This window comes from Typopeltis vanoorti, chromosome 10 (genome assembly GCF_054136105.1).
Source record: "Typopeltis vanoorti isolate ZY-2024b chromosome 10, IOZ_Tvanoo_1.0, whole genome shotgun sequence".
Lineage (NCBI taxonomy): Eukaryota > Metazoa > Arthropoda > Arachnida > Uropygi > Thelyphonidae > Typopeltis > Typopeltis vanoorti.
The window spans coordinates 16,288,700-16,817,697 of record NC_143558.1 but is presented as its reverse complement, the minus strand read 5'-3'; the positions used below and the strand labels follow the sequence as shown (position 1 = coordinate 16,817,697).

The following is a 528,998-nucleotide window of genomic DNA, read 5'->3' as shown; positions in this document are numbered from 1 at the left end:
ATTAACTGCTACTTCTGCTTTTCTTAAAATAGGGAAGTCTCCTTCATTCTATGTCATTTGTATTATGTTTTCAAGGTTTTGATTATTAAGGCTATCTTCTGAAAAAAGGTTAGCTGAGTAATCATACCAGTGTTGCAAGATTTCATCCTTTCCAGTCAAAAGCCTGGCATTTTCATCCTCAAATGACCAGTTAGTAGTGAAGGATTCTGTTAATCTACTCATCATTTGGAAAACATGTCTAGGGTTTTTTCATTGTATTTCCTCTTCAATCTTTTCACATTCATTAAGAATCCAGTTGGTTTTAGCTGTTTTCATTTCTTGTTTTGTTTAGCTGTTTATATTTTTCCTCCTATCATTATCCTTGTTTATACTGGATTTTAAGGTTCTCATTTTATTGCACAGTTGTAAAATGTCTTCTGCTTACAGGATAAGGAAAATCTTGATTTTCCTATTATGGTGTCGGCTTCTAAAATGGTTTCTGTTTATTTTCAATGCTTCTGAATTTTTCAAGGAATCTCACTTATAATCCAATTTATGTTGTTCTCTGATATGAGGTAATTCTAACTTCTCAACACTATATTTTTCCTTGTTTTTGGTTACCTCTTTGTTTTAATTTTATTCAAGGTAGAAATGACAATGTTGTTACCGCCAGCATCGGTTCCTAGGAGGAAAGATCTAGTCTTAGTAAGGCTAACTGGTGCTTTGTGTTGTCCTAACAAGCATATATAATCAATTAAATTGTGAACAGATCCATTAAGTGAAGTCCATGTCTACTTTCTTGATGATTTATAAGGATATAAAGTATTCATAATTGTTAAATTATTTTGAATGGCAATATCAATAAGTTTGTATCCTCTGTTATTGGTTTCACCAAAATGTAATGCACCACAATGGGAGAGAAAATTCGCTCCATTATCTATACCAATTTTTGCATTTCAGTATCCTCGGACAGTGAGATAGTTTTTGTCTGGAATTTGTTTTATCACTGAGTTCATTTGTCTATAGAAGTCATTAATATACCCTTCATTGTATAATGATGTGGGTGCATATAGACCTATATTATTGATACATTTATTGGTTTTCCTTTAAGTTTGAGAAGAGCTTTTCTGTTATTTATAGGTTTAAAATCCATCACATATCTTTGACAGTTTCATTAATTAAAAAAAAACAACTCCCTCTTCTCTTCCTTGTGTTCCTGAATAAAGCAGAAGGTTATCTGCAACCATTTCTGCTTGTGACCATCTGATCTCACCAAGCCCCATGACAGACCAATCTTTGTTGGTCTGTATACTATCAGCAGCAGACTTTCCTCCACCATCCCTTGCAGTGATGTCACCCAGGTGACTTAATGGGCATAGAAAGACTATCTCCATAGCATGATATGGATAGATATAGATAGGTGGCACCAATCTCCTATCCTCTTTAACCTACCTGGAAGAAACGGCACACTTTCACTCCATGAGACGAAAGAAATAGAGCCCTCAAATGCTCTAATAGCATTGGGGGGAAGAAGAGAAAAAAAGGTACTGGCCAGTCTCTAGATAATATAATAACAGATGTATATTACATGAAGTAAGGCATGGTCCTGCATCAGGCACCTTGGGTTCTCCACCCTCACCATTTAGGAGGTATACTTGTCAATATTTAAGATATAGAAAAAGACAAACCTGAAATGAAATGTGCAAAGGGTCCCTTCCCATGACTAATTTACTAATTATTAGTTTTTTTTTTTAACCTGAAATTGATAACATAAAAGTTCAGTATAATAACACATAGTAGAATACAATTATGCTATAACAAAGCTCTGCTTACTGTACGAGTGTGGATAATGTGATGAAGTCTTACTTTGAAATCATTACCATTTACTCTACAGATATCTGGTCATTAGAAGACATAATTCAGTGATTTTAATCTGGAAAATCCAAAAAGGTAAATGAGAGGTGGCTTAATCCATGTTAATCTGTGCAATGGAGTTATTGAGAGGGGGAGGAATGTTTGATTTCAAGACTTTTTTTTTTACTTCCACTGACGAAAGGCTGAAAACCTATAGTGCATTAGTAATGCAGGTGGGCTAAGAATTTTTTCTGTTTGTTTATTAATGTATTTATTTTTACATAACCCCAGAAACCTGTCTCAACAGGTAAAACATGAAACTTTTCAAGCTACTTCAGACCTTTTGATAAGTAGGTCAGTGGTCTCACATTGGTTGATGAAATCTCCCACCTAAAGACAATTACAAACATCTGTATCCATGGCAGGATTTGAACCTGGAGAGTAGAAAAACTAACCAGGTTGGTAACATATTATGCTCCTTAGGAAATATCCTCTTATGTATTTCCAGAAGACAGCAATAGAGAGAATGAAAGGACAAAAATTTCTTTTGTGTTTGGAGTTGAACCATGAAGGAATAGTGAATACACATATTAAGATTTAGGAATGAATGTGAACAGAGTTAACTTATATGGATTCAATAGTTGTTTTAATGTTTTGGGAAAAAGGGGAAAGCCTAATTTCTTACATGTCTAGGTGGAAATGTTTGTAATATGTTCATCCCTCCCCTTTCCAAGAAATAGGATTGAGTTTTGGTAGCACTGAAGAATTGTTTGGAAATCGGAATTTAGGGTGGGTGTTGATATTCTGGAAGTTATGTTCATTTGTGTAGTGCAAAGTTTGTCAAATGAGAAAGAAGAGTGCACTGTAATATCATCAGCAAAATTGGGGATTGTTTAGCAGTCATAAATGCATAGAAAGAAAAGGATAAGTAAAAGAATAGCATATTAGTTATAAATTTTGAATATTCTCAGAATTTGCAAATAAAGTAAAGATCTCAAAATAAAGATATCTTATCCTTCATTACTTGCAATGTACAAGTAATGAAGGATATCTTTATTGATGTTACTACTCTGTGCTTCCAGATAGGAAGAAGGCATTATGCCAGAATAACCGAGTTACCTTCAGTGCTGCCAAAATGCAGTCACTTCTCTTGCAAAGGGGATCTCAGCTTAGCTCTCATCAGTTTGCGTAAACACCCTACATGACATACATGATTAACTAACGGTTCATTATCCTTTTCTCTTTATAGGAAACCCACTCACACTGGAAAGTACTTACATAAGCAATCCTACCATAGTAAGTCATCTTCAAAACACTTAGGATATTTCTTAAATCTGACACTGCCCTTACTACCTACTGAAATTGGTAATAAGGGCAGTGTCCCTTACTACTCCCTTGATGCATCACAAGGTAAATTACTGGGGACATCTATGCAGGAGCTGGTTAAGAAGAATGATGCCAGGAAGTCAGCTTTATCTTGAGGCAATGTTGCAATACTGCTATCCAGGTGATCAGAAATTGCACCCAACAGCTTTTAAAAGGTACCAGAAGGCATGACTGTCATGGCCGCACTAGTCAAGTTTTCTACATTTAGCACTTTTGTTTTGTAAGTTCCATGAAAGGCTGTGCATAAGGCTTGAGATTTTGTCTCAAACCACTTATAAGTGGCTTGAGATTTTTTTTTCCCTTTCTGTTTTTTACTTGGGCAGCTTTGGCACACCTCTTAGAAAAACCATGGCTTGGATAGGTGGGAATTTCATGCAGAGTGGGAACATAAAGATCTTCATTCTAATATGGATAATTTCTATCACATGTATCAGAATCTGGAGAAAGATTCTAAGAGAGAGATTCTATTCTCACTTGGCAATAACTGAGAGAAGGATGATCTACTAGAGATGAAACTTGTATGATATGAACTGAATTAATGTATTTGAAAGAGAACCACTTTAGGAACAATTCAGTGTTGAGTGAGTGGAGAAAATTGCAAAGTATTTAGGTTGATAGATGAACAATTTGATTTAGGTAGATCATAAGCTTTAGGCCTTATAGAATATTTCAGCATGGCTTAGTCAACAGAAAAGGAACTTGGAGTGGTGAATATTAATGTCATTAAGGAAAAGGACTGCAGGAAATTAAGCTTTGAGGATAAAAATTCAGAGACATGGTGGTGTACATGTTTATACCATTAGTGTTAAGTCAGTGTAGGAGAGATTTTTTTTTTTATGTAGTAACTATATCTGAGTTATGGTTTTTAAGAGATAAGGAATAAAAGATGCAGGAAAACACAAAGTGGGAGAAAAGTGCCTGTGTGTTGAATGAAAAAAAAAAAGTTTTCTTTTCTTTTAGGCTTACACGGTGATCCGAATACATTTTAGAAAATTATGGAGACAACTACCATGTTTGAGTAAAACCTTAGTTTAATATAAACCAAAATCCACATTTGACGTTTCGACCTTTATATCAAAGTCATCTTCTGGAGCATATATACAGAGAAACAAGCTGCACTACAATCTACATGGTTAGTTAAAGTTACTGACCATCGTTACAACAATTATTGGCCTGACCTCTGGTGGGGAAAAAAAAAAATATATATATATATATAGACTTGTTGTTGCTCCCAATGTAATTTTACAACCAATAAATATTAATAGGACTCTAGCATTGATATAAGATTTTTTTTTTTTTTTCACCAGCGGTCAGGCCAATAATTGTAACGGTTGGTCACTAGTTTTAACAAACCATGTAGATTGTAGTGCAGCTTGTTTCTCTGTATATATGCTCCAGAAGATGACCTTGATATAAAGGTTCAAACATCAAATGTGGATTTTGGTTTATATTAAACTAAAGTTTTACTCAAACATGGTAGTTGTCTCCATAATTTTCCAAAATGTGAAAAAACAGTTTTGGAAGGTGTTGACTTGCAGTGTTGTATTGTGGTAGTTTTATGTGTGAATCTCATTCGTGAAAAATTATATACCTATCATACATTACTACTGTGGATGGTATAAGATGCTCAAACATAGAACTTTTCCAAACATTTCAGGTCACCAATAAGCACATTGTTGGTAATAAATTCATTGCTCACCTAAAAAGCATTCACAAACATATTTGCCCACAGTGAGATTCAGACCCCTGACCTACTGGTTGGAAAGGGAAGAAGAGGCTATCCTTATAGCCAACCAGCCAGCAGAAACATGAACATATGGGAGAAGAGGAGGGAAATATATAAGTAGGTAGATGTTTCTTGATTCTTATGGAATAATTATCACACCCATACAGCACCTTTGTGCAAAACAGAAAAAGACGCTCTTCCTCAAGTAAAATTTTTTTTTAAAGTTTATTATTGAAAAATAATATAAGTCACTCTGTATAAATTATATAAATCATGTTGAGCTCAGAGTCACTATCAAAATCAATTTATTTGTATATATATATATATAAATAAATACATTCAGTTTAATAGATTATTTTGTTTTTATCTTAAATTTTTTCTTGAAATTCGTCAGTTATGGTTGACATGGGGATAGAAGTAAATTCACATCCTGTTCCATGAGTGATGGATCTATGCTGAAACTAGTTGAACTCTCTTTTTTTCCCCTCTGGAATTCCATCGGTTTTCTCCAAAAATGTATTCAATGATCCAAATACTTTATTTTTTTTTTTTCTAATTGTTTTCCATGTCCCATTCCTGATTTTTTAAAATTTATTTTCTTTCCAACATCTGGGGAGAAATAACAGTTAGAATTTAATCTCTGAATTTGTGACATTTTAAACTAAGTAAAAAGTTGCTAAATTTTTTTTTTTTTTTTTTTTGTACTAACAAAATTCCATTGGGTACTTAAGAGTCAAAGCTGTATAACTAAGAGGAGACCTCCACATAGCCTTTAAAGGAATGCAGAGAACCGACAAGGGCTTCTGACCTAATGTCCAGTCCTCACCTTCTCATGATTCACCCTGTTGGGTATCTACTTTGATACTGAACGAACGAGGATGGGCTGGCAATTTGGGATTTAGCCGACTAAATTGTATTCGTATTGGTTAAACCAAAATAAAAAATCATGATAGAACATGACAAAATTTCATGCCGGCTGGGACGTTACCCGGTTAAACAAGGCCTCCGTTGTTTTCGCCAGGGAACAGAGCAAACAGTGGAAAGTCAACTACTGGAACAAATCTGAAAACAAACCCCAACTCAACATCACCAGAGATAAAGATCAGTACTATCAATGTAAGACTAAACGGCAAAGAAATGGAGCTAGCTGAGGAATTAGATAAGTACCAGATCGACATAATAGGGGTGACTGAAACAAAAAAGACCAAAACTGGTGAGATCTTTCTGAGCAATAAATACAAAATGTTATATTCTGGAAATGACAATCAAGGAAAAGAAGGAGTAGCCATAGTATTCAACACAAAATACGAGGCTAATCTTCTTGAATGGCAGTCAGTCTCAAGTAGAGTAACGTGGGCAAATATGAGAATGGGGAACTGGACAGTAAGACTTATTTGTGCCTATGGTCCCACAGAAGGTTCTACTAAGGTAGAAGTGGAAGAATTTTTTGATGCTTTAGAAAAAGCAACTGACAATGAAAAAGGAAAAGTTGGTCCTTGTTGGGGATCTAAATAGCAGAGTAGGAAATGATTGTGAGACATACAAAAATATTTTGGGAAAATTTGGAGAAAAGAGCAAAGGTAATAATGGCAAATATCTATTGGATTTCTGCTCGGGATATGGACTGGTTATTACTAACACCATTCCAACATAAAAATGTGCACAAATTCACATGGAGAGAAGAGGCAAGGAATAAGAAAAGTCTCATTGAATATGTTATTGTTGATAGTGATGTTTTCTCCCTAGTGCAGGACACCAGAGTGTACAGAGGATTTGAAATTGGAAGTGATCACTATTTAGTGTTGAGCAGGATAAAATTGAATTTTATTGAAAAGAATAACATGTAAGAAAGTTTTAAAGCGAATAAAAGTTGAGCAGCTCTCAGATGTGAAGTGTAGACTAAAATACACAAAGATTATTGCAGAAAAAATGAAACATTTGAAAACAGGAATCAAACCTTGGAGATTCGGTGGCAAGCCTTGAAGAAAGCCCTGATTGACTCAGCTAAAGATGCATGTGGTGAAGTTGTCTGCAAGGATAGAAAAATCAGAACTCCATAATGAACAGAGGAAGTTAGAGGCAGCAGTGAAGGAGAAAAAAAAACATACAGAAAGATCCTGGTAAATAAGTCAGTTTGCTCTAAGAGAATACAGAGACAAATGCAAGAATGCTAAACACTGTGTAAAACTAGCTAAACAAAAGTCATGGGAGGACTTTGGCAAGAACGTAGAAAATAAATATCAAGAAGGTGGCAAAATATTCTGGAGGTTGTTGAAGAAGCTTAGGAATGGAGGAAAGAGTGCTGTAAAAGAAGTTAGAGATGATAAAGGTGACATGAAAATGGGAGAAAAAGATATCCTTGAAGTATATGGAGTAATTACTTTGAAAAACTGCTAAATGAAACAAGCAGTGATAGCACAGTGGTAAAAAACACTGACCAGGCGTGCAGTCAGGAATACATATCCGTACTTGAAGTAGAAAAAGCCATCAAAGGCTTAAAATGTGGAAAGGCAGCAAGAGTAGATGATATTTGACCGGAAATGCTGAAGTATGGTATAAAAGTCTTACAGTGGCTACATTGCATAATTCAGAAAGCCTGGACAGAGGGACGAATTCCAGATGATTGGAGTAGAGCTCTCATAGTACCCATATATAAAATGGGAAATAAAACTGATTGTGGGAATTACAGAGGTATTTCCCTACTGAGTGTTCCTGGCAAGATCTATGCAAGTATACTTGAGAAACTCTTGAGAAGAATTGTGGAAGAAAAGCTGGGTGAAGAACAAGCTGGATTTAGGCCAAATAGAGGCTGTCAGGATCAAATCTTCACTTTATGACAAATAGTCGAGAAAGCATGGGAATATAATAAACATCTGTATTTAAGTTTTGTCGATTTGGAAAAGGCATATGACAAAGTGCCAAGAGAGAAGCTATTCAATACGCTACAGTTATATGGTGTCAATGGGAAATTATATCAAGCAATACTTAGTCTTTATTTGAGTTGTAAGTCAGCAGTTAGAATTGAAGGAAGTACAGGGAGATGGTTTAATGTTAAATCTGGTGTCAGACAAGGATGTACATTATCACCTCTGTTATTCATTATCTATATGGATCACATTATGAATGAAAGCGGTATTAAACATGATATCAAAATTGGAGATATTAATGTCAGCCTCTTTGCTTTATGCAGATGATGTTATACTTCTAAATAAATCCACTACAAGTCTGCAAGATTCTCTGACTAAATTGAATAACTGTTGTAATAGATATGGTATGAAGGTACCATATCTATTATCAGCAATAAAAAGACAAAGAAAAAAAAAATAAGCAGAATCATTGAAAATGTCAACTGTGAATGGAGAACCTATGGAACAAGTAAAACATTTCAGCTATTTAGGCACGATTTTTAGTGAAGATGGTAAATTCAATATAGAAATAGACAACAGAATCAGCAAAGCTGGTATGGTGGGAAGTCAATTGAATAAATTCATATGGAATAAAAGAGAAATTAGTCGGAACGCTAAATTAGCTGTATACAAGACAGTGTTCAAACCAGTTTTAACTTATGGATCTGAGAGCTGGGTCAGAAGTAAAACACTTAACCAAAGACTAGAGACTGCAGATATTAGAGTCCTGAGAAAGATTAGAGGTGTGAACAGATGGCATCAATGGCAATATCATATTAATAATGAGCATATTAGGAAAGAACTTGACATTGTCAGCATCCAGGAATGCGTTAGCAGAGCTAATCTCAGGTGGTATGGTCACTTAAATAGAATGGGTGAGGAAAGATTAGCAAAACAAGTATTCTCTGCCAGGTTGGCAGGAAAACGACCCAGAGGAAGACCAAGATATAGGTGGATTGATACAGTACAAAGTGCCTTAGACGATAGAAATATAAGATCTGATATTGTTGAAGTCTTGACAAGTAACAGACGGATTTGGAGGAAAATTGTAGATAGGAAGTTAGTAATGATGTAATTTTTTTTCATGTATTACTATCATATCCTGTACACCCCTTGAGGGTACATGGCAGGAATTTGATGATGATGAACAAAATTCCATTAATAAATATAATTAGATCATTACATGGTAATCTCCAATTTGTCTATGCATTAATTTACCATAAAGCAATATCAATTATTACATAGTGATTTGTCATAATTTGTATTCTGTAGATTTGAATTGAGAACTTAGCAATACCATTGCAGTATGGTAAACAAACGGCAGATGATATAAACCCTCAAATTTAGTCCATGTACTATTTTTTTTTTTTTCAAAGCAAAACAATACACATCCCCTGTCAGACAAGACACTTCCAATCTTTCAGAAAATGGTTATAAATTTTGCCTCTTTTACAAGGTCTTGATAAGACCTCACTTGGACTAATGCCTATAGGTCTGGTTTCGATGGTGATTTCTGATACAGTGGAGTGTATTAAAAATATCAAAATTGTGAAGACAGATTGAGAATTTGTAGACTGCAGACACTAGCAAACAGGAGAAAGAGGGGTGATGTGATTGAGACTTACAAACTTCTGAATTAAATATACAGGATTTCAATTGATGGAATTTTTAATTTTATGGAGTGTGGGGAAAGGACTAGAGGGCATCCTTGGAAGTTGAGAATGAATGCTGTCAAGAAGAGAATCAGGGCTAGATTTTTCTCTGAGTGGTGCACGATTGGAATGGACTCCTCTTAGACGTTGTGTATGCATGTAGTGTAATGAATTCAAGAACAGTTATGACAGCTGGTGTAAATAGTATGGCCTCCCTGAAGATCTCTCTTAATAATAAATGTGCAAATCATTTAAAAATTAAAGTGAAAAAATCGTAGTGTGAGATATATGTGGGGATTTTCGGAAACTAAAGTTTTTCAGGAAAAAATTAAATTGACGTTTATAATTAACTCCTCAGTATTCAATATAATCGCTTTAATGCATTTAAATTTTAATTAACATTATATACGTGATCAGCCACTCTCCATCACGCAATACATTTGGATCTTTTAGCGACAATCCATCTAATTAACTTAAAACAAACATTATTGCTTGTCCTATTATCATTTTAAAAAAAATAGTGAAAATGGGTGCCTTACCAAGAATCTCATTTATTATTGATACTTCCGGTCTCAAGTGCAGTTTCCTCATGTGCATTGTCAAGGTCATCTAACCAAATAGTGTCATCTTCGCTCCCATCCAGGGCATTAGAGATGGCAGTTTTTAAAACTTATTTTTGATGAAATCATGTCCTAAGCTCTCAAAATCCAGTTGCACAACAATAAACCTTTTAACTTTTTTTCATGTGTCAACTACAAAACGTTTTAATTTTTTTTTTTTTTTTCGTAAAGCAAAATCAGGGGTATGAGAGGGCGAGTTATATTTGACTAAATACAGTATAATTAAAAGGTAGAAAATGTTCAAAATAAAAATGGCTATGATGAAGAATAATCTCGCTTAAACATGGCACTTTTATGCTGAGCACAAGCTAAACACTTTATGTGGCAGCCCTGTAATCAATATAACTCAGGTTAGCTACATTTGTATTTATAGCAAATTTTTTCACTTGGTTACAAAGTAAATTATATTCTGAAAAGATGCAGAAGTATCTTCTCAACTAGGCTACATTACTTGTATATATAGAGAGACTTCACATCAGTAACCTCAGTATATATCATAAGGCACCCCTTTTGGATTTATATATATATATATTATTATTACATGACACCTCCAAGATCCAGAAAGATGAGAATGTATAATAACTTCTACATTGATTCAAATAGTAAAAGGGTGTATCACCATATTATTATAATACTCAGAATCAGTTTGTTTTTTATTTCTACTTGATTACAAATAAATTATGCTTCACAGGAAATTATATGCTTAAAGATAAGTTTGATAAAAATAAATATAACCCAATAATTTTTGTAAGTAGTCAGAATTACATCATCAGGGGTACTAGCAAAAGTTATGTGCAAAAAAGACTAGAAACAATTAATTACGCAGATGTTATCAGAACTTCACAACTGGTACATCATGTAGATTCCTCAATGCAAGGGTGCAGTACCATGTTCTTCAAGAATTCTCTGTTGGCAACTCTTCTTTTTGTTTCAGCATTGTCACTTGATCCTGTCCATGGTCTTATATCATCGAACCATGTCCTTTTTTACTTCTTGATCCTCTTCCCATAATCTTTCTTTCTAAACTTAGTTGTCCTCAGTTTTGCTGATCCCTGCAATATGTCCTGCCAGTCTCATCATCTGTAGTAACTTTGCATTTGTCAATGCTCTGTCCATGAGATTTTCAGGGCTCTTCTGTAGCACCACATTTCAAAAGCCATTATCTGTTGCCTTACTCTCTTCTTGAATACCCAGGTCTCACTTCCATATGTGAAAACTGGCCAAACTAATGTTCTTATCATTCTTTTTTTTTGTCTCGATACCCACAGAACTGCTGAGCAGATCTTTATTTTTCTGGAAGGCATCTTTAGCTATGGCATATCGTATTTTTATTTCTTTATCTTATTTTCCATCTGCAGTAAAGTAGGTGCCTAAATATTTGTATTCTGTTGTATGCTCAGTTTTTATATTGTTTTGTGAATATTTCTGGCTCAGATCGATTTTCTTTTGCGATTCTCAAAAATTTGGTCTTTTTTGCATTTAAATGTAGGCCAAAATCTTTATCTTCAATTAGTAGCTGCAGTAATTTGATTAATTTGTTTTCTGCAATCAGAATGATATCATCAGCATATTTAAGTGTTGGATTTTATACCATTGATACTGATTCCTATATTTTGTTTTTCAATCTTTTTCATCACTGTCTCACTGTAAATATTAAACAGATTTGGTGAAAGGATGCAGCCCTATCTAACTCCTCTTTTTATTTTCACTTCAGAAGTCTCAGAGTTAAACAGTTGCATTTTCTGTTCAGAGTAAGTCATTTTTATAAATTTATACACACAATCTAATTTTTCTAGAATATTAAACAGTTTATTGTTTGCTATATTGAAGGCTTTCTGAAAGTCTATGAAGCATATGTATATGTTCTTTTCATGTGATCTTTCCAGTAATATTTTTAGTTCCAGGATAACATTAATGGTTTCCATTCCTCTTCTGAAGATTTTCTGTTGTTCACCAGTTAAGGCTCTTTCAATTTCTTTGTTAACAGTGGTTAAAATGATTTTAGATGCACGAGAGATTAGGCTCATAGTTCTATAATCGTCGCAATTTTGGGCATTTTTCTTTGGAATACGCAGAGTGACGTAAAAGATTGCAGTAATTCTATTGTTTTATAGATGTGACAAATGGTGTCCACTAAGTAAGTGTTATTGTAACCAGTCAAAGCTTTCTGCAGGGATGTTATCACACCAGGAGATTTATTATTAGGAAAATTCTTGATTATGTGTTGTATCTCATTTCTTGTAGGCAGAGTGGTATCTGTTGCTGCACATAACATAAGGTGTTGGAAATCAATCATGTTCTCATTATCATCATAGATTCGATAAATATTCCACCCATCTCATTTATCTTTTCACTTCATTATCAATGATTATGTTTCCATCTTTGTCCTTGTTGTTGTTGTTAGATTGTATTCGTTTTGCTTTTCCATTAAGTTCTTTCACTTTCAGGAATGCTTGTCTGGTTTTGTTCTTTTTTGTAACACTTCTATCTCGGTGCATTGGTTATTTATCCTTCTTTCAATCTCCTGCATAATTTATATCTTGATCTTTCTTCATTTGCTCTTCTTTCATCAAGAAGGTCAACTACTTCTTGCATTATCCATGGTTTGTTCCATTCAGAAAGTTCATTTTCATTTTGTAACTGTGCAGCCAGTAGTTTTGAAACATTTTCATTAAATTTTGATTTTCCTGTTGCATTTGGTAGCATCTGTAAATCCCATTTATGGGTTTGTTTCCTTTTAATATTTAATGATTTTAGACAAATATTTATCATCATCAGGACTAGTCTATGATCAGATCCACTATCAGCATTTGGCATGACCTTTGAGTTCCGTACTCCATTGAAGTAACACTTACTGATCACAATATAGTCTGATTCTCGTATCTTCCATCAGGCCTTTCCCAGGTATATCTTGCTGTTATCTCACCATAACTAACACTTATCAGAATAAGTGTTAGACTTATTCTGATAAGTGTTAGTTATGTGAGACTTTGTTACAGAAGTCAACTAATTTTTGTCTGATTCTGAATTCCCAGTTCAAATGGTCCCACGTGTAGATGTTCTCTCTGATCTAACAAAAATAACTATTTTTCTTGCCTCCCGCTACCTTTATATACTACTATTTCATCATACATGTTATCAGCATCTTCCTTACAGGTATCCCTCGATTAACACGGTTAATTAATCCCTCGATGTTACCGTGTATATCAAATCTAATAATCAACGGTAAAAAGTACAATTCATCCATGATCGATTACTGTATTAATAGTTCGTTTTATATGGTACTCTTTTAGGAAAGAAATAAATTAAATGTTTAATAAATACTTGTACCTACATTAGTTACTGCAATTTTTTATCAAAAAAAGTTATCAAGAGTCGTTTGAACAGTTTTAGTTTTTTTTCTTATCAGCATAAATTCTATGATAACAAGCAAAATGACTCTCCTGACCTCGGCAAACAAGCATTCTTCGATTAACATCTGAACATTAACATTTGACAACGATCTTCGCATTCCATTTGTTCGATGTCTTCATATGCACGTTGTTGTTCAATTCCAAGAAGATCGTTGTCACTGAAATCTTTTGAATCCAAATCTTTAACATCTTCTACATCAACACCATCAAAACTAAGATCTTCACCAATTGCAATGATTTCTACAATCACGTTGTTCACAGGATTTTGAAAACAACCTAAGTCATTGGCGTATTCTGGAAAAAGATTTTCCCAAACAGCTTTCATACAGCTAGGAGACACTTGCTCTCATGAATGTTTTCAATTGCGTGTTTAATGTTAAATTTTTTCCAAAATTCTTGGAGTAATTGCATCCTTTCCCGTTGTTTCTACTGCCTTTGAGAATGTCTTTTTAAGAAAATAGACTTTGAAAGTTGCAATGACGCCCATATCCATAGGTTGTAGCAATGATGTCATATTTGGTGGGAAAAATAAAACTTTCACAATCTTACACAGATCATTAAGAGAATTTGGATGACGAGGTGCATTATCTAAAATGCAAAAGAGCTTTGAAAGCTAAGTTATTTCTCTTGCAATAAGCTTCAACTGCCAGGCAAAAATAAGACAAACCAATCTTTGGATAGACTCTGGGTCCTTCTGATTTGCCCGCCAAATTACAGGTAAAGAGTTCTTGTTATATCCTTTTAAAGCCCTTGGGTTCTGAGTTCGGCAAACAAGCAGAGGCTTCAATTTAAAATCTTCATTAGCATTCCCTCCTTAATAACAGTTACGCAATCTGTATGTACATACAGTATACAAATAATTACCTTGAATAAATATATATATTATACTAGCAGCTTTCCACAGAACTGCTAAATTTATTTTTTCATCTAGGAAATTATATTCTTATTTAAATCCTTCACCCAAGTGTAAATAGCAAAGTTTACACAAGTATGATCTTCACAAATGGCTACCTGTATAATTCCTAAATACGTGAAAAAAATGTTAACCTTATAAAAGCACAAAGTGATTGCATTTTTAATAACTCGATCATGAAACTACTTGTGCAAGCTTTGTTTTCTTACACTTCGATAAAGGATCATAAGAACATAATTTGAAATTATATTCTTGTTTTAATCTTTATTCCAATGTAAGCAAAGTTTATGCACGAAGTAAATTCACGACTAGGCTATTTGTATATGTGAAGTCACTGGTCTAGTCATGAATGTACTTCACATACAAACTTTGTTTGCTTACATTTGGATAAAGGATAAAACAAGAACATAATTTTAACAGGTTTAAAGAAATTATATTCTTGTAATCCTTCATAATTATGATCCTTTATCAAAGTGTAAGAAAACAAAGTTTGCACAAGTAGTTTCATGATTGGGTTATTAAAAATCACTTTGTGCTTTTATAAGGTTAACATTTTTTCCATGTATTTAGGAATTATACAGGTAACCATTTGTGAAGATCATACTTGTGTAAACTTTTTACACTTGGGTGAAGAATTTAAATAAGAATATAATTTCCTACATGCAAAAATAAATTTAGCAGTTCTGTGGAAGTACTTCATGTGCAAACTTTGCTTGCTTTGGAATAAAGATTAAAACAAGGATATAATTTCTTGGCAAACAAGTGAAAAAAAAAACTTTTTACCAATAGAATTTCTTGTTAAGTATAATTTATTTCTTTGCAACAAAAAGCCTTTGCAAAAACATCTTGGTTGCTGTAACTGAATTGTTTCCCTGGTGCAAAGACATCTTATTACTGTGACTTCAGCATATTGATTGGTAGTGATTAAATTAAGACAGCGCAGAATGTCCTGTAAATTTCGCTAACCTAATATCTACATACGTGGTAATTTCGGTTTTCCCTCTTTGTATGCTGTGCATAAAGCTTTTATATTGGCAACTATTTTTCTTTTAGTGCTGTTTGTTAATCTTTATTTCACAAAGAATATTGTAAATGAATAACTAGAGAAATAAAAGTGCTTTACTGACAGGAACGTTTTTTTTTTTCACTCCTCACACTATTAGTATTGTTTATCATTTTCTAGGAAACTATGACACATAGCCCTCGAAGAAAATTTTGAATAAATTTTTTTAAAACAATTTTCTTGAAAAAGTTATATAATAATAATAAGCATCTAGTCTTACAAACATTTTATGAAACAAAAAGCACCTGCATGCATGTAGTTGTGCAATACTCCCATACCTGATATACAGGAATGCTGTATTTGCACATGGCACTCAGTGTAGCACAGATTTCATCACCTACTGTAAAATCTCTATCCTTCTTAGTGGAGGCCTGAAGTGACTTGAAAAGTTCATTAGTCTCAAGAGCAGTGGTTTTGGATTCTTATACCACCCATGGCATTAAGATGTACTATTATATTACAACCTTCAGTAGGTAGGAGTCAAACATAAAAATCATGCAGTTACACGGTGATCAGTTTAACATAGAAATGATTACCTGTCATTTCTGCCTTATCAAGGTCATCAAAAGTATATATGTGTGTATATACACTGCTTGGAAAAAGAATAGACATCCCCATGGACAAGATGCATTGTGCCACATACCGAGTCACGTATTTGTTGCCGATAAAAATTGGAGGAATATGATGCTCCCAAGTCAGTGTGACTGGGTGAAATGGCTGGGAGAGGGAAACTGAGTTTGAAAGAGGCATAGTGATAGGATGCCATGTTGCAGACTTATCTATTCAGCAAACTGTTGACAAATTGAGCTATCCTAGGTCAATAATCAGTGACACCATACTGAGATGGAATCACATGGACTCATCTGTAAGTGCTACCCATAGTATGACTCACTGAACATGGCCATAGGGTGCTATGAAGGATATTAATCAGCTGATATGTTGAATGAAGAGTTCTAGGCTCACAACATGGATTTCCATGGTGAGACTACAATATGCAAGTCCCACATTACCTGAACTAACATGCAGCACTGTCTGCAGTTTAGCAAAGAGCAAGTACAGTGGGACAAGGAAGCTTGTAAAAGTGTTATGGAGCAATGAATCATGTTACCCAACAGATAGATGGGTGTGGTGGGTGCCCAGTGAATGTCTCTTACCAGAGTGCATAACTCCAACCATGAAATTCGGAGGTGGCAGTGCGATGGTACAGTCCTGTTTTTCCTGGTTTGGTTTCAGATCTGTGTAGTGCCACAAGCATTGAACTCAGAAGTATCTGAACATTCTGGACAATGCAATGCTTCCTACTTTGTGGTCTACAGCAGTGCTTCCCAAACTTATGGATGTAAAGGCCCCCTTGCAAAAATTAAAATATTTCATGTCCCCCATCGAAAAAAAAAAAATCATAATACAGACTTATATTATTATAATATTTATTGTATTTATATTCAATACAAAACATACACAGTGAATATTGTAAAAATCAAATGCAAATATTACATTTTTATCTTACATGCACAATTGACATGACACACTTAGTCTTAAAACATTTTAAATTTGTTTTCATTATTTCATGGCCCCCCTCAACAAAACTAACGGCCCACAGTTTGGGAAGCGCTGGTCTACAGAACTGACCATTGTCTCTTTCAGCCAAACAATGCACTGTGTCATAAGGCTGCTTCTGTAATTGCATGATTTGTAGACATGAACATCACCACATTTGACTGGTCTCCACAGTGCACTGACCTCAATCCCAGCAAACGTCTGTGGGATGAACTACAGCATTGGAGAATGGTCCAAAATTCCCATCGATCACTATCGTACACTTGTGGAAAGGATGCCCTGTAGGATTGCTGCATCACAGCAAAAGGAGGTCTAAGATCTTATTAAGGTGGGCACCATGACTCTTTGTTTCTCATACTATGGTGTCTGTTGACTTCTTTCCATATTTTGTTGAAGATCAACAGATGCAGTCCACTTCTTATAGTACATAGGATTCATTTTTATTCAGGAATGAATGAATTTTTACTTACATCTGCTCTTTTATAAAACTGGAATGAAATGTTCCTGTAGTGTGAAATATCAATAATACTTTTATTTGCATCCAAAAATAAGTCAAATTTTTCTAAAACAACTTTTAATCAATTTTTTTTACAACCATCTTAAATAATTTCAATCAACAAAGTTTGTATACACCATGAAAAAGTTTCAATATATTCCTTTCTTCGGTTTGCTACCCTGAAGTAGATGGCAGTACTGTGGTACTAGAATCTGAGTTAGAATCTAAATCTATCCTGGCATGTTCTCTCTTTACCAGATCCTTCAGTTCTTCCTGTGAAGATAATTTAATAAATTTAAAAATCTGTTTCTAAATTATAACACAACAGAAAATTAATTTCAAACTATAATACACTAATTTGAAACAAGAACATACATTGGTATGCTCAAACTACACTTGTGTATTTCTAAGAATGCAATAGTAATGGTCCTGCCAGTTCTCATACAGATATGAAAAGTTTTATATTTTTAGCTAATCTTCAATCCTATAGTCAACTCTTGCTATAACAAACTCATGAGACCTGCAGGTGTGGTTTATTTAGATTTACACCCACTCAGGTTAAGGCCAGTATACTATGTATATTAATTGTGTTCTAATGGCCGGTTTGCCTGCTTTGCAGGCAAACACTGCCACCTCCATATGAAACTAGCTAGCTTCACTTTCGGTTGAAAAGTCCTGATAAAGGTTCCATGCATCCTAGATGGAATTTGAACCCAGGTCTTTCCAACCAAAGCACATCGTCGAAACCAACTAAGCTACAAAAGCTCCAGGACCAAATTGTTACAGTGAATCTCTTTTAAAAAAAGCATTGTACAGTAGTCCCCTGCTTATCTGCAGGGGATATTCCAAGACCCCCCCCCGCAGATACCTAAAATTGTGTATAGTACCGAACCCTGTACACAAACACACACACACACACACACCATGTTCTTTCCTATACATACCTGTGATAAAGTTTAATTTATAAATTATGCACTATAAGAGATTAACAACAATTATAACAATACACTACAATAAAAGTTATATAAATGTGAATGGAATTTAGCAACCTCAGTACACTTTTGATGAAGTCAAGAATTTTCACCTAAAAGGAAGCATTTTATGGGGCTTATTTTTGGCATATCTGAATTGCACTTTGGTACAATTATTTAATAATGGTAAATTAACGGTTATGTCAATCTGATAACTAAGATGGCTACTAAGTCACTAACAGACTAGTAGCATATATGACATAGCATGGATATGTTAGACAAAGGGTTGATTCACGTCCCAGGCAGGATGGCAGGAGATTTCATCACATTACTCAAAACGGCACAATTTAAAACTTATAAACTGTTTATTGCTGGAATTTTTCATTTAATATTTTTGGACTGGCATTGACCAGTCCAAAAATATAAGGAGGAGCTATGGTACTTATGAGACTTTCAGTGGTATTTTACAAGAGTTTGTTACAGCATTTGCTATGAAAAGAGCCAACTATATATATAGTATATTTTATCATTATCATTATCAAATTCCTGCCATGTACCCTCAAGGAGTGTACAGGATATGATAGTACTACATGAAAAATTTACATCATTACTAACTTCCTATCTACAATTTTCTTCCAGATAAGTCTGTTACTTGTCAAGACTTCAACATTATCAGATCTTATATTTCTGTTGTCTAAGGCACTTTGTACCCTATCAAACCACCTATATCTTGGTCTTCCTCTGGGTCGTTTTCCTGCCAACCTGGCAGAGAACACTTATTTTGCCAATCTTTCCTTGCCCATTCTGTTTAAATGACCATACCACCTGAGATTAGCCCTGCTAATGCATTCCTGGATGCTGACAATGTCAAGTTCTTTCCTAATATCCTCATTTTTAATATGATATTGCCACTGATACCATCTGTTCACGCCTCTAATCTTTCTCAGGACTCTCATATCTGCGGTCTCTAGTCTTTGGTCAAGTGTTTTACTTCTGACCTAGCTCTCGGATCCATAAATTAAAATTGGTTTGAACACTGTCTGGTATACAGCTAATTTAGTGTTCTGACTAATTTCTCTCTTATTATTTACCATCTTCATTAAAATTTACCATCTTCACTAAAAATCGTGCCTAAGAAGCTGAAATGTTTTACTTGTTCCACAGGTTCTCCGTTCACAATGCAGTTGACATTTTCAACGATTTTGCCTATTTTCATTGTCTTTGTCTTTTTATTGCTGACCTTCATACCATATCTATTACAACAGTTATTCAATTTAGTCAAGGAATCTTGCAGACTTGTAGTGGATTTATTGATAAGCATAACATCTTCCGCATAAAGCAAGGAGCTGACATTAACATCTCCAATTTTGATATCATGTTTAATACCACTTTCCTTCATAATGTGATCCATATAGATAATGTACATCCTTGTCTCACACCAGATTTAACATTAAACCATCTTCCTGTACTTCCTTCAATTCTAACTGTTGACTTACAACTCAAATAAAGACTAAGTATTGCTTGATATAATGCTACATTGACACCATATAACTGTAGCATATTGAATAGCTTCTCTCTTGGCACCTTATCATATGCCTTTTCAAGATCTACAAAACTCAAATAGAGATCTTTGTTATATTCCTATGACTTCTCCACATCTGTCATAAAGTGAAGATCTGATCCTGACAGCCTCTATTTGGCCGGAATCCGGCTTGTTCTTCACCCAGCTTTTTTTCCACAATTCTTCTCAATCATTTCTGAAGTATACTTGCATAGATCTTGCCAGAAACACTCAGTAGGGAAATACCTGTGTAATTCTCACATTCAGTTTTATTTCCCTTTTTATATATGGGTACTAGGAGAGCTCTACTCCAATCATCGGGAATTCATCCCTCTGTCCAGGCATTCTGAACTATGCAGTGCAGCCACTGAAAGACTTTTATACCACCATACTTCAGCATTTCTGGTCAAATATCATCTACTCCTCCTGCTGCCTTTCCACATTTTAACCTTTTAATGGCTTTTTCTACTTCAAGTATGGATATGTATTCCTGACTGCATGTCTGGTCAGTGTTTTTTACCACTGTGCTATCACTGCTTGTTTCATTTAGCAGTTTTTCAAAGTAATTACTCCATATACTTCAAGGATATCTTTTTCTCCCATTTTCATGTTCACATTTATCATCTCTAACTCCTTTTACAGTACTCTTTCCTCCATTTCTAAGCTTCTTTAATAACCTCCAAAATATTTTGCCACCTTCTTGATATTTATTTTCTATGTTCTTGCCAAACTCCTCCCATGACTTTTGTTTAGCTAGTTTTACACAGTGTTTAGCTTTCTTACATTTGTCTCTGTATTCTCTAAGAGCACAAGCTGACTTATTTGCCAAGAACTTTTGATATGCTTTCTTCTTTTCCTTCACTGCCTCTTTAACTTTCTGTGTCCACTATGGAGTTCTGATTTTTCTATACTTGCAGACAACCTCACCACATGCCTCTCTGGCAGAATCAATCAATGTTTTCTTCAGAGTTTGCCACTGAATCTCTAAGGTTTGATTCCTGTTCTCAAACTCTTTCATTTTTTCTTCAATAATCTTTGTGTATTTTAGTCTACAGTTCACATCTGAGAACTGCTGAACTTTTATTCGCTTTAAAACTTTCTTACATGTTATTCTTTTCAATATGAAATTCGATTTTATCCTGCTCAAGACTAAATAGTGATCACTTCCAATTTCAAATCCTCTGTACACTCTGGTGTCCTGCACCAGGGAGAAAACATCACTATCAACAATAACATAGTCAATGAGACTTTTCTTATTCCTTGCCTCTTCTCTCCATGTGAATTTGTGCACATTTTTATGTTGGAACATGGTGTTAGTAATAACCAGTCCATGTCCGGAGCAGAAATCCAACATATTTGCCATTATTATTGGCTTTGCTCTTTTCTCCAAATTTTCTCAAAATATTTTTGTATGTCTCACAATCATTTCCTACTCTGCTATTTAGATCTCCAACAAGGACCAACTTTTCCTTTTTAATTGTGTCAGTTGTTTTATCTAAAGCCTCAAAAAATTCCTCCACTTCTACCTTAGTAGAACCTTCTGTGGGACTATAGGCACAAACGAGTCTCATTGTTCAGTTCCGCATTCTGATATTCGCCCACATCACTCTACTCGAGACTGCCTGCCATACAAGAAGATGCCTCGTATTTTGTGTTGAATACTATGGCTACTACTTCTTTTCCTTGATTGTCATTGCCTGAATATAACATTTTGTATTTATTGCTCAGAAAGATCTCACCAGTTTTTGTCTTTTTTTGTTTCAGTCACCCCTATTATGTCGATCTGGTACTCATCTAATTCCTCAGCTGGCTCCATTTCTTTGCCATTCAGGCTTCTTATGTTGATAGTACCGATCTTTAACTCTGGTGATATTGAGTTGGGGTGTGCTTTCAGATTTGTTTCAGTAGTTGACTTTTTGCTGTTCACCCTGGTTCCCTAGTGAAAACAATGGGGGCCTTGTTTAACCTGGCGACGCCCCAGCTGGCATGAAATTTTGTCATGTTGTACCATCATTTTATAATTTGGTTTAAGCCAATAAGAATTACAATTTGGTCAGCTAAATCCCAAATTGCCAGCCCATCCTCGTTCATTCAGTATCCAGTTAGATACCCAACAGGGTGCACCACGAGAAGGTGAGAATTGGACATTAGGTCAGAAGCCCTGGTCGGTTCTCCGCATTTCCAAAAATCAATGGCTAATCTATGTTACATGGACATTAGAATGTAAAGCTGCTTTGGGATCATTAACTATGTTAATTTTATACATATAAAGGATTATATAAGATACTGAAATAAATACTTTATAAGCAGTCAGTGCTTTGTTAGCTGTATTAACCATTAAAAGCTGTAGCTTTAATGATTATATTATTGTAATATTTAATTAATGTCTCATTTCTAGTTATATTGGATCTTTTGTAATTATACAATACAAGGTTTTACAAATAAATACAATACTGAAATGAGTTTCTCTTGGCAGATCTAGGTAATAGGTTTTATTATTTAGATGATAATAGAACCTATTACCTAAATGTTTCAACAAAAACTCATTTCAGAATTTTTTTTTTTTTTAAATATCTGTAAACCTTTTAGAGGTAGTTCCCAACTTAGGGTTAATTTTTTCTGAGCACAATCTCAAAGTGAAAACTCTTAAAGCAGAAATTTATTTCCCATAGAATATTAGAAATAGGGGTTAGATTCCCAACAGTAATTTATGTTATCCAAAGAAATGAAAATATTGCTTTTAAAATCAAGCAAATTATAAGAATAAATTATTTATGTGATAAAAAAATGTTAAAGAATGCTCAATATTCATTATTAAATGCACAATTATTGATGGTATTCTTCTTCACTGTTTCTTTTTATTAAGATCCTCTCTGTAGTATTGATTTGTTTTGGCTTATTGTAAAGTATTAATAAAAGGAATAAATGTGAAAATAAGACAAGAGAGCAAAAATGAAGAGCAACAGACCAACTACTGCATCAGTATGGTAACTGCTTTATGTTATGCGAGCTTTGAAATGCTGTATTTATGAATGTTTAGCATTTATTTATTGAAATAATATATATATATATATATATATATATATATATATACACATATAGGGCTTTTTTTTTCGGCCGGAACAAGTTCTGGTAAACTTTTCCAGACCGTTCCGGCTGAAAAAAAGCTCTGTGTGTGTGTGTGTTGTTTTTTGTTGATGCTTAAAAGAAACTCACTCAGGAACTTGCAAAGCAGGAACCCTGTATTCATTTCTTAAATACAAAAATTAACATTAATTGTATAGTTACAAATTATCCAATATAACTCGAATTAGACATTAAATATTGCAAGAATACAGATATTAAGGCAATTAGTAGCATTCATATGCCATAAACAAGGAAAAAAAATTAAATGAAAAACTTATTTTTTTTTTTTAAGAATTTAAAAGAACTTGAACATTTTTTAAATTATTTTCTAAATGACAACTAAAGCTATACATAGTTAAAACATTTCTCTCTCTCCCCCCACAAACAAGAATAATCAACCTGGAAATATTTCATCAAGTGGAATAATGGTCTAGCATAAATGCAAGGCATTTCATAATTTGATTACATGCTCAGCCAAATGTTTTCCACCTGGAATGACAAAAATCACAAATAACAGGAGAATTTTTCATTTTGTGTGCCATTGGGGGTTAAAAATGATATATATAAGTATTATACATCAAAGGTTGTAAATTCCACCCAGAAATTCTGCTCCACATGGTACTTTTTATAAACCATTTCAAGGAACCAATAAGCAGAGTTGTGGTCTTACACCAGATGATGAAAATCATCTACCATGTAATGACATTAAAATATCAATTCAAATTGAACTCAAAAATCATTAAGCTCAAAGTAAAAACAATGGCTAACTCTCGCACTATAACAAACTCATGACATTACAGGAATTATTTGTTATAGCGGACAGTTTGCTATCATGCATGTCATTTAGCACAGTACTGTGCTTACAGGGCTTTGCCTGTATTTTTTTTTTTATAGTTTGCTACAGTGAGAACAGTAATGTATACTTGAATGACCCACTAGTGATCACATGTCATGCATGCTTTCTCAAAGGATTATGTCTAAAATATACAACAAAATCTTAACAAGTCCAGTGGGATCAGACAAATTTTATAAATATCTCTCAGCCATATTCATTTCTAACATCATCTTATTTCTAATAGTTTGTTAGAAAAATTGTTTCAAACACTGAGCACTATAAAGAACTTTTACTTACCCCAAAATCTAAAGCATCAGCAAGCACCTGACAGCCATCATCGCATAATCCTATCCAAGCAATATCTCTGCAACACCATAAAAATATTAAATGAGAAAACAGTAGTCAAAAGAGTAGGTTACAGAATAATAAATTAATTTAGGAGTTTTAATAATTGTGAAAAAATAAGTGTATGTCTCTGTTTGTATGTTGCTATTCATCTTTTAATATATATATATATATATATATATATAATTTTTTTTGTCATCCCACATAACAGACCACAAAGCCTATAGTAAATCAACACTAACGGGCAGGAGTCAAGAGGAAAGTAATTGTTTGATATTATTTTTTGATGAAGTGGAGGTTATAATCTTTGAAAAATACTCCATGGGAGAAAAGGTTGTTCCACAGAATCGATGTAGATGGAAGATGAGTAGCAACAGTAGGTTTGGTGAGTCAGAATCCAACTGTAAAAGGATGATGTGCAACTGTTGTGTGTTACTGAAGGTTTAACATAAATGAAGGGCATGATGGATGCCAGTTCTTCAGAAGAGACCTAATGCAGAAACTGTATATGAGACAACGGATGGGAGAATCTTAGAGAAGAGATCAATAAGCCAAATTGACTCATCTGGCTAGCATCAAGAATTTTTAAAGAGATTTTTTTTTTTTTTTTTTTTTTTTTTGCATGCCCCTCAAATGTATGAGCAATATTCCATGGCTGGACATATTTGGGATATGTACAGAGTTAGTAGCTAAAGAGATGAAAAGTAGCATGCTGAGTGAAAAAGGATGCCTAGTTTTTTGAAAGTCAAGGATGCTATTGAAGCAGTGTGTTTGTTGTGCCAGGAAGATAAGTGTCAGTCCAAGAAGAGAAACTGATCTTGACTATTAAACTGAACATTATTGAAGAGGAGAAGAATTAAGTTTTTTTTATTTTTTTTTTGAGAAGATAGGCAAAATTATGTTTCCAAAGAATTGAACGTAACTAGGTTGTCATTATATATATATATATGACGAAAAGGGTAATGGGGTGCTTAAGGGTCAGGGGTGCTTAAGGGTCAAAGCTGTATAACTGAGAGGAGACCTCGACATAGCCTTTCAAGGAATGCGGAGAACCGACCAGGGCTTCTGACCTAATGTCCAATCCTCACCTTCTCATGGTGCACCCTGTCGGGTATCTTCTTTGATACTGAACGAATGAGGATGGGCTGGCAATTTGGGATTTAGCCAACCAAACTGTATTCTTATTGGTTAAACCAAAATAAAAAATGATGGTACAACATGACAAAATTTCATGCCAGCTGGGGCATCGCCCGGTTAAACAAGGCCCCGTTGTTTTTGCCAGGGAACCAGGGCGAACAGCGAAAAGTCAGCTACTGGAACAAATCTGAAAACAAACCCCAACTCAACATCACCAGAGTTAAAGATCGGTACTATCAACGTAAGAAGCCTGAATGGCAAAGAAATGGAGCTAGCTGAGGAATTAGATAAGTACCAGATCAACATAATAGGGGTGACTGAAACAAAAAAGACCAAAACTGGTGAGATCTTTCTGAGCAATAAATACAAAATGTTATATTCAGGCAATGACAATCAAGGAAAAGAAGGAGTAGCCATAGTATTCAACATAAAATACGAGGCTAATCTTCTTGAATGGCAGTCAGTCTCAAGTAGAGTAATGTGGGCAAATATGAGAATGGAGAACTGGACAATGAGACTTATTTGTGCATATGGTCCCACAGAAGGTTCTACTAAGGTAGAAGTGGAGGAATTTTTTGACGCTTTAGAAAAAGCAGCTGACACAATGAAAAAGGAAAAGTTGGTCCTTGTTGGGGATCTAAATAGCAGAGTAGGAAATGATTGTGAGACATACAAAAATATTTTGGGAAAATTTGGAGAAAAGAGCAAAGCTAATAATAATGGCAAATATCTGTTGGATTTCTGCTCAGGACATGGACTGGTTATTACTAACACCATGCTCCAACATAAAAATGTGCACAAATTCACATGGAGAGAAGAAGCAAGGAATAAGAAAAGTTTCATTGACTATGTTATTGTTGATAGTGATGTTTTCTCCCTGGTGTAGGACACCAGAGTGTACAGAGGATTTGAAATGGGAAGTGATCACTATTTAGTCTTGAGCAGGATAAAATTGAATTTCATATTGAAAAGAATAACATGTAAGAAAGTTTTAAAGCGAATAAAAGTTCAGCAGCTCTCAGATGTGAACTGCAGACTAAAATGTGGAAAGGCAGCAGGAGTAGATGATATTCGACCAGAAATGCTGAAGTATGGTGGTATAAAAGTCTTACAGTGGCTAAAATACAGAAAGATTATTGAAAAAAAAAATGAAAGAGTTTGAGAATAGGAATCAAACCTTGGAGATTCAGTGGCAAACTCTGAAGAAAACATTGATTGATTCTGCCAGAGAGGCATGTGGTGAGGTTGTGTGCAAGGATAAAAAAATCAGAACTCCCTGGTGGACACAGAAAGTTAAAGAGGCAGTGAAGGAAAAGAAGAAAGCATATCAAAAGTTCCTGGCAAATAAGTCAGCTTGTGCTCTTAGAGAATACAGAGACAAATGTAAGAAAGCTAAACAGTGTGTAAAATTAGCTAAACAAAAGTCATGGGAGGACTTTGGCAAGAATATAGAAAATAAATATCAAGAAGGTGGCAAAATATTCTGGAGGTTGTTGAAGAAGCTTAGGAATGGAGGAAAGAGTGCTGTAAAAGGAGTTAGAGATGATAAAGGTGACATGAAAACGGTAGAAAAAGATATCCTTGAAGTATGGGGTAATTACTTTAAAAAACTGCTAAATGAAACAAGCAGTGATGACAGCACAGTGATAAAAAACACTGACCAGGCATGCAGTCAGGAATACATATCTATACTTGAAGTAGAAAAAGCCATCAAAGGCTTGAAATGTGGAAAGGCAGCAGGAGTAGATGATATTCGACCAGAAATGCTGAAGTATGGTGGTATAAAAGTCTTACAGTGGCTGCACTGCATAGTTCAGAAAGCCTGGACAGAGGGACGAAATCGCGATGATTGGAGTAGAGCTCTCATAGTACCCATATATAAAAAGGGAAATAAAACTGAATGTGAGAATTACAGAGGTATTTCCCTACTGAGTGTTCCTGGCAAGATCTATGCAAGTATACTTGAGAAACGGTTGAGAAGAATTGTGGAAGAAAAGCTTGGTGAAGAACAAGCTGGATTCAGGCCAAATAGAGGCTGTCAGGATCAGATCTTCACTTTACGACAAATAGTCGAGAAAGCATGGGAATATAACAAAGATCTGTATTTAAGTTTTGTTGATTTGGAAAAGGCATATGACAAGGTGCCAAGAGAGAAGCTATTCAATATGCTACAGTTATATGGTGTCAATGGGGAATTATATCAAATAATACTTAATCTTTATTTGAGTTGTAAAGAATTGAAGGAAGTACAGGAAGATGGTTTAATGTTAAATCTGGTGTGAGACAAGGATGTACATTATCCCCTCTGTTATTCATTATCTATATGGATCACATTATGAAGGATAGTGGTATTAAACCTGATATCAAAATTGGAGATGTTAATGTCAGCTCTTTTCTTTATGCAGATGATGTTATACTTCTAAATAAATCCGCTACAAGTCTGCAAGATTCATTGACTAAATTCAATTGCTGTTGTAATAGATATGGTATGAAGGTCAACAATAAAAAGACAAAGACAATGAAAATAGGCAGAATCATTGAACATGTCAACTGTGTTGTGAATGGAGAACCTGTGGAACAAGTAAAACAATTCAGCTACTTAGGCACGATTTTTACTAAAGATGGTAAATTCAATATAGAAATAGACAACAGAATCAGCAAAGCTGGTATGGTGGGAAGTCAATTGAATAAATTCATATGAAATAAGAGAGAAATTAGTCGGAACACTAAATTAGCTGTGTACAAGACAGTGTTCAAACCAGTTTTAACTTATGGATCTGAGAGCTGGGTCAGAAGTAAAACACTTGACCAAAGACTAGAGGCGTGAACAGATGGCATCAATGGTAATATCATATTAAAAATGAGGATATTAGGAAAGAACTTGACATTGTCAGCATCCAAGAATGCGTTAGCAGAGCTAATCTCAGGTGGTATGGTCACTTAAATAGAATGGGAGAGGAAAGATTAGCAAAACAAGTGTTCTCTGCCAGGTTGGCTGGAAAACAACCCAGAGGAAGACCAAGATATAGGTGGATTGATACGGTACAAAGTGCCTTAGACGAATCGTCTAAGGCACTTTGTACCGTATATCAATAACCATACCGTATAATATCAATAACCATCAGATTTAAAAATAATGTAGCATGATTCATCACTCCATACTACTCATTTCCACTAGTCTAGGGTCCATCGACGTTCTTTCACCAAGCAAGTTGCTTACTCACATTCATAGAAGTCATTAAAAGCTACTCGGCCATGGAAATTTAACTTGTGCAGTTCCTTATGAATAGTCTTCATGCACACACCCCCCTATTGACTCCTGCAATTCCTTGGTTTTGATTTGATCAGAGCTCTCGTCTCTCTTTCCATCAATTTATTGGGCCTTCCTGAACATTTTTTGGTGGTCATAAGCCCCTTATCTTTCTATTTACTAATAACGTCTTGAACACCAATTATTTGGTTTAATCCTTTATCCAAAGTGTAAGTAAACAAAGTTTGCGCCTGAAGTATTTTCAGGACTAGGGAAACTCGTGGTAAAGGAAGAATAAGTTCTAATCACTTGCCTTAGTATCTCCCATAATGCAAAGCACATCTCCTTGCGGACATATATAATATATGCATTAAGGAAAGGGCCACCACCCAGACTGGTTTCGACCTCAATGAAGGTCGAAACTGATCTGGTTAGTGACCCTTCCCATAATGCATAGCATTATGCATACCCGTAAGGATATGTGATTTGTATTATGGGATACTAAGGCAAGTGATGTGAAGTCATTAGCCTCTATATATGAGTTGCCCAGGTCTGAAAATATTTCAGGGCACAAACTTTGTTGGCTTACACTTGGATAAAGGATTAAACCAAGAATATAATTTCTTGGCATCTTTAATTTACAGAAAAGTTTTTCAAAATACTACAATTATATAAAGTAAATGGAACATTACACAAAGCATACATAACCTATAATTAAGTTGTAATTCAGCAGTTAGAAAAAAGGAAATACATGAAGATGGTTCAATGTAAAATTAGGTGAAATACAAGGATGCCCATTATCTGCACTCTTATTCATCATGTAAATAGGTTACATTAGGAAAGAAAATGGGATTAAACAAAAAAAAAAAACCTATCATCGAATTCCTGTCATATACCCTCAGGGGGTGTACAGAACCTTATGATAGTATTACATTACTAACTTCCTATCAACAACTTTCCTCCAAATTAGCCTGTCAACATTCCAATATTATCAGATCTTATATTTCTGTCTTCTAAGGCACTTTTTACTTATCATTCTTTGTCTTTTTCATGCCATCTCGAAAAGAACACTTGTTTAGCGGATCTTTCCCCCCCCCCATTCTGTTTAAGTGGTATGGATCTTAGGTGGTATGGTCAGCTTGGCTAACACATTTCTGAATGCTAACAATGTCAAGTTCTTTCCTAATATCCTCATTTTTAATATGATACTACTATTGATGTCATATGTTCAGTCCCCCAATCTTTCTCAAGCCTCTCATATCTGTGGTCTCCAGTCTTTGATCAAGAGTTTTATTTCTAACTCAGCTCTCAGATCCATAAGTTAAAATTCGTTTTGAACAATGTCTTGTATACAGCTAATTTAGTGTTTTGACTAAATTTCTCTCTTACTCCATATAAATTTATTCAGCTCCTACCATACCAGCTTTGCTAATTCTGTTGGTCTATTTCCAAATTTAATTTGCCATCTTCACTAAAAATTGTGCCTAAATAGCAAATGTTCTTGTTCTATAGGTTCTCCATTCAGGATGCAGTTAATGTTTTTGTCTATTTTCATTGTCTTTTTAAATGCAGCTATTCAATTTGTTCAGGGAATCCTGCAGACTTGTACTGGATTTATTTAAAAGTATAACATCATCTGCATAACACAAAACATTTCAGCATTCCATATTCCAATTTTGATATCAGGTTTAGTACCGAACCTGAATTATGCAGTGTAGCAACTATAAAACTTTTATACCTCCGTATTTTAGCATTTCTGGTTGAACATCTATTCCAGCTGCCTTCCCAAATTTAAGGTTTGTGATAACTTTTTCTACTCCAAGTACAGACATATATTCCAGATGGTATTCCTGTTGAGTGTTTTCTACTGCCATGTTGTCACTGCTTGTTTCATTTAGCAATCTTTCAAAGTAATTACTCCAGACATCAAGAATATCTTTCCTAAGTTTCCTATGTCAAGTTCCTTTTTAATATCTAACTTATTTAGTTAGATATTAGAGCTTTTTCAATAGCCTCCAGAAGATTTTTCTACCTTCCTGATATTTATTTTCAATGTTCTTACTAAAGCCTTCACATGACTTTTATTTAGCTAATTTTACACAATGTTTTGCTTAGATTTTTCTGTATTCTCTAAGAGTAAAAGGTTTGGAGATATCAAACTTTGCTTTACATAGATGTACTCCTAAACACATCGAGTGCAAGTCTCCAGGGTTCTCTCATTATAGTGTAACAGCTATAACAAATTTGGCATGAAAATCAACAATAAAAAGACTAAACTACGAAAACAGACAGGAACATAGAAAACTTCACCTGAATTCTTAATGGAGAATCTATAGAACAATTTAAACGTTTCAGCTATTTAGGAACATTTCAGTTTTTAGTGAAGATGGCAAGTTAAAATTGGAAAAAAAAAGACAACAGAATGAGCAAAGCTGGTATGGTGGGAGACTAGTTCAATAAATTTATATGGAATAATAAAGAAATTAGCCAAAACTCAAAACTAGCAGTATACAAAACAGTTCAAACCAATTTTCATTTATGGATCTGAAAGTTGGGTTAGAAATAAAGTGATTGATCAAAGACTAAACACCACAGATATGAGAGCTCTGAGGAAAATTAGGGGAGTGAATAGATAGATGGCAGTATCATATTTAAAAATTAAGATATTAGAAAGGGCCGCCTGACATTGTTAGCATTCAAGAATGTGTGAACAGAGTTAATCTAATGTGGTATGGCCACTTAAATAGAATGGGTGAAGAAAGGTTAGCAAAACAAGTGTCTGATGCCAAGATTGAGGTGGATTGATTCAGTCAAAAGTGCCTTAGAAGTACAAAATGTTAGATACAACAGTATCGGAATGCTGCCAAGTAATAGACTAATTTGGAGAGAAATTTGATAGATTAATAATAATATAAACTTAATCATGTAGTGCTGTCATAGTAGCCTGAATATCCCTATAGAATACATATCAGGAAATTGCTGTTGATGAGAATGGTAACTGAAAACATTTATAAATAAAAACGTTGTAATGCAACAAAGTTGTTTCGTTTCTGTTTAGACACTATGTATATAACAATTATGGAAATTAGTTTTCAAGATTCAAAATGTTAATTTCCGTGTTTGCTTTTTTATTTTAATGTTTGTTTTTTTTTTTGGAAGAGGGAGGCTATTGCCATTCTTTTACAATTAATTAAATTAGCAAAGATGAAACTTTTTCATTGTATCTTCTAAGATAAATAACAAAAAATAATGTTGATTTACCTAACATTCAGATCTGAGTCAAAATCAAAACCCATGGTGATCCCCATCATCTGAGCCAACTTGTTACCCTGGAATGTAAGTTTAAATAAAATTACCTTCAATTTTTATAGATACCTCTTTTTCTAATTCAATGCAATATTAATGTTAAATCCTCTGAAAGCTATGCACTAATTTCATACACATGAATCACAGTATTTTATTAAACTTGGAATCCATTGATTAAATGACAGTTAACTTTGCACATAATGATTATTATTTTTTCTTTTAAATAATTATCCTATCTATGAAAAGTCGTAAACCTATTATATGTAAATATATCACTGGGTGCGCTAAGGATAAAATAATCCAAAAGCATTGTTTTAAAGACCCAAACTTTCTTTTTCTAGTAACTCCAACAAGTAGTTGGGTAATGATCTCAGACAAAGCAAAGAAGTTCACATACTTCTATGTCACGGTGGTATTCAAACCTACAGCATGTTGATGAAAGAGTACAGATGTCACTCACTTAGTATTTTTCTGGTCCAAAGTCTATATTACAAATAAACATTACTGATGCTTTTTAATGCTCTGATCTCTGCATTTATGCACCAGAAAAATGTTTTTAATCTTATGCATTCTTAACATTTCCAGCACTGAGTCTAGCATTACTCGATGTTTTCTTTAACACTGTTTAGTCAGATAAGCACATTTTGAAGGAACAGGTTGTATTGATCGTGGAATAACTTGATATGTTCAAACTACTGTTTAGAATAGACAGCCAATGGGTCGTGTTATTGTAAAAAAAGGAATGAAAAATGGTAATCATGAAGAAAATACAAACCAAGAAATAAAAAAAAAGTGCTTGTGACAGGCTATTATAATTCTTGTATTATTAGAACGTCAGGAAAATCCTTTTCCTTTCTTCAATTTCAAATGCTTCTGGAAAAAATTATGCAGCCTGACCAGATGTAGAAGAAAGATGACCACTGACTAAAAATCTGCTTGATATTAGAGATTTCTATCATTTATTTTCCTTAACTACAACAACCATGGGTTCAACGCTCGTAGGTGTCTGATGCCATCTTGATATGATTCTTCCATTGCATTCTATTTTGTGCAAGATGACTCAGTTTGTGTACAGAGTTTCTGCACCATTTGACAATATCATCATCCCTTTCTCTGTTTGGTCTTCCTCTTTTGTTCTTTCCTTCAATCATCCCAGACAGCAGCATTTTTAATTTCCTCTCATTGTTCATTCTACATATATGGCCAAAGAGACGTAGTTTCCTTTTGATTATTTTCTGGATCAGGTTTTCTTTTGGTTGTATTCGTCTATAAATTTCCTCATTGTTCACTTTCTGGATCCAGCTTATTCTCAAGATCTTTCTATAGCATTTCCTCTCAAATGCTAATGATGCAAATGATACAATACGCAGTTTAGTGTGTATCTCAACAGCTCAGCTTTTCCATATTTTGTCCATGGCTTTTAAGATAGTTGTTGCTCTGGCTATGCTAATTTTTGCATCTTTTTTGGGTCCAAGTCATGCATCATGTGACATCCAAGATATGTGAAATGGTCCACATTTTCCTGTTGAAATCCATCTATCTATGGTAACTTTGTTCAGTAACTCCTGTTGTCCAAATATCACTGTTTTAGTATTTTCAAAATTGATATCTTTTTCCTTCTGCGTATTTGCAATGTCCGTTCCAGTCTTACTGCATCTTCTTCAATCAGGACGATGTCACCTGCAAAGCAGAGGTAGTTTATTCTCATGCCATTTATTGAAATACCTCCACCTTCTTTAATCTTATTTAATGTTCTTCCCAGATGTGCGATGGAGATGATTGGTGATATTGGGTCCCCTTGTCTTGTGCCTTGACTAGTGGCAAACCAATCTCCAGTCACACCTACTATCCTGACTGTTGCTTGTGCTTGGCTGTTTATATCTTTCAACAGGCAGATCATTTATTGTCCACACCATAGGATTCCAAGACAGCCCATGTTATATTTTGGTCAATATTATCAAATACTCTTTAGAAGTCCATGAAACAGCAGTATATCTTTTTGTTCTTTCTTTGAGCTTTCTCTGCTATTAGTCTTAGTGCGAGTATTTGTTGCACTGTACTTCAATCTTTTCGAAATCCGGCTTGCTCATCAGGAAGATGTGCCTCCATATGACCCTTCAGGTATTCTGTAAATATTTTCATCAGCACTTTGCCAAGATGACTCATTAGTGCAATAGTTCTGCAATTGGTGCATTCTAAAGTACTGCCTTTCTTATGAACAACCACCAAGACCGATTTTTTCCAGTCTTCGGGGCATACCCTGATTTCCATATTTCATTACATAGCTTATGCATTTCTTTTACAACCAATTCTCCTCCATATTATAGCATCTCGCCATTATGTTGTCATTTCCAAGACTCTTGTTGTTCTTGAGATGTTTTATAGCCTTACTCACTTCCTCTTCCAAGATGTCATTTTCAAAAATCTCTGTTGGTGGAGAAATTGCTTTTAGTTCTTTGATTACTTCTGTTGCAGTATTATTTAGTTGATTTTTATATAGTTCACTGCAATATCTTATCAATCTGTGTATGATTTCGGTCTTGTCCATCAATACTTTACCATCTTCATCTCTGACTGCTACTGATCTTGTTTGCCACTTCCTATTGACATTTCTTATAAGTTTATAGACTTCTAGTTTTATGTTCTCTATAGTACTGTTCAATGTCTTTGCATTGGTCCTCCAGCCATTTGGCTTTATCAGATCTTGCTGCTTTCCGTACTTCATTGCATTTTTGATGGTATAACTCATCTGTTGCCTCTGAATTATCTCTTTTAAAGTTTCAGTTCTCTTTTCTTGATTGTATCAATTTCAGGGTTTCCTGAGTTATCCATTTCTTGTTGATTTTTTCTCCTCAGGAATTACTTCCTCTACCACTTTTTTTTAGTACTGTAGTCAGTTGTTCTGCTCTTGTATTTATATTTTGTTTTTTCACTTGTGATCTTAAGCTTAGTTTCCAGTATGTTCTGATATGCTGTTTTTAGCCTATTTTCATTTAGTCTTGACATGTCTCTAGCTTTTGGGAACTTTTCTTTGTACTTCTTTTCAGTTTTAATCTTATATTCAATCACTAAGCTGTGGTCCAAATCAATATCAGCTCCTTGGAATAATCTGCACTGTTGAACTGATGTTTTCCATTTCTGGTCTATTAATATCAGGTCGATCATATTCCTGTGCCTGCCATCGAAGGAGTGCCACATCCATTTACAACAATCCTTTTTGTTGGAATTTTCCTTAACTAATCAACCATAAAAAACAGAATTCATCCACACTAAACTGCACACTTTATTTGAGCAATATGTAGAGAAAGAAAGAAATTAATAATCAAAGTTGTGGAATGGCAGACTTAAAAAACTTCGCAGAAAGTGATATTTCTCTCTCTCTCTCACACACAATTTATTTTTTATTTATTTTTTTAAATAAAATTCTACATTTGTGCATATTTTTAATCATACACCTTTGATTTACCCCTATTAAAAAAATAAATATTACTTCGAAAGTATTCTTTGGATTTTTTTTTTTTCAAAAAGTCCAAAGAAATAAGTTTAGCTATGAAATTAAAAATACGGCTGTAATAAACTCTAATACTGATAGTCACTAAGGCTGATTTTGCATACAATCTATATTAATCATGAATCCCATAAAAATAATTTTAGAAACTTCCTGTTCTCCATCACTGAGTTTTGCAGTTACAATATAACCAAAGAACTTTCCTGGCCCATCTTTATACATACTACTTTGTAAACACAGAATACAGTTGACTCTCATTACAGCAAATTCACTAACTACAACTAACTATTAAAAATTACTGCTGAAGCACCACATTTACTACAGCAAACTACCCACTACAACAAACTATTATTTTCTGTGATTCCTATGAGTTCTTTCTAGGAAGAGTCAACTGTGAACTGTATTCAGAAAACAAGATTAAAAATCTTCAGTGTTTAGATGGGTTTATGGACTTACAGGTAATAAAAATAATAATAATAAAAACCAACAGTTCTTTGCTGTACTGATGTTTATCAGTATAAGAAAACTATTTCTTATGTGAATATTTTTCCAAACATAAAAGTACATACCGTACCACATTTCTCCTTGTTGATTAATAATCGAGGGGTCACTGATGAAACACTGCAAAAAAACATGTCATATATAATATATTAATTACTAAGAATTATCACAAGTTTAAAATCGGCCTAAAAACTAACTTAACCTAACAAAAAAGATATTAAGCTTAAACAAATGACATTATCCTATTACATAAATCTCTAATGAGTAATGAAGTGTCTTTAGCCAAATTATAAAAACAGGTAAAGAAATAATCATCATCTACATTCTCAATAATGCTATTTAAGAAGTTATACATTTCAGCTATTTTTAGGCAGACTTTCTAGGAAAAATGGAAATAACAGAATAAGCTCATTAGTATGGAGGCAAGTCTTCCTCTGAGGCTTTTTCCTGCCATTCAGAGGAAAGAAAAAAAAAACGTTTTGCTGATCTTTCCTCTCCCATTCTGTTTAAGTGACTGAATGGGAGAGGAGATTAGCATATGTAATCCATGTCACAATCATATTAAAAATGAAAACATCAAAAAATACCTTGACATTATTAATATTCATCAACAGAACTACATGAAAATTTTACATTACTAACTTCCTATCAACAATTTCCTTCAAATTAGTCGTATCTTTTTTTTTTTTTTTTTTTTAAATGTTGCTCCCATCAGTGAAAGGTTTTTTGCCAACCTATAGTATATTTTGTTAAACATCAGTAAACGAGTAGCTCAAGGATGTCCCATCTCCCCATGCCTTTTTAACATCTATTGAGAATGTAGAATATATGGTTATCCAAGCCTTGGAAGGAGAAAAAGGGGTTAACCTAAATGGTTATAACCTTAATAACATAAAATATGCAGATGACATTGTAATGATAGACTTAAACTATACAGACTCATTAAAAGAAAAGATCAAAAGAGGACAACTTCAATGGTATGGACATATTGAGAGAATGTCACCAAAAAGGCTACCCAACCTTGCTCTGTATGCAAGATTAGAAGAAAAAAAGGAAGATTAAGAACTAAATGGATAACATCAATAAAGGTTAACCCTGGACTACAAACCTAAAACAGCTCACCAACCACGCAAGAAACCAAGACTCCTGGAGGTCGTTGTGGAAACTCGGAAGACTCGACCGTCCCTGACGGAAGACAAGAGTAAAGTATATTTTGTACTATAGGTGGGTTAAGGATCCCCCTCCCCATTTTTATCAATTTTATATTTTTTTATATCTTTTATTTTTTAACAGTCTGGAAACCCTACTCTAGGGACGAAACATGGAACTTTTTCAAGCCACTTCAGACCTTCAATAATGGAGGCAGTGGTCTCACACTGGGCGATGAAATTCATCTCCACCTAAAGGCATTTACAGACATCCATGCCCACAGTGGGATTCGAACATGCAACAATCCATTAGTTGGAGAGTTGGTATGCTAACCACTTAGCCAAACAGGCTGGCAGATCTTACATTTTGGCCTTACAAGGAACTTCTTATTATATCAATCCATCTTGGTCTTCCTTTAGGTATTTTTCTGGCCATCCTAAGGAAAGAAAAAAAAAAGCTTTGCTAATCTTTGCTTTCTCATTCTGTTTAATACTAATAACACAAGTTCTCATAATATCTTCATTTTTAATGTGATTTTGCGATTAATGCTCCTGTTCTCTCCCCTAATCTTTCTCAAAACACTTATATCTATGGTCTCTAGTCTTTGATCAAGTGTTTTATTTCTAACCTTTTCTCAGATCCATAAGTTAATACAGCTAGTTTAGTGGTGTGACTAATGTCTTTCTTATTCCAAATAAATTTATTTCCCTGACTTCCTATCATATCACCTTTACTAATTCTGTTGTCTATTTCCATATTTAATTTGCCATCTTCACTAAAAACTGTGCTTAAATAGCTGAAGTATTTTACTTGTTCTATAGGATACCAAGTTTTCTGGTCCAGAGGATATTGTTACAGTGGTACTGAAAAGCTGTGCTCCAGAACTAACATTGTCCTATAATGTCTCTACATTCTTTATACTTGACTAAAAGCTATCTCAATACACAGAGATAAACCTATTCATCAGGACATTCCAAAAAATGGAATTAGTCTGACAGTGACCAATTTTCATCATATCAGTCATCTCCAAAATAACAGAGGTCATCAACAGGCAACTTCTTCACTACCTGGATACCCATCACCACCCTATATCCATGGCAGATCTCCTATCCTTTCTCCAAACTTTTCTATGATGTGTGTGTAGAGGTTGGGTTGGAGAATAGCATGTGATGTGCTTTTGACATTTCTAGAGCATTTGATCAGGTCTGATTGCTCAGAAAATTATTGTGTTTTGATCTATACAATTGGAAACCAATTTTCTTGATGGGGCTTTGTTCTATAAAACTACCCTCTTTTTCTTATAAATAAACAACCATCTCTCACTGACCAATCCCTCTAGTTTTGTTAATAACAGTACAATCCATTTCTTCTACTTATATGAAACATCTCACAGTGCCCAAACATCCCAAACCTCAAAAACGTCTACAACCAGTACTTTAAACACAGCACTTCATGCTATTTTCCAACAAGGTAAGGATAATCTTGCCATGTTCAATGCTACCAAAACAGTCCTGCTTTCCCCCGCCCCCCCTCAACAAAAAAAGATCTTACTTCACTTTCCCTTACCCTTCTTAATACACCAATCAGCAGACTGGACCAGATCTCTTCTCAGAGTGATATTTACCTCAATTCTTTCCTAACACAAATGCATCACATCAAATGCCTCTCTAAAAAACTTAGCAACTTTTCTGCTTAGCATACTTTTCATCCACCATTTACTAGCACTGTTCAATCTCAAATTCACCCAACCAAAATTCTCGATTTTGTACAGAAGGTAGTCTAGTTGATCAATGATGCTTCTTTCACTAACTTCAACTGATGGTTTGCAAAAATGGTTTGTTTCAGCCTTATATCTCTTTTATAGATACTTCTGTACAAATTCGACCATGAGCTAGCATCCGTCACTTCTCTGCCTTCCACTATACTTATTAAAACATGAGTGACAGTCACTCAACATCTTGTTACAGTCCAACTTTGAAAGCATCAAACCTGCTAATTTACCTATCATTCTTCTGCTTAAGAAAGAAACTACCAATGCCCTCTGCCTTAGCTCAAAAGAAAATATCCATTCTTCAAATCATGACAAAAATAGACTTATGCACCTACTGCCTCCCCTCCCATATCACCAATAATATATGGCTAGACAGTCAACATTCTAAAATCTTCAAAAGCCTCCAAAAGGAATTTCTCCCAAGCAGAATTCACACTTAAAAAAGCTATACCAAAACCAGATTATAATCACAAAAGTAGATAAAGGTAATGATATCGTAGTACTTAATTGCTCTGAATATGACTTAAAAAATGTCAATCTTACTCAGAGATCGATGTTTAATAGACACTTCCCCTACCCAAACATACACACCCACACACACACAAAAAAAAACTTCAGAAATTATTAAACAAAGTTGTATCATGGCCTCTTGAAATGATTCAAAAACTTAAACCATATAATACTAGGCCACCTTGGATTTACAGATTACCAAACACAAACAGAACACTGAAACTATCATATTGGACAGCATTGGTTCTCCCACTTATAAAGTGGCCAAACACTTAGATCTCTCTCTCTCTCTCATTAGTCATACCTCTTCTCACATTAAAAACTCAGTGCATTTCAAACTTTGCTTGTAAGACTTGATTCTTAAAAGTACTAACATAATGGTCAATTTTCATGTAGCTTTCCTATTAACACTAAAAGAAACTTCAGAACTTATTCCAATTCTTTTCCTCCAACACTTATTCACTTTTGTCATGCACTCATAGCTATTTTACTTGGATTTTACAAGCAGATTAATGGCACAGATATGGGCTCTCCCCCCCCCTCAACAATCTTTTCATGGAATATTTGAAAATACAACCTAAACTCCATCCCTCTCAAACCCACAACATGGCTACAGGAGGTTGACGTGTTCTCCATTTGACCACCACATGGTTGAGATATGTTAGAAACATTTTTAGTGCACCTCAACAGCCAACACCATTTCACCATTGAAATGGAAAATAATAACTGTCTGCCCTTCATTAACACTCTTGTCATCTGCCAACCCAACAGATTTTATCCTTTTCTAATTACAGGTAACCTAACCACACTGGAGGGTACATCTATCACATCACTACCCCTTCCCTCACTATGATATTATCAAAATCTTAGCAAATAGAGCTGGAATCATCTGCTAGTGTCAGCAGATGATTCCAGCAAAATGCCAGCCTCTCCAGTGAAATCAATCACATCTGGGTCGCCAATGTCTTCCTCCTTCACAAAATCAACAGAGCTGACCACCACCAAACCCAATCCCCACACTAAAATCCAGAACACAATCAGAAAAATCATTGCCATTCCCTAACATCTGGGGCACTTCAGGATTTTATATATATATATGTGTGTGTGTGTGTGTGTTCTAAAAAAAAAGGTATGACATATAGATCTCTTTCAAGCCATACTAATTTATTTATTTAGACCATCCTCTCTTTCTTGTAAACTATCTTACTTTGGATGAGCAAGAAGAATAGTAACAAAAAACATCTGGAGGAACACAGAAATTACATCCATTACCTACACTACTGCAATCCTAGAGTAGGAGGCTATGCAATGGATACAGATGACCAAGTGTGTGTGGGGGTGGGGGGGACAACTCCCTTTCATACAGAAGCAAATAAAAAAATCAGAGAAACTAGTTTTAGAATCCACTACAGTATTACAACATCTATAAAATTCAACTGCCTCATTCTACCAAAAATGTGGAAGGCCATCATATTGAGACCTTCAGCACCCCCCCCACCACCACCATAGAAGGCACCAGTTAGGACTGTAGGATCCTGCATTTCACACTTAGTCTGTGGTTGCTTTCCTGTTGGTGCACCTGAGTGCATGAGCTTAGTATATTTCTTTGTGCCCATGAAGATGCCTTGGCGACCAAAACAAAATACTGGCTTTAATAATCAAATTAGCTAAATAAGTTTAGTTTTTTAATATCTCAAGATGTGCTTTCTGCACTAAACATCAACATTAGGCTTTCAAAGTGAAAAAAAAAAGTCTCATATACACAAATATTATTGAAGAAAAGTGACAGAGCTTGACACCCCAGTGGCAAAATCTAAAAATAAAAACATTGGCTATATCAGCTAATGCTAATTAATACTTGAGATAGGAAAAAACTATCAGAATTCTGAAATATGGAAAGGCAGCTAGATTAGGTGATATTCGACCATATATGTACAAATACGGAGTATAAAAGTTTTACAGTGGCTACACTACCAAAGAAATATTCAGCTTCTGCAAGTGATTCAGTATGGTCCTGCAGACATTCTGTTAAAAAAAAAAAAAAATGTATGAAAGCAAACTTTAAAGTAGCTATAAAAGGGTCAAGGAAGACAGACTTTTGGTTAAATATAGAAGATAAATACCATGATGGTTTTCTTGAGGCTTTGAAAAGAACTTAGAAATTTAATGAGGTACCTAAAAAAAATTTAAGCACAATAAAAGTGACATTAAAACCGAATATAAGGAATTAATTTGCTAAATTATTAAGGTAAACAAGTGACAGAAAATATCCTTTCAGCAGACAGAAAAATGAAAAGAACATTAATGAAAATAATTAAAGAGCGAAAATTTAAATATTTTGGACATCTAACCAGACAAGAAGGCATTCAGAAATTAATATTAGAAGGGAAATTGGATGGAAAAAGAGGGAGAGGTAGACCCAGGAGAATGTGGTTCGAAGACATTAAGGACTGGACTGGCTTGAATTACCAATAATGTTCCAAAGCAGCAAAAGAAAGAAAAAGCTTCCGTGACATGGTTGCCAACCTCCTTCTAAGAGATGACACTTGAAGAAGAAGACAAAAGTAGATAAAGTGTCAGAAATTAAAAGTGTGGAAGACAATAGACAGAGTAGGATAAAAACATGGCTGTGTCCAAAAATAAAGGTATAGTTTTATAGAATAAGTCAATAATTAGAATTGAAGGTGGTATACAGGACATAAAATCAAGTGTGTAAAACAAGAGTAAATGCTATCACTTGCTATTCATCATTTATACAGATCACATTATAAAGTAAAATAGCATTACACTAATATTAAAATTAGAGATATTAAACTCAGATCTTTATTTAATGAAGATATTATGCTCCTAAATAAATCCACTTTCAAGCCTGCAGGACTGACATAACTGACTGCTGTAATATTCTTTTTTTTTTATAAGAATCAGCAATAAAAGCCTATGAACACAGACCAGAAGAAAAGCACAAGTGAAACATTTCAGCTATTCATATGCAATTTTTAGAAGAGGGCAAATTAAATGTGTAAGTATATAATAGAATAAGCAAAGGTGATAAGGTGGGGAGTAAGATGAATCAATTTATAGGAAATAATAGTTAAAGACTAGAGACTACACAGATTTCTGGGGGAAAATGTAAGATCTAACATAAAAAAGTATACAAATAACAGTGTACATACTGTTATTTGCATAGATCTGAATAGAACAAATTAAAATCAGAATATAATTTGTCTAATATAATATACAGTAGGCCTCCCCCGTATCTGTGGGGTTTGGTTTCATCGTCTTCCGTGGATACCTGAAACCACAGATATTAGCGAACCACTAGTGAGACCCAGATTTTTGTACATATATAGCAAAAGTGAAGCAGGAAATTATTAGTAAATTGACTTAGTCTCATACACTAGGACTATAGAGTTCTTAGTGAATATGTTATGTAGTTAATATATAATGTATACACTAAATTGTATGGCTAAATAAATAATAATAATAAGAGTTTTTTTTATTAAATGAGGTAATTCCTAGACTACCACTTCACCCGTACTATCCAGGGATGATAACTGCTGCATTTGGGCACACATTCCATTGCTCCTCGATAATAATATTACATATTGATTTAAAATTATCATGAAACAATTTTTGTCTTTAGACTACGAAAAATTGAAAATTGGAACATGAGAACATTATATAAACTAGGGAATTTTGACAACCTTATACAGGAAATAAAAAAACTTAAAGTTGATATGATTGGAATTAGTAAAACAAGATGGCCTAACACAGGAAAACTAGAAAAAGATGGCTTTACATTTGTATATTCTGGTGGAGAGAAGCATGAATATGGAGTGGGTTTCATGATTAAGAAAGACATCTTTAAAGGTGTAATGGGGCTGTGGCCCATAAACGAAAGAATAATACTTATTAAATTAGTCGCAAAGCCTTTAAACATCAGGTTTATGCCCCTATGATGACTCACAATGATGAAGAAATAGAAATCTATAGAATGTGTAAAATCAAATGAGATACTCATAGTGATGGGTGACTTGAATGCAAAGGTTGGAGAAGGGGAAGAAAATCCAGTTGTTGGAAAATTTGGACTAGGTGACAGAAATGAAAGAGGTGAGAGATTGATACAATTCTGCATTCAAAACAACTTGCAAATAATGAATACTTTCTTTCAACATCCAAAGCGCAGACTATATACTTGGACAAACCCAGATAACTCTATAAGAAACCAAATAGATTTCATAATGATAAATAATAGATACAAAAATAATATAACCAACATAAAAACATACCCAGGTGCTGATATAGGTTCAGACCATAATCCTGTTGTGTCTACTTTAAAAATTAAACTAAAAAACATTTCTAAAAACAATCATACTGAAAGACTTGACTTCACAGCTCTGAATATACCTGACAACATAATGGTGTTTAACTCAGAAATTAGGAAGAAATTAGATCATGTAGGACATCAAACAGAAGACAATATACTTTGTAACACAGAGGAAATTGAAAACAGGTGGTCAAATTTTAGAAGTGCAATATATAAGACAGCTAACGAGGTTATTCCAAAAATTAAATACAATAAGAAAAAACCCTGAATGACTGAATCAATACTAGAACTTATGAATGAAAGACAAAAAAATAAAAGTACACAACAGTATAGAATACTCAGTAAAATTATAAAAAATGAATGCAGGAAGGCTAAAGACAAGTGGCTAAATGAAAAATGTAAAGAAATAGAGGAATTGGACAAGAAACAATAGTAAAGAAATGCATAAGTCAATCCAAGCCCTGACAAATAAAAAGAAAAATTCCAACCATAACCCTTGTATAAAATGGAAAAATGCTACTAGAGACACAAGATATCATAAAAAGATTGAAAGAATATGGAAAAGAACTGTTTGATTCTGATCACACAGATGCACCAGATATACAAAATATGGATAGTGAACCAATTACATATGAAATACTTGTGTAGAGGCTTAAGTGCTGTGAGGACATTATGTTTGAGGTTTAATGGATTTTTTACAACACTCAGAAAGAATTAAATTAGAATTTAATACTCCTATATTTCGTCCTAGTCACTAGGACATCTACGGGGATTACAAAAACAATTAATGTAACAAGCACACAAAAACTTACAATACTAAGTCCAACCACGTGGGTGACACTAAAGTCCTATCTAGGTGGAGCGCCCTCTATGGGCGGTAGTAGTAGGTGGCCTGGAATGTAAGGTGGGACCTCTGGTGATGAGTGTTTCCCAAATCTTCGGAAGCTTAATGCAACCGTATTTGTTAAGATTTGGTTGGTTTCTGAGAGCTGCTGCTGCTTCTAAGAAAAGTCTCTCTTTCTTGAATTTGCTGTGGTGGAGCATGGTGGTTTTCTTCCATGATACTCTGTGGGTGGTGTCCAAAACATGGTCAGCCAAGCCTGAATGGCCATAGTTGTGTTTAACGATGTACGACTTGCGTTCCTCCAGGCAGATGGATGCTGATCTGCCTGTCTGTCCAAAGTACGCAAGCTTACAGGAACAGGGTACTTTGTAAACTCCAGGCAAAGAGAGAGGGGGGAGCTGATCTTTCGTAGAACGGATAAGGGTAGCAAGTTTGCGGTAGGGCTTATATGCTGTGTGTAGGTTATACTTTTTTAGTATCTTGGCTATTTTTTCCGAAGTGCCTCGGATGTAGGGTATGGTGATGGCATTTTTAAATTCTTGTTGACGAGAGGGACGGGGAATGGGGGAGGAATTAATTATTTTTTTGATACTGTGTTCACTGTAGCCATTGGAGAGGAAAGTTCTGTGTATGTGGTTAAGCTCAGTAGTGAGGGCGGTTCCACTGGAACAAAGAAAGACAGGAACCGCCCTCACTACTGAGCTTAACCACATACACAGAACTTTCCTCTCCAATGGCTACAGTGAACACAGTATCAAAAAAATAATTAATTCCTCCCCCATTCCCCGTCCCTCTCGTCAACAAGAATTTAAAAATGCCATCACCATACCCTACATCCGAGGCACTTCGGAAAAAATAGCCAAGATACTAAAAAAGTATAACCTACACACAGCATATAAGCCCTACCGCAAACTTGCTACCCTTATCCGTTCTACGAAAGATCAGCTCCCCCCTCTCTCTCTGCCTGGAGTTTACAAAGTACCCTGTTCCTGCAAGCTTGCGTACTTTGGACAGACAGGCAGATCAGCATCCATCCGCCTGGAGGAACGCAAGTCGTACATCGTTAAACACAACTATGGCCATTCAGGCTTGGCTGACCATGTTTTGGACACCACCCACAGAGTATCATGGAAGAAAACCACCATGCTCCACCACAGCAAATTCAAGAAAGAGAGACTTTTCTTAGAAGCAGCAGCAGCTCTCAGAAACCAACCAAATCTTAACAAATACGGTTGCATGAAGCTTCCGAAGATTTGAGAAACACTCATCACCAGAGGTCCCACCTTACATTCCAGGCCACCTACTACCGCCCATAGAGGGCGCTCCACCTAGATAGGACTTTAGTGTCACCCACGTGGTTGGACTTAGTATTGTAAGTTTTTGTGTGCTTGTTACATTAATTGTTTTTGTAATCCCTGTAGATGTCCTAGTGACTAGGACGAAATATGGGAGTATTAAATTCTAATTTAATTCTTTCTGAGTGTTGTAAAAAATCCATTAAACCTCCAACATAAAATACATATGAAATAGAATACGCTCTAAGTCAAATGAAAACAGGTAAAACACCAGGTCCTGATCAGATCCCTATTGAATTGTTAAAGAAAGTAAATGAAACACACTTAATGACCTAAAGGTTATTTTTAATAACATCTATGATACAGGATACATCCCTGATGATCTAAGGAAATCCATCTTTGTCACTATTCTCAAAATTCCAAAAACTTTTGAATGTTCAGAATATAGACTAATAAGTTTAACAAGCCATGTTACAAAATTACTACTGAGAATAATCCTAGAAAGAATAAAAGGCACTTTGTTAACATTATTTGAAAACATTATGTGAAAGAAGCCTTGACAACCAGAAAAGCATATATTTTTGTTTTATTGATTACACCAAAGCATTTGATTCAATAGATCACAAGAAATTAATACATATCCTACAGAATAAGGGTTAAAAGGAAAAGATCTATAATTACAAATATATACTGGAATCAAATGGCCTCAATAAGATATAAAAATACATATTCTGGCAACTTTGAAATCAAAAAAGGAGTAAGGCATAATGTGTCTTATCACCCTTACTGTATACAATATATATAGTGAGCAAGTTTTTAAAAATATTTCATAACTGAAGGGTGTAAAAGTCGGAGGTAGGAACTTCAACAACTTCAGGTATGCAGATGACACAGTCCTTATAGCTGAATCTCATCTTCAAAACTTAATCACAGAAATTTACAACAGAAGCTTAGACATGGGACTAATTATTAACCTAAAGAAAACAAAGTGCATGATTATATCAAAAGAACCAATAAATAAGAAACTAAACATAACTGTTAACAAAAAGAAAATTGAACAGGTTCAGTCTTTTATATATTTGGGACAAATGTTTACAGACAGAGGAAATTCCCTTGAAGAAATAAAAAGAATAGAGATAGCAAGAAAAGCCTTCACTGATATAAAAACTGTTCTAACATCCAGAGACATTAATATAGAACAAGAAAAAAAGATTAATAAAATGCTATATCTGGTCAAGCCTTCTCCACAACAGTGAAACTTGGACTCTAAATAAAGAAGCAGAGAAAAAATTAGAAGCTTTCGAAATGTGGACCATTAGAAGAATGTTGAAAATACCATGGACAGAGAAAATGAAAAACGAAGATGTTTTAAAGAAAGCAAAAATGAAAAGAACATTAATGAAAATAATTAAAGAGCGAAAACTTAAATATTGTGGACATTAACTAGACAAGATGGCATTCAGAAATTAATATTAGAAGGGAAATTAGATGGAAAAAGAGGGAGAGGTAGACCCAGGAGAATGTGGTTTGAAGACATTAAGGACTGGACTGGCTTGAATTACCATAAATGTTCCAGAGCAGCAAAAGAAAGAAAAAGGTTCCATGACATGGTTGCCAACCTCCTTCTAGGGGATGACACTTGAAGACAACGACTCTACGAGGAGCAATGGGATGTGTCCAAATGAGGTAGAAAGCACCCCTGAGTAGTACAGGTGAAGTAGCAAACCAAAAATAATTGCCTCATTGAATAAAACTTCATCTTTAGACAAATAAAATTTAACCCACATAATAATTATGTAGAATGAAGCTAATAAAAATGTACTTGTTAATAAAATCTTAACATTTTTATTCTTATTAGGAGGGATCAACTGAGATCAGAACCTCGTTGTGTTCAGCTACATATTTATCTTCCGAATCTTTGGCAGTTGGCTGCTTGCTTCCTACTGAACAAATGATGTGGACAACTTGAGGATCATCGATAGTAGAAGCTTTGTCGACTTTTATAAAAAAAACATTGTTATTGGAAGCTGCCATTTTTGTCTCTTCAATTCAGTAAACAGGTTCTGCAAAGGTTCCGAAGCTTCTGTTATTGTGCGAGTAATAAAAATTACTCGCACAATAACTTTTATGCTGTGCTCCATCATTGAACCATAATCCATTATCTGTTCCTTTAATGTTTGAGCCGTTCGAAATATCGTGGCAAATTTTTCAAGTGTCCACGCTGGAGGTTCTTGTTCATTTTCATCCTCATCTTCTTCTGTAGAAGATTTGGCAAGACCTTTCAACTCCTCGTTAGTGAGCACCTCACGATATCCATCTATGTAATCATTCAATTCTTATTCTGTCATATCATTAAATCCCTCTCCACCTATTTCCCGTGATGTGTTAATTATCGTTACCTGCAAGTTAATATCAGGGGCGTCTTGGAAATTATGAACAGCATCACTCCACAAATTCTTCCAGCATGCAGTTACCGTTTCTCGTTTCATTCATCCATTGCTCCCTTGATGAATACAATTGCATCTGCAATTGCGAATGATTTCTATCATTCCATGACTCCAACATCAGCAGAATCTTCAACCATTGCACGAATCATATCGAAAACCTGCCAGCATACGAGGCTTTGAAACATCTAATGACACCTTGATCGAGTGGCTGAAGCAATGAGGTCGTATTAGGTGGAAAGAAAACCAGTTGAACATTTTCATCTTCGGTGACTAGTGACTCAGGGTGCCCTGGAGCATTGTCTATTATCAATAAAACTTTAACTGGTAATCCTTCCCTCTCCGAGTATTTTTTCACCTCTGGAATAAAACATCAATGGAACCATTCCGCAAATAACATGACCGTGACCCACGCTTTCGGATTTGATTGCCAAAAAACAGGCAGACAACTTTTGTTTTTATTTTTAAGGGTAAGTGGATTCACAAGGTTAGGTTTAATTACATGACCAGCTAAGTTGCCACAAAGTACCAGTGTCAATCTGTCATCCTTAAATGCTTTAGAGCCTGGTGCTTGCTTCACAGTTTTATGGATTTATTTCTGTTGGGGCATTTTCTTCCAAACTGGTTTCATCACAATTAAAAACTTGCTTAGGATGATAACCTTTCTCTGCAATAATTTTTTAAAATTCTGCTGGGAACAATGCGGCAGCTTTCTCATCAGCTGATGCAGATTCTCCTGTAATGTTTATGTTTTTAGATTAAACCTAGTTTTGAATCTATGCAATCAGTCCTTGCTTGCTGTAAATGATTTTTCTTCCTCTTCTGTTTTGTCTTGCGGCCACATGTCTTCATATAGGATCGATGCTTTTTTGTTGTAACGTGTTACCATCAATAGGAATCCTTTTTCTTGTCATGTCTTCCACCCACAAATTCAAAGCTTTCTCTACCTTGAGTAATGCCTTATCACACACTGTACCCGTAACTTTTGCAGATTTGGGGGCAATGGAAAGACTGGCATGAATTTTTTCTTTGTTCTTCAACACTTCACGTATCGAAGATTTGTTTTTATTATAGATCTTAGCAACAGTTGCAATTGGCTTTTTTTCCTACTTCAATCATATTGATAATCTTTGATTTTTCACTAATACTCAGCACTTCACATCTTCTCTTTGGTTTTGAAGTCATTTTTAAATTGTTCACAATTTATTTGCTTGAATTTAAGCACAATTTTTAATTGCAATGATAGACTGTTTTCTTTGATAATTTGAGTAAAACTAAACATGAGCAAACATGCACATTTAAGTCCACGTGCCTAGCAAAACAAGCATGTTTCAACAAGTTTTCAGCCTTGCACGTATGCATGTTTCAACTGGCATGGTGCTTGACCATTTTGCGTGCTTTTTTTGAACTGTGGATAAGTGAAACTGCAGATAAGGGGGACTTACTGTACTTATTTATATGGAAAGAAAACTTATGAAAGGTTAAAACAGTAAAGGAGAGTAGCTAGAAATGTGCTTACTTATCTATAATACCTGCAAATGGCTCTACTGTTAGTGATGTCCCAATTACTAAAAGCATGTCACATTCAGCAAAATCCTGTTTAAAAAAAAAAAAAAAAAGTAATAAGCCATTAGGACTTTGCTATGAACTATGTACTTCAGTTACTTTTTTTGTAAAATTATTTGTAATACAGAATGAATATTTTTATAATACAAATTATGATAAGGGTTCATATAACAGAGAATATGAGTTTTTTCATTTGTATATCAGTCCTACATAAGAGGTCCAAAGACCTATGACACAACAGTGTCATATGTGAGCAAGTAATTAGAGAGATAAAAGAATTCACATTTGTTCAACATCCACAGAAATTCTGACAGAAAAGATATAATATATTTCCCATAACAGAATGTCTATGGGAAAGCAACTGGAGAAGTCAATGAGAGAGGGATTAGTTATTACCATTATCTGAAATAGCTCTTTTCTGATTCCAGTTAGCAAAAAAAAAAAAAAAAGTGTTCATAAGAATTTAAATACAAAACAGCATTTCATTCACTAATATGATGAAGTGAAAATGCCTAGGATAAATAGATTCAAATTCACTGAATAATGCTAAAAATGAACAAAGAATCAAACACTCTTTATTCATAGTTTGTTCATGTTCTGATACAATAAATTTCTGTTCTGAACCATATTATGCTAATCACTATTCAGAATGAAACCGCTAAGACTTTTTATTTGGCCATAGACAGATTTTAATACTGAAGCTTTACACAGAGAATAAAAACACATACAAATGAAAATTCAAGAATTATCAGTGTGGGTTATTAGTGACTAAACACACTCAACATATGCATATCAAGAAGCTAGAGAAATGTCAGAGCAATCTGATGTCAGCTGCAAATCAACAATCACAAATAATTACCAAAATTCCAAAGTTCAATTGTACAAGTATTATTTCATCTCAACAAAATGGCATGATTACTTGCTATGCATAATAATACATTTGATAGTAAGTTGTTTTAAGATAAGATTTTTCTTTTTCCTGTGAAAGAAAATTCCAAAAATAGATATACATTTCTACATATCCAGAGAACTAATAATATGATTTGAATGGTAATTAATGATCATTTAAAATCATAGCAAAATCTGATAGTGGGTAGTTACTAAATTATATGTTACAAAACAGTACTTATTTTAATGTTACTTGTCCATATTAAGTCCTTTCTAATAGCATTCATTGTTAATATATTTGTAAAAAAAAAGTTTGAAATTACTATTACACTTTACTAAATAATTCCAAACTTTTTGGACCATTATATTAATAATCAATACTAGCAGAAAAGCCTCTTAAAATCAGTATAAAGCATCGAAGTGCTGCTCTGTAAAACATGAAATAGTCACTTTGTTCAGCAAGCAACTCTATTCAATATTGCTCTGATTTCCAACAATCATTACTATTCAAATGGCATTGGTTCTCTTGTTACTCAAATAACAAATCCTATTTCATCAGGTTTTTAATACTTTGAATTATATTAAAAATTAGACACTTAATCTCTAACTGAAATATAGCACTTCATATCTAAATATTATCAGATACGTGGAGGAGTAGAAAATTTTACAAGTGGCAGGGGGGGGGGGGGGGGAAACCATCTTTTCTTGTAAGACAGATGATCTGTGTTGCCCATTAAGACCAATATCTTGCTTATTATATGTTTAGCCTAAGCTAACTCAATACTAATGTACTCCAAATTTGCATTTTGCAGATGGATTCACATCATCAGAAACTTAAATGACAAACAGAATAATACTAATATCAATATTATTACTTTAAGAAATATTGTATGGACATCCTATTTTACATTTCTCGGTTGGGGGGGGATTATAAAGTGCAGCATGTTCTTTACCTTGTTATTTAAGTTCACCATTTCACATTCTTTTCTTTTATTAATGATTATCTTGTAATTTGGAACTTTCAAAACAAAATTAGGACAGACTGATCTCTATAGTGCATTTTTTTAAATTAAAATAATTACAAAAGAACTGTGTGTTATTTTCTAAATAGTATCAGATATGCAGAGGAGTAGAAAAATTTACAAGTGGTGGTGGTGGTGGTGGTGGGGGGGAACCATCTTTTCTGACAAAACAGATGACTTTTGTTGCCTATTAAGACCAATATCTTGCTTATTAGATGTTTAGCCTTACTATGTGTGTGTGTATATATATATATATATATATTATTATTATGGGCAACTCCAAGAAGTCCTTAGACTCATTGAGGGAGGCCCTAAATCATGTAAACTATCCAACATTGGCATAGCATCCACAACAGATTCTGGTAACCTATTCCACTCATTCACTACTCTCCAAGCAAAAAACCTAGTTCTAACACCCTTGCTAAAATTATATATATATATATTCCCATAATGCTTAGCATTATACATGTCCGTAAGGATATGTTCTTTTGCATTATGGGATGCTGCGACAATTGATGTGAAGTCATTAGCCTCCATATACAAGTAACCCAGTCGTGATGTGACTTCACATGCCAACTGTTTATCCTTTATCCAACTGTTTGCTTACAATTGGATAAAGGATGAAACCAAGAATATAATTTCTTGGCATCTTTAATTTATGAACACGAGTTATTCAGTTTCAAGTGGAAGTAGCAAGGTTTTTCCACCTACAAAACAGATGTACTAGTCAGAGAACACACACATTTAACAGAAAAAAAGCAGACTATGCAGGGAGGTTAACTGTTCTATCATAGTATTAATAAGGTTCATACAAATACCAAGATACTTGGCTGTGACAGGCAGTGACATGCTAAGGGGAGAATAGGAAATATGTGTACACACGGCATAAAACGCAATAATATATGTATAATAATTTTAAAAGTTAACCTCAATGGGACGAACAGAAAATATTTCTAATCTGGTTTATCCAAGTAATGAGAATTATTAAATAACATTATTAAATGGAAGCAATGCTGATAATGAGTGGAAAATATCTTTTAAATGTAAATTTCATTTCCAATTTGTTGAGAGCAGTTTGGAAATTTAATTTGGATGCAAATTAAATTTTCAACTTATTTTACAAATGGTATATATCTATCAAATCAAGAACTTTGAATTAGCTGACTCAATGAAACCAGGAAATGGTGGAAGAAGCTCAGTACAATTTAAAGAAAAAATTCTGAATACTATTCATGAAAACATGCATTAATAACTATAATTTATAAATTATGAGCAAATAATGAATGAATTATAAAAAGTTGCAAACCTTGTCAATACACTTGAAAAATCGCTCCGGAAGACGTTCACCAAAAAACACTATATCTGAAATTAGAAAGGTATCCATGCTTAAGAAAGTAACTATCCAAAAGTATATTATCATAAGCTCTATAGAAACTTTAATTACTGTATATGAATATGTGCATCTTAAGTTCACATCACTCAGAACAGTTTATTAGTATACAGATAGCAATTTCATGATGAAAAAGTACCTTGTTTAAAAGAAAAGTAAAGAGTTTTTACTTTGCTTTTAAAACTCATGATTTTTGCTAGACAATGTATGTGAAATAAGAGAAATTAGTCAAAACACCAAAATGGGTTTATACAAAACAATGTTCATACTAATTTTAACTTACAGATATGAGAGTTGGATTAGTAACGAAACAGCATAGCAAAGACTAGGGACCAAAAACACGAGTTTTGAGAAAAAAATAAGAGAGTGAATATATGACATCGATGTCAGAATTATATTAAAAATGAAAATATTAAGATGACACTGTCAGCCCTTAGGAATGCATAACAGCTAATCTAAGGGCATGATCACTTAAATAGAATGAGAGAGGAAAGGTTAGTAAAACAGTGTTTGATGCCAGTATGGCAGAATAAAGATAGAAGACCAACATCTAGAATTGATGAGCACTTAAGAATACAAATACAAAATCTGACAATAAAAGACTGATTTGGAGGAAAATTGTCAACAGGATATCAGTAATACTGTAAACTTATATTGTACTCTTACAGTATCCTGTAGAGCCCTTGAGAGTACATATCAGGAATTTCACATGATGATGGTGATGACTTTTGTTGTCCAAAATTATTAAATTAAAACTGGGATGTAAAATGATATATGAAGAGAGGACTCATTAAGTAGAAAATGAATGATGGTACTTGGTACTCAATGAGTTGGTGAAGTAACAGTATTTTTTGTAAAGAAAAGAGGATGGAAATAGAGGACAATTTCCATCGAAATTGTCCTTAAGGAAATAGAGGAGAATTTTCTTTCACTGACAATCCTTTTCTACTTGCCCTCTATCCCTATAGAAGTAGCTAATAAAAGAAGACACCCACCCCATTCACTTGCCCTCTATTCCCTTTCCTTACAAAAAAAACACTTGATGTTTCTTCATATCAACAATCTCCAGATTTTCTTTAAAATATCTATAAATTTATATATCTTTATATTTCAAAATGACACCAGCTACTTATGTTACTGCTTTGATTTGGTTTTTGTTCTTCCTTTATTGTCTATCTCTGCCCTTCCACTTACTCTCTACTACTGTATTCTCCTTTCTTTGAAATACTTGATGTTTCTCCATAATTAAAACCACAAATACCACTTCAGATGACAGACAACTTTCATTGCCTGGTGTGAGACCACTGAGACCATCATATATTTAATAGACCTGAAAAAATTAACAAGTTTGGTCTCTAGAATAGGGTCTCCAAGATTTTATAATCTTTAGTTCACCCATGATACTAATATGGCAGTACAAAAGATTTTCCAACCTTTTTTGGGTAAAATTACTTTAAACCCTGAACAATCAATGATTGTTCTCTCCATTCCTTAATGGCAAGTTGTTGTTTTTTTCTCTCTCTTTCTTTTTATCCCAGTTTAAAATTTAATTCATGATGGGGAAATAATACAGTCATGAGACATACACATAAAAAAGAGGATACACTTACATCATAAACTTGTCTGTTCACTTTCATAATGTATTTATTGAAATCTGTGAATTTTTTTTAATGTAGAAATTTAAGGAGGAACAGACACCTTAGAAATGTGATACATTATCTATTCATGCTTCTCTTATGACAAACTTGATGACACTGCAATAGCACAAATAAATATAAAAATTCTGCTACTCTCTCTGCTGTCTAGTGACAATAAAAACTAAACTGATATACAGACATATTATAGCTGTACTACAATGAATATCAGTATTTTCTCAAAATTGCATATTATACAAAACAGGTGGGAGTAAATTTTTAAATTTTTCTCTTCATTTTGGAAAGAAAAGATAAATTATTTTCATCATAAAAAAAAGTAAGATTTGCTGATTACCATTCAGAATCAATTACTTTAGTGTATGATGATCAAATATTAAGTGCTATGGGAGAGTTTGAACTCTCCCATAGCAATTATTCATTGGAAGCCTGAAGTGGCTTGAAAAGTGTCTCTAGAGTAGGCTTTCCAGACTATGTAAAAATAAATAAAAAAATTACAAAAAGAAAATGGATAAAAATGGAGGGAAAAAAATACTTAGCCCACCCATGGTAGAAATGTACTATAGGTTTATTAACAACCTTCGCGGTGGAATGTCCCCCCCCTCAAAAAATATCAGAAATTTATATTATTTCTTGTACTTCCTAGTGTAATGGTTTGTATAATGACACTAATCTGGCTTTGCTACATCTTTTGCAATTAGTCTCTTGCACAGAAAGATTTTTTCTTGTCCATAAAGTAAGTTTGTAAAAAAGCTGCCATAGGCAATTATTCATTGTATCTACTGTAATGTGTTATTCATTCCCAACGATACTAAACACCTTCATGTTTATTCTATCTTGTTTTTAAAACAACAACAACTGTCTATAGAACATCTAATTCATACTAATTTTAAGTCTGGATGAGATAACCCTTGCTTTTTAAACATCAGTCTTGCACACAAGAGGTTATAGATCCTATAGCACAGGTTTGCGAGGGTGGGGGAAGAGGAATCTTGATATTCATTTTAAATAGATGGAGATTATAGCAATTAGAGAACACACCTGGTGAAAAAAACTGTTACAGAAAACAGAAAGGGGGGGGCAGCCATACTCAGTTGCTATTGCCTTAGGTCGAAAAGACTTGGTTTGAATTCTAAGATGTAAGACACCTTAACCTCCCTACTGGCCTTGATATAAAATAAGGATGAAGCATAAGACAGAGTTGAAGAAACATGACTAAGAAGTGCGTGCAATCGATTATCTACCCTTCACACTCAAGAGAATCCTTAAACAGATTAACTCACATTCATAGCTTGTCTCAGAGACAGTGCTACAAATATTTGGTGCTTATAAAATCAAAAGATTTTGTAAGCACCAAATGCGCTAGACTTGCAAGTGATTTTTTTCAGTTGTTATCAGCTAGTGTAAGCTGAGTAACAGAATGGAATCTTTAGATTGAGTGATTGAGTGTATTCCATTTTTAGTTTAGATTGCTCTTTGACACATTTTGTTTGAAAACCTAGGATTGGATAAAGGTCAGGGATTTTTGAGTAGAATGGTGAATAAAGGCTCTCATCTAAGCAAGAATGTTTTCAGTTATTAGGTCAGAGCAAGTGCTTGGATTAGCAGAAGCAATAATCAGACCAAGGAAAAGAGGCAGAGAAATTTCAAGGTCATCCCAATTGGCATCATTGTACTTTGGCACCATAAGATATGAGACAGAGTAGCTGGGAGAAAGATGATCTGTATAAAAAAAAACACGGAAATGGTAATGATCGGACTTGCCAAGAGGAGAGCTTATGTCAACAGTATATTTAAAGGAGAGATGGTTAGGAAAAGGTCAAGGGTGATTTGAAAATGATGAAGATTATCTGGACTTCTGGTAGACAGGTTAACAATTTGCATTACATTATTACTGAGAGATCTGTATTTAAGTTTTGTATTTAAAGATCTGTATTTAAGTTTTGTCGATTTGGAAAAGGCATATGACAAGGTCCCAAGAGAGAAGCTATTCAATACGCTGCAGTTATATGGTGTCAATGGGGCATTATGTCAAGCAATACTTGGTCTTTATTTGAGTTGTAAGTCAGCAGTTAGAATTGAAGGAAGTACAGGAAGATGGTTTAATGTTAAATCTGGTGTGAGACAAGGATGTACATTATCCCCTCTGTTATTCATTATCTATATGGATCACATTATGAAGGAATGTGGTATTAAACCTGATATCAAAATTGGAGATGTTAATGTCAGCTCTTTGCTTTATGCGGATGATGTTATACTTCTAAATAAATCTGCTACAAGTCTGCAAGATTGTCTGACTAAATTGAATAGCTGTTGTAATAGATATGGTATGAAGGTCAGCAATAAAAAGACAAAGACAATGAAAATAGGAAGAATCATTGAAAATGTCAACTGTGTTGTGAATGGAGAACCTGTGGAACAAGCAAAACATTTTAGCTACTTAGGCACGATTTTTACTGAAGATGGTAAGTTAAATATAGAAATAGACAACAGAATCAGCAAAGCTGGTATGGTGGGAATTCAATTGAATAAATTCATATGGAATAAGACAGAAATTAGTCGGAACACTAAATTAACTGTATACAAGACAGTGTTCAAACCAGTTTTAACTTATGGATCTGAGAGCTGGGTCAGAAGTAAAACACTTGACCAAAGACTAGAGACCGCAGATATGAGAGTCCTGAGAAAGATTAGAGGCGTGAACAGATGGCATCAATGGCAATATCATATTAAAAATGAGGATATTAGGAAAGAACTTGACATTGTCAGCATCCAGGAATGCGTTAGCAGAGCTAATCTCAGGTGGTATGGTCACTTAAATAGAATGGGAGAGGAAAGATTAGCAAAACAAGTGTTCTCTGCCAGGTTGGCAGGAAAATGACCCAGAGGAAGACCAAGATATAGGTGGATTGATACGGTACAAAGTGCCTTAGACAATAGAAATATAAGATCTGATAATGTTGGAGTCTTGACAAGTAACAGACTGATTTGGAGGAAAATTGTAGATAGGAAGTTAGTAATGATGTAATTTTTTCATGCAGTACTGTCATATCCTGTACACCCCTTGAGGATACATGGCAGGAATTTGATGATGATGATATTACTGAGAGCATTTTTCACTTAGTTATAAATTAAATAACAGCCAAGAAATTATATTCTTGTTTCATTCTTTATTCAAATGGATAAATTCAAATGGATATACAAAGTTTGCCCATGAAGTAAGAAGCCATTGAGAAGAAACTTCACATGCAAGCTCTGAATGCTTACACTTGCATAAAGGATGAAACAAGAATATAATTTCTTGGCCTTTTTTATTTAATTTACAACTAAGTGAAAAATGCTCTCAGTAATAATCTAATGCAAATTGTTACCTGCTTATCAAAATTCCAGACAAACTCTATCACCAGATAATGTCCCTACTCTAAAAATCTTCCCAAAAATTTAACATGAAAGAACATAGAAAATGATATATATTAAATTTTTCAAAAATCTGAGCATGTAATCAGATCTATTCAGTACATATTAAGATGGTAACAGTTCAAGAAAAAAAAAAGCTCAGCAATAATCACTTCATGAATATTTTAACGAACCTGCTTAAAAATTAAATAAAATATTCTTCTTTTTTTTTTTTTAATTGAATTTATAAGCACATATGTTAACAGCAGTCTGCTCTTTTCAAACTTATTCCATTTTAATGTTTTTTTTAATTCTCAAAATAAATTATGATAAAATAAAATCTAAAATATTTAAAAATATATAAAAATAAGAAATTTATAAGGATAAAAGTCACCTTACCTGGTTTTACAATTGAGCCACACTTTTCACACTTTGGGATTTCCCTGGAAACAATTTTTTCTAAAATGAAATATAGAACAATGAATGTGTTGACTGAAAAACAATACTATGGATTGCATACTACTTGATAGCAAAATTTAGAAAAGAAGTATCCAAATATATATCAAAAGGCTTAGGTGTTGATTATTGTTGATTTCATCTCTTGGTGTTGTTAATTAAACACCACCAAGAGATGAAAAAATAAATATAATTTATTGAACTTACTAATATTTCAGTGGTTTTCTACCTAGCATCATCAAATCACAAAACACATAAATCACACTAACTGACACACAGCTAATGTTCTAACAAGGCATCCTCTATAGGCCAGTTAGCTGTAAAAGTTAATTTAGAGAAGTCGGGATATCTGATCTCATAATGACCGTCTCTGAAATCTTTGACAAATTAATGCAACCATACTTGTTGAGGGAGTACTTCATTGCAGATGCTGAGTCTAAAAATAGTTTTTTGGATCTATAGCAACTTCTGCATAAAACACTATGCAATTATATAGTATAAAATACTATATAATTATATACTATACCATTTGTGCAGCTAGCTACCTTCATCCAACCTCCTAAAGATCAACTTCATCCTCTTGAACATCCTGGAGTGTATAAAGTTCCTTGTGCCTGCAGTTTGGCTTACTTTGGACAGACTGGTAAATCAGTTAACATCTGCCTTGAAGAACACAAAAATTACATCCACAATCACTGTTACAGTGAGTCAGAACTAGCAGACCATGTTCTGGATACTCCTTCTTATAGAATTAAATGGAAGAGGACATCAGTTTTACACAAAAGTCGCTATAGGTCTGAAAGACTATTTTTAGAAGCACTCCCCCACCATTAATAAGTATGGTTGCATTCTACAAAATAATATGCTAGTATCAAAAATGTAAATATTTTTTACATTTAAAAAGGCAAAATTACAGATGTTATAGAAACAGTTATCTGATATACAGATTATACATTATGCCAACTGTGCAGAGATGCCACTAAACTTGTTCGCTATAAATAAATACGTCATATGCCAAGCTATCATTCACGATATTTGGTACTGTTGTATCTCATTTTTTCTTAAACTATATAGTTGCATTTTACAGCCCTGTGGAAATAGCATTTGCATCCATAGCACTAGGTGGTCTGAAGAAAGCCCCACTGTAGGTTTGATTCTAGCTACCAACTAAAGGGATATTATCTAGGCCTTTCTTCAGCCAGTTTCCAAGTTAAACTCTGGCACAGGCATGTAAGGTTTTTCTCCAGAACTTGGGTTTTTAACCCAATGTTTCAAAAACAGATCACAGAACTCACTATTACAAACAATAATACAAGTACTAGGGCATAGAACATGAGATGACAGCAGTTGTATGCTGTGCTTTCTTCCCCCCCCCCCACAAAAAAAAATAGAACCCATATCAGTTAAGGCTTAAAGGATAGAAACTAGCTGCACAGTCTTCAAAAATAGTACTAGAAGAGTCCATCTTTAGAGCATTTATTTAACATCATACATGTTGCTCAAATTATAAATCGTACATAGCCTTTCTTCTTCTTATTATTATTATTATTCATGACACCTCCAAGGAGTCCAAAGACTCATCGTGGGAGGACACTCACTATACAACTGTCTCCACCACTACTACCAATCATCTCCATCAACGCCATCTACCGCCCACCACCATTATAAAACAGAAATTCAGTTTTCATTTTCTTCATAAACTACACTCTCTCTCTCTGAAGTACCACTAATTTTCAAATGCCCATCGGCAGTCTAAAGTAGCTTTAATTGAAACTTAATATTTCAAGAATACAACTATAAAATTTGGGACAATAAAATACCAGATATATAAAATCTTGTTTGAAGAACAGTTTACTCTTTACATATGTCTAGAACATAAGTTGTGCCATCTTCAACAAGATGGTGACGCTAATATTATCGGCTAGCATGATGCTTTGAAGTGCTTTTAGTTTGTATACAGTTGGGAAATAAGTGTTAAGATCTATGTTTTGAGTTTCTAGGTTTTAAATTGTTTAGATGAATTTCCAGCTTTGGATGTAAAGTTCATTGAATACAAATTGTGAAATGTTTTATGATACTAGCGAGTATGCAAGCAGCTAAGCCTACTTCCACCAAGGCTAAGCCTAACTATTTTCTGTAGGAGAATCGTATAGTACGGTAGGTGTGTGCGTGTGTTACGTGTACCTGCTATCGCAATTTTGTCAATATAGTTGAGGAATCCTTATATAAGCATTATAATTCTAATATACTATGGTGCTTGTATTATGTTGATATGGTGATTTGAGCTTAAAGGTATATGTATATTTTGTGAAGATTAATTTTTGAGGAAACAGTAACAAAAATTTAACAACTATGGAATCTCAGCAAATTTGTTTGAAGTCGACTGATCATTGGCCGAATATGTTAGCAGCATTGGTGCAATTATTTACTAGTGAAACTCTAGTGGGTGTAACATTAATGTGTGAGGGCTTTAGCCTAAAGGCACATAAGATAGTGTTATCTGTGTCAAGTTCGTTCTTTTACAGCTTATTTCTTGAAAATCCTTATAACCTTTCCTTTGTAATTTTCAGGCATATGAAATTTGCTGATCTGAAAGCTATTGTAAGCTTTATGTATAAAGGTGAAGTTAACATTTCGAAAGACCAACTTGCTACACTTTTAAAAGCAGCAGAGTGTCTAATGGTGAATGGTTTAACTGAGGCCATAGTTGGATTGTACAACATCCAGTCTTCCCTTGGAGTGGCTGGCTCGTGTGGTAATGAACACTCTTTGGTTCCTTATTCTGTGCCATCTAAGACACCAGCATTATGCAATGTTACAAAGGATATGTCTGACTTTGGGCTTGGTGTCTTACCATTTGGATCACCTGCCTCACCTGTTCCTTGTTCTTTTCGTGGTGCTCGTCCTAAGATAAAGAACAATATTTATGAATTACCCTCTTTGGCTCATTCTAGTGATCGTAAGTTTAACATGCAGCAGCAACCTCATGTGTCACTAAAGGGCAAATGGAATGAGTCTGATGTTGGTACAGAGCATGGTGATTCATCAACACTTGATGGCAATTCAATTCTTGTGTCTATTCTGCTCTCTAGGTTGAAGAGGAGTGGTGTTTTCCAGTTAACTGCCCAACAAATGCTGCATCTGCAGATTCTCTAACTTTCACTAAAAATGAAGATTCCTGTCAGAAGAGCTCATCATTCTTTTCTGGTTCTGAAATGTCTGAACTTCATCTCCTGCAAGAGGAAATGCTCAGAAAGGAGATTCAGGATAAGACTGAGTTAAATGTGATGAGGAGAAAATTAGGATTATTGAGATTACTTTAGTTGAGGTAACTAAAACAGGTTTAAGTGTGAGTGAGAATTTGGTAAATGATGGAGTAATAAATAGAATGGAAGTGATTGCACAAGAGTTCGAGAGGAAATGAGATATGAAAGTGAGGGAGTAAGTAAAGGAGTGATGAGGGAAAGTAATGAAATTGGGAGAGTGATGTAGAAGCATGTAGAAAATGAGGGAGTGAGTGACGCTTGTTTGGGTGTGAATGAAGTTATGAGTGGTATAATCTATGATGATTCAATGATTAAAGGTATGGAGAGCAGTATGGTGCTTGTCTGGTGGAACAATAGAGAGAGTGACTTTAGCAATAAAGAGAGGGCAAGATGTAGAAAAGATGATAGTTATGGTGGGCACAAATGACCTGAGAGGTAGTATTAATCGGGTAGCAAAAGATTTAAGAACATTGCTAGATATTGTGAAGAAGAAAGTGTCAAAGGGAGGATAGTGTGTGTGCTGCCTTGTTTTGACAATTATGAGCTAAGTAGACGAGCGATGATAATGAATGATATGATTGCAAGAATGTGCAAAAAAAGAGGTCTGGAATTTGTTGATGTCTGGAGTGTGTTTGAAGGCAAAAGACAACTGTATGCAAGAGATGGGTTACATCTGAACTTGGAGGATCATAAGCATTTGAGGAAGTTATTGTTTTCTGAGAAAGTAGAAGTAATTGGGCAGGGAAACTAAATTTGAAGAGGTTGAGTGTGAGACAGAGAAATGAACTGTTGTATTTGTTTACAAATGCCAGAAGTATCAGAAATAAAGGGGATGAAATGGTTTCAGTGATTGAGTTTATTCGTCCCCAAATCATTGGAATAAATGAAACATAGTTGAATGAAGATGCTATCGTAACGGGAATAGAAATGGAAGGGTATAGTATTTTTCATGAGGATAGAAAGGGCAGGAAGGGAGGGGAAGTGCTGCTGATGATAGCAGGGGAATTACGTCCACATAAGGTAGACATGAAAGATGGAAATAGTGGCAATGGTTATGAGGCAGTGTGGTGTAATGTGGAGGCTGAGAGGAAGACATATTTAGTTGGATGTTGCTATAGGCCTTGGAATGTGGAAGGTGGTGATGAAGAAATGCATAAACAACTTGGATTAGTGAACAAAGGAAGGGTAATTATTATGGGCGATTTTAACTATGGGAGTATAGTTTGGAATGAAGAGATAGCATTTGGGAATAAGGAAAGTGAATTTCTCGAGTTCTTGAGAGATAACTATCTCAGGCGGCATGTAAAGAAAGGCATGCAAGGATCAAGAGTTCTGGATCTCATCATTTCATCAGAGGATGTAATTGTTAGAGGGGTTTCACATTTTCCTCCAGTTGGCAAAAGTCATCATGAAGGAATCACCTGTGTTGTGGCTAGTCATATGCAGGCTTTTGCAAGGAAAGGATATATGTGGAATTATAAGGCTGGTGATTATGACAAACTTAGGAGACAACTTCGAGCTAACCAACACAGAAGTCTGTTATCCAATCCCATCTCTTTCAATTTAATTAAGAGCTTGTCATGTGGCAGTCTGTCAAAAGCCTTTGCAAACACAGAAGTCTGTCAGGGAACGAGAAATTGAGCTGTAAAGAAATAAATGCGCATGGGAACTTACAAAGAAATACATAATAGCATCAATGTGCGAATGTATCCCAAAGGCCAAAAGCTGAATAAGGTTGGTATAAAATGGATGAATGTGGAGCTTAAGCATGAAATCTGGAAAAAGAAAGTCCTTTGGAGGAAGCAGAAGATGAAGAATGGTAATCAGTCACATGAAGAATATAAAGAACAAGCCAGGAGAGTGACTCAGTAAGGAAAACAAAAGTAGAGTATGAGCAGAAATTGGCAAATCAGGCTAAGAAAAACCCTACAGAGTTTTTTTTTTTTTTTTTTTTTAGATATGTGGCAAGTAGAAGGAAGAATGATCATGGAAAGATGAAGTTAAGGGATGAAAGTGGTAGAATGGTAACTGCTGCAGAAGACATTGTTGAGGTATTCAGTGATCAATTTATAAGTGTGTTTCATCCTGATCAGGGTGGAATCATGAGGAACTTAAGTGTAGAAGACATAGGAGAGGATAGCTTAATTGTGAGTGAGCAGGAGGTATTTGAGGAAATAAATAACCTTGATGTTAATAAGGCGATAGGATTTGATGAAATATCACCATGCATCTTAAGAGAATGTTCCAGGGAACTGGCAGTAGCATTGGCATGCCTGTTTAACAAGTGTTTTGCAACAGCACAGGTTCCAAGGGAGTGGAAGGAGGGTAAAATTGTTCCACTGCATAAGGGTGGTGATAGGGCTGTAGCTTCAAATTATAGACCGGTCTGTATATCTGGAGTTGTGGTGAAGGTCCTGGAAGTGAGAAGTAGGATACAGAAATGGGTTGATAAGAGCAATATTCTCTGTGGTTATCAGCATGGGTTTGTTAAGGGAAGATCATATTTCACTAACTTATGTACTATAACATGGTGACAAATTGGACAGAGGAGATGCACAGTGATGTACTTGGATTTTGCAAAGGCTTTTGACAGACTGCCACATGACAAGCTCTTAATTAAATTGAAAGAGATGGGATTGGATAACAGACTTCTGTGTTGGATCAGTGACTGGCTGTCAGATAGGTATCAGAAAGTTTGTATATGGGGGTGCAGTATCTTGAAAGAGAACGGTCACTAGTAGTGTGCCACAGGGGTCAGTTTTGGGGCCCATTGTTGTTCAATTTGTATGTTAATGATATTGGGTTGGGTTTAACTAGTGATATCCAGCTGTTTGCAGATGATGCAAAACTGGGGAGAGCAATGCACAGTCAGGCTGATGTTAATGCTTTACAAGAGGACTTGAATAGATTGCATGAATGGGCAGGTAAGTGGAACTATCAGTTCAATGTTGCCAAGTGTAAGGTTTTGAGATTTGGTAAGCAACAATGGGATGCCAAGTATACACTTGGTGGGGAAACTTTAACAGAAGTAAAGGAGATGAGAGATCTAGGTGTGATGATTGACAAGGAACTGAAATTCAGGGGCCACATTGCACTAGTTGTGAAGATATCACATCGAATAATGGCAATGATGCAAAGAACCCTGACATGCAGAAATAGAGAGGTTATGATTCCATTGTATAAGGTCCCTTGATCAGGCCTCATATGGATTATTGTGCACAGATTTGGTCGCTGGGTTTTCGTGGTGATGAGGATATGTTGAAAAGGGTACAGAGAAGATTCACAAAGGTAGTCAGTGGTCTTTGGAATGTGGAGTACGAGGACAGGTTGAGGGAATGTAAGTTGCAGAGCCTCATGAATAGGAGGAAGGGGGGGGGGGGGAGATATGATTGAGACATATAAACTGGTCAGGGGTTTTTATCAGGTAGATATGGAAGAGAGTTTTCATAGCATTATGAGGGAAGTAGAACTGGAGAATTGGAGCTGGAAACTGTATAAGGGGAGTGTGAGCAAGGGAATGAGAAGCAGGTTCTTTGCATGGAGGGTGGTTGGTGAGTGGAATGCATTGCCTGAGTGTGTTGTGCATGTGGACACATTGAATCATAAGCATTATATGCAATAATGAGTGCCTCCCACGATAAGTCTCTGACTCCATGGAGATCAGGTGTTGATAATAATAATAATAATTTCTATCAAAATAGTCTGGATAATTCCTACTTAATTTTTCCATTACTTTGTCTATAAACACTAAGAAGATTCACTGGTCTATAATTTTTCCATTTAATAAGATGAAACATCCTTATGAATTGAAATAACTCTCACCAGAAAGAACTATTCCAAATCTCAGCAAATTCATTGAAGATGATCAAAAGTAGATTAAGGGCATGAACAGATGGCATCTGTTCATGCCCCTAATCTTCCTCAGGACTCTCGTATCTGCTGTCTCTTAGTCTTTGGTCAACTGTTTTACTTCTGACCCAGCTCTCAGATCCATAAGTTAAAATTGTCCTGAATTGTCTTGTATATTAGTGTTTTGGCTAATTTCTCTCTTATTCCATATAAATTCTGTTATCTATATCCATATTTAATTTTCCATCTTCAATAAATATTGTATCTAAATAGCTAAAACTTTTCTATAATGTGTAACCAGTTTCACTGCTCCAAATATTGTTGATGTTTTCTCACAGCAAATTAAGTAATTTTGGCTAAACATAATTCTCTTTAATAAATTCTCTTGAAGAGAATTCACTCAGATTCCTTTCAGTATATTCAGATTACTGGTGACTTCTTTTTTTTTTTTTTTTTTTTTTGGCTGACAGACTGATATGAAGGAACTCTGGAGAATATTCCAGATGCAAAAGGACACCTTCCTGAAAAAAGAAAATGTGAATCACCTAGCAAGTAAGTGATTGAGGACCTTCATCATCTGATGAAACACCATCATGCTTTCCTCACTGTGATGAACTATAGCATGTTTGACTTATATTATATGCTTGGCATGTCCTTAAAGGATAAACGTACAGTAAACATTCATAACATCCTCTATTCAAGGGTAGTCATGTTGGAGGCTTAATGGATTGTATGCAACACTCAGAAAGGATTAAAACAGAATTTAATTCTTCCTATATTTCGTCTCAGTCAAAGAGACATCTTCAGGGATTACAAAAAAAACTAATGTAACATATATACAAATAACCAACAATACTAAGCCCAACCATGTGAGTGACACTAAAGTTCTATCTAGGTGGAGTGCCCTCTAAGGACAATTGTAGGCGGCCTGGAATGTAAAGTGGGACCTCTAGTGATAAACATTTCCCAAATCTTAGAGAGTTCAATGCAACCATATTTGTTAAGATTTGGTTGATTCCTGAGAGCTGCTGCTGATTCTAAGAATAGTCTCTCTTTTTTGAATTTGCTGTGATGATGGAGCATGGTGGTTTTTTTAAATGAGAGATCCTGTGGGTTGTATCCAAGACATGGTCAGCCAGGCCTGACTGACCATAGTTGTGGTTGCAGATGTATGACTTATTTTCCTCCAGGTGGATAGTAGCTGATCTGCCTGTCTGTCCAAAGTACACCAGTTTACAGGAACAGGGTACTTTATAGACTCCAGGTACTGAGAGAGGAGGAAGTTGATATTTTGTAGAGCAGTTAAGGGTAACAAGTTTGTTATTTTTTTAATACTGTGATTGCTATAGCCATCGCTGTGGTCAAGCTCAGTTGTAAGGGCAGTTCCACTGGAACAAAGATTGTGGGCTCTCTTGGTAAGAGTTTTAATAATGCCATATTGTTGAGCGGGGTGGTGGTGGTGGTGGGAGAGTTTGTGAATGTATCTGCCTGTGTGCGTGGGTTTTCTATATACAGTGAAGGAAAGTGTACCATTGGGAATGCGTGTAACTAAGGTGTCTAGGAAGGGTAAACAATTGTTCTTTTCCTTTTCCATTGTGAACTGGATTCTTGGATGTAGGCTGTTGAGGTGACTGAGGTGACATGGCCCAGACACATTAGACCATGAGGCCAAATAGAGAACACATCATCTACATATCTTAGCCAGATAGAAGGTTTGAGAGGGGCTGAGTCTATGGCTTGTTTTTCAAAATCTCCCATATAAAAATTAGCAAGAGGGGGTGAGAAGGGGGAAACCCATGGCTGTTCCCTCTATCTGCTTGTAGATTTTTTTTCTTCCAAGAAAATTAACCAGAATAGATAGCAAAGGAAAAGAGATCTAAGATGTCAGAAGGAAAAACGTTTTTTAAGAGTGTTAAGGTATCAATTAAGGGAATATTAGTAAACAATGAGGAGATGTCAAAGCTTACCAATATGTCTGTGTTATTTAAGGTTAACTTATCTATGAGAATTTTGAAATGGGTTGAGTTTTTTATATAGGATGTGGAAAGTCCAGTGAGGGGGGGTCAGAGTAGGCCAGCTGTTTTGACAGTTTGTTGCAAGGTGTGTTAGTGGTATCTACTATAGGTCTTAGTGGAAAATTGGGTTTGTGGATTTTTGGTAAACCGTATATATTTGTGGAGAACAGAAAGGTTTGAGTTTTTTCGTGATTTCCAGGGGCCAGGAAGACACTTTTAAAAGTAAGTTTTTTTAGTTTTTTAACTTGTGTTTTTGTGGGGTCGTGTTCTAGCGTAGTGTAGGTATAGCGATCTCAGAGGATAATCTCCATTTTTCGATTGTATTCCGTGGCATTAAGAACGACTGTGCCATTACCCTTATCAGCTCTGGTGATGACGATACTTTTTTTCTTTTCATAATTTCATGAGAGCAGTGCGTTGGGCAGACAAATTACTTTTTGGAGGCGAAGACTGGGCAAGGATGTTGGCAACGTCAAGTCTGATGTTATTTGCTATCTCCGGCGCTAAGCGACAGATCCTGCGTTCGACACTGAACATCACATTAAGCACCGACACTTCTTTTGGAGCGACCGTGAAATTGTGGCCGAGGCTTAAGGCACTGACGGCATCGTCATTGAGCCTTTTGGACGATAAGTTAACTACTATCTGGAGCGGTTGAATGTTCAGTTGCAGCTTGGCTCTACAAAGGTTGTTAAATTTCTTGATATGTTTATTTTTTGAAATTCTTTCTGTGCGGAAGCTTCCGAGATGCCAGAGAGAATAGACCAAAGTTCAGGGTTAAGTACAGCGGAGAGCTCCGATTGTAAGGAGCTAATGGCAGCGTTTGTCATAGAGAGGGTGGCACGAGTAGCAGTGATTTGTTTCCTCAGTAGTGCCAAGCTGGCGCGGTTATATATGCGGAGAGCTTTTTTGGAGTGAAAGTTGATCTTTAGCTTAACACAGTTCAGTATTACTCTTGTATCCTGACATCTTTTTAAAAAGGCCAGCCTATTTAGTTGCCTAGATAGTCATAGTTTAAGGGTAGTAGAGGTAAAGTGATTCTGCAGTCTGGTTGCTTGACAGTATGTGGAGTGGTAATACATCACAAGACTTCTGGCTCAGTTTGTGCATAATCCTGCTACCACAAACTCTGCCAGAATGTGCATGGAGAGGAGTCTGAGAAATGGTGTGTGAGTAGGGAGATGGGGGGGGGGGCTATGTCGAGGTCATATTATGGCATAGAGCCTGGATGCTCTTCACACTGATAACATATCCAAGAGTATCTTTCCTCACTGCATGTCTCCACTCTTAACTTCTAGTACACCAACATGATAAGAAAATCAAAATACCTCCACATCTACTTTACTAACATTCAGGACATAAATATCAACACATGCACTCTCAGACATGCAGACTAGACCTGTTTTGGGACAAATCTCAAATAGCAGCTACAACAGACCAAGGAATCTGTTAAACTTTGAAACATCACTACTATCATTATGGCAAGTCAAAATGGTGACCATACTTTAGATACCTCCACACAGAATTAAATGGAAAAGAACTATAGTGCTGCAGAGAAGTTGCCACACATCTGAGAAACTATTGAGTCATCAGCAATGAAGCATTCCTTTAACCTCAATAAGTACGGTTGTATTAATTTACTAAACATTTGAGAGACAGTCATTTAAAAACTACTTTTAACATAACAGCTGTGAATCAACTTCCTTAGGCAAACCTACATATCATGATAAGATATTAGCAACAGTGACAAGTAATCTTCTGCTCAAAAAATGCTAGTTTGAAATCTGGCAAAATATTCAGAGCTTAATAATTTGATTTATTTTGTTCCTCTAGTGTTGAGTTCATACCATTAAGTATAAAATGAATAATCAACAACAGCAAAACCTTTCAACACATCCACAACCAACAATGCACAATCCATTTTAAAGGTACAAACTGCACTCCGTATGATTCCTTCTGCCATAAAGAAGAAGGAATATCTCAGTTCTAATGTTCCAGTCTAATATTCTATAACAGAGTACTATACCTCAAGTCCCTTTAAACTTCTTATTCTTGAAGCTTGATTACCTACAATCTAACTACCCTAACAGTTAATGTCCGCAATTCCAATTCACCCTTTTTTTTTTCCAATTTCACTGACCAAAGCTTGTCCTGATGATTTAATGCATATCATCCATCTGCTAACCAACATATCAGACAAACATCTCCACTCACCTAAGGCTCTAGATCTTTGCTGAAAGTTTGTCTTGCATATATATGCCACACAGAGATTGTTTCTTGAACAATTAGTTTTAATCTCTACTAGGTTTGTGTGTATTATGGTACACTCCTTCAGGAAAGTGAAATAAAAACATTGAACTGATATTATACTGGCTGGATTTTGTAACAAGCAAGCTAATACAAAATATTTGAAATGGACAAACAATGTTGCTCATGTGAAATTCACATTGTATCATGACAACTAGTGATGTGATGAATACAAAGCACAAAGCTTGCACCAGGTTTTTTGATGAAAGACAACCAAAGCTAATGTCATCATTTCTCGCTGCATTGATTAGGTTTTTTTTTTTTTTTTTTTAAATTTCCAATGATTCTTCAAATGCTCTGAAATTGTAATCAAAGTAGGCCATCTCTGCACACTATCATAATACTTGATTTGTCTCTGTTGAATGTACCACTTGTCCTGATTTAGCTTTTTTTTTTCTTCATGTCCTTGATGTGTTCAGACGTATGCATCTCTTCTGACCAGCCTGTTTGTCTCCACACAGCAAATTTCCCATGAACTGATTGTGTATATTTTGTTTTTTTTTTTGAAGATGAATGGGAAGGTTTTGGAGAGGAACAGACTTGAGATCTTGTTCATGACAGATCATGTGTAAGGGAGTGATACTTTTTTTTTTTTTTTTTTTTTTTTTTTAACTATAACAATTTTTTTTGGAAGAATAAGACTGAGGTGCGAGTTCTTGGCTTTTTTTTCTCTGTACAGATAAAAATGTTACATGCCACTCACAGTTTTTATAATACCAATTTGATGGGCTAGATGGTGTTGGGACAATGCTTGGAGGAATTTTTCCTGTGTGTTGGTTTATGTAGACTTAATAGCTAAGTTTATTCTGTTTTGAAGACTCCAGGAGAGGTGTCTAAAAAAGGCAGGGATCTGTGGTTTCTAATTCAACAGTGAACTTTGTATGAGAATGAAAGTTGTTAAGATGATCAACTGATACTTCATAGTCTTAAGGAACTGTTTTTCAAATAACTTCATGGACTGGATAAAAACAGAAAATGTAATGAGCCCATTGTTAAGCCTTCTTTCTTGCTTGCAGAATTTGTCTTGGAATTAGAAGAACATGTTGACACAGTATTCAAATAACATCACTGTCTAGTGGAAACAGTTCTTGTAATAGTCCTACAGTTTCTGTTCAAAATGTATTGGTGAAGAGATTTGTGAAGTCCAGGCTAGTAGGTCAAAGGGTTCTATTACAATATTCTTATTTTTTTTCAATGCAGTGTTCTTTATATAGGTGTCTGTCTTGCCCATAAGTGAGCTACAAGCTGTGCAAAATTTAGAGAAAAGTGAATAAATATCTGGCATCCATTGTGAGACAGTGATATGTCATGTTTGTGTATTATCTTTGGAGCTATATAAATTCTGGGAAGTAGGATGCTGGAAAGCAAGATGGTTTGTGGTATCCCTGGAAGAGTTTACAAGATCAAAAGTAAACTATTCATTGTCATGTAGATGTCTGTGTTCCCGATAATGGAATTACCAGCTGTGCAAGATGCTTAAAACTTAGTAGTATTGCTTGTGTACCTTTGAAGCTCCATAAATTCTGGGAACTAGCAGATGTCTAGAAGCAAGGGGCTCCTTGATATCTTTAGACCAGTTTACAAGTTCTTTAAGCAAACTGTTTGTTGCATGTCATGCCAGGTAGGGTCATAGTCTGTTAGATTGTAGATGTTTGTGTCATGGAGTATGTTTTACATTTTGTCAATATACATATCTGTGTCCATGTGTCTCTATACTATGGCATTAGCTCTGTATTCTGAATAAGAAACCATTCCATTTTTGAGATATTTCTGCATGGCTTTGAGAAGTATGACTTTTAAACTTTTGGTTGGGAGGTCATAGGCATTTTGTATTAATTTCAGATAATGCAACAAGTATAACAGCTAACCTTTCATCCACTCCATAGAATATTCTTGATTGCAAGATGAATCAAGGCAGTGAGATGTATGGAAGGTACCATGGGCTTCTACCAATTTCTCTTCTGGAATTCCAGCTACTCTTTCTAGAGTATCAATATTCTGAAAAAATATTTTAAAAATAAATGTATGATGTAGTAGATAATTAGAATGATCCAAATGAGAAATGTATTAAAAATAATGTGATTTGCTACAATATAAGGAGTGATGAACTGCATAATAGTTAATTTTACTGACAGTCTGGCAGGATTTGATTATTATATAATTATCCTCATTCTGATATAAATCATTTCTAATTCCAATTATAAATTATTCTAATATGATTTAGCATTGTGGCAACATTGCTACCTGGCCACTATCCTTCCTGGGAGTTGCCCATTGCTTCGAAAATCCTCTATTCGTTCATCACAGGGCTTGGAATCCGCAATCTGTCTAATCAAGACCCAACACCTCCGACTTCTGCCACCAAGAGAGAACAGAGACTCCAGACAAAAAGTGTCTAGGGGGGGAATTCCAGCCCTTTTATATCAACCCCTACCGGGACTCCTTGTAACCCTAAATTTTCACCCGACGTGTTATTCTTTTGCACTCTTAAGTCTTGCCTTTCTGTAGCGTCTTCCCCGAAAACTTAGCTCACCACGTGGCGTATGCACGCGTGACCGCTTGAGGCAACTTACTAATCCGGTGTCTTGCCCACATACTTTGACCATATAATCTCAGTTGGTTATATGCAATTTACACAGTAATTCTTTTATATCAATTCTAACAGAAAATATGTATAAAACAAATTCATTGTATAACATACAATTTAGTAGGTATTTTACATGGGAACATTCACCAGTTTTACACTAATTACGGTATCTAATATTTGTCAGGCAATAATACTAAAATACAAGCATATCCTTTCAAGGGTTTTAACTTGTCAAATTATGAATGAAACATTCCTTAGTGAATTGCATTCATTCACAATTTAACAAAGGTTTCCCCTCCCTTTTAAAAATTTTTCTACAAAAAAATTTTTTTTTCTTTGTGTTCCCTCTTTCAATTCTAGGGGGGGAGTCTTCATCTTGAATAAATCTGTCTTTCAAATTACCATTAGCCACGACTATGTTTTCAGAATTCCTTCCTTCTGTTTTTTTTCTCACATCATGCTGTGAACTCCTCTGATTATAAAAGTAATGTGTATTACTTGGGTTTTTTTGTTTTTTGTTTTTTTTCTTTTGTAAAATGCTCCGAATGTGATTTATTTCACTGCAGGCTCTCCTAATCCTCTTTATAATTAACCCCCAGCACTGTAGGTTGAAATTCATCCAAACTCATGTTTGAGTCACTATTAATTTCTGATACCCTTCCAATTAACGAATTATTGCATGCTGGATGACCTGTCTCTTCTGACAAAGAGGCCTCCTCCATTCTCAATTGATTACATACTGGGTTAATCTCAGATCTATCAGCCTGCTCTTCGTTACTCTGTCTCTGAAGCTTAAAGCTGAATGAATCCTTGTCCTCACTGTAAGACTGTGACTTACAATCTTTCTTGGTGATTCTCCTTCTTCCAAGAAGACATATCTCCCTCCTTGCATAATTACATGTGAAGTTATATCTTATCAGGAAATCATTCCCTAGAATCAACTTTATGTGTGGGAGAGAACTTCTAGGCAGAACCAAAAACTCATGCCAAACACATAGATTGAATTCAGGTAAGTACACCTTTAAGTTTACTGACTTGGTCGCGTGAATTGTGGAGGCTGTAATTCCAGATATTCTCACGGACTTCCTGAGATTCGAAACTTCCCCTTTTACATAAGGCTCCAATATTCTAAAATAATCCCCTGAAATGATGAACCAGTGTCTATCAGAGCCTTACAATATTTCCCACAGACTTTTCCCTCTGCTATCATTCCATATGATTGCCCTTTACGTCTTTGACCTCTGTTCCAAGTCCTAGTCGCGTATACATGAGACCTAGGCTCCTCATTGTAACCTTTGTTGGAGCGCCTCTTACTGCTGAAACAATTGTGGGCAAGGCACCCAATCCTGTCACAATTGCAACATCTGGGTGGTTCTCTTCTTTCATTCTGATCACTGGTCCTTCTTAGATTTGATGGATGTTTAGAGATGTCCTGTAAGGTCACTGCTGTCAGTTTCTGCATGGCTGAGTCCAGTCGATCAAGCAGAGGCTTTTGTAACTTCTCAACCTCTTTGCGAATCAGCTTTGTAGTTCCTTCGCTCGTGTTGCTGGATGGCTCTGGGGGCTCCGATGGATATTGCTCCCAATTGTTTCAGTACTTCGTCTAGTCTTTCCATAACAGGTTGCTGGAGATGTTCTACTTCCTGTTTAATTATAGATCTGACATTACATAATTCAGAAATAGTTTCTGTCAATCAATTGATTGTCTCAACACCATTTCCCTCACTTCCCTTTTTATTCTTGGACTTATCCTTCCTCTCCGTACTTTCTTTCTCCTGTTCTTGTTGCTTAATTGAGCTGTGATCTTCCTCAACGATGTTAACAAGGGTGTAGAATGGATGTCTCCAAGCATCTGCTTCCTTTCTTTCACAGCATTGTAGCACTTATCCAGATTGGATATTGTTTTGCTGAAATCTGTCTCTCTTAACTCTTGTTTTACCCCTAGTCTGAATTGCTGGAAGAAAGCCCAGTCCAAGTGGGGTCTTTCCTCATTTGAGACGTTCAGGGTACTTGCCATAGTTAACAATCTGTTCTGAAAACTGGACACACTTTCTCTGTCCTTTTGAGAGTATCTCTGGAGCTTCCACAAGTTAGGCCCCAAACTTCTCAATTTAGAGAATTGAGAGATTAGGACTTAAATTTAGAATATTCCAGAGTCTCTTTTAGAACAGTTGTGGAGTATAGGAAGGTTTTGGCCTTCCCTACCAGCTTACTGCAGAGTAGCACTAGTAGCTGAAAGTCTGTCCATCCTCCAGCCTTTCTTAGCTCTTCAATATAGCAAAAAAACACCATGATGTTGTCCATCTCTTCCCCCAAAAACTGCAGGAACACCTGTTGTGGATTTATACACTAAAGAACTCTGCATTGTTCATTCCTGAACTACTAGTAGGAGTGAATATGCTTATATCTGAGTTTACAATGTACTACACTATAAAATATTCAAATTACTCAAAATTTAACTATTGCTCTTTAAATGCCCAGTCAGAATCCGAAACCTACTCACTGTGAACTGTCTAAGATTTCAATTTAATAGTACAATTCACATCCTGTCGGCTGCATCATTTTGTTATAATGTCGTAGGTAATATTTATTAAATATGGTTTAACTCCTTTATTTAACTATCTCTTGAATAATTTGTCCTGTCTCAGCAGCGCCTATAAGGTGTCCATCTTACTATTATATACTTCAGCCCCTTAGATTATCACGTGACCGAATTTGATCTACAAAGAGATTGTCTCAAGGTAAGCCAATCCCTTGGTAACAAAGCTTCTGAAATTAAATTCCCTTAAGGTTCTGGGAAAATGTATTTCTTCCGCTGCACCACCCAGAACCCTTAGATTGGAAAAACTTCTCAGTCAAGAAGTGAACATTCAGATATACATGTGGTTAATCTAATCAATTTCTATACTAAGTTATCAATTATCAATACCTTCTATAATCAACCATGTTTGCAGTCGTGGTCTTAATTAACAATTATCTCCAGCTTAGATCTGAATAATTTATGATTGGTGCATCGGATTCTTAGACACAGGCAACCAAATTAATAAGAGCAAAAGGTTTATTTAACATAATGATTATCATACAGAATAAAGAACTTTCAATTATCACTGTACTACTAGATTACAAAGTAAAATTAATCAATATACATCACACAGTAATTAATACTACAAAAACATTATGTTCAAAGATTCAAAGCTTGAATATATTAAAACATTCTTAGATCATAAAACCAATAATGACTTTTAGGTGTTAATCAAGCTATCCGGATTAGACATCTCCACAGCTCTTAAACATAGCTAGCAATCAACAAAAGTACAATTATAATACATAGCACATATAGCTCACCAACTACGATTAAAATATCACAGTAATGTCTTAGTTTTAGATAGTCTCAAAACTTTATGAAGGTCTATGATTCTTAAGTTACAATTACCTTCCTCTCACATATTACTTGATTAAAGGTTTACTATACCGAACTCGAGGATTCCTCATGCTTGTCCTTTCGATTCTTGGATTCCTTTCCTTCCCTTGTAAACATTTTCTTCCCTCTATGTTAAGGCTAAAATTCCTGTCAGCTTAGGTTGGTCCTCATGGAGTCTGCATACCAATAATCTATGCCTAAAATATTCTTAGCACGAGGCAATTCTGCATCCATAAGGCACACTACCTGGCCACTATCCTTCCTGGGAGTTGCCCGTTGCTTCGAAAATCCTCTATTCGTTCGTCTTAGGGCTTGGAATCCATGATCCCTCTAATCACGACCCAACACCTCCGATTTCTGCCACCGAGAGAGAGAACAGAGACTCCAGACAAAAAGCGTCTTGGGGGGGGGGGGTCCAGCCCTTTTATATCAACCCCTACCGGGGACTCCTTGTAACCCTAAATTTTCACCCAACACGTTATTCTTTTGCACTCATGGGTCTTGCCTTCCCGTAACGTCTTCCCCGAAACTTAGGTCGCCACGTGCGTGACCACTTGAGGCAACTTACTAATCTGGTGTCTTGCCCACATACTAGTCTACCAAAACTAGTCCATCTGAGTTCGCTGATACCTAAGATGTCTAACTTGTAATTGTCCATTTTATTTGTTACATGTCTAGTTTTTCCTACCTTGTACAGTGTTCTGACATTCCACGATCCAATCTTTAAAATTTTTTGTGGCTTCATAAGTGACTCTTTCAACATTAACCGTCTTCTGGGGGGGAGGGGGGTCTCGCAAGTCACACCTGTCGCCAGGAGCATTTGTTCATCCAGATTTCCAGTTTCTGTAATCAAATAGATTTTTTTTTTTACAGGGAGAGGTGATTAGCCCTTTGCCCAACTCCCAAAGGAGACCCAGCTATGCAGCCAGGGACTGGGTCTCCATTTATCGCCTCTTACTATACACAGGAGTGCGATTGGGGTATTCTGTTACCTGCCCCAACACAAGGAAGAGGATCAATTAACTACATTCAAAACATGAATCACAACATGTGAATCACATAGCAAATGCCTACTAGCTTGAATAGCATCCATAACAAAAAATTAAATAACCTAATCAATATTTACAAAATAAAATAATAAATTAAATTAACAACAATCACTTCCAGGAAACTTTGAAATTGGCATACAATCAGAACAGTTCAGGTCTGGAGAATGGCAAAGTTTCATATTTCAAGAAACAGAGGATCAAATTTAAATCTGCTGGAATGAAAAATATTGAGTTGGTTAAGCTCTGAAGGACTCTGCATCTAGTGTCAATGGCAAAAGAAAGCAAGGTTAGACTTGTCAGATTCTAAAAATTTAATGCAGGCCTGATGTTATTGGATTCTAATCTTAGAAAAATCACTAGTCTATCCAAAGTAGCAAAGCTGACTTGAATAGAGTACCTTGCAGACACTTGGTGGGGGAAGGAGGAGTAATTTGTTCTTTGTAGATCATAGGTGTATAGATTGTACTAGTGAAGGATCCATGCTATTTATTCCTTTCAGTTCCTTTAAGGTAGGGTTTGTAAATTCTTTTTGTATCAGACTGCAGCCTGGCTGAGGGATGATGACTGATAATTTTCTGAATGGTAGTTACATTTTAACCATTTAGTCACCAAAGTGAATTTTATTTAATTCATCTTATAGCAGAAGGGAATCAGAAGAGCATATTGTGATGGATGATGATGTGAAGACAGATGTATCTATTGATAAAGGAAAGTTTTCTGTACACAGAAAATTCAATACTGTCTGCAGGAGTATGGATTATTAAAGCATCCAATAAAAAGAGAAGACAGTGGATTCACAGTGAACAGGATATGAGAATATAAGGAGTAGATTCTATCCAGAAATTGTAGTAATTCTGTTTTGAGTGGGACTAAACTACAAAGATATCATCGACAAATCTAGGCAGGTAAGCAGTGCTGAAAAGCTGGTTTCTGGTGAAACAGAACTGCCATTAATGTTCCATCAATCAGTTTTTGCAGCTTATTCATTCTGCCATAAAATAGCCTGCATTGAGGGTGAATTTAAACAAGTCAACAATGTCCTTAGGGAATTCTTTATTTCAGGGTTACATGATGATCAGCAATCATTATGAATAATTATGCAGACACTATCTTGTTTAAGAAATTTAATTAATTTTTATTATTTAATAATACATAATTATATATTATAAATATATATAATATATATTAATAACATATATAATTTATTTATTTTTGTTCCACCAGTGTTCAACTCTAATAGAACAGAGTTGAATATTCTGTTCAACTCAGCTTGGTCAACTGTTGACAAAGTCTAAACGGCCCACTGTAGTACCCACCAATGTACACACACACACACACACACACACACACACACACACACACACACACACAGAGTGGCCACTTTATTAAACACTTCACCATATTCTATTTTTTTGTATTTGATGCATCAGAATGGGTAAAAGGCATGACTTAAGTGAGCATAGTTATGATTGATGGTGCCAGTATCTCACAAAATCTACTCATCTGGGTTTTTCATACACAAAAACAAGGTTTAAGGTGTACTAGGTGTAGTGCAATAACCAGAAAACTTCAAGCCAATGGCAGTCATATGGTGGGGAAATGGCTCATTGATGTAAGGTCAGAGAAGAATGGCAAGAATTGTGAAACATGATAGAAAGGATACAACCAAATAAATCACAGTTCAATACAACAGTAGCAGTCAGATCATCACAGCATGCACAGTTTATCACATGCTGTCATAGATGGGATACAAGAGCAGACAATCATCTTGGGTCCCGATGTTGGTTATCGCATGCCCACTGAAGTTACAGCTAAGATCAGGAAGATGCAGCTTCAGTGGGTATGTAATCACCAACACTGGACAGCTGATGACTAAAAAAATATGGCTGGATCTGACAAGTCCCAGATTATACTATATCAGAATGATGGCAGAACCAGAATATGGTAACGTCACAAAGCCATGGACCCTTCCTGCTAAGCAGTAACAAATCAGGCTGGTGGCAAGGGTGTAAAGGTGTGGGGAATGTTTTCTTGGTACACATTATGTTCCCTGATACCAGTTGAACATCACCTGAATGCTACAGCCTATCTTAAAATTAAACCATAAATTACATGATAACCACAGTAATTAACTTTAATGAAATGAAAGTACAGATATTTCGTACTGAAAATAACAGTACATCATCAGTGCATAGAAACAAGCAAATCAAAGAAACAGGAATAGAAGGCACATACAACATCGCTAGTTTACCAATTAAAAACTGTTGCCACATGCTAGAAATTAATATTAATAAATAATATTATTATTTATTAATCATCATCATCATCAAATTCCTGCCATGTACCCTCAACGGGTGTACAGGATATGATAGTACTACATGAAAAAAAAACATCATTACTAACATCCTATCTACAATTTTCCTCCAAATCAGTCTGTTACTTGTCAAGACTCCAACATTATCAGATCTTATATTCCTATCGTCTAAGGCACTTTGTACCGTACAAATCCACCTATATCTCGGTCTTCCTCTGGGTCGTTTTGCTGCCAACCTGGCAGAGAACACTTGTTTTGCTAATCTTTCCTCGCCCATTCTGTTTAAGTGACCATACCACCTGATATTAGCTCTGCTAACACATTCCTGAATGCTAACAATGTCAAGTTCTTTCCTAATATCCTCATTTTTAATATGATATTGCCATTGATGCCATCTATTCACGCCTATTATCTTTCTCAGGACTCTCATATCTGCGGTCTCTAGTCAAGTGTTTTACTTCTGACCCAGCTCTCAGATCCATAAGTTAAAACTGGTTTGAACACTGTCTTGTATACAGCTAATTTAGTGTTCCGACTAATTTCTCTCTTATTCCATATCAATTTATTCAATTGACTTCCCACCATACCAGCTTTGCTGAGTCTGTTCTCTATTTCTATATTTAATTTACCATCTTCAGTAAAAATCGTGCCTAAGTAGCTGAAATGTTTTACTTGTTCCACAGGTTCTCCATTCACAACACAGTTGACATTTTCAATGATTCTGCCTATTTTCATTGTCTTTGTCTTTTTATTGCTGACCTTCATACCATATCTATTACAACAGTTATTCAATTTAGTCAGAGAATCTTGCAGACTTGTAGCGGATTTATTTAGAAGTATAACATCATCTGCATAAAGCAAAGAGCTGATATTAACATCTCCAATTTTGATATCATGTTTAATACCACTTTCCTTCATAATGTGATCCATATAGATAATGAATAACAAAGGGGATAATGTACATCCTTGTCTCACACCAGATTTAACATTAAACCATCTTCCTGTACTTCCTTCAATTCTAACTGCTGACTTACAACTCAAATAAAGACTAAGTATTGCTTGATATAATGCCCCATTGACACCATATAACTGCAGCGTATTGAATAGCTTCTCTCTTGGCACCTTGTCATATGCCTTTTCCAAATCGACAAAACTTAAATACAGATCATTGTTATATTCCCATGCTTTCTCGACTATTTGTCGTAAAGTGAAGATCTGATCCTGACAGCCTCTATTTGGCCTGAATCCCGCTTGTTCTTCACCAAGCTTTTCTTCCACAATTCTTCTCAACCGTTTCTCAAGTATACTTGCATAGATCTTGCCAGGAACACTCAGTAGGGAAATACCTCTGTAATTCTCACGTTCAGTTTTATTTCCCTTTTTATATATGGGAACTATGAGAGCTCTACTCCAATCATCGGGAATTCGTCCCTCTGTCAAGGCTTTCTGAAGTATGCAGTGCAGACACTGTAGGACTCTTATACCACCATACTTCAGCATTTGTGGTCGAATATCATCTACTCCTGCTGCCTTTCTACATTTCAAGCCTTTGATGGCTTTTTCTACTTCAAGTATGGATATGTATTCCTGACTGCATGCCTGGTTAATGTTCTTTACCACTGTGCTGTCATCACTGCTTGTTTCATTTAGCAGTTTTTCAAAGTAATTACTCCATACTTCAAGGATATCTTTTTCTCCTGTTTTCATGTCACCTTTATCATCTCTAACTCCTTTTACAGCACTCTTTCCTCCATTTCTAAGCTTCTTCAACAACCTCCAGAATATTTTGCCGCCTTCTTGATATTTATTTTCTATATTCTTGCCAAAGTCCTCCCATGACTTTTGTTTAGCATTCTTACATTTGTCTCTATATTCTCTAACAGCACAAGCTGACTTATTTGACAGGAACTTTTGATATGCTTTCTTCTTTTCCTTCACTGTCTCTTTAACTTCCTGTGTCCACCAGGGAGTTCTGATTTTTTTATCCTTGCAGACAACCTCACCACATGCCTCTCTGGCAGAATCAATCAATGTTTTCTTCAGAGTTTGCCACTGAATCTCCAAGATTTGATTCTCAAACTCTTTCATTTTTTCTTCAATAATCTTTGTGTATTTTAGTCTACAGTTCACATCTGAGAGCTGCTAATTATAATTTATTAATAAAAACTATTTTTGATGGTTACATAAAATGAGAATCTCCCAAACTTTTGGCAGAGAGAGAGACAATCATTCCGATTCAGATTTGGCAATGTAAAAGGGGCTTTGCAACTTTCTTTGAAAATGTATTCATATTTAAAACTGCTTCTATGGAGAAGACGAGCTTCATCCAACTGGATACTGTGTTCAGTATCAATACTATATTGTGCTAGATCCTTTTGAGGTTTCATGTATTCAATATAACATTAGCATTAAAAAAAAAAAAAAATTAGTGAACATCAATATTATATTGAATTCATTGATTTTTTTACAGTTTGGTCCCATACAAAAGAGAATTACTACAATTTCTGGACAGAATAAACTCTTACCTCACATATCAAATTCACTACTGAATGTAAATCCAACCAGTCTTCCCTTTTTGGATACCTTAATAAACTATTATACTTATACAGGCAGTACTGAGTTTTCTGTTTACAGAAAACCTTCCATTACTGGCAGATACATCCATCTTCACACCACCATCATCTGCCACGAACACATTATCAAAAGCTTTTGGTACACAGAACTTGTGCAATCTGTTCTTCTGATTACTGTTTTCCCTTCTATTAGACAGATAAGATAAAAATCATCTAGTGACTAATGGTTATAACAAAACTATCATCCAGAAAATTATCAAGTTATCGTCCCTCAGCAAGACTACAATGAAGTGAAGAGAATTTCAATATCCTAACTTAAAGGTATATCTGAAGAAATAGCACAGATTATTTGCAAATACAATTTATAGATTCCAAGTTGGTTTGGAGGATGCATATCTACTTTTCTACCATCATCTTCTTCTTTTCTTCATCCATATGGCTCTGCAACACAAATCAAGCCTTGGCCTCCTGGCTTTGTTGCCTCCAACCCTGTCTCTACAGAATCTCACTTCTCCAGTCTGGACATTGCAATCTTGATTAATGGAATCCATCCATTTTGTTCTTGGTTTTCCTCTTGGTCTTTTACCAAGAATTTTACTGACAAGTCCCAGTTTGCACTGTATCAGGATGATGGCAAAACCAGAATATGGTAACTTCATGAGAACATAGACCCTTCTTGCTAAGCAGCAACTCATGCTGGTGGCAAGAGTGTAAAGGAGTGGGAAATGTTTTCTTAGTGCGCATTATGTTCCCTGATACCAATTGAACATCACCTAAATGCTACAGAATTTTACTATTTATAAGCTTCTTAAGAATACTGTCATTTTCCATAAAAAAACATGTCCTGCATGTCCAATGCAACTTTTTAAACTTTATACTAGAAGCTGGAATAATTCAGTTGTATCTCATCCTCCAGAGACCATTATCATTCATTGGGTCAAATATTTTTCTAAGGATTTTCCTTTCAAAAGCTGGAATCAAATTCTCTATCCTTATCATAAATATCTAGATAACAATTAGATGAATTATCAATTTATATATTTGTACTTTACACTTCCAACAGATATCTTTTGAAATGAATACAGATAAGAGAGAGAGAGAGAGAATAAAAAGCCTGATCCTTCTTTATTCAATTCGGTACTTCTACTACCATCTCATTTGGATGGTTTGTGATCATTACTCCTAAATATTTGAACTGTTCCACTTTCAGTGTTCCAATTTTCACACTTGTCAGTTAAATGATTCTGCCTGGTATTAATTATTATTTTAGTTTTCTGTTGAATAATTTTTAGCCCTATCATATGCTGATTTTTCTAATTCCAAATATGTTTCTTCTGATTTCTGTTCAGTTTTTAACATGTTAATATCATCTGCATAATCTACGATATTCACTGATTTATTTATTAGTGTTTTTAGTATCTACTGGCAATGATCAGATAATGTATTCCAAAGCTAAGTTACAAAGTATTGGAGATAGACTATCTCCTTGTTTTAATCTTTCAGCTATTGGAAAAGGATCTGTTAAACCATTTAGCATTTTAACCTGTGCTTCTGAGTTTTCCATTGTTAATCTTGTAAGTCTAACTAGCTTATTTGGTAATCCAAAGTGCATCACAATCTCATAATTTTTTTCTATTAATGCTGTCAACAAAAATCTGATGAACATTTATATCATCTAGCATCCATCATCATCACTAATTCTTTCCATGCCTACTGGCATGTAAGGCTGCATCATCTAGCATCCATCAAGGACAAATTATCACCTCTATCCCTGCCAGATGTCAATCAAGTGTCCTGTTCACGTCAACTTTGTTATTTTGAATAGGCTGGCCATTCTGCTATTATTAGAATCTAAAAACATCAGGACTATATTAAATTTTTAAAAATCCAATGAGTCTGGCCTTGCTTTCCATGCCATTGATATTAGACATGGAGTTCTTTGGAACTAAACCAACAATCTTCATTCTAACAGATTTGAATTTGATCATCTGTCCTTCAAAACATGTGAAACTTTGTGACACTGTCCAAACCGTTCGGATTGTATGCCAATTTCAAAGTGATTCACTGTGAAGTGATTGCCATTAACCATTCAAAATTTTTTTTTTACACACTGATTTAAGTCATTTAATTTTTTGCTATACGCATTATACACTGATTCTTTGAACCGTAATAGTGCATTCTCATGACAACTGTTGTGAATGAGAAAAGAACTAGTAAGCACATGCTACATGGCTCATATCTTGTGATTCATGTTTTGAAAATAGTTCATTGATCTCTCCTTGATGATGTCCATGTAATGTTGGATGGAATATACTGGAGTTTTAATAAATTCTATTTCTTTTCTACAGGTATCTAACAATCTGTTCATAATAATCTTGTTGTGTAACATTTTTTTAACTGCAATTTCTTTCTGTGTAATGCTGATTTTAGGAGGTTTAGATTGTAACAATACTCCATCCATTCAAGCAAAAACAACTTTTGGGGGTAGATAGATAATAGATCCCATGTTCAATATTCACCATAATTTCTAATTTAGGGGTGCTTAAGGGTCAAAGCGCTGACCTAATGTCCAATCCTCACCTTCTCATGGTGCACCCTGTTGGATATCTACTTGGATACTGAACGAACGAGGATGGGCTGGCAATTTGGGATTTAGCCGACCAAATTGTACTCTTATTGGTTAAACCAAAATAAAAAATGATGGTACGACATGACAAAATTTCATGCCGGCTGGGGCATTGCCCAATTAAACAAGGCCCCCGTTGTTTTTTCCAGGGAACCAGGGCGAACAGCGAAAAGTCAGCTACTGGAACGAATCTGAAAACAAACCCCAACTCAACATCACCAGAGTTAAAGATCAGTTAAAGCTAATAATAATGGCAAATATCTGTTGGATTTCTGCTCAGGAAATGGACTGATTATTACTAACACCATGTTCCAACATAAAAATGTGCATAAATTCACATGGAGAGAAGAAGAAAGGAATAAGAAAAGTCTTATTAACTATGTTATTGTTGATAGTGATGTTTTCTCCCTGGTGCAGGACACCAGAGTATATAGAGGATTTGAAATTGGAAGTGATCACTATTTAGTCTTGAGCAGGATAAAATTGAATTACATATTGAAAGGAATAACATGTAAGAAAGTTTTAAAGCGAATAAAAGTTGAGCAGCTCTCAGATGTGAACTGTAGACTAAAATACACAAAGATTATTGAAGAAAAAATGAAAGAGTTTGAGAATAGGAATCAAACCTTGGAGATTCAGTGGCAAACTCTGAAGAAAACATTGATTGATTCTGCCAGAGAGGCATGTGGTGAGGTTGTCTGCAAGGATAAAAAAAATCAGAACTCCCTGGTGGACACAGGAAGTTAAAGAGGCAGTGAACGAAAAGAAGAAAGCATATCAAAAGTTCCTGTCAAATAAGTCAGCTTGTGCTCTTAGAGAATAAAGAGACAAATGCAAGAATGCTAAACACTGTGTAAAACTAGTTAAACAAAAGTCATGGGAGGACTTTGGCAAGAATATAGAAAATAAATATCAAGAAGGTGGCAAAATATTCTGGAGGTTGTTGAAGAAGCTTAGGAATGGAGGAAAGAATGCTGTAAAAGGAGTTAGAGAGATGATAAAGGTCACATGAAAACGGGAGAAAAGGATATCCTTGAAGTATGGAGTAATTACTTTGAAAAACTGCTAAATGAAACAAGCAGTGATGACAGCACAGTGGTAAAAAACACTGACCAGGCATGCAGTCAGGAATACATATCCATACTTGAAGTAGAAAAAGCCATCAAAGACTTGAAATGTGTAAAAGCCGTAGATGATGTGGACCAGAAATGCTGAAGTATGGTGGTATAAGAGTCTTACAGTGGCTTTCTGCACTGCATAGTTCAGAAAGTCTGGACAGAGGGACAAATTCCCGATGATTGGAGTAGAGCTCTCATAGTACCCATATATAAAAAAGAAAATAAAACTGAATGTGAGAATTACATAGAATTCTTGCCAGGAACACTCCCTACTGAGTGTTCCTGGCAAGATCTATGCAAGTATACTTGAGAAACGGATGAGAAGAATTGTGGAAGAAAAGCTTGGTGAAGAACAAGCTGGATTCAGGCCAAACAGAGGCTGTCAGGATCAGATCTTTACTTTACGACAAATAGTCGAGAAAGCATGGGAATATAACAAAGATCTGTATTTAAGTTTTGTAGACCTGCAAAAGGCATATGACAAGGTGCCAAGAGAAAAGCTATTCAAAACGCTACAGTTGTATGGTGTCAATGGGGCATTATATCAAGCAATGATTAGTCTTTATTTGAGTTGTAAGTCAGCAGTTAGAATTGAAGGAAGTACAGGAAGATGGTTTAATGTTAAATCTGGTGTAAGACAAGGATGTACATTATCCCCTCTGTTATTCATTATCTATATGGATCACATTATGAAGGAAAATGGTATTAAACATGATATCAAAATTGGAGATGTTAATATCAGCTCTTTGCTTTATGCGGATTATGTTATACTTCTAAATAAATCTGCTAAAAGTCTGCAAGATTCTCTGACTAAATTGAATAACTGTTGTAATAGATATGGTATGAAGGTCAGCAATAAAAAGACAAAGACAATGAAAATAGGTAGAATCATTGAAAATGTCAACTGTGTTGTGAATGGAGAACCTGTGGAACAACTAAAACATTTCAGCAACTTAGGCATGATTTTGAGTGAAGATGGTAAATTAAATATAGAAATAGACAACAGAATCAGCAAAGCTGGTATGGTGGGAAGTCAAAGAAATAAATTCATATGGAATAAGAGAGAAATTAGTCGGAACACTAAATGAGCTGTATACAAGACAGTGTTCAAACCAGTTTTAACTTGTGGATTTGAGAGCTGGGTAAGAAGTAAAACACTTGACCAAAGACTAGAGGCCGCAGATATGAGAGTCCTGAGAAAGATTATAGGCGTGAACAGATGGCATCAATGACAATATCATATTAAAAACGAGGATATTAGGAAAGAACTTGACATTGTCAGCATCCAGGAATACGTTAGCAGAACTAATCTCAGGTGGTATGGTCACCTAAACAGAATGGGTGAGGATAGATTAGCCAAAAAAGTGTTCTCTGCCAGGTTGACAGGAAAAAGACCCAGAAGAAGACCAAGATATAGATGGATTGATACGGTAAAAAGTGCCTTAGAAGATAGAAATATAAATATAAGATCTGATGATGTCCGCGCGGTTAGCCTAGTGGCTATGCACTTCGCAACCATATGCCTGGGGAAGGAGTGTCCTAGGTTCGATTGCCACCGGTGACGTGAGGAGCTGAAGGATCTTTCTCAGCCATAGCCAAGTTAGCCAGTCTTGGGTGTGGACAGCAGGGTTTTTCCCCCAGTTTATTCTGGGGGTTTTCATCCCGCAAAGCAGGCAAACTGGCCTTGAGAACTCAACACTACAGGCCATAGGATACACCGGGGCATAAGGCTGACCACCTTATCCTGTAAACGGAGTGAGGTTCAATGATCAATGGACCCTCGACGCCGCAAGGTAAAAGAGGGTATAAGGAAGATGAGAAGAAGACGAGAGATCTGATGATGTAGCTTTGACAGGTAACAGATTGATTTGGCAGAAAATTGCAGGTAGGAAGTTAGTAATGATGTAATTTTTTTCATGTAGTACTAATCATATCCTATATATCCCTTGAGGGTACATGGCAGGAATTTTATGATGTAAGAGGGTAACCTGTGGAGCACTAATGGCTTCTTCTTCTGTTAGGAATACTAATTATAAATTAGCAACTAATTCACTGTGAGTGGCAATTTGGATGCTATTAGAGGCTTTTTAATTTTTTTTTTTTTTTTTTATATGACAGCATTTAACTCTCAAATTCCAAAAATTTCAGTGTACATCATTTTGATACCAAATTTAACCCTATAGCTGTAAACCACTTTAAATCCATCCTTAGATGAAACATGATAGGACTAGTTCTATTGTTTAACTTTGAATATTCAACAACTTGACTTTATTAGTAGTCCTCTGTTTTCTGTGACAAACGTTTTTTTGTGCTCCAAAGAACTTTAAAATCTAGTAAAATACTAGAAGATTGATAAATTATTACATCAATTTTTGTTTTGTGGTGGTGTTGTGGGTTAATACCATTAAATAATTAAAATGAACAGAACAATTTAGACAGCTAAATCGCCAACTGCCAACTCTAGTTTCACTCAATATGAGTGGATACCTACTAAGAGAGTGTACCTAAAGAAGTATAGATTAGGTTAGAAGCCTCAATTGTCTGTATTCCACGTAGATTATTGGAAGGTGGCCTCGAAGTAGCCTAACTTATACCTTCAAGTAACAAACTAAGAAAATCATTAAATATGGTGGTCTGCAATTTATATGCTTAGAACAGTACTGAAATGGCAAATCCTTTATATAACAAATCTTCAATCCTACTATCATCTTCACATTTCACATAACATTCATACTCAATTTCAAACAATGGCTGGTAACAGTTTAAAATTTAGTATGAATATGGACAATCATAAGATGTTGAAGACAAATCATGCATAACACTAGTGTTTATATAATCACATGCTTTTAAGAAAAATATGAAGAATTATATGGAACTTAAACTTACCTGAGTATACAATCTTGCTAATTGTCCTTTTTCATGCAGCAACTTCAAAAAATAATGGCATTTTGTTGGCTGTAAATCAGATAAATTTTTTTAGTTAAAGTATTCTTTTTGAAAAGTGTTTTTTCATTTAATTATGTAAAATATATAAGATCAGTCAATGATGTAAAAAGTTATTTCACCAAGAAATTATATTCTTGTTTAATCCTTTAATCAAGTGCAAGCAAACAGTTTTTGCATGAAGGTACTTCATGACTAGGTTGTGAAGTACCTTCATGTATCTTCACAACTAGGCTACTTGTATATAGAGGATGTAGATGTCACATCAGCTGCCTTAGTATCCCATAATGCAGAACACTTCATTTTAAAGTGTATGTTGCTATGTATTATGAAAAGGGTCACTGCCCAGACCAGTTTCAACCTTTATTAAGGCTGTATTTATGACTTCTGCATTAATTTGACTCTGGTATTTTTCTGGGTATGGCTCCCACTAATAAGACCTCAATAAAGTTTGAAAGCAGGCTGGGTAGTCATCCTTCTCATAATGCAGAGAGGAATATAAATATACATACCCAAAAGGAAGTGTGCTTTACATTATACAATACTAAGAAAACTTATGTGATGTCAACAGCTTCTATATACAAGATACTTCACAAGTAAACTTTGTTGTTTACCATGGGTAAAGAATTAAACAAGAATATAATTTCATGTCAAGTATAATTTATAATCAAAAATATACTTGGTTATTTTTGTCTGTTTCGCATTTTTCTCTTAGAAAAACAGTGGCGACTTTCATGTTTTTATAGTATTTGGTGATTATTTTATAACATTTTTTGAGATACTGCAACATTAAATAGTGTCATAAAATGATACCAAAAATACACAAACAGAATGCTAACAAAAAAAGTGAAGCTGAGAACAAGATTGCCCTGCAGAAGAGAAACTTGAGAATATTTAAAGCAAATTAACCTCCAAAATAGCAAAATTAAAACAGATTGGACATATGATGCAGGAATTATGAAAGGTTGAGAGGTATTTAAAGGAAAAATGGGAAGACAAAGTTAAGCAGAAAAATTAAAACCAAAGCACAGAATCAGGAAAGATATTGCCTAATGAAAATTAGGTAAATTTGATTATAAAAAAAGAGGATATTATTTGGCATGGTGATCCCAACATAAAACATGCTGTTGATAATAACCCAACTGGGTTATTACTTCGAGTTTTTTCCAAGGCAAAAATCAAAAATATAACAAACAATTGAAAAACAGAAAAGAAAAGTAAAAGAGATGTTAATTCTAGTAGGTAAAAAGATTTAACTAGAGATAAGTTCAGTATGACAGAAGATATGAAAGGATTGTTGCAAGAAGCAAGAGTGAGAAAGTGAAAATCATTAGTATATTACTTAAATATGACAGAAATCAATTAAGAAGAAAGGAAAATTATTCAAGTTGTGGAGGAGGAGTGGATGAAAGTTTATGGATGTCGAGTGAATTTGAGAGAAGAAGGGATTTATATAAGAGGGACAGTCTACACTTGAATGTGTTTGATATCAGGAGTCTGGAGAAATTAATTGGTATAAGACCTAATACAGAGAGTCTGGGAAATGAGAATTTGTGCATAAGCAGACATGTTATGTAACTGTTAACAACAGGAATGTGCATTGTGGAAATGATTATATGTCTAGCAACCCATGGGATAAATGAATGTGAGTGCAGGAATGATTGTGAAGAGCTGGGTACAATTTCCCATGTTTTGAATCTGAATGAGCAGGTGACATTATGTAAGGGTAACTGTGGGCTCAAGGGAATGTTGAAATGCATGCACACAAATGCCTGAAGTATTAGAAATAAAAGAGGATGTTAATTTATTTTTAACAGTATTGATGAAAACACAGACTGAAAGAAACTATACTATTTATTAACTTATTTGCTGATATTATATCCAGCATCTTCAGAGCACAAAAACAGTTTATGTGGGTTTTCTATAAACCAAAAAAGATAATTAACTATCTGGAAGACGTGTGATTAGTATATCCAGGAAGTGCAGACAATCACTGTTTCCAGTTCCATTATAAAGTGGATTTTTGGGTGTTGGCTATTTAAATACACTAAGAATGTATCTAATGTGTCTGGACCATGTGGCCAAATAGCAAACACATCATCAACATAGCATAGCCAAAGCAATGATTTGAGAGTGGCTGTATTGATAGCTAGCTTTGCCAAGTATTCTATGTAGAAACTGGCTAAGGGGGGGCCCATTGCTGTCCCGTCTAATTGTTCGTATATTTTCCCTTTCCATGTAAAATAACCTGCATGTACTGTGAATTTAAATAGTTCAAATATGTCAAATACATCATTACTAATCCATCAATTTTTGGCGAAACATGAAACAACAGTCAAACCACAGTCTGCTTACAAACCTGATCTAGCACCAGTAGATGTTTTTATTCCCCAAATTGAAATTGATGTTGAAAGGTGTCAACTGACTTGATAAAGAAAAAATAAATAAATTGCTAGTGGAACTGCACAGTATCCCAAAAGAAGCAATCCAGAAATGTTTCCAAGGATGGAAGAAACACTGGAAGCAGTGTATACAAAGTGGAGAAGAGTACTTTGAAAGCAACAAGGATGAGCAGCTTCTAAGTTAGACAGGAAAATTTTTATTTAAAAAGTTTGGGAATTTCCCAAACAAATCTCATACTACCAAATGTTAAAGATATTATGTATAAAATCACAGCACAATCCTTTTTTTTTTTTTTTTTTTTTGAACATTCATATATTTCATTTTATTTTTATTATTATTACCACGGGCTACTCCAGGAGTCCTTAGACTCATCGAGGGAGGCCCTAAACATCATGTTCACGCAGCTGTTCAACATTCACACAGTATCTATCATACCTTGCCTTGAACTCGCTCACTGTCATAGCACCCACAACAGACTCTGGCAGCTTATTCCACTCATTTACCACTCTAAAAGTAAAGAACCCAGCTCTAACACCCCTGCTAACCATGCTCTTGCCCAGCTTCCATGGGTGTCCCCTAGTTCTCCCACCACCAGTCCTGATCTCAAAAATATCATCTGAATTAATCCTATAGAATCCTTTTAGCAATTTGAATGTCTCAATCATGTCTCCCCTTTTCCGCCTATCAACTAGTTTCTGCAACCCACAAATCTTCAACCTGTTCTCATATGGTTCATTCCATAGACCTGCTATCATCTTAGTCACTTGCCTCTGGATCCTCTCAACCTCCTCCCCATCAAGAAGGAACCGAGGTGACCAAATCTGGGCACAGTAGTCGAGATGAGGTCTTATCAGGGCTCGGTACAGAGGTACAATAACTTGTTTTTCTCTGCTCGTCAAGGTATTTTTCAACAACCAAGTGAGTTGATGAGCTGATTTAGTTACTTTCGCAATGTGCCCCCTAAACTTCATCTCCCTATCCACCAACACTCCCAAGTCCCTGGCCTCATCAATCTCTTGGAGTACAGTTCCACCAATGTGGTATACTGCTGCTAATCTTTTCACTCCGAAATGCATAACCTTACATTTTGTCACATTAAATTGACATCCATTCTCCTTAGTCCAGAACTCCAATCTATCTAAGTCATCTTGCAAGACTTTGACATCTTCTGCATTCACTATCGCCCTACCCAACTTTGCATCATCAGCAAACAAATGAACTGTCCCACTTAGACCCTTCCCTATATCGTTAATGAACAGATTAAACAGCAGTGGTCCAAGAACAGAACCCTGTGGCACACCACTAGTCACAGGCCGTTTTTTGGACTCTACTCCTGAATAAACTACTCTTTGATATCTCTCCATCAACCACCCAGCTATCCATCTCACCAACCCTATATCCATTCCCATATGTTGTAGTTTACGGATTAGAATTCCATGTGGTATCCTGTCAAACGCCTTTGCCAGGTCCAGCAGTATCACTGTAAACCCATTTCCCTTATCCAGTTCAGCCGTCACCTTGTTATAAAACTTGAGCAAGTTACTGAGGCATGATCTACCCTTCACAAAGCCATGCTGTCCTCTGTACAGTATCTCATTTTCATCAATCCATTCCTGTATTTTTCCCTTGACTACTTTCTCCAAGACCTTGACAACGACTCCTGATATGCTGATTGGTCGGTAATTTGCAACCATAGTCTTGGATCCTCCTTTATGCAGTGAAACTATTTTCCCCTCTTTCCACGCCTTCGGGACTAAGCCAGACCTGAGACTCAGATTAAACAACATGGTCAAGGGCACTGATAATTCATTAGCCGCTTCATGCAAGACCCGTGCCGGTATACCATCCAATCCCACAGATGTATTCACATTAAGGTTCTGTAATAGACTATTCACCTCCACTTCATTCATCACAATTCCCATATAAACTAATGGTTCCTTCATTTTTTCAACGTCACCACCTGGATGATATACTTTGGCAAAGTGCGCGCTCAGTAACTCCACTATATCGACTGGTTCAGTGAACTCTTTACCATCGTCATTCCTTAAAATCATTTTGCCATGTACAGTTTTTTTCCTGCTTGCAGCATATTGAAAGAACTGTTTGGGATTCTCTTTTGCTTGCATAGCTAGTTTCCTTTCATAATCGGCTTTTGCTGTTTTTACCACACTCGTTACCCTTCTGGCCTGTACTTTATACCGTTCGTGTGCCTGCAGGTCACCCCTTTCTTTAAATTCCCTCCATAGTTGTTTCTTTTTTTGCAGCTCAAGCTTAATGGTGTTATTCATCCATTTAACCCCTCCTTGTTTCACTATTCGGACCTTAGGTATACAATCAGCCATAACCTCCTGTAAATGCTCTTTGATCACTTCCCATGCTCTATCGACGTCCAGCCCTTGCAGTTGTACATGCCATGGCACTGATCCAAGCAATCTCCTAAGCTTGTCATACTTGCCAGCACGGTAATTCCACATATACCCTGTCTTAATCACAAATTTCACACCTTTAGCCACCTCCCAGGTCAAGACCTTATGATCACTCTCACCAATAGGTGACAACATGGTCATATTCATTACAGTCAAATTCTCAGATACTATTACCAGGTCAAGCACTCTCACACCCCTAGTATTTTCAATTACATGCTGTTTCAGATAGTTATACCTTAATAATTGAATAAAATCCATTTCCTTCCTCACATGTGTCCTCTCCTCCTTCCAATCAATGTTACCATAGTTGAAATCCCCCATAATAATTACCCTCCTTCCACTCATTTCATCAATTTGTTTATGCATACCATCTCCACCATCTATTCCATCACCTGGTCTATAGCAGCACCCAACTGTATATTTTATTCTGCCAGTCTCAATCTCACACCAAATAGCCTCAAATGAGCTCCTTTCACTATCCTGCAATACTTCAATTCTCCTTGGCTGCAGTTCATCAGCTATCATCAATAACACCCCTTCCCCAATTTTATTCTCTCTGTCCCTCCTAAACATACTATAACCTACACATTCTATCCCACTAACTATATCATCTTCTGTCAGCCATGTTTCACTAATGCCAATAACCTGTGGCCAGGAAGAGCCAATCAAGGCCAAAAATTCTTCCTTCTTGTTCCTAATACTCTTGGCATTAGTGTACATGAATTGCAGCGTTCCCTTTGTCCCACCCCTATCTTGATGCGTTATTCTAAATATCCCATTTCCATTTTTTGTCCTTATTGCTGGCTCAGGTACATTATATACATTTTTACACTCAACTGTCTCACTGATGTCTGGATATCCACTTCCCCCCCTCCTTGGTAGTTCTAGTTTCCCTGGTTCTGCACATCCATTTTCACTTCATTCAGCAACACTTTTTCCAGTCTACGCACACCAAGTCCATTCAAATGCAGGCCATCCATCTTGTATAAGTCCTTTCGCCCATCAAACTCATTCCACACGTCCACAAATTCCACACCACACCGTCCGCATAACCTGCGCATAATATCATTTGCGATTATGGCCCTCCTTCTAAACTCCTCTCTGTCATACCGCGGTAACAGACTCACCATTCTAACTCTGTCACTCTTTTCTTTCGCTACCTTTAACAATACTTTCAAGTCCTCTCTCATAAAAAATTTATCACCTTTCAATTCATTCGTACCAGCCACAATTGTTATTTCTTTCACCCTCTGTTTTTGCACTCTAATGCTCTCACTTACATCCTTAAATTTCGCACCCGGTAAGTACGATTTAGTTACACTCCCATCTATTACTCCTCTTAATAACGAGTTTATTAAGAATTAAAAATTTTATTAAGAATATAGCTTTTTTTTTTTTTTTTTTAAATCAAAATGCATATCTTGAATAAAGCTATGAAATTTTGGCTTCCAAATTTTTAACTCGATGATATTAAAAGATTAGCAAAGGCTTTCTTCAAAACAAATATCCATAAACTAATGGAAGTTTCAACATCCATATACAGTTCAGCTCCATCCAAACTTAATGAAACAACTTCTCATCCTTCCTTTATTCCATCAACCTCTGTTCTTTGGAACAGCTTTCCTTGTATTGTTTTCCCCAATGAATACAATTCCCAGATCTCTAAAAAGCACACTGATTCTTTCTTTCTTCCTAACCACTGTCCACATACACACCACCGTGTTACAGATTTTGTAACCTCACATTTGTAGAGTTGATATATGAAAAAAAAAAATAAAACCTAAACAAAGTAGACAATGAATTGCAGATGTATGGAGCTGTTTTGGGAAAATCACACAGTTATATTAATGGTTAATAAAAGTCCACTAGATTCCCATTCTTAATACGTAAGAACCATGTGAATAAATTCACAGAAAGAAAATTTATTGATTAAATTATTTGTGATAGCAATATTTCAAATTGCAAAATACAACAGTCTCCAAGTGTGGTTAGAAATAAGAAGTGATCACAATCACTTCCTAATTCCACTAGTTCTGAAAAGGATAAAAATAAGTATTATCACATTGAAAAGAAAAACATGCAAGAAAGTTTTAAAAATGATGAAAATCAAATAGCTTGTAGAATAGAACTGTAAACTCAAATATACATATGTACCAAAAGATAAGTTCTTTTTGGATGTTTTTAATGACAATTAAGTCATTATTTTTCCATCATTATATTTATGAGTGTTTGTGTGATTAACTGGAAGGATAGTGCACTTAATTTTCTGATTTTTAAAGGCTTAATATTTTTTTTATTATACGCTGCATTGTGTGTCATGGTACCGAGGCCCAAACAATGGCAGACAATTTTAATGTGTATGATTATGTTTGCTGCAGCACGTGTGAAATGTATGGCCTTTGGAGAATGAGAGATTTCTGGAAGGAGAATGAAACTGGAGAATGTGTTGTCAAAAGTGTTTCATGAGAAAATATAAGTGTGAAGCAAATAAGAAGAGTGATAGTGGTGAGTTGAAAGACGAAATGAATGATAATGCAATTGGTATAGTTAGTGTTGCAAGCAGTATGAGTGACTATACAAATGACATGATGGAAAATGAAAAGAATGACCAGATAGTAACAAAAAGGATATCGAATTATGTGGAGTTCTTCACAGAATAAGACGTGAGATTGAATAGTTGGAGAAATGCCTGGTGGATGGTTTGACACAGAAGCAAAAGAAAGGGTAGAGAAAGCAGAACATGAAAGAGCAAAAGCGTGAAAATAAAGACTGGATTTTGTATGGTGATTTGATATGATGAGTCCTTGGGGTGAGTGACAAAATAGTGGTTTCCAGAGGGAGGAGAAAGAATGTCAGTGATGCTGTAAGTAGCTAAGGTGAAAAATATGTTTATTTTAGCTGGTACAAACAATTTAGCAGGTGATAAGTATGGTATGCGAGAAGACATGAAAGAGTTACTAGTGCATGCAAAAAAGAAATGTGAGAAAATAAAAGCATTATAGAGGCAAACTGAGATGGAGAGAGCTATGATTGCAAATGAGTCAGTGCACAGATTGTGCAGGAGGAATGACATGGAGTCTGTGGGTTTGTGGAATAAGTTTCATGGAAGGCAGGATTTATATAAGGTGAATGGCTTGCATCTAAATGGATGTGGTATCAAAAGTCTTGAGAAAGTGTTGTTCAGTGAGAGTTCTAAAGAACAAGGCCAGGAAAACTAGAATGTTTAGGGAGGATACTAGTGAGCAAGAGCCTAGAAGTTAGTAAGTGGGAGAGTGATCACATGATACAAAATGTAGAACCCCAGATTAACTTTAGTTGGCTAAGTAACACAAAGTGTAAGGAAGGTTGTTGGATGAAGATGGTATTGCAGTTTATGTATATATACTAATGCCAGAAGTATTCGAAATAAGGTTGAAGAGTTTTGGGCATTGGTTAGTAAACCAATGTCCAAAACTCTTCAACCTTATTTCGAATTTGGTCAAAAGTTATAGGCATTAGTGAGTTGTGGTTGACCAAGCATGGTATGGTCATAGGAATAGAATACAAGAAATCTAGTGTCTTCAGAGAGGACAGAAGGAACAGGATGTGGGGGGGGGGCGATTGCTAATGATAGCAGAGAAATTAAAGCCAAAAAGAGTTGATGTGCATTGGGTTGGGGGAGACAGGGATTCAGAGGACATTTCATTTGAGACTATCTGATGTGAGATAGAGGCCAACAGGACTAAATATGTAATTGGCTGCTGATATAATCCAGGGGGTATATGGAGAATGTAGATGACATGCACCTGCAAATAGCATGATGAATACAGGTCGAGTAATTATTATGGGGATTTCAACTATATGAACATAAATTGGGAGGAGGACTGGACATAGGCAGGGAAGGAAATGGAATTTATACAGCTGCTGAGAGATGGATGAATAGCTCCTGAAGCAACATATAATGGAGGGGGGGGGCATGAAGTTTAAGAGTACTGGATCTGATCATTGCATCAGGAACTTAACACTAACTCCACTATGCTGCCTCAGCTTGTAAAAAGTGAACATAAAGTCCTGACCTGAACTCAATATATGCAGAACTACAAAGCAGGTGATTATTACAAGCTGAGGAGGTAGCTTTCAGCAGAACAATAGCATAAGAATTTGGATGAGAGAGATATTGGTGTATGGCAGATGGCCAAGGAGTATTTGAAGAAAGCAATATCTGAACATATACCTAGAGTCCAAAAGCATTAGTGAAACATGGTTGACCAAGGATGGTATGGTCACAGGAATAAAATACAAGGGATCTAGTGTCTTCAGAGAGGACAGAAGGAACAGGGTGGGAGGGGGGGGGAATAGAAGTGGGAGTTAGATGGATGAATAGCTTCATTAAGCAGGAGTTGCATACACAAAAAAAAAAAAGGTTGTGGAGGGATTATATAGAAAAAGATGGTCAGCATGCCCATGAGCAGTATAAGATACAGGAAAGAAGGGTGACTGGTATGATAAGGAAGGCCAAAGCTAATTATAAAAGAAAGCTAGTGAATGAAACCTTAAAGAGTTTTGCTCTGTGGCAAGTAAAAGGAGGAATGACTAAAAAGTGCTGATGGTGGGAAAATAACAGAACCAAACCAAATAGTTGAATTACTGAGTGAGCATTTTGCAGGAGGTTGAAGAAAGGTGCTTAAAATATTGCAGAACCTCAATCTGAATACAGTAATGAGATTAGATGGCATATTGGCCCATGCATTACAAGAATGTACAAGGGAATGATCAGCTGCTCTGACCAAGCTGTTTAATTTAAGCCTCAGTAGTGGAAAGGTGTCATTGGAGTAGAAAAAGAGCAAAATAGTTCCATTGCATAAAGGAGGCTTCAAAACAGAAGCAGCAAATTATAGGCCAATTAGCATCTCAAGAGTGGTGGTTGGTGGTTAAGGTATTGGAGAAATTGGTGAAAGACAGAATTCAGGACTGGTAGATGGGAATATGATACTCTATAAGGACAAGGTTTTGTGAAGGGTAGGTCTTGTCTTAGTAATTTGCTTACTTTTTATAATCAATTGACAATAGAGTCGGATAAGAGAAATGGCTACTCAGTGATATTTTATTGCTAAACTTTGCAAAAGCATTTGACAAGATTCCACATAGAATCTATTGAATAAATTGGAGCAAATGAGGATGGACATGAATCTGATGATTTAGATTAGAGGGTGGCTAATGGACAGAGTGGTTTATGGTGAAGATGAGTCTCCAGGAGAAGGCAAGTGACCAGTGGTGTATCACAGGGCTCAGTACTTGGTCCTCTGTTGTTTAACTTGTATATCAATGATATAGGAAATAATTTGACAGGAAATATCCACTTGTTTGTTAATGATGCTAAACTGGTAAGAGTAATGGTAAATGACAGTGATGCAGAGATCCTACAGGAAGACTTAAACAGATTAGCAGTATGGGCAAAGGTAAATGGCTGCCAGTTTAATGTGGCCAAGTGTAAGGTGATGTGCTTTGGGAAGAAATCAGAAGCTGTGTACTATACTGATGGAACTGAATTACAAGAAACAGATGAGGTCAAGGGACTGCAGTGTGATTGTGGACAGGAAGTTGAAATTTAGAAGACATATTGTAAAGGTAACCAAAACAGCACATCAGATTATGTGGTTGTTGAAGAACACTAACAAGCATGGATAGAAAGGTCGTTTCCTTATTATAAGGCTTTAATAAGGAAACATCTGGACTATTGTGCACAGATCTGGACTCCCAGATGCCATGGTGATGAAGTTGTGAAAAGGATCCAAAGGCAAGTGACAAAAATTGTGGCAGGTCTGTGGAATGCTCCCTATGAGAATAGATTAATGGTCTGTAGGCTTCAAAAATTAGCAGACAGACAAAAAAAAAAGAGGAGACATGGAAGCATTTAAACTATTAAAGGGATTTTGTAGGATAGAAACTGAAGACTTTTTTTTAAGTATATCGCAAGAAGGGAGAACAAGGGATCACTAGTGAAAGTTGGGCAAGAGTGTGGTTAGCAAGTCTGTTAGGACTAAGCTTTCTGCTTGGAGAGTGGTGAATGGGTTGCCAGAGGTAGTTGTAGGTGCTTCAGTGAATGAGTTTAAAGAGAAGTATGAAAGGTATTGCATGAATGATTGCTAGTGTGTGAATAAATGGTTCTCCCATGACAAGTCTTCTGACTCCATGGAGATTACTTGAACAATAATAATAAATATCTGGGTAATCACTACTGAGAATGATGTTGATATTGTAGCAAATTTATTTAATAGGATATCATCATCTGCATATAGTAAAGCACTGAGTTTTTTATTTCTTGTGCTGATATCAGGTTTATCGTCACTTATTTTTTATGTGGCCCATACAGATTATAACCTCTAATTTGCAACTTGAATATAAGCTACATATACTATTTGATCAAAAATATCCAGATACTTGTTCTCATTGTAATATGAAAGGCATTAATGTGGAGTTGGTCCATCCTTTGCTGCTGTGACAGCCTTCAATATTCTAGAAAGGCTTTCCACTAAATTTTGGAATGCTGCAGCAGTAATTCCTTTTCATTCTTCCAGAAGAACATTAGTGAGGTTAGTCCAGGCAGTTTGGCCTGGCTCACAATCAGTGTTTCAATTTATCCATAGGTGTTCATCAATGGGAATGAGATCAATGATGTGTGTAGATCACTCAAATTCTTCATCATCTGCCTCATCAAACCATTTCTGCACAGATGCTTTGTGGATGGGGGAATTGTCATATTGATCCAGAAAAGGGTCTTCAAACTGTTGCCATAAAGTTGGTATCACAGAATTATCTATGCCATTATAGGCCATGACATTAAGATGTTCAATCATTGGAACCTAGTCCAAAGCATGAAAAATAGCCCTAGACCATGATGTCTCCTCTGCCAAACTTCACAGCCAGCACAACACATTCAGGCAGGTAGCACTGTCCTGGCATCTACCAAACCAAGACTCATTTGTCAGACTGCCAGATGGTGAAGAGTGATTTATCACTCCAGAAAACATGTTTCCACTTCTCCAAAATCCAATGGTAGCAAATTTTGCACTGCTACACCTGATGCTTGGCATTGCCAATGCTGATGTTAGGCTTGTGTACAGCTGCATAGCCATGGAAAGCCATGTTCTTCAGCTACTGATAAACAGTTGTGGTGCTGGCATTACTTGTAGAGGCATTTCAGAACTCAGTAGCGAGTGTTGCAACTGAGGACAGGCAAGTTTTTTGCAACATGTGCTTCCACACTCAGCAGTCCTGTTGTGATTTTATGTGGTCTACCAGGTCATGATGGTGCTGTTGTTGCTCCACTTAACAATAACATCACTTACAGTTTATCAAGACAGCTGCAGCAAGACAGAAATTTTCTAAACTAAACTGTTGCAAAGGCAGCATCCTATGATAGTGCTATGTTGAAAGTCACTGAGCTCTTCAGTATGGTCCATTTTACCGTTACAGCTTGTCTATGAAAATTGCAAGGTGCTTCCTTTTATACCTGTACAAAAGTATGTGCCATTTATTATAAAGAAAGAAAGATAAGGAAACAAAATGCTTGCTTTTATACCTGTATGAGTCATAGTTGTGTTGGATATAGCCATATCCACTACTACACAGAGGTGTCCAGATATTTTTGATCAGTGTTAATATGTATTCTGTGATTAAAAACATATACTGAAGATTATTTGCATGCCCACATTACTGCAAGTTAGATCATTTTTAATGTAATTTAAAATTAAAAAATTTGAAATTTGAATTTAACTGATTTTTTTTTTTTTTTTTTTTTTTTTTTGCTAAGGTAAATTTTCACAATTTCAGTTAACTCTGGGGAGTTTAAGTAATGGCAAATGTCTCTAATTATTGAAAGTGTGCCATCCATGATCTCATAAAGGCTAACACTGGACATTGTAGAAATGTCAATGTCACTGCATTTTACCTAACATCTAGAATAAATTTTGTCACTAGGTTCAGCTAACTTTGCTTTCAATTTTCAACAATTCTGTCTGTCTGTCTGTCCAAATCACATTTCTAAAACTGAATTAACTAAGGAAATTGTGTTTCTCATATGTCCTTCTATGAAGTGCTGATGCTAGATTAATTATAGGGTTAATATAGTACACTGAGTTCAAGTACTTATTTCCAACTTATTACCTAATTTTATATTAATAAAATGCTAACTTTTGTACAACTTTGAAAGATAAAAAAAGCTTGTTCAGGAAAAAATTGATTACTTAACCATTAGCCTGCCCACAGTACTAATGTACTTTATATTAATACTATAGGTGGGCTAATGTTTAGACAATCTGGAAATACCGTTCTAGAAAATAAAATGGAACTTGAACTTCAAATTTCCTTTATTTGAAGCCATCTCAGGCTTCAAATAAAGGAAATTAGAAGGAAACCTAGCATTATTACCATTTGGAGGGGGGGGGGGGTAAGCAAAGATAACTTAAGGCTCTCTTTTTTGTATACCATATTCCATTCATCTGTTACAGTATTGATTTTCTATTCTATATTCAATTATATTCTATATTCAAAAAAAGCATAAAAAAAAAAAAAAATCAAGAATAAGGACTATATTAGTCTGGGTCTTTTTCCTGCCACCTTGGCATTAAACACATGTTTTGCTTACCTTCCCTCTCCCATTCTGTTTGTGACCATACCACCTGATTTAATAATAATCATCATGCATATTGTGGGGAGGGGCTCTGAAATGTTCTGAACAAAAATGATATTAAAGCAACTGATATAATCATAATCATAAATATAAGAAAGAACATACAAGAATATAAAAATATAAGAACATACGTTACCTTCATAACTCTGCTACTAGTTCTTTCTTGTGGTTATATCAGTTGCTTTAATATCATTTTTGTCTAGATGTTTATTTAGACTTTCCAGACCCCCCCCTTGTAATAAATTGTAATCTAATAAAATTAAGTACCTTAAATTTTCCAGGAAGGAGGGTTCTTGCCAAGTGATAGAAAGGTTCTGGATTTTCCTGCAAGAAGTGAAAAAAGTGTCATATTCTATCTCTATAAGGGATGCTCACAATTAGAAAAGGGATAAGTTATATTACATTGGCTTCTTACTCGAAAGAAGTTGATATCAAACATGCACTCAGGAGTTGAAAGATTGTATTTCTGAAGATTGGCATAAATTCCACTTCCAGGACTGCGAAAATCTGGTATTCCTGCAGCTGAAAAGTTAAATCACAAGACTGTTGGTATTAGCATTTAAATTACTAAACTAGTATTTGTACACTTTAAATTTAAACTGGAAAAAAATTGTATTTTGTAAAATGAATATGAACAGTCGCAATTCAAATGCTAATTTTGCTATTAGTTACAATAAGAAAAAAAAAATAAGAAGTACACACAATTTAGAATTGCTTATACAAGAAATTTAAACAATTACTAAATGAAACAAGCATGACAGTATGGCGGTAGAAAACATTCAAGATAAATGCAATCAGGAATACATATCAATAGTTTTCTTCCTTTCCAGTAATAGGCCTGGTCACCTCTTATTCTCTTCCTATCTTTTCAAAGGCCGTCCTCTATTCCTTCTCCCTTGAAATAAATATCTCTGTATCTCTCTAGTGGAAGGAGGGGTCTTTCTTCACTCATTCTTCCTGTATGTTGTCTTCATCTCATTCTATAAAGATTGATGTGATCTAAAACACATATCACCTCATGTTCTTTTAAGATATCACTATTTCTTTTGAAGTCTATTATATCCAGCTGTTTTGCTCATGAATCTCATGTCTATAATATCCAGCTGTTTTGCTCATGAATTTCATTCAGAGCTTATCAGTCTTTTTCTATCTGCTTGAGTTGTTTCAAGCTTCGAAACCAGGTTAGGATGGCTCTTGCTATTGAGTTATGGATTCTTATTGTTTTCTTGCTTATTCAAGTTGGATTGAATATCTGATTGATGGGTTTTTTTTTTTATTTCTATATATATCAGGTTATTTTATGTTGCATGTCTTTCTCTTTTTCATAAGATAAGTGGTAGCGTAGATATTTGAATGTAATAATCTGTTCTTATAATATCATCCTTGATACAAATTTTGCTTCTAAATGGATCTTGGCATTTAAATGGCATGACTTTGGTTTTGGAAGAGGAGATTTCCATGTTGTATGTTTTTGCTATTTCGTTTAATGAAAATGCTGCTGGCTGCAGTGAATCTTCGTTATCTTTAATTAGAACCTGACCATCGGCAAATAAAATTGTATCAATGTAGGTGTAATCATTTTTGTGAATGCCAAAACTGGTTGTTTCCCTCCACTCTCTTTATAATATTATTAATATAGTTATTTTCTCCAAATTTTCCCAAAATATTTTTGTATGTCTGACAATCATTTCCTACTCTGCTATTTAAATCCCCAACAAGGACCAACTTTTCCTTTTTTATTGTTTCAGTTGCTTTTTCTAAAGCATCAAAAAATTCCTCCACTTCTACCTTAGTAGAACCTTCTGTGGGACCACAGGCACAAATAAGTCTCATTGTCCAATTCCCCATTCTGATATTTGCCCACATCACTCTACTTGAGACTGCATGCCATTTAAGAAGATTAGCCTCGTATTTTGTGTTGAATACTATGGCTACTCCTTCTTTTCCTTGATTGTTATTGCCTGAATATAACATTTTGTATTTATTGCTCAGAAAGATCTCACCAGTTTTTGTCTTTTTTGTTTCAGTTACCCCTATTATGTCGATCTGGTACTTATCTAATTCTTCAGCTAGCTCAATTTCTTTGCCATTCAGGTTTCTTATGTTGATAGCACCGATCTTTAACTCTGGTGATGTTGAGTTAGGGTGTGCTTTCAGATTTGTTCCAGTAGCTGACTCTGACTTTTTGCTGTTCGCCCTGGTTCCCTGGTGAAAACAACGGGCCTTGTTTAACCGGGCAATGCCCGAGCCGGCATGAAATTTTGTCGTGTTGTACCATTATTTTGTGTATTGGTTTAAGCCAATAAGAATACAATTTGGTTGGCTAAATCCCAAACTGGTAGCCCATCCTTGTTCGTTCAGTATCCAGGTAGATACCCAACTGGGTGCACCACGAGAAGGTGAGGATTGGACATTAGGTCAGAAGCCCTGGTCGGTTCTCCGCATTCCTTTAAAGGCTATGTGGAGGTCTCCTCTCAGTTATACAGCTTTGACCTTTAAACACCCCCTTTGTCCATCATTCAATATTCAATTCGATAGTTAAGGTAGAAAAAGAATGCAAGATTCCCTGACTAAATTGAATAACTGTTGTGATAGATATGGTATGAAAGTCAGTAATAACAAGACAAAGATAATGAAAATAGGCAGAAGCATTGAAAATATCAGCTGCATTGTGAATGGAGAACCTATAGAACAATTAAAACATTTCAGCTACTTAGGCACCAATTTTTGTGAAGATGGTAAATTAAATATGGAAATAGATAACAGAATCAACAAAGCTGGTATGGTAGGAAGTCAACTGAATAAATTTATATGGAATAAGAAAGAAATTAGTCGGAACACTAAATTAGCTGTATACAAGACAGTGTTCAAACCAGTTTTAACTTATGGATCTGGGAGCTGGGTCAGAAGTAAAACACTTGACCAAAGACTAGAGACCGCAGATATGAGAGTCCCGAGAAAGATTAGAGGCGTGAACAGATGGCATCGATGGCAATATCATATTAAAAACGAGGATATTAGGAAAGAACTTGACATTGTCAGCCTCCAGGAATGTGTTAGCAGAGCTAATCTCAGGTGGCAAAAAAAAAAAAAAAAAAAAAAAAAAAAATCAGCTAACGCCTTTTTATTCCCGTATACGGGAGTAGGCGAGCCCTATCTAACTTTTGGAGACTGAGTAGGCAGTTCAATCTCCACTGGTACCCAATCAGAGATAGATGGCCCAAGGCTATCACTAATTAAGCGGTACGCAGTGAAGAGAGATGGCTCAAATGTGCCACCATCTCGTGGTCCCTAACCCTAACACAATATATTTAATGTCTGAAATAATGTTGGTTCTACGGTCGATTTTCTTGAGTTTACGGGACGAAAAACCCGAGTTTCCGGGAGGAAAAACCCGCTTGCCCATGCCAGAGATCGACTAACTCTGGAACCGGTCGAAAAGAGGCTTAGAAAAATTTCCTCTAGTCACCGACTAGACTCGAAACTAAGTCTTCCTTCGTGCAGCCAAGCGCCGTGGTGTGCAAACGCCACATCCACTGAACTACACAGGCCCCATCTCAGGTGGTATGGTCACTTAAACAGAATGGGCGAGTAAAGATTAGACAAAAAAGTGTTCTCTGCCAGGTTGGCAGGAAAAAGACCCAGAGGAAGACCAAGATATAGATGGATTGATACGGTAAAAAGTGCCTTAGAAGAGAGAAATATAAATATAAGATCTGACAATGTTGTAGCTTTGACAAGTAACAGATTGATTTGGCAGAAAATTGCATGTAGGAAGTTATTAATGATGTAAATTTTTCATGTAGTACTATCATATCCTGTACACCTCTCGAGGGTAAATATCAGGAATAATGATGAGGTAGAAAAAGCCATCAAAATCCTGAAATGTGGAAAGGCAGCTGGAATTAATGACATTTCAGAAATGCTCAAATATGGAGGTATATAAATTTTACAGTGGTCAGCCACAGTGCATAATTCAGAAGGCCTGGTCAGAGGGTTGTCCAGATGACTGGAATAGAGCTCCCATAGTATCAAAGGAATACAAAACTGAGAATTATAGAGGAATTTCCCTACTGATTGTTCCTGGTAAGATTTACTTAAGAAAAGACCAAGAAAAATTGTGGAAGGGAAGCTTGGAGAAAAACAAGCTGGGTCCAGGCCAAATAGAGGTTGTCAGGATTAGATTTTCACTTTAAGACAAACAGCTGAGAAATCAGGGAATAGAGCATTATATTGGCCAATACATAGTTTATATTTGAGTTGTAAGTCAGCGGTTAAAATTGAAAGAGGTACAGGAAGATGGTCTGATGTTAAATCAGGTGTGAGACAAGGGTACACATTATCTCCACTGTTATTCGTCAATCTATATGGATGATATGAAAGAAATTGGCATTAAAATCTCAAAATTGGAGAGTTTAATCTCAGTTATTTACTTCAAGATATTATACTTCTAAATAAATCCACTACAAGTCTGCGGAATTCCCTGACTCAATTGAATAACTGTTATAATAAATTTCATGTGGAAATCAGCAATAAAAAGATGAAGACAATGAAAATAGACATAAACACAGAAACTATCAACTGTATGCTGTATGGAAAATCTACAGAATATTTAGGCACAATTGTTACTAAAGATGGTAAATTAAATTTGGAAATAGATAATGGAATTAGCAATGCTGGTATGGTAGGAAGTCAACTGAATAAATTTATATGGCATAAGAGAGAAATCAGTCAAAACACTAACCTAGTTGAATATAAGACAGTGTTCAAACCAATTATAACATATGGATCTGAGAGCAGAGTTAAATAAAACACTTTATCAAAGACTGGAGACCATAGATATGAGTTTTAAACTAGGGTTTCAAGATACAAAACCATACTGTATTAATGCCTCTTCAACTGGAAGTTTCTTACCTATTGAGACACTGAAGTCCTTCATGACCACTAATTGAGTGGGATTGCATTTATTGCAGATCTACTATGTTGTAGAAGTCATTGACTAATTCTATATAATTCTAATCAATTATAATTTTCAAAGAAGCTACAGTAATTAGGTAGACATACTTAGTAGTTTTTAGGTGAATAAAAAAAAGGCACATAAGGCAGAGGGAGTTGCTTAAGGGTCAAATCCAGATAACTGGGAGGAGACCTCCACATCACCTTTAAGGAACGGGGAGAACCAACTGGAACTCCTGACCTAATGTCTAATTCTCACCTTCATGTGATGTGTCCCATTAATGGGTATCCACTGGGTATTGAATGAACAAGGAGAAGCTAGCAATTTGGAACTTAGTCAACCAAACTCTACTATTTTCTTAAACTACAAATACGTATGATGGTACAACACAGTGAGATTTCATTACAGCTGGAGCATCACCTAGTTAAAGCCCCACTGTTTTTGTAACCAGGGTGAACAGTGAAAATTAAGCTACTGGAACAAACTCCAACTGAATATCTAGAAGAAAAAGAATAAACTCAATGGCAGAGGAACTGAAGATACGAACCATCAATATAAGGAGTATTAATGGAAAGGAAATCAAACTTGCTGAAGAACTGAAAAAGCATGCATACATAATTGACATTACTGAAACAAAAAAAAAAAAGGATAAAAACAGATGAGATCTTACTAAATAATAAGTACGAGGGGGTATACAAAAATAACCAGAATCTGAACTTGCCACACATGCACTTTCTAGTTACATATAATGCCACTAGGCATTGTGAGTGTGCAGTTTTCCATGCCAGTCTGGCAAGTGGCATCATCCTGTGTGAACTGGTTCATTGTTATGGCTGCTATTTTGTTAGTGCTTACAAGCAAGTTTGGCAATTTTGTGATGTCAAAGAACAGAGGGTGCATGGTGAAACTGTTTTCTTTTGGATAAAAATAAGCTGAAACTATTTTTATGCTTTGGCAAGCCTTTAAAGATGATGCGTTAGGTAAAATGAGTCAGAGTGATTTTCCTATTTCAAAAATGGGGACATGTCAATTGAAGACCATGATCTGGTCGACCTTTGACAAGCAGAATTTATGAAACCATCGAAAAAGTTTGCCAGGCAATAAATGAAGATTGTCGAAAGACCATTGAGCAAGTTTCTGAAGAGACGAATTTGTCATGGAGTTCATGCCAGCGAATTTTAACAAAAGATTTGCAAATTTGTGCCTCGTTTGCTCAGAAAGAAAAAAAAAAATCATGTGAATGTTTGCCACAATTTGAGGGAGCAAGTCCTTAATGACTAGAACTTTCTTTCAAAAGTTGTGACCAGGGATGTCTTGGTTATGATCCGGAAACAAAACAAGCATCGAGCCTATGGAAACATGCACATTCACTGAGACCCAAGAATGCACACAAGTTCGATCAAACATCAAGACAATGTTGATTTGTTTTTTCGATGTGAATGGAATTGTATACAAAGAATCTGTTCCTCCTGTACAGACAGTGAACCAACATTTTTATCTCAACATTTTGAGAAGACTGCATGATAGTGTGTGACGAAAACAGCCAGAAAATGTGTAGTAGCAGAGATTGGTTGCTGCACCAATCTAATGCCCCAGCCCACATGGCCTTGTCTGTCTGATAGTTCTTGACAAAAAAAACATGGTGGTTGTTCCCCACCCTCCCTACTCACCCAATCACTCTCTAGATGTGATTTTTTTTTATTCCCACAGATAAAGAACACCATGTAAGGGCAGTGATTTCTTAATGTGGATGAAGTGAAAGAAAAGTCGCTGGAGGCCATAAGCAATATTCGTTGAACAGTTCAAGAACTGTTTCCAGCAGTGGAAAAATCGTTGGAACAAGTGCACTGATTCACATGGAGAGTACTTTGAAGGAGACTAGAATATGGTATTATAAAGTTGAATATTTTTTTTTTTAAATAATTCCAGTTATTTTTGGGTACCCCCTCATACATGTTATATTCAGGCAACAACAATCAAGGAAAGGATAGCAATAGCATTCAACACCAAACATGAGATAACTTCTTGATTGGAACGTAATTTCAAGTAGAGTTATGTGGGCAAAATGGAGAATAATACTTATCTGTGCTTATCATCCCACAGAAAGTTCTCCTAAGGAAAGAAAGAAGTGGAGGAATTTGAGTCATTAGAGCAGGAAGCTGACAAAAAATGGAAAAGGTGATCCTTCTTGGAGATATAAACAGCAGAGTAGGAAATGAATCCCACCAGGAGTATAGAAACATTTTGGGAAAATTTGGAGAAAAGGACAAGGCAAATAATAATGGTAGGTATCTACTGGATTTCTGCTCAAGATACGAATAAGTCATTACTAACACCATGTTCCAAACATAAAAATGCACACAAATTCACATGGAGAGAAGATACAAGAAATAAGATAAGCTTCATTAACTGTGTTATTGTTGATTGTACACTATCAACAATAACACATTAACAACAATGTTCAGGATACACGTGTACAGAGGATTTGAAATTAGAAGTGACTATCACTTAGTTTTAATTAGGATAAAATTGAATATCATACTGAAAAGAACAGTATGTAAGAAAGTTTAAAGAACAAGTAACGTTGAGCAGCTTTTACACATTAACTGTAGACCCAACTATACAAACATTCTTCTTCTTCTACAGCTTCTCTCACTTAAGTGGGGTCACTGTTTGTTATGAGTCTCCTCCACACCTTCCTGTCTTGGGCTGTCACCACATCCAAGTTCTTCATCTTAAAGTCCTCTTCTACCAGCTCCCTCCATCTCTTCTTTGGCTGCCCACGCTTCCGCCTTCCTTGCACATCCATCTGCATGACCCTTCTTCCCACATATTCGTCCTCCCTCCTCATCACATGACCAAACCATCTCAACCTTGCCTCCTGTATTTTCGCTCCTAAGTTCGTAACTTTCACTGTTCCCCTGACATAGTCATTTCTCAGATGATCCTTTCTGGTCACACCGCACATCCACCTAAGCATTCTCATCCCTGCTACTTCCATCCTGCTGATGTTATTTTTCCTCAGGGCCACAGTTTCTATAGCATATGTCATAGCTGGCCTCACTACTGTCCTATAGATTTTGCTTTTCAGATTGATCGGCACCCTCTTATCGCATAACAATCCAGCCATCTCCCTCCAGTTCCTCCAACCCACTTGTATCCTGCATCCCACTTCCTTCTCAGCTCCTCCATCTTCCTCCACTGTTGAACCTAAGTATCCAAAGTCTCTCACCTAAGTCTCTCACCTTCCTGATGACATTTCCTTCCAGCTCCAGATCTGTCTCCTGGCCACCGCCCACTGCGCAACACATATACTCTGTCTTACTTCTGCTCAGTCTCATACCTCTCTCTTCCAGTACTTTTCTCCATCTTTCCAGTTTAGTTTCCACTTCTTCTCTTGAATCTACACACAGCAAGATGTCATCTGCATACAACATTGTCCAAGGTGCATCTTCTCTCACCTCCTCTGTTACCACCTCCATCACAATATTAAACAGAAACAGACTTAATGCTGACCCTTGATGCAAGCCAACTGTTACTTGAAAACTTTCTGTCTGTCCCAACAGGTCCGAACACTTGTCTTCACATTTCTGTACATTTCCCGCACCAACCTGACATATTTCTCCGGCACCTTCTTCTCCCTCAGACACCTCCAGACTTCTTGCCTTGGCACTCTATCGTATGCTTTCTCCAGATCAATAAATACCAGATGTAGTTCCCTTTGTTTCTCTCGATATTTTTCCATCATCTGTCGTAACCCAAAGATAGCATCTGTTGTTGATCTACCAGGCATGAAGCCAAATTGTTCCTTTGCAATCTCCACCTCCTCCCTCAATCTACCATCAAGAACCCTTTCTAGGATCTTCATTGTGTGGGACATCAACTTTATTCCTCTGTAATTTTTACAGTCTTGTGCATCCCCTTTACCCTTGTAGATGGGAACAAGAGTACTCTCCCTCCATTCCTCGGGTATATTTTCCTGTTGGCAAACTTTCATGAACAGGTCCCACAGCAGGTCAATTCCCTCTTCCCCCAGTGCCTTCCATGCCTCCACTGGAATTCTGTCGGGGCCCACCACTTTTCCATTCCTCATCCTCTTCATGGCCTCCGTCACTTCCATTCTACTGATGTTCTGCACCATCCCCTCAGAAGGCTTCCCATCTCCTCTGTGAGTCCTTGCATTTTCCTCATTCAACAGTCCCTCAAAGTATATTTTCCATCTGTTTCTTATGTCCACATCCCTCCATAATACTCTTCCTTCAGCATCTTTGATCTGCCTCACATGTAAGATGTCCTTAGCTGCTTTATTTCTACATTTCGCTAGTTGGTAAATTTTTCTCTGTCCTTCCTTTGTTTCTAATTGATCATACAGATCTTGATATGCTATGGCCTTCGCCTGTGCCACAACTCTCTTGGCTTCTTGCTTTCTCTCTTTGTACACCTCTCTGTCCTCTTCCACTCTTGACTCATCCCACTTCTGCTTTGCCTTCCTCTTAGCTGTCACTGCCACTTGTACATCATTATTCCACCACCAACCCTCCTTCTGCTCTCTAATCTTTCCAGATGTCTCACCAAGCACCTCGACTGCACAGCTCAGGATTACTTTTGAATTATGTTTCCACCAATCTTGTACACTTTCCAGTCCATCCGAAATCCTCTCTAACACTCTCTCTCCCTAAAACGATTCCTCACACTCTCCTCTTTTAAGCAAAACCACCTAATTGTCTTCATCCCATGGCAACCAGAAGTTCTTATCTTCGATCTTATTTTAAAGTCTGTGCACAGCAGTCGGTGTTGTTGTGCTACTTGATCTGTTGGAATTACTTTACAATTTGTCACAACCTTAAGATGTTTTCTTCTAGTCAAAATGTAGTCAATTTGTGAGCTGTTGTTACCACTTCTAAATGTTATCAAATGTTCTTCCCTCTTGAAGAAAAACGAGTTCACAATTGCCAGATCAAACGCTACTGCAAAGTCCACAACCCTCTCTCCTTCCTGGTTCATCATTCCCACCATGCACCCTTTCACAGTCTCTATTCTGTCTTCCTATGTGCCCGTTCAAGTCTCCTCCGACAATCACCATCTCATTTTCTTCCAATTCCCTCATTTCTTCATCTAACATGTTCCAGAACTCATCTTTTTTCTCTGCTGTACAACCAACTTGCGGGGCATATACACATAATACGACCACCCGCTCTTCTCCAAGACCCAATTTCATTTGCATGATCCTGTCGTTCCTTCTACCCACATCCAGTACTTCACCCTTCATTCTGCCACACACCACAATTCCTACACCATTTCTTCCCTCGTTATTCGCTCCAGAGTAGAACAATTTATATCCATCTCTCAGTTCCTTTGCCTTTCCCCCTTTCCACCTTGTCTCCTGCACACAAAATGTCCAACTTCCTCTTCATGTCTGCCACCTCTCTTCCCCTTCCAGTCATGCTTCCAACATTCAGTGTTCCCACTCGCAACATCCTCTCCACCTGCTGGGCTTGCTTCTTTAACCGCACCCGCCCTTGATGCGGTAGCCCTCGTCCACTTCTCACAGCTGTAGGGCGATGTGGCTGTGCGTCGCTTAAGGGGTACGCCCTAGCCCTTATATCATTTTCTCTTCGACTCATAATCATAGTTTGAGTTGCCACTGAAATTTTCCGACCGGATGCCCTTCCTGACCCTCGCATTTATCCGGGCTTGGGACCGGCACCTATTGAGGCTAGCTTGCCTCCTTCGGTGGCTGCATAAGATGAAATGACTTAGCAAGATAGGAAAGACTCACCCCTAGCCCTCGAATACTCTAATAGCATCAGGGGGAAGGAGCAAGGAGAGGAGAAAGAAGCAAAGAAAGAAGAGGAGGGACCAGTCTACAGAATAATATAACAGATATATATTACATGAAGTAAAGCATGGTCCAGCATCAGGTACCTCGGGTTTGCCATGCCCGTACTCACTAAAGTGAGCCCTTGAGGAAACATTATACAAACATTATTAAAAAAAAAATAAAATAGTTTGAAAACAAGAACCAAACAGAACCTAAATTTAAACAAGAACAGACATAATGTTTATTTCAGTGATTGGCCAAATTGTTCCCAGATAACTGATAGCAGATTTCTAATGAACACAGATGACGATGAAAGAGAAAGCAATCAATGCTATTTACAAGTTACTTGGCACACGGTACCCATAAATATGATTGTGTACAGGTAAGATGTGTTCAGCATATCCAGAGAAAAAGAAACATACTTGAAACATTATGCTATAGAAAAATTCATTATATACATTTTAATAAAAATACTTACAAGTTGAAATGCCAGCTCCAACCATTGCTATGACATTTTTGCCTATATTAAGTAAAATAATTACTTCTTACAATAAAAAAGATTTTAATAAGTTTTCATTATATAATGAATTTAAAAGAAATATAATTTACATAAATGGAGCAAATTATTTAATACAAAATGCATGTTTCTAGTACATTCATTAACTGAATGTGCAATATACTTTATGTTAGCCATCATTAGGGATCCCAGATACATTGGAAAAAAATACGGGACACTTATGAATGAGGGTGAAAGTTTAGTATGCGCATCCATCACATATGCCAGTCTTACAAAATGATTCTAATTTTCCAAGTGTGTGCGTGGTAAGGTTTACTATGCATACTTTACTAAGTATAAGTAAACAAATAGTAAATCCAATTGTTAGGCTGCATATTTTCATTAAGCTGCTTTAAGTTGCCTTCAAATGGTTTTTTACTTACTGTTATAGATACAAAATAGATTCTTAATACAGTAATGCTCTTCTCACCTGACAATATTCTTATTAATCAATCAGTCTTATAATACTTTTCTGAAGAATGAATTTCATAAAACGTCTGTAAAATACGGGATCATCGCGTATTTTATGGGACGTCTGGGATCCCTACTCACATGCCTGCTATAAGGTCATAAACTTACTTTAAAACAAAGATAAAATATTTATAAGTTTTTTTTTTTTTAATAGATATACTTTTAGCTGTTTTCCATAATAATTCACAAATAAATTACTATTTTTAGGTTAATAACTTTTGTAATCAATTGTGTTACATTTCCACAGCCATAAGTCCAGCTATTTTCATCAAGGAAAACAATAGGAAACTGTTGCAGGTGGACCAAGCTTGCTAGCACATTACTAATGACTGTGTGAAGACATTTTAGGGCCAGTACTACATTCACAGCACAGGTCTATCATGGTTCAAGGCAAGAGAGTGGTCATACCTAACTTCATAGAAAGTTTTTTCACTTGGTTATAAAATAAATTATGCTCGACAAAAAATTATATTCTTCTTCTTTAATCCTTTATCCAAGTGTAAGCAAACAAAGTTCACACATGAAGGATCTTCATGACTAGGCTAATGCATTAATTCAACCTTGATATTTTTCTATGTTTGGATCACAGTGATGAGACCTCAACAAAAGTCAAAATTGGTCTGAGTAGTGACCCTTCCCATAATGCATAGCTATACATGTCCAAAAGGAAATGTGTTTTTGTTACAGGATACTAAGGCAACCAATGTAAAGTTAATAGCCTCTATATACAAGTATCCCAGCCATGAAGATACTTCACACATAAACTTTGTTTATTTAAACTTGGACAAAGGATTAAAGAAGAATATAATTTTTTTTGTCAAATATAATTTACACCTAAATTTTTCTTTTTCACTATGTTCCACTTTTGGGAAAGTGAAATTGGGTATCCTTCAAAGCAAGTCTGGAAGGAAAAATTAATATCATTGCACTAACTCCCCAATATCATCATCACTGCCAACCATGTAAGGAAAGGCTATGTGTGGAACTATGAGGGTGTGCTGAAAAGTTGTGATAATCACCATGAAGGAATTGAGGGGGAACCATGTAACTTATACATTATTCTACATATTCCTCATGAAGTGTTATACACTTGTTACAATGCTATTGCATCATTTGCAATCCTCTGAGAAAAAGTCTTTCCCTTGTGTTGCACAAACCAGTCCTCAGATGCAGATATGACTTCATCTGTGGTAAATTTTGTTCCTTTCAAGTGTTTCTTTAAATTGTGGAATAGGATATAGTCAGATGGATCCAGGTCTGGCAAATAGGGAAGGTGAGGCAGACATTGAAAGCCCAAGTTGTGTATTGTCTGTTGGGTATAATGAGTAGTGTGAGCAGGCATGCTGTCCTGCAAAAAGCAACATGCCTCTGCTCAGCTTCCCGTGGTATTTTTCCTTCAGTGCCTCCAATTCCTTCAGAGCTATTGAATAAACTGCTACTGTAACAATTTCATCTTTTTTGAGGTACTTGATAAGGATTATACCATTCATATCCCCAAAAAACAATGGCAAGAACCTTCCCTGCTGACTTTTGGGATGGAAATTCTTTGGCTGTGAAGAACCTTTGTGTCTCCACTCCATTGACTGCTGTTTGATGAAGTCATGTTTCATCAACAGTCACAATATGAGCCAAAAAATCTGCACCTGATTTCTCAAAATGACCCAAAATCCCTTGAGATGGCAGCACACATTCTCACTTTTGGTAGGCATTCAAAGATTTGGGGGACCCACTTCGCTGAGAGCTTCTGCATGTCTAGGTGTATAATGACCCCAACTCATTCTCTGGATATCTCCAGTCGTTGGAGTTTTTGGATTGCAATGTTTTTGGCTGGTATTTGTCTATCATCAAGGATCACAGCATGCACTGCATCAGTTTTCAGGTGTGATCACTGTGGAAAGTCTTTCTGACTTGGAGACATCAGTTGTCTCAGGATGTCCAGTTTTAAACTTGGCCACCCCATCTGGTAGCTGTTGAGTATGCCAGGATATGCTGGGGTACTAAAGTCTCACACAAAGTTTGGTGAATTTCAGTTGCAGACTTTTCTTACAGCATGAGAAACTTGATGATGGCCTGTACCTCTGTGTCTTCAAATTTCTTCAAAACATCTAGCATGTCTACTTAATGTATATATCCCAAAAGAAAAAGAACAAATTACTACAATTTGCTGAAACATGAAGGGGAGGGGGGAGATTAAAGGGTTTTAAGATATGTTCTTTCTTGTGGTTATATCAGTTGCTTTAGTATCATTTTTGTTCTAGGCATTTATTAGAACTTTTCAGTCTCCCCTCGTAAAGGCTGGTGATTATGAAAAGCTCAGGAGACCATTGTAGCACAGAATGACTACATAGTCAAGGGAGAAAGGAGAACAAAGCTGCTTGGGTGATATTCAAAAACTATCTAGTAGATTCTAGTAGAAACAATGTATAAATGTATGCCAAATGTCAGGAGGTTAAATAAGGTAGGTGTGAAATGGATGAATGAAGAGATTAAGTGTGTGATACAGAGGAAAAAGGCATTAGGAGATAGCATAAGAGTGGTAATAATCAATTTCATGAGGATTATAAAGAACAGGCCCAGTATGGATAATTCATGCCACAAGTACAAATTTGATGCAGTATTAAATCAGAGATGCAAGAAAATCAACAGCTGCTTAAAATCAACAAAGGTGCTGATCTCTGTCAGCTTTCTGGTATAGCTCCACCAGATATTAGAACTGTTTTTAAAATGACAAAGCACTCAACAACAGCTGAATGGTTATGCAGACATCCAATATATGGACAAAATCCAGGCAGACAGCACAGCAATTCAATCCACAAACTTCTATCTTTTATAGAACCACTTAGTAAAGCAACAGCCACCAAGGTAGAATTCTGGAAAAAAAAATCACTTGACATATTTCTTAGAAGAAAATCAAGGATATGTTCATATTACAAGGACTAACAAATCAGGTCTTCAAACTATGCCAGTTTTTATAACTGATTCTATTAATACACCATATATATATTTTTTTCAATAACAGATGAGGGTGTGAATAAGTTCAAGGGGGTTCAATGACAGGTGTATTATTAGCTGAGTGAGAGCTCACATGATGAGTCTGTTGACTCCATGGAGGTTTCATAATAACAATATAATCAACCTCTCTTAGCACCAATTTATATAAATGAATATGTAACTAACAACAGATCACATTGATCTTTTTGTGCATCTTTACATCACTGTTGCATAAGTTCAGCTTCCTATTTTATCCTCTTTGCAAGTTAACCCTACCTATCTATGGCACTAAGAATGGTCATGAAATTTGACTGAAAAACATGTTTGCAAATTAAAATGATAAGTTGTCATTTATGTGTATTTAATCCATTTAATATTTTTTAATTAATAAACTGAACAAATATCATCACTGGCAAAACCTGTGATTCAGTTAATTTTTGGTATTAACTGAATCACATATAATAGTTTTAATAAAATAAAAAAATATCGCCCAACAAGTTTTATAAGTCATTAGACTTATTACATTATCAGGAGTGCCAAAATTTATATAACAAAGCCTAGAAAAAATGAATTACACATAGCAAATGGTCACTTGTTTGCATGTACTAATTGTGAAGTTCTGATAACATCTGCTTATACAAGTTTTGGTACCCCTGATGATGTAAGTCTGACGACTTATAAACTTCTTGGGTTATAGTGTTTATTTTATTAAAGCTGTTATATGTTAAGAAACATATGGTCTCGATACTGAAAATTAACTGAAGAATTATCAAACCATAGAAACACTTCATCTAGTACCTGAAATTATTAACATTTTTAGTTTACATTAGTAACTAACTTCCTAGAGACAACTTCCTCCAAATTAGTCTAGAGCAAAAGTATGTGGACCAAAAACACTGGAAAACAGAAGAGAGAGGTGATAGAGGCCTATAAACTTCTAAAATTACTAAGAAGTACTAAACATGACATTTGAGTTGAATAAGAGAAATGGCTACACTATGATATTTCTAGACTTTGAAAAGGCATTTGATAGAATACTGCACAGAAACCTCTTAAGTATGCTGGAGCAAATGTGGATGGACGTGAAACTGATAACTGGAATAAGAAAATGATGGAAAGAGAGTAGTATATGGAAGAGTCAAGTAAGGGAGGGAGCGGGAAGTGACCAGCAGTGCATCACAGGGCCGACTGCTGTTTAGTTTGTATATTAATGATATTGAGAATGATATAGAAGAGGAATGGAAATAACTCAGATATTTACCAAAGATGCTAAACTGAAGAGAGAAGTAGTTAATAATGTGATAAATAGATCTTGCAGGAGTATCTGAATGGAGTAGTAGTTTGGGCAAAAGATAACTGTTACCAGTTTAATGTGTCCCAAGTGTAAAATTATGCATAATGGGATAAAAAATAAAATAAACTAGAAATTGTATTATATAGGTGAAAGTGGAATACAAAAAACTGATGAGGTTAAGGATGTAGGGGTGATAATGGAAAGATAACTGAAGTTCAGAGGACATATCATAGAAATGGTGCAAAATAGTTCACTTGGATATTAAGAAATACATGGACAAGCTGCAATAAGGCTGTTATTATTCCAAAGGTTTGATATGACTACATCTGGACTAGTATAGATTTGGTGAGCTGGGTTTCTTGGGAATATGGAAGCATTAGAGAGTGCTAAGAGGTGAGCAACCAAAATCTAATCTTTGAAGTGCTCTCTATAAAGAAGATTTAAGGTTTGTGTGTTAAAGTTTAGCAGATGGAGCAAAAAGAGGAGATGTGAGTTACTAAAAGAGTTTTACAGCCTGGACAAATGAGAACAAAGGATCATCCACTGGAATTTATGTAAGGAATTGGTTAGCAAGGGAATAAGGACCAGATTTTTTGTGTAGTGGTGAATGAGTTGCTAGAGAAAGTTGAGTGCTTTGTTGGGGAATGAGTTTAAGGAGAAGTATAAGCACTGTGTGAAAAATTATGGGATTCCAAACAAGTCCTGTCTTTGGAACGTGTGGCGATGCATATATATATATATATATATATATATATAATAATAGCATTTTCGAATAGCGGCATCATTCATTCTCACAACAGCAACTGAACTATAGACATACTGTTTTTAGTGATGTTTTCTATTAAAAATGGTCGTCCAACTGAATCCAAACTGGAATTAGCTTAACTTTTAGTAGATATTCTATTCTTTATTTTTAATTATCCCACCCACAAAAAAGGTGGGCAATCTATAACACAGGGTTTCCCAAACTGTGTTCAGCAGAAGGTGAACAAGTATTCCGCGAGAAGTTCTCCTGGAATTTGTCATTTTAGTTTTCTAAGCATTTTTCATGATTAATATTTTATAGTGGAAATATTCTGAGGAGAATAATATTCATGAATATGTTGAAAAGCTCAGACCCAGAATGCCTAATAACATCTGTGTAGCAAATGTTAGTAACCAAGCCATGTATTTAAAACGTGGAAGTATTCATGAATTGTTAATTTTCACACATCGAAACCTTTTAACATTTGGGAAAGGGAATACTGCTGTTTATGACCGGTCATAAAAATTGCCTGCAAGCCGATTACAACAATGGGCTACGTATCCTCTGTTCTCAAAACTGAAAGAAATAACATCTGTTGCAAATGTTGGTGACCAATCAGCAAGGAAGTATAAAGAAAATTTTTCTACTAAAATTGAAGATCAAGGTAGTCTGTATCCGGTTCTGAAATCTATTAATACTGAATACTTTTTTCGCAAGTTCGTATTGTAGGGTGAAAGTTTTGAAATCCTAGTGCCGTGATTTTTTAAAAGTAATTGGCCTGTAGATTTAAATTTTAATATGAATAAGAGACAAGGGACTTTATTTCATTTTGGTATTAAGAAATCTCTTATTGAAGGTGTTTGTGATGCAACAGATAGTGAGTCATCCACCACCAGCCTACAAAGCAACCTCCAGGATGTACAAAAGTAGGGGAAAACTACCAGCGCACAGGAGAAAAAGTCTGCATTCACTCATAAGTACTTACAATAATATTATAAATTTTTGGTGATCAGAATGGGATATGTCAATGAAAATCAGCACAAATTAATTTAATGGTTTATGTTTAATTGATCTTTAATTAATTATCAATTATTAATTAATACATTACAAAATGACCAAGATTTTCCGTGAAAAATTCAGGATTTGTGAAGTGTTCCGTCGTAGGAAAAGTTTGGGAAACACTGCTATAGCACATTTAGAACCACAGATGGCTAATTAGATAATCCAAGAATACTGGTCTAGAAGCAAGTAACATGGAATTTTTCAAGTTATTTTACTACAGGTATCCAGAGTAGAGTAAAGTTAATTTTGCATCATTTCAAAACATTTTGCTAAATTCTGTTATTGCAATGGACACTTCACAAATGCAGACAAATAAAATATATACCAATAGGGGATGCATAAAAAAAAAAAGCATTTCAATATTAAAAAGTAAAATTTCATTGATTTGTGAAAGTTGTAATTTTTGATATATTAAGAAAAAAATCTTACACTTCTCAGATAGCATGTACCTCACTATTCCATCATAACTAACTTCATCAAGAAGTTGCTCATATTTTGGAGCTTTAGTTCTACTTAATGTCAGCTTATTGAAGAAGAACTGAAGCATGTCCACTGCAAAGAGAGTTATGTAAAGATGTGAATATCAATCTTTTAATAAAATAATGATCAAACTACAAAATATCAAATATTTTTATCCTGCTGAAACAAATACTTGATAGTTATGTTAACATAGTGACAGAATGCTAACAAATTTCTTCTCTCTCTCTCTCCTCCACTTTCTGCCATCCAGTACTAATGTACTGTAGGCTGAACAACCTTTCACATGTGAGATTACAATAAAACAAAATGAATAGTTAAATTATATTATATTTAAAGAAATAACAATTTAGTCGTGAAGGCTTCTTCTTGGTATGAGGCAGTAGCGCACTCAGGATTTAATCGGGGGGGGAGTTGAATAGACGATTTGAGAACACACTATACATCGCATAGCATCTGCAATGATTGCTAATTCATAAGTAGTATAGAAATAGAAGACATGACACAACATAAATAAAAAAATGAATTTTAATTAGGAAAAGATTTTTGGAAAATTTTCTAGTGTTTTCCCCCTTTTTCTTTGGGAGGGAGTAGGGCCCCTTCCCCCTCTGGGTACACCACTGGTATGAGGGCCATGATGAAATTGCAATGCCAGTATAAAACCAAACAGAAGAACTGGATAATAGAAAATGTTTAGTCAGTTTCACTCAATTTCACTAGTTTCACCAATTCTAATTCAAAGGAATTAGAATTGGGTAAAACAACAAGAAATATCAATATAGCCATGATGCCAGAAACAACAAAGAAATAAAAGGAAACAAAAGATATAGATGGTTTTACTATGCTATATAGCAGAGTGGACCAACATATCAGAGCTTCTAGTGGTGTGGCCATTTTAATCAATAATAATAAATGGAAAAATAGAATATGAAAATATAATTTTGTAAATATCTAATTATAATAGTTAAATTAAACACAAATAGAAGCTACTTAAATATCATAAAAGTATATGCCCCTGAAGAAGGTAGGAAATAAGATTCCAAACAATTTTATGAGGAACTACAAAAACAGTTAAATGTAATAACAATGACTATATATTAATAGCAGGAGATCTTAATGCTAGAGTTGGAAATATTACAATCTCAAATGTCTTAGGAAAATATGGAGAAATTTGCATGAATAACAATGGTCAAGAACTATTAGACTTCTGTACTTTCAATAATTTTAAAATAACCAATACTTTTTTTCAAAAAAAGAATATAAATAAATATACTTAGAATGACAGAGGAACAAGATCTATAATTGATTATGTCATTACTAATCAGAAACTAGCTTCATGTGTGAGAGATGTACATGTTCACAGAGGAAGTGAAATTTTTTTCAGATTATTTAGTAGTCTCTAAAATAGAAATACTAGCATAATAGAGAAAGGAAGTAAATAAATTAAAAAAAAAAAGAAACAGAACAAGTATACAAAGTATATCTATTACAAGAAGAATGTTATCAATCATGATTAACAGACTGCCTAAAAGAAGCCCAAATCATTGAAGATATAGAAGAATGGAAAACTTGAATAAAGATAATCCATAAAGCAGCCTCTGAAGTACTTGGAAAGAAATATAAAATATTAAAAAGGAAAACATCAAAATTTTGGAATACAGATATAGAAAATGCAATAAAAGAAAAACAAATGGCATACAAATCACACTTTCAAAAACAAAGGAAACAGAAGAAATATACAGAAACAAAAGAAATATAGCTAAAACCATTGTACAGAAAGCTCACCAAGGTTCTTAGGATAGATTTATTAATAAAATAGAAGACATACATAGAAGACTAGACATGGCCTACAAAATATTAAGGAAATTCAATAACAAAGAAAGAGATACAGCACAAATCAACATAATCTAAGACAAACAATGGATAGAACTCTTGCAGGTGTAGCATGGAATGAGGAGTTAGCTGGAAAAGAGATCAATGCAGCTTGGGGGATTTTCAAAAAATATTTAGTGGATGCAATGTCTAAATGTATACCACGGGTGAGAAGGTTAAATAAGTTAGGTGTGAGATGGATGAATAAAGAGATTAAGCATGCAATACAGAGAAAAAAGGGCATTGTGGAGGCAGCATAAGAGAAGTGGAAGTAACCAATTTCATGAGTTCTACAAAGACCAGGCAAGGAGAGTGACTTGGTTGGTGAGAGTAGCTAAAGAGAGGTATGAACAGCAGTTAGCTAATGAAGCTAAAAAGAATCCTAGGGAGTTTTTTCGATATGTAGCCAGCAAAAGAAAGAATGATTATGGAAGGATGACATTGATTGGAGGAAATGGTATAAAGACAGCTGTTGCAGAATGTATGGTGGAGATACTTAATGAGCAGTTCATAAAGATCTTTCAATCTTGTGAATGTGACTTCATGGAGAGATTAAGAGCAGTTGATGATGGGGAGGAGAGACTGACTGTAAGTGAGCAAGAGGTGTTTGGGGAGTTTAGTAAACTAGATGTAAATAAGGCTGTGGGACTTGATAATATATCACCGCGTATTCTGAAGGAATGTGCCAGAGAGTTGACACCTGCCTTGACATATTTTTTTAATACGAGTCTTGCACTTGGTCAAGTCCCTAAAGAGTGGAAGGAGGGCAAGATTGTGCCACTTCATAAAGGAGGTGATCGAACTCAAGCATCAAACTATAGGCCTATCTGTGTGTCAGGTGTTGTGGTTAAGTTGTTGGAGAAGCTTGTGAGAACTAGGATCCAGAGTTGGGTTGACAACAATGGTATAATCTTTGATGGACAGCATGGATTTGCTAAAGGGAGGTCGTGTTTTAGTAATCTACTTACTTATTACAATAAAGTGACTGCTTCCTTGGACAGAGGAGAAGGATACACAGTAATATACTTGGATTTTGCAAAAGCTTTTGATAGAGTACCTCATGATAAGTTGACAGTCAAACTAGAGCAGATGGGGTTGGATATTAGATTAGTGCATTGGATTGGAGACTGGCTATCTGATAGGTATCAGCAAGTTGTGTATGGGGGTGCAATATCCAGGAAAAGGAAAGTCACTAGTGGAGTGCCTCAGGGATCTGTTTTAGGGCCATTACTATTTAACTTGTATATTAATGATATTGGCGAAGATTTGGATGGAGATATTCAGTTGTTTGCAGATGATGCAAAGTTGGGACGAACCATAAAGAGTAGTGAAGATGTTGTGGCCTTGCAAGAAGACTTGAATAAATTGAGTGATTGGGCAAGCAAATGGGGATGTGAGTTCAATGTTGCAAAATGTAAGGTTTTAAAATTTGGAAAACAAAGATGGGATGCAGAATTTATGCTTGGTGAGAATATATTGTTGGAAGTAGAGGAAATAAGATATCTGGGAGTGATAGTGGATAAGGATCTAAAATTTAGGGGACACATCGCCAAAGTTGTGAAGACAACACAAAGACTTCTGGGAATGATGAGGAGGACACTGACGTGTAGAAGTACGGAGATTCTTGTTCCATTGTATAAGGCTTTGATTAGGCCACACATGGACTATTGTGCCCAGATTTGGTCACCTGGTTTTCAGAAGGATGAAGAGATGTTGGAAAGGGTCCAAAGGCGACTGACTAAGGTAGTTTCTGACCTCTGGAATGTCGAGTATGAGGAAAGATTGAAAAGATGTAATTTGCAGAGTCTAGTGGAGAGAAGGAAGAGGGGAGATATGATAGAGACCTACAAGTTGGTAAGGGGTTGTTATAGGATCAATGGTGGAGAAGTTCTACAGAGAATAGTGGGAGATCAGGGGAGAACCAGAGGTCATCCCTGGAAACTGTATAAAGAGGGTGTGAGTAGGGGAGTGAGAGGCAGGTTTTTTTCGTGCAGAGTTGTGAATGATTGGAATGCCTTGCCTGAGAGTGTGGTGTCTGCAAGGAGTTTGAATGTGTTTAAGACCCGGTATGATGAGATGTGTGTGAGATAAAAGGACCTCCTAGATGAGTCTTTGACTCCATGAGGTCTTGTTTAGTAATAATAATAATAAGAAGAAGAAGAACATTATAAGAATTATGGTATGACCCAAATTTAATAACAGAAAATAATAATGACGAAATCAGCACTGATACAGAACCAATAAAATTCAAAGAACTAAAAGAAGCAATAAAGGTATCAAAAAATAGAAAATCAACTGGATTAGATGGCATATTGGAAATATGGTGGAGAATATTTACATCACAGATTATTAAAATTAATAACTGTTGGAGGAAATGCGAGGTTCAATCAGATTGGTTAAAAGCTAATGTCATATTTAATCCTTTCTTTTTTTAAAAAAAAAAACTAAAAGAAAGGAAAAAATGAATATTTAAGAAAGGAGACAGAAATAATTGTGGAAATTACAGGAATAAGTTCATTCCACACAGGTTACAAAATTTACAGTAAAGTCCTGAATAAAAGACTTAGAAATATCGCAAACAATCCACTCTCAGAAGAACAAAATGGTTTCAAATATGGAAGATCATATATAGACAATATTTTTGAACTAAAATTATTGAAAAAAGACTAGAATTTGATTTAGAGACTCATATGGCCTATATAGATTATTATTATTATTCAGGCCTCCATGGAGTCAAGAGACTCATCATGGGCGGCCCTTCCTAGGAAACAAGTCTATCATACCACTCCTTGAACTCATTGACCATTTTTGCTCTCACCACTCTATCAAGCAATGCATTCCATTCCAATGGTTCCACCACCCTCCACGCAAAGAAACCACTCCTCATCCTCTTGCTCACAGCTTCCTTCCGTACTTTCCAGGGATGGCCATTTGTCATTGCTCCTTCCCACTGTCCCACAACTGAAAGAACTCTCCTGTGTCGACCCTGTAATTGCCTCTCAACAGTTTAAAAGTCTCAATCATATCACCTCTCCTTCTTCAACCAAAGTCTGCGGTCCACATTCCCTCAATCGATCCTCATAATTAACACTGTACAATCCTGAAACCATCTTTATTATCTGCCTCTGCACCTTCTCCACAGTTAATTTATCTCCTTCAAATCCTGGGAGATCAAATTTGAGAACAATAGTCTAAGTGTTGTCTGATCAGAGTCTTATACAACGGAATGATTACTCTTCTATCTCTGTAGATCAACGTCCTTCTCAATATTGTAGCAATCCTCTGGGTTACCTTCACCACCTTTGCAATATGTTCTTGAATTTCAGGTTTCTATCAATCATCACCCCCCTCCCCAAATCTCTTATCTCTCCTACTTCCTTCAGTACAGCTCCTCCAATCAAGTATGCAGCCGCCTATCGATGTATCCCAAACTTCAAGACTTTATATTTTTCTGCATTAAAGCAACACCCCCATTCATTTGCCCATCTGTCTAGTTTATTCAAATCCTTTTGCAGGGCTGCCACATCTGTACTTTTACTAATAACCCTTCCCATCTTCACATCATCTGCAAACAACTGAATATCCCCTTGCAATCCACTGACAATGTCATTGATATAAAGGTTAAACAATACAGGTCCCAGTACTGAGCCCTGTGGAACCCCACTTGTAACCTTCTGCTTCCTAGATATTGCTCCACTATACACAACTCTCTGATAAGTATCAGATAGCTAATCCTGAATCCAGTTGACTAACCCCGACATCTAAACCCATGTGCTGTAATTTAAATATCAACTTATCATGTGGCACCCAGTCAAATGCCTTTGCAAAATCCAAAAAAATGGCAGTGTATGCTCTTCCCTCATCAACTGTTCTTGTAATTTTATTATAAAAGGCAATCATGTTACTTGAGCAAGAGAGACCCTTAACAAATCCATGCTGATTCTCACAGATAAAATTGCCCTCTTCTGCCCAATGCTGTATATAGTCCCTCACTAATTTCTCCAAGACCTTAGCAACTAAACTAACTTTCCCATAGCCAGACTTTCACTGAAAATCCAGGTCAACAGAGCTGTCAGTTCTTTAGCATTTCACAAAACCCATGGTGAAATACCATCCAGTCCCACAGCTTTACTGACATCCAGAGTACTCAGTATTTAGAACAGACTCTCCTCTTGCACCTCTAAACCTACCCTATCCCTCTAGTGTATTAAAACCTTCTCCAGGATGAAATACTCCAATAAAGTGCTCATTGAATAACTCCACTATGTCCTCTGCATCAGTCACTCTATTCCCATTTTTATTCCATAATGTCATTCATTCATAATCATTTCTCCTCCTACTGGCCACATAGCTCAAAAATTTCCTAGGACTTTTTTGGATCTTAGTGTCAATCTCTTCTCATATTCCAGTTTTTCCTTCCTCACCACACTAGTCACTCTCCTGACCTGAGTCTTATATTCTTCATGCATCTGCTCTCTACCCCCTTATATCTCTTCCATAATCTCTTTTTGAGCTGCAGTTCCTGTTTGATATTGTTTATCATACACTTTACACCAAATTGTGCCCACTTTATTCATGGAATACAGCTTACTTTTGCTGCTGACAAATATTCCTTCACCATTTCCCAAGAACTAATGATATCCTAGCCTTCCAATTCCACCCTCCATGGAACTGCCTCAAGTTGATATCTAAGACTATTATAATCAGCCACCTTATAATTCCACATATGTTCCCTTTTTGATACTCCTGCATGTCTATTCATCTTCCATGTCAAAACCATCCTGCATGTCATGAATACATATCCATACTTCAAGTATGGATATGTATTCATGACTGCATGCTTGGTCAGTGTTTTTTACCACTGTGCTGTCATCACTGCTTGTTTCATTTAGCAGTTTTTCAAAGTAATTACTCCATATACTTCAAGGATATCTTTTTCTCCCATTTTCATGTCACATTTATCATCTCTAACTCCTTTTACAGGACTCTCTCCTCCATTCCTAAGCTTCTTCAACAACCTCCAGAATATTTTGCCACCTTCTTGATATTTATTTTCTATATTCTTGCCAAAGTCCTCCCTGACTTTTGTTTAGCTAGTTTTACACAGTGTTTAGCATTCTTGCATTTGTCTCTGTATTCCATGTCAAAACCACATGGTCACTCTCTCCAACTGGGGGGGGGGGGGGGGGGGAATGTCATCTCAGTTATTATCAGCTCTTCTGATGCTATGACCAAATCCAAACTCTTGAACCTCTTGTTCCCTCTATTACATGCTGCCTAACACATTTGTTCCTCAAGAATTCTAGAAATTCCATTCCCATATTACTACATGCATTTTCCTCTTCAAAGCTTATACTGCTGTAGTTAAAATTTCCGATAACAATCATTCATCTTGCACTTGCTAAGCTCAACTGCCTAAATATCTCCTGCTCCCCACGCTTTGTACTCCTTGGCTTGTAGCAACGCCCCCTGAAGATTACAAGAAAGCTTTTGATGAAATAATACAGAGTAAAACTATCAAATACAATGAAAAAATAAGGAAAAAACATCACATTTGGTACAAACTATACAAAGTTTATATAAAGATATCAAAATACAGTTACAGTTTGGTAATAAATTAACAGAAGAGATTGAAATAAATCAGGATGTCAGACAGGGATGTAACTTATCTCCAACTATTCAATATATATATATATATATATATATTGATCAGATTATTAAAATATGGAAAACAACAATAAAACAAGGTATCCAGTTAACAGAAGAACTGTTATTGATACAATGCTATATACACATAATCAGATTATATTACAAGACAATGAAGATGACCTTCAAAAATCAGTTTACAAATTAAACAAAATAAACCAACAATTAAATTTAAAAATTTCACAAAAGAAAACAAAAGTCATGGCACTTAAAGGTCAGGATTATGTTAGATCAAAAATAGTTATAGAAAATAAAATAACAGAACAGATAACACAGTTTAATTATTTAGGCTGCATAATAACATTTCTAAAAGATAAAGATATGGATGAAAAAATGAAGAAATTTCAAAAATCTGTGGAACAATTAAAAGGACACGAATAAAAAAACAAGACAAGAAACTCAACTAAAATAAGCTTGAGAGATGAGATTTTTAAGAACAATTAAAGGATGCACAAAATTGGACCATATAAGAAATGAAGATATCAGAAAAGAACTAGTATTTATAACATAAATGTAAAGATTAAGGAATACAGAGAGAAATGGAAAGATCATCTATTTAGGATGGAAAGATATCAGCCACCAAAAGAGTGGATAGATATAGACCAAAGGGAAAGAGGGGGGGGGGGGAAATCAGCGATAAGATGGAAAGACCGGTGAAGCTGGAACCAGCAAATGCCTAGTCCTTGAAGAGAAGAACTAATTTCATGAAATTAGGCTTTTGTCATGGTTGGCATCAAGCATAAAATAAACTCTAGTATAAATTAGCAGAGTTTTGGTAATTTCATTATTGTCCAACATGAAACCACTGCTCCCCACTTATGAAGTGGCTTGAAAAAGTTCAATGTTTGATTTGTGGAGTAGGCTTTCTGAAACTGATAAAAGAAAAATATATATATATAAAACCAATAAAAATAGGGGGTGGGGAAATACATTTTGAAAAATTATGGAGACAACTACGTGTTAGAGTAAAACTTTAGTTTAATATGAACCAAAATCAACACTCTACGTTTTGACCTCCATATCAAAGTTTATATTAAACTAAAGTTTTACTCTAAAACGATAGTTGTTTATATAATGTTTCAAAATGTATCCTGATCATGTAAGCATGAAAGAAAGGATAGGGGGAAAAAAATCACTACGTTATCCCTGGTGTACTATCATCATCAAATTCCTGCCATGTACCCTTAAGGGGTGTACAGGATATGATAGTACTGCATGAAAAAAATTACATTACTAACTTCTAATCTACAATTTTCCTCCAAATCAGTCTGTTACTTGTGAAGACTCCAACATTATCAGATCTTATATTTCTATCGTCTACGGCACTTTGTACCGTATCAATCCACCTATATCTTGGTCTTCCCCATTCTGTTTAAGTGACCATACCACCTGAGATTAGCTCTGCTAACGCATTCCTGGATGCTGACAATGTCATGTTCTTTCCTAATATCCTCGTTTTTAATATGATATTGCCATTGATGCCATCTATTCACGCCTATAATCTTTCTCAGGATTCTCATATCTGCGGTCTCTAGTCAAGTGTTTTACTTCTGACCCAGCTCTCAGATCCATAAGTTAAAACTGGTTTGAACACTGTCTTGTATACAGCTAATTTAGTGTTCCGACTAATTTCTCTCTTATTCCATATAAATTTATTCAATTGACTTCTCACCATACCAGCTTTGCTGATTCTGTTGTCTATTTCTATATTTTCAATTGACATTTTCAATGATTCTGCCTATTTTCATTGTCTTTGTCATTTTATTGCTGACCTTCATACCATATCTATTACAACAGTTATTCAATTTAGTCAGAGAATCTTGCAGACTTGTAGCAGATTCATTTAGAAATATAACATCATCTGCATAAAGCAAAGAACTGACATTAACATCTCCAATTTTGATATCATGTTTAATACCACTTTCCTTCATAATGTGATCCATATAGATAATGAATAACAAAGGGGATAATGTACATCCTTGTCTCACACCAGATTTAACATTAAACCATCTTCCTGTACTTCCTTCAATTCTAACTGCTGACTTACAACTCAAATAAAGACTAAGTATTGCTTCATATAATGCCCCATTGACACCATATAACTGCAGCGTATTGAATAGCTTCTCTCTTGGCACCTTGTCATATGCCTTTTCCAAATCGACAAAACTTAAATACAGATCTTTGTTATATTCCCATGCTTTCTCGACTATTTGTCGTAAAGTGAAGATCTGATCCTGAAAGCCTTTATTTGGCCTGAATCCAGCTTGTTCTTCATCAAGCTTTTCTTCCACAATTCTTCTCAACCGTTTCTCAAGTATACTTGCATAGATCTTGCCAGGAACACTCAGTAGGGAAATACCTCTATAATTCTCACGTTCAGTTTTATTTCCCTTTTTATATATGGGAACTATGAGAGCTCTACTCCAATCATCGGGAATGCGTCCTTCTGTCCAGGCTTTCTGAACTATGCAGTGCAGCCACTGTAGGACTCTTATACCACCATACTTCAGTATTTCTGGTCGAATATCATCTAATCCTCCTGCTGTCTTTCCACATTTTAACCTTTTAATGGCTTTTTCTACTTCAAGTATGGATATGTATTCCTGACTGCATGCCTGGTCAGTGTTTTTTACCACTGTGCTATCACTGCTTGTTTCATTTAGCAGTTTTTCAAAGTAATTACTCCATATACTTCAAGGATATCTTTTTCTCCCGTTTTCATGTCACATTTATCATCTCTAACTCCTTTTACAGTACTCTTTTCTCCATTTCTAAGCTTCTTTAATAACCTCCAAAATATTTTGCCACCTTCTTGATATTTATTTTCTATGTTCTTGCCAAAGTCCTCCCATGACTTTTGTTTAGCTAGTTTTACACAGTGTTTAGCTTTCTTACATTTGTCTCTGTATTCTCTAAGAGCACAAGCTGACTTATTTGCCAAGAACTTTTGATATGCTTTCTTCTTTTCCTTCACTGCCTCTTTAACTTTCTGTGTCCACCATGGAGTTCTGATTTTTCTATACTTGCAGACAACCTCACTACATGCCTCTCTGGCAGAATCAATGTTTTCTTCAGAGTTTGCCACTGAATCTCCAAGGTTTGATTCCTGTTCTCAAACTCTTTCATTTTTTTTCCCCCAATAAACTTTGCGTATTTTAGTCTACAGTTGACATCTGAGAGCTGCTCAACTTTTATTCACTTTAAAACTTTCTTACGTGTTATTCTTTTCAATATGAAATTCAATTTTATCCTGCTCAAGACTAAATAGTGATCACTTCCAATTTCAAATCCTCTGTACACTCTGGTATCCTGCACCAGGGAGAAAACATCACTATCAACAATAACATAGTCAATGAGACTTCTCTTATGTGTGGATAGGCTTATGTGTTCATCAGACATGTTATGATAGGTTTCACGGTATAAAAAGAACACAGATGGTTAAGAAAATAACTATATATTAACTTAAAAGCTAATATTTCGCTGGTAATATATCCAGCATCTTCAGAGCACACAACACAAAGTTTGTTACAAAGGCAAGACAACCACAATCCGGTGTAACAGTGGGGACAGTATAAGTGATTGCAGCATGCAACACAAGACTAAAGTCCTAATATGGCGCCATCTAGGTTAAAAAAAAAAAAAAAAAAAAAAAAAAAAAAAAAAAAAAAAATCAAAGTTTTGAAATAGTAGTCCAAATGATAAAAATAAAAGTAATAAATATTAATTTGGTCTTAGGATGACTGTCTCCCAAATCTTTGGTAGATTTATGCAGCCATAATTGTTAAGGTTTAGGGTATGTTTCAAGGCTTCTGTTGATTCCAGGAACAACTTCTCTGACTTGTAGAAGCTTCTGTGCATTACTTTTGTTTCTTTCCAATTGATCCTGTGTGTAGGGGTATCCAAAGCATGGTCTGCCAGACCCAACTTACCATAGCGAAAGTGTCGGATATATTTTTTGTGTTCACTGAGGCGGATGTCCACATTTCTTCCTGTCTGTCCGTAGTAGGCTTGATGGCAAGAACAGGGCACTTCATAGACACCAGGATGTGATAAAGGAGTGCATTTGTCCTTAGGTGAACGGATGAGAGTTGCTAATTTTTTATAAGGTTTAAATACTGTGCGTAATTGGTGTTTGTTAAGCACCCTAGATATCTTTTCAAATGTGCCTTTAATGTATGGGATGGTGATTGTTTTGTTGTAGTCTTCTGTGGTAGATAGAGGGGATTTATGGGTAGCATTTAGTATGTTATCTATTTTACGGGGATTATAACCATTGTTTAAGAAGGTTTGACGTAGGTGAGAAAGTTCAGCAGTGAGAGCAATGTCATTGGAACAGACTGCTCTAGCTCTATGGGTTAGTGTTTTTAAGATACCATATTGTTGAGAAGGGTGGTGGTGTGATTGTTTGTGTAAGTATCTCCCTGTATGTGTGGGTTTTCTGTAAACAGAAAATGATAAGGAACCTTCTGGAAGACATGTGATCAGTGTGTCCAAGAAAGGCAGGCAGTCATTGGCTTCTAGTTCCATTGTAAAGTGGATTTTAGGATGCTGGCTATTTAGATGCACTAAAAATGTATTCAATGTGTCTGGGCCATGTGGCCAAATGGCAAACACATCGTCAACATAGCGTAGCCAGAGGCTAGGTTTGAGAGTGGCTGTGTTGATAGCTAATTTTTCCAGATGTTCTATGTAGAAGTTGGCTAAGGGGGGGAGAAAGAGGTGAACCCATAGCTGTCCCATCTAACTGTTTGTATATTTTCCCTTTCCATGTAAAATAACCTGCCTGTACTGTGAATTTAAATAGCTGGTATATATCTGGGGGAAATTGTGAATTTAGTAAGTTAAGTGTTTCAGTCAGTGGTACATTAGTGAATAATGAGGTGATATCAAAACTCACCATTAGGTCTGAACTATTTAAGGTGTGGTTTTCTAGAGACTTTTCTTATTCCTTGCCTCTTCTCTCCATGTGAATTTGTGCACATTTTTATGTTGGAACATGGTGTTAGTAATAACCAGTCCATGTCCTGAGCAGAAATCCAACAGATATTTGCCATTATTATTAGCTTTGCTCTTTTCTCCAAATTTTCCCAAAATATTTTTGTATGTCTCACAATCATTTCCTACTCTGCTATTTAGATCCCCAACAAGGACCAACTTTTCCTTTTTCATTGTTTCAAGTTGCTTTTTCTAAAGCCTCAAAAAATTCCTCCACTTCTACCTTATAGAACCTTCTGTGGGGGGACTATAGGCACAAATAAGTCTCATTGTCCAATTCCCCATTCTGATATTTGCCCACATCACTCTACTTGAGACTGCCTGCCATTCAAGAAGATTAGCCTCGTATTTTGTGTTGAATACTATGGCTACTCATTCTTTTCCTTGATTGTCATTGCCTGAATATAACATTTTGTATTTATTGCCCAGAAAGATCTCACCAGTTTTTGTCTTTTTTGTTTCAGTCATCCCTATTATGTCGATCTGGTACTTATCTAATTCCTCAACTAGCTCCATTTCTTTGCCATTCAGGCTTCTTATATTGATAGTACCGATCTTTAACTCTGGTGATGTTGAGTTGGGGTGTGTTTTCAGATTTGTACGGTTTACTATTGGTTTACAAATAAATATTTTATCGGTGGAACCCATATGAAAAAAAGCTAAGAAAAATATGTTACCCTGTGGGATAGCATTAAATCTTATTTAACATTCCCTTTGTTTGCATAATGCATGAATCTCAATACTCTAAATCATATGATCGTTCAAGATAAAGAGTCTTATCCATAAAAGCTTGGCTGTCAATAATGTGCATGAAGACTTCTTTTCGTATCTGTTCCATTCCAACATAGTTCTACATCCAGAGTAGCAGTGTTAACATACAATGAATTATCCCTTTTGGACTATGATTACTTCAAATCAGTAACTTCTGGTTAGTGAGACATGAAAAGCATCATGTAGTATGCAAGAGAGTGCATAACTAAAGAAAGATGTGCATGATACAATGACAAGAAATAAGCTCTGAAATAAGTTTTACACACACACACACACACACACACACACACTAGCTTATTTCATTTGTCTAAGTGGTCATTCTTTTCATTTTAAATATCAATATCGTATTGTCTTTGTAGCAACCCAGCTTAAACTGTTCTTAAATTCATACTCTTAGAGACATTTAGATTCTTAACTTTAGCTGAGTTATTCAAAAGTGTCATTACAAATTCCAGTGCTTTGGCAAATCAATTACATTCAGAGAATGAAATTTTTGACAAGCACAGTAGTATGTTTATTGTCATGACCAGTGCCACACCCAGAGGGGACTTCCTGGTACCCCCCAAAGAAAAAGGGAAAAAAAAAAAAAAACACTAGAAAATTTTCCAAAAATCTTTTCCTAATTAAAATTCATTTTTTTTATTTATGTTATGTCGTGTCTTCTATTTCTATACTACTTACGAATTAGCAATCATTGCAGATGCTCAGTCATAGGTCATATGCGTAGTGTGTATTCTCAAATCATCTACTCAACTCATCCCCCTCCCCAAAGATTAAATCCTGAGTGCACTACTTTTCATGACATATAATCAGAGCCATGACTATAAAAAAATACGGTTTAACCAATCCTGGAAAACTAGTTATTGCCACAAATGTCACAACAGAGAGGAATAAATTCTCTCACCACTGACTTGTTCTAGGTCTTGTGACCTTTTGTATGTGGGTCAGACATTTTTATTACTATTATATAACACCTCCAGGGAGTCCAAGGACTCATCGCAGGAGAGCATTCTATTCGGCTTTGCAGGGGCGAATTCTCCATGCTTGCTGCGCAAGTTCATTAACTGTAATATTTATTTGTTAATAAATGCATGCATTTATAAGCATTCCATTTAGGCTTTTATTTTTGTAGACAGTAAACATCTTAAGCTTTCGTGGCAATAATTGAGCTTCGAGTTGTGTATCGAAGGCTGATGCTTGCTCATCCAGTCAAAGTTACCTTGGCTTGCTCGATTGGAGGAGCTTCCATGTCCTCGCATAGCCATTTCACGTTGTCTAACTCTGTTGCTTAAACACAGGCCATACGCAGTCAACGTAGCTCTAGCCAGTGAACTTCTGCCAGCCTTTACAAGTGTGCGTGTTGCTTGGGAAAATTATATTACAACCAACTTTTTATGATGATGTTATTGACCAGTTCATAAAGAAGAACCGTAGGGTAGAATTTGTATTCAAGTAGCTAAATTGAAAAAGAACATTTGTAAATAAATGTTGTATTTGTATGATTAAATGTACATAAATTTCTAAATACAGCAATACCTTGCATCGTCTGGGTAATCGGTTCCACCGATATCCCGGACTGTTTGAAACCGGATTGATCGAGGAACTAAATACATACAAAAATGATAATTGGTTCCAAAAAAAATATTCTCCCTGTTTTTCAATAAATAAAACGAGATTAATTAATTCAAATGTCTTTATCAAAAATAATTAAACAAAAAATACATGTTTTTCGTAATTCATTTTTTATTCTCTAAAAATTGCAATATCGATGTCTGCACATTTTTCTTCTTTAGTTTTTTTCTCTTCATACATTTCTTTGTAGCAACGAATTGCATTGTTTATTGTTCAGCAAATTGTAAGGCTGCGTTCAATATTGGGATCAACTTCCATAATATGCTCTGATAAGGTTTCAACCATTCCAATAATTTTTGATAGTTGTTCGGCTGTTAATTCTCATGCAGTTACTTCAACACAGTCGTCGTTGTCTAAGTTATCCTCCCACTCTTCATAAGCTTGTTGTTCATCCATGTTAATAAGTGTTTCATTATCCAGTTCATCAGTGTTCAATTCAATGCACTCAATTATGTTGACGGAATCTAACTCTTTGAAACCAAGTTGCTGTCCAATTTCCACTTCAGCAAATGAGTTTCAAAACCAATGAAATCATTTGTGCAATGTGGTATGATGTTTCCATACTGCTCTCATATTGCTTACTGTTAATTCATGCCATGCTTTGCCTATATTTTCGATAACGTTTCTGATGTTGCTCTTCCAAAATTCTTAAAGTAGACGCATTTTCTCCATTTGTAACTTTTATGATGTTATTATGGCTTGCGAAAAACTGCAGCGCAAATAATAGGCCTTAAATGTCACAATGACACCGTGATCCATTGGTTGAATCACCGACGTCGTATTTGGTGGAAGAAAAGTTATTTGTACATTTTCAATTAAATCACAAAGACCAGTTGGATGAGCAGGGCATTATCTAAGATCAATAAAATCTTAAAATCTAATCCTTTTTCTCTGCAATAACGTTCTGTTATAGGGCAAAAATAGTTGGTGAACCAATCTTCAAATAAAACTCTTGTGATCCATGCTTTCTTATTTGAACGCCACAACACTGGGGCATTTTGATACATTTTTAAGAGCTCTAGGATTTTCTGCATAGTACACAAGCATCGGTTTTAATTTGAAATCCCCTGCTGCATTTCCACTTAATAACAGTATGAGACGGTCTTTTGAAATTTTATATCCAGGGCATGACTTTTCATTGGCTGCTATAAAAGTGCGTGATGGCAACTTTTTCTAGAACAACCCTGTTTCATCAACGTTAAATATTTGTTCATCTTTGTAGCCACCTTTCTGTATGATTTCACTCAATTCCTTCAGATATCTTAAAGCAGCCTCTTTATCTGCACTGGCAGATTCACTAACAATACGAACATTGTGAATACCAGTTCATTACTCAAAACGAAAATCCAACCCACGACTTGCCGTAAAATTTTCACTAGTTCCCTCACCTTCGTTTTCTATATCATCAATCAGCCTTCAAGTCATTGTAAAGACTTGATGCTTTGGCTTGAATTTACATTTGACTAAGTGGAACTCGCTTTTGAGTTAAGTCTTAGATCCATATGGATAATAGCCGCTTCGTATGTACCATTCGAGTGCTTCTGGTTTTAGTCACTATTTTTTATAAATAAGAAGCCGTAGCCATACCTTGCGATTTGTATCGATCTTTTTTTTGACAAGTTTTCGAACTGATGACTTGTCCATTCCTTTTTCATGGCCTATTTTAGCAAAGGATGCACCTTCTTCATGAAGCTTGATTATATCAAGCTTTTGTTCTAAATTGAGCCATTTACGTTTCTTGTAGTTTTTTTTTAAATGGGATTAAAATTTAATTATCACAAATCAACTTTACTGGAGATCTGTACATCGAAAACTGATAGACATAGAAGTTAATTCAACATTAAATTCACAAACGTCCACTGCTTACTCGTACTATACATTGCTTACACATTAAGACGTTGAACATAATGCTGTGTTTATATTCTCGCCGAGTTTAGGTACATACATATACAATGGGGAACCCCCTAAAAAAAATTTAAATATCATATCGCATAACTTTAAAACCACACAAAAAGAGACTTGACTGTATAAAGGGAAAACACAGAACATTTATGTATAAAAAAAGTAATTTTGTGTACTTATATTTTAGGATTTAAAACCGGACTATAGTGAATCGAACTGACTGAAGCCGGACTATGCGAGGTTTTGCTGTATATAGTTTTAAATGGTCAGTAATTCATTATTCCACTAATCAGACTTCAATCACACCTCTCACTCCCTGAATGATAACAAGAGCAAGCGTGAATTTCAAGACCAGCATTCACCCCTGCTGCTTTGCTAAATACATCTCACCCTCTCCACTGCTACTTAATTCTCCTATTACCATCAACACCATCTACTGTCCATCATCACCATCAACAGTATTTTTTTTGTCTGTAAATTGCATGGGTTCTGAATATAACACATAAGATATAAAAATAAAAAGTTATGTTTAACAAAAGTATGAATATCCAAATTTCCATGTTTATTTCTCAATTGCAAGTCAGTTTGTTTTCTGATTTTTTTTTTCAAGTATTTCTAGTAAAGAACTAAGCTGACTGGGAATTTCTACAACTAAGAATGCAAAAATAGCAAATTAGTGACTACCATGACAGAGCAAAAATTTTGACACAAAACGTCCAGTCAAAAAAAAAAATATTATTTTTTCACTAAAATCATCCTTGGACTGAACAAATGCTACATTAGTATGTTTTAAATGATTGAAAAATGACCTAAAATGCTGCTTCATTTTAGTAAGAAAATGTTAATAAGAAAATTTTAGAAATTAATAGAAAAAGGAGATATTAATCTGTCCTTATTTCATGACCAAATGTTCATAACTTATTTCATAACCAAATTATAGACAAAATTTAAAACAAGAGATCAGAGAGTTTATGAGAATTCAATCCTTAGCACTGCACTACTTAAAAAATGAAAGCTCTGCCCAATAGTCCATAGATTTGCCTTTTATTAGTGCTTTTTTTTACTATATATAATATAATAAATAACCCCAACCATTCTCCAACCACACAAGATTTCTTCTTTATTAGTGACTTTCAAGTACACTGTGAATGTTGTTTTCCCTTTAGGTAATATTGACTACACTACAATCTGGTACTGATTTCTTTTCCCATGGGGCAACACTGACAGAGCTAGTCTAATCCATGGGTTGTCTGATAATATAAGAATGTCAAGTGAGATGATCTTCGTGAATTCTATGACTCACCCCCTTGGTTGAATTATCGATTTCAACCTTCCAACCTAAATATATCCATTGAACATATCACAAGTAATTCCTACTGGTATAGAAAGATTCATTTCCCACTTTAATTCCTGTTCCCTATCTAAGCCTTGGTTCTCCAAAAGGTGTGCCAAGGCTGTTCAAGAAAACCAGCCATGCTGTAACTGGCTTTCATCCCAAACTCAATCATCCTTTACTGCTTATATCAAGGCTCAAATAGCCTATATGAAACCATCAACACATCCAAAATTGATTTAAAAAAAAAACTAAAAGCAGGAAACATGCATCATGCCTAAGTATTCATGCTTTCTGGTCTACTGCCAAAAGCAACTGGCCATCACTTTTGTCCAACACCAGGATGGTACTTGCATCATCACCCAATCTACTTGCTTTGTATTTTCCTCAAATGCATGCACAGTTAGTCTATGTAAATGTCTCCAAAACATTCAACACTCCCTTTGACTTTCTAAGAAATAGAAAAGAGATCAGATGAATCTTGACCAAATTAGATACCAAAGATTCCTGCTCCTGATGGCATTTCTCTAATTATTTTGAAGGTTTCACTCCTATTCCAAATCACCTTTTTATGCTCTCTTATTCCACACAACCTTCTTAGGAATGAATAACCCATTTCCAAAAAAGGACAAAAAGGAATCTCTCTCATAAACTAATCCCCAACTAAAAAGTCACAACACAACCAATCATAATATACAAACTATGCCAGGATTTCCTCAATAAAAACTCACTTTCACATCAACTTTACTAACATGCTTGGCATTAACATCAAAATTAATGACATCTGCCATCATATCATTCAATTTCTCACCTTAGTTCTTTCTAGTTATGATGAAAGCCATTAACACTCAAATCCTACACTATCTCAATACTATATTCAGTACAGAATGAAGCAATTAGACTGATCAATGATTCATCTCTCACCAACTCATTTTCATACAGATATCTTGTCTCTGCTGCATACATCCTCTATAACAACTTCCATGGTCACTGTTCATCTGAATTGGCCTCAATAATTCTCCCACTCTGTACTAAATCTACTAAAATGCATGCAGCCACTGATATACCCCTTCATAGTTCAGCTTCAAACTGATAGAATAAATTTCTTTTCCTACTCATTCATTCCTTCTACTGCCATCTGCAACAATCTTTCCCTCTTATGCATTTCCCAAAAAATACAACACATACAGGTCTTCAAATGAAATTTCTCCTTTCACATTCATGGTATACTATCAACTAACACCTTTTATACCCCAAGAAAGCAGGCAATGCCATTTAGCTCTAACTTTTGAAGACTAGTGAGCAGCTAGTCTCTACACTTAAACTCTGACTGTGTAACCTCTGATTTACAGGATCAACATAAAGACTAAAAAGGATAAAGTTCACCTCTGTCTTTAGGCAATGTTTACCAGATTTCTTGCGAGTATAATCGAACATACTTTGGACAGAAGTCATTCGGGGGGGGGGGGGACATCAGCAGTACACTTAAAAATCAAGTCAGATCTTGCACAACATTGTATTAAGACCAAACAAAGCATCACCTGGAACAACACTTGTCTTCCCCACAGAAGCAGTTTTAAATATGAACATCTTTCCAAAGAAATTTCTACACTGTTACACTATCTGAATGCCTGCCCCTCTATCCCAAATGTTGGGAAGATTCTTATCCAAAATAAAAATTCTTGTAGATAGGCTTTACATTGGTAACACGACTATTAAATTAAGGAATTTACAATGTATACTGGAATATTAATTAAAAGAAACTTTAACAAATACCTCCTATATTTTGGCAATGTCACATTGCTATCTTCAGATTAATTTTGCCCTGTTATATAGTGTTTTTATAACCCCATATTGTTGTGAGGGGGGGGGGGGATTTCTGGTGAATGTATCTGCCTGTATGGGTAGGTTTTCTGTAAACAGCCTGATGGATCCTTGGCTTTCTCTATTTACAGAAAACCTACCCATACAGGCAGATACATTCACCAGCAATCCCTTCCAACAACATGGGATTATAAAAACACTGTATAACAGGACAAAATTAATCTGTTCAAATGACAATACCCTAACCACTGAACTAAACCACATCCTTAACACTTTCTTAGCCAATGGCTACAACCCCCAAAAAATATTAAACCAGTTAACCACAACCCCCCCCCCATTCATAGCAAAGATTACACTAAATCTATCACCATTCCCTATATCCAGGGCACCTCTGAAAAGTTAACCAAAATCTTAAAAAAAATTACCTGATTTTTTGTTACAAGCCATATAAGAAATTAGCATCCCTTGTCCGCTCCACCAAAGACCAGCCACTTTCCCTAGACCTACCTGGGGTATACCAGGTCCCTTGTAGCTGTAAGCTGTCCTACTTTGGTCAAACAGGCAGGACAGCAAATGTCAGGATTTCGGAACACAAAACTACATCCGATTTCACCAATACAGCAACTCTGGGCTTGTAGACCATGCTCTGGATACCTGCCACAGAATACATTGGAAGAAAGCCATGTTAATACACTGCAGCAAATTTAAATATGAAAGATTGTTTGTGGAATCAGCATCAGCTCTAAAAAACTTTCTTTCCAAGCCTCAACAAATTTGGGTGCATGAGACTGTCCCAAATTTGGGAAGTTTGCATCTTGAGAACTTCAGCCCAACAGCCAAGCCAACCCAATATAGCCCGTTGGGGGGGGGGGGGGGGGGGGGGGGGCACCTTTAGGACTCTAGGAACAACAGTAGTTTTCTCTCTTCTGCTTCATTTGCTTTCTGTAGTGCCTGCATGCACGTGTCATAGTTGTATGTTCCCATGAAGATGGCAATGTAACATTGCCAAAATATAGGAGGTATTCATTAAAGTTTCTTTTAATTAATATTCCAGTATACGGTGTAAATTCCTTAAATAATTTAATAGTCATATCCAAAGTAAAAATATCAGAATTATTACTTATTGATTTGATATGAAGCAGACAGCACTTACCGTTATAGGTTAACCTGTAGCAGGAGGTACGTTTGCTACAGGTTAACTGACTGTTGTGTTTGCCTTGTACTCTCTCTCCAATATGCTTGTTTATTTTATACTGATGACATTCTGTTAGTTTTGGTATGAAATATTTGCCAATTTTCAATAAAGTAATGTGTCTAACACGTTTCATTCTTGATTCTATTACTTTACTCTGACCTGAATAGAGTTAAGAAAAAGATGTTTTTACCTTTTGTTTTTATGTCTTATTCATGAATTTTAGGTTCATATGGTATAGTGCAAAAAAAAAAATAAAATAAAATAAAATAAAATTTTAAAAAAATACTGCACTTTGAAACTCCCTTCAGCTCATGCAGTATGAGATATGCCGTTAACTATATGCACATTAATAGAAGAGCATGTGTAGAGTCTACGCCATTACATTGCTGTAACAATGATGCTGACATTGAAAAAAAGATATTTATTGTTGAGAATTATTTTCATTCATACGGAGTTGGTAGAGCAATGGCCCAAGCCTACATGTTTGTGAACAGTTTGTTCGTCATTTCCATAAGAATGCCACAAGCAATAGTGTCACCATCATCTCCGTAATCAAGAGGTTCCAACTTACCGGGACTGTTTTGCTGCAATGCAAAGAACATTTGGAGAGACCACGAACTGTTAACACAAATGAAAATAATGATGTGTGGTTAGAGCAAGTGTTACAATCTCCAAAACGCAGTCAACACCGAACAGTGATAAAACTTGAGATACCGAGGCAGTCATTAAAGAGAATCCTTAAGGAGCTGGGTGCCTTTTCATACATCATTTCGAACTGTTAATCTCATTTCAGGATTCACAGAATTCCCATACCCTCCACATTCTCCTGATCTCACTTCACCTGATACCTTCATTTAGGGTATGTTGAAGGAATGAGTATTCCACCATGATCAGCCTTCATGAACTGAAAGATAAAATTGCATGATATGTTCAGCAATGTCCTCCCAAATCTTGTTCTTCAAGATGACAGAGAACCTTCACATGTGCTACAAAACCCATCTTGAAAGAAGGGGCTCATTTCAAGCACATAATCTACTGTCATTAATGCTTTATTTGAGCAAGATTCCACCGATGGCTGTATGGATGTACATATCATATGCAAACATATTTATTTGTTAATAAACCCATTTACTCCATAACGTATTTTTGGTTATATAATTGTTGGTTATTCCGTACTTTTTTTTTTCCCCTCACCATACTGCATATTCAAGTTCTTTTTTAAATTAAGTATTTTGTAGTATTATCCAATTAAAATATTATCCATGGCTAGGTACCAACTAAGATTACAAAAGTGAATTTTAGCAATATTTTGTACTATTTATGAAAACAACATTGTATTTGTAGATTTAACTTGTTACCTGGATTGTCACAGTTCTTACAGAGGTCAAATATCATTATTATTATGTGGGGCCTTGGACTCCTTGGAGGTGTCACAATAATTCTCAACAATCGAGGGATTGTTGAGAATTATTGAGAATTGTTGAGAATTCTCAAAAATACTAGTGATGGTGCTTGACAACTCCCCATATCCACTACTTGATCCACCAACTACATAGAACACAACTCCTATCATCTGCACACATTGTCTGCTGCCAAGCACCATCACTAGTATTTTTTTTTCTGTAAATTTCATGTGTTCTCCTGGCCAATTTGTCTGCATGTAGGATAACAAACCAGAGTTTCTAGTGGGGAAAACCCTGCTATCTCCAAAAGAGGTCAGCTAATTCACCTTCAATTGAAAAAGCCCATATAAAGATTCCTCTCATCACAATGAAAATCGAACGGAGTTATTTTCCAATCAAAGTGCACAATGTACCTTTTCATTCTTCCAACTGCACTATGGAGGTGATTAATTATGCGAATTATTTATGACAATTCCATATAAGAAAACAGTAAGAGTGTTGATTTAATGCACTTTCTAATTACCCATGATGTTATAACTAGGAGCAATTGGAAAACTGTTGGGTAACAACTAGGCAATAGCCATTATTGCACACAATACCATTCTGGTATGAACTAGATTCCCTAATAGCATCAATAGATTGAGCATTTTACTCACTCAAGCTTTTCAAATACTTATTTGCTATGGCTGCCCTTGAAATAAAATATAGTGATAGTTGAATAATAGGATTCTTTTTTTTTTCTCTCGCTGGTATTTCAAATAAGGGCTTGTCTATAAATTACATGATGCCATTTTTCTGATTTAACTACATCTAGATTTTCTCATAGAGTTCTATATCCAGCACTTTTTTTTTTTTTTTTTGAGGGGACAATACTGGCAACTTTATCGACAATGACATGGATCGGTACGTTTATAAATATGTAATATTCAATAATTTTTACAGGTTTATCTAGTATGCAAATAAGCTTATATGATAACTACCAGGTTTTAACTCATATGCTTTTTGTTTATGCTATGCATAAATGTACTACTTCTACATGTTTCGCTGCCCATATGGCTAACAGCATCTTCATCGGGGGGTTGCTTAACGTAGATAAAAAACCAACAAAAAAATAAACTTTTTCCAACAGTAGTTAATTTATAAATTGAAAAGACTGAAATGATAGTTTAATTGCAAGTATCACTACATGTTACATGCAGTCTCTACATTGTTGTGTAAATTTTGTCTGTCAACTCCTATGCCAGCAATCACAGACAGTTTACACAACAATGTAGAGACTGCATGTAGCATGCCTAATGATATTCGCAATTAATGGCCTCAAAAAACATCATTCCAGTCTTTTCAGATATTAACTGCTGTTCAACTTCCTGATAATGCTGTTAACCATACAGACAGTGAAATATGTAGAGGAAATGCATTTAGTATAAATAAAAGAACATACAGGAGTTAAAACCTGGAAGTTATCATTCAAGCAAATATGCTTATAGTGAATTGCACTTAGAAAAATAAAATAAAAGCAAATAAGCTTAGTTTCTTTATATTTGATATATAAAATTTGTATTAAAAAATGTTTGTTTAATTTATTTTTTTATATACTTGTACAATAAATTTAAGCTTATTAAACTGTTATATACTTATTGTTCTTATTCTAAAAAACATTATTACACTGTATTGAAAATAAAAGCAATTATTTTTTTGTTTTGTTTCTTTTTATATCTTTTTAAGTTTCAATTTTTTCTATTAGAAAATGAGTTTTACAAAAAAAAAAAAAAAAAAAAAAAAAAACCATTCCATATATCTATTGGACTCCTAATCCTACTGTCATAAATACTGATCTCACCCAGATGCATAAGTATGGATTAATGATAATTGAATTTTCAAGCACTAAGGATTTTAATAAATGTCTATACATACTTGGAACTGATGATGAGCCTGATGGCATTTGATCATCTTCCTAAATGAAACATATGTATATTGTAACAGTATACAAAAATGCACATGTGATACATAAATTATATTTAAAAATATCACTACCTATACTCAAATTTTAATAAATATAATATTTTAGATGCAGTTAAAAAAAAAAAAAAAAAAAAAAGACTATGTACTTAACAAGTCCCCATGTAAACAATAGGGCATCTATTCTCAATGAAGGGAAAGTCATATAGTGCATTATACTTATGAATGAAAAAAAACCTTTTGAACTGTTAAAAAATTACAAAGTGATAATCTGCACAAAGTTTAAGATTCTTTTATCAAGAGAAAATTAACTAAGTTAATTAAATACAATGATGTGCAATGGAAAATTGTGTAAGAGTTTAAACTACTTATTACCACTTGATAGTTTTGTTGTTTAAACTGACAACTAACTTTGTGGCAGTATCTTTCATCATCAATTATGACTTATTTACAGCTATGGGAAACAAGTGAATATAAGAATAGAAAAGTAACGATATATGCAGTTTTGTCTAATACCCACCAAATAACATGCACATGAACCCACACCTACCCACCTCCTTTTATTTTTCACAAGATGTTGTTAGATGCTCTCTGCTATTCTTTCTATTGCTTCCATACTGCACTTAGAAGAATGAGACCTAAGCCCTTCAAATAAAAAAGACCTGGGTTCGATTTTTCACGATGAGAGCAATCATTATATTGGCTTTATCAACTGAAGTTGAGTTAACTGCTCTTCATATGGAGGTAGCAGGGTTTCTTGTTCGCAAACATATAAACTAGATAAAGAACAGACACAATTAAAAACAAAATACTGTACAGTGTGTATTAGATGGAGCAATAATTTAATAGGACATTACTGAGTGTGGATTTTTGGATTGCACTTGATCTTGGAGGATAAATTAATCTTTTTGTGAATAACGGATAGGTTTTAGATGAAAGATAAGAATAGCAAAAGAACTGCAGGCATTAAGGATTGGATGTATAATCCTGTGTATAAATCCGATATATACAGGGTTAGTGTAAATAATCATTTAACTTTGAAACATTCATTACAAAACAAGTAGAGAAATGATCTGCACTATACAATAGAATTTTTGCATAGTGATATGTTTCTCCATTAAATAAATAGTCAGGATACCAATTGTCAACCTGGTTAGCTAAAGGATTAGCATATGTGCTCTCCAACTAACAGGATGCAAATTCAAATCCTACCATGAACATGGCTATTTTGTGATTTGTCTTTAGGTGAGGAATGAATTTCACTGCCCATTGCAAAACTACCATCCAACTTACTAGATGCCTGAAATAGCTTGTAAAAAGTTCCATGTTTGATCTCTAGGGTAGCAGCTTCTGGATTATTTTAAAAAATACAAAAGAAAACTATCCACCCGACTCACGTACTAATAAACCATTGGTTTACAAACCTCACGTGGGGGAGTCAACACCTATGCTACAGATTATATTAGCTTATATACTGTAAACAGTTAATCTGTAACATAATTCTGCATTCTGAACTGTTTAGCCTGATTTTGCTGGCAAAAATTGTTATTTAACTGCTATATCAGCTATGACATGTTTACATGTCAATAAGAACATGGAAGAGAAATGTCCATTGCAATTAAAACAATCTGCGTATACCACTGAAATAATATGGTTACAAAGCATAAATTATTTGATATACTTCATCCGTCCATATGGCCAGCTGGTTAATCCAAAACTGAGATGACTCAACAAATTTTAGTAAAGATCCGCATTTTAATAAAAAACCATTCATAGACAGATGGAATCTAAAAAAATGCTTATGTATTTTGCAAAACATACCTAAAAATTGAGACACACAAAAATTAAAACTTAAAAGAAATTAATATCAAAAGAAATTAAAAGGTCATTATCATACTAAGATAACTGGGAGGAAACCTCCATAACAGTCTTCAAGGAAGGAGGAGAACCAACAGTTATGGCCCTAAATACAATCCTCACCATCCTGTGATGCACCCAATTAAAAAAATTTGTAACTTTACCAACAAAACTACATTCTGCATGGCTTAAACCACACATAAATATAATGTTACAGCACAAATATCATGCTAACTGAAGCATCACTTTAGATTAAACAAGGATCTCCACTGTTTTGTCATCCTGTCTTGGACACAAAGAATCTTTATCGGGATTTTTCAATTGAAGGTAAGTTAGCTGGTTGCATAAAGAGGTGGCATGGTTTTCTCTCCTGAAAACTCAATAAAACAGTTTTTCATCCTACCAAACAGGCAAACAAGCCAAAAGCACACAATTGACAGAGATAATACACTGGCCTCATAGCCTTGGTCACTTCAGCTGTAAATACAACAAAATTTCCCAAAGATGATTTGTATCAAATTAAAAAGTACAAAGAATTGTATCAGATAATTTATAATTTCCAATAATAATACTTAAGTTTTGACTATTATAAATTAAAAAGTATGTAGTCATTGGGGTGATTACCAAAATTTATTTTGACATGATGGTGTATGGACTAACAAAAGAAATATCAGCATTATTTAGAATCAGTCAAAAAGGTTGAAAATGAAACAAAAAATTTCAGGTATATATTCAGCTATTGTTCAGGGCTCTTTAATGTATTTTCTGGGACATGTTCTCTCCTTTTTCAAATGGCAACTATTAGCAATTGCAGTAACATTCAGGACTTAATGGGAAGAAAAAAGTAACACTTGATACTAAGATTTTCATGCAATAAATATATACATTTTTTATATACGTGGGTGGTCTGAAAAGTTCTCGGCCTCAACCATAAATGGCAACACTATCGGCAAGATTTTTTTTTTCTAAATTGGTACATCTGTCATAAGCATCGGTGTGTGAAATTGCAAGTCATTCTATCATGTAGTTTTTTTATATAGCTTTCAGAAACCAAAGTGTTGTCTATATCCCTTGAAATGGATAAAATTGAGTACTATGCTGTTATAAAAGAGCATTTTAATGCCAAAAGAAATTCATTAGAAGTTCATAAAAGTTTATGAGCACACTTCTCCTTTGTTTCTGACAATTAAAAAATAGGCTGCCGAGTTTAAACGTGGCCCTACCAGCCTTGAAGATGATCCACATGAAGGACGTACAAAAAGTGTAACACCACCAGAAATCATTGATCAGTGCACAATAAGGCATTGGATGACCGGCGAGTCAAAGTGCATGAAATTGCTGCGACTATACGCATTTCAAAAAACGTGTAGGATACATTTTGCATGAAGAATTGCAAATGAAAAAGCTTTGCACAAGATGGGTGCTGCACAGATCAGAAACACACTGACATGAAAATCTCTGAACAGTGAACTTGAAACATTTTAACAAGAATAAAACTGATTTTGTGCATCAATTTATTGCTATGGATGAGACTTGGATTCACCAGTACACATCAGAATCCAAACAGCAGTCAAAACAGTGGACAGAAGCCGGTTGTCCAACGCCAAAGAAAACAAGGTCATGGCATCGGTGTTTTGGGAAGCTAAAGGCATTTTGTTTATTAATGATCTTGAAAATGGCAAAACAATAACCCAGGAATATTATTCTGATCTTTTAACCAGACTAGACGAAAAAATTTGTAAGAAAAGACCTGGTTTGAAGAAGAAAAAAATAGTCTTTCATCAGGACAATGCACCTGCCCACAAAGATGTTTTGGCAATGGGAAAATTAAGGGATCTGCACTATGAATTGTTAGAACATCCACACTATTCCCCAGGTTTGGCTCCCTTTGACTTCTATCTCTTCCCAAAACTAAAACTCTTCCTTGCTGGTCAGCGTTTTTCTTCAAATCAAAAGGTGATTGCAGCTGTAGAGGGGTATTTTGCAGATCTTACTGAGAACCACTATAGGGACGGGATAAAGGGGTGACCATTGCTGGAATAAATGTATTAGTCTTAAAGGAGATTATTTTGAAAAATAAAAATAATTTTGAAATTATAAATTTGTTTTTTCATGTTAGGCTGAGAACTTTTCAGACCACTCACATATATATACAGGAAAATATAACAGCCAATCCATTTATATAAATGGATTTCGTGTAATATTTTGTCAGGCCTAAAAGAGGAAAGTATTGGAGGGAATAATCACATCGCAAAGAAGCTGAAGAAATGTCTATATAATTCAATCATAATCTTAGTCAAGATTCAAACCTTGAGATTCTCAACCACAAAGGACATTGTCAATACTGAATGAGCTACGGAGACTCCCTTTCAGAAAAATAAATCTTTAAATAAATATCATATAGTTGTTTGACTAGTTTTTTTTGGGGGGGGGGGGGATTTGATTTCTAACTAAGATTATGATTAAAGTATAAAGAAAACTTAATTTAAAATGCACACACACACACACACACACACACACAGTGAACTGTTTAAAACTGACATGCGATTCAGCATTTCCATAATTAGACAAAATTAAGGAAAAAAATTAATTCTAAAACTGCTTTTTCAATTCAGATACAGCATTTATATGCAATAAATGATTATAAACTTTTTTTATTATATAATTTTTTTTTTACCATCAAAATCATACATTACAGTACAGCAGGTTTTCTTATTTTGTCCTATGAATGACAAACTATGTTAAAAATACTAGAAGTATAAAAACATACTGTGTGCAATCAGATTAATATCTACTTAAAATTAAAGCCACCCTGCACAAATGTGTAAGGCTACACATTTGTGTTCAGCTGTGCTGTCTCTGAGACACAAATACAGATTAATCCAGCTGAATATTCTCATAAGTGTGAAGTGAAGGATTATCACACCTCTTAATGTAGATAATCAATGGCTTGCATTTCTTATTTACATTACTTCAAATGTATCTTCAAACCAATGTCTATATTTTGGTGGATATGAAAAGACTGTCTGGTAGGAAGATTAATGATGCTACTTATCCAACATCCACCTGATTTAATCTCCTGACCCAAGGTATGAAAGTCCAATACTACTGCCCTCAAATGCTCCTTAACAATTTCTCATGCAGCACTAACATTTTTCCTAACTTCTTATGCCATGGTACTATTCCAAGCTATCTTCTATGTTTGTTGCAATCAATGCCTCCATCTTAACTGAAAATTCCAAAGGTTTAGCTTCTCAAGTAAATACTCCTCTCCACTGGAAGCAAAGTGGTTACAATGGTTAGGGATAAATCCTCTAATGCCATCACCAGTTCCAGTTATCACCTTGAAATCCTAGGTTCCTTTCATCACATGCTTTTTCACATAAATATCTCTTGGCAGATGCATAAATTCCATTTTTCTTGTTGCCATATATTCTTTCCTAATTTCAATCTGCATCCATAAGTGAAGCTCACCATAATAATTACTTATCTTGCACTCATTGAACTAATTTGCTGATGCATGCCCTCTTCATCTTTCTCTGCATCCTTAAGCCAGTGGTATAGCAGCAAGTGATATTTTGCCTTGTTCTATCTCACACCAGATAGCCATTAATGCTCTGATTCATGTCTTTGCCTTTCTGTTGAACTTCTATCCTTGCTGGCTACAGTTCTTCAGCTATCATTAACAATATTTCTCCTCTCATCCTTTCTATCTATCTTTCCTGAAAATACAATATCCCTTACATTCTATTCCTATAACTATCATCTTCTGTCAACCAAGTCTCACTAATGCCATTAAGTTCTAGCAAAGTAAAACTAACCAACGTCAAGAACTCCTCATCCTCCTTATTCATGATGCTGGTTTATGGTGCATGAACTGCAATATCCCCTTGCACTAACTATCGTGTAATGACTGTCTCATTCAAATTAGAGGCCTGAGGAATTATATTCAGCATTTTCTGATCACTCACACTTCTGCATTCCATCCCCAAATTCAAATCCGTTCAAGAACAATCCAGAAGGCATATCATATGTAAATTGTTTCATCCACTGAATTCACTCCAGGCATTTCAAGCTGCACAGTTTCTCATGCTCAACCTATGCATTAAAATTGGTTGAAAAAGGCAATCACTGCCCTTTTCAATTCATTCCTATCATATTATGGTAAAAGATTTACAATCTTAATTCTCTTGCTCTTATTTTTCACTTCTGCCACCAATTTTTTCATATCTTCTCATATTCTATACTTGTCACCTTTTAAATCATTCATTATTCAATCAGCTCTTTTAGCTTTCTCTTGTTATTTTAATAGTGTCATTAAAATCTTCATACAAATTATACTAGACAATCCTTATTTTACCCAACTAAGAACATGGTGTTTAGGCTTACACGGTGTTTATGTTGTTTCAGGAAATTGAGAGTAATATTTTTCCACAGTTAAATTGGCATCTTCAGTGAAAAATACACTTCTATCAACAGTGCATGCAGGCAGACTTTGGTAAATGAGATAGAACAGGAGAAATACAGGAAGAACTATAGTCAAAATAAATTAAACATGCCAAGAAATTAACTTCTATATACAAATAGCCTAGTCATGAAAATACCTCACATGCTAACTTTGTTTGCTTACAAATGGATAAAGGATTAAACAAGAATACAATTTCTTGGCATCTTTATTTTATAACCAAGTGAAACAACTAGCTCAAATCCAGAGTATTTTAATATGGCATTACGTCTACTTACTACTTGTGTGTGAGAAATATGTGGTATCTGTATTATTTCAACCTTGGTATCTCCTCTGGGTCTGGCTCCAACTCATGATACCTCAATAAATGTTGACACTAGTCTGGGTATCGACCTTTATTGACCTAAATTACAGATGCCAAAAAAATTATATTCTTTTTCCACGAAAAATTATATTCCACTTGTTTTCCTCTTAAAATTATATCCTCGATCCAAGTGTAAGCAAACAAAGTTCATATGTGCAATTAATATAAAGTCATTAGCCTCTATATATAAGTAGCCTAGTTGTGAAGATATTTCATGCACAAACTTTGTTTGCTTACACTTGGATTGAGGATTTAATAAGAATATAGTTTTTTTTGGCATCTGTAATTTATCATCTTCATCATCATCTTCCTTATACCCTCTTTTACCTTGCGGTGTCGAGGGTCCATTGATCATCGGACCTCACTCCGTTTTTACAGGATAAGGTGGTCAGCCTTATGCCCAGGTGTATCCTATGGCCTGTAGTGTTGAGTTCTCAATGCCAGTTTGCCTGCTTTGCAGGATGAAAAACCCCAGAATAAACTGGGGAAAAAACCCTGCTGTCCACGCCCAAGACTGGCTAACTTGGCTATGGCTGAGGAAGATCCTTCAGCTCCTCACGTCACTGACGGGAATCGAACCTAGAACACTCCTTCCCCAGGCATATGGTTGCGAAGCGCATAGCCACTAGGCTAACCGCGCGGACCATCTGTAATTTATTATAAAATAAATAACCAAGTGGGGGGGGGGGGAAAAAACTTTCAACATAGTACTAAAACTAAGCCACCTTTTGGCTTTGGTTGGATGTTCCTGGCCATTGGGCTGATTGTCTACAGATGAGGACTCCCTATATGAGAAGCAGTTTGATGCATCCATATTTGTTCAGGTTGTGATAGTTCATGAGGGCTGCAACAGATTGAAGGAAAAGGCTCTCAAATTTAAACTTGCTTCACTGAATTATGGTGGATTTTTTTCCATTGATGCTATGACAGATATCCAGTTATGCTCTGCCAAACCTGAGTGGCCATAGTGGTGGAAAGGAATGTAGTCTTGGTGTTCTGATATTGGCTATCTCACCTTCCTAGTCATAGTATGAACAGTTGCTGTTGCAAAGGGCCTGGTGGATCCAAACCTTCATCCATGATTTGCAAGTGACCACGTGATTGTGTTTTTTTGAGATCTTGGATACTTTTTTCGGAGAAGCCATGGGTATAAGGAATAATAATGGACTGATTTGCTGTATGTTTGGAGAGGTGGGGGGGGGGGGGAAGAAAGGGATATAGAGTGTCAATATTCTTTTTTACCTGGGGGAGGCAATTGGCTAAAAAGTGGTTTGTATATGACCGAGTTCTGTAGTGAATGCAGTGCTATCAGAGCAAATTAATTTTGCCCCGTGTACTAGGGGACTAGATATTGTTTGGTGTATGTGGGGGAGGGATGATGAATGTATTTACCTGTGTGTGGTGGGGGGGGTCAGATTTTCTATAAATAATGAATGTCAAAGATCAATCTAATTGTCTTGTAACTAGGGTATCCAGGAAGAGAAGACTATCATTACTTCTTATTTCTGCTGTGAACTGGCTCCTCAGATGTTCAAATGGGAAAAGAAAGTGTTTAAGGTGTCTAAGGCCATCTAGCAAAATGGCAAACACATTGTCTACATAGCATAGCTAAATTGTAAGTCAGAGGGGGAACAGAGTTTGAGGCATTCTTTGCAAATGGCTCCATAAAAAAGTTTGTTATGGGAGGGAGGAGGTCAATGGCTGTGCCCTCAAAGCAAATGCCATCAATGCACTGAACTGCAGCAAAAATTATGCTATTATGCCCAGATACATACCGAATTAAAGATTTCATGTGTGAAATAAAAGAATCTACATCCTTCCCTCTAGTGAGGCCAACAATATAAAACTAGATGTAACCAACATGCTGTCACAGGCAAAATCTCCTCAAAGTAATCTGTCCCAACAGAGTATAAAGCGCTACTAAATCTCAAAAATAACCATTAAAATAAGCCTGAAAGCAGATAAGAGAAATGCAACTAATTCTCTAAACCATTCAGATTACAACACAAATATAACCTCATTCTTAAACCAGTCTACCTACTGACAACTAAATGATAACCCTCACTAACACACAGAAAGATCAATGATCCAGACTCTTAAAAAACATTACATCCTGAGCAGCAGAGGTGACCAACAAACTAAAATCCTACAATTCCAGACCTCTTCCCCCAAATAAATATGGAGTTTGAAAAATCCATAAAGAGGATGTACCACTACATTCAATTGCAGATGGATATAGTGGTGTATCCTCTTCATGGATTTTATACTCATCCACCTACAAATTAGCAAACCATTTAGCCAATGTGCTCTCTCATATTACTGGCAACACCTTTTCATATATAAAAAAATCTCAGCTCATTTCAAGTCCAGAACACAACACCTTACCTTCCTCAACACAGACTAAAAAGTGGCCAGTTTTGATATCTCCTCTTTATGTGCGAATGCCCGACACTTTTGCTCTAATTCAAGCAGAATTTCCTCCCAATATCTCAGTCCTGTTTCAATGTTCACCATGAACTTAGGCTATTTTGTTGGGCAAGAAAAATTCTACAAATAGAGAGCACAGTCGTGGGCTCATTAATTATCTACTGTGCTCTACATTGTCAATTTCCTGAAACAATACAATGCATCAGAATCAACATATAAGCCTATGTTGTCACTGAAATGGTATATCACTGAAATGAAAAATATGTAGAAAAGTTTTAAAAATAATAAAAGCAAAGAAGCTCTCAGCAAGTACCAATGGTAAAATCTGGTGGGGGGAAGAGGGAGATTCAGCCAGTGAGGCATGGTGAAGTAGTACGCAATAATATAAAAAGTACTGCATTAATATAAAAAGGATATTGAAGAAAAAAAATGTTCAATTTTAACGAATATCACAAATTAAATATGGAAGCAAACAATAGAATAAGCAAAGTTAGTGTAGTGAAGGAACCAGCTGAATAAATTTATATGGAATATGAGAAAAATTAGACAAAAGGCCAAACTAGTAGAACCTTGGTGTTTTGTCCAATTTTAACTTAATAGATCTGAGAATCAGGTTGGAAATAACTGATATCAAAGATTAGAGATCACAGAAATGAGAGTTCTAATAAAAATTGGAAAGGTAAATGGATGGCATCAATTGCAAAATATTAAAACTCAAGATACCAGAAAGGACACCGACCTAAAATGTTAGCATTCCAGAATGTATGAGAACAGCTAATCTAAGGTGATATAATCACTTATGCAGAATTGCAGAGAAAAGGTTACCAAAACAGGATTTAGTTTCCATGATGGCATGAAAAAAGACCCACAGGAAACCAAGATCTAGGTGAGGTTGATGCAGATAGTAATGCTTTAAAAAAATTGAAATGCAAGATCTAATAATACTAGAGACATAATAAATAACAGGCTGTTGGTAAGAAGATAGTAATAATGTGAACTTAATTATGTAGTACTGTCATATATCCTATTCACCTACTTGATGGTACATATCAGAAAATTTTGATGAAGAGAAATTAGGACTTCTGTAGATAGGATTAGCCCATGACAGTCCACTGAGTCTTACATATTGAATGAAAATGAAAACTCTAGAATTAGCTTTGGTTTTTAAAACACATGCTCAACTTTAATATATAATTCAATTAAGCTTCTCAATTTAGGAGCTGTAAGCGATCAATCTTACAATCAGGGCTACCTTATTAATCTTTTGTTCCTCCTCCTAAAATTCCTATGTTTGTTTTATGATCATTTTCAATCTAGAACTTACCTCGGGGAGCATCTGCCAACAATGATAAAGTTTACCATGAAGCCTCAAAATGAAGAATTAATCATAGTGTCATCTTCTATAATGTACTGAATAATTCAGTGTTCTTAGAATATTATATATATATATATATATATATTAGCTCAGTAAAAGACTGAATCTCATCTTTAGTTTTTAAAACTAAAATCATAAATTGATTAGGCTATTATTTAGCAATATCATTCAGTAATAAACACATTAATTGATTTTTATAAACAAGTAAATTTTTCCCTGAATTCCCTGTCAAAAAAAACTAAAGTTCGGAAGAGAAACAATATTGATCAAAAATTCTTTCTTCTATAACTGTTACACTTTACATAAACACAAGATTTCACTATACCATTAAATGTTTCTAGGTCTATTTGTTGCAGGATGAAAAATCTTGGAGAGGAAAAAACTATTACCTCTGTATGAGACAGACCAACTCAGATTCACTTGAAAAAGGTTCCTCACATCTGTCATTTCTAGCTAAAAGGTTCTTTTTAAACAAGCTAGTATTTCTGCACCTCTTTGAAAAAGGGTTGAATATTAAGTGTATTATATTTTCAAGTATTTAAACTATCAAAATTTATGTTGTTTATAAAGTTATGTTGTTTGTTGTTGATATTGTAGATATGACCAGTACACTTTTCGGTGTAATACTCCAATTTCATGTATTTAATTATGAAAAATGTATATTATTCATCAGTTATAACATTTAATAAAATGCAATTTGATATATCACTTACATCATCATCATCACTGCCTGATGGAGGAGATGGCTTTGCATCATCTTTCTTGCTGGGACCTAGATAAGAGGATTATAAGCAATATGTTCTACAGTTACAAATAATGTTTTACAATAAACCTTTATGTAAGGCTTAAAATTAAAAAGAAAAGTTCATATTTTAATGTCATTTATAAAATTATCTAATGATATACACTAAAAATGCATTTCCAAGTAATTTTTTCAATTATAAGTTTTTGACCATTATTCATAACATGGCTTCATTAATTATATTTCTAATTAAGCTAAATGGATTCAGTTAAAAGTTTTTTGTTTTTTTTGAAAATGCCAATGTATTTTGGAGACTTTCTACTAAGAAAAATTAAGTCTTAATATCAAAATATGCCTAAGCTAAATTAATAATACATAGATAAGGAATCATTAATGCCATTAATCTTTTTGACTAATCTATTAATCAATGATAATTAACTTTTATTTATTCAGTTTACTAAATTTTTCACCTTAATTAACAAGAAAAATACTTAATATGTAAAAATGTTCAGGAAATTAGTGCAATCAATTCTCAGTTATTGATGGGCATATTTATTGTTCTTGCTTAATTGGAGATGAGAAAGAAAAGGGTCCCATAATTAAAGCACTTCAGCAAGGTATTTTTTGCTTTTTTTGTTTGTTTTTCCATTAATTCAATTCAAAGAAATATGAAATCACCAAGCAACAAATGTTAAGTAATAAATAAAACTGTAATTGATACATTACTGTGCATGTCACTGACAATTTTTTATGGTAATAAAAAAAATGCTTAATTTACATATGTTTCATATTATTCATCAAATCTTTCCTAATATACTTAAATGAACTAAGAGCTAACTGTAAAGACTAAAAAGTGGTAAAGTAACTTGGGGAAAAAATATATATATAAAACTACATTTAAACAAACATTTAAATTTTAGCAAGAACAACAATATGAATTTATTCAGCCTGTAAGTAGTATACTATTTCCTAACTATGTTTTAAAGGAACATGTGTAATACATACTATTTTTAATAATGACTGACATGTAACATGTGCTTACGTGCTTGCATCTCAACAACAGCTAAGTGAACAGGAGAATACACTATTAGAATTCAAAGAGAAACACTGGTTAGCTTTCGTAATTCAAAAGTCCAGACTTTACTTTATCCCCTTGGATGAATACTTTATTTAAAAATTACAGCAGTTGTGGAAAAAGGTATCAGAATTATGTATAGATGAAGCAAATAAATTAAGGTTCGAAGTTGCCCACATTCTATACAAGGTAAACCTTCCTCCTCTGAATATAACCTTCTCAGACCTGCAGGCTTCTCATTGCTCTTTTCATGCCACAACACTAATAGTTACTAGTGCTGATAAATGTAATGCCACTGTTCTGATGGATACGACAAAGTATATTTGTAAACTTAATATTTTAATCAGTGAGATAAATTTATAGCATAATTAGCAATGATCCAACTCTGTCAAATAAATTAAATAAATTACTGAATCATACACTCATGAAATCAATTACTGAAAAATTGTGGATTCATCATACTCATCCTGCATGTATCTATGGTCTTTCCAAGATTCATAAAGTTAATCATATTAAATATCTTTCTAGTCTTCTTCAAAACCACACCAGTTCTTATATTAAAAAAAGCACCGACTTCGATGAGAAAATTAGATCTGTGTTTGCTGGAGAATGAAGTGATGGTTTCCAAATTCCCCAACGTACTACTTCAAAAAAACTTTCTTACAAGTTAATTTTCCTAGGGTACTGTTAATTTGTTTAAATTTGCCATCAATGCATACTATTTTATGTAGCAGATTATTTATTTATTTAGTGTATGGCAATCTACATGCAGTTATAAAGGTACATAAGTCAAAATAAATATATAAAAAGTGACAAACAATTAGAATAAAACAAAGACACATACTTTCAACAAACAAAACACTTATAGGTTAAGATCAAGTTGTCTGATCCAGTCTATAATAGGCGGTGTCACCTCCAGGAAGTTGTTTCTTTGACCTGCGTATGCACGAAGACTGCACTCAGTAGAGATGTGGTGGATTGATTGATTCGGGTGCCCACAGTCGCATTACGGTGAGGGAATTTTTCCCTACGTGTACAGAAAGCTTGCACATCTTCCATGTCCAGTGCAAATCCCGTTCAGCATTGTTTATGTAGCAGAATAATTTACACAAGCACACTGAGAGAACAGCCATGGCATCAGCTCTGGCTGATTATTTTATATTTTCCTTCAACCTCATATCTGGCTTCACTTCGTAGATGATTTTCACAGTATGGTCCCACTCAGAGATGAAAAAGAATTAGATAGAAAAAAAATCTTACCACAAAAAGCTCAACCCAAAATTCTCACAGATACCAAAAAAGAGATCTGTTGTCTTCAAAAAAAAAAAAAAAGTTCTCTCATAATTTCCATCTACAGCAAACTCCAATCCAGTAACTTCAGATGAAATTGATGCAGCCCTCTAACTAAAACAGGCAAAGCTGCTGGCAATGATGGCATCCTTCCAGATTTTCTTACTTATCTTGCCCTAAGAGCACAAAACTTGCTACCTAATTTCTTCTCTTCAATGATAGATGAATGACTCCCAAACCTTTGGCACAGATCAAAGATAATATGGACTTACCAAAACCCAACAAAACTGATGACCCTAGCAACTGCACTACTTACATACTTTTTGAAAGGATTATCCTCTCTATCATCTCACTGGGTAAGATGGTTTCTAAAAATAGAAACCATCTTACCCAGTGAATGGGCTGGGTTTAAATCTGATAGAAGCTGCTGTGATCAGGCCCTGGCCCTCAACAACACACACAGAAGCTGGGTTTAAAAACAGCCAAAATAATCAACTACCAAAAAAATTTTACTTCTAGAACAAATGCTCTCCAATAGGAAAATACACGTTAATTTACAAAAAAAACAGAATATTAATCTACAGGATGGACTGATGCAAGGATGCAGTTCTATTCAACCTGTACACAAGCAACATCCCTTCAACAGCCAGTTGAAAGTTTATCTACACTGATGATATAACAATTGCTACCCAAGACAATAATTTGAAGAAACACTAAGCAAAGATCTAAGCTGAATGCAAAACTGCTTTGGAAGCTAGGACTATCCCCTAACCTTAGGAAGACTGCTGTATCAGCTTTCCAACTAAATAACTATGAGGCTCATAGAAAATTAAAAATAAATTTCTGCAAGAGGACTCTAATCTATGAACGTAACCAAGTGTTCCACCAAGATAGTAACCCATAACTATCTTGGTGGAACACTTGAATGCAGCCTCACATACCAATGACATCTGGAGAAAAAAAAAACTAAGTTCACAGGCACAACTTAGGGTTGCAATTCTTTGACTCTTAGAACTGCAGCCCTAGCTCTGGTCTTCCTAGTGGCAATTACTGTTCTTCTGTTTGGAGCCAAAGTCAACCACACAACTCTTGTGGTCACTTAATATAACAATAAGAAACATCTTTTGTATATCATTCCTCCATGCTTCAGAAGAAAAGAAGCTGGCATCAAAGAAATAAATAACATCAGAAATAACATGAACCTTCCTTTCATCAAGATATCTTCCACCTTCGGCTAACTGCCTTACTTCTAGATCTCCAATCTGGTTTGTGGAAATACCAGGTGATGGTCCCCAGAACTGGTGAAGACGACTCTGGATAAACTACAAACAAGTACCTGATCACAGATCCAAATGTCAGACCTCCAGGATTCAATCTACCTCAACACTCTGGAGCCAGCCAAACAGATTTGGGACCAGACAAGGCCACTCTGCCCACTTACATCTGTGGAGAATTTCAAAATCATTCTGATGACTGCTCCACACATTCTTTCCCTAGAGGCCTCAGGAACTTGCATGTACTCCCAAATAGTGCCATCGATTGGTTAACTGAAATGTTAATTTGTATATGACCTTTGATCATTAATTTCTTGGATTCTTACTGATATGATAAATAAATGTTATGTTTACAGAAAACCTTCCTTCATCGGCAGATATCTATCCATCTTCACACTATCGTCCATCAGAGAAGATAAATATCAAAACTCTTATAGACAGAGGCTCAGCAATCTGTTTTTCTAATGCCTTTGTTGGAAGAAGAATTAAATAAAATAAAAATTACCTTAACTACTAATGGATATAACTAAGTCGCCATCCAGAAGATTATCAATAGATATCATTCCTCAATTAGATTAATCTGATGTAAAAGAAGTTTCTATATCCTATCTTATAGGAATGCTAGAACAAACAGTGCAAGTTCTTTGCAAGTATAATCTATACTGCACCTTCAAACCAGCCCAGAAACTACAAGATAATAAAGATAAATTACCACTCCCCCCCCCCCTTGCTTGGTTCTATCAAGTGCACTGTTCATGTCGACTTCATTATTTTTAGACAGACACGGATCACTATGCGGAGATCAGAAGATGAGAACATAAGGACTATATCAAATTCATAGAATTGGAAAGCTTGGCCTTGCTTACCATGGCACTAACACTGGATACAGTGTTATTCTCTGAAAATCAAACCATTATTCTTCACTACAGCTGATTTAAATTGGATTGTCAGTTTCTTGAAACTTCAGGCTTTACAGCATTGCTTGAATTCTTAACTGCTTGCTGTCTCAAAGTTTTGGGAAGTAATTATAAATTAAATATTCATTATTACAAAAAAATTATAAACAAATTATGTAATTATGAGATATTTTCCTTTTGGATTTATTAGTAGACCATAGTTATACATAAATATACAGTTGTCGACAAGTTTTGCCAGCTAATTCTGTCTGGCTTCTTCAGGACAAGAAAATAGGTACACTAACATTTACTGGTAAAAAAAGAAGAATGAAGTAATAACAGTTAAATTAATAAAAATTGAAATTGACACAGAACATCAAGAAAATAGAATCTTAGTCATTGTTTGTTGATCGTGTTTTATAGTTTTTCGCAAAATTAAATTCTGCTAAGCTTAGTGAATTTATTAAGCTTTTCCAAATGACTTTCAGTATCATGCCTTGATTTCTGTTTAGATTATTATCTCCTGTCTGGAGTCCCACTGCAGCTTCTTTAAAGTTTCTACATCTGAAATCTTCTTCGATGTAAGGCATGAAGCTGTTATCCCAATCGATAGAGTGGTTCGAAATCGAGAAATGATGAGCTAATCCTGAGGTATCTGTTCTGTTGTTGTTGACATCCCCTATGCCTTCTTTTTTTTCATATTTCTAGGCTTCTTGATGTTTGGCCTATATAATTCAGTCCACAGGAACATGGGATGTTATATACCCCTGCGTACTTGTAGAAGGCAATACTGTCCTTAGGAGATCTTAACATGTGTCGTGTAGTTTGAACAGGTTTGAAGGCAACCCTGATGTTGAAAGACCTCATGAGTTTTGCTATTTTTGTTGAAACTGAGCCGGCATAAGGTATGACAATGCACGATGTATACTGTGCGACTGGAGGTTGTTGCCATGGGTTGTTTCTATGGAGAATCTTTTGGATTACATTTTTTGGGTAACCATTGCTAACTAGAGTTTGAGATATGCGAGAGCTCATCAAGGAGATCTTTTTCTTCTGTGATAATATTTGTTGCTCTATTTTTAAGCATATGTATAATCTACGTTTTTGTGCATGATGGTGAAAAGATTTGAAGTGGAGATAACATCTAGTATCTGTAGGTTTGCAGTAGATTGTGAGCTTGATTTGTCCATTCCTTGTTTTTTTTATTACTGTGTCTAGAAAAGGTAATTGATTGTTATTTTCCATTTTCCAGCTCTAATGTGAACTTGATTTTTTTGTGGAAAGAATTTATTTTTTTTTAAGGAACTGACCTGATGCAAGGCATTTTCTGTGTCTTTCCAAATAATGAAGACATCATCTACGTATCTCCACCAGACTATTCGCTTCGGATTTATTTTGGAGAGGATGTCAGCTTCTAGTTTTTCCATGAACAGATCTGCGCAAGGAGGTGACAAGGGACTGCGCATGGCTAAGCCATCAAGTTATTTATACCATTATATTATTTACTTTCAAATAGTTTGATTTGAGACAATGGCAGAGAAGCTGAGCAATGTCATGTGGATAGAGATTTTCTATGATCTTGATAACTTCTTCAACTGATACATTTGTGAATAATGGTACTACATCTATGCTTCCAAGTATGTCTGTATTTGAGATGTTAATACCTTTTAGTTTTTCAATGAAATGCTTAGAATTCTTTATAAAAGTGTCTGATTTCTTTATATTATCTTTCAAAAGACTGGCTAGGCATTTGGCTAGTAGATATGTTGGAGAATTTCTACCATTGACAATCAGGCGGAGCCAGTGGTGTTGGTAAATTTTTAACAATCGGCTCGCTTTATGAAAAATTTGATTCTTCACAAAGTTCTATTGTATCTTCAGATGTCTTTGTTTCTGCTTCTTCAAATTTTGTCCTTTTAATGTTTAAGAAGTTTCATTCTATTTCATTTTTTCAACTAATGGCTATCCACTTTTTCGACTGCAAAACTCTAACCCTGATTAAAATTATTTTAATTATTAAAAAAAAGAAGAAAAAACCGAAATAAAAACATATATTAAAGAAAATTTTCCTATATTACCTACAACTTACCTATTATCAAATGAACTCCTGAACAAAAAAAAAAAAAATGTAACACTAATATTACCACTCGTAGTCGATCAAATGACCAGAGACTATAGCCGTCGTGACGAATTTTTGTATTTATCAATAGTGCATTTCCAAGAACTTAATGTTGCAAGTTCTTGGAAATTCACCGAAAAATATGGCATTACTGTTTATTCAAATACCCAATTCGGGAGTTTTGATAACGTGTTTGTGTTTTAATAAATACAGACATTGTTTAGTAAATAAAATCGTTTCCAAATTCTCGTTCTCCTTTATGCATTTATTTTTTATAATTATAATAATAATATATGTAAGTGTTTATTATACAATTTCAAAATATTTACGAGAAAAAGTATATACCACCATTCATCATCTATCCTTTCATAAAGAATTTTAATAACCGGCTCGCCCGACTTAAAAACATTAACAACCGGCTCGCTAAATTTGAAAAATTTTAACAACTGACTCGCACGAGCCGGTCCCAACACACCACTTGGCGGAGCGGAACTCCAACTTTGTGAACTTTTGGTGCGCCATAGAAAATTCTATGGTGCACATATAAGCGTGGTGGTAATGGGTGTAGAGATTTTAGATTTCGCTGTAATTCTGAAGGCCACCTAGTTATATTACATATTAGGAGAGTAGTCTCTTTTCGGTTTTTCATGGTTAGATCTGCATCTAATATGTGATAGGTAGACATGTCAGAAACTAAATCACAGATCTTCGTTATGTAATCTTTAGTATTCATAATAACTGTTGAGTTGCCTTTATCTGCTTTTAGGATCATAATATCTTTGTTCTTTCTTAGGTTTAAGAGGGCTCTTCTTTCAGAGGAGGTAATATTGCATTTCGGTGGTTTTGAGGTAGAAAGGATGATGGTGCTTTTTAATCTTATATCATTTGCTACTGTTTCTGAGAATGAAGAAAGTCCTTTTTCAATGTTGCTTATGAAATCTATTTTTTTGGGATGTGATTTGGAGCTATGGCGAAGTTGAAACCTTTTTTTAATATGTCCGATTCCTGTTTAGAAAGAGTGTGGTCCGAAAGGTTGAAAATAACTTTATTATCCGGGCGTGTCAAAGGACCAAATATAAAAAGTTACAATGAATAATCTAGATGGCTATACAAAGCACAAGGTATGTTCTTTTGAAAAACTAAAATGCAAAAAAGTGAGATTATTAAACCATCTAACCATCCTAAAAAGATGCAGACAGTTCAATATCATTCCTAATTATTAAAGAGCAGATAAAATCAATAAGAGTGAAATGGATTTACTTTAAAACTTCTTTAGCCTTACTTCGTGAGAGAATCCAGCAAGTCAGATATGTACTTAGTAAAATAGACCTCAAATGCTTAGATCTCTTAGATCTTTTCAATGACATCTCTAACAACATAGATAATAACATTTGGAACATACTTGACTGCATGGTGCAAAATAGTTACAACAAAGTTTTTCGATCCAGTAAAGAATCGCAAATTAAAAAATTTGATAGACTTTATCAAAGGAAATGCAACTTAGACCATGTCTCCCGGATGATAAAGTTATTTTTAACCTTTCGGACCACACTCTTTCTAAACAGGAATCGAACATATTAAAAAAAGGTTTCAACTTCGCCATAGCTCCAAATCACATCCCAAAAATAGATTTCATAAGCAACATTGAAAAAGGACTTTCTTCATTCTCAGAAACAGTAGCAAATTATATCATCGTCATAACACTAATTACGGATATACACCATATTGGTCTGTTCCAGTCTCATTATCCACCCAATATCCTTTTATGAGGTCCACCCTGCCTTCTCTTTCCAATTGGCCTATATTTTAGTATTTGTTTAGGATATCAGATGTTGGCCATTCTGTTTACATGTTCAATCCATTTTTGTTTATAATTGTTTAGTTTTTCTTCTATTGATTTTGTTTTCAGTTCTTTTAAAATGTCTTCATTCCTTTTTTGATCTAATAATGTGTATTTTGCAGTTTTTCTCATAAAGCTCATTTCACTTGTTTTTATTCTTTATCTTGTTTGTTTATTGCCCAAATTTCACTGCCATATAATAATGTGGGCACTGCTAAAGAATTGTATTAAAAAGCACCATCATCCTTTCTAGCTCAAAACCGCCGAAATGTAATGTTACCTCCTCTGAAAGAAGAGTCCTCTCAAACCTAAGAAAGAACAAAGATATCATCATCCTAAAAGCAAACAAAGGCAACTCAACAGTTATTATGAATAATAAAGATTACATAACGAAGATCTGTGATGTAGTTTCTGACACGTCTACCTATCACATATTAGATATAGATCCAACCATGAAAAACCAAAAAGAGTCTAATCTCGTAATATAACTAGGTGGCCTTCAGAATTACAGCGAAATCTAAAATCTCTACACCCATTACCACCATGCTTATATGGTGCACCAAAAGTTCACAAAATTGGAGTTCCGCTCCGCCCGATCGTCGCCAGTAGAAATTCTCCAACATATCTACTGCCAAATACTTAGTATTTGGCTAGTAGATATGTTGGAGGTCTTTTGAAAGAAAATATAAAGAAATCAGGCTCTTTTATAAAGAATTCTAAGCATTTCATCGAAAAACTAAAAGGAATACTTAGTATTTGGCTAGTAGATATGTTGGAGGTCTTTTGAAAGATAATATAAAGAAATCTGGCTCTTTTATAAAGAATTCTAAGCATTTCATCGAAAAACTAAAAGGTATTAACATCTCAAATACAGACATACTTGCAAGCCTAGACGTAGTGTCATTATTCACAAATGTACCAGTTGAAGAAGTTATCAAGATCATAGAAAATCTCTATCCACATCACATTGCTCAGCTTTTCCACCATTACCTCAAATCAAACTATTTTAAAGTAAATAATGTAATGTATGAACAACTTGATGGGCAGTCCCTTGTCACCTCCTTACACAGATCTGTTTATGGAAATACTAGAAGCTGACATCCTCTCCAAAATAAATCCGAAGCCATTAGTCTGGTGGAGATAAGTAGACGATATCTTCATTATTTGGAAAGACTCGGAAAATGCCTTACATCAGTTCCTTAAAAAAATGAATTCTTTCCACCAAAAAATCAAGTTCACGTTAGAGCTGGAAAATAACAATCAATTACCATTTCTAGACACACTAATAAAAAAAACAAGAGAATGGACAAATCAAGCTCACAATCTACTGCAAACCTACAGACACAGGACATTATCTCCACTTCAAATCTTTTCACCATCATGCACAAAAACTTAGCATTATACATATGCTTAAAAATAGAGCAACAAATATTATCACAGAAGAAAAAGATCTCCTTGATGAACTCTCTCTCATATCTCAAACTCTAGTTAGTAATGGTTACCCAAAAAATATAATCCAAAAGATTCTCCATAGAAACAACCCACAGCAACAACCTCCGGTATACATCGTCACGCAGTATACATCGTCCATTGTCATACCTTATGCTGGCTCAGTTTCAACAAAAATAGCAAAACTCATGAGGTCTTTCAACATCAGGGTTGGCTTCAAACCTGTTCAAAACTACACAACACATTAAGATCTCCTAAGGACAGTATTGCCTTCTACAAGTACGCAGGTGTATATAACATCCAATGTTCCTGTGGACTGAATTATATAGGCCAAGCATCAAGAAGCCTAAAAATCTGAAAAAAATAACATATAGAAGATGTCAACAGAACAGATACCTCAGGATTAGCTCATCATTTCTCAATTTTGAACCACTCCATCGATTGGGAAAACAGCTCCATGCCTTACATTGAAGAAGATTTCAGATGTAGAAACTTTAAAGAAGCTGCAGTGGTACTCTGGACAGGAGATAATCTAAACAGAAATCAAAGTATGATACTGAAAGGCATGTTAAAAAGTTTAATAAATTCACTAAGCTTAGCAGAATTTAATGTTTTAAGGATACTTATGACATAAAGACTGAATAATATAATCACGTAAACACAAGAAAGATATTTAATTAACCAAATATTTCGGTCTGGAAATAGCAGCCCATCTTCAGTGGCACTACAAGAACAGTTTTAAAAAAAATACAAGGTGGAAAAAAAAATCTTGTATTTTAAAAAATATACAAGGTTTTAAATGATCTATTGTTAGTATTCCACCTTGTATTTTTTTTTTAAACTGTTCTTGTAGTGCCACTGAAGATTGTCTGCTATTTCCTGACCGAAATATTTGGTTAATTAAATATCTTTCTTGTGTTTACATGCTTATATTATTTAGCAGAATTTAATTTCATGGAAAACTACAAAACATGATCAACGAACAGTGACGAAGACTCCACGCTCCATGCTCCTGATGTTAATTAATTTAACTGTTGTTACTCCATTCTTCTTTTTTTACCAGTAAATGCTAGTGTACCTATTTTCTTGTCCTGAAGAAGCCAGACAGAATTAGCTGGTGAAACTTGTCGACAACTGTACATGGTTATTTACGAATAACTATAGTCTGCTAATAAATCCAAAAGGAAAATATCTCATACTTGGTGTCAAGGGACCAAATATAAAAAGTTACGAGTTATGCCACTGCTTCCCTTTGAACTCTAATAATGTATTCTCCTGTTTATTCAGATTTTACAACCTTCAGAAATGGGATTCACACAAAAAAAAAAAAAAAAAAACCATTTTGAATTACTAGGCCGATATAGCATTGCTACTTACAAACCAACAGACTGTGGGTCTTTGAGTCTTTAGGTAGAAGATGAATTTCACTGCATGGTGAGAACACCACCATGCTTACTGGAGGCTTAAAAAACTTTCATGTTTAGTCTTAGAGTAGAATTTCTAGATTATCTAACTCTTAGCACACTCCCACACTTAAGTATTGTGGCTGAACAAGGGGCTTAATAAAGATGACAAAGATCCTGCAGGTTGATTTAAACAGACTGGCAGCATGGGCAAAGGATAAATGGTATTAGTTAAACATAATGCAGCCAGTGGTCTGGCTACATTATGTTGATGTTTGCTATTTGGCTTCATGGCCTAAAAAAATGTATCCTTCATTGGATACATTTTTTTAGCATATCTCAACAGCCAGCATCCTAAAATAAATTTTCCCACAGAAAAAGTGCTGTCTTCCCTTTCTAGATACACTAGTGATTAGACTTCCTAATGCCTCATTATATCCGTTTCTATTTACAGAAAAGTACTAATATAAGCATTAACACCATTACCCATCCCAACAGCATGGCATTCTCAAAACATTCACTGAGCCAGGGTTATTTGTTCAAATGACAAATAATGGGCTGTAGCCAATGGCTACAGCCCATATAAAATAGATAAAATATTGCATGCACTCCCTGTCCTTCCAAAACACAGGATCACAGCAAAAACATTCTCATCCATGTTGCAGGCACATAAGAAAAAATAGCCCAAGTTCTCTGCAAATATGATTTCCATGCCACTTTAAAACCTCCCATTCAGCTAGCTACCTTCATCCACTTTCCTAAAGATCAACTTCATCCTCTTCCATATCATGGAGTGTATAAAGTTTTTTATGTCTGCAGTTTGGTCTAATTTGGAGAAACTGGTCAATCAGTTAACATCTGCCTTGAAAAACACAACAATTACATCCGTGGTCATCTTTATGGAAAGTCAGAACTAGTAGACATTGCTCTGGATACCCCTTCACATAGGATTAAATGGAGGAAGACACTGGTTTTATACAGACGTCACTATAGTTCTAAGAAACCGTTTTTATGAAGTACTCCCAAACCTCAACAAATATGGTTGCATTAATTTGTTAAATATTTGAAAGACAGTCATTCTGAGATCAGATGTTCTGACTTCGCCAAATTAATTTTACAGTTAACTGACCTACAATGTGGTCAACACCTAATCTGTCCTAACAAACCCTCTATGGGTGCCATGTTAGGACAGATTGAATTATTTCTAATGTTTTAGGTAGTGCTTGTCACAGTTATATTTTTGTGCTCTGAAGATGCTGGGTAGAAAATCAGCAAAGTATTAGTAAGTTCAAAAACTAACTTATTTCTCCCCCCCCCCCAATGCTCTTGTTTATACCATGAAGTACTATTATGGATAATCAACAACATTTTGAAAAGATTATAGGCTGAGTGATACATTGATGGAACTGGACTGCAGGAAACTGGTGAAGCTAGGAATTTAGGGGTAATGGTGGATAGAGAGAGTTAAAGTTCATAGGACATATTGCAAAAATTAAGAATGTAGCTTGGATTACGTGACTGTTGAACCCACTAACAAGCAGAAATAAAGAGATCATTATTCCTCTTTATAAGGCTTTGATACAGCCACATCTGGACTACTGCACACAGCTGATTACCTAGGTTTCTTGGGGAACACAAACCTTTGGTCTGTTTACTTCTGAAATCTCCATGCTATTCCTCTATGTGAACAGACAAAAGGTTTGAGTTACAAAATGAAGCTGAAAGACAGAAAAGGGGAGGGGGATGATAAATATAAGTCAAAGGGATTTTATAGGACTGATATAGAAGAAATTTTTCAGTGTATAAAAAGAAAGAGATCACCCTAGAAATTATATAGAGCATGGTCACAAGGACTATTTTTTTTTACTTAGGGCACAGTGAATGGGCAGAATTGATTGCCACTGAGTTATGAGTGTTGTCAAGTGAATGAATTGAGATATGAATAATGGTTAGTGTTGGCTTGCTACAAAGTCTTTAGCTCCATTGAGATGCCTGAGCAATAATGATAATAATAATGATAATGATCACATAGGCACTAGTACAATAACATTGATAGGGTGAGGTGCTAGGATGATTGTGAAGGGGAGGTTTAACTCTAAGAGGTTTCTTTTCAGAGTATGAACCGAATTCAACACACCAAGTAAAATACAAAAAAATATGTCACGCCTCGAAACATAACAGATATGTGCCTAAATCTATTTGTCATTACCTGTTATAATGATCTATGTGATAGGACTACAAGCCTTCATTTATATATATACACACACACGCATGCGATATATATATATATATATATATATATATACATACACATAAACACACACACACGATGAGTCTCTGACTCCATGGAGGTTGGATGTTAATAATAATGAAGCACACTACAATCATAAGGTAAGTTCAACCTGCAGATGTCAGAATACATACATACATACATCACTTCCATGTCAACCTGATAACAACCCCAAGTAGCTTATATGTCTCACTCAAACACCCCCCCCTTCCTCCTATTCACGAGGCTTTGCAATTTCCATTCTCTTAATCTGTCCTCATAATCCACATTCCAAAGACTGCTGACATCCTTTGTGAATCTTTTCTGGACCCTTTGCAACATATCCTTATCACCATGAAAACCCGGCGACCAGATCTGTGAATAATCCATATGAGGCCCTGATCAGGCCTTGACTCTGCATTACTCTGACCAATTTCACATCATCTGCAAACAGCTGATCCCAAAACTGATCCCTGTGGTATACCACTAGTGACCTTCCTCTTATGGGATACCGCACCCCCACATACAACAGTCTGATACCTATCTGACAGCCAGTCATTGATCCAACTCAGAAGTTGGATCAATGATTGGATGTTATTCGATCCCATCTGTTTCAATTTATTTAATAATTTGTCATGTGGGAGACTATCAAAAGCTTTTGCAAAATCCAAGTAGATCACTATATATGAATTTCTCCTGTCCAAGATATATGTCACCTTGTTAGAGTACATAAGTTAGTAAAACATTATCTCCTTAACAAACCCATGCTAATAACCACAAAGAATACTGCTGTTTTCAACCCAATTCTGTATCCTACTTCTCACCAATCTCTCTAGCACCTTCACCACAACTCCAGATATACAGATTGGCCTATAATTTGAAGCCTTATCACCACCTTTATGCAGGGGAACAATTTTTACCTTCTTTCCATTCTCTTGGAACCTGTGCTGTTGTAAGACTCTTATTAAACAAGCATGCCAATGCTACTGCCAATTTCCTGGAACATTCCCTTAAGATGCGTGGTGATATGTCATCAAGTCCTATTGCATTATTGACTTCAAGGTTATTTATTTCCTCAAATACCTCCTGCTCACTCACAATTAAGCCATCCTCTTCTATGTCCTCTACACTTAAATTCCTCATGATTCCATCCTGATCAGGATTAAACATCTTATAAATTGATCACTGAATACCTCAACAATATCTTCGGCAGCAGTTACCGTTCTACCATTTTCATCCATTAACATCATCTTACCATGATCATTCTTCCTTCTACTGGCCACATATCTATGAGGGATTTTTCTTCACTGTTTTATTGCCAATTTTTGCTCATACTGCACTTTTGTTTTCCTTACTGAGTCACTCTCCTGCTTGTTCTTTATACTCCCCATGCAACTGATTACTATCAACATTATTCATCTTGTACTGTCTCTAAATACCTTCTTCCAGATTTCATGCTTAAGCTCGTCATTCATCCATTTTACACCTACCTTATTCAGCCTTTAGGCTTTTGGAATGCATTCACACATTGATAATACTGTTTCTTTGTCAGCTCCCAAGCAGCATTTATTTCCTTACTGCTCAACTCCTCATTCCATGCTATAGCTCCAAGCTGTCTCCTGAGCTTGTCATAATCACCAACCTTATAATTCCACAATATTCTTTCTCACAGAAATCTGCATATGGCTAGATACAATCCAGTTGATCACTCTCACCAAATGGAGGAAAATGTGAAACCCTCTCACAATTACATTCTCTGATGATACGATCATATCTAAAAAAACTCTCGATCTTCGCGTGCCCTTCTTTACATGCTGCCTGAGATAGTTATCACTCAAGAACAAGAAATTAATTTTCCTTATTCCCAAATGCTATTTTTTCTTCATCCCAATCTACCACCCTAATTAAAATTGTCCATGATAATTACCCTCTGTTCACTAATCCAAGTTGTTTATACATTTCTTCATCACCACCCTCCACATTCCCTAGCCTATAGTAACATCCAACTAAACATGTCTTCCTGTCAACTTCCACATTACACCACACTGTCTCATAACCAGTGCCTATTTCCCTCTTTCATGTCTACCTTATGTGGACGTAATTTCCTTGCTATCATCAGTAGCACTCCCCCCCCCCTCACTTCTTGCCCTTTCTATCTTGGCAAAAAATACTGTATCCTTCCATTTCTATTCCAATTATGATATGATCTTCATTCAACTATGTTTCACTTATTCTAGTGATTTTGGGACAAATAAACTCAATCACTGAAACCATTTCATCCCCCTTAGTTCTGATACTGCTAGAATTTATAAACAAACACAGCAATTCCTTTTTAGGTCTATAACCAGTCCTACCTAAGCTACTGGTTGGTTGCAATTTCCCCACCACACCTACCCTTGCTCAATCACCTTTATCACCACATATATCCTCAGTCTCAATTTCTCCACTACATCACAATATACTCCACCTCCATACACACATTCACTGCTACTTTCAACATCCACTCTCCCTACACCATGTCTTCCTGTTCACCTGCCCCCCCCCGTTTCCCTGTTCCTCTTGCATTCTTGTTCTCTCTTCTTCTCCTCTCACACTACTACCATCATTTCCACTGCCAAGCACTCCTATTTCTTCAATACCACTCTCCTGCTCTTTCACTTCATCTCTTACTTTTGATCTCTTGCATGCAGCACACAATGCAAGGCAATTTAAATACAACCCATCATGCCTGTATAATTCCACTTTTCTTTCAAACACGCCATACATCCACATAATTTTCTCCCTTCTCCTCACACAGCTCTCTTAGCATACCATTCATGATTCCAGCTCTCCATCTCAACTCATTATTTTCATACCTCGGCAACACACTGACAATCTTTCCCACTACACTATTTTCATTCACTCTTCTCAATAACCTTCTAATTCATGTTCAAACTGATTTGCATACTAAGTAATAAATGATTTTCACGACATGGTGTGACATCACCTTGCTTAAGAAATGCCTGAAATAACATAAAAATCTAATCTTGAGCAAGATTCTTTATCTAATTTTAGACCCACTACATTTGACCCATGATACTATTGTACTACAGATTTCCACACACTTATGTGGTGAGACTGACAAAAAATATGTGAACATAATTTAGATGAAAACAAAAATTTCTTGTAAACTATCAGATACGTTAACACAGTTATGTAAACTTATGCTAATTATACTACATGAAATGTCTACTGAAGTACATTTACTTCTGTCTTTTGCTAACATCTACTGAAAAGTTGTACCGTTGGATTTCCAAGACAGAAAAACTTGAATAACATTATAAAAGCACTAGTGTATGACAATGGTATAATAATCTTTAGTTGCCTGCATAGCCAAACAAATAATAGAAAATTATTTTAAGCTATGAAAGTTGTATTTTTCAAATGAAAGTTATAATGTAGATATTAAATGAACTTGAAGTAGATCATTATCTAAATGTATGATCATTATGAAAATAATCTTTAAAAGAGATGAAGCTTAAAATTTTTCATATATAATAAGGTTTGTACCTAACATAATTGCATCACCAGTCTCATGTTATTAAGTGCATTAAACAATGTAAACACCCAGGAGTAATGCTTTGTTCATGGGCCTATTTTTCCATATGCATAAGGAAGAACCACTCAGAGAGAGAGAGAGAGAGAGAGATTCAGATATCGAACATTTGAAATACCTATTAAAATTTGTCAAAAGAAGTTTAGTTTTTGATTCAAGCAAATGAATTAAACCAGAATTAGCACAATAACAATGATCTTCATTCTTATTTGTTATCCTTACCCATGAAAAGATAAGATCTTACAGTTGAAGTGAAATGAAACAGAAATAATATACAAACCACATGTAGTGATATGGTGAGTATAGGTGGATTAGATAAGCCAGGAACCAAGGCCAATATGACAAACTGAAATGAAGATAACAGTCTTGGGGCATAATCTGTCAAAATAAGCAATTAAGAAGTCAGTGATCTTCCTAATAATAGCCATCTTTCTATTCTTTTCCCCATCATGGTCTCTTTTGCTATTTCAGGCATCCAACATTTATACAGTATTTTAAAAAAATTTAGTGGCTATATTTCTAAAACCACCACAGAAATAACTTTTTAACACATTATTTTTGGGTGAAATCTTTATGAGCTGCTTCATTTGTGGAATACAGCAATAGTAAGTTGTACTCCATGAGTGAAGAAGAGGACACAATTAGGTGTAAAGTGGATGACAAACAATATCAAACAGGAACCACAGGTGAAAAAGAGGTTATGAAAGATATATAAGGAAAGGGATGGAGAGCAGATGCATGAAGAATATAAGACTGAGACCAGGAGAGAGTGACTAATATGGTAAGGAAAGTGAAACTGGAATATGAGAAGAGACTGGCACTAAGATCAAAAGATAATCCTAGGGAATTTTTTTAGCTATGTGGCCAGTAGGAGGAGAAATGATTGTGGAAGAATGACATTGTGAGATAAATATGGAAGTAACTGATGCAGAGGACATAGTGGAGTTGTTCAAATGAGGGCTTTATTGGAGTGTTTCATTCTGGAGAATGAATTTTAATACTAGAGGGATAGGGCAGGTTCAAGGTTTAGAGATGAAAGAGAAGAGTTTGTTCCAAATATTGAGTACCCTGGATGTCAGTAAAGCTGTGGGACTGGATGGTATTTCATCCTGTCCCACACAGGTTTTGAGAGAATGTGCTAAATAACTGACAGCTCTATTGACCTGGCTTTTCAATGAAAGTCTGGCTACGAGAAAGGTACCCAAGGAATGGAAGGAAGGTAAGATAGTGCCATTGCATAAGGGCAGTAGCAGACTGGATGTAGCTAACTATAGGCCACTTTGTGTTTCATCAATGGTAGTAAAGATCTTGGAGAAATTAGTGAGGGACCATATACAGCATTGGGCAGATGAAGGTAATGTTATCCGTGAGAGTCCTTAACATGGATTCTTGCTTTAGTAATATGATTGCCTTTTATAATGAAGTGACAAGAGCAGGTGATAAGGGAAAGGCATATACTGCCATTTTTTTTTATTTTGCAAAGGCATTTGAGAGGGTGCCACATGATAAGCTGATATTTAAGTAGCAGCACATGGGTTTAGATGTCAGGTTAGTCAACTGGATTCAGTATTGGCTGTCTGATAGGTATCAGAGAGTTGTGTATAGTGGGGCAGTATCAAGGAGGCAGAAGGTTACAAGTGGGGTCCCCCAAGGTTCAGTACTGGGACCTGTATTTTTAACCTTTATATCAATCACATTGTCAATGGATTGCAAGGGGATATTCAGTTGTTTGCAGATGAGGTGAAGTTGGGAAGGGTTATTAGTAATAGTGCAGATGCAGCAGCCCTGCAAGAGGATTTGAATAAACTAGACTGATGGGCAAATGAATGGAGGTGTCGGTTTAATGCAGTAAAATGTAAGGGCTTGAGGTTTGGGACACATTGATGGGAGGCTGCATACTTTATTGGAAGAGATATACTAGAGGAAGTAGGGGAGACAAGAGATCTGGGAGTGATGATTGATAGAAAACTGAAATTCAGAGAACATACTGCTAAGGTGGTGAAGGTTTTCCACGATGCTGACCTGCAGAGATAAAAGTTATCATTCCGTTGTATAAGACCCTGATCAGAACACACTTAGGACTATTGTTTTCAAATTTGGTCGCCAGTATTTGAAGGGGATAAATTAACTGTGGAAAGGGTAAAGAGGTGGATAACAAAGATGGTTTCAGGACTGTACAATGTTAGTTATGAGGATTGGCTGAGGGAATGTGGACTGCACAGTTTGGTAGACAGAAGGAGAGGTGATATGATTGACTTTTAAACTGTTGAGAGGTAGTTACAGGGTTGACACTGGGGAGTTCTTTCGCTTGGTGGAACAGCAGGAAGGTGCGATGAAAAGGGCCATCCCTCGAAGTTGCAAAAGAAAGCTGTGAGTAAGAGGGTGGGGAGTGGTTTCTTTGCATGGAGGGTGGTTGAACTGTGGAATGCATTGCCTGATAGAGTGGTAAGAGCAAGAATGGTCAATGAGTTCAAGGAGTGGTATGACAGACTGTGTTTCCTAGGAAGGACCTCCCACAATGAGTCTTTTGACTCCATTGGAGACCTGAATAATAATAAACTACCGTATGGTGAATAACACATTTGTCAATTGCTACTAAGCAAGTGACCACCATCACAGTACATCACAGCCAAACTAACTACTTCTTGATTATGATAATGAAACTTGCAACAAACTACTTCTTAGATTGTATTCTGTACAACCTGAATATATTATTTGTGGTATACTCAACTACAGGATGACATCTTAGACTACAAAGGCAAAATGGAATTGATCATTTGCATAGCCAACAAATACCCGTCTAAGTGGCACTCTTCTGTGCATACATGTTAGCATTTTCCACTTGTTCTCTTGATCTACATGGCTAACTTAATAACAAAACATAGCACAATAAACAAAACTGCATGCCTCAAATCTTAACAGTTAAAGTCATGAAACAGTGTATACTACCTAGTCCAGTGCATAAACATTTAATCTATCAGTAAATCATTTACAGCTCTCAGCACATACAAACCACATGTATAACATATATATAGTAGCACTCAATGTTCAAAATGTGCCCCTTTTGCTTTCCTGCATGCCCGAAGTCTGTGAAGTCACTTACTGATGGCAGCATGCACAACATCCAACAGAAATGCATGACGAGTATAAGACACAGGCTAGAAGAGTGACTAGTGTGGTAAGGAAGACAAAACTGGAATATGAGAGGAGATTAGCCCTAAGATCAAAAGAAAATCCTAAGGAATTTTTTTTTTAGATATGTGGCCAGTAGGAGGAGAAATGACTGTGGAAGAATGATATTGTGGGATAAAAATGGGAATAGAGTAACTGATGCAAAGGACATAGTAGAATTGTTCAATGAACACTTTATTGGAGTATTTCATCCTGGAGGAGTTGGTTTTAATGCTAGAGGGATAGGGCAGGTTCAAGGTTAGAGGTACAGGAGGAGAATGTGTTTCAAATACCGAGTACTCTGGATGTCGGTAAAGCTGTGGGACTGGATGGCATTTCACCACAAGTTTTGAGAGAATGTGCTAGGGAACTGACAGTGCCTTTGACCTGGCTTTTCAATGAAAGTCTGGCTGCTGGAAAGGTGCCCATGGAATAGAAGGAAGGTAAGATAGTGCCATTGCATAAGGGCAGCAGCAGACTGGAAGTGTCTAATTATAGACCAGTTTGTGTGTCATCAGTAGTTAGTAAGATCTTGGAGAAAGTAGTAAAGGACTGCATACAGCATTGGGCAGATGAGGGTAATGTTATCTGTGAGAGTCAACATGGATTTCTGAAGAGGCACTCTTGTTTTAGCAATATGCTAGTCTTTTATGATAAAGTTACAAGAGCATTAGATGAGGGAAAGGCATATACTGCCATTTTCTTAGACTTGGTGAAGGCATTTGACAGGGTGCCACATGATAAGCTGATATTTAAGTTGCGGCACAGGGGTCTGGATGTCAGATTGGTCAACTGGATTCAGGATTGGCTGTCCAACAGGTATCAGAGAGTTGTGTATGGTGGGGAAGTTTCAAGGAAGCAGAGGGTTCAAGTGGGGTCCCACAGGGCTCAGTACTGGGACCTATATTGTTTAACCTTTATATCAATGACATTGTCAGTGGATTGCAAGGGGATATTCAGTTGTTTGCAGATGATGTGAAGCTGGGAAGGATTATTAGTAATAGTGCAGATGCGGCAGCCCTGCAAGAGGATTTGAATAAGCAAGATAGATGGGCAAATGAATGGTGTTGTCGGTTTATTGCAGCAAAATGTAAGGCTTGAGGTTTGGGAAACATCAATGGGACACTGCATATTCTATGGGAGGAGTTATACTGGAGGAAGTAAGGGAGACAAGAGATCTGGGGTTGATGATTGATAGAAACCTGAAATTTAGGGGACATATTGCAAAGGTGATGAAGGTAACACAGAGGATTGCTGCAATAATGAGAAGGACACTGACCTGCAGAGATAAAACAGTTATAATTCCGTTGTATAAGACCCTGATCAGACCACACTTGGACTATTGTTCTCAGATTTGGTCCCCAGGATTTGAAAGGGATAGATTAACTGTGGAAAGGGTACAAAGGCGGATAACAAAGATGGTTTCAGGACTGTACAATGATAGTTATGAGGATCGGCTGAGGGAATATGGACTGCAGCGTTTGGTGGATAGAAGGAGAGGTGATATGATTGAGACTTTTAAACTGTTGAGAGGTGGTTACAGGGTTGACACTGGGGAGTTCTTCCGCTTGGTTGAACAGTGGGAAGGAGTGATGACAAGAGGCCATCCCTGGAAGTTACGAAAGGAAACTGTGAGCAAGAGGGTGAGGAGTGGTTTCTTTGCATGGAGGGTGATTGAACCATGGAATGCATTGCCTGATGGAGTGGTGAGAGCAAGAACAGTCAATGAGTTTAAGGAGTGGTATGATAGACTTTGTGTTTCTTAGGGGGGGGGCCTCCCCTCGATGAGTCTTGATAGACTGTGTTTCTTAGGAAGGACCTCCCACGATAAGTCTTTTGACTCCATACAGGCCTGAATAATAATAATAATAAAATGTTGGCACTGCTCACTCCAAATTCACCTTCAGTCTGGTGATGCTGGGGTTGTTTCTCGCAGGCTACTTTCTCTCAAGCTCTGACCACAATTTGAAGTCCAACAGATTCAGATCAGGACTTCCAGATAACCAATCAGAATGGTGATATGTGGTTGGGCACATTTGCCTCCAACCACTGTTATGTGGTCATTGCTTGTGTGCAGGGGCTGAGTCCTGCTGGAAGGTCCACTGCCTACCATGAAACAAGGTGTTGTTCAGGGACAATATCACAAGTAAGGTGTCGTGATATGCTTTGGCAAAAGTTTTGAACTCTTCTCACAAAAATGAAACAGATACCCTGATACAGCATCCCCCCCACCACCAAACCATCACTGATGCAGGGTGATGACCTCTCTGAATCCTGGGTGCTATAGCATGTGCAGTGCGACCATCTGGGGAAACCAGGTTCTTTTGGCAGTTAAACAACTCTTCAATGAGAAGATGAAAATCTTCTCATCTGTGAAGAGAATATATTTGTGTCTGTTGTTTGCATACTGCTGGAGAAGTGCCTTTGATTTTATTGCCCTCTGTCACATAAGTTGTGGTGTTAGGAAGTGTCCAGTAGAACGATGATAGGCTTTCACCCTCAGGTCATCTGTTAGTACATGACATCGTTCTCTGTGAAACGTTCATCTCTTGCAACATCACTTTATGTGTTCTCACAGGATTACAGTGGAGGCATGCCTTCACGGCCTTCAAAGCTGTTGCAGCCTAACGCAACATGATCAACCTGTTCTTTGGTAGTCAGATAAGTCCTGTATCATTATAATGATTAATAGTCTGATACACACACACATCCTAATGATCCCAAGTATTTTTAGCATGTTGAAAATAACTGGCACATGAATGTTTATCAGTATGAATGGATGACTTTTAAAATTAAGTAGGTAGTAACTCATCACACATTTATTAGGTAACTAATAATCAGTAGACTGAATATATTTATTATTATTATTACAGGCAAATCCAAGGAGTCCTTAGCATGATGTTTAGGGCCTCATTGAGAGAGGCCCTAAACATCACGCCAAGAGCTATCCAACATTCGTGCAGTATCTATCATACTTTGCTTTGAACTCGTTCACAGTCATGGCACCCACAACAGACTCTGGCAACCTATTCTACTCATTCGCTAATCTCCAAGCAAAAAACCTAGTTCTAACACCCTTGCTAACTACACTCTTATTCATGTGTTTCTCCTTTTTCAACCTGTTCTCATAGATAGGTTGAAATTCCATAGACCTGCAACTATCTTGGTCACTGGCATCTGGATCCTCTCCACCACCACCTACTCATCATCATCACCAAGAAACCCTTGCACATAGATCTGTGCATAGTAGTTAAGATAGGGTCTTATCAAGGATCAATAAAAAGGAACAATAATCTGCTTGTGTCTGCTTATCAAAGTATTCATCAGTAACTAAGTAATCTGATGAACTGCTTGAGCCACTTTTGCTATGTGCCCCCCCCCCAAACTTTAACTCCCTATCCACTAACACTTCTAAGTCTCTGTCTACATTCATTTCCCAGAGTACAGTTCCACCAATGTGATATAAAGCTGGTAATCTGTTCAACCCAAAATACATAACCTTACACTTTGCTACATTAAACTGACATCCATTCTCCTTTTCCCAGTCTGCCAGTCTATCCAAATCATCCTGCAAAATTTTGACATCATCTTTATTAACTATTGCTCTATCCAACTTTGCATCATTTGCAAATAACTGAACAGTTCCTTTCAGATCCTTTCCTATATCATTAATGAATAAATTAAACAGCAGCAGTCCAAGAATAGAACCCTGCGGCACACCACTACTCACAGACCTTCTTTTGGACTCTACTCCTGAATAAACTACTCCAATCTACATCAACCACCCTCCTATCCATCTCACCAACTCTATATCCGTCTCCATGTGCTGCAGTTTACTGATTATTATTCCATGTGGTATCCTGTCAAATGCCTTTGCAAAGTCTAGCAGTATCACTGTAAACCTTTATCCAACTCGGCTGTCACTGTATTATAAAACGTGAGCAAGTTACTGAGGCATGACCTACCCTTCACAAAAACATGCTGTCCCCTCCCAAACAGTATCCCATTTCCATCTATCCATTCCTGTATTTTGCTGTTGACCAATTTCTCCAGTACTTTGATAACAATTCCTAATATGATGTTCGGTCAGTAATTTCCTACATCAGTCTTGGAGTCTCCTTTATGCAATGGAACTATTTTCCCCTCTTTCCACCCCTCAGGACTAACCCAGAGCTGAGACTTCGATTAAACAATACGGTCAAGAGTACTGACAATTCATTTGGTGCTGCATGTAAAACTCCAGCTGGTATACCACTCAATCCCACAGCTATATTCACATTAAAGTTCTGTAATATGCTATGCACCTCCATTTCATTTACCTCAGTTCTCGAATAAGCCTTTGGCTCTCATTCCTGCAAGATCACCAACTGAATAATATATTCTTGCAAAGTGTTCACACTTAAGTAATTCTACTATTTTGACTGATTCAGTTACCTCCCTACCACTGGCATTCCTTAAAATCATTCTGCCATATACATTCTTTCTTTTGCATGCAGTATATTGAAAGAATTGTTTGGGATTCTCTTTAGCATGTGTTGCTAACTTCCTTTCACTTTCATAATTTGCTTTTGTCGTTCTTACCACACTAGTTACTCTTCTGGCCTGAGCCTTGTACTGTTCATGTGCCCAGGTCAACTTTCCCCTTAAATTTACACAAGCTGCTTGAAAACTTTCAAAATAAAAGTGTCATAAGCAATCATGAAATAAATGCATAATAGAGGAAAAATAAAATGAAATACTGAATTAATATAAAAAATCATACGACATTAATAAAAATTACACCTTCAGATGACTGAATCATTACAAGCAACTTACCTTCGGCCATTACAAGCCTAATATGAATGTGAAATGCAATGCAACCAAAAGTGCAAGCTTCGCAGAATTTTAACTAAATGTGCAACTAAAATATAAATAGTAATGTTTACAAATGATGTTTCTTCATTTCTTTGCGATATAGCGGCGTAAAATCACGCCATTCATTTCGAAAAGTATCTCAGTCAGCTGAGAACCCACAAGCGACACCTGGCTGCTGAAGAATTCTTCGTTTTGTAAGCATACGTTTTTCCTCTCTCATAGCAAAACTACCCATTCCATAGTGAAGGTAGCTTAGGCCATATATTATAAATAGATAATAATTAGTAAGATATGGACAGCCGATTTAGCATTTCGCGATAATATTGCATTTGTTTTTAAAAGTCTCAGTTTTCTGATGCCAATTTGAAAGCATCGTTAATAATTGTTGAATTCCAGAACTAATCAGTCGTTCATTAATAATAATAAATTCCCAGCTTTATTTAGCATATACAACTTTTCTTAATGAAATGAATTGCATAAAAGAAAAGGTTTATTAAAAAAAACGCATCTAAATAACTTGAGGCACTATAAGATGCAATATTTGTGAGTGTTTTGCTCAATACCATACCAATGAAACCGCGATCCTGTTTCATTGGTATCGTAATGGCCAATGACAATTTTATTTTACAAAAAAAAAAAATAATAATAATAATAATAAATAAATAAAATAAAATAAAATAAGCTAATGCCTTTTTATTCTCGTATAGGGAGTGGGCGAGGCAGTTTAGCTCTATCTAACTTTATTTATTTATTTTATTATACTTTTATTTTACAGTTTAATAAAATAAATAAATAAAAAATATCAACGTCTTTTATCCCCAAATGAATTAGAAATAGCTCTTTAAGCTCGAAATTTTAGAAAACTGGGACATTGCAATGTTTACCTTAACCTTCATCAAGAGCAGAGCTATATGTAATGATATCGATGATTTTAGAGGCATCGGGGTGAAATACAACAGACAGCTGCAGACATCTGGTGATCCAAAACACTAATTGGTATTGCTGTCTGAAATGGCGGAAGTTTTTCGGGCGATTTTGCTGAGATGCAAAGTTAAAACATAAAAGTGCAAGAAACAGGAAGAAAACAGACAGCATTGTATGGGAGATTCGATGATAAAAGGTATTAATAACGAAGTGACAAAAGCATGTTTTCCAGATTCGAACATAAAGGATGTTAGTGACGCTGTAAGTAGGCAGAAGGAAATGAAAAGTTAGAAAGTAAAAATTGTGTGTCTGCTGCCTCAGTATGATAGAACAGAACTGAGAAGGGCCGTGATTGTCAATGAGAAGATTGTGTAGGAGGAATGGGGTGTAGTTTATTGATGTATAAAGTGAATTCGATGGACGAAAGGACTTTTGTTGTTTGCTGGTGATGGAAACTAAGGAAAGAGCAATAGTTCATAAAGATCATGTAGATATCTTACAAGATGATTTAAATAAATTGACGGCGTGGGCAAATGACAATGGTTATCAATTCAGTGTTGTAAAATGTAAATGTAAATGTTTCATTGGAATGAAAAGATTACACACTTCGTATCATATTGTTAGTACTAGTTCATAGGAACTTGATGAGGTTAGGGATCTGGTGGTGATGGTGGATAGAGGTTTGAAATTCAGAAAATATATTGCGTTAGCAAAATAGCTCCGAGGATTACTTGGGAGCTGAAGATCACATTGAAAAGTAAGAGAGGGTGGTAATTCATTCTGTTTTCACTATTCCTTTTTCTGACTACTTAACTAAAATTCATTAGGACTGCACTTTGCTTATTCTGTCAGTTTCGTTTATGTTTATTTTCCCTACGAAACATTACTTTTCTTGCTGGTATAATACTTCTTCAACTGCTGATATTTCTAGTGTGAGTTCCTCATGTAAACTGCAATATTTTTAGTTTATACTCCTCTAGACCATCTTCCTGCATAATTTGTCTCCTTCAAATCTTCTGCTATATCATCAATAGACAAATTAAAGAGTAGTGATCCTAGCAGAGAGCTCTGAGGCACTCCGCTTGTCACCCTCAGTTTACCATTCCAGCTGGTAAACTGAGGAGGGGAAGCTTTTAAACTCTTATACACATTCCATTTGTTCCAACTTATGTAATAGCATTCAACGTGGCATTCTGTCAAATACCTTTGCAAAGTCCAACAGTATCATGGTGTAGCCATTTCCTTTATCCAATTCTTCTGTCACCTTATTATAAAATGTGCATAAATTACTGAGGCAGGGCCTAACTTTTACAAACCCATGCTGATCCTATAGAGTATCATATTCATCCTTTCCTGAATTTTAATTTTAACCAATTTTTTCAATACTTTAGCCACCACTCCAGCGATACTAGCTGGTCTGGCATTTTGGACTTCTGTCTTAGAGCCATCTTTATGTAATAGAACTATCTTGTCCTCTTTCCACTCCCTTGGAACCTTGCCAGAGCTGAGACTTAGATGCCATAACACACGAGCTGACATACTATCCAGGCTCACTGTTGTATTCACATTGATATTTTTCAATGTACTGAGTACGTCCAGTTCATCTACCTCAATGCTCACATCAGTCTCTGTCACTTCAGTAACTGCAAATTCACCACCTGAATGATATACCCTTGAAAGTGAACTAATAAGTGAATTATTTCTTCTCCTTCTATCACTTTTCTTCCATCAGCACTGAGTAAGGTTATTTTTCCATAATCATTCTTTCTCTTACTTCTTACACAGTGAAAAAACTCTTTTGGAGTTACTTTGGCCTACTTAGCTAATTTTTTCTCAAAATCTGATTTAGTCTTCCTTACCATACTAGTTACCCTTCTTGCTTGTGCTTTATAATACTCATGGGCATGCTAATCACCATGTTGTTTATATTCCTTCTATGATGCTTTTTTTCTTTTTGCAGCTCCTGCTTTATATTGCTAGTCATCCACTTAATCCCTCCAAGGTTTATCCTCCTGACCATGGTATGCACTCTGGTACTCAAACAATCCTCGACCACTTCCCATGTACTAATGATGTTCATGTCATGTAATCTCTTATGGCATGGCATTGCTCCAGGTTGCCTCCTAAGTTTCTCATAATCACCAACTTTGTAGTTCCACGTAAACCCTTCTTTACTGAAATTTCCACATGTTAAGCAACCTCCCAGGACAAAACTGTATGGTCACTTTATCCAATTGGAAGTAGAGTTGCTACTGTAGTTATAGATAGATCTTCTGATGCAATTACCAGATCCAACACTCGATCTCCTGGTCCCTTCCAGTTTCGGGTAATTATTTCTCAATAACTGGATGAATTTCATTTCCATTTTGCCATGTGCTCTTTCCTCCTTCCAATCTATATCACCACAGTTGAAGTCTCCCATGATAATTGTTTGGCCTGCACTCAGTGCTAATGTGGATGACATGCTGATGCATGTCATCCACATTTTCTTCTGGACCCCAGATCTATAGCAGCAACCAACAATATATTTTCTCCTATTGGCCTCTATCTCACACCAGCTGTCTGTTGTGAGATAGAGGCGAATTTTCATCATATCTATAATCCTCTTCATTAATAATATCCTTGCTTCTGCCCTATTTCCTCTATCTTTCCGGAAAATACATTATCCGTTACATTCTATCTCTGTAACCACATCATTCTTTGAAAACAAGGTCTCGCTAATGTTAATAATTTTTGGACAAGTCGAGCTGACCAATGCCAAAAACGCCTCTCCTTGATTTCTGATAGGTTGGGCACTCGTGTAAATGCATTTGAACATCTCCTTTGTCCACACTTATGCTTACATGATGTCATTACCTGCCCATTCAGATTCGAAACCTGGGAAGCTGTACTCCTCTCTTCATAATCATTTCTGCACTCACACTATGGCAGGAGGTGACTAGACACATTTTTGTTTGCTTATCCCTAATATCTCTAGTGTTCCTGTTTTTGGCATCAAACACTGGTTCTGTTAACATTTCTTCTCATTGAACAACACTTTTTCCAAACACCAAACTTCAAATCCATTTACGTGCAGTACCTTACATCCATCAAATTCACTCCATGCATCAATAAACTGTGCGCCATTCCTTCTCCAATTTTCTAATGGATTCATTGGCAATCATGACCCCATTTTCTCAAATCTGTCTTATCATACTAGTCAGCACTCTTTACTTTCTTACTCTTCTTTTTTGTTTCTTCTAACAACTTTTTCATATTTCTCTCATTGTATTCATTTGTGCCTGCCAAAACAATTAACAAAACAGTTAACATAATTAACAACGAACATGCTAAAATTAACATGTTCGCTTCTTTCTTCTGTAAAATTACAGTTTCACTAACATCCTTTATCTACGCATCTGGTAAAACATGCTTTCATCACTTTCTCATTAAGTACAGTTTCTCGCATTTTTATACTTTTTCCATTCACTCTTTCATTCTCCTTACTTATGTAACACACGCCAATCGTTTGACAAGTCGTTCGAGCTCACGTATTATCCTCTGAAGGAATCCACATAAGCGTGCAATTTCTTTCCACGATAGCATCTCATTATCCACATGATAACGTTCAACCACTTCCTTCAAACTCTTATTCGTATTTCGTGCACTATCATTCACTGCATCCACTACATCAGTGGTGTTCAACCTTTTTTTACTATGCGAGCTACTTTTCTATAAAACGTTATTCGGCGATCTACTCTTTTATATATAAGTTATTCGGCGATCTACTCTCTTATATAGGTCACGTTCCCCCAACCTGATATCTGATTACGCACAAATGAACAACTAAAAATAAACAACCAAAAAAATACACAACTAAAAACTTTATTTGTGTATTTAAAAATTTATTTGTCACTTTTAATTATTTTAATACAACAAATATTTTAATATAACAATATATATATATATATATATATATATATATACATATATATATATATATATATATATATATATATATATATATATATATATATATATATATATATATACATACATATATATATATATATATATATATATATATATATATATATATATATATATATATATATATATATATATATATATATATATATATATATATATATATATATATGGCCTCGCCTACTCCCCGTATACGGGAATAAAAAGGCGTTAGCTGATTTATATTATATATACTGTATATATATATATTAAAGATACCAAGCAATTTTAAATAAAACTTGGTTTTAATCCTATTTCCCAAGTAAGTCAAGTTTGCGCCTGCACGTAGTGCAAGTCCAGGCGACTCGTGGTGAAGGTGGAATAAGCTTTGATCACTATCCTTGGTATTTACTTGCTTTGATCACTATCCTTGGTATTTACTTACTTTGATCACTATCCTTGGTGTTTATACCCTTAATGAAAAGCACATCCCCTAGTGGAGATGATAAGACTACCCAGACCGGTTTCGACCTTTATTGAGTGTCTCATCAGTGAGAGCCAGGCTTAAGTTTGGTTAAGTTTGCGCCTGCACTACGTGCAGGCGCAAACTTGACTTACTTGTCTGTTTGCTTACTTGGGAAATAGGATTAAAACCAAGTTTTATTTAAAATTGCTTGGTATCTTTAATATATATCATACCCAAGGTAAAAAACTTTCTTATATATACAGGGTGTTCGGGATAAATTTGACATATTTATAATTAATTATATTTTTCCGTAAGTTACATGTATTAACACACACTTCTCTTCATTTAAAAGTTTGGACCCTTCTTCATTCATATACAAGATGTCAGAAAGGATGGATAGCTGGAACCCACCTGAATCATGGAAGAGAATAACTTGTATCATGATGATTCGTGCCCGCCATCAAAATAAGGATATTACGACTGCTGCCCAATGCTCCCTGAATACAGTAAAAACAATCAGGCATGAACTAGAGACTTGCAATGGTGACTACGAGGATGTAGCAAGAAGAAAGATCCCTAGCAGACGATCTGATTGCGTTCGTACAGCAGAATTCCTCGCAAATCTGCAGGAACAGGTGTTGAAGAACCCTGGCATTGGAATTCGGGCTTTGTTCGTGGAGTTGCTAACTGTAGTCAAGCCCTGGATAACAAGGGTAGCCAATGGTAGGCCGTATGTATGGCAGCAGGATTCGGCCCCTTGCCACACCTCTGGGAAAAGTCAAAAATGGTTGTCTGAAAATTTCTACGACTTCACCAGTCCAAATGTTTGGCCTCCAAACTCCCCAGACCTTAACCCCATGGATTATTTTGTATGGGGCGCAGTTGAAAAAGACACCAATCGTACTTCCAGTAATACAAAAGCCCAGTTAATGGATAAAATTAAAACAGTTTTTGCGGCCCTTCCCAGGGAGACTGTAGCATCAGCTTGTTCGAGGTTCCGAAGCAGAATTGAAGCTGTGATCGATGCTAATGGTGGTTATTTTGAGTAAATCTTGTTGATAGTATTGTAATTAACTCTGCCTGTAATGTTTTTTTGTCAATTCATTAAATTTAATAGATACAAAGAAGATTTTCTTTTTCCTTACGAAACTGTCAAATTTATCCCGAACACCCTGTATATATATATATATATATATATATTTTGGAATAAAATATTTATTTCTCTATTTTGGAAAACCAAAGTTAGAAAAAACAACAGATTGATTACAAACTCACAAGTCACAGGAAATGCTGGTTGATTAAAAAAAAAAAAAAAAAAACTTAATGTGAAATTTGGCATTGTTTGGACCTCGTACCATTTTCATAGTCAAGTTGATATGAAAAAGAAGTGGCCAATCACAGGTAATCATCCAAATGATCATTTGTAATTTGGTTTCTTAATTGATTTTTTATGACGTTCATATTTGAAAAAGTGGATTCTGACAAGTATGTCGATGCGAAACACGACAGAATTTTTCGCGCAATATCAGTTAATATTGGGAATTTTTCATGTGCATACTTCCCAATGACTTCTGTGTTTATTGGTTTTAAATGTAAACTATTCTGAATATTTATTATCTCAAGTTCTACTTCAGCTTGGTTTATATCAAACAGCCCACTAATTTTATTTGAAATTTCTGTGATGTTCAAGTTTTCTTGAAATGGATTATTGATGAAAGATACAATCATTTCAGTTTTATTAAAATCATTAAATCCTGAATTTATTTCTTACTCAACTAATTCTATTTTACGAATAAATTCTTTCAAATCATCGCGAAGCATTTCTTGATTTTGTTCAAAACCAAGAAATGCTTCCCATATCCCATATTTATTAAAAAATATTAATAAATATGGGAGATGTCTAAATTCGCGGTCACTTACATTTTTTTTTAATAAAAGTAAGTAGTGTTAGAAATTTTTTATTGAACTTAACATGTCAATTAAATTTTTATCTCTACCTTGTAACTCTAAATTTAATTTTCTTAATTTCGTACAGAAATCGACAAAAAATGATAACTGTAACAACCATCTTTTATCACTCAATTGTGGATAAATATCTCCTTTTTCATTAAGAAAATTTTTTATATCGTTAATTAATACAAGAAATCTTTCTAAAAATTGACTTCTTCTGAGCCAGCGAACTTTATTGTACAACAGAAGTTCCCTATCATCATCTGCCTGTAATTTAAATAACTGCCGTTGCAGGGCTTTTCCTCGAACAGAATTTTTAATTTTAAATGTAATATCCAAAACATCTTTTGTGTTTAATCTTTTACTACACAGTACTTGGTGAATAATACAGTGGTACGTTAAAAAATCTGGATATTTGTCATCGTTTTTACTTAATGAAATGAAGCCTGATTTATTACCTATCATTGCAGGAGCATCATCAGTAGTAATAGACACAAGTTTAAGAAGCAGAAGTTTGTGTTCTTTCACAAATTCATCAAATGCAGAAAAAATATCTTCTCCCCTAGTCGTTCCCAATAATGGTATAATTTTCAAAAGTTCTTCTTTACTTGAGTAATCTTAAAATACCATGCGAATAAATACCATTAACTGAGCAATATCAGTGAAGTCGTGTGATTCATCAAATTGTAATGAAAACGCAACACACTGGTGAATGGATGAAAAACATCCATTTTGATTTTATGTCAGTTTTTTACTTTTATTAATACAGATTTCGTGAAGTGATTAGCAATCTGCAGTCTCAAATCTTTTCTATAAAATGTTTTTATTAGCAATTTCTAGATGTTATCCTTTCTTCAATTATAGATTAGCTCTTTTCAGCTTTTCAATAGAAGGACTTTTGCTTTCAGTGTAATCTCTTCCACTTATTATTTGTGAAAAATTGTGCTTTTGCAATTTTAGTATTGTTTCCCTGACGATGTCTCAGTGACTGAAAAGAAATATAAGAGTGATTAAACGTTATTAAATAATTTATACGTGCTCTATTTATTCCATTCAAACCAGTTTCAAACAGGACATAAGTCTAAATAGTTACTAATGGAACTTGTCGTCAAAAATAAACATACCAAAATTTTATTCTCTATCTTTTGTTTATGAAAGTAACCAAAAAATATTTTGGCTCTGAAGCCTTATTAATCAATACTGAAACTGAAGCTGTAACTATCAGGTGGTATGATATATAATTTCATTTATCTAGCTAGACAAGATGAAGAACTCTCAAGATTAAATAAAAGAACTAAATTCAATTAACTAAAAATCAAAACGCATCTTGATCTTTGACATGGATAATTAGGTTTTGGATCTTGGAAATTCAGATTTTTTACTCCGTCCTCTGGAAAATCGACCATAGAACTCACACTATTTCATACCACTGTTTATAGTGTTCGGATTAGGGACCACGAGATTGCGGCTGTTGTCTGATATACTCTTCTCTTCGAAAGTCTATAAAATGACTCAACTCTAGGCCAGCTGTTAGTGATGACTAATGATGAAGTTTTGCTGACATACTCCCTTTGTGGAATTAAAGATGTTAACGATTTTTTAATTCAAAACGAAATGAAAACAACTATTTGCGGGAAAAAATGCCATATACTTATTGCATAAATTATTTTTGGTTATATCGTTAAGAAAAAACAAAGACATAGTATAAAACACGAGTTTTACTTTGTCAGTAAATTTACGCCATGTTTTAAGATTTCAGTAGTTCTGTGAGATATAATGTCACAGTTGTTTAATGTAATCATAGGGATTTTATGCCATAAAGTAATAACTGGCTCATATATCTATGGTTGCCTTAGTTCGAGTAAGGAAAACCAGGTTTCTACAGGATCGATTGTCTTCAGTCCATCAATCATACTTGAATAGCCTAAATAGTCATAACAGGTAAGATTATTCGATGATGAAACAGCAGAAAAACTGGAAGGTGGTCAAGATAATTTCACTGTTGAGAAAAGCTAATTATGGGTACACATTAAGGGAATAAGAATTGCCGAAATTAGGCTAAAAAATTGGGTGTGGAGGTATAATAGAAGCATTGAAGATCGTGGAGAGATCGTATGCAATACTGCCCGAGTGAACTTGGTTTTTTACCCACTAGCTTAATGGTTTATATCTCATCCTGAATATGGATGGTTATGGAAGTTTAGATAGTTGACAACTGTCGTGAACATAGTTAGGAAACCACTTCCCTGCTTATTGAAGACCATGAAAACATTTTACGCTCTCTAGAGCAGGGCATTGATTTAGCATAGATGCTAAATGCACAATAGATTTACACTTATATTTAGAACAGCAGTAGGATATACAACAGTGTTATTCGTGGAAGGTGAGTAGGCAGCAGGATTGAGAAGTACATTTCTTGCATGCAAAGTTGTCAGTAAACAAAATGCCTTGCTGATTGGTTAATAGGCATTGCGAGATATTACAGGACTGTCTTTGTGATATCAAGTATAAAAATGAAACGTGACAATCAGAGTAAAAGACGCATTTTGTACTTGAATTTGCTGGCTCTCATAAATGCTAACAGTTTAACAAGTTATAATGATCTTGAAATTCTGCTGCAATTTAGCCAATCGAGCTGATTAGCTTGGTCTACGAACAATGCAAAAGCATTCTTGTGATGTATGGAACACTGAATGTTTTATAGGATTATCTTCTGTTTACCAGCACTGCATAGTTTTGAACCATTGAATTTTGGAAACTATACATATATCATAAGCATGTCTGTTATTAAAATAGACCATGCAAAATATAAAGATATTGGTTTATAGTAATCTTCATCGTAATTCTGTAGAATGTAACGCAATACTAAGATACCTACGTAACTTGTGGCAGTTGGAGTTTGCTTCCGTAACGCTTGACCACCAAAAGAAAGATTACTATAAATGCAATTGCAACTAAAATTGCAATTGTAGTTACCAACTAGAGAAGCATTTTTCGTTCTTTTTTTCTCCTTGAAACTTGTTTTTAATCCTACAATTGAAGAAAATTTGATCATAGACGTTACACTATTTGAGACAATAATATATAATGTTATGGTTAGGACCACAAGATAAGGAGGAATACTTCTCCCCCAGATGCCTCAGAATATCTTTGATGGCCTTGAGATAACAGCCATATGCAACAAACATTTTTGTTATACTTAGGTTCTGTCGCAGAATTACACTTTCTATCAGATGGTTCGTTATATAAACGAAGGGAAATAAACAAACAAAGACACTACCAATAGCCAACATGCTCATATGATCAACTTGTTGGTAAGGTAAAATTATTATTTTATAATTTTAGTTTTTCTTAATTTTATAATTTCAATACGTAAAAATCAAGGATATTATGGTTCCATCCGTATTTTATAGTCAAATATAGAAAGTTACATTTAATTTGAGATTTAGTAGAGAGAGAGAGAGAGAGAGAATCACCTTCTGAATCAGTGTTATGTTAGTTTGCACTATTTAAGATACTTTCTTTCACTCTTTCCCAAGAGCCAGTATTTTCTCCTAATTAACTTTCTATTTAAATATATTTAAAACTTTTTTTATGAATGAGATCGTATTGTCCAGGAAATTCTCGGACTTTGAAAAAAAGATGAAAGATAGGAAAGCTAAAAATGAATATATTACAAATACAACTCAGAGGATAATTGCAATGCTGAAACTGACTTTCACATGTAAAGATATCATTTTGTATGTCATTAAAATGTATGCCATTTTGCCTCGTTACAAGGCCTCGATAAGACTTCACGTGGACTATTGTGCGCAGGTCTCGTCTCCTAGTTTTCATTGTGATTCTGATATTATAAAGACAGAGAGAGCAAAGGAGAGTGTCAGAAAATGATATCAGGATAGTGGAATACTGATTATGAAGACAGATTGAGAATTTGTAGACTGCGGATACTAACAAAGAGGAGAAAGAGGGTGTGATATGATTGAGACTTACAAACTTCTGAAAGGGTCATACAGAATTTCAGTAGATGGAATTTTTCAAATTATGGAGGTGGGAAAAAGACGAGAGAGCATCCTTGGAAGCTGAGAATGAATGCTGTCAAGAAGGGTGTGAGGACTAGATTTTTCTCTCAGAGGGTGGTGCGTGATTGGAATGTATCGCCATTGGATGTTGTGAGTACAAGTAGTGTGAATGAATTCAAGATAAGTATGATAGCTGGTGTGTGTAGTATGTGGCCTACCTCGATGAGTCCCTCACTCCCTGGATGTCTCTCTTAATAATAATAATAATAATAATAATTTTTTAAGATATTTATTCTCCTTCAAAGAAATTACATGTACAGAAATATATAAACAAAATTAACACTGTAATACAAACATTTTTACAATCAGTATAATTGATATGTGTAAAAGAATAACAATAATAATTTTAATAACAATACCAATAATAATCTTATTGTTCTTCCAGAACAATAAGATTATTAAACTTTTTAATTATAACATTATTACACTGGTTACACTTTTTTTTAAATATCATGATAAAAGTTTCATTGCTGAGTACTTTTCTGTTACAGTAAGTAAAATAAATACATATATTTAGACAACAATACAACATTTTACTACTTGTGATTCAATACAAAGTTTAAATAATATCTTTATAATTTGCATAACGTCCAATTGGTATAATCATCCATGTATTGCTATTATTCTTCTTCTTCTTCTGCAGCTTCTCCCACTTAAGTGGGGTCGCTGTTTGTAACCAGTCTCCTCCACACCTTCCTGTCTTGGGCTGTCACCACATCCAAGTTCTTCATCCTCAAGTCCTCTTCTACCAGCTCCCTCCATCTCTTCTTTAGCCGCCCACGCTTCCTCCTTCCTTGCACATCCATCTGCATGACCCTTCTTCCCACATATTTGTTCTCCCTCCTCATCACATGACCAAACCATCTCAACCTTGCCTCCTGTATCTTCGCTCCTAATAAGTTCGTAACTTTGTTTCACTGTTCCCCTGACATAGTCATTTCTCAGATGATCCTTTCTAGTCACACCGCACATCCACCTAAGCATTCTCATCTCTGCTACCTCCATCCTGCTGATGTTATTTTTCCTCAGGGCCACAGTTTCTATAGCATACATCATAGCTGGCCTCACTACTGTCCTATAGATTTTGCCTTTCAGATTGATCGGCACCCTCTTATCGCATAACACTCCAGCCATCTCTCCCTCCAGTTCCTCCAACTCGCTTGTATCCTGCATCCCACTTCTTTCTCAGCTCCTCCATCTTCTTCCACTGTTTAACCTAAGTATCTAAAGTCTCTCACCTTCCTGATGGCATTTCCTTCCAGCTCCAGATCTGTCTCCTGGCCGCCACCCATAGTGAAACACATATACTCTGTCTTACTTCTGCTCAGTCTCATACGTCTCTCCTCCAGTACTTTTCTCCATCCTTCCAGTTTAGTTCCCGCTTCTGAATCTGCACACAGCAAGATGTCATCTGCATACAACATTGTCCAAGGCGCATCTTCTCTCACCTCCTCCGTCACCGCCTCCATTACAATGTTAAACAGAAACGGACTTAATGCTGACCATTGATGCAAGCCAACAGTTACTTGAAAACTTTCTGTCTGTCTCAGACAGGTCCGAACACTTGTCTTCACATTTCTGTACATCTCCCGCACCAACCTGACATATTTCTCCGGAACCTTCTTCTCCCTCAGACACCTTCAGATTCTTGCCTTGGCACTCTATCGTATGCGAGATATATATATATATATATATATATATATATAATTGTAAGGCTTTAATGATACAAAACACTACTAGTTTGGCTTTTGACAGCCAAACTAGTAGTGTCTTCTAAAAATAGGAAACAGCAATAAAAACACTGAAGTTTAAAACTGTGAAGCACAGGAAAATTGCACTACATAACTGACATGAAAAAATGTTGTATTTACATTTAAGTTGTTCTTACAAATGTGGCTTTGTTTGTTGAGTGCGTGCTTGCAGACTCTCGTGAACACCAGTACCGAACAACAGCAGAGTAACTATCAGGGATGTTGTAGCTCAAATTGTTATTTAAATGTTCACAATTAAGGATGATTTCTCTAGACGACACCATTTTTCTCTCAAACTCATCATGGCAACGAAAGATGTTTTGGGATCTATCCCAGCAGAATGAATGACCATGGTGTTCATCATCAAGATTGTTCGAGAAAAGAACATGACCAGACTAGGCACTGGCATGTGTTCTTTTGTAAAAGATGTCTCTCTTGTGTTCCTCAATACGCAATTCAATAGATTTATTTATTTGACCAAAATAAGTAATAATAATAGTAATAATAGTAAGCCATCCAAAGCCTCGTCATCATAATCTGAAGTATCCTGGCGTATATAAGATATGGTGTGATTGTAATATCCCTTACTTGGTCAAACAAATACGTAAATCTATCGAATTACGTATGGAGGAACACAAGAGAGACATCTCTTACAAAAGAACAAGCGCCAGTGCCTTGTCTAGTGATGTTCTTTTCTCGGACAATCCTGATGATGAACACCAGGGTCGTTCAGTCTGCTGGAATAGATCCGAAAACATCTTTCGTTGCCATGATGAGTTTGAGAGAAAAATTGTGGAGTACGGAGAAATCATCCTTAATCGTGAACATTTAAATAACAATTTGAACTACAACATCCCTGATGGCCACTCTGCTGTTGTGCAGTACTGGTGTTCACGAGAGTCTGCAAGCACGCATTCAACAAACAATAGCACACTTGAAAGAAATGTAAACACAACGATTTTTCATGTCAATTATTTAGTGCAATTTTCCTGTGCTTCTCAGTTTTAAACTTCAGTGTTTTTATTGCTGTTTCCTATTTTTAGAAGAACACCTGAAGAAGGCTGTCAAAAGCCGAAACTAGTAGTGTTTTATATTATTAAAATCTTACAGTTATTCTCTGTTTTAGTGATTAAATCTCTTTATAAAAAACAATATATATATATATATATATATATATATATATATATATATATATATATATATATATATATATATATATATATATATATATATATGTAATGGGAGTGAGTTTCGGGTGTCTTTGCTATAATGATTATTATACTTATATATTATGTAGTGTATTGAGACTGTGGTCTTGCTGTCTGATATTTTGTTCTGGTTATTCTTAGGTTGGACTGAAAACATAAGTGTTAATATTTGTTGTTCTGTCCATGCCCGTATAAGTGTGAGCTGTTCTCTTTGTTCCCTGAATATCAGTTTTACTCTTTTATTCTGCAACGATTGTAATCTGTTGAGTTTGTGGTTTGCGCAGAATGCGTATCATGTAATTGTATGTCTTAAAATGTTTTCACATAATGCCTTATAGATTAATATTCTTATGTGTGTGGGAGCAATGTGTTTTAATCGATATAATTTGCTTGCCATTCTCCTGAGTTTGTTGTGTAGATAATTGGTATGACTGTTCCAATTTTGACCAGCATCGAAAGGAAGTGATGTCCGAGATGTTGTTTTCCCCTGTGTGATCGTTGTGGTTTTAGGATCAGCGCTTTGTGTATAGGAGGATGGATGTTGGATAGTGAGATATTTAGTTTCTATGGGTAGAGTTTGGGGGGTTTTGAATATCATTAGCTTTGTTTTTCCAGGTTTATATATATGCCGTTTTCAGTTAGCCAGTTAGTAATTGGATTGATATCGTGTTGCATATTTGTGTAAGCGATATTTGCGTTATTGTGAATGAATACTATGACCGTGGGTATTTGAAGATTTTTATTTTTAGCCTGTTGAGATCTTCTACGGATTTTATTTGGATTTGCTTTGCATCTTGTGTCTTTTTAAGGAAAATCTTACTGTCTCTTATCCATATAAACTGGTAATTTTTTCTGTTTTTACTTTCCTCGTATGATAGAACAGTGTCTGATAAGATGGATTTAAGTATTCGGACAAGTAAATAGATTGGGGTATTGTCGTGAGTTCCATTCAGATCCTTGGCTACTGTTTTTTTTTTTATTCCTGCTAGCTTTTATGTGGTTAAGTTTTTCTCAGTCAGCGGGACGAGTTATATGGAATTATGGATAGCGCAACTAATTGCTATTATTCTTCATGAGCTTGCCTGCTTTTTGAGATGAAATTCCTGAGTCTCCAGAAGAGACATGCGTACACTAGCGATTCTATGCAAAACAATGTAATTGAGTACCAACATTATATTACATCATTACATACATGGAGGGCTGGAACAATGTGGTTTGAGGAAGTGTGCAATAGTTAAACCTGATCTAAACCATTTGGAGCGTCTTTTGAAAGAGTTTTAATGTCGATTGAGGACAGGGGCAATGCTTCCAACTTCAATATATAGCGAAGTACAGATTAATTCTTTCAAAGCAACGACTTGCTGTAGATAAGTCGCTGTGATGAGTAAGAACCAGAGAAATAATCTTTGTTTTATTTATTTTTCCTCACAGAAGACTCAAATTTGCAAATACAAACGCTAGAAACCCATTTTCCCTTCAATGAACATGTTTTAACATGTTCATTGCCAATCAAGCGATATCGCGTGATGCGAGTTCTCACCAAACGGCCGATCACGCGTTATCGCGTGGAGGTCGCTAACTAACTAAAAAAATATAAAAAATTTGGCCACCACACGAAATTCCAATTTTCAGCTTGGTAATGAAAGTGTTAAAGGCATTTAGAATTTTTGTAAATTTATGTTAAAAAGTAAATAAATAAAATTCGAAACGCGGGTCCAAATAAATTTCCTACCATGTAATACATATTATAACTTTTCCTTAAAAGCTGCATAGCTTCTGGAGAGCTTCTAGATCAAGGATAGGCTATATTACTATTTTATACAATCAGATTTTGTATATAAATTATCAAAAATACGAACCGAATAAAATAGCTACGGAACTTTTTTAATTGCTATAAATATTGAAGGAATTGATGTCCAAAATTCTGTTATAACTTGATTTTTGGTATCTTTCTTTAAATGTATCAGTCCATATGACTGAACTTTTAAATTCAGTCAAATCTATTTCAAAATTATCAATTCCTAAAAATTCAAAATGGAGTAACGTAAACTCAATTTTAGTTTCATCCTTTGGCTTAATTATAAAAACCAAATAGAATACCACGCGATGTCAAATTTTGATATCGATTTTCAAATTCCAATTTTCTATATTTAATATAATCATTGAAGAATTGTACGTTTACATTTTTAATTTGGCTCTTGACCATTGGATGAATTTATTTTCCCACATGTACTGAAGGTTCAAATCATTGAAATTGTTTTAATTTCATCGATACAGGCTACAAATCGACAGAAAATTTTGTTTCTACTTAACCAGCGTACTTCTAAATATAACAATAGATCACCATATTCTGAGTCAAAATCTTCCAATACGAATTTGAATGTCTGTGTGAGAGCTGAACAAGTTGATTAAATTATTTTTACCACACACAGAATGAAATAATAAAACTTGGCAACAAATTTCTTTTTATAAAAGTTTTATAAATCCAATATTTTTGCCACACATAGAAGGGACACTGTCAGTCGTTCCAGACAACAGTTGAAGTCCAATCTTTTTCCTTCACCAAAATCCATAAATTTTTGAAAAATATCGGATCCTTTAGTAGTACCAAACATTGATGTTAATGTGCATAATTCTTTGATTTGTTGTGATTTAATTTGGCCATAACGAGCTACTGTTGTCGACCGAGTGATATGATTATATATCAGTATTTTGGAAAAGAGCGATACTAAAAATATTACATGACAATAGATCATTTTTTATTTTATTTAAATTTTTCAAAATTCGCCATTTTTACGAATGGCGATTTTCTTAAAAATTTTAAAATGCACTGAATTGCACCCCTGTCCATATTTTGCAATATGTTCGACTTGCTACACTTCCCACACAGCTTAGAATATTCCTGGATTTCTTTTTTCTTTGTTACTAACATGGCTAAAAATAACTGTTAATTAAATAAAGATGTTATTTATTATTATGTGTATGATAATACCTTACAGGGGCGAATGCTGGTCTTGAAATTCATGCTTGTTCTTGTTGTCATTCAGGGAGTGAGAGGTGTGATTGAAGTCTGATTAGCGGTATAATGAATGATTGACCATTTAAAAACTATGTATTTAGAAATTATGTACATTTAATCATACAAATACATTTATTTAACAAATGATATTCTGTCTTTTTCAATTTAGCCACTTGAAATACAAATTCTACCCTACGGTTCTTCTTTATGAACTGGTCAATAACATCGTCATAAAAAGTTGGTTGTAACTCAATTTTCCCAAGCAACACGCACACTTGTAAAGGCTAGCTGAAGCTCATTGGCTAGCGCTCTTTGACTCCGTATGGCCTGTGTTTAAGACGACGTGAAGGGAGTGGAAATGGCTATGCCCGCGCATGAGATCACAGTGCTGCAGCGAGGACCTGGAAGCGCCTACTGCCGAGGAAGCCAAGGTAGCTTTAACTAGACGAGCACGCATCGGCCTTCGATACCACAACGCAAAGCTCAATTATTACCGCACAAGCTTAAGACGTCTTCCGTCTACAAAAATAAAGCCTAAATGGAATCTCAATAATGAGCTTGTGCAGCAAGCATGAAGAATTCGCCCCTGATACCTTATGAATGCGATACAAATTTAAAATTACTAACAGCAGTAACTGTTTGACTTACTATCAGCGTTAGGGACAATAGTAAAGCGATGACACATGCACTATCACACATGCGTGATAGACCATGTGTCACGTGCATTAACACGCACGACTGGGAGTATGCGCATGCGTCGACTTGTAAATAAAGTGTCGCGTGAGATCATACGAGTATTCACGATGCAAGGGCAAAATGCAACTGTATTAAAGAGAAATAACTATAAAATGAGAAGTTAAAAAAAAAAAAAGAGAAAAAAATGCTTGTTTGTAGGAAGCTTTCTTTCTACAAACACGCATTTGTAGGAAGAAAGCGTGAACTAAATGATAAATGCATGTTAGTAAAAGTAATGGGCGAGTTTACTTGTATCTTCAACATTTCTTGAAAATTCATCTTGGAGCAAAAAAAGACAAAGATTGATGATAATTGCATTTTTTTCCCCCTTAATGGCGGTTATGATTTTGAGTAAGTGAATTGCTAGTAACAGTCTGGAGTCGTCCAAAGACAAGAATAAAGTAACCTTCTTATACATCCAGTGCAAACACTTTGAAGCAAGCAATAATGCGATCAATCAATCAACATAATCGGAGAGAAAGAAAAATCAGAGAGAGAGAGAGAGAGAGAGATGAAAAAAGAAGAAACTATTATGTACTGATATGTCCAATCTTAACAGATGCAAGGAGTTCGGTATTAGTGCTACAACAGAACTGCCTTGATTAAGGCTTACAGACTCCGTAAAGGAGGGACGCTAATTTTGCCAATTTTCACAACTCTATTATGAAGTTAGGAAGTAAGTTTAAAGCAAAGATGGATTACTTAATTGCAACATTGGAGAGGAATGACAACGCTGAAATAGCACTGAAATACTAATATATGGTAGCCGAAGGCGATCTTGTCTAGGTCGCATCGCAGATATGCGTCTATTCATAGCTGAAATTACAATGGTGAAAAATGAGCCCGTGTTCAGTGTCGATAACAAACAGTCTATGTTCCCAAGGTCATCCGAGGTCTCTTTTGTCATTTTAATTACACTCGCGACAGGTTCCGTTAACATACTTATCCTCACAACTTCCCCCCCACCACCACCTCGTTCTTGAAATACATACCGTATGTTTACATAAAGATAAACGAAAGCTGCGGGTACAAAGATGTAAGGAAAATTATAGGTGACAGTTTCACTAGGCTTAATATACAATTATAAACATGTATTTCCATATGCCTAATGCAAACTGATCCTAAGTTTTGAAACGTGGACATTATTATGCTGTCTATGGAAAAATAAATGGAGTCAATAGGAAAGGTGTGTTCGCATACCACGAAATCAGTTTACATGCATGCATAAATTAATAAAAGAATGTTGTAAATAAAATAGCAATATCTTGAAATTTCTGTAAACATCAGAATTAATATACCTGCAGTCTTGTTTATTAATAATAATAATTATTATTATTATTACTATTATTATTATTACTATACATTTCTTTTACATTATTTGCTTGCATAGTTCTTATTTTCATAATATGTCGTCTGTAAATATGACGAAAATCTAACTTTGGTTATAATATTAATCGTACGTGTATTAAAACATAATTTTTTTACGAGCTTATATAAAATTTTACAATCGACGTCGATGTTTATTGGACATTTGTTGAACTACAAAAACAACCACTAGAGGTCGTATAATAAAACTTTCATGAATCCTTTAAATAGGCTATAAAGTTACGTTTACTGGAAAAACATTACCATCAAGTCTTCAGATATTCAGAGGTTTATTATGCTACACACAGCTATAGTGCTGTTTAAAATAGTATAAAATATAGATATATATTGGGTGAAAAGATTTTCAAAGCAATTTAGAGGTATTTGTTTTGTTGCCTTTTCCTGCTTAATGGGCGCAATGCCAAACACTATTATTCCAACCTATTACTATACAAATTGAAACGAAATGAAAGAATAAAACTTCGTTCCCTGTAGGGGTTAAATCGATTCTTTTCTCAGCAGGATGTCTGGAATTATTACGTAAATCAAATAAAATATATTCGTTATTTATTTATGTTTACTTATCTTGACAAATGCACAACATTTGTGATACGAAGCATAATACAGTACTAGTAAATAAAATAAATCTGCTGTTTCTTCGTACGGGTGGAGTTTGATATATTATAATTATTTCATAACATTCCGTTTATCTAAGTGTATCATTTTAATAATTGACGATTAATTGAAAATATAAAGATACTGCTAAAATACATTAATACAATTCAGCTATATCGTTTGGTAAATAAAATATTGTGGATTGCGCCACTATTACCTAAAGTTCGCATTTGTGATTCGACGCATAATTTACTTACAGTACTAATAAATAAAATAAATCTGCTGTTTCTTCATACGATGGGGGGGTTGATATATTATAATTATTTCGTAACATTCCGTTTATGTAACTGTGCCATTTTAATTAATTAACGATTAATTTATAATAAAAAGATACTGCTAAAATATATTAACATAATTCAGCTATGTCGTTTGGTAAATATTATGGAATGCGCTACTTATTACGTAACGTTCATAAAGATGACTCATATATCTGCGGTAAATAATTATATTATTAAACACGGATTTTATTTTATTTTTTACATATAAATTTGCACATAAAATTTTATTTTATGTGTAAATTTCTGTACTCAGTTTCATTTAAAACATTTGGTCGTTGTTGTCATGAATTAGTATTACACAGCAAAATATTTTTTTCAATGTCTCATAGTAATAATTAAATACGCTCTGAATGTAGGAGGCATTTCTTCCGTCAGATGGCAGCAAGAGCACTAAAACCGAGTCATGTTGATCTTTTTGACGTAGCATGCTATCATAGGAGGCCTCATGTATCTATGCTTCTTTCGTATTCCACGCAAATTATAGTGTCTAACGCTGCCTACCTTCACGCACGCACATATACTTGCACAACCAAGTGATGAACTTGACAGGAAGTACTGTGCACTTTTCATTGTTCCATTCATGGTGAAAGATATTTTTAAAAAAAACAAAAAAAAATGTATTGTTCTTTAAGGGCTGCAGAGTCTTTTGATTTGTTATTACTTTGTTTTATTTTTATTTCATTTTTTCCTTTATGTGCTGGGATTCGTGTTCAGAGTAACTTAATTATTACTTCGCGCTAATAAGCTATTAAATTTTTTTTTTTTAAATAATAATAATAATATATCCCAAAACACTTTTTGATCAATTGTAGTTCAATAATATCATTTTTTCCTAAATTGTAGTTACCATTGCAAAAGAAGGAAATGGAATGACATTCATGTTTCCGCCATAAACTAATTGCAAATCCATGCAGTGATTGTTTCAATTCACCTATGGACAATTAAGTTTTTTAAGTATGATTCTGATTTCCAAAGTTATTATTATATCTAACTGTATCCGGCCAATACATGTCGTTATCCTTAATTAGTTTAACCAGTTAATTTTATATGATTACCTTCGACGCTGCCTTTCATGTAGTTTCCCTCAAAATCTTCATTTTAGAAATATTAATTAACCGGAAATGTGGAATTAATGTGTATTTTACTTCCTGTTTGTAACCCGTTTCCTCTGGTAAGTCCATCATTTCACTTAAAAACGAAACTCCCTTTTTGCCGTCCTGTACAGTTTGCTAATTATCTGCGCCACTAGTCTCTTACTTTATATTTTGAACCAGGAAGTGCTTTCCATTGCTACCTCAGATAAATGATCAAGAGGGGGGTTGGAAAATCATCACTTTTGTCTTAATACACTGTTTTCCTGTAGTTAATGAGTTAGCTTGACACGCATGTCCATTACTACTTTTAAAAATGTTTTTGTTAACTTTGTTGTACAGCGCCATCTATCACGAACATTGCACACCACACGTAAAAATTTACTGCAGATTAGCGTGGATCAATAATTTTTGATTAGAATTCTGTAACGATAAGTGAAGTCGCTTGGTAGTTGGTGTCATTTGCATATTGCTTTGTTAGGAATGCGATGTGACCATCTAATTTACATATTTCTATTAAATATCAAACAATTGTTTGGCCTGCATCTTAGCTTTCCTAGTTAAATTAATTATTTTAACTAATAGAAAACAAGGTACAGAATTCGGGTTTTCTACTTTCACTCAGCTTATATTAATGCAACTCACAACAACTGCATAAGAAAAACATCAACCAATCTTCTGCGATGCAGCTAAAAATCCCGGAAATCTCCAACAGCTGATTTTCTTAGTATGGTAAGGTGATATTTGTTGCTTACCCACTGGAGTTTTTTTCTTTCCTGTAATAAAGTTAAATGTTGACGTAATACAGTAAGTACGTTTTGGCAGCGAGGGTATATCTAGAACGATATCATGCTATAAAGAAGTCAAAGTAATTTTTTTTAGAATAAAAATTGAATTTTTCAAATCAGAAGCTCAGCACCTTAACATGTTTTAAACATCGTAATATGCCCCTCGATTCAATTCTATTTCAACTGTTCTGAAAATTCCTATAACATTCCAATGAATTAATCCTCGGACGTTATTTCCTTTATATATATACATAATTATATGAACTGAAATAAAGTGAACCTTTATCCAATGGTAGTGTTTTTCTAGTTTTCTTTTTTTTTTTCATTTATTTTATGTTTATTTATTATAGTTTTATATATAATAATAAATTTATAATAAACAGTATAGTTTATTTATTTATTTATGTATTTTAAAACTCATATTATGTTTCTTTATTGTTTTTAAAAGTTCTCTATTATTACACAAGTTTGGATACTGTAAACTGTACATTTCAATGTGAATATAGAAATGTACGTAAACTTGTACATTTCCATATTATATAATGATATATTTTAATGTGAATATAGAAATGATACATTTCTATGCGAATTTGAGAGTCTGCATCCAATAGAAACGTACATTTCTATTTGAAAGTTATTTGTACATTCATAGTTTAATACTTCTATGTAAATTTCGAGTTTATACATAGCGGTACTAAATAATTACATCATGACAAAATAGAAAACAGGCTGATCTTAATAAAAAATAAAAAATTTCTTGCAATACAGACAAATGGGTCTTCAGAACACACGTAATTTATAGACAAAAAATTACTGTTGTTGGTGATGGGCGATAGATGGTGGTGGTGTCGTGGTTGGAGAATTGGGTAGTGGTGGAGAGGATTAGATGTATTCAGCGAGGTAGAGTAGTGTGCCTCCCACAATGAGTCCTTGGACTCCTTGGAGGTGTCAATAATAATAATAATAATTATTATTACTTTTGTGCATAGTTGATAAATCGCAGCCATGGCAAGCCTTTGGATTCCAAGATATCCTAAATTTTTAGTTTAATACCCAAAAGGGCGAACCAGAATGGAAGGGGTGAGGTACAAGCAAATGTCAGTTCTATTGAAAAGCAAATAGTACAAAAATAATGAGAGATTTCGTTATTCTATCGTATTAATCAAGAAAATAGTCGTCTCATTCCATTTAATACAAGCAAGTTCTGTTAAAGGTATAATGACAAATTGAAATAGAAGAAATGCGAATTCTAGCTTCAGAAACGAAATTGATCATGTATGAGTTGGTTTATCGTAATAATGTAATTTGCGTTAATACTAAATGCATTGCCTTACAGTATCCTATTTTAAAAAGATACTGGTCAATATTAAACAATATATATATATATATTGATGGACTCTGTATGGTTTGGGAGGTGATTTTTATTCCAATGTTGTCAACGTCTACAAGATCTATGGCTTTTCAACATTTCTTAGTTTAGGAAAGAACTAAAAATCACAGGGAAACAACATCGACAAATTAAGTCGGATTTTAGCAAGGAATTGCCCAATACGGAGGGCACCACAAGAAGGAAATGTAATATTGACTTCGTGTTCAAATCTTTCTGATTTGAACACGAAAATCATTCTGATTGTTAGATTAGTTTAAATATCTACCTGACAGAATTCAAGTTCGCTTTTCAAGTTTCTTTTTCTTTATCAGTTCTGCAGGTTTTCAGACAATCGTTTCTTTCATATCCTCTCAATCCTGTTTAATCCGCTTATCCCACACAAAAACTTGCCTTTTTTATCGCTACATTCCAACAAACTGTATTAGCATCTTCATACTTTTCCTTGTAATTCTACATCACTTTCAACAACGGTTGACATTTATTCCTTGCTGAAACCAATCGTTCGTTTTCCCCTCACTGGGGTAAGATTCACTCTTACACAATTGATATAAATGTTTCGCAAGGTGGTTGTGTAACTGCAGAAAAAATAAGCCTAAACATAGTGAATTATTATGTAATATAAGTAAATGATATTCTTGTTTTACAATTTACACGTGCATTTCCTTTCGGATCCCTTCTTATTATGCATAGCAATATACAAGTCCGAAAGAAAGTGTGCTTTGCATTATGGGATACCAAGGCAACGGATGCGCTATCAACAAGATTCTTCACGCGGAAGCTTCGTTTGCTTGCTTACGTTTGGATAAAGGATTAAAACAAGAATATAGTGGGTTGTCGAGGTTAATTTACACGTTGAATTGTTTTTTTCTGTACCTGCGTAGAAAATTAACGCTACAAATCAGGCTCATTCTTAACAAAGTTCGAATCCGGGACCAGTGCGTTCGAATCCGAACGCACTAGTCCATAATATAATCCCTAAATAAGCTGTATACAAAGCTATTGCTGATCTTGAAGAAAGAAAGTAAGAAACCGAATTATGATTATTATTTAGATCCAACGGAACTTGCCTACAAGTTAATTTCTAAGCAAGAATTTTTTTACCTTAAAATCAGATAGCAAAACAGAAGAGTACGTAGAAAACCAATCGCCAAAATTACCTCTTAAAACACCACACCACAAACATAATTAAATAAACCTTATTTATATAATACATATTATATATTTATATTTATATTTATATTTATATTTATAGACTTGGTAAAAGAACTGATGAATACCCTTGGAGGGTAATGTTGACGAAGTTTGGAACCGCTGTTTTCATCTCGAGCGAGATGTTTACTTCCCCCGACTTCCATTGGGGGTTGTCTGCATCGTTTAAGATTTGTATGTTTCGAACAACACCCCATTTCCCAAACACTTCGTGGATTATTTTTTCATCACATTGTATATATTCCAAGGGGAATCTGGAGATTTTGAGCAGTTTGATAATGCTCCCCACCATGAACTGAAAAATTTCCTTTCCGTTACATTGAAAGCCTTTGAGCAACTTGTCCCTAGTCTCTGCGCTCCTAACTACAACCTGGTATCTGCCATTACCGAAAGGAGTGAATCCAAATATCTGGTCCGCACCGACGCAGTCAATCAGGGCTTTAGCCAAAAGTCTGGGTCTGAGATCAGCGTCAGTCTCGATGCCGAGAGTCCGCGTGCGCGGCAAAACATTGGCCATAGCTGGCGAGGGGGGCCTAGCTATTCCCACCACCAAGTGTTTGTTATTGCCCCGGTCCGGGGTTTAGGAAGATCTGTAAATCTCCGTTAAATATATCGTGAGGCCCGATGGGACTCGTACCGATATCAACGGTTATGAACAGATGCTCAGTTTGTTTCACGAAAAAAACGCGAACTATACTTCTCACTGATCTAAGCCAAAAGGCCGAGAAGCGACAGGATATAATGATAGGTACCAAACTTCGTCAACATCGGATCCGCTAGGGTAATGGTAAACTACCCTGGCGTTAAGAAGCAATGCTTCCGATGTGGATCCTTCGACCATCTAGGAGCGAACTGCCCAAAACTGACATGCAAAAACTGCCTAACGACAAGTCACTCACTGGACAAATGTCTCATGGCTTGCCTCAAATGCGGGTCCAAGGACCACAAAGTTAACACCTGCCCATCAAGAACGCATGCAGAAAGGATGGGAGGTGCTATTATACCAGTCACAGTCTCCGCAGTAGAGAAGCCTACAGCTACTACAGAACAAGAGTCGGAAAACACGGATTTTCCAACTATAAACGAGGCATACGGCAAAATAACGGCTATAGAAGAAAAGGTAGCCGCCACAGAAACCATAGCCTGCACACCCAAGAAAGAGAAGAAGCGAGAAACAGCCAATAAACAAGCTGTGTCACATGATGAAATCACTGCAGAAGGAAAAGTAAATAAAACAGAAAACATGGAGGCAAGCAGCACCCCCTTCAAAAGACCTCTGAGTCCAGAGGAAAAAGAGATGAAAAAATAAAACCAGAAGAATTGGAGACTCCTCATGCAAAAGCAGGGGAGACTCTAAAGCATCTAGTTAAAGGTATCCCTGGGATGGCACAAAAATTTCAAGACGCAATAATGAGAATAGGGGAACCTGAGCTCCTCCTCACTGGGAAATATGGTCCAAACGTAGTTAGTGCAAAATGGGGTGACTTATTTGTTGAAGACATCAGCCAAATCACCCCTGAGCAAGTACAGCTAGCCATGGACATAGACGAGGAGGCGGCATCGGCGTTCTTCATAGCTCTCTCCAAATTAGACATGGCCAAGGGAAGTGAGGTGGCTAAAAGAATAATGACTGCCCACAAAAAGCGACAGTCACAATAACCATCCCATGGTTTCCTGTCCACAGCAATAGCTCTCTAGTTCCAACAGGTGGGGGAGGGCCTGAGAACCTGAGCAGCGAAGGCCTACAGCGAGGCGGTGCAGTTTCTTGAGAGCTGCATCACTTAGGCCAGACCCTTTTCCCCCCACCTTTCTTTTTTTTTTGGTTTCCAGTTCTTTCTATCTTTCTATATAGTTTTATTTTCTCTGTACTTCATGTTTTTGTTTTTGTTCCATGTTTCCTTTTTAGGATTTTTCCTTTTTCTTCTAAAGTGAAAAATCAACGACCGTTTTAGAATCGCCCCTGGGGGGCAAACAGCTAAAACAGGTCAACTGAGGCCTCTTTTACCTACCCTACTACTATGCACTCTATCTTTATTTCCTCTCCCACTATCTGCTGACTCTCAGTCTATCTTACTCTACAGGCCGATGATGAAGTTTGTTGAACTCACAAATTATTATTACCCTTGGAGGGTAATGGATGTCTATGCTGTAGCCAATGAAGTTGTAACTGAGGCTCGGCTATTGCTGTTACCCTCCTGCCATGATCAGAGCTTTAATATCAATATATCAATATATATATATATATATATTGATATATTATATAATATATAATACAGCAGACGGTTTGTCTGTCAATATATTGGCTTAAACTCCGTTAATAACTAAAAGTCTCATGCGCGATGTATTTCATCGGATCGTGACTAATCAAAGATATAATTAGTGGTTACGAAAACCTCTAAAGTCCGACCTGTATCGTAGCGTGCAGGTCACTACCCTTTCATACCGAAGTTCATCTACGAAAAATTAATTGCCCCTCTGATAATCACTTGGAGAACCCATTTTCATTCTGACGTGTTCAAGTGACAAGATAAGATGTATAACATAAAAAATCTTGTAAGTAACATCTGTCGTTGTCTAATTAGTTTCCAGAGACTAAAACATAAATAAAGTAAAGAAGAAAAAAATCCGACCAGACGTTCATTTTTAAGTAGCCACGTGTTTTCACCTGTCCATAGAAGCAATAGATATTTTTTTTGTCTTTACAAAGGACGAGAATGAAATGAAGTTGGGGAGGGGGGGGGGACTTTTCGGAACAATCTCAGTGTGCCACACGTAAGTTCTCACTTCCTTTTAGGAAATGGGAGTGACCTGTAGTACCTGTGCTTCACCTTGCACGTGACGCCAAAGAGAAACACGTTTTCGAAGCGTTAAAAGAACACGTGCTCCGGACTTTGATGTGCTGCCAAATCTGTCTTGACACATGACAGATGTTAACCATTAAATCTTCCGAGCTTTTTTTTTTTTTTTTACTGGCACTTTTTTTTTTTTTTTTAAACACTCGAACTGGAGATTCAGAAACTTCATTATCAACACATTGTTTATGCAACGATGAGTTTTTTTTTTTTTGGCTATTATTTAATAACGCGAACAAAAATATGTATATTTCATTCATCGAAATAGCGGCCATCATATATCGACATGCGACCATGCGACTCCTGGTGAGAATTGCCGTCTTTATTTAACATAATTAAATAATAAATAATGTTATTTAATTTATAGGCGATTATGCGACACCAAGTGAGATAAACTTACATTTAAGCCTAAACGAACTGAATAATTAGACTAGTGATGTCACATTTTGGATTGGGATGGAACTAAAAAATTTAGCATTTTGTGAACCGGAATTATTAAAAAAAAAAAAAAAAATTGTTTTACATAGGAGCTTTTCAACAACCACATATAAAGACAGCATAAAATATTAGTTTTCGAACTAATATTTTATGCTAATATCTTTGAATATTGCTCAATGTAAAACGCAACATATATATTCCAAAATAAAGATTTTTAATAAGCTTGATTGCCAATAATCCTTACGTCATACAAATGATGAAATTTCAAAATATGCATAAATAAAACATAATTAAACAGGAAATGTTTTCTATTTGGAAAGACTAGGATGAAGCAATTGAGACCTCATCTGTTGCCGACATGCTGGTTTAGCCTAGAGGTACTAATCTCAGTTGTTGTGAAATAAATTCAAAACATGCAGTATTTTTTACAATATCTTTAGTTTTTGGACTATTTCTCAGTCAAGTACGGTAGTATATAAATAGAAAATAAATCGAATAAAACTGTAACTTCATTCTTTGCTAATAAAGTCCCGAAAACAGACTCAACTTAAAATGCTTGACGGAAGTTAACATAATATTATTGTCTAGGAAATAAAGTTGTCTAGTGAATCATGACAAGAAAAAAGGAGAGACGAAAGCAACTAAATGACAGGTGTTTTTGTGGCCAGGTGGTAATTTAATGGGAAAAGTGACATGCGGTCTCAAGAAGCCACATGTCGAAGTTGCAGATTGAGACTAGGAAATAAGAAGCCATTCCAACTAAACATGCTTCCGTTACGTGTAACTTTTTTTTTTTAGTTTTCCCTTCCCTTGTGCAATAATAAACACTAAAAATCTCCTCAGGAAACGACAGACAAATGAATATATCCTATCGATATATTGACTATTAAACACCTTTTTTTAATTGATGAGAACCAAAGAGGTCTTAATCATTTTAGAAGGGATTTGTTGATTAACTGGAAACGTGTAATTAAATAATAATTCATTGATTTTTGAAATATAGTCCTTATAGTCCTTATAAGGACTGGCTTAAAGGGGCGAAGCAATAATGCTTTTCATCTTCCCCGTTATCTGTAGAGAGCAGTGTAGGGATAAGGTGTTATTGAGCTATTAAATTAAAGCTCTGATCATGGCAGGAGGGTAACAGCAATAGCCGAGCCTCAGTTAGAACTTCATTGGCTACAGCAATGCTATCCATTACCCTCCAAGGGTATTGGATCTAGTTCTGAAAAGAAAGAAAAAAAAAAAAAAAAAAAAAACATCCTCCATTTTTGAAATATTGCTTGGAAATAGATTTTTATAGCAATTCTATCCACGTTTCTCAGAGGTGGGGGGGGACATTTTTAAAACTAAAAATAGTAGGATTAATTAAGTATGCTAACTCTAGAGTAGAATAAATATTCATATTTTAAAAGCGAGCGAAGGGAAAACTTTTTTAATGCTGGCGCTTGAACCACCTTTACTCCGAGTTGCCCACACATGTATCATTGTGATGAGATATTGGACAATAGATGACAATGTTGATCATTTGAATATAATTTCATATAACCTAATATAAAGTTAAATTTGCTTATATATATATTATAATTATATATTAAATATGCAATTTAACATCCTTTTTATATATTAATCATAACTATTCTCTATTTTAAACTACATATTTTTAATGATATATACAAATACACACCTTTTCTTTATTAATATAGCTTTCATAGTAAAGTAGGTGTAATATCTAATTAATACTGGGCAATTGTTTCCATACATACATATGGAAGCGGGATATTGGTATTGGTAGCGACTCGAAAACACGGCTGCAAGTGATCGAAGCCTTGGAAGTAGAATTAGAAAAATATTATAAAGGTTCAACAGAATGCTCTATGTTCTATTTTTCGTCTTTAAAAATTGCGTACATTATACATATACATATATATATATTTTTCGTCTTTAAAAATTGCGTACATTATACATATACATATATATATATGTATAAATATAAATATATAAAGGATCATATATTTATATATAAATATATAAAGGATCATATGTTTGTCCAGAAGCAACAAGATAAAATCCTTGAAAAAAAGGATTTTTCCTGCTACCTCCTTCCGAGACTGGTTATCTTCTATTTCACCCATCCACTTTTCAATTTATTCTGTTCTTTATCTTGTTTGGTACTTGAACGTTGATTGCTTAGCGTACATGAATTTTTTTGAATGAAAGCTTATATTTGTGTAGACATCACGTGTGTCGAGCTTTATAGCTATAGTTGGGAGTTCATTAACACTGTTGGGAGGATGCGTGTGTATGTTTTATAGACTGCCTACGTGGCTTTTACCATGAAGTTAGAAACCATATCGTGTCTAGGTTTATGTATGTTTCTGCAATCGGGTTGATATCCTCTGTTGCCAAGCGTGCTACATATTACTACTCCATTCTCTCTCTCTATTTTCAAAGAAGGTTTTTATCGTTTAAAAGATCAGTAGAGTGCAACGTAGGAATATTAGTCCACGTCATGCACACACACACACACACACACAAGGCGGAAGCTTGAGACTGTGGAGTTAGTTGCGTGTTGCAGGGGAAGTATTGGTTTCTGGTATTATACTCCTGTCTACTCCGCAGCGTACGACAAAAGCATGTGCTTCATATGCGTGAACTACTGCTGTTGATGCTAGTTCTACGATCAAAGTAAAGAAAGAAAGAAAAATAGTTTCAGAGAGAGAGAGAGATGACGGGAATATTCGAACGCTGTCGCGTGATGTTAGCGAAACTTGCGTGTCTTATACCGCTACCCCCTGTATCACGCTAGGTGTCCCCTCTACCAGCCAACTTCTCATTACAGAACCTAAAAATGGCGTAATTATGTACGGGCAACTTCGCTGTTCACATACACGACATAGAAAAGCGATGCCATTATGTCTATACGAAAACCCTGGGATTGGAAATCATACCGTCTAGGCCTAAGTGTTTTGGCCATCGGTTCTGCTGGCCTATCCTGCGTTTAATAGTAGCACTAAGGCGCATAATGCTTGCTCGAGGATTTTTAAGCATTGAATTCGTTTTAATGTGTGCCGCCCAGCTTCGAGTCGGACTGCTCTGTGGCGTTGTTCTTTTCAAAATCATTACTTTGCTGTCATGAACACAGTCGGTCGCTGTTATCCTCCAAAACCCCGGGACAAGGAGATTTATCATCATTGCTCACACAGACGCCTTAATTGTAGGTCTGGTGACGTGTGAACCTGTTCCCTTCCTCTCAATCTCTATTACCCCCTCTTTAAGAAGGCTGCGTTGGAAGGGTCGTCTTCAAAGGGACGAATTGTCTACCATTGAGGGGTGGCGTTCGCGTTTCTAAGAGTCCCAATAATTATGTGGAATGTGTGGGGTTAAAAGGGGGGTTGTATTTCTCGTTCTGATTATCCTAACACCTCTGGCGTTAGCAATTTTATTTCCTACTCCTCCCCCCCCCTCACTGGGTTTTCCTCCCACTTAATGCTTTCTAAATATGGTATGGAATGTCATTACAAATATTCGCATCCAATCGCACCTTAACTTACAAATAATATTTTTTTTTACGTAAGTTAACTCTATTTACTTCTTCTGTTGTATATCTTACTGGTCAGTCTTCATGCCGATTTATTTTCTTTATAGTTATAGCCTTTTTGGCTAATAAACCATATCTGCAAGCGTATACAAGGCTACCCGATCAATAACATTCAAATTTAATTACGGTGGGAACCAACAGAACTGTTCTCTCCTCCTCCACTACGTGTCGCTGTCATATTTCCCACATGTCTTTGACAACAGTCCACAGAAAAAAATGATCATTTGAAAAAACTTTTGTCACGATATGATCTTTACAATTGATTCCCAATAGAAATAGTCATAAAATGGTTCACTGTTGATTGCTAGACAGAATAACGTAAACCCATATAGATATACATAAAATAGAAATAGTAAATCGTCACAAATAAGATGTTTTTGACATACTGTATATGTAAGTATTCATTGATACATTACTATTCATAGCTGAATAAAGCCGTTTTTATTTTTAATGGGAAAATAACAGTCGTAAAAATGATAAGCGTACATCATATATAGTTCTAACATGCTTTTGCAGTTTTTTTTTCGTTGCTTGTGTGTGTGAGACAGCAAAGGTCGTAAATTATTATTATTTTAATTCATGTTATTTTATCCGTGCGGTGATCGGGAAGTAAGAATACATATGGAAGTTTGCGGCTTGACACATAAGATGAATTTTAGGATTTTGTCTGAAGATGCTGGTTAGTAACAATGAAACCAAAGCAACATTCATTCTATATTTTTCTGTTAAACGTTTATGTATTAATTTAATTATTAGTAATTTTTAAAAAAATCAAATGCAACTATAATATAGTTATAAAAAATATTATAAAATCTCTTTTAAAATATAAAAAAACTATCTTTTTTAAGATTTTGTTTAACACTACATAAAATTCATAATGAAAGTCATTTATAATTCAGCAGTAGGGAAACTCCTACTCAGTGATGGTTCGGGTGCTCATCATTGAGTAGGACCAACGCTGAGTTGGACGGTCTTTACGGCCACTCGTAGGGGAGTGGTCCGCGGAATCGTTTGAATTTTTAGAGGTGGCTTTAGTTTACTTATTAATCCCACTGATGCTCGGCTATTGTCGTTACCCAACTATGACTAGAGCTTTTAGCTCAATAACACTCTATCCGCTCATATTCCAGGGAAAAAGTACCCACCGACGAAAAAAAAATGAAAATATAATTTTTTTATTAATTAATTGGCTTATTTATTTTTTCATTTGAAAATATTTTTTGATTGATATCATATCTTAAAATGACTCTTATTGCAAGAGGGATTGAGCAAAAATAATACTGTAAAATTATTCTATCTCCTTCAGAGCACGATCCATCCGAGTGTATGCAGTCATCCACCCCCATATGAAGTCCATTCCTGGTCGTCCAACAGCTGTCTTGTATTCAGTTATATGTCTGCAATTTTCAAATCGTCTCCCTCTTCAGCTTGAAGGAAGTTTGTGCTCAGAACACCAGATGGCAGTAATTATCTGCATATTACGTCACATTCGTCTATACAAATCAGTTAAAAGGGGCAATTCATCTTCTTGCGATAAACGTGATTCTAAACCAAGTAAATATTTTTAATTTTCGCTAAATTTTTTTTTAAAGATTTCTGTTTACTGAATCTGAAGGTCGTAATTATATTTATCGGTTTTATTCTATTCAAATTGAGAGTTTATCTCTATTGAGCCACCCAAGTCGACATGGATTTCGTATTTTACACGAACATCAGAGTCTTAGGCCTAAGCAACTGGAAATACTTCAATTATCCCAAACAACAGTTTTTCCCAACTGTGTTAATGATGGGAATGGGCTTTGTCATGGAAATGTTGACGAGGCGAGAACGCTTTTCGGTTTGTGTTCGTCCGGGTCGGACCCATCACATGTGTGCAAAGATGTCTACATGTGTAAGGCAATGAAGAAGAATAGAGATCTGCAAGTTGTCCAACTGTATCAGGCAGACTGCAAACAAGAGTATACAAAAGAACATGAAGGTAGATTATTATGTCTGTACACGAATGCTAGGAGTATCAGAAACAAAGGGGTAGAGTTCGTTGCCTTGGTTAATATGTTGCGACCTCAGATTGTAGGAATTAGTGAGACCTGGCAATCAGAATCAGACCTACTAACTGGTATCGAGTGTCATGGGTACAGTATTTTTAGGAAGGATAGAGTAGAGAGGAAGGGGGGTGTTGCTAATGATATTGGATGACTTAAATCCAGTTAGAGTTGAGACCTATGATTGTAGTAATACTACTAACAATATTTCATGTGGCAGTGAGTTTGAAGCCATCTGGTGTGAGGTGGAGTCTAACAAGACAAATTACACAGTGGGGTGTTTACAGACCTGGTGGATTGGTTGCTGGTGATGAAGAAATGCATCACCAAATAGAAAAGATGAGCGGGAAAAGAGTAATCATAATGAGAGACTTTAATTATCCAAATATTGATTGGGTAGCAGTAGATTCTCGTGAGAAGAATGAAAATGCATTTATTGAGCTGTTTGGGGACAACTTCCTCAAGCAGCATGTGACAGAAGGAACTCGAGGTCAAAGAGTGTTAGATTTGATTATAGTGTCAGAGAGTGTTTCAGTTAAAGACGTAACTGTTCTGCCTCCAGTTGGTACCAGTGATCATGCGGTACTCACTTGGGAAGTGACTCAGTTTATGAATGGTCCATTCAGAAAAGGTTACATGCTGAATTGCAAAGCAGGAAATTAAGACCAACTGAGGAGTATACTGAGTTTAGTGGGATGGGTTTCGATTGATGGATGGGAAGAATATCGACAGAAGCATTTAAACAATATTTAAAGGATGCGATATCAGAATGTGTCCTGAGAGAGTTCGAAGAATAAATAGAGTGGGAGTCAAATGGATGTGTAATCTTATTAAGCAAGAGATTCGTGAGTAAATGACGATGTGGAAGGAATACTGTGTGCATAAGGATGACGTCCGTTATGAACATTAGAAGCAGCAGGCTAGAATAGTCACAACTGTTGTACGGAATGCAAAGTCTGCGTATGAAAAGAAACTGACTCTGCGTGCTAAAGACAACCCACAAGAATTCTATCGATAGGCTGCATGTAAAAGAAAGAATGAATATAAAAGAAAGAAAATCTTATCAATTCAGATGGCGTGCGGGTTACAGATGCAGAAGAGGTTGTTAAGTTAATGAATGCCCATTTCGTTAAAAGCTATCAACCTGGTGAACACAACATTGAGCTCACTGCTACCTCTTCATTAGATGAAGAAACTCAGGTGTATGTGGACGAGGTATTAGAGCTGTTGCACAAACTAAATAAGAATTCAGCACTAGGGACTGATGGAATATCAGCACGTGAGCTAAAAGAGTGTTCATCTGAACTGGCCATTCCTTTGACCAGGCTGACTTTAATATGAGTCTCAGAACAGGGAAGATTCTACAGGAGTGTATGGCAATTCCATTGCGCAAGGGTGGTGCAAAGACCGATGTATCCAACTATCGACCAAAATTAGTATCTCAGGAGTGGTGGTGGTGGAGATTTTGGAAAAATTGTTTAGCGCCCGCATTCAGAAATGGGAATTTCCCAATTCCCCCCCCCCCACACACACACCCTTAAACAACAGATAAATTGATCCCTGAACCGGACTACAAAGGCCAGTTTAGTAGGCCTATAATATTCCGTTTTTTTTTTTTTTTTTTTTTTTTTTTTTATTACTTAGATTCATGCGTTTACTAAAGGGAGGTCATCTTTTAGCAACTTGTTCACACATTCTGTAAGAAGTTGCTAACATGTAAAAATAAGGATGTTATTTTGCCTCTTTACAAAAGGCCTTGATAAGACCTTACTTGGACTATCGTGCGCAGGTCTGGTCTCCTGGTTTCCGATGTGATTCTGATATATTGGAGAGAGAGAGAGTACAAAGGAGGCTGTTAAATATGATATCGGGATTGTGGAATACTGATTATGAAAACAGATTGAGAATTTGTAGACTGTAGACACAAGCAAACAGGAGAAAGAGGTTGAGACTTACAAACTTCTGAAAGGGTCATACAGGATTTCAATTAATGGGATTTTTCAATTTATGGAGGGTGGAGAAAGAACAAGATGGCATTCTTGGAAGCTGAGAAAGAAGGCCGCCAAGAAGGGTGTAAAGGGCTAGATTTTTCTCTCAGAGGGTGGTGCGTGATTGGAATGGATTGCCCTTGGATGTTGTGAGTGCAAGTGGTGTGAATGAATTCAAGAATAAGTATGATAGCTGGTACGTGTAGTATGTGGCCTCTGTCGATGAGTCTCTGACTCCCTGGAGGTCCCTCTTAATAATAATAATAATAATATAAATGTCATGAAACGACCTGGTTACTATACTTCGTACGGAAACCAGCAGAATCAGAAGAAAAAAAAAATTCTCGTACACCCACCATAACGCTTCATCAAGAATACAGCCATTTAGAAGTGTTCTGTAGGCTTTACGTTCTACAGGCTCCCCCACCCCCACCCTTAAACAACAGATAAATCGGTCCCTGAACCGGAGTACAAAGGCCAGTTTAGTTGGCCTATATATTCCGTTAGTTCTATTTTTTTTTATTTTGTTTTTTTTTTTACTTAGATACAGATGCATTTAAGTCATACACATAGCAGTTTAGATGCGCCTATAGACTGCTTAAAATAAACACTTGTGGTTGCTAAGCGAATGTTACTTTGTTTTATCATAGTATGGTGCCCGTTGACAGATTACTATTTTTCATGTCCACCACACACACACACACACAAACGACATTTGTACTGGGAAAAAAAAAAAAAAAAGCGAGCAAACAAAGACTTCTATAAATATAACCGTCACCAAGGGCATAAATTTCCCCCCTTATTATCTCCTCCATCTGACGAAAAGCTATGATGAAATATGCACTAGAGAGCCAAAAAATTATATGTGACATCGCCGAGTATTTTGACGTGCCACTTACACGTTCCGCGTGTCACCATAGTGAGATACGCAACCAGTTATACACGACGACCCGCAAGCCACACTGATTTTACATATGCAGCTGCCAGCAGTAACCCTGGTGATAAATAACCTTCTCCAGCTATTATTGCGTGCAACGTATTTGTTTGTGTACGCACAAAAGTGAATATTATGATTGAACACACACCGACAACCCTCACACTATTTTAAAATGTATTGCATATCTATGAACACTTGGCGGGGAACCCCCCTCTTACCAAATTAACCTTTAAGTTCCTAAAGAATGGGAGTCGAATTAATCCCTTTTTTATTATTAAAGTGCAAACGTTCTTGTAAAAAGAGATTTATGGTCAGATGGGCCTCACGCAACAATAAAACCAGTTATTAATGACTTGGAAGGATCTTAGATAGATTGACCACTAACTTCGTGTCATTTACAGCCAGATGAATGCACTTGACTGGAATACAGTCACATAAGGAATGTGGTGTTCAAATAATCTTGATATTTAGGGAAAAATATGTAATAATAATAATTTATGGATAATAACTGCACCCAGTTTCGTAACCACTGACCACTCATAAACAAAACAGAATTCTGTTAAGTTCGTGTATAAATAGATAAACCATAAACTGCATCTATTTTAAGAATAAAAATGATATTGATCATTTCAAATTATTGATGCGATTATAATCTGAACTAACTACTATTCATTTTTACACACTATTATTCCATTGTTGTTCAAATGAACCAGGTTGCTATGGATACCTACGTGAGCAACAATCGAGCTACCGAAATGTCTTTTCCATTGTTAAAAAGGTTGCTGTGGTTACAATATTAATATAAAAAAAAGTTAATTACTGAATTATTCCATTGTTCAAAAGAATAGGTTGTCATGGTTACCTCACTAACAACAATGAACGGATAAAATTGTTTGTATTTAATCTAAATAAGTTATTTTGTTAACCGATTTTTTTTTTTTTTTAATATAACATTGGTTGGTTAGTTTTGACTGAAAAATATTCATCGGATACAATCATCTTATATAAACTATATTTACAATTTATAAGGATCTATAAAGAATAAATATAAATATTTATTATTGAGTCTATCTTTCAAGAATCATCAGTCTACGAGCCTCCGTAGCTCAATAGTTGGAAATATCTGGAGCACCTTCATACCTGCAAACAGGTCAAGCGGACACACGCAATTTACATACAAAGTATACTTAGAGTCATCGAGCTAATCACCTTAACCTGGAGTTATGGTTACGAAATTCAAGGATACGTGGAAGGTCTTTGGGCGCTTATAAACTTTAAACTGTTACGAACTGTAGAAGAATTGTCAGTCTTTTAAAAAAAAAATTCAGTTAACAATTAAGTGTCAAGTTAATATCTGAAGTATATTTAATAGTTATTATGATACTTGTACAAAATTTATAAATGTGTTTGTGATCTAACTTCTAACACCATTTATTTATATCTATATCTTCTATACATTTGTACTCTTAAATATCCTACCTATGATTGTTGTTAACATAACGTAAGAACAATTCACTAGAAGGATACACATTGTGTATCATTGCTTCTCGGCCTTTTGGCTTAGATCAAGTGTGTAGTTCATTTTTGTGAACTTTCCCCATAAGTGATTAGCAAATTGTTTAGCTAAGCGCAAATTGTAGTATAGTATATGTTAGCTCAGTTATTATCGGCAAAGCGTCTCAAAGAGGAACTTGATAATAATAAACTACAGCAGCAGATACAGAATAAACCCCAGACTGGGGCAAGAACAACACACTCGGTGGTGGGAATAGCTTAGGCCACCTCACCAGCATGGCCTTTCCGCGTACGCGGACCCTTGGAATCGAAGTGGAAGCTGATCTAGGACCTCGATGTTTGGCCAAAGCCCTCATCGAAAGTGTCGGCGCTGAGCAGTGGTGGTGGCCGCTTCCAAGTAGTAGTAAGGAGTATGTAATGTAATGGAAAATGAATGTAATGGAAAAACAATAGTTCCATTTTTGGTAGGGAGCATTACCCAACTACTTAGAATCCCCAGATTCCCTTTAGAATATAGAATATATTGAAACGGATGTAAAGATCATCCACGAAATATTCGGGAAATAGGGCGTTATACACAAGGTGGAAGTCCTAAATGACGCAGAAAACCCCAAATGGAAGTCGGGTGAAGTCCACATCTCCCTCGAGATGAAAACGCCCGTTCCCAACTTCATTATTATTGGATCCGCCAGAGTAATGATAAATTACCCTGGTGTAAAAAAACAATGTTTTAGATGTGGTGCTTTCACTCACCTTGGGGCGGACTGTCCTAGAGTGAAATATAAAAACTGCCTCAAAGCAGGCCACAACCAAGAAAACTGTGAGTCAGCTTGCCTGAAATGTGGGGTAATTGACCACAAAGTGGACACATGCCCATCCAGAACCCTTGCTGAGAGGATGGGTGGTGCAATCACGCCAGCAACTCCACCAAGCAATGGAAATGACACACCACAGGAAGCTTCTCCTCCTTTCGAGGCTGCTCCTGATATAACAGAAATCCATACCTCCACGTCTAAGAAAAACCGAAAGGGGAAAAAAACTTCCACAAGCAGTAAAATCCAACAAGAAGAAACAGTCGCTATTGAAACCATCAATACCAATATAGATACTAATACAGATGATATAGATACGGAAGAAGGAAAGATGGAGGTGAACACCAACACCTCCAAACGGCCATTAAGCCCACAGGAAGAAGAGTTGGTAACGCCCAAAACAGCAAAAGTATCTGAGACCGCCCACCCAGAAGTCCCTCACGCGAAAGCAGGGGAGACTCTCAGCCATCTCATCAGAGGTATCCCAGGGATGGCGGAAAAATTCAAAGAAGCGATAAAAAAAATAGGAGAACCTGAACTCCTCCTCACAGGAGAACATGGATCTGACATCGTCAGTGCAAAATGGGGTGACATATTCGTTGATGACATCAGCAAAATCACCCCTGAGCAAGTAGAGGTAGCCCAGGATTTAGACGAGGAGGCAGCTTCGGCGTTCTTCATAGCTCTCTGCAAACTAGGCATGGCCAAGGGAAGTGAGGTGGCCAAAAGAATAATAACTGCCCACAACAAAAGAAAGACACAGTAACCACCTTGTGGGGTTTCTGTACACAGCTTCACCAGTTTCAGCTATCACAGGTGGGGGAGGACCTGAGAACCCGAGCGGCGAAGGCTTACAGCGAGGCTGTGCAGTTCCTTGTGAGTTGCATCACTCGGTCCAGATCCTTCCTCCACCTCTAAGTTTAACTTTCAATTTTTGCTTTTCTCTGTACTTTTTTGTTTTTGTTTTGTTACATGTTTCCTTTTTAGGATTTTTCCTTTTTTGTAAAGTGAAAAATCAACGACCGTTTTAGAAACACCCCTGGGGGGGAAAACAGCTAAAACAGGTCAACTGAGGCCTCTTTCACCTACTCTACCACTATGCACTCTATCTTTATTTCCTCTCCTACTATCTGCTGACTCTCAGCCTATCTTACTCTACAGGCCGATGATGAAGATTTGTTGAACTCACAAATTATTATTATTATTAGAAGGAGAAAAAAAAGCAAAGAATTGCTCATTTTTGATTGGGATGGGTCAGAACTAGAGAATGCAGATTTTAACCCATCCCAATCAAAAATTAGCAATTCTTTGCTCCCGATTTTTTTCTCCTTCTAGTGTATTGTTCATTTAAGAGTACAAATGTATAGAAGATATAGATATAAATGTATTTTTTTGTATTCTTTCTTCTTTTATGTATTTCACGATTCTAAATTACGTTTACCTAAGGATAAAAATACTTAAAAGATGTTATCCTCTTCTTTCAATCTCCATAAAGTCAATCACAGACGCAATTCTTGTCTCCCCTCCCCCTATGTGCTAAATTTGATTTTACAGAAAGCCTTTTTTATTCTTTTTTTTTTTTTTTTTTTGTGTGTGTGTTCCTAGAAGGATTTAAATTACTTTTGCTTCTATTACAGGGATTGACGACACTTTTGAACATTACGAAAACACCTGAATGTTCTTGGGAATATATTCCGAGGACTTCAGGCAAATTAGCGACGTAATGGTTGTTTTTGTAGCAGTCAAGTCCTAACAAATTACGTACGTGAAGTAGATTTGCTATTATTTGTTTTTAAAATATTATTATTGTGCCTTATAGCCTAATAAAGTGGAGCCAATTTTACTGTCAACTTCACTAAAAGTCCCATGGTTTTCACAGCTATAATCTGCAATGGTATTTTTTTTTTTTTTCCTTAACCAACAATTCCTATGAAAATGACTAGCGGTTGCTATGGTAATATCTGATCGCGTGTTGGGCTCTGTGCATGCTATTTTAGTCATGTAAAAACTCTACATTGTTGTGTGTTGATCAAGTCTGCTCGAGTGTTTCAACATTAGGCGTTGGCTGCTGTGTGCAGGTTGATTGGAGATTAGGAGGTCAACTAACTGCACGAGCCAAAAAATATCTTATTTGTTATTATTTTATGAAACGTCGAAATTATAAAGGAAAATAACCTTTTTTTTTTTTTTTTTTCAACTACAAATGATGACTTTTGTCTATACGTAATTATTGGGATGCAACTGTGTATCGTTTTTCTTTCTTTTTAGGGATATGAAAACTCCGTTCTGTTGATTGGAAGGAGAGGGGTAATACGCAAATGAGAAAAAGTTAGAGGGAAAAAAAAAACTTGAGGGAAATTGAGAAGAATTGATACATGTAACGGAAAAAGGATGTAGACATGTGCAGATAAATGATAGAAAAAAGGACGGAGAGAATTCGAAACATAAATGATAGATGAAAGATGGACAGAGGAGGAGAATAGAAAGAAGAAGAGGAATGCAAAAAAAAAGTGATAGGCATGTAGCAATGCCGAGAAGGCATGAAGTGAGATGGAATGGTGATTGACAGATGAAGCATTGATAACGAGAAAGAATGAAAGTGGCAGACGCTGACGGATCGAGAAATGATAGAGAGAGAGAGAAAGAGAGAGAGAGACAATATTAACGGATAAAAAAAAGAAGGTCCGCGCGGTTAGCCGAGTGGCTATGCTCTTCGCAACCTGGGAAAAGAGTGTCCCGGGTTCGATTCTTGTCGCTGACGTGAAGAGCTTACGATCTTAGTGAGACAGCCAAGTTAGCTGGTCTTGGGCGTCTGCAGGGTTTTCCTCCCCAGTTTATCTGGGGGGAGGGGGTTCCTCCCGCAAGCAGGCAAACCGGACCAGTGAACACACGCAGACATAGGATACACTGGGAGACCTAGGGCTAACCACTTATAGACACCGTAAAGGTAAAAGAGAGAAAGATTAAGAGAAAAAGAAGAGAGGCGATAGAATGATTGATGAAAAAGACTATACGGAATAATGATGATGGAAAGAAAGAAAAATTGGAGATAATGTGCAGAAGAATGATGGACGGGAAAGAGAGACAGAATAATGATGTGGTGAAACAGAGAGAATAATAATGGAAAAAAGAGAAAGAGAGATAGACAGATAGGGATAGAGAGAGCAAGAAGAATGAGAAAAATATATGCGTGTGTGCGAGAAAGAGATGTATCTGGATAGATACCAAAATGATAGGGGTGCATGATAGATAGATAAATAAATAATTAGACAGTAGACATTTAAACCATGTTGGGGGAGAGATGCGCGTAGTAGGGGAGAAAAAAAAAAGGCGAACAAAGTTGGGAAAATATTCTCCGGCCGAGTGTGATGTGGCCACCGAAGATAATAAGGTAATTAAGCCCACTTCTTAGTTGTGACAACACTATTTTGCGCTCTGGTAGCTGCAGCTAAATGCGTTGTGCCGATGTGGAAGAAACCACGTCGGATAGAAAGAAGAGAAGTAGGGGGAGGATGAGGAGCAAAATAAATTACTTCGTATTTAATTAAAGTCCAAAGAAGAAGAAGGGGAGGCGAGCGCGCTTAGAAAAGTGTAAGGAGTGGAAGAAATTCACATTATATGAACGGCAGAAATGGAGCATCAAATTAGCAGCGTTAGAGTTCAGCAGACAATCCGGCTGGCTCCCTAATTAGACGCTGGCATTAGTTAAGAATGTGGACAAGAAGTGGAAGAAACAAACCCATAAAGGGTTAATGCACACAGTAATGATACTTGCGTCTCACCTTCAACTACGCTAAATTTTATTTATTACTCGGCCATTGTCGGAATTAAAGTAAATGCGCATGTTCTTCATTTACTTTGTCTCATTTTAGTGAGGTTGAACAAACAAATATCTAAAGGTATTAATTAACACGAGCTTCCTTTATGAGCCTGCAACAAAGGAGACTACCAACCACGTCAGGGTGATGTATTGCTTGCGAGTAAGTAATGATCTGCGTTTATCAACGCTCGTGAAAACAAAGAACCCCATTCGGGCACTTTGCAAAAGTTGGTTTTCTTTCCTGCTTCCATTCTCTCTCTCTCTCACGTAAAGCTACCTTATCCACCCAACTGGAAAGCGTTTCAGGGAGGGGGGGAGGGAGGGGGAAACAAGATGGTACTTGGTAGGGGTTTGTTTACGTCATTAAAGAGAATTTCCCCCTCATTTTTATGCGATAGTTCGCTCCTTATTGTTTCAATTCAATGCGTTTGACATTTTTAGAATATAACTGGCCTCTAATGTAATACAAGCTTCTGATGGAGTTTATTTCTTCTGTTTACTAATTCCATGAATTAATTAACTACACAATGCTCCTGTGTATTACGGTATGCAGTTTACTTTTTAAAAGATCAAAATTCATTTTCTTCTTTCTCTAAAAGACTTCATAAAAGTGAACTACCCGCAAATCGTAAAATAATAATAATACAACAGACTGGAAAATATATTTTAGATTCAAAACTCTAACAATACACACACACACAATTGTAGACTTCACATTGTTACGTGAAGAATGTGATCAGGAAATTTACAGAATTCAATGTGCATTTCCTCGACTGAAATATAAAATGCTACAAAAAATGTTAACAATCGAGGAAATCTGCATGCGCTAGTACTATTTTTAATTGAAATGACACAACAATTGAGGACGTCACAAAACTGAACAATTACCCGAATTCAAAAGATATATTTCGGTGATTACACCACATTTTTTTTTTATTATTCAGTTATATAAAACACTGAAATAATAGTTCCCGACAAGTTTCGTAAATCGTAGGATTTACATCTTCAGCGGTAAATAGTATAACTTAAAATTTAAACAAGAGAATTAATAAATACAAATCATAACCCTCTGGCTATTCATAAACTCAAATAACAGAATGCAGATATATAACGTTATTGACGTTGAACAATACTGGACGATGTCACGTGTTCTCGTTCATACAGTCCGAGCTCAGATTGAGGTAGATTTTTTATTAGAGCTGACCACACTTGATGGAGAATTAAACCTTGGTTTTTATTGCACTGGGTTGGGTTTTTCAGCATATTAGCAGCTTCTTTAAATTTTCTTATGTAGCAGTTGTTTTCTATGTATGGCATCGTCGTTTTTTGCCAGAGTACATCATGTCCAGTGGAAGTGGTATGGAAAGCAAGACCCGTTTTTTGTTCTCTTTTGTATTGTACGTCTTTTTGGTGTTCAGCCATGCGTATTTCTCCAGATCTTCCTGTCTGTCCTACGTAGCAAATCCAGCAAGAGCGATGGATTTTGTAGACTCCTGGTTTTTTAAGAGGATGATGAGGTGGTTTTGGTGGATGTAGGATTCTTGAGATTTTTTCCATAGGAAGGAAGGCTACTTTTATGTTGTGTTTGTTCATTAATTTGCCTTGCTCATCTCTAACGTTTTTGATATAAGGAAGCAGGATTGCGTTTTTGTAATCCTGTTTTATTGTGTTGTTAGCTGGAGGCATTTTAAGGATTCTCTTGGTGGTTTTTGTTTCGTATCCATTCCGTTGGAGGATTTGTGTTAAGTATTTTAGTTCTTCGTTACATCTTTCTTGTGTGCTGGAGATATTGTATGCTCTGTCTCGAAGAGTTTTAATTAAGCTTATTTTTTGTGAAGGATGGTGGTGTGAGGTTGCATTTAGAAATCTTCCAGTGTTCGTCAGCTTCCTATATACTGAGAACGAGAGTTTACTTTCTTCATTAACTTCTAATAGAATATCCAAAAAAGGAAGTTTTTTTGTTTTTTTTCTTGTTCTAAAGTGAATTTTATGGTGTTGTGCAAATTGTTGAGATAATCTTTGAAATTGATAAGTTCATCTGTTGTTCCACTGAATATGATGAAAATATCGTCCGCATAGCGTAGCCATATTTTTAGTTTTTTATGGTAATTCTTAAGAGCATTGTTTTCAAATTTTTCCATAAATAGGTTTGCTAATACCGGTGATAATGATGAACCCATGGCCAGTCCCAAATTCTATCTTTATAGGTGAAAAAAGTATTGTTTAGACAATGTTTAAAAAGATTCAAGATGTCCGGAGGGAAGAGGCCTTCTAGGAGATTCAAAATTTCTTGTCTCGGGACGTTTGTAAACAAGCTGATGATGTCGAGACTTGCTATATATATATATATATATATATATATATATATATATATATATATATATATATATATATATATATATATATATATATATATAGCAATATATAAAAATCTACCTCAATCTGAGCTCGGACTGTACGAACGAGAACAAGAACACTTGACATCGTCTAGTATTGTTCAACGTCAATAACGTTTTATATCTGCATTCTGTTATTTGAGTTTATGAATAGCCAGACGGTTATGATTTGTATTTATTAATTCTCTTGTTTAAACTTTAAGTTATACTATTTACCCCTGAAGATGTAAATCCTACGATTTATGAAACTTGTCGGGAACTATTATTTCAGTGTTTTATATAACTGAATAATAAAAAAGGTGGTGTTAATCACCGAAATATATCTTTTGAACCAATTAGCCACAGAAGTCTACGTCTGCAATTATCCTAATCACAAAATAATAATAATACCAAACTGACTGGAAAAGATATTTTAGATTCAAAACTTTAACAGTACAGACAACAATTACAGATTCACGTAACAATGTGAAGAATGTGATGAGGAAATCTACAGATTCTCAACGTACATTTCCTCAACTGAAATATAAAATGCTCCAAAAAAATGCTAACAATCGAGGAAATCTGCATGCGCTAGTACTATTTTTAATCGAAATGACACAACAATTAAGGACGTCATAAAACTGAACAATTACCCGAATCGCAAAATAATAATAATATGACTGGAAAATACATTTTAGACTCGAAACTCGAACAATACACACACAATTGTAGATTTCACATTGTTACGTGAAGAATGTGATCAGGAAATCTACAGATTCCAATGTACATTTCCTCGACTGAAATATAAAATACTAACAATCGAGGAAATCTGCATGCGCTAGTACTATTTTTAATTCAAATGACTCAACAATTAAACTACATCGCATCTTCCAGCGTGTAATGCTTTGCGCGTGCTCTAACAATTAAACAGAATCACTTGAGCTTCTGTTTTACTTAACTCCAGCTTTTATGGATTATTTTACAATGATTACTGATTAAATAGCTCCTCTAAAATCTACAGTGTATTGATTGAGTATTTTTTCCAGCCAAAATTCCGTTGATATTTATTCTGATGGTTTTTTTTGTTGTTGTTGTTGTTTATAAATCAATATTGTTTCAATATTATATTATTTTTTGTACAATTTCAAAGCTTGCTACCTTTGTTCTATTTACGCATTCTTATGTAGATTTTCTTTCTTATGGTGAGGTAAAACAGGAGGAAGTTTTGGGATGGGGAACCCTCCCGCTATCTAAAATCAGTTGATTTTCTCTCTTTAAAAAAAATAAAATAAAAATAAAGAATAAGCATTGTAAGAGTACGTGCGTATCCTTTATGGTTAAAATCTAGATTGTTCGAACCACAGACGTGTGTCTTATCAATTGAAACTAGATTTAGATTGCTCAAAACAAATTTTAGTAAAGTTTCTAGATCCTACTTTTCATCGTAATCCATCCATCCTAAGTTCTGTTCTTTTGTTCATAGACGGACAGACAGACAAACGGACCAAGTGATCGTATACGTTTGTCACGAAACATCGAAGGAGAAAGCGATGAGAAAGACCAAAAACGAAATAAAGAATTTATTTATTTTAAAGAGAAGAATCCTTTTTTACTTCTGCACACTCTCTTTGTTCTTTCATTGCTGTGATCTCTTAGATGATAGCAACAACAAAGCAGTCAACGCAGTTACTGAGATCCGCCTTCTGATTTTCCTGCGGTTGAAGGGGCTGAGGGGGGGGAGCATTAGAAACAGTACAACAGAAAGGCCTTTAGGAGAATGAGCCAAGCTGTAACTATTAAACACCTGCTAACTCAGCCTTATCTCATTATGTATGCATTTACTGTTGCAATAGTCGTCCATGAACAACTACACTCTGACTACTACGACCTTCTGAGTATTGATCAGCAAAAATTATAATAATAGTTTTGAAACGAGTGTTGAATCTAACTTTAAATTCAACTTCATGCTAGACAAATACGTTGAAAGAAGCCAAAACCTATGTATGAAGTTGGGATATTAATAAAGCAGACAGTTGCGTGCGTGTGTGTGTGTGTGTGTGTGTGTGTGTGTGTGTGTGTGTGTGTGTGTGTGAGAGAGAGAGAGAGAGAGAGAGAGAGAGAGAGAGAGAGAGAGAGGGAGAGATTTTAACTAATTCACAGCAGATTTATAAATGATTTAAAATCAAACAAAAAAAAAAAAATTGATTTCAATATTCTACGCCTCTATCTCCGTATAAGCATGTGCGTCTGGGCGACTGTTCCCAATCGTGTGCAAATTATATCTGCACGTGCCGACGCGTATAATTACGTGCAGAATAGTCTGTTGACTGCAATGCAATAATAATAATAAAAATAAAAAAAACGTAATATATTCATACTTCGTAGAAGATAACTGTTTTAAGGATGGCCAGAAATACATACACCTCTCATTCCTCGGTTGCCATAATTAGGGCGTGTCTCGAGACAACCAGAGCAAAACAAAAAAAAAAAAAAAAAGAAAGAACGATAGAAAGAAAAGCATGAGTTGGTTTCCTGCGTGCCACAAGCAGTTAACTTTAACCACACCTGGCAATAGATCGGAAATGCTTACGGCTTCCTTCTTGAGTGTAAATGACTAAAGCTTACGAAATATTTAACGCCGTTTTCTTGTGGTCATTTTAGGTCACGTGACCCGCCGTAAGTTGAACGATGTTTCGGTGAAAGTATCGATCCTAATTTGCAATGATGGTACGGTGCGGAGAACGCCATCTGTCGTCTCCTATTTCACCGGGAGTTTTATAAACTTATTATGTTTTTAGTCAAAAGATGACAAAGTCCAGTTCAAAAAATTGACTCATCCCGAAACGTTTTCCCCCATTATAGTTCACTCCCCCCCCCGCAATAAATTGTATTAACTTATCTGCTTTCCTTATGACCACGCTGACAAATATTAGTTTGGTTGGGGGCGATGAAAAACGTTTCTGAATTTATAGCCGTTGACAACACACACACAGTGGGAATAATTGTACGAGGCGCGTGTATGAGTGACAAGTGGCTTTTTTTTTTTTTTATTCATCCTCCCCCTACCCAGGAGGGTGTCGATGTTTAGGTACATTATCTAACGTGGGAAAATGAGCGGGTGTTTGGCTCTTGAGTTCGTTAGCGATGTTTCAAAAACGCAGTTAGGCCTAACTCTGCCACATCGAAAGCTTTTGATCGATCTTATAGGTGGATTCTGATTAATATTAAGTTATAACTGGTTAACAACAGGCAATGATATCTCAAGGAGAGGGAGATTACTTCAACCGCAGCGTTTTTTTTTTTTTTTTTTTTTCAGAATTAATAATGTTAAAAGTCAAACTATGACTCCAAAAGCTATATCTGATTCGTTTTCTGGTGATTCAATATTTTAATAAATATTCACATTTTGTTTTAAAATATGCATATTTTATTTTTAAAACTATTTATAACTTATTAAGCTTCATATTATAATATAATTAATGTCTTAATATCTTTAAAATTACTCTAAAATCTACCATTTTCTCAACTACACCTTTTTTTTTTATTTTAGTTAAAAATATAAGTAAACAAACTGCAGACATTTGTTTATCTATGCCTAGTATTAAAAGATCATCCGTTGCTTTTGTAATTATCTGAAAAGCTGTAAGAGAAACGGTTTGAAAAACATTTCTATGCAAAATTCAAATCAACTTACTTGAGAAAATGTGAACATAGAAACTTTGTTTTAGTGCTGTACTACTTAAAAAATAAAATATTCCAAGTGCGTCTATTGTTGTTTTAGGATATCCACTGACCAAAAAAAAAAAAAAAAAACGCAATTTCGAAAATTTCGAATATTGTGAGTCCTCTTCTGGCATGTAGAAAATTTAGGGGGTTTGTCTTTTAAAATTAGGTTTCATACAAGTCAATTTTAATTTCTATTATTTGGCATTCAAATAATTGCAAATCCTATTAACTAAAGTGTACACTTGAAGGTGAATTACTTCATCAAAACAGATAAATATATGCATTTAAACAGGCTTGCTTTTGTCCTTTGTTTTTAACCATAATTCCAAAAACCATTTCTACTAAATGATGCACTTTTTATATAATTTTGTGGTTGCTTAAGATATCTTCTTCCCTTTTTTTTAAATCGTGTAACTACTCGACGACATAAGTAGAACTCAAATCGAAAACAAATACTGTCTTACGTATTTATGAAGTATGCCTACTAAGTAGAATTAGTCTCCCCCTCCCCCCACTACGACTTTTGTATATTTTTCAAAAAGTGTCGTATCATCAGAGGGTCTGTAAATTTCATCAGATGAAGAGGTCAGAGGTTATATTAAGGGGAAAAAAGTAAAATTTTGACAGTCCTGTTTAGTTATCCTCAAGAGAAAGAACAGAATAGGGAGGACAGAGAAGGATGTGCCAAGCACGTGGAGCTGGCATAATGAGTGCGAGATAAGTGCATCGCTAGCAAAGAAACAGGTCCGCAACACAAAGAATGAAAGGGGGCCATAAGGACGAAGGAAGATTAGTGTGCAGCAATGAAGAAAGTGAATCTTCTCACTGAGGGGTTGGAGGATGTAGTCGAATACCCCGCAGTGTCTTTGTATGCGGAAGAGAAAGTTCGGTGTGTGTGTGTGTGTGTGTGTGTGTGTGCCTAATGCACCAAGCAAATCGGTTCAAACTCTTAGGACTTTTAAAAGCCATTCGTTTGACATTAAGGGGTGCCTCTCGTTTGGCTGCATGCCAGAAACAGACCTTCGGAAGAGAGACTGTCTCTCTTTCCAAGGCGAGTTGGTCGCGTGCAAGAGGAGCTTCTCGTGACAGGGGTGCCCCACCCATTTCGCTTTTCTGACACACGACCCCAGCGTCGAGTGCGTTAATTCATGCCCGCACTCCCTTCCTCTTTTACTGTGTTGCTCTCTCTCTCTCTCTCTCTCTCTCTCTCTCTCTCTCTCTCTCTCTCTTTCTCTCTCTCTCTCTCTCTCTCTCTCTCTATCTATCTATCTATCTATCTCTGTCTCTCTGATTATCCAGTTTGTTCTGTGTGTGCGTTTATCTCTGTATATCGACACCACTCTCTATTTATCTGCCTAGAGAGAGAGAGAGAGAGGGGAACCGCAAAAAATCCAGAAACAATAGTCAAAAAAAAAGGAAGAAATAGCTTGTAGATAGACAGAAAGAAAGAGATGGCTATTACGCATCAAATTCAAAGAGGAAAAAGAGATCTTCTGCGACCATCACAGAAACATAAGAGATTAGTTCATCTTGGCATTAAAGAATCCATCGTTCTATCACAACTTACAAAGGCATTTAAATAACATTCAACTTCTTTCCATTTTCTTACAGTCCAGTTGCTGCCATCGGGTGTAGTCCTTAGGAGACATCCTAGTTGACGAATTTGGTCAATCTGCATCGTGCGATATTATTATTTTGTTTTAGAAAAAAAAACCACTTGCATATCTTCAGTCATGTGATGCTTCTAGCTTATGTGATCTTTATGGTGGGAACCAAACGAACAGGCTTATAGATGGTTGATAGTATGGTATTAATTACACATAGGCGGCTGCAGAAAATTTTCCGGGGGGGGGGGGGCAAAGCAAAGTTTTCCAGGGAGAGCAAAACTTGGAGACAAATAATTACATCAGTAAATTTTTATTTAATTATTTAATTTTGGGGGGGGGGTTTCACAAGTAGATTACAGGGGAGCAAGTGTCCCGTTTGTCCCCCCCCTCTGCGGACGCCCATGGTATTACATATCCGCAATGTATTATTCAAATAGAGCCTATGTAGCTCGGTATAGACGAAATCTCTGGTTGGAAAGACCTCGAGGAACTTTTATGAGGGCTATTCAGCTGAAGCTGAGTTATCCAGTCTCATACGGTGGTGGAGAGTTTTGCTGCAGTGAGCAGACCATGATTGTAAGGTCCAATGAGAATAGTAGCGAGGGCTTAATAAATGAAAGGATTTTTCGGCCCTGTATCCGATCGGATATCCAACATCGAGAAAAGACATGGAACCGCCCCTCAGGAGATTTTGCCGGAACTACATTAAAAATGATCTAGCTCAGTAGATTGCTTATGAACTACATTCCTGAAAGAGTTGTCCAAAATTCATCTAGATTAGTAAACCACAGATCAATAATCAGTTTTATTGGACAGAGGTTGTCCAATTCATCGACCACTATGGCCTAGACTAGGGTTCCCAAACTGTGTTCCGCGGAAAGTGAATAAATGTTCCGCAAGAAACTCTCCTCGAATTTGTCATTTTAGTTTTCTAAGGATTTTTCATGAATAAATATTTTATAGTGGAAATATTCTGAGGAGAATAATACTCGTGAATATGTCGAAAAAGCTCACACCCAGAACGCCTAAGAACATCTGTGTATCGTTAATTTTCACACATCGAAACCTTTCAACATTTGGAAAAGGGGAATACCGCTGTTTATGACCGGTCATAAAAATTGCCTGCAAGCCGATTAACAACAATGGGCGGCGTATCCTCTGTTCTCAAAACTGAAAGAAATAACATCTGTGTTGCATATGTTACTGACCAATCAGCAAGGAAGTATAAAGAAAATTTTTCCACTAAAATCGAAGCTCGAGGTAGTCTGTATCCGGTTCTCAAATCTAGTAATACTGAATACTTTCTTCGCAAGTTCGTATTGTAGGGTGAAAGTTTCGAAATCCTAGTGCCGTGATTTTTTAAAAGTATCAGGCCTACAGATTTAAATTTTAATATGAATAAGAGACAAGGGACTTTGTTTCATTTTGGTATTAAGAAATCTCTTATTGAAGGTGTTTGTGACGCAACAGATAGTGAGTCATCCACCACCAGCCTACAAAGCGATCTTCAGGATGTACAAAAGGAGGGGAATACTACCAGCACACAGGAGAAAAGTCTGCATTCACTCGTAAGTACTTATAATATAAATTTTTAGTGATCAGAATGGGATGTCAATGAAAATCCGCACAAATTAATTTAATGATGTTTATGTTTAATTAATTAATAATTAATGTTCAGTTATTATTAATTAATAATAGAAAAATTAGCTAAATTAACAATTAATTGTTAATTAATACGTAACAAAATAACCAAGGTGTTCCGTGAAAATGTCAGGATTTGTGAAGTGTTCCGTCGTAGGTAAAGTTTGGGAAACCCTGGTCTAGACATGCCAGTATTAATAGAATTGCTAGAAAGGTAGATTGTGGTACATAGTTCGTCGTTATGAATTATTTTCTTTCAGCTCATAATATTGTTGGGGTGAAAGGCTAAGATTCCTTATACATTGGAAAAATATATGATTTTTCTCGAAAAAAAAAAAAAAAAAAAAAAATCCGTCACATTCAGATGTTGAGTGGATTTTGAGATACTCCGCCTTGGCAATGATAACCCGATATGCAGACGTCGTGTAGCACGCACACACTGTTTTAACAGCATCTTGAAGACGAGAAAAAACAACTGCTTAAGCAGAGAGGAGCTATGACAGCTGTACAATTAGTGTGAATAGAATGGGTACATCTGTATCGTCAGGTGACAGTCTCGTGCTACCACTCCACACACACGTCCAACTGGATTGCGTGCCACACTCACAATTTCTGGCGTGTCGTGTTGGATGACGTGTTTACCTGCATTGGAGTAGTACAGAGAAAATGAAAACACTTTTGTTCCTCCCTGCTCTTCCTCCCCCCCCCCCACTCTCCCCCATCTCTTGGATTTTCCCTTTAGGAGATAAAATGGATCGTTTAATTAGCTAATTGTTACACGAAAAAGTTGAATACTTCTCTTTCAAAAATGAACTCCTTTTAAAAAAGGACAGCTGCCTTGAAATACAATGGCAGAGAAAAGGAAAGATCGTACACTTTAAGTTTCCTTTTGTGATATAATGAAAGCCATTTATTCTCAGAAGTATTAAGACCGAAACACACTTTTGTGTTTCCATTCAAACAAATATACTTTCTAGGAGCGGTTATAATCATCATTTAAACCACTCTTTTTCGATTACAAGAATAGCATCCATCACGACCAGCTCGAGCCCTTCCAACAATAGAAGAAAAATATCAGTCCTTGTAGTGATATTTCATTTTGAGGAATAAGTAAAAGTCGCATGAGAAAAGCTCTAGTGAATTGTAAATTGCAAGTCTATGCTGGTATTGTTTCTATTCTAAGCTTATAAATAGTTAATTAGATGAGCATTTCATTTATCTTACAATAAATTATAGCTCTTTTTTTTTCTTTTTTTTTTTGCCAAAAATTCAGAAACGACATGACGATTTACGAGGAACCAGATGAGTATAATTTTCCAGTGATAATAAATAATAATTAAACTCTCTCTTAGCTTTGAATTTGAAAAAAAAAAAAGTCTTCTGTGAGCAGATGTGACAATTATTGCCTTTATTATTGTTTTAATAATCCCAATGCTCAATAAAGTATGATATGATAGGTATATGCACAATGAGTTTCATCATTCGGTGTGATACCATTACTTTGCTTATAAAAAAATAAATAAATGGTATTTTAAAAAGCTAGACATGTGTTCAAGTTGTTCATTTTCCGATCTAGTGCTAATTTGCATATTAAAACATGAAGTAAAAAAATATTTTGGTCTTCGCAGCATAGTTCTGAGGTTATCTAACTTTTGGCCCACCCACGATATTAAAGTTGTTTGTGAATACCTCAAAACGAATCAGGCTATGAGAGGAAAGTACATCCTGTATGATAATACTGTGTGTGTTGTAAGTCCAGTTTGTTTCTTGCCGCCTTCATATGTGCTACAGTATTGTAATTCAGTCGTATTGTACTCTTATGTGTAAATCCACACAGTACCTTTCAGACTTTTGAAACTAGATTCGACAGAATAGGATAATTAATCTTTATTCCCGTAGTCTCCCATGTCTATATGTTGCGCGTGTTCTTTTGACCAATTTGCTTGTTTTACGGTTTGAAAAAAAAAAAAAAAAAAACAAGTTTCCGTAGGAAAAACATGCTACCCCCCCCCTCCTCCCCCAAGACTTGCTAACACTCAGTTGTAGATGAAATCTCTTATTGCGGTTGTGTCCAGACCGGTTTCGAATCCAGATCTTTCAAAAAAGACTGAGCTAATCGCTAATTTTTTTTTTTTTTTTTTAAAGTTTAATTCACAAATCTTAGTTCAGGGCACTTTACCATTCTTTAAGATACGATGTGTGTTGATTGGTCGGCGAATGATCTGGCAACTTCCATATGAAATATTCAACACGTCTACGAGCACTCATCCTTCCAAGTTTCATCACGTTAGCTATGGGGGGGGGGGCGACGTGACTGCGCCCCATCTTGAAATCATCCTCAAAGCCTTTTAAATATATAATCCCCCCCCCACTTAAATATCGCTAAATATTCAACTAATTAAGGAAAAAAGCAAAGAGTTATTAACGCGTATTGAAAATAAATCAATCTTTTGGATACCTCACCCTCCATTATTTTTAATCCATTCTACCCCTACCGGTTTGTCCTTCTAGCAATACATCAGGGAGATTGCGTTAATATCACGTGCCAGATATCTACACGATGTCAACTATTAGTCACGCCATTGCGTGCACACGAATTCTCTTTCGTACAGCAGCTAAAATATTCAAACTTCCTTCCTAACAAAATTCTAAATATGGCCGACTTCGAAGAGTCGGAAATAAGTTGCGCTCTGCCTCGCATATTTGACACGACAGACGGACATGGAAGGTAATGGGAGAACGCAGGTTGCATATCATTTCCGTTTGAGTGTACTTGTCATTGAGAACTTCCAAGATTCCCCTGGAGATCGCTAGATCTTGGAATTCTCGCAGTGGGCGTTTATTTATTTATTTTTTTCTGTCTTTTCTCCATGGACTTCCATTGTAAATTCATTTAAATAAATCTGTGGGAAATTTTAAATAAATTGCGAACGTACAGAATCATTTATTTGCTATTAATTACTAATTTGTTAATTTTTTTTTTAATTAATAGTATCGAGGTTCTAAAACCGTGTGGATTTCAACTAACAATGTAAGTTAGTCGAAAAAAAAAAAAGTAATCTTTTTCCAATTTTGAAATCCTCATTGGCTACAACTGAAATCGACATGCACGAGCCAAACCACGCGTATCTATCCACGTGATTAGTTCACAACAATTCGTTATCTGTGTGGATTTCAACTAAACAATTTCGTTTTTTTTTTTCTTTCAAAATTTTGAAATCTCATTGGCTCCAACTGAAATCGACATCCGCGAGCTACGCTATCGCGTTATCTAATCCACGTGACTAGTTCCCTCTATTGATGTCCATTGTTACTTCAGCATGCTAAATTGTCACAACAATAACACCACACAGCCAATATCGACCGGCCTCAAGAGTATAATTTGACATCACAAAGTTGACGCATGCGTACCAAGTAATTTTGGAAACAAAATAAAAAAAAAAAAAAAACAATAATTCGACGAGTAAGAATCTACTTGGTACGTTACAGGAATATTTATGATTACGCGAACTGCTTTTGTTACAAAAGGCGGACCTTAAAATGATTAATAGTTTAAGAAAACTGTGCTTTAATTTAGCTGTAAGTGACAGCTATTATTGTAAGGCTGAGAGCTAATCTATTTGTGTTAAATGGCTGAGAAAACTCGCTCGCCGAAAGTGATACAAGCAGTGAATGCAACATATGAATTTGAATTGTGTTGCGCAAGGCCTTGGAAGAACATATTTCAGTGTCATCTGTTTGTTTGTGTATTTGTTCATATGAAAAACGAACTGCGCATGTCTCAAATTTTTTTTTTCTTTCTTATATTTTACGTACAAATGACATTGACTCAAAGTGCTTCAAAAGACAATCTCCAAAATCTGTTCATCCACAATTATGACGTAATTGGGTCTGCTTTAGATTCGATTGTTGCGATAATGACGTCATTATACCACGATGCCATTGGACATTGATGATTGTTTGTTACATTTCATAACAATGTTGTTAGTTTCATTATGATGCTGGCATTCTTCGAATTTCTCAATAGATGTAGGCTTCGTTTTTTGGGTTCTTGTGCGAACAATGGAAAAATCTCAATGAAAAACAATGGAAGTTCAGGGCCCATGTAACAAAGTAACAAAGATTGCAAATACAATTCAAAAGATAATTGCAATGCTGAAACGAACATTCACATGTAAAGATGGGGATGTTATTTTGCCTCTTGACAAGACCTCACTTGGACTATTGTGCGCAGATCTGGTCTCCGATGTGATTCTGATATATTGGAGAGAGTACAAAGGAGAGTGTTAAAAATGATATCAGAATTGTGGAGTACTGGTTATGAAGACAGATTGAGAATTGTAGACAAATAGGCTTGTCGGTTGCTTGCTTGTTTTGGTTTAAAGCCAAAGTAACCAAGGCTATAAGGTCAATTATCGTGTTTGATGTTGGCGTGTTCTTTTTGCCAGTTTGCCTGCATGGTAGCAAACTTCTGAAAGGATCATACAAGGTATGACCACGTGCACGTGGAATATGAGCACATGGAATTTTTCGTGGTATGGAGAGTGGCTAGAGGACATCCATGAAAGTTGAGAATGAATGCCGCTAAGAATAGGGGTGAGGGTTAGATTTTTTTCTCTCAGAGGGTGGTACGTGATTGGAATGGATTGCCACTGGATGTTGTGAGTGCATCTAGTGTGAATGAATTTAAGGGGAGGTATGATAGCTGGTGCATGTTGCCTCCCTCGATGAGTCTCTGACTCCCTGGAGGTCTCTCTTAATAATAATCCCAATTACTGATTGCGATGACACGTACGGTCTCATGTTAATTTCCCCACTTTTTTTTTTTTTTTTTAAATCAGCGTTATTTATTAATATTATGTAGATTTCACATGTCACGTGTTATGGACTCGGACTGTACCATTAACATAAGGGTATAAAAAGCTTTTTTTGTGTGTGTGGGCGGTTTGTATAGACTGAACCTGTTAAACGTCCACACTGACTGTGAGAAACGATTTTGTCTTTTTTTTTTTTTTCCTTATTACAAAAAAGCGTTTTTTTAAAACATCCTTAATATTTTAAATCCATATGGCCATTAAACTCTTGACGGTTTAAGAAATAAAATGAGTTTTGGTCACGACAACCCGTTAAGAGTGTTTGTATGTGTGTGTGTGTGTGTGTGCGCGCGCGCGCGGGTGTCCCCCCCCTCTACGGTAGCCCAAATTGAATGCATACGCGCGTGCGTTCGTTCACTTTCACAGAAGCCAATTAGACAAGCAATCATAGCTCACAAATACGCCTGAGAACATTTAAGAAAATAAATCAGACCCAGGCGATCGAATCAGCGCACGCAATTCTCTTTCCCCACGGCCATCCGAACAAAAAAAAAAAACAAAAAAAAAAAAAACGAAATTAAAGACAATTTCCCCCAAAATTAGAAGATGGCCCCTTATTCAACGAACACATCATTTCAGTATTCACGCGATAGACCTCTGGGCGTTCATCAAAAAAAAAAAAAAAAGAAAGAAAAACGTTCTTATTTTTAAGAGGACCAAACTGCTTTCCGATGGCCACTTCCCCCCCCCCCCCCTCTTAAAACGCAGGGAAGAGGGAGGCTAACTCAGCTCAATTGCAGCTTTTTTCTCGTCTTATTGGACGATAGCGTAATCACCTGTATGCCCGGCTTGTGTAGCCACCCTTGCACGCTATCTTGTAAACTTGTCAAACTACACGCAAACTCTCCCCATCCGCTCGCATACATTGTATCGCTTTTGTATGAGAAAAAGACGAATTTTTTTATTGCTGTTATTTTTATTTTTTTTTAAATACGTCGGTTTTGTTATAATAGGTAAGCTCGGTTGTTTATATTGCACAGCGGATGGATTGGCGTGTTTATAAAGCACTAAACTGAGTTAATACTGACAGTATGAACTCAGTAGACAGAAAATCGCCAACCGGAAATTGGTTATAGTTCGCTTCCTGTTCTGTTATAATACGACGATGTAGAATACAACTACGCCTCGTGTAAAGACGCAACAATCAGACACTGTAATACACCTAATTGAACTAGGAAGGCATTTCAGTTCCACAATCTGTCTGTTTCGCTATCCACTTGACCAACCAGGACCGGCCAATGGATTCTGCTTATTGAAATACTCGCTGCAAATTTTGTTACGAATATCTCATAGTTTCTTTAGGTCTATTCTTTATTATTATTTAATTTTCAGCCTTTTTCGACCTAGTTCAGCCTAGTTCGACTTATTATCAGCATAGTTGAGAGGCTGACTCCGATAAAAATAATGAAATATTAGGCTTAAACCTTACATTGATTAACTGCTAACCATAGGCCTAAATTCATTGCGTAAAACTATCTAAAATCTTTGTTTATTTCTCATAATATTCTTAAAAGAAGACTGAATTTATTTCTATGGAAAATCCCGTGGCTATTTGCTTTGTTCGTCTAATTCTCAGAATTATACGACATAAATCTTTATCATATAAACATTCACCATTGTTATAATGTTCAATTAATGAGCATGCGTAGAAGAAACTTCATTGTTGAATTTCAATAATATTTTTCGTATTACATTCTACGCATGCGCTAATTCGCTGTTTCTAACAATCATTCTCTTTAAAAAAAAAAAAAAAAAATGAAAAAAAAAAGGAGCAAAAATAGAAAATGAGTAATTCTTTTGCATTCCTATAGGGGGCGTTACAGTAAAACTACCAGCAATCAAATACATATTAACATCGGCGTCATTTGTAGGTCAGATCTAAGCTTCTGGAAAAGAAAATTCGCTTCTATCTTTAAAATCGGGGACCATATCCATGAACAGAGAAAGTGTGTGTGTGCACGCGCGGAAAGGGCGAAAAAAAAAAAAAAAAAAAAAGAACGCTAATTATTGTACGGCATACTCCGGTGGTAGTTCATTTATCATTAGTTACAGATACGCTGGGGGATTAGAGAGCGAGGGGTTGTCATTGGTAATTACATTCTGATTGCCATGCAAGGGAGCTTCTGATACATTTGTTGACTACGTCTGTCATGTTTTCTGTCCCTTTGCTCGGCTCCTCTGGCGTGATGGAACAAAACATGGCGGCCTATAAGGGGAGGTATTCCCTGTCTCGATGTAAAGGGCTACAATTATTTAAATGCTAGTGGTTGATGGTTATCTGTACGACTGTCGTATCATTACACACACTCTTGACGAAGAAAAGAATAGAAAACGCCATTTATCATAGTTATCTGGCGTGCACGAGCCCTTTTGCTAACCCTTGGACAGCCTTTAATGTCAGATGGACTGTGCTCTACAGATTTATAATATCTACACACCTGACTGACATTAATAGCCAGTAAAAGTGTGTGTCTGGGTTCGTAGGAAACTCTACACGGTCTATGACAGATTATAATTTTAAAACATTTTGTCAACAACCAGAAGTAAGTAAAGATAATGTTAATAGCAGCTAAAAGATAAAATTAACTCGCTATAAAACCTTGGTGTCACGTGACAGTACGTAACAATCACAACAGCATTGAGAAATGGACATTACTATCAAACAATAATATCTGTTCTAATAATCCAACAATGAAATATACATCATATCAAGTAATGGCGTCTCGTGAAAGAATACGTAACAATCAGAAGGTGAAATGTACATCATATCAAGTAATGGCGTCTCGTGAATGAATACGTAACAATCAGAAGATGAAATGTACATCATCTGAGGCAACAATTAAGCAGGAAAAAAAACCTCTCTTTTGCTACTACGCAATAATTAAACATTGAAACGTAAATGATGACCTAATGAGGTACATAATAATTAGATGCTAATAAATAAAAATTGGCCATTAAATAATAATAGCTCGTGACCATACGCAACAATTAATGAAATGCGCATCACAATAAAGTCCTCGAGAGAATAACAATATTATAAATTAAATGGATTTAATTTTAATATGTTTTACTGCATGTTTGGTGAGCGTCATTAGTATGATATTGAGTGAGTTGCCGACAAACAATGGTTTCAGACGATGAAGGACAATTAATTAATGATTTCTAATTACTTATTCTTTTAGATAGTCGTTTCCTTGACCTTTTAAGTACTGGAATTTTTCTGATAACTCGGTATTATTCTATCTTACTTATTCTACGAATATTATCCTTTTATCTTTAAGGAATACTTAAAATACTCAATTAGCAGTGCATTTAGTGGATTTCTAGTAGAAATCCACTAAACTGTAGTATCACGTTATCCTACATTTAACTAGTTTTGTATTTGAGTCCAATTGCAACAAACAACTACAGCTCGTGCAAAAACGCAACAATTAGAAAACTGAAATAGACGTAATTGAATTAAGAAGTCACGTGATAGGTATTCCAAGAATTAATCGGTGAAATGTACATGATAACAAATAGCGATGTCTCGAGAGACATCGTAACAATTAGAAATTGAAATATACATAGTGGTTCACAATAATACACAACAGTCAGATAATGAAATATACAATACATGGTATGTTTCAGTAATGGCAATATCGAACGAACAATAACAACTCTGCATGCAACAAAACAAGCGAGTTTTTAGCTTGCTTTTTCATGTGCAACAAGTAGCTTTAAACTCAACACATCATACGATGTGTCTGATGAGCTCTTATACGTGGCAAATAATAACAGGGATGCGAATAATCAAACATCAGTTCGTGGCATAATATAGGCTTACATTATGCCTTTTACTAATATATGCATTTCGTTTGTCGTTACCGAACGCATTAGTGATATTTTCGCATATAAAAGCTCGAAAGATGGTGTCGAAGGCCTAGAAATTGGACTGGTTATACCAAGGCGGGAAAAATGTAGTTCTGCTTAGCAGGTCATTCACCGTAAGTAAAATTCTAGTTGCTAAGTTATGCGGGAGGGCTTGACAAAACCGCGGCTATTGCCAAGCACGTGATGCCAGTATCAGAGAGACCGCAACAGCACCGCTACAAGCGAGACGCACTGTCCGAGGCGGGCCGGCGCCGGTAGATGCATGTAGTTGGCATGAATGGACAGACATTCGCTGTCCTATCAATACCACATCCGGGAAGGTAGTGTTGCCACGAGACGTGCGCAGCCTCTCAACATCGCCGAGAGGGGGGCGTACCTGACAGTCGAAGCGCCGTTACACGAACGCTTCGCTATAGACGAAGAGGTAGTTAGTGTTGACTTATTGAAGGAAGACCCACCTACTGTGCCTCCTCCGGAAAGGGTTCACAGGAGAGGTCACCTCCCAGTATCCGACAGCGATGGTTATCTCCGCCATCTGCGAATGCTGATATGAGTTAGCATCGGAGAGGAATGAGAGACAGACCTTGGAGAAGGGCGGGTGGATAATAACCTTTTCTGTTGGGAAAAGTCGTGGCATAAGATAGATTTGAAACAGCGAGCGGCATATCCGTCGTTAACCCTCGCTAAATCATTTGAAGAAAAACATCGGTAGTAACAAATACAAGGGATATTTCACAATAAGGGTGAGCACTTTCTGATATCGTCTGATAATTATGTTGATGTGCAACGACAGAAGTGTAATAATATGAAAAAAGACGATCTTATCTAACACTTGCCGGGATATTACGTAATAAACACTTCGAGATCTAACAGTTTGTAAAGAAATGAACAAAAAGCAGAAGATGAAGTTACGTGACACGTGCTCTGATATCACGTAACAATTACTTGCATATTTCACAATTCATGTCATAATTGCTTTGGTGTTTAACAATCGGCAGGGAAATGGACAAGTACCAGAAGACAAACGTTACATAATACGAGCTTCATGTGAAATCAACAATCAGTAGTGAAATTAACAATGGACACAAATATGAACTTCGTTTGAAATCAACAATCGGTAGTGAAATTAACAATGGACAGAAATATGAATTTCGTTTGAAATCAACAATCGGTAGGGAAATTAACAATGGACAGAAATATGAACTTCGTTTGAAATCAACAATCGTAGCGAAATTAACAATGGACAGAAATATTAACTTCGTTTGAAATCAACAATCAGTAGTGAATTAACAATTGATTTAAAAAAATGTGTTATGTTAACAGCTGACGAAAAAGCAACAGATGATAGTTTTTGCAGTATGGCAATTATTGTTATCCATTCCTCCCAGCTGTTTTTTTTTTTTTTAAGTTTTGTGTGATTGTTTCTTTCTAATTATTTCGTTCCTATTTCTACACGCCTGAAAGAGTATAACGTAAAATTTTTATTATTTGAATTGAAGTATCTTTCTTATATCATCTGTTGGATATTTGTTTAGTTCTCTATGTAAGGTTAAAAACAAACCTCAATGGGTTAACTAGGGGCGATTTAAATGCAGTCGGAATTACTTTGTCGATTGTCGTCGTTTTATTAAATACTACCAGATAAAGTAGGGATAAGTGACGAATCAATTTAAATACAGTTCACAAAGGAATTCCCCCTCCCCACTGTTTTTAAATCCAGTACCTCCAAATACAAAAGAATTACTTGGGAGATAAATGCATTCCTAATGTAACAGAAACAGGATTCGTTTGGAATCAGAGCTTCGTCATTTCAGTCCAGTTCAGCTCAAGTTTTAAATTATTTATTCGTTCTCTCTCTCTCTCTCTCTCTCTCTCTATATATATATATATATATATATATATATATATATAGAGAGAGAGAGAGAGAGAGAGAGAGAGAGAGAGAGAGAGAGAAGTTAAGCGTACGGACTGACCATTCTTCCTGTAGGCATGCAGTGAAGTCCCGGACTGTTTATGGGGCGGACGTCCCTTTACATCCCCACCTCACAGATGTTCAGTAGGGGTGAGATCAGTGTTTGTGGCACCACAAAGAGATGTCCGAGGCCAAATTAAGAAAAACAGGACCATACCATCACTCTACCTCCTCCGAATTTCATACTTAGAGTTACGCACTCTGCTAAGAGATGTTCACTGAGCATCTGCCACACCCACACCCCTCCATCTTTTCGAAAAAAGGGTGTATTGTGATTGGTCGCTCCATTACACAGCTTTCCTGGCTTCCATGTCCCACTGTACTCTTTTTGCACTACTGAAGACAACCTTGCGTGTCGGTTTAGGTCATGTGGGGCTTGCGTATTGGGGTCCTACCTTGGAAACCCACGTGCGCTTTGGTTCTGAATGTTTTTGTGTTTTCCAGACGATGCCAGGAACTCGGCATTCAATATGTCGGCCGACGAATGGTAGTTTTTATCTAATTATCCTTCGTATCACCCTACTGTCACGTTTAATGAGTTGCAGTTGACTCCCTGAGTTTCAATTTCAGTATGGTAGCACTAATTGTTGACCTGAGATAGCCCAGTTTGTTGACCGGTTAGGGCTGCAATCAAAGCATCCTATCACGACGACTCTTTTAAACGCTGTCAGTTTTCTTCAACCGGACACGCTGACACTAACACGTGACTCGTTACATGGCATGCACCTTGCCCATAGGGATGTCCGTTGACTTCTTTCCAAGCAGTGTACACATCTTGAAAAGATGTATGTACCAGAGAGAGAGAGAGAGAGAGAAGCAAACAGTGAGAGATTAGGCAAAAATAAAGACCATTAACTTCAGAGAAGACGGAGGAAGAGAGTAGGATGGTAGGAAAGAAAAATCTTGCGCGAAGAGGAAAACCAACGAGAAAAAGAAGAAAAATAAACGGAGAAGAGGGTTGGCGAAAAAAAGAGGAGAGAAAGAGAATTGGAATATTTCTAAAATCATGGAAAGAGAGATAAATAGAATTGCTATACTTCAAAAATCATGGGGGGGAGAGAGAATGAGAAAAGATTGTGATAGTGTAAAAGATCTACAGAAAGAAACACAAAGAGAAAGAATAGTTGGAAAGTTAGAAAGAAAGAGAACTAAGAAAGAGAGAATGTTGAAATGAAAACCATAGTGTGCGTGAGAAACAGAAAGAGAGAACAGCGACGGTTTTCGGTTTCGTCTCGACCATCCCTTTCCGCTTGATTGACTCCTGTGTTGGTCCCCAATCAATAACAACCCCTCCCCGTACTTAGCCTTGTTCGGCCTCAGAATCAGGTGACTTCAATTTCTTTTGGCAGAATTAGTTTGAGAAGCACCGAAGCGCGAGCGACCTAATTGAATCGTGTGTTTTGCCAGCGAATGAATCGCTCTTAATGATGTCGCTCCAAAGTGTACGCGCACCCCCCCTCCCTCCCTCCCCCAAAAACATCGCGAACACCTTCAGTTGCATAAAAATCGCCTTCGCTTAATTGTGCGAAGAGTGAAGTCGGTCGGGTCTGTTGAAAACCGCAACTGACCTTCAAATGACTTTGAAAAAGAAACGTCATTCGTTCGCCTTCTTTCTAAATAACCTCTCGGTGTGTGATTTATGTTGCTTCTTTTTTTTTTTCTCTCTTTTAGTTATTCCTGGTGGTCATTCGCTTCGTTCTCGAGAAGGTTCTGCTCCCGTGAAATCTCCGACAGGTGTTTGTTACTGAGCCGAAGCGACACACCGAGAGAGAAAGCGTTCTGATTACCGAAGTAATAAATTGTCGTCCGCGTGTTCGACATTTGTAAAGACAAACGTTTCTCGAATTATAACAGCAGATGCCAAGCGCGGAACTTCTCATTCGTGTAGTTGATTGATTGATAATGTTCCTTTGCTCTGTTGTTCATTGCACACACACTTAACATAGACTCAAATTACAGTTAGTAACCGTAGAAATAGGAAGGAAACGCGAATTTGTAAAGACAGAAAGAAACATGATTTCTGGAAAACAGAATGGTAAAAAAAAAATCGACAAAAAAAAAGTTAAAATTAAACTCCTCTAAAAATTATAAGAAATGTTTTACGCATGTTCGATGTAGTTTTCCATTTTTATGAGTATTTCCATGCTGTTGTAGATATCTGTTTATTAATTACTCCTCGTGTGAATTGTTGATTTCCACTTCTGATGTAAAATTTTTTCATTGTTGTTTGCATGCGCTTGTAAATTTCTATTACTCCACGTGTGCATTGTTCATTTCCACTTTTGATTTTTTTTTCATCGTTGTTTGCATGAGCTTGTAGATTTCTATTACTCTGTGCATTGTTCATTAACACTTTTGATTTTTTCATTGTTGTTTCCATGAGCTTGTAGTAGATTTCTATTACTTCACGTGTGTATTGTTGATTTCCACTTTTAATTTTTTTTTGTTGTTATTTGCATGAGCTAGTAGATATCTATTACTCGGCGCGTGCATTGTTGATTTCTACTTTTGATTTTTTCATTGTTGTTTCCATGAGCTTGTAGATTTCTATTACTTCACGTGTGTATTGTTGATTTCCACTTTTAATTTTTTTTGTTGTTGTTGTTGTTTGCATGAGCTTGTAGATTTCTATTACTCTGTGCATTGTTCATTACCACTTTTGATTTTTTCATTGTTGTTTCCATGAGCTTGTAGTAAATTTCTATTACTTCACGTGTGTATTGTTGATTTCAACTTTTAATTTTTTTTTGTTGTTGTTGTTTGCATGAGCTTGTAGATATCTATTACTCGGCGCGTGCATTGTTGATTTCTACTTTTGATTTTTTCATTGTTGTTTCCATGAGCTTGTAGTAGATTTCTATTACTTCACGTGTGTATTGTTGATTTCCACTTTTGATTTTTTTGTTGTTGTTGTTTACATGAGCCCGTACATTTCTATTACTCGCCGTGTGCATTATTGATTTCCACTTTTGATGTGCTTTTGTTTATTCTTCATTGTTGTTTGCATGCTCTTGTAGATTTATTTTTTCTCTTTATTCATCACTGTGCGTGGGAATTTTTGGTTTCATCTGTTGGTATGCTTTTGTTTTTTCCACTATTATCTTTCCTGGTATGCACACTGTAGATTTCTATTTAGTTAACGACTGCACGTGCACAATGTTCATTTCTTCTTTTTTTTTAGTGTCATTGTGGAAGTTGATTTATACATCGCGACTGTGCATGTACTTATTGTAGATTACTTATTCACAGTTGTGCAAGGTCTAGTCGTAAACTTTATCTGTAAAACTATCCACGAAACATTTATATCAGCAATATCAATATATATATGTATTTTTTTTTTTTTCAAAAACCAAGATAAAAAGCTAATAACCATCAAACGATGATAGAAAACTTTAACATTCTCTTAAAATTATAATTAAAAATCAGAAAAATTCAACGTAAACCCTGCAAGTTGTTCTTAAAAACTCGAGTATCCGACCCTCCAACCTTAATCATATTTAAGTTGGCTTAGGTGTGGTTTCAAGTCGATGGTACCACAGTCGCCTATGAATTATTGAACGCTGCGTCCTTCCTTCTTCCCCACCATAGCAGCGTAGCTTTGTTTCAATCAACACTGCACGCAAACCGCACTTCCATCATTAGCTATGACACGTGAGAGAATTTCCCCCTGACACACACACGTCCCCCGGCCGAAATATAGAGCTCTTGGAGAGCTTTGTGTGTGTGTGTACAAGTGGTCTGCCAAGAGTTGTGACAATATATGCTACGTTGTTTGAAAATACAGACAGACAGACGTAAGCACGCCTGAACTGCACAACTTTACGCTCTGTCAAAGCTACTGTTCCTAATAAATCAGCGAAGATAAACTAAAGTTGGTTTCCATAGCAATTACAATGTCTATAATGTCATTTTAGTTTTTTTTTTTTTTAATAATTATTGATATCCGCTCTTGTACAGCTCTAAAACTTTCCCTTTAAATGTCATACTGTGTAAAGCATTTAACTAGACGACAGTCAAATCTAATCGAGGGGAAAAAAATTAACTGGGAGGTAAATATATTCTAGATTTAGACTAATATTGTTAGAATGTGCCCTTAAAATCACACTGCCAATTTACTGGGGGGGGGGGGGTTCTTATCAACCACCTTAGGCTTGGTTTGTGACTGTCTTTAGGTCCACTGTCCAACCAACACGCTGCAGTTTCAAATCCCGCTGTGGATGTTTGTGATTGTCTTTACGCGTAAGATGAATTTTATCGCCTGGTGTGAGACTGCCTCCCTGCTTACTGGAGGCGTGAAGTTGCTTGGAAAAGTTCAACGTTTGGTCTCTAGACAGAAGAGTTTGTTGAGTATGTGAAAAGAGAATAAATTCAACTAATCATCGTCATCAAATTCTTCACCCTCTTGAGGTACATGTGAAGTAATAAGTTCCCTTATTACTTCAGGATTGATAGTACTACATGAAAAATTACATCATTACTAACTTCCTATCCACAATTTTCCTCCAAATCAGTCTGTTACTTGTCAAGACTCCAACATTATCAGATCTTATATTTCTATCATCTAAGGCACTTTTGTACCGTATCAATCCACCTATATCTTGGTCTTCCTCTGGGTCGTTTTCCTGCCAACCTGGCAGAGAACACTTGTTTTGCTAATCTTTCCTCTCCCATTCTATTTAAGTGACCACACCACCTGAGATTAGCTCTGCTAACGCATTCCTGGATGCTGACAATGTCTAGTTCTTTCCTAATATCCTCGTTTTTAATATGATATTGCCATTGATGCCATCTGTTCACGCCTCTAATCTTTCTCAGGACTCTCATATCTGAAGTCTCTAGTCTTTGGTCAAGTGTTTTACTTCTGATCCAGCTCTCAGATCCATAAGTTAAAACTGGCTTGAACACTGTCTTGTATACAGCTAATTTAGTGTTCCGACTAATTTCTCTCTTATTCCCTATGAATTTATTCAATTGACTTCCCACCATACCAGTTTTGCTGATTCTGTTGTCTGTTTTCATTTTTAATTTACCATCTTCAGTAAAAATCATGCCTAAGTAACTGAAATGTTTTACTTGCTTCACAGGTTCTCCATTCACAACACAGTTGACATTTTCAACGATTCTGCCTATTTTCATTGTCTGTCTTTTTAATGCCAACCTTCATACTATATCTATTACAACAGCTATTCAATTTAGTCAGGGAATCTTAAATATTTTAAAGAAAAGGTTCTTACTCACCTACTGCATTAAATTTTACATTATCAGCAATCCGGTTCATGGATTTAACAACTTCAAGCAAGATCATTGATGATTGACGCCATTCTATGGCACAGGAGGTCGACGGGATATCTAGATAAAGATGTCGTCTTCTAGACACCTTGTTTCAACAATAAAGAACCGATTCAGATAACTACAAGTCGAATAATGAAGGTTTCTAAGTGCTACTGGTTTGTTTCAAGAGATTCTCTTGTGATCTTGATTTAATTGAGTCTTCTGGTTGGACAGAGAAAGAAACAGCAGGTAGAGTTACCTTAAATTTTGTTCTAGTGAAAGGTTTGTAATTGATTTATATTATAATTAAGATATGCATGATCATTGGAACAATGTTCATCTTAAGGATGGTTGTCATAATGACAACAACAACAAAAAAAAGTCCGATGTTCATTATTCAGACCATTGTGATGTTCTCTCTCTCTCTCTCCGCCAATGTAAAATTTATCCGAACGGCATCGGGAAGATTCAGATCACTCTCTCCAGTCAGCTCTATAAAGATGGGAATGCATTCGAAATCAACCACTGGTAAAAAAACATTTTGCTGTTCACGATGATTCATATCAAAATGAATGATGATATAAATTCTACAAAGTTGTCTATTATAAAATCTTATTAATAAAATTAAGAGGTGTGTTCATAAACTTCAAATTATTTCAAAAGTTTTTAAAGTATTTAAATAATTTTGAAGAAAATAACAATTAAAATAAAAGATTATTTTGTATTGTATATAAAAAATTAAATTTTTTCTTAATAATTAAGTTTTTTGACAATCTTTTCTAAATTTACGTTGACATAACTCTTGAATTCTATAGCTAAATGAATATTGGCTCGATTTACGTACTATTTTTAACAGAAGAATGTCGATAAAGATCGATATTTTTCTTTTTTATTGTGTATTATTTGGAGCTAAAATTTCCCAAGGAAGAATGACATTCCTTAAAAGCGAACGTACAACCTCGAATAAACTTTGGAATTGCAAAAATTCGCTGTAAATAATGTCCCCAACGTGTTTCATTCGATGTAAATAAAATTAAGTTTTGCAATTAGCACAAAATGTGCACCAACACTCGATATATTTCCCATCCGCGTGTGTGTCCCTATAAATACCCGGATAAAATGCGACTTAGTAATTAATAGGCAGATTTTTTTTTTTCTCTCTCTCTCTCTCTCGTGCCATGTGTGTGTGCGCGTGTGTGGTAATGAGCCATTTTGGCCTTCGTATCTGCTAATGATTAGACTTTGTCTCCTGATACCTACAACGCACGTTTAATTAGCGACATTTGTCATTAGATTCTGATTATGGCCCCTAATATCAGAGCGAGCTTTATCAATCACCGCGCCGGTGACACCGACAGGGCTTACACCGAAGTTTATCTCTTTGCTGCGAATGAGAAGCTTCAAAATCTTCGGTGAACCAATAATTCTTCTGTCACGTTCCTCCTAATCTGCCGTTCGTTCTTTTTCTCTTTTTCTTTCGCTCTTGGAGTTCCTTCTTTCTCAAACTTTAAATTCTGTCGGAAACGCAATTAATCTCACTTCGTTCAACAGAAATGCTAGCTCAGTTGTTCTTACTATCTTGCTATTTAAAGGAAGAATAATTCCATTATCTCTCTATCTGTGAGAGTTTAATAGATTTTGTTTATTTATTTATTTATTTTTTTGTATATCTTTGTATATTTTTGTATACATCTTATATATATATATATATATATATAATATTCTGCATTCTAAGCTTCATATTCAAGTTCCAAAATTTTGACAATCATATGTATCAGCTAAGAGCAACAGCTCGTCTAGGTTACGATATGCATAAAGTTGCAAAACGTTACGTTTTGCAACTTCAGTGGTGGCTCGTGGCTTCAAAGTGCTGCAACTTTCGAAATATACATACAGGACGTGTTTGGATAAAATATCAAAATTATGGTAAAAATTAAAAAAATATATAAAAATAAACATGAAAAAATATTGTTTGTTATCGATAAAATTATATATACTAAATATACTATTTATACTATTATATACTAAACTGTATATATATATATATATATATATATGACAGAATGATCATTGACTCGGTTAACATACATAGTTTTATGAAAAAAATTGAATGACTAGAACCGAGATTTAATTTAAAAGGTTTTTGGCGTTCACGTGATGCAGCAAGCACGCACTCTCACAACAATGCAACAAATGAAAGAACAGCTTCAAATACAACTACAACGTTTTAATGCTAATTATGTATAAAGACTGTCTATGTTGTTCATAGTCTTTTAACCCTCAATGTTTAGTGTTTTTTCTTTTATAATATCACCTGAAGAAGGCTGTTACAGGCCGAAACTAGTAGTGTGTTTATATTAAAAATCTTTTAAATTAAATCTCGGTTCTAGTCATTCAATTTTTTTCATAAAACAATATATATATATATATACAGTTTGGTATAATTCAAAATTACTTAAGAATAAAATCCAATATCATGACCCCAATAATGTTCTAAAATAAAAACTATAACAAATGTTATGTCTTTAACTGTAATGTCCAAATATTTAAAGAGACGGAGTAAACACGATAAGCACTACGAACGCTCGACTACTGGCGCAAACTGCATATAAACAACAGTGGAACTGCGTGACGAACAGTGCCGCATTACGCCCGTCATAGCTTCTCACTATGACGTGCATATTCTTGCCCGCGTAGCAATATGACACTGTGGTAAACAGTGCTGCTAGCGCCCTCTTAAGTGCTACAAGATGGATTTTTATTATTTTTTTATACAAAATAAGAGAATTGTATAGGATTGTTGACGATAAAAGTAAACATTACAAGCAAATATAAATAAATTAATAAATATATTTATATATCGAGAAAAATTGGGGGTGCTATAGTTCCGCAGTGCCTATGCACGAGCCGCCTCTGTGTACATTCCTATAATATACGTATTATTATAATATAATAACATAATAAAAGCACAGGAGACACGATAATATGGTATTAATTAGGTTTTGGAACAAAATAACCTAAAGTTTATTATGAATAAAGTTCTTCATGAATATGACACTGGAATAGTAGTTGGTGGACTAAGAATAAACAACCTTACGTTTTGTAGACGATATCGATCTTCTGGTAGAAAGTGAAGAAGAATTACAAGAGATAACCAGTCGCGTTTTCGTAACATTAAAAATATATGGATTATACATAAACCTACAAAAAACAAAAACGATGATAATCTCAAAATCAGACATTGAACTCTTAAAAGATACAAATTGAGAATGTAAACAAGTTCACTTATCTAGGAAACACGTTGGGTCAAGATGGTCGCTCAAAAACCGACATTAAATACCGAATTGCTAAGGCAACCGCGGCCCTACAAAAGTTAAAACCATTGTGGGAAGATAACAGAATAGCAATCACAACCAGACTAAGAATAATTGACACCTTGGTGAATTCTGTCCTCTTGTATGGTTGTGAGACCTGGACTTTATTGAGGGAAGATGAGAGGAGACGCCTGTCTTTTGAAATGAAAACTTACAGAGGACTCTTGAGAATTCCCTATACTGCTCACGAAGCCAATGAAAATGTCCGGAAACTGATTGATTCAATAGATGGGAGAAAAAGGTAAAATATTCTGACAGTCATCAGAAGAAGACAGATGAAAGCAAGCACTAGAAAGAATCGTTCTGGGACCAAGGGTTAGGGGCCGACCTCAATTAAAATGGACTGATAACATCAAAAAATGGACAAATTTCTCCCTTTCTCAACTGACATCAAGACAAGAGACCGAGACGACTGGAGGAGGCTAACAAAGAACATCATCTACCAGCCGTGAATCCCCCAACGGTCCATTTAGGACTACGGGAGAGAAAGAAGTTAGATAGCATCTCAAATAAACATTTTGCACACGAAACTGGATCTTTGAATACAAATATGCAAACAATAATCATTTATACGATTATTTTGAACACAACTTCCTCATATTTGTGTGAATTTAAATATTCTTTCATTCGAATTTTGTATTTGTTTGGGTTAGTTTCATTTCTTAGATTAAATCATGAGCTATCACATACGAGAGAGATAAACCAAGGACTCCGACAAGAATGTCCTCTTTCAGCAACTCTTATTAATATTTACCTTATAAATAATAATAAAATGGAATAAAAATTTCCATCAAGGTATTAAACTTTCTCCTCCTGTGAACTTAAACACTCTCCTTTTTGCCGACGACCAAATAATAATTACAAATTCTGAAGATAACTTACAGAAAGCTATTTTAGATCTAAATGAGATAGCCAAAGATTATAAACCAAAAATAAAAAAATATAAACACAAATGGATGGAACCCGTTGAAAGAATGAAAACAGAAAGATTACCAAAACAAGACAAAGTACAAGCCATTAGGAAAAAGAAAACCAGGACGTCCTCTTAAGAGATTCAACGATGACTTCTAAGACCGGAACAGACCACTCTAGGTGTAAATTCTTAAAAAGCATGATGATGATGAGTTTCATCTCTTGTTGTTAAAGGTAGTGTGTTGAATATGTTTGGTGCTAAATAACTATATATAGGTTGTCCCAAACTTCACGCAAGAAGTAATTTTGATATAAAACACAGGTTTTTAATTAAAAATTGTAATTTCTTATTGATTCATAGTATACAGTATAGGGTTATGCACGGAATAGCATATCGGGTAAATGGCCTCCACGGCTTTGCTGGCACATACGCACTCTTTTGTCGAAAATTTCCATGACCGTTTTGCATAAATGTGGCTGGATTTCGTTGATACCGCGCTCAATTTCCTCCTTCAAGGCGTGGGTGGTCGTGGGCTTGTTGGCATAAACCTTAGACTTCAAAAAACCCCAAAGAAAAAAGTCCAACGGCGTTAAGTCACATGATCTGGGCGGCCAATTCTGATCACCAAAACGGTGATCAGAATTACACGACCAAGAAATGACTCATGCAGTAATCGAATTGTTTCTCGGGCTGTATGGCATGTGGCACCGTCTTGTTGAAACCACATGTCGTCCACATCCATATCTTGCAATTTAGGCACAAAAAACTGGATCATCATGTCGCGATAGCGAGCACCATTAACTGTTATTGCCTTACCAGCCGCATTTTCGAAGACGAATGGACCGATGATGCCTCCAGCCCAAAATCCGCACCAAACAGTGACACGTTGTGGATGCATTTGTTTCTCAACAATCACTCGTGGATTTTCTGAACCCCAAATGCGACAATTTTGTCGATTAACGAAGCCATCAAGATGAAAATGAGCCTCATTGCTGAAGATGATTTTGTTAGAAAAATAAGCATCCACTTGTTGTTGTTCCATAATCCATTCAACGAACTCTCTTCGCTGTATGTGGTCATTTTTAATAACCCTGAACTGTCAGCTGTCACGCTGTCTTTTTTTCTCGTTGGCAACACTTTACCGCACAAATGGCGCTAAATTTAAATCTTGCGTGAATTTTGGGACACCCTGTATTAGGCCCTTATGTCTACTAAGGAAAGCATCTTGTTTGATATTTACGTATTCGTTTATCGTTTTCTATGAATAGCAGTACCCTATAAGCGTATCAATATCTAAGGGATAGTATGGTATTTATTACACATTGCAGTATCCTTGTATTTGTTTCTAGTTAAGATTTGAATCACTTTATTCTGAGTCGAAACTAGAGGTTTCAGCGTAGTGCGATAGATTCCTCCCCAACTTAATATACCATATTGTAGTGAGTTTTGAATCCAGGCAGAATATAATATTTTTAACATATTTAAATTTAAGAATTTTTTTAGGTAGTAAAGTCTGTTTTAACATAATCCTTACTTTATTTACGACATCGGTAATATGCGGTTTCCAGCATAAATTACTCTCAATTTTTAATCCCAAGCAAGTTATTACACTGACTTTTTCCATTTCTTCGCAGTTGCAATTTGAATTTGTCCTGCAATTCCAATCATGCAAAATTAATTGTACAGTGAAGTATTTTCTGAATCTTCCAGACACTGTTTTAGCCTTCTTGGTCGATTGAGTAGTCCGTCTGCTCTTTCACCCTTAGCTTGCGGGTTCGGATGACAGTGTAGGCACGAATTTTGATGAATGTGCTGAGGTAGAACGATTTTTATTCCCCGGTGTAAGACTGGCACCGAAAAAAAAAAAAAAAAAAAAAAAAAAAATTCTGTATTTGGTCTGTAGAGTAGGGTATCCAGATTATCTAACCCTTATTCCATTAACATACGGTAGTTTTATAACCTGCTGTGGGTGGGAGTGTTACAGAACTTTATACACTGGTATCCAAAAGCTAAGGACGAACTACATTTTTACCTATATTTGAAAACATTTTCATGATTACAGCCAAAGGTGGATATAAATTTATTGCCGACATGCTAATAAATTTTATTACACCACATATTTGTTATAAAGTTCGTGCAAATTAAATTGTAATACGTTTTTAGCAAAAGTTACAAATTTCTTAAGAACGTAGTTAAGGAATTAATGTACAATACTTACAGAAAACTATGCGAAGAGACTTTCAATAGGGAATATATCCACCCCGAACTGCGATGAAGCTCTCACAAGGACGTACCAGGCTTAGCACCAAGTGATTCAGGAGTTCTTGAGGCAAACTGGTCCACCACTCCTTTAGAGCCAGAATAAGGCCTTGTCATGCATCTCCCTATTGAGTCCCAAACTTGTTCTATGGGGTTGACATTTGGTAAGCGTGCTGGCCACTCGATTCGATTAATATCCTCGGTCTCCAAAGTATGTGCACTGCTCGGGTACGATGTGGTGAGACATTGTCATTCATTCCATTGCACAAGGATGGTGCAAAGACCGAGGTATCCAACTATCGACCAATTAGTATCTCAGGAGTGGTGGTGGTGGAGATTTTGGAAAAATTGTTTAGCGCCCGCATTCAGAAATGGGAATTTCCCAATCCCCCCCCCCCCCACACACACACCCTTAAACAACAGATAAATTGGTCTCCGGACTACAAAGGCCAGTTTAGTTGGCCTATATATTCCGTTTTTTTTTTTTTTTTTTACTTAGATACATGGGGTTTACTAAAGAAAGGTCATCTTTTAGCAACTTGCTCACATTCTATAACAATGTTACCATTGAACTAGAGAAGGGGAATGAACACACCATGATACTTTTGGATTTTGCTAAGGCTTTTGACAGAATACAGCATGGTAGGCTGTTGCATAAATTGGAGAAAATGGGTTTGGGTTATACAACAGGAGCATAGATAAGAGGATGGCTGACTGAAAGATATCAAAAAGTGGTATACGGGGGATCTGAGTCTGCAATTTTTAAGGTAACAAGTGGTGTACCACAAGGATCGGTGCTTGTTCCACTGTTATTCAATCTGTACATTAATGATATTGGGAAGGATTTGATGACAAGCGACATACAGCTATTTGCTGATGATGCAAAGATAGGCAGAGTAATCAGTAATGCTGCTGATATGCAGTCCTTGCAGAATGATTTGAATAAGCTGGAATTGTGGGCATGGGAAAATGGGTGTCAGTTCAATGTCAATAAATGTAAAGTCATGCGCTTCGGCGTGATTAGATATCCAACGCCTTATTATATTGGTGGGATTAGGCTAGAAGAACTGACGAGGCTAGGGTTAGTAGATAGGAAGTTGAAGTTCAGAGGCATGTAGTAAAGATTTCAAATACAACTCAAAAGATAATTGCAATGCTGAAATGAAAGTTCACACATAAAGATAAGGTTATTTTGTCTCTTTACAAGGCCATGATAAGACTTCACTTGGACTATTGTGCGCAGGTCTGGCCTCCATTGTGATTCTGATATATTGGAGAGAGTACAAAGGAGGCTGCTAAATATGATATCAGGATTGTGTAATAGCGATCATGAAGACAGATTGAGAATTTGTAGATTGCAGACACCAGCAAACAAGAGAAAGAGGATATGAATGAGACTTACAAACTTCTGAAAGGGTTATTCAGGATTTCAATTGATGGGATTTTTCTATTTATGGAGGGTGGGGAAAGAACCAGAGGGCATCCTTGGAAGCTGAGAATGAAGTCCGCCTAGAAGAGTGTGAGGGCTAGATTTTTCTCTCAGAGGGTGGTGCGTGAGTGGAATGGATTACCATTGAATTCAAGAATAAGTATGATAGCTGGTGTGTGTGTGTGTGTAGTATGTGGCCACCCTCGATAAGTCTCTGACTCCTTGAAGGTCTCTCTTAATAATAATAAGAATAATAATAATCAATTCTTTGCCTACAGCACCACGGAACAGTTGAACATGATGTTGTTGAAGAACTTCGTTGCAATATCGTTCACCAATCATAGTCTTTTTCCAGCACTTGTCCATCGCGAGAATGTTTTTTGAAAGAGATAGATAGATAGATGGAACACTTTCATGGCGGATCAAGTGTCGTCTAGAATCGGAGGAAAGAGTAAAATGACTCTCACCTGCAAAGAGTACATTAACCTATTGGTGTTTTGTTCAAATTGTATGGATATACAACATCGGTAAAAACGTGCTCTACGATGAGCTGTGGACCATACAAGGAAGCAGATTGCAGGCCTTCGGGCGTGTAGGCCTACTTGTCGCAGATGTCTTGCCATAGTTTGTCGAGATATCCGCGTACCTCTTCTTGAATGGAGCCGAATTTCATTGGTCTGAAACGTTTTCCAGAATCTGGATTCAACACTCTTTGAGATTCCAAACTCCCTGGCAATATCAGTAATTCTGCGGACTTCTTCAAGCTTTCCAATAATTCTTCCATGCGTGAAATCATCTAGTGATGTCTTGCAGACATTCCAAATTTGGCAACTTTATTGGTTCACTAAAAGAGCTTCCTTCAAATACAGCCTTTTGCCTTTTATCCTTTTTGAGTGCTATCAGGATACCCCTTTGACGCGCGATTGGAAAATTGGATTATGTACCTGCTTTCTACTTGGAATCGTCACTTACACAAACTGCCACAAGCTGATTCGTCTGAATTTACCGCTGTAACTTCACCAATGTCTGCGCGGTTAGCCTAGTGGCTGTGCGCTTCGAAACCATATGCTTGGGGAAGGAGTGTCCTAGGTTCGATTCCCGTCAGAGACGTGAAGAATCTTCCTCAGTCATAGCCAAGAAAAAAAAAAAAAAAATATATATATATATATATATATATATATATATATATATATATATATATAGCAAGCAGACCAGTCAGTCAAGTTTGCGCCTGCATGTAGTGCAAGTCTGAGGCAACTCGGTGGTAACGAAGTGCCAGTCTTGGATTAAAAATCAAGTTTGTATAAAATTACTTGGTATCTTGAATATATATATATATATATATATATATATATATATAGTTTTATAGAATTATTTCCTCGTCATACACCACCACCGAGCTCCAGATCCCCGTCCTCATAAAGTAAACACGTGAATTTTTCCTTAAAAGTTTCCAAATTTGTTTATATATTATAATCACTTTAACAATTTCTGTGTTTGAATTACACGCACCAAATGTTGCTAACTATAACATGTTTGTATATACCTTGGGTAGGCTGGAAGATAGATCTTTCTGAAGGAACTCCGCTACAAACATGTTTTTTTTTTTTTTTGAATAACTTCTTTGTGAAGTAATCCCGCACGATTGACCCCCCCCCCTCCGTCATGAACTCAGAGTTGATATCGATGATGCCCTTCACTTGTAAAAAAATCTCGGTTCGACTCCCGTCTAAAACGCGAACTTTTATCAACGCTTTTCAATACGAAGGTGAGTTAGTCGGTAGGAAAAAACTCGTGTTTTTCATCCTGTAAAACAGGCAAACTAACCATAAGAGTATACACGCAATTTACGGACAATACTTCGAACATAAATCCAAACCAACCAACCAAACCCGTCACAAAAGGTCACACTTTCCGATCCATTCCTATCCCACCATCCACCTGAAAATGCAACATCGTTCAAGGATGATTCTTTATCCATGGAAATTATCTGAATATTCCTTTTTTTATACTTGTGGCATACGGTAAAAAAAAAAAAAAAAAAAAGTTGATTCCCCCCCCCCACCGAAATGATTACAAGTGCTGTGTAATTTATAGACGAATCATTGACGACACTTGGTTAGTATTCATTTAATACAGGACATCGTTATTTTTCAGTGCGTGTGTGCGTGCGTGCGTGTCGGAAATAGAGTCAAATCTATTTTCGATCGCCATCTTTTGTTTTATTCATATCTATTGATTTATCATTCCAAAACCATTTATAGCAACAGTTGGCCAGAAAAAATATTTCAACTTCAAAATACGCACTTGCCTATTCCCAATACAACCACTATCTAATAGCTATTTAAACCAGGGAAAAAAAAAAAAAAAAAAAAAAAACATTCCTAAACAGAATGGCCACTTAAGAAAACTCTATTTTGCATAAAATATTAAGGACATTTGTTCGAATATTCTGTTTTGATTTTTCTCTAATGTTGGATAATTCGCTAAATAAAACTACACAAATCAGGGATTTCCAAACTCAATCTTTTCTTCTAATAAATATTTAAAACTAAAATTTAAAAAAAAAAAAAAAAAACGACTCACTCTTGTCCAGATACGTCTGTAAATACGAATATTTTTTCATTTTTTTAATTTAGCCATCAAATCACACGTTTGACACTAGGTGGCGCTAGTTGACTGTGCTAGCGAATGATACGTGTGCTCCAGACTTCCTGCTTTGAACACCAAGATGATAAATATTACAAAGCGTCACATTATGATTAATACTATTTAACAACATACTAAGTACACCAGTGTAATTTTATACCTTAATGCATCGAAGAAATGGGAACATAAGAAATGACTTTTGCTTAAATTCCAGGTATTAAGTAGTGTTTGTGTCAGCACTAGAAGGTGATAAACACTTAAGGGGCACATTTGTGGGTTTATATTTCTATATCTATATTAGTTTTCGGTGATAGATAATCTACATTCATTACTTCTACTTTGTGGTGCTTCAAATGAACTTGGGGTGGTGTTTGTATTTCATTTTTTCCCCCTTCTTTAGACTCGCTACCATCATATTTAGCTAAAGATAGCCTCTGACAGAAGAGAAGACAGATGGGCAGGAATGTAGGAAGAAGTAAGTTTATCTCTCGCAATACTTGTAAAATTACTATGATTATTTACACTTCTGCTAAAGTCGTCTGCCATCAACACTTTATGTTAATTTCATTTTTTTTTTTTTCATTTCTTTGTTCGGTTCAATTGTTGTCCATTTCATTCTAAAAGAATTTAACAGCACGAAATAAACATTTTTAATCCAAATTCCGCCTAAAGCTTAAGTCGTTTGCCATCAACAGTTCATGTTAATTTCATTGTTGTTTGGTTCAATTGTTTTGTACATTTCATGCTAAAAGAATTTAACAGCACGAAATTAACATCTTTAATCCAAAAGCTGTCTGCCACCAAAAGTTTATGTTAATTTCACTGTTGATTTTTTTTTATTTGTTTGTTCGATTCAATTGTTATCCATTTCAAGCTAAAAAATAACAGCACGAAGTAAACACGTCTGAAGCTAAAGTCGTCTGCCATCAACATTTTATGTTAATTTCATTATTGTTGTTGTTTTATTTTCATTATTTGGTTCAATTGTTGTACATTTCACGCTAAAATAAATTAACAGCACAAAGTAAACATTCTTAATCCAAAAGCCGTCTGCCACCGAAAGTTTATGTTAATTTCACTGTCGATTATTTGTTTGTTCGGTTCAATTGTTGTCCATTTTAAGCTAAAAGAATGTAACAAGATGAAATACACATTTTTGATCCAAAAGCCGTCTGAAGCTAAAGTCGTCTGCCATCAACATTTTATGTTAATTTCATTATTGTTGTTGTTTTATTTTCACGTTTTTGTTTGCTTCAATTGTTTTACTGAAATAACGGTTTTAAAGCACATTTTACATTAATAACTCATTTTTTTTTCCATTAAGTGAATGAATAGTTGGTAAAATAGCTTAAAAAATTAAGAAAAATGGAAATGTAATCAGAATCTAATTCTCCATTTATCCTACAATTTGAAAATATGTAATTAAATATTATAAATTAATAATTGCTTATTATCGCATTCAAGTATGCAATAATAAGCAATGACTTATATTTTGCTTAAAATATTTGAAGAAATTAAAGTATTTTTGTGTTAAGAATAGTTAATTTGTAGGTAAATGGTCTAAAGAAATAACGAGATCGAGATTCTCTCTATTGTCGGGAAATAGTGGAAATTTAATTCTGTAAGAAAGTTCTAAAAAAAAATATTTTCTATATTTTTAGCTAGCTGTTTCTATAAAAAAAAAGAGTCATGTTTATAAATTTGGTTTTCCTAAGTGCTGGCTTACGTTTCATAGGTTAAAAAGTAGTCGAAACTCTGCAGGTGATGTGAACAACTTGTGATAGCAGCGATGACTCTCGAGGAAAGCAATAAACTTCCTATTACGTTATGTATATAGTAAACCCACACTTTCGTGGTGCAAATGTCAATATTTAAATTGATTCTTATATTACTTGGAAGTCTATGCATATATTGAAGGAACAGGTTGGAAGTGTAGGCATAGCATGTGGGAAAATTCCACGTTTGCAAGCAGATTTGAATACGGGTTTTTGAAAATACTGAATTAAAAAAAAAAAACTTTACTGAGCTGTTGTAGCAGAGGGAGATTAAGTACCCAAATGCCACATAGAAAAAATGTAAAAAAAAAAATATATATATATATATATATATATATACGCACGCTTCGTATGTATGTAACATAACCTGCCATCAACAGTTTATGTTAATTCCATTGTTAATCTTTTTATTTGTTTGTTCGGTTCAATTGTTGTCCATTTCATGCTAAAAGAATGTAACAGCACGAAATAAACATTTTTAATCCAAAAGCCGTCTAAAGCTAAAGTCGTCTGCAATCAACAGTTTATGTTAATTTCGTTTGGTTCATATAACCTTTAGATATTTCTATAATATCTAAAGGTTATATTGACTACGACAGACACTTCGTATCCATATAATTATGGACGGACATACACGGCAAAATAGAACAGATAGACAGATAGAAGAAAGATTCGTTACAGTGGGAGGATGAGAAAAAGAGAATAAGCTCTAGATGGACAAAATGAGAGAAAGAAGTGGATATAAAAACGAACATCTCTCGATATTGCGACAAATAGGTAGATGATGAAGGAAAGAAGAAATGAAACTGTGCGATGTCATTCAGTGGAGCCTTTTGTGGTGCACTTGGGGATGAATTTTCTTGTTGCTTCATCCCGATGAAAAATGTGCCTTTCGAAGCCGAATTCAATGCAGATCGATGTCGACCTTCTCCATCCCCCCCCCGAAGCGATTTAAGCAAGGAGGGGGAAAGGAAGAACGAGAGGCGTCCTTTTGTTGTAAGTCATCGCATTTTCGCGAAACACGCTACGAAAAGTGAGTTTCAGAGTATCAAACATTTAGTTCAAATGTCTCGACGATCCGGAAGCCTCGGAGGAGACGCCGAATGAAGAACGACCTCTCTCTGCAGCACCACCTGACTCCAGCATGGCGTACACGGAGAAACAGGACGTCCAGTGTACCCGGGACCATCAGCGGCCAACGCTAATCCATCACGGTTGACAACCGTGCATGCGGTTTGGCTTACGGCCCTTCTCGTAGCGAAGGCGGGCGAGCCTTTCTTTCTCCAGATGTTCTTTTGCCCGCTGCACATTACTGAACGTTAGGCGGACACCATGTCTGCCCGAGACATGCTCTGCGGAATCAAGATTTGTCTCTGTAGACGTTAATGTAGCTAAGTTACAGAGAAGATGTGTTGGGGGCTGTGTAGAAACGTGCAGGCTATGGAGGAGAAATATGGCACCGGAAAGAGAAGTTGCCTTCCCCCCCCCTCTCACCCTACCCTCCTACGGATGTTGCAGCAAATCAGATCTCTGTTGAAAACATTAAGCCATAGCCAACAGCCTTTTAAACAAGGTTTAGAGGGTTATTTAGCGTTCACTTACACATATTTGACGACAAACTAAAAAAAAAAAATAATTAAACCCTCAAAATTATACGAGATGCACATTAATTTATCCACAATTGTATTTTAGACTAAAAAATGTCACTATTTCATTGACATCCGGAGGTAAGTGCGGAGGTAAGTGCGTAAGTACGATGCAAACGTAATTGCAATATAGGATTTTTAGAGTTAGCAACATTGCATTGGCGAGCTTGAATTTACGCGTGACAAAATATTAGCACTTAAAGGAAGAGTGAAATAGTGAAGTCAGCAGTTGCTACTTTTCACATTTTTTCCTTTAAACAGACCCCATTAAATAGATTTTTGTAGTGTTAGAAATAAATTTAGAAGCTCGCTTTGTTGAATATGATTGGTTGTTTAAGCCAGCAACTCTAATTTGGGGACTTTATGCCACTTTAGGTTTCGAATAATCAAAGAATTGGTATCCCATCGAGCGTTAGAAATCATGCGCATAAAAAAAAAGCTAAATTAAAACGAATAATTATAAATAACATTATAGATAAAACCATATAAATAAATAATATTTCATTTATTTCTGCTCTATATGCCCAGTTAAAATGCAATCGTATTTTCATTTGATCTTCCCTAACATTTTTATCACAGATCATTTAAATGAAATTACAAATAGTACAAGAAATTTATCTGACCATTGTTTTAAAAAAAAATGTCCATTTCATATTTTAACAGTCAGTTAAAGATTTGCAATTAACATATCGGTCACGTGCTCACTTACCAACAATTGCCTGAAGAATTCATTGTTGTGCACTCGCGTTAATTTCTCGTGATATCAAAAAAAAAAAAATAATAATAATAATAAAAAGTTTATGTACATTTCCAGTCGCGTTTTTCTACTCACGCGCATTACATTTTAGTAGCTAATTATCTGTGTTTTTAAAAAAAGATAGAAAGTACAAAACGGGAATTTTTATTGAAGATGCAAATAGGTGATGTTTCCACATGATAGCAACGATAAGAGTTAGAAAGAGCCATTTAAATATTGGACTGCAGCTAGAAGCCAAAACATTACATATTTAATTTACTCCAATAATAGGCTAAACACTTCCCTACGTACCGCATTTTACTTCCTGGCGGTCTTGATAAAGAAAACCTCAGGCGATAATAGAAAACAAATACTTTCCATATCAGGAGCATTTCTGATACGGTTTGTTGTGCAGCGCTGGTCTGAGACACACCGGGCCATTACAGATGTACACAGTAATTTTGACAGGCCGTCCTCTTTGTCGCATTAGAGACAGAAGCATCAGATGCTATCAGCAAGCAAAAGCACCGTTTCAAAGAGACCAGCTATTAACACAAGGCCCAAAACGAAACTACTAGCCCCTTATCTACCACCTGGTGTAATACTATCACTTGGCAACCCCCCCATCCGCGTGGTCTCGCAAGCGACGGACTGTTTTTCCCTCTTTCCTTCTATTCTGATGTAACGATTAACTAAAAGTCTCTTTTCAAGTTAAGGATCTAGGAAGAGAGCCAACGAGCTAACTGCAATTCCTATAAAGGAACCCGGATGGAAGGGGGGTGGCGCTAGTTAGGGGGGGGGAACTGTTTGCTGATAAAGAAAAACAGAAACCGTATGTGTGTTTAGCAGTTAACGCACTGCAGGCTAAATTTAGCACTCAATAGTTCAGAATCCAATTAAGTTTAATATGTCGGTGAGGTGAAGACACTATAATATCCCCCTGAAGGGGGAGAAGGGATGGTTGGGGTGTCACTGCAACTTCCCTTTTCTCCAGAAGGGGAATGAAGGAACTTAATTACTTGGGTTTGTTTTAATTTTAAAGTTGGGTATTGTAACAATGCGGATAAAGTATTGTTGGATATGAAATCGTGAACACAATATTCATAAACCACGTGACCATAATTTCGTTCGGTTATCATCTAACGAGAGGATCGTGTATAAGAAAAGGTGTGGTAATAAAAGAGCAAAATAAAAAATAAATCCAATAAATCTAGTAGTTTGGTTTTAGCCTATATATTTAAACATATTTGTCCCATGCTTTGTGACGTCATTATGAGTTCTGTAGATGGGCAAGTTAATGTCAAAGACCTTACACTGTCTAAATAAACATGTTGTTTGTTTGTAGGAAGTTTATTCACTTGGTTCTACTATAAATTAAAGATACCAAGAAATTATATATTTCGTTTTATCCTTTATTCAAGTGTAAGCAAACAAAGTTTGAGCCTGAAAATATCTTCAGGACTGAGGTAAGGTAGTGCAACACCAGGCAACTCGTAGCAAAGGTGGACCAAGTTATAATCTAACCAAGTGCAAAATAAACTTTCAACATCAACTTGGTATCTTTAATTTATGTTATTTGTTTATGGTCAAACCAACTAAAGGTGTGAGCCAGTGTGTTATATTTAACTGCGTGTATTCTTCGGCCTGTTTTCCTATTTTATGATGAAAAATCCAAGCTTCCGGTAGGAAAATCCTTCCTCTTTTCGTATGAAACTGGATAAGGAGACCGGAAGTCTGATAAAGATTCTCTACATCCTACAAGGATTCGAAACCAGCTCGTTCTAACCATGGGGGTTCGGAGAAATTTTTTCGGGGTATGGGGGGGGGGAACTTGGAGACAAATAATTACATCAATAAATTTTTATTTATTTAATTTTGGGTTTTTTTTCAGAAGTAGATCCCGGGGGGGGGGGGGACAAGTGCCCCGTTGTCCCCCGTCTGCGGAAGTCCGTGGTTCTATCAGGTGTTTTCGTTTCTGACTCAGCTATTGAAACTTCGTGAGGGTCGATGGTGATTGTAGATAGACGACTGCTCTAATTCCTCTTCTAAATAGGGAGGAATTTCTTGCTTGAAATTCTCTGAGTAAATGTTATTGGCGGGTTGGAAGTAAATTTAAGTCATTACGAACATTTGTGGAATAAATGTTTTTTTCTCGACTTGGACTACGTGAGCTAATGCACACGTAGTCCAAGTACGTAGTACAAACTCGGGCAACTCGTAGCAAAGGTGGAAAAATTATATTATATATATTATATAGGGTACATTAATTAATTAAACCAGGAGTATCAAACTCAAATCGGCAGCGCGCCATTTGCCATAAAACTGTATCTCAATTGGGCCGCAAAAAATTTTTCACTAAAAAAAACTTGCACCAATTAGAATCGAAGGGAAGTGAAAGAATAAATAAATTGGAAAATTAATAAAAAATAATAATAATAACAAAAATTTTATTTATTCTTAGTCATTAGGCATATAAAATAATAATATAATGATTATGACAACTCAAAAAAAAATATTTTTGTTATATTAATATTTACAATAGATAGCATTTAAACCAAATTAAATCGAAATTAATTTATTGCTGCCAGGGGCAGCTCGTGCATAGGCACTGTGGAACTGCAGCACCCAAATTTTCCTCTATATATAAATATATTTATTAATTTATTTATATTTGCTTGTAATATTTAATTTTATCGTCAACAATCCTATACAATTCTCTTATTTTGTATAAAAAATAATAAAAATCCATCTTGTAGCACTTAGGAAGGCGAAGGACGCTAGCAGCACTGGGTTTACCACAGTGCCATATTGCTACTCGCGCAAGCATATGCACGTCATAGTGAGATGCGAGCTATTAGTGGAATGCGGCGCTGTCTGTCGGGCAGTTCCACTGTTGTTTATATGCAGTTTGCGCCAGTAGTAGAGTGATTCGTAGTGCTTATCGTGTTTACTCCGTCACTTAAATATTTGGACATTACAATTAAAGACGTAACATTTGTCGTACTTTTTATTTTAGAACATTATTGGGGTTATGCTAATGGATTTTCTTTTTAAGTCATTTTGAATTATACCAAACTGTATAATTTTATCGATAATAAACAATATTTTTTCATGTTTAATTTTTTTTTTTTAATTTTTACCACAATTTTGAATATCCAAACACGTATACACTGTACTACGGTGTGTATGTATATTTCGAAAGTTGCAGCACCCCCACGATTTCATGCCACGAGCCGACACTGATTGCTGGTTTGAGTTAGTGGGCGCACTCAGACAAATCTAACTAAAAATAATACTTTTTAGTTAGGTACTGTGTTTGCCTGTGCAACGTATGGTTTTGCTTGCGTCTACACAGCATGGTTAATGTAGAAGGGGACATGTGATTCATTAGTTAGTACCGTTTTTATCCCGGTTGTCTCCAATTGCACTAAACAAATATATTACACATGTTGAGAAATATATTTCACAGACAGCGAATGTTTCTCTACTTTATTCAGTGGTGCAATAAAACAACTCGTTTATCTTGTATCTACAATATAGTGGAAGTTGGGCGTATTGTTTACCGCGGGGAGCGAGTTATCCCCCGCGTGAAAGTGGTTAAACTTTATTTTCGTGTGCGATGTATATGCAAAACGTTTTAATTTCTTTTTTCGTAAAGTAAAAGCACGGGTGCGAGTCATACGCGAGGGCAAGTTATATTCGAGTAAATACGGTCTTTCCTTTTTTTATATAAAAAGCAACCATCCTATTTTTAAATCTTTCCTTGAGGCGTCGTGGGCCGCATGCTGCCCGCCAGTTCGATACGTCTGAATTAAACCCTTAAGGTTTTTCTATTAATGAACAGTTTTTTGTTATTAATATTAATTTAGTAATATTTTCTCTTAATGAATGGTAATATATAGTTCCTTATCCTTATATAAGGACTGGCTTAAAGGGGCGAAGCAAGAATGCTTTTCATCTTCCCCGTTATCTGTGGAGGACGGTGTAGGGATAAGGTGTTATTGAGCTATTAAAGCTCTGATCATGGCAAGAGGGTAACAGCAATAGCCGAGCCTCAGTTAGAACTTCATTGGCTACAGCATTGCCATCCATTACCCTCCAAGGGTATTAATACCAATAAATAATACCATAACATTTTAATATACTTTTATTATGTTAATTTTTAAAAGGCGTTTAAAGTTATTTTCGAATTTTTAAGCTATATTTAAATAATTAAAATAATAAATTAAATTCTTAAGTAAAATATATGTTGCTTTATGGTTTCATATATAAATTATACAAACAATATACTTTTAAAACATTAATATTATTTTAAATTAACTCTGTGGAAACTCATCATAAATAAAAATTGTATCGAATAAATATAAACCTGTGTTTTGAAGCGAGTTTGGTATTCTAAGGATGAAAGATGTTTTACAGGGAAGGGGTTAATTTAAACTATCCTTTAAAAACATGGAGAAAGCATAGTAATAATCTATCTTCTACGAGGGGGGGCGAGGTTGGAAAGTTCTGATAAACACAAAACAAAACGATATTAAAGCAACTGATATAATCACAAGAAAGAACACATCTTAAAATCCTTTAAACCCCTCAAATTTCATCAAATTGTAATAATTTGTTCTTTTTCTTTTAGGATACATAAGAATATAAGAAGACGTCAATATATACAGGGTGTTCGGGATAAATTTGACAGTTTCGTAAGGAAAAAGAAAATCTTCTTTGTATCTATTAAATTTAATGAATTGACAAAAAAACATTACAGGCAGAGTTAATTACAATACTATCAACAAGATTTACTCAAAATAACCACCATTAGCATCGATCACAGCTTCAATTCTGCTTCGGAACCTCGAACAAGCTGATGCCACAGTCTCCCTGGGAAGGGCCGCAAAAACTGTTTTAATTTTATCCATTAACTGGGCTTTTGTATTACTGGAAGTGCGATTGGTGTCTTTTTCAACTGCGCCCCATACAAAATAATCCATGGGGTTAAGGTCTGGGGAGTTTGGAGGCCAAACATTTGGACTGGTGAAGTCGTAGAAATTTTCAGACAACCATTTTTGACTTTTCCCAGAGGTGTGGCAAGGGGCCGAATCCTGCTGCCATACATACGGCCTACCATTGGCTACCCTTGTTATCCAGGGCTTGACTACAGTTAGCAACTCCACGAACAAAGCCCGAATTCCAATGCCAGGGTTCTTCAACACCTGTTCCTGCAGATTTGCGAGGAATTCTGCTGTACGAACGCAATCAGATCGTCTGCTAGGGATCTTTCTTCTTGCTACATCCTCGTAGTCACCATTGCAAGTCTCTAGTTCTTGCCTGATTGTTTTTACTGTATTCAGGGAGCATTGGGCAGCAGTCGTAATATCCTTATTTTGATGGCGGGCACGAATCATCATGATACAAGTTATTCTCTTCCATGATTCAGGTGGGTTCCAGCTATCCATCCTTTCTGACATCTTGTATATGAATGAAGAAGGGTCCAAACTTTTAAATGAAGAGAAGTGTGTGTTAATACATGTAACTTACGGAAAAATATAATTAATTATAAATATGTCAAATTTATCCCGAACACCCTGTATATATAGTTATCTACATACATTTTTTTTTGGCTAGACGGGCGAAGCAAGAATGGTTTTCATATTCTCCATTATCTGTAGAGGATAATGTAAATGTAAGGATAGGGTGTTATTGAGCTGCGATCATGGCAGAAGGGTAACAGCAATAGCCGAGCCTCAATTAGAACTTCATTGGCTGCTGCATTGACACCCGTTAGAGCCCTCCCTTTGTGCCCATTTTAGTCGTCCGTACGACATGCATTGCAGCTATTCATATCCCGGCCACCACACGGATATATCCACATATGTATCCACATATATCCACATACAAACAATAAAACCTAAAATTTTAATATAGTCTTATTATGTTAAATTTTAAAAGGTATATAAAGTTCTTTTTGAATTTTAAGATATATTTAAATTATTTAAATATATAAACTTATCTTTTATAGTTTAAATAGATTTCATTTAATATTTAATAGATTAAATCTATTATATATATATATATATATATGTGTGTGTGTGTGTGTGTGTGTGTGTGTGTGTACGTGTGTACGTTCATTGGTTAAGTTAGTGTAAAAAATAAAGAAAAAAAACTTGAATGAAATCGGAAAAAAAAGAAAAAACGATACTTAAAGTGCACGTACTTAAAGTGTTTTTTGATTTATTATTTAACGTGTTATGAATTTTATTTAGGTTATTAGGAAGGCCTTCGTCTGCTATAGTTTATCTGTAATAAATTTTAATTTTATTCTCTACACGACAAGGTCTAGTTATTTTACACTAAAATCTGTGTTCGGTTGCGATATTTTAGCGCCTATTCTTCTTTCAGTACAGATACTGAGGTGACATTACTAAAACTTCCTGTCACGCGATCAACAATGAAGCAACAGACACGCTTTGGTAGGAAATTGGCAAATCATGAAACTGACATATTCCAACTTCAGCTCGTGCCACGCACTTAAATGAAAAGAACACTATTGGAAACGTCATCAACACGTAGCGATGAAATTTACAAAATAAAAATCTACAATACTCTCTCTCTCTCCCCTCCATCTCTAAAATCGAGCCTTCACGCGAGGCGTGTAGCACGAGAATATCTTGGCTTGTTTATTACGATAAAGTTGCTGAGAGACTTGTTATTGGCTAAACGTTAAGCCCCGCCTTAGAAAGTTACACGGCACTCAAGAGCGTCATTTGATTTGTGGAGGTAGACACTTAATGGCTGCATTGCAAACATTAAACGCTTTCCTAGCAGAGACGCCAAGTGACGGCTAGCGGTCAGATACGAAGTGTGTAATTCGTAAAGGTATATTCGCAACGAAGTAGACGATATAAATGGATGCTGTAAAAAAAAAAAAAAAAAAAAAATGACGTTTCGTCCTTAGTCAGAAAAACATTGAAAATTATGATTGGCTGAAAAAACATTACGTCAATAATCTATGACGTCATGTTTAGAACGTTTGTAGCATTTCATATGGATACCGTACTAGAAGATAATTGTCTCTAACCATATGTTACCAGCAAACATTTCCGGCCTTCCCTTGAAGAAAATAGAGTTTGGGGGGACGAGGGGGGTCCACATCGGAAAGTAAAGAATTTAAAAGCCATTTAGCTAGTTACTAGCTTACTAGGCCAAGGCTTCCAATTTTCAGTACTCTGAAATGTTTGTTAATGACTCCACCGCGGGGCCCCTGCGTATATTACCCCACTGACTTATTGTCCGCATCTGGCTAAATGAATTGCCACTAACTGAACATTATAATTTAGCCTTCACGTTCGCCAGGAATACCTTCAATATGCTTTAAGACTAGTTTGTTTCGTATTCGTAGAGTTTTTCCGAGTTGCTTACAAATCAAAGGAAAGAACCTATAATTTACCCTTCCCGTTCGGATCCTTCCACCCTGAAATAAAAATAACAGGCTCATTAGTCACCGACCGTTGATTTCTACCCGTCTGCCCTTGACTGGGGCGATTTTAGTATTTCCACACCCGATCCGACCTTTGGAAGAAAAAAAAAAAACGCAATGATCACACGTCACAATTGGAAATCAACTGGTCAGTCACGTGCAGCAGATAAAAACAGAAGCACGTGGTAAGAGTTTATTAAAGGCGTGGCACGAGATGTTAATTTCTTTCTTTCTTTTCTTTTCTTTTTTTTTTTTTTTAAACTCGTGGCAGAACTCGTCCATTTCATTCGTTTTTCTCGACTGTGAACGTGCTGGCTGCGCGTGACTGTCTATTGCAACAATTACTTTCATACCCAGCACGCGGTAACAGACAAGAAGCGCGAGAGAAAAAAATGTATATTTCGGACTGCAATAATTCGCACGACTAAATGCGATCATTTTTGATAGCCCAAAGAGATAAGTAACAAGTTCGGTTGCTTTTGGAATGCTCCGATAGAGGGCGCGTGTAAATCGTTTGTCTGCCAAGTATAAACAGCTACTTTATCAGGGTGTTTAGTACAGTGAATTGTTAGCGGATTTTTTCTGTTTTTTTTTAATTTTTTTTTTTCATTCTTTCTATTACGATTAATAGCTAGTCCTGTTACAAAGTCGCTCTGTAACTGGAGAGCTCCAAAGCGGTTCACGTGATTTATGGTTGTCAAACAGAAACAGTTAACACTGTTGGGTACTGTTTATTATCAGGGCAAATGATTTTGTTATTAAAACAGTAGTTCGAGGATATGCTACCCAAAAAAGGGGGGTTGGGTATGGGAAGGGAGGACGGATTAAAAGTATTGCAAGTATGTCAGAAGCTGGCCAAAGCAGTTAGCCATTTGAAATCTTGTCAAAGGGTCATTCCCCTCTTTGCGACAACCACCTCGTCTTTACAACCCCCGGGCAACAAACCATGCGTTGCTCTTCGCATACACACACCCCGCTGCTTTCGCACTCGTCCCGTATGCCGTCCACGAGCCCCGTGCGTTCGTGTTTACGGGAAATTTGGCCGACTGGTAATCCACACTCTACATGATGTTGGAACGTTCGGATACATCGCCTACGACGCTAACGGCTCAAGAAAGAGACGACAGCAAGGGGGGGGGGGGGAACGGCAAAATAGAAATAAATACGCTACAGTGAATTTAAAGGAATATTTTTCGGAAGTGCCAGATGCAATCTACGGAATGTACTTCGATTCGTCTTCCTTCAGAGCGCCAGATCATCATCGGTGACCTTCGCATGGGTCGCCGATGGGTTTCGCTCTTCAAGAACCTCTCCGTGTAATTTCTGTTCGATCTTTAAGTGTTGTTGCGATGTCGAATGACGTCAAGAATACTATAGTACAGGAATACTATCGAGAAGTACTGCTTATGTTCATTTTTCGTGTTTGTTTCCATTTCCTAAGTCGGGTAGTACCAATGAAGTGCCCCTATGACGTCATAATGGTCTCTCGCTGCCATATCTATTTTTATTGACCCCTTACCCTTATTTTAAAACCCCTATTCGTCAGTCACTCCTACATCGCCTTATTTTTGTCTCTTCCGGTAGCATGTTTGCGTGGGAGGTTGAACTTTCTTCAACTAATTACATCCAACAATGCTAATCAACATTAGTTTGGTTTCCATGACTACATTGGCAAGTGTTCATGTTTAGGCTTAACATGGAAGCCTTGTCAGGAATTTTTGTACATAACTCGGCCTTTATCAATCCGGATTAGCCCAAAACTTTCATTTAATCCACATTGAATACTATTTATAGAGAACTTTTTCATTATTTCGTGTTTGGCCACGTAATTTTTTTTTTTTTTTTGGCACCTGTTTTATGTAATTATTATCATTCCTTAACAGTGCAATCATGTGTCGAAAGAACCAACCATTGCGACCGTACAGCAGCATCTACTCTAAGCACCTGCTGAATCCCACATCGGTATTTTAGCAGCTGCTATTAGGGATTATACTGACTCCATCATTTCCTGTAAAAAACGAAGCGTATTCTATCGGATTGGCTATTCTGGTAAATCAAACATATAAATGAATTTAATCGAGAGCACTAACAAACCATTAATGAAAACGTAGACATGGGTGTACAAAATGTATGAACTTGTTTTTATCTCTGTCTAACAAACCTTCGGGTATTTTTTAATTTTTTTTTTTCTCCGACCGCTGCAAGAAATGTTTCAGAAAGGATATTTGAATTTACTTCCTGAAAAGTAATATCGTTAGTGGTTACTGTTCAATCTTGTCCTTTCAACTACGCATTGCTCTTTAGTTATTTTTCTTGGGAGACGTATTAGCTTCAATAAATAAAAAAATACTAAAATTTGGTAGCAAAAGGATCGATCTTCTCACATGTCTAAATTCAATATAGGAAGATACCTGGTTGCTCGTTGCTATAGTAACAGAAGCGAGACGTGATGTTAACTTCGTAGATTCTGGTAACATCACATCTTGAAGAAAAGTTAGCTAATTATAATGTCTTACCCCTCTCCACCAAATGCAACCATCCCCTTCGTGATTCTTATCCTTGGGAGCAGTTTTCTTCATCCAGATTTTCCCCCTCCTCTAAGGACTACCACACGATGCTGTTCAAAAACAACATCAATAAGTTCCTCCCCCTCCCGTTTTCACCATTCTGTTCGTTCATTAATTAAAATTCAACTTTCGAATTAGTTTTAGATCTTGCTGTGGATATGAACAAACAAGTATTCTTCACTAAGCCTTGAGTAAATTTCAGAAAATATAAAATTATACCTTAGATAGTTGCATTCTTGTACGGTGACGTCATCATCAATGATGATCCTCGGTGGTTTACTTCAAGTAATCCTTATCAAGGTACTTGCAGCTAACAAAAAGTCAGATTTCACTTGAATTCCATTTGAATTCACTTAGTCAGTATTTAAAGCAAAATATGGGACTTTACAATTCATCTAGTTTCCTAAACTAGAAACCAAAGTTATGCTCCCCCTCCCCTCCCTATACGTGCGTTGTCCATTTTGGTACTGTTGGTAAGTCGATATCTAAATCCCGACTTAATTTTATGTTTATGTTGCCATGTATATAAAATAAAGCTGTATTTTAATAATCGTACAATTGGTTGATCGTTTTAAATGAACACCAATGATTTTATGTGGAGAATTAAAAAAAAAAACTGTGACCTTTTTTTTAACAATAATAGTAACGGTGTGTTCTAAGAAGAAATACGTAACATATTACTTTCAGCAAAACTTACGATAAAGAAAAACAGAGAGCAAATTGAAGCTCGGATTTTGGATACTATGATTATTTGTAATTACAGATGCAAACAAGGATATGGACCAGTGTATTTAGGACTATAAACCACATCTGTTCTTCTAAGCATTTACCTGTTTTGCAGGATCAAAAACCCAAATTAACTGACACTTCTATATGAGGCTGGCTAACTCACCTTCAGCTGAAAAGTCCTCATAAAGATTCTATGAAACCTAAATAGGATTCAAACCGACCGATAATTATCAGTCAGTTTGAATCCGGTCAATAAGTCGGTATTGATGATTATAATCAGCAATACCGACTTAGCTACACAATACTAAGGAAGCAGGACCTCATTCTAAAGTTTTCTGTATGTGAACGAACTTCCCGTGGACCCTCCCCAAACGTGCTTTCCCACAAAATCTCAGAAACATTGTAGAAAAGCTAGAATGTTCCGATGATGGTATTCTGCACAACCCTAGAAGGTTGACTCTACCTAAAACTAGAAAAATCTCTGCGGAGATTGTCTCCTTCGAAGTGGAGTTGAGTGGGAAATATAAGTTCGGGTCACTTAAACCTTGATATTCCAGGTCTACCTACTCATTGATGACACCTCAATAAGGGTCGAAACCGGTCTGGGTAGTGACCTCTCCTCATAATGTAAAACAGTAATACATCTCCTAGGAGCTGCGGTTTACATTATGAGAAAATATTAAGGATAGTGACGGAGCTTGCTCCACCTTTGACACGAGCTGCCCTAGTGTACTACCTAAGTGATGACTTACGCTTGGACTCGCCGATAGTTCTTCGTCATAAAACTCGTAGATTTCGATCTCCGAGTTTCGTACCCGGTTGTAAAATAATACGAGATTTATTACCCCCCCCCCTTAACTGGAATTACCATATACTCCTTCTATTCCTGGGGAATCTTCCCTGTTCTGAGACTCACATTAAACAGCCTGGTCAAAGGAATAGCCAGTTCAGCTAAACATCCTTTTAGCACACGTGCTGATATTCTATCAGTCCCTAGTGCTAAATTCTTATTCAGTTTGTGCAACAGCTCTAATACCTCGTCCACATACACCTGAGTTTCTTCATCCAGTGAAGAAGTAGCAGTGAGCTTAATGTCGCGTACACCAGGTGGATAGCTTTTAACAAAATGGGCATTCATTAACTGAACAACCTCTTCTGCATCTGTAACCCGCACGCCATCTGAATTTATAAGATTTTCTTTCTTTTATATTCATTCTTTCTTTTACATGCAGCCTATCGATAGAATTCTTGTGGGTTGTCTTTAGCACGCAGAGCCAGTTTCTTTTCATACGCAGACTTTGCTTTCCGTACAACAGTTGTGACTCTTCTAGCCTGCTGCTTATAATGTTCATAACGGACGTCATCCTTATGCAAATGGTATTCCTTCTACATCGTCCTTTTCTTACGAATCTCTTGTTTAATAAGATTACACATCCATTTGACTCCTACTCTATTTATTCTTCGAACTCTCGGGACACATTCTGATATCGCATCATTTAAGTATTGTTTAAATGCTTCCTATGCACTCTCGATATTCTTTCCATCCAGCAACCGATCCCATTCCACTAAACTCAGCATACTCCTCAGTTGTCTTAATTTCCTGCTTTGCAATTCAGCATGTAACCTGTTCGGAATGGAACATATACACACTTAGCCACGTTTCAGGTCGGTATGAAAGGATATGCATCCTTCAATATTCTCTCCAAAACGATCTGGTTTTCCTGATTTTGTATGTTAGGTTTGTCACCCAAGTGGGTGCAAAACAGTCACCCCTTTAACTGAAATGCTCTCTGACTCCACTTCACCTCAACTCAATCAAAGTTGAGATAAAGTCACCAATAATGATCGCTTGTTTATCAACCTCAGGTTGAGTTGGCGATGCATTTCTTCGTCACTAACAACCGATCCATCAGGTCTGTAACAACCCCCCACTATGTATTTGATCCTATTGGACTCCACCTCGCCCAAATAGCTTCCAACTCACTGAGCCATGGAAAACTGTTATTAATATTGCAATCACAGGTTTTTAGCCAACTGGATTCAAATTATTCGATATCTTTAGCATCCTCTACTCCTCTCTTTTCTGTTACTCCTGAAAATGCGGTACCCTTTACAATCAATTAGAGGCGGCTCGTTCATAGGCACTGCGGAACTGCAGCACCTCCAATTTTCTCGATATATAAATATATTTATTAATTTATTTGCATTTGCTTGTAATATTTAATTTTATCGTCAACAATCCTAAACAATTTTCTTATTTTGTATAAAAAATAATAAAAATCCATCTTGTAGCACTTAGGAAAGCGAAGGACGCTAGCAGCACTGGGTTTACCACAGTGTCATATTGCTACGCGCGCAAGCATATGCACGTCATAGTGAGATGCGAGCTATTAGCGTAATGCGGCACTGCCCGTCGCGCAGTTCCACTGTTGTTTATATGTAGTTTGCGCCAGTAGTAGAGTGTTCGTAGTGCTTATCGTGTTTACTCCGTCTCTTTAAATATTTGGACATTACAATTGAAGGATTTAATTGTGATGTCCAAAAATTGTAAATCCATTCCTTTAATTACAATTAAAGGATTGGATTTTATTTTTAAGTAATTTTGAATTATACTAAACTGTATCATTTTATCGATAATAAACAATATTTTCGTGTTTAATTTTTTTTTAATTTTTACCATAATTTTGGTATTTTATCCAAACACGTATACACTGTACTTATGTATGTATATCTCAAAAGTGCAGCACCCCCACGAATTCAAGCCAAGAGCCCCCACTGCACTCAATATCAATTAGTACATCTGTCACTGACAGAAAGGTCTCACTAATGCCCATAATCTGAGGCCACAACACACTGACTAATGCAACAAACTCAATCCCTTTTTTTATTTATTTTTTAAATATTCCTGGCGATTTTTAGACACGAATTACGTCCATGCTTTTTATTCAGTACACTGTCCTCTGTATCACTAAGGTAGGCAACTTTCAGATCCCTGTTAACATCAAATGCTTTCTTACGTATATATTCTGATCATTCCTCCCATGACGATCTAGTTTTCTTGACTTTGTACGTTAGGTCTTATACCAATAAATAATTCTTTGGACTGGTAACACACACACACACACACAAATTATATCCTGGTTGCTTATCTAAAGTTTTTTTTTTTCTTTACGCATTTCCTTGATCTAATATTAGTAGGGTAACACACACACACACACACACACACACACACACACACACACACACACACACACACACACACTAATATTAATAGATTGATTTTTACTTTTCGTTACTGTTAGAGCAATGGTCTTGAGATGAATTTTTGCCTCCTCGTTTTAGTGCCCGTTAGGATCACTTTGTCTGTCTGTCTGTCCGTACGTGAGCATATGTCTAACCCGCTTTGCCCATACAAATTTCAAAGCAAATCTAATTCCACTTCGATTTGAATAGATCCTCATCATTCTTGAGGTGAATCTAAATGCGAAGACCACAACGAATCTTAGTATTTTGCTTTCTTTGCTGAAAAGAAGTGGGTTCGCATCCCTATCTAGGATCTTTCCTCAAAAGTGAAATTACTGATTATTTAATTACATATTTTCAGAAAAAAACATCAAACATTTCTACGTTTAAAAGCCCCACATACTCAATCTCATTTTCGAAGTCATTTCTGTCTTAATTGTTTATCTGTGTCACAACGGAGATCAGGGTGTTTCTTCCCTCACATGATATGCAAATCAGCTAAAGAATCGGTGCAATTTATTACATAATATAATGGTATCTTTGTTGAGTCACTCCGAGTTGCCTTGGTCATCAAAACAATCAACCAACCAACAATCGCTCTTTCATTGTTAAATTCTAGCTTCTAACACGACAATTTGTATTACGTATATTTATGAATACAACCCAGCAATTGACATACGTGTATAATAGTACGAAAGGCCTCTATCTAAGCACAGAATTATAACCATTGTAACAATATTAGACAGAAATCCTTAGGAGCATTGATGTCTTTAAGGATTTCAGTCTAAGTTGATGGCAAAGGTGCAGATACAATTATGAACTCCATCATGGGAATTATAATGAGGCAATTGCATTATATTTGTTAATTGGCGTGTGTTCTTATGACCTGTTGGTCTATTTCGCAAGACGTTAAGTCTGCCATCCAGGTATGAAACTAGTTAATTCATGTTCAGATGAAAATAAAACCCTTAAAACCCCTTCATATATTAGACGACATTCGAATCCACATTTTTTTCAACTAGAGGGCATCGCGTACAAAGTGAGGTAGGAATTTCGACTAAACAAATAATTTAAAAAAATGTGCTAACACGACAGTTTTCGCTAAAGGGAGTCTAGTTTCACAGAAGGGCCCCCGCTTTTCCTATTAGGCCTCTGAATGACGTCTGTTAGAGTTCCGTTGAAGCCTGACATTACTGGAGTGTCTTTTTGATTCTAAGAAAAAGTTCAGATCGTTTAAGAAAAGGTTGTTTTTCTTAGGAAAAATTCAATAATCTCTTTTGAACTTTGTCCCTCTTCCCACCTTATATTTTATTCTCCTTAAACTGAACTACAACAAATAGGAGAATCATCACTAAACGCACTTCATTCCATCATTTATATTACGTATTATTTCGACACTTTTCCATTGGACCCTTGAAGTGTTCTCTTCTCAAGACTTTTGTATTAATTAAAAGCATCGGTTCCGCCGTGTGTGCGTTTTCCTCGTCATAAGCAAACTCCAGCATTCGCAGACCACCCCCACCGAACGCTGCGTTCTCCAAAAACGCTAGAACTGTTCTAAGGCAATACATCAACGACCTTGTAGTAACGCCAAATAGCCTCTCGCCGGCATCGAATGCGTCCAATCGGCTTGAAGCAGTAGCGCGTTGCGAGGTGCACACGAACGCCATCTACCGAGCTAACCCCGCGAGAAGAAATGGAACCGCCCGATGCCTCGGTGTCGTGAGTGTAGGACGCGGGTTCGTGGTTTCCCTGATTTTGTTCAACTGTGCGAGCACTCGCATCCCTTTCCACAATCTTCGAAAGATCCCCCCAAAGATCGAAGCCATTTCGTAGGCCAAAACGACTGCAAATGCTCGCGCACTTCGAAGACGACCCCTTGTCGCAGGCCGACACGAAAGTGTACTGAAAGTCGACAAACTTGGTGCTCGCTCGCTCGGGGCAAACCCACGGACAAGTGACAGCTCATTCATTAGCGCACTTACGGACAACGCCGTGATTGACAGGTCACCGCTACGGCAGGGGTCACGCAGGGATTTTTTTTTAATTTATTTATTTTTTGTTTTGTTTTGTTTTTTTGGTTTTTTCCATCTGTGCATTGGACGGGACGAAATCCGAAATTCGACGAACTTTATTGACGATCTGATTACGTTTTAGTTGATGTTTGCGTTTTGTTTCGTTTCCTTTCCGTTCCCTACCCCTCCCGCTTTCGATACACCGTGGCTGACAACGTGTGGATTTGCCGTGGACTTACACCGACCCTGATGCCGTCTGAGCTGCTCATGGCACAGCGGGTGAGGGCCAACTTGTCATGCTCTACGGCAACTTCTGATTTATGAAGCTAACAGTCCGTGCTAAAGGCATCCATTCTGTCATGCAGTACGACGATGGCATCCCCCATTATGGGGCCATGGACGGACCGACGTCCATCTACGACCCCCATGCTCATCGGTCCATGCAGACGCTGACCCACACACCACATATGAACCATGGACCCTCGATGCATCAGTATCATAGCAACCATGTGTCAGGGGTCATGTCCAACCATATTATGGGTTCTGTGCCGGACGTCCACAAGCGGGACAAAGACGCTATCTATGGGTGAGTGGAGATTTTCTTTTATGATTTTATCTCAGAATATATCCTTTTAACATTATCGTCATCTCCCACCTCATACAAGTATCGAGGGGGTGCTTTTTTATTTTTTTTTTTATTTTTTTTTAAGCACACGTTAGCTTAGAAGATGCAGTGTTAACAGTAACGTTAATTGGAATCAACTATCAGAAACCCAACCCTTAAATATAAATTAAAAAAAATTCAAATAATATTGACTCGAACGGATTTTAACATCTTCATCGATTGGCTTTAAATATAAAAATAAAATAAAATAATCTTGAGCTCTGACTTCCTGTAAGTTCAACTGTTTACCCTCAAACTCGTGCGATCAACTTCCAATACGATCTTCGCTTCTGACAATATTTTTCTTCCTTCTTCATATTTTTTTCTTTCTCTCTTTCATGTATGACTTTACTGTCTTCAGATGAGACGCTAAAAATTAAGATAGATCGCTTCCTACACTTAGAGTCTTTACGCAAAATCCTACCGCCTTCGACGTTCATAACAAAACCACAAACTCTAAGCCTAAGCGAAAGACCATGTGAGCTAGTCTAAGCTCGCCGAGCGGAAGGCTTAGCGACTAGTCTGGGTATTTCCCATTCGCATCACATGCCGTCTACCAAACAAGGACTCCTAGTGGCCGAGTCGGCAAGCCGCGCTCAGGCGAACGGCTTGTATTCTTCGCGCCGTTACCAAAATGGCTGACTATCGCCTTTATACGCTGCCAGTTTGGAGTTCCGTCCGTACGTTAGCAAAAGGCATTTTTATTTAAAAAAATAATAACATTACTTGACTTTGTTGTTTTCACTGTAGTTTATGGATGGCGTTTTACCGTGTTTCGTTCTTTCTAGACATCCCTTGTTCCCTCTGTTGGCCCTGATTTTCGAGAAATGCGAACTAGCGACTTGTACGCCAAGGGAACCAGGCATCGCTGGGGGTGATGTGTGTTCTTCCGAATCTTTCAACGAAGACATAGCAGTGTTCGCCAAACAGGTGTTGTTTCTTTGATTACTGCCTAATTAATAAATGATATGAACACAATATTCAACTGTCGAACATATGGATATGACCTTTGACATCATAAAAATGTTATAAGATATTAGAAATACACTCATGTCTGATATTTTGTATGCCAAGTACAAAATATTATTGAGGGGAAAAAAAAATACTGCAACCATTTTAAAAGATAGTATGAAAACAAAATATATCTGTCTTGAAATCAGCAATTCAACACACGTGAAACAACATACTATTTAATGTCTGTTTCTTCTGTTCTGAAATCAGCAATTTTGACACACGAACACTCTTGAAATGAACAACTCAAACACGCGCACAAAAAAATATCATTTCATTGGCAAATCGTTTTATTACATTGTTAATAGGCTTATTACCAAACGAATTATGACTTCATTGTTTATAGGCACGAGACCGCTTGTAAATTTCAACTAACTTTGAAATGCAACATATTCATTGTTTAGCACGAGACCGCTTGTAAATTTCAACTAACTTTGAAATGCACCATATTCATTGTTTAGCACGAGACCGCTTGTAAATTTCAACTAACTTTGAAATGCACCATATTCATTGTTTAGCACGAGACCGCTTGTAAATTTCAACTAACTTTGAAATGCACCATATTCATTGTTTAGCACGAGACCGCCTGTAAATTTCAACTAACTTGAAATGTAGCATATTCATTGTTTATCTCAGCAACAAAATTGCGCGTCGTTTGTTTCTACGTTTTTTGCCTTTTTTTTTTTTATCTAAAACTGATCTTTAACACAGTTTGGCCCACTTCTGAAGACGCTCCGCTTAGAATCTTTGATTTCTCAAGAGGGTTGAAGTGATACTGTAAGCGGCCGTTGCTAAGAGATTACAGAAAAACTGATATAAAAAAAAAAAATTCGTTTTTCTACGCACAGCTTTAAGTAAGATTTCATTGAGGACCGCAGAACCACCGAATGAACAAGGGAAATCACAGCCTCGTTCGTAGACGGAATAAATTCTTCCAATATTACCGAATAAAAACGAGTGTCTTCTGTACAAAATAAAAAAAAAATGTAAAATACGAAAGAGCTACAACCGGGTACGAAATCTTACACAATAATTTAATCTTAGTTTAAGAATTAGTCGCACGTGCTACGGGTACGCACCTCCGTCGGACCGGGGCGTATTATGAATGCCGGACGAGTGTGTTGCAGTCGGTTCTGCCGCCCTTGCCCACCGTTCCCTCGACGAGTTATCTTGGAGGTTCGCATACGCACGATTTGATCTTTTGCCCCCCTTGTAAGCCGAGTTTGGCTTTTATTTTCGAATTCTACGGCGTTCTAGTCCACCCCTCACTTCATTCAAGTTAGCGAACTCGCAAATCGTGTGGGTTGATAGCAAAGATTTTTTGAGCAGTTTCTTTTCATTGTTCATATAAGGCATCTATTGTTTAAAACTGTATTGGCGAAGATTGCCTCACATTTAAAGTAGAAACCTCATTTTTTTTAAAGAATTTGAATACCCTTGGATTGAATTAAAAATTTTTAAAGCCCAAAACCTATACAATCACTAGTAATTCATGCTAGAAAACATTCCCTTAGACAAACCATCCAATGTTGCAAATAATCCAAGACCCAAATGAACCTATGAATAGAGAGGAATAGGGGGACGGCCATGCAATTGTTTTTGTTCCAAAGCATCCCTGTTGTTACAGATAAATGGGCTCATGAACTTTTCGGTCAATATACGACTTCCTTACTGGAGTTGTTTATCGCTTACATATATTGCATTTGTGAATAGCTAGCTGGAGTTTACTGGCCATAATCTTAAATGTGTTCGTTCCAGCTTACTCTTTCCCTCCCATTGGGGGGCTTATAAACAACAAAGGTGATAGAAAAAGACTTGTACTAAGCTACATCAATGGGCTCTAGCCAATAGGGATAGGACATTGAACACATAACAGTTCAGTTTTTTGTTTATTCTGTATATATATTGTCTGTGCATGAATTCTACTTGGATAAATGCTAAGTTTTTACGTGCTCTTCCATCCTCTTTTAAGGGGTTTAAAATTCAAAAAATCCCGAGTTAATATTCACAAGAATTGTAGTTTATTGAACTTAAGAGGTTCAGCTGTTTAGTTAATAAATAATAATAGTAAAAGAAGATTTTAGGAAGGTCCTTATCATGTACGCATTTTTTTTGTAAATTGGGGCGATACTTATTGAGGATAATTTTGCAAACTTATCTTTCCCCCCACCCCCTTAAAATGAAGTTCGTCGCATCTTGTCTCTCTGATGTAGTTAGGGGAATGATCAACCGTAAAGATTGACTGAAAGAAAACGTTCGCTTAAGGAAGACACATGAAGTTATATCATAAACAAACGTCCTTAAAATTTGATCGGTGGATATTTTTCCACATTGAGAAAAGAGAATCTTAAAAAATTCCCTTTTGATTGCTATGAAGATTTGTTTAAGATCAATGAAACCTTATTAGCCTCTCATGAAAGTGTAAAATAAGTCTTATGATGTTCGGTGACGTCTCAGATGTTGGGAATGCAACAAAACAGGGAGATCCACAGCAACGGGGAGCCTTCAGTGGATGGGAAACCCAAATGGAAAAATATTTTTCGAACGAGTCACTGTCTACATAATAGAATAAAGAAATTGAAGGTATAAGAGGACAGAAAAATTGGATTTAATAGGTCGAGATTTTGATACAAACCATTAGCCTATTAGTTTCGCCACGTTAACTGGTGGCTTCTTCTGGGCCAGATAATAAACGAATAGGTTAAACTAATAAACAAAAATAAACTAGTAGGCTAATAGTTTGTGTCAAAATCTCCCTACCTATTAAACCCAATTTTCCCGTCATGTTATGTAGTATATAGTGGTAAAAAAAAAACATTCATCTTATTTAAGGTACATTATCCGTAGGTTAACGAAATAATTTGCACATACTGGGAGACAAACATGATTTTTAAATTTAATTCGTTTAGGCTACCATAACAATTTTTTCTGTTCAAAAGGCTAACACCATTTTAAATTTCGAATTTAGGCGAACACTATCTTTAATTAGGCAAATACCTTAATGTAGCCTCTTCGGAAGCTAATGTACTTATTTTTTAATTTAGGCTTACACTTTTATTCCACCTATTGAAAGGCTAATAATGCATTGAAACTTTTATATAGGTTAATACACGATATTTTGATTTAAATAGCAAAGACATTAAATCTTTATGAACGGTGATATCATAATTAAGGGGACTACCTGATTGTGAACAAGGAAAATACCTTGGAGGGTAATGGATGGCAATGCTGTAGCCAATGAAGTTCTAACCGAGGCTCGGCTATTGCTCCTACCCTCCTGTCATGATCAGAGCTTTAATAGCTCAATAGCATCTTATCCCTGCACTGTCCTCTACAGATAATGGGGAAGATGAAAAGCATTCTTGCTTCGCCCCTTTAAGTCAGTCCTTATAATATCATAATTAAAGGAAAAAGTGAATATCTGTGTCGGAAAGGCTAATATTAAAGGAAAAAGTGAATATCTGTGTCGGAAAGGCTAATATTAAAGGAAAAAGTGAATATTTGTGTCTGTGAGGCTAATCTTAAATTAAAGGGAAAAGTGAGTATTGTGTCGGTAAGGCTAATCTTAAATTAAAGGGAAAATTGAATATCTGTGTCGGTAGGGTTAATCTTAAAGGAAAAAGCGAATATTTGTGTCGGTAAGGCTAATATTAAATTAAAGGAAAAAGTGAATATTTGTGTCTGTGAGGCTAATCTTAAATTAAAGGGAAAAGTGAGTATTGTATCGATAAGGCTAATCTTAAATTAAAGGGAAAATTTAATATCTGTGTCGGTAAGGCTAATCTTAAAGGAAAAAGCGAATATCTGTGTCGGTAAGGCTAATCTTAAATTAAAGGGAAAATTGAATATCTGTGTCGGTAAGGCTAATCTTAAAGGAAAAAGCGAATATCTGTGTCGGTAAGGCTAATCTTAAATTAAAGGGAAAATTGAATATCTGTGTCGGTAAGGCTAATCTTAAAGGAAAAAACGAATATTTGTGTCGGTAAGGCGCTGATATTAAATAACATAGCCTATTTATTGTGTATAATTACATACGTGTTTTAAGAAAAACGCAAATTTTAATAAACATTCTGATTCTTATCTTTTTCCTCTGAAAAACGAACGCAATTTTAATATAAATATCATCTCGGAAGAAATCGTCGCATCCCTCCCTCCCTCCCTCCCTCTTGGGTGTTCTCATTTGCGTAGTTAGTACAAACCAAATATTACACACCTTTAATAATAGATTGAAACGTTGTTTTTTGTGCGTTTGTGACTGATTTCCGCAGCGCAAATGAGAGCGGAATATCCCAAATGGTTCGATAGCCACAGGGATGACAATTACTGCGAGTTTTTTTAAGTAGCCGACGCTCGGCAAACAGCCTTTATGGAAACTATTCATAATGTAACTCCGAGTTCTTTTTTATTGTTCGTATTTTTATAACAATAAATGATCTCTGGGTTTTAACGCACAGAAAGGCTATAAATGTACAAATGAATGCCTGTTACTTGGTTCTGGGAGAGAATAGCAAATGACACCCCTTGATGAGTTCGCTTATGTAGAATTGAAAATGTTATTTTCAAATGATTCTTCCAAATGTACTTACTTATGAAGGTCATAATGACTTTTGAAGAAGTCTGGAGAGGCCCTTGGTGAATATTTATTGAGATTTAAAATGTGTTCGTATCAACGATGTCTATCGCTTTTTGTTTACGCGATAAAAAAACACCTTTTTTTTTTGTTCTTAGATGGTGATCGATTGTTTTATAAAATTGAGAAGGTTAAAATATAAAAAGAACAAATAATAAATTCCATAGAGGTATAAAAATAATTACAAAAAACTTCAAACAATATATCGGTGTTTTTATCGACATGAAATTATCAATGGAAACAATATAGCTAAGCGGATAACAATTAATCTTCTGCTACATAAATAATTGTAATAGCCGATCATTAACAATGATGTAATTGACTTGTTTATCTTGCAATAAATTGGGAAAACGACATTTTAATTAACTGAAATCTAAAACTAATTCTGAAATCTACAGCGCGTGAAATCTGCAGCAAATGAATTTCGTTTTTATTTATGTTTTTAGATTTCGCTTAAAAATGTCCAGAATTCTAGTTTGTCTGATCCATCTATGTAAACTCGAGTGCGAATTAGCATATTTTATAGGAAAACTTCCGAAACAAACGTTCTTAAAATACACGAGACTTCCAAACATATTTCAAATAACTGAAACTCACTATCTTATGGAAATTTCAATCCTAATAATGACAAAATATATTAAACGCACGTGGACCAATGCGCTGATTTACTAAATGATCTTAATAGTAACACATTGATTAATGATTGCAATGATAGTAACACGTCATATCATTGAATAATTGGTTAAGGTAACACACGAGAGTTTCTAGTTTTTCATTCATACTTCAGTATAAAGAAACCCATGTATTGATCTTCCCTACAAGTTCTAAATTATCGTATAATAATTAATTATATTAGAATAATATTAAATAATTGGTTATGGGGTGGCTATTAACAGAAGGGCTGTATATAGTAAGAGCCACGGAATACATGTCTCTGTATGCCAATTAAAATATATTGGTTAAATAGTATAATTAAACCTATTTCGTTAAAAAAAGAGGCCGTATGATAATATACATTCACTAAATTGGACTGTGTGTTTAGATCATAGTTCGTAGGCCCTCGATAGTAATGTATTCCATAAGTTTTCAACCTTTTATGGATATCATGATTGTATGATAGTAAAACATTCGCTAAAATGGTTCTGTGATAGGAAAAATTGACTAAGCAGTAATCTCTGTTAATTGTTACATGACAGTAACAATTAAACGGCTACATATTAGTAACATTGTTGTCTAAACAATATAATTGTAATACTCAATGTTCAACAATGTAGTGGATTTTCACTTGCTTCCTACAAAACAATCACCGAAATCAACAGTTTAATTTTTTTTTTGTTCGTCTGCCACATATACGAGCTGTCTGATCAATTTCTTTTAACGTAATAAAAGTGATCAATTTCTAACAAATAAATAATTGAATTACATGTTTCCTTTTGACCTGTTTTCTATATGAAAGGACATATGATCTTTAAAGGTTGCGCTATTCTTTGATTGTCTGATTTCAAACGTACGTTGAGTTCGAATTCGTTGGGTTGCGTTGTCACAATTATTAATCCTCTGTCAAAACTGGTTGAAACATATTTAACCTTCGAACATCTATAATCCAACAAACGACTCTAAGGGAGAAATTTGAGTCCATCCTTGTATGAAATGTGATACGTGCGAAGTACTGTGGTTAGGATTGACGCACAGAAAGTGGCTTGCATTGACTGTGATTTGTATGAAGGCCAGAAAGGCCAAGTAACGAATAAAGCCTTTGAACTGGATATTGGTCAAAATCAATAGAAACTCGTGAAATAGGCCCAACAAGTTAGGAAATATTTTAACGCTTGGAGTAGTTTATATTTCAATTCTCCAAACGTGTTTTATAAATGAACAGGGACCTTAAAAACCACGTGATCCAACATAAATACATTTAACTCCATATAAGTCAGGGCAATATCGCGATTATCTTGGCGCATTTGGTGAAGATAATGTATTCGACAATAATTAGATTCAATGGCGATTTTAAGGGGGGGGTGGAAGGAGGGGGTAGGAAAAATTACATGCAACTCTTGAAACGAGGCAGATGGCTCTATCGAATTAAACGCATCTCTTCAATTAAGACTATTAAAAGGGTTCTAATTGGAAACCATTACTACCAAGTCTATAATCATCTACCAGGTGCTTCTTAAACATTACAACTTCGAGGGATTCCTCTTGGAATCAAAGCATTTGATTGTTATAATGAACTGCTAGGTGAAGCCATAGCGAATAATGATGTTTCATTAAGCATCTCTTAGGGTAGGTTACGGGGATTGAGAAATCAAAAACGTTCGTAGAAATGACTCGTAAAAAATATCAATTGAGATAAGCCTAAAAAATTCAACTACTCCAAATAAACTTATGTAAATATTAAAAATAATTAATGAGACTTTTCACTTAGTGACTGAAGAGTCGATTGAAAAAAAAAAAAACATTGAATGCGTTCTATAGATTGATTTCAAACGATGTGCGTCATTAAATTTTTAAGGTGCATACAACCAATCAAATGACTTCTTACATAACAATACACTAACATTATGACGTCGCAATCTTCTAATACCCCAACCTGATGACGTGTTAACGTCATTACATTTTGAAGGTTCTTACAATCCACCAAACGAATGACATACACACGTCATTTGACTTTTGAATCGGCTTAGATTTGATTTTCAATCATATTTCAACGCGTCATCTTAATGATTATTTACGTCATCAAATTTTGAAACTTCTTTCAATACGAAAACGAATGACGTCATCACGTTATTTGATTTTGAAGATTTATAATGTCAAACTAAGACGTCATTTTGAAGTTTCTGGTGGCACACTCGACGTGTTGTTCAAGTTGTAAACTTCTTTTGCTATACAAAACAACTGAAGTTATGTTATTTAAATTATTTCGAACTCATTTAAAAATTTCTCGTTAAAAGCGCAGTTTTGCATCGCCGTACGAAACAGCCCATCTCGTATACTGATGCATTGGGAGCGAATTGATCTCTCATTTATATTTGCGTCTAACATCTGCGCTCAAACATCGTTTACTGACTGAATATGGGTGGGGTGGGAGAGAATACCGCACACAGAAATATGAGGGGAGAAAACTGACCTTTGGGAAGGATAGGGTGACTCTATAAATAATCCAAACATAATGCTAAAAGTAGAGAGAGAGAATTGTGTTAGAATACGGCTCTGACGGGCGGTATTTTTAGCCCGTATTCGTTGACGGACACGAACTCGAGCAAAATACGTAACTCCTCAACGATCTTTTGCGAAACACCTAAACATTCGGACAGCACAAAAACTTGCTATATATAGACAACAGACAGAACCGTATATGTTCAATTTAGCTAACGAATTACCATCGTTTGAATATTTAAGTCTCATTAATAACCTACAGTCCCATCTATTATGTTTATTGTGTCGATTCATTTGAATGTAAAACTATTCACTGATATTTTTTACTCGGGTAACTTGTTATTCAGTTTTATAATCGATTTCAGATCTACTTAAAAATTATTTTTGTCAATTTCGTGTTGTTTTATCAGCTTGAAAAGCTGTAAATTATAATATAACGACTTGCGCTAACTCGTATTAAATATTTCTTCAAAAATAACTCCGATAGTCTGAAACTGACCACCTTTAAATTAGTTGTCTGTTTCCACTAGAAAACCACTAATATATGAAAAACAGATAATGTTAATTTCACTGAAACTGACTACTGTTGAAACAATTGTCGATTTCAAGTAAAAATGCTGATATATGAAAACAATGTCTGTTTCGATTCATTGTTGAAATGCTATAGTAGTTTTGTGTTGTAGTTTTCATGAAAAAAATAGAATTTCAAAGCTTTGTTGAACTTATTGTTGCCGATTGATTGTTTAGATTTATTTGTTAAATTTTTAATATAGTCTGCTTTGAAGAAATAACACAGAAACTATTTGTAGTTCATGTTTTGGCAATTAAACCAAACGAAAAAATATCACCGTCAAATTGAATGTTAAATCATTAGTGGGTTGATTTTTTTTTCATGAAAAGAAAAATATATAAGTTAAAAACTAAAGAAAATTAACATTTTTAGCAATTTAGCGATTCATTCACAGTTTAATTCTACAAAAGATGACAAAATATCGCTCAACTATTTCACTTAATTTTACTTAATAGTTCGCTAGTTGGGGATGTTCAATTTTTAGCCCGACCATAAAAAAAAAAAAATGTAGGAAAACATCTGAACGGTGTTAGGCGGTAAATAAATGTGAACACACACGGATATCGTGCCAAGAGTTCGGCTGCATGGTTTTATTCTCCCAGTCACGATTTCTACAACGCTACGATCTCATGAAAAGGTTAACTTACAGACTGGTAAACCGCAAATAGCGCAACCAACAGCTTAACGCTAATACGTCCAAGAATTCTGGGTAAGAAACAAACACATACATGCTTTAATCTGGAAGGATTAAGTTTATAGGGTCTGTGTTGGCAAAGAACTCACTAAATTATTTGGAACGGCCATCCAAGGCCATTTTTCGACCCTCGAAGACTCTATCGTTATGTCATATGTGTGTGGGCGCTCTGTTTTGACCGCGTGATTAACAAAATAGACCAAAGCCCGTCGATTGCCTAACTTTTGTCGATTACGGTAGAATAGCGTGTAGGGATTTAAAATCCCAATATTATTCAATAAACGGAGGTTTTGAGCGGTGTCACAGAGACCGTAGATGAACACAGACATCATTTATCTTTTTATTTTATTTTTCGTGTTATTTATTAGATCAATTTTAGCTTCTCCGGTAGCCCAAATATAAATGAGAATTTCACCGTAAAAATGGAATGTCTGAGACGTACATTGCAACCAGATGAGCAAGCGGTTTGCTAACCCTTCTATTAATATTCGCCGCAAGGTTTTTCATTAATTTTTCATCCACGCGCTTATTGAAATAATGTGGCAAAACATGGAATAGATACAATTGTTACAACGTGGCTTTGTTGCGTACGTGTGCATAGAAGCGCACGCAAACGGGAAATACATTAGAAAAAATGACTTGTTTGCGAATGATTACTGTTTGCATATTAAAATGAAACCAGCAAAAAAGCAAGTTTTTAACAAAGTAAAACATTAATCTTGCTATCCACGTAGACTTGTTTTAACAATGAACTAGATTCAAATGTTCGTCCGCTTTCTAATTGTTACAACAATAGTACGTTTCAATAAACATACTGAAACGTGCATTTTTTTTTGTTACAATTAAAAAATTGTCTGTTTCGCTTTCTATAACCGGATCAAAATTTTAAAAGCGAAATGTAAAATTTTATGATAAAAAAAATGTAGATTCCAGTTTCTTCAAAAGCGTAAAAAATGTACTTTTCAACTTCTCTAATTGGACGTTTTATAAAAATAGCCTTTTTTTACAGTTATAATACAGATTTGATATTTTAACTGTTGCAGTATTTTAAAGTGGTTTTCTTTTAATATAATTGTAAGATAGTTCCGATGTTTTCTTTATTAGTAAGTTAGGTATTCGAATCTTTGTTTTGGTGCCTATGTTATAACACAGAAGAATGTTAACAGTCTTTTTCTAGCGAATTACCGATTAGTATATTTTTTGAATCCCATTTTACTTGAGATGTTTTATAATTTTAAAATAACATCTACTTAAGTTGTAATCTTAATTATTGAAAATTTAATAACATGTAATCAGTCGAAGAACTTGAAGTAAGTAGTCGGTATTTGTAGTAAGAGTTAATCCGATCTGTCTATTATTAACTTCCATAGTAAACCTTGGCATAGAGGAATAAGCCTAATTCTACAAACATCACTGAGTTAATGTTTTCAGTGCGATACTTTAAATTCGGGGTGGCATAGATTCGTATTTATTCTGATTACCATAAATTGTGTAGCTTACTGTATTTATAGTGAATATTTTTTAAATATTTTATTTCATATATGACACTAAAAGTCGCCTATTTCTTAGCTATAAAACTTAAAAAACTTTTTTTAAGTTTTATTTTCTTCATTGAGGACGGCTTTAATCTTAATTATTGGAACTGCTCCAAAAAAAAAAAAGGGGGGGGGAGGACATATTTGTGTTCCTAGCATTTGCGACGTGCCAGTATGAAGATTGTCAAAAGGGTTTGCAAACCAGCTGTGTAACCATCATTCTTTTCCATTTCGGTCCATCAAAACGTTCGCTGTTTGACGTCCGTACTGTCAAGTAGGACCAGATCGTACGAATAATAAAAGTAGGCCCTCTATAACAACAACAACGTTGTCATAGGAATCAAAAGTCAGACTTAACCTAGTTAGTTTGTAGTTTGCACTCCGCCTGATTAGCAGCTTGTTTGAGTAAAGACTAACTTATTTTTCAGGGAAATCGAGGGGACGGAGGGGGGGGGGGCTGCACCTGGATGACCAAACAAACTCGTAGTTTGAATAATACATGAAAATTCGTTTGCATAATCGCCTCGCTAGGCTTATAAAAAAAAAAAAATGTAGGACGAAATTCGAACACCCGTACGACGCAGTTTTTACGTTCAATTTTTATTTAAACGGCTAAACAACATTCGATTTTGAGCGTTATAATTACTTATTACACCCATCTATGACTAGCTCAAACTTTTCTTTAATTACCGTTTCACCATAAAGGTAGCTCATCAGTAAGTGCAATTACGGCACCCTCATTTGCCCCTTTAAAAAAAAAAAAAATGCACAGAAAATTATTCCTTTCGTAAAGTACTTATTAAAAAAAAGTACCAAAAATAATTATATTTTAAGTTTCTTAATAAGTTTTTCTTCAACTTAGGAAGCGAAGTTAAATATCTTGTAAGAAAAATTAGTGTTCCGTAAAGCGGACAGAAATGTCACTTCTTCTACCGTTAGTAACGTCAAGATGATTTTTTTTTTAATCTGCGATATAAAGTATATAAAAAAGGTGTTCTGACTCCAATCACTGATCGCAGAATGTTCCTCATTTTTTTTTTAAAGTGGGAACTTCCGATTTTGTAAGTGCTGCGTCCGCCTAGCAAATCCTATGCATTTCTCACTGTAGAAAAACAGGTCGGATGTCTTGTGGCAAAGTCTATGTGACAAGTACATGGCAATGTGTTGACTATTGATAAGCGGTGTGAATGATAAATGGCCCAATATGACAACACACCACCGGCAGGCCATCTGACAGCTAGTGTTAGTCAAGCAAAGTCGGGATCTACCAGATACCACTTACAATGCGATTTTAAAATGATGTAACAAAAATAAAGTGAACGAAAGAGGCGAAAAAATGGATAAAAAGTAACACCAGAGGAACATTTGGCTTAGAGTTTAGTGAAGCCGTAACATATTATATTTTTCAATCGACTTCCTGCATTTTTTTTTTTTTTCTGGTTACCTGATTCTCTACAGCAGAAAATTTTAATAATAAAAATGCCAACACATTAAATTAAACATAGCTCTTAATAATTCTATTATTAATAGTAAATGTTTGTAAATTTCTTTTTGGTGTTGTTATTTAGTCTCCATTAAATTTTTAATTCTTCTTTATAATAAAAAAGTAAATATATTATTATTTTACTAAATTTTAATGCATTAGAATTTAATAGAAAATAAATTAAATACTTAAATTTTATTATTACTATTAGAAATTAATTGCAAAATTTATTTACTGCTAATATTAATGTAAATTCGCTACGGTTTATGCTTACAAATAAAATTGAAACTAGAGTTTCAATACACAATGAAATTAACATTTGATTATCACGTGTTAGAGTGCAGCAATTGCAACAATATTGAATTGTTCGACTTGTCTAGCACGTAATTGATAAATAATGTTATGATTGGTCAATTCTGAAATACGTATTTACTATAGGCCAAGAATGTAAATTTTGATTATATATTAAAATAACAACCTGATCGAACTGTGGGGGACTGTAATATAATAATAATGTTATGAGCAAAATGCGTCATTAAAAAACTTGCTAAATAAGGGGGGGGGATAACCTTATTTTATTCAAGCATCTGCAAGTATAGACAATTCAGAAGTTATATATATCAATAGGACTGTCATAAACCCAAATATGAGGGATGATCAAATTATAGTCCAAAGGCAATTTAGAAGTTCATTACTACGAACGGTGAGAAGTGACACCTCTGGGTTCGAACCTACTCTACTTAGAAATGCTTATGGCGCGGTTTTTTTTTTTTTTTTTTAACTAAAGGGATTTAAGATTGGCCTCAAACGAAGGTGGAAAAGTTATTTTTTCTTACAGAATGATTTTCCTTACAATAATAGACAAACCAGCTGCAGAACACACTTCGTCATAGCTTAAGATTATTCGTGTGCATAAATCTCCGTAATACTTTCATATTTTTCTATTTTTTTGTTTTTAAATCCACACTTAAATCACCCATAAACACTTTAATTCTCCCTGGAGCAGTGGGAACCGCTCACGTTAGCCTTTGATTTAGGCAATTTCCATGCACTTCTCTTTGTTATCATAACCTAATGAGGAACGTTTTTTTTTTTTTTTTCGAAGTACTTACGACCAAAATTCCTTGCTTACAACATTTTAAAGTGACTAAAATATTGACGCCTCGAAAACTTTTGCAATCAATTGCATTTTTTTTAATCCCCAGATCCAATAAATTCACGAGAAAAATGCTACTTGCATGTAAATGTTGATAATTTATGGCCCCTAGCATTTTTTTTTCTTTCTGTTTTATGCAAGTGAGGAATGGGCTCTATAAGCTTCTAGAAAATTTCCACAAAAATTTGTTGTCAAAATTAATTTTCAATCATAAATTTTCTAACGTTAGAAATACCCGCGAAGAACGCATTGAACACAGAGGATAAACAGCTTAGAATGGGAAATATTGGGGAGGTTGACAAACTAAAAATGTCCATGGAAACTCAACTGGATTTTCGTTTGGTTTAAAAGTGGTTTCAGGTGGTGGGGTGGGCACAGTGGGGACAACTATGGAAACAGAATATTTTCAAAAATAAACATGAATTTTTACTTTTTTTTTTCTTCCTGTTAATGGATCGATTTCCCATAGACTGTTAGCTACGTACCCAGGTTGCTTTTCGACAATAATACCCTGGGAATAGACTGCTTTGCACGTTCTTTCTGAACACATGTGCACAGTCAAACAATAAATGCTTCCCACGCAACAAACACGTCTTCGTAACATGCACATGGGCATTTGAGGCCAACAAGGAGAGTTTACTACTGACTTTAGAAGCCAAAAATAGTCAATTTCTTTCATGAAATTTCCTGTTTGTTACAACAATCTTTTTTTTTATTATTATTCTTGTGTTAGTAGAGTTCGAAAATGACTCCCTTGATCTAATAGAACTGTATTAGTTACGTGTGTCCTGTATCGTAGGTTTTTTACTTCAAAAAAAGAAAAAAAATGAAGAGCGTATAGTTGGGTTAGCCCACTGGTGGTAACCAAGCGATTGTTAATGAGCAAAGACCCTCACCCGAAGACCTAACTCTAGTAATGAAACTATTTTTGCCAAGCCCATATTCCCCCACGAAACTATCTACCCATCCTTGAAAGAATAGGGAGGGGGATTGAGAGGGGAGCGAAAAACAAAGACGTGAGCAGCAATAATATCGCGGGGCGAAAATCGTGGAGCCAATTTTTGCATAAATTACCGCAACAGAGTAAGCGAATGCACCGAACAAGACATTAGTATGTAATTGGACCACCCCTTGTGTTGCCCCCAAGCTTTGTTGTCCAATGTGCACGTTCTGATGTGTTCGAACTATGAGCCATTTTTCCAAAACTTCTTTTGTTCGGAATGTGAGTGAAATAATATTAGTGTTGGATATTTCCCGAACATCATCAACAGCATAAGAACTTCAAGTAGATGCTTGAAGTTCCTACGCTGTCTGTTATTAATACAGCACACCTAAAAATATTCTCATTAACAATATACATCCCAAACTGACTACGATAAAAAAAAAAATCATCGACAATAAAGTATAGAACAGTGTTATTTATTCCATATTATGCACACTTATCACAATAAAAAACCTCTTGAGATATCCTCAAAGAACTTCAATAATAAACACCATACATTTGATATATTAACGGATACTCAATACATTTTAATGTTCAAAAGACTGCCTGTTTATTTGCAAAAATATAATAAAAATGTGAAGTCATATCCATATATTTCTTGTTGAATTTTGGAGTTTATCAATTGAGTTTTGTCTTAACTGATATTGCAATAATATCAACAATGTTTAAGCCTTGGTTATTATTGCAATATCAGTTTTTATTACGCTAAAAGTGACGTGTTTGTTTTTAAAATGCAATCTGATTGTTATAATGTTTTAATTGTTGCGATATTTTTTGTTATTGTTAGACATGCATCTATTTTTTATCGTTTAGAGATTTGTTGGTCTGTTGATGTAGACAGAAAAGCAAATCGTTGCTGTCGTGTACATCTATAGGCGTGGAACTCACTACCGCTGAATTTCTCTACACACACACACACACACACACACACACACAATACTCGGTTGGTTCGAAGAACGAACAAGGGTCGATTGACAGCTAAACACGCGCTTTAATTGAGAATTCAATCGGAACCTAACAACATAAAGAGCGGCGCATGTGTTACCCTAATGAAACGTAACTACCAAGGTAAATATTGGACTATGAGATAAGTAGCAACTAAAACGACACAGTTTAAACAATTTCAACTCATTATGATCAATTAAATAGAACCTGGTTTAACGTTACTAATATTATTATAAAGATTTATCCGAGAATGATATAAATATAAGTGTTAAATACGCATAAAAATAGATACTAGATAGGAATGTGAATTCTGTTGGTTTCCGCCATGATTGTTTGTAATTATTAATGCGATTGATCGCTTCAGTTGAAGCGACTTCTAGTGTTGAAACTGAGAACTTCTGAAATTCTTAAAGAGAGTCGTATAGCTTTCGTAGTTGATCAAATACATCCGAATTCCATAAAGATATGCGATAATTAAAATAAAATAGATTATCTAAATAATAATAATTTGAGAATCATACCATATAATAGGATCGCAAGTCATATGACTTATTTAGGCTTTCCAGAATACGACAATTTTGAATCGCTAATATTTCTACGATTATATGTTTAAAATGTAAACAGATTTTTTTTTTCCTCGCTAAGGCACCATCTCAGTATAAGAGGCTAGTACGAAATTTTTTATACAAAAATAATGAATATTTAATTATTATATGAAAAAAGATTAAATAATATTTCAATAATGGCTTATTATAAAAATAATTATTAATTCTTTAAACACCTTTTTCTTTTATTCATGTGAACTGTACATTATATAGCTATGGTTGGAGATGCGCTTTGCTGAATACGTTAGTCAGTGATAATGTCGCATTGCAATTTGTAGACCGATAGATCGCTATCCACTTATGTTTCACATCCCTCACTCGGAAATCTCGTAAGATTTCTAGTCGCTGTTATTCCATCTTTCTCTTACACCAATCAGCTTCACTTTGTCCTTCTATTTTTGCGTCCAATTTCACAGCTCCAAATGTTAATCCCCATGTTCCTGTCATTTTAACTTCAACAAGACGCATTTTTTTTTTAAAAAGAAAAAAGTTCCCCTTTGCCCTTAATATATTTTCAGCTTCTAAACCTATTTCTGTGCCGTCGTCAAAGTTGGGTTCTTTTATCCCTTTTTCTCCATAGGTTATTCACTCTTGCGACCCCAGCGCCCTCTGCGGAACATAAGCAGATAAATACATTATAGTTCAGTTGAAGTGGGGCTACTTCCAACATTATTTCATAAGATTTCTTCATTTTTGTCGGAAATTTAAAACTTATTTGGAGAACACGTTTTCACTTCTCTATATTTATCACACACTGGAAATAAAAATATTGGCTTAGTGACCGGTTGCACTTAACTGCATTTCTTTGTTCATATGAATATATGAAAATAAAGTGGACTGAAAAGTAATCACGCGATAGGTCGTTTCACTCAAAGCGACATCTAGCGCTTAACTCATGAACTACTTGCCAAAGCTTTGAAGAATCTTTGTATGGTGTTTGTAGCGTTTAAATCAATCGAAATTTTGCTGCAAAAATATAAAGATATGACATTTAAAGATATATTATATTCATGTATGAGAAATAATCCATATCTAAAGGGTATAAAACACGCTTTTTTTTAGTTAATGGAAAAGAATAGATCTCCATTGACAATACCTGATCTAGTAATAACTAAATACGCCTATTGCGATCAAAGGTACTCCAGCTGATACACTGGCGAAATGATTGTTTTTATTCGTATTGAGAAGCCGGCATTAAGTTTGATAGATTTTTTTCTGATGAACAGCTCATGTTAGACCCAAAGTTTAGACTCAGATCTTGCTAACCAAAGGCCAAGCTGCCTTGGATGGAAAATGCCCTCTTAGCAGACATTACACCGTAGATTCATAGCCTTAGATGTTAGGTCGTTCTTTCAGGCATGTCAGTAAATCTATCTTGATGTTTGTTACCCAGTCCATGTTGTATTTTGTTCTCCGATTAATAAAAGAAAAATGCTTCCTATCATCTGTAATGTCGAACTCTAAAATCTGACTTTAATTTTCAAAATAAAGTACATGCATATTCTGCACTAACTTAATATGTTTGTTCGGCATCGGACCACATCTCCAGCCATAGCAGAAAACCGTATTTGTAGATCTTAATTGACTTTTGTTCGAAATTAAAGTATAAAAATAGATATAATATTTGTGACCAGGTCGAAATTTGCAACTAACTTAAAAAATTGTAATTCTTATCAATAGAATTGTTTTTCAAGTATCCTCGATATTCTGTTAGTGTTGCAAATTTCTACATGGTGTTCTCAATGAGATTTATTTGACTCAGTTTTCATCCCATATATTATCTTCAGCATGTTAATCCTATCCTCAAACCAGGTACTTATCATCCTCAAATATGAATACATGTTTTGGAGATTCCATGTTTGGTAGTGCTATAACAACAGCATTTAAATTTTTTTTAAAAAAAATCGTAAAAAAGTTTAATGGTTTAGAGGTCTGTTGTGATATACTAACAGAATGAATTGCGAAGCGATTAGAAATCATCAGAATAACCGTAAACTTGCCACATATGTTGCTGGAATGAATCTTAAAGGCAGTTTTTTGTACATAGACAAAATTGCCATAAGTCTGTACGTAAGACCTGCCAGGCTTGTTGCAGTAATGTTAAATGAAAGCTATATTGCCTTTTTAAGTCGCTACAAATAATACCAGCGTTGTTATAACTTAAAACAGAAATAGCATCTCTTGGTAGAACAAGTAAAACGATAATAGACTCCAACATTATATGGAATTTCAATGTATTCGTTTTGAATAAGACTTGGTTTGGGGTGTGGGTTATCCTTTGACTTGTGCATGACATCTTTTTTTTTTTTTTTTTTTTTTTTTAAAAACTATCTCTGTTTCTTTCTGTCTATCTCTTCTCGGGTTTTCTCTTCTCCACACTTTGATCCTTCCGGCAGTTTTACTATGTATCATTCAATTTCAGATAATGGCTGAAAACCCTCAATATACCTCAGATGAAGAGTTAGACACTCTAGTAAGTATGTCTTTCTGTACTCTTTCTGATTCTTTTCTTTATTACTTACTTTGCAGATTAGGCAAGAAAAACCTTATTACGTACCAAACCCAGAATTAGACAGCCTAGTAAGTATGTTTTTTTGTTTTTAATCCGTACTGTAGCTGCCACAACTACATAATACAGTAGTGTGCCCCTCTTAGACTTAGCTCATGTTAACAAACATACTCAGACACGTTTTGGCAATAACAGAGAGAGAAAAAAAAAAAAAAAAAATCAACCCCGTGTTAACATTTTATTATAAAAGAGGATTAGTATCCCCGAAAATCTTTATTTTTTATTTTTTTTAATTTATTTCATATAAACCCATTTTTTAGTTTGATTTTTGCGATTTTGCTGTCGTAATTTATGTTTTGTTTCCGCGGTTAGTGTCACATTTGTTACCATGATGATATCGTAATAGGTAAGTATGAACCCAGGTGTTTAGTTATTAAAATGACAATAAAATCAGTGATTTGAAAATAATATAAAAATATTGGTAAAATCTCCTGATTGTCATATAGTAACGATTTCATATTTTGTCTTGAAATGTATCAGCACAAACCGTGAGATGGCGTCCTGATCAGCGTATCCGACGTCATACTTGCTATTGTATAAAATTAATATTTTTATGTTTTTTTTTTTTAAAATCTTCCCAACAATTTAATTAAAGCTATTTTAGAGAGAGAGGCGTCTGCCATTCAGTCATTTGTTCACTGTCATTTCCTTCCCCCCCCGTCTCAAATGCATTCTTGATCACAGACTTTTTTAATTAACCTATATCTTGCTAATTTCCTTAGAATACATAACTTCTTATGTATATTTTTATATATCTTCTTAAATTTCTATAAAAACATATTGTAACTTTAATTTTATATTGTTTAATATGTAGTAAATACAGTTAACTAGATCAATTTGTTATTATTTTATCAATAAATAATAGATGCGTTTAAACACCATTTTAAATATTCTATATTATGTATTATGTATGGCTTGGGGGCAAATACAGGAAAATGTTTCAATAGAGTATTCTGAGAAACAATTGAATCAGTCTTAGAATCAAGATCAGCTTCTTTGACGCAAGTCAGATATATCAAAAAATTCTTTCCCAAGATTAGACCACGAATGGACTATTCTACCTGTTTCTTTGTCACTCCACTACGAAACTTTGCTTTGTATGTCCAGAACTCTTAGCCAAGTATAACGTAGTTTTCCACTTGTCCTACTTCCTACTCCCTGTACAACTTTCTCTTTGTCAGGCCTAAAAACAGCATGTGAGAGATGCATCGAATCATAGAAAGATCACTGGAATCAGTCAATAAGATCGCAGCTTAAAGGATGTATCAACTCAATCCACATGCGCCTTATAGAGTCACCAATAATAAACATGCCTTCATAAGATTCGAAATGTTATATGGTGGTTTCTCTTTGGAGTGTGAGGTGCCAAAAATGCTTTGATTTTATTTCATTACGTTAAAAATTTTTCCTTAACTCATCAAATTGCATTTCTGTCCAATATTTTTCTCGCTCCTAGAGGCATTATCAATTGCATTCCCACTATCTACAAACCCTTCACGCTCTCTTCACTATTGCTGAGAATGAAATAAATCTTACTCACTCACACTTTTCAAACACGATGAGTGATAGACTGCGACTTAGAGAGTAAAAACATTACCAATTCCCCCAAGAGTTATTACATGAATCTCATCCATTGCTGACGGACTAAGAAATCATCGCTACCGAAGAATACAATGCAGAGAACGCTACGGAAGCGTTTCTATATGCTACTGCAAGTCCAATTCCGGACTTGCAAGTGCAAGTCTACCCCCCTCGTCACTAAAAGCTGTCAATGTAAGTCCACACTGATCATCTAGTTCCTTTCCCATTATCCATATAAACACAAAGATGCTCGCTATAGTTTTCGTGTCCAAGTTACTCAGCTTTTCTTTCCTAATCGGCGACATAACCATTAGATGGAGCTCTTGCAACAAAACAATTAACTAAATGGAGGGTCGTGCGTCTCCCATGCGTGCGTCATGCTCCGCATCCAACAGTTTGTTTCTCAGCTTTGTACTGTACAAAGCCATCTTATTGATAAGCCTGTCTATCAGCGTACCTTGTATTACGTCCTGTCTGAGCACACCAAATGGATTCGCTTTCTGTCTATATTAGATTAAATTATAAAATTAATTAGTTTTTTTTTTTTTACTGAAGCGATAGTGATTTTTCTCCGAGGACTCAAGTTTTTCAATGTTGTTATTATCATAATATATGGAAATTGCTCCATTTTACTATCACTTTTATTTTTATTAAAAGATTTTAATTAATTATAATATTTAAGTAATAAAATATTACATTTTAAAAAAATTATTTAATAAATATTTTTGATTTAACAAAAATATTATGCATTTATCAGCGACACCTTTTTATTTTTTCTAACTAAAATTATTTATTAATTTCTGATATCTGGAGTGATAGAAATTGTGCATGCTGTAGCCAATGAAGTTCTAACTGAGCTCGGCTATTGCTGTTACCCTCCTGCCATGATCAGAGCTTTAAATGCTCAATAACACCTTATCCATACACTGTCCTCTACAGATAACGGGGAAGATGAAAAGCATTCTTGCTTCGCCCCTTTAAGCCAGTCCTTATAAGAAAGGGTATTTATTAAGAATAATAAAATTCTCCCTTGGAGGGTAATGGATGGCTATGCTGTAGCCAATGAAGTTCTAACTGAGGCTCGGCTATTGCTGTTACCCTCCTGCCATGATCAGAGCTTTAATAGCTCAATAACACCTTATCCCTACACTGTCCTCTACAGATAACGGGGAAGATGAAAAGCATTCTTGCTTCGCCCCTTTAAGCCAGTCCTTATAAGGATAAGTATTTATTAAAGAAAATCGGAACTAGGCGGTGATTGATTCATTAGCAATGCTGTAACTAATGAAGCTCTAACTGAGGCTCGGCTATTGCTGTTACCCTCCTGCCATGATCAGAGCTTTAATAATAGCTCAATAACCTTATCCCTACACTGTCCGCTACAGATAACGGGGAAGATGAAAAGCATTCTTGCTTCGCCCCTTTAAGCCAGTCCTTATAAGGATAAGTATTTATTAAAGAAAATCGGAACTAGGCGGTGATTGATTCATTAGCAATGCTGTAACTAATGAAGCTCTAACTGAGGCTCGGCTATTGCTGTTACCCTCCTGCCATGATCAGAGCTTTAATAATAGCTCAATAACCTTATCCCTACACTGTCCGCTACAGATAACGGGGAATATGAAAAGCATTCTTGCTTCGCTCCTTTAAGCTAGTCCTTATAAGGACTAAGGTATTTATTAAATATTATTTATTTATAAAAATTATTTATTAAATACTGATATCACATATTTGAGTTTCTTATGTATAGGCGCTTAATAATATTAAGACATCGATTAAAGGTCATAAATATGTACACTTTTAGTTAGTTATATTCTTTAAAATATAGCTTTTTTTTCGTATAACCAGAAGTATAACGTATATTTGAGTTGCTTATGTATAGGCACTTAAAAACATCGATTAAAGGGCATTGCAGTATTTTTTTAAACAAATATGTACACTTTTAGTTAGTTATATACTTTAAAGTGTCCAATTTAAAATATAGATTTTTCCTATAACCAGAAGTATAACGTATACTCTTCGAAATTGTCTTTCAAGTGATGACACCGAAAATGGCGGCCTAGCAAACCCGAAATGCTAACATTGTTAAAAATTCATTTCGTAACAAATATTAATATTATGCCGATGTTTAAAATATGTTTCTACAGTATTTGAAGCAGTTTTAAACTATTCAAAAGGATTTAGCTACGCCTAGCGGTTACTTAGAAACACCTCTCCATTTAAAATGTTAATTTCAATTAAATTAATTATTGTTTATAAAAATATTTTATATATTAAATTTATAAGAAATAATATGTAAATACTTTATTTAATCAATATTTTGGATTTTTAATTGAATAATTTATAATACACCTATTTTTAATTTATATAGGGTTAATCTAATTTACATAAATGATAGATGACGTCAGCAATGTTGAAAATAACGTACTTGAATGGTATGTGTGTGTAAAGAGAAAGATTTCTTTAGCATATTATTTAGCATATTATATCAGGAAGAGATGAATTTAAAACGAACACGTCTTGGTGATTAAAAGAAGTGGGTGTCCATTAATGATCGAATTTATGGGAATACTCTGTGGAAAGTATCCAATTAAACCTGCTAGTTTATGCAGCATTGAGAAGCACGAAAAAGTACAAGATCGTATTACAATTTAGGCATTTGACTGATAATATTAACACTAATTTCTAAACCCTATTTAAGAATTCCACTGCATGTAGTAATGCTCATCGTGATTGAAATTTAATACCAGTTTGTCTTTCGGAAGCCAAAAACATTACCAGCTGGTGACTTAAAAATTCATTCTAGAACTGTTTACGTAAAAAAAATAAGATAAAAATAACTGTATGGAAATTTTATTCAACATATTCTTTTCCCTTGCAGACGTGCCTAGAATCCATCCACTTAAATTCGGCAGATGAATATCGCTTTACATAAATGTTTTAATTCACCCAAGTTAAATATAGTGTTCGATGGCAGCTTTCCATTGCAGTTCACCTCACTCTGAAAACATTATAGAGGTCGTTAGTGTTGAATGATTCTTGAAGGGTTTCTAAATAACGATACTAATATCTGATGTCAGATCAAACTAAAAAATAATTTATTGGCCAGTGCAGATTTCTCACTGTTATAGATGTCGCTACTGTTGATCTTTGAATTATCGTCTGCTAGATCAGTGCTAATTTAAAATGCGCTACTATGATTAATCTACCAGTTGAATACGCATTTTACGAATATTTTTAATATATTCAACGAGTAAGAATGATCTCCAGGTTAAACTAAGTTATATTAAACTTCCAATATTTTAATATAAAGTAAACTACATTTCTTAAAGCATTAGAAAGAGTAAGAAGTTTTAATCGTGACATTATTTTTCTATTTGTAGATGGTTCAAGCAATTCAAGTGCTAAGGTTCCACTTACTAGAACTAGAAAAGGTAAGTTGACGCATGCGCGGTGAATAGTTACAGCAAATAAGTTATTTTGAATTTTAGTGGGAGTCAATATCCTCTATATAATGAGCTAAGCCTTGTCGCTTCCCCCTAATTTTATTAGGGGGTTTAATTTAACTATTTCAACATTAATAAGTAGTACATCAACATTATAATGCTTTTATTTATGAAGAAAAAACTTACATGACCCATTTATAATCTTTCAACGAACATTATTTGCAACATATCTGCGGGTAGAAGTGTAAAAGAAGTCATTTTCCGTAATACCTTCTTACACCTCGGAGGTTAATAAGAAATAACAGTTGTTCCATCGGAAGCCTCATAGGCCATTAACATGTAGTCGGTTTTTTACATTCAACAGTTATCTCAAATTAATAGCGGTTGGCTTTTTGCAACCCTCTAGGGGGCGATTAGAAAGAGTCAGTTTTTAAAAAAGAAAAAATATCGTAAAATATGTAATGCACGTAGAATTTTAGTTGTTCTATCGAATCATCTTTTTCTATTTCGGTCGCAGTTTTCATTACACACCAAATTCTTTTTTCAATATTTGTAACAGAGGTGATTTTATCCAAGTGAATAGCTGATTATTCAAACTTTTTGCCAGAGAATCTCCAGTGAGTTGGTAAGATGGTGTTTTATTACAAGTTTGATTGCTTTTATAAAAGGCGCACAGTAAGCCACAAAAACTATGACGGCATAATGATTTGGGAAGAGGAACCCTGCATAGCTTTTTAAAATCCCTCTTCATACGAGCAATTAATTTTAGTTTTTTTTTTTTTTTTTTCATATTTGCTTTAGACAGTCGGAAAGCTAATTTCTTTCAATATATAGTGAACTTAGACTGTTCAGGTTTAATTTCTGAACATTTGAGCCAGAACCTTTTACTCAAGATATTATAAGAGCGATTAATATGACATTTAAAAATGAACTTAAAGCAGTTTCCGATTTGTGGTATTGCTGAGCTGCTCTTATATTGTTCTGGGTATTCATAATTCTATTTTATTACGATTAGGTAGGATTAAAAATGTATAAACATAATAAATCGCCCCCTTCCCCCACACACCAAAAGAATCTTTTCTTGGTAACCAATTTTCCTGTTAGCCAAAATTCAAATCTAAAATAAATAAAAGATATTTCATATAGTATATAGTAGAAAATAATATATTAATTAGTATGTAAAATTTTTATTATTCTATTAAAATCAAATTATATAATGAATTGTACAAATACACCATTTTTTTATTTATATGATAATTATTATAAGATGAAATTAGTAGGCATAGTTCAGCATGCGTATATATGACGTCATGCCCTACATAGCTGTATTTTATGCCTTTATTCTATGGTAAATTCTATGCGCCCGAGATGTTTTGATGGATCTTCTTTGAAATCAAGAAAACGATGTGTAATAGCACTTACATCATTTTAAGAAAACCAGTCTGATGAAAGGTTCAATGTTCCTGAGTGTCCTTTGGTAATCTTTAATGAGATGTTGGGTATCCTATCCTTGTCATAAGGAATACGGTTATTTGTATGCAGTTTATGAACATGTTCACACACACATATATATATATATATATAAGAATAAAAAAATAAATGAATTTTTTTTTTGAAGAATTCTTTTGTATGTTAACAAGCAATTTATCTATGCTAAAATAAAATTAAAAAAAAAACGCAAATTATATGAATTTTTACGTATTAATTATAATATATAAAAGTAAGTTATATATTACATGATATTTAGAAATGTTTATTAATTCGCATAATCTCAAATGATATAATAAATTATACGAATATACCTTTTAATAAAAATAAAATAATGAGTATTTCAATTGCAATAATGATTTTGAAACTATTGCAATTGAAATACTCATTATTTTATTTTCTACTTTGTAAGCTGTTCGTGTTAGGCTCGGAAAAGCTATTGAAATTTAAAAGGTAAACAAATACAGTTTACTTTTAATAGCATAAATTTCAGTAGCTCATTTCTGATCTATTTTTTTCTATAACGTGTGCCTGGATAAATGTAGCAGATGAAAGAATGATGCATCACATGACCGATACGTAAATAGTGACGTCATCCGAAAATACCAATCTCTAAAAGTTCGAATGTTGTTTCACATTTTGTTTGCGATTCTCTGTGTGTGGTTTTTCGAACATCTGTGCTTATAAAAGAAACTGGAAGTAGCGGATGCAACTATCTTTCCAAATAGTGTTGCATATGAACAAGGAATATTTGTGTTTCCAGGAAGAAATATACGGAAATTCAAATCTCGGAATGTAAGAAAAAAACAAAACAGCACAGCTGTGGAAGCAGAGATTTTAACGTTGGAGGTCCGCAGGAAAATTAGGCCTAAGAAACAGCATGATATTCATAGGAAAAATTCCCGATTTTTTTTTTTTTTTTTTTTCGATCTGCTTATAGATTCTATGAACTGCACGTAGACCCTTTTAAAACGTCCCTAGAAAAATCAGGAAGTACCTCGAAAAGCAATACAGTGGATAATTACTTGTATTCCGATGGCAATCTATTGCGTTGTTCTTTTGATATAAGATATTTACTGAGGGCTAAACGAATTTAAATGCAGTAAGGCATTTTGAAAAAGACCTTTAAAAAAAAAAAATAACGTTTTAAGAGTAGAATTATATATTACCTCGGCTTGTCTGTCTAGAACAGTGGAAGTCTTTAATTTCAAATCGCTACTGTAGCGGAGTTTTCGTAATCATCTTGAAGACATTTTCTACTTTCGCCCATCCTCCTCTTCTACTGATGAAGGAGACCCACTCGTACTTTATAACTATGGGGATGCCAGCGGTTTATTTATCTATCTGGAATACAAATGGGGGCTTTAGAAAAAGGAGAAAAAAGAGTCTAGTGGAATACGTTGAAAATATTTGCATTTGCCCCACAAAAGACATGTTTCTTCCCAATAGGAACTAATGGGAAGCTACTGTTATGCTATTTATCATGGCAATTCTTTCCGCGGAGGATGTTGGCCGTAAGAAGCATCCAGTTAGTTGTTAGATTAACGCTCACCCCTGTATAGATGAGTCGTTAGAGGTGCGAGCAACGTCTTTGGAATTCGTTATTTTTGTAGCTTCCGCCAAACTCGCCCGAGGATTTGAATAATTTTCCACTACACATGTACAATAGGCTTCGGTGATGGACTGGTTGCTTTAAAAAGTCCCTTCATGTCCGTATGCAAACGACGTTATTCAACTGGCCATGGCCCGTGGGATTTCTATGAAAAGAGAGGGATAGGAAAAAAAGGAATTTTTTTTTGTGTATGTGTGTGTGTGCATCGAACGGGGGGGAACTAACTTTCTATGCAATGTCTACTTGATGTATTGACGTGTGGCTAGGAATTTGTGTATCTGGTAGGACGAACACATTTGTGCAACACTGACAACCGTCTTTCCCCCCTTTTCCATAAGCTGATGGAAAAAAAGGGGGGGGGTTGTGGTGAACGTGTGGCCTTTATTGCTAGATGCTATTCGCATTTACAATAGCGAAACTCTCGTACAAACGATCGAAGAAAATGCAAATACAGATGTAGATAACAGAGACTGAATTTAAGAAATGATATAAGTCAACAAACTATTGAAAATCCATGTATTGGAATTTAAAAAAAAAAAAAAAAAAAACGTGTTCATATAGAAACGAAGCCAATGTTAGGAGGAGATCATTATTTAAATTAAAAAAAAAAAAAAAAGCTCAGTGACACGCTTTTTAACAAACCGGAAACTACAAAATCATCTTCCGGATTTTGTGCATTCGAAACCTTTCAAAGGAAAAACTAAAATAATAAATAAAATAAAAAAAAAAACGATAAAAAAACATTTTTGAAAGTTTTGTGAATCATGTTACAAGCTGGACGTATCGACAGAGAATGATGGCAGGGGTCGAAGCCCTATTTGAGCCCAGTAGCGTTGTCTTTCTGTCAAGTGCTATGTTATTTTCTCCGTGTCAGACTACGATGATGTCCGGTCCTAGCTATCGGCGTGTTGCCTACAGATTACAGATATTTTCCTGTCCGTCTCTCGTCACACGGGCTCGGTCGACCCCTCCTCTTCTTCCCCCCCCCCCCTTCTTCTTGCTCAGACCCAGCTGGCGAGTTTTGCTGCAGGCTTATTGGGATAGGGTTGCCGTCATTCTGAGCTATTTGTCCCAGCGGGCAAATGTTATTGTCCTCCCCTTTCTGGGTCTCATCCTTAAAGGAAGCCTCGCAATTATGACGGCGATTATAGTTATTCTCGCGTTGACGGGATAGATTGTCGTTGAAGCTGTCCTCTCTCTCTCTCCCTGTGTTTTCTAGTTCCTTTGGATCCGAGAGATGCAAAGCATCCCCCCCCCAAGCTTCCTTTTCCCCCCTATCATTGCATGCCACCACTTTCCTTACATTATTACATTCTTGGCAATCTCGTGCTGTTAGAGGATGCTGTTTTAAGTGGATGAGGGGAGATGGTCAGGAGCGAGATGAAGTCGCCACACTTGACAGCCGAAATCGGACTTGTAACAGTGGGTTGATGTGTCGGGTTTGAGCTAATAGAAAATGAGCGGACTACACTTTGTTTTTATCCTTAAACAAGCATTTGTACACAGAAGGTGATCGATTTTCAGATTAATGAGGAAGTATGATGATATGGATAGTACTAAGCAAAAGTTAGCGTACATTCTTACAAATGTTAAAAACATACCATATACAGGAGATGTTAAGGACAATCTAAACGTGCATATATACAGGAGATTGCATACAATCTTTACTAAAATAAAGAACCAAAAGGCTTCAGTTCGGCGATGCAAAATTATATAAATCAAGTGAATATTACATCCAGCATTATTTCAAAGCCCGAATGTAGAAACTATGAAAGTTTCGTAAAGTGGTCGACCAGAGAGCTTACGGGAATACTCTCACCGGCATTGACGAGTTGCCCTAGCGCGGACCATATAGAAGACATGAGCGCTTGCCCAAGCGTCCATATATATTCGCCTTGAATACACGATTTTTTATGATCTATATTATAATAATGTGTTCATAATCTGTCTATCTTGGCCACTCCAGTGCTCGTGCGTTATTTGAATCTTTACACCTTAATTCCCCTAATTTCTGCTTGGTCTCAGATGAGAACCAACAGTCAAAACAGCAATCAGGCTAGTGAAACCTAGCTTATGCACTAATAAAAGACATACAGTAGTGTAAACCAAGGCAACTCCGTCTTAGTATAAGCCTGGTAATTTTTTGAACTTTTAAGATTTTTATATTTTGCTATAAAATATTTCTGGATCTATAATATTCTCTACTATATTATCCTAAATAACTATATTTACTTGATATATATTTGTTATCAATCCAAAAGTTTAAGACACCATATGCTGAAATTCTTTGATCTAGCCTTAAGCATGTAGAAGCCAACGGGTACCCTGGATTTGTGGTCATGATTATGATTATCATGAATACTCCTATTGTAGTAGTGGATAGTCGTAGTAAGGAGCGACGAGACTAGAGACAAATTGCTTGAATGCTTTCAATGTAATGGAAAGGAAATTGCTCCGTTCATGGTGGGGAGCATTATCAAAATGCTTAAAATCCCCAGATTCCCTTTGGAGTATATACAAAGTGACGAAAAAGTCATCCACGAAGTGTTCGGAAAATGGGATGTTGTCCGCAACATACAAGTCTTAAACGATGCAGACAACCCACAATGGAAGTCGGGCGAAGTAAACATCTCGCTCGAGATGAAAGCGAGTTCCAAACTTCGTCGTCATCGAATCCGCTAGGATAATTTACAATTATCCTAGCGGATAATTTACCTAGCGGCAATGCTTCCGATGCGAATCCTTCGACCATCTAGGAGCAAACTGGCATGCAAAAACTGCCTAACAAGTCATGCACTGGACAAATGTCTCGTGGCTTGCCTCAAATGCGGTCCAAGGACCACAAAGTTAACACCTGCCCATCAAGAACGCATGCAGAAAGGATGGGTGGTGCTATTGTCACAGTCACCTCAGTAGAGAAGCCTGAAAACATAGAGCAAGAAGACTTCCCTGTCCTTCGATCCCCACCTTTAGAAACTGAAGATGCCGCCACGCAAAATCCAGAAGGAAGAAAAAACAAGAAGAAGAAGCATAACCCAAAGAAAAATTCCAACAAGCAAACTGAAGAAAATAAGAATGATGACACAGAAGTAGAAAAAATGGAAGCTAGCAACAATATAGCAAAACCGCCAATGAGTCCAGAAGAAGAAGAAACCCAAACCAGCTAATATCAGAAGAGTCAGAGGAAACCTTCCATAACAAAAAAGAAGTTATGGACAAATCACACGACGAAGACACTCTCGGTGGAACAGTCGGGGAGGCAATGATGAATACCTTCATCGGAGATCCTGAAACTTCACAAAAACTCCAAACAGCAATAGAAAATCTAAGGGAACCTTGGCTCCTCATCTCAACTAAGACAAATCATAAAGTCTTAATGTTCGAATGGGGGAGACCTCCTCATTAAAGACATCACCAGGCTCACTCCAGAACAGCTATGTGGTTTCTTAGACCTAAAAAAGGAAGAAAAAATGGCGCTGTATGACACTCTCGTACGAATAACAAAAGGTCAGGAAGAGCTTTTAATCTCGGAGATTGTAAAGCTCAACAACGAATAATCTTTGGCTAAACACCATTCTCTCCATACAGTTCACAGCGGTCGGGGTCGGTCTGATAGAACCCGAGCTGCGACGGCTTACAGCTGCATTACTCGGGCCAGATCCTTCCCCCACCTCTAAGTTTACCTTTCTATTCTTTCCCAGATTTTATGTTTATTTTTTATTTGTTATCTGTTTTCCTTTTTCTAAAGTGAAAAATCAACGACCGTTTTAGAATCTCCCCTAGGGGGGGGGAATAGCTAAAACAGGTCAACTGAGGCCTCTTTTACATACTCTACCACTATGCACTCTATCTTTATTTTCCTCTCCTACTATCTGCTGACTCTCAGCTTATTCTACTCTACAGGCCAATGATGAATTTTGTTGAACTCACAAATTATTATTATTATGTCATGATTATGATTATATTACTGTTTGATTAATACCCTTGGAGGGTAATGGATGGCAATGCTGTAGCCAATGAAGTTCTGACTGAGGCTGGGATATTGCTGTTACTCTCCTGCCATGATCAGAGCTTTAATCGCTCAATAACACCTTATCCCTACACTGTCCTCTATAGACAGATAACGGGGAAGATGAAAAGCATTCTTGCTTCGCCCCTTTAAGCCAGTCCTTATAAGGATAAGGAACAGATACTCTGTCTATTGCATGTTTATTGTTATATATATGAATACTACTATTCTACAGTGATATATATAAGATTATAGCGTCTGTCGCGCAATGATTTCTGGTAGTTGAGCAAAAGTTCATTGTGGTCTTCAATTAACACAGACCAATCTAACTAGTCATAAATTCCCCGACCACTCTAACCTTTCCAGACTCCATCAAAACTGGTTTAATGAGAGAGAAAAAAAATTATAATAAAAATGATGAGTGGTAGCTACATTGTAGAAGTAATATGTCACTGAACCTCCCACAGGTAGCACGAACGTGTAAATCACACCATTCTACAACCCTTCTCCACCCTCGCTATTATTATAAATTCGCTATCAAATCCCTTGTTGATGGGGGTAAGTCCTCCAATGGAGGCCTTCATATCTATGTTAATAAAATGTCATGGCTTTCCGCGCGAGTCTCGTGCCCCGAACGATACCCTTGTGTTTACTACAGACAACCCAGCCATTGATTAATGGTTTTCTACAAGATGTTGGTCTCTGGTCGTGTTCCATCATATTTTACCTGCTTGTTTCACTCCCAGTAGCCAAGCAATAACTTGGCTGTTTGCACTGCGTATCATAGTGTGGGGAACCAGTTCCGCTTGATTTATTGTACAAATCTTTCCGCGCCTGTTTAATTTTTCGTACTTTTCTATCTTGTTTCTTAATCCTCAAAATAACATAAGCACCCACCCCGAATGTGTAAAAATTCAACTAAGATTAACAAGTTCGAACAAAAGCTTTTTAATCCGCGGTTTAATAATACTTTAAAATTACAGAATGGGCACAAATGTCTGGAGATTACAACTCTATTTATTCCATCTCAAATATAAACTAGTTGAACGTCGCAAACTGGTAAAAATAGGTAGTTTCAATTGATCACTCAAGTTAGGCTTAACTCTGTATGTTAATTGTACGGTGACTTGAGCAGTATTTAGGCTTAACTCTGTATGTTAATCGTACGGTGACTTGAGCAGTATTTAGGCTTAACAATATTGGATTTGTTTTCATAGTTTTTATTATTTACAAGGCTAAAACTAATTGGATATTCGTTTTTTTTTTTTGCAGGTTCATGAACTGTGTGATAACTTCTGCCAACGGTATATCAGTTGTCTTAAAGGGAAGATGCCCATTGACCTGGTCATTGACGAAAGGGACAGCAAACCAGGCGACCTAGGAGACAACAACAACAATAGCAGTAATGGTGGTGGTGGCAACAGTGGGGGGAACAGCAGTGCCGGAGGTGGTCGCGGTAACCCGGATACAACAGGCCACAATAGTTCTGATAACTCCTCCACGCCAGATCAGGTAAGCACCCCAAATTAACCCTAATTTCCATTTCATATCTTCGAGAGGGGGGGGAAGAGGGGTCGTCAAAGAGGCGTCGGATACCGGGAATCATTACTGACTTGGGATGGTCACGTTTCTGCCCAAGAAAGTACAATTGTGTCTCCTCTGGATGGTTATGTAAATGTGTTTCGTGAATGATAACGTCTTCTGCGAATCCCGCGGTCAGGGAAGGTGAGGAGCACGTTATCGTGACGAACTTCGGGTGCATTGGTGGTTGAGGGGTACTACGCTGGAGTCTGTCCTACCACGAGGGAAAGATTACCAATGACTGATGCAGTTCGCAAGTCCCTGGGATTGGTTGTCTGCGCCTGTCACTCTCTCCCACCATGGACCTGCCCATTTTCTCTTTCTATCTTTCTCTTCTTGTTCTTTCTGTCTATTTTATTGTTTTCTTTAGGGTGCGTTTTTTTTTCTTTTTTCCAATTCATTTTTTTTTTTTCTATCTTCTCGGAATTTTGTCTGTCTGTAGGATAGGCAAAATATATCGTTACTTTTTACTTCGATCTTTTGTTCGTTCTTTATTTGTCTCTTGTGCACATGCCACTGTTGATATCTTTGTTGAGGTCTATAAGAAGAATGGAACCGTCACTGTTGGTTTGTTACGCGAGTGTCACGTGACTAATGGACAGCATAAACAATCTCCGCTTCACTAGTGATTCGACCAAATTGTCTACGGCTGGGTTAGAAAATGAAAGAGGATATTTTTGAAGCCTCCATCAACTCGGTGCTTCTCGACATGTCCGATAAAATCATCTACATACACAAACTAACCTACTTACTTGCATCCAACCACGTCTTGCAAGAAAATAACCAATCTTCTTGTCATCCTTTTACATTAATACCCGTTGTGTGTGTCACTTCAGCGAAATTCGCTTCTGTTCAAATTGCTGTAAAGGATTATTCCTGTGCAACTATTTCGACACATAATATGCACGAGGAATATTTCACCTCCTCCCCCCCTACATCTAGCTTCAACCAAACCCTTATTTGCGTATGCTACCTTAACTGATTTCTCCAAGATTGCTTGTCAACATACCCAACCACGAAACTAAATGACATTGTCGCTCGTTTCATGCACATCCCCACACATAACTTATCACCCAACTGTCTAAGAATGCAGCCAAAGGAAAGTTTTAGCATAATTCAGCATCAAACATAAACTGTGTAAATACGAAAACTTGAGAGATCAGTAGATAGAGAAAAAACACATTTAAATACAGAATGTTGTCTTTCATAGTGGAATCCCACTTTTAACATTTGCCTACTAAAGGTAATATTTGTAAACCAAAAGTTGTATAAAGTACAATTGGGAAAGAATTTTATTAAGACATTAATTTTTAATTATTTAATATAAAATTTAGTTGTGTATAATCAGCATTAACTAATTGACATATTTATAGTCTCCCCGCGGTTAGCCTAATGGCTGTCTTAAGGATCTTTCTGAGACATAGCCAAGTTTGCCGGTCTTGGGAGTGAACAGCAGGGTTTTTCTCCCGCAAACTGGCCCCGTGAACACATATAGCTACATCCATGGAATATACCGGGAAGCATAGGGGGGGAGTCACCTTATCCTCGGGACCGGTGCGATTTATAAGGGCTAAGATAGCTCTGTAACAGGCCAGTAGGCCTAACACGTAGAAGAGGAGAAGTAGTTTATAAATAATTATATAATTGAGAAATTCACGTGGCATTTGCCTTCTGAACTTCAAGATGGCCGAATCTTTTTTATCACATGACACTGAATCCATCTTGTGGATTGGTGTAGATGCAAACACACGCTAGACACCCTACTGCCCTCGTATCTTTTAGACGTTTCAGATTTAAAACAGCCCAAACTCAACCCAACGATATCAATTAGGTTGAAAACAAACACCTGCCCAAAATAGGATTTTCCTGTAATAGGTAACCGTGTCTAGATGGAAAAAGTATGATATCCTAATTAGCAACATTGTTTCCGAAAGTGTGCATTTAGGGATGCTCCTGTGGTTGTTTGTAATAAAATTTGGAATTTGTGGAATGAAAAACAGAGTTATTGGGAAGAAATATCCAACCACCTGAGGCTAACTCACCTTTAGATGAAGTTCTTATTATATTATATACGTCTAGACAGGATTAAAACTACCTACTTACTTTATGTACAGTGGAAATAATAGAAACACGGATCAGAAGCATCGGATGCCATGAATAACATTGTCTTTAATGGTGTAGGCTTACTGGCCCTTCACGACAAAGTAACTCAGGTTCATATAAACATGAAGGCATACTATATATGCATTCATATATAGCATGAGTCATATATACTATTAGTGTATATAATATATATACGGAAGCTCCTATATATCATATAAATATAGTTATTATTAATATGTTGCAAATGTACTTCTTTGATATTGTACGTAAAACAAAGAATGATTATTAATTTATAACTATTAATATTATTAGATAGAATATGCTCTTTAATATTAATAATTAATATAATTATTAAATTCAAAATATCAGGCGTTTAAGGAATAGCAAAAGCTTCGTGAATATTCATGAATATATAATATATTCATGAAGTATTAATAATATTATATCTTAAAGTTCTTAAAAGAACTGGGCGGTGGAATGAGTCCTTGACTCTTTATCCCGTCATCTGAATGAAGAAAATCTGTGTGGATGGAGTGTTGTTGAGCTAAAAAGCTCTAGTCATGGCTGGGTAACGGCAATAGCCGAGCCTCAGTTAAAACTTCATTGGCTACAGCATTGCCATTTATTACCCTGGTGTTTAAGTAAAGGTAAAAATCTCAAAAAATCGGACGATCTCTAGGCCACTCCATAGTGGGCGAAAGACCGTCCATATCTCAGCGTTGGTTCCACTCAGTGACGGGCTCCCCGACTGAGCAGAACCGCTCAAATTCCGAGGAAAATAATTCACCGACAAAGCCCCTCAGCGGGCCGTGCCGGAGAACACCTTCCCCGGAGACTCAAAGTGCTCCCTTAAGGTAAAAACCTTAAGGGAGCGAACTCAAAAACTCATCCCCCAGGATAACAGCAACAGCCGAACCTCAGTTAACTTCCTTGGTTCAGCATTGCTAATTGTTACCCTGGAAGTCCTGAAAAGGACTTTAGGTTATATTTCCCCAATAATATAATATTATATTAATCCTTATAAGGACAAGCTTAAAGGGGCGAAGCAAGAATGCTTTCCATCTTCCCCGTTATCTGTAGAGGACAGTGTATGGATAAGGTATTATTGAGCTATTAAAGCTCTGATCATGGCAGGAGTGTAACAGCAATAGCCGAGCCTCAGTTAGAACTTCATTTTGGCTACAGCATTGCCATCCATTACCCTCCAAGGGAATTGGATTGAATGAATCAATCACCCAAATCCTCATTCGTAATATTATATAATGCAGATATGCATGTCAATATATTATTATATAACTAATATGTTGTTAATATGTAATAAATTTATAATACTTTTAAAATGGTGTGGAAGCGATTTTTACAATTATGTTTAAAATATTGAGAACATCGTGCAATCTAATTCATAGTATACGAAATAAATATTTCACGGGATTTTTTTAAAATTCTTTATGCTCTATGTAACGAAGATGTGTGTGCAATCAAAGGATCGCTTTACTAACAACTGAGCTATGGAGATGCTTGGGTTTAACCTTAACTATCTATCTATTTCCCTTTAACATCTTTATTCGTTCATAAAATTGAAAAGTGCTTTTCTCAGAGTTGTTTTTGCCTTTCTATCAAGAGAGGGAAGTGTTTAAACCGATACTTTTCATTCTGACAGGTTGTTTTTGAAATTTTCTTTTCCCATCTACGGATGATGGGATATATATTTCCTGTTCGTGACAATAAAAAGACAAAGTAATACTTCGGTGCTTGCGACACGAAAATAAACCGAGAAAGAGTCGTTTTGATAGACCGATATTGTAATCACTAGTGCGAAGTCAACCATCATACAAAGAGCAATTGTTATTTGTTTGTTTGTTGTCTTGACAACGTACACGCCTCAATGATGCTCAAAACATTTGATGAAGAGTTGAACACTACTTCAAAACGACATTTTCATGATGACACACCAAAATATGCATGATCTCCATTCAAGATCAGGATCGCATGTTCCATTGATATCACATCAATAAATGTTTATCATAACATTACTTAGAATTTATTACTTTGTTCATTAAAATTAAAAATGTTTGTCTATTGCTGATACCCTATAATGAAATAATTAATACACCATTAGATTATATTTCTATGAACATCATTCTTACCGTGAAAAACGTCAAATTGATCATATGATAATATTAAGTAACATAAAATAAAATTCTCATATAATAGATCATAACATGTAATATAAGAATCATTAACAATCTACAACTACATAACAATCATTCTTAATAATATAAATGATAATAATCTATATTAATTCGGATAAAATAAATTCAAATCCCAACTCGAGAATCACAATAATTTTTTATTTTACTTTATTTTTTTGGCTAAATGAGTGAAGCAAGAATGCGATTCATATACCCCGTTATCTATAGAGGACAATGTAAGGATGGGTAATATAGAGCTATAAACTCTGATCATAGCGGGAGGGTGCCAGCATTAGTCGAATCTCAATTAAAAATTTATTGGCTACAGCATTTCTATCCATACTCTCCCAGGGTATCCATTTTAGTCGCCTCGTACGACATGCATGGGTTACAGTGTGATTTTTAAGTAAAGCTACGTCTAAAAATTAAGACAATCTCCCAACCACTCCCTACGAGTAGCGGAAAGACCGTTCAACACAGTGACGCGCTCCCCCCCCCCCACCGAGCAGAACCGCTCATATTCCAGGGAAAAGCATCCACTGACAAGGCCCCCTCACGGGCCACGTTGGAGAACACCCTCCCCAGAGACTCAAAATGCTCTCTCAGGGCAACCCCCCCCCCTCACCAGGAGCAAAATTCCAGAAGAAACCTAAGAGAGCAAACCTCTGTGTCCCATTTTAGTCGCCTCTTACGACATGCATGGGTTGCAATGGAGCTATTCTTATCCCGGCCACCACACGGGGGATCAACCTCTCATAAAACATTTTTTGAAAAGTTATTTCAAAAATTAATAAAATTTACTTTATTAATAAATGTATTAATAAAATTTACTTTATTTAAATTTTTTTTTTACTTCTAATTATACAGTTTTATATAAAATAAATTGTTTAATTATTACAAGATGACTAGTGCATTTATTTTTTTCCCCACAAATTGTCATCGTGATCTTTTTCAGCAGAACAAAATATTTTCTCCAAGAGAGAAAAATTTTTTACCTTCGCTAAAAAATTAAAAAAAAAAATTCTTTGGAGCTGCTAAATTAAAACTATTGCTAATTCGAAATGATTACAATTGTCGTAATTACAGATGGATCGAGAACGCATTGCTTCTGCTTCACATTGTTGCTAAATCGCTCGTGATCTTGGGAAGCCTGTTGTTGGAGTAGACAATATGTTGCATGACTTGCTAAGGATGGTGGAACGTCGTGAGGTGATCCAAAATTCATCTGAATGTTCTTCAGGACTTATTCTATCATACGTACAAAATAAATTATGAAAAGTCCGGTTGCTAAGGCAACGAGTACAAATTGTAAGTGACACAAGATCCGAAGTCTGTTTCGAGTGTTGGTTCCGCATAACGTTTATTCTTTCTACAGCTGCATACAAGAAATTTAGATCCAAAAAAGTCTATTTTCTGCTACAAAAGATGATTATAATGATTTAATATCCATTTCCCTTCAGATATTCGCTACTGATTAGCATGGGTTAGATTTATCTTCTTGTAATTAGTAATGTGTGTTGGGTTTCAGGTCTTCCCATTGGCAACTTCCTGTTGTAATAACCTTTGGCACTATCCATTGGACACCTTGATTTATGATGTTTGCACAGATATAATCTCTCTCTTCCCCCCACCCACTCTGCTGTACTTCCCTCTTTTTCTTTGGTTTTTTTTTTTTTTTAAACTAAGATTTCAGCTTCGAAGTGTCATGTTTATATTGAAAACAGCTCTCTGTACAGGGGTGCCTTCTTTGAGCAAAGAGGAGAGAAACCCACGTCAAAATAGGTGGTTGCCTTTTTTGTGTTTTATGAAAAAATCCGTGATGATATTTTTTCAGGCATTGCTTCGCACGAAATATTTGCTTTTGATTATTATATAAACATTATTTCAAAAATTAAAAGGTGTATTAATAAAATTTACTTTATTTTAAAATTTTTTAAAAATTATTTAAAGAAATTTTACTTTGATAATTATATATATATTATATATATAATTATTTAACCAAAATAATTATACATATATTATTATGGCTGAAATTATATTTCAACCAAAATTTATAGGACTGATCCACATCTTCAATAATACAACAGTACAAGCCTAATCCACGAATCCTTTTCTAGCCTTGTAAACATATTCCAGGACAGTTTATTTCATCGTACAAATTGAGACATTATCGTCATCATTATATATAATTCGCTCGAGATGTACTATCACGACGCCTTCCCAAACTGCTATTTTAAAACAGTTTTTCTTCTCTGAAAATCCGTGGAATAATTAAAATGAAATGTTCGGTCACGTGTTCTATAGTCGCAGCGTATCCCATTATTATAAATTTAATGGGAAATGTTCCGGTGGCGTTCCAAATCATCATAAAACCCACCGGGAGTTAGTAATAATAAAAAAAAAAAAATTAGTATCCTATTCAACAATATTTGCGAAAATATTCGTTGCTTTTTATTTCATTGTTGCACGTGCTCATACTCAGTCACCGATGTAGTCTCTTCCTGTTGCGTGCAGCAGAGAACGCTGATGATAATGATTTATTATTGGCAATTGATTAAGTCATCTCCTTCTTGGTCCTATTAAAATAACTTAAATTTTTTTTTTGTCAATTCTTTACGCCCGTGTTTCTAAATGTACACGCGCATATTTATATTATACTATTTTCAGAACTTGGTTGACTATTATGCTAGAGGTGGGGCATCACGATCTTTGAGACGTTGAGGTGGAGCATGATCCAAAAAAAAATTGAGAAACACTGCCTTACGTAAAAGTTTGGAAATTTACGGTCTAATTAGTATCGTTAGGCACCCTAAAGTTTTTTTTTTTTAATCGTTATTTATTTTTGTATTTTTCATTTATTTTTATATAATCACACACAAACATCTACGCCTGTAATGGGATTTGAGCCTACAACCTATTGGTTGGAGAGTAAAATACTATCCACGTAGCCCACCAGGGCTACGTGGATAGTATTTTAGTACATTACCGATGTACTAAAACAAACTCGATGCCTTAATCCTGTAGGACTCGAAGAAAGAACCTAATCATGGTTTTTCAGTTCAAGAAGTTAGTCGGTCTCGGGCGGTGGTGGCGGGATTTTTATTCACCAGAAAAAAAAATAAATAAAAGAAATGTTAATTGTATATGATTTTCATCACTCGGTATGTACCTTACTTAAAGGAGCGCCCTCTGACGGCGTATAATAATCGCTAGCTTGTAAAGACGGGCTGTAGATGATGATCTCCAACCATTGCTTATACACATTTTGGATAGTGAGCATAAGTAACGCGCGTGCAGACTTTCGCTTGGAATTTAGTGTTGATTCGTCGCTCTTTGAGAGTTCTGGGGATTTTATTGCGTACGTAATTTACGTGGTATCCTGTAATGATGGGATTTAGGACGTTAAATACTTTAAGTGAGAGATGACGTCATTATTCGCTTTCAAACAATAACACACACATCGAGAGCCGTTTATAATCATGTGATCAATGACGTCATAGAGTTGGGAACTGGCTCCGCGCACACACACACCAAGCGACTTGAACTCGAATCCACCAAGAGGTCATTTTGTTTCGACCTGTATCAACCCTTCCGCCCGCCTTCAATCTAACCTCACCATCCCTCGGAGACAAGCAATGTTTGTACTAAATATTTCAGAGTAATCTCCGCGAAACGCTTCCACTGCTCCGTAACATCCCTGTTAGTAGAAGCAATCACCCACATTTCTGCCTCCCCCCCTCCCTGCACGTTTCCGGGCCTCTTAGCCTAAAATTTTATGATTCCACGCCACCTCTTAAGCCTTCTAAACTGGCGGTCATCAAGCCAGACTCTCATCACGGCAATTCGGCGGGTTTCGCATTATTCGTCCGCTTCTACGGGAATCAAAGACGCGCGCGGTGGCTGGCGAGGCAGCGATACGGTGCCCACTGTTGACAGTCTCCTTGTTATCCAGGATTCCGGCCGGATAAAGGCCCCGTGTCAGGCTCATAAATTATTGATGTTTCTCCGATGACGGAAATCTCTCCAGCAGACACTAGCGCGCGCACGCACGCACGCGCGCGCGCCAGGGAAAGGGCCTGAAAGAGAAACGAGGGATGTGACAGCAATGAGTCGAAATCAGCTTGCATAATGTGACGGACAACCGTTGTGGGCATCCCACCCACCCACCCCTCCTCCTTCCAACGGTCTGCTTTAGAATTCGATGAAATACGACGAGTTCAATCCTAGAGGAAACTCTCGAACAGGTGGATGGGTGTCAAACTCATTACAAACACGTTTCTACTTCGTTATTGGCTTGAATGTTCTTTTTATTATCTTTTGTTGGCATGGGAACGAGATGAAATTGACAGGGGAAAAAAAAAAAAAACATCTACACTTTAGCACGTGTCCATAACGGACTTGTATGAAATTTCACTGTGGCACGTTCGTTTAACAATGAACGATTTCAAAAAATATTTTACCCAGTCGATCAGTATGCATTGTTTCCCTTTCCTGTGTTGCTATGGCAATTATATGCTTAATTGTTTTCACCACTGTGTATTATTGTTCCTTGGACAGTGAATATACAGGGTGTATTGTTGCCTCTTCCTATGTTGCTATGGTAGTTATCACCTGGTTACTTCTGTCATTGTTGTCTTTCTTCTATTGTGGTTTCATTAGCATAGGAGGGAGCAAAGTTTACGGTCCACAATCCACTTATCTGTGAACTATTAGGTCACAAAAGTTTCCGTATTTGCAATCTGTTCTATTCGTTTAATTGCCAGCCAGTGTTTTAATAAATTTAAATGAGTTTTAAGGATAAACTATTTTTAAAAATGCCAACAGTCGATTGCAGTTTTAGTTTGCGACCACTAATGGATCGCAACTCAGTTTATCCATATATTAATGAAGGAATAAATTCTCGTAACTCAACGCGCCCTCTAGTAGTCAGAAACCGAAACACATCAGGAGGTAATATTTACATTTTATTTTTTTAAATAGAAATTCCCTCTGTGCTTACCGGTAGTGATTGATAATGACACTTCTGCCCTCTAGCGAATTTCGTCTGAACCATCCCAGTTCTGAAATTGCTGATAGAAAGCTCCCCGCGAATACATTATGGAAGTGGGTAATGACAGATGGGATAAAACAGTCAGCAATTTGTTATTATTATATCAAAGTTCATTTTTGTTAATAAAGAAAAGAGCGAAGAACTATAACAGTCGCGCAGGACACTCTCGGGTAATATGTTTGATATTGGCACCACAGAACTGCATTCGCAAATATATATATGCCCTGTGGGGCCGGCAAGAGAACAATAATCATTATTGGCCACCATTACGAGCCAACATAAATTCGATTTAATAAGACTCGGCATTGTTTTAAAGCCCAGGATTGATTTGTATACTTCCCTGGTGCCACATCATCGTGATGTGCAATGGATGTAGAAACTGCTGATAGGGGACTAGGACACGAGGTAAAACCTTTATTGATCATTATCATTACTGTCTTGAGTTCTGTAATGCTTGGCACTAAATTGTGCGGATAACCTAAGAGGCCAGTAGGGTCTTTATTACATGATGCATGAACATAATTGGTATAAAGATGGCTTTTGTTATTGGTGGCCTGTCTAGCATCCATTTCCTCCACTTCCTTTTATTTTGTGTAAATGGTTAATTACACTAGTGTGAACGCAGAGAAAAATATGCGTTTTTCTTTCTTTTTTTACCAGATACTATCGAGTTTAAATGATGCTGGAAGATTTTGTTATTGTGTTTATGCGTTGTGTAATTCTATTCTGTTTTTCCGATATGTTTATTTGAAAATATTACACAATTTCTTATTGTGATATACTGAATATGATAAAGTACTGTATTGTTGAAATGGAAGTGCAAGTCTCGTGAATCTTGAGCAAGACTGGATGTAAATTTCAACGATATACCTCGTGAAACAAACAAAAAATCTCGATTGTTGAAATGTTATGAAACGAAAATGCAATTCACGTTAACTTCGAGCAAAGTTGGATGTCAATTTCAACAATGTACCTCGTGAAACAAAAACCACGATTGTTGATGTCATGAAACGAACATGCAATTCACGTGAACCTCAAGCAAAGTTGGATGTAAATTTCAACAATATGCCTCGTGAAACAAAAATCACGATTGTTGATAATGTTATGAAATGAACATACAATTCACGTGAACCTCGAGCAAAGTTGCATGTAAATTTCAGCAATATATATCTCGTGAGACAAGCCAAAAAAATCACGATTGTTAATTTCATGAAATAAACACGCACTTCACGTGGATGTCGAGCAAAGATACGTATATTTTTTAACGATTTGTACTGAAATGTAAAAAAAAGAAAATGAAATGGACATGAAATTCACGAGAAACTAAAGCCGGGTTGTTGTCACGTTCAACAATGGGTACATTTTTTTTTTTTTTTATTGATCTCCCGTTTCAGTAATTAAAAAAAAAAGTTATGGTTCATTCTGATTACGGAAAAAATACATTTGTGGTTTATTTATCTTTCCACTGACATCCACTAATATACACTTCATGCGAGGAATATTTTAATTCGATAGCCACGTGCCTGATTTGCACCTAACAGACATACAAACTCGGCACGCAACAGGTGGGTTGGGATCATTTATTCCCTTCACTAGTACTCCTCACCCACACGCTGTTGACTGAAAATCCCCAGTTAGTAGCAAGACAAATTTCGTCATAATGACCTAGGGGTGGAGAGAAACAATGCATCTCATCAACAAGTTATCTTCCTAAGTATCGCAGTGCTGTAATTAATGATGTTCAGGTAAGCCTAACCACACGTAAACAGTGAGTAATGTTTCGGTAATCTTTAAAAAGTATTTCACATGTTCGTGGAGTGTGTAGCACGTGCAACAACAACATCTTGGTTGGATGTGCCTCATCTCTGTCTGATTAGGGATTTATAATTTTTTTTTGAATGTTTTAACGGAAATCAACGAGCTGATAACGCTGGATCCTTGAAGAAATTCGCGTTGGACTCTTCACCAGGTTGATATCCAGGCGTCTGCTTAAATATCCTTTCCAGTTCAACATCCGCGATCGCTGACGTCACAGACCTGACACAAATATGTCAGTATTGTTCAGCGTGTCTACTTCTTCTTTGTTAAATAGTACCGAATCTTCGCTTAGTTAATAATTGTCCAAAAAAATTAAAAAAAAGAGAGGAAAGAATGGGCTATTCTGGATTGGTCTACAACTGTCTTCCGTATTTGTCTCATGACCTTCATGATTTCCCACCCCCCCTTCTCACTTTCCCCAAACTATTTCTTCAGTCGTCCAAACCAGTTTGTTTCCTAGAGGGTTCTCTACAATCCTTTTATTCCTAATGAGCTATTATTCTTAGAGAGAGACTGTCCCCCCATATCCTCGTGCTTTTAGGGGGGGGGGGGGCGTCACCACCACTCCACAGACATGATGAGTGGATCTTCTAATCAAGAGAGTTGTCCCACTTCCGCTTTTGCCAGTTGCTGACTTGACAAGGCAGACAGAAAGGACAGGGATGTTTGACAGCTCCCGAAGACCACTATAATTATGCTAGCGTTGTGTGGGAGCTTGCTGTGACCTTATTATCTTTGACATCTCAAAGTCAGCGTCAATCGTATATAAGTGACGGCGAGGTCGAACAGGTACGCACAACAGAATTCGGACGCGAAACAAAACACCTCGAGGTCTCCTTCTTCTAAACGCTCGGACTTTGATGGCGACCCCTAGTGGCAAACTCGTTTTTTAACTATGTCGAGTGGAATAGCATTGCTGTAAGTCGGTGCTTTTCATAACACAGTGCGTTAACATCACGTAACAGACCTCCTAACCAACCCCGGGAATTAACTAGGTCCCTAAGACTTTCTGGGTTTGGTTTGCCATCTCACAACATTGCTGTGTATTGTTGTAGGTACGTGACACTTACATGTACAGCACGCACTGGCTAGTAAACCCCCTGCCCCCCCCCCCCGCAACAGCAATCAGGACATTACCCGACGTCTTGTGTTTAGTCATTTAAATTGCATTCACTCCTATTACGAAGGTCGACGACTCCCACAGGAAATAAGCCTTGTTGGATATCCTCTACTAAAAGGTTTGACGCTGACTGTAGTGTCATCTCTCTTCCGATTTTCACACAGAAACGACCTCAGAGAATGTCACAAGTTACCTGAGAAGGTATTCTTAGTCCTCAAGCACAGGTAATTGCTCCCGAGTGACAATCTACTGTGCTACGTTACGCAAATGATCTATTCATCATCTATCTTAAGGTGTCGCGTCAAGTTTTTAAAGTAGTAACTATAGATGAATGTTTTCGATAGGGCTTATAGCCTGCTTTATAACTGACTCTGGGATTAGAACGATAATTTCTAAAGATAAACCCTAAAACCCTCAGGAAAGACACTCCTTTGATAACTTTAGTATTATTTTTCATTTATTTGAGACTATTCTCACGTTATAATATGGTAAATAATATTTGAGACTAGTTTTTTTTTTATTTGAACAATATTATGTGATGCAGTTTTATCCATTTCCCGAGAAAATATTGAATGAAATATGAAACAAGAGATTCTCGCGAATTCTATTACAGCATTTATGTTATATTTCAACAATATCGCCTCATGAAGTTCATTTCACGAGGTGTTCCATTATTGCAATCGGCATCCAACTCCTCGCGAGATTTCACGCGAATTTGCTGTCTATTTCATAAAAGTTCCACAACTATATTGTTGAAAATAAACGATCACGAGATATGTGACGAAACAGACACGGATTTTACTTAGTTTTTAACAGCAGAGTTGATTGTCCATTTCAATTATAGCATTCTTTTGAAATTGACAATTTTTTATGAGATAGTGTTGAAACGTAACATGAATGCTGAAAATAGACGTTGTTCACTTGCATCTTACGCCAACTGTTGTCAATGTCAAGTACTGCCTTGGTAAACGGGGGGGGGGGGAATGTTCAGACATAATTTTACAGTATTATTGGGAAAAGTACAACACACGATTGGAAGCGGGTGAGATGTATGTTGCCTAAATTCGATAAATATCCACGCACATGCATGCAGAAACTCCACCGATTCAAACAACATTCGGTCCACAGCTTTTTCCCCATCCTGTCCTCATCGGGGCCAGATGTTTCTTATCACAGTACCGCTGTTTCTGTCTCTCGTGCGGTTAGAGGACATTCCACGTTCGTGATATAGGCCTAGCCACCAGATAGCCACGCATGAGAGAGTCGGATGGGAAACACGGAGATGAGGCGTTATATTTGACACATGGCCTTCCCTCGCTGCGAACGGACGGCGCAGTTTGGGACCCTGCTAGGACACGCTCGTCCAAATCCCACGCATCTGAGGTAGAAAGGGGACGATGGTAAAGGGGGGGGAGGGAGGGGGGGTGATACGTGTATTGGGCAGAAGTAAAAATACGAACCCGCTGTTGACCTTTTCCGGTGCCCAAAGCGAGCAGTTCGATGCTACCCTACACCAGACGACATTATGGGGTGTTCCGCAGCTGGACTCGAGCGTCGGTGTCTGCCGTCGGCAGCAGCAGCAGCGAACGCTAGATTTGTCGCCAAGAACGATAAGGCACTCGATGAACTCGGCCGGCATCTTGTTCTTTAAATATGAACATTAAGTAAGCTCGATTTGTTCTTCGCAGCGATCCCGGGAAGTTGACTTGCCGCGGTCTGATGGAAAGTTTCCGATAAGGAGGAAGGGGGGGGGGGGGTTGCGGGACTTAAAAAAGAGCACGTGCGCGCCAAAAGTACCCAAGTCAAGCTGTCTGCAGGGACTTCCTTTTATCTTCTTCGTTGCTTTTTCTCTGTTTCCCCTCCCCCCCTTACCCAGTCCATTACCCCCCCCCCCCGGAAGCTTGTCTCTAATTAAAGGCGGTTCGCCCTTCCTGTGCTCAAATGTGTCAGCGCGGTTAACAAAACAAAAAATACGACAAAACGGTCGACTAAGCTTCCCTTTTAAACAAGGTGACCTTTGCACTTAAGATTTGTGAGCCAAGTATTAAGGGGACCCTTGGAAATTGGTGGCGCTTGCAGGAAACTAGTTTAAGTTTTCGAAGGAAAATCAAGCCTGCGTGAACACTAATTTAAACACCATATTTAAATGATAGGTTATTACAGAAAGCAGTGCCGAGGAGATTGTATAGAGGTTTAACACAATCGTTCCATCGTAGAATTCCATAATTCAAATGATGTATAAAGTAATATAAATGTAACACGAATAGAGTATATAATAATTATGGCTAGTACGTCAATGAGATATATTGTTCAACAATTACATTTTTCTTTGTTATTTTCAATTGTTGGAGAGTTCATTGTTGCTAGGCAACTGCCAATGGAATACTTGGCAGTTGCATTTCATAAATGTGCATTTCAGATCCCATGTGATCAGACAATTTAAAATGGCTAAAATGAGCAGACGATGAAAGTAATATACATGGCATTGTTAATTTTATTTATTAAGATATCGATTGGCTGGTAGAAATCTTTTGCTTTTTTCCACTGGGAGGGAGTTTGCACTTTCCGAAACAGAAGTTTTATATTTTAATACGCCCCCCCCCCCCTCGAGATTAACTTTTACAATCAGTTACACCCAAGGGAGAGAGAATTTTCAATTTTTAAAAATACTAATCAACTATTGTTAAAAGATTTTTGAGAATCACCGATCGCCTATTTCGTTCTTGACTACGTAATCGACTTGCATATTTCATACTTCTTCAATATTTCATCTAATTTTATATTTCATGGAAGCATGACGACATATTCTGCTAAGTCGACAACAAACAAATGAAGATGTTTGATCATACAGTGACGTGTATCAAAGAAGTATGAATTGCGTATTGAAATCCAACATTTTTGAAATTTGAATATATATAGCAATATTGGTATATTCTAATACAATATAGAAGATGAAAATTTACAGTTTTTACTGCTGTTATGCGATTACAATAATCAATCGCATTGTTGCAAGCCATAGAAAATACTTGACATTGTTGTCAAACGTGTTGATTCTTGCAATAAATGAAATTCACAAGCGCTTGAAGTAATCGTCTGCTTAATGTTAACTGACTATATAATTACATTTCATGGGATTACTGGAACAATGTGGCTTACAAAATGCATTAAAATAATTGTTGAAAAGCGAATTAATTGAATAATATATATGGCGACTCCTTGACCAATTTAAGATGAATGCTTTGCGAATTAAAATACAATTAACTAATTTCTTAATACTCGAGGACTTGTTGAAGGTTGTGCCAATCAGTAAGATTACTGTAAGTAGCATTTTACTCTTTACATAACGTCTGAATGTTACATCATTTTCTTCTGTTGATCACTAACGCAAAAGGCTTGCCTGCTAGGCGATCTATTTACAAACAGACAGTAGCATGTGCACACAGCCGACCGACAGAGCGGAGTGTTTAATAAACAGGCACTGGAGTGTGATCTGTGTTCATTTATCTGTGTCATGTGTCTTGGCTGTCAGGGGACACGAAATAAAAGCCACTGTTCAACTCGAAACGTTCACACCTTCTAGTTGAAAGGGAAAACAGGACACGGCTTAGATAATCGGCCAAGGACACCAGGTTACCATAAATCTTTATGACTAAACTGTTCTGTCCCCCCCCTTTTTTTTTCTTTTGTCCGTATCATTACTGAATGATCTGGGAAAGGGGGGGCGCGAAATATATTGACTACTCGGAATGATTTCCTGTTTTGTAAAAGATCATGACATGGTGTATACAAATGGTTTTATATATAAATATATATAGATTTTTTTTTTTCCCGAATGATGACAAACGTGTCGCTGAGTTTCCATGGGTGAGTGAAGACGAAAAATGGCAATTCATCGTTGCTGACGTCTATTTTTTTAAATATATTTTTTTTTAAAGGTGAGTTTATTTTGTGCTTTGAAAGTTAAGAATCAGGAGAAACATGTCTTTTTTTTTTATGTCAAAAAAAACTGCATTTTAAAAGACTATTTCATTGCTGTGACGTCACAGAAAGAGATTAACAATTCAACTCGCGAAATGGATTCCATTGTTGTCTGCGTGTCGATAACACTACAAATCTTTTTATTTTGTTTGTTTCTCGTATTGTTGTCTGGCGTGTGGATTCTACAAAGGAAATGAACAAGCTTGTAAATTACTTTTCATCGTCTGCTTATTTTAGCTGACCATTGAATTATATTTCGTGTATATGAATAATGAAACTTGCAATCCACGCCTTTAAAAAAAAAATAGAAAAAAAATAGACCGAATAAGTGTAGATCCAGTGCTTTAATTGTACATTACATCTAAATCTGTCCAGGATGGTGGGGAAAAAATTAAGACGTTGTTCGATATCTATTTTTATCACATCTTAATGGTAAGTAAACTCTCACTAGACAATTGTAACTGACCCAGCCAAGTATCAAGAGTTTTGTGTTTCTCCTACTGGCCATATAACTATAATTAAATATAATGCTAGTGTTTAAGTAGCAGCTATTGCACATGTATGGGATCCTAGTCATAGGGCTCAGGAAATGTCACTGTTAACGGTTTCCATGCTGACTTAAGTAGCACTAAAATTTTTATAGGACCCTCCTCTCACGTTTTGCAACTTAAAGTCAAGCAACCCGACCGCCCCCCCCCTTTTAAACTACCCCCATGGAAGGTGGACTCCTTTTGATTTAGTACTGTTGGTTTGCATTTAAAGAGCGTTATGTAGTTGTATTGAGGATAAAGTACTACTTAATGGCGCGCGCAGATAAATGGATTTTTTTTTTTTTAAGTGTCTGTGGATTGTGGACAGCTCGTTGAAGCTTACGGAGATTTTTTTTTAATCTCTTAGCAAGTGTTTGATGTGATTTTCTTGTGGTTATTTTCGATAGTAAACGAAGGTAAGACTGTCAATCAAAGAACTATCATCGGGCAACTCATAGCCCTTCTGGGAGAGCCTTGGAATACGCGAAGATGTTGGTTTAATAGCGGTTTCGTAAATACCGAGGCATTTGGTGTAAAGTGATGTCGAATTATTTTGGCATTACAGAAGAAAAAAGATAAATAAAATAAATTTTATTTGAGGGAATCGAAATCAGAGATTTGCGATTTACAACATGATAGCTTTAGACTGTAGCTTTTGTACAAAAACGAAAAATTGGGCGAAATTTCTCCTCAAAAATTGTGTTAGTTTTAAAAGTAATTTAGAATAAAAGCGAAAGTGAACAAGAAATGAAACTGACCTTTTTTTTTTTTACATTGTGTCTATTTTGATATGTGTCTATTCATAAAACAAAGTCCGATTTTAAGCATTGTTTGAAATCTATCTTTATTGGATTTATCAAATTCACCATTTAGAATATTCTTTGAATTAAAACTATAACACTTAAATTATACTTGTTTCGTTTATTCTAGTGGTAAAGATATTGCAATTTTTTTCCTTAGATTTACATAAAAACAAAAAATTAAAATATATTTTCTTATTAAATATTATTTTCTCATGTCTTATAAAACTTTTTAAAATATTTTTTTTTCATTTAAAGAATAATTTAATAATATGCAAATACACAATTTTTCTTTCCGTATATGGAAATATGACAAGCTATTGAGCGAGCAATGAATAGTGCTATGCTGTAGCCAATGAAATTCTGAGGCTCGGCTATTGCTGTTACCCTCCTGCCATGATCAGGGCTTTAATAGCTCAATAACACCTTATTGCTACACCATCCTCTACAGATAACGAGGAAGATGAAAAGCATTCTTGCTTCGCCCCTTTAAGCTCGTCCTTATAAGGACAGTGAAAAGTGCTATTGTACTTAATCATGCAATTCTATAAAAGCAATTTTACTGCTGCTAAAATAGATAGCTCTATGAAAGTGTGCATAACTAAAAATACATTCAATTTCAAAAATGAATAAAAATAAATATTACTATAAAAAAATTTGTATCTATAATGTTCTCAATCATATTTTGTTATTTTTTGCAAATTTAAGGATTTTAATTCTATATTTATAGTAATTTAAATGAACCTTTTTTTTCTTAAGATAATTTAATTACAATAACTGTGGTAATGATACACGTCTAGATTTCGAAGTGAGTAGGATAATAAAACAGAGTCCTTTTTAGGACTTCCAGGGTAGTGGATGGCAATGCTGTAGCCAATGAAGTTTTAACTGAGGCTCGGCTATATTCCCGTTACCCAGCCGTGATTAGAGCTTTTTTAGCTCAATAACACTCCATTCACACAGATTTTCTTCAATCAGATGACGGGATAAAGAGTCAAGGACTCAGTCCATCTCCCAGTTCTTTTAAGAACTTCTAGATTTCGAACTTTTGGTAGATGAATTCAAGAAAAGTCCTTTTTAGGACTTCCAGGGTAACAGATGACTATTTATCCCGTCATCAGATTTTCTCCAATCAGATGACGGGATAAATAGTCAAGGACTCAGTCCATCGCCCAGTTCTTTTAAGAACTATTTAAGAACTACTAGATTTCGGAAACATTGAATCAATCGACCGTGAGATGCGGTGATTGATTCATTCAATCCAATACCCTTGGAGGGTAATGGATGGCAATGCTGTAGCCAATGAAGTTCTAACTGAGGCTCTTGCTATTGCTGTTACCCTCCTGCCATGATCAGAGCTTTAATAGCTCAATAACACCTTATCCCTACACTGTCCTCTACAGATAACAGGGAAGATGAAAAGCATTCTTGCTTCTTCCCTTTAAGCCAGTCCTTATAAGGACTACTAGATTTCGGCTGAAAAGATAACATCCCAGTCCTTTTTAGGACTTCACTTCCAAGGGTAGCAGATGGTAATGCTGTAGTTAATGAAATTTTAACTGAGGCTCGGTTATTGCCGTTTACCTAGCCATGACTAGAGCTTTTAGCTCAATACCACCCCATCCACACAGATTGTCTTCATTCAGTTGACGGGATAAAGAGTCAAGGACTCAGTCCATCGCCCAGTTCATTTTAGAACTAGATTTCGAGAATGTGATCCCCGTGTGGTTGCCGGGATAAGAATAGCACCAAGAATAGTTAATGCAGGTCGTACGAGGCGACTAAAATTGGTACCCAGGGAGGGTAATGGATGGCAGTGCTGTAGTCAATGAAGTTCTAACTGAGGCTCTTGCTATTGCTGTTACCCTCCTGCCATTATCAAGGGGCTTTAATAGCTCAATAACACCTTATCCCTACACTGTCCTCTACAGATAACGGGGAATATGAAAAGCAATCTTGCTTCGCCCCCTCTAAGCCAGTCCTTATAAGGGACAACTAGATTTCGAATGCAGAAAATGCGTGTTTTATGTTTTGCGATAATAATTCATGCTAAAACAAAATAGCTGATTTAGAAGCAATTGTTTTGTGCAACCTTTCTTCACAAACAACAGGATCAAAGCTTTTCAAAATGGTGTAATGAATAATAGCATGGGAACTCAACGTTCTATTCATTATTATTTTTTTTAAAAAAAATAATGAATAGTACGTTGAGTTCCCATATCTTTTGGCTCAGTCACTTTTTGTACATCACAAATTTATTTTTTAGATCACCTAATGACTCATCGCAAAATAATTTTTCCGAAAAATCTGTAGTTGAGTATATTAGCGCCGATGTTTTGCTAAAGTGAAAACTGCTATGTATACAATTATCCTAGGCATAAAGATAATGCAAACTTATGTTGCCTTAGATTTATTAAAAACAAGAAATCAAAATAATTTCTTATTAAATATAATTTTTATATAAAATGTTATAATTTTTTAAAATATTTTCTTTCATTTAAAGAATAATTTATTAATATGCTAATACACCATTTCTCTTTTTATATATGGAAATATAACTGAAGCTATTAGGGAGTTTTGTGGTACATACACTGAGTTCTATTGTGTATTTCATTTTCTTACTTTATGCTTTATGCACTTGACTAATTCTTTTATTAGATCACTGATTCATCGCAAAAATAAGTTTTTCGTAAAATCTGTAGTTGAGTATTGAGTATATAGCTACTACTCATGAGGTGACGGTCTTTAAGACTGGGTATTATCCAAGTAAAATGTATATACTGCCTTGTCAACATTATAGGAAAGCATTTTACTTTCAGCAAAGATGTTTATTACTGTAATTGAACAAACTTTCTACTAACAGTAATCCTTACTACGATAATAATGACGATCTTAAGACTATTGGAACAACCTCAATCCATCTGGCTCAGCATAACCGAAGAAGGCTTCTCTGCGTATACGTTAGGCCATAGCTGATAAGCTCCACTTATCAATGTGAAGCCAAAAGATGTTAGGCAAGAAGATAGGAGAGCGTTGATACACTGAACCAAGCTCTCGCCTTGTTGACAGGGCCTTTGGCATACATTGTAAGGATTCTTATAGTTGTGAGAAGGGCAGGAGTTAGTGGAGAGGAAAGCTCTTTGCTAAACGTGACTTGCACAGACACAGATAACGCTGACTTGGTTGCAGTTATCTTTGGAGTGTAACAACTGGCAGTGAGAGTCTTAAGGGGTGCTTGTTAGGAAAGAGAGAGAGATGGTGGCGGCAATAATCATAAGCCAAGATTGTCTGTTTGCTCATACGCACAACACAAAAGTCAGGAAGCTCAAGGAGATCGGATTTCTCCACCCTCCCGCTGGTAGTTATACACTGAGAAGTCATTGAAATGCTACCTTTAGTGCCTGTTGTTTTAAGTAGTGTCTTGTTCGCTATTCTATCTCTCCAGCGAATCGTATTTGTATTTTCAAAGAAAGGATAGATCTGTTCAAGTTTCTGTATTTCCATCCGATGGATGAAAAACAAATGCAGGAGTTAAGCCTAACTTATCATTGCTGTATCGTGAATTAGGCTTAGCTAATTGAAAACAAGAGAAATCGGGATTAACCTTAATAGAATTAGAGAATCTACCGAGGGTGGTTTTGCATATTTTCCATTTACCTTTGGGTTCATGGGCGTCCGCAGAGGGGGACAAACGGGGGCACTTTTCCCTTGGATCTACTTGTGAAAAAAAAAATAAATAAAAATTTATTGATGTAATTGTTTGTCTCCAAGCTTTGTCCCCCCTCTCCTGGAAAATTTTGCTTTGCCCCCCCCCCCCCCCGGAAAATTTTCTGCAGACGCCCATGTTTGGGTTTCTGTGTAAGTGATGAAAATGAGATACCAAGATAATTTTAAGCAATTTATTTGCTTAAAATGAACACAATTTTAAGTGATATTTTGGTTAGCAAAAAATTTAGTTTTTGTTTAAATTTATTTTTTTTTTGTTCAACAAAATTTTTTTAACAAAATTTTAGTTTTTTTGTTCAACAAAATCGTAGTTTCTGTTTAACAAAATTTTAACTTTTTTTGTTTGACATAATTTTTTAACAAAATTGTGGTTTTTCTAAACAAGAAAACACTAAAATTTTGTTAAACAAAAACTAAAATTTTGTTGAACAAAAAAAATTAAAATTTTGTTAAACAAAAACAAAGTTTTTCTGACCAAAACATCACTTAAAATTGTTTTTCTAAGCAATAAATTGTTTAACAAAACAATTTTCATGAATGTTTTACTCAACTAAACATTTTTTTTTTAGACAAAAAAAACAATACCGCTCTGCTTACTACCAAATCGGCATTCTCATCCAATTCACTTTAAAAGCTTTTATAAGGTTACAAGGCCATTTAGCGGAAGTTGCATTCTTTTCTTTTTTTTTTTTAAATCGGTTTAACTAAATCTTTAAAGTACAGGAAAAAAAAAGTGAGTCAAAATTCACAAGGCTGTCATTGCCCCATTAGATGCAGTTTCCAGTGGTTCACGAAGCATCGTATGCTCCATAATGTTGGCGTGTCCCATCAACAGTAATATTCTCACATAGAGGCGTTATGAATAATGGACCCCCGTTTTTGTTTCTTTTTTTTTTTTTCATTAGATTCTTTGAGCAAAAGAGCGTTAAAAAAATAGCCGGTAGTCACATACATGATGATAGCCGTAAAAAGTGTTCTGGTCTGTCGCCAGATTGGGCAATGGGGCTACGTAATGAACATTACCGTCTACACACGCACACACACACACATAGGTTGTTTTTCTCCATCGCATGGCAGTTTTTCTGTAATTAACGGGGCTCGTATCGGACGCAGATGGTAAAGCTATGTAGGGGTAATCAGTGTGGCATGGCCTCAAATGAATTTAAACCACAACAGGATTAAGCCTACTTTACAGACACACTTCGTCTCTCCCACCCCCATCTTCCCCAAATGAGGAAAAGTGTTTCTGAATAGAATAAGCAAATCCTAAATTAAATTAGCTGTAATCAAATATTTCATGGGAAATGAGAGCGTAGTGCATTTTTTAAAGCTAATGTGCGTTTCTTGATACGATGGTCGCTGTTTTTTTTTATTGAGCGGAACCTGATATTAAAGTCAGAAGTCCCATACAGAAAATATATCCCTTGATGCTATTTATAATTATTTTCTTCTCATAATAATTTGGTGTCTTTTGAATTATTCTATTTATTACTTATTATTTCTGTAATTTCCATTAAATAAATTTTTATAACTAACGTATATAAATATTTCTTACTTATATATATATATATATATATATATATATATATATATATATATATATATATATATATATATATATATATATATATATATAATTTAATATTCTTTATAAATAAAATAAATATTCTTCTTTGTACACCTTAAATAGCCAACATTGTTTTTTCCAGACATTTGTCAAAAATGACTTTGGTTTTTTTTCTATTTAAAAACTTGTTTCTTTTTCTCTTTGTACACGAAGGATGTAATAAAAATCATCCTGTTTATCTGCTTGTGTAGTTAGCAAACACACGTATTTTCATAGTTTTTCTATTCTTTCACTCTGTATACGTTCTTTTTGTCGTGTATGTGTTTGGTAATTCATTTATCGAACAATAAAATTTAATTTTTACACCTGTAAAAAAAATTTAATTTATCGCTTGAAAAAGTTTATTTCCAATAATTAAAATCGGAGCAAAATTCTATTTTGTTATTACGGCATAGGAAATTTGGAAGAAGAAAAAAAAAAAAATAAATTGTGTCAATTTCACCCTGTATCCATAAAATTACATGAAATTTACACTTCGACTCTTAATGTCTTTTTTTTTTACATAGGAGTAATCGTAAATCATTTGATAATAAAGATAATAAACAGGATTAAATCTTTGTGTTTGAAACAAGTATGTTTTGCAACATGATAATATCCCTAAGTCCTTATAAGGACTGGCTTAAAGGGGCGAAGCAAGAATGCTTTTCATATTCCTCGTTATCTGTAAAGGACAGTGTAGGGAGAATGTGTTATTGAGCAATTAAAGCTCTGATCATGGCAGGAAGGTAACAGCAATAGCCGAGCCTCAGTTAAAACTTCATTGGCTACAGCATTGCCATCCATTACGCTCCAAGGATATTGGATTATCAATTAATCCATAATATCCCTTCCTTATATCCTTATAAGGACTGGCTTAAAGGGGCGAAGCAAGAATGCTTTTCATTTTCCCCGTTATCTGTAGAGGACAATGTAGGGATAAGGTGTTATTGAGCTATTAAAGCTCTGATCATGGCAGGAGGGTAACCGCAATAGCCGAGCCTCAGTTAGAACTTCATTGGCTACAGCATTGCCATCCATTACCCTCCAAGGGTAATTTCATAAAATCATTATATATAATATACATATATGTCATGATATATATACTTTTTATTGTATATATTATTGTATAAGAAGGGTATTGGATTGAATGAATCAATCACTGCATCTCATTTTTTCCCTTATAGGGATACGCGAGCTTTCATACAAACTACTACTTAAAATTAAAAAGTGTTGGACAGTTTTGGATTCGAATTTCCCCAAAGAAGGTCAAATTTTTATTAAATTATTATGTTTATTAAGTGTATATTGAATCCAACATTATTTCAAAGCCGAATAAAGAAACTACAAGAGTTTCATGCCGGATAGAGAAACTATAAAAGTTTCGGCAGACCCAAGCATAACCAAACCTTTCATAACAGGGACAACTCGTAATAAAGGTGGAGTAAGCTCTGATCACTATACTTAGTATTTCCCATAATGTAAAACACATCTCCTAGCTGGCATGTATGATGTTATACATTATGGGGGGGGGGATCACTACCCTGACCGGTTTCGACCTTTGTTGAGGTCTCTTCAGTGGGAGCCAGACCCAGAAATACTCAGGTTGAAGTGATGCAGAAGACCACTGACGAGACCTCAACAAAGGTCGAAACCAGTCTGGGTAGTGACCCCCTACTCCCATAATGTATAACATCATACATGTCCGCTAGGAGATGTGCTTTACATAATGGAAAATACTAAAGATAGTGATCAGAGCTTACTCCACCTTTACTAGGCCCCTGTCATGAAAGGTTTGCTTACGCTTGGATCCGCCGAAGCTTTTATAGTTTCTCTATTCGGCTGAAAATAATGTTGGATTCAATATCCACTTAATTTGATGAATTTTTTTTTACTATTTATTCCGATATGCTCTCAGTGAAGTATCGTTTTGATTCGTAAGAGATGGTCAGTCCCTTCAAAAATAGACAAACCAGCCTTTAAACACAATTGACAGACACAATACATTCAACTCATCTTAGCTGCCATAACATTAAATCTAAAAGCCTTTCTCTCACGGTCTGTTTATCTATGTATTTGGTGATATACCTTAGTCTGTGTGTGTGTGGGGGGGGTTGACTTTGGGGGAATGTGTCGTGATGTTCCGTGTTTATAACCTACAGGAACTTTTGTTGGTTTGTATTCTCTATGATGAAGAAGCTCACGAACAAACACCACTAACACAGCATGGACATGAGTCACAGTTCTCATCAACATGCAAAAAACTGATTGTTCACTACCTAACAGGATTTGCGTTTAAGCCTTCTGTTGCCCGGACAACGTAACCCACAACAAATCCTTATCATTGGCCACTCAGAATAGACTTTCGTGTGTTTGCTGATTGCCAATCGTTATACTACACACACACACAAAAGTTTTTTCTTTTATTCAGTTCATTTTTCTTAATATAGAAACGTGCTGCTAGAGAATGTGGATAAAAATCTGTTCCTACTGTCGACCCTCTCAAGTTGATAGAAGAACGATATTACAAAGAAAAAGTATATTGGGAAATTCCAGGAATTGTATATTATCATTCCATTGCCTGTTGGTGAAAAATGGAAGAACTGTAAGACTCGATTGGAACTAGCATGAAATATTCAATGTTATTTGATAGTACAAATACGAAAATACCTCTGGGATAGAGAGTCTTTATTCTAAATTTCCCACACCTCAATCTTTAATACAAGTCAACATTACCGAAAACAGATGGCGCTACTGTTCTTTAAAATAATTTTATTAAAATAATTGATCATGCACTTCTATAAAGGCAATTTTACTGCTGCTAAACTAAATAGCTCTATGATAACTAAAAATACATTAAATTTGAAAAATAAATAAATATTACTATAAAATATATTTGTATCTCTAATATTCTCAATTAATTTATGTTAGTTTTTGCAAAATTTATAGAATTTATCTCAATATTTATAGTAATTTAAATAAGCCTTTTTTTTCTTAAGATAATTTAAGTATAATAATTATGGTAATGATAACCAGATTTTTCATGGATATCAATCCAATACCTTGGGAGGGTAACAGCTGGCAATGCTGTAGCCAGTGAAGTTCTAACTGAGGCTCGGCTATTGCTGTTATCCTTCTGCCATGATCAGAGCTTTAATAGCTCAATAACACCTTATCCCTACACTGTCCTCTACAGATAATGGGGAAGATGAAAAGCATTCTTGCTTCGCCCTTTTAAGCCATTCCTTATTATAAGGACTAGATTTTGCATGCAGAAAATGCGTGTTTTATTTATGCGATAACAATTCATGTTAAAATAAAATATAAAATAGCTGATTTAGAAGCAATTGTTTTGTGCAGCCTTTCTTCACAAACAACAGGATCAAAGCTTTTCAAAATGGTGAAATAAAACAAAAAATGCCAATACAAAGCAATAAGAACTAAAGGCAAGAGAAAATCACGTCTTCCACTACGCATGCGTAGTTTAGTTTTTTTCCTATTTTTCCCTTCTAAGAGAGAGTCTTGCAAGTTGTTTACTTCGGCACAGACCTGGTATCGAGATTGTGTTCCCTAAACAAGTCCGATGGGGAGGGGGGGGGGGATGGAACACACGGGGAAAGGAGAAGGACTAAGCAATGGTTGTCACTTTTTATTAAGCTCACCGAAATGCACCTTGACATCTTGTGTTTGCACTGCTATTGCAGAAATTAGGTGACTTTCTCAAGACTTTGGTGAAGAATGTTTGTGTAGTTTTTAATCAAGGCTACAGACGTGGCTTCCATTAGATTCGTAAACCTGGCAACGCTTGGTTTCCTTGACGTTAGACGGGTAGATGGATGGGTGAACAACCAAGGAGAGGGTCTGAAGTGAAGCCTGCCGTGAGGGTGGTCGCCTGTCTTTGATCCTGAACCTGATGTAACTTGGCAGGCGTTCTACGGTTCTTGATGGGGGGAAATGGCTGGCACTCAAATTGAATTGTGCATGAGCCAAACGCATGTCAATCGCCGTATTCAGAGGCCAAACTTTCTTTCTGCCAAATGTGGAAATCTAATAAACTTCTCGTGCTTATCGATTTTTTTTGCCCAGCAAACTCCAGAAAATCGACATAAACCAACGTTCCCTGTTTCAGGCCCTCCCTCCCCCCCTATTACCGCAACGAGAGACAGTTTTTCTTTTGTCCAACGTCAAATGCGTAAGGTTTTTGAGGGAGTAATGGGGTGGGGGGACAGCGATAGGGGAATAAAAGGGGGGGGAAGAAACCGAGATAAATGGAGCCACTTACCGTACATGTTGTATAGTGTGCTGTACCAGATATGTAAAGCATTTTGATTGCCATTCTTTGAATGGAAAGAGAAAACAAACAACGCACTACAATGGTACGGGGTAGGCGGAGGGCTAGCAACAGAGAGGGTAGAGCAATGGCCGTAAAGTTGTACGAGGGTGGAGCCATGCGCTAGATTGCGCTGGAATATGAAAGTGCATTATGCGCCACCTGTCGAAATATTTTTGAAAAATTTCAGCTTTTAAGTCGTGAAAGGATTGCTGATTTAACAGGCAGCACGTTAGATAAAAATCATGCAGGAAACAAAAACTAGAGATGCGTGTTACAAGCCGAAAAGATACAAACTAATAGTAGGCATGTTAATTGATGTATTGTGGCGTGTTAATGCTCGCCCATAGGCACAGCATATCTCTCAATGGATAAGATGTGTAATAATAAGGTCAATATTAATATCATAATATATATATACAAGAACAAGCAAGCTTTAGGAACTAGAGACCAAATAGCAAACATGAGATTGATTATGGAAGGAACGAGATCATTTTAAAAGGAAGTATTCATCTGGTTTTTTTTTTTTTTTTTTTTTTTTTTAATTGTAAGAAAGCTTTTGATTGCGTGGATCACAACAGACTATGGATTGTAATGAGATCAATGGGAATACCTGAGCATCTAATTCTCTTGATAAGAGAGCTGTATACGACAACCAAGAAGCTTCACTAAAAACAGTCTTTGGAGAAACAGACAGTCTTTGAGTGGAAAAAGGGGTGTGGAAGGGTTGTATACTGTCGTCCTACCTTTTTAATATTTATAGTGAATGACTGATTCAGACAAAAATCCAGCTGGAATTAAGATTGGTGGCAGAAAAATAATTTAAGATATGCAGATGATATAACCCGCATAGCAGAAACTAAGGAAGATCTGGAATGGTTGATTCTATTGGTTAAGACAGAAGGTAAAACCAAGTTGGGCTTCATTTAAATGTCGGCAAAATAAAAGTTTGACAATTTAAATGAATTTATAATAGCGGGAGATAAAATAGAAATCATTGAAAAGAAATTATAGTAAATGTGAAATTAATAGGAAGATAGTCATTGGGGGGTGAACAATGTTAAACTTGGCAAAAATTGTGAAAAATAGATGAGTAAGGCCACGAAAATAAGAATTATCAAGGCAGTGGTATTTCCAGTAGCGATGTGTGGATGAGAGGATTATTAAGAAGAAAGATAGAAAGCGAATTGATTCGTTGGAATTATGGGTGTGGAGAAAACTGTTGAGAATCTCGTGGACTGCAAGGATGACCAATAAGAAGGTTTTACATAGTATAAAGACTGAATGCTCCTTGTAGGTGATGATCGCTGAACAGAGGTTGATGTACTTTGGACATATCATAAGAGGTGATGAATCACTGGAAAAGGCAGTCATGTTGGGGAAGATTGAGGAAATGGAAAGAAGAGGAAGACTGCAAAGGAGTTGGATGGACAATGTGTGTGTGTGTGTGTGTGTATATAAACTTCCACCCACGTAAGGTTATGACTATATTAGTACCTTGGGTAGGCTAATATTTTTATCGATTTTTTTTTTTTTTCCAAAGAGTCCGCGCAGTTAGCTTAGTGGCTTTGCGCTTCACAACCATATGCCTCAGAAAGGAGTGTCCTGGGTTCGATTCCCGACGCTGACGCGAGGAGCTGAAGGATCTTCCTCAGTCATAGCCAAGTTAGCCGGTCTTGGGCGTAGACAGCAGGATTTCCCCCCCCCCCAGTTAATCTGGGGTTTTTCATCCCACAAACCGGCCCCGGTTTGTGGAATGAAAGTCCCCTCAACTCGTCCCAATAGGGACGGGGGTGAAAAAGGAAGGAAACTCCATACGAATAAATAAATTTTTCAAAGAAGCTGCCCTCTTATATAGCTTTAATATTCTATTTTATCTGCATATTAAATCAATATCTTTCTATATATATGATCTTTTCTTTTTATTTTCTTATATCTAACCAAACATACCTCCCCCCCTTTTTTTTTCGTGATAACAATTTTGGTTCTACGCCCCACAAATCTTTACGTTTAGGCCTAAACCTGCACTGCGTGTTTACAACAAATCCGTTATTTGGTTCCGAAGTAATTTGACGGGACGCTCCCAGAGTGTCTTCGATGGATAGGTCGTTCGCACACGATGAATGAGTGTTTCCTTGCATCAATGTACCCATTAGGGGGTATGGATAGCCCCCCCCCCTCAGTATTGTCAACCTTATTTAAACTTGCGTTGCAATCCCAATCTCTGTTTGTCTTTCAGCGTGTTTGGCCTTTTACTCACCAAGACTTGCTTCCACACACACATTCTCTCTCTCGAAGAAAAACGAGAAACAAACAAATAACTGTTGAGACTGTTAACGGGGCTGATATACTTCTGTTCTGGTCTTGACGATTCTTTGGTTCCAACGTGGGATTATCACGCGAAGTTTGGTCGACCCCCCTCAATGAATTGGAAGTTCTGGGTCTGACAAGTCACGTCAATTGATCAATTCTTCTCGTAGGAGTTCGAATGATAAAGGAGGAATTAAGAAAGAAATCGAAAATAAAGGAATAAACTTTAAAAGAAAAAAATAGAGGAATTAAATAAAAAAAAAATAGAAAGAAAATTGAATAAATGGAAACAGAAGTGAACAAACAATTGTACCTATAGAAATCGATAAATATGGGAAATGAAAAAAAAAAAATACAGTTTATATATATATAGAAAGGTTTTTACCTTGGGTGTATTAGACGTTAAAGATATCAAGAAATTTTATACTTGGTTTTAATCATTTTCCCAAGTAAGCAAAAACTTCAACGTTGGTATCTCTCTCTCGGATCCGGCTCCAACTGAAGAGACCTCAATAAAGTCGAAACCGGTCTGGGTAGTGGCCTTTCCCATTATGCATTGTATTATACACGTCCGAAAGGGGATTTGCTTTGCATTATGGGATACTAAGGCAAGTGATATGAACTCATCACTCTCTATATACAATTAGCTCAGACGTGAATATATTTCACGCGCAAAACTTTGTTTTGCTTACTTGGGAAAAAGATTAAAACCGATTATAAAATTTCTTGGTATCTTTAACGTATAATACATCCAAGGTAGCCCAAAATGTACCTATCAAGTTTAAATCCAAGATTTTTACTTGGTAGGTACATTTTGGGCTACCCTGTGTGTGTGTGTGTGTGTTTTAGTGAAGATTTACTCGGTTTGATACCGATATTTAAAATTTTTTAAATATCTTAAAAAACTTAAATTATCTAGTTTCGTCTAAATTTAGACTTCATCAGGTGTGAGATAAACATATAAATGCCATTAACCAATCTAAAGGAATGGTTTTTTTTAAAACACAGAGTAACGTATCTAACACCGGAAAGAATAAAGGCTATAGTTTAAATAGAAAAGAACTCTGACTGTATCATTATGCACATGCGCGCGTATATAAGGTCTCGAGAGCGCCAGTATTGAATGGTGGAGCTGTGAAAGTCTGGTAGGCTGTAGCTTAGGGATTGATAACTCTCTCCTTAGACTCTAAAATTCTTCTCTCTAATTCGTCACATCATCATCGGTGTGCGTTGACAGTTTCATCGCTAAGCATCTGATGTGCTATATATATATATATATATATATTAAACAGGAGGGGAAAAATCGACATTTAAAGAACAAGAACTTGAGAAAGGGAAAATAGAAAAAAAATCTTAAAAAAAAAATATAAAATAAGAAAAAAACGTTAAAGAATAAGAATTAGAAATCAATAAATATGAGAAACGAAATATTTATTGTTCTAAACTCTGATTTGTCTAAAGTACAACGTATTTTTAAGATGTTGTTTTCTCCATGGTACTGTATTCACCTGACGAAGTCAGCATTTCTGATGAAACTAGTAGGGAAACCTTCTTCATGTAGCTTCCTCAGTGAGAGGGTGCAGCACCATGTCCTTCAAGTTCTCTCTGCTGGTGGTTTTCCTTTTTGTTTCTGCATAGTCATGTGATCCTGTCCATGATCTTATATCTTCAAGCCATGTCCTTCATTTTTTGCCTCTTGATCCTTTTCCCATAATTTTTCCTTCTAAAACTGTTAGTATCCTCTGTCATGCTGAACCTCTCAGTACATGTCCTGCCAATCTCATCTTTCTCTGGATCAGTTCCTGTAATTAAGATCACTGCGTTCTCATTCTCTGTAGGACATCTGTATTTGTCACATGTTCTGTCCGTGAGAGTTTGAGAGCTCTCCTATAGCACCACATTTCAAAGGTTATTATCTGTTGCCTTACTCTCTTCTTGAATATCCAGGTCTCACTTCCATATGTGAAAATTCATCATCATCAAATTCCTGCCATGTACCCTCAAGGGGTGTACAGGATATGATAGTACTACATGAAAAAAAATTATATCATTACTAACTTCCTGTCTACAAATTTCCTCCGAATCAGTCTGTTATTTGTCAAGACTCCAACATTATCAGATCTTATATTTCTATCGTCTAAAGCACTTTGTACCGTATCAATCCACCTATATCTTGGTCTTCCTCTGGGTCATTTTCCTGCCAACGTGGCAGAGAACACTTGTTTTGCTAATCTTTCCTCTCCCATTCTGTTTAAGTGACCATACCACCTGAGATTAGCTCTGTAATGCATTCCTGGATGCTGACAATGTCAAGTTCTTTTTTAATATCCTCATTTTTAATATGATATTGCCATTGATGCCATCTGTTCACGCCTCTAATCTTTCTCAGGACTCTCATATCTGCGGTCTCTAGTCTTTGGTCAAGTGTTTTACTTCTGACCCAGCTCTCAGATCCATAAGTTAAAACTGGTTTGAACACTGTCTTGTATACAGCTAATTTAGTGTTTTGACTAATTTCTCTCTTATTCCATATGAATTTATTCAGTTGACTTCCCACCATACCAGCTTTGCTGATTCTGTTGTCTATTTCTGTATTTAATTTACCATCTTCATTAAAAATGGTGCCTAAGTAGCTGAAATGTTTTACTTGTTCCACAGGTTCTCCATTCACAACACAGTTGACATTTTCAATGATCCTGCCTATTTTCATTGTCTTTGTCTTGTTATTGCTGACCTTCATACCATATCTATTACAACAGCTATTCAATTTAGTCAGAGAATCTTGCAGACTTGTAGCGGATTTATTTAGAAGTATAACATCATCCGCATAAAGCAAAGAGCTGACATTAACATCTCCAATTTCGATATCATGTTTAATACCACTTTCCTTCATAATGTGATCCATATAGATAATGAATAACAGAGGGGATAATGTACATCCTTGTCTCACATCAGATTTAACATTAAACCATCTTCCTGCACTTCCTTCAATTCTAACTGCCGCCTTACAACTCAAATACAGACTTAAGTTACTTAAATATAAAGAGCCAACAGGCTTCATTTCGGAGATATAAACATTACTTAAATTAAGGGGATATTAAATCCCACATAGTTTTAAAATCGAATAAGAAACTCAAAGATTGGAATTAGATTGTTTCATGCCGAATATAGTATAAAACTTAATGTGTGCACCTTCTTGGACAACTCGTACAGCAGAGTATATAAGTTCTTTTCGCTTTACCCTTTGGTATTAATTTGGTCTAGCTACTCACTGATGAGTAGCTAGACCAAATCGACTGGGTCGTGACCTCCCTCCATAATGTAATAACAGCATACATTTCCTAGGAAATGTGTTTTTACATTATGGAAAATACCAAGAATAGCGATCAGAACTTTCCGCACCTTTGCAACGAGTTCTCCGGTATTGTACTACGTACTAGGGTCACTTGTATTAGCTCACGCTAGTGTCGCCGATACTTTATAGTTTTCTATATCAGCATGAAACTGTGATTCCAATCTTTGAGTTTCTTATTCGGTTTTAAAACTATGTGGGACTTAATATCCCCTTAATTTAATTAACAGACTTAAGTATTGCTTGATATAATGCCCCACTGACACCATATAACTGCAGCGTATTGAATAGTTTTTCTCTTGGCACCTTGTCATATGCCTTTTCCAGATCAACAAAACTTAAATACAGATCTTTGTGTGCAAATTGGCCACACTAATGTTCTTATTAATCTTTTCTTTGTCTTCATGCTCACAGAACCTGAGCAGTTCTTTATTTTTCCAGAATGCATCTTTCGCTATGGCTGTTCTTATTTTTATTTCTTTACCTTGCTTTCCATCTGCAGTAAAGTAGGTGCCTAAATATTTGTATTCTGTTGTATGTTCAATTTTCATATTGTTTATGAATATTTCTGGCTCGGATCTGCTTTCTTTTGAGATTTTCATAAATTTGTTTTTTTTTTTTTGCATTTATGTCTAATCCAAATTCTTTGCCTTGTTCGATTAGTAGTTGTAGTAATTTGATTAATTAGTTTCTGCTATTAGAATGGCTTCATAAGCATATCTAAGATTGTTGTATTTTATACCATTGATACTAATTCCTGTTTTTTTCTTTTTCAATCTTTTTCATCACTGTCTCACCATAGATATTAAATAGATTTGGTGATTTAGTGAAAGGATTCAACCTTGTCTTATTAACTTTATTAAATCTCTCATATTTTTATCGGTGTTTAAGTCAGTTAATAATTTTAAACAAAATATATGTGTGTGTGTGTATGTATACACACACACACACACACACACACACACAAAAAGAAAAAAAGATAGAAAAGAACGAATCAGTTGTTGATTTTTTTTAAAAAAAAGTTCCTAAAATACCGAAAGGAAAAGTAACAGTAAAAAATAAATAAAAATAAAGGATCAAAAAATAGAAAAAATTAAACAGGAGAAAACCAATCGATATTTAAAGAACTTGAGAAAATGAAAATAGAAAAAAAAAATCTTAAAAATATATAAAACAGAAAAAGAAATATTTTTTTTAAAAAAAGGGAAAATGAAGAAAATAAATAAAAAAAAAAATCACAAAATATACGAAAGTGAAAAAAAATTAAAAATAAAGTCATAGAATTTGTAGAAAGGTTGAAACCGGGAACAATGGCCGTACTTGCCATACATTTTCTTCCATGATCAACATTCTCTCTCACTTTCTCTCTCTCTGATGCCAAATCAAAACATCGTACTTACCCAATGGAAATCTATAGTCTGCAAACTCGCTGGAAGCACTTATACACGAAACTAGCGCGCGGTTTGGTAGTGCGCGGGGGGGGGGGGGGAGAAGAGAAGAAGGAGCGAGAGAGCGTATAAGAGGCAGAAGGATGAGAAATCTTCCTTAGTTCTCGGTTTTCCGTTATTATTGTAATTTATCAGCGCGCGCCCTGTACGACAATTTGCTGCAGGAGTTGGTGGAACCGGCACTCCTTGAAATAGATTAACGAGCAAACTTGGAAACAACTCCCCCCGCAATATTTTATAGCTCATTAATATATCCTTCTTCCAGTCTGCTGATGTGAATAATAACAGGCTTTCAGGGGTTCCCTTCGTTCGCCAATCAATTTGCATTACTCGCACTTGACCATTATATCTTCGCAACTACTTTTTTAATGAAAACTTTTATTGTATTTTCGGCTGATCGATGCACCGCCCGAGAAACAGGAACCGTGTTTCTTGGCATGTCAACGTGGTGTCACGACACATCCTCGTTTTACGGACGTAGTTCGCCACTCACGCCAACTGTCCGTATTGTCATTGTCAATGGAAAAATTTTTACAAACTTTAATACCACAATAAATGATTGACCGATCCCTCCATTGTGTGTTCTTTACAAGTCCAATATCGCACAGCCAATGTGGCTATTTTTATTTTTTTTTTTAAACTCAAAACAGTTCGATATATTCTAGAAAACTGCATGGCCACGTGATCATATAAAATATGTCCGTTTCAGTAACAACAATGAACATTGCGTGCTACTAACAACAATACCATATGAAACCGTGTACATTTCCATAGTAACAATGAATGTAGTTTGCTTTCAACAATGGAATTCTATTCTGTTGGATGACAACAATGAACTTTACTGATATCAACAATGAAATAAAAATTTCACGTTATTTTCTTGGTCACCTTTTTTTAGCCATAATCACGATAGCTGATGCTCATTGATATGGTGATCAGTTTTCCAACCATGACCGACAATCTCCTTTGGTTGGAAAGACCTGGGTTCGAACCTCGTCTAGGACGCGAAGAACCTTTATCAGGGATTTTCAACTGAAGGTGAGTTAGTCAGTCTCATACGGTGATGGAAGCCCCCCCCCACGTAAAGCAGGCAAACTGGCCATTATTAACAGACATAACACTGGCCTCAGCCTGGGTTGCTTCGGCCATAAATGAAAATAAACCAAACACAACCATAACAATGCACCTGCTCATTATCTAGATTAAAAATCTGTTTGTCGTTTCTCGTTTTTCTTATGTCTTGCAACTTATTATTATTATTATTATTTTTTAATAAATACTCAATTTGGTATCGAAGGGGAAGGCTTAATAACAGTAGACTTGTGCTTCTGTTTGCTTATAGTACCATGGACAGTGGTGATGACGTAACAAATGTCGTTTACGTAAACTGTGTAACCACTTGACCCTTTGTGTGGGGGGGGTTGAAAATTTGAAATAATGAGGAGGGAGACAGTTCACTGTATGCAGTAAATGATATTATGTAATTTATAGGCGATCCCTAAATAATGAAAATAAATTCACAATTTTTTTTTTTTTTTTTTTGTGGATATATTTTCATCTTCGAATTTTTTTCCTTAAACATCGGTTAGACTTTTAGATTTTCAAAAAAAATAAATGAAAACGGAAACTTGGATTGCTAAAGAACCATCTTTTTCAATTGACGACATCGCCAAAGCACGTGATCTAATAGTGTGTCAACGACTATCGTATGCGGTGTGAATTAGCACCATTCATGTTCAAGCAAACGATGTATTCCCGTCTCCCCCCCCCCCCCCCCAAACTGAAATTTAATTCTTTCCAGTATAATTTTAGCATCTTTTTCTCCCACTCTTAACTGAGTACGGATGCCAGATGTGGAAACGAGAATAACCAACCAAAACGCTTTATCAGATCCACGTAAACGACACACACACACACACATATTCACGTGCACAAAAGGGCAGTAGATAACGAGACAAAATGAAATTTTGTAATTATCTTATAAAACCGAGTCGAGGATCTAATTCGTTGGGGCGTAAAAACACAATGAACATTCAGCAAATAAAATCTAAAAAAAAAAAAAAAAAAAAGGAAGTCATTGAGGTAGTCTTGGGTAGTTTTTAGTTTTCCCCGACTAGATAAGTACACTTCTCCATCAACCCCGAAAGTAAAAATGAAAATTTGAAGCCCCCCCCGGTCTCCACCCTCTCTCCTCCTCTTAGTTAGCGAATCTCCTTGGCATGGTGATTTTTTTTTTTTTTTTTTATATAACCCAGAGAGAGAGAGAGAGAGAGAGAGAGAGAGAGAGAGCTCGCATAGCAGCTCGTGGAGTAGCGGAAATAGGAGGTGTGATACCACTTACTTTAAGTGATGATAGGACCTGGGCCTCCGCTTCTTACACAATGGTTATTACGGAAATAGGGAGGCAAATTGTCCGTTTTACTGACGGGTATGTGTGAACGGCGAACCTCGTGGAAGTTCTATCGGTAGCCATTTGCTCAACTCTTCGACTGGTCTATGAAGAGAAGAGATTGCGAGGTTGAGGGGGGGGGGGGGCTAAATCTTTTTTTTTTTTTTCTTTGTATCTACGCTCTACAAGTCTTATCTTTTCCTACTGGCTTTTGTGTATGAATGAGATTTGATTTTCTGTCGGTTATTTTTTAGTAATCTGTCTGTTCCAGGCTGGCTGGTTCGGTTTGTTTATTTGCACTTACGTGTATTAAGTTAGGAAGGAAAGCGCCGTCTGGCGGTGAAAGGACACGTTATTCGGATCTTTTTATCGTATCGAAGTAACCGAATGATGTACTGAATTGACGTTCTTTTTTTTTTTTTTTTTTTTTTTTTTTTTTTTTTTTTTTAACTTCAATTGCTCGTATATATCTGGTTCAGCCAATAGCTAATTCATTTGGCCCTCTACGAAGGTCAAATGTCCGCTTCGTACCCAAATGTCTAGGAAAACATTTTCACGTATATTCGATATGTTTACTTCACCACATACAATACGATTTCATAAAGTTTCTAATTAAAAAAAATAAAAAAAATCTATCTTTCGTTCTTTTTTTTTTTTGTTTTCATGTAAGAAAGAACGAAGAAGTTATGCCTATCTGCTAGCTTTTGCACAACCCTACTGTTTATCTTGCTTGTTACGTTAGGGCTCCTTATTTTGCCTTTCACAAGCTCGCGAATATTTAGTGAAGATGACCAGAGCGCCGCCTAGTGGCATGTGCAATATTCTTTAGCCTTATGCACGATCAAATAATATTTGTACCCCCGTTGTATAAGCATCTATCCAGGGCCGACTCAGACGTGAGTTTTTCGGGCCTCAGATTGAGGCCCCCGCACTTTTAAATTTCGAATAAAATTTGATAATAGAATTTATGATGTTTCAGAGATGCATTGATTTGGAAAATATTTTAGTATATATGTATGTAATGTTTGTAAATTATGTTTTAATAAAATAATGATTTTTCGTTAAAAAAATTATTTTTTGCAAATATTTTGAGACCTCACTAATGACTTTTTCCCGAGGCTCCGCAAAAACCTCCAGCCGGCCTTGCATCTATCACGTCATAATGTAAGACTTCGGTTGAAGGAATTGTAATGTCAGGGTTAAATTAGCCCGATTCCGAACCCCATAGAGGCCTGTTACCCTTTGGAAAGAATACTGGTGGTGAGCAGGGTGAACACATCCAATCCAACTTTACAATAACGACTGTCATTTGGGTAGATGAATAGGCCAAGAATGCTACTATTAATTTGTATAGATGGTCCCTCTGATAGAGTTCTACAGATGGCCCCTCCTTATATTCAGTGTCAAGCAAACAGGTAGTATCTGTTATTGTTGCAAAGTCAAACAAGTTCAGGTGTATTCGATGTGTTCAGCCTCCATGGAACTTTTGCAACATAGTGTAGAGTCGGCAGCTAATGACATCATTATACACACCGATACATAGTTTATTTATCTACGCGACTTTTTAAATAGGCAACTTCCTGTTTGCCTATTCAAGGCATATTTTTTTGTTCTTCCAGATTTCGCGACGTTTTTAGCCATTTCCACGGCTGGAGGAGTTTAATTTTAATGTTAGACGTGTGACCTCCTGTTGTATCGTCTTTTTATCGACTAGTCCGCCAGTAGTAGACGACCGTGTCAGAGTTCATTTGGGAAAGTCGCTGTGAAACCGAATCCCGCTATCTTTTTTCATTACTCTAATAACACTAGGGAGTAGCTGGAGTTTGTAGCCAACGTCCTTCCCTCTCTTTGTCGGCCATCTGCTCCCCCTAATGAATCCCCTGGAGACCTAACTTGCCTCCTTCAATCCCACTAAACATGATACATTTGGAAGAATTGGGATGACTCTATCAGAGGAGCAACAAGAGCTCTCCACTATCCTCCGTAATTCGGACGACAATACAACGTACTCGATTTAACAGACAGCTCTTCCAGACTTTTTTTTTTTTTTTGTGTGTGTTTTCTTCAGTTTTTTTTTTAAGTTTGTTTATTTGCAATTAATCCTACGCAATGGAAGTCGATCCAAATTTTTTTTCCTTTGATGTCTTAAAAAAATGCGTCGGCATGTGTAAGTTTAAGATGACGTCATTAAAATAGATACATTCCGAGTATTAAAAAAAAAAAGAAAACAACCCTGTAACGTAAACAAAGAACACAGAGATAGACTGTTCTAGTAAATAATGTTTGGCAACTTTTTTTTTTAGGTTGAACCACTCGCTCTAAGAGAGTTCAACTCCCTAAAATAACAGTGGAGAAAGTTAATGTCAAAACTGATTCCTAAACAAGAATTTCGAAATTTTTAATCCCCCCCCCTCCAAAAAAAAAAATTACCTCCATCTTTTCAGGATATACAAAGGATGAAAAAAAAATCTTTTCAGTTTGTTTTCATAATTTTACCTGACAGGTGGCGACACTGCAGTGGCTGTTGTGTCATTCTAAACATTGTTTTCAGGATATACAAAGGATGGAAAAAAAAATCTTTTCAGTTTGTTTTTCATAATTTTTCCTGGCAGGTGGCGACACTGCAGTGGCTGTTATGTCATTCTAAACATTGTTTTCAGGATATACAAAGGATGTGAAAAAATCTTTTCAGTTTGTTTTTCATCATTTTTCATGGCAGGTGGCGACACTGCAGTGGCTGTTATGTCATTCTAAACATTGTTTCTCTCCGATGTATGTCTAGATTAGGGCTACCTTAATCTCTGAGTCTGCATCAAGTGACATTTGTCAGCAGGATATGAAAAGAAATGTTTGTCTGGGATTGCGAAGTCATTTTGCTACACTTCGAACTGCTCCATGTAGTTCATATGGTTCAACGAGATTTCGTATGGTGGTGGGAGGTTCTATAGATGGGCCCTCTACATATAAGAGATATCTATCATTAAATATCACTTGACTTAACATTTTGGAACCAAAAAACGCATATATTATTATTTCTCTGGTGAGTAGACGGGAAATAAGCTATGCTTGGAATGCCGTAACAGGTAGTGAAGTGTCGCCACCTGTTGGAAAATTAAGAAACTGCGTAAGAGAGTCCTCTGTCATTTGTATATTCTTCCATGTACGTTTATCACCCTAAAGGCCCGAGACCTGTCCAGATTGACATCAGTAGCCGAAATTTTGGCATAAAGTGGTTAGTCTTGTGCCCAAATATAAATTTGATTTTCTGCGCATGTCTTCGCGCTGGTGGATCTGTTAATAGCCATTGGATTGTAACCATACAGTAAAGGCTAAGCTCCTATGCCTAATTACCTAAACTAGTTGGTTGATTTCTGCCATTCACCTCAATGATTGGTATCATCTTATCTTTCCCACATCTGATTACGAAAAATGCTTCTCGAGGATCCTGGAAATATAAGTAGAATTAGACTGAACAATAATCAACACGCTTTTAGCGTCACCTAACGAATACCCTTTTGGTTTGAAAAAACAAGGGCTCGAATCCAGTGCGACACTAACTGTGGACATTTTATTCTATCCCACGATGCTGTTCTCGGTTCATTCTCTTCTTCCGTACATCCGTGACCTTTAACCGTAACTCCATCTCATCCGTGGATTACTTGACGGAGATCGCCTCTCTCCCCATCATTTTTCACACCTTACGATCTTAAATCCTTCTCAAACAGATTTTCTAGACGTGGGGAGCTTAAGGATCTTTCTCAGCCATAGCCAAGTTAGCGGGTCGTGGGTGTGGACAGCAGGGTTTTTCTCTCCAGTTTATCAGGGGTTTTTCATCCCACAAGCAGACAAATCGGACCCGTGAAGACACGCAGCTGCAGCCATAGGATACACCTGGAGGCATTGAGTTAACCACTTTATCCTTGAGTACAGTTGCGGTTGAATGAATAGGAAGAGGGAAGAAGAAGATTTTTCTAGAATACTTAGAACAGCTCTGATCCTTCCTTTAAATGCAAACAAGGAAACGCCTGACTTGGTTGTCCTGGTGGAAAACGTCTCCACTCTTCAACTAACAGGTGGTGAGTCCGAATACCCTTAGAGGGGTCTTTAGACGGGGGGGAATTTCATCGCTCTAGGTGAGGCCACATCCTGCTTAGTGGAGGCCTCATGGGTTACCCATTTATGGTATTAATGAGAGATTTACAACCCTTCATAGGTGGGATTCTAATAAGAAATTCTACGGATATCGATGACTAATGTCGTAACAAGAGCTGGACTCATGGAAAGGGATTGTTATTAAATAACTGACGTCAACCAAATCGCAGACGTACCTACAACAGAATGTCGTTTCGTCATTTGCAGTGGTGTTCGTATTAGCACGAAAAACATATAATTAAGGGAGAGCGCGTGCAGTGTTGGTTTCATCATCACCGCGATGTCTACCCCCGATGGCATCGTGTGGACATCACGCAGTCATAAATCTATTGCAAGATCTCAGAATGTCTGGAAATATGATCATACGTAGAGGTACGCAGTAGGATTCGAAAAAAAAAAAAAAACAACTGATTATTGATTGATAAATGCACATTTTTTAAATGTCTTACATACGAAAGGTTATAAATCTCTACTATATTTTCGGGAGCCTCCGTGACGAAGCTGTTTAGTTTGGAAACAGCTGCTTCCATTCCTGTGTATGACGCGAAGAGCCTTTATCAGGTGTTTACGACTAAAGGGTGAGTTAACAGGTCTCATGCGGTGGTGGAGGTTTATCAAACTTTAAAACAGGCAAACCGAACCCATGATCACACATACTCGTATCTACAGAAATAGAGCACTACGAGGAATGAGGGTAACCTGCACTGGTCCGAGGCTAGGATGTGACTTTTGACCTCATCTTGGTATTGGTCAACATTTTAGTACCACACGTCCGCTAGGAGTGAGATAATCCACGAATCAAACATGGACCTTTTTTTCAAACCACATTATAAGTAGTGTGGTTGTCTCCCACCTGCCAATAAAAATCATCGTCAATCATTATGAAAACTATATTAAAAGAGATAGATAAACAAACTCATGTCAATTTGACATACGGGACGTTATAAAAAAATTACTAAGCTTTGGCGAATCTGTCCTTTTTCTTCTGGCTTCATCGAGATACCTTAAACGGAAGTAGTATTTCGCTGTTAACAACAACCCCCATGATATATTTATGGAAACAGCCAAAGGAGGATGAACAGATGGAAGTTTCAAAACACCTCGAAGTAAACACCGCATTCTTCTTCGAGCGACTCGATAAAAACTGACAGATATTGAAACACATCCAACCATAGAAACGTACAAGGGTGTTACAAAAATGGGGGGGAGAAGGAAAAAGAAAGGGCAGATAGGATATGATAAGGAAATAATGCGGAGAAAAGCCCAAAAAAAATCACGGAAGAGAACTGTGGATTGAAAGAATAAGAAAATGCTGCCACCTCTTCTCATTCTACTCCAACCAGCAGTGAGCCGTGTTATTGAGAGAGAGAGAGAGGGAGCACGCGCCTTGCAACATCCCCCAGCCTTGGCACGGAAGCACTATCCACCAGATAGCAGCCATAAAGTGGACACTACGTTTGATTTATGTCACAGGCGAATATTTTACAGCATTTCTTCCCTACTCTTATAGCCGTAGAGTATCTTTTTATAGTCTTTGGCCCCTTAAGAAGAGTGTCGGAGAGTTTAGGGATGATGCCATAGACAAAGTAAGTATCGGGCGACACGACAATGGATGGTGAGTATACACAAAATTCGTGTGCGTGCGTGCGGGTGTGCCACCTGCGGTTACACACACTTAACTGTTTATTAGACACCCTTGAACTAATTGGCGGCTTCTAGGTGGCGCTGTTACTTCCATTTTACTATTAGGACGGTTCCCCTGGCTAATTAACAGTTGCAAGTATAAAGTTAAGCAACGGATTTGAGGAATTGTGATTTATTGTTGAGTTGAATCTTTTGTAGATGCACTACGATGATAAAAAAAGAAGTAAATATTTCGTCATATTTGTCTTTCTAGCGGCCACCTTCGCAATCTTTAAATTCTTATAGTACTGGAGGGGAAGACGCAAGATCACCTACCGGTTCTACAGGTACCCCAGGACCAATCTCTCATCAGCCCAGCTCACAGATGAGCACGGACAACAACAGTGAAGCAGGTATGTCCTTATATATATATCACTGATTATTATTTTAATCTTCTAGTCCGTTGCCTAGGAGAAGAATGATTTATAATTGATGACATCTGTAAATTTTTGAAGAGACTTGCGTAGATTTCAGTGCTTAATAGAAAATTCATTCTAGGATCAACAGAGCTACAAATCAGCTCTGTTGCCAAAGCGAAAATTCTACTAAAATATGACTACAAGAGATGTAAAATGACTTAAGCAGATTATCACGGATTCGTAAAATGTCGTTAGAAATACGCGTAATTATTATTAAAATATAAACCAATACTACTGCAAAAGATAAATTGGATGCGTCTATAGAAACGGACTCAAATGAAACACAAGTGGGATTATGAAAACTAATGAAACTGAATAAATGCGAATAAATTGAAGTAAACCATGGAAACCGCTGAAAATGATGAAATATCTGACGAAATTTGGTAACCATAGAAACCGATGAAACTTATTAATTGTTATTAATTTAGTAACCATAGCAACCGATGAAACTGATCAAATGTTAGAAATTTGATAACAACTGATGAAACTTATTTAAATGTGTAGAAATTTGGTAACCATAGAAACCGATGAAACTTATTAATTGTTAATAATTTAGTAACCATAGCAACCGATGAAACTGATCAAATGTTAGAAATTTGATAATAACTGATGAAACTTATTTAAATATGTCGAAATTTGGTAACCATAGAAACCGATGAAACTTATTAATTGTTATTAATTTAGTAACCATAGCAACCGATGAAACTGATCAAATGTTAGAAATTTGATAACAACTGATGAAACTTATTTAAATGTGTCGAAATTTGGTAACCATAGAAACAAATTACTTGTTAAAATGGTAACCATAGAAACCGATGTAACACTGATTAAATATTTTTATAAATTATTTGTTATGAAACCAGCTGTTTATCATTTGCCGTCATTTAATGTTTTCTTTTTAGCGTACACTTTAACTTCTTAAAACATTTATTCTGTTATATTTTTAATAATAATACCTTGATTTTTTTTTCTTTTGTTTCGTAAAGTTTTTATTTTTTTTGTGAGTTCAAATTATTGAGAGATTTTATTTTTAAAACATCTCTCCTATCGTCAGCATCGATTCTTTTTTTCTGAGCTAAAAAAAAAGAAAGAAAAAAAGACGTTGAAAAGAATTTATGCTGAGATTCCTAACTTGCTTAAAACCTGAGCGAAGCAAGAAGGAAAGAAAAAAAAAAAAAAAAAAAAACGCCAGAAATAAAGTTGAAAGCGTGTCTTTGTAAACGTCATTGATTACACATTCGACAACTTGTCTGCTACTCTGACGCAGTATCCGTTTTAGTATTTGGAGAATTTGCCTAACACTAGAGCTCAGTAAGGAAGAGGAAAAAAAAGAAAAAAAAAAGGTGGGGGGGAAAGGGCAGAGACAAAAGGGGAAGGAAAGAAAGAAAGAGAAATCAAAGAAATACTGCCTTTGAAAACTGGTAATCACTTTTCCGTTATTCAAGGCAAGTGTGCGTCCCATGTACGGAGCTTGCCGAAGCTTCAGTTAGTGTAAATTGGTGATAAAGAGAGTGTTTACCGGGGGCCCTGAAGTTCTCTGATGAGAAATGCGTTCTTCACTTTAATCCAATCAACCCTCCATTTGCATAGCAGATTAGGAATGAATACAAGAGTGCAAAGCAGGAGAGGAGGTTGTCTCTTTCGCGCGCGCTTCAAAACAACAACCAGAGAGAAAGAGAGAGAGAGAATAATAGCGTTCTTTATGGCTTCTCGGCTGTACTTGCAGCGAACGAGGACAGTTGGAACGATAAAAACAATTAGGTACGTTACTTTGTAGCATGCAGGACCCAAGGGTGGGCACGAGATCCGACTGCTTTCATCTTCATTGAGTAACTTAAATGAATCAACTCAAAAATGACAGCAGAAAGAGAAATATCGGTCAAGAAAAAAAAAAAAAAAACGAGTTTTTTTTTTTTTTCCGGATGTGTCTGTACAGTCTCCAGGCTGCTTAGGCACACTGTTTTTATCTGATTAACTTTTTCTTCATCCCTCGAGATGTAGTTGATGGTTTATTTAGAGCTTTCAGCTCTCTCATAATATATTATGTACGTTTTTTTTAACCCCTTCCCTCCATCCTCTCTTTCCATTTGATGAGCACTTCATGGTATGTTTTATGTGATCATTCTACCTTCTGTTTTTCTCACCGAGCTCATCGGTGCATTTCTTTTCTTTTTTTTTTTTTTTTTTACTTAACATCAAACGAAAAACACACTTAGATATTTAAGCTAAAGATAATAACTTGCACTTCTTTTTTTTTTTTTTTCTTCTTCATCTCCAAAAATTGGTGAATAACTTCAACGGCATAGTTATGATGGCACTGAATTAAATTTAAATGATAAATTATTAAAAATTCTCCGGCTAATTAAATTGTTCGTAAACAAAATTCTTCAATCCTTAATACAATAACTGCTTTCTTTTTCGTATCTGTTTCCCGATTATTCGAATTAAAATTTTATGAAACAGAAAATGCAATGGAATTCCACTAGTTTTATTTTATTCATTGGTTCATTGCTGAAGCCATTTCTCTTAGTTTGCGATATATAATTAAAGCAAGTTTCCGGATTGTCCGCCAGGGGGCACTACTACAGTAAGTGCAAAAAGATTACCTACTGCTGAAGACATTTCTCTTAGTGTGTGATGTATAATTAAAGCAAGTTTCCGGATTGTCCGCCAGGTGGCAGTACTACGTTTAGTGTAAAAACGTGCCTACTAATCGTAGATATGGCGAAATGTGTTATCATTCGTTTTTTTTTTTTATTCAAAAATGCTTGCATTGCGAATACTTATTATTAATGTGTAACAACGTTTCGGCTCGTTTTGAATCAGAAAGTGCTTTTTAAAACTGTATCCATGTAAAAGAAAGTGTCTTCAATGAGATGATTCTGTAGTCGATGTTGACTGTGTGCTTCGCTAGATCAGACTTTTGAGATTTATTATATAGTATTTAGAACTGATGTTCTTCCAGTCTCTTCTCAATGGAACGTCCTGTTAGTCCAATGTATGAGAGAAAACCATCACAAGAAACCGGGTATAGACTTCGCAGGTAAAGACTGAAAGAAGTAAACATCATGTTATTTATAACTGAAATTTAAATTTAAATAAATAAACAGAAAATGTTGGATAACATCCGAAGCTTATTTAATATAATTGCACATTTCTATTCATAAAAGCACGTGATCATAATCAGTATCAGTATAAATGATAGAAATGTTTATAAATTTATCGCAACCATGGTAACTGATGCAATTGATACGTGTAATTTAGTAGCACTTGGGAAAGAAATTAACAAGACATTTTTTCATCCTTATTTCAATTTTATTTAAAAATATATTTAAAATTAGAATGCAACTTATCGTTTATATAGAATTCAATTAAAGAAATTTAAAATATCTTGAATAATTCAAAAATTAAATAAATCTACTCATACACCATTTTATTTTTAATATGTTTTATTATAAGATAAATTATGGTACACTAATAGATACACTAATAGATATATCGAGATGGAAATCAATCGACCGTGAGATGCGGCGATTGATTCATTAATGCCCTTGGGGGTGATGGATAGCAACGCAAAGCTGTACCAATGAAGTTTAACTGAGGTTCGGCTGTTGCTCTTACCCACTTGGGCGATGAGTTTTTGAGTTCGCTCTCTTAAGGTTTTTGCCTTAAGGGAGCACTTTGAGTCTCCGGGGAAGGTGTTCTCCGGCACGGCCCGCTGAGGGGCTTTGTCGGTGAATTATTTTCCTCGGAATTTGAGCGGTTCTGCTCGGTAATCGAGTTTCACTGAGTAGAACCAACGCTGAGATTTGGACGGTCTTTCGCCCACGAATGAGTGGCCTAGAGATCGTCCGATATTTTTGAGATATCACCTTTACTTACACATTACGGTGATTGATTCATTCAATCCAATACCCTTGGAGGGTAATGGATGGCAATGCTTAGCTACTGAAGTTCTAACTGAGGCTCGGCTATTGCTGTTACCCTCCGGCCATGATCAGAGCTTTAATTAATAGCTCAATAACACCTTATACATACACTGTCCTCTACAGATAACGGGGAAGATGAAAAGCATTCTTGCTTCGCCCCTTCAAGCCAGTCCTTATAAGGACTATAAGGACTAATAGATGATATGAGGTAAGAAGGTCCTTGGAGGGTAATGGATGGCAATACTGCAGCCAATGAAGTTCTAACTGAGGCATTGCTGTTACCCTCCCGCCATGATCAGAGCTTTAATAGCTCAATAACACCTTATCCCTACACTGTCCTCTACAGATAACGGGGAAGATGAAAAGCTGCTTTGCCCCTTTAAGCCAGTCCTTATTATAAGGACTATAATAGATATATGGTTTGCTGTTACCCTCCTGCCATGATTAGAGTTTTAATAGCTGAATAACACCTTATCCGTACATTGTCCTCCACAGATAACGGGGAAGATGAAAAGCATTCTTGCTCGCCCCTTTAAGACAGTCCTTATAAGGATATATTTGGTTATTGCTATTAGATGCCAGATCTATGCTTCTACCATGGATTCATATCAAAATTTTATGCTATGCTTTTTCCATAACAGAAATGCACTATATAATTCGAACTATCTTTTTTCAAATTATCTTTTTACCATCCGCTATTATAAAAAAATAATCGAGGGCACGTCATTACAACAACATCCCATCCCTGTCTTTTTTTCTTTTTCTTAAACACCCCTCCGAAAACCACTTTCATCTAGCAAAACTCTCTCTTATTCGCTCCCATTCTTCTTTCAACAAGGGGGGAAACGGTCCCCTGTGTATTGTTGGCTGTCTACCTCCAGTAGCACTTGTAACAAAAACCCCCCTCCTCAATAGAAAGAAGGCGTCAATAGCCTTTAATTCGTACTCACTAAAAGGCTGTCTGGCTTTGATCCCCCTTTTGCAGCAGTATTGAAAACCGGATACAAGCAAACTAACCAAGCACGAGAATTAGCATTGCGAGAATGGATTTCAGTAAACTTCTATTGTCATCCCAATCCTGCTTAAAGTCCCTAATCTGAAATCTCTTCCCCGTCAATCGCGTCTATTGTACGGATAAACATAGTTGGTCCACGAGCACCAGGGTATTAGTTTACGCACAACACCTGTATCGGAAGGAGGGGGGTTTTTACGTAGCGCGTGTCTTGTTGGAGTCTCCCGTAAAAAAAAAAAAAAAATAATAATAATAATAAAAAAAAAAAACTTCGCAACGAATTACAAATCTATATGCTTTATTCAAACAGGAACTGAACAGCAAACAAATATTTGTGAAACGTCCCATGATCATAATTAATTTAGTTTAATCCTTTATCAAAGTGTAAGCAAACAAAGCTTGCGTCTGAAGTATCTTCAGGACTTGTGATAAAGGTGGATCAAGCTCTCATCACTCCTTGTCTCAGTATCTTCCCATAATGCTAAGCACATCTCCTTGCGGACACGCATACTGCTATGCATTAAGGAAAGGGCCACTACCCAGACCTGCTTTGACCTTTATTGAGGTCTCGTCAGTGGGAGCCTATAATGAGGCAACTCCTTACTCTGGAGTTGCCTCAGTCCTGAAGATATTTCAGGCGCAAACTTTGTTTGCTCACACTTCGATAAAGGATTTAAACTAAATGTATTATAGTCTAACCAAGTGAAAAATAAACTTCCAACATCTTTCTCTAAATCCAGAGTAATTTAATAATAAGGTGGTACACCTTTTGGCAACTCGTATAGGTAAATATGACTTCTCCATTGCTTCCACCTTGATATCACCACTTCTGGGTCTGCCTCCCATTGACGAGACCTCAATAAAGATCGAAACCGGTCTGGGTAGTTGCCCTTCCCTTAATGCATAGCAGTATACATGTTCGCAAGGAGATGTGCTTTGCATTATGGGAGATACTGAGACAAGGAGTGATAAGAGCTTGGTCCACCTTTGCTACGAGTTGCCAACAGATACACCACCTTGCCTAATTTATAAATAAATAAATTATTTATTTATTATAAATAATAATCAATATTATTTATTATTTATAATAAATAATAAATAAATTTATTATTTATAATAAATAAATAAAATAAAATCATACTTGGAGGTCTGAAGTGGCTCGTGTTTTGGTCTCGAGAGAAGAGAAACTTACCTCCCCACAGAGTAATATATGGTAGCTTTATAGGTGAATTGATTCGGTCAGAAGTGCCTTAGAAGCACGAAATGGTAGAAATGACAATATTGGGGTGCTCACAAGTAATAGATTGATTTGGAGGAAGATTGTGGATAAGAGATTAATAATCATGTAAACTTAATCATGTAGTGTTGTCATGGTAACCTGAACGTCCCTTGGGGGTACATGTCAGGAAATTGATGATGATGAAGAATCCATTACGTTCTTTAATCATCCTGTGCCTGTTTTCATCTTTCTATTTGCGCTTCCATGTTATTTTTATTTTATTCTATCTCTCTCTTAAACTGTTCGTTCCTTCTTACTTCTGTTTCTACATTTTTCTTTCTTTCCATGATGTCATCAATGTATGTTTCTTATCGTCTTTCTTTCCTATAGGAAAAAAACGTGATTGAAAAAAAAAGCCTCGTATTTTTTTTCAATCACGTTTTTTTCTTCTTTCATTTCGTCTATCTTTATACCCATAAGTATTCTTCCTAGTGGGATTTTAAAATGACACTCATTAAACGGTACAGTCAAATAATAATTTAAAAAAAAAAAGGGGGAAGTATCCCCCATGGTATTCTTTATAAACTGCTGGAGGCAAACAATTCAAATATTTTAAGATCCGTTGGAATCTATCTAACCACATTATCAATACTTCTACCTATTGACGTGTTCAGATTTCAACGTTATCTACACTAAATGGATGCAAGGTTAGTGACGTATTCAGTTTTTTAATTCTATTTTTTTTTTTATTAAATAACGTGTTTTATTCAGTCAGCAAAAATGACCGTTAAAATCTTCTGAAACTAGAAATAACAACGAAAGATCAGAGTAGTAGTCAATCTTAGTGATCTTCCATCTGGATGGTCGTAGACTGGAGCTGACTTTCATCGTTTGTTGATGTTGTTGCATCTCCACACTACTCAAGTGGCGTAAAACCAAATTAGTTCCGACTTATCTTAACCCTAACCATATCACATTGATATTCTACCATTCATCTCACTCGTTTTCTGTCTTTTCAATCTATATTTATCTATCTGTTTTCCTTTCTGTTTTTTTTTAATGTCTTTCCATCTCTCTCTCTCTCTCTCTCTCTCTCTCTCTCTCGTATGTATTCTGCTTTAACTTTCTTTCCTTTCGTATATCTTACTGTATATAATTAATATCTTATATTCTTTCTATCTATTCTTTATCTATCTTTCTCTCTTTTTCTTTGTCAATTTTTCTCTCCAACCTCTATCATTTCATTTATTCTGTGCATTTTCTATTTTTTTTAAAAATTGTAATATATTTTTTTTCGTTCCCGTTTATATTTCTTCTCACTTTGATTACACATTTTTTCTATCTAACTTTCAACATTCCTTTTCTTTCTGTTGCGTTTTGTAGCCAGTAGATGAAAGTACGAAAAGTACAGCCAAAGCAAAAGCAGAACGGCAACTTGAGAGAGAGGGTGGTTGGCTTGATGGAAACATTTCAAGGAAATTGGACCCGGGTTAAAGGTCAGGGACGTACCTCGCCGAGGTTCGTGGACGCAAAGAACGCACAAACAACATACCCTCAGGGATAACGGTAGAAAAAGGGGCGTCGAACCGTTTGGGAGGGGTCGTGTCATCCCTGCCAAGAAAACTTGCCTTCTCCGTACTTCTTGATGGTTCCCTTCTTTCTATCCGTCCGCCCCGGAGCGGTTCACCTGGCTCGGACAGCAGTTTTTCTCGGAGGCAAAGCTACCCTCATTTGCATATAAAAAACACCTTTCTGAAAGTCCAGCGGGCGAAATGCAACGCAACCTTCTTCTCCCTCCCCCCCCCACCATCATATCTGTGTTCTGCAAACCCCTGTGTATATCCCCCCACCCTGTTTCTCTCCCCCCCGGTTCCCTTTCTGTTGTTCGTTCTCTCCTCATCCCCAAAACTTGTCGGGTGATAAGAAGCCTGCGCCTGGAATGCCAATTAGCACTGCATTCGCGTCTTTTATTGTCTGGTGCGTTAGAGGCCTGGTCGGCTGTGCTCGCGTATTACAAGAAGCTTGATTTAATCATTGCCTTGGAACAGTAGCGGGCTGTAGCTAATGGGGTCTCCAGAAAAGTGTAATTATTCTGCCGACTAAACCCTCCAACCCCTTTCATTTATTTTTTATTTTTTATTTTTTGTGCTGTGATGATATTATGTGTGGTGTAATACGGAAAATAGCAACGCGGGGGAAAATGAAATTGGCAGGGGGGGAGGGAGTGCGGGACAGTACAAGAATTAGCGCAGTAATGATTCCTGATTCTAACCCCTCCCCCGTACGTTTGTCGTACACTGCTAGCAATTTCCTGGCGGAATCCGATTTTTTTTTTTTTTGTTTTGTTATTGTTGTTTAGGGAAATTTAATTCTTAAAAATACCTACAGAGGGCGCTTGAATGCGGTATCTCAATAAGAAAATTTTCCATTCCCCCCCCACACCCAAAAAAAAACAAACCCTATCACTCAATAAATGTGACGTAATGGAATGACGATCCCAGCGCCATCTATGAAGTATTTAGTTGCGTTGATGAGGGTGCAAAAATGCAGTGGGAAACTGGAAGCCACGAAATTCCTAGAATCGCCGATGTTGTTACGTCCAACAAAGTCTCTCATTTTTCAAAAAAAGAAGAAAAACACCGTGTCGTGGAATGCGACCACAGCGCCACCTATGAACCATTTAAGTAAACCGATGAAGAGTGGCCCGAATGCCCTCGGAACTTTCCCGAATACCAAATGTATGGATTATTTGATGTTTTCGCTATTTGGTGACCTTGTTTACGGCGAAATTTCCCGATTATCTTGACGAAACATTGGCACTTTGCCTCTTGATGGTTGTCATACGCCTTGATTGGCGTTAGTTATTTGTAGCAATCTCGTCTGGGTCGTTGTTATACTTCAATGCTTGTTTATCCTTATGTTTTTCGAGGAAGAACGAAGCCGTACATAAATCCCCTCCCCCAACAAAGAGAACCATTTGGGGAAGTTTTCCGTCACCTGTCAAGTAAATGGAAATGTAAATTGCCTAAGTAAATAAACTCGTTGATTGCAGACACGGTTTTGTGTTCCTAATTTACTGGATTCCGCACATCTATAGATTCCCAGTCACTTCCGTGTATGTGTATGTGTGTGTGTCACAAAGAATAAGAAAAAAAAAAAAAAGAATAATTTGCAGTCCAACAATCCCATTTGTTACGCATTCCAACCGATTTTATTCCAGCCCTTGAGTCGGTTTTCTTTTGATGCTTTGCCCAATTAAAGAAGTGAAAAAAAATTCTTGGAAGAGATAGCAGCTGTACACTGACCCCCCTCTTCTACCCCACTGGGGGGGAACTACATATGTTCCCATACTTTCGCCCCTTTTGCTTAGAAGGCCACAATCTCTGTCCAATATCTCTTTTCTGATGTCTAAGAGGGAAGCTCAAGTATCATTGACGGACCTTATGTCAACGAAGAAAACTGTAATAGTTCAGTGAGTGTTTCGCTCGGTCCCTGAACCAGTCCCCTCTCGACTATTCCCCCCATTTCCTATCTAAGCAATGAAAGAGGTGTCGGGTTTAATTCCCGCTAAAAGCTGACACCTCGATTTCCACACTAACCACCCCCTTCCCTTAAGACAGGGGGAGTGAAAGTGTGATTTACTGATATCTTATCTCACCTCCAGGTGTTAGTTACAATCTGTTAATAGCCGTATTATAATAAAAAAAATAGTTAAGATAACCCGAACGCAATGTAAATTAAAAAAAAAAAGCATTAAAATAACTTTCATTTGTATCCTATTATAAACACTTGTTAGAACGTGTAGGTAGCGTCTCTTTCATTACAGCAACCCCCCCCTACCCCCACCCAAACGATGTATATTTCAATTAACAATATTTGCATTTATATACCGGTTTAGTATCAATGTTTAACACGGCGCGTCGCTGCAATCGCCTCCTCTTAATGCTACTTTTGTTTCGTTCATGTTAATTTCATTCGCGAGCCATTGTTGTGAGACTATTGTTGCGACATTCCTCAGCATCTCGTGCTGCTTATGACATGGAAGTGGCAGGCAACAACAGACAAGTTAACAATCGAGTGTTTTACGCCTTGTGAATCCCACGAGGCCTTCTTGGGCGCGAATGCTATGTCTAAACATGATGCTTCCTGATCGTCTGGAGTACGATAATGGCATCGATAGGCCAGAAGTGGTCTCGTGTCATTTCCACTTCTCTTCTCCAGCCCGACATTGTATTTATATTTAAATGAAGGGTGCTCGGCAGTAACAAAACTTGTCTGATCTTCCGTCTCAATGTGCTATCGATTACGTTCAGTCGTTCGTCCAATCAGGCGAGCCGTAAGAGAGAGAGAGTGAGTGTGGGACGATTTCGCCCGAGTTAGGAAGTGGATGGTTATACGCCGTTTCCGCAAAGCGGCAAGGGTAGCTTGTTGTGGCCTAAAGCAAAGCTCTTTGTAATAACGTCGCTGCATCATAACTGCTTTAGCTGTTTGCCACTTAACGCTAAGCCTGTTCGTTGTTCATCAACACACTTCATCACCTTAGTAGGGGCATTCTTTTCAATATGGCACACGATATTAGGTGGAAAGAGAACTTGGAGGAAGACCACACCAACCTCCAAAAGGCATTGAATATTTATTTATTTTTCTTTGAATTTCTGGATATTTTTTGTATCGTTCATCGTCCGTTTACTAATTAAACACATATGGCACCCACAAAATAAATAATAATAATCATGGGCGTCCGCACAGAAGGGGGCAAACGGGACACTTGCCCCCCCCTGGATCTACTTGCAGGAAAAAAAAAAAACCCAAAAAAATTAAATAAAAATTTGTTGATGTAATTATTTGTCTCCAAGCTTTGACTCACCTTGGAAAATGTTTGTTTGGCCATCACCCCCTGGAAAATTTTCTGCGGACGCCCATGATGATAATAATAATAATAAATAGAGAAAAGTTCTTTTCTATCAACAATTGACGCCTGGATAAAATTACAATAATTTCTGACTAGTCAACAATTTTGAAGTTTAGGTAGGAGGTGCATTTTTGTCTTACGTATGTTAATTCATCTATCTATTAAATCCATCAGCTTTTTTTTTTTTTTTTGCATTGATTGTGAACCGTTCGTCTTTGTAATCTTATTCTAATCTCATCTCTCTCTCTGTATACTTTTCTTTCTATTTTTAAAAAACAAATTTCCTCCCGTCTATCTGCATGTATATTTGCTACCATGTCTTATAGGTGTCTATGGTGTGCTCATGCGCATATTAATTCATCTATCTATTAAATCCATCCGCTTTTTTTTCTGCATTGATTGTGGACCCTTTTTCATTCTTGTAATCTCATCTCTCTCTCTCTCTGTATGCTTTTCTTTCTATTTTTTAAAAACGATTTTCCTCCCGTGTATCTATATGCATATTTGCTACCATGTCTTATAGCTCTCACTGTCTATAGTTACCGTATCTATCTGTACTAAGTGCTAGTTCCTGTAGCTCTCTATCTCTCCTGTATCTATCTATCTCTATTACTTTATTCCATTTTACGAATATTATTTTTCACAGCCAGTTTCGTTCTGTGTGATCAAAACTCTCGCTTCAAGATAATGTATACGGCTGGCTTTGATATATCCTCTTTTCAATTCTCCCCTTCTGTATACCTTATCTGACTGTGCATCTTTCTCTCTCTCTCTCTCTCTCTCTCTCTCTCTACCTATTTATCTATCCTCTCCCGGTGTTTATTCGAAGCCTTTTCCATGTGCCTATAAATAATACAGTCCAGGTAGCAAAAGGCAAAAATATAAATACAAAAACTAAGAACCGGAGGATCTAGCCAGCTCCCTTGGTCTCTTGTACAATCTCCACCGATAGCGGTGCCCGAGTCCTGTGCTAGAAAGATGTTATCGTAGTCCAGACCGGAAAATAGAAATTCTTGGGATGCCTCTCTACTTCGTTTTGGTAGAACGTTGTCTTAGATGGGATTTTTCTCCGCTATTGTTGCTTCTCCCTCTCTCTCTCTCTCTCCTCTCTCTTTACCCCCATTTACTACCCCCCCCGTCTAACTCCTACTGTGTCTGTATACGAACCATTGTGGGAGGGGATGAGAATAAGTCAAGTGGAGAATGGTAGCTTAGTCAGTTGGAATTTAAAAAAAAAAAAAAAAAAAAAAAAGTAGGTGGAGCCACCGTTGCCAGTTGGGTTGAATTCGTGTAAGCCTATTTTGAAAAATTTCCCCCCCGTTGGTCTCTGGGTGTTTGTAAGTTAATGTTAGTTTTGGTTACGGTTGTTAGTTGTCGTGTTAATATCTGTTAGTTTTTTTTGTTCCTGTGAGTTATGTTTAGAATTGTTAATTTAATGTTCGTCAACGTATTAGGTGTAGAAACTAATGTAGAATTAAGGGCACGATTGCCCTTGCATTTTCCCATTTTTCTTCTGTTAATATGGGAAAACTCGCGTATGTATTTACAATAACTTTGACCGTAAAAAAGAATTCGATAAACACGTCTGCAAATTACAGTAAACGACATCATGACGCAACAATAGAAAGAATTATTTCCAACGCGCCAACACAAATTGGGAAATCGACAATATCATTTTTTATCCTTGAACATTGGTATCGTATGTATTGTTGGACTATCAGAAACTTACATTTTACTGTACTAATAAATCAGAGTATTGTTACGTCAATCAGAGTATTGTTAAGTCATGAAATGCTAATGACGCAATAACAACTATTATTGCGTCAGAATAACAATTATAACTATTAATAATTGTAACCATTATAACTATCATTAACATCGTGACGTAATAAATCTATTGTTATAATAAATTATAATATTAATAATTTTTCCCGGCCTACATTCCAATGTACGCATTTTGCTACGGCATCGAAAGCACTATCGACGCATGTATTATGGAGCCCGTGCGAGAGCTCCAAGTGGATGGTGTTGCCACGAAAAAAATCTCCCCAAAATTGTCGGATACTGTAATCTGTCGATTCGCGAATTTCTCTGAACGCTAACATCCGGGCGTGTGGAGCCGTTTCTAGTGGCCATTGTAGTTCATTGTAACCCTCCCCGACCACTCTCTTAAGCCTGCTTTGCTCTCAATACTGGATTATCTCGGATTTGCTTTGAAATCTTTAAGAAGAAAAAGCTTTTTCATCCTCCGATGTGAATACATAGAAGCGAGCAATAGAAACAGTTTAGAGGACCCCACGGTTGTTATTAGATTACCCCCTATTGTAAATGTTAAAATAGGTGCAGATAAAAATAAAATAGAAGTTGAGATTTTATTCAGATCTATTTCTTTTGTGTGCGTGGATAGTGGGCGCAAGTGGTGCAATTTTGATACAACTGAAATAGACAATTTTCCTGCTTTTTTTACGTCATTAAAATCAACAATGGAAATTGATGAATCGTCAACAATTGATGTTGTTTGAGTAGACAACAATGGGTTGAAATAATCGATATGGAAATGTACAATATCGGTGAAATTTTGTTTTAATACATTTATTGTTGAAATTTCTGCATTTTTTTTAATGTAATCTAAGTTTAAAAAACGTTTTTTTAAAAAAAAACTGAACGAGTTACTTGGACGGCATAATAAACTTCGAATACTTTTCGTTGTTACTACAATTTGACTGCCGGAGTTGACGGTTGAATTTTATTCATAAATCGTCCTTTATTTTCCAAGGCGCTGTTCCTTTCTCGTGCGATCATATATTATGTCGTAGTGTGTGGAAAAAATGATAAATGAACGGTTTGTAAAAATAACCATTCATTTGGAATTCATTATGCACAAAATATAGGTGTGTAAGGAAGCCTAAATAGGGAATTTTATGAAAGGGATAATATTTGAAATGACTGGCCTTACTTTTGCGCACACAAAAAAAACTTTTTTTTTTTTTTTTTAACCTTGCAGCGCAAGCCCATAATTCTATAGGTGAACACCTCTTGGATTTCAAAGAAACACACTTTCTAATAAAGTTATTCAAAAATCTCTACGAATAAAGTAAAAGGCTCTCATGTCAGAAATTCTTTAATCGCCACTGGGAAGAGAGAACGAAGAAAAAAATGAGAGAGAGAGAAAAAAAAAGCGGGAAAGATGATAAATGCGTAGCAATTGGCATTACTCTTAAACCTTAACAGAATGGAATCTTGATGTCAGCAATTTGTTTAAATTTTTCTTAGCTTAACTTCTGGTGGTTAAAAATAAAAAAAAAAAAAAAAGAACGAAAGACGCGCACGCACACACACACACACACACACAGAGGTTTGGACGAATGTGTTTCTCCTTAGAAAGACTGGCAATTTTCGCTTTTTTACCCATAGTTCCTCCAACGCAAGATCAAATATATTAATTCGCCTTTAGGTACGGAAATCTTTTTAAAAATGAAATAAAGAAGAAAATGAATTCTTTAATATAATTTCGAGACTTTTTTTCGGTTAGTTTTGGCAGTTTATTTAATACAAATATCACCGATTTTGGCAACATTTAACTTCTTGACTTCGAGCTTGCTTTGCCAGTACTTGTAACGACCGCGTACAAATGCGAGTCAGCAGATTCTCTGTTCTTTGCCGCCCATCCTACCTCACCTCCCGTTTGCCCTGTGGGTCTAGCGACCTCTCTTGTAAGCTGGATGCAGAATCCGCCTCAAAGCTAGACTTGTGTCACCCTGTTTTCCCAACTTGATGGCTGTCCGTGGATTAGCGTTGGCCTTAGCCATCAAGCTGACAAGACCATTCCCCCCCACCCTGCAATATAAGGGACACTCGGCCTTAATTAGTACCGTCGTTTTCTCCCTTGACGTAACTGTCGCGAGCAGAAAGATTAAGGCAGCCAAAGGTGTCCAGACGGCGGTCAATACACGGGAGTTGTTGACCACTGTTCGCAACATTCTTTGCGGGCAGGCCGTAATCCTTACATCTGTACCAAACGAGGCGGTGTCCGGGCTTGACCCACTTCACAACCTTCCCCCTCCTCCTTTCTTTCCTTTGCGTCCCCCCCGTCAGTTCTTCATCCCCCCCCCCCCACCTCGCTATTGCTCGTGACAACCCTTAGCGAAGCGCTCGGTAATGAGTCTTACAGAGAAGCGAGGCTGGTCCTGCCACCGTTGACGGATGCGAGGTGCTGCCAAAGCCGGGTTTCCAACTTTCTTTTGCGGCGTGGAAAGCGTCTGCTTTTCCCCCCACACCAGAAGACGCACTCGGTGAAAGTAATCACCGATCCTGTGAAGTAGCTGGCTGAGCCGGGGAAAAACATACATCATTCCCGTAGCGTTTGGAAAGCGTCTTGGTCGTAATTAGAAAACAGGAGCTCAACCCTGGGAGTGTTGGTTATTGACGTGGCTCTGGTCTGGGCCAGATTAATCGGCTTGAGACAAATATGAAGCCTTCGCAAAAATGCCGCTTCGTCTTTTGCCAAGTGTTGAAAACGTCCGTCGGTGGTATTTCCCGTCTTTCGCTGAATGCCTAACTAAACCGGGGAAGAAGTCTGAACGCTCAGTTTCTCCTCCCCCCCATCCAACCCCCCCACTTTCCTGTTAGCTCGACTCCAGTGCCAAAAAAGATGAGATGAAATTTTTCAGGGATCATGCAGTTGATAACATCGAGACCATGTCGAAATGACTGCTGCTAACCCCCCCGTCTCCCCCCCATGTTATTCCGAGCATCTTCTCCTAAGTCGTGTCTTAATGGCTTTACCACAAAATCACAAAAATACTGCACATTCCCCCCCCCCCTCTTAAGACGGAGCAAAAGCTTGCCTTATTTATTTCTTCAAAATTTAAGGTTTCCCGAATGTTGATAAATACTACGGTCTACGTATATTCTAGTCAAACATCTTAAGTCACCAGACATGTCCCTAGTGAGGGGTATATGCGCTCAACCAACATCTCAACTGGTTAAGAACAGATATAAAGCTGTCTGCAGAATAACAAAAGAATGTCCGCGATCCAATCTAGACCCGCAGTGCCTTCTATATTTATGATGCATATATACAAACGGTTGGAGACTTGGTGGAACCCGTATGAGTTATATCATGACTTCCTATTGGCCAGGGGTGGTTGCTATGACAACGAAACATTTTCCCCCTTAATTTCCCCCCCCCCCCGATTTTAAAAATTACATAATCACCAAAAGGTAGAAAAAATTCTTAAATTTATTGTGTAATTTCTCTCTTAACTAATAATAAATTATTCTATTTATTGTAAACACCGAAAAAAATGCATAAAAACGCACCGTTATTATTACGACCTGATGATGTCACCCAAGATGACGTCACTGTTCTTAATTATATTGCCAGTGGAAAACTTAAGTCCTGTCGACGCCATGCATAAAGCAGTACCAAACGTGGTTAGCGAAAAGTTGCATGCATAGCGTACTTGAGGATACGGTAATGGAATTAGCCTGTCGGAAAGCAGAGCTAATCCAGAACCCATTAGTGTTTGATAAATGGTATGTGTGTGTGTGGTATACGCATGCACATATAGAGATGAGTCTCCAGTTATGGGAATACGTTGACAGAATGAAAGTTATATTTGCTGGGAAAGTAGCTACAAATGTCCACGGAAATACTATATTTTTGTCTGTATGATGCATAAAACCATCTCCAATCGCAATAAAATTGATACAAGTAATTATTGAGCTGTCTGTTGGCCAAATATCTAGCTACAAATACAAATTCACGTTCCCTTTGTATCTAATATCTATCTAAAAACCACTGCATATGGGCTCACCTTATACGTTAACTATCTAATTTATTTCTTGGTGTATGCGTGTTTATTCAGAATATATTTTTTTAAAGTTAATTATTAAATAATGAATATTATATTCTGATTTTCTTTTTTTCTCCCTAATGTTTATATATTTATTTTCAAACACTTCGATATTTATTCGTGAATATGCTAAGTACACTCTTCTTCCTAGTGTTCAATGCGCTCTGTATTGATATTAGTTATGCTCAAGCTATTATTTTTAAGATGGGAGGAAATATCCTTTACGTGTAGACTTATAAATGCACTTACGAGGGGAGTGGAAAGTTCCCATAAACACCTAGAACCAAATTATGTTAAAATAGCTGATATAATCACAAGAAAGAAAATAACAGAGTTATGAGGGTAACTTATGTTCTTTTTTGTGGTTTTGATCAGTTGTTTTAACATCATTTTTGTTCTGGGTGTTTATCAGAACTTTCCTGACCCTCCTCGTAAGATCTACTGTCTGATGAATCCAGGGGGGGGGGAGAGACGTGGAGGTTGTAACTTCAAGAGTAGCGACTGTATCGTTTATTTGATTCAAACAGCATTACAAGTTTATTTGTGAATACGTTAGCTTCGACGTTGTTCCAAAGGACATTAGAACCTCTGAGGATGGCGATATGAATGGCTGAGGGTGATTGACTCTTGCAATACGACTATGCTGCTGTAGACAGATCATCTACTTGTGTTTGTCATGCATAAACACGAGATTAAAGTTTGCCTATTTCAATGCTTCCTTCCCAGCTGAAAAACTGCAAGTCCACGTCACCCTATTTCTACAGTAGAGGTGGACAGTTTCCATTGGTGGAGGAGTTCCAAGTGTCATCAACGACTGCTGTTAAATGAGTCTAAAAAATAGCCTTGCTTGAAAAAACGGTCTGTGTACAGAAGTGGGTTCATGGTCATGTTGATGCTATGATAAATAATTCCCTTAACATTCTTAAGATAATGTTAACGGAATTCTTAAGTTCACAAGGATGAGGGCTCGTCAAGTATCTGTTGAGATATCTTCTCTAGAGCCTCCTGAGTTTTGCGGTAACAAAGCTCAGGATGCTTGTAAAAACCAGGGTTCGAATCGTCTATGTTAATTGTTCTGTTGGTTGATTTGTGGGATGAAAAACCAGGGTTTCCACCAGGGGAATCGTTCCATCTACTAATTTTCAATTTGAAAAAAAAAAAAAAATTAAAAAAAAACAATCTGATATTTTTTTATACTTTAAAATCCACGCGTTAGCTTTACCTTTCTTTGTGACTTCCCGAATTGAGGGAATGTCTTTAATAGACTAATGAAAACCGTGTATTTTGAAATCCCAACTCTAGACAGTTCCCAAAAAGAAACTTGAAATAATTAATGAGTTCTTGTCACATAGGTGGCGCTGCGAATCTTAGTTATCCAGAAAAGCGAAGACAGGACTAGGAGTGGCGGGTGAGCATTTATATTTAGCAACATGATTTAGTGTCCCAATCTAAAGCAGAATGCGTGGAGCAAGATTGGTGTAGAGCTAAAGTAAAAACGCGCGCGCGCACACACACACACACGAAAGAAATCTCCGAGTTACAGACTTTATCAAAAACAGTTTTACATTTTAGTGTTTCTTAGAGAGGCAGTCGTATTGAGATAAGACAAGACCATATACTAGAATTGAAAGAGTGAAGACGGGAGGTTTTTTTGGCTCCGTGTGAGAGTTTCTTTGTTCTCCTACGATTCCAACCAAGAAGTGCAAAGGAGGGTTTTGTATCTAACTCATTAGCTGGTTCATTTACTCCGGTCTTAATCGACAGATTAACTTTTAGATTAGAACCCTGTTGACATGGAGTATAAGGAAAGCGTAAAAAGGGGAATATACGGAGAAAGAGAGAGAGAGAGAAGGCAGGAGGGGAGAGAGAAAGAGAGAGAACGCACAGGAAGCTTAACTTAGATCTTAAACCGGCCAATGAAATAAGAGAGTGGATGCAACTGAAAAACTACCTCTCAAAATAACCTTATGACGTCATCGGTGCTCTCGCGCTGTAGAGTGACACCCTTTAGAAAGATAGTTGGATGTCCTCGGTATGAAGGGGGGGAAGATTCCAAAAGGGAGATGTGTGGGGGGGGAAGAAGAAAAACGACTCCAATGATGAATGGACTTCCATACATTCGTACAAATAGGAACTGGATTTTGAGATCCCTGTTCAAACTGGTTGACTTCCATAAATTACATTGTCGGCTGGGGTCAGCTGTTGAAATCATAAAAGAATACTCAGTTATCTTAAGACAGATCTGAGGGAAAAAAGAATTCCTCGTAGGAAAAAAAAAACCGGCTTAACATATTTTACTTCTTGTATATGTTAGCTACTTAAGGACATCGGGTAAAACTCCTTGTGAAAAGAGTTCATTAATCACCCCCCTCTTCCCCTCGCATCCTGACATGTCAGTGGCGATTAGAATCCGGTTGGTGTCTTTTAATCCTCACACATCTTTTTCTTGGTTTTAATCGTCGGTTCCTGGCTTTAAAAAGCATTTCAACAGCAATGCAAACAGTTAGGCCTAACCCAACTGAAATATAAAGCTAGGCCTAATTAATAGAAATACACCACCAAGTTAGGCCTAACACAAGTAGATAAACTTTTATCGATAAAATTTGAAATATTTTTCGTTGAAATAAATTCTCATTTCTCTGGAAAAGCTTAAAATCGTATGATTTGTGTTCAATTACCAAGCAAACTTCCGCTGTTCCTCTACGAACTAAGTTTCTAATATACTAAAACCCTTAACCTAATAAATGGATACGCGTGGGTCGCGTAGGGTTTGTCATCTAAGTTCCTCCAAAGGGGGGAAGCAATTGCTCATTAATTAAGCAACACGATATGCCCTGTCACATGATTACTGCCAATTATCAGAGCTGCTAGTAGGGTTGGACTTGTAGGCTTCCTAAACCACGAACTAACCCACAGCGAACCAATTGCGTTTTTCTTTTTTCGCTAAGGCCTAGCTCCAGTAACAATGAAAGTGGACACCCCCATTGACGGTGACGTGTGAGGAGGACCATTTGCTAATAATGACACTGACCACGCATTCCTAAGGGACTGACTGACTGCCTTTTGTTATTCTCCGGTTACTTCTGATAGTCCCTTAACGCTCATACGAAGAAAAGACCGTGGATAGCAGACAAGAAAAAGACATCGAGGTAGGTGGCGCTACGAAACGTGTTTAAATATGAATAACGTCGATTACCTTAATTCGAATACTGACCTTTTTATATATATATATATATATATAAACTGTTGCTTGTAGTATGACGCCATCTTGTGTCAAATATAGAAATCTCATACACTCATTTTGGCGTTCTATTTTTTCTCGTTGTACAGTATGGGAAATCGGAGCCCGCCAAGATATCCACATGCTCCCATTCCTCAACCAGAGAGGAGTTCTTTTAACCAGAAAGTTCAGAACTATTCATCCCCCCCCACCATCCATTGCGTCATTTAAAGTATTTAGGAACGCAGCGATAGAACGAAAGAAGCAACAGCTACCACACCACAATCGACTGGTCTGTGGCCAAAAAGTTAGTAGCCTATCTATTCTGATGAACGTGCCAAACACTCTCCAAGAACGGTAAGTCGTCATCTAGTTGGGGGGGATAAGTTGAGGGGGGGACAAAGATAAAATGAGAGAATAGCTGACGAAGCGCTGTCATCCTACTCCCAGTATTTCTGACTTTTCTTCGTGTAGAAATTGACTGCCTTTTTGAGTTTTCCTCATCAGTTGGTGTGCTAATTTTTCATATCGAATCAAGGGGGGAACGGGGGAAGTGGTGGGGGGGAGGAGGAGGGGAATGATGGAAAATAAAGAAGAAAAATGGTAGACTTTCATAAACTCCGCCGATGAGTTGGCAGCTTGGCAGGTTTGCTATTATCGGCAGATCTTACGTCATGACACATACTGATTTATCCAATAGCCGCGCTTCTGACGCTCCGTGTGCAACGCCTGTCAAGGCAGTCACTTAAGGCAGGGCTACAGCCGTTCACATAAGACGCAAACTTTAGCAAAGTTTTATGATTTCCCTCTTGATTGTGGGGGTAACTTGGCTGAAAGTGATGGTTGATTGCTTTGGCTGAGAAAGCTTGGTTTCGTAATTTGCCGTACATGGTTTTGGTAGACGGGAGAGGAATGTCATATCCCCTTAGCTATTGGGAATGAGAAGTGTATGCCAACTGCTTGTAAGGGAATAAGGCATCGAAGCCATAGAAAGAATAATTTGTATATTAGAACGTGGATCATTGTGCCTTGTATATGGTAGTACATCAATAATCCATTGTTTGTGTTTTTAAAAAATAAGTAATAGCATTTTAATTATGACGTGCGGTTACAATCTTTTATTTTTACTTGGCTGATTATATTATTATGCACAACACGTAGTTAATTTTTATGTTTTATTGTTCATTATTCGCATCTATTACGTTATACTGAGTTGTATCTCAACTCCTAATAAGGCGATCTTTATGCTTTATCTGTTTATTCAAATATCGGGTTCTATTGTTGTCTTCGATTCAGTATTCTGATATTCGGTGTGTTTATGGGTTTCAGTATTCCTCTACGAACATCCTGGATCGTTCATTGTTTCCAATGTTCAGCCTTTGTTGCAATATTCCTATTGACCATTTCTCTTTAAGCCTCGGTGTTTCATTATTCTGTGTATTGTTCGCTATTTAGGCGTGCTATTGTTGAAACAAGCCTGTTGCCTCGGTTATGCCCCTTTATACAGGGTGATGGATATTTGTGGTGTGATTTCAATGGAGGATAACGACCAAGATGTTTGAATTAGCTCGGTGCATCCCTCCGAAAATCAGTGACAACTCGCGCTGTTCGTTATAATATCATCACACGAGCTAGTAAGCATGATGGAGATAGCAGTTATTTGCATCCTATTTAGGATAAGAGACCAGGCCTTTAAATATTCCTCTTTATCTGTTCCCTACTCATCCTGGCATAATGCACCCGATCTGTCTTTGCGAGAGACTTCTGCTAATCAATTTAATGAGTTGGCAAACAAAGTAGCGAGAGAAATGAATAAAATAATTGCGAGATATGGCTATATTTAACCAGAGAGAAATTTGCGACGAATATGATTAGTTTTATTTAATTAAGGTACTCTTATATATTGTGACCACTTGTCAGTTGCTTTTATTCTTTTTTTTTTATATAAAATGTCATGTGACCGCTAGATGTCACTACTGAATATGGTCGGTCGGTAATTATATCTTTTTCTTTTGAATTTGGATAGTTTTTGACGAATGTCATAGATTAACACTAGGTGTCGCTAGTGAATACATTCTAGAAGCCTATCTTGTTCGGTTAAAACTAGTAGAGAAAAAATTGATATACTGACGTATTCTTGGCTCAGTTTTTTTGCTTCTTTCTATAGATAGGTTCTTTGGGTGTGTTGATTCGGAATTTTTTGAGAACGAACTCCGTCAGTTATCCAAATTTAGCGGTGATCTTAAAATCTAATGTCCACTGCTTATAAAATATATTACACTTCCAACATCTTTACTTTACACTTTCCTGTACTTCCTAATTCAGACACCAGATGTCACTTTATCGACTTTTTATTATTTTTTTCCCCGTTTTAACAACGTGCTTAGACTCATTTTTCTTACTTTTTTTTTTTTCCGGCTTTCATTTTAAGACTTTAAGATATTTTTTCGGGGCATTCTACTTCAAAGACATGTATGCAAAATCCTGAAAGGCGTTACAAACACACAGACACAGTATCAATCTACAACACGTTCATAGACCGCACACACACACGCACGCACACATACGCACACACACACACAACATGGGAGGAACTGTGATTAGAAGCAGGGAGCCAAGAACCCAGACAGTAGATAAAGTTGGGAAATAAAGGCAAGCTCGCCCTAACATTGAAGCAGGAAGCGGGCAAACAAGAGCAGTCAGCTTCCTGGGCGGCTAATACAGCCAAATCCTGCGGTAATTTGTCTCTGTCAGCCGGGATGATGAGGCTTTAGCGGGCACCGCCAACAAAGATGCAGCTCACCCAGTATGTGAGGCTCTTTCACCTCGATCTTCGCCGGGAAATATTTGTCCTGCCGTGTCGCTAGAGCTTTAGGCTCATACAAGCACATGCTGTGGGGATTTGGCCTCTCATGTTTATTCGGCCAGAGGCAGCATGACGGAAGGGTCAGAGATGGGTTGGGAGGTGAAAAGGTGGAATTTGGAGAAGTGATATGTGTGCAGTCAAATAGGGAATGTATCAAGTTAATGCCCCTAAGCCTTAGCCTAGACACCAGTGTTTGCCTAGAGAGGTCGTTAGCATCGATCCCATTTTTACAGCCGAATTCGCTCTCCTATATTCATGTTTACATTCTCGACTTTCCCTTCTCCCCCCCCCATCCCCCGTCATCCCTTTAATAGGGATTTTTAATGACGCCATATTTTACCGGGAATTATGGGAGAAAAAAGAACGATAAATCTACCCCTATTGATAACATCAAACAGATCTTCGGCACTCGGTCCGGAATTTCAACTCTGTTAACATCAATACGTAAAAGGACCTCTCTTTAGGTGGCATCTTGGGATGCATTAGTTCGTCCCCGTAGCTATAAACAACGCCAGAATGTTTTTAGATGAGTTGCTTGAGGAGTGGGAGCTTCTCAAGTTATTATGGCAGAGTTTGTTGCAGTGGGTTGAAGACAAAACACAGTATTACGAAAGATTTTTGATCTCTTAAGGGAAAGTGAATGTTTTCTTTTTTGCATTTTGTTCCAATGAAACCGAGTGGACTTTGGTCATTGAATAGTATTTAAACAGGAGATTTTGGTTGATGTTACTACGATTATTTTACCGGGAATTATGGGAGGAAAAAGACAATAAATCTACTACTGTTGATAGCATCAAACATAACAATAATAGACAAAATCCAAGAAGGAAGACCGCGAAGTTTGGTCATGTGACCAGAATGGGAACAGAAAGACTACCGTCTAAAGCCCTGAATACAATGATGGAAGGTAAAAGATCCAAAGGACAGCCCAGAATTAGATGGATAGACAAAATAAAAGAGGATCTGAAAACCAAACCACAACAAGCGACACCAAACTGGACAGAATTTTTCGGACTCTCCAGGGACAGACAGAAGTGGAAAGAGTTCATTCGGCCTCATCATCATCCACATAGATGATGGAAGAGAGAAGATCTCTGAAAATAAATGAAATTAGTTTGATATTTTCATGAACAATAGCATCCTTAGGTCACACGTCCAATTCTTCGCTGTATTCTTAGACAGATTTTCGCTAGACTTCTATACACTAAATTTTTTTTAGGCTATTTTGAAGATACCACAAATATCCTGCATCTTTCCAAGACTGAGACAATTAGGAATAGTTTATTTATTCGTGTAGGTTTCTCCCCGATCCTCGACCGCCCCTTAGGACTGGCTGAGCCCTCCTAATGAGGGATTACGTATGTCTTTTTGGCTGTAGCTGTGTGTGTTCAGGGGGACGATTGGTTTGTTTTGAGGTACGAAAAACCGGAGCATCCGGGAGGAAAACCCTTTACCTCCGTATGAGATCTAACTCATCGAAAGAGACCAGATAAAGGTTCCAGTCTCTATACCACCGACTGAGCTAAGGATGCTCTATTATGAATAGTGATGTAAACTGACCGTGTGTAGACGTCTCTCTCTTTCTCTCTCTCTCTGGGTTGAATAATTCCTAGTTGAAACGTACCTCCATTCCTCAGTCCGTATCAGCCATGCCCTTTGGTTGAACCTAGGTTTGAACCCTACCTTGGATGCGAACAATCTCTATAAGGGCAACTGAAGGTAAGCTAGTTGGTCTCTTAAGGACATTGAATGGTTTTTCTTCCTCCAAAACACATAAACTCTAAGAACACACACTTAGCTACATGAATTACTATTTTTAGTTTATCATTAAGCGTAATAAATTGAAATAATTTTCATCATCCACATAAGAATATTTATAAGACGTGTTACTGCAGCAATGTCCGATCTATTTATAAATTGATCACAAGTTAATTGTTGACTGACAGTTTAAAGCATCCTCCCCTCTATTTGAAATATCTACGGCACCAGCAAACAAAACTCCCTCTTTTGCTGCGATAATAAGCGATGGAAAGAGAAGATTGACATCACTTATAAGCTCATTTATTCTTCTATTTTGTTTATCTTATAATCTCAACAACTTACTAATCTTTTCATTACAAAAATCTTTAAGATCACTTAAAATTAAGACCTTGTTTCTCATAAAATGCGTTTAAGTACATCGGAGAAGATTATCACAGTGAGGGGATTGTTGAAGGGTCGAGTACACTACCGTGAAAATGGTTTACGGGGGGATGACACTCTCGCACTTGTTTTCGAGCAAATGGAAGTAGTTGAAGAAAAATCGACGATGGACACCTCGAGATCATAGGGAAGGAGAGTGTTCTAAGTCTCCATAGAGTTCGGGACATAACGTGAGAAATTTGGAAGATACCCGAGTGCTAACGGGCCATAGAGCATCCAATAATTATCATCACTGTTCAATGTTTCCTATGGAAGTTGCCAGGCCATTCTCGCGAAGTTTTACGAATACTGTTAATGCAGCTTTGTTGATTATGCTTTCTTAATCCTTTACCAACTCCTCAAATAAGCATTTTTTGTAATGTAACAGCTTTCCAGTGAATGTATTACACTTTTTAAAGGACTTTTGTCATTTAAAACGTGTAATACGTACACGTACAGCTTTTGACCAAATTAATATAATTTCCCGAAGTCTATCGATCAATTGGATTCGACGAAGCTCTTTGGTTGGAAAGATCTTGGTTCGAACCAGATCTAGGACGCGAAAAACTCTTGATTAGGGCTTTTTAACTAAAAGTTGAGTTAATCAGTCTTATGCTGAGGTGGTGAGTTTCCTCTGCACAGAAACTCTGGTTTCACGTCCCGCAAACTAGGAGAACACTCTGTTTACACAAAAAAAAACATAAATTTAGGTATAAAACTAACCACCTTATCTTAAACTTATGATTATGAAAGCAAGGATACTTGGAAGGTCGGGGGAAGCACCTTAATGGCCTCTAAAGTACCGCCGTTATTATTATTAATATAATTCTCTGAACAATCTTGTTTTGTCTTAGTGTTTAAGAATGTGTTAGCGCTTTGTCATACATCTCAGTTTTTCTTTAGGTTCTTAGACGTTGTTATGGTTATAGCCTTTCAGCTGTTTAGGGGAAGATATATATGTATTCGTCACCATCTAGGGAAATGACTATAAGCAAAATGGTTTCCTATTGCCTTCTTTGCCATACTCTATCTTGTGTGTGTTCACGGGTCCGGTTTGCTTGCTTTGGGATGAAAAACCCCAGGATAAACTGGTGGAAAAAAGCCTGCTGTCCATGCCCAAGACTGGCTAACTTGGCTATGGCTGAGGAAGATCCTTCAGCACCTAACGTCACAGACGAGGATCGAACCTAGGACACTCCTTCAGGCATATGGTTGCGAAGCGCGCAGCCACTACGCTAACGGCGCGGACTCATACTTACTGTTTTGTGGTGAAGTCTTTTAATCTCCATATGGGAAACTGCGCTACTTTCATACTCATCTTTGTCCTCAAAGGTTTCTTCAATCCTAAACTGGATTCCGCATTGTGATTTTCCCGTCAAAGGCCTATCGGTCGTTTTGTCGAGAACTGTACGAAGACGCCGACAGTATTCAAGTCTTTTTGATCAAACGTTCTTCTGACCCATTTACGAAGAGGCCAAAATTTCAATCACTCATTAGCATTCATAATCAGCTCGAGAGAGCAATTCCTTCCGACATTCTGATACTTGTCTATTAATGGATTGACACATATTTCGAACGTATGTTCCTTAAGTCAGATGCCACCTATTCTACAATCAATTTTCGTAATCATTTTTGCATCAATATGAAGATTCTCCACATCTTCTTTTCAATGCCTATCCTTATTTAAAAATCCACAAGCTTTATTACCATCTCTATACGTTTTTCATAAATATTTAACCCTTTTTTTTAGAGGTTCAACAACCAGTTCTTAAATCTGCTATTGCAACGACAATACAGTGAGTTATTCTTCCCCGTTCTTTCTATTTTGAAATCAGTTTAGTTGATATAGTCATTCCGAGTTCTTTGTTGAATCCAGTTTCCATACAAATGTATTATTTATGCTTTTTCCCAGCATTTTATTATTTCAGATTTATCTCAAACGTCCTCCGCAAACTAAATTCCAATGCCTTGCCAACAGATTTTATAATCTCAACTGGGTTTATCCATTTCTGATAACTCTTCGTATGAAAATGTTTTAAGACCTTTAAGGATAATTCTTATGCTGTTTTGTAGTTTTAGCGAGTTCTTCTTTTCCTGTACTTGGTTATCAATTATTGAAGTCTCCGAGCACACGTCTTCTTCTATATTATTTATTAATGTTTACTCAGAAAAAAAAAAAGTTCTAGTGATTATCTGATCATTTATCCTTAATTACATTGCTGGGAAGTTATATAACATTTTATTTGGTACCCAGTTACAACTGAGTCGATCCCTAGTCATTAAACTGGTCAATAATATAGCAGTCTATTCCTTGGCGTAGTTATTTCTTTCTGTTCAAAGCGCCGAAGCCCTTTAAACCACGTCGATTTAATCCCACATACCCTAAAAGAAGCGTAGACCAAAAAAAAAAAAAAAAAAAAGCAATTCTTGGAATTAGGTAACTTTTTAAAAATCACCTCGTTTAGAGAATCGCCACCGAATGGTAGTTGCCAAATTCCAAATGCTATTTAGGTGCCTGCAAAGATCTGCTGGTATCAGGGGTTTGTCATTTGCGCGTGAAAACTAGCTACGGGAGTGACCAGCACAACATGACCTCATTGTGTCGGACATAGCCACTATGGGGAGCCTAAAAGGAGAGGGGGGGGGGAATGGATGAAAAATGTCTACCGTAGTTAGTGGCGCAGAAGTTAGGCCTGTTTGGCCAGGGTTGGAAGACGCAGTTTGTTAGGGTTGCCTTGGCAACTGTGTTCTATCTGCAAGCTGAGCATGATGAATGAGTCAGTTAGCCCGTCTATCGCTGGCCACCAGACAAATTCCTTTCTCCGCCAGCGATGCACGCTGCACGGCCTCTCGTGATCTTGGGCTATTGGAAACTGCACAGTAGTGGCTGGTCATCAACCGGGATTTCGGGGGCTGGGGGGGGGGGAAGAGAAATCTGCAGTCTTGCTCCATCTGTCTGTATTTACGTTTGCCGTGCGCAAGTTCTCTTACTTCTATAAGTGTTTACTTACAGCGCGAGACTTGTGTTGTCTTTAGATACTCCTGTTATCTACACCAACTTGCAAAATATTCGTCATGCATCAAACAGTTTTTTTTTTTTTTTTTGGAGAGCTCTTTTCTGTTCTTAAACACTTTAAAGCGTGATATCTGAAGTTACAATACGACATATTGCATTTTCGATTTTTTTTAAAATATTTATTCTTTCTTTATTAATTTAAATAGACAATTGTTAGCGGTAACGGAATTCTATTGTTTCCTTTTGTAAATTATTTTAACCTAAAATGAAAATAAACAACTTTAACAAAATTAAAAACATCTGACAAGTTTTAAAAATATGCTGAGCTGTTTCAAAAAATTCGTTGATTTCTAAAATGCTATAAAAATGACTGCATCGTTAAATCTAGTTGGCAGTTCTTCAGTTCGAAGTTTGACCGCTTACAGAATTTTAGGCGCTGTCAGTTATCAGCCTCTTCGGCCGAAAAATGATGTAAGACTTTTTAAAATCTAAACAGTTATTATAAACTTTTTATCAAAAACATGAAATCTAGAATTTCAATGTAGCTCTCGTGTCTAGATAGATAAAAAAAAAAATTAAAATGTTAAAAAATATTCCAATCGACTCATTTGATACGTAAAAATAAATGAATTAACTAGTAGATTAACTATAGTAGTTGACGGGCTTGAAATATTTTTCTCCAATTTTTATTAAATTAATTCTAGAAATTCTTGACTTAAAGATATCAGCTAAAAGAAAAACTTGTAAAGTTTAAAATATCACCGAATTCTGGCTTTAATATAGAAAAATTAAAATACTTAACTATTTTTAAATACTTCTTTTCTACACCATAATTAAATCAACATCAAGAACCACTAAATTATAATGTTAAAATGGGAATTTTTTAATGATGTAAGTCCTTATAAGGACAATAAGGAATTTTTTAATAATAATATCAACGATAGAAATGTAATTGACAATAGGTGTCACTAAGGTTGAAGGAGAGCAGCCGATTTTTAATATTACAATCATATTTCAGAGCCGCTAACACGAAATAAGCAATACTTCTTATTGTAGATTTTGTATACTGTATATTTATATTTCCACAACAAATCTGCTGTCAACAAAATAAAAATTTTACATTTATTTTGGGAAAGTTAAAAATCACAGCAGTAAATTCGTTGATAAGAAGAAATAAAAACTATCCTTCAGCTGCTTCTAAACAGTAGTCATAAAATTTAACACCAGGTGTTGTAAATGCGAATCTTTTGGCTTGTTAACAGTGTTCATACCTTGTTACGACAGCCAAAATACCATGCACAGATAATAGTTATCTGAAAACTTGTTTGCTAGTTTGTAGATAACATAAATAATGTTTATGTCATGTCCTTCACGTTGTTTTCCTCCTTAACTTTGATTTCTTTTATCATGGTATAACTGTAAAGGCTTCATTACTTCGAAATTCAATGTCTATTTTCAAATCCGTGTTAACTTCGTAGATTAGAAGCGGATAATACATTGTACCGAGTTCTTAAATATATTTTCTTTTATACTTTCAAACTTTGATTTTACAAACTTCGCTCTATTTTTATTACCTTCCTGTGCTTTCTTAGGTTTGTGATGTCATCATGCTTCCAACAGCCACCAGATGTCTCTGTTTACGGAATAATAATAATAATAAAAAAAAGGTGTGGGGTTCCTCTTTCCTGTTTGCAGTGTGTATGGTTATAAATATGAAAAACCATAAACCTTGAAAAACTAAAAATGCCTTTTATATCTCCCCATCCCTGCAGCTGCTCAAAAGAGGGGTATTGACAGAGGGGTGGAAAGGAAGATGAGGACGAACAGAGGTGAAAAAAGAGATAAAGCAATGCTTGCAACTCTTGAGGGTTTCTACAAACAAAAATCTACCGTCGAGACCCTGGCTGGCAAATAACATACTTGGGTCAAGAAACCATAGAAGGCAGTCCCTTCTTTCACACTCAGATGGCCCCCGTAGGGGAGCACACATGAAGAGAAGGGGGGGGGGGGTAATAAAAGAGTAGGGGAGAATCGACGCAGAAGTTGTCGGTGTGCCAGTCAGCGTAAATGCGGACCGGACCCCAGGAAGAATAGCCTAGCGCTGAAAATGGCCAGTCTTGTCAAAAACCCTTTTCTTTGTCACTTAGCAGATGGTCCCTTAGTGGATGACCTTTTTGTACACCTCTCTGCAAACCTGTTTTGCCGTTAGCCTTATTACTAGATCCAATAGAAGTGGTAGAGCTACCAGCTTTTATAGTTTGCTCTCCAAGGCATTCCCAATAGGAAAATAGGTCCAATAGCAAAACAATGCCTGCTCAATGATTATATAAAAAGTATAGCTTATGATGTCAACTGTTCATATGAAGCATTAATATAGAAATAAAAACACAGAAAAAGTAACCATTTTTGATACGGTACGATTATGTGATATTACTTACTCGATACTTCACAGCTTTAGTTTCTTAGGTCATTCTTAGGTCGATCTATTGCGCTAAATTATTTAGAATTGGACAATACTATGGCGTTAGTTCCATGTTCTGTTTTGTCTAGAATTTAACACTTGTAGAATCTCACCGAAGACTAAATATGCACTTAAAACTTAATCATTGAGTATTCTAAACATCGCTGAGCCCTGTAGATATGGTCTTTGTTCAAAAGTAAACACTCTCTTATTGCGATGTGTACTTGCTACTCTTTCAGTGCTGAAATCTTTGTCAAAGACAGTGTTTAATTCTGTTCTGTTCAATTGAAGTATCTTAATACTGCAGGAGCGAATTCTCCATGCTTGCTGCTCAAGCTCATTAATTGAGAAAGAAGTACTATTTATTTGTCAATAAATGCATGTATTTATAAGCATTCCATTTAGGCTTTTATTTTTGTAGACAGAAGACGTCTTAAGCTTGCGCGGCAATAATTGAGCTTTGCGTTGTATCGAAGGCCGATACTTGCTTGTCTAGTCAAAGCTACCTTGGCTTGCTCGGTTGTAGGAGCTTCCAGGTCCTCGCACCAGTACTGTGATTTCATGCGCGCGCATAATTCTTTTGCTTAAACACAGACCACACGCAGTCAACGCAGCTCTGGCCAGTGAGCTTCAGCCAGCCTTTACAAGTGTGCGTGTTGCTTGGGAAAATTGAGTTACAACCAACTTTTTATGACGATGTTATTGACCAGTTCATAAAGAAGAACCGTAGGGTAGAAGTTGTATTTCAAGTGGCTAAATTGAAAAAGATAGAATATCATTTGTGAAATAAACGTATTTGTATGATTCAATGTACATAAATTTCTAAATATATAGTTTTAAATGGTCAGTAATTCATTATTTCGCTAATCAGACTTCGATCACACCTCTCACTCCCTGAACGATAACAAAAGAAAGCGTGAATTTCAAGACCAGCATTCGTCCCTGGAAGACTGGTTGATCCTCATCCTAACTCCCATCTTCTATTTCCGATCACCAAATGTCAAGTCTAGATAGCTATGAAGGTAGTTATGACGTTGGGATGGTTGGTTGGAATTCATAGCCGAAGCAACTACGGCCGCCATATGTTATGTCTGGTAATTGCGCGTGTTCTTCGGACAATTTGCATGTTTGGCGGATGAAAAAGCCGTACCACCTCGATTTGAAATTGGCTATGATTTTACGGGATTCAAATCTAGTTCTTTCCAACTTAAGGACAAATTTCTTAACGTCAGTTGCTACTCTACGAAGGCGCTAGAATTATGAATTATAACATCTTGTTTCACTTATTTGGCCTTAATTGGTGCTGTTAGTTTTAGTCTTCTGGATGATTATACGATTAGTTTATACCAAAGTAATCGTATAATCTTTCTGTTCGGAATTAAAGGTTCAACTTTCAGAATTTTCAGTATTTTTTTATACTGTTAGTCTGCAAGGAGGATATATGAGTCGTCTTAGCACTCAGATATGAACCTAAACCGAAATTTTAAGAATGCGCTTGTAATAGAGAGAGAGCGTTGCAGTATGGTTAATCAAACAGCATTTTAAAGCAATTTAAAAAGTGGAAAAGGTATGAATTGCATTTCAATTAATATACTCAAGTGCCTCGATAGCGCAGTCGGAAAAATATTTCCTTCAGGAGCTTATATAAGAATACTTTAAAGTGAGTTAGACTTGTACAGAGGCAGCAGTGATTTTTCTCATTGAAATTCGGGTTCCTTCCCCTGTTGAACAGTCCAACCGACAGGAGAACGCACGCAAGGACAAAAATAACAGATTATGAAGATGGGATTAAACGCCGTGCCTGTTATTAATCTAATTTTTCCTATTACGTTAATAAGGATAATGTGAGAAGTATACTGGACACAAAGAAAGATGTTTTTTTTTTTGCAGAATACATTTTTAAACCTCGTGTTTTTATCTTTAATTCTCTATCGAATTCTACAGCGTATAGAACTTTTCCAACGTGAACCAAAATGAATTTTGATTCACGTTCAACGTTGTGATCTGCTGTTTTGCACAGAATGAAATTTATACAAAATGACCCCAAAATCACAGCGCTTGATCTTTGTGATTTCCGTGTATACCTTTCTGTTAGTTTGTTTTTCTACTACACTTATGAGGCGGTTCTTCGCCAGAAAGTTTTACATCACTTTTATCGATTGAAGTAAGCCGTATAAATATTTCTGAAGATATTTCAAATGATTTTTTGCTTAACATAAAAATTCTAGGCTTAGAGAACACAATACAATTCTACGCTGTGTACAATAACACACAACAGTTCCGCTTTTTTTCTTGACAGTTTCATCAACTTGTATATTTCAACCCGAATGTGATGTAATGACACCATTAAATATACAATTATCTTTGTATATTTCAAGATAATAGTTGAAATATACAATATACAAGTTAAGTATCCTACGTGAAATACAAATATCCTTGAATTATACAAGATAAGTATTCTTCGTGAAATGTACAAGATAAGTATTCTTCGTGAAATGTACAAGATAAGTATTCTTCGTGAAATGTACAAGATAAGTATTCTTCGTGAAATGTACAAGATAAGTATTCTTCGTGAAATGTACAAGATAAGTATTCTTCGTGAAATGTACAAGATAAGTATTCTTCGTGAAATGTACAAGATAAGTATTCTTCGTGAAATGTACAAGATAAGTATTCTTCGTGAAATGTACAAGATAAGTATTCTTCGTGAAATGTACAAGATAAGTATTCTTCGTGAAATGTACAAGATAAGTATTCTTCGTGAAATGTACAAGATAAGTATTCTTCGTGAAATGTACAAGATAAGTATTCTTCGTGAAATGTACAAGATAAGTATTCTTCGTGAAATGTACAAGATAAGTATTCTTCGTGAAATGTACAAGATAAGTATTCTTCGTGAAATGTACAAGATAAGTATTCTTCGTGAAATGTACAAGATAAGTATTCTTCGTGAAATAAACAAGATAAGTATTCTTCGTGAAATAAACAAGATAAGTATTCTTCGTGAAATAAACAAGATAAGTATTTTTCGTGAAATAAACAAGATAAGTATTTTTCGTGAAATAAACAAGCTAAGTATCTTTCGTGAAATATACAAGCTAAGTATCTTTCGTGAAATACACGTACAAGTATATTTGAAATATACAAGATAAGTATTTTTCGTGAGATATACAAGATAAGTGTCTTTCGTGAAATATACAAGATAAGTGTCTTTCGTGAAATATACAAGATAAGTGTCTTTCGTGAAATATACAAGATAAGTGTCTTTCGTGAAATACACGTGCAAGTATATTTGAAATATACAAGATAAGTATCTTGTGTATTGTATGAAGTAAATTACTTTTAAAAAGCAAACTTAGTAATAGCGATGACATTCCTACAACAGTTTATAGACTTCTTTGCGACATAATCGCCTCTATAATAGAATATAGCATTGAAACGAATTCTATCCCAAATCGGCAAACTCTTAATACGTATTCCAATGATGCAAGCGTCCTTCAATCTATTCATCCGATAGAGCATCTTTCGATCCATGAGTAAAGATTGCTGACAAATTTTCCCCTGAAAAAAACACCTTCAAAGCTTTTCATCGACGGAAATCTCAACTAAAAAAAAATAAAAAAGTGACTGAGTTTCGGGAATGTAGCGGAGAACGCGAATCGCATCCCGCTATGTGAAACTCATCCGTTGCGGAGTTTGCTAGAATGACTCCGAATTTAAATCTCAAACCTTACGGGTTAAAGCAGACCCCGATTCCGAGTTGAGTACGAATTCTTCAGGGGGGGAGAAGGAGAAATGGAGGGGGTTAAGAGGGAGGAACGCAGGTCAGCAAAGTCGAACAGTTCGCAAACCGTCTAACGCGAAGAGACAGCGGAGATCAGCGGAGCAGGGCCGAAAGGAAGAGCCACTTGGCAGGTCCCAGGGGAGGCAGTCCGTCGAAGAAGAATGCGCACAGCTGCAAGGCTCGTGACGGGCAAAAGGCGGGAGTGGAATGCGTCTCGAGACTCGGCCGTGTAACGTGCAGTAGTTTGGAACCAATAGGAAATACGTGAAAAATAACCGGAGTTCTCCAGGATGTCTGTTGGAGATACAGGTCGTGTTTAACTCAGTACGGTACATGATTTGTTGCCGGCCGTGTGGTTACGCTAGTGTGTCCCATAGGCGCGAGACGGGAAGAAAGAGACGTTGGAAACTGTTTGCCCAGTCTGTGCATGTACGGAGTTTTTTTCCGGTCTCAAGTTGCGATATCTTTCTCGTGATATAAGAGCTTTCAGCAAACTTACTGACCGAAAGATTTCTTCTTTTCTTACCCCCTCACAACTTCCCCCCCCTCTCCCCTCTAAGTATTGAGCAAAGAAACATAGTTGAAAATAACATGAAAACAAGTTCATTCTCACTAGATGGCAGTCAAGTAGAAATCGAAGAATGTAACCTAGCACATACTGTACATCTCACGTTCTATTGGCGTAAAAGTTTAATATGATTGTTAAGTAGAAAATTTTATGCAGTGTGTAGTATTGTATTTTTTTAATGCTGTAATTAAAGCTAAAGTATGGGTTCCAATAGGGACTGTGTCCTTTAAAGGCATCCGATTTTCCCTTTCAGTCGTTTCCGACCGTAGGTGACTTTGTAGGCATTACCCCCAAAGTATTCCGGGTGAGATTTTTACAGGGTAATTCACCATTGCTTTCCCCAACCTCCCAATTTTATCCGGGCTCGGGACCATATCGCTGGGACGTATTCATGACTATAATCCATGTGTGTTCACGGAGCCACTTTGCCTGTTCTGGGGGGGACGAATAATCCGAGTTTCCGGGTGAAAAAATCCTCTACCCCCCGTATGAGACCGGCTAACTCACATTTAGTCGAAAGAGCCCAGATAAAGGTTCCTCACGTCACTGACGGGAATCGAACCCGGGTCCGACCAAAGGGCTTCGTCTATACTGATTGAGCTACGAGGCTCATTTAAAGGCATAATATACGTATTGAGGCAACTCGTGGAAAAGGTGGGACAAGCTTCGTTCATAATCAAATCTAAGATTTCAAAACTGATGCATTTAGAGCAACTTTTGTTTGTGTGATGCGTATATAAATGCTGATTTTTTTAACTGGTATAATACAAAGGTATAAAATTTTAAATAGCAACTGCTTAATAAATAAAGCCAGTGTTTATTTTATAACTGAAAACAAAGCCAGACAATATGCAATATGTCACCAGATGCGTGTCCAATGCTGAGACAACTTTGCGAGTGTCACCGTAGAAGCAAATCGTAAAACACTTGCCAAAAATTAGTCAAGTGAGCGTGTGGATGAAGTTTTATTAGAAGATAAGCAGAAGGTATAAACTGTATAAGTGTATCTATCATGGAAGCGAGAAATACTCCGAAAATCAAAGGCAAACAAGAAATTGTTGAAGACGCAGTTGATCGTAAGATATGTACGAGAAAAGCAACCATCTCGAAGAATCTGGGGAAGACTGGCGTTGCTAAGAAACTAGCCATGGATTTTTAATTTCTGTTAGATTGTTGTAATGTGTGGTGTATATACATCCCTTGAAGGTTTTACACTAGATAATCTCCATATAAGTAAAGGCAGAGAAAATGGCAGCTTTTTTTAAAGATAATCAGCGATTATGAAGGTTGAAACATTTCGATGAACCAAAGTATCATGGGTGCATCAAAATATTAAGATCGAAACTTTTTTGATTAGCGAAAGTTTCTTATGATTATTAAGATATTTTTGATTATCAAATCATCAACTGTATTGCAATCGTTTTTTGTTTTGTTATGATCTCTTGAAGATTAGAAAATTTTTATCAAAACTTTTTTGAGAGGCTTGCGATTTCCTTAATCCACATCCTTGAATTTCACAATCGTTGATTGGAAAACCAAAAGATTGGGGTCACCAAAAGCTTTTTTCGAGTCATCGAAAAATGTGCTAGTCGGTCTTATTTTTGCAGATCGAAAATGAAATAACATTGGCGAATTGTCAAGGATGCGTACACCATGATTAGTATCTGATAGTTGAAATAGTCGCGCTTCCGTCAGTATATTACACATATTGAAACATGTACATAGGTGAAGAGACCGAGACGAAGATTTAATTCTATATTTTGTATTCTGACTTCGAAAAACATTATTCTGAAATTTAAATCTAACCTCAGAAGAATAAGCGATCCTTCATAGTTTAGTCGATTGACGATACTCTTTCGCAGGAAAAAACCTGATCTCGTGTCTCGTCTAGAACCTTTATAATGGCTTTACATTTGAAGGTTAGTTAGTCAGTTTTCATAGGATGGAGATCGAAAGGTTTTTTCCATCCCAGCAAATCTATCAGAAGATTACACGCATTATACAAACATAGGAGATGACGGGACTGTGAACTGCCGTGTAAGGTGGGATCTGATTTCGAACGCTTGCATGGTATGGTGTGAGTTTAGCATGTGTAATCGTTAAAACAGGAAGCTGTGGGACGATCATGAGAATTGTTTATTATCACGATCATTCTTTAACATCCAAGCGTGTTTAACCCATAAGCTCACTCGAACACATTACTTTCTAAGAACAGGCTGAAATCAGAAACTCTGTGTGTGTGTGTGTGTGTGTGTGTGTGTGTGTGTGTGTGTCATGGAAACCATGCTGTTGGTGTTCATGCAAAAACAGAGTCTAGAATGTGTTGCAAAAGATTTAACAATCAGCAACCATCCACATAACGACAGATCTACATCCGGGGAACTTGCTAGAAGAATTTCCTACAACGATTTAAATGGCAGGGCAACAAAAAAAAGCAAACAGCATATCGGGATTCATTTTGCGTCGATTTCTCTTACCGATGGGGTTGGGGACGCTTTTTACCACGTTCCACTTCTATTAGCTACAAGGACACAATTGTCATTACGAACACCAATATTCGACACTTGAAGAGCGAAAAAGAAAATGTTATTCCAACGAAGAGACAAGCCAGGACGTGGCAAACTGAAAGATGAATAAGTTAAGTAACAAAACCGTAAGCTGTCGGTGATTGTGGTTTGAGAACGGGAAGTATTTTTCCCCAATAATGTTGCAGAGAATGGAACATCTCCCTTTGCGTTCAATTTATTCATCTCATCACTCCTAGCAACAAGCTGCACCATCTCATAAGGCATAGGACATTCAGCAATGATTCATAGGAGCAAGTCCGAGATACCTTCGCGTTACAATTCGAACTAATATTCACGAAAGGGTTCCTTTGCAGTCCAGTTTGAGGCTAATATCCCTATGGAACGATTTGGCACCTCTTGGAGCAGATACCGCTACCAGTTTTTAAGAAAAAAAAAAGGGATTCAGCTCTCAATTAGGTAGATTGTCTAACTGACCACTGAGTGTACACATAAATGACGAACTAATCTTTTTTTATTTATAAGTTTATTTTCACAGAGTTATCAGGGATAGTTGTTGATAAAGGATGCAACAGCAGATATATCAAGGACGTGATCCTAAAATTCGTTGTGCTGAGTTCTTTTTCTCGATGACTCAGATTGACGAAATGATAATGTTTAATATAATGTGTTCAATAAAAGTTTAACATCAAGTTTGTCTCAATGATTATTGAGGAAAAAATTCGGCTGACATACTACAAAGAACATCGGTCGACACCTAACTGTCGCGTTTGCTGGTTTTATGGCCGAAGTTTAAACCGTGAAGTTTCAGGATAGCACATTTCAAACAACATTGAAGACTGAGAGACTCGATGTTGTTATTCTTGTCTGGAGATCACTGAAAAATATCCCCCTTAGACGCAAGAAGAAGAACCATCTATAATTCCAACATTAGCAGAATTGTCTTCGTATACCAAAATGGGATGAGTTGCCACCCAAATGTGCGTTGTTCGCATTGTCCATCATTGTTGTTCCGATAGTTTAATGGCAGGTTTGCGGTAGTAATTCCCACAGATCGATACTAATACGCCGAATCGTAGCTGTTTACCAGTCACACTTCGCATCCATGCATACTTAACCGTGCGATCTGCATTTTTCGCTCGAGCGCCGACTACAATCCGAAAACTTTCTCTCTTTTAGGGCCATGATCACGTGTCCTGGACCATTCTGGACCCCATCGTAGCGCCGTGACACCTCCTTTCTCCACGTCACTCCGTATTTCCGTGGCCAGCTGTCAGAGCTTCTCCGCTATCCCATCGCTCACTGCACTGTGGGCCAATTGGTAGTTCCCCGGTTAATTAATATGCCGCGATAGCCGCGCCAATCAACTGACTTTTTGACCTTGCCCGAGCTAGGGGTGCCTGCTGCCAGCGGAGACCCCGCCTTCGTAGAAGCTCCGCCTTCGTCTCGTGTAGCGTTGAGAGAAAAGACAGAAAAGGCCTGCCCGGATACACGCTGGGTGCCACAGGTACCGACTGCAAGCCTCGTTCCCGGCTTTTCTTCGGGACAACTACTAGGAAGGTCAAGTCGATTGCTTCTCGCTTTTATTCCGTGATGTCGTTCGCATTCCCAGGCGCTCGCTAAAAATGCAAACGCGAAATTAGTTTCCCCCCACGTCATTCGCGTTTTTCTCCAATAGAAAGATGGGATTAACAACGTCAGAAATATTCGGCTAAAAAAAAAAAAAAAAAAAAAGGTAAGAGCTGTGGAACCGAAAGATAATGCGTGAGGCTCGAACCCGGTTATGGTGAGATTAGAATGTAGCGGTTATGTTTTGGAGGTCCACTACTTTAAAAGAATAACGAGATTAATCACAAAATTGCCATTTTTAATGTTAGAATTATTAATATTCGGAATTAGAACTACTAGTTTTCAAAGTTAGAATGTTTTTTAAAAATTAGAAAACCATCTCCAAAGTTAGAATGGCTTTTCGAAATTGGAAAAACATTCTTCAAAGTTAGAATGGCTTTTTCGAAATTAGAAAAACATTCTTCGAAGTTAGAATGGCTTTTTCTAAATTAGGAAAACATTCTTCGAAGTTAGAATGGCTTTTCGAAATTAGAAAACATCCTTCGAAGTTAGAATGGCCTTTTCGAAATTAGAAAACATCCTGGAAGTTAGAATGGCTTTTTCGAAATTAGGAAAACATTCTTCGAAGTTAGAATAACATGTTTAATTTTAGAACCCTTCCATTTCAATGCTAGATTTTGAACGGATTCAAATTCTGCTTTGGATTGAATTCCAGGTTAGATCCTTACTTATACTCGAAGTGAGAATCTACTCGAGTTTTAATTTGCCTGCATTAAACATTAAAAAGGGATTGTTTAGAAGCTGAGATATTTAGAAATACGTGGAATGAAAAATAAAAAATCCCGAAGTCATTAAGTTAAAAAAAAAAAAAAAGGCAACGCAAAGATGAACTTATCTTTTTGATGCATATTAATGTAGAAAATTTATAAGATCTTCCGCCTGGATTATTATAAAAGAGGTAATTTATGGCTTTAATTTCAAACGCAGTTCGCCTTGGTCAAATACAAGAAGATCAACAAATGAGAGTTGAACGGCGAACAAACTTCTCACACCACTTGCCGATTGCGTGACAAAAATATGTACAAGGTTACAAACTTGATAACGATCTATAGTGTTTTACTCATAGAGGGACTCATCCCACTTCCGGTATTATTTCGTTATCCTTCGGTCTTCGCTTTATTTCCTCTTTTTTTTTTTCTTTCGTTTTACGACTCTTCCACCCAAGCTCTATCATCATTTTATTTAATGATATTGCCTTAAATTCTAATCTTATTCATGAATCTCGACCAAAGCCTTGTCCCTGCAAATATGTAAATACAATTTATGCAGTTCGCAAAGGATTGACTTAAATGTAAGCGACTAGAATTACATCAACATAATTCCCTTGGATCAAGAATCCCTTTTTTTCCAGCAAACGAATAGAAAAAGTCCAATAAAAAGCAAAAGAATGAGTAATATAAATAATAAAATTGACATTTGACTTTTTTTTAGCAATGGCCTTCTATAGTTGCCATGACTACTCACGTAAAGTAGTTATGGCAACCTGTTCGTGCAGGAAACATTGTTGCGTCATCATTTATACTTCACTATCCTATGAAATGAACGTGTTTTTTCAGAAATATAAAATTTTACGCGTCTACTGAAGCCAATCAACAGGCTGCACAAGTGGTGATCGCGTACGTATCAAAACCAAAAAAAAAAAAAAAAATATATATATATATATATAAACAGAAAGTTGATGACGTGACATGCAGCAGACTCCAAATCTATCGGCCATGTTGGTGGGAAGGCCATAGATAAGGGTGATCTGTGGACTACAACGTGTGTGGGCTCCTCCAGGTCATCAGAGCCGTAATTAATAAAAGTGCATACTCAGCATGGAGTAAATAACCCTAGCTGATGCTGCTGTCGGCCTGGGTTATTTATGGATGCTCCTTGTTTCTGCTTAAAGACCTCGTTTTGAACTCGATCCTTAAAGGATTTTTCTTTCGTCTTGTTCTTAGATAGAGTGGACACTCTTTTACAAATCTTTCCATTTTACGATTACAACGTATATATTAGCAGTTATTAAAATAAACACAGTTTTATTTAAGTCCTTTTCTCTTTCTTTACATAGAACAGAAATGCCGATGTCCCATTATATCGCGGAGACACACCACGTTGTTAAGGAATGCCCCTTGTATTTAACTTTGTAGGAATCTCTTAAATGAACCATTGGTATTAAATGTCTTCGGATTCTCTTATTGAAGAGTTTATACGTTTACAAGATGGAAATAACCACCATGCGACACATATTCGGAGTCCCATTGTCACCAAGTCGAAGATCGCAGCAGTGGCTTGTGTGAGGAAGTAGAAGCAAATATGCCCTACCTGTTAATTGTTATAACGACACCAAGAACATTTCTATAGGCAATAAACATTAAAAGGGAATCCTTCTAGAGCTCATAAAGATTTTATTGCCTCGTTACAGAGAAACGGTTATCTTCATGGCTATCTGGTCTTTTAATATCTTCATTCATAACGATATTTCTAAAAGACTACTAAATCTCCTTAAGATTGGTCGTACCAGATTTCAGTATCTTCCTTATTACCTCTTGAATCTTCTTTGCAAATCTTTACTTCATCAACTAAGATATAGATAATTAACTAGAGTAAGATGAGCGAAGTTGGAAAAATAGACACTAGGTGGCATTGTTCTTGGTTTATGCGACCATGTATAGCTTGAGTATGGAATAATATTGAGGGAAGTCAAAACGGACAAATATCCAAAAGGTTATCTTTAATTGTTTTCTCTGAGAGTGCTTTCTTTGAAATTAGAAAAACAGCTTCGAAGTTAGAATGGCTTTTTCGAAATTAGAAAACATCCCGAAGTTCGCAGGACTTTTTCGAAATTAGAAAAACAGCTTCGAAGTTAGAATGACCTTTTTCGAAATTAGAAAAACAGCTTCGAAGTTAGAATGACCTTTTTCGGAATTAGAAAAACAACTTCGAAGTTAGAATGACCTTTTTCGGAATTAGAAAAACAACTTCGAAGTTAGAATGACCTTTTTCGGAATTAGAAAAACAACTTCGAAGTTAGAATGACCTTTTTCGGAATTAGAAAAACAACTTCGAAGTTAGAATGGTTTTTTCGAAATTAGAAAACATCCCCGAAGTTCGAAGGACTATTTTTAAATTAGAAAAACAGCTTCGAAGTCAGAATGACCTTTTTCGAAATTAGAAAAACAGCTTCGAAGTTACAATGACCTTTTTCGAAATTAGAAAAACAGCTTCGAAGTTCGAAGGGCTTTTTCGAAATTAGAAAAGCAACCTGATGTTAGGGGTCAGGTTGTTTATTTATTCCTCTCCATATATGAAGTAGGTAGTTCGGTTTTTGTTTGACTCAGAAGCAATTATCACCAATCAATCATCTGTGATTTTGCTTATAATTAATTGAATTAACTTGCAGGAATCTATAAGAGTCATAGACTGCATCTTTAGACATTCAACCACCAAACCGAAAGTCTTGCATCCTACCAACCACACCACGAAGACATAACACATCGCCAGCTACATTCCCAGACTTTTAACAATCTTACAGGACAATTCCCTGTGGTACCAAATGGCTTCTAAAAGTGGAAGATCAACTATTAAAACATTCATCTACTAAAAGAGCCATTGTAGTCGATGTACCGGGTTCGTACATCGTTAAACTTGTCACGAAGGGGGACTTACATCCCTTAAAGAAAATGCCTAGCTCCTTAATAACGACTTTAGTAAACACTTGGCCTTTTCTTCGTCACAATCAAAGACATCATTGCGATGGTGTAGTCGGCAAACGAGCCCTCAATATGAACACCGATGTGCATTCCTTAGCCAAACGACCCCTGACGGAGCTACTATTACCTGCCGTGGCCAAAGCTTCTACGATGCAGCTACGAAGCGATCCGAGGGATTGGTTCAACTATGCGAGGGCTTATCGGCTAAGTAGATTTGTTAGCGGATGCAAACAGGACCTGCTGTTCCATCTAGCAGCTTTTCCTGATCAATTGCGCATGCATAATCCAATCAAATGGAGGACTGCACAGCGGCTGAAGTGACAGTAGCAGCTAGAAGCCCACCGCAGCCCTACGTACAAAACAGCTGCACACGCATCAGACCTGAGGTTTCTACGGAAACCGCAGAGTGACACGTGTGCATTGTCATAGTGCCGATGGTTCCTCTCATTGTCACGCCTCAATGACAGGGAATTCATGTCATTACAAGATGAGATTTTCCCAAAGCTGGATGACCATTATGATGCCATCCAATTCGACGTACAGGCCATTAAAACGCTTTCGCTGCGTTCCCACCGCCCCCTTTTATAATCTTCAAGCGGTCTCGTTCTAATGTGACATTCAATTGACTAAAAAAAAAAAAAAAAAAAAAATCATCCACCTTTGAGTCATTGTCACGTGGGTTTCTATAATAGGACAGGCTTCTAAAATTGTCTGCAGCCTGTCAATAGGGGGAGGTGGAAGTCCCCTTAGCAACAAGAGTCCAGTAGGAGAGGTAGAAGGTGGAGATCTTTTGTTGACATGGCGATATGAGTTACACTTTTTTTTTTTTCTTTTCGTTCCCCATCTCTTTCTGTCCTCTCTCTAGAGTGCTTGTTATAAAGTGACATCCCCCTTACACGTGCATTTGACAGCCCACGTCACCATCATAGTCAGGTGACACTAACTCCCATTACTTCTCAGGACTTGTCATTTTTATAATCATCCACCTTTTTGAACTGACATTAATTGTATGATTTCTTGTGTGTGTGGTCTGAAAACTTTGTAGGTGGCGCTAGTGATATCTTATTGCTTTAGGACCAAGGATGTCACTAGTAAAATAGGTGTGTTCCATAAGATCGTTTAGCCAAAGAGTTTTTGCTACTAATGAAAATCAGTATAGTTTTTACAACCTTGGAAACTGAGCTACGTTTTACCAAACATTAAAGCTGGTTCGTTTTATTAGGGTTATCTTCTATATGTGTATTTGATTTTGAAGTCTATTTTTTGTAATCATCATGACAATTATAGATATACTCAGCATCCACGACATTTCAGTACCTAAACAGATAATTTTATAGCCTTCAGTTACATCATAATACGCTGATCAAGAAAAATGAGATGTTTTGAATTTTTAGCAGTTGGCGTTTAGGTAGATTAATAAATTAAGTTTACAAACAAAAGATATAACATAAAAGCGCATTATGGATTTCAACTAATCGATCATTTTATCCTGCATAAATATCTTTCACACTGTACTGCTAAGTTAGGCTAATTTATTTAGCCTAGTTGTTTTTATAGATTTAGGCTACAAAGTTATGTCTGTCACAAGATCGGAGACGTGTTCTTGTCTTCTCCCCACGGGTCTCTGTTTTAGTAAATAGGAATTCGAACCCCGCATACGATGTCAAAAATCTTTATAAGGATGGTTGATCGGTCGTGTATGGAAGTGGAAAGTTTATCTTCAACCCGCAAAACACAGTTCGTCCAAAAAAACACGCGCGGTTAACGCACACAACAAACCCTCCTCGTAGCCTTAGTTGATATGGTTGTTACGCCCCCTAGAAGGGTGTTCAGAGCAAGGATAACCAACTCTTAAAATCCATTATATATAATTTTAAAAGTATTTTTATTATTTATTTATTTTACATCATTTTACTTTTTTTTTAAATTTATTTATTAAGACTTTCCTGTTGCCAACAAACGACAACTAAATGAATTGGGACACTATTGGAGAATACAAAGAATTTTATTTATTATTTTTTTTTTTTAAATCCCAACCGACATTTTTCTTGATGTTCTTTACCATTCCTAATAAAATTTCTCTTTACTATAGATGATTTCCAAATACTTTAGATAATCTTATTCAGATCAACAGAAAAAGTTCATTGCTTACATCTCCAATGCTATTCGATAAAAATACCCTCTCTACTGGAAAAAAAAATAAAATAAAATAAAAGCAATGATATTGAAATAAAAAGAGGATTGTACCATCATCAAATAGGTCTTGGGAATAAAGACGTGTTTTTAACTCGTACTCAAGGCGGCTTGATTAAGAGAAAAATGCATAAATGAACGCCAGTTACGACTTGTAAGTTTACCTATAAAATCCAACTACCTCCTTCTAACAGCGGAGGGAAAAAATACTCGAAAATATTGTTATAAATTTTACCTTATTTAGCATATATATTGACAAATTCTGAAAGGAACCATGCAGAGCCATAAAATGCTTTTCTTTTAAGGCGTCCGCTAGGAATTGAACGGTTCATGGGAAGAGTCAGCGGTGCACTCCGTCTCATAATAACGGGCCCCGTATTATGGGGTTTTGACTGGTGAGGTCATTCGCGTACAAAATACATATTTATGTGCACAGGTGAATAAAAATAACATTTTTCCTTCGCCAATGGATTCCTCTGGCCTTTTTCCACTTAATAGAATTTCTTTAAGATTCTCTATCGTTTCTCCAGAGTACGTAGCACAATAAAGGCCGCTTGTTTTCCCCGGTCTACACAGAATTCGCTCTTTGAATATTTTCGCAAGATCGTATTATTGTTTAGAATAGCTTCTGTTGTGTGTGTGTGTGTGTGTGTGCGCGTGCACGCTAGAGGTAAAACTATGCAGGGTAAGTATATCGGGTGAAGTGCCAACGCAGAAGCCTTTTGAATGTTTCGATTCTATGACTGTTGATTTCTCCAGTCCAATAGGATCCGGAGATTTTTCTCTTCTACGTTTAGGGTTATTGTAACTTCATTTGCATATCCATAGCAAATAGAAAGTACCAACACGCAGAACCAAATTGTCAAAAGCAAATAATCCAAACAGGCTTAGACTCTACCCAGAAGGGGAACCAAGCAAAAATCCGAAATAGAAGACCTAGAAAGAAAACAAATAACTGAAGAAAAAAAATAAAAAAATATATATATTTTATTCTTTAGGCGAACATAGATAGGAAACGACTTGTAAAACTGCTGTGCAAAGACCCGGTTGAAATGTATATATATATGGAAAATAACAGTGGAAATCTAGATCCCAAGAAATCTGAAATAATATAATTTATTTTATTTTTTGAATAAAAAATCTAAGGTCACGTTGACGTTATGCATACTCTGGTCTGTTTGCACAAGTTACTGCATGGTTGATGTATGAAAATGAGGAAGGCTTTCTGCGTATACTAAATTTTTCAAACCCACATACAGTCAAATCGGTCCTTATACACACGCAATTTACAGATAAAATACTATTAGTTGCGGTAGATGTGTGGGTGAACTGTGGCACCGTATGTAGATGGAGGTTTGTACTCGTAAGTAGTGTAGTCAGCGCGTAGAGTGGAGCGCCCTCTAGTGATAAGTTCTTGGGACTCCTTAGAGGTGTGACGTAATCATAATAACAATATTAGGACTTTTCAAATGAAGGTGAGCTAGCCAGTATCATACGTACGCAGCATAGACACCCCCCCCCCTTTGGAAAACTCGGTTTGTACATTTCTCTACAAGTCACAAAGAACAATGCACAGACATAACACACTATTGTATCGTTTATAGTTTCAAACAGATACTCGTTGTCAAAAGTAGGGATGCTGAGACAGTTTGGATCATTTTGGCGGTCCCTATTTAAAGATAATATTAAAATTATTGATTATATACGTTTACAACATTTTTATTAGCTTTTCTTCACCATAGTGAGGGATCCAATCGAATAATTCAATTGGCGTTTAAGTATTGCGTAAGACTTTTCAACTACAAAACATAATTTTAATAGGAATGATGACGCCGCAATATGTGACCTTGAAAGGTCGTGCCTAAGTTTCATCCTTGACATTTCTTTCAGCTAAAAATTACTGCTACATTTCTAAGTTTAATCTATAGAATTCTCGTCACGAATATTGAAAATCCTCAAGATCATTTTTGAAAACATTCTATTGTGCTTAAGTTCCGAGAACTACCTATAGATGACGCTTCTGTTCATAATTCATAAATATTCTATTACGGAGGAGATTTTTTGATCAAGAAAGAAAAATGGAAAAATAGTTTCATGGGAATACCTAAAGATGGCGCTTCGTTCGTACTTCATTTCCTGTGTTTTCTGACTTACTTCTGATACACTTTATCGAATTTTTTTTTTTTTTTTTTTATGTAATCACAGCCTCATGTATTGGCTCAGTCCCTCCTTTCTCATCTCCCCCCCCTCATTTTTTACCCACCCGGGCATCATCTTGTGTAAGTGTGTCTGTTCACATTGCATGTATTAAAGTCATTTCCCTTTATGTTTTCAAAAACCCCTGCACAAGAAAAGAAAGTAAAAAAAAAAAAAAAACCAAACCCTCCTTTGACTCACTTGTCTTCTCTCAAGAAAATCCTCGCGCGCTGTCTGGCATTGCCATATTTCTTCACTGCATGAAAAATACCTTTCTCTCCGTAATTGTAGGCGACTATCACTTTGCCGGTACAGTAATTTCTTTCCACTGCTCCCCTTGCAAAATGAAAATGACTGCATGACACGGTAGAAAAGTACATTTTGCAACGGCGTAGCTCTGGTTTTGTGGCACTGAACAAAAGACGAAGGCCACAATTGCCATTCCAGATACGTTATAACTCTCTTAATTCACATTCCAATAACGGCATCGCGAGAAAATAGTTCTGCTGGGGGTTTGTTCGCTTTACTTGGGAAGATAAAGAAAAGCAAGTCTTTGAAGTGTCTTATAACATTAGTAACGTTCAAATTTAAACAGTACCCTCCTTCCCCCCCCCCCCCCCATAAATGCATCCAGTTCTTCTAGAAATGTTTCACAGACGACGAAGTTATACCGCAGAATATCCCAATGACACTCACTGGAATACTTAAAGCAACCTAGTTGCGTTCGGAGGGGCTGTTTGCGATCGCTTTCGTGTCTGTACTTGACTGCGACGGAAGTACTCGACTATAAAGATTCATTACATGCAACGAAATAAATGTTTCTAATAACCACTGTGGGTGTATTCTCGGGGATAGGAGAGGGGTGTTTGGGTCTCCACTTCTCTCGTATAAAGAATTAAGAGGTTTGTACAATTTACCGTAATCTTAAAAGTAAAAAAATATTCTCTAATTTTCTAACTTTAAGTAATCCTTGGAGTTCTCTAACTTTTAGAATCCGGTGCAAAACCAAATAAAATTTAAGTAACCATTGGACGATTCTTAGACATTACAAATCACGTAGTTCTTGCTGCTACAAAAAAAAATTTCATATCTCGCTACTTTGATCTAACAAATAAATTAAAATTTTCTTTGAATTTTGTAATCTACTGCATATATGTATATATCACTGTTAACCCTACATTTTTTTTTTTTTTTTTTGAAATCTGTGGTCGGTGAAGTTTTTGTCTTTCACATCGCTGCAGGTAAATGCTGTTCTGCTGCGTGCTAACTCCCCCCCCCCAAAAAAATTATGTTCTTAACTGATGTTATTTTATATACTGATGCATGCGTACTGTAGTTCAGTTTATGAATCGTAGGGTTAAATATTAGTTCTTCAGGGAGAAAAATCTATCTGCCTGAGCTAAAGATGAAAAAAGATCCTGTAGTTGGTGACTGATATCTAATCTTGTGTCTTTTTGGACAGTGTAATGGAAGTTACCAGTGGCGTAGCTGTGAGGGGGGGGGGAAGGGGAACAGTCTGACCCAGGCGGCACTTTGAACTTTTGCAATTAATTCTAAAATACAGTCTCAAGAATTCATTTCCAAATATTGTAATACTACTGTGAATTTTCCTCACAACTGCTAGTGTTGCTAGTTATGAGAGAAGCTTTTCTAAATAAAATTGTAGGTAATTTCTAAATAAAATTGTAGGTAATGTAGGTAATTACGAATTACCTACATTATTATGAAATAGACTTCGCCAATGTCATCGACGATTTTGCTAACAGAAAAGCAAGAAAAATAACATTTTAGAATGTTGAAATAAAAATTTTATTTCAAAAATAAACATAGTGTTTTTATTTATTTCCCTATACGTCGTTTTGACTTTTGGTAGTATTTTTGGTGTATTGAGAGGGACAGCGAAAGCTCTAACTACACCACTGGAAGTTACCACTAGGCCATGCAAGTTTCTACCTAAATATATACATCAAATTATTCGAGACTTGAACACAATTTTAATGTACATAATTTTATTGTACAACTTCTCGCTCTGTTAAATCAATATTGTTCAGTGCAACATAATCTCCTTCAAAATATGTATTGATGAATTTTCATAACTAGGAAAAACAATCACGGTACGACATTGTAATGTTTTATTCATATGAGTCGTCACTGAATCCTTGAAACCCACTTTGTGATTTTTAAACTCTCTTATTTTGCTATACTGCATGAAGCGCTTGTTTGAATTGTCATAACTTTGCCATTCAAACAGTGCTATCCCAATAATTTGCCAGTGATATCCCATGTACAAAAAGACAATGTTATCTTTCTACCAGCTGTAGTATTAAGACACAAATTGCTTACATCAACGCCCCCTATCTGCGTGAACAGCGACATTCTATGATAATGGAGTGTCGTTGTTCCAGTAAACACTTACTCTCCAGAGAAGGGGCATAGATAGTGGCACTGAAGAGAGTATTTGTCAGCCTTCGTTTCTAACATCTGGCAGGACCCCTAGACAGGAGGTGTTCCTCCATCTCATGCTCTTTTGTCTGCCGTGGTGTCGCCCCGAGCTAGGAAGCTGCATCGACAGCAGGTCACTCGTTTGTCCCCGAGGGTCGCGAGCTGCAATGGCGTGCCATTCAAACTTCACTTGAGACATTATGTGTTTGGAATGTTAGTGAATAGGACCGATTATTTCTGCCACACCTAATGGACGCCAAATGTCAGAGCCTCGTTGACAACAGCGAACATGAGAGGGAATACAGCATCCGACCAGGTCTCCGGAGACCTGCCTTGCTGGATGCACTTTCCGCATCTTCGTGATCTCGTTGTTCACATCGCGACAAGAGTAGGATGTTGGAGCAGCCTCCCTAAGGCTATAAATGTACAGCGAAGAGGTGTGAGATGATCCGAGGGGGTAGCGAAAAGAATAGGGAAAAACCGAGAAATGACTGCTATATTCTCAGTACTGTATATTGGCGAATAAAAATATTATTCATTATTTTACGATAAAAGAAAGTGGATAATAATGTAGTCGTTACAAACATAAAGTTCCTATCAACGAATATAAAACTACACACACAGTTTATTTTTGAAATAATAAAAAATATTTATTTTATTATAGCGAAATAACAACTATTACGTATCGTGTATATTGCATTTCCCAGCTGCCTACACTGAATTGCTCACGGCGACGTCGTACGGTAAAATTCATAAAAATAATCTCCTGAATTTTTTGGAGTTTCAAGTTGCTGATAATATAATCTACTGAAAAAGTCGCATTCTCCTGAATTTTCCAAAACAACTGTTTCTTAATTCTTCTTTAGATTTCGTTTGTTTGAAAAATAATAAACAATATTTATTATATTACAGCAAACGACACCCATTAAATTTCTTATATTCCGTGCTTTATACATTTCTTTTTTAGTTGTCTACAGAGAATTACTAACAGATAAAATTCATAAAAAGGAAATCGTCTGCATTTTCCCTCAGTTTTATAATCTACTGAAAAATTCTCATTCTACCGAATTTTTTTGAAAAAAAAAATGCTTTCATTATTGTTATTTAGATTTCGGTCTAATGTGTTTTAAATAGTGTTCTATCCTTTATATAAATAATATTTATTTGTTATTATAAACAGGAGATTGTATAACATGTAATAAGGCGATATTTTTTGTCTAAAAATAAAAGGTTGATTAATTATTTTAAGCATAATATTTTAAGAATTTTAATAATGAAAACCTCGGGAAAATTTTTCATTTCAGTCATTTGACAAAATTAAATGTTGACAATAAATATAAAACATTGGCAATAAAATTCTTACTAAACACGTTAAACATTGTTATAGCGTCAGATATAAAAATGAGTGGATTTGTGAATGTATCAAGCCCAAGAAGGGGAGGAGAGAGAGAGAGAGAGAGAGAGAGCGAACGCCCATCGTATTCAAACCTCGCCCTCTGACTTGTAATTTACACACGCGGAAAAGCAAGAAATTCGACATCATCCCGGAAATCAAACAAGGAAGTGTGGTATAAGTTGACATTGTTTTCGCAAAGTCTGACGACGTTTTTTCCTGACAAATAAGGAAGTTTATGAACGATAATGACACACAATTTTTAATACGGATGAGTCCAGGGAAAAATAGATGTACAAAAATTAAAGGGAGAGACATAATAAAAATCATTATAATAACAAGTATCGTTAAGCCTACTTTGCAATAAGTTAAAGGGAGTTTTTCCCGAATAAAAGAGTCCGGAATTCTTATTAAATTTAAAAAGAAACAAGTCCAGAATTTCACAATTACGTGAGTATTTTGTGATATTAACTCCCTTACCACCCATCTCTGTCTCATTATAATCTAAACAAATGATAATGAAAATTGTCTATTATGTAATCCTCTTGCTGTTATTGTGCGTGCATTGTTTTAAATATTAAGAAAAATAGTTGGTCCACTAGAAATGCTAGGGCCTTTCTGATTAATTCCGTGTATCTAATTTTAACAAATTTTTAAATAAAAAAAGGTACACAGCGAAGTTGTTTTAAAACATTAACAGTGAAACACTTATGCTTTAATGTCGTTATGATTACAATGTCATTAGGAAGCCTTCTACGTTTCTTATTAATATTTTACATTAAATGATCTCCAGAGGGAGCTACGGATACAACGTTCGACTGACTTATTAAAATACAGTAGATGATTCCTTAATCTACCGAAAAATATGAAATCTACGGATTTTTTTTAGAAACTTTTTACTTTGGTTTTTTGTCCTAATGCAATTAGGACAATCTAAAGTGTAAAATTAAAATGTAAAATTTTATATTTTACATTAAAATTTTAATGTTACAATTAAAATTTTTATTCTAATTGTAAATTTTAAATTTTTGTTAAAATTAAAATTTGTTTAGTATTGTTTGTGCAATATTTAAATTTCTCTTATTTAAAGTAAGTAATTAATTTAAAGTATTTTAAATTAAATTAAATTAATAAATTTATTAATTATTAATTAATTTATTAAAATATTTAAAGTAAAAAATAAGATCTCTTATTTAAATCCTTGTTTTAATTAAAAACTAATTAACTGAAAATGAAATTGTAATAAACGTTTCGAATTCATTTTTCTTTCCAGGGGATGCAAGTGTCGGATCTGGAGACGGAACAGGAGAAGATGATGATGAAGATCGTAGCAAGAAAAGACAAAAGAAGAGGGGTATATTTCCTAAAGTTGCTACCAACATCATGAGAGCCTGGCTGTTTCAACACTTGACGGTAAGTGAAGTAACCAATCTCAGCATTTCGTACGCAATGTAACATTAAAATAGGTTCACATTTCCCCCTTCTTACCACAATGAACTCTTTAGGTGATATTATAGCACGTTGGTACCTTGATTGAGATGAGAGTATTTTAAACTTTATTTCGTTTTATTTATTTACAATTCGGAACTCCAAACACGGAACTTGTGTTTGGAAGTGTCTTGGCAGAATTAAATATTGATTATAAATATAAAACAAGCCAATTCATGCCTCCAGTGAGCGAGCGATAGTCTTACCAGCAGTGCCGGCTCGAGGGTATGTGGCATCCCCCCCGGGCCAGTTTTATCAGGGCATTGTAAATCAAGAGGCATCATTAAATTCTTTACTGTTAAAAGTAGTTGAAAGTTATTGCCAAAAAAGTGCGTATAGAGTATCTGGGGACACTGCTCGTACCAGCACTTTGACTCTCTATTCCTCTTCAATACTATTACTTTTTTACGATGTCGGCGCCCCAAAGCCATTGCTCCCCTAGGCAGATGCCTAAGCCTAGAGCCGGCCCTGCTTACTAGATAGTGAAATTCATCTATCAAAAGAAGACATTTACAAACATTGGTGTACGCAGAGGAATTTGAGCCCATAGCCTACTAATGGAAGAATGATACGCAGTCATTTCGCCATGTAGGCCTGCAAATATATCTCAAACTTGATTTTGAATTCTCTGACAAAATATCACCTTAGAAAAACTTTTTTTAAATCGTAATTTTAGAGAAAAATCTGGAATTCTGGAGTATATCTGGAATTTAGCAGCACCGAAGGCGTGTGAACTCAAAGATTATTTCTTTCTTTTTTTTTTTTTTTCTTGAAGCCACTTCAAGCCTCCAATAAGCGGCGGGGGGACCATGAAATTCATCTCCATCTCATTCATGAATTGGCTGGAAAATGGATACGCTGACTTGACCAACCAGGCCAGCATAAAAATTAACAAAAAATAAATAAAAATTAAAAAGTCAGAATTTTTTTTAAAATTCTCGTATAACCCCCAGAAAAAGAATTATTAAAGACAAAAATTTAACCTTGCACAACAAATGCTTAAACACTTTTACCCCCGAAAAGGTAACTTGAAATCTAAGGCTACGTTTGATTCTACAGTTGAATTTTCTAAAAGATGAAAAATTTCCAATATATGATAATATTCCTGTAATAACGAGCCTATCGCAATCTAGCGACACGGTCAATAATGTTCTCTAATAAGCAAGGTAGGAAAATTCGTCCAATTTCCTTTTGTAGAAGGGGGGGACTGTCTAGTAGTGTTGATCTTAACACCGAAAGACCGGAGATGCTATCAAAATAAGCGAAGTCAACGTAGCTGTAGTAGTGTGGGGTTGAATGCTCTGCGAACTTCATATTAATCCTTTCTCATTAAGTGTAGGGGGTGAAGAGAGTGTGTGTAGTAGCAACACTTCTCCAATAATCGAGCAGGGTATCCCTAGAGCAGTCCCTTAGGTAGTGTGGACACACAAGTTCTCTGTAATCACTTCGAGGAAAGCGCTCACAACTCAATATTCCTCCACTTCATAATAGCTGCCATAGAATGACGTTGCACTGCATGAAGAGGGTAGGCGAAGATTCCCGTACCGCGTTTATTGTCGGTCGTTGATAATTACTTTTCGCTCGAGTACGGTGCAAAGTTTATTAGGTGGACCATGTTGAAACAGCTGGTAGAGAGCTTGGAGGTGGCTCATAATGACACGCAGATGGAGTGTCATGGCTGCCCTCAGGCGTTGGCCTTTTCATCCTCTGTTTGTGCACTCAGCTGACTCACTGGCCGCCTACATGCGCAAACAGGTCGCTGTGTCAAGACGCACCTGTATAGTAGCATTGCTATTAGGCTTTTGCCCAAGAGCTCGCCGACCGCTAGTTCTCCCTAGAAAAGAAGTTCAAAACATGGACAACTACCATGTAGAATTTGCGGCCTTTGTGATAGGAGCTGAAGATTCTTCCCCTCCCTTTAGAATCCCCAATTAGATATAATATGTTGCAACACAGATGGAACAACAAATCTTGTTTGTGATTTGTTTGTTTTTCTTCAACTGTCACAGATCTTTATACGCCCAAAGGTAATTTTTTTGATCTTTACGTAGTATAATAGTATTAATATTTAAAGCATTAGTCATACATTTATCAACGAGTTACCCAAACTTTTTAAACAGTAGTGTACATTTTCATACCAATAGCTTATTCATGAACTTTTTTGTTGATCAAACATCTTAAATAAAAACCTGAGTATTTATTTACAATTGGGTCTGGCTCCTACTGATGAGACTTCAATCAGGGTCGGAACCGGTCCGGGTAGTGACCACCGAATAATGTATAACATCATATATGTCCGCTAGAAGATGTGTTTTACATCATGGGAAATACTAAGGATAGTGATTAGAGCTTACTCCACCTTTACTACGAGTTGCCCTGTCATGAAAGGTTTGCTTACGCTTGGATCCGCCGAAACTTTTATAGTTTCTCTATTCGGCTTTGAAATAATGTTGGATTCAATATCCATTTAATTTGAATAAATATTTTTATGCGGAGTTCATCAATCTCAAAAAGTTTAAGAAACACTCTTATCGTTTCCGTCTAATTGATAATCTACGAAGACATAAATAATCAATTCAATGTATTTATTAAATAATATTCTAATAAATATTTCGATAATCATATAAACTGGGATATTTACATTAAATGGCGTTTGAAATAAGAGAGAAATAAATTCAAATCTTGAAAGACGGGTTTACAGTTCTTTCTTGGCAATCAACTAAATGGATTCTGTCCATCCCACTTCGATTAATATTTATAGCATAAACTGTTTTTATCAAGAAGAATACCCAATATTTTAGCAGGTAGTGTACATTTTCCAACTAAAGATGCTTTGTTTGAACAGATCTTTAGTAAACGGACCCGTTCTCCACTAAACTGAATTTTATTTGCAATCATTCTTAGCCTTACATTCCCAGTTTGCATCAGCTCTCGCTACTTGAATCAATTACTTATTTTAATATTGTGCATTTTGCTTAGACATACCTTAACTGTGAATAGAGTTATGAATATTCTCGTGCATGACCTCACAAAGCTGCTTTTCTCATAACCACCCATTTCCACCCCCATCTAATGTGTTCTTTCTGCGACCTCCTCTCATCTGTTCCATATACCAGAAGCCAATGAGTCTGGAACTCTTTAAGCTTATTTCTCTACATCCCCCCCTCCCCCCCTCTTTCTGTAAGCTTAAATAGCATTAGTTGTCGTGTATCCTTTATTCGTTTGACCTTGTCGCGTGGCCTTAGAGCACCTCTGTTGGCCCTTTGCTGTATCAGAAGCAGTAATTGTTGGTAGCTATCTGTGCCTAATGTCAATCGGATAACATCGGCTTTTGAAGCTAGCGTACTCTCTCCTACCTTCTCTCTCTCTGTGCTTTCATCTCATAGGATTTACTCTCAGATGTCTCTAATTGCATTACTCTGTGTAGAGGAACTGTCGTGCGAGCCGGCAGAGCACCCTATTCCATTCCCCTAATCCGCTCAACCCCATTGCTCTGATTAAATCCACATCAACAAGGCAGGAATCGGACAAGGACGCCAAACTCCTGTATTGGCTACGTGTTTTTGCTAGCGAATGGGGGAGGGGGGGAAGGAAAGACAGGAGGAGGGGGAAAAGAGGGAAGATTATGGGGTAAAGTGTTGCTAGAGTCTCGAGGGAGAAGTTAATAGCACATCTCTAAGATGAGTACAAAGAAAGAAACTGTAACTGAGGTTTGTTGCTTGAGGAGAGATGAGGGGGGCGGGGAAGGGGGGCTGTTTTAACATTTCAGCACCCTTCAAACAAAAACAGCAGAAATGGGGCAAAGGTGAATGGGGTCGACGTGATGGTGAAGAGAAAATGGTTGAATAAGCGGATCTTTTCTTTTGGGTGTCGCTGGGGATATTTGAATAATGTCCTCCCCTCCCTAAAAATCTGTAAAAATTGCTTAACTGAAAATTGTATCATATATTTCTTATTAAAGATTATACAGATTTTAGGGAGAAATATTTTACGGGTGGTGTTATAATTTTCTGGAGTAGAATATGCAGCATTTTTTGGGAGGTAAAAAATACTTCAATTTAAGATCAAAGATTCCCCAATACGGATATATTATTAATTGGAATTTCGGTAACCAATGCCAAACGTCTATTAATTAATTCAAATAGTTCATTATTACGTCACTTAACACGTCATGCTGTGCACTTCAATAAAAACGTTTCTGATAAATTGAAATATTTACACTAAATGGTGTTCGAAACAAGATAATTATTACAAAAAATTCAGATCCTGAAAACCTTTTTCTGGTTTTGTTCATGATGAAAGGGTTAAGTTTGCTAGTTTGTGAGTTGTTAGTTGTAATTAAATTATTTAAAAGCAGCTAATTGTAATCTCTTGTGGTTTGATTTACAGAATTCTAAATTAGTTGACAAATACTTTACACTAAATGAACATTTTTATTGTTTACCGTGCCATTAATTGTTTTAGGAGAATTACGTTAAAAAAGTATTAGATTTATAGATTAATTGAAGTGAATTAGTGTAAATTATCTTAAAAGAATCTAATTAAATTCTCTTTGGGAAATAGAAACGTGTGTAGAGGCGATGAGAGGATCTAAGCAGAAATTGTACTAGAGATATTAGGCTTAGCGAACTTGAATTTGAAAAATGTGAAAAGTCCAATCGAGGTTATGTCGATTGCCTTTCTTCCCCCCCCCCTGGAATCCTGGAATCAAACTATTCATGAACCACTCTCAAACTTGTGCTAAACTGAAAAATATTGAGGTAAACTAAGGCCACAAGCAAGTGGTCTTAGAAAGATTGATCACTTCAATCAGCCAACTAACTTTATTTTCATTTGCGACGAAGCCCATTTTATCTTAATATCATTTTATAAAATTATTCAGGCGTCAAAGAGAGAATGATATTTTCTGTAAGTCGCATGCTATGATTTGAAGTTACATCAGAAGCAAGTAAGGATAGGAGGCTTTTGTGTTATGTTTGTAAATCGTGTGTTTTAGTCGGTTTGATGTTTGGCGTGGTGAAAAGACCCTCCCATCTCGGTGTGACACCGATAACCCATCATCAATTGAAAAATCACCATAAATTTTCTTTTAAGAAATTTTATATCCTAAACTGGATTTGAATCCAAGTCTGTCCAACCACAAGATTAGAAAGATATCTGGTTTCGTCGATACTGATTGAGCTACACAGGCTCGTAAAGCCCGATATAGTGGAATTGCTTTTAGTTGTGTGGAATAGGCGCACCAGTTTGGACTGCTGGTACCACGAACAAGAAAGGAGTTGTACTTTTGTACTGCACTTAGGAAATTCTATGGTGAAGGTTTACACCTGTTCTGGAAGATAATGTTCTCTGTCACTCAGGAAAGGTTACTGTAGCTTGGTTGGAGTATAAGAATGTGCCTCTAAGTCAGCTCAGTCAAAGTCCAATTTAAATCCGATCGAAGGATTTTGTTTTTCTTTAAAATTTAATAATTGTTAGTTGAAGAGTAGGGAATATGATTTTCATCAAGAGGTTCAAAAATAAGATCGTCACCTGTGAATCAGGTACGGAACTAGAACCAATTTTTCTACTTAAATAAAGATTATCATCTCCTATTCAGATATCGAACTCTAGACATTTATATTAGTGAAAAAATAAACAAACATATTATCCGAAAGCAGATGCTAGAATAGAGAAAGCAGAAACCCGTTAACCAAATTAACACTAGTATGACGAAGGCAGAAAAAATAGGAAGGAAGTCTTATTAATAGCATTCCTGTCTTCTGAGAGAAGGTATAACCTTTTAAGACATATCCACCAACATATCTTACTACGATCAAGCCGGATAACAAAATCGGTAATATAAAAAAAAAAATAAATAACAATACAAAAAAAGATATTTTTTGTTACCGTCAGTGTACACAAGCGTGCGAATGTCGCACTGAAGGAGATTATTCTTCAATGATGTCTTCTTTGGCAAGTATTCTAACAGAAGGGAGTTTCTTCTTTGCTTACTGCCCAAGGAAGGAAAGAAGAGTGAAGATTTATGGGGTTCCCTGATATAGAGGGGCCATCAGAATGTACTTTGTGTGCGGCAGGTTGGCTTGGTGTCGGCACTATTTGATTCATTGACCTTCCGTATGGGTTTATGCTGGCACGTATGGTTCTCACCGAAGTCACGTTGACATTCAAACGTAACAGAAGCCTCCCTCGGGTTATTGGTGGAATGGGGATTTATTTCGCCACGTTTCCGGACCATCGTTGTCCGCCGGTACGTCCGTGAAATATACGCAAGGCGGGAGGATATTTCTTAGCTTTTAGTCACGAAGCAAATGGGCTTATTCTCCATGCACCACTTCATATCTCCTATATTCGGCCTCCGACGAGCTTCTAGGAGGTAGCTGGCGCAGACTTAAATCAACTCTCTTGCAGATGGGATCTGTCCCTAGTGTACGGCATTCGCACGTTCTGGGAACTCGAGATATTCGAAGACTACAGGGTAGCAATGTTTTCTTGATTTATTGGCCCTTTCTTCTCTTCTCTTAAATTAAAAATTTCCATCGGAGATTCAACTCTGTAACATTCGTTTACCCTATCTTTCCTTACAGCTTCTTGCTCGAATGCAACACCTGGCGTGTAATAGGATAAGGGCAATAGATTCGGAGTTCAATCCTGCCGTCATTTTTTTTTTTTTTAAAGATGAAACGTATGCAATTACTGTATGTCGATTAGTGCGCCCCTACTGGTAGTTTTTTTAATCCTGTCTTAATATTTTTTGAGTGAAATCTGCACTATCACTGAATGTCGATTAGTGTCCCCCTATCGGTAGTTAGTTTTATTTTTTAATTCTATCTTAATTTTTTTTTTTTTGTTGTTAGGTGTCGAGTGAAATGTACATAGTCACTGTATGTAGCTTGGTGCCCCCTATTGGTAGTATTTCTTTTATAAATTAATAATAGTTAAATAAAAACAATTTAAATCTTTAATATATCGGCAAATAGATGCTCGTTTTAGATGACTAATAAGCCGTAATCGCTTGAGTGCCTACACTTGATGACTGCAAAATAATGATTTTAGAAATGCGGATAAAGGGATTAAAAAAATCGACAAACTTATCCCTGAAAGATAAGTAGAAACTGTGTTGCGAAAGTGATATTTTTATTATTTATATAGAAATTTATATATAAGCAATACGAATTTGAAAATTTAATTATTTGTACGCTGTCCTATCCAAGAAAGTTTGTATCACAAAACACCCCGTTCATATAGTTACCAGATCTGATAATCAAGAAGGTGGCTGAAGTAATATCGAACTTTATATTAGATCAGTTTTAAATTCTTTTGGGAAGCAAATTTTTGCATTGATTGTATTGATCCTTTGTCTGTTTTATGGGGTGCAAAACCCGCATTTGAGGAAAATCATCCTTCCACCCAAATTTTACGTAGAGACTCCCTCTACTGTGTGAATAAATAAATAGGCCTTTGATTACAATCGATCCAGCGACCCTGTAGTGTAGTCAATTCGTGTTAGCTCTGTTTGTTGGGTTCGAATCCCACGATAAACACCTTAAGAAAGCTTTTCAGCTGGGGGAGGGGATTTTAGAATGCAAATTGGAATTCGAATCGAGTTCTTTCACTGAAAAAAAAAATCATCGTGATATCGTGAATATACAGTTCCGGTTAAACCGTTTTAGAATTCTAAGTTTTTGTTGTTGTTATGTTCCATCGAGTTGTTTTCGAATCCTGGCGACTCCATGAACATACTCCATACATTCTCCATTCAGATCTGTTCCTGGCCATATCTTTCAGAATTTCCAGGCGCATTCCGTTGCTTCTTTAACTCCATCCACCCATCTAATTCTTGGTCTTCCTCTTCTCCTGCTTCCCTCAACTTTAGCAAGCATCATCATCTTCTCCAGACTGTCATTTGCTCGCATGATATGTCTGAAGTATGACAATTTTTGCTTGATGATCATAACTTCGAGGGAGCAATCTGGCTTTATTCTGTCTATCACTGATTTATTGGTTTGCTTTGCAGTCCATGGTATTCTTAGTAAGCGTCTCCAAACCCATAATTCAAATGCACCTATCTTCCTTCTTTCACTCTTTCTCAGGGCCCAACTTTCACATCAGTACCACAGGGAATACCATTGCTTTCACGATTCTGATTTTTGTTACGAGGCTAATATCTTGATCTTTAAAGATCCTGCTTAAATTTGTCATTGCTTTCTTTCCGAGTAACAATCTTCTTCTAACTTCTTCGGTACAATAACCATCTTGATCAATTCGAGATCCTAGGAGTACAAAATTATTAACTGCTTCCATTTTCTCCCCATCTACTTCAAAATCATTAAGCTCGCATGTTGCCATAACTTTTGTCTTTTTGAGGTTAAGTTTAAGACCATATTTAGCACTTTCTTCTTTAACTTTCATAATAAGTTCCTCCAAATCTTCTTTGCATTCTGCTAGCAAGGTGGTATCATCTGCATACCTCAAATTATTAATATTTCTTCTACCAATTTAAATTCCAAGTAACCAAGAATTTCAGGTAGACTCCAATAAAAAGAAAAGAAACAGATCCAAAAGATGCCTAAAATTTAAAATTAATCGACAAACCACTTGTTAAGTTATTTTAAGCTGCCTGGATTCTTGGTGTCTCAGGAAATTTAAAATTATTTTAAAATAGTTAATTTTGGTTATTAGAAACAAAACTAAATATCTGTAAATTACTTTGATCACCTCCTCTAGGGAATATTTTAGATCCTTCATCCGAACATGCATTACATCCGACTCCATGAACTCATCGTTCAAGTCAAGACCGTATAGCCAACACTGGTCCCCGTTGTTTAACATATTTAAGAGAATCTTATATTTGGAAGGATTATTCTTGGCCAGCGGTGAATGTTAAAGTTATAACGACGTGCTTCGGCTGTTCTCGAATAGATTACGTCTAGTAAAGAGCAAAGAAATAAGCGCGCGCACACACACACAAAGTAGGGGCGTGCTTCTTACTCTTAATTCAAATACCGTCCCCCCTTCCTTCCTGGACTATCCCTCATCTGTGTTTACTCTAGTAGAGAGTTCCGAATCATGTGTTTTCTCATCCCCAAGAGTCTGTCTTAAACACGTGTCAAGCTGATAATTCAGACAGGGAATGGATTTATCTCCCACCTACCTATAACTGCTATTTTGGTTGCCAACCTGACTTCGAAGGGGGAACCCCGCTGATGCATAACGCAAATATTTAAACGTTTATAAATAATTTCATTAAAAAAAAAAACACGCTCCCAACATTGAGAATTTTTATAGAAAAATGCAAAAAAGCTTAAAATTTTTATAGAAAATGGTACAAAAAATTTTAAGCATCCGAAAATATTTCTAAAATATCCGGACTAATCAAAAATATTAGAAACTTTATTTTTTATTTTTACAAAAATATGATTTTTAAAAATATTTAAATGAATATTTAAATACATTAGAAATTTGAAAATATTAGAAAATTTGAAAATAGAAATTTAAAAAAAAGTAAGTTTCTAAATATTAAAAAATTTCAGAAAATTTCTAAATATCAAAAAAATTAAAGTAAGTTTCTAAATTTCAAAATAAAAAAATATTTTATTTTGAAAAATTTTCATTTTATCAAAATAGTGGATTTTATAAATAAAAGAATTTTTGTGAATATTTAAATTTATAACTCCATTTCAAATTAAGAAATTCTTTTTCAAAATTTTAGAAAAATTTTAAATTTAAAGTTATCGAACATTGTAATTTTTTTCGAAATGTCAAACCTTTCGATTTTTTTTTAAATTTTAGAAAAAAAATATTTATAAAAATACTCGAAAATTTTTTTATTTTTCAAAATTTTGAAAATTCGAAATTTTTTTCCAAATTTCAAATTTCTCAATTTTTTAATTTTAGGAAAAAAATCAAATATAAATTTTATAAATAATTAATTTTATAATAATCGTTTATAGACATTAAAATTCTTTTTTTTCCAATTTAGAAAATGTAATATTTTTATACTGTATACATTTTTACGAATTTTTTTGAATCTATAGTGAATTGACATTTTATTTACTGCAGTTGATCTCCAGAATTGATAAAATATCTTCGTTTGCCATGTAATTTTTCTTTATTGGCATATTTTGACATTTTTCAGTCTTTTCATCGAAAGACTAAATTTTATCGAGTTATTTCAGTTTTATTTTGACTGTTTTATCTTAGCGTGTGTACATTTGAACAAAACTCTATTAAAGATACATAAAAATTCTTCGGAAACGAGTCCGTTCGCTTGCAACGGAGTGATTTTTCTAGCCCCTCTTATGCCAAGTGTTTAGCAGAGGGAGTGAAGAACAAAAATTTGACTTCGTCTGTCTTCATTATTTGTCCATTATCCCCTCGCATACAGAGAGGGGAATTAACAATTAATAGTAGGCAGGGAATAGGGCGTGGTGAATGCCCTTTACAACCAGCGTAGTTACATGGTGTGTTAACGCTCTGTAACTATTCCCTCGCGTCCTCATTGTTTTGCTTGATGACGTGGTAGCACATGAAACGTGGTTATTAGCAAAGGCGTCCCTCTAAAAGCGATTAATCATTTGACACCGCTAATAACATTTTTACGACTTGTTCTGCATATCAAAGAGAAGGCTCTCTCTGTGTGTGTGTCAGGGTAATCCTCTCCAGGATCACTGAAAATAAGAATTCGCCAGAATGAGACTGTGGATGGATAGAAAAGAGGAATTATATTCATCAGCGACTTGGGTTTGGGGACAGAGTGACAAAGAATTGGCCCTTAAGGGGGATTGTGGGTTGTATTCGGGTGTTAGTGCATTGGTGTATTGTCGAACAGTCGGAGTATTATAACAAAATGGTTGCACTTCTGCATGACAGTCAGCAACAAATAGTTTTAAGTTTTCATTAAATATTGATCGACAGCCTAAGAATATCCTCTTCTCTCTCATTTCCTTCCCCCCCCTTCTTTCCTTATTTTTCTTTACATTTATTTTTGTATCTCACTTCTCTTCGTTTTACAGCTGGAGTTCATGCTACGTATTTTGAATGTTTTCATTTCCCCCCCCCCCCATCTATTGATGCTGATCATTTAGAGTTTTTGTGAACTGCTTGTGTGTGTGTGTGTGTGTGTGTGTGCATGGGTGTCCGCAGAGCGGGGCAAACGGGATACTTGTCCCCACCAGGGATCTACTTGTGAAAGAAAATCCAAAAAATTAAATAATTAAATAAAAATTAATTGATGTAATTATTTGGCTCCAAGCTATGTCCCCCTGAAAAATTTCTGCGGACGCCCATGTGTGTGTGTGTAGTTGTTCATTGGCTCCATTCAACAACTTTGAATTTCTTCCATTTGTGATCCTGCAAGTTGCATTTGATCGGTCTTCTTGGAGAGCTCATTTCTGAATTCAATCAATTTATGGAATCATATTTAATATTATTAAATATAATAATATATCTTTAATTATATATAATCATCATCATGATTGTCAAAAGCTTTTGGCCTAGAGTGGCCATGGAAGTCATCGTTGATAAGAGGATGTCATCGTTTTCTTTTTTTTCCTAGTAGTTTAAGTCAAGTTTTTTTTTTTTACTTAAAAAAAAGAAGATACAAATAGTGAATTTGAAATAGAATGTAGTAGAACAGAACTGAACGAATAGAATTTTGAATGATTTATTTCTGCAAATACTTCTAAACAGTAGATTTCTGATTGATAGAAACAAAAGATCCATCCTCGTAGCCAAAAAAAAAAAAAAAAAAAAGAGAAACTTTGCGAGTATCGAAAATTGACCAGAGAGCTTATTCTCGAGAATTCATTCTTCGGTATAGGAGTTGCCTTGGCTTGCACTACTTAAAAAGACACGACCACTGCTCAGATTTCCGTTTACTTTTTGTCCCCACAGTTATGATTTTTAAATTAATGCTTCACATGACCATGAGAATCATGCAATGATCTTTGCTCAAGGATATTTCATGAAACTTATGAAATCTCGATCTTTTTCATATGAAATGTTTACTTTAAAAAAAAATGAATATTTTTTTAATCGAGGGTTAATTATGATGTCTTCATAAAATAATGAAATCTTGGTCCTTGACGCATTTAAAATCAATAAAATTTCAATTCTTTATAAAAAAAAAGTATAAAATTTTGAATCGTAAAAATGTTTATGACGGGTAAAATTTTACTTCTATTTAATTTTTTTTTATGATCAAAGTTCGACAAATGGCCCGCATTAACGATCCTCAAATGATATTATATACTACAGATGGCCCGCTTACAATATCACAGATGATATATGTAAGCTCTCTTAGGCGAGCCACAAATGGCTCGTTTATATGTTGTACCACAAATGACCAGCTTTGGTGTTCAGGCCCACTAATGCTCAGGTATGCAGACTTCACTATCGCTGTGTATATAAATGCTCAGGTATGCATACTTCACTTATAAATGCTCAGGTATGCATACTTCACTGTCGCTGTGTATATATATTCTTTAAAGATACTTGTGACACTGGTAGGCTGGTTCTCCTTGAATTCTGATGACTCGAATTTTGAAGACTTGACGCTCAGAGTAGCCCCTGAGTTTCAAATAACTTGACAAAAAACGTGACACAAAAGCGTTACAAAAAAGCTTATCATTTTATATTATAGAGTAGATATATATATACATACACAGCGATTACGAAGTATGCATACCTAAGCATTAATATATATATACACTCACTTTTATCTTTCTTTCCTCTACTTTCTATTTTTGTTCATCTGTCACTCTATCTTCTGTGGTTTATGTACATATTTTACAGATCTCAGAAGCAACTGAAATAATCGACTGCAGCTGCGAATACGGATTTTTACATGAACGAATTTGCATTTCTTAGTAAACATCTTTTAAATTGCATCCGGCCTTTTTAATCACGTCCACCAAACTATATAATTAACAGTGGTTAAAGAAAATGAATGGAAGATGGATATTTCGTCATTTTTCTTCTTCTTTTTTTTTTTTAATACATAATTCGAATAATCAGGAATTTGTTGTACCTTACACAAGAGAATGGTTCTGTTTGGAGATTTAATTTGAATTTAACTTCTAATGAAGGGTACAGAAACAAAGTGCTTTTCTTAAAGAAAATAAAAAAAAAAAATCGGCAAAATGTAATTGAAGAACAAAAACTGTGTTTATAAGCGATTTTGAAGATTGAGAATTGTTCGGAGTTAAATGAAACGCAGGACGTTGATTACAGGGTTTAATGAAACGTGCTTCATTACTGTGGGGAGGCTCAAGTCTTTTAGCAGGAGATTGGTTCAGTAGAAATGAATTTTAAAAGCGCATCTGAACCTTCATGATCAGTTGAAACAATTTACGAGACGTCATCTATTATTTTCCTTCCTGTTTGCAGTATTTCGTAATGTTGTTTAAGATGGTTTTGGTTAGTTCTAAGATTTCTTAGTAATGTGAGTCGTTTTCTGTTTATTCATTCGAATAAAATATTTAAAAATGGTTTATTGAACACAAAAACACTTTTTTTTGAAAATTTGTTTTATTCATTCAAAATGTTTTATTCAAGCTAAAATTTTTTGTCACAAAAATTGTCTTTTGATGGCGTAAAATTCGTGTAAATTTTTTGACAAAAACCTTTGTTTAAGCATAAAAATGTGCTTAAACATAGGTTTAAGCACAAAAAAATTATTTTGCAATCATTTTTTGTGCTTAAACAATCATTTGTAGAATTTGTATTTCTACAAATTTATTTTGCATCATTTTTTGCCTTTTTTCAGATTTTTGTATAAATTTCTATTTTTTCAGATTTTTGTATAAATTTTTATTTTTTCAGATTTGTTTTGCTTCAATGTTTGCTTTTTTTTTCAGATTTATTTTCCATTTTTTGCGGTTTTTTTTTTCAGATTTCTTTTGCATAAAGACTTTGTTTTCAGAAAACATTCTAATTCGAACTTATGCTTAAAAACATTATCAAAAAAAAAGTTAAATGAATTGTTAATAGACAATTTTGTTCATTTGAAATACGATTAATATTTTGGAATACTTCGTGTCAAAATCTGCAACGAAAAATGGGCGTGGCCTACAGGTAGCCGTTTTTTAACAATTAAAAATCTGTGCTTTTGTTTCGCCATCATTCAAATATAACAAAAACTCTATCTCTAAGAAGTTTCAACAAAACAGCTAACATAACAATCCATTTTTGTTTCAGTCTTATTTTTTTTGTTGTTGCTGCTTCTACGTTTCGCTAAGGGAATGCAGGGTAGGGAGGAAAGGGGGAGTTAAGACCTTCGTTTTTGTCACCTTACACCACCGTGGTGAGCAACCTCGCTCCTAAACCGAGCTGGTGGGGACATCTGTCGCTAAACCCACGTCTCCCAGTCCGGACTGATTTATAGGTCCTAATACGCTTAAGGGGATGTCGCAAATGGCGGGGAGCCCGACGGCTGAGGAGACACATTAATTATTGCCTCTCCACCCTCCTCCCCCCAGCACACAAACACCAACTCGCGCTCTCTGGACAGAGAATCAGAAATATGATGCCCCTTCCAGTGTAAGAAGTTAGACATGAGCCAGGAGCGGAGCGTTGAAGGATATATTGCAGTTTGAGTTTGGCCAAAGAGGACCGGGTCGCTCTAATGATTTCAACATCGACACGATTTTTTTCTCTTCTTTCTATTTCAAGTACAACAAGAGTCCTGTCTTGTAGGAAACAGCTATGACTATTATGAGTTTAAAAGGATTTTGAACAATTTCTAAGATTATTTAGAATAATTGCACAGGAATCAATGTATGTATTAATTTCCAATGGAAATCAAAAATGTTGGTTTCTAACAACCAATGAAAAACATGTTTAGAAACATTTCTAGTCAATTTCATTGAAGCTGTTGTGATTTGTTTTTTTTTGTTTGTTTCTGTGAGCAAAAGATTAAAATTTGATTGTTTCACGTGAAACACGTGAATCATTCCAGTCAATTTTATCAAAGTCATTGTTTTTAATTTGCTTGTTTGTTTCTGTGAGCAAAAGATTAAAATTTGATTGTTTCACGTGAAACACGTGACTCATTCCAGTCAATTTTATCCAAGTCATTATTGTTTTCAATTTGCTTGTTTGTTTCTGTGAGCAAAAGATTAAAATTTGTCTGTTTCACTGAAACCACGCAACACTTCCAGTCAATTTCATCAAAGTCATTGTTTGGAATTTGCTTGTTTGTTTCTGTGAGCAAAAGATTTAAAACTTGTCTGTTTCACTTGAAACACGTGACACATTCAATTTCATGAGAGCTGTTGTTGTATCTTGCGTTGTATTTCCTTGAATGTTTCAACAACTGCAATGCAATTTTTTTTTTTTCCAGATATGAACTAAATATTAATAGAAATACCTATGATCATTTATAATAACCTACCGATATAAATTTAATGGACAACATTACGCAATCTTGATTCAAAAAAATAAAATGAAAAAAAAAAAGGTACGTGTGTCCACAAAAATGGCTCAATTCCGATGCTATTATGCTGGCGCGTGTTTAGCAGCTTGTAAAAGCACGTAAAAATCGCTACTTAACAGACACTAGGATTACCACATGCGCCTTATCCACATTTGATTTACTACTCTTGTTCTCCTAAAGCAGTTGACTTTCTTTGGCACACAAAAGGTCCAATGTCGCAAGCCGTTTGGGTGATGAAATATGTTCCTTTTATGAATACTAAAACTGTCAGAGTTGCTGAGATTGACATGAAACGCGCAGTAAAGAGAGGGCTACAAGGGCGAATCGTGTTCCGATGTGTTGATATAGGGGAGAAAAGGGGGGGGGGCGGCGGTTACGTGGGTCATGATAGCTAGAAATCTACTGTGGCAAGAAGTTTGTCACTGTCTAGTGTTAAATTATTGCTTAATAGTACTCCCCCCTCCCCAGAAAACTTCATTCACGCATGCGTCGGACATTGCAATAAACTTCAAGAGGACCACTGGTGCTTTTCATTGTAAAGCTTATCTTGAAGCAATAAAATATAATTTCTAAGTGATTTAGTCACAAATTTAAAGTACTTTTAAAACTTCGCTGTTTCGTGAATTTCGTGTTTTTAGCAAATTCAAGATTATCTTGGATTGTAAACGCGACGGTTGTGACGTCATAAAAGCTGGATGGATTTTATTCCCCTCTTTAAACGATTTTGAAAATCGTCTTAAACTCATCCATGTGGTTTTTATGCACCTTCATGCTATCACGTGATCCATTACGTCAAACGGTTTGAGTTAGATTGGCTGGGATTGATGATGAGGCAACTAAGGTTCTGGCCTAACGGCACTTTTTTTCCTGCCTTTTTTAAGTTTTACGACAAAACCATTCTACAGTTATCAGAGATTGGCTCACTTATTTAATAATTCTTCGCGTTGTAAATTGGTTTTGAACCTAGTTTACTTTTTACTAGTAAGAGGGAGTTGTCGCCTGAGCAAGCTGCTCTTCCAGTTAATCACAAATAGGGACAATCATCATTTAGTCGTTTTGAATATACGCCTCCGAATGATTTGCAATTCTAATTTATTGCATAGAAAATAATTACTACTAAATATGAATTAGCATCACCTAAATCTACGTACTTTGTAGATTATACGCGAACCATTCAGGCAACCAGACTGATAGGTTTTGGTCGACAAACAAAATGTTGGTTTAACCACCTTATCGGCCATTATGGCTCAAATACGCATCCTCATGCGCTTCGTATCCATCGTATATTTCAATGTAATATCAATGGTATTACAGTTTTAATATGCACTTCGCATCCATGATAAACTTGACATCTATAGATGTCTTGGCCGGTAAGCTGGTGACGTGCTTATCCGTATGGGACTCATAGCCATCATTCGCTAATTAATTTATTAATATGAACCTGGGAGATATTCTACTAGAACTTAGGACCCCATTCCTCAGTGATGCTGTTGACTTTCAGAAATGTTTTTTTTTGGTATACTGTAGCACCTCGAACCTAGATCATTAAACAAAGGATCAAGTATATTTGGATGTCGTTAATGATGTTTAAGTAACGAACAACAAAGCAGATGCTGAATTTAATATTGAAATTAGAAGCATTCGCCATGGAGTAGGAATTTTAAATAAGCTCAATTTCTTGGGCAAACTCGTTATTAATTCCTTTAGGAAATTTTAAAAGAACTAAAAACAAAATCAATAGAAGAAAAACTAAACAATTATAAACAACAAAAAAAAAAGGATTGAACATGTAAACCGACATCTTAAACAAATGCTAAAATATAAGCCAACTATAAAGAGAAGGCAGGGTAGACCTCAAAAAAGGATATTAGATGGATAATGAGACCAGAACAGACCAATATGGTCTATACCAGTAATCAGTGTTATGATGATGATGATGGAAATTCAAACAGATTTACTATAAGTACTTGAATAGATATTTACATTTGCAAATGAGACATTATCTACCTAGGAGTGTTGGTATTCAGCTGAAGCTGTTTTTCATGTTCGCTTTGATATGTCAAGCAACAGACTAAGCGTATCAGTTATATATCATATACATTTGAATCATTTTAAGATAAGACTGACCATTCTCCGATAGGTTTTGCACAACCCTGTTCGTGGGTTAAAACTGCATAGTTTTTGAGTGCCAATTACGGAGATATCACCAAGATTCAAGTTAGTGGGGCTTAATGCATCTGCTCTTCGTGTACCTTTGAGTATTGAATCCACGGAACATTCCTTCCTCCCCACCCGGACTGCTGTGATTTATCCCTTGCGACTTTCATTAGCTACCTGAACACAAGGCTCGGCTCCATTAATGTCATTTTGGAACAGACGAAATCCTTTCTTATGCTGCGGTAGTTTGACTGAATACAATATCAACGCAGGGACTGCAAAAATTTACTTCTAAATCGCATGGAAGTGAACAGTTGAAGGAAGAGGGTCTCCGAGTTTGCTAAGATAGATTTCTAACGTCTAGTTAAGATATTTTTGGAAGGTGATACGAACTCTTTGATTCCATAGAACAGAACAAAAATATGAATTCGGAAGAACATAAACATTTCAGATGATGAATAGTCACATGAATATGAGTACGAAAATAACAGATTATGAACAGAATTCAGATGAATATAAGAAGACTAGATTAAGAATATAACCATGAAAATATCAGAATATGAACATGAGATGTTTTTTTCGTAAATTACTTGCATAACTTCGTAATTTATGGATGACTCCGCGAACTTTGTTAAGTATACAACAGGGAGAGTGTTGTTGTTGTGTCTTTGCGTGAATAAAACGCATTAGAAGTCCCAAATGGGTGACGGTTGGAAAGATTCAACCAACGAGGGGGGGGGGGAGAAGGGGGAGGAGAGAAACCCTCGATAAATCAAACTCGACTAAGTTGAAACTCTGGTAAATGATATCTACGGAGCATCTCCAATAAGTCCTTCTAGCAAGCGGGGCCCCTCGCGTTACGAAAAAAAAAAGAGAAAAATTTGATTAGTTTTAAAGCTTAGACCGGCACATTTTCGTGAGGTTGGTCCATGGTGTAAGCATTAATAATAACCCTTTTCCGATACGGGGGGGGGGGGTGGCTCTATCTCGCCGTATAGAACGCACACCCGGTATCGCTTTGACGGGAATAATCGTGTTTCGACATCCCACATAAAACTGTCAGAGAAGCCCAACAGCTTAATGACTGGAAATGCATTTTCCTTGTTTCATATTTAGGAGGTAGCTTCAAGTAATAACACGCAACTGAAAACTGCATTTATTTTTAATCTTCTGCTGCTCCTAAAAATGTAAGTTTATCTGCTGGCTGGCTTGCTGTGTTTCGAGCAAAGAGAAGAGTAGCTGGGCGGGAATGAACTAACGCGTTAGCAGTGGGGGGGATGGGGATGCCGGGGGGAGAGAAGTACTTTAGGCTTATGAATGCAAATCTATGGGAAGAAGAGAGGCGAATTCTCCTTTCTCAAGTAGCACAATCAGAGCTCGATATTCGCATTAAGCACTAGCAGGTGGTAGGATTGCCACAGGATCTTCTTTAAGAAGGTGGTGTGTGTATGAGGGGAAACCAAGGGGGGGGGATGCTTACTGTTCGTTTTCCGGCATCACTTAGATATCAGGTGCATTAGCACATGAGCTTGATTCTGGCGAGAAGTAAGCAAACCCGAAAGAAACACCGTTGTTTGTTAGCTTTCTCGCCAACCCAACCCCTCCCCTAACTCACAAGGAACGCATTCATAGACACGTGACTTTTCTACTTATCTTACTCGCTTTTAGAAAAGACACCCCTACGAAGAATGCTTATAGAACCAGTTTATCTAATTTCCCATCCATTCTTCATAATCCGCTAATCCACTTAAATACTTTAATTACCTTAATCTCCTTAATCCCACATTAAAAAAAGGCAATTAGCAATAATCAAGTTAATAGCTGTCCTAGCAATAAAAGTACAACAAAAAAAACCATCCTAACCAACACACAAACGAACAAAGGATGAACGAAGTGGGTGGAGACAGACAGGATGGTGTCAGCTTGTCATGGGTGGCGTCCTTCCACCTGAAGAATCACACAAATTACCTGTCATACATATCACAAGCCGGCCACCGTGCTTGTTAGGCTCCGATTTATGGCGATTCCCCCTGTTTTTTTTCTCTCTTTCCCCTATTTCTAGTCAGACACGAGTATTGCATTGTCAGATTTGGGAGGTAGTGGTGAGAAAAATAAATGCCCGAGTTCGCTGTGATGTCATCATATATTTGGTCAGTGGCCCGCATCCCGTCATAATGTCTGACAGTTTCGGGGAGGGGGAATTGAAAGTGTCGGATTCTCTTTCTCCAAGGAACTGAATCCTGCGCGTATTTTAACAACCTCGCTACTGATCCCATGAATAAAGTAGGCTTTTTTGTTTCGATTTTTCGGCGAACGCAATATTTTTCAATAAGATAATAGTTTTTGATCATTAACTTTTTGAAATAAGCCTCTGAAACACGTACTGAATACAGTTTTCATTCATTTACAGGAGAATTTTTTCCCAACAAATAATGAATATATTTTTCAACAGTGAACATTTTTAGTAAGCCTCTAAAACATGCATTGAACGCTTTTAACAAGCTTCTGTTATTATTAAGAAAATCTGAATGAGTTCAGTTAGATCAATATTTTAAAACAAAGTATTCTCCGCAAACTCCTGATAATTTTTCAGCAAGTTCTGAATATTTGTAGAAAGTGTAGTCTTTTTTTTATTTTTGTGTTCTAAATATTTTTCAAGTCGAACATTTCAGTGTCTTAAAAACACGTATTGAACATATCGGCAAATCTCTGAAGCCAATAATGAACATTTCAGTAAGTCCCTGAAACAAACAATGAACATTTCAGCAAGTCTCTATGACAAACAATGCACATTTCAGCAAGTCTGAAATAATGAACATTTCAGTAAGTCTCTGAAACAAACAATGAAGATTTCAGCAAGTCTCTGAAATCAACAATGAAGATTTCAGCAAGTCTCTGAAATCAACAATGAAGATTTCAGCAAGTCTCTGAAATCAACAATGAACATTTCAGCAAGTCTCTAAGACAAACAATGCACATTTCAGCAAGTCTGAAATAATGAACGTTTCAGTAAGTCTCTGAAACAAACAGTGAACATTTCAGGAAGTCTCTGAAATCAACAATGAACATATCAGTAAGTCTGAAACAAACATTTGACATTTCACAAGTTTTCATTATATTTTTCAACGAAATCTGATTGTTTTTAATAAGGTATTTTTTTTTAGCAAGCTTGATATTTTAAACAAGACCTGAATATTTTTCAAGTACAATATTTTTCAGAGAATTTGAACATTTAATGATTTTGAAGTCGACAAGAAATTTCTATCTCATTTTCTCTATTTAGAGTAATTGAAGATTTCCACTCGTATGACATGAATATTTTAAAATAAGCTCAGATGTTTTGTTCAATTTTTTTAAGAAAATTAATATAGTATCTGAAAAGATTTGGAGTGCTACGGAATTGTAACTTTCATATTTTCTCTTTTTTAAGGTATTTCGAGTCACTTTAGACAAATTTAGAACAATCGAGCTAAAATTATAGTTCATTCCCAACATGGTAAACGCTAACCTCAGATTTTTATGTGTGAGCAGGTGTGTTTATGCTAATCCCACGTCAGCTCAGGAACGCAATGTAATGGACCATTATCAGCCTTTAGGAAAACATTTTCTTAGCAGAAAAATTCTTTATTGTAAACATTTGCGTGGTAGTTTTTTTTTTTTCGTTTTTTTTATCACAAGTTTTTCTCGTAAGCTTAGAACCATTACATGGTCTTGATATACAGTTAATGTTCCAGAATGGAGTTTGAGATAAGACCGAAATGGAGAAGTTAGATTCACTGCCCCAAAATATTATCATAAGTATCTGAAAATGCTAAAAGTAGGCGTTGATCGAATTAAAAGAAATTATTAAACCACCGGCAAATGATTTACCGTCCGTGGAAAAGGAATTCCACGCTCTTTAACTTTTCTATGAGAGTTTAGAATTTTCGAAATGGGTGTAAACAACGAAAGAAACTGATAATTTAAAACGTTCAAAGCAGAATCACTTGAATAAATAAAATGTGTTCTGTCTCCATCATATTAATCTGCAAAGAAACGCTGTTAAGACCATGTAGAGCTTAGCATTCTTAATAAAGGCTTATTGTCATTGCATTCACATACCATCTTGCTGTCTTTCTGCGCATTCCTTGGCGGTATTTATTTCAGGAGTCGGTATTCTTTCAAATATTACGAATATTTTCTAAGATTGTTTATATAAGATGAAAATCCGTCGTACATTTTAATGTTTATTTTTATTATTTTTTTTCTTTTGTAGTGTTTTTGCAGCGAAATTCTCGCTGTTATTATGCACCTAAGGACAACTTACGAGTTTAGTAAATTAATTACCTAATTAGTTTTAATTAAGAGAGATCTAAAGCTGATAATGATAGCAGTTTAATGCAACTAAATATGCTCGCGCAGCTATAATTCACCATTTTAAAGCAAGGCAACCCCTCATTAGACATATTTAATTTTCTAATGAGGTTTTTTTTTATGAGATTTAATAAGTTCCGTTTATTTATCCATCTATCTGAAATTGCTCCCTAGAAAGAAATCTTTAAATATACACAAATAAATAAAAATCGTAACGATAACAGAAATACATTTTTCGTTGATTCATATTTTTGTGGTTTAGAATTAGCATTGCATCAAAACAATAGATGTTAATAAATTAAAATTAATTATTTTTTTTAATTATATCGTTTCCGTTTTCTCTTTTTCAGCATCCCTACCCTTCAGAGGACCAGAAAAAACAACTGGCACAAGACACAGGCCTCACCATACTTCAAGTCAATAACTGGTGAGTTTAAATCCACATGGATTTCGTTAAACCGCAAATATAAAATCAATTTTATCTTTTAATGTCTTATCAGTATTTGTGATTGACTTGTTTCTATATATAAAAAAAAAATTGTTTTTATTATTTTATTTTTGTTCATGTCGTAATAGGATATGTAAAATAATTTCGTTGTTGGCGATATAAAATCAGTTAATTATAATAATTATTCGATATGAAATAACTATTTTCGTGGATTTGTAGGAGAAATATCTTTTAAATACAATGCTGTATAACAAATGATTTGTTCATGATTAAGAAACCTTCAAATTTTATTTACGATATATGGAATATTATAATTTTGTTTGTTCCCTCTTGACGATGTCATATTTGATATCGTTTTAAAGATGTTTTGATATACAGTCGTCGAGTATTAGGTTTTTATTTCTTCTAAAAATGGATATTTTATGTAACAAGCAAATGTTACATAAAATTACAATAAATCATAAAAATATCGAATTTATATCAACCACGTGAAATTGTCAATTGTTTAAAAACATTGGCAAATTGCCAATCATTTCAATTGATAAAAATATTTAACATGAGAAACTTACATTTTCTCTCATTTTTATGGAGGGGAGTAAACTTTAGACCTATTTACCATTTAGGGCTTTTGCTGCACCATTTTGCCTAATGTTTGAGTGTACTCAGATGAAGGACATATTTTCATTGATCTGTAAATTTTTCACCCTCTTCTAGCCGTAATTCAATTTCCGGCTCAAGATCCGAGACGAAATTCGATTACGTCAACGAAAAGTGGGCGTTTACCGATTACCGCTTTCAAGGTCTAAGACGGAGGGAACCTGTCAAATTTTGGTCTCCAGGGAAAGAGCCCCAAGGCAGTGTTTGATAGTTGGAATGGCGGTCGGAATTTTTCTGTCACATCTTCGTGCCGAGATCATGGTGGATTTATTCAGTGGAACTATTTCGACGAGAATCCAATTCCTCGCAAGATATTTTTAAGACGTGTCGGAGAATTTCGTAATGAAATAGATCGAACGAATACACCCTTCGCCTTAAAACTACGAAATCCTACCCCAAAATGGATGCCTCGTAACTCTTTTCGTAATTCCCGTGCTTATGTGGTTTTTACCGTCGTCATTTATAGACACTTTAATGCGCATTCAATCAGAATTAACGAAAGCTAGGGGGTGAGATTTCCACCAGCTCGTGCGATCTCTCTTTTCAAAATTAGTTTTGGGAACTTTAATGAAAGAACACAAAAGTCATAAAAACGTGTTTTATTTTGCTTTAAATATGAGTCACTATTTTTATATAAGAGATTCTTTGAATTTACCTCCATCGTTCAACGTAATCAACCTAAGCCTACTTAAAAGTACAGCATCACGAATGCCAGAACAAAGTAAGCATGAAATAAATGCAGAAGTTTAGAATACAAAATACATTGGTCTATCCATAGAACATGTAATGAATCTAGTGAATACATTGGTGATTTGTTAATCGAGTCCTCCTGGATTTTATCAGTTAGTGTAAATCCTAATAGGACTTATTTAAAAAGATGTTGAAAGATGGCACACCTTTTGGCAACTCCTATAGGTAAAGATGACCTCGCTAATGCTTCTGCCTGGTATCTCCACGTCTGGGCCTGGCTCCCGCTGAAAAGAGACCTCAATAAAGGTCGAAACTAGTTTGGGTAATGGCCAATCCCTTAATGCATAAAATTATAAAATTATACATATCCGCAAGGAGATGTGGTTTGCATTATGGGAGATACTGAGATAGGAGTGATGTTCTCTTGGTCCACCTTTGCTACGAGTTGCCCGGTGTTGCACTACTTTACCCCAGTCCTGAAGATACTTCAGGCGCACTTGGATAAAGGATTAAACTAAATTTATTGAAGGACTTATTTAGTTTTTTTGTGATTATTATTTTTTTATATTTCTTCAAATTCTCTCTTCTAATATTTCGTCGAATTATATTTTCTTCTTCTGTTTCGTCGCATTTTATATTTTTCTAATGCAGTGGTTCTTAGTCGGTGTTTCGCAGGAACACTTGTGTTACAAGTGTTCCTCCGGTAAAAGATGTCACGTGACACAGTTCTGAGTGCAATTGAGTGCAAACTAACTAATGTTTCGTCGAATTAAATTTTCTTCTAATAGTTTTTCAATTTTATCAATATTTCGCCTTCTAATATTTCTTCGAAAGCTATTTTTTTCTAATACTTTTATTTTTCTAATTAATTTTATTCTTTTTTTTTTTTCCTGGAGATCAATAAAATTCGAATTAACTGCTGATGTCAAGATTCATCTCTAGACTAATCAGCTGCATAGTACACAAACTGTTTTAGCTACGTATTTCAGTGAAACTCGCTTATTTACAGAAATAATTTGAATAAAAACTTGGAAACTGGCAAGAACTTAGAAAAAAGCTAAAACTCTTAAAAAAAAAAACATTTTTCTAATTTTATCAATCTACGTGTCCTCCGGAAGATCCAATAACAATAAGTTGCATCATCTTGCTTCGTCTCCAAAAAAAAAATTTTTTTCATCTTTTAAGATCCAATAATCACTCTTCTCTCAGCAAATTTATATCACTGACATTAGAAATATAAAATTTATAATTAAAAATTAGCCTCTTAATAAATCTTCATGATTAAACCGAACTTTTTCCCCTTCGAGGTCATCATGACATATGTCATCATTACTTAGATTATATTCAATCGACTACACCCGTCATTCTTCAGGTTTGCTGTCAGATCCCTACGAAAATTGTGATCAATTTGGAGGCTAGTTGCGCCAAAAAGGATTAATAACCCTGTCATTGCAAATAATTTTCATTATATCGAATGTTTCGTACGTCTGTTTAGCGCACAGCTGTTGAACCACTTAAGATGGTCTAACGACACACGAAGAGAGAGAATAACACACGGAAATAATAAATTAATGTTTTTCCCCCAGTTTTAAATTAGCCCCTCACTACTGCATTGTTATGTGAATCTCAGTGTTTCTTCCATTCTATTATAGTTGCTTACAGGAAGTATGGATTGCAGCGCCCTCTTTGGTGCATTTGCTTACCGTACAACAAGGAAAGGTTAGTTCTTGTGCCTAAGGGTTCTAAATACCAGAACTACCTATCTGGGAGGGGTGAGTAGCGATCAGGAGGCCGTGAATAATTTTCGTGCGGGAAATCTCATCTTATCCCTGGTTATTTTCGCATCAGACACTTGACACATTGACAGACGCACCGTCACTACCTCTCGTCACCCACCAACGAATTCATGAGAATATTTTTCTTAAGTCTAAACTCAACCCAAACTACCTACCTATTCTACTGTATCCGGACCGTCTCGAGCAAATGGTGTTCAACTCAAGTATCATTATGGGAAGTAAGATCCGTGACTCTTATTATGACTGAGGGAAAGAAAAAGGGGGTGGTTAAAGAATACGAGGCGGTTTACCTGTCACAAAATAGAAGGTCAGGAATATCATAATACGGAGTTACTGTTGTCGGTCTTCCATGGTGTGTGGTTACATAGGGATCGACCTGAAAAATAGAACGAGAAACGTGGGGGGGGGGTAAAGGAAAAGTCTGGGAAGGGTAGGCTCTGAAAGCCTTAAGGTACTCTGCTATCAATGAGAACAAATTGCTGAACAGATAGTGTCTTCAAGAACGTGTTTTTCCGCTTAGAAATATCTCAAGTGTTTGTTGTTAACCCTTTGGCAATCGTGATTGAGGTGATTCTTTGCAGACATTGTCAGTTTCTTCTGATAATGGAAAAGACGTTTCGATTAAGTTGAACCCGGAAGTCGAACCACTTGCCGTCTTGTATTTAAAAAAAAAAAAAACAGGTTTCGGTCGAGTGTGACATGAGTTGAGGGACGTTTTGCAATAGTCACCTTGTGGCTGATTAAAAAAGACATTGCTTTATCTACTGGTATGACAAATAATTATGTCAGTTAAGAGAAAGAGTACACTAGGTGTAAAAATATAATGGTGCACTACTAGCTCGTTGTCTATGTATTTACATAAGTATACTGTTCTAATCAGGCCGGCTCGGACGTTGGTTTTCAGGGCCTCAGACTAAGGTCCCGCACTTTCAAATTTCTAAGAAAATTTGATAATAGAATTTTTGATGTTTCCAGAGATGTATTGATATGGGAAATATTTTCGTATATAACTAGCTGTATAATAACAGCTGAAATGAAGTTTATGAGACAAACTGCCAAGTATACTCTTCTTCGTAATATCATGAAAAATCACCGCTATTCTTTGCATTTTGTCATTACATAACCACTCAGCCAACCATGCCGGAATGGTTGGCTGAGTGGTTAGCGTATTCGCTCTCCAGCCAAAAGGTTGCGAGTTCGAATCTCGCCATGAGCATGGATGTTTGTGATTGTCTGTGAAAATAGTAGTGGTGGTCGGCGGCAGATGGCGCTGGTGTAGATGACGAAGGTAGGTGCGGTTAGTGGAGTGGTGGAGGGGGGAAGTTGTACGGTAAGTGCCCTCCCCCGATGAGTCCTTGGACTCCCTGGAGGTGTTATGTAGTAATAATAATAAACTCTAGTAACCTGTATGGCTATGATCCTTAGTTACACATTCGTACAGGTCCTACTCTATCACCTGAACAGTAATTGTACTATAATATATGAATAATTACTTTTATTATCACTTGTATTTCTATAATACTTGTGTCACATCACTACTGTATTATAGTATCGCTTGTACTTCAGTCTTAACCAATTTCGATTTTGAAGTATTGACTCATACATACGACACACATTAGTTTTTGTCTGTTTGCTAAGCCTAATTCTTTTGCATTGCCGAACTCAAGTGTTAAATGCGTTTTTCAAGCAGTTCTTTTAACACTGCCAAGTGGAAGGATCATACATTATACAGACAAGTGTGAAGTTGATTAAAGTACTTCGGATATCAGTGGCGTGGCTTGTCTTGTTCATGTTCCAACTGTATTACATATATCGTCCTCACAAGCCAACGATTCCTTCGCCGTTTCCTCCCCATCATCTAAAAACACCAGCGAGCGAAATGAAATCCCAGAAAACGAACGCTAGCAAGTCGAGTTTGAGCTCCATTACTTCCAACCATGCGCTGGGCAACTAGCCAATAGAGAAAGTCAAGAATTACACAAACTACAAATAAAGGTTTTCTACCGAGGTAAAAATGGAATTACTCGCTGATGTGTGGGGAGCCAAATGTATTTGGGAAGCAGTTTGAGTGTTCCTAGGTGACGATGAAAGTTAAAAAAGAAAAAAAAATGCTAGCGAGATAAAGAAATAAAAAAAAGGTTTTCACTGATGAATAAGTGTCGAAGATCGATGGCATTTATTATTACATGAATTCAGTTTTAGACTCATCCTTTCTTTATATTGCGGCTAATATTCTTCTATCTGTCTTTGATTTCTTTTATTCACCAGGTTACCTATGAATTATATAAAAATTTTTAACTTTTCTAGGCTAATGTAACCTATATAGTTAAAATGATGGTAAGATATAGGAATTATCTATGCATATATTAGAGGCTAATTTAGTCTAGGGAAGTTAAAAATCAGATAATTTCAATGAAAATCAGAAAGATAAGGTACCATGTTTGAATTTTTCATGTTTGAAATGGGTTTGAAAAGTTATAATCGTTTGTTTGCAAATTTTGAATCCGAATTACAAAATTTTTTAGTTCCTTAGACAGAAATTTTCATGAAAATTCTGGTAATTTTTATTTTCAGTAAAAACTTACTCGTTCTTTTAATGTAATTACGTTTTTAATGTTGTCCCAAGCATTAACACACTCCCAGCAAAGCTTGTATGTTATCTCCCAATCATTTTCAATTCATATGAATGGCGTAGTTTCTCCAGAGAGTGTGTTTTTTAGTTGATGTTCAGTTGAGTGAGTTTTTTAATCAGTCGCATGCAAGCAATTATGCCTCGTCTCATTAGCGATCTGTCACATTCCACTGTATCTATGTTCTATCCTTTCCATCATCCTCCGAGGTTGCAATTTCTGTGTAATTATCGTCTCTTAGATACAAGTGGTATTGGAATGATGGCAATATCTGATTATTTCTTCTTCGTTCTCTTTTGTTGCCTGTGTTCTTGGTGAAATTGGGCAAACAAGCTCTTAAAGCATTTTCTGAAAATATAACCTTTACGGATAACTGCTTAAATTTTATAACCTTTGGAAAATATTCCACAAGAACAGAACTCTGGAAAGAAAGAAAGAAAAAAAAAAGAATAGAAAGACAAATTCTGTAGATAAAGGTAGACATTGATAACTATTCTCAAGACATCTTATATCTAATATTACCTTATCCTGGAAAGAATTATCCCATACAAATGATAATGTGTTCTACTAAATAAAGCTGATTTTTTTTTTTTTCGCATCCTTCTTTCATGTTAGTTTCAATGGCGTGTTCATGCCAAGCAACTTAGCTTCTTAGAAACATGAAATTGCTTACGATAGGGCAATTAATCCTGTGTTATCAGTTATGGTCATAATTGTGTGTGTTCTTTTGACTGATTGACTGCAAGTAAAACCCATGTTTCCAAGATAATAATCCTTCCCCCTCCGTACGAGACCAGTCAACTCACCTTCAGTTGAAAAACGAAAAACAACTATGAGGCAGTCTGTAAATCTTTGACTATTTAAGTCATCTTTTAGCAATTAATATTAATATCAGATTCTATAAAAATATAAGATCTACGAGACCATACCTATGCCACTTGTCAGCTATGTATTCCGTGGAATTTTTTTTACTTTAGACGAGGCAAAGACTTTTAGTTATCTATTCCTTCTACGGCCATTGAGTTCCTAAAAGTAATTTAAAAGGTTTGAATTATACGTTTAAAAGTAGGTTCATTATTTTAACTGGCCGGCGAAGCGTTTAGTTAGGATGTCAACACAGACAAGCTCTATAACATTGCCCCTACTTACCTAATAATATTAATAGCTGTAGTAGACTGATAGATGGACTTCTGTATCTGCGATACAGAAGTCCATATTACGTATGCAAAACACGCAACGCGTCTCTCTTCCCCCCCCCCTCTCCACCGACCCTTTTACTTCCGATACAAAAGGTGAAAATTGTACATACACAAAAAAAAGGGTGTTTAAGTCCTCTAACTTGTAAACATGCTTCGAAAATTTTGTCTTTAAATAAGATGAACAACAGATACTTGTAGCTTAGACATGCGGTAGAATAACCTAAAGAAATGCGGAGTTTCTTTTCTTTTTTTTTTTATGTGTGTGTGTGTGTGGTTTTTATCTTCCGTTTTTAATTAGCATGTACGCGATGTGCGTTAACGACAGCTGTATTCCCTTGCAGACAACGTTTGCATCTCATTTTTCCATTATTAATGATCTCGTTAATCAAGTACATTATTCGAGCTAAAAAAAAAAATAAAATAATAATAATAAAAAAAAAAAAGTCAGACTAAGATTTATTGCTATGTCTTCCAAGGGGAAGAAATAGACAATGATAAATCATTGGCTACATCTCTAAACTTAGATTACACGAAAATTTTAATAGTTTTTTATCATGTAATACCCACATTAATGAGAACTGCCATTTGCCGTAGCTTGTAGTAAAGGTACTTGAAACAAATACATCGCAGTTGAAGGTGTAGGATTCTGCGGCAAGTTTTGCAGAGGTTATATGTTCTCAAACAGTCGACCGTATCGCTGATCCTATCGTGTTCTTTGGTCTTGCATTACTGAGCGAAATAATTATTACATTAAACCAATTTAAGTCATAATACTTCGAGACTTACTGTTGCTATGCCACCAGGTGGATCTGACCGCGGCTACCTTACCTATACTACCTTACACCTGCCTGCTGATGGCTATCGTGGTCGTATTCAAACAAGTAGAAGGGTCACGAAACAGAATCAAATGAGGGGTGAGGGGGGGGGTGGAGATTAAGGAATAGCTTCCTTTATGCTAAGTAAATTGGCCGTATCGTCAGTGGGAGCCTTATTTTATAGGTGAACATACGTGAGAACGCTTTCTCTGTTTTTTTATTTCTTTTTCTGTTAGAAGTATCAGCGATTATCGGCTTCTGCCATGAAGAGCCTTTCTTTTAAAAGATAAATAAAAATCAGAGTGTACAGTGATACTTTATTTTGGCTGTAGCAGTGAACTGATAAAGGCACTCATCTAAGACTTAGCACTGGATGATGGCAGTAGGGTTAGCCATCTGAAGATATATACGATTCAGTTCATCAAATATGAACCAAGCAATTAAGGCTATATCTTTCCAACCAAAGGTCAAATGTGATTCTTTCTGTACGGAGCCTCTGTATACCTCACTCGGTACAAACCAACCGAGGTTTGTTTGTACCGAGTGAGACTGTAAAAATCATTGTAAAGGCTTTACACTTGAAGGTGAGTTAGTCAGTCTCATATGGTGGGGTAGGGGATCCCCCCCCTCTCCAGAAATGTGGGTTTTTCATCTTCAAACAAATATCATAATCTGCCAGAGAACATACGCAGCTAACCTGAACATTAACCTTATCGGTGTAGTTGCTTCAGCTATAATTCCAAATAAAAAAACACCACGTCGAGTGCCCTACGGAGTCGGGGCATCTGTTGGCATCAATGACCGATGGAAACATTAAATAAAACCGGCGACTTACCCTTTGACAACAAAAGAGCTATTGTCGATGAAGTGACAAATCCACTTCTTCTATCTATGACGTCATCTACAACAGACTTCACTACCCTAAAGTTTATACATGCTAAGATTCCAAACACTCATAAGCATGTTTGGACGTGTGTGATAGCCTTTTGAGACGATGTCATGGGAAAGGCATCGTCTTCCAATACATTTTCAATTTTATCCATCACCTCTGTGTTTACAGAACATACACGATAAAGTTAGGAACAAAAATGGGTAATTTTATACGTGATATGCACACTTCTTTTTTGGGATTAACAGAGAACCGTGATCAGCCTGATCTAGATACGCAGAATCAACATAGAGGACTAAACTGTGAATGGCCTTATAATTTTAGACCCTTAGAGCATTCGGTGTTGTTAGGTAACTCACTTCCCCATATGAAGTTTCAGGTTTTTGCCCAGTCTGGACACTCCTAGTACCAATAGGTTGCATCACAATGGTGTACCATCAAGGAGTGGTCTGAGGAACCTTTATCTTTGCGAACTTTATCTTGCACTAACAGATAATTATCTATTACTCGAGGTCGATAGTCCTCAGTGATAAGGGTTTGATTACACTATTAATTTCTGATGATTCAACGTACTTTTCGGCTGTTATATATTACAAGATTTGTATTAAGAGGGTTGGAAAATTACCAATTAAAATATTTTTAGAGAAGTCCTTATAAGGACTGGCTTAAAGGGGCGAAGCAAGAATGCTTTTCATCTTCCCCGTTATCTGTAGAGGACAGTGTAGGGATAAGATGTTATTGCGCTATTAAAGCTCTGATTATGGCAGGAGGGTAATAGCAATAGCCGAGCCTCAGTTAGAACTTCATTAGCTATAGCATTGCTATCCATTACCCTCCAAGGGTATTCATCAGTTCGTTCTCCCTATCGGAATCTCCAGAGAAGTTCTTATAAGAACTGGGAGATGGACTGAGTCCTTGACTCTTTATCCCGTCATCTGAATGAAGAAAATCTGTGTGGATGGAGTGGTATTGAGCTAAAAGCTCTAGTCATGACTGGGTAACGGCAATAGCCGAGCCTCATTTAAAACTTCATTGGCTACAGCATTGCCATTTGTTACCCTGAAAAAAGGACTTTTCACCACCCTGTCCAGAGAAGACCTTATCCTTATAAGGACTGGCTTAAAGGGGCGAAGCAAGAATGCTTTTCATCTTCCCCGTTATCTGTAGATCTGTAGAGGACAGTGTAGGGATAAAGTGTTATTTTGAGCTATTAAATTAAAGCTCTGATCATGGCAGAAGGGTAACAGCAATAGCTGAGCCTCAGGTAGAACTTCATTGACTATGGCATTGCCATCCATTACCCCCAAGGGTATTATTAATCACCGTATGTGTAAGTAAAGGTGATATCTCAAAAATATATATATCGGATATCGGACGATCTGTAGGCCACTCATTCGTGGGCGAAAGACCGTCCAAATCTCAGCGTTGGTTCTACTCAGTGAAACTCGAGTACCGAGCAGAACCGCTCATTCCGAAGAAAATAATTCATAATTCACCGGCAAGTACCCCTCAGCGGGCCGTGCCGGAGAACACTTTCCCCGGTAACTCAAAGTGCTCCCTTAGGGCAAAACCTCAGAGAGCGAACTCATTTACCCAGGATAACAGCAACAGCCGAACCTCAGTTAAACTTCATTGGTTCAGCATTGCCATCCGTTACCCTATATGGGCATCTCATATTTATTGAATTGAATCAATCTATCTACCGCATCTCACAGTCGATTCTTCTCATTCCTATATCCCTCCAGAGAAGAAATTTGTCATAAATCAATTGTAATAATATGATATGAAATTCCTAAAAGTGTGTAACGTTCTTTCACTTTTGTATAAAAAAATCAATTCTAAATTTAAAATATTTTATTAATTTTAAGTACAAAATAAGTCTACAGTATTATTTAATATAAATATTTAAAAAATTAAGTATTAAATCATGCAAACGTTATATAACAAATTTTAATATTAAAATGTCTAAACTAAGTAATATACATGACGTCATACCAGTTTTTTCAACTGATTCATTTTTAAACATCGTGATTCTAACATAAAACTGACGCATTTTGAGGTAGAAAAGTCTTTTTGCCTTCATTTTTGACTCATTAAATGTTTTTTTTTTTTTTTTTGCCCGAGATTCGATTTAAAAAAAAAAAAAAAAAAAACTTATCGATATTACGTTTTGTTTTTAAGTAAAGTTTCCTTGCAAGATAGTTATATGCACGGTACATTGCAGTCAGTTTCTTCTTCCTTTAAGTCCCTCTAAGGGCATATTACTTCGTTCCTCCCTAGAATTTCAACGTTTTCTCTTAAAAACCATATCCGTATTACAGGTTCGCCAAGTTCCCAGGAGGATATCACCTTACAAGAGTTCGCTCAGGCAGCCTTTGCTCTTTTTTTCTTCTTTTCTTCTTCTTCTTCTTTTTTTTTTTTTTTTTATTTGACGGTGCAGGCAAGGCCAAGTAGCGGCGAAGATGAACGCGGCCAAAACGTTTGCCCCTGAAAACACACAAGCGAACAGCAAAAGTCACTCAAAAACACAATAGCAGAGCCACATTACATTTACTGTATCATGTCATTAGGTTCGCTCGCGAGCTATTAACGGTACTGTGGAGTTTGTAAGAGTTTTTGGAGCGCCGTGAAACCGTTGTTTGCTATGATTACACAGGCCGGCACACCGAGGAGTTAGATTTCGGGTTAATTACCTAATTCCCCTTCCATTTAAGTTGCTAAATCGTATCATTAAGGGGAGCAAAAGCTTCAAGTTTCTTTTCAGAATAGCTCTTGGTGTCTCTGAAGATCCAATCCCTCTGGATCAGAATGAATAAAACAAGTCCTGCGGATGTCCAATGAAATTGTTTCTGTACTTGCTTTAACTCTGCTCAAAGGAAGATACTAGAGAGAGAGAGAGAAAGAAAGAGAGAGGCTTTTCACAATCTACTGCCAGAGGAGTTTTTTGGTCCCCGCATGCGTAATAAAAATTCTGCCTCCCCTTGCATGATTCTAGACAGCTAATTAGAACACTACTGGCGTCTGGCTATAATAAGCGTTTACGTTTTTTTTTTTTTTTTCCTGGTTGCACACCCTCTGGCGGTTGTCGAAGAAAATACATTTTTTTTTTATGATTCACTCATGTTCCGATGCATTCTCAACCACGCCCGTTTGTTAAGTTGAATCTCTTATTACTTCCAAACATGAGCCCCACCCATGGATCTGAGTTCCTCCATCTTTAGCCATCCGTTTATCCCCCCCCCCACCTCTCTTCCGAAACAAAATAAGACGGAAAGAATGCTGGAGGAATCCATTCACTAAATTTAATCTTCAACATACTCAGCATTATATGATAAAGAGGTTTTTCTCGTTGGAATACGGTAGCTCCCTCTGGTGTTTTATAACTAAATAAATGCTTAATGATAACACACGAAATTAAATTTCTATATAAAGAAGACTAATGATGTTTAAACTGATTTCTGTAATATTCGGTACGTTAAGTTCTTGATTGTGAAATATTCTATATTTTGAAATATTTCATTAACAAAAATCAAATTTGAAATTAAGCAAGCTATTTTAACCAGACGACTAATGATTTTCTACGCTATTATTGAATATTTTTCTGCTTTAAGTTTATTGTCGATTGCTGAGGTTTCACAGCGCCACCTGCAATATGATAGTGTAAGTAAGAAATAAACAAAATATTTAAGAATTGCGTCTGCTAGATTATTCACATAATACCAAAGGTCATTTCCTTTCTTTTTTAAGATTAAAATTGAAATAATGAACGTCAGTAAAATTATGTAATTATTTCCCAGTGTTCAATATAACATACGGTCTATAAAAGAATTATAAAATATATTTGATACTGTGTTTTAGCATCACACAAATCAGCGCCATCTAACAGAATTTTGCTGTTCATAAATTAAAAAAACACCGATATTCTGTTTAATGTAATTAAAAAGAGCTGTAAATAACCATCTGACAGACGTTGGCAGTATAGAAATTTAAAATCAGTTTTATTTATCAGCACCATCTGACAGAAGTTGACAGTATACAAATTTAAAATCAGTTTTATTTATCAGCATCATCTAATACGATTTTGCTGCTCATAAAGCTAAAAAACAACGATATTCTGCTTAATGTAAATAGTAAATAATAAGAGCTGTAAATGACAGCGCCACCTGACAGAAATTGGCAGTACAGATTTATTATTTAATATTTATTATTATCGCAAGCTAAAATTAAAGTAATGTGCTCATTGAAAGTTATCGTTAAAAATTATTTAAATTATTATTTTTTTTTTGATTACTGATTAAAATTTTGATTTCTAATCGAAATAAGGAATCAAGCTTATGCCAAAAAATATTCTTAATCAAAAATGCATTACACAATGTTTTTCTTTTTTTTATTTCTTATGGGATATAACATTTATCCCAACTTTCGTTTTTGGTTCGACACACCAAAAAGCACTTCTGCGAACTCGAACGCAAGCATTGATGCAGCACGAAACGTTCGTGAGAGTAGCACACCATCTATTCTCCAAAACAGCATCAAAGGACCAGTTGGTTGGAGGTGTGACGTGTAGGGATGTCGGCGTCATGATCGATGACCTGAGCCACGCTTAGGGGGAAAGGGGGGGGGGGGGGTTGACCGTGCGTTCTCATTATCAGAGGGACAGCTACAAAACTTGTCATTTCCCTATACAACGAGGCTGCGCACCTGTTAGAATAACAACGTCAGGGTTGTCTTTTACGTGTATCTGTCATTCATCCGTAATGTCCGGGGTTGTACCCTCTCTTTAACACGATTCCCCACCCCCGCTTACTTCATGTTACTTATTTTCAGGGGGCCGTCTCTTGTAAACAAGTTCATGAATTATTATACTCGTCGCAGTGAGTATGAAGTTCCTTGTTAGGTTGCAAGATCGAAAAATAAAGCGACGCATTCCTATAATTGAAAAAGACACAATTCTGTTTGTCAATAACATAGAACGTCTAAAAATGTTCCGATTTTCTAAAATAATTCTAATATTTTCTTCTAAATTCCTTCCCAAAGGTGTATGACTTCTAATCTTTATGTCTTCAATATTTTTACCGAATTGGATTTTAAAAATTGTTTATAATCTTCCAAAGATGCTTTCCCTAAATCTCGAAATTTATCTTCTCTTTTTTAGATCGTAATTTTTAAATGTTTAAAAAACTTAAGATTGACTACATTTATGTAATACTTAAGAACCTAAAACTGAAGAAATTTATTCAAATAAATGACCTATAACCTCTCTGCTAAATCTGAGATGGTGTATTGAACTGTGTGAGCATTTCCAAAAAGGCTCTGTTAAGCGATTTTTCAAAAAAATAAATAAAAGATTATTCGCAATGGTTCTAGTGATTTTAATTTATTGGTTCTTTTACTAAGTAAAAGAAATTAGAAATTATAAGTGTAGATCATAATCAGATAAATGACGACGAACATACCCCCTTTAGCAGTTTGTCCCTCTTGGAACGAGATAGATGGAGAGAAAGAAGAATCGACCGTCATAGTAAGCTAAAGTCCAAAAAGCCCTTTTAACCCCCTGAGCTACTATAAATGATTCTTATAATTATCTTATTAGGAAAATTAATTAGTTTTGTCCCTTCCATCTTTTCTCCTAAAAGTGTCAAAGAAAGTGTAAGACGCGCCCATTTTTAATTAATAGTTCATAAAAGATCTGAGTTATGTTTAGGCAAAGGACAGGTTCCGCTCGAAATTGCGAAAAAAATTGCCACTACAGTGAATATATATTCTTTTGTGTTATTTAATGAGGATTATTCCTATTTTTTTATTATTTGCATAGATTAAAGTTTATATGCAATCCCCCGTAGCTGTTTACAGCAGATGCTATTCAAATACCATTGATAATACTTTTACAGTATTGTTATTCTAACAGTGGGTTAATTCTATGATACACTTCGGTGCTATTTTAATTTACGAATATTCTGGATAATTTTAATTCTAGTTTTATTGAATATTGCCTGTTGGTGTACTAATTTAGGTAGATGCATCCAGACGAAATGCCTCTGTATCTAAGATGTCCTTTGATTTAAAATTCCCTTCTAAAACGCGTTATAAAATCAATCTTCTGATGGAGTTTATATCATACGCTAGACGCCCTAACACTCTCCAGGAAAACTCTGCCAACACTGCATGGAACTGACTAACTTTCCTTCAGTGATAAGTCCTTCCACGATAGGAATCGAATCTAGTTCTTTTGTACTTTAAGGTGTCTGCGCTACCGACTGCGCTACAAAGACTCCCGAAATTGCACGTCATTTCTATTTACTTAAGGATTTGTACTTCTGCATATTCGTGTAATAGAAAAATATTGAAACTATCTGTTAAAAACAAAGAAAAAGCCGTGTGTTATCTATTGAATCAGCACGGACTATCCCATAATGTTTTATGGGATTTGTACCCATGAAAGGTAGTTCATTACTACATCATATTAGTACCCTGGGTAGGCTAAGGTTTATTATTATTCATTTTATTAATTATATTATTATTAAATAATCTGAATAGGTCTCACGTGATTTCCACGTACTTAACAGTGTTAAACCTGTAGTAAACACTGAGCAGTAATACCCGAGCTTCGAAATCTGATCAACTATTTAATTTCAAGCGCAAAATTATTCTGAAATATTTGTTAAGGAGATGGTTTGAATTCTTTTAGCTTTGAATTTTGTTTTGGCCCGATAGATAATCTTCGCAGATAGTGGAGATTAATGAAATAATTATTATTTTTAAGATTAAAGGTTGAAGATTGAAAAAGGGTACGATTAGGACCCATAAAACGACATATAAATTGTCGATTTGCTAAAGTGTAAATGAATAAAAATGAGCAAATAATCCTTTGCATAAAGGATTATATATAATCCATACCTGCTCTAATACAACCGAAGATTTGAATTCTCGTCTCTGAAAAGCTAATACATACTGCTTTTATGGAACGCGTCTAAATTTGATCTTCAAATCTTGTCTAGTCTCAGCGTAGTTGTTTCGCTCATTGATATTGATCTTTGAAGATGACGGGAATATTTTTATGTATGCGCAGAATTACTTATTTATAGGCTATCTCCGTAGATTACTTATGTGATAATAATAATCCAAATGGGAAATATGTATATAATACTTGGGTAATGCCCCACCGATAACTTATATATGTCTGGCCAATAAGTGTTCTTTCAATGATTTATACACATTATCTATGTAGATTGTGTACATTATCTGCGTATCGATCTATTCCATCTGCAAGCACGATAGACGAAGAATTAAAGTTGTCATTCTATGCAGAAGGTGGGGAAGTAGAAGCCCAACTTCTTTCCATTGTTCAGCGGCGGGGAAAGTAGGCCGTTTTGCGTGCCTTTTCTTGCCTCCGTTCCTTGTTAATACATGAGACATTAGCATCAGTTACAGAAGACTCCTGTTTGTGCTATAAGCAAATTGCAAACGCAGAGAAAAGAGGGCGACCAGAATCTCAATGATTAGAGTAATCAAGCGCGCGCTTGTTGTCTGCCTCATTACAAGACATCATTAGTGGTCCAGCCACTACATCCAGTTCTTCCGAGGTAATGATTTCAGCCGGAAAAGAAGAAGAAGAAAAGGGGGGCGGGGGGGGGGAATCGGCGTTTCGCACGTGTTCGGGGTTCAACTTTTGTTTCGCCAACTTTTCCACACCACCGCGATGAGTTCCAAAGAGAATTTCAAGAAAGACTTGACACTTTTCTCCATAGCACATTGTCCATTTTGCTGAATTAGGGCCGACCGAGATAAAAGCCGCCAACCGAACGCTGATGCCAAATAAAGAAAGAAAGAAAAAGTTACGAAACCGGAAAAGTACAACTTTTACCGACGCTTGAGTTTGCCGTTAAAATTTTATCGGGTTGCTAACCGTTAATTTATTTATTTTTTCTGTTTCTTCCTGACTGTAAAAAGAGATAAAAAAAAATTAACCGGAAAATCAGATGAGATTGATAAATTTTTCAGATAAATATTCAGGATCGTTTTGATTCGTGGAGAGATATTTTATTTATTATTTATTTATTTATTTTGCCTTTATGTGACATAATGATTTTGTTCATTTGAAGTTTCGTAGAAAAATGTTAATTACCGCATACGATCGGTAATGTTAATTTCATGCATCTGATAACAGCCAATCGACAGAAAAATGTTAATTTGATGTGTTATAATGACAAAATGCGTTTTATCCAATCGAAAATATCGATGTAATGTAAGCAATATCAAGTGTTAATTTCATGTAGGCAACAGCGCGTGCGATGAACAGAAAAATGTTAATTTTATGTAGGCAATAGCGCGTGCGATGAACAGAATAACGTTACTTTCACGTAAGCAATAGCGCGTGCGATGAACAGAAAAATGTTAATTTCATCTATCATGTATTTCTTAATCGACAACAAAATATCAAATTTGTTGTCGATATTAAAAGTATCAAAATGAATAAAATCTTCACGCTTAACTAAAGCACAAAATGATTATTAAAATACGTTTCAGCTAAAAATCGGTTTAACATTTGCTTTTCATTTGTCAAGCATTTCTCGTGATTAAAATATGATGCTAATTTCATGCAGCTGAGATTTCAGGCAATCAACAATGCCTATTATTGCACGCGATGTGCAATGTTAATTTCATGCATCGAAAAAAAAAAAAAAAAAGCGCATGCGTTTTAAAGAAAAGGTTGATTTCGTTCACAGAACATCGTTTCGTACTCGAAATCAACAAGTTTCTTTCATACGAGAATGAAATGTAATATTTCGATGCACAAAATGAACATTTTACTTTTTAAGTGAAAATAAAAAATATATTTTGATCCGCGAAATGAACAATTTTATTTTGCAAGAGAAAGAAACATCTTTTCTAACAGCAAAATCAATGTTTTCTTTTATAAAGAATACTAAATAAACACGTTTTTTTTCTTCATAATGAAATTATGAATTCAATGTTCTATAATCGGCACAGAATATCATTAAATGTCCACAAAAACATCAGACACGTACTCACTTAAATTAATGCACACCGTACTACATTTAAGTACACTACTTGTTCAAAAGAATAAGAAACGTTTCAAAATTAAGATCATTAGGAAGAGGGAGACTGGAATGATGACGATTTTTTCTTTTTCTCGATTCATTCTGGAATGGTTGCGGCGAACGAATCTCGACGTTTTCAAAACTTTGCCAACACGTTTCTGATCCTCTACGGAATATGTGCGATCTTCAAACGGGCGTGGTGCGGCTACAGGGGTCATCGTGATCGCTTTCGGTGTATTAAACGTTCTGTGAATTGTTTTCATTTGTTGCAGTGAGTGTGGTAGTACGTGAGTTATTTGGGGTGTGTTGGCGGCTTGCGCATCACGGTCGTAGGCGCTCTGAACACTCCCATAAGTCGTTACACGACCGCGTTTCTGAAGGAGCGAGGTATCGATTGGATATAAGTGTGATGGTTGGTCGTGGGAAAGACTCGGTGCTATCCTCCGACGCTACGTTACAAAGAAGAAGAAGAAAGGCACCTCCTTTGCATAAGAAAACTCCCATTCCACCACCCCCACCCCTGAATGCGGGGATACACTATGATCCACGACATCACCATGTGCCATTTGTGTGTAGGCCGCATGCATCGTGGGGGCCCTTCTATTGTGATTAGATATGGGGTTGCCACTGGCGGTTATTTGGTGCTCGATACAAAGAAAAGATTCCTTTGTATACATTAGGGGGGAAAGATGGCAGGGATCTTAGGAGTGGAATGTGTTGACCTTCGTTGCCAGTTTCGGCTGCTTCTGTAGTAGCAAAACTTGCGTTGAACTAATGGAAGTTGAATTCGCAAGTGGATGATTCGATTTGAACTGCCAAAATCGCACCAAGCAATATCGTTAAGAGTACAAGTTGCCCTCTGGTGACACATTGATGTACTATTGAGAAAATATAAAGATTTTTTGGATTTGTGATTACTGTAAATGGCTATTCAAGACAGGCTACTTTCTGTAGCCAAAAAAAGGATATCGCTTACAAGTTCTGTTTGTCAACAATGTGATGTCGTTCAAGTGACTTATTTCTCGTGGCACCCAGATGATATTCGGAAAAATTGCCAATAATACTTGCTTTAGCTAATTTTGCATTTCGTAGCTTGACGAAATCAACAATTGTACCCATGGCAACCATGCTCCCACTTATCTAGTCTTGACTTCACTGTTCATTTACAAAGAAATATCTATTCGTACTTAAATGCAAAGGTCATTTCGCATTTACCTCTTACCGTGTTGTTGTTCCCCGTAAAGGGAAAAGGTCGAGTGCACCACTTGACGTTTTTCCAATGTATTAAGTTCCAAAAACGCACTTGTATTGGGATAAACCTGTGTTCAACATCCCCCCCCAAGTTCCAACCCACCCACTAGGAATGCACCTAAGCGTTCTTCGCACCACTGCTAATGTCGGTACTGCCAAGAAAACCAAGCCGCTGGCAAATTGCGCCGAGGTCTTTTGTCTAAAAACTTCGGTCTTGGTAAACGCTTAGCTAGGGTAAAGAAAAGAAGCGTGTATTCGCCCTCTGCATCGGCTTATTTCCTTGCTGCCCCCCCCCCCCCAACCTTTCCCCCCAAGCCAAAGAAAACTCTATCAGCAGATTCCAAAGGTCTCCTGCCAGCTCTCTCCGAACATCGGCAACATCGCTAACCGCGCGCACAGCGGGAGTTCCTGCCGACGGTCGAAAGCGCGGCCGTACGAGTCCGGTCGTCTCGGTGGCATGGCCGGCGGCGGCGGCATCGGAATACCTACGGCTGACCTTTGGGTGACCCTCGGCCCGAGTAAAGAATAACCTTGCCTTGTTGTGCATGTTCGATTGGCAGTCGGTATTCCCTGAGTGGGTTTAGACCCCTGTTACTCTCTCTCTCCCCCCCCCCCCCCCCTCTCTGTAGCGATGCGAGGGATTGCCAGCAAGGTAGTTATTACCTCGGTTGCAGAATGATTTCTACCGTAACTAGTTTGACCCTTTGCGTTTGTCGGCCTTTGGTTTGGTTTTTCTCGCTTGTTCCGTTGATGGCCGGGGGGGGGGGGTTTAAAGAAACAGAAGGTAACAAATTCTGCGCACGTCTTCCCCATGAAAACCGTGAGTTTGGGGAAAATAAGAGGGTGCAGTTTTGACTGTATTCACGTGTAGTCGTACTCAATGGCCCCCGTTTGCTAATAACCCCGTTAAGGGGCTGAAGCGTGAATGGGTTCGACCATTGTGATCCATTTCGTGCCTGCGTAGAAACACAGCTCGATTACCGTAGCGTATTTTTCAATGTTCCACCCCCCCTTTTTCCGTTCCCTACGCACACCATTACGAATCTGAGAGAGAGAAAAAAAAAGCCGTATCTTCTTGTTGGTGCCACAAATTATACCGTTCTCTAGCCACCATCCCTTTTGTTATTTAATTGGGAAAACATGTAAGCGAAAAGTAGGGGTTAGGCTTAACGGGCTGCAGCCAAAGAGATGCAATTTAGCTTTTAGTCAGGCCTTCCTACTGAATCACCCTGGCGAAAATGGTAATTTCAGACACGCAATGAGCAGAAATAAGAAATTGACGGTCATCTGTCTTGTGCAAAGTGACTGAAACGGATACTGGAACTCTAAAACTACACCCTTGGAATTGAAAACAGTATTAGAAGTAAACAGCGACTTAAAAACACCGCCAGAGGAACTATCAAGACTCTTTTCAATGCAAAACCGTCATACTAACAAAATAAAACGAACAACATTACTACCACTACCTACGAATGTTAGAACCAAACAAACTAATAGAGTGAGTTAGGCCTCAACACACCTCTTTAATTCTAGTTTCTTCGCAAGAGGGCGCTTCTTAAGTGCAAGGCTCAGAACACAACCGTGCATGTAACTTGAAGATTATCATCGTTTGGCTAAATTTAACGCCATGGATCGGAGAATTGTTTCTTATGTAAACACGTCCGTTAAATCCCCAAAGATATGGCGAGAAGGGAGAGGCATTGTGGGGGGGGGGGGAGTCGGAGAGACTGCAGATCCTTTTCGTCAGAATCCTGGCATCAGGCATGCACACATACCGTCAACTCAACGCTACTAGATCTGTCAGTAACAGACGACGGCCCAAGACATAGCTATTGTGCAAGCGGCCTACAGACGAAGGCCCCTAGTGCTGTTTATTACCACCGGCTAGAAACCTGTCACAGCCACCTGGTCTGTTCTCCGCAAACTCTCGCTTGCGTTAGTGCAGTGTCGGGCACAGTGAACTGAGTGTCGCCCAATACTATTCTAGGCAAACTACGGTTGATGTTAGACAGAGGCTTAGCGAACTTGGTAGCTCGTATCTGCATGTGACAGGTACCTCAGCAGCGAAATGAGAAAGTAAATTACTTGCATAACCCCCGCTACCCCTTCAACTCCTTTCCCCCACTTCTATTTCCTGGTGTTTTCACTTCCTTTGTCAAAGTCCTGAGTGTTTGGATGTTACCTGGATGAACATTTTTTTTTTGTTTTTTTTAGAGATTTAAAATAAAAGATGAAAACAGCTTCGACAAGAAAACGTACGATAAAATTAAGGCAGACTGTTCATGTCGTCTTGCAGGACACACACACACAAAGGAAGTGGACTAACACAGTCCGTTTACTGTATCGTCTAGCCTATCCAAAATAAAATATTAACCGCAATTTAGAGTTGAATTAACGATGTAAAATTGCTTCTTGTTTCTATAAGCAAGACCCTCAGTTAAAATCCTTGTCAAAGATGCAGGAAGCATCCACTATGTGTCCGATTTCATGTCAAAATTATCTGAACAAAATCACGGTAACAAACACAATGCCATCTCCAATAGGGCCTTATCCTTATAAGGACTGGCTTAAAGGGGCGAAGCAAAAATGCTTTTCATCTTCCCCGTTATCTGTAGAGGACAGTGTAGGGATAAGGTGTTATTGAGCTATTAAAGCTCTGATCATGGCAGGAGGGTAACAGCAATAGCGGAGCCTCAGTTTTGGCTACAGCATTGCCATCCGTTACCCTCCAAGGGTATTGGATTGAATGAATCAATCACCGCATCTCACGGTCGATTGATTCATCCTCCAATAAGGCGCAGGACATACTTAGTAATTCTAATATTTTTATATGAGAAACTTAAAGGCGTATTTTAAAATACCTTTTTAATTTTAAAATACATTTAAAATCATTTAAATTTTTATGAATAAATAAGAAACATATTAGTTACTATATATATGTATACTCATATGTTCTATTTAAAATAAAATTACTGAAATAAAAAACTGAATAACCGATGTATTAATAAAAGGCGACTACATAGTACCCTGGGCAGAATTCATATCTTTTATACAGTGGAAGCCAAGGCAATGCCGAAAGTTATAATCCTGTTTCCCTTGTGTTTGGCTAATATAGATACATTTTTAAAATACTTCATAAGTCGAGTAAATTTTGGACGTATTTTTAATATTACTTCGATTATACAACATTTTTCTTAATGAACAATCACAGCATTTCGAGTACAACATTTTTATTAACAACATAATCACATCACAGCACTTAAATTTACAGTTAAGTTTATACCAAATAAACTTCCACCCAATTCATTTTTCTAACTCTATTGTAATATGATCATATTAAAAATATAAAGGTGTATTTAAATATATTTGAATTTTTAAAGATATTCTTATTATTTTAAGTTTTTAAAATAAATTATGATAAAGTATAAGTTTTTTTATATTATTCAATAGAATAAATAATTTGATTTATAAATCATGATAACATGTACAAAAATAATACTCTTAATGACGTCACATCATCTAAAACAAAACAGATTTAGAGTAATTTTATAAAACAATGACGTCACCAGTATCTTTCAGTTTTGTAAGCCACATTGGCATCTGATGAGCCATATTAAAATTGTTATTTTCATGCCGATTGCACTGCTTTAACAAACATAATACGAAATGAGTTACAGGAAACGAAATACAACTACATATATGTATACTGCAACCTAATCCAACGAAGTACTTTGATATATATAATTTTTTTTTTTATTCTCAAGCGGACCAATGTGCCAATTCAGTGAAGCATACCGCTCACTCTTATAAAAAATAATGAGTGATACATCATGCAGTTAATAGCCTGCTGTCTGCCGCGAGAGATGTTTAATTAAGTGGTTTGATGGTCTCATTTGTGTAAATATTAGTGGCGAAGGCTTTTAATGACAGTACGATAGCTACGAGATGGACAAGCCATCACGTTACTGGCCCATTAGTATAGAACAACACAGGATCTCTATTCAGATAGGAATTTGCTCAAATTTCGTACACATTGGCAAATCTTAGAGGCCGTTAGTGTATGGCATCTTATTTTGATTATCTTTTGCGAGTTGATTTTAAAAATTGCCTGTATTCATTATACAAGTATGATTTCGAAATATGCAACGTGCGTGAATTATTTAAAATGGTGAATGTTTAATCTTAAATTTTTTTTTTTCCCAGATCGCGGTCCATTTTCTAGTTCTCTCTTAAAAATTTCAATTCTAGAATCGCATGCATTTTCAATTTAGTAGCCTATAATACTTCCTATCTATTCAAGAGAGTAAAAAAAGTAATTTGATGTTATCAATAATAAAGGTAGTTCACCCATTCTGCGTTTTGACTGACCAAAAATGACAGCTCTTTGCCTTTAAATACCTGCTGGATAGCACCTAGGTGTGGCGTGTCTATATTGGTGTAGTAGCAATGCCACGAACCCCACTTAATCTTTGACTATGACGTGATGGTCTGCCATCAAGGTATAGAAAAGGTTAGCGTGCAAACAGACTCCCCATTTTTCATCCTGGGTGGATAGTTTTCGAGGCAAACATCACTCCTTCATGCCCTCAATGGTGATGTGTTACATCAAAAGGAAAACGACATCTCATTACTTAATATTAAGCCTAATTTTCCAACCACCTTTTGTTGCATTGATATTTCTATCATGGTTTTCCTGATCTGCCTTCCTTTCCCAAACTTCTCGGGACGTAAAAGCAATCCCCCCCCCCCCCCCCCAAAAAAAACGTTATCTTAATTACAGTCGAAGAATGTAAAACGTGACTGGAATGGATATTCCGAATTGGAATCTCTTTTTTTGAAACCGTAAATGATGCATAACTAACCCCCCCCCCCTCCATCGTCCCCCTCAAAACCCTTCCTACTATTCTGGGTCATCTGTTCGCTTATGCTGTTGATAATGTAGGTAGTGAGAAGAAAAACTACCGCCCTCTGGTGGCTAATTTAAAACATAGATTATTGAATACAAAAAAAAATTAAAAAATATTTATACAAAGTGTAGGTGTGTATGATTTATTATCCAGTTAACATATGAAGATATTTTTAAAGTAGTTATATACTTCGGACTATTTTAATAACAAAAATTTAAAAGAAATTCTTTTTTTTTTGTTTTTAATATTTCCCCCCCCCTAAAAATGTAAGAAAACTGGTGCTTATGTTAGTAACCATTCACACCTACAGATGGCGTCACTAATATAATTTACTTTTCATTAATAGTTAAATAATAACAGCATTTTGGGTTTAGTTCAACTTGCACAACATCAATAATGTAAAGACGCAAGAAAGAATGAAGAAAATGAATTTAAAAAAAAGAAGAAAAAAATCGATGTACAAAAATAAGATTTATGAATTAATCTGGATCGTCTTGTTATGTATATAAAAAGTGGATTTAGTATTTAGAACACTATTGTAGGAACATACGGAAGGGGAAGATATTAATCTTGAACACGAAACGACTTAAATAATTCCTGGCAAAAATCACTTTCTTACAGTAATCTAGTTGGGATAATGTTCAGGGATGTGTGGAGAGTTTAGAAGCAAGTGAAATAAGCAGCCACCCGCTACGAGTCCACGCTAGCATCTGAAATGCAATTAAGTCAACGGACTTTTTCTACTTACTAAATTTCAAAGAAATTGATGGTGAAGACGCGGAGGCAGTGGGCCAAGAATTGAGGGCTCATATTCTTCTAACAAAGGAATATCATATTACAGACATTAAAAAGAATAAAATGAATAATAGGGTAGCTCAGTTTGCTAACAGTGTGTGTAGTAAGATAAACGGAAAGTAGTTGTTTTATTTTTTTCCGGGTACTCTTTTTCACCATCGTATTTCTTATTCACTTTGAATGCTTAAATAACAATAGAATAAACGACATATATATGAAAGAATGATCATTAACTCGGTTAACATACATATTTTTTAAAAAGAATTGAATGACTAGAACCGAGATTTAAGTAAAAAGGTTTTAATATAAAAACACGACTAGTTTCGGTAAGGAACAGCCTTCATCAGGTGACATTATAAAAGAAAGAAAAAAGAAAAAAACACAAAAAAAAGCTGTTCTTTCGTTTGTTGTATTGTTGAGAAAGTACGTACTAGTAGCATCTCGTGAACGCCAGTGCATGATTACAGCTGAATGACTATCTGGGAGGTTGTAGCTCAAGTTGTTATTTAGATGAACAGGATTGAAGATGATTTCTCTAGATTCCACGAGTTTTCTCTCTAGTTCATCATTGCAACGGAAGATGTTAGTAGATTTTTCCCAACAGACTTTATGACTGGCTTTCATCATTAGGATTAGCCAAGAAAAGGATATGACTTGATAATGCACTGGCTCGCTGTCTCTTGTAAGTAATGTCCCTCGTGTGTTCAAATACGCAATTCGACAGATTTGTCTGTCTACCCAAAATAAGGAATATTACAATCACACAATATTTTATATACACCAGGATATTTGAGTTGATGATGACAAGGTTTTGGGAGGCTTATTAAGAAACAGATCTTTGGAAGTGGAGTGATGAACAAGGTTCTGATATTGTATTTTCTTAGAACTTTTATATAACTATAATGATGAATAAATATAACTTATAGTGAGATGTTTGTACTAGAAATAGTTATAATTGTCTATATTTTACTTATAAATTATATTTTAAAATGACAAAACTCCACAAATATAAAATGTGTACTTAAACAAAATCATAATTTTGTATTTATATTCACGCAAAACGCTACTGTTTCAAAGAGTGAAACAAAATGCTTTTTATACTCCCGAGTCTGATATCTAGATACACTGAAGGGGGAAAAAAAATGAACTGTTAGCTCGCCCTGTGAGGGCATGGAGATTACGTATCTTCACTTGAGATTCTTTTATGTTTGTAGTGATCATCTTCACTGTAGTTTGAAGATATTTGTATCAGTTCATTAGGGGGTGTAGTCGTTTTCTGGAAGAACTTTGCTGCTAGAGAAAGTAAGAAAGAGTGGATATTCGTATTCCGATGTTTAATTTGCTCTTTTTGTTAATCAGGTGACAATTTATTTATTTTTATTTTTTTGGCTAGATGGGTGAAGCATTCCCTGTTATCTGTAAAAGAAAATGTATGGATGATGGGGTAATATAGAACTATAAGCTCTGATCATGGCAGATGGGTAACAGCAATAGCCGAGCCTCAGTTAAAACTTCATTGCCTACAGCATTGCCATCCATTACCCTCCCTGGGTACGCCTCGTACGACATGCATGGGCTACAGTGGGGCTATTCTTATCCCGGGAACCACACGGGGTTGGGCAGTTTATTACTATACATTATGTATTCCACTAGAAGGTGCTTTTATATTAGTTTTAATAATATTTGAAATTTTTCCTAATTCTTAAATGTATCTGAAACTATATTAAGTTTACAATATTTTTAGATAAACATTTAAATGTATACGTTAATCTTGAAGATTTGAATTCCTATTAGGTGTAATTATTTTTAAAAATTAATGATGTATACAATTATTTTAGATCGTATTTTTATATGAAAATTGAATTAATTAATTTTAAAAAATCCAGCCTTGTCTGTAATTGAACTAATAAATTTCCTTGTGAGTTCTTTAATAGATTTTTTTTCTGCTTATTCTTTCCCTCTTTCCACTTTTGTAAATTGACAGTGAATTTAGATGGCGAACCCGGAGCTCTGAAAAAAAAAAAAAAAAAAAGTCTAAAATTGGTGATGTTCCTTTCGAGTGAATAATGTCTGGAAATTTTTTCAAATAACTCCAACCCCTGAAATTACTGCCACAATTTAAGGATAGAGAGAAAGAAGAAGCCGAATAATAAAAAAAAATAAAAAAAAAGGTGGAAGATTTTAGCTCTCTCTATAATCGCTTCCATTTAAGATAAACAGACGGCCTGCTTCACACTACCCGACACTCAGCCACCAAACCAGGAGATGCCTTACACATCCTGCTCCCTGTTACCAAGCAACTGCATCTCTGGTCTCGTTTCGTGCCGGTGATGTGGATTCTTCCTGATGGACTAAATGAGGTATGAAAGGAGCCAAAGCGTCACAGCCTGGGTACCGGAGCGAGACGCTGAATCTACGACCGGCTGGCGGGAAAAGAGATGACGTAGTGTTCGGGTACGAGGTGTTGTACCCACACCCCAAGCGGTCATGTTACAGACCCACAGAAACGTGACCGCCGGCCTACAAGAATATGGGAGGCCATGTTGGCTTCACCAAGATTCATGTCTGATGAGAACTGAGTTTCTCTTTTGCAGACTTCAAACTGAATCGTGAGGAGTTTATTGTTTGTTCTTCCTACACTTTTATCGAAGTACTTGTCTCAAAAGGAGTTCATATTTTTAGTATATTAATTCTTTGTCAATGAATTCTTTGTTCAATTATATTATAATAAATAACATAATACATCATGAATGCAGCCTTTCATATTATTATTAAATATTATGTTAATAAAAATAAAAAGGTGTTTAAATTATCTTTAGATTTTTGAAAAGATTTAAAAGAAATAAAACTAAGTTAAAATTAAAAATAAAATCTTTATTACTTTCTTTTGTTTTTCTTAGAAATAAAGCATTTTTATTCTGAATTTGTAAAGACAAAAAAAGAAACACTAAATAAAGAAACATTTTATAAAAGCATAGATTTTAGATTTAGAATAGGTGGAGCTACCAGCGTGCCATATTTCTTTTACAGAAATATTTTAAATACGCAAAACCTCAAAAGGTCTATACGATTAAAATTAGAAATAAAAACTTTATTACTTTATTTTGTTTTTCTTAGAAATTAAGCATTTTTAGTCTTTACTTTTTATCATTTACATTTTTATCTTTACAAGTCTAAACTTGTAAAGACAAAAAAAAAAAAAAAAAAGTAAGATTCATTTTATAAAAGCACGGATTTAGAATAGGTGGAGCTACCAGCGTGACCAATTTCTTTTACTGAAATATACTGGAATTATATTGCGAACTTGTGAAGATATTATCTAAATTTCATTGAAATAATAGAAAATTAAATAATATTTAATATAAAATTATATGAAAACTTTAATACAAATTTCAAATTTTCAAGTATAGTTAAAATTTTTTTAAAGATATTTTTAGAAAAGTTATTTGTTTAAACACACCATAAAAAAGAGTTATATTTGATAATATATCTATTTAGGAAGTGATCTGGTTGTGCTATCGGATTATTCGAGCGAGTGTTTTATCAAATAAAAAAAAAAAATGCTCATTGTACACCGGGGCCCATTAGCAAGACGTTAAATCCTCCCTGTTCTCATTTTTATGTGCGATTGTTGGCGAAATCTTTTTCCCCTCTCTGGGTTTCAGTAAATCGTATCAGAGCATTACGCCCTGCCACTTTTCCATTCTTTTGTCTCCTCAGTAGGCGTTAGCTGTAGTTGTTTAATCATGTTTAGGGGCCCTGACTTCGCTCGTTATTTCGCCATCAGATACGGGCGAACGACGGCTAAGGAATACCAGTAAGTGAGTAAGCAACTTCTACAAGAGCAAGTGGCGGTGGCAAAAGCTTTTTTCTGTTTTGTTAATTCCTGATGCCATTATTCATCTGTTTGTAATTTGGAGAGGCGATTGTTGGAAGCAAGCCACTTACAGAACAGCCACAACACTCGGTTAAAACTTAATGAGAAAGATGGGAGATGTGTGTGTGTTGTGTGTAGATGGGTGGGGGTCTATGGGCGAGGATAGAACGAAAGAGAGAGAGAGAGAGAGAGAGAGACTTTTCAGGAGAGTGCACAAACTTAGAAACTTGTCACTTTTTATTACATCTTAAACCACATCTTAAAGCCTAAACGTGTTTATACTTCAAGAAAGAACGAATGGAAGAGAGAGATTGAGAGAAACAGTAGCCCCTCTCTGCTAATGGTGCACTTAACATTTATGTCGACAAACTCTGATCGCTATGCCAAGAGAGGGAAAAAAATATCGGAAGAAATTCCATTTGTTTATTATCAATGACACGATAACCTCTTTGAAAAGAAAATTGGAGGAGACAGCGGTTCATCTTTGTCAAGATCTGAAGAATTTCTTTTTTTTTTGGGGGGGGGGGGAGGGTCTTAAATATGGAAGCGAACGTTAAGTACATGTACATACTAGACACTGAAAAATCCCAAACTTTAACGAATGAATTGAAGAGGATAGATAAATAGAGACAAAGAAACTTACAAAGCACTCTTATAGACTTTTCAAATGCAAATGAGTTAAACTCAGTGAAACATCTCGCTCACACACAGGAACATGAAGTTTGTATGCCGTAACAGCTAGTTCACTATCGCCACCTCGAACTTACATTGACGATTCCCGTTTTGTTTTTTGCACTATACGTTGAATAGAATTATTAGCAGACTTTTAGATTGACGAGGGTGGTCTGAAAAGTTCTCGGGCTAACGATAAAAAAAAAACGAATTTATAATTTCAAAATTATTTTTATTTTTCAACATAATCTCCCTTAAGACATTTATTCCAGCGATGCTCCAGTGTCATTATCCCGTCCCTGTAGTGGTTCTCAGTAAGATCTGCAAAATACCCCTCTTCAGCTGCAATCACCTCTTGATTCGAAGAAAAATGCTGACCAGCGCAGGAAGAGTTTTAGTTTTGGGAAGAGATGGAAGTCAGAGGGAGCCAAATCTGGGGAATAGGGTGGATGTTCCAACAATTCATAGTGCAGATCCCTTAATTTTCCCATTGCCAAAACACCTTTTTGGGCAGGTGCATTGTCCTGATGAAAGATGATTTTTTTTCTTTTGCAAACCGGGTCTTTTCTCATGAATTTTTTCTAGTCTGGTTAAAAGATCGGAATAATATTCCCTGGTTATTGTTTTACCCTTTTCAAGGTAATTAATAAACATAAATGCCTTTAGCATCCCAAAACACCGATGCCATGACCTTTCCTACTGATGGAACTGACTTTGTCTTCTTTGGCGCTGAACAGCCGGCTTCAGTCCACTGTTTTCACTGCTGTTTGGATTCTGGTGTGTAATCCAAGTCTCATCCATAGTAATAAACCGACGCACAAAATCGTGTATGCTAAGAGGAGAAGGATTTGTTGAAAATCTGTGAAGGCAGATATATATTCTGATAAAAATGAACACCTCGTGAAGATAATGCCGATTAAAATAATAAATAGATAAAATTTTCTTGGAGAAAAATAAATTAATAATCTTTTATGTGATTTGGCTATTTTTTAATCTTCTTTCTTTCATTATCTGAGTCTGGTCTGATATTTTTTTGAAGTCGACTTTACTTTTCCCGGTGTTTATTCTCCTCAAGGGTTTCTAAAGGCACTTTACAAAGCTTTGAAGGAAAAAAAAAAAAAACTATTTTTGCCCACTTCTTCCTTTCTCTAGCCCTTATGTTTTAATTGAAACGGGGCGTGCTATTTTTATGCCAGCAACTAAATTAACCGACCCTCTGCATTCTACAAACTGTGTGTACTCATATTAAATTTTTAATTTCATTTTCGGTTTGTTTTTGTTGCTTTTAATTATTTTTTGATCTTAGCACTGCACCAAATTATCATGCTCCGTGTTAATTCTCTTCATCCGTATAAAAAAAAAAAAAAAAAAAATAAAATAAAAAATAAAAACGCAAAAAAACTTCTTACTTCAAGATTTCTATTAAAAACAACAGATTCTAAGCGAGTGGGTCGTCTCGAGGCGTTGTCCTACCACCGATTTTCTCTTCTTCTTCTTGCCTCAACTTAAGGGTTTATAAAAACTCCCCTACTTGTTCAAATAACATGGCCATCATCCCCCACCCACCCACTCTCCGTCTAGTTAGCGAATCATCTTTCAAGTTGTGGATCTTAAGTCAAAATGGCTTCAAAAACTCGTCAGTTGGAGGTAGCATAATTGATTGACTAAACTCAGAGAATGCCAAGGCATCATTGTTAAACGTACGTTCAGAATATGCCCAAAACCAGCAAAACTAAAAAGCTCTTATCTTTCAATTGACTGTTTTTTTAATCCTTTTTATATAAACTTTAAGAATTAAAATGTTACTGTGACTTGGCTGGTTTGATCAGTCCGTCATATAATGATAATACGTCTGTCTTGTCTGTGATATTCACTCTCTCTGCACCCACTCTCTCTATTTCTAAGAGGCCTTTTTTCTCCGTCCTGAATAGGGATTATTCTGTCCATATATTTCTAGGTTATATTATTTCTTTCTCTGTTTATTCATTCTATTTTATATTACAGTAACGGACAAATTAATTCAGACAAGCCGAATTTTCGTCAAATTTTGGATTTTGGTTTTAGTTCACTATTTTGGTTGAGTCCTATATGTTTTAACTGTCTCTACGATGTTTATTAATAGTGTTGTGCGTTTTTAATAGTGTTAACAAGTTTATTCGTAATGTTTTATTCGCTTTGTTTATCTTTAAATGAATACATCTCCACGAAAGAGTTAAACAATATGCGTTCTTTCTCAGCACCCATTCATGACTCAAAGACAAATTGCCACTGAGAGTGGTGTTGGTTTGAAGTGTTAACGCGATTTTAAAGAGGTTTAGGGAAACAGTTAGCTTTTTTCCTGACAGAAAATGAAAATGTGGGCAAAAAAAGGAAAACTACACTTCCTCAAGATTAGAAAAAGCAAAATGAATCCAAGATTGTCTGCCTGTAGACTTAAATAGAGACTTGACCGCTAGTGGGATTAATGTTGCTAATATGACGGTCCGTCGAAGATTGTTAGAAGCAGGGAGGACTGCCCGCAGACCAAAATAAAAAACTCTTGACAAAGGCTAAGCTTTTTTTGCTAAACAAAAAAAAGAATTTTTTTAAAATATGAATGTTTGGATTAATTTCTTCGCTACTGTATACTATGATAGTTGTTTTCGGTTGACGTATTATGTGTCGACTATCTCGCATATCTGTCTGTCGATATTCCAGAAGATAGAAACATGTAGATTACGTACATTCTGTCTAGATGTTTCTAAATAGAAATATCTATTTATATTATTGTTTCTTTTTTATTTAGTTTATGCGTTTGTCTCTCTATTACTTGTATTTGTCTATCATGGTTTCTTTCTCATATTTGCATTTTGTTTTCCTGCCTGTTGATATAAATAAACAGATAGATATATGCCGTGTATCTTTCCATGCATACTGCATGTACAGGGTATCCCAAAATTCACGCAAGAAGTAATTTTGATAGAAAACACAGGTTTTTAATTAAAAATTGTAATTTCTTATTGATTCATAAAGTATACAGTATAGGGTTATGCATGGAATAGCATATCGGATAAATGGCCTCCACGGCTTTCCTGGCACATACGCACTCTTTTGTCGAAATTTTCCATGACCGTTTTGCATAAATGTGGCTGAATTTCGTTGATACAGCGCTCAATTTCCTCCTTCAAGGCGTCGGTGGTCGTGGGCTTGTTGGCATAAACCTTAGACTTCAAAAACCCCAAAGAAAAAAGTCCAAAGAAAAAGTCACATGATTCTGATCACCAAAACGGGAAATTACACGACCAGGAAATGACTCATGCTAATTGAATTGTTTCTCGGGCTGTATGGCATGTGGCACCGTCTTGTTGAAACCACATGTCGTCCACATCCATATCTTGCAATTTAGGCACAAAAAACTGGATTATCATGTCGCGATAGCGAGCACCATTAACTGTTATTGCCTTACCAGCCGCGTTTTCGAAGAAGAATGGACCGATGATGCCCCCAGCCCAAAATCCGCACCAAACAGTGACATGTTGTGGATGCATTTGTTTCTCAACAATCACTCGTGAATTTTCTGAACCCCAAATGCGACAATTTTGTCGATTAACGAAGCTATCAAGATGAAAACGAGCCTCATCGCTGAAGATGATTTTGTTCGAAAAATAAGCATCCACTTGTTGTTGTTCCATAATCCATTCAACGAACTCTCTTCGCTGTGTGTGGTCATTTTTAATAACCCTGAACTGTCAGCTGTCACGCTGTCTTTTTTTTTTCTCGTTGGCAACACTCAAGATTTAAATTTACCGCACAAATGGCGCTAAATTTAAATCTTGCGTGAATTTTGGGACACCCTGTATGTATGTGTATATAAATGTAACTTATACTCACTTATCTGTTTTCATTTTACGAATATCCCTGCTTATCCTAACTCAGCTTTAGTTTTTGTAGTTGTTTGCTCGTTTTCCAAATCTATATTACTTTGTCTCTTTTTTTCTTCAATATATAGATGTCTGTGTATACATACGTCTTCCTACACGTCTATCTTGTTGTTTTTTGTATATCTCTTCTGTCCATTTATCTGTCAGATTTATATGTTCGTGTAAGTAGTCTATATTTCTCATATACGTTTTTTTTTTAATCTCCAGTTTATTGTATACATGGGGATGACTTATTAAGTCAAAATTAGGTTAGGATAGCTATCATCTTTGTGACTTTGCGCGCAAACTCACAAAGATTACTGACACCTTGTGCTATTTCAACCACTAGAGTATAGTCAAATATATTTCATTTTTTTTTCCAGTCATACTAGAACGATTTGAATAAATTCAAGAAAAAAAAAAACATTTATTATTCCTTCCCGTTCATTAAAATATCATTACATTTTTATTTCAACGAACAGTAGAATACAAAATTATATCAGTACAGTTTTTGAACAATTTATGATGACTTCATTGTCGACGAAAAATTAAAAAAAAAAAAAAAAAACAGCAACAACATAATTTTAAATAAAGCTTAGCTTTTGATAGAATGATAGAAAAAAAAAGTGAAACGCAGTCTGACTGCGTGAAAAGTGAAAAGTGAAAAGCCTTTGATAGCCTTCAACGGAGGAAGGGTATTTTCAATCGCTTTAAACATCTCTTCAGTCGAAAAAGATATAGGTAGTTGGGGGGGGGGGAGGAGAGGGAACGTCTCTGGGTGGGTTTAAAGGATTTTTTGTTGTTATTTTGTTGTTAAACACACAACACCCAACCAACTACGGCTAACCAAACGGAGCAGCAAAGTCTAAAATGTCGTACATGCGCAGATTAAACCCTCTACTCTAGCAACAGCCCCCGTAGAGCTGGCCATTTTCCACAGCGGGCAGCCAGTCTCCAATTCCTGACAGCAATGCCGTGCTTCCTGCTCGCAGACATGGCCATTTTTCATCAAGGCCCATAGGAAATTATTGTCGGACCGATTGGCGGAAGTAGGGGGAAAAAAGGAGTCTGGGGGGGGAGGAGATTGAATGAAACAGCGTACGGCTCCTATAGGCAAGGCTAGTGACAGCCTCGCCTCTGCTTTCTCAGCCAGGACAATCGGCCGACGTTGCTCCGAACACAGGTCGACGATGGAAATGGTATTAGATGGAGAGAACGAAAGAAAAAAAAAAAAACTTAATTCCAGAAATGGATCGCTTCCTTAGTACTCTCCCGGCAAAAAAGGTCATTGATGTTTGGCTCACTGGCCAATAGCGGTGCAGCGCGAAGTGGAGCAGAAATTTTTTTTTTTTTTTTTTTTTTTTTCGGGCTTCCCAAGATATACACAGTGAGAAAAGAAAGTTGAGAAACTTGGTAGTTGGGTGACAGGCTTTTAGGAAAAACCTAATTAAATGTAGTTAACCAAACCGCCTATTTCATGTACAGCTGAGAGGTGAAGCACACAAAAATTGGCAATAATGATGGGACTAATTAGAACGGTGATTTTCAGTTTCTAATTATCTAACATCTTAAGGCAAAAGACGCTAAAACGAAGATTAAACTCAGGGTTCATAGAAAAAAAAAGAAAAAAAAAATGAAAAAACCTTCTTGGAATGCATTTGACGGCATTTAAATTGGTGTCAATTATCAATCAAAATGAACACCCAATCTCTTCCGATAAAGTGTGTCCACACTCATTAATATTTAATGTTTTTTTGAATAAAATCCCCATTGAGATTTGTTCGGTGAATCCAATTTTAAAAAGCCCTTAAAGTGGTCCCCTTTTCATGTCCATAGTCGAATATAAATTATTCTTGGGCCATTGCTTGTACTTTTTTTTTCACGCATATATTAATTCTTATTTGAATTATATAAACGTATGTAAACCATTGTTTACGATTTTATACTTCCTGGAAACTCCCATAAAAAAACCGACAAATTGACCAAAAGAACACGCTTATTTTACAGACAGATTTACAGACAATTTATAGCCTTAGTTGGTTTGGCTTTGCATATGTACAGTCAGTTGACCCACATAGTACATTGGCTTCAATCATTTGTTATGCATATAAATAATTTTCCTATTGAAACTTTGTTTTCTCGTGCATACAAATATTTTTATTTTATCATTGTTTTAATTTTATCGGAGATTATCCCAGTTAGTATAAATCTCATCCACTAGGTATCGCTAAAGTAGCGTAGAGTAGAGAGTTTAACATTTGTTGTTGATTTCAACTTTTGTAGTCGGTCAAATGACATTTAAAGACTAACGCATGCGCATTAAGGTCTGCCTTCAGAATGAAAAAAAAGTTGGCGAATTTTTAAGAGATTTTGAAACTTTATTTTGGATACACATTCTTCATTGGTTTCAGCTATAAATAACTTTAAGTGAACAGCACTGAACGGTTAGTGAATGCCGTTATCATTGAGGAAAAATATATATTTCTCAAATGCCTTTTTTTATTCCCGAAATGATGTAGGAGAAATTCTTTTAGTCCTAGTTAATTTTTACAAATGAATAGGCCTTTGTTTTTTCACCTGACTCAAGTTATTACAAAAGTTTTGAATTTTATGCTTACAGCTCGAATCCCCATTTAACCGTCACCAGCGACACCTACTGGTATATGTGTTTGATCAGCTAATGGAATACCCTGGATTTATTTTCATTACGTAGTTAAAACCTAGTTTGTATTATCCAATGAATATCCCTGTATTTTGATGTAGGACTTCTTTGTCCACTAGATGGCAGCACATGATGCATATGCTTTCTTATACTATCAAAGAGATCAAAGAAGAATTTGTTTTATCATGATCTATCAAAGAGATCATGATAAAACAAATACTTCTTTGGTGACATTCAGGTGTTATAACCTAGAAATAAAGTCGACAGTGTTGATAATATTATAGGCGATATGACCATCATTATCAGTACTGTAAATAACTGAATAATCCAAGCATATTGGCCGACGTTTGTTAGTTCTCCCCCATTGCATTCTATGAACAGACTGAGGGCACATCTCCAAATTAATTGGGGTGTGAAAATTAGGAAAATGTTGGATGGCACGTTGCCAGATCTATTTTTTTTAATCGATGAGCGACTCATCAGTTAACAGTGAACAAAAAACCAAGCTTATTTGTAGTTTGATGCAGCAATGACTATATTTGTCTTACACGGTAGCAATTTTCATCTCTGTAGCACGACAATACATGGAACGTGTAAAATTCCATTGACAAAATGTGACGTCACAAGAATCAGTAAAGAAAAAAAAAAAACTTCCTTGGAACCAAAAAGTAAACTATCAAACTTTACACAAAATAAACGACTAACCAGTAAAAATAATATAAATTCTAAATAAGACATTTATAAATTTATTGATTATTTAGAATGATTATATTAATAAGGATATAAATAACACAATTCTAAATATGTAAATAACATAAATTCTAAATAACCAATAAAGATATAAAGAACACTTAGAATATGTGTTATTGTATTTATTCTAAGTATTAACCAGTAAATACATACATATCACGAATTCTCAGCATTCAGTAAATACATAAATAACATCATTCTGAATAAAGATATAAATAACATCGATTCTAAATAACAAATAAAGATATAAAAACACAAATTTTAAATAACAAATAAAAATAAATATCACAAACTCTCAATAATCATTAAAAAGGTATACATAAGACAGATTCGAAATAAGAAATAAAGATATGAATAACTCAAATTCTCAATAACTCAAAAAACAAATAAATAAATATCACGAATTCTCAGTCATCATCATCATCATCAACAACCATGGGTCCAATGCCCGTAGGTGTCTGCTGCCATCTTGATATGATTCTTCCATTGTAATCTGTTTTGTACAAGATGACTCAGTTTGTGTATAGAGTCTCGGACCATTTGACGATGTCATCGCCCCATTATTCTCTGTTTGGTCTTCCTCTTTTGTTCTTTCCTTCAATCATTCCAAACAGCAACGTGTTTAATTTTCTCTCATCATTCATTCTACATATATGGCCAAATAGACGTAGTTTCCTTTTGATTATTTTCTGGATCAGGTTTTCTTTGGGTTGTATTAGTCTGTAGATTTCCTCATTGTTCACTTTCTGGATCCAGTTTATTCTCAAGATCTTTCTATAGCACTTCCTCTCAAATGCCAATACCCTCTTTCAGATTCTCTCAGGAGTACCCAGGACTCGCATTCATAGAGCATGCTGCTGAAGATACAGGTTTCTACAATGCGCAGTTTAGTTTGTTTGCATTTTTATAGCTCGGCTCTTCCATATTTTGTCCATGGCTTTTAAAATAGTTGTTGCTCTAGCTATTCTAATTTTTCTCTCTTTTTTGGGGTCCAAGTCATGCGTCATGTGGCATCCAAGATATGTGAAGTGTTCCCCATTTTCCAGTTGAAATCTGTCTATCGTAACTCTGTTCAGTAACTCCTGTTGTCCAAATATCGCTGTTTTAGTTTTTTCAAAGTTGACATTTAGTCCATATCTTTTTCCTTCTGTGTATAGTGTTTGCAGTGTCCTTTCCAGCCTTGCTGCATCTTATTCAATCAGGACACGGCATGAGAATACATGGCATGAGAATAAACCATCTCTACTTTGCAGATGACATAGTTTATTCTCACGCCATTTATTGAAATGCCTCCACCTTCTTCTTTAATTAGTGGCAAACCAATCTCCAGTCTCACCTGCTATTCTGATTTTTGCTTGTGCTTGGCTGTTTATATCTTTCAGCAGGCGGATCAATTTGTTGTCCACACTATAGGATACCAAAACAGCCCATGTTGTATTTTGGTCAATATTATCAAATGCTTTTTGGAAGTCCACGAAACAGCAATATATCTTTTTGTTCTTTCTTCGAGCTTTCTCTGCTATTAGTCTTAGTGCGAGTATTTGTTGCACTGTACTTCGATCTTGTCGAAATCTGGCTTGCTCATCCGGAAGATGTGCCTCCATATGCCCCTGCAGGCGTTCTGTTACCATTTTCACTAGCACTTTGCTAAGATGACTCATTAATGCAATAGTTTTGTAATTAGTGCATTCTAAGGCCCTGCCTTTCTTATGAACAACCAAGACCGATTTTTCCACTCTTCGAGGGCATACCCTGATCTCCATATTTCATTACATAGCTCATGCATTTTCTTTTGCAATTGATTCTCCCCCATATTTTAGCATCTCGCCTATTATGTTGTCATTTCCAGGAGACTCTTGCTATTCTTCAGATGTTTTATAGCCTTACTCACTTCCTCTTCCAAGATGTCATTTTCAAAGATCTCTGTTGGTGGAGAGATTGCTTTAAGTTCTCCGATTACTTCTGTTGCAGTATCATTCAGTTGATTTTTATATAGTTCGCTGCAATATCTTGTCCATCTGTGTATGATTTCGGTCTTGTCCATCAATACTTACCATCTTCATCTTTGACTGCTACTGATCTTGTTTACGACTTCCTATTGACATTTCTTATAAGTTTGTAGACCTCTCTAGTTTTGTGTTCTCTAGTACTGTTCAATGTCTTTGCACTGGTCCTCCAACCATTTGGCTTTATCAGCTCTTGCTGCTTTCCGTACTTCATTGCATTTTTGACGGTATAACTCATCTGCTGCATCTGAATTATCTCTTTTAAGTTTCAGTTCTCTTTTCTTTTGTACCAATTTTAGTCACCAATAAAGACATAAATAACACCATTATGAATAACCGATAAAAATATAAATAACTCAAATTCTAAATAACAAACAAAGACTATAAAGATATAAAAAACAGAAACTCTAAATAACCACTAATTATATAAATATCACAAACTCTCAATAACCACTAAAAGGTATAAATAACACAGATTCGAAATAACAAATCAAGATATAAATAACTCAGATTTTAAATAACCAGTAAATAAATAAATATCACGAATTCTCAGTCACCAGCAAAGACATAAATGACGCCATTCTAAATAACTAATAAAATATAAATAACATAAATTCTAAATAACAAATAAAGGTATAAAAAACACAGAATTCTAAATAACCAATAAAGATAAAAATATCACAAATTCTAAGTAACACGAATTTTCTTGTAATTAATAAAGAAAATACATAAAGTCTGTGGAACTAATACAGAAATAAAAACACATTTGTGGAGCCAAGAAAGAAGTAAATAACACATATTATATAAAAGTAATAAGGAAAAATTATTATAAATTTCAGGAATTTATAATAATTTCTAGAAGGACTTAATAGTGAAGTATATAATATAAAATTCTCTGACACCAGTCAAAAAATAGCATAATGTTCTATGAATTAGCAAAACAAATGATTTGCACTTAATTGAGAATTGAAATAAATAACTCAAACGTTCTTTCAAATCCATAGAATATACATGACATGTAAATTCTATCGGCTTGATAAACAAATAAATAAGATCCAAATCCTGATTATTATGCGAAGCATGACTGGTTAGTTATATATTAATGCAAGAAAAAAGAATAAAATTGAGTTCTCATGTGAGTGTCTGACAGTGGCGAAGCCTAATGGCTGTGTTTTCACCAACTAGCGAACCGTTTCCTCTGGCATCCTCTTATAACAAGCTTGTAGCAATACCCCCTTCACCGTAGGGGTGTTGTAAACATGCAGAGCTGGTAATGAAAGTCAGCAGGTAACTCGCAACCCCCCAGTGGGGACAGAATCATTCCGACAAACCACATTGGCCTTAGTCTGCGTCACACCTGTGGTTCTACAAAAAAGAGTACTTGGCTTGCGAAGCCAATTTTTCACAGAAATTCGTTTTTAGAATAATAATAAAAAAAAAAAAGTGTCGAAGAAAGAGGCTATGTCTGTTTATTGATAGAAAAATCCAAGGATATTTGAAAAAAAAAAAAAAAAGAAAACACGAAGTATGCGTATTTATATCGCCGTTGTATAACATTCTATATATATCAAGAAATAATAGAGTGAAGAGGCCTTTTATGTAGGCCTACGACGCAATTTTATGCATATTTAGACAAATAATTCATCTCGAAAGAAAGAAGAGATAAAAGAACTTTCATCTTGGTCGCATGCGAGAAGTGGGAAACATAAGTTACGACCAGACTTGTTCCATCCTCTCGATGCTAGTGGAACAGAAGCCAGCTAATTAAAATAAAAACAGTGCCAGCTTTGAAGAGTCAAGCTCCTTAAAACCCTTCCACCTTTCCTGTAGCCTATTTAACATTTCATTCTCGTGAAGCGACCCCCCCCCCCCCGACATAACGTACAATGAATGGCCGCATTGCCTAGATTTATAACAAGATTTTCAAAGGTAATGTCTCATTTGTTGCAGGCTATCGCATATGCATGAGCGGCCAAGGAAGAACCATATTACCATCATTACTGATCACCCACTATTTATGAAATATCCATGACTCCTTTTAAGCTCTCTCTGGCTATGCGCTTTTGCCTATAATTAGGTGAGAGCAATTCTGTGTCGCGTCTACCATAGCTTCGCTACAGCATCTTAGTATAATTACAGGCGCTGGTAAAGCGCAGGGAATACCGGTGTTCCTTGAGTATTGGGGGAGGGTTAGAATGCGAGACATAATGACATTTTTTAGCGATCCGTGGGAATTGGATTGTGAACGAGGGGGGGAGGGAGGGAAGAGAATTGGGTCTAGGCATTGTTAGGGGGTATAATAATTGCCATTTAGCATTGAAGCATCAACGGCAATAGCTGGTTGATATTTCAGAGATAAGCGTAAGGCTTGATCGTAAAGAACTTGTTCCCCTTCCCCCCCCTCTTTCCTTTGTGAACCCCTTCTGTCTCTTCCTCTAGTCTCCCCCCCCCGTCTCTCCCGCCTCCCAACTTCGGTCTCACTCCGCTAGCATTCGTACGAAAAGAACACCCAAAATTAATCAACACTATCTCTCCAGCTTCAAATTAAGCCTTTAATTTTCGAAGTGATTTTTGCACGCGGCCCCAAGAATTGAAGGGGGGGGGGGATATACACACGCGAACGCTTCGTCTTGACATCAGCGACCTCTGTCTGTAGTCGCGTGATTAGTTTCCTCATCGCAAAGACAGAGAAAATTAAAGAAAATGACATTTTTCTAATCCTGTGTCTTGTATGATATTTCTTAATTACCGACTGTGCCTTCTCCTTGTATGCTCCATCTCTAATTAGCCCAACTCAATTCTCGGTAGTGCCGTTGGACGTGTGTAATGAAAGGATGCCTTTTATTTCTTGATTAGCTTGTCACTTTTCCTTTCCCCCCTACTTCTAACACTCCTTTTCATTTAGTATAAATAAACCCCCCACTCCTAAGCTCTGAGGTATTAAAGAAATTTTAAATGCAATTTTCTTGCGGTAAATATGAAAGCGTTAGTTGGACTGGTGGCATGCAAATGCGTCAACTTTAATGTGTCTTGGGATGCTCGCTAGTGCTTAAAGATATATTCATTATTATCTGTCATTATGGTGGTTCTTTTTGTGACCAATTCTCGCCTGGGGGTCCTAAAGAAAGTGCAGAAGAAAAGGTGATACTTGGCCACAGTTTTTACTTCTCGGTATTCACACACGCACATCCGAACAAAAGGTTTTCCCTTGGGTTTAACCACAACACAAATTAGTCCCACAGAAATCGCTTGTTTATCTCCCCCTTTTTTATGCAGGGGTTGCAGAATTTTAAGGACAGTTTAAAATTATTCCCTGATGATAGGAACCCTCATTTTAATTACCTTGCTTTTTTTTTAAATTTTAAATTTCCAATTTTTGGCTCCCACGTTAACAATGATGTATACTTAGGTAAACAGACCGATAGCTTAGAAAAGAAAGAATAAATATACTTTTAGAGATAGATATATAATGATTTTATTAGATGTGGCCCATAAAATATCCACATTTATCTCTTTTACTGAAGAGAGAATTTAGAGAAAGCGCATTTTTCCCCCATCATTTCTTTATTTTGATCAATGTGGCCTACAAGAATATTTTAAGGTTACAATCAACTCGTTGGGATCATTTTAAAGTCGTAATCTATCATAGACTGTATGGTTGACAGATGCAAATATAACGCATATTCTAAGACTGCACATTATATACAATTTTCAATTTACGTTAAGAAAATTGGTGATTATTTGTTTCCCTTTGTCATATGCAAGCATCATGTTATCTATGTCTGTATAATTTTATGTGTACGTCATTCGGTATGTGGAGAGATAGATTAGGCCTATTTGGATATACGAGGGCTGACTATAGGAAAAAAAATGTCTAATTGCAATTCATTTATCACCTATAATTAAACGATGTTTGACATAAATATTCAAAATTCAAAACTCACAATCAATAAATGCCTAATCAGAATGTTTCAACATTATTATTTTGCCTTTTAGGTATTCGGATTTACTAATTAGTATAAGTATAAGTAAATCCGAATTTAACTAAATTTAACTAACGAGGATCCGATTTGATAGCGTAGCATCTAAATAAACTACAATAACTTATAAACTATCACCGCATCTCACGGACGATCTTATCCCTACAATGACTTAAAAAAGGTAGTTCTTAGTAATAATTATAATATAGTGATAAAAAAAAGGTGTATTAAATATTTTTAAAATATAAGAAAAATTTAATAATTTAAAATAGAAAGTTTATAAATTTTAAGTAAGATATAAGTTACAATATTATTTCTAAGAGAAATAAAATTCATTTTATTACTAAACTGTAAACATTGTGTGAATGAAATTGTGTTATCAAGACATGGTTAACTTTTGTTTCTTATATTTCGAATCACTGGGTGAGCCCAGCGTCCGATCTTCATGATTGAACTTTCTATTCCTCCGATTCTGCAATTGCAAATGCATGTAGTTAGTCGAAGCCGAAGTGTGGGTATCCAAACCTCTAAGCTTTGTATGTTTATAGCGTAAACTTATTCTAGAAACCGTCATTTTTGTTGTTCTGGATTAAAGTCTTGCTTTATACGATTCTAAGTGTGATGTCTACAAGATAGATAGATAGATAGAGATTTTTTTATTCCATTAAAATATATCGGAGATCTTTAAAGTTGTTTATAATCACATTGAAAGCAAGTCAGTTGTGTGTGTGTGTGTTTAGCCAGTTTGTCCGTGTAGGGAATAAAAAAAAAAAAACCCAGTAGGCATGAGCGAAAACCCTACTAATATGAGTATTAGTAGGGTTTTCGCAAGATCCTTGGCATCCTACAGATTATCAACCACATCTTTCCCACCAAACATCCTATCAGGAGCCAACACACTCAAATTCCAGCAGACATCACAGCATTTCCATTGCATTTACTTGTCATCCATATTTCTATTCATAATTCCATTGTGATTTTCTTCACATACACATTAATTAAAGCTTGTTTTGTTTTAATTACTATAATTAAGAAACCACATTTACCAAAGAGCCATAGATTGCCGACTCACAGTACAAACCATTGAAAATATTTTTGGAAATTTAAATCATTCACGTGTATGTTGTTTACAAGCCGATTTGCACACATCCTTTTAAACATCTATGAAACACGATACTGCGATAGTTTCTTTTATTCGTTCAATTTCTTCTTTTTAAATAAAGGATGAAAGCCTAACGATGCACTTATACTGTCGTCGGTTCTAGTAGTAACTCCACGTTAAAAGCTTCAGTTATTCCTATCTTTCTATCCTAATATTTTTATCTTTGTGTATACGATTTGTTATTCACATATCACGCGAGTTTAATATATCCTTAACGTTTGGCTTTATTTTATTGACAGTCGTAATCCATTTAGGAAAACTTCGTTCATCGAGAAAGAGACTGCAGGAAATTCCTATCACTCGGAATTTGCTTTAAAAAAAACCAGGATCCCCCCCCCCCCCCATCGCACTACGATCGACTGAACACGAACGACAAGATAGTTAAATTCATTTAGGGAATGACTTAATGTATTCTGATAACAGAATATAACCCCATCCACAACTTTTCGTAGGTAGGACTGTTATGAAAGTTAAAGAAATAAAAGATGCAGATCGGACGATTGAATTAAAGAGATGGAAGATAAAAAAAAAAGAGGAGAAAGAGAAACTTATAATAGACGGATGACATGTGTGAAACCAAAAGAGAGACAAGAAGATGGGAAAATCGACGACAGACAGTACAAAACCCATTCTAATGTAATGGGAAATTATAAACAAGATAGACAGATAGAGAGAGAAAGATGAACATTTGCTTATTCCGATTTGGTTCTGTTCCCATTACATCCAACGCCGGTTGAGCATTGTGATCCTCAATTACGTTTTCCTTAGAAAAACCAGCATCTCTCAGTCAAAATGACAATACATCGCAAACTGTTTTTGTTAGCGAATGGGAAGAAATGATTTGCTCCATTTTTTTTTACAACATTCCTTTTTAATATTTTTCCGCAGTATTCTTTAAAAAAAGGCCTAAAGAAATATCTAAACGATTTTAATGCGCGCAAGCTATCGTAGGTGGTTAGATTGCACGGATTTCTTTTAGACATGATATTCCTTACGAGTAATAGGATTCGAAATTTTACGCGTTGAGATTGTCATCCTTAATATATATTAAGATAGCGGACATACCGGAAGAGAAGAATTCTCTATTTCCGTTTGGAAGTATGGATTCCTCAATACCACTCTAAAAAAGTGATTTAGATAACTCAGGAAACATTCGCTGTAGTTAGTTCATGCACAAGAATCATATTGCAATTCTCCAATAATTTCAAATCCTTTTTTCTTTCTTTCTTTCTTTTTTTTTTTTTTTTTAAGATGCCAATACCGAAACTCATTTCGACGGGAAATGGGTTCAGAGAACCCTAGAGGCTAAACTTGCGCTTCTCAATTTATGATTTGCTTTTCCGTTCCAAATCTAGCAATAACACTTCTTCAAAACTTCCCACCCAGCCAGCGAAAAAAAACCACATCGAGCTGACTTCACATACCGTACTTAGCGAACATCGGATAAAATTATGGACTTTTATCGTCTAGGCAAGCATACAGAGATACGCTTTTATAAAGAACTCGAAGAATTAAAGGGAATTTTGATACCTACAGAAACTCCGTAAGGGATTCCTACCCAATGATGTATTATAACAGGCCTACGTAGCAACTCCTGGTAGGCGGATAGCACTAGAACCACGCTATCATTCATTTAATGTACGTTTATATAATCGAACTATAAAAAAACCTACTGTAGGGGGCTTTGAATTGGCAATTTGCATTCCCAAATAGATAAACGAGACTATTTCCATAGCTCTTCCACCACATTATTCTCTTAGCTCGACTATCATAACCCAGTGTCCTGATGGGACTTAAAATTTCACCATTACCATCTGAGTTAGGCTACAAATTGTTTTTTTGTTATCCTTGGAGATGCATTTTAGGGCCTTCTACGAAACATAAAAAAAAATTTCTCCTTCCTTCTCCCCATATACATTGCGTGCTGGATTACATTTTGCACCTTCGCATAATCCTCGGCATCACAAGTCCACCATCACATACGGAGAGATGGGAGAAGTTTCCTATTAGTATCATCTTTTAATATTTCACACTGGAGCCGCATAAAATATAGAGTATATACGATATCTCGTGCAAGGAGATGCCTTGTTCTGGTCGCGACTCGGCACGAGCAAAAGAGTCCGCTTTAAGATATTCGGACCAAGTTTAGCGTGAAGGGAGAGAAGCACATCCCTTTGTCCATTTAAACGCAAGGAATTGCGTCTGAAAGTATAGTTCAGTTTTGCATGCAATGACAATCCTATACGTAGGTTCCACAGTGCAAAGTTACAGCCTCTTTGCCAGCGGAATGCGAAAACCCATCATTTTATCCATTCAGGCTGGGAGAAGGCCTCCCTTTATGGCTCCCAAATGCGCTTTGTTCACAATAGGGTGCAGTCATCTCTCTAGCACTAATGGTATGCTATTTCTTTCTTGTCTCTCGGTGCAGAAGGAGTGGGAATGGAAGTATATCTCCATTATGAGTTTGGTTTAGAATCTCGACCATCCAAGGCATCGTCTCGCTCCTTAAAATGTAATCACATATTCAGGCGGCATGGCCTGCGTTCGCTTGGCTTGCAACTCACGGTGGTCTTGCTCAATCCGTACGCTTCATTGCCTGGGTCCCGCTTCTTCCCCTTGTTACTCTTTCTCGGCAAATATTGTCTCTGGGGTGTGTTAACGCTAGAGACAGGTGTTACCTTTTATGACTTCTCTGGTTAGTTGTTGATAGGATACAAAGAAAGCAAGCAAGTGGACATCCCTTTTTTTTTTTTCGCCTTCATCCCCTTCGTAGATCGTGCATGAACCATAAATTTCGATATCATTTTTTTCTGTTTTGAAAAACAATAATCCATCTAATATCGTATTTATTTCTTCTATCTGTGTTTTGGAAAACACCGGACTCTGTCATTTATTTTAATTCTATAAAATTAAATTACATTTATTTTCTTGAGTATACAAATAATTTCTTTGCATTTTACACAGATGGCTAGATTCTAATATTTATTTTTAAAATATAAATCCTACATTTTATTTGAATTATTTTTCCAAGACTTTAATTATATTTTTATGCTTAATTTCCTTAAAAAAAAACAGTTTTTTTGTATTGCTACTTTTCAGTTATTTTTACAATCATTATATGTAATGAAATAGATCCATTTTTTTTTTAATTTATGAGCTAAATAAATTAAAAAAAAACGGATCTATTTCATTACATCTCGTGTCACGCATGCGTTCTCTAATTCTCGTGCTGACTTGCAACAATTGTCTATTTCTGCTTACGTCATTATCATTCGTTTTTCGTAACTCGTGATACATTTCTTTAATATTCTAAATAACAATTAAATATTGTATAATTCATATTATAAAATTAATAGTAAATAATTAAATATTATATTATATTAAATACCACACGGTATTTTTACTTAAAATGTTTAAGCTCTTGTTACAAAGGCATCTAATTGTAATACCATTAATTAATAACGTTATTTGAAGTATTTTTCAGTGTAAAGCAAGATACTTGCTCTAAACCAACTACGATATAAAACCACAGTGTTGTTTGTGGGCAGGTAGTATAAGAGAAATAAAAAAAAAATATTCAAATATATTTTAAGGAAAAACCTAACACCGGAAAATTTATTTTGAAGAAGATACCAATGAAATGGCTCTAAATTTATCATTTCATTGTATTTTTTTTTATATTACACAGTATGAATAAAAAAATAACTTCGGCATTCTATTCAGCACCACCTGGTGGTGGCAAGGAGTACTATCGCGTATTTTTTTCTTAAAAAAAATAATAAATAGATAACCCATTTTCTAAATTGATTTTAAATAAACAGAGCCGAAAAGCGGTTTGGATCCAGTAATTGAAATTTTAGACTCAGTATCCGAAGGCAACGAACTAGCTCAGAGAAGCAGTTGGCTAAACTTTCCATCCCTAAAGTGTTTACCGTAATAATTGGAAGAAGTTTAAAATGGCGAATAGCCGATGTGTATAGCAGTAGAAACCTCCAGCTTATTGACACTACCGCTGCGAAGATCATGTAACAGAGAGTCAATATGTGGAAAGAGTATCCCTAGATGGCTGTTAGCGAAGTGCCAAGAGAAAATTCAAAAACCCAAACGCAGCCCAGAAAGAGATCTTTACCTCATAGCTAGCAAGTAACAGTCGTTAGCTTCACTCTAGCGAGAGCGCATTAAGCCTAATCGGGCTGTTTCACTGCTTTGTTCATAATTACCACGACCTGCTCGCTACAACACACCAAGCCAGGACGCCTACGTACAACGTCAGTCGGCCGCGGGGTCTTTGACGATCCTCGGGGAGCCGTACACCACATCTTCGGCTTGTCGTTTACACGCTGTGCGCACCTCCACGTCCGCTTTTCCCCCAGCGGCTCGAGCAAATGGATCTCGGCTGGCGGGCCTGGTAATGGACGCTGCAGTGGCGATAAGACAGCATGGCCGATGGAAGCTAAGGAGACGCGGTGGTTGATGGAGGTTAAAGCAGATCAAGATACTGGCAAAAACATTTTGTTCCTTCAAATAGGATGGGTAATGGATGAACAGGGGGGGAGAGGGGGGTGGTAATGAAATGTTTCCATAACATGGCTACGAGTGTGATGCTCTTTGATGGACGGATATATGGTTGTGAATTTCCGAATTAAGAAAATGCACGTTGAGTGGCGTCGTCTTCCGCGATGCCGTTCTTAAAATATTGACAGGTTATAGAAGAAGAAGAAATACACACCTATAACTGTTGCTCACTTTCCGTTTTCTTTATCCGATTTGTTAAATTTTTTTTTCTTTTGTAACTTGAAATCCTGATGCACGTACGATATAAATGTCCCAATTTAAATAGTTTCCTGTTTAACTTGTAGATTTCGAAGTTGGCGCGTGCGCTCATTGTTGAAAACCACCACTTTTTAAACAATTCAACTGAACAATTTTAAGTTATACAGGGTATCCCAAAATTCACGCAAAAAGTAATTTTGATAGAAAACACAGGTTTTTAATTAAAAATTGTAATTTCTTATTGATTCATAAAGTATACAGTATAGGGTTATGCATGGAATAGCATATCGGGTAAATGGCCTCCACGGCTTTGCTGGGACCTACGCGCACTCTTTTGTCGAAATTTTCCATGACCGTTTTGCATAAATGTGGCTGAATTTCGTTGATACAGCGCTCAATTTCCTCCTTCAAGGCGTGGGTGGTCGTGGGCTTGTTGGCATAAACCTTAGACTTCAAAAAACCCCAAAGAAAAAAATTCCAACGGTGTTAAGTCACATGATCTTGGCGGCCAATTCTGATCACCAAAACGGAATTACACGACCAGGTCGTACAATCAGAATTACACGACCAGGAAATGACTCATGCAGTAATCGAATTGTTTCTCGGGCTGTATGGCATGTGGCACCGTCTTGTTGAAACCACATGTCGTCCACATCCATATCTTGCAATTTAGGCACAAAAAACTGGATTATCATGTCGCGATAACGAGCACCATTAACTGTTATTGCCTCACCAGCCGCATTTTCGAAGAAGAATGGACCGATGATGCCTCCAGCCCAAAATCCGCACCAAACAGTGACACGTTGTGGATGCATTTGTTTCTCAACAATCACTCGTGGATTTTCTGAACCCCAAATGCGACAATTTTGTCGATTAACGAAGCCATCAAGATGAAAATGAGCCTCATCGCTGAAGATGATTTTGCTCGAAAAATAAGCATCCACTTGTTGTTGTTCCATAATCCATTCAACGAGCTCTCTTCGCTGTGTGTGGTCAGTAGGCTTCAGTTCTTGAGTCAATTGAACTTTGTAAGCATAAAGATGCAAATCTTTAGTGAGAATACGCTGTAGAGAGCTTCTCGAAACGCCCAATTCAAGACCACGGTGCAGAATTGATGTTCCTGGACTCTCAGCAACACTCTCACGAACTGCTTCGATGTTTTCTGTCGAACGACTTGTTGAAGGAGGGCCAGAGTGTATAAGATCACTAATTGATCCAGTTTCCTTGAATTTTTTAATTAATCTTTTCACAGCTGGTGAAGTTAAATCACTATTCCGACCATATTTTGTACGAAAATTGCGAACTGTAGCTGCCAAACCTTCATTATTTTTAAAATATTGCTTAACAATGAAAATGTGTTGTTCTTTCGTGTAGCGCTCCATTTTTAATAACCCTGAACTGTCGTCAGCTGTCACGCTGTCTTTTTTTTCTCGTTGGCAACACTTTACCGCACAAATGGCGCTAAATCTAAATCTTGCGTGAATTTTGGGACACCCTTTATAAATTGTACATTGCACTACTGATCACAGCTGAAATCAACAATTATTGAAAACGACTGTTTATTTCATCCAGTTGTATCATTGGTGAAAGAGATCATCTACGCAACAATTTAAAATTATCGAAATTGTACATTGCACCATATCGCACGTGACGTCAGCTGAAATCTACAATTGTTGAAAATGACTGCTTTTTTTTTTTTTTTTTTAGACACGTGCATCAAAACAATGAGATATCTTATCTGAGTACGTTCAAACCATAATTTTATTTCGCTGTGATTCATCAGACAGAAACAAAATACAAGAAAACTTGTGAATTTTTTATGATGCACTAAAGAGCAGACAGGATCGCACTTAAATATATTCGTTGAACTAATTACCGGAGCTATTTGTTAAGCCTACTAGGACCCCCCCCCATCCTCATTGCAGTCCACAGCTGCGTTTTCGAAGTAGACAAATACGGTAATAATGAAAATAGCGAACATTAAAACGCTAACGATGTAGTTTTTTACCTCTTGTTGTCATAGGAACTCCCTTTTCCCCTATAATTCGTTTTTTTCCGATTTCCTCTTCATTCCGAGGCTTACTCAGACACCTGGCTGTGGTTGAATGTGGGAGTGGCTACGCATTAAATCTACAATCTTACTCGAGTTAGGGCCTCGCCCGTTACAGAACAAGTTTGCATTTAAATGAGATCTTTTCGTGTTGTTGATAGATAAAGAAGTGCAGTTTTGTGTGTGTGCTTTCTTTCTAAACACTTAACACCAGCGGGACTCTTAAATCATTGCTTAAATATTTCACAAAAAAAAAAAAAAACTTGCGGCAAAAAAAAAAAAAAAAAAAAAACCACAAACCACCTGCTAGGCTTTTATCAACGTTATTATGGGCTTAGTTATAATGACACTCCTTTCAAATTGGTGAAAAGAAACACGATTTTATACCATCAGAATAGTTTTAATAAAGTCTAGTTCTTTGAAGATTTATTTGTTAGTGTTAAAATTGAAGTGATTTATTTGAAAATATTTAAAATTTATTTTTTAAAATGTTCCATATTTTTAATGATTAGCTACCGACGTTACCCCTTTGATTGTAGTTTCTCTGCATAACACAAAAGCATTGCAGAGTAGCCTCTCCAGTAAAGTGACTTGTCTAGGTTAATAAAACAATTTTTTTCGAAGATTTCAAAACAAGACATAAAAAAGCAAACAGTGAAGATTAAAAATAACTTATTAATGATTTAACGACTCATTTAAATGAAACATGAGAAGCTATAATCATTATGCGCTCTTTAAAGCATAATTCTCTCGATTTTTAGTCTATCCGAACTCTTCTTCATATAAATATAAATCCTATAAGGAGTACTTTTAATAACAAATATAGAAGACGAAACAAACTATATGTTTTGGAAAATATAAATAAACTTATTAAACATACTGTATATAAAATCATGTCAAACCTCTCGTATGAAGTCAATGTATAATAATTCATTGTCTTTGACGACTGATAATCTCCTGACTCCACATCTCCTTCTGGAGTTTAGTAGAGCATCGCAGCAACATTATAGCACTTATAAATGATATTTCTTCGTATTTATACAAAGTGATTTTTTCTGTGTAAAATCATTAGGTACACAACTGTGTCAGTTATGAATATTTCACGTACAGGTGGCGCCCTTAATAGACAATCGTTCTGCTTTCCTGTACACGACGTTTTTATGCAGCGTGCGTGTTCGAGATAATGCCATCTTCTTGGACTACACTTCGCTCTAGTTGGCTATTAAACTCGCCCCTAAGTATGTGCCACACCAAAGCAGCTTTAAGCGAATCTAAATCGAGCCAATTGCTATAATCAACCAACGAATCTTTCTGTGACTCAGCCTATGGTGAATGGAATTGCATTACAATTGTTATGTAAGCCTCGATAATAGGAGGCAACAACATTTTTTTCAGAAAAGTTTTTAACGCTTTGTTTTTAAGGAACAGTGTTCCTAAATGACAGTTACACACACACACACACATGGAGTAAAATATAGAAACCATGATCTCGGTGTAAATGAATCTAAGCCATACTTTAGATGTCCTATTACAATCCTTCACCATCAAATGCATTCAGTTAAATCCATGTTCCCATCTACTTGTTTGCGATAACATTTTCTGAATATTTTTCTCACAATATATTCTATTTTGATCCGTCTATCAAAATCTCATACTTTACAGTACTCGAATGTTTCTACGTTTAAAAGTTAAATTGCATTGCAGAATTGACTTTTATCATTCGGACTGTATTGTTTAAGCTTAGATGTTTTTTAAGGAAAAATATTCAAAATACTGATCATACCGGCGCTGTGTGGATTTTTTAAGTAATGTTTTTATATTTAGCGCAAAAATGTATCCATTCCATAAAAATTTTTTCAGGTTCATGGGTACAATGTTTTTGTCAATTTCCTGCCAACAATTTTTGTCAATTTCATGAATACAGTTTGTCAATTTCACTTATAAGTTTTTGTCAATTTCATGAATAGTTTTGTCAGTTTCACTTATAGTTTTTGTCAGCTTCACTGACAAAAACTATAAGTTTTTATCAGTGAAGTGACAAAAACTGACAAAACTATTCATGAAAGTGACAAAAACTATATAAGTGAAACTGACAAAAACTGACAAAACTATTCACGAATAGTTTTGTTAGTTTTTGTCATTTTCACTTATATAGTTTTTGTCATTTTCATGGATAGAGTTTTCTTGTCAATTTCATGAATAGTGTTTGTCAGTTTTTGTCACTTTCATGAATAGTTTTGTCAGTTTCACTTATAGTTTTTGTCAGTTTCATGGATAGAGTTTTCTTGTCAATTTCAATTATAGTTTTTGTCACTTTCACTTATATAGTTTTTGTCAGTTTCATGGATAGAGTTTTCTTGTCAATTTCAATTATAGTTTTTGTCACTTTCACTTATAGTTTTTGTCAGTTTCATGGCTAGAGTTTTCTTGTCAATTTCATGAATAGTTTTGTCAGTTTCAATTATAGTTTTTGTCAGTTTCATGGATAGAGTTTTCTTGTCAATTTCACTTATATAATTTTTGTCAATTTCATGGCTAATATTCTGTCGATTTCAAGAATACAGTTTTTTGTCCATTTCAAAAATAATCTTTAATCAATTTCATAGACACATTTTGCCAGGATATACTTTTTCACAGCTAGAATTACGTCAATTGACGAAATATTTAAATAAATAAAATTTTCCGAAATAACAAAGATCGCCGAAAGAAAAGTGCTGATGCATTTGCGGTGGACTTTTATTAGAGAAGTCCATCATGCAAATTAATTGTGCGCTTATTTCTTGAAACTTTTGGATCTCCTCTGCGAGTTCAAAATGTAAAATTTCTCCGTAAGCCAGGATGAAGGCCAACATCAATCACCACCCCCCTTACGGCTCTCTAATAAATGTACCGAAACATGTATTAATTCCTTTCCTTCCCAGTACGCTCTTATTCCAGACGACATTAGACGTCGCCGTTATCAAAACTTATCTTTCATTTCACGTGCGTGCGCTACCCTGGAAATCTGCTGCGAGCTGGCCGAGCACTACTGTGGAAATGTACATTAATGACATAATCTCGACAACAATTGATTTTTCTCGTATACATTAATCTCTTCTCGACGTTCAAGTGCACATCCAGTCAAATTAAAATGCACTTTTCTATGTGACCCTGATATAAAACGAAGTCCCCTTAAATCCCACTCTACCATATCAAGACCATTTCTACAAAGCCCACCCCCTTTATATTTACATCGCTACCATGCAGTCAGTCATGGAGATGCACTCTTTTACGTATCGAATATATTTAATGTCATTACAGTAGCTGGGCGTCTTCTTAATACTCGTGTATCACCATGGATTTGGGCAGTGTGAACGTTCACCACATCCTTTACAGCGTAGATAGCAGATACGACTGGCAGGGATCCCTCATCTTCTTCTTCTGCCTTTATGGACAAAATCTTCTGCTCGTTTGAAGCCAGTCAACAGCATGGAGGCAGGAGAAATTCTATACACAATTTAAAGGCTTGAAGATCTTTAATAAACGCACTCATGTACTTCAAAGCTTGAATAACAGAGAAAAAGATAAACATTATACTATAATAACAGCCTTTCGGGATAGTTGTAATTAAATTCTTTATTCTGGGTTCAATAATTATAGTGGTTTTATACAATTAAATGTATCGCGCATAGTATTGCGTCTATATCTTGAATACTTTTTGTCTCATGGATAGAATTTTGTCAACTTCATGAATATTTTGTCAACATCATTAATAATTTTGTCTCATGTACAGAATTTTGTTCTGATAAAACTTTCATCGCATGGATAGAATTTTTTTTTTCAGAATCATGAATATTTTTGTCTTTTAATAAAAGAAGTATCAGCATTTAGAATATTTTATGAATATTTTTGTCTCATGGACTATTTTTTTTAGTATCATGAATGTTTTGTTTCTATCTGACAGAATTTTGTCACTAGCATTAATATTTTTGTCTCACAATCAGAATTTCATTGACATTATGAATATTTTTTGTAATATTCACAGAATTTTGTGAGTATCATGAATAGTTTCGTGGCTTATGAAAAAAAATGTAAATATCATTCATATTTTTTAAGTTTCGGATATATGCTGTCAGTTTCGAATAACTAATCTCGTGGGTGGAATTTTGCCAATTTTTAAAATATTCTTGAAACATTTAGGTGTAATTTTACTTATCTAAGCTGGATAAAGTGTAACGTTTACTTTGCATAGTTCAGATTTTTATTTTTCAGATTTTTTTTTACTTTATTTATTCGTATCTGCTAGGCATCTAAACTGTGCCGTTTAAAAAACACACAAAATTTCAAAATCCCATAAGCGGGATTTTAAAAACAGTTTAAGCCATGATAAGAATAATATGTTTTGTTATTCTTCGACTACGAATATTTTTAAGATCATATTCTCTTGACATTAAAGAGAGAGATTTTGTTACTAAGACAAGCTAGCATTCTTGCAGTGTATTATGTTAATCACAAACTGTTCTTTGAGTTTAATTTGTTTCATCGCTTTTGAATGAAGTCCAATATAAAACACCATTCCAAAGACTTACCATTTAAAGAAGCATTTATAGGTATGGCGGTGACATATGAATAAATACAGAGGAGGGGGTTGTCTAAACTAGTCGAAAATACATTTTATTCTGCTAACTTGACTTGTCTCTCTCACACATGGGTTATCAAGTTGGAGTTTTTGTGACATACACGGCAGATAATTTCGTAACTAAATTCTCAATTATTCCACAGCTAAACTCGTATGGTTGATGAGGAGATGAAGCCCTCCACTATCTCAATACTCCGCCCCCCCGGGGGAGAAAGCGAACTGCGTTAATTGGAGGTGGGTTGACGTATTGTAGCCTGCCACTTCAACGTTTTCCAAGGCAGATTTAAAAATATCGACGTTGTCTCGATGGAGATTATTTTCTGTGTTGTTTAACAAACTACCCGACTTGACAGCTCCACGTCCACCCCGGTCCACTATTGCGCGTGCTTCTTAATTGGCTCTAACGTGGCGGCTTAAATTCACTTAGTGCGTGTTGTTGTAAGCGCCATGCCAGTCTGTGTTTTGTCACAAATTCGGTAAACTTGTTACCGCTCGTCAAAAGTTGATCATCTTAAGGAGGGAAAAGGGATGAAGGAGGATGGGGGGGAGGGGAAGGGAGGGTACATCTAATCGCGTGGTGCTTAGTTAAGACGGCTTTCAAAAATTGAATTACCGACCATCCACGAGTCTCTTCCCTGCCTTATTACCTGTCGCATTCTTAACTTGCCCATTAAGCAAGGAACGGGAAAGAGGAGGAAGGCGAATAAAACCCTTAATTGTGGGCGAACAAAGTGGGGTTTTGGATTACCCTTAGACATGTGAGAAAGCGTACAAAACTTCCTTACTGTGGAGCTCCGATGTAGTATTAATGTCACAAGTTATTCATGTATTTAAGGCATTCCGAAATGACTTCTCCTCTGATGAAATAAGAACTATCCACCCTCCCCTATGCAGCTTGAGATTATTTCTCTATAATATACTAAATATGCACGATTAATATTTTAGTAAGAAAAAAATCGGTCATTTTTGATGACATTCACTTTTATTCAGAATAATAAATTTATATTTAGAGGATTTTTCCACTAAAATTTCAATTCTTTAGAATTTCTCTACTAAAATTTTAATTCTTTAGAATTTTTCTACTAAAATTTCTATTCTTTAGAATTTTTCTACTAAAATTTTAATTCTTTAGAATTTCTCTACTAAAATTTCTATTCTTTAGAATTTCTCTACTAAAATTTCTATTCTTTAGAATTTCTCTACTAAAATTTCTATTCTTTAGAATTTTTCTACTAAAATTTCTATTTTTTAGAATTTCTCTACTAAAATTTCTATTCTTTAGAATTTTTCTACTAAAATTTCTATTTTTTAGAATTTCTCTACTAAAATTTCTATTTTTTAGAATTTCTCTACTAAAATTTGTATTCTTTAGAATTTTTCTACTAACATTTTAATTCTTTAGAATTTTTTCACTAAAATTTCAATTATCCAAAATTTTCTACTAAAATTTCAATTCTTTAAGTCGTGATAAGTTTATCTTATTGGTAAATAGCAAATTCTTATATGTTTTAGCTCCAAAGACAAAAGTAAACTGGTTTTGAACTGGTTGATATTTTCAACGTAACTAAATAGACTAATCGCTGATGAAAAAATATACGAAGTATTTTTGTATCAAGATGGTTATGTAAAATATTAGGAATTAAAGCTGGACGTGAGATCACAGAACAACAGTATTAATGCCATTTTGTTGCATTTTAATAAACGTAAATTTTATGCCTGATTTGACTATTTTATGCTGGTACGTAGCATGCAGACATTCAAAAACGAAATCAGCTGGATGGTGTGGTTAATTCTTGTAGTTTTTTGTTAGTCGATCTCAGACGGAGGTGTCAGGGTTTTCCATCTCTCAAAATAGAAAAAAAAAAGGTTCCGATGAAAGATTCTTATAAAGGTACTTCACTTCCTAGACGGGATTGAAACCAAAGGTCATCCTTGATGCACACTGAGTATAAAAATATTATAGACAATATCAACGGATATTTCTAATCCCTCTTTAATATATTAGCTTGAATTCAACAATGCCAACCTCGTAGCCTGAGTTCCTTTTGGCCGTAATTCTCAACAACCAGTTGAATTTATAATGAAAACCAACCCAAACAGTCTTTATTAAGATGATCAAGTCAAATGGGTTTGAATCCAACTGGATGTTTGTCACCGCCTTAATGACAAATGATTTTCACCTCCCGGTGTGAGACGACCACCCTGAAGTTTGGCCAACTATATCTTGTTTATAATTGTGTGCATTCTAGGCCAGATATTTCTCCTTAAAGGGTGTTGTCATTAACCACTATGTTGTTGAATCAATGACAGACTCCAGTAAGTTCAAATTACGATTAATAATCTGAGTGTAGATTTTTTTTTTTTTTTTTGCGTACTTCGTATAGCAAACGTAATGCCTGTACACTAGAGATTTAAACATGCATTCTGGATAAACAAACTCTTGGCATTCATAACGGTCTCTTTAATGGTACCAGTTGATGTCAGTTTATGTTTTGAACGGGCGTTCTTTCCTGTATTTTCAACATAAACCCAATTTTTTTATATTTATTTAGATTTTGTAGGATCCACGATCAAAGAATTCAAAGAATCATCACGTGTCAGGTGTTTGGGAATCCGTGTAATGACGTGTTTAGAAATGCAAAATAAACTTAATTCCTTTCTGCGGTTATGTCTACCTGAAGAAGACTGCTTAAATACTTCTTGAAGCGTCACTAAATAGAATTAAGAACTAAGATTAAAATAATTAAGTTTTTAATGCTTTCAGCGTAAGTTATTTACTCTAAGATTAAAGAAGGAGCTAGGGATATCAAAAAACAGTAACTATCTTAAGTTAAAAGAAGGAGAAATGTTCAAAATTGACTTTAGACTAACAAAAACTAGCTTTTCACACTCGATTTGCTCGCCAGCAAGATTTCGTTTTTTTTTTTTTTTTTTCCTGGTGTCATCAAACCTCCCTAACCTTCTCTCTCTCCGTGCTATCCCCAACTCACTTTCCTCCACTAACCTAAAACAACCCTGTGACACTCCTGTCTTCGTTAACGACATCATGCGAGTCCGCAAACTTCTTCAGTGCTCGCCTGCGGACTGCGGCAGATGACATTTGGCGGGTCTGCAAGCCGCGGCCAACTGTCGACGATGCCATGGCGGCTGTTAAATAATAGATGGCCGTGCTCCGTATCGCGAGGAATGCGTATGAATTATTTGATTGCATACAATATTTTGTCATAAAAATTTCATGGCGTTTCTCCGGGTGAAACTGCGTCTCTTCTCATCTGGAATGTATGAGGCTTGGGAACAGGTGTTGCACGAGGAGGCGAACGGAACATTGCTGAGAAAAAGACAATAACACCTCCAGACGTTGCGAGTTGGGATCTGGCCGGAAACAGCTCCCCGCTTGCCCGTTATCTTGTCCGTAGCATCGACGCTTTGCGTGTCTGCACACCAGCGATACTGCTTCCAGTTGACCGTTGTGTTTGCTAAAGGCTTCATCATCTCCTATCTCCCGCCCAAGTCGTGCCACTGCATTTACTCGAGCAAATCAAGTTCTGCAGTGTTTGCGCTCCCATTCTTAAATGTTCCACCCAATCTCGGCTCCCTCACTCGATGAATTGTATTGTTCTTCGGATAGCCCGAGAATCCGAATTGGGATCTACGCGGCGATCTGTTGAATTTTCTGCTTAAGACTGTATCTCGCGTAGTACTCGAATCTAACGCCAGATGGAGCGATAGTCGACTGTGTGCAAATATCATTTTAATTTTTCAGATGAAAATCTTTTATCGTTCGTCTGTTTCACCAACTTAACACTAGGTGGAGCGATAGTCGGCTGTGTGCAATTTCTCATGTAAAAATCTTTTATCGTTAGTCTGTTTCACTAACTTAACACTAGGTGGAGCGATAGTCGACTGTGTGCAACTATCCTTTTAATTTCTCATGTAAAAATCTTTTATCGTTCGTCTGTTTCACCAACTTAACACCAGGTGGAGCGATAGTCGGCTGTGTGCAATTTCTCATGTAAAAATCTTTTATCGTTAGTCTGTTTCACTAACTTAACACTAGGTGGAGCGATAGTTGACTGTGTACAACTATCCTTTTAATTTCTCATGTTAAAATCTTTTATCGTTCGTCTGTTTCACCAACTTCATACTAGGTGGAGCGATAGTCGACTGTGTGCAACTATCCTTTTAATTTCTCATGTAAAAATCTTTTATCGTTAGAATAGTTTTTAGTCTATTTCACCAGCTTAACACTAGGTGAAGTGTTTTTCAAGTTATGAAAGAACACGTTTCTATACATGTACTATTTCTATCAGGTTATCTTTCTTGTAATAGGTATGTCTTTAAATCCTGGCTATATGAAGAAAGCCTGTTTATATAGAATGCTAAAATAGCACCGAATTTGTATGTAAAATCACCGTCTGCATATTGAGGAGGATGTTAAGGTAACTAAGCGTCAGTAGTGTGCAGGACTCAAATAGCACGCGCGCGCGCGCACACACACACACACACACACACACACCGTCTCTCTCTCTCAGAAACGAACAAACAAAATTGGATGAAGTTTTTATAAATTCCGAAAAATTATTTGAAAAGATGGTTTCCAGCTATGATAGGAACGTTAATATGAATGTGTACGTGCGTAAAGTGAAATGGGAATCACCCATATTTTTGTTGAATACTATACTTTGTATAACATAAGAAAGTGCTTCGATGTTTTGGATGTCATGCTCAGCTTCCGCAAACATCCTCTAGATAGCAGCACATTCCAACCATAATACTTACTATTATATACGCAAGCTGCCTAATGCTTGGCGTATATTGCTAACATGCAATTGTCATATTGAGTTAGTTAAGAAATCTTATAAACCTATTGGGCATCTGTTTTCGCTAAATAGGAAACGATTTTGTTTTGAATTGTCATGTCATAATAGGCAGAAAGACTGTTCAACTAGGCACCTACTAGAAGGGCAATGAAAAAAAAAATTCATTGTCCTTCTAGTAGGTGCCTTTATGGAGGATATAACTTGAAAGCAGCGGGTGTATTTGAATCACCCAATCTCCGTCTCTCGGATGGTAATCTCCTCAACGAGCACTTGTTCAACCTACAGTACCTTGGCTGGATGATAAGAGGCCACATTTCAACGTTCCGATTGCACGAAAGTCATGCTGTGACATCCTACATAAAGTTCACTTCACAGACATACGATGATGCAATCCTATATTGAAAATCTTGCGTCTTTCCCACAATGCTCGATGAGTTTTTCAAGTAAACCCTTAACTCAAGTAAGGATGAGGGACAAGTACAAACAATCGACTATAGCGGCCGCCTTTGCTGCCTATATTAAAATCTGACCTTTTCTTAGCTGAACCGTTATAGACCTTGAGTAAGCTACTCTGGCTACAAACCTGGACCAAAGACGCTAAAAAATCTGCATGTTTAATTACTGAATAATAGTATGAATTTCATCGCTGCCCTAATTCGCAAGATGTGATGGGATCAAGACCTTTTTCATCAATTCCTCCATCTAAAGATACTCTTAGAGTCGATACAATTTACACACAAATATATATATATATATACCAGTTAAATCAGCCATTCGAAATTTTGTTGATCTTTTTCCTTTTATCCTTTAGCCTCGAATTTGTGTTACAGTTTAAATTAGCCTCCCAAATTTTTGATTATTTCCTTTTAGCCTACTGATTATTATTAAAATTAGCCTTTTTTGCCTTTTTTTAAATTATTGGTTTTATTTTAGCCTTAAAATAGCCTTAATAATGTTTATTTGCCGTTAGTTGTTTGCCTAACATTCGTTAGCATTGTAAGGTATCATTTATTTCTTTTTTTATTTCATCTATTCTGTTTCCTACCGTATCGTGTGCTAGAAGACATTACTGCAGAACATTAGCAGATCCTTCTTAAAGATATGATACAGAAAAGCAACTACAAACTGTTGGCTGCAAAAGAATGGAGCAAAAGCAAATATTCCTTTTCTAGTGTGTATGGCTAGTTTGTTGTATCCCAACAAATACATTAACGCACCACATTGCAAGTAATCCGTCAATGTCTGAAAATGTGTGTGCGGTAGCCGCTCTGTTGTTCATATCGTGACCAGTTGCAATAATGGCTCGCTGTTTCTGTAGCGCATTGTACCTCGGACCTGTTGGAAGATGGATCTAATTCGTAGGACAAACACCCAGCTGTTTAGAAGTGATGTCGCTCTACTGAAACGACCGTATCTCTTAAAGAGATTATTTCTGTACAGTAGTGTAGTTATACAACCGTGAAAAGAAGAGGGGGGGGCAGCTAAGTGTTTAGCTTTCAAATAAAAAAGTATCGTTTGCTTTATTCATTTGTCCACAATTCATACAAACTGGAATTTTCTACGTTTCGTGTTTACTGTATTCCGCTAGAGGGCAGCACCAGTATGGGAGTGATGCAAAAAGAAATCCTTCTCAATTGTATTACAATGGATGCAATCCATCAATGTCAGAACAGTCCATAGCGTCTTCTGTTTAGGATCTAGTGACCAAGTACAATAAAGCCATCCTATTTTACACATTGTACTCCCCCCTCGGGGTCTTCTGAGAGACAGATCCCTGCCTGCAACATTGAGTGAAAGTGATGACATACAAACATGCTGAGAAACTTTCGATTTTACAGATTGAGAATGTTTTTTTTTTTTTTTTAAATAATCGGCTGTTTCGATGCTCTGTTGATATGATTCAAAATAGTGCAAGAACTGTAAACTAAAACAGTTCCCAATCGATGTTGTGAGGCTGAAAAATTCTGTCAACGTTTGCAATTTTGTGAAACTAAATGTAAAATGTTCAACATTTGCACTTTAGCCTTTAGAATTTTGTAAAAATTTACATCTTAGCTTTGAAATTTTGTCAACATTCGAATCAGCTTTGGAATTTTATCAGATTCAAATGTTAGTCTTTAGAACTTCGTAGACATTTAAATTATTAACCTTACGTAGATGTTCCCTAACATTTTAATTTTGTTAGCCTTTAGAAATTGTTACCACTTAATTTGTTAGCCTCGCTGACATTTACATTGTTAGCCTTTAGTACTTAGCATCTAACTTGTTAGCCTTTAGTACTTGGCAGTTAACTGTCAAGTACTAAAGGTACTTAACTGGCAGTTAACTGATAAGTACTAAAGGCTAACAAGTTAGCCTTTAGAACTTATTAGTTAACTCGTTAGCCTTTAGAACTTATCAGTTAACTTGTTAGCTTTTAGTACTTATCAGTTAACTTGTTAGCCTTTATTACTTAGCAGTTAACTTGTTAGCCTTTCAAATTTATTACCATTTGATATAGTCTGACTAGTCAGACTCTAGTATTGTAATCAAATATAAGATTTGACTAGAAATTGTATTACTAGTTTATGTTACCTTATCTAAATTACATCTATAAAAACATTAAAAATTTTCCCTTATATTTTTTTTAGAACTTCCGCTTCCTTCAGGAATTTAATAATTCCAGATTTTTGCCTTTTGAATAAAATTTTCCAGAACTTCCTTATAATGTTCTTTCCGATGATTGTAGAATTTTAGTTTTGGTCCTGAAAGATGGATGGTTAATGTAGATGATAATTTCCTGATCTGTTTTTTTTTTTTTTTTGTGATATAACACGTTATGCATTATAGAAGAGGGGAAAAAGACACAAAAGAGATAAAATTTGAATTAATTGAATTATTTGATGAGGCTAATTTACATTCACATAATTTAGCCTAGACCTGTTACAAATGAAAAGTGGATCCGAGGTACATAGCCTGGGCTAAATTTCCAATTAGAGAATTAGCCTATTTCCAATTATAGACGAATAGGAAACTAAATGAGAATGATTAGAGAGCAAAATACATTATTTAAACAATAAAACAGATTCGAATTCAATCTTGACTTAAGATCTTACGAAAATGTTGTTTAACACAACTCTAAGATGGAATAGTTGTAATGTTAGTGACCACTTAAATCCCGTGTACTTCGATGACCACATGGTCCGTAGCTTCTCCAATCCACTCCTAATCACCGTATAAGCGGAGGTTGGTCGTACCTCCCTAGGAGCTGCTAGAAATACACGGCAGGCGGTCTAATCGATAGTTCGATTGGCTGCGGGCATAGGCCTTGACAGGTAGAGGTAATCAGTTAGCTTAGGCAGGTGACAAAGGAGGCGGGCGTCGAGTCAGCTGGCTGGGCCGGAAATCGAGTTGGTGCATGAGCATAGCCACACCAGGTAGTCTGGGGGGTTAGGGATTAAAGTGGGGGGAAAACGAAGGAAAAAAAAAGCCGGCTCTTCTTCCTGTTTCTTAAACATCCTGCCGAGTATGATAAACTCCGAAAAGAGACAGGTGGACCACACTTGTTAAAGGGGGGGGGGCTCTCCACGAAGATAAGTGCATCTGTAGAGGAAGTAGGAGGATGAGGAAGAGATAGACCTAAAAGGCTTAACTACCGAATTCCCCACTTCCTTAGATAGGATGACGAAAAACCCATCCACATACACGGATTTTACTGCAAGGTGCTATCACTGCTAGAGTAGGCGGAGTCTGTAACTTGCGCGCGCACGTCAATGGTCATATTTATGTGTTTACTGCTTGGCTTGGTTTAGTAGCACATTAAGAACCCCTTTTTCCAGATTTCTCTCTCTCTTCGTTCATTTCCCCTTTCCAATCTTTTCTTGCTATTTCCTCTATCGTGGACAGTGAATGATGTTTTTGGTCGACAGACGGAAGGGCAGATGTACAAAGCAGTCGAAGGAGGTGGTAAACAATCACCGTCTTCGAAGTCCATTTTGTTGAACGTACAAGAGTTCAAAATAATTTCGTAAAACTGTTGCGAGAAATTTGATTGTTTGGGTAAAACTTGTCCATCAGTTTGGGTTGCATGCGGTTCTATATTTCGATTGGAGAATAAAAGAAAGAACTGAGATTAATAGTGGATTTTCCTTTTTTTTTTTCAATGATCAATGAGTGAAAATAGAAAATGATCTGAACATTGAACGATTTGTTTTCTAAAATCGAATAAAAGATAAAAAGAATAAGGAAATACTTGATCTTTGAACTGTTTTTCTAAACTAGGATAAGAAAGCACGCATTGCATTTGAACTACTTAAAAGCTGAGACATAATAAGGAAGAATAGAAATAGAAAAGCTAGGTGGAATTTGAGTTCTCAAAAGTTGTTTATTTAAAATTATCAGTTGATTTTATATCCCATCTTTTTCTCAGAGCTGTAAAAAAAGGGATAACTTTTCTACAGTATTGATTAGCAGCATATATAAAAGAACAGTTTGAGTTGTCTCAAGTCTAGAAACAGAAATTTGCAAGTATCTCCCAGACGACGCCACATAAATACGAAATTAACAAAGCCATGTCTTTGCATAGGGGGGGGCTTCCGTAGTTTAGGTGATATCAACGATATTATTTGACTAGAAAGACGTAGGTTCGAATGTTCGACTTTTCAAATGAATAAATTTGCAAGTATCTCCCAGACGACGCCACATAAATACGAAATTAACAAAGTGCATGTCTTTTCATAGAGAGAGCTTCCGTAGCTTAGGCGACATCAATGATATTATTTGACTAGAAAGACCTAGGTAGGATTCGAATGTTCGACTTTTCAACTGAATGAATTTGCAAGTATCTCTCAGATGACGCCACATAAATACAAAATTAACAAAGCCATGTCTTTGCATGGGGGGGGGCTTCCGTAGTTTAGGTGATATCAACGATATTATTTGATTAGAAAGACCTAGGTAAGATTCGAATGTTCGACTTTTCAACTGAATGAAAGTGATACGATTTTTTTACAACTTCAAACTACAAGTTTGAACACCCAGAAATAGCCAAATCGATTTAGGAATTTATTTTACCCGAGTTTATATTTCTTTTTATTTAAGTGTTTGCGAAGGATCATGTGCATAATGGAACTTAACTTGCTTGCATATTATCCAGCTTCATAGAATTGCATTCTGCGAAGCTCTAAGAATAATAAAAACCCGAAGTCTTCATTATTCTATGAATTCAGCGGAGTAGATTTGCCGTATTGTTCAGTATGTCTCTATAGAACGTGTCTCTGAGAGTTTTTTTTTGCTCTGCAACCAGCATGTCTGCTAGTTTAAAGTACAGTAGATGTTTTGGCTCTTGCGAATACCACTATTCGGACGATTCCCAACATATAACCAACACGGACCTCTTTTCATTGTTCTGTACTCATAATCAAGCACCAGGAAAGATATTCTTTTATTAGCGTGAGGAAAGCTATAAGTTTATAGATTTCCTCAAATTAATAATACATTTATTACTCATATCAGTCAAATGTAGCGCATATCTTAGGCTTTGTTTTGCTTTCTTTGCTAAATATATGCAATGAAAGGATTACGATAAACCACAAAGCTCTCAGATGAAAAACAAAAGAAAAGCTCGACTTAAATCCCCCCCCCCCCCCAGTCGTGAATGAGAAATTGCAATAGCTGCTTTAAGAACCATTTGAAATGATGGTTTCAATATATGCTGGTTGAGCAAGGACGTTCCTGAACTTTTCTTGCCTTTAAAAAATATTTTTTTCGCTCTTTGTTGCTGCTCTGGCGCAGTAATCCCGAATCCAAGACAGTCTCCTAACTGAAAACTCTGCATCTCTACCACGAGGGAGCAAGTGGCTTTCGCCCTGTCACTGTGGATGGCGGTAGCAAGCTAACTGTGACCTTAGGTACATCTCCGGCTAGCCATCAATCCTGGCCAGCAGACGGCGGACTAAGACCACAGCCCGGCCGTCCTCATCTCCCCACGGGACTGCGAACTACAAAATCAATACTTGCAGCCTGCAATTACCGATTACTGACATCAGCTCCAAATTATGAAAAATAACTTCGGAGCTCCCTGGATAGCCATAAAATAAGCCTGCTGTGACCACGGGTGGAGCCATGGCACATTACTCTAAGTGATTCTGCTGTTGCCATGGAGATAGCTCTTGTTAGGTACAACAGACCCCCGTATTGTCGGAAAGCACGAGATAAGCAGCTGCACCTCCTGCCGCAGGTCCAACTAGGTGATTTGGAACGGGGGGAGGAAAGTTTAAAGGGGGGGGTAAAGAGAACCTGAAAACACAGCCACCAGCCCTTCAAATGAGATGTTTTAGTATACTCTAGGGAGGACTAGTTTCAGTTTTCAACACTGTCCCCCCCCTTTCTAAAAATTAGTTTTGCGAAAATTTACGAAAATAAAATTTTGAAAAAGGTTAAGATTAAAATAATCATGAATTCAAAGGCTAAAATGGATTTAATATAAGAATGATTAAGGCTAAGATTTATGATATGCTAGAAAAATTAGAGCCATCATTAATGAAATTCAAGAAAACTTAGAGCTAACATTTATGAAATGTAAGAAAAGTTAGGCTAACAGTTATAAAATGAAAGCAGGATTAAGGCTAATATTAATGGTATTAATTGAATTCAGGAATCGTAAGGTCAGATTTTAAGAAATGTAAAAAATTAAGGCTAACACGTATAAATGCAAGAAGACTTAAAGCGAATATTAATGATATTGAGTTCATGATCCTTAAGGTCAGATTTTATGAAATGTACGAATTTAAAGGCTAAAGTTCATGAACTACGAGAAATTAGAAGGCTAATATTCACGAAATAAGAATTATAAGGCTAACATCCACGAATTGTAAGAATCTTAAAGCCAACATAAGTTAAATGTAAGAATCTTAAGGCTAAATTCATAAAATCTAAGAACACTCCAGTCTATTAATTTCTAAGGCTAATACGCATAAAAACCACGAGAATTTTAATTCGTACAATCCAAAAGAACTCCAGTGGTTATTATTTATAAAACAGGAAACTCGGAATAGTAAGATTTATAAATTAAAAAAATATTGAGACGGAGATTGATAAAATGCAACAGTAAGATTCGTGAGGTAGAAGATTAAGTAAAAGAAAAGATTGGGATTATCCCAAACTTCTTGTTGGATAAGTGGTTTTAGCAGTAATCCAACAAGAACAATTGTTGTTGAAGAAATCATGAAAATGCGCAGAGAGAGAGAGAGAGAGAGAGAGAGAGAGAGAATGCATTGTAAAATGAAAACATGAAAGAAAACAAAAGTAACAAACTGTGATACGAATTTGAAGCAAGAAAAAAATAATTTCCTAATTTATTTTCCATCCCGTTAATAACAGCGAGTTGATATGAAATAAGCTTCGTTCGACGTTCATTTGTTTTCCCTCGTCCACACCCCAGCATCCTCTTTTGCATTGCAATAAACAATCCTATTAATAACTCCGAAGCAATTTTCCAATCCCTAACGCGATATATTGTTTCTAAAATTATATTTTTTTGCCCTTTCTATTACCTTCAACATTACTCCATCGATTTTTATGATAGCAAAAAAAAAAATCCTATTTTTAAACGCTCACGAGGTATTATTAAGTAAAGACCGAACTCTACTCTAAGGAGGAGTGTGTGTGTGCGCGTGTGTTGACATTATCTCTGTAGTCCATCTCTTGTAATCCGTCTGCAGTTTTTAGATGAATTCTACTGTCAAACATGGGTGAGCGTTTAGAAAAGACATTACAGTTCACCCACGGGATGAATGCTCAGCGAATGTCCCGAGAAACAGGAATGCATCCCTTTTTTTTTCAATAGATTGGATTCTTCTTGTTAATAAGATGTTGCGTTTTATACCTGTGCCCCAGGTCCGATTTAATTTGATATCCATCTGTAGATTCGGATTCATTTTCTATTTTGAACAACCCAAAGTTCCTTATAAGCTTCTTAGGATTCTAAAAATCCGACCAATCAGAGCAAATTTCATGAAGACATTTTAATAATAGACAATAATGAACTAAAAAATACAATTGAAAACAATTTTAAAACGTTCATAATTTTTTCTAATTTTAATGCCGAACATTCAAATTTTAATAATAAATTTATTCACACCTTGGATTAAAGTTGCTACAAAAAATGATTTTACATCGTGGTTAGTTACGAATATTAGGGTCATATGATTTCTACCCATTTCGAGAACACCTCAGACCGACCAGTTTAATGGACATGATTCTTCTTGTTAATAAGATTTGAGTTTTAATAGCAATATCGAATCCAACTGTGCTTATATGCTTCTTTTTTATATATAATCACAGGTCTTCCAACTATTAAATGTGAATGAATTAAAATATGTCAGTTGATTTTAGAGGACTCCCAAATACTCCATTTTATTAAAACCTACGCAGTTAAAGCACTTCTGAAATACGCGAATGGGCAACTAGACTTTGAATCAATGAATTTAAACCTAGATTGAAATCAGCAAATTTCAGTAGCGGCCCCAAAATACGAAATTTCGCCGAAATTTATTCAACCAGATTGCTGTTGTCATGTAGATGAAAAAAAATTGATTTTTTTTTTATATTCTGCAATTTTCAAATACTTTTGGTTAAACAATTATTATGAATTTTATGAATCAGTAAATTTTCAAAGCAATGTGATTAATCAATTCTAATTTTAAATATTCTAACAGCAAGATTGATTAACAATCTTAAGATTTTTTCCTAATCTTATTCTTTATAATTTAATAACTAATCATGATTTTTTCTAAAAACCAAATCATTCTTAAGGATTCTTCAGAACTTAAATTCTAAAATTACTAATTCTAAAAAAAAAAACCCTTTTTATAGCAAAATTCTTTTAAATTTTATTACTAAAAATCATTTATAGTAAAATTCTTCCTAATTCTATTTCTAAAAATCATTTATAGCAAAATTCTTCCTAATTCTATTTCTAAAAATCATTTATAGCAAAATTCTTCCTAATTCTATTTCTAAAAATCATTTATAGCAAAATTCTTCCTAATTCTATTTCTAAAAATCATTTATAGCGAAATTCTTCCTAATTCTATTTCTAAAAATCATTTATAGCAAAATTCTTCCTAATTCTATTTCTAAAAATCATTTATAGCGAAATTCTTCATAATTCTATTTCTAAAAATCATTTATAGCGAAATTCTTCCTAATTCTATTTCTAAAAATCATTTATAGCAAAATTCTTCATAATTCTATTTCTAAAAATCATTTATAGCAAAATTCTTCATAATTCTATTTCTAAAAATCATTTATAGCAAAAAAATTGCTAATTCTATTTCTAAAAATCATTTATAGCAAAATTCTCGCTAATTCAATTTCTAAAAATTATTTATAGCAAAATAATTTCTAATTCTAAAAATGTTAATTCTCATTCTGAATATTTTAATAACAATTCATGAAAGCCTGCGAATTATTTTTCATTCACACTCTAAAAAATCCCAATTCTAAAAGTGAATGCAAATACTTTATAATTGTCAAAAGTTCTCAATAATTCAAATTCTAAGTCATTTAATAATAATACAAGATTCCTAAGAATGCGTTGCATTAGTAAGGACGACGCGAGTTTGTTCATCGGTTGGAAAGATCCGGTCTGAGTCTCATCTAACACGCGAAAAACTTTCAAAGGTTTTTCGGCAGAAGGTGACTAAGCGAATCTCATACAGTTCCATCCATAAAACAGGCAAACTGGCCCAAGAACACATACGCAATTAACAGGTAATATACACTTATAGTGTTAATATCAAGCAAACTAGACTACATCCGTCGTAAGAATCCAATCCCGTTCAAATTTTAAAAATTCTATTTCTAATAAAATTCTAAAATTTATTTCGAATTTTACATTTCATTCTAAACATTTTAATCACGAGTCTTAAAATCCATGTTCTTTCCGATTAAAATTTGAAAAAATTACGAATTTAACTCAATTTCAAATAAGTAATCTTTAAAATTGTAAAAATTCAAATTTCTGACAATTTTGTATCTTCGTTGAGGCAATTTGTACAACTAGTTTTAATTGTTTAACTGAGACAAATTATACGTTGTCTAAGCACTGCATTTCCGTATGTATATTTTTATTGAACATTTTCTTTCTTTCTCTTTATCGTTCGTTCTTTCTCTTACGAAAAACCGAATAATAAAACTTCGAACAGATTCATATTTTTCGCCGTCTATAACCTTCTGCTCCACGACCGCCCCTGTAAAAACGGCTTTCCTGTAGGACACCAGGATGAAACAGGGAAGCTCACCGTCAGCTTGTCCAGCCGTAGGCGGATGAATACTTATTACTATCCATTAACGACATCTGCGATGCAGTTATGAAGTAGCAATTTTTATTTTCTCCATCAAAGTTTCATTATCGTCTCGCAGACTCCTCATCTTCCGCCTGCCTCTCCTCTTCCTCCTCTCACCGTCGGCTGTCAGTGAGATCAATTAGATCGGCGACACCATCTGCTCCAAGTTTTCCCTGTCCCTGTGATTGCGATATAGAACACAAGGGTTATATCTACCCTCACTTCTGTATCATAACTTGCGGGCACAACACTTTCTCCTCCCCACCCCCTTTTTCCTTATGACCCCTCGTGGCGATAGGTTATAATAACGCAGCTAATAATGAGAAAACTTTCGATTGTAACATATGTAGCAAAGTGTCTTTTTTTTCCTCCCTAAAGGTGGCGTTCATATACCACCTGCACGTATGAAGCGTTTTTGTAAGGCCTGTGACAAAAGCGCATTATAATGGCTTTTATGTTCTGCTGATAACTGGCATGCCCTTCTGGGTGAGATGTCACGCAGAGGTGCTTATGAATCCGTTTTTAAAGCTGGTACACCATTATACCCACTTGATTCAAAAAAATGGATTCACAACATCTGTTTCTTACTCCTCTTTCTGCAATTTATGTTATTAAAAATGTAAGGGGGTGTTTCGTTTCGCAAAATAGACTTAAGAGAACAGCTTTTGCCGATCTTAGCAATTAAATCACGAAAGAAGTAAAACTTAGCAGTTTAAATGAGGAATCGGAACTTAGTAATTGAAAGAATGAAACAATTCTAACTTAGAATTTGTAGGCAGAAAAATTATTTGAATAGAACAAATCATCTTTAAGTTTGTGAGGCCTATAAAAGAATGGTTACAAATTAAAAGGAATGAGATGGACAAAAATGCATCTCACGATAATCAAGATAAAAGTTTTGAGCATTACAATATGTTTCAAAAATTCTTCATATAACAACACTAACTAGATTTATATAAGTGAAAAGGTACTGATGTAATATGTAGAATCATTTTCTGTGAGTAGATATTTCCAGTTATATTATCGAATAAAATCTTCATAATAAATTAATAGCATGAGGAATATACATAGTGAGCATTGATAGGGAGTTCTTATATAAACCAAATATGTTTAAATTTCGTTTCATTTTTTTTTATTATTAAAAAGTGGAAAAAGAATTTTTGCCCAGACTAACTGAGATATATTTTGATGTATTTACCAAAACCGAAGAATATTTTTAAAGCTTCCTAAATATCTCACTCTCGTAATAGAATCGTATGAAATGTATTCTATCTTTGAATTTAAGGTTTATTTATCACTTTTTCATGATAAAATCAATTGTACTGGGAAAACATCTTTGTCGACATAAGATATTGGCAAAGAAATTTTTCTTCTAGAAGTAAGGCTTACGTTTATCTTAATAACTGTCAATGCGCCAAGGAATAATCACAACAATGATGTGGTATGCAAGCTGATATTAAATTCAGAATAAAGGACTGAAGAGATATTGATTCGATTAGAAACTGCATTAAGTACATGATAGAATATAATAAGAAAATTGACATTAATGACGTAATAGAAGAGAAATTGACATCGAAGAAACTGGAACAGTGAAGAAATTGACATTAATAATGAAACAATAAAGATACCGATATTAATGATGACTGTTAAAAGAAATTGACATTAAACTAAAATTTCAATTAAACCAAACGAATGAGATAGAAATCAAAACTGAAACAGAATAATGATTAAAGCAACAATGAAATGAACAATGAAATTGACATGAAATTTAAGAATGCGAACATGAAAATTTTTTCGTTATTTAATTTCATGTCAATTTCATTGTTCATTTCATTGTTGCTTTCATCATTATTCTGTTTCATTGTTGATTTCTATCTCATTCGTTTGGTTTAATTGAAATTTTAGTTTAATGTCAATTTCTTTTAACAGTCATCATTAATATCAGTATCTTTATTGTTTCAGTTTCTTCGATGTCAATTTCTCTTCTATTACGTGATTAATGTCAATTTTCTTTCTTATTATTGGAATTTCAGTTTTCTCTTTAATTGAAAGACTGCAAATCTTTATTGCAAATAGAATAAGACCTGAGAGATTCATGGCTTAGTATATTATTATAAGCGTTGCTCAGTTTGCGTCCAAGAACTCGTTAATAAGCGACTACAACTAAACGTGTGGAATTCCAACACACTTAAAATGGTTTGTTAAATCGACTAACCGACAGATGTCGCTCACTTCGATATGTCTGTGGTACGCGTCACCGAGTTATCAGGGCATCATTATCGTTTATCCCTTTTCTCTTCCACCTCCTCGCTCATCCGAACCCCCAAGAGCACCACAGAAAGAGAATGAGGGGGCAGAATAAGACACCCTTTATCGTTTTCATCTCTACTCTACCAACATTTCGTGGCCATTTCCAGCTCACGAGAGTCATTCTTGCATTCCCCCCTCTATCTACTGTGTATTGCCTCCGAACCTCCCTCTACTCCCATCCCCCTCTTCAAAAGTCATCCTGTGCCCGCTACTGAATTAAAGCACCCTTTGTAGTTTTTTTTTTTGTTTCAGGGCAGGGAGAGCACAAATTGCAAAATCAATACACTGAAATCCCAGGTAGGTGTGCGTGCGAGCCAGAGGCCAACCCCTCTATGTATACCCGCAGAGAAAGGGGGCGGGTAAAGAGACGAGGGGGGAAAAGAACGAAAGAGTAAGCGAGGAAGAGCCCCTATTGTAGCCACGTCACTGCATTCGCTTTCCTCTGTGAAGCGTGGCATAATTCAGCCTCCGTACTTATCTATTATTAATCTAACGAACTCCTTGAAAAGTGTAACGCCTATCTTAGAGTGTGTGGCAGTTTTGAGACTTCTTAAACCCCCATCTTTCTCTCTCCCCCCTTTTCCTTCATCTTACTCTCTCACTTTCTTTCTATCACCCCTCTCCTGCTCCCCCCCCCCCCCCCCCACCAAGCCTTTTCCAAGCTAGTGTTTCATTAATTCGTGCGGCCTCAGAAACTGCATAGTAATGAGTCGGGTGCATTAAAAATTGCCTGTATAACAAGCCGTTATTGGCTCCCCGAGGAAATCAGCTCGAACTAATCTTAGGGTATTTATGATACTAGTCACTTTGTGCTTTGGAATCAAAATCACATAAGCCTCTCATAGGCTTTGTTGTGGTGCGTGGCTTCTACTGGTAATGAAGCTCTTGTCGGAGAGATAAGAAAGTTTTTTTAAAAAGTGGGCCACACAATTCACAGTTTGAGGCAAGACCGGAGTCTCTGTACCTGCGGGAGATAAGTATAAGAAAGGAAAGACACACAGAGAGACAGCTTCGTACACACGACGCCGCTGTTGTAGATAGAATAGGCTTAAATTCTAGCTTCGGGCACTGGATACAGATAAAATGAGACTGAGAATTCTCTTCTCTTCCTCCCCCCCCCCATCTCCTCTACCCTATAGCATTTTAATGAGAACCCATATTTTATGCCCAAGGTGGGCACAGAGACGCTGCAATTTGTCTTTAGTTTATGAAAAGATAAGCCCGGGCCTTCGTTTCCTTGCGGACTGACACCCGATCTAACAGCCACTATTCAATTTGGGGGAGTGATTTATGGGGATTCAGGAGCAACCCGCTAGATGATAGCTGCACCAACGTTGACAGGGAGCTGGCTGAGTGTCTTCTAGTAGAAATTCCACCGCATCTGCTTCTACCATAAATTATTGCTTCATATTGGAGCGTCATCTCGTTGCTCAATAGTTCTCCTAGCTTAGGGGATGCCCACTGATGGGGCAAGAACTGTCACAGAATGTTGTTATTGTGATGAGATGCATTTTTTTTCCCTTTTTTCTTAGCATGGCTTCTCATCGAAGTCGTAATTTTTTGTCGGGCTCACAATGGCCATCACAGAGACATAAGAAATGTGCTACCAAAGTACAGATGCCTTTGATATTTTACGCTCCGTCTCCCACTAGCAAGAGTGATGTACTTTTGGGGGGATGGGGCAGGGGGGGGGGAAGAATGCGGTATCAACCTCTACTTCCCCTCTTGTTCGTGTTGCTAAATTCAACGCTGCAGTTGCAATTTGTATTTTTGTCGGCGAGGCGTATGATTCCCCAATAGATGACACCATCACTAATATTGGTTGTTAGTATTCTGTAGGCAAGACTGGCAAATTGGAGACTCCACTGCCTCATCATGTATGTAGGACTTATTCGTGGCAGCTTTCTTCTGGCTTGACTGACTTGATAACCCTTCTGTGAAATCAAAATAAGTTTTGTACTGTTTCGTTATATATCGAGGACGTTTTGAACACAAGTGCCACCAGAGGGCGTAGGAAAATTTTAGGAGTTAATGACAAAACTAATATATCAGAAACAGATACTTACACCAGAAAATATAATAAAGAAATTGTATATAATAGTATTATAACAGTCGTATTAAGACTATTTTCAGTTAGTGTTCAACTTATTTTTTATTATTTATAATTATTGGGAGTCTTTATTTTCGCAGAAGTTAAGTGTCAAAAATCTCTTTTGGATTCCTAAAGAAAGAAGTCTTTAAAATACGTTCAACATCTTGATAATATTAGTGCGAGAAATTATTCGCTTGAAATTAAATTCCAAAGAGATAGATGATGTTAAAAATTAGTTCCAAATTAGCAGTTAAATGCTGAAGAAATTAGAAGGAAACTTAAAGAAATAAACAAGAGAGAACACCTGATATGAAATTAACCAACAGTTTGAAAAAAAATGTATTAGATCAACAGTAAAATAGTAAATCAACTGACAAAATTCTAAAGAAATTAAGAAATCAAAATTATTCAAATTATATTGGGTTTGGTGACCGACTGGATAAAACTTTACTTTTTTTTGTTTCGAATGGCATAGAACAGATATTTTTTTATTCGATTTATTCCCTTAGATGACATCACTACTCCTTTAAAGTCTTGTACAGTCGTTAAATATTACCATTCATATACTTCTTTGTCTGTCACGGAGTTAGTATGCGATTGCGTTCGCAAAGTTTCAGGAATGTAAATTGCCTTAAAATGACTTCATTTGAAAGAACGACATCAAAAGAAATCAATGTTAAAGAAATTGACACCAAAAGAAAGAAATTTTAGAGAAATTCATACCAAAAGAAAGAAATTTTAAAGAAATGAACATAGAAAGAAAGTTTAGAGAAATGGACACTAAAAGAAAGAAATTAACATAAAAAGAAAGGAATTTCAGAGAAATGAACATAAAAAGAAAGGAATTTCAGAGAAATGAACATAAAAAGAAAAAATTTGAGAGAAATGAACATAAAAAGAAAGAAATTTTAGGGAAATGAACATAAAAAGAAAGAAAATTTAAAGAAAGAAATTTTAGGGAAATGAACATAAAAAGAAAGAAAATTTAAAGAAAGAAATTTTAGGGAAATGAACATAAAAAGAAAGAAAATTTAAAGAAAGAAATTTTAGGGAAATGAACATAAAAAGAAAGAAAATTTAAAGAAAGAAATTTTAGGGAAATGAACATAAAAAGAAAGAAAATTTAAAGAAAGAAATTTTAGGGAAATGAACATAAAAAGAAAGAAAATTTAAAGAAAGAAATTTTAGGGAAATGAACATAAAAAGAAAGAAATTTTAGAGAAAGAAATTTTAGGGAAATGAACATAAAAAGAAGGAAATTTTAGGGAAATGAACATAAAAAGAAAGAAAATTTAGGGAAATGAACATAAAAAGAAAGAAAATTTAAAGAAAGAAATTTTAGGGAAATGAACATAAAAAGAAAGAAAATTTAAAGAAAGAAATTTTAGGGAAATGAACATAAGGAGAAAGAAATTTGAGAGAAATTGACGCTGAAAGAAAAATTTTAGATAAATTAACATAAAAAAATGTTTAGAGAAATTAACATAAAAAGAAAGATATTTTAGAGAAATTGACATTAGAAGAAATAAAATCGAAAACAGTTTGTTAAATATAACGAAATTAACACGAATGTTCAAGCAATTGGATGACATTTCAAAGTAAAGCACTAAAGAAATTGACATCGCCATAATAATTAATTGTTAAATAAAACTGACATTAAATTACACAAATTTATCGATGTCTCTGGGATGGGAAATAATATTAGCAAGATTACTATTTATGCTAAGAACCATAAATAGTAATTTTTATGCTAAGAACCATAAATTTAACAAGTTGTGCGAACATGGTTCATAGCCATGCAGCGCAATCATTTCTTTCTCATCCACATAAAAGAGAGCGAAAACATTTAAGTATACGTGGATATTAAATAATTCTGTTTTTTGATCCTTTTGTTTGAATAGCTTTTAAATCGATTTAGAAAATTATCCACGAGCAATTACTATATTGAACTTCTAAAAAATCCGAGGAAAAAAGATTTTTGTCCCTTAACGATAAATGATAATATTCATAATTAAATATAAATCTTTTCTAGAGGAAAACTGTGGTTCGGTTTGCAACCACACATAGTAAGGTGACCTTAATGGCAGTTAATACCGTCACAGAAGAGAGCGCCCTCTAGCGATGAGATCCGGAACTAAGGCGATCGTATCCGCGAAAGCGTATCAGTAAATTAATAATTATATTTGCGCGTGTAGGGTTAGGTTAGGTTCTTTTCCTTCATCCGCCCGCGCGCGCACACACACACACACATACATACCGTAACGGATACCACAGAAGCCATAAAATAATGCGTCAGTCACACCGATAATGGTACATGCGGTGACGAAAAAAAAGAACACTTTCTCCGAAACGGTTGTATTTAAAAGTCAAAGCATGTAAGATGTCATTTAAACGGACATGACGCTTTAAACGCATTTAAAGAGCAGTAAAAACTCCGTAAATAAGATGTAATGCGATGCTGTCGGCCCATAAATTTACATACGGAATAGAAAGGCATTTACATTCGACACAAATAATTCTACATTTTAACAGCACGGACATTTCATAAACGCCCTTGGCACTATGCCAACGGCACCGTAAAATGCACGAAACATGTTTTTATTTCGGATGACAGGAGTGAGTCACACTTTCGCCGCAAAGCCATTCTTTCATAATGCGAAAGCGCCTGGATGACGAGCTTTTACCCCCCTCCCCCCCTAACACAATGCACTGCGCCCATTGTTAGTTTCAGGGGGGAAACAATGAAAGTTTGCCAAGTCAATGAACACGTGCCTCGCGCTAATACAACCATAAAAAAAGTGTCCATTTCCCAAGTGCTGTATTAGCGGTTTCCATAGTAATATCCATCTTAGCCAAGAAAAGAAAAAAAAAAAAAAGGATGGTTTTGAGTTTTCGAAGTCTTTTTTTTTTAACCAACCGATAACCACACAATCTCTTCCATTAGCTTTGATGGACATTTTAATATTGTACGGAAGTTTCTTAAGTAAGTGTGATACGAATCTTTTTGACCTTTGACCCAACCAGGACGTCTTTGCATTGATGTTAATTAAGAGAATCTTCCGATGAGTTTAAAAGAGAAAAAAAAAATCGGAGAAAAGCTACGTACACAACAGGAAGAAAAGAAAAGGCGATAATGAGAGCGGCGAAATAACTGGTGGCGGCCCCTGCATTTCTGTGAGCAGCTCGGTAACATTAAATATAATGAGAGATTTAATGGACTGTAGTGCCACCTGTGTCACATTACAACTCGGTCATCATGCTCGGATGAGTACCTTGTAATGATTGTCTCTTCTTTTCCACGTGGTTAACCCCATCTAGAGGTCTATAAAATGTCGTGCTAAATAATCAGAAAGTTGCCGTTACTGTAATTATAAGTCGTTCCGTACAGTTGCGTTGCGTTGCCGGCGGCCCGTTTTATAGCCGATTCCTTGGCCTGACACCGAGGAAACAAATTTCGTCTTTATGACCTGTAAGAAAATTGTCTGTGAGGAATTAACGCTTCCTTTTAAGGCGTTCAGCTTTGCTTACGTCAGAATGACAACGTCAGAATTAAAACATTATTTTTACCAAAAATATAAAAGCGGATTTTGTTTGAAAGCTTTCTCATAAGGGCGTATAAGAAATCTTAAAAAGATAACCATTTCTCATGTGCTATTTTGTGGAATGCGGCTGACGAAATTCAGGTTAGCTTTAACAGTTATTTTCATTGATGATTTTCATTAAAATTCACAGTCAAATGAAAGATTTCTAATCAAAACCCGGCAAAGTTTAAAGAAGTAAAAGTGATAAAATAATAATGAAGAAATTGATATAAAACTGAACAGTTATATGATACAGAAATTAAAATTAAATTTGTGAATGATAAAAATATTCACGTCAAAATAGCCAAATGCAAAAGAAATTGACATAATGAAACTAACAATTAAATGCAAAAGAAATTGACATAATGAAACTAACAATTAAATGCAAAAGAAATTGACATAATGAAACTAACAGTTAAATGCAAAAGAAATTGACATAATGAAACTAACAATTAAATGTGAAAAAAATTGACATCAAACAGTTACCAATTAAATGCGCAAGGTATTGACATCAAGAATTATTAAATTAAATGCAGAAGAAATTGACATTGATTGACAATTAATTGTTTCAGTGACTGACAGTCATCCACAATAAAAATTGAATTAAACAATGAATCTTCAAGAATATGAGCCTTAAAATGAAATGATAAAAATGTGCGTTACATGTCAAAAAGATTCAAAAATGACCAAACACATATCAAATTATCAATAATTGTTAAAGATAATATTAATCGATAATAAAATAATAGCAAACTTGGTATGGTATAATTTTCAGCTTAAAAATGTTTCGAATTTACTATTCAACATCGAAAGGGAAAAGATAGAACTAAATTCAAACTAAATACCAAATGTTAATTTATTTAGATTAACAAAACTTCCAGTGAAACAGCGTAACGATAAAAATTAACAAATAAATATCAGTCACGTGTAAACTTTAACGAAATACTCAGAAATATTTGGTGAAATGCATTGTACTCGGGAATTAGTGTTATTCGAACGTCAGTATGATAAAAATTGATATTAAAAGCTAAAGGTATGTTTAAGTCAAAGAATGGCGAAGAAAATAATAACAACACGAAGAATTTTACGTAAGATTAACAAAAAAAAAAAATACTAAAAATGCTAATACTAAACTAACAGTGAAATTTCAAATAAATTGATAAAAAAAAATGGCCGAAATTCTAAAGTAACAATGAAAAGTGACGTCATTAAATAAACAATAAATTGCAAATGGAAGAATAATAAAAAAATAATAAATAGAAAAACGATTTGTACTAAATGAATAAAGATTAAATTTGATATTAACTATTATATCTGATTTTTAGGAATAAAAGTGCTGTAATGTTATCCAATGCCCATTACGTGTTTGAGAAGTTGGGGGAGAGAGAGAGAATCTTCATGCACTATTTTAACCTTCCCCAGATTGAAACAATTTGATTATCAGCTGGATTATTTCCCCTTAATTTTATTCTTACATCTGTTTTCTTTTCGATGCAGGTTCATCAACGCCAGACGAAGAATTGTACAGCCAATGATTGACCAATCAAACAGGGCAGGTAAGAAGTGTTTCCATCTGTTTTTTAATGCGCGCATGTGTAGACCTTTTAAAAGTTCTTAAATTGATTGCCGATCGAAATAAATTAATCCTCGCCAACGATAAATTGTAAAAGAAACAATGTGAACGGAATTAGGGTGGTACGTGTCTAAGAAAGGATTTCGGATATTCTTTAGAAGCATTCGAGTTTTACATAAAGTGTATTGGAAGAAATAAAATCGACGAAATTTTTGATGGGCTTTCTATTTGTACAAAGTGAATCGTACCAGATTTCAATTATAAAAAAAATGAGGACTTTATTTAATCATCATAATTACATTAACAGTTTTTCGTGTTACCGTATTAGATAGCATGGGGTGTCAAGGAGCTAAAAGAACAAGAAATGATAGTGTTAAAAAGACACACACACACAGTTGCCTCTTGATGCCGAAGCGAAGTTGTTCAAGACAGAATATGAATAAAACAGTCACGTGTCATTTTGGGTTTTGATAATGAGAATCAAACAGCTCTGAGTTTAGAAAAAACGGAACTTGATATACATGAGATTTTTATTCAAAAAAAAAAATTACATTTTCTGAAACTGAAATACAATCAACAACAAAATGAAGAAAAGTGACAATGCGACAATCGAATTAAAAAAGATAAATCAACTACAGAAATCAACGAAGGCATTTAAACACAAAGAAACAAGCATTAAACTAAGCTTGGCATTATAAAAATAAAGAAATCGACACGAATTACTGTAGTATTGTCAAAAATATTTATTCGAAATTAACGATGAAATCGTAACGAAATTAACATTCGACTAACAACGAAATCACAAAGAAATTGACATTAATTTAAATCTTGGAATGTCGTAATATTCGCGCTTGAAATTTACTAGGCTGTAATGGAAATGAATCTTCATCGCTTCGAGGTGTTATCAAAGATGGTTTAATTAGCTTTCTACGTTAGCGGAGACCAGACAATGGGGGGAAAGAATATTAATGGAAAGGATGCAAATATTTAATATTTCCCTATGGAATAAGCTATAAATATAAAGGAAATCTAGCATTTTATTTCTTTTACTTATTTTCCCGTATTTAGAACACTTTCCTCCAGATATACAAGCTTCTAATCGGCATGGTGGCGGTCACGTGCATAACGAAATCACCGCCTGTTGGTTGGAGAGCGGATACGCCATCCGCTTGGCCAATCAGACCGGTATTTGCTTATTCAAATAATTCCGAAGTTTCACGATCGGATATTAAGCTCATTGTGAGAAGAATTTTGCTAAGTGTGAGCTATAGAATTCCAGATACCTGCATCACAGATCTCGGATTCTAAAGGGAAATAAGGCTGCTATGAAATTAGAAAAATCTAATGAATAGGAAGGTACTGTTACCCCTTGTCTCAGGTCATCCCGCTATTATATCTATTTGTTTTTTTTTATGTCTTGGTGTTTCCTTTATCTATAATCCTTCTTACTTTCACGAGTCTTTGGATCACATATTAGAAGTGTGTTTTAGGAGTACTGCATTTGCAATTATTTTTTCAAATAAAAAAGGTATATTTCTAAATATATATATATAAATTCATATTCCAACTTTATGATGTTAGGATGGTACAGAGATTTGCGTAAGCAGAAGATAATAATGCCTCGAATTCTCAATTATCTGAAAATTTAAGTTTTCTTAGAAATTCCACATATTTCTGTTATGCATCCGATTCAAAAATAAAACTGGTTAGCTTAAAGCCAAGAATATTTGTCATCTGCCTCATTTTCCGCAGTTTTACGAAGTTTAGTGCCGTGAAAACGATTATAAAAACACCCAATCACCATGCACAAATTTAGTGAATGGAAGAGATGCATGTAAACATGCACGAAATCAACATCGTTATTACTATTAAGCCTGCATTTATCAAATATATGAAATATACGTGAATATTTCATTACGTATTTTGAAATCCACATCAAGCATGCATTTAGCAACCGCATGGAATACGCATGATCATTACGTATTTTCAAATCTATACGAAGCATTTAGCAACCGCATGGAAAGTGTTTTGAAATCTATACGAAGCATGCATTTATCAAATATATGAAATATACGTGATCATTTCGTATTTTGAAATCTACATCAAGCATGCATTTAGCAACTACATGGAATACACATCATGATTAAGTATTTTGAAATCTATACGAAGCATGCATTTAGCAACTGCATGCATAATTTGAGATCTACACGAAGCATACATTCAGAAACTAGATGAAATATTCAAGATCTTTGCCTATTTTGAAATCTACACGAAATACATATGATCATTACCTATTTTTAAATCTACAGGAAGCATGCATTTAACAACTGCATGAAACAGACATGATCATTACCTATTTTGTAATCTACACGAAGTATTTAGCAACTGCATGGAATACGTATCATGATTAAGTATTTTGAAATCTATACGAAGCATGCATTTAGCAACTGCAGGCACATGATCATTGCATAATTTGAGATCTACACGAAGCATGCATTCAGCAACTAGATGAAATATTCAAGATCTTTACCTATTTTGAAATCTATACGAAGCATGCATTTAGCAACTGCATGCACATGATCATTGCATAATTTGAGATCTACACGAAGCATGCATTCAGCAACTAGATGAAATATTCAAGATCTTTACCTATTTTGAAATCTACACGAAGCATGCATTCAGCAACTAGAAGAAATATTCATGATCATTAAGGATTTTGAAATCTACATGAAATATACGTGATCATCATCGCCTATTTTGTAATCTACACGAAGCATTTAGCAACTGCATGGAATACGTATCATGATTAAGTATTTTGAAATCTATACGAAGCATGCATTTAGCAACTGCATGCACATGATCATTGCATAATTTGAGATCTAAACGAAGCATGCATTTAGCAACTAGATGAAATATTCAAGAACTTTACCTACTTTGAAATCTACACGAAATACACATGATTATTACCTATTTTGAAATCCACAGGAAGCATGCATTTAGCAACTGCATGAAACAGACAATGATCATTACAAATTTTGACATCTACATGGTTAGACAAGCACGTAAAACCGGTAAGAAATCTGCATGATTACTACGCATTTATAGTACATCTACATGGTTGATATGCATTTAAAAATAGCAGCTGCATGAAATCCACACGATCATCACACATTTTGAAATCTACACGGTTTAAAGACGCATTTAGAAGCACGAAATCCACATAATCATTTCGGGTATTCATAAAATGCACGAGACGTACATTAAGGTTTAACGCAAATTGCAATAAACGCAAAGAGCTATCACACATGCGCTGTAGCTTGCCTTTTACGTTTAATCCTTAGAGATATTAAATTACCCCCATGAACTTTCTATTAGAATTAAGTGATGGGAAATCCGTATATAATTTATTTCTCTAACCGCAAATAGCATAAAAATAAACCTTTTTCTCGCAGACTCGAGTACTTAACGTAATTTCACATTTTATGTTCTCTTAAAGGGATAGGCATTTACTTTTTTTTACTTCCCTTTTAACCACTCTTTCCTCATGAAATAGCCATAAACAATTGGAGTGCCTTCCTCCCACAATCGAAGCAGTTGAGAAAAATTTTTGCTGTTAAAATTGAATGTTTATATTCTAGAAACTCTCTTCCAACAATCAGCTTGCGGCTTCTACCTGACAATCCCAAAGGGAAATTAAACAGAGGAGAAAACGGGGAAGATGGAAAAGTGTGAAAGAAGGACTTGCAACAACCATTACATAAAGCGCTAACATTACCCGTTTTTATATTGGCTTTAAAACTTGGGAGGGAACGCTTCCACCTTTAAAATGCAAGGCCTTTTCGTTGAAATATCTTTAAAGTGTGTGCATACGTATGCGCTATAATAAAAGCCAGCAATAAACAAACAATCACACACACACACACGTACATACACCTCCATAGCTAGGTAGAAAGCTAGGCCTACATGCCTGCCCTCTTGCGACTCAAAGTTCTCGCGCGCACACAACAATGGGAATTTTTGCTCCACAGTTTAACTTTGCAGTTTTGGATGATAGGAGCGTGACTCGAGGTGCGTGTTTGCTGATGGTAAGAAACTTATGCACGTGTGAAGCGGCGTTCTTTGCAACTGATCACTTTCTGGATGCAGCCATAGACTCACGAAAAGAGTTCTTTAAGACTGTTCTCTGTAAAACAAATACCCCTACCTGTTTTGTTTTGTTTTTTGGTGTACTCGCTAGATGGGAGTTTTACGGACTTGAAAATAAATTGTTGGAATCGCACGAACAACGTAATGCTACAAACAGTAAACTATGGCCGTAAAGGACTGCGTTACAGCATATATTGTTCTGTAAATAGAAAACTCGCCAGTCTTACAGGGTAGTGATCTGAACAGAAGTATTAAGGAAACAAAAGGATACAATTGCACCGATTTTAAATGATATGGATCGCTAATACAACATAAAGGGAAAGGGAAATGTATTAAATAAATTATTAAAAAGTATTAAGGCAAAGATTCAGTTTATAAGTTAATCGAAATTAACATTACGAACACTGAGGAAAGATATAGTCCCAATCCAGCTGTCCATTACCAATACCCCGCTGTTCATGTGTTTGTTGCATGTAAATAGGCACCAATTTGGTATTGAATCGTCGGTTGCACAACATTACTTAGGAATGGAAGCGTTGTGCTGTTTTTATGACAACCCCCATCCCTGAAAGTTTGTAAACCCATGATGCATTAGTAATGAGCAGGCTATGGATTACATAATACGAGAATTCGTGCATTATAGATCAAATGTGACTTTCACACGTCACTGGCTCACAATGAAAAGGATGACGATGTTCCATTGGCCAATTAAAAATCTTTTATACCAAAAATATTCGGAATTATCCATTCCACAGTGAGATTCGAACTCAAGGATTGTGGGTTGAAAAGGAAAGTGCTATTCACTCAGCCCCCAGTCCCATTTGGAAGGGTTGGTTATGCACAAAGGAGGATATTCTTGTTTAGTACGTTGCAATGCATAGTATTGTGGTTAGTTTCATTTGTATTTTAACATGCATCACCACGGATGTATTTCCATGACATTTTGTCCAGTGTGTTGCATGATAGTGAGTATTACCTAAGCTGAAAGTCATGTTAATGTTATCAGTCCTTAATACAAGGACTGATAATACGATCAGATGACATCAGGACAATTTTTTTTTTAATAGTCATCAATAAAAATCAAAATATGGTTGTCAAACAATTATAGAAGCAAGTAGAACCATACCAAACTCGAATACGTCTCACAGTTTTATTGAAAGTGAATAGATTAAAAATAAAACAGTTTCTCTTTTCGTATAATAAGCCTCGTATAAAAATAAAAGATGAATATTTGAATATAACTCGTTCGTATACTAATGTTAGCAATTAACCCTTGGCATTTCAAGGTGAGCGAGCGTGGTTATAAAGAGAAAAATGTGGATGTGAAGAATAAAAAAAAAACAAACAGACACGAGAATTGTGTAGAGACAGATACAAAGCAAGAGATGAAAGTGTAGCTTGATCTATGAACGTGATTATTTTTCTCAGGACCAATTCTCGCATGTGAATTATGGAAACGCGTGCAGGAACATCTGATTATTCCCAGCCAGTAGTGTGGCACCCAAGAGAGCTATACAAGGGCGGGCTAACTTCTAGGAGGCTGTGAAATCTTTATTTTATGGCTATAATCTTTCTGTTGTGAGTGTGTGTGTGTGTGTGTGTGTACGGTCGTGCTCGCTTCCAAACGGATGTTGTGCTCAATCTAAATACTGCAACAGAAATAGATTGGTTCGAGTTCTGCACGGAAAATATACCCTGACATTCCCAGGAAAATATTTGGACTTTATTTTTGCCTTCTGTTAGGGAACTTACACTTCCGTTAAAACAATTAATTAAACAAATACTACATGAAAAGATTCTACGCTGTGATAATTAATTTTTACCCCATGTGGGATAAATATTTATGGCAAACAATTCACTTACAATACTAAAAAAAAAAAAAACTTAAAACATATTCCATAACATGGAAAAAACTAAGACATTATTTTTCCTAAATATTTCTTTGATTTGATATTTTTTGACCTTCTAATTCTCTCTTTATATCACTTATATTCTTTAAGATAGACTGATTTAGAGAACATTATAAAAAACTACTCTAGAAATCTGTGGGAACCGAAATGAATACGTCAGTATGAAAGGGATGCCTGTTACTGCCATGCGTTAGAAAATGAACGAAAAAATTAAGAGAAAGAATAGCAAATAGAAAACTAATGATTATTGGAATAGCAATAATAAGACATTGTCTATAGAAAACGAACAATATTTAGTTGAAACTACGAGTTGAATACTAATATTTCTTCATCATCATCATCATCATCATGCATGTCAAGGATTTAGGCCTAGTTCCGGCCTTAGAAGTCATCGTTGAATCGTTTAAGAGGACGTCCTGGTTTTCTTTTTCCTAATGGCTTGTTGTACTTTAAGGCTTGTTTTGGTAATCTTTCTGTTTTCATTCTTTGAACGTGTTCCATCCATTTATGTTTATATTTTTTAATTTTTCTATTACTGGTTCTTGTTTTAATTCTTTCATAATTTCTTCGTTTCTTTTTTGATCAAATAGGGTATACTTTGCAGTTTTTCTCATAAACTTCATTTCTGCTGTTGTTAATCTTTGTTTGTCTTTTCGTTTTATTGTCCAAATTTTGCTTCCATACATTGAGACTGGTAGGGCTAATGTATTGTATACTTTTAGTCTGGTTTGTTTTTGAACTAGGTTTGGTTTAAATATAGAGTTAATTACTCCTGTTATTTTTAAATATTTTGCAATTTTTACGTTTATATCTTTTTCATTTTCATAAGTGATCATACATCCTAGGTAGTTAAATGAATTCACCTGTTCTAAGATCTTGTTATCTAATACTATTTTAGTTCTTGCTGGATCTTGTCCTTTAAAGGACATAGTTTTTGATTTTTCTGTTGATATTATCATACCATAATTTTTGGATATCTCATTTCGATCTAAAATAGCTTTCTGTAGTTTATATTCAGAATTTGTAATTATTATTTGGTCGTCGGCAAAAAGGAGAGTGTTTAAGTTCACAGGAGGAGAAAGTTTAATACCTTGATGGAAATTTTTATTCCAGATATTAAAAAGCTGAGAGGGGACATCCCTGTCGGACCCCTTGGTCGTACTAATATTTAATAGTAATAATAATAATAATAACACTAAGATATATTTTAGTGTTGTTCTAATAATAATAAAAATAACGACAATGTATGATTGAAATAACACAAATACGGACTGCTAGTTAGTGTGTCTGTTTCTTCTATTGGACACGCACGCACACACACACATCTACTAAAATGCGGAACGAATTTTCATTCCCCATCAAAGCAAAGACCAATCTGAGTTGTGGATCATTTTCTCCCCACACCTCTCTCTCTCTCTCTCTCTTGCTTCATCCCTCACGGTTCTGCATTTGGGCACCAGATTGCGTGGGGAGGAGGGGGGGAGGAGGTTGGAGTTTAGTGCCCATGCGTGCCTGAGCAGATAGCTTGTCGCCCCTCGGGCTCAGGCATTGCATTTAATGGAAGTAAGCAAGGAGAGAGTAACCAGAAACTGGGATCCAAGCCGCTGTCACTGTATCGGTCTCATTAGAAATACCATCAATCATCTGAAGCGGGCAGGGGTTTTCTTTTTTTTTTTTTAGTTGACGATCTAAAAGCCTTGGTTCTTGTTGACCAAGTAGCGGCAGTTTCTCTGGCTTTGTGCACGAAGGCGGGAATGCGAACGCTGCCTCTCTCTTTCGTTCTCTCGCTTGGATGTGCAATTTTTTTTATCCCATCTCGAATTGACAGGCGAAGATTGATGACATATCAATCCGCTAGGAGGAGCGGGTGTTTACTGAAAGTTGCCCAAAAAGACACTTTACACACGGCATCGAAGCCTTAAGGGAGAATTGCACTTTCATTTGCTTGACCCCCCCCCCTCTCCCGCACCCCACACAATGCTTTACGTTTTGTCACAACGCTTAATTGTATGGAACTGATAGAAAACTGGAGTCTCGTTTGTCTTTTCACACGCCCGATCGTCAAGAAAGACCCAAGAAGGAGTTAAGAGAATAAGGGGGGCATGAAACAGACAGAGAGGGGGGGGGGACGTGACGTAGCAGATGTACTTTGAACCGCAACTATTGTCTCAGAAACAAGTGGGGAGAAAAAAACAGAAAGAATGGAGATGGCCTTTTCGGAGCTATAGCCGTTGGCTGTGGCAGTAAATTCCCTCAAGATCGTTATTTATCGATTGTTACTGTATTCTTCAAGGCGGCCACAGCATAGAAATGTCCTGTTAAAATTATAGTGAAGAAGTGAATGGTAGTGGGAAGTGCTTTATCTCATTGGATTCTCTGCCTCCCCAATAAACGACCCTCTCTCCGCTCTCGTACCGAAATGGGAGAATGTGCGTTTGTTATGATCATCTGGCGTTTCGGCGAGCGACTGGAAATTGTAACAATTTCAACTCTTTTCCCCTTTCCATCGAGTCTCCCTCCATCCCAAGGGTTTGGTAACTTAGGCGGAATACAAGATTTATTCGTTGTTTACTCGTTTTTAATGCAAATTAATGTTATCCGATAAATATTCATTGATGCGTTGCCTAGCAACAGAGAGCTCATCCTTACGATCTTGTTTATAACAATTAACTGCATCTGAATTTTTTTTTTCTTTTTTTTTTCAGCACTCATAGTGTAAAATTACTTGATTCGATCGCGCGCGCACGCTCTGGCGGTAGAATTAGGAAACAAAGTAGTGTCCCCCCTAAAAAAACTTTCGCGACTAGTAGCTCTCTAAATCTGATATTTACTCCCCGTTAGATGAACCTTCGCTGAAGCTTGCTAACAAGACATATATGCCCTCTCTAGGGGGAACTATCGGAGGAGCAGGAGCCGCCTATGGACCAGACGGTGCCGGAATGGGTTACATGATGGACGGAAGTCAGCAGATGCATATCCGACCGCCAGGTAAGCATTGACATTCAGTTATCGTAATTAATGGTTAGTGTTAATATTCAGATGTTTGAATAGTGTAAGTTTGAATGCGTATTCAAATTCTGTTTTATTTATTTATTTTTTTCATAATAGACATGAAAGATGATGCTATTCAAGACGTTTTTTGAAAACAACAAGCTCGCCTAACTCTCACTATTTAAGACAATGATACCGATTAGGATTAGGAACACAAGATGGCGGAAGCAAGGATGGAAACTGTTGCCTACCAATTTTCGAAAACAAATTCTATCCGAGAGACTTACTGTCCCCAATTTATGAATCGAAAAAAGACGTTAGATATTCCTTTGTTTATTTAACATGTTCTTCGAAATCAAAATAAAGAAAATAGCGTCAATACACAAAGATGGACATTTTTTAAAGGTGTGGTTCAGACTTTTTGGATTGACCCTTTGTACACCTGTGTGCTGTTAGTATATTAAAAAACGGATTTCACAGCCTTTCTTTGTGACTATTACAAGAACTGTCCAAATTAGTTTTTGAAAAAAAAATAGGAGTATTCTATCGAAGCAGAGAAGAGTACAAGACCACCATTTTAGTGAATACTGTTTTGTCTTCTTAATTACACTATAATCACTTTAATTACTACTATCTTTCTGTCTTGACAACACTACGAATCGATGATTTAGGATTGTCTTTACAGTATTCATACTAAATTGTTGTTTGATAGGCTGGCACATACTATTTGTATACTAAATGATTTTCCTAATGTTTATTTTTTTCCTTTTTTATAGGCATGCAAAACCTGTCATGTAGTGAAGGCTCCATGGGGATGGGCCACATGGGAGGCATGGGGGGCTATTCCCAGATGTCTCAGCTTCGTTCCCCCGTCCATTCTCAAGCAATGCTGCTTCCAGGCCACCCTCATGCCATGATGATGGCTCACGCGCCGATGGGGCATCCCGGTCTACCTCCACAAGGCTCTCCGTACGATGGCTCCGGACAGCACATTATGGATATCCACGCAAGCTAAATAAGTCCGATTCTTCGCCTGTTATTTTGGGCATGCAGGACCCTGCAGATTGTGTATAACAGTTATTTGGTGTGGTATAACAGCAATAGCAGACTTTTTTGCCGACATTTTCTGGGTCATAGGTCAAACCCCCACGGACCTCACCAAGGGCCATTTGCACTCTCTTTGTGTGTGTGTGCGTGTTTTGTGTTTCCTCTTTTGTTTTTGGAAAATATATAAATATAAAAAAAAAAAAAAACGGAAAATAAAGACGATGAGACCGGTGGTAGCTGAAATACAGATGTAAATCCGGACAACCATTGAACAGACTTCGAACCTTATTCTGTGTTTCTCAAAACGAAAGGATAAAAAAAAAAAAAAATAGAAAAAAAAAAAAAGACGTTATGTGTCAGTTCAAATGTCCTTTTATGTAGTGGAAGTACGAACTGTGCCCACTAGATGGCGCCTCTGCCACCCATAAGAACTTAGGATGTAGGTGGCGCTGTGTAAATTTAAGCGGCCTTGTTCTCACTTGCGATTGGTAGTTTTTTCCGTCTTTCAAAAAATTCAAACGGCAATCCACCCCAATTCCCAATCCTTCACCCACCCACCCACCCACTTACCCACTTATCCTGTAGTGATTCTACATAATACTGAAACTGTGCATGTTTTACTATTTAACAGTTTGGCCGGAAAATGCCAAGAGATTTTGATTGTCTTTCTTTTGCTGCAACATACAGTATATATATATATATATGTATATATATATATATATATATATATATATATATAACAGTTGAATTTTCTACAGCACCACACACTCACTTAGCCACACACTACACATTCACACAGGTAACAGTGTATTATCCGAATTTCTCTCAAAAACAGTGCTTTGCAAGAGGTTTTTCAAGTACTTTTCACTGTTCCCACCACAGAGTCTTATACTGAGCCCTTTATATCGTTCCCGCCCCCTAGCGTGCAAAAGAAATACGACAAAAAATTTATTGTTCTGTAAACCTAGTACAGATATGTTATCTATCTCATAAAAATACCAGGTGTACAGCATAAATACGTCCATTTTTTCTTATATCCGGATTCTATGAAATTGTAACTCCCCAGTACTTCAAGATGAATGTTTTCAATGTCATACGGAATATGTGGAATGCTAATAATACAAATAAAAGACCGGCATGGAATATCAGGTATAAGATGTGCTTGTCTTTTTTTTTTTTTGACAAAATTGGTGTTTTGTATTCCTTATAAAATTATTGAATAAATGCTAAGGGAAATCTACCAATGAACAACATATCGATAAAAATAAATTAAGAACTGCAAAATTTACAGGACTAAAAAAATTTAAATCGAAAAATTTATAGGAATAAAAATTTTAAATAGAAAAATTTAGAGGAATAAAAAATTTTAAATCGAAAACTTTAGAGGAATAAAAATTTTAAATAGAAAAATTTAGAGGAATAAAAAATTTTAATTTAAAAATTTATAGGAATAAAAATTTTAAATCGAAAAATTTAAAGAAATAAAAAATTTCAATTTCAAAATTTATAGGAATAAAAAATTTTAAATCGAAACATTTATAGGAATATTTTTTTCAATGGCAAAACTTATAGGAATTTAAAAACATTTAAATTACGGATAAGAAAAAAATTGCAAACAAAATTTCTAGAAATGAAAAAAATTAATTTCAAACTGCACATTTTACAGGAATGAAAAAATGTACAATTTGCAAGAATGAAAAAATAGCACAATTTACAGGAATCATAAACAACAAAATAGCACAATTTGACAACAATGAAAAAACGACTAAATTGATTATTTACAATTCTTTTATACAATTCGATAGCAATCATAATATTTTCCCACATTAGAAAGATTGTGTGTAAAATTAAAGCATTGATATTCAAATCGTGAATTCAATTTCACTAATAAGTTAAAATTTTACGAATTTAATTAATAACAATAACAATCAGTTTTAATTGATAAATATTTCGAAAAACATTTAAAAATCGAAATATATTGACTAAGAAACGAAATTCACTTCATGAATTCGTTTTTGATTCTAAATTTTTATTTATATTCATAGGAATAAAAACTTCCATAAGGTCACTTGCTTGAAACCCGATTCTGAGGCATTCGCATGATCAAAACAACTTGACTCTCCAACAGAATTTAAGCATAGAAGGAACATACCTTATCAATAAAACCAGTCTCGTGATTTGTTGTGGACTTCGTCAATTTATATCGTTTCTCAGTTTATATTTTCAAATACATAAGAAAAAAAATACATAATACACAATAACCAAACGAAAATTTAAATAAATATTCATTAAAAGTAATCTAAAACAAGATCTCAATCTTGTAGACCATCTGCAGCTTCGTTTTCACCTGTTTTTCTTTCTCATGTCTGCAATTAATCTCAACTTGACTCTTGAAGATTGGCTACAGACGACAAAGGATTGGTTAACTGGTCAATTCATTGCTGCATCGAGGAGTTCGTTCCTCTTGGAATACGTTTGCAAAGCGTATTCACGCAAGGATGCATTAAAATATGCACCATGAAATATTCATACTCTAGACACGTAAAGAACAGAATGTCTTTTTAATTATAGGATAATTTCTAATGGTGAAAGTCTAAAATGCGTTAATATAAGGGGAATGGTACATAAAACTGGGAAGTGTCATCCGCTAAACCTCATTAGCCAATAAAAAAGAACAATATTATTAGGCTGTCGTTATGAATATGGTTTATAATTGAAAAAGTGTCAGTCCCTAACGTATTTCCTGGACTCCACCTGGAAAAGTTTCGCACTGTCTGATCCAAAATATCCGGACAACTGCCCATCCTAACTCTTAGTCTAATTTGAACGGTATTAACACGAATTCGGTCCTCCCTTTGCTGCTATAACATATTCAAGTCCTCTGGAATGTCTTGTCACTAGATTTTGGGACGTTGCTGCGGTAACTCCTTTCTATTATTCTAGGAGCCGTAGTGAGGTCGGTCACTGATATCAAACGAACTCGACCAGGCTTGTAATCGGCGTTGAAATTCATCCTACAGGTGTACTCTAAGGGTTGAGATCAGGATTGCGTGCGGCGATCTTCAACACCCATCTCGTGAAGCGAGATGGGTGTTGAAGACAATGCATTTCCGCTGCTCCAGAGTCCAATAACGGCAAGCTTCACACCACTTCACTCGATCGTTGGCGCTGCTCTTGCTGCACGACCATGGAAACCTATGTTCTTCAGCTGCCGATGAACAATTTATGGTACTGGCGTTGATTTCAGAGGCGTTTCGTGACTCGGTGGTGAGTATTTGAATCGAGGACAGGTGATTTTCGCGCCGAGTGCTTCGACAATCGACAGTCCCGGTATTTGAATGTTATGTGGCTTATCCTGTCGCGATCTTGTCCAATTACTTACGGGGGAAGCTCAATTTCCCGAACTCAATTGTTGCAAAGTAGCATCCTACGAAGGATGCCATGTTTAAACTCATCGACCTAATTCAGTCCATTTTACCGTTAATGTCTGTCTATGGTAAGACTGTGCTTTCTTTTATACCTATATGAGCCTTGGTGGTCATGTATATAGCCACATCCACCACTGAGGAGTGTCTAGATATTTTTGATCAGATACTGTATATAAATAACACTTACAAATGATTGTGTAATTCAATACTTTATTATTATCTAATGTGTATTTTAACTTTCACGCGTACACTTCGTTCCCAGAAAAATATAAGTACCTCTATACATAGTCAGTCTGGCATGTCACGTGATCAACTTTGTAAATGGTGTTCACTACTAGCAGACGTACAAGTTTTGTGTGTCTAAGTCAATTGGGTACTTTTTTATTCAATAAAAACCTTCAAATATAAATGCATTTAAAATATGAATTCTTTTAAAAATATTAATTGCTTTATTTCTTTAAGTTGGAGTTAAGACTCGGTAAATTTAAGTAAAGGAACAATTCCGCCCAACCTCCTTTGTGATCACTAGTAATTTTATGTGACCAAATTCGTCTGATAATGGCGCCATCTTATGCGAATAAAAAAAATAAATTTTTTTATAATATTACTAATCAAAATATAGACCTCCACACCTCAATCGCTTACAAGTTGGAAGGAAGTGGGTTCAAATCCCGTGCAGGAAGAAAAGAACCTAATCAGGGATTTTCACCTGAAGGTGAGTTAGCTGGTCTCGTATGGAAATGGTAAGGTTTCCCCCCTGAAATTAATCATCTTTATGCGAACCTTCATCAGGTTTTAAAAACAAGCCAAGTTATTTGGCTGTGACAAACTATTGAGTCTAACATAATCCTGATTTTCCCTTTGGAATACTTTGTGGGCAATGCTTACCAAGTCACCTACGGTCGGCATTGCCCACAAAGTATTCCTGGTGAGATTTTCACGGGATAGTTCACCCCTATCTTTCCCCAACCCCCCAATTTTATTCGGGCTCCTGCCCGTATATGGCTGGGACGTATTCATGACTAATCCATGTGTGTTCACGGGGTCGGTTTGGCTGTTCTGGGGGACGAAAAATTTTCTGGTGAAAAAAATCCTACACTGTATGAGACCGGCTAATTCACCTTTAGTCGAAAGAGACCACATAAAGGTTCCTTAGGCCCCTGACGGGAATCGGAACGGACCCAGGTCTTTCCAATCAAAGGGCTTCGTCTATACCGGCTGAGCTACGGTGGCTCTATTGAGTCTATCTTGAAAGGATAAATGGGAATACGACTCCAAAATATTAGAATTTAAAAAAGTGAGACGTTTTATTATCATACCTTTTCTTATATTTAGGAAGGCGCTGAAAATAATTCTAATAATGATGAAAGATATATCACTGACACAAAAAAACAGATACTTGTATTCTGTAATTTTTATCAGTTATTTTTCAACTTAATCACCTCTTTGATTTACTAATGTCAGGTAATTTTGAGTTCGTCAAAACAAAATTGAGCATTGTGTTGAAGGAAACACGTTTTTCACATCCTGAGACAATTACTGAACTCGCAATAGACGCTTCAGTTGAGGGAAAAGAAGTCAGATGGCGCTACGTGTAAGTTGTATTTGTGGATAGTGAAACCAAGAGAAAAACAAAATTGAAGTCGTTCGTTTTCTGGTATGCTGGCTGCGATACATTGTTTGATTACAGAACAAGAAGTTGCATATTAGAACGATTATTGGAAATGCACAACACCATGCTTACGTCTCAGCAAGTTTTTGGGTTTGCATCGCAGACAGTTCAACCCAATATTTGCAAGTACTGTCGTCTTCTTTCTCTCATCCATTCACTCTCTCTGATGTTCACACACGCATTCCCGTACTTTCATTTGACAGTGACATCAATCGGTGGAATTTTCTGAAGCCCAAAATGCAATCTCTTCTCTGACGTTATCTCTTCGCACGATGGCATTTTTACTGCTATAATTCAGAGACAGATTGACGAATGCGTGAAAACACATTCGATTGCTGGAAAGTCTAATGAACGAACGCATTTAGTTCATGCCATTAATTGAGTTTCTTTTTCAAAATAAAAACAAAAAATAGACTGCTTAGAAAGAAGTCAAAGGACACCCCATGGGCCAGGTGCATCGCGCCGTGTAACGAGTCACGTGGTTTATAGCAGGTATAAATCGGAAGAATATGATGCTCCCAAGTCAGTGCATCTGTGTTCCGCTGAAATAGATGAGAGAAGGAAACTGACGGAGTTTGAAAGAGGCGTATAAGAGGATGCCATGTTGCACGTCTATCTGTTCGGCAAATTGTTAACAAATTGGGCCATCCTAGGTCAACAATCAGCGATACCATAGTACGATGGAGGCGCAGAAGTCAACTGCAAGTGCTGACCACAGTGGAAGATCCACACACTCACCAAACCTTATCGTAGGGGTGCTACGAAGGATAATATGTAAAATCACCATTCGTCGGCCGGCACATTGAATGTGGAGTTCCGGTCATCGACTGAATACGAATCTGCACAAAAACATTCAGAACCGAGGCTCCGAACATGCGTTTTCATGATAAGAACGCAATATGCAAGCCGCATTACCCAAAACACCATCACTTTGCACCACTGAAGCGTTTTTCCTGGTTTGTCCTCGGACTTCTGTTTGTGGTGCCACGAACATTGAACTCCAAGAGGAATCCAAACATTCTGGACAATGCAAGGTTTCCTACTTTGAACGTCACAACAGTTGACTGGCCTCCACACAGCCCTAATCTCAATGTTAGTGAACATCTATGGAATAAAGTGGAGCATCGGGTCAAGGGACGTCTGCCCCACAACAGTCCAGGATCTCATTACATTACTTCAAGAAAAATGCTCCAAAAGTTTCATTGATCGCTATTATGCTTGTGGAAAATATGCCCCACAATATTGAATTCATCGCAGAGAAAGGAGGTCCTAATCTCGTTAAGGTGGGCGCCGTGGCTGTTTGCTCCTCACACTATGGAGTCCGTTGACTTTCCAAGCAGTGTATGGGAGGTGTTACTTTCCATCGTTCTTGAAACTTTACTAGTATTACTGTC

The 528,998-nt window shown here is 35.9% G+C and overlaps 2 protein-coding genes across 5 annotated transcripts; one reads left to right on the top strand and one right to left on the bottom strand.

The window, feature by feature from the left end:
• Positions 1 to 17,626: 17,626 nt before the first annotated feature.
• Positions 17,627 to 181,951, bottom strand: Sirt2 (NAD-dependent protein deacylase sirtuin-2). Its single transcript, XM_090399304.1, has 16 exons — positions 181,776 to 181,951; positions 156,551 to 156,609; positions 145,305 to 145,344; positions 120,710 to 120,832; positions 113,640 to 113,681; positions 102,799 to 102,905; positions 102,651 to 102,707; positions 88,827 to 88,895; positions 72,121 to 72,250; positions 58,759 to 58,818; positions 53,228 to 53,283; positions 49,965 to 50,041; positions 36,174 to 36,225; positions 32,052 to 32,119; positions 24,356 to 24,422; positions 17,627 to 17,838 (listed from the first exon to the last, which is right to left on the bottom strand). The coding sequence occupies exons 1-16, from the start codon at positions 181,783 to 181,785 to the stop codon at positions 17,740 to 17,742; spliced, it is 1,116 nt and encodes a 371-aa protein (XP_090255430.1). The 5' UTR covers positions 181,786 to 181,951; the 3' UTR covers positions 17,627 to 17,739.
• Positions 181,952 to 280,565: 98,614 nt separating this feature from the next.
• Positions 280,566 to 523,659, top strand: LOC150102192 (homeobox protein Meis1-like). Of its 4 annotated transcripts, none has more exons than XM_090399507.1 (11): positions 280,566 to 281,426; positions 282,293 to 282,434; positions 300,823 to 300,873; positions 305,827 to 305,877; positions 314,271 to 314,510; positions 357,378 to 357,516; positions 409,958 to 410,097; positions 432,469 to 432,545; positions 512,335 to 512,393; positions 521,356 to 521,454; positions 522,234 to 523,659. In XM_090399507.1, exons 1-11 carry the CDS (start codon positions 281,161 to 281,163, stop codon positions 522,470 to 522,472), a joined length of 1,503 nt encoding a protein of 500 aa, XP_090255633.1. In that variant the 5' UTR covers positions 280,566 to 281,160; the 3' UTR covers positions 522,473 to 523,659. The 4 variants fall into 4 exon arrangements, with proteins under 4 accessions (XP_090255633.1, XP_090255635.1, XP_090255637.1 ...); XM_090399509.1 differs by having other exon boundaries at positions 521,308 to 521,454; XM_090399511.1 differs by lacking the exon at positions 300,823 to 300,873 and adding an exon at positions 300,716 to 300,766.
• The last annotated feature ends 5,339 nt before the right edge of the window (positions 523,660 to 528,998 follow it).

What these genes read in the sequence shown, in the direction of transcription:
- Sirt2 (XM_090399304.1), bottom strand. An exon ending in GTACATGCTATCTGAGAAGT is followed by an intron (nt 113,682 to 120,709) that starts GTAAGATTTTTT and finishes TACTTAATATAG; the next exon opens with GCAAAAATGTCATAGCAATG. An exon ending in TAGCAAGATTGTATACTCAG is followed by an intron (nt 72,251 to 88,826) that starts GTAAGTTTAAGT and finishes ATATTTTTTCAG; the next exon opens with AATATTGATACTCTAGAAAG.
- LOC150102192 (XM_090399509.1), top strand. Translation starts at nt 281,161, where the DNA reads ATGAAGCTAACAGTCCGTGCTAAAGGCATCCATTCTGTCATGCAGTAC. An exon ending in ACTTACTAGAACTAGAAAAG is followed by an intron (nt 305,878 to 314,270) that starts GTAAGTTGACGC and finishes TTTTTTTTGCAG; the next exon opens with GTTCATGAACTGTGTGATAA. An exon ending in ATACTTCAAGTCAATAACTG is followed by an intron (nt 432,546 to 512,334) that starts GTGAGTTTAAAT and finishes TTTTCGATGCAG; the next exon opens with GTTCATCAACGCCAGACGAA.